Source organism: Syngnathus typhle, linkage group LG6 (assembly GCF_033458585.1).
Source record: "Syngnathus typhle isolate RoL2023-S1 ecotype Sweden linkage group LG6, RoL_Styp_1.0, whole genome shotgun sequence".
Taxonomy (NCBI): Eukaryota; Metazoa; Chordata; class Actinopteri; order Syngnathiformes; family Syngnathidae; genus Syngnathus; species Syngnathus typhle.
Genome location: NC_083743.1, coordinates 7,216,772 through 7,783,399, shown reverse-complemented (window position 1 = coordinate 7,783,399; position 566,628 = coordinate 7,216,772). Strand labels below are relative to the sequence as shown.

General features: G+C 41.9%; 32 protein-coding genes and 46 non-coding genes across 110 annotated transcripts in view; 13 read left to right on the top strand and 65 right to left on the bottom strand.

The window, feature by feature from the left end:
- Positions 1-17,988, bottom strand: part of numbl (NUMB like endocytic adaptor protein) — a 24,467-nt gene extending 6,479 nt beyond the window's left edge. For 2 of the 5 annotated variants that reach the window (XM_061282004.1, XM_061282005.1), the window contains exons 1-4: positions 2,689-2,837; positions 1,730-1,880; positions 850-924; positions 4-78 (exon numbers count right to left, since the gene is read on the bottom strand). In XM_061282004.1, coding sequence (XP_061137988.1) covers positions 4-78; positions 850-924; positions 1,730-1,880; positions 2,689-2,831 — 444 coding nt within the window. In that variant the 5' untranslated portion in view covers positions 2,832-2,837. Of the gene's footprint in view, positions 1-3; positions 79-849; positions 925-1,729; positions 1,881-2,688; positions 2,838-8,249; positions 8,620-17,659; positions 17,687-17,872 lie in introns of those variants that run through there. The other 3 variants (XM_061282007.1, XM_061282006.1, XM_061282008.1) reach the window with 3 other exon arrangements.
- Positions 17,875-20,935, top strand: LOC133156196 (lamin-A-like). The gene is made up of 6 exons (XM_061282016.1): positions 17,875-18,213; positions 19,752-19,927; positions 20,143-20,257; positions 20,334-20,477; positions 20,550-20,737; positions 20,813-20,935. The coding sequence occupies exons 1-6, from the start codon at positions 17,875-17,877 to the stop codon at positions 20,877-20,879; spliced, it is 1,029 nt and encodes a 342-aa protein (XP_061138000.1). The 3' UTR covers positions 20,880-20,935.
- Positions 20,936-21,417: 482 nt separating this feature from the next.
- Positions 21,418-22,744, bottom strand: LOC133156197 (olfactory receptor 2C1-like). Its single transcript, XM_061282017.1, has 2 exons — positions 22,322-22,744; positions 21,418-22,031 (listed from the first exon to the last, which is right to left on the bottom strand). Exons 1-2 carry the CDS (start codon positions 22,742-22,744, stop codon positions 21,519-21,521), a joined length of 936 nt encoding a protein of 311 aa, XP_061138001.1. The 3' UTR covers positions 21,418-21,518.
- Positions 22,745-25,254: 2,510 nt separating this feature from the next.
- Positions 25,255-44,775, bottom strand: LOC133156195 (uncharacterized). Of its 3 annotated transcripts, none has more exons than XM_061282013.1 (9): positions 44,420-44,775; positions 27,989-28,138; positions 27,643-27,788; positions 27,461-27,567; positions 26,850-26,980; positions 26,335-26,618; positions 26,112-26,200; positions 25,883-26,057; positions 25,255-25,744 (listed from the first exon to the last, which is right to left on the bottom strand). In XM_061282013.1, the coding sequence occupies exons 2-9, from the start codon at positions 28,047-28,049 to the stop codon at positions 25,598-25,600; spliced, it is 1,140 nt and encodes a 379-aa protein (XP_061137997.1). In that variant the 5' UTR covers positions 28,050-28,138; positions 44,420-44,775; the 3' UTR covers positions 25,255-25,597. The 3 variants fall into 3 exon arrangements, with proteins under 3 accessions (XP_061137997.1, XP_061137998.1, XP_061137999.1); XM_061282014.1 differs by having other exon boundaries at positions 27,989-28,071; XM_061282015.1 differs by lacking the exon at positions 44,420-44,775 and having other exon boundaries at positions 27,643-27,766; positions 27,989-29,902.
- On the top strand, positions 29,218-33,258 carry LOC133156199 (gastrula zinc finger protein XlCGF52.1-like). The gene is made up of 4 exons (XM_061282021.1): positions 29,218-29,234; positions 29,902-30,003; positions 30,178-30,537; positions 32,134-33,258. Exons 3-4 carry the CDS (start codon positions 30,276-30,278, stop codon positions 33,066-33,068), a joined length of 1,197 nt encoding a protein of 398 aa, XP_061138005.1. The 5' UTR covers positions 29,218-29,234; positions 29,902-30,003; positions 30,178-30,275; the 3' UTR covers positions 33,069-33,258.
- LOC133156194 (gastrula zinc finger protein XlCGF57.1-like) lies at positions 34,208-36,176 on the top strand. Its single transcript, XM_061282012.1, has 2 exons — positions 34,208-34,313; positions 34,479-36,176. Exons 1-2 carry the CDS (start codon positions 34,211-34,213, stop codon positions 35,981-35,983), a joined length of 1,608 nt encoding a protein of 535 aa, XP_061137996.1. The 5' UTR covers positions 34,208-34,210; the 3' UTR covers positions 35,984-36,176.
- Positions 36,505-40,791, top strand: LOC133156193 (zinc finger protein OZF-like). 2 transcript variants are annotated; one of them, XM_061282011.1, is made up of 4 exons: positions 36,505-36,536; positions 37,126-37,235; positions 37,406-37,765; positions 39,618-40,791. In XM_061282011.1, the coding sequence occupies exons 2-4, from the start codon at positions 37,133-37,135 to the stop codon at positions 40,613-40,615; spliced, it is 1,461 nt and encodes a 486-aa protein (XP_061137995.1). In that variant the 5' UTR covers positions 36,505-36,536; positions 37,126-37,132; the 3' UTR covers positions 40,616-40,791. The 2 variants fall into 2 exon arrangements, with proteins under 2 accessions (XP_061137995.1, XP_061137993.1); XM_061282009.1 differs by lacking the exon at positions 39,618-40,791 and having other exon boundaries at positions 37,406-39,103.
- Positions 40,976-43,181, top strand: LOC133156198 (gastrula zinc finger protein XlCGF57.1-like). 3 transcript variants are annotated; one of them, XM_061282018.1, is made up of 3 exons: positions 40,976-41,129; positions 41,499-41,604; positions 41,770-43,181. In XM_061282018.1, exons 2-3 carry the CDS (start codon positions 41,502-41,504, stop codon positions 42,597-42,599), a joined length of 933 nt encoding a protein of 310 aa, XP_061138002.1. In that variant the 5' UTR covers positions 40,976-41,129; positions 41,499-41,501; the 3' UTR covers positions 42,600-43,181. The 3 variants fall into 3 exon arrangements, with proteins under 3 accessions (XP_061138002.1, XP_061138003.1, XP_061138004.1); XM_061282019.1 differs by having other exon boundaries at positions 40,992-41,129; positions 41,495-41,604; XM_061282020.1 differs by having other exon boundaries at positions 40,996-41,134.
- A 1,006-nt stretch (positions 44,776-45,781) lies between the features above and the next one.
- Positions 45,782-52,197, bottom strand: LOC133155088 (heterogeneous nuclear ribonucleoprotein L-like). 5 transcript variants are annotated; one of them, XM_061280096.1, is made up of 14 exons: positions 52,020-52,196; positions 51,285-51,400; positions 50,957-51,194; positions 50,795-50,880; positions 50,599-50,695; positions 50,442-50,514; positions 48,513-48,545; positions 47,998-48,069; positions 47,681-47,922; positions 47,484-47,605; positions 47,202-47,403; positions 47,072-47,129; positions 46,556-46,666; positions 45,782-46,115 (listed from the first exon to the last, which is right to left on the bottom strand). In XM_061280096.1, the coding sequence occupies exons 1-14, from the start codon at positions 52,095-52,097 to the stop codon at positions 46,057-46,059; spliced, it is 1,587 nt and encodes a 528-aa protein (XP_061136080.1). In that variant the 5' UTR covers positions 52,098-52,196; the 3' UTR covers positions 45,782-46,056. The 5 variants fall into 5 exon arrangements, with proteins under 5 accessions (XP_061136080.1, XP_061136077.1, XP_061136078.1 ...); XM_061280093.1 differs by having other exon boundaries at positions 47,681-48,069; positions 52,020-52,197; XM_061280094.1 differs by having other exon boundaries at positions 47,078-47,129; positions 47,681-48,069; positions 52,020-52,197.
- Positions 52,198-52,449: 252 nt separating this feature from the next.
- srsf7a (serine and arginine rich splicing factor 7a) lies at positions 52,450-58,384 on the bottom strand. Of its 5 annotated transcripts, XR_009714574.1 has the most exons (9): positions 58,146-58,384; positions 57,240-57,470; positions 56,920-57,099; positions 55,257-55,352; positions 55,012-55,053; positions 54,874-54,918; positions 54,611-54,709; positions 53,527-54,032; positions 52,450-52,952 (listed from the first exon to the last, which is right to left on the bottom strand). XR_009714574.1 is itself a non-coding variant. In XM_061280098.1 (8 exons), exons 2-8 carry the CDS (start codon positions 57,464-57,466, stop codon positions 53,939-53,941), a joined length of 783 nt encoding a protein of 260 aa, XP_061136082.1. In that variant the 5' UTR covers positions 57,467-57,470; positions 58,146-58,384; the 3' UTR covers positions 52,450-53,938. The 5 variants fall into 5 exon arrangements, 4 of the variants coding, with proteins under 4 accessions (XP_061136082.1, XP_061136083.1, XP_061136085.1 ...); XM_061280098.1 differs by having other exon boundaries at positions 52,450-54,032; XM_061280099.1 differs by having other exon boundaries at positions 52,450-54,032; positions 55,257-55,349.
- Positions 58,385-61,286: 2,902 nt separating this feature from the next.
- Positions 61,287-87,879, bottom strand: slc8a2b (solute carrier family 8 member 2b). 2 transcript variants are annotated; one of them, XM_061281659.1, is made up of 16 exons: positions 87,737-87,879; positions 73,040-73,110; positions 68,545-68,964; positions 67,982-68,119; positions 67,644-67,871; positions 67,130-67,510; positions 66,783-66,908; positions 66,517-66,712; positions 66,154-66,284; positions 65,719-66,092; positions 65,550-65,653; positions 65,194-65,211; positions 64,694-64,818; positions 63,884-63,983; positions 63,000-63,272; positions 61,287-62,915 (listed from the first exon to the last, which is right to left on the bottom strand). In XM_061281659.1, exons 3-16 carry the CDS (start codon positions 68,905-68,907, stop codon positions 62,539-62,541), a joined length of 2,934 nt encoding a protein of 977 aa, XP_061137643.1. In that variant the 5' UTR covers positions 68,908-68,964; positions 73,040-73,110; positions 87,737-87,879; the 3' UTR covers positions 61,287-62,538. The 2 variants fall into 2 exon arrangements, with proteins under 2 accessions (XP_061137643.1, XP_061137644.1); XM_061281660.1 differs by lacking the exon at positions 73,040-73,110 and having other exon boundaries at positions 87,737-87,874.
- A 2,239-nt stretch (positions 87,880-90,118) lies between these two features.
- actn4 (actinin, alpha 4) lies at positions 90,119-119,249 on the bottom strand. 2 transcript variants are annotated; one of them, XM_061280106.1, is made up of 22 exons: positions 118,880-119,249; positions 101,999-102,113; positions 101,535-101,654; positions 100,987-101,073; positions 100,724-100,811; positions 100,409-100,487; positions 100,195-100,276; positions 98,503-98,588; positions 96,945-97,037; positions 96,749-96,874; positions 95,959-96,063; positions 95,713-95,860; positions 95,492-95,642; positions 95,263-95,371; positions 95,041-95,181; positions 94,780-94,962; positions 94,513-94,647; positions 94,261-94,440; positions 94,042-94,188; positions 93,429-93,509; positions 92,085-92,243; positions 90,119-91,928 (listed from the first exon to the last, which is right to left on the bottom strand). In XM_061280106.1, exons 1-22 carry the CDS (start codon positions 119,003-119,005, stop codon positions 91,770-91,772), a joined length of 2,700 nt encoding a protein of 899 aa, XP_061136090.1. In that variant the 5' UTR covers positions 119,006-119,249; the 3' UTR covers positions 90,119-91,769. The 2 variants fall into 2 exon arrangements, with proteins under 2 accessions (XP_061136090.1, XP_061136089.1); XM_061280105.1 differs by lacking the exon at positions 98,503-98,588 and adding an exon at positions 99,344-99,429 and having other exon boundaries at positions 118,880-119,248.
- Positions 119,250-119,881: 632 nt separating this feature from the next.
- Positions 119,882-134,000, bottom strand: zgc:85932 (uncharacterized protein LOC405875 homolog). The gene is made up of 20 exons (XM_061280108.1): positions 133,615-134,000; positions 133,175-133,244; positions 132,723-132,841; positions 132,125-132,258; positions 131,772-131,943; positions 131,552-131,623; positions 131,255-131,346; positions 131,027-131,101; positions 130,494-130,648; positions 130,048-130,205; positions 122,315-122,523; positions 121,958-122,003; positions 121,799-121,873; positions 121,663-121,723; positions 121,405-121,469; positions 121,210-121,278; positions 121,062-121,140; positions 120,709-120,825; positions 120,409-120,467; positions 119,882-120,331 (listed from the first exon to the last, which is right to left on the bottom strand). Exons 1-20 carry the CDS (start codon positions 133,885-133,887, stop codon positions 120,305-120,307), a joined length of 2,127 nt encoding a protein of 708 aa, XP_061136092.1. The 5' UTR covers positions 133,888-134,000; the 3' UTR covers positions 119,882-120,304.
- trnak-uuu (transfer RNA lysine (anticodon UUU)) lies at positions 122,839-122,911 on the bottom strand. The gene has a single exon. It is a non-coding gene; the product is annotated as a tRNA-Lys (tRNA).
- Positions 123,006-123,078, bottom strand: trnak-uuu (transfer RNA lysine (anticodon UUU)). Its single transcript has one exon. It is a non-coding gene; the product is annotated as a tRNA-Lys (tRNA).
- Positions 123,171-123,243, bottom strand: trnak-uuu (transfer RNA lysine (anticodon UUU)). Its single transcript has one exon. It is a non-coding gene; the product is annotated as a tRNA-Lys (tRNA).
- trnak-uuu (transfer RNA lysine (anticodon UUU)) lies at positions 123,338-123,410 on the bottom strand. Its single transcript has one exon. It is a non-coding gene; the product is annotated as a tRNA-Lys (tRNA).
- Positions 123,503-123,575, bottom strand: trnak-uuu (transfer RNA lysine (anticodon UUU)). The gene has a single exon. It is a non-coding gene; the product is annotated as a tRNA-Lys (tRNA).
- Positions 123,670-123,742, bottom strand: trnak-uuu (transfer RNA lysine (anticodon UUU)). The gene has a single exon. It is a non-coding gene; the product is annotated as a tRNA-Lys (tRNA).
- Positions 123,840-123,912, bottom strand: trnak-uuu (transfer RNA lysine (anticodon UUU)). Its single transcript has one exon. It is a non-coding gene; the product is annotated as a tRNA-Lys (tRNA).
- On the bottom strand, positions 124,005-124,077 carry trnak-uuu (transfer RNA lysine (anticodon UUU)). Its single transcript has one exon. It is a non-coding gene; the product is annotated as a tRNA-Lys (tRNA).
- trnak-uuu (transfer RNA lysine (anticodon UUU)) lies at positions 124,172-124,244 on the bottom strand. The gene has a single exon. It is a non-coding gene; the product is annotated as a tRNA-Lys (tRNA).
- Positions 124,337-124,409, bottom strand: trnak-uuu (transfer RNA lysine (anticodon UUU)). Its single transcript has one exon. It is a non-coding gene; the product is annotated as a tRNA-Lys (tRNA).
- Positions 124,504-124,576, bottom strand: trnak-uuu (transfer RNA lysine (anticodon UUU)). The gene has a single exon. It is a non-coding gene; the product is annotated as a tRNA-Lys (tRNA).
- Positions 124,674-124,746, bottom strand: trnak-uuu (transfer RNA lysine (anticodon UUU)). Its single transcript has one exon. It is a non-coding gene; the product is annotated as a tRNA-Lys (tRNA).
- Positions 124,839-124,911, bottom strand: trnak-uuu (transfer RNA lysine (anticodon UUU)). Its single transcript has one exon. It is a non-coding gene; the product is annotated as a tRNA-Lys (tRNA).
- Positions 125,004-125,076, bottom strand: trnak-uuu (transfer RNA lysine (anticodon UUU)). The gene has a single exon. It is a non-coding gene; the product is annotated as a tRNA-Lys (tRNA).
- On the bottom strand, positions 125,169-125,241 carry trnak-uuu (transfer RNA lysine (anticodon UUU)). The gene has a single exon. It is a non-coding gene; the product is annotated as a tRNA-Lys (tRNA).
- On the bottom strand, positions 125,334-125,406 carry trnak-uuu (transfer RNA lysine (anticodon UUU)). The gene has a single exon. It is a non-coding gene; the product is annotated as a tRNA-Lys (tRNA).
- Positions 125,498-125,570, bottom strand: trnak-uuu (transfer RNA lysine (anticodon UUU)). Its single transcript has one exon. It is a non-coding gene; the product is annotated as a tRNA-Lys (tRNA).
- On the bottom strand, positions 125,665-125,737 carry trnak-uuu (transfer RNA lysine (anticodon UUU)). Its single transcript has one exon. It is a non-coding gene; the product is annotated as a tRNA-Lys (tRNA).
- Positions 125,830-125,902, bottom strand: trnak-uuu (transfer RNA lysine (anticodon UUU)). Its single transcript has one exon. It is a non-coding gene; the product is annotated as a tRNA-Lys (tRNA).
- Positions 125,997-126,069, bottom strand: trnak-uuu (transfer RNA lysine (anticodon UUU)). Its single transcript has one exon. It is a non-coding gene; the product is annotated as a tRNA-Lys (tRNA).
- On the bottom strand, positions 126,162-126,234 carry trnak-uuu (transfer RNA lysine (anticodon UUU)). Its single transcript has one exon. It is a non-coding gene; the product is annotated as a tRNA-Lys (tRNA).
- On the bottom strand, positions 126,327-126,399 carry trnak-uuu (transfer RNA lysine (anticodon UUU)). Its single transcript has one exon. It is a non-coding gene; the product is annotated as a tRNA-Lys (tRNA).
- Positions 126,492-126,564, bottom strand: trnak-uuu (transfer RNA lysine (anticodon UUU)). Its single transcript has one exon. It is a non-coding gene; the product is annotated as a tRNA-Lys (tRNA).
- trnak-uuu (transfer RNA lysine (anticodon UUU)) lies at positions 126,657-126,729 on the bottom strand. Its single transcript has one exon. It is a non-coding gene; the product is annotated as a tRNA-Lys (tRNA).
- On the bottom strand, positions 126,822-126,894 carry trnak-uuu (transfer RNA lysine (anticodon UUU)). Its single transcript has one exon. It is a non-coding gene; the product is annotated as a tRNA-Lys (tRNA).
- Positions 126,989-127,061, bottom strand: trnak-uuu (transfer RNA lysine (anticodon UUU)). Its single transcript has one exon. It is a non-coding gene; the product is annotated as a tRNA-Lys (tRNA).
- On the bottom strand, positions 127,154-127,226 carry trnak-uuu (transfer RNA lysine (anticodon UUU)). The gene has a single exon. It is a non-coding gene; the product is annotated as a tRNA-Lys (tRNA).
- Positions 127,319-127,391, bottom strand: trnak-uuu (transfer RNA lysine (anticodon UUU)). The gene has a single exon. It is a non-coding gene; the product is annotated as a tRNA-Lys (tRNA).
- Positions 127,484-127,556, bottom strand: trnak-uuu (transfer RNA lysine (anticodon UUU)). Its single transcript has one exon. It is a non-coding gene; the product is annotated as a tRNA-Lys (tRNA).
- trnak-uuu (transfer RNA lysine (anticodon UUU)) lies at positions 127,650-127,722 on the bottom strand. Its single transcript has one exon. It is a non-coding gene; the product is annotated as a tRNA-Lys (tRNA).
- Positions 127,815-127,887, bottom strand: trnak-uuu (transfer RNA lysine (anticodon UUU)). The gene has a single exon. It is a non-coding gene; the product is annotated as a tRNA-Lys (tRNA).
- trnak-uuu (transfer RNA lysine (anticodon UUU)) lies at positions 127,979-128,050 on the bottom strand. Its single transcript has one exon. It is a non-coding gene; the product is annotated as a tRNA-Lys (tRNA).
- Positions 128,143-128,215, bottom strand: trnak-uuu (transfer RNA lysine (anticodon UUU)). Its single transcript has one exon. It is a non-coding gene; the product is annotated as a tRNA-Lys (tRNA).
- trnak-uuu (transfer RNA lysine (anticodon UUU)) lies at positions 128,310-128,382 on the bottom strand. Its single transcript has one exon. It is a non-coding gene; the product is annotated as a tRNA-Lys (tRNA).
- On the bottom strand, positions 128,475-128,547 carry trnak-uuu (transfer RNA lysine (anticodon UUU)). Its single transcript has one exon. It is a non-coding gene; the product is annotated as a tRNA-Lys (tRNA).
- trnak-uuu (transfer RNA lysine (anticodon UUU)) lies at positions 128,640-128,712 on the bottom strand. The gene has a single exon. It is a non-coding gene; the product is annotated as a tRNA-Lys (tRNA).
- Positions 128,805-128,877, bottom strand: trnak-uuu (transfer RNA lysine (anticodon UUU)). The gene has a single exon. It is a non-coding gene; the product is annotated as a tRNA-Lys (tRNA).
- trnak-uuu (transfer RNA lysine (anticodon UUU)) lies at positions 128,971-129,043 on the bottom strand. The gene has a single exon. It is a non-coding gene; the product is annotated as a tRNA-Lys (tRNA).
- trnak-uuu (transfer RNA lysine (anticodon UUU)) lies at positions 129,300-129,372 on the bottom strand. The gene has a single exon. It is a non-coding gene; the product is annotated as a tRNA-Lys (tRNA).
- Positions 129,467-129,539, bottom strand: trnak-uuu (transfer RNA lysine (anticodon UUU)). The gene has a single exon. It is a non-coding gene; the product is annotated as a tRNA-Lys (tRNA).
- A 405-nt stretch (positions 134,001-134,405) lies between the features above and the next one.
- Positions 134,406-136,685, bottom strand: eif3k (eukaryotic translation initiation factor 3, subunit K). The gene is made up of 8 exons (XM_061280111.1): positions 136,506-136,685; positions 135,795-135,893; positions 135,607-135,727; positions 135,352-135,429; positions 135,202-135,268; positions 134,802-134,882; positions 134,593-134,718; positions 134,406-134,511 (listed from the first exon to the last, which is right to left on the bottom strand). The coding sequence occupies exons 1-8, from the start codon at positions 136,565-136,567 to the stop codon at positions 134,480-134,482; spliced, it is 666 nt and encodes a 221-aa protein (XP_061136095.1). The 5' UTR covers positions 136,568-136,685; the 3' UTR covers positions 134,406-134,479.
- A 734-nt stretch (positions 136,686-137,419) lies between these two features.
- Positions 137,420-147,393, top strand: LOC133155093 (mitogen-activated protein kinase kinase kinase kinase 5-like). The gene is made up of 31 exons (XM_061280107.1): positions 137,420-137,927; positions 138,746-138,803; positions 138,876-138,966; positions 139,041-139,105; positions 139,191-139,246; positions 140,008-140,055; positions 140,248-140,290; positions 140,363-140,435; positions 140,500-140,631; positions 140,706-140,768; positions 140,969-141,050; positions 141,288-141,404; positions 141,473-141,554; positions 143,180-143,232; positions 143,337-143,383; positions 143,449-143,496; positions 143,568-143,613; positions 143,683-143,824; positions 144,035-144,138; positions 144,219-144,257; positions 144,817-144,895; positions 144,979-145,055; positions 145,152-145,212; positions 145,313-145,415; positions 145,493-145,551; positions 145,726-145,811; positions 145,895-146,069; positions 146,188-146,256; positions 146,333-146,419; positions 146,886-147,012; positions 147,108-147,393. Exons 1-31 carry the CDS (start codon positions 137,826-137,828, stop codon positions 147,202-147,204), a joined length of 2,511 nt encoding a protein of 836 aa, XP_061136091.1. The 5' UTR covers positions 137,420-137,825; the 3' UTR covers positions 147,205-147,393.
- Positions 141,920-141,992, bottom strand: trnak-uuu (transfer RNA lysine (anticodon UUU)). Its single transcript has one exon. It is a non-coding gene; the product is annotated as a tRNA-Lys (tRNA).
- On the bottom strand, positions 142,275-142,347 carry trnak-uuu (transfer RNA lysine (anticodon UUU)). Its single transcript has one exon. It is a non-coding gene; the product is annotated as a tRNA-Lys (tRNA).
- On the bottom strand, positions 142,632-142,704 carry trnak-uuu (transfer RNA lysine (anticodon UUU)). Its single transcript has one exon. It is a non-coding gene; the product is annotated as a tRNA-Lys (tRNA).
- Positions 142,977-143,049, bottom strand: trnak-uuu (transfer RNA lysine (anticodon UUU)). The gene has a single exon. It is a non-coding gene; the product is annotated as a tRNA-Lys (tRNA).
- On the bottom strand, positions 144,483-144,555 carry trnak-uuu (transfer RNA lysine (anticodon UUU)). The gene has a single exon. It is a non-coding gene; the product is annotated as a tRNA-Lys (tRNA).
- On the bottom strand, positions 146,732-146,804 carry trnak-uuu (transfer RNA lysine (anticodon UUU)). Its single transcript has one exon. It is a non-coding gene; the product is annotated as a tRNA-Lys (tRNA).
- A 388-nt stretch (positions 147,394-147,781) lies between the features above and the next one.
- ube4a (ubiquitination factor E4A (UFD2 homolog, yeast)) lies at positions 147,782-156,888 on the top strand. The gene is made up of 20 exons (XM_061280104.1): positions 147,782-147,885; positions 148,393-148,565; positions 148,729-148,905; positions 149,655-149,767; positions 149,854-150,006; positions 150,089-150,248; positions 150,358-150,560; positions 150,629-150,820; positions 150,907-151,240; positions 151,461-151,590; positions 151,659-151,966; positions 152,048-152,180; positions 152,260-152,450; positions 152,717-152,817; positions 152,939-153,052; positions 153,175-153,349; positions 153,429-153,609; positions 153,706-153,853; positions 153,955-154,112; positions 154,286-156,888. Exons 2-20 carry the CDS (start codon positions 148,433-148,435, stop codon positions 154,425-154,427), a joined length of 3,246 nt encoding a protein of 1,081 aa, XP_061136088.1. The 5' UTR covers positions 147,782-147,885; positions 148,393-148,432; the 3' UTR covers positions 154,428-156,888.
- A 560-nt stretch (positions 156,889-157,448) lies between these two features.
- Positions 157,449-195,589, top strand: kmt2a (lysine (K)-specific methyltransferase 2A). The gene is made up of 34 exons (XM_061280103.1): positions 157,449-157,724; positions 171,174-171,246; positions 171,766-175,049; positions 175,423-175,600; positions 175,691-175,919; positions 176,023-176,705; positions 176,992-177,065; positions 177,462-177,698; positions 177,873-178,019; positions 178,701-178,799; positions 179,072-179,192; positions 179,368-179,481; positions 179,645-179,829; positions 179,921-180,097; positions 180,474-180,584; positions 180,745-180,818; positions 182,618-182,829; positions 182,962-183,056; positions 183,125-183,262; positions 183,352-183,510; positions 183,602-183,713; positions 183,784-183,862; positions 183,931-184,097; positions 184,172-184,297; positions 184,463-186,935; positions 187,008-189,563; positions 189,644-189,712; positions 189,794-190,014; positions 190,071-190,145; positions 190,235-190,409; positions 190,499-190,606; positions 190,670-190,750; positions 190,858-190,987; positions 191,480-195,589. The coding sequence occupies exons 1-34, from the start codon at positions 157,479-157,481 to the stop codon at positions 191,753-191,755; spliced, it is 13,284 nt and encodes a 4,427-aa protein (XP_061136087.1). The 5' UTR covers positions 157,449-157,478; the 3' UTR covers positions 191,756-195,589.
- Positions 195,590-196,071: 482 nt separating this feature from the next.
- Positions 196,072-201,120, top strand: c1qtnf5 (C1q and TNF related 5). 2 transcript variants are annotated; one of them, XM_061280109.1, is made up of 3 exons: positions 196,072-196,221; positions 198,846-199,087; positions 199,644-201,120. In XM_061280109.1, the coding sequence occupies exons 1-3, from the start codon at positions 196,199-196,201 to the stop codon at positions 200,162-200,164; spliced, it is 786 nt and encodes a 261-aa protein (XP_061136093.1). In that variant the 5' UTR covers positions 196,072-196,198; the 3' UTR covers positions 200,165-201,120. The 2 variants fall into 2 exon arrangements, with proteins under 2 accessions (XP_061136093.1, XP_061136094.1); XM_061280110.1 differs by lacking the exon at positions 196,072-196,221 and having other exon boundaries at positions 198,953-199,087; positions 199,622-201,120.
- A 3,925-nt stretch (positions 201,121-205,045) lies between these two features.
- Positions 205,046-207,916, bottom strand: rnf26 (ring finger protein 26). Of its 2 annotated transcripts, XM_061280366.1 has the most exons (2): positions 207,699-207,916; positions 205,046-207,448 (listed from the first exon to the last, which is right to left on the bottom strand). In XM_061280366.1, the coding sequence occupies exons 1-2, from the start codon at positions 207,724-207,726 to the stop codon at positions 206,184-206,186; spliced, it is 1,293 nt and encodes a 430-aa protein (XP_061136350.1). In that variant the 5' UTR covers positions 207,727-207,916; the 3' UTR covers positions 205,046-206,183. The 2 variants fall into 2 exon arrangements, with proteins under 2 accessions (XP_061136350.1, XP_061136349.1); XM_061280365.1 differs by lacking the exon at positions 207,699-207,916 and having other exon boundaries at positions 205,046-207,482.
- Positions 207,917-213,694: 5,778 nt separating this feature from the next.
- Positions 213,695-232,234, top strand: mcamb (melanoma cell adhesion molecule b). 7 transcript variants are annotated; one of them, XM_061280358.1, is made up of 18 exons: positions 213,695-213,856; positions 224,870-224,994; positions 225,069-225,300; positions 225,554-225,624; positions 225,693-225,777; positions 225,852-226,031; positions 226,236-226,363; positions 226,748-226,883; positions 226,952-227,064; positions 227,266-227,407; positions 227,515-227,642; positions 227,706-227,847; positions 228,226-228,300; positions 228,630-228,689; positions 229,409-229,450; positions 230,090-230,213; positions 230,543-230,651; positions 230,764-232,234. In XM_061280358.1, exons 1-18 carry the CDS (start codon positions 213,793-213,795, stop codon positions 230,764-230,766), a joined length of 1,959 nt encoding a protein of 652 aa, XP_061136342.1. In that variant the 5' UTR covers positions 213,695-213,792; the 3' UTR covers positions 230,767-232,234. The 7 variants fall into 7 exon arrangements, with proteins under 7 accessions (XP_061136342.1, XP_061136341.1, XP_061136344.1 ...); XM_061280357.1 differs by having other exon boundaries at positions 230,754-232,234; XM_061280360.1 differs by lacking the exon at positions 228,226-228,300 and having other exon boundaries at positions 230,754-232,234.
- A 973-nt stretch (positions 232,235-233,207) lies between these two features.
- Positions 233,208-250,862, bottom strand: cbl (Cbl proto-oncogene, E3 ubiquitin protein ligase). Of its 2 annotated transcripts, XM_061280708.1 has the most exons (17): positions 250,029-250,861; positions 245,351-245,598; positions 241,388-241,534; positions 241,115-241,271; positions 240,327-240,448; positions 239,784-239,921; positions 239,208-239,295; positions 238,804-238,935; positions 238,514-238,732; positions 238,217-238,348; positions 237,566-237,710; positions 237,315-237,421; positions 237,112-237,200; positions 236,731-236,937; positions 236,562-236,650; positions 236,274-236,480; positions 233,208-235,981 (listed from the first exon to the last, which is right to left on the bottom strand). In XM_061280708.1, the coding sequence occupies exons 1-17, from the start codon at positions 250,173-250,175 to the stop codon at positions 235,686-235,688; spliced, it is 2,670 nt and encodes an 889-aa protein (XP_061136692.1). In that variant the 5' UTR covers positions 250,176-250,861; the 3' UTR covers positions 233,208-235,685. The 2 variants fall into 2 exon arrangements, with proteins under 2 accessions (XP_061136692.1, XP_061136691.1); XM_061280707.1 differs by having other exon boundaries at positions 237,315-237,710; positions 250,029-250,862.
- A 3,976-nt stretch (positions 250,863-254,838) lies between these two features.
- Positions 254,839-418,932, bottom strand: grik4 (glutamate receptor, ionotropic, kainate 4). The gene is made up of 22 exons (XM_061280706.1): positions 418,829-418,932; positions 416,524-416,826; positions 382,400-382,551; positions 352,675-352,808; positions 333,650-333,814; positions 331,126-331,223; positions 314,825-314,990; positions 308,407-308,585; positions 304,177-304,230; positions 292,564-292,725; positions 290,529-290,681; positions 289,580-289,684; positions 276,540-276,647; positions 270,305-270,508; positions 268,490-268,603; positions 261,791-261,900; positions 259,730-259,903; positions 259,356-259,521; positions 258,115-258,340; positions 257,003-257,131; positions 256,812-256,930; positions 254,839-255,943 (listed from the first exon to the last, which is right to left on the bottom strand). The coding sequence occupies exons 4-22, from the start codon at positions 352,754-352,756 to the stop codon at positions 255,569-255,571; spliced, it is 2,889 nt and encodes a 962-aa protein (XP_061136690.1). The 5' UTR covers positions 352,757-352,808; positions 382,400-382,551; positions 416,524-416,826; positions 418,829-418,932; the 3' UTR covers positions 254,839-255,568.
- Positions 418,933-423,349: 4,417 nt separating this feature from the next.
- Positions 423,350-447,517, bottom strand: arhgef12a (Rho guanine nucleotide exchange factor (GEF) 12a). 5 transcript variants are annotated; one of them, XM_061281011.1, is made up of 39 exons: positions 446,323-447,517; positions 439,173-439,193; positions 437,932-438,023; positions 436,826-436,891; positions 435,257-435,355; positions 434,718-434,767; positions 434,487-434,544; positions 434,245-434,414; positions 434,042-434,161; positions 433,568-433,672; positions 433,295-433,408; positions 432,871-433,152; positions 432,690-432,788; positions 432,568-432,610; positions 432,366-432,471; positions 432,136-432,273; positions 432,017-432,049; positions 431,620-431,734; positions 431,430-431,535; positions 431,153-431,356; positions 430,937-431,075; positions 430,732-430,764; positions 430,495-430,646; positions 430,270-430,416; positions 430,086-430,171; positions 429,577-429,702; positions 429,389-429,503; positions 428,914-429,014; positions 428,747-428,824; positions 428,317-428,392; positions 428,069-428,236; positions 427,904-427,991; positions 427,664-427,741; positions 427,488-427,582; positions 427,207-427,410; positions 426,858-427,088; positions 426,226-426,449; positions 426,086-426,158; positions 423,350-425,972 (listed from the first exon to the last, which is right to left on the bottom strand). In XM_061281011.1, the coding sequence occupies exons 1-39, from the start codon at positions 446,352-446,354 to the stop codon at positions 425,962-425,964; spliced, it is 4,278 nt and encodes a 1,425-aa protein (XP_061136995.1). In that variant the 5' UTR covers positions 446,355-447,517; the 3' UTR covers positions 423,350-425,961. The 5 variants fall into 5 exon arrangements, with proteins under 5 accessions (XP_061136995.1, XP_061136998.1, XP_061136994.1 ...); XM_061281014.1 differs by lacking the exon at positions 423,350-425,972 and having other exon boundaries at positions 425,987-426,158; positions 426,226-426,446; positions 432,871-432,981; positions 433,054-433,152; XM_061281012.1 differs by lacking the exon at positions 423,350-425,972 and having other exon boundaries at positions 425,988-426,158; positions 432,871-432,981; positions 433,054-433,152; positions 446,323-447,516.
- Positions 447,518-447,969: 452 nt separating this feature from the next.
- tlcd5a (TLC domain containing 5a) lies at positions 447,970-450,445 on the bottom strand. Its single transcript, XM_061281017.1, has 2 exons — positions 450,229-450,445; positions 447,970-449,789 (listed from the first exon to the last, which is right to left on the bottom strand). Exons 1-2 carry the CDS (start codon positions 450,443-450,445, stop codon positions 449,281-449,283), a joined length of 726 nt encoding a protein of 241 aa, XP_061137001.1. The 3' UTR covers positions 447,970-449,280.
- A 1,267-nt stretch (positions 450,446-451,712) lies between these two features.
- On the bottom strand, positions 451,713-466,560 carry oafa (OAF homolog a (Drosophila)). The gene is made up of 4 exons (XM_061281016.1): positions 465,995-466,560; positions 454,973-455,107; positions 454,598-454,778; positions 451,713-453,478 (listed from the first exon to the last, which is right to left on the bottom strand). The coding sequence occupies exons 1-4, from the start codon at positions 466,205-466,207 to the stop codon at positions 453,204-453,206; spliced, it is 804 nt and encodes a 267-aa protein (XP_061137000.1). The 5' UTR covers positions 466,208-466,560; the 3' UTR covers positions 451,713-453,203.
- A 5,191-nt stretch (positions 466,561-471,751) lies between these two features.
- Positions 471,752-478,533, bottom strand: pde9ac (phosphodiesterase 9ac). Its single transcript, XM_061281906.1, has 13 exons — positions 478,396-478,533; positions 478,243-478,330; positions 478,088-478,166; positions 477,949-478,023; positions 477,791-477,877; positions 477,614-477,718; positions 477,451-477,533; positions 477,168-477,324; positions 476,969-477,082; positions 476,611-476,715; positions 476,342-476,470; positions 476,175-476,270; positions 471,752-474,086 (listed from the first exon to the last, which is right to left on the bottom strand). Exons 1-13 carry the CDS (start codon positions 478,415-478,417, stop codon positions 474,030-474,032), a joined length of 1,197 nt encoding a protein of 398 aa, XP_061137890.1. The 5' UTR covers positions 478,418-478,533; the 3' UTR covers positions 471,752-474,029.
- A 5,029-nt stretch (positions 478,534-483,562) lies between these two features.
- hepacama (hepatic and glial cell adhesion molecule a) lies at positions 483,563-489,751 on the bottom strand. Its single transcript, XM_061281298.1, has 7 exons — positions 489,574-489,751; positions 486,086-486,433; positions 485,279-485,560; positions 484,876-484,966; positions 484,705-484,772; positions 484,297-484,367; positions 483,563-484,211 (listed from the first exon to the last, which is right to left on the bottom strand). The coding sequence occupies exons 1-7, from the start codon at positions 489,662-489,664 to the stop codon at positions 483,846-483,848; spliced, it is 1,317 nt and encodes a 438-aa protein (XP_061137282.1). The 5' UTR covers positions 489,665-489,751; the 3' UTR covers positions 483,563-483,845.
- Positions 489,752-492,855: 3,104 nt separating this feature from the next.
- On the bottom strand, positions 492,856-500,489 carry LOC133156006 (neurofilament medium polypeptide-like). Its single transcript, XM_061281737.1, has 8 exons — positions 499,802-500,489; positions 499,637-499,707; positions 499,459-499,496; positions 497,558-498,510; positions 497,340-497,415; positions 496,778-496,897; positions 493,715-493,873; positions 492,856-493,435 (listed from the first exon to the last, which is right to left on the bottom strand). The coding sequence occupies exons 1-5, from the start codon at positions 499,953-499,955 to the stop codon at positions 497,351-497,353; spliced, it is 1,281 nt and encodes a 426-aa protein (XP_061137721.1). The 5' UTR covers positions 499,956-500,489; the 3' UTR covers positions 492,856-493,435; positions 493,715-493,873; positions 496,778-496,897; positions 497,340-497,350.
- A 144-nt stretch (positions 500,490-500,633) lies between these two features.
- Positions 500,634-502,554, bottom strand: LOC133156007 (uncharacterized). The gene is made up of 9 exons (XM_061281738.1): positions 502,401-502,554; positions 501,970-502,335; positions 501,820-501,855; positions 501,620-501,733; positions 501,511-501,541; positions 501,393-501,433; positions 501,275-501,325; positions 501,090-501,199; positions 500,634-500,982 (listed from the first exon to the last, which is right to left on the bottom strand). The coding sequence occupies exons 1-9, from the start codon at positions 502,447-502,449 to the stop codon at positions 500,851-500,853; spliced, it is 930 nt and encodes a 309-aa protein (XP_061137722.1). The 5' UTR covers positions 502,450-502,554; the 3' UTR covers positions 500,634-500,850.
- A 346-nt stretch (positions 502,555-502,900) lies between these two features.
- Positions 502,901-521,682, top strand: LOC133156005 (multiple epidermal growth factor-like domains protein 6). The gene is made up of 47 exons (XM_061281736.1): positions 502,901-503,224; positions 503,301-503,394; positions 503,470-503,557; positions 504,196-504,384; positions 504,455-504,560; positions 504,645-504,863; positions 505,075-505,176; positions 505,248-505,439; positions 505,516-505,626; positions 505,908-506,100; positions 506,168-506,304; positions 506,371-506,595; positions 506,662-506,803; positions 506,869-506,992; positions 507,666-507,857; positions 507,927-508,064; positions 508,239-508,421; positions 508,507-508,701; positions 508,779-508,927; positions 509,008-509,176; positions 509,254-509,388; positions 509,485-509,637; positions 509,709-509,910; positions 510,254-510,394; positions 510,458-510,643; positions 510,759-510,830; positions 510,895-511,021; positions 511,088-511,221; positions 511,425-511,622; positions 512,130-512,279; positions 512,458-512,637; positions 512,821-512,937; positions 513,097-513,246; positions 513,839-513,991; positions 514,168-514,383; positions 514,593-514,697; positions 515,658-515,802; positions 516,009-516,220; positions 516,553-516,771; positions 516,894-517,000; positions 517,376-517,529; positions 518,481-518,580; positions 518,710-518,873; positions 519,396-519,632; positions 519,704-519,876; positions 521,245-521,353; positions 521,525-521,682. The coding sequence occupies exons 1-47, from the start codon at positions 503,158-503,160 to the stop codon at positions 521,671-521,673; spliced, it is 7,203 nt and encodes a 2,400-aa protein (XP_061137720.1). The 5' UTR covers positions 502,901-503,157; the 3' UTR covers positions 521,674-521,682.
- A 321-nt stretch (positions 521,683-522,003) lies between these two features.
- LOC133156004 (zonadhesin-like) lies at positions 522,004-543,293 on the top strand. The gene is made up of 52 exons (XM_061281735.1): positions 522,004-522,136; positions 522,426-522,572; positions 523,882-524,100; positions 524,234-524,407; positions 524,527-524,658; positions 525,249-525,464; positions 525,850-526,028; positions 526,622-526,724; positions 526,791-526,949; positions 527,041-527,203; positions 527,736-527,839; positions 527,905-528,084; positions 528,150-528,371; positions 528,497-528,676; positions 528,757-528,948; positions 529,017-529,166; positions 529,358-529,461; positions 529,943-530,145; positions 530,840-531,060; positions 531,140-531,286; positions 531,417-531,581; positions 531,657-531,808; positions 532,178-532,346; positions 532,417-532,525; positions 533,045-533,181; positions 533,299-533,424; positions 533,702-533,881; positions 534,419-534,643; positions 534,732-534,858; positions 535,005-535,204; positions 535,316-535,528; positions 535,947-536,092; positions 536,188-536,315; positions 536,421-536,565; positions 536,967-537,099; positions 537,193-537,342; positions 537,444-537,570; positions 537,648-537,859; positions 537,926-538,088; positions 538,191-538,261; positions 538,798-538,958; positions 539,050-539,167; positions 539,313-539,473; positions 539,556-539,604; positions 540,040-540,186; positions 540,272-540,607; positions 540,705-540,802; positions 540,879-540,952; positions 541,020-541,099; positions 542,333-542,361; positions 542,429-542,548; positions 542,669-543,293. The coding sequence occupies exons 1-52, from the start codon at positions 522,097-522,099 to the stop codon at positions 542,879-542,881; spliced, it is 7,899 nt and encodes a 2,632-aa protein (XP_061137719.1). The 5' UTR covers positions 522,004-522,096; the 3' UTR covers positions 542,882-543,293.
- A 2,399-nt stretch (positions 543,294-545,692) lies between these two features.
- On the top strand, positions 545,693-551,471 carry LOC133155684 (sodium channel subunit beta-3-like). The gene is made up of 6 exons (XM_061281188.1): positions 545,693-545,963; positions 546,090-546,331; positions 547,497-547,675; positions 547,760-547,988; positions 549,837-549,975; positions 551,006-551,471. Exons 2-6 carry the CDS (start codon positions 546,277-546,279, stop codon positions 551,010-551,012), a joined length of 609 nt encoding a protein of 202 aa, XP_061137172.1. The 5' UTR covers positions 545,693-545,963; positions 546,090-546,276; the 3' UTR covers positions 551,013-551,471.
- The last annotated feature ends 15,157 nt before the right edge of the window (positions 551,472-566,628 follow it).

The following is a 566,628-nucleotide window of genomic DNA, read 5'->3' as shown; positions in this document are numbered from 1 at the left end:
TACCTTTGTCTTATCATCAACCACCCTGAGTCCGTCGGCGGAAACCCACAATACTGCCTTTACTGTCTTCTTCCCGCTCTACAAAGACCCAAACAAACATAGAAGAGAATGAATGCTGCACAGGAAGGTTCACTAATAAACTCATTCTAGCAGTGATGTCATCAAAAGCTATTGTTAGTGTGTCAAGGTTCTTGCCATGCTAATGATTTCATTTACGGTACGGGCTCTGGGTGGAAGAAATGAGAGAGGAGGGCCATGAAAAAGTTTTTTTTACCCCAAACCTCAGAACACAAGGCCCAAGTCAATACTTCTAAGAAGTCTGCGGAATTGTGACCGTGTGAGTCAGGCAAAGCGTTAAATAATTCTCTTTGAACCATTGTGTAGCAGAACAGAGTCCTAGTTATTGCATAATCCCACCGAGAGGAAAAAGAGCAGAATAGACAGGAAGCAATTTATGGAAGCAGGAGTTAAAGTGGGAGCTAAATGAGGAGGTGTGGGCGAGGAATTTATTAATAAGAAGAGACTCGAGAGTTTTTATTGAAAAGATGGAGCGTTGGAAAGACCGATGAGATGTGCAGTTCAAACATGGCAATGTTTACTTCTTGCAAAAATAACATTGCACATCTCTAAACAAGCCTCAGCAAATGTGTTTATTTTTCTGACATCTGCTTCTGTCAAACGGTTCATGATAAAAAATGATGTTTTCCAGACAACACTATTTTGTGTATTTCGATTTGTGTGTCGCCGATCTATACTGTAAATACAAGTGAAAGCCTCTAACCAAATTAAACTGCAGAAAAGAATGAAAGTATGTGTTTGCACAAGATTGTGTGTTGGTCATATACTCACAATTTTAAGCTTTTTCACCGCCTCCTCGCACACATGCATCCCTCTAGACTCCTCCACTTCCACCAAGCCCAGGTACTGCAGAGCAAAGTATGAACAGTATATTAATTTGAAATCCACTCCATTAACTTCACTGGCTGTTTTAATTACTTGTTCATTAAAGGAGAAGAAAAGCGACCATCCAAGCCATTCAAGTGGTTCTATATTACGTTGGAGCTATTATTGATGACAGGACAGAAAAAACTATTTTTCTATTTTCCAGGATTTTTTTTCCAAATTTCCCCCATAGGGAATTTATAATGAATGTCTGTCATGTTTAAAAATAAAATAAAATGGGGGTTTGTGAAAACCATTTTTTTGTATTGTGGACCCCTTGATGATATTGTCCCCCCCCCCCCCCCAAGTAATAAATCCTAGCTCCGCCAGTGCCAGCAGGGACATTACTCCCATAACTCTATTTGTCCAACAATATTGTAGTATATTAAAGTATAAAAAACACTTTTGTGTAAGACCATAAGAACAAACAGCAGGTGTGCAAGGATCGTTTTTTTTAAACATCTCTGAGAAAGAAGAACTTCCATATTTTACTAGACTTTACCTTCTCCCCTCTGGTTTCTCTATTCAAGGTCTCTTCATTATGTGCTCCTTTTATCTGATACTGTATGACTCAGTCTTAGCTCACATCTCCTTGAGCCTCTTTATCGCCTTTCCATGTTGCCGTCTCACAAAGAGTCATTTCATCCTGCCTCCTTAAATCCATAACTCAATAAAGGTCATTGTTTCTCCAGCTCTTCTCTCCTCTGGGGCGGAGGTTATCGATTACAAAAGGGAAACAGGCCTTTGCTTTTCTCACTGGTAAAATATTGAGGGTTTTGAGGCTTACCCGTACAGAGAAGTTACATTTGCCCCTGCGTACAGCCTCCTCGTCTGCCTGCCACTGATGCGGTCTGCTGGCCTCGGGTACATAGGTGGGCTTCTTCCTCCTCAGGCTCTGACGAAGCTTGTTCATCTCCGGCGTCACGTGCTCCCTGGTGCTGTTGACATAGACAAAATAAATCAAAATAAATTATTAATTAGGTTTTTTTTTCTATTAAGTTGAATATTTGCAATCTGCATAGAAGTATAAATAAAAGTACTGCAAAAGAAATATGATAATTCTCCGTGTCGGTACGTTATGACTTTTTGTGGTTACCTTTACTACTTTATATGAGAGGATTAAATATTTGGAATAGAATATTAGGAATCTTATGTCCATCCAAATGGATTATTGTTATCTTTACAGATTTGTACTCAGCCCATATATGTGATCTCAAGATTGCGAAGATAATGTGTCCAGTGGGTGAAGAAAAACCCCAGCAAAGCTAGTTAAAAAAAAAAAAAAAAAAAGAAGTCTTCATTCAGACTGTGCACTCGGAAATCAACACGGAAACTACTCCCTAAATACTATGTATAGTGTCAGTGCTGTCTAATTAGGAGCCTTCAGCATCTATACTCTGTACAGCGACGCTAATTTCCCTGCACAATGAAACGTGACACCATTCAAACCGATGCTGCTTTTAAGGATAATTACATTCACTTCCCCGACAGTCACATTTGCCACGGGAGAGGGTCTGGCGCGCATGGAAAACATTTCTCTCGCCCAAAGCTGAACTCTCATCATGGTTCTTTGCAGCATCTCACTATTTATGCAAATTGTTTACATTCCTATGAGATAGTCCTGTCTCATTATATACAAAAGACTACCATAATGAAACGTTAATTTAATCAGTTGGTCATAGACAAACTAAACATTTTCATCCCATTCAAGAGTTCAAAGTACCAAAGAGGCAAATGTTTTCTTACTGTCCGGGTGGCCCAGAAAGCGGCTTGTTGGCTACAACAGGGTGTAAAATTGCGCTTCCTCCACACTCAAGGCAGATAATGTCCATAACGTAAGCATAAAATCTACAGCGTGAAGAGATGAGAAAGCTCCCTGAACTACACATGAGGGTCAGCGTGCACATTCAAATATATATACACATGCAGACACATCACTTCTAATCATCACTGGCGCAGTTGTGGTAATATCTAGCGTGCCGGAAGCGTGTGTGTATAAATTTACACTCGTTCTCACCTCACGGGCGCGTGTGTAATGTGGATTACTGATACGCGACGGCTGCAAAACAGCTCGAGTGGCATTACTCATTCCTGGCATGTGAGTTATGCGCTCTGTGCCAGGAATGGACACACACACACCGTCAATGCGCACACACGCTGTAACTTGTGCCATTTATTTCCAGAAACAGTAACAAGCACCCACGACATAGCAGTCAAAGAAGCCCATATTTATTTTTCCGAGCATCACAATGCAAAACGATGGAGTTCGGAACAACGTTGTAGTGAAAGTCGGGGGGGTGGAGATGTTACTGAGCATGCAACTTGTAAACCACTTTCCATAGTTGTGACCTCACCCTATCAACAAGAACCATACGCAGGATTTTCTGCAGCAGCAAAAGAACGTACAGTACAACGAAACATGAATAAATAGGTCCAAATGAGAACATTGTGGTCATAAAGCCATCAGCACCTTTGAGTAGACTACACAAACCAGTGGCGTGAAGCCAAAAGAAAAACAGTAATCTCCCGTCCAGACATCTGCAATACATTAGTCCACGCTACTTCTACAGGGATGTGATATTTTGTAGAATCTGAAGTCTCTTTACCTAAACTCACGGGCTTCACAATTGCCCAAAAAACAAGCCACACACTGGACGACATAAATAAAGATGATTTGAAATCTCATTCCTAACGTTCCTCCATTTTGTGATCCTGTTCAAGGTCGCAGGAGTGGAGCTGGATCTTATTCTAGCTGACAACCATGACTGCTCACGAGTCAATTGACTCCAGAGCGCATTAAGCACAAATTAAATTGATTTTTTTGCACAATCATGACACACACGCATGCCGAGTGTACTTGCGTATATGTACGTGTTTCTTTTTGTATAATTTGTGCTAAGGCTCCATGACCTCATGTCTTTCCAGCTGTGTTTAGTGGTCACCAGATGGGAATCTGATTGATATCTTTGGCTGGACTCCCAACTTTTTCTCTCTCACACACACACACTCAAAAACACACACACGTGACGCACTGCATTTCTCCTTCATCCAGATGTTTTCAATTCGACAGCAGCTCCCAATTTTTGCCAAAATGGGACTCCTCCCTCCCTCACACTTCTTCTAAACCACATGTGTAGTGAAACGCACCTCAAAAGAGAAGCAAAATGGAAAAAACGCATAAATTGTCTTTTTATCTGTGCTTGGTCGTGCGTGCAAAGTTTAGTATGAGTCACAGCAATGCTTTCAGAATACGCAAAAGTCAAAATCAAAGCCATATTACATCTTGCCTGTTTGACACATTTGTTTCCCAACTTGGTCTTTTAACGCCAAACTTCATTTGCAGTGAAGTTGGGATGTTGTGTCAAACACAAAAACAGTTTCATGAAAGGATTTGACCTAGATTCAAATAAATATACTTCAAATGAAATGTTATTGTTTTCTCTCATTTTAAATTTCATGTCTGGAGCAGGAAAAGACAACAACAAACTGAAGCATTCCAGACACTTAACAAGAAACACAAAAAGAATTCCAAAGTAATCAAAAGCAGAAATGCTGAACATATAATTAGAACAAGTCAGCACAATAAAAAACAACAACAATTAGTGAAGCATTACAAAAACAATATATTAGTTCCTAAACGTGAGAGAGTTACTGTTTTGATGGCACGCCACATTTTTTTTTTTTTAAACTGTTTTTTTTTTTTCAGACCATGAAACTGCAGCGTAGCAGAAGCACATGATGCACGAAAAAAATAAGACTTTAGCCTACAAATATATTTAAGGTTAAACCAAATCTCTGACCAGTATGTTATGCATAAGACTTGTATAAAATCTTTCAGAGGCAGAGAATGGACTTGAAGCAAAGACAGGCAGCCCATCCCCTCATTCTCGCACACGCATGCGCGCGCAATCACACACATACACCTGACCCAGTTTTTAAGGCCTGCAGACTTCGACTGACACTGAGTAACCCGGATAAGGACAATAGAATTCATGCCATCTCTGTCCCTCTGTCTCTCTCTCTTTCTTTCTCACACACATAAACACACTTTTTAGGCAACAGGTGGAGTGCGGATTAAAAAATAAAAAAAAAAAAAAAATAAAATAAAAAAAAAAAAAAAATGTGATGCTGTGCAGATAAATGAGGCCATTTGTGTTTAGACTCAAGCCTGACCCAGGACAGTGTGTACTTATTCATATGTGAGCGAGAAAGAAAGCATTTTCAGGCTACATGCTGCTCATATTTTATGGGAAATAACAGCCCTGTATTGGCAAGACAGTTTTTTTCCACGTGCATATGCTAGAAAACTGAAAACACAATATCACACCAAAGTACAAACATAAATTAATTTTCAGTTTGATGACTTAGTGACTTTCACCGAAGCGTGCAGTAAACAAATAATTCAAATAAAACCTATTGAAAAGTAAATGGGTGGCTTGGTGTTAAAATCCAATCATAGAATTCATCACCAAAGTAGGCCAGCGTCCTAAAAACAATGTCACAACACAATCGTCAGCTTCTGAAAGCGTCAGACAGCCGGGTCACACTGAACATTTTCAGGTCAATATCATCGCTGGAGTCCCACAAATCACCCCGGCGCAATCCCCATTTGCTCTCGAGCAACAACACAATCAGATCCGGGGAGTGAATTACAGTTGGTGTGTGTGTGTGTGCTGACTGATGTAAATTGACAGCTGAAGCAGAGCCATGCGCCGAGCCATCAGCCTGGCACCCACTACTAGCGACTGCTGTCTCTGTCATTCTCCATCCGTTCGTACAAATCCACGAGCATAATGTCCTTTCTCCCCGCTTTCAATATCGTGTTTCGCAGGAGTTGCTGGCGATTGAAGGCATTAAAGAAAGCTCACATAAGTCCATTAGCAGGTGCTCATCTTGCATAATAGGCTTTCAATCTTCTCTTAGTGACTAAAGCGGCAATACATTGTGGGGAATGTGGAGGGAGTGTCACTACAATAACAACCAAGTATGCAGAATAAGGCCCAGCCCTAAAAAAAAACTAAAAAAAACAGAATTACATACCACCAGTTCTTGTTCATATTTTTTTTGGTAATGTAGTTTTCATTCACCTATTTCAAGGCCATATGAATGCTAATAAAGAAGTCCAAAAAAAGCACAGCACTCAATAAAAACAATACAAAGAGGGAATTAAATGAGCTGTACAGTTAGTCTTGAATAAATCCATACACACAGTTAAACAAGTTGTCTAGACAAAAACCTAGAAAAGAAAAGGAAAAAAAACATCACGGCTGTTGCTACTTATGTCTGTATGAAAACAGGAGAACATTTTGTCATTGCTACTAATGTGGTGAAGCTCAAAATAAGATCATTTTAGATAAATCAAGTTCAACACTAGCCAACCATAGATGGAAACTGCTCTTGAAACTCGACAGCATTTGATATTTTCTATAAATAAAACTGCTGTTACTTCCATGGGGAGGTTTTCAGTCTCGTACCGTCTCCGGGATTAACACTTCACTTTGACACTGCCCCTCCCGCCATTGTTTCATTTCCCACCCACACGAGTTGAGCCTGGGAGTGTGTGTGCATGTGTGAGTGTGTTCTGGCCGTTGATTAATTTCAGTTTGAAACAGTGTTCTTTCGTCAACTGACACATTCTCATATAAATTACATGTAGTACTGTAAAAGTGACGGAAATGGGTGTGGCAGGGGAGCTAATCCAAAGACTTTGTGCAGTCGGGCATGAAGGGGAGCAGCGGGGTCGATATTGCGTTGTCATCCTGTGCTCCTACTTTGTAGCCCACAGGACATCCCATAATATCTAACAAGTCTCTGATATCAAAGAAATCTAGGATAAATTTAAGATGACAGATCAATTTATTCTCACAGGCCCCTATGCTTACTTGTTTATTAAAGGCGGCCATTTTGTATTCCTAAAATCTCGCTGCGCACCTCTAAATAAAAACGCCACAGAAAGTATGACTACTGAAATAATTATGACGTCAACTCCACTGACTCATAAAACGGACTCGTGTAATCTGGTTCTGTTTAATTGATTACAAATGGTAATAAACTCACAGGAAGCATGACTCGTTCTCTTAATTAGAAGTGTTTATTGTACAGTCTGAAATGGGAGAGTTGTTATGGCTCATTTGTGGATATTAAAACAACTCACCATCGGCTTAATATTTGCTTAAACTGACAGTATTTATAGTAATTATAATTACTTAATTCATAATAAAAATGCCTGTCTTTTATTTTTACATCTTTTGCATCAGATTTGATCGAAAATGCAAATTTGGCGTCTTGTCGTTCTGAGGCACACAGTTACGCCCATGTCCGAGAGACTTGAACTGAAAAAGGAAACCCTTGTGTACTGGATGTGAAAAATATTCAGCCTTAGCACACACAAAGAGAATTTCCTGTCCACCCAAAATACGTCAGATGTTACCTCATAATTTTGGAACTTGTGCATTTTTGGGGAAAACATCTGCACTGGTGGAAATATTTCCACATTTCCACAATGTTTCTTGAACGTTATGTTGAAAAAGTCATTAAACATGGCTCTTTTTCCACAAGCATCTCTTTGGCCTAGTTTTAGTGCCTACTTGTCCATATTTATACACGGTCTCTCCACTCTCTTCATCCTCACTTTTTTTTTTTTTCCTTTTCAAACCCAACTTTCACACTCCTCCTCTCATCTGCGTCCTGTTGAGTCTGCAGCTCGCTTTTCTTCATTTGTCCTCATTTCACTCATGTTTCTCACTCTGCGTCTTGTTCTCGCCGCGTTTCACGAAACACATTCGAGCTTTTCCTCTCTCAGTCGAGAGTCTCGAAACTCTCGGGAATTAAGCAAATCCTCCAGCCTATAAGACATGATTGAAAACATACCTTCTGCTGTGGAAAAGATATGAATGCCAAACACGCATATGGGCAAAATCATGCTCCGAAACATAAAAATATGTGCATATAACACAGAAACAATATGTTGTGTGTTTACACGTATATAGCACGTTTAATCTCTTCCATATGGGCATCTGCTAAGGCTATTATCTACTACGAACCCCGTGGACACAGGCTAGACGAGATCTATTATCACTTTGGCAGTGCTTGAAAAGCGACGGTTGCCAATAACACAACAGGAAAAATATAACGTTTGCTTTTGACCTCTATAGCGCTCAGAGAAATGAAATGTCATCGTGATTACTTACGCATTGGTGACCCACTTTGGAGTCAAAACAGTTGAAAATCGAATCAGAAAAATGCAAGGCAACCAAAATGATGACGCCATGGAGTTCTTGCCCAAAACCAACATCGGTTTGACTCACCTGGATTCGATGACATCACCCATCTCACCGCAAGAACTCATGGTAGACGGGAGAAGATCACAGATGTGACGAGCTGACGTTTTGAGACGGGGCAGCAAGAGCGGCGCAAGAAAAAGATGAGCGGAGTAGAGAGTGTGTGATGATATCGCCACTCACACTGAGGAGCTGGGATGAGAGCGAGCGCAGAGCCAAAGGGAACCACACCTCTTCTTAAGAGATTAACTTGGAAAAGGAGCGTACAGATGCGTGCAATTCCCAGTAATCAACGTCCGTCCACGTGAGCGTCTGTTGTACAGATGCACAGAAACGAACAGATACTGCACAAGTGTGCTTGCTCACAGCTGCGCTATAAATAAATGATAAATCAATGGCTGGCCCAAATCCTGGGAGTGGGGAAATACTGCATGAAAAAAAAAAGGAGGGGAGTGGTGGTGGTGGTTAAGCGAGTCATGACACAGTTTTTTTAACTCCATCTGCTCTTGGTGGAATGGTCAAGAGTGCACTAGGGGAGAGGGTGAGATGTGATGGTGGTGTTGGGGGGGGGGGATAACAGCATCGCCTCGTAAAGGGACCAAAAAAATACTTCCATTTTAACAAAATAACTCTAAAATGCCTTTTCATTATTGACTTTTTCCTCCCTATCCCTTTCTGCTGCACTCCTCCAGAAATCGGATGTACAGACACTCGGGAAAGGAGGGTGACAATGAGACAGATCTAAAAATAAGCATTGAGGGGGAGACAAAGCTGTAGCAGAAGACAAGGCTTTCAAACAAACCATAATACTGAGGAATGTGTGTAAAAAAAATGAGATCATTTTTGTTCTCCACACAGAATAAGTTTTAGAAACAAAAGGATGATGCCTCATCACAACTGTGCTATGATGGAGGAGTGTGTGAGTGTGCCCTCAAGTGGCTTCTGGACACAAGCACACAATTGCCCACTTTGTGTGTTTGTCTACTGGATTACATAGTCAATAGCTTTCCATTATCAAAGAGTTGGGGAGGGGGGGAGGGAGCATAGGAGGTCTAAAGGTAGCGGCAGCTGGTCTAAACTCAGAAGCTTTTGGTGCTAATCGACATGGCATCCCAGCTCCTTCACGCAACGCTAAACATTGGAATGATCAGCATTACTGCTGCATGGCAACCACATCCCATGGCAACCAGGGGTATTTTGGTGGACATTTAGAACATCAATAGAGGATATCTTAAATTTGTTGTCATATGGTGCAATGAACTACTGGCGACATATGGTCACATGGGAGACTCTGGAAGAGAGACGGCGGAATAGGAGACAAGTGAGCCTCTCCCTGCTCTCCAAGTAACAACTAGATTTGTGTGAAATAAGTAATTGTCTAATGGAGTGAGGAGGGTGGCTGATGAAGGAGCGTTCTGTTGCCTTGTTTAGGAGCGCCCCTATTGGAAAGAAGGAGAATGACACACAGTCATGCATGGATGAAAAGCTGTCAGTTGATGACCATGTGGTATGAGCCATATATTACTTGATTTAAAAAATAATAATATAAAAAAGTTAATCATTTTAGAAATTTAAAATTGTTGATCACCAAACAACACATTCATGCATTATGTACATATATGCATGTAAAGCAATTATATGCAAGGCCGTAAGTCCAAAATCAATATGCTTTCAGAGCTTTTAACATCTGCCTCATTACCTCTGTCCGTCCTTGGTCTAAAAGTGCTTTTCTATACACAACGTACATGATGATGACACTGATAGGATGGAAACGTTTAGCAAGGACACAGCGTGGCGTTATGAAGAACAGCCAGTTCATATAGCATCGAAGTGGAAAAACCAACCTCTACATGTTGCACGTGATGGAAGGTTGACTCAATTGATACGCATCTGTTAAATAGATATATCCATCTGTCTGTCAGTCCGTTTGTCTCGGGAGCAGCTACCATCTGTCTATTTGCCCTCTAATCTGTTCAGAAATGCAGCACGCTTAGCCCACGGGAAAGCGGTCTTGTCTTTTTCTATCTCCCACTACAATAAATACGTTGCTTTAAGCAATCAAACAACTACAATATGGTAATTCTTTTTTTTTTTGGAAACCTGTTATATTAAATGGTTTTACTTAGATTGAGCAGGGGTCACGGTTGCCGTGCAGATTAGACACGGTGACCTTCACAGGGTGGTCCTGTCCCATTGACAAACACTAAAAGCAGAGTCTGGTCATGCAGAACTAACGGCAAACAAAATTGGTGCACTAAAACAGGCAGTTGTAGTTGGATAAAGTTGGATTATGTTGAACATGGAATTTTCCAGACAAACGCTATCGTGACTTGAAGAGGCTTCAGTGTTTCTGTTGAACGCTCTTCCTTCCTACAACGCAGAGGTTTTACATATATTTTGTGATTCATTTATTTATTTTTGAATCGGGAGCACATAAAAAAGATGTAGATGTTGGCTATTTCTGTAAATGATGCATCACCGACCTGCCCACACGCTCTGCAGTGGTTTACCATTCCGACTATATGGTGGAGAACTTAACTGAAATGCAATGCTCCAAAGAAGCAATTTCTTACTAGATCACGAGTTTCAACTCTCTCTGATCAAAAAACGTGCAGCTAATATTCTACTTCCGAGCTTCCAGTTCCGAGAACTTGTGAGAACAAAATGAGTGTTGTGATGACAAACAATAAACCCCAACTGATGTAAAGACCCTCAAGCAGACTGGCTCATGTATTACGCGAGAGGAAAACCGAAATGGCACAAGGGGGAGCAGTGTCCTACCGTGTTGCTAGAAAACACTGACACACAACACGCTCATAGCTGCTTTTGATCGAGACGAAAGAGGAGCAATGTGACAAGTAGGTCTGGTCTCACATCATCATACATCTTGGTGACTCCTGCAAGCACAAAAGACGTCACAAGCAAAGAGAAACTCCCCCCTCGGCATTGTTTCCTTAGTAAAGTGTGGCGAGACAAAAGCGAGGGATTCTTTTGCACATGAAACGAGTGCGCGTGTGTGCGTGCGGGTAGTCACCAGAGATTACAGACACGCACCACAGATGGTCAGCGCGTCTCGTCTTTTCACCGCCACCACCGTGGAGAAGAATGGCCAGCGGTGGGCCTTCCTCCTACTCCTCTTCCACCCCCTTTCTCTTTTATCAGCACGTGTGTCCGTCAAATGAGAGCGCGTGTCTGGGACAATGGCCGGCAGACAAAGAGCCCGACTACCCCCCACCGGGAGGCTGAATAGGGGGGGCACGTGGGCCTTGTCATCGATGGAACAATAGTACTAGAAGAGAGAGGGAGGGTGATCAAGTAAGGTGGCCCTGAGTTTTTCAACTTTTGGACTGCAACCTTCAAGCCAAGTCATTTGAATGATCACAATCAAAATTGCATTGGTGGACCACCAACATTCATCTTTATTCGTCATGTCTTTTCCAGACAAAATGGAGGAAAACCACAAAAGCATGGGGAGAACATGCAAACTCCATAGTCTGGAATCGAAAGCAGAACCCCTGCACTGTGAGACAGACCTGCTAACCAGTGCTCATCGTGCCACCCAATCTAACAATCTTCCTTGAAATTACATGGAGTTAATGGCAATTGTTTTCTAATTTCTACCTCCTAATCATAATTAATGGTATGATATTTAGCTAACATATTTCAAGGTCATGTGAGGTTCCTCCATTAAATTATCTCCAGTGCAAGCAAAGTAAGCCCAACTAAAAGCTCAACGCCAAACCTGTCACTAGTCAAACAGGCACAAGCAGCACCTCCTGAACGTCTCTCACCTCTGAGCCAAGGATGTCATTTTTTTTTCTCTTTTTCTGTTATGGACACCTTGACCTCACAGTAGCAGATATTTTGGAACAGCTGGGTTGAGTCTGCAGGGTAAGTGAGGGGAGTGGACAAGAGAAGACATGTAAAGGCGGGCAGCCAAGCAGGCTGCTGACAGACTCTTTTGAGGCAGCAGCTGGTTCGAGAGGGGGTTTCACCAGCTGTGCCTCCGCTGACCTCTACCCACACATCTCGTCCCCCTTTTTACCCCCCAAAACTCCCATCCCCCAATTCTTTAACCAAATGTAGGCAAACACACGGCACACTCAACCATCTGTCAATAGTGTGGCCCACCATTGTGCAATAATGCAGCAAAGAAATATCAAATCTTGCATCGTGTCCCAAACAACTTCCCTGGAGAGAGATTTCTTAAACCAACTTCTCTGATGCGCCAAGCGTGGAGCTATGCTCCCTCAATAGATTCGCACGGTTGAAATCTTATGACTAATCCAAAACAGAGTAAAGTTCATTTATATTCAGCAGAACAGAGAAAGAGACACATTACTGGAGCTAATACCCAAGGGAAAATGACGTCTTCACTTTCACTGTATTTATTTTCACAACAAGTATCACACACGCACACACACCACACAATCCATCAGTGGGCTTAAAGGTTATGTTTCAGGTAAAGTGTTATTAGCATTCACTTAAGAACCAACTCTCAGAACCGCAACAAAAATAATGAATTGATAAATGCCCCTTTTGCAAGCTTTCAGCAAGAGCAAGGAAGTGTGACCTCTTTTTAATCTGAAAATTCTTCTTGCGTCCATGTCTCTCCCCTCAAGGGTTAGTTAGCAGTGTGAATATTGGATAGGGACAGATTGCATGGCGTAACACTAGACCTACATACACAAAACAAAATGTGATCTTACATTATAAAAGATGGGTCCCTCAAACTACATAAGGTCAAATGTCATGTGCCACAAAACAGCTGTGCATCCATTTTCCCTATTTAAAAAAAATACAGCTAGATAGAGAATTAGTAAGCGAGCATACCGTAGCTACTGTCTTTCCTCTCGGGGCATTGTAAGATTGTGTCTGAATTATGAATTACGGGAGTCTAGATGTAAATATAATAGGAGGAAAGACGACATGGTTGTATGTGAATGTAAGGGGAAAATCTTCAAAGCTGCTGAGTGTGCAGCTGAGACAAAAGAGACGGAGAGGGGGGGTAAAATGGTCCTGTGATTCTTAGAACAAGTCCCCTATGTGGTGCATAGAGAAGAATCTTCCTCATGCATAGCAAGTCCGAAGCCATCTGGTGACTATAGGAACCATCACCACACTTAACTTGACCCACCCACTGTTAGGAGACAAGGTGTGACCAGAAGGAGGCATGCTCCTCACCCACTGAGAATGACATGAGCAAGAAAGATGAAGGGAGACAGGGAGAACTAATCAGGCCGTCGTGTGCTAATGACATCACACAATCTACTTCCTGTGGATCATTGGCATCTCCACTACACTGTATTGCTTAAGGGAGTCAGACTGTTTTGGCAGCTCTCCTTTCTGGGACACATTGCAGTGAAAATTAACATTTAAAACAAGCAAGATCACTTGAGATTCCAGATTGTGGGAAGTTGGGTCATTTCAGCACAGCTCAGTCAAAACTGGGAAAATGAGAAGATTGATGTGAAGCACGTGCAGCCTTGAAACTTCATCGAAAATCAATGTTAATGGAGGTTTCGGAAACGTCCTGGCTTTGAGAGGGTGGTGCTGAGAACTCTTCTAAAAAAAGGACAACATGATTTTATAGTGATGGGAGTGGCAAAAAGCTAATATTGCGCAGTCTGTTCGGAGTTACTTCATCTCTTCCTGTAAATTGATCACTTATGGTATTAATCAAGTGTGCGTGCATGCGCATTTGGGTATTATTGAGAAAGAGCTTTTTCCAAACAGCTCCCATTAGCTAGATACTAACAATTGTCCAAGATGTCTTGGTAGGAAGATAAATTAGAATTTAAGGCAACTAATGGGTCCAGCCCAACTCCTGGCTGGCCAATCAAAAAGTGTTTAATCAGGTATTTGCCTAAATTCCCAATGCTACCTGTCAATTTGGCTGCCCATGCAAAAACCTACGGACCAGATGGTTTGAGTGGCTGGCTAATTTATAACCTTTCTGAGTGGCTACCTCAGCAGTGACAAACTCCGAAGCCCTCTGTAGGGATTGCGAGTTGGACGGACTACTCATCTTCCAGTGGAGACAAACAAAGAGGAGGTTTGTTCCACTGGGAGCCTGCAGGCAGTGAAAGCTACTTCCCTTCACTGAGAGAAAAAAAAAAAGCAGACAGAAGAGAAGGGGCCAAAAGAGAGACAGTTGAAGAAACCGATGACTTGAGAGGAAAGGGAGGAAAAAAAAGAGCAAGACAAGGACAGAGGAGAAAAGACAAAGAGTTAGCCTCAGTGGTTCTCAAACTTTTTGCACCGCGGACAACCTATAAAAATACTAAGATTTCAAAAATACCACCAACATGAAGATACAGTAGCGTAGTAGGCACAGGTGTTTATCAAAAACAAGTTTAGCATATTTAATATTACTGCAAATCATCGGGCAGTTTGATCATAGACATTAGACTCAGTATAGGAATTAATTAATTGATAGATAAATAAATAATACCAAAGAAAGAAAGAAAGAAAGAAAGAAAGAAAGAAAGAAAGAAAGAAAGAAAGAAAGAAAGAAAGAAAGAAAGAAAGAAAGAAAGAAAGAAAGAAAGAAAGAAAGAAAGAAAGAAAGAAAGAAAGAAAGAAAGAAAGAAAGAAAGAAAGAAAGAAAGAAAGAAAGAAAGAAAGACAAAGAAAGAAGGAAAGACAAAGAAAGAAAGAAAGACAAAGAAAGAAAGAAAGAAAGAAAGAAAGACAGACAGACAGACAGACAGACAGACAGACAGACAGACAGACAGACAGACAGACAGACAGACAGACAGACAGACAGACAGACAGACAGACAGACAGACAGACAGACAGACAGACAGACACAGACAGACAGACAGACAGACAGACAGACAGACAGACAGACAGACAGACAGACAGACAGACAGACAGACAGACAGAAAGACGGACAGAAAGAAAGAAAGAAAGAAAGACTGAGAAAATTTACAGCTGAGAGGTTGAAAGCAGATTTGGACAATTTCTCTACTCGTTGAATAAAATAGTTGTTGCTTCATTTGATAATCGATTAGTCAATGAATCGATTGATTTTGACAGCTCTCGAAAAGCCGCGAAAGCAGTGAGAAAGAAATGGCGCCGTCTGTGATCGAAAGACAAGAGCAAGGGGAGGATAAAAAAGAGGTGCTGACAGGAGAGGCAGATCGACTGATGGAGACAACGTGCGAGAGAGCGAGCGGAGGGAGAAGAGTCATGTGGAGTCAGTTGCTCCTCATCAGCAGCTCGGCTGTCAGAGCTCTTCACCATAGCAACAATGAGTCATAGCATCTGTAAACAGAGGCAATGTTTTCTAAACCAAGACCCACTCAAAGATTAGCTGTGACATCACTTTTGTGTTTTGTTTTCTTTTTTACAAGAATAGCACGCCACAAATTGGTCCACACGCTGTTGTTTATTTATTTTTCTGATAATTTCTAGTTGACATAACTGGCAGTGTTAACACATTATATAGTAGTACTGCTAGCCAAAATGTCAATTTATGCTAATTATATACAAAAATAAGCTTGTTCAGATGCGTTGTCTGGCGTAATCATTTAATTCATGAATATTTAAGGACGTTAATCCTTTTCATAAATGTTTGTTTTAATAGTAGTTGTATACGTCCCATATTGAACTGTCACATTTGTATCTGTACCGCACTATTTTATTTATTCAAACAAAGTGCTCTACATTTTACACTTTTCATTTAAATTAGCCTCTTGTGTGTTCTTCAACATCCATTATTGCACTATCGGGCTTATTACGCAGTCACCCATATTCATATTGTTGGGCGAGCCTATGTCTAACATTCGGCCATACCCTCTCGAAAAAATTTCAAGTACCGCTCATCCCATTACAAAATTTGGGTTGCTCTGATTCATCCCGCCACTAGAGATGCAATTCTCTGTTCAATTCAACAGTTGTTGATTGCATGCTTTCACGTAATACCTGAAATCAGAAACAAAATGTTAAAGTGCAACTTTTCTTGTAATGTTTACAAGCATTTATTTCCAAGCATGCAAGTACTACAGTATTCAGATCTGGAGGAAGTTCGACGTGGACACACACCGGTAGTAGCGGGCCCGGGGACGGAAGTGGAGCTGCTTGTTTAGCAGACCCACCCTGACCGGCACAAAGGGGGGGGCCACGCCCGATTCCGCTACCGGCCACCGCAGACAGCCCTGTGATTGGCCTGCTGGATGACCTTTGATCCCAGTCATATTGTGCTGTCAGCTGGGCCAACCCTTGCCCCCTTTGAATGGGAGTGCAACAAAAGCCAGCCAAGATGAAGTAGCAAAAAAAGCCGTATGACGGGAAATGGTCTAAGCGGATGTGGGAAGTGCGTGCGTGGAATGTATGCATGCCGTGGATTAGAGCTTGGCTGTATTCATGACAGTGTTTCAGCAGTTAGCTTCATCCCACCCAATTTGTCCTAAGAAGCCTGAACGTTTTCCAAGCAACACTAACAAAACTTCATAGTGGATCAGTCTAGTTTTATCGATTATCCGGAAAATTATCGATCACTAGGATGATCGATTCATCGGATGATTGTTGTACCTCTTGCTGCTCACAACAGTAGCATGGAATAAAAATAGTATAACACCTTGATCTGAAAAGTAGTCACACTTTCTTAACTCAACTACATACCAAATCTTGCCCAGATTCTATTCTCTCATTTTAATGTTAAATCCAGATGCTGTCTTCACAGATGGTTTGTGGTGGTCTGAATACTACACCTACTCTCTTAATGCACAACATGTGATTCTTTCTCGCTCTCTGAGGCAATGGGTCAGAACCCCGCCCCCAGCAGTACTCGGTGCGGAATGCCATGTCATGGAACAGATGGAGTGCTACACACAATGAAACTTCATGTACATATTCTTTGGTCTATACAAAAGCATGTGTGTTCAATGAAAGCCCCATTACACTTTCATGGGTAAGTTCTCAATATCTGTATCATCTTTGAAATCATATTAGACGTCAAAGTCGGATGCAGCAATGTTTTCTTCAAAGACATGACATGAAAAAAGAAAACAATTGACAGACCCAAAGGATCTGCAGACAGGTAGAGAAGAGGAAGTCTGATTTATTGGTGACCAGGCTGTTGTGAGGAAAATTGGCTAGAAACATCACATTAGTAAAATTCAGAAGCAGCAGCAAAGAGACGATTTTATAGAAATATGCAGAATTGTCACACATTGCTTTGCAAAAGTTCCACTTTTCTTCCATGTTGGCTTATGGACGTGAGGTATTGTCAATGCATGGTCACATTTGATTCATTTTGCATACCCGATAGAAAAAAATGAAAGCTGCTAATCACCCAATTATAAGCTCTCATGTACTCTACTAAAATCTCGACAAGCATCGTGCTATTGTTACATATACAAGCCTGCTAGGCAATAACCGAGGAAGTCAAGAGGGATGCACCAGGAATGGGCTGCGTTCAATCTACTCACCGACAACGACGGATGATCGGATCTTCTCTGTAAATCCAGCACGAGAAATTAATCAAAGAGAATTGAGCAGTATTTCCAAAGATCTTCTCCAGTCGCTCTTTTGATTCCCTGACGCCAATGGATGGTGTCGCTGTTTAGGCGTAACTCAAGCAGACTTACACACTCAACTCACGCACACACAAAACACGCGGCGTTACACCAAGACAAGCTTACGCATGAATCGCAGATATAGGGCGTCAAAGAACGATGCTTTCAAGTCAGTGTTGATCTGTGTAGCGCTTGGTAGTGCAGCTCGGATGCTTCGCCTGTTCACTGTGCACTTACTGGGCTGCCCCCCTCCGGCTCCACCCGCTAAGACTGCCTTTCCAGTGCGCCCATTGGCACACGCGGCCGGACATGCAAATCCACACTTCCCATTGATATTTTCCAGAAAGGACAGAGAAAAGGGGGAAAGGCAGGCGTGTTTCCATCGCTCCACTGCGCCACTGTGCGGTAAACCACCCACTGTGGATCCTCTCCACTTGACGTCACCTTACATGCACAGGCGCAAAAAGGTTTGGGGATGGGTGAGGCGGTGGTTGAATTATAACTATATCTGCAATAGCACTGTGTTATGTATTGACTTGGAAGTGTTGTTTCTCGTTTGCATATTGCATTGTTTGGTAAGCTCTACTTTTTGTTGCCCCTCTCCGTGCGGTGTGGAGGTGTGTTGGGTCAGCGGATGAATATGATTGTGATGAGGCTTGTTAAGGAAATAAAAACACTAACAAAAGTAACGTGAATCTGTGCTCTTTACAAAGTTTATGTAAGAGAATAAACATAACAAGAACATAACATATATTCTAGAATATTCTAGCAGCAGCTTGAAATAAATATCATACCTTCCTGTAACTGCTCAATGTCGTCGGGTTCCTGCAAAAAAGGGAAAACGTTATTTCTCCAAAGAATAACCAAATAAAGTTGATCAGAGCTTGTCGCGGGTGAGCGGCGCCGCCGTGTGGTCACATGAGCAAACTACATGTTAAGATAAAAAATAATCAAGTACAGTGCCGCATTGCACTATAGTGCAATACAATTAAGTAAAATAAAACAAATGTAACTTGAAATGTAAAACCTGAATACATGATAAAGGCTAACTAAACCCAAACGTTTAAACGTTTTTTAAAAGGCGTTGTTTGTGTCGGTTTTTCAATGCGATGCCCGTTTTTGGGACACTGAGCTGCCGCAAAGTAGCTTTATGTGCTTAATAAAACAAGGAGTGGAATTTTTTTCAAACATTTATCTTTAATATAATGTGTGTGTGAGTGCGAGAAACGCTTAGGATCCATCCGTTAAAGTTGAGTGATTTTTTTTTTTTGACTTGTATTAAAGGAATCTTTGTTTGACGTTGAAGAAACCTCTATGACGTTTCTTTGATACGTGCAATCAGGCATTGGTGTAATGCCAGAAAACACTCCAAGCGCATCACAACTCACCAGGAACCTCAACGACCGTTTACATCGACAACGTCCGTTCCATGAAAGTGGAGGACGCCGGCTTGGGTTTACGCATCACTGAGTCCAAAACAGAGGTGTCCCGGGACCTGTTTAAGTAAATTGCTGGAAAATATCCCCTGAACTCTTTTTTACCTTCTACTATTATTCCTGTCAGGTTCAGCTGGAAGGCGTTCGCCAGTCAGCGGTCCAAAGCAGCCACCAGCTGCGCCAGAAATTGAACGGGACCTTTATTACAACTTTGCGTCTGTTAAAAGTTTAATAAAAGGCGTTGTTTGTGTCGGTTTTTTAATGCGATTCCCGTTTTTGCGACACTTAGCCGCCGCAAAGTAGCTTTATGTGGCTTAATAAAGCAAGGAGTGAACCTTTTTTTTTTTAAACATTTATCTTTAATGCGCGTCTGCGAGCGAGGTTAATATTTATATATATTATATTTATATATATATATTTATATAGTTATATTTGTATTATTTTTTTGGGACGTGTATTTACAAAGGAAACTTTGACGTTGCAGAAACCTCTATGACGTTTCTTTGATAAGTGCATGTTGCATTTGGTGTAATGGCATGATACTGACTGAGTCTTTTCTGGATCAACAGAAGCAAATTCGAAAAATGGCAACCCCAGAAAACACTCCTCAAGATGCATACAATGAGCTGAAGGCCATTTACGAGACGGAGCTGGCGAATGTCCGTGCGACTCGGGACTCAGAGCGTGAACGTCTGCAGGTGGAGTTGAGCAAGCTGAGGCTGGAATTACAGGATCTGGAAGAAAGGTGAGGCCATTTTATCAAAAATATTCCAACAACAAAATGGATAGTGGATATTAGTGCTGACATAATTGCTTTGCTGCTGGGGCCACACCCCAAGGAAAATCCTCCTCGTGACTAATTGCAGCTCAATTGGACTTTCAGTTAACCATCCCATAGTCGCACATCAATATAAATAGCACATTTGACTGCGTCGAGGGTTTAATACTGTTTTTGCTCAGCTTGGGAAAAGGCCGAAAGGAGCTGGCGGCTGAGGCTCTCAGGAGGGTGAATGGAGAGAAACGCATTCAAACCCTTAAAAAGGAGCTGGAGTTTCAAAAGAAGCTGCATTCCGCGGTCGGTAATTACCATCACTATCGCTTATTTAATAATTAATGAAAATAAAGCTGAGTCATTCTTACGTCTCACGTAGGAGTTGCGCGAGGTCAAACGCCGGCACGAGTCTTGCATGGTGGAGTTGGAAAACGCCCGCCAGAAAAATGATAGCAAACTGGCCAACGCCATCAAGGAGATGCAAAGCCAGCTTGAACTTCATAAACTCTACATTTATAAAAAGGTAACCATTTATCATTTGGACCTTAGAATCTGTCTCAGCTGCAAAAGTTTAAAAAGTCTGTGTTGACACTAGGTTGCAGCCCATAGTGTAAAAATGGAGGAGGCTCTGTCTACAGGGTGGAACCTCTGGAAGAAATCCCGAGAAATGAGGGAGCGGATGCAGCAGAACCTGGATGAGTATCAGGAGCTAAGGGATGTCAAACCAGTGCTGGATATGGAGATAAATCCCCACAGGGAGCAGCTTGACAGCGAGGAGGAGAGGTGTGTGTGCACAGCTTAAGAACATACCACAACTTCTCCTCTCATAGCAATTAATGTCTCCACGTTTGTCCGCAGGGTACGCCCGACCACGTCGGCCAGCGGGAAGAGGAAGCGTCTCAACACTGACAACACCGTGGGATAGAGGAAACGGCCAGCAAAATATATATCAACACAAACGGTGTTGGTAAAGAATGAATCCATCAAAAAAAGTCATTCAATCACTGTTGAAACCACCATCATCGTATGTTTTGCTTTTGCAGAAATGGTCCCAGCTGACTGATCCTCTACTTCACCTGTAAAGTTCATATATGTCACATAATGTTCAATATTAGAACTGTTATGTATTGACTTGGAAGTGTTGTTTCTCGTTTGCATATTGCATTGTTTGGTATGCTCTACTTTTTGTTGCCCCTCTCCGTGCGGTGTGGAGGTGTGTTGGGTCAGCGGATGAATATCATTGTGATGAGGCTTGTTAAGGAAATAAAAACACTCTAACAAAAGTAACGTGAATCTGTGCTCTTTACAAAGGTTATGTAAGAGAATAAACATAACAATCTGGAAGGCGCAACCGAAACCGATGCGAAGCTCGTGGGGCGCACGTCGCCGGCGCGTGCTGGAGAACACCACGCACAGAAGTAGAGCACGCCACCTCACAGCAAGTTATTTGTTACAGATGACAATTTACAGATTTTAGCAAGGATCGTGGAAGAGGAGATGACATATGATTTGCTTTTGCAAGATGCATAAAATTATGTGGCGGCTCCGGCTTTGAGTTTGACGCCTAGGGAGCGCGGCGCCACGGCATCAGGTTTGCGAGGACGCGATGCCGGAGTTGGTGCAGGTTGATGCCGTAGATGAGCGGGTTGAGGAGCGGCGGAGCCACCATGAACAACACAGCCAGCCCGTGGCGCCAGCCCGCTGACTGGCCACCGCCGTAGCGCTCTAACAGAACGTCAGAGCAAACCGAGCCAGTGAAGACGGTGAGGGTAAGCACATGGGGCACGCACGTCTGCACGAAGCGCCGGCGGTTGCTGCGCGAACGCAGCGAGGCACGCACTAGGTGGCCGTACGAGACGCCGATGAGGACGGCCTGCGCCACCTGCAGGAACATCAGCAAGAAGCCGTAGACGTTGTTGACGGTGTTGTCGACGCACGACAGCTTGACTAGCGCCCAGTTGGTACAGAAGAGTCGATGGATCCGCCGGCCACACAGCGGCAGGCGCGCCGTCAGAATCACGCCCGCCGTTGTCTCCAGCAGCGGCAACAACCATGTCAGCAGCAGCAGCCGCCAAACCTTAGGGAACATAAGATCAATGCAACATTTGTGCAACTCCATCTTGGATGTAATTCCACTGCCGGCCACTAAATGGTAGCACACCGTTTTGTTTTGGTCAGATTAAAGTAAAATACTTTCCATAGAGATTGAAGGCATTTTTTGGAGTAGATAAATTGCAAAACAGATATTTCTTCAGAAACAAAACTATGTTAGCATCGCTCCACTTTCCATAAAGGCCTTTGAGCAGTGACATATCTTAGTAAGTTTAAGATCAGTGACACTATGTAACAAAAGGACTGCATACAAACCTTCTGCGTGGTCATGATGGCACGGTAGACCAACGGGCAGCAGATGGCCACATAGCGGTCATAGGCCATCAGCGTTAGACTGGCAAACTCACAGAAGACATACCAGTAGAGCACCAAGACCTGCACCAGGCAGCCGACATATGACACCACATGCACCTCAGCCAGCAGGTCGTGAAGCAGCTTGGGGTAGAAGCAAGAAGCTCCCAGCATGCCGTTGGCACACAAGTTGCACACCAGTACGTAGATGGGCCGGTGCAGCGTCTTCTCCGCCGCCACCGTCGCCATCAGCGTCAAGTTCACCAGCAGCGTCAGCACATATGACACGAGTGCCAGCGCAAAGTAAACACGCCGCTGGCTGACACTGCAGCCGCTCAGGCCGTCTAGTTCCAACACCATCGGCGGCGACCATGAGGAGTTCGCCATCTGTGACGGCACCTGGACGGCAAGCTGTCGAGCGGGAAGAATCTGCCGTGCTGCGCACGTCTGCCAACTGAGAAATGTTCAAAAAAGAGCCAGAAGAGATGCAAATAGAGAAAACTCAGAAGATCAACGGAAACATTCAAAAGTTGTGTTAAATGTGCATTGACAGGTTGTGTTAAAATTCAATGTGTTAAAATAAATACATGTATGCCAAGAGCAAAGCGAGTTGATTTGGCTTTATATCACGTCAAAACAACCTAAATGATTTTCCTTTTCGCAATCAACACACATTCATCCCTCAGTTAAAAGCGTCACAACAACAAACACGCTTGCATTGAGAACAAAACATCTAAATTCTGTTTAGCCAACGCATGTGGAAAACATGCACAAGATTTTTTTCCATCCCTGTGTATCAAAACACCCTGAATCAAAATACTTCCATCACAAAACAAACCTAAGACAGAAACACATACCAAACAAGTTTGCATTTGTTTTCAGTCAAAGGCTGCTTTTCAAAACCATTCAAGATGTGAATCCAAACAACAAAAACTACAAGCCGAGCCACAATTTGAAACAACAGCGCTGTCAAGAAAAGGTGAAGAAACTTTTCAATCAGCTTAGACAAAAACAGCAGTGACAGAGTGAAAGCGTGTTGATGCTGTGAGCAGAAACAATCAAAAGGGCTAGCTTGAGTTTAAGTTAACAGGAAAGTGGGAGAAAAAAATATACGCAAGGTGACAAAGACATTCGCCTGTAAAATACGCCTGAAAAAGCGTCGTGACGATGAGGAAAGCTGAAGAGGCCGCTGGAGATTTTATTGACCAAAATCACAAAGGCCACGCCCCCTCAGCCCTCACCCCTCGTTTCTCATCGTCCCCTTTTTGACCTTTTAAGGCAGTTAGATTAAGATGGCTGGCACCTTTCATAAACAATAGACTTGACATTTTTAACATTATTTTCTTAACCTTGACGTATTCCTATTAGATGGAAGAAAGTTCAACTTGTTACCGTGTTGCCGTGTGTACAAAAAAACAACTCACATCTGGCTTTGTACACCATTCAGGACAAATTATTGCCAAGCTGGCAAAACACTCATTACTTGTTGAAGTAGTACTTTACAACTACTACTTGAAATAATAAACTGTAAAGAAAAATATTTTGAGTGAATGCAAATTTTCAAAGCAACAAACTAAAAAACAATTCAAGCTGGAAAATTGTACAAAAAAATTACTTTTGCTCTGGCGAAAATTGGCTTCACCTTATTGCACAAAAAAAAACAACAGAACTACAGAATTGTAAAACACCTTAGCAAATTATTTCACAATACATCTTTATATTGTGCTTTATATTGTCACAGCCCACATGACGTCACACACGACTTGTTTGAAAAACAAACATTCGGTTCTAGCGTCTATTGACAAATCGAGACTTGAGAGCGGATGGCTCAGTCGTCCTGTCCCATTTAGATCGGCTTCAATTCATGTTTTGGATCAAACAATTTTTGTAACTTTAATGTGCTGACAAACACTTGCCACAAAAGTGCAGTGCTCCAAAGGTCGAAGTTAGTTTTGCTTTTTGTCCCCACTAGAGCAAAATGTTGACAGGCAGCTTTACACACATGGGACAGAAACACATCAACATGTTTATCCCAACGTTGCTAATCATGTTGACAGACATCAAGCATCAACACAACACTTTCATCCCTCAGAAGTTAATTGCCAATTAGCTACTAAAGCCCAGGCGACCTCACGGGACCACCGGCCAGCCGCTGTCCCCCTTAAACATGGGAGTATGTCAGTGACCCTTGACCCCTCTCGAGCACACAAACATTTGAGGCACGAGTGTTGGGTGCACGCTCAAACCTGTCTTGGGACATGCGCAAGGACAAATGCTAGATTCACTTTGGACCACATTGAGACCCACATGAGAACCAATGCTCGGATTGAGTCAATCAAGCCCGTGTTGGTGACATAACCATAGAGCCCATCAGGCGTCCTCCCACGACGCTTAACCTCTGGTTGGACACTTGTTGCTTCTCCAATTGGATGAAGCTCCTCCACCCGAGGGGCTCATTAGCCACCAAGTCAAAGACAACACGACGACATCATCATTGGACACGGGCAGGTAAACAAATAACCGGGTCACCAGGGAAATATGGTCAGATGGATGGACGCGGTCTTGTTCAATTCAAATGGGGAAAAAAACAATGGTCCAGTTTCAGGTTGGAAATATTTTTCCAAGGCGAGGAGACCACAGGGCACACACAACTCGAGAACATTATCTAAGAAAAAAATACCCCCCTAATAAAGTGTAGTTGATGTCTGAAGGAGTCATTCGCAATTCCAAACCGCAAATACATATATTAGTTGGATGTAAACGCCGTATTAAACTATTTTCTGCTGTCTAGATTATGAGAATCAAAGATGCAATTTAACTTAATTTTAATGCCTGAATTATATTTCTAAATGTACATTAAAAATGTTGTTTCACTATCACTAATGTCAGGTCAAAAATAGACTTGCCTTATTGAATTTTATTGTGGATATAACATGCAATATTACAAATATTCAACACAAACTTACAAGTGACACAAATGTCACTCTTTTAAATCAGCCTTAAGTGGCTCAATGTTTTATGTTTTTCAAATTGCTCAGTTTTTTTTAATGTTTTTCATTTGGTTATAAAACTTGTGATCAAAGTTGTAGTGTGGTCCTAAAAATGTAAGGAGATCCGACGACTAACATTGCAAAGATTCATTGAGTAATTCATAAATACATTACAATAACGCATTACCCCTATCGCTGGTTGATACCAGACAGTGGCAGTAGTGAGTGCTGAAAGAAATTTGGACTTTTGTCACATCAGCTGGACGGAACTCAGCAGCACGTGCCAAACTTCCAGCCACTTGATGCGTCGCAGGTTCATAAGTTGATGTTCCAAGGCCAGCTGGACGTTGTCATCCAAGGTCATGTTGAAAGTGTTGTTGCCACATTGAATGTCAATCTGGATGGTGAAGAAGACAGCTGGGTCAGTAAGCATACTTCAGTTAGTCAACATTTTCTACAGGTTAACCCTGGGAATATAGTATTTAGGATTTTTTTTGACGTCGGAACGCATCTCCACATTAATCTGATTGATGACCTTGAAGTCGAGTCCGGGTCCAAACTGGTGGGGTTGAGAAGCGTTCACGGTTTGTTGGGTAGTTTTTTTGTCCGCTTGGGAGTTGAGCACAATGCTTTTGTTTCCAAAGTGGAAATTCAGCTGAAGCGCAGTCATGTTGTCGTCTTCTTTGCCCAGAAGCAGCTTGACGATGAGCCTGCAATGCACTCTTGCAATGACTGCCTTGTTTGGTTTTAAAGAGAGTTATTACCTCTCTGCATTGGAATTGGCCTGTCCTCTGATGACAACACTGCGATTCACACCGAGACCGTCGTTGAATGCAGCTTGGATCGAACCATTCTGTGCACACGCAATTGAGAAAATGCATGCAGCTCAAATTTTACTTAGTTTTTGCTCATTTTGTTGCATGTTTTGAATAGTTTCAAAAGATGGGTAAAAATGCTCTTTATGCATTCGCTGCACTAACAACTTACTGGGTTGGCCAACACGGCAAGCAGGCACGAGCACGTGGGGTCATCTGAGGCACACGATGTGGACTGATCGATTGACATTTTGCAAATCTCCGGTGCCCAAATGTTTTGCGGCACGGCGGTGGTATTCGGTTTGGAGGAAAGAGTAATGTAAGGACGAGCAGAGGAAGCACAAGGAGGACAAGTAGGAGGAGGGGAGGTAGTGGTGGACAAAGGTCGGGTGGTTGTTTGCAAGGCAGGAGCAGCAGTAGTAGTAGGACGACATGGAGGAGGACAAAGGCACACGTCTGCAGGGACACAATCCATGTGAAAGGAGAGTGCGCATTTAGAGGACATCATGCACACCTTACTTTCTGGCCTAAACAAATGAATACCTTGAAGCCCTAATAACACTTCTACATGCTTTTCAATTATGAACATTAGAATCTTTGAGGGGGCACAAACACTATTTCCCTGATACACATTCCTGAGTTGTTGATGAATTGCATGCAGCCATAATCATCAAAGTGTGGACAAACCCAGGGTGTACTTGCAGATGAAATATTTGTTTTCCTGACAGTCATCAATTTTCCATTTTCTCGTTCTAGCAGTCAACGCAATGCATTGCGGGAAGTTCGTGTCGTTGCGTGCCTGAAAGGTACCCCAGTACCTGAAACAAAACAGGCAGCCACAGAAGACGCCAAATAAGGCACAGAAGTCTTGACTTAGCTTTTTACCACCAGAGTCGTCATCATCAATACCAGTTAAGTCAGTGCTTCTCAATTATTTTCTGTCACGCCCCCCCCTAGCAAGAAGAAAACTATTCGCGCCCCCCCTCCCCACCGTGACTATCCTAACTTGTCTTGTAAGTCGTAAAATGTTGCACTGTCGCAAACGTGACAGAAGTAACAATGAGAGCGCCACTGCCCCCTGCTGTAGTAAACGCGCAGTTACACTTTATTCTAGTGCTGCCAAAAAAAAGCCTGTTCCCCAGGGTCACACGCGCCCCCCCAGGAATAGCACCGCGCCCCCCAAGGGGGGCGCGCCCCACTATTTGAGAAGCACTGAGTTAAGTGAACAGGAGGACAAATTCAACCTATTCAATGATGCAAGCAATGTCGTGCTTTCTTCTGACTAGAAGGACACTTACTCGGGATAGTAAATACTTCCGTCGCTCCATTTCCACTCATCAGTATTGTTGTTACGGGACAAACCGATCCAATGATCCACCCTCATATATAGTGACTCTATAAACTCCTGCAACAGGAATAAACAGATATAACGATAGAGAAGATTTTCAGGGTGTATGTTCGGATGAGTAAGAGGAGTCACCATCTCTCTGAAGTACCAAATGCTAGCCAGATGGCCACCCTCTCTTTTACAGCGAGCCTCAGCCTCTTTCCAGCCCACTTCGTAACGGAACCGTCCATAACAATTGTTCTTGACGTTCCAAAAGCTGTATGGACAGGAGGAGCGCGCTACGACAACACCAAACAACAATGATGACAGCCACGACAACATCCAGCATGTGACCTCTTTTGCTGCACATGCAGCATGACTGCAAAGTCGAGTAGATTGTCATATCCCTGCAGTGCTCTTACAGGGAAAAGGGCTAAACTGCTCGTACCTTTACAGTGGTTAATAAATCCCTTTACATCTCAAGAAAATATTTACTCACTGTTGCAGGGCCAACACAGGACAAGAATGAGTAGCAGCGTCGCGACAACTGACGGGCTCATGTTCCAGGCGGCCGGCACCTATCTAGACGGCAACAAAACAACAGCACCGCACAACCGAAGATCCAGCGCGTGATTACTGCCAGTTCCTCCTGTCGTACAAACATGCCATGTCACAGAAGACTCAACGAAATGATGCTCTTTTTGTGCTTTGAATGCTTTGTGTATACGTGCAGTGACATTTGAGAACCTCAATCATGCGTGTTTTATGGTGAAAAAAAGCTTTGAAATGAGGTCTGTTGAACGTGACACAACAAAGCAGACAGTAAAAAAAAAAAAAAAGGAAGCCATGCACTAAACTAAAACAATCCCTAAATCCACTTATAAAATAAACTAAAGCTCAAAATGGATGACAACTAATTCAATAAAATGATCAAGTAGTTAAAATAAAAAAATGCAGACATCTGCAAGTCAATTTGAATTATGTTCACTGGTTAATCATCTAGATTTTTAGTTATCTACTCTATTTACATCAAGTCTAATTATTTTTCTTTTTTATACAGTACAATATTCATTAAAGATATTAAAGTGAGACAAGATACAGCCATTCATTAGAAATAAGTCTAAATGTGTTAGTCAATTATTTGACTTTGATATCAATGTCCAATATTTACAGTATATCGAATTTGTAAATAAAGTAGCTCCTGTTTTGAAAACATCGTTGGACTTTCATTTAAAAACACTTAGCAACAAACACACTCGTTTCAGGCGCATTTTTTTTTTTAATTTCTTAAAACAATTACATTAAGCCAAACTCTCGCAGTGGCAATTATATGTATATAGAATTGTCAAAATAAACGCTCTCACAAATTAGCATGAAAAGCAGTGTAAATTCTAAAAGCAATCTCTCACCAAAAGCAGAGGGCATATAAACAAATGCACGCTATTAAAATCAATTTGACGGTGGTTTTTTTTTTTTTTTTGAAAACGTGCACAAAATATTTTTTTTCACGCAATGTTGGTTTGTTTGCTGGTCAACAACACTAAACGTCCCACGGTCCTTCGCTAGAGGGCAGTAGGGACCTCTCTCAAATGACGTCATCATTACGTTGCAGGTAAAGCGACGACGACAAAGTCGCGCTTGGTTTAAGCACTCAAACAGAAGCTTGTTGCCTTCTATTTGTCTGCATTAGATAAATACGCAACTTGTGTGGCATTAGCAACATTACAACTGCAACGACGAAAGAGGTAAGTTATGTTAGCAACGTTATTTGTCGTACTGCTTGGTTACAATACAGAAGTGGGGCCCGCTGCTTTAAGCGTGGTAGCTAGCACAATGCTAACATGAGCATATTTAGCGTGATTATGCTCGACCAATGTTCCATCTCAAATATGCCACACTGTAGTGTGGAAATACTCCAAATCGGGGATTAGCAGTGGTGGTTGCAGGCAGGGATGCTCCCGATTTTAAATCTCAATCCCCTCGTGCACTCTACCTGATAACGCGTAATCACGTTTGCAAAAACAGGTCCGAGCTACATAAAATGTCGTTTCGTGTATTGGGTCGCTTTAAGTGCACGTTGTAAACAGCACAAGTTGAAGTTGATATTCAACTATTTGACATGCCTAGTTACATTCTGTTAGGAGTTCCTAGTGAAGTGGGAGAAATCGTTGAATGCTAGATGGTGGAGCTCCTGTCGGCTGCTACATTCATTAGCTGAACAGTCCCCCTCCCTTGAGTGTAGCAACGCCATTGCAACCAGAGCAACCTCAACATTCAAAAGGGGAGACAAAACAAAGTGTTGGAGAATGAAACGCTCTCTGTTAGTTCTCCTAGCGAGTAAAACAAATACTTGATGTCTTCTTTTTGTTTCAGTGTGTCAGTTAATGTCTGTTCCTGCTTGCTTGCAGCTAGAAAATGTTTGCAAGGACCACAGCAAAGTACGTAGAGGAAAAGGACCGTGGTCCTCAACAACTGGAAGATCTTTGGCTGCAGCCTTATGTTGTGTTGCACAGAGTAGGTTGGTACACATCTATTTTCTATTATGAATCCTCTTCCAGTGTTTCTTTTTAGTAGGATTCTATCAAAATCATGTGTGATAGGCAGATTGAAAAAGTCCTTGTATAAGTGTGACCAGGTTTTCTTCAACTGTAACTTTAATTGTTAATATGCGTTTGTCTTGTTTTGCAGACCTCAGTGAAGCGATTCGGCCTGAACAGCAGGAGCAGGAGCGCATTCGCATTAAAAAGGAAGATGTGGGCAAAGAGGTCCACCACTTGAATGAACAAATGGAGCAGACATTTCTTTGCGCTATAAAAGAGGAGGAAGAGCCAGAGCTGCCTTGTATTAAAGAGGAGAGAGAAGACTCTTGCAACATTAAAGAGGAGGGAGAAGACTCCTATGACATTAAAAAGGAGGAAGAAGAGGAGGAGATTTGCAAGGTGCCATTGACTGGTGTACCTGTGACGAGTTTAGATGAGGGTCAACATGAAATGAGCAAAGTGGCGGAGCCTCCAAACTGCAGTTCAAGTCAACAAATGACCAGAGAAGGTAATGGAGACCACTGTGGCGGATCACAACCAGCTCCACCATCAGAGAGTCATGACGTGTTGTCACATATTCCTGTTGATGCTGCTGCTGATGAGTCTCAAAACAAACACAGCCAATGTTCTCAGTCTGGGAAATGTGCTAATAACAGTGTTTTGAAGCAACACATGAGAATAGACAGAAGAAAGGAAAGGTTTTTCCCAGATTGTGGCCAAACATTGTCTCAGAGGGGACATTTAAAAACACACACAAGAATCCACACTGGTGAGAAACCTTTTTCATGCTCAGTTTGTGGCAAAAGATTTTATCGGAAGGGAACTCTAACAATTCATACAAGAACCCACACTGGTGAGACACCACATACATGCTCATTTTGTGGCAAAGCATTCGCTCGGGGGGACGGGTTAAAAATTCATACAAGAATGCACACTGGTGAGAAGCCTTTTTCATGCTCAGTTTGTGGCCAAAGATTCTCTGACAGCGGAAATTTAAAAACACACACAAGAATCCACACCGGTGAGAAACCTTTTCCCTGCTCAGTTTGTGGCAAAGCATTCGCTCGGGGGCACGGGTTAAAAATTCACACAAGAATGCACACTGGTGACAAACCTTTTTCATGCTCAGTTTGTGGCCAAAGATTCTCTCACAAGGGACATTTAAAAACTCATACAAGAATGCACACTGGTGAGAAACCTTTTTCATGTACAGTTTGTGGCAAAACATTTTCTGTGAAGCGAACTCTAACAAGTCATACAAGAACCCACACTGGTGAGAAACCCTTTTCATGCTCAGTTTGTGGCAAAAAATTCACTCGGAAGGTAAGCTTAAAACGTCATTCAAGAATCTACCCCCTGTTGCCTGCTCAGTCACCTGTCAAAGAGTCTATTGAGAATTCCGAGTGTGTTGGGGAGATGAGCTATGATCCGTGAAGCTTTCACCTTCTATTTGAGCGGACTTCATGAGTTTTTGCATCAATGATAATTCTATTCTATGTACCTTTTGATTGGGATGCTGAGCTCCTTTACCACTGTTCTGATTTTGGTTGTAATGAATTTGAAAATAAAGTTAACCACCCTCAGGATAAGTTTTGTATTTTTCATTATACATGAGGTTTATTTCGTTTTTAGTTGTGGTTTTGAACTTGAATTTGTTTTAATTAATATTAAGGGCAAGTTGCTTAGTTTTTATCAGTGTTTAGGGTTTTGTTTTGCCCCCAGATTTACCAAGACTTGTTAAGAAGAAAAATCAGAAGCAAGCAAGACACTTTTTTTTTTCTTTCTTGCGCTTGTGTGTAGATTTAGCCCTGCTCTCTGCTAACCAATCAAAAAGGGGCATGATATACTATAGCCGAGGTGAAATGAGACAACTACAGGGAGAAATAGAAAGCTGAGATGCACAACGATTGAAGGACCGTAGTCATCAACAACTGGGAGATCTTTGGTTGCAGCCTTGTGTTGTGTTACGCAGAACTGGTTAATACTTTTAGTAGAATTCTATCAAAATCATGTGTGATAGACAGATTGAAGAAGTCCTTGTGTAGGTTTTACCAGTTTGTCTTCAACTGTAACTTTGTTAATATGCATTTGTCTTGTTTTGCAGACCTCAGTGAACAGCAGGAGCAAGAGCGCATTCACATTAAAAAGGAAGATGAGAGCAAAGAGGTCCACCACTTGAACGAACAAATGGAGCAGACAATTCTTTGCGCTATAAAAGAGGAGGAAGAGCCAGAGCTGCCTTGTAATAAAGAGGAGAGAGAAGACTCCTGCGACATTAAAGAGGAGGGAGAAGACTCCTGTGACATTAAAAAGGAGGAAGAAGAGGAGGAGATCTGCAAGGTGCCATTGACTGGTGTACCTGTGACGAGTTCAGATGAGGGTCGACATGAAATGAGCAAAGCGAAGGAGAAACGGTTTTCCTGCTCAGTTTGTGGCCAAAGATTCTCTAATAGGGGACATTTAAACACGCACACTAGAATCCACACTGGCGAGAAACCTTTTTCATGCTCAATTTGTGGCAAAAGATTCTCTCACAGGGGACATTTAAATAAGCACACAAGAACCCACACTGGCGAGAAACCTTATTCATGCTCAATTTGTGGCAAAATATTCTCTGCCAATGGAAACTTAAAAAAGCACACACAAATCCACACTGGTGAGAAACCTTTTTCATGCTCAGTTTGTGGCAAAAGATTTCCTGCGAAGAGATCTCTAACAAGTCATACAAGAACCCACACTGGTGAGAAACCTTTTCCATGCTCAGTTTGTGGCAAAAGATTCAATGACAAGGAATACTTAAAAAAGCACACAAGAATCCACACTGGTGAGAAGCCTTTTTCATGCCCAGTTTGTGGCAAAAGATTTTCTGTGAAGGGATATCTCCCACTTCATATAAAACTTCACGCTGGTGAAAAACCTTTTTCATGCACAGTTTGTGGCAGAAAATTCTCTCTGAAGGGAACCTTAAAAACTCATACAAGAATCCACACCCGGTTGCCTGGTCAGTCACCTGCCAAAGAGTCTATTGAGAATTCCTAGTGGGTTGGGGAGATGAGCTATGATCCGTGAAGTTTTCACCTTCCGTTTGAGCGGACTTCATGAGTTTTTGCATCGATGATAATTCAATTCAAAGTACCTTTTGATTGGGATGCTGAGGTCCTTCACCACTGTTCTGATTTTGGTTGTAATGAATTTGAAAATAAAGTGAACCGGCCTGGGGATGATAATAGTTTTGTATTTTTCATTATACTTGGTGTTTATTTTAATTTTAGTTGTGGTTTTTAACTTGAATTTTAAGTCATAGTCAGGGCAAGTTGCTTAGTGTTTATCAGTACAGGCAATTATGTGAGTGGAGTTCGCCTCCAACTTTGCTGGTCAACAACACTAAACGTCCCACGGTCCTTCGCTAGAGGGCGTCAGGGATCTCTCAAATGACGTCATCATTACGTTGCAGCTAAAGCGACGACAACAAAGTCACGCTTGGTTAAAGCACTCAAACAGAAGCTTGTTGCCTTCTATTTGTCTGCATTAGATAAATACGCAACTTATGTGGCATTAGCCACATTACAACTGCAACGACGAAAGTGGTAAGTTACAACTGTGGATCTAAGTTATCATGTTAGCAACGTTATTTGTCGTACTGCTTGGTTACAGTACAGAAGTGGGGCCCGCTGCTTTAAGCGTGGCAGCTAGCACAATGCTAACATGATCATATTTAGCGTGATTATGCTCGACGAATGTTCCATCTCAAATATGCCACATTGTAGTGTGGAAATACTCCAAATCGGGGATTAGCAGTGATGGATGCAGGCAGACATGCTCACGATTTCAAATCTCAATGCTCTCGTGCACTCTACCTGATGATAACGCGTAATCACGTTTGCAAAAACAGGTACCATCTACATAAAATGACGTTTCGTGTATTGGGTTGCTTTAAGTAGATAGATGGTGGAGCTCCTGTCGGCTGCTACATTCATTAGCTGAACAGTCCCCCTCCCTTGAGTGTAGCAACGCCATTGCAACCAGAGCAACCTCAACATTCAAAAGGGGAGACAAAACAAAGTGTTGGAGAATGAAACGCTCTCTGTTAGTTCTCCTAGCGAGTAAAACAATTACTTGATGTCTTCTTTTTGTTTCAGTGTGTCAGTTAATGTCTGTTCCTGCTTGCTTGCAGCTAGAAAATGTTTGCAAGGGCCACAGCAAAGTGTGTGGAGGAAAAGGACCGTAGTCCTCAACGATGGGAAGATCTTTGGCTGCAGCCTTATGTTGTGTTGCACAGAGTAGGTTAGTACACGTCTATTTTCTATTATGAATCCTCTTCCAGTGTTTCTTTTTAGTCGGATTCTATCAAAATCATGTGTGATAGGCAGATTGAAAAAAGTATAGGTGTGACCGGTTTTTCTTCAACTGTAACTTTCATTGTTAATATGCGTTTGTCTTGTTTTGCAGACCTCAGTGAAGCGATTCGTCCTGAACAGCAGGAGCAAGAGCGCATTCGCATTAAAAGGGAAGATGTGGGCAAAGAGGTCCACCACTTGAATGAACAAATGGAGCAGACATTTCTTTGCACTATAAAAGAGGAAGAGCCAGAGTTGCCTTGTAATAAAGAGGAGAGAGAAGACTCCTGCAACATTAAAGAGGAGGCTGAAGACTCCTATGACATTAAAAAGGAGGAACAAGAAGAGGAGATTTGCAAGGTGCCATTGACTGGTGTACCTGTGACGAGTTTAGATGAGGGTCAACATGAAATGAGCAAAGTGGCGGAGCCTCCAAACTGCAGTTCAAGTCAACAAATGACCAGAGAAGGTAATGGAGACCACTGTGGCGGATCACAACCAGCTCCACCATCAGAGAGTCATGACGTGTTGTCACATATTCCTGTTGATGCTGCTGCTGATGAGTCTCAAAACAAACACAGCCAATGTTCTCAGTATGGGAAATGTGCTAATAACAGTGCTTTGAAGCAACACATGAGAATAGACACAAGAAAGGAAAGGTTTTTCCCAGATTGTGGCCAAAAATTGTCTCAGAGGGGACATTTAAAAACACACACAAGAATCCACACTGGTGAGAAACCTTTTTCATGCTCAGTTTGTGGCAAAAGATTTTGTCGGAAGGGAACTCTAACAATTCATACAAGAACCCACACTGGTGAGACACCACATACATGCTCATTTTGTGGCAAAGCATTCGCTCGGGGGGACGGGTTAAAAATTCATACAAGAATGCACACTGGTGAGAAGCCTTTTTCATGCTCAGTTTGTGGCAAAAGATTTTATCGGAAGGAAAATCTAAGAGTTCATAAAAGAACCCACACTGGTGAGACACCAAATACATGCTCAGTTTGTGGCCAAAGATTCTCCCAGAGCGGAAATTTAAAAGCTCACACAAGAATCCACACCGGTGAGAAACCTTTTTCATGCTCAGTTTGTGGCAAAAGATTTTGTCGGAAGGGAACTCTAACAGTTCATTCAAGAACCCACACTGGTGAGAAATCTTTTACATGCTCAGTTTGTGGCCAAAGATTCTCTGACAGCGGAAATTTAAAAGCTCACACAAGAATCCACACCGGTGAGAAACCTTTTTCCTGCTCAGTTTGTGGCAAAGCATTCGCTCGGGGGCACGGGTTAAAAATTCATACAAGAATGCACACTGGTGAACAACCTTTTTCATGCTCAGTTTGTGGACAAAGATTCTCTCACATGGGACATTTAAAAACTCATACAAGAATGCACACTGGTGAGAAACCTTTTTCATGTACAGTTTGTGGCAAAACATTTTCTGTGAAGGGAACTCTAACAAGTCATACAAAAACCCACACTGGTGAGAAACCCTTTTCATGCTCAGTTTGTGGCAAAAAATTCACTCTGAAGGTAAGCTTAAAACGTCATTCAAGAATCCACCCCCTGTTTCCTGCTCAGTCACCTGTCAAAGAGTCTATTGAGAATTCCTAGTGGGTTGGGGAGATGAGCTATGATCCGTGAAGTTTTCACCTTCTGTTTGAGCGGACTTCATGAGTTTTTGCATCGATGATAATTCAATTCAAAGTACCTTTTGATTGGGATGCTGAGGTCCTTTCCTTCACCCCTGTTCTGATTTTGGTTGTAATGAATTTGAAAATAAAGTTAACCGGCCTGGGGATGATAATAGTTTTGTATTTTTCATTATACTTGGTGTTTATTTTAATTTTAGTTGTGGTTTTTAACTTGAATTTTAAGTCATATTCAGGGCAAGTTGCTTAGTGTTTATCAGTACAGGCAATTATGTGAGTGGAGTTCGCCTCCAACTTTGCTGGTCAACAACACTAAACGTCCCACGGTCCTTCGCTAGAGGGCGTCAGGGATCTCTCAAATGACGTCATCATTACGTTGCAGCTAAAGCGACGACAACAAAGTCACGCTTGGTTAAAGCACTCAAATAGAAGCTTGTTGCCTTCTATTTGTCTGCATTAGATAAATACGCAACTTATGTGGCATTAGCCACATTACAACTGCAACGACGAAAGTGGTAAGTTACAACTGTGGCTCTAAGTTATCATGTTAGCAACGTTATTTGTCGTACTGCTTGGTTACAGTACAGAAGTGGGGCCCGCTGCTTTAAGCGTGGCAGCTAGCACAATGCTAACATGATCATATTTAGCGTGATTATGCTCGACGAATGTTCCATCTCAAATATGCCACATTGTAGTGTGGAAATACTCCAAATCGGGGATTAGCAGTGATGGATGCAGGCAGACATGCTCACGATTTTAAATCTCAATGCTCTCGTGCACTCTACCTGATGATAACGCGTAATCACGTTTGCAAAAACAGGTACCATCTACATAAAATGTCGTTTCGTGTATTGGGTTGCTTTAAGTAGATAGATGGTGGAGTTCCTGTCGGCTGCTACATTCATTAGCTGAGCAGTCCCCCTCCCTTGAGTGTAGCAACGCCATTGCAACCAGAGCAACCTCAACATTCAAAAGGGGAGACAAAACAGAAAGTGTTGGAGAATGGAACGCTCTCTGTTAGTTCTTCTAGCGAATAAAACAAATACTTGATGTCTTCTTTTTGTTTCAGTGTGTCAGTTAATGTCTGTTCCTGCTTGCTTGCAGCTAGAAAATGTTTGCAAGGGCCACAGCAAAGTGTGTGGAGGAAAAGGACCGTAGTCCTCAACGACGGGAAGATCTTTGGCTGCAGCCTTATGTTGTGTTGCACAGAGTAGGTTAGTACAAGTCTATTTTCTATTATGAATCCTCTTCCAGTGTTTCTTTTTAGTAGAATTCTATCGAAATCATGTGTGATAGGCAGATTGAAAAAGTCCTTGTATAGGTGTGACCAGTTTTTCTTCAACTGTAACTTTCATTGTTAATATGCGTTTGTCTTGTTTTGCAGACCTCAGTGAAGCGATTCGTCCTGAACAGCAGGAGCAAGAGCGCATTCGCATTAAAAAGGAAGATGTGGGCAAAGAGGTCCACCACTTGAATGAACAAATGGAGCAGACATTTCTTTGCGCTATAAAAGAGGAGGAAGAGCCAGAGCTGCCTTGTATTAAAGAGGAGAGAGAAGACTCCTGCAACATTAAAGAGGAGGGAGAAGACTCCTATGACATTAAAAAGGAGGAACAAGAAGAGGAGATTTGCAAGGTGCCATTGACTGGTGTACCTGTGACGAGTTTAGATGAGGGTCAACATGAAATGAGCAAAGTGGCGGAGCCTCCAAACTGCAGTTCAAGTCAACAAATGACCAGAGAAGGTAATGGAGACCACTGTGGCGGATCACAACCAGCTCCAGCATCAGAGGGTCATGACGTGTTGTCACATATTCCTGTTGATGCTGCTGCTGATGAGTCTCAAAACAAACACAGCCAATGTTCTCAGTATGGGAAATGTGCTAATAACAGTGTTTTGAAGCAACACATGAGAATAGACACAAGAAAGAAAAGGTTTTCCTCAGATTGTTGCCAAAAATTGTCTCAGACGGGACATTTAAAAACACACACAAGAATCCACACTGGTGAGAAACCTTTTTCATGCTCAGTTTGTGGCAAAAGATTTTATCGAAAGGGAACTCTAACAATTCATACAAGAACCCACACTGGTGAGACACCACATACATGCTCATTTTGTGGCCAAAGATTCTCTCAGAGGGGACATTTAAAAACTCACACAAGAATCCACACCGGTGAGAAACCTTTTTCATGCTCAGTTTGTGGCCAAAAATTCTCTCAGAAGAGAGATTTAAACACGCACACAAGCCACACTGGTGAGAAGCCTTTTTCATGCTCAGTTTGTGGCAAAAGATTTTATCGGAAGGGAACTCTAACAGTTCATACAAGAACCCACACTGGTGAGAAACCAAATACATGCTCAGTTTGTGGCCAAAGATTCTCTCACAGCGGAAATTTAAAAGCTCACACAAGAATCCACACCGGTGAGAAACCTTTTTCCTGCTCAGTTTGTGGCAAAGCATTCTCTCAGGGGGGACATTTAAAAATTCATACAAGAATGCACACTGGTGACAAGCCTTTTTCATGCTCAGTTTGTGGCCAAAGATTCTCTCACAGGGGACATTTAAATAAGCACACAAGAACCCACACTGGTGAGAAACCTTATTCATGCTCAGTTTGTGGCAAAAAATTCTCTCAGGGGGGATATTTAAAAACTCATACAAGAATCCACACTGGTGAGAAACCTTTTTCATGTACAGTTTGTGGCAAAACATTTTCTGCGAAGGGAAATCTAACAATTCATACAAGAACCCACACTGGTGAGAAACCCTTTTCATGCTCAGTTTGTGGCAAAAAATTCACTCTGAACGTAAACTTGAAACGTCATTCAAGAATCCACCCCCTGTTGCCTGCTCAGTCACCTGCCAAAGAGTCTATTGAGAATTCCGAATGTGTTGGCGAGATGAGATATGATCCGTGAAGTTTTCACCATCTATTTGAGCGGACTTCATGAGTTTTTGCATCAATGATAATTCTATTCTATGTACCTTTTGATTGGGATGCTGAGGTCCTTTCCTTCACCACTGTTCTGATTTTGGTTGTAATGATTTTGAAAATAAAGTTAACCACCCTCAGGATGATAATAGTTTTGTATTTTTCATTACACATGATGTTTATTTCATTTTTAGTTGTGGTTTTTAACTTTAATTTGTTTTAATTTATATTTAGGGCAAGTTGCTTAGTTTTTATCAGTGTTTAGGGTTTTGTTTTGCCCCCAGATTTACCAAGACTTGTTAAGAAGAAAAATCAGAAGCAAGCAAGACACTTTTTTTTTTCTTTCTTGCGCTTGTGTGTAGATTTAGCCCTTCTCTCTGCTAACCAATCAAAAAGGGGCATGATATACTATAGCCGAGGCGAAATGAGACAACTACAGGGAGAAATAGAAAGCTGAGATGCACAACGATTAAAGGACCGTAGTCAACAACTGGAAGATCTTTGGTTGCAGCCTTATGTTGTGTTACGCAGAGCTGGTTAATACTTTTAGTAGAATTCTATCAAAATCATGTGTGATAGACAGATTGAAGAAGTCCTTGTGTAGGTTTTACCAGTTTGTCTTCAACTGTAACTTTGTTAATATGCATTTGTCTTGTTTTGCAGACCTCAGTGAACAGCAGGAGCAAGAGCGCATTCACATTAAAAAGGAAGATGTGAGCAAAGAGGTCCACCACTTGAATGAACAAATGGAGCAGACATTTCTTTGCGCTATAAAAGAGGAGGAAGAGCCAGAGCTGCCTTGTAATAAAGAGGAGAGAGAAGACTCCTGCGACATTAAAGAGGAGGGAGAAGACTCCTGTGACATTAAAAAGGAGGAAGAAGAGGAGGAGATCTGCAAGGTGCCATTGACTGGTGTATTTGTGACGAGTTTAGATGAGGGTCAACATGAATTCCCTCGGAGGGAACATTTAAAAAGGCATACAAGAATCCACACTGGTGAGAAATCTTTTGCATGCTCAGTTTGTGGCAAAATATTATCTGACCAGCGAATTTTAAAAATTCACACAAGAATCCACACTGGTGAGAAGCCTTTTTCATGCTTAGTTTGTGGCAAAAGATTTTCTGACAAGAGATATATGACACTTCATACAAGATTTCACACTGGTGAGAAACCTTTTTCATGCTCAGTTTGTGGCCACCTATTCACTGAGAAGGGAAGCTTAAAAAAGCACACAAGAATCCACACTGGTGAGAAGCCTTTTTCATGCTCAGTTTGTGGCGAAAAATTCTCTCGGGGGGACGAGTTAAAAATTCATACAAGAATGCACACTGGTGAGAAACCTTTTTCATGTACAGTTTGTGGCAAAACATTTTCTGTGAAGGGAAATCTAAAAATTCATACAAGAACCCACACTGGTGAGAAACCTTTTTCATGCTCAGTTTGTGGCAAAACATTTTCTGTGAAGGGAAATCTAACAATTCATACAAGAACCCACACTGGTGAGAAACCTTTTTCATGCTCAGTTTGTGGTGAAAAATTCACTCTGAACGGAAACTTAAAAAGTCATTTAAGAATCCACCCCCTGTTGCCTGCTCAGTCACCTGCCAAAGAGTCTATTGAGAATTCCGAAGGTGTTGGGGAGATGAGCTATGATCCGTGAAATTTTCACCTTCTATTTGAGCGGACTTCATGAGTTTTTGCATCAATGATAATTCTATCCTGTGTACCTTTTGATTGGGATGCTGAGGTCCTTTCCTTCACCCCTGTTCTGATTTTGGTTGTAATGAATTTGAAAATAAAGTGAACCGGCCTGGAGATGATCTAAATGAACACCAAGTATAGATTTTAGTTGTGGTTTTTAACTTGGATTTTAATTCATATTCAGGGCAAGTTGCTTAGTTTTTATCAGTGTTTATCAGTACAGGCAACTATGTGAGTGGAGTTCGCCTCCAACTTTGCTGGTCAACAACACTAAACGTCCCACGGTCCTTCGCTAGAGGGCGACAGGGATCTCTCAAATGACGTCATCATTACGTTGCAGATAAAGCGACGACAACAAAGTCACGCTTGGTTAAAGCACTCAAATAGAAGCTTGTTGCCTTCTATTTGGCTGCATTAGATAAACACGTAACGTATGTGGCATTAGCCACATTACAACTGCAACGACGAAAGTGGTAAGGTACAACTGTGGCTCTAAGTTATCATGTTAGCAACGTTATTTGTCGTACTGCTTGGTTACAGTACAGAAGTGGGGCCCGCTGCTTTAAGTGTGGTAGCTAGCACAATGCTAACATGATCATATTTAGCGTGATTATGCTCGACGAATATTCGATCTCAAACATCCTACACTGTAGTGTGGAAATACTCCAAATCGGGGATTAGCAACCAGAGCAACCTCAACATTCAAAAGGGGAGACAAAACAGAAAGTGTTGGAGAATGAAACGCTCTCCGTTAGTTCTTCTAGCGAATAAAACAAATACTTGATGTCTTCATTTTGTTTCAGTGTGTCAGTTAATGTCTGTTCCTGCTTGCTTGCATCTAGAAAATGTTTGCAAGGACCACAGCAAAGTACGTGGAGGAAAAGGACCGTGGTCCTCAACGACTGGAAGATGTTTGGCTGCAGCCTTATGTTGTGTTGCACAGAGTAGGTTAGTACACGTCTATTTTCTATTATGAATCCTCTTCCAGTGTTTATTTTTAGTCGGATTCTATCAAAATCATGTGTGATAGGCAGATTGAAAAAAGTATAGGTGTGACTGGTTTTTCTTCAACTGTAACTTTCATTGTTAATATGCGTTTGTCTTGTTTTGCAGACCTCAGTGAAGCGATTCGTCCTGAACGGCAGGAGCAAGAGCGCATTCGCATTAAAAGGGAAGATGTGGGCAAAGAGGTCCACCACTTGAATGAACAAATGGAGCAGACATTTCTTTGCACTATAAAAGAGGAAGAGCCAGAGCTGCCTTGTAATGAAGAGGAGAGAGAAGACTCCTGCAACATTAAAGAGGAGGGAGAAGACTCCTATGACATTAAAAAGGAGGAAGAAGAGGAGGAGATCTGCAAGGTGCCATTGACTGGTGTATTTGTGACGAGTTTAGATGAGGGTCAACATGAATTCCCTCGGAGGGAACATTTAAAAAGGCATACAAGAATCCGCACTGGTGGGAAATCTTTTGCATGCTCAGTTTGTGGCCAAATATTATCAAACAAGCGAAATTTAAAAAATCACACAACAATCCACACCGGTGAGAAGCCTTTTTCATGCCTATTTTGCGGCAAAAGATTTTCTGTGAAGAGATATATAACACTTCATACAAGAGTTCACACTGGTGAGAAAAATTTTTCATGCTCAGTTTGTGGCAAGAAATTCTCTCAGGGGGGATATTTAAAAACTCATACAATAATCCACACTGGTGAGAAACCTTTTTCATGTACAGTTTGTGGCAAAACATTTTCTCTGAAGGGAAATCTAACAGCTCATACAAGAATTCACTCTGGTGAGAAACGTTTTTCATGCTCAGTTTGTGGCAAAAAATTCACTCTGAAGGTAAACTTAAAAAGTCATACAAAAATTCACACCCGGTCACCTGCCAAAGAGTCTATTGAGAATTCCGAGTGTGTTGGGGAGATGAGCTATGATCCGTGAAGTTTTCACCTTCTGTTTGAGCGGACTTCATGAGCCGTAGCCATTACCGTAATTTACGGACTATGTCACGTTTTTTTTCATAGTTTGGGTGGGGGGCAATTTATAATAAGGAGCAACTTATATGTATTTTTTTCAAAAATGTCTTCGTCCCCCCAAAAAAAGTGAAACCGGGATGTAGCAAGGGATTACTGTAATTTGAATTTCAAGTAACGTCAGCAGCGCGGCGGTTGTTTACATAAAGGACAAAGATTGATCACGGGAGGACGAAGGGCCCCACGTACTACCGGCATCATTAGCGACTTTGTTTCTAAATCACATGGCAGACGAAGAGTTTGAAGGATTTGGAGTGACACAAGGTTTGAAAAACTATTATGGCTTTTATCCACGCCCGGTCCTACTCTGAGCTTTCTTTCACCTCCGTGGATTGAAGTTGGGGGGCCGGCGCTCAGCCGGGTGGCTGTCCAGGGACGGTGGATAGGGCTCGGACATGGCTTTTACGCACGGCCGGTCCTATTTTATGGATCTCTCTTCCACCTCCGTGGCTGGAAGTTTGTTTTGTTAAATAAAGAGCCGTTTACCAAACCCACGTCTTTCCTTGTACTTTGTTAAGGCTACAATATAGTTATATACTAAATCTGTGGAATAACAACGAGACTGACATCAGGGCTCACACGCGGCGTTGTTGACAAAGGACGAGGAATTTGATCGATGGATCTAGAGCGCACAGATGGTTTGATAATATTATTGCTTATATAATAGTTATTTGATTTCTAATTTATATATCATTATATGGGCCTGCGGAATGTTTGGAAGTGCAAGCGGCGTCAGCGGCGCGCACCCATTGTTGACAAAGGACGATCGATGGATTTGATGAATTGGAGTGACACAGATGGTTTTATAAACAAGTTATTTATGTAATCGTTTTTTTTTTTTTTTTTAAATAACTCTGAATGTTACGTCAGGGCCGTTCTCAGCTCTTTGTGTTTATGTCACATTAGCATACCTATCGTTTAGCCTGTTGTTTCTCGTTCATGACTTCTCGATGTCGAATTTTGTCGAATACATTGCCCCCCAAAATGCGATTTTTACTCCGGAGCGACTTATATATGTTTTTTTTCTTTTTACTTTTTTGGGCATTTTACGGCTGATGCGACTTGTACTCCGGAGCGACTTATAGTCCGAAAATTACGGTTTTTCATATTTCATATTTAGGGCAAGTTGCTTAGTTTTATTAGTGTTTAGGGTTTTTCTTTAGTCACGAGGTTGATGACACCATTTTTCTTGTTTACTACTCATTGAGCTTTCATTTGATTTTTTAAGAAATTGTCGCAGTGCTTAGCTTGGAAGTAGTTACTATTATGAGCTATTGGCTTCCATTAAAACACAGTGCGCCTGAAGATATAGATGCGAGTAGCCATCCAGCAAAATGGCCAGTCATCCTGTTGAGTCACTCAGTTCCAGCCACATTTTTTTAAATTGTCTTTCAACAAACATTAAGCCAAAGTGACAATTGTATATTAAGAAAAAAGTCCAAATAAAAGCTCTCAAATAAACTATCTGGTCTATCCAGTGTCGTTCTATTAAATCATTCATTCGTTTGGTTATCAAACTTGTGATCAAACCTGAGGTGTGCTCCTAAAAATGTAACATGACAAGATTCAACGACTAACATTGCAGAAATTCATTCATCATACATTAATTACAGCAATGGTCTCCAACCTTAGAATAATTTTCGCGGACCGGTTATATAAAAATACGATGAAATAAAATGATACAACTGCCATAAAACCAAATATAAACCACATAAAAGTAAAACTCACCATTACGTTGAATTATTGGGAGCACCGACTTTCTCAGAAACGAGCCGGTCCCATCTAGGCGGAGACATTGACATCCGAAGTGGTTAAGGTTTGTCTTTTAATGCAGGATTCTTGGTCTCCATGTGCCCAAGCAGTTTTGAAGGCTTCATTGCCTCGTTAGCTAGCGATAAATCCATATTTTAAGTAGGACTCCAGATTTTTTTTTTTTAATGCAGCTTTCCTTTTCTTAGAAGTGGTAGCCTCTTCCTCTTCTTCAGTCTCCTCACTGGGCTTTTTTTCCCCTTTCCGAAAAAGCTTTCCAAACTTCTGTTTCTTGTTCATTTTTGTTTGCCTCGCGGGCTCGACTGGGGCGACGTCACGTGACCGAGACGAGCATCTTGTGTCAAGAGACACAGCGACGATATTTATATTTTTCAAAATAAATTCTCATTTTTGCTTGCTTTACAGGCTCGACTAGGAAAACATGTCACGTGACCGGGACGAGCTTCTTGACCAGAATGAATTGATCGTCGATAAAAATGTTATTTTATTTTTTTCCTGTGCGGTTTGGCGGCCCGGTACCTGGGGTTAGGGACCCCTGGATTAAATCCATCGCTGGTGGCTACCAGAAGATGGCAGTAATGAGTGGTGAAAGAAATGAAAAAATGTAGAATTGCAACAATTGATGCTGATATGCAAAAATGGATTTTTGTCATATCAGCTGGATGGAACTCAGCAGCACGTGCCACACTACCAGCCACTTGATGCGTTGCAGGTTCTTAAATTGATGTTCCAAGCCCAGTGCGATGACATTTGAGAGCCTCAAGCGACATTTCATGCTGAAAAAAAACTTTAATCTGCAAATGATGTCTGCTGAACGTGTCACAACAAAGCAGACAGTAAAAAAAAAAAAAAAAAAAGGAAGCCATGCATTAAACGAAAACAATCCCTAAATGCACTAATAAAAAGAGCTCAAAATGAATGGGGACTAATTCAATAAAAGTAGTTGAAATGAAAAAATGCAGACGTTTGCAAGTCAATTTTAATTGTGTTCTCTCGTTAATCTTCTAGAGTTTTACTTATCTACTCTATTTACATTAAGTTTAATTTTTTTTTTTTTTACACAGTACAATATACATTAAAGTGAGACAGGAGGAAGCCATTCATTAAAAATCAGTCTAAACGTGTTAGTCAATTATTTAACTTTGATATCAATGTCCAATACTATATTAGAACTGAGTTTGCATTATCATAGTGTGGTTGCATTTCTGACGACAATTCTTTGATTGTAGTGAGTTACAGTATATCGAATTTGTAAATAAGTTAGCTCCTGTTTTGAAAACATCCTTGGACTTTCATTTAAAACACTTGGCAACAAACACACTTGTTTCAGCCACATGTTTAATTTTTTTACAACAAAACAATTACATTAAGCCAAACTTGAGACGTGGCAATTATATATATGTATATATATATAAAAAAGATGGTTAAAATAAATGCTCACAATGAAAAGCACACTGTAAATCCTAAAATCCATCTCTCACCAAAAGCAGAGAGCGAATAAGCAACAAACAAAAGGACAACTGCAGATATGAACATTTTTTTACTGAAAGATTTTTGCACCAACTGCATCACAACAACTTGAGACCCAAAGCTCTTCAGTTGGCGTGTTGAACGGTGGAAAAGCACAGCTTGAGGGTGTACGGGTACGGGCCGGCTGGAACAAGAAAAAGTTGGGTATCAGTTGCTAGTCAGAGTCAGCTTTTTATTAGAGGTTGACAAACATGTCACAAAACTAAACTCTTCTTATATGGATCTTCCTCATAATTTGAGAGAACCTGTACTTGGTTAAACAGCCATCCATTATCTGTACCGCTTGTCCCCCACGGGGATCGCGGGCTGTCATCGGGCAGTAAAGCGGGGGATACGAACAACCATCCGCACTCACATCTACGGGCATGTTTTTGAAATGTGGGAGGAAACCGGAAGACCCGGTGAAAACCCACACAGGTACAGGGAGAACATGCAAACTCCACACAGGGAGGGCCGGAGGAGGAATCGAACCCACTCCTTCCTAGCTGTGAGGCGGACGTGCTAACCAGTGTGTCACTGTGCCACCCTTGGCCAAACGTGTGGAAAAAGAGGTTGACTACATACTTGCGTTCTTCATCTGGTAGTGATTCATCAAGGCGAGAGCTTCCATGGCATCATTGATAGATTCCCATTCCAGCAAGCCCGAAGCACTGCGGTCGCTCGAAGGAGCGCCGCCTGGTGGACAAAAACAGAAATGGGAGGGGGAAATACAATAATAAAAAGATCCATTTGGATTGCTAGATATGTTTCTGATTACACTATCACTGGCTCTTTATTCTTTTAATCGAATTTATTCACTAATAATAAATTATTGTTTCTATATTTGCCAGCGGTGTAGTGACAGACAGATTCTCTTCCACTGGATGGCAAAAGGTACAAATAACCCGTGTACCCAATTGTTGCCAATTATCCAACATGACATGTCCCAGCGAGTATATCACTTGTGCTCAATGCAGATCATTGTGTTGGTATTCATACCTTTTTCTTGTTTGGGGCTTGTGTGTCAACTGTGTCAAGATTGCATTGGTAGCATTGCATTAGCGCTAGGTGCTAATCTAAACAACCACGATAACATCTTACTCTTGCCTGTGAACATTTTGACGTTGATGGGGCCCTTGACGCCGAGGTCCTCACAGATCTGTAATGGGAAAAAGTTCAGTAAATCTAGCTGAATTCCTCAACAAGGTAGTTGTATTGTTTTGGCCCTCACCTGGGAGAATATCTCTGGAGTAACATCGGGCTGGGCGTTGAAGAAGTGCAGCACGTTGCTGGGGTGCTGGATGCGGTTCTTGGCCGCCTGCTCGGGTGACGTGAAGCGGTTGTTCCTGGAGCCGTGGAAGTCCTTGAAGCTGCTGGAGCCATCCTCCAGCTCGTAGCACTGGCCCGGCACGATGGCCTGCTGCTTGGAAACGCTGCGCCCAAGGAATCATAGGGAGGTCACACATCCCGCGTGATGCAATCACTTTACGCCAACAAGCGAGTGTCCACTCACCACACGTTGAGCTTCTGCGCAAACAAGAAGTTGCTGTTGAGGTGCGTGATGGCGCGGTCCACGGCGTAGCAGTCGCCCATCTCCACCATGGCGGCGCCTGGTTTACTCTTCATAAACTTCACCTGTGAAGTTACATTCAGGGGCTCAATAAATCATTTGTTCTACACATTTCTTGTGGTTTTTAAATGTGTACTGACCCGCTCTACGTTGCCATACAAACAGAATATGTTGAAAACACGGTCGGCGTTCATCTTGACGGGGTCCAGTCCATACGCCATGACCACCGGTGAGTCTGCGTGGGCACCATACTCGCCGGGGGGAGGGGGCGGGGGGCCGTAGCTGGGTCCATAGTTTCTACTGCGACCTCGCATTGGAGGTCCCATGCGGCGGTTCTCGTAGGGCGAGGAACCGTAGCTCTCGTCGTAGCCATGGTAACCACCTGTTGGTAACGCAGTGAGCTGCTGAGAGACTTCGACATTGCGACTGATCAACAATTGAATTTCAATTGTCTTACTGTATTCTGGCGGGTGGTCACCCAGCAGAGCGGGCTGGCGCTGACGCTTGTTGGGGTTGGCAGTCATGTCGTCTAAGGAGAAACAAATATTACGGCTTGGGGTAGCCCAAGGGGGGGGAACTTGACGCACACCAACAAAAACAAACGCACAATGACTCTTACGCGATATGACAAGTGTTATTAAAAATAATACATAAAAAAACAAAAAAAAGAGTAACATGCCTTTGGTAAACATAGCCCGAGGATCAAGAATTCCCTGTCCCAGGAAAATGGGCCACTATTTATTCTGCCCACTCTACTCCGGGGTGCACCAATGCGTGTGTCACAGGACACAACAGAGACCCCCGCCGCGTAAGTAAATTTTGTTTCTTAAACTGTCCACTTTAAAATAAGGTTGGCAGACGAAGCCTTTATTGTGGAGGGGGCACACAGATTGGTAGAAGTACCCAGGGGTGAGTTCAAACTGTCAATCGAGGGCAAGACAAATACTAGTACTTCGGAGAAAGGAAACACACCTGCGTTGCTCCCATTGCCATCCACGTCACCATCTGCACGGGTAAACAATAATCACACACATTCAGAGAGGAGGCCATGTTACATGGTCACAATGTTAGCACAGAGGGTGGGAGAGGGAGCGGGCTTCACTTAAAAACTGGCAGTAAAGTGTGGCGACAGCCTGGGTGAGGCCTTCCCTTCCAGGACCTCGGCTACAAGCTTGACACGTGGCGTCAAGAGAAAGGGGAGTCTCAACACTGAATTGCTGGCAGTCCAGAGAGTGTAAAAAAAGTGAGGTGTGGCCATGTTGGGTGCTGAGGAGGCTTCTGGTGTTACTTACTGCATGCGCACACACAGAGGAAGGAAGGCTGCGGTGGCTTCACCACTCCATTACTCATTTCATCGCACACCCATAGCCTCTTTTGCGGAGGGAGATAGATACAACTGGCCACCTCGGCGCCTTAACCAGCGCCGCCCGGTCCCACTTTCAGGCAGGTCCGCCTTTTGGTTCCCTTTTTGGAACAGTCCGCTTAAGGGATTGGCCAGCCCCCGAGGCAACGCGGCCTCACACGGGCGGGAGGACTTAGCCAGCTTCTAGACTCTGAAAGATGGGAGACAAAGCATCGATACAAGGAGGAATGTAGAGAAGGACAAGGCGGAGTCAGCGGAAATGGGCCTGCGTGTTCTGTTCTGGTGCTGGTGTTGTCAGCAGTGTCTTCATCAGTCGGAGCTCCGTGCTTGGATCAGTTGCGGTGTGTGGTGCTGTTGGCGCATCAGTGTGGCCTTTTTGTTTGTTTTGGGTGGGTGTGTTGTCCTCACTGGTATCAGGCTCCATTTTGGGGTGGTGGTGGTGGTGATGATGATGATGATTGAAGGTGGTGGTGGAGGGTGCGGTGTTGAAGCTTTTGGAGCGCCTCGGTGTGTCTGGGACCAAGCGTAGCTCGGCGCCTTCTAGACATGTGCGCTGTTGTGGCGCTCCGGGGTGGAGCGGCAAGTGATGGTAAATAAAGTCCTACGCAGTCTTGATTGAGGGGGTGTGAGAGGGGCTATGTCCTCTGTGGCGGCAGTGATGTCAGCGTGTGTCTGCCACTCCCCTTCTGTGACTTTCGCGCATTTGTGCCCGTGTATAATAGTCGGGATCAGTTGTGTTTCCAGAAAAGGATTCAAGGAGGGGGGGGGAAAAAATGTTAAAGATCGAAGTGCACATTGGACAAGCTGCGGCTGTGTGCACAAGAATGCAAAGTGCCTCGTAGAGATTAAATATATAAATAACGCCATGAATTTGAAATAGTAAGATCTCTCAGGACCATCCATACAAATTTTCTTTTTGCTTTTTTTTTTTACTCATGCGCGCACACACACACAAACGATTTTTAAACAGCAATGCTTTGTTCAATCAAGGGAGCAAACTGACTCCATCTGATTTACCAAATTTACTGTTAGCGTTGAAATTTCATGGATTGGGACAATTTTATAAACAAGTTAGAATTGTGTTAAGAGGTCTGTAAAACATTACTCAATCATAAAAGCAGGTATTGACTAATTTTTTTTTTTAAGAGCACTTCAACAACACCTACTATGCAACAAAAGGTTTATGTTGGGGTTTTGTTACTTGGGAGGTTATACTTAAACCACTGAAGCAGCAGACATTGTTCAGGTTGGCCAAACAGAACAAACGATGTCAAAACACCGGTTGCAAATGACACATTATTGCAGTTTCCGCGACAAACCAGCATTCCTGACATTCCCGCCACACAGCCGCAAGCTAATTGTGGTTTTATACTCAAGTGATATCACAGCAGTGTTTCGAGTTGAGGATGTAGATGTTGTGTGCCCACATCACGCGGGAACTACTTGTGTGACACATGGCGGCGTTGACATTGTGATACAAGTCATTTGTGTTTGTACTAAGCAAGTTTTTGAAAAACATCGTTTGTGTAAGGTGTTACCTGGTCCACCCAAATTAGGATTAGTGTAGTCCCAAGTGTCCTGATCATTCTTGAACACATTCAACCGGGTGGGCTGATGGAACAAAACGCAATGGCACGTTATGTAAGTAATTTTTTAAGGACGTATTATTTGAGTGTACGAGTCCAGCAGCTGTACCTTGGCGTATTCGATCTTCAGCGTGCAGCATCCAGAGTAGATGTCGGCTCCGTTGAGAGATGCTTTGGCTCGCTGGGCGCTTTGCACAGAGTCAAACGTGACATAGAAGTTAAGATATCAAGCCGTCATGAAAGTGTAACGCCATTGGAATCACAAGACTGCCTCAGCCCCCCTCTCTCTCTCTTTGAAAGGATATTCCACCATGGCTTGCACACCGTTCTTCCTAAAGATGACAATTCTGTGGACGGGGCCACAGTTGTTACAAATGGTGTAGAGTACCTCCTGTAGAGAAAAAGAGATATGTGCTATAGGGGGGGGAGCAGAGGTTATGCCAAATCTTTTATTTTGACTTACTCACCGTTGTGATGGGGTAGATGGGGTTCATGATTGTGAGCAACAGTATGTTGTTGACACTCCTCGAGTCATCAGAGTCACCAGGCCTAGAGATCTTCTGGCTGGTGGAAAAGTTGATGAAGGCCTGGTGGTTGGCGATGTACACCTGGTTGTCAGCAGCATAGGTCACAGCCGTGGATGAGCCGTTCATGTCCTCGTACTCCACCAGTGCCTGACGCTTCTTGGGCATCAGCACGACATAGCTTGTAAAATGAGAGGAGTAAAAAGATATTTTGTAATTGTTTCAGCATCAGGGTCCGATTAGTACACAAAACTTAAGGAGGTTTCTTCACCTGATGGCTCCAAACTCTTGCAGGGCCTCCGTTAGGTCTGATTCTGTAACACCATCAACCAGACCTCGTACATGCACCACTACAGATGGAAGAGTCTTGTGGGGATCTTCGTAGCCCTATTGCAGAAATAGTCCATGTGGTATATACGGGCGATTGGAAAGTTCTGTATTTGCTTTTCATACGATAGGTTTTGAACAACTTAATGTTAAAACAGGGGGGCGTCTAATCTAGCCACGGTGATGTTTGATTAAATTGTAGCATTACTAAGCAGTAGTGGGGCAAACTCTATAAACGAAATAGATAATGTACGATGAAATGAGGCAAGAGCTGTATTAAATGTTAAGAGTAGAGTAACACTTGCATAGAAATAAATGTAGCAAATCATGTAAATATTGGATAAATAGTTACATGTTAGCATAACGGATAGCTAAAGCTTACGTAGCTACCGGCGGAGAACAAAGCAGTTTCTGGTAGGCCTAGCGGGTCAAAACGCCCGAAATGCCGCCATTTCGACATACATATAACAACTTACTGAGCTATATGTGGTGCACATTAGCAGTTTTTCTTGCCATACGGAAATTTGAAAGATACGTTAATCATAGCCGGAAGCAAAAATAAAACAAAAACAATTCAAGACAGTCTGTGCAAAGCTGCGTTCGTATTTTTGCAGCTAGCAAGCTTGCATTGCTCACGTGGTGTGAGCAATCCGAATCTCACAAAGATCCAAATGCTCACCGTTGACATTCCATCAGTTTTCTGCCTTTTGGTCGCCCTACCATCCTCACTATAATATCGACCCGCCGGTGCTGACATGTTTTCGTGGTTTAAAAAGGCTGGTGGCTAATCGTCAAAGCTAGGAAGAGGACGATCAACTCCGGGGTTTCTCTTTCCGGCCTTTGTCCCTCCCACATTGGCATGTCTGATAGGCGGACACTGCGTTCAATCGTTTACGTCATCCAAGCCATATCCAATAGAATGTCAATATTCCAAAGCGAGACGTCTCCTCTGTACTTTTGTTCTATTTCTGTGGCGAAAAGTGCATGTTTATCCAATTTGCAACAAATCGCGATAACTCAAGTCCAGCATCTTGTAATGATTTTTCTGATGAAGACAGAATGGTTGTCAGTTTTCTGGTTAATGTCTTGAAAAACAAATAGCCATGGAGTTGTGTTGGAGAGATTTATTTAAAAACGAAACTGCCAATGTGTAAATAGAAACAACTGTTCAAGCAGCCCTTCCTCTCCCAAAATCAAATTCAAAATTATAAAACACAGGAAAAAAAAAAAAAAGACAAAAACATGAAATCTATTTTGCGCATAAACGTTTTAAGTCGAGGGGGCAGTGCAGCACAGAAAATGTTATTCATGAAAAACAGCAGGCCGTGATTATCTGCCTCGTGAATGGTTGATTCAAAGTATGTTAGACACTAGACCCTCAAAGTCTTCAAATTGGTTAAAAGTCCACTCCAATATATCGCTTGAAACAAAACAAAGACATTAAAGACAAGAGGATATTGACCTCTGAACCTGCACATTGTCTATAGAAATGAAACAACCTGACATGGAAAATGTGGCGGGCTGTTGTAAAACGGACGTTGGAGTAGCTTTGTTCTTCACTCAGTTGGCGGCCGGTGTTGGACTTCGGTTTTGACTTGCTGAACGGGAACGACTGAAACAGAAAAACGGAGGAGTCAGTTCGCTGTAGGGGAGACAGGAAGGTCGAAAACAACCGCCGCCCTCACACGACAACACTCACTCCACTGTCATTTGAACAACTTGTCAGGAGTAACTTGCTGGGTTACATGTCATGGCCCAGGTCTAAAATGAGAAATGAATAATGGCGTCCTCAGTGCTAAGTAAAACCGATCTATCACCTCACTACTAAAAAAGTGGGTGACATCTTGTGCTCTTAGGACAAAATTGCAGCAATGCCCTTCACCGGCTTACTAGAGTCCTTGATGCGAAAGGGTAGGAAAAGGACAACCTGTCTGGTTGGCCTTCAGCACCTCTGGCTTCAGATGAACCTTTCTGCCCATGTAACACATACGCTCCTCCGAGACAACACACACACTCACAGCACTCACGCGAGCATGCTCATTCTTAACTTTTTACTTGGTCGCCACCCATGTCCCCACTGTACATCAAGTCTGTGGATTTGCTTTGACCATAAAATAGAGCTTGTCATGTGAGGAATGGGGGTAGATAGAGAGGATGGGGTGGGGGAGTAGGGGGGTTGTCGTTACCTTTGGAGACACTGGCAGAAACAACAAGTACAGAGAAGCGAAGGATGAAAGCACTGAAGGACGGATGACTACGCTCTTGTAGACTGATCTCTGGTCAGCTCGCTCTCATTTTCAGAAGCTAAGACAGAGGCCGCAGAGCTCTGGTAGGTAGGTAGTAGTAGTAGTAGGGGGTCTGGTAGGTAGGTAATGGATTTTAAATGGTCGAACTCTGAATTGTTCGTGTCGGCGCTCTGGTAGATCTGCCGGCTGGCTGGCGGCCTTGGGTGACTCTAGGAGAACAGTCGTAAGAGTGCACGGGCTGATCTCGTCTGAGCGTGTGCGTCGGTCGGCCAGACGGTCACCCATTCACTGCGCGGGGGGAGGTTCTCGCTGTCTAACGCCAGGCGAAGGCTGATCTCAGGTCAGCGCTTAGTCACCCTCCCGCAGGATGTACACACCGCCAGCTGGCAGACCCTGGGCCTGGGATCAGCTGTAGTGTCAGCGCAGTGCGCAGCTCCCAGCACACACTTCAAAGAAAATATGAAAAATAAACAAAACTGTGCGGCAAAGATGCTCAAATCTAGCTGCAGCTCTGCATTTAAATTTATTCAGCCACACTAGGGCCGGATTTCCCCCCCAATTGAAAGCATGTATAACATTTAAATTAACCAAATTCATTTAGCGAAGCACGAGAACAACAGTTGACACGCTCTTTGATCATCTTTACGTTTTCGGCCCTACACCTTGCACAAGCCTCCGGTTGCGGTCCTCTATTCCCCTGCCACGCCAACATGGCTGACAGCAGAGGTGGAAGATTCAGATGAGTTCGGGCTGACGGTTCAGGGTCCACCGGTCGCTTGTATCGGCGTGGACAACGATGGCGATTCGGAAGGAAGATCTGGTCTGGTCAACGCACTTGCCTGAAGCTGTGACTAGGAGCGCGAAAGACCTCCTAGAACTCAACCGATGTGACTCCAGCTGCGATATGACGGAATCGTCTAGAACCACCTTGTGCTCCTTCCTGCCAAGTGTTACTTGCCGGACTAGGCGGGACTAAATGTTACGAGATGGGCCTATGTGCGAGAACAAGAAATTGGTCGCCTACCTGTTCCTCTTGTGATTGGCCGAGGGTGATCGAGAGCGAGAACGGGAAGCGGAGCGCCCTCTTGGTACGGATCTGGACCGAGAACGAGACCTGGAGCGACTGGAAAGAAAAAGACGCATACATTTTATACTTCACTAAATCCAGTGCAAAAATTCAAAGACAAAGTTTAGCTCAAGTGGCACACAAACATTTGTACTCAGGGCCACAATTTTTAAATTAGACGGACCCGCTCATTCAAAGCTTGCAGAAATTTGAGAGCATACCTTCTTATCGGAGTCCTGGACTTGGAGCGGGGCGGGGAGCCAGACCTGATGTAGCACAGACAAGAAGTTGAATAATCACAGCTGTGGCGGGAGCACATTCAAAATTTGATGTGATCAGGGCAGCCCAGTCTCTCTTACCTGCTTCTGCGCCTTGGGTAGGATGGAGAGCGGCGACGGCTCCTGGAAATAAGGAGGGGGGGGGACTCAAATGAGGCTCACTTCAAAATAAAGTTGTAAAAAGTAAGACGATAGTATCTTTATCTCTCAGTGCACTGTAAATACCCAACTCTGCCTCTTAAGCAAGCCAAAGACTCATTCAGGTAAAAATAATCAAGTAGTTAGGATTAGTATGAGGAATCTAAGGTCACAGAAACCCATCTTACCTGCTGCGGCTATGGCTGCGAGAGTGAGAACGAGATCGGTAGCGACGTCCACGAGAACGGGACCTGGATCGTGACCGAGAGCGGGAACGAGACCTGCTGTGGGAGACAATGTTTGGGTTAACAATGTTTAGAGCAGGCATGTCAAACTTAGTTTGGCTCTGGGGCCGGATCCAGAGTTTCTTTTCTCAGGTGGGCCGGATCAGTAAAAGAATGTCAACTCCAACTATTTAGCTTTGTTTTTCAGTACTATGCTTTATCATTCAGCCTACATTTGTAGCCTACCCTACATATTATAATCACGGATGACAAGGGATCTTTTCTAAGCATAACACATTTATTCACAAACAATGGAGAAAAAAAATGATTTTCATGTTTGGCATTGAATGTGTTAACAACTGGTTTATTTTAACAGTTGAGTGAATGCAGTTTTACACCTGAACCAACTCACCACACTAAACAAACTCAAGTGGGAGCTATAAAAAAAAAATGTTTTGCCTTAATTGTCATACTGCTTTGAAATAATAATAAATAAAATTACAAAATAAAGGTTTTAGCAGTGCATGGGCAATAAGATTAGACTACATCAGCTCAAACTACTAGGCTGGGCCTACTGAAGCTGAGAATATACTGCACAATATTAATTGTCTTTAATATGAAACCAGATTAATCTTATTTTTAATGATTTCTATTCATGCGTGCAAACAAATGTCGTGTCATCACACTTTTTTCTCTCTCACTGCACTCCTGCAGTCTACTTGCTGCTGCTGGCTCCTGAAACTTGGCATTTTTTGCTTTTACAAGTGCGTCGATATCAGGTGTCAAATCCTGAGTAGCAGCACATTTAACAATGTCATTCAAGTGTTCATTTGTTAACTTTGAGCGCTGCTTTGTTTTATTATAGTTCATCACGGAGAACACCTGTTCACAAAGATAAGTAGTCTCAAACATGGAGAGAACCTTTGCAGCCATGGCTGTTAATTTGGGGTAACCTGGCACAAGATACTGATAAAACGTATCCAATCCCACGGACCCAAATGTATCCTTCATAGCGGAATCGCACTGCAAGTCAATAAGCTCGAGCTGAATGTCAGCTGGCACACCAGAAGGCTTCACTGTAAATGGCGAGCGAAAAAAGCCGAACTTGTTCTCAAGTTCACTGAAAACCTGAAACCTCCGCTCAAACTCTCGCAGCAAATCTGTTATGTTGTCTTTATATTTATCCAAATCGGGACGATCCGGTGCCTTCGGACGCACAGCTGTGAGACATGAGAAGTGCGTGGTGCCACCGCTGGATAGCTGCGTCTCCCACAATTTTGCCTCGTAGCTCAAAGAAGCGCTTGAGTACTACACCTCTGCTTAACCAGCGAATGTTTATTTCCTGGTACTAACTCGTGTCAGTGCCGCATGGTGGACGTGAGCTCTTTTACACATTTACTGCCCTCTAGCGGCCGGAGGGAGCATTTGAGTTGTATTTATTTTAAAGAATCATAACTTTTGATAGAAATGAGCTAGTGACTCGCTTCTTTTTTTGACATACTCAGAAATTTATGACGGGCCGGATCAAATCATCCAACGGGCCGGGTCCGGCCCGCGGGCCGTATGTTTGACATGCCTGGTTTAGAGGGATTTCTACAGGAGCTTCACACAGTCCATACGCCATTACCTGCTACGACGGCCTCCTCCTCGCTTGCTGAAGCGGTAGCAGTCATAGGCGTAATGGCCGCGGTCGCCACACTGGTAGCAGCGGTCGTTCGGGTCGAATTGGCGCCGGCTGGGGCGTCCCCGGCCCTTTCTGGACATGCCCGTTGACATCTCAACGCGTACACGTGAGCCACACAGGAGCCTGTGGACAACAATAGGCCCATTTAGACACAATTCAACTCAATATTCCTATCGTACATTCTGATCAGATCTGCAATTAATTTTATGCCCTTAAACACATGTTCACGGAACTTATCTTGAAACTTGAAAAAATATACTCACTTTCCATCCATGCCTTTCACAGCATCTTCAGCATCTCTTGGGTCCTCAAACTCAACAAAAGCAAAACCCGGTGGGTTCCTGGCCACCCAGACGGTCCTCAGTGGACCGTAGTAGCTGAAGGCCCGCTCCAACTCCCCCTTGGCAGCACCATTGCCCAGGTCACCCACATAGACTTTGCAGTCAGTGGCCCGTGACGAACTACGGGACGACGAATAGTAGGACGACATTTGGCTGCAGGTAGGGAAGGAAATGATACAATAGCAGCTATTAACACAAAGTCACATATCACTACATACAGCATGCAACAAATATGATTTTTTTAGGGGTTGGTGGAACAAATTATAGACAGAGTTATTTAGTTTAAATATAAATACATTAAGTCATATGTTTAGTCCCACAATGAATTAAAATATTAAAATGTTACTACTTTATTAGAAAGGATATGCAAACTGTAAACAAAAACGTAATCGAACACGTTTTGACGCCATGAGCATGCTACCATTTAAGTAGCGCTATTTTGGCTGGTGACTAGATCTGACTATAAATAAAATGATACTTTGGGCATACGGTATTTTTTTTTTAAAAAAAAAAAGATGTGCTTTAACAGACTATGTTTAGCTTATTTTATACTAATTCAGTCTAAATGTCCGTCAGCCCGCGCTTGCGACGATATAACTCGCGTGCGTTAATGGCGGACGAAGCGTCGGCATTCATCACGGTGTTAATTTAGTTAATGGCTAAATAGTGAACAATGAATCCACTGCCGTCCACAATTTCTATAAGCATGTCTTAATAATGCGGAAAATTAGGTATTTGATCAAATATTTTTGGCGTGGAATTGCGCGCGGGTGGTAGGCCTCACGCTCAGCCTGCCCCACAACAATGGCGACCACGCGCGTTTACTACCTTCTTCCGCAGTCACGTCTACGATCTCCAATTCACCTTCGAACCGTATTAGTTTCACCCAGCCTGGGGAAGGCTCCTTTTTTCTTCCAACCTCCGGGGTCGCACTTGCGCACGACGAATGATTCGCAAGAAAAAGAGACACTGAATTCCGTGATCAGACTTCAAGCATGACTCCGGCAGAGGGTGAGCGAGGTGAGTGCTACGACATACGGGTTAACCGGGAGGCAAAATCCGGGATTAGGCACGTCACTTCCGCAGTTGCGCACTGATATGATGACGTACTTCCTGATTCCAAACGCAGAATAAATAGTAAAAAAAAAAAAAAAGTAAATATAAATAAATATTTTATATGACTATTCTAATTATACTATTAGAATGGCACATCTACAGATCTCGATACACAAATCAATAAACTGTTTTTTTTACGATATGGAAATGAAGTCAAGGAAAAAGATTAGAACTATCAGATGCTCCGTAAATAAAACCGATTTTTGGGGGGTAAAAACTCTTTGTAATATATTGATTAAATCTAAGGTCATTTTTCATGTCGCTCCATGGCTGTAGTATTTGTATGTTCCGGTTTTCAAAATAAATGAGCACAATAGCTCTATAGAAAAAGCATGAATGGATGAGTTTATGTTGTGCAAAATAATACACTCAGACACGTGCTGCCTTGAAAATAAACAAAATATATTCAAATAAGAACAACTTCCGTTGAATAAAGAACTTTTGTTTTCTTTCAGTAACACATTACACCTCATGCCATGTTCTGAAAAACAAGCATCTTTTTTTAAATTTAAATCTTTTTTAGACATTTGCATTTGATATAAAACTTAAATATATTATTCTGAGTTAATGATTTATCACAGCTGTGAATAAATGCTAATGTCAATCACATCTTTTTTTTTTATCTGGAATCTTTCAGGCAGAAATGTTCACACACAGACACAGAACAAGACATCGGATAGGGAACACAAACACGACAGTTATTTTACATCAACAAAGACCTGCGACATGGCTTTGAAAAGTCGCCTTAAAAACAACAGACCAGGCTTTATTTTAACAGTCCCTCCAAGGCAACTACTTAGTAGACTGATGTTCACGTCGCTTGCTACTTGAATTCACCCAAAGTGGAATAGCGGGCAAAGGGAAACTGGTCCTATAAAATACGCCCATAGACGTCCTTCACATGCTGCTAGAAACACATACAGTAAAACACAAGGTTTCGTCATGCAACTGGCGAGGAACATGGCGAGAACACGCACACACCACACACACATCGGGAAGAGGAAAGAGGGTATCACATCTAACTAGAGAACAGCAAAGGCCGAAAGCCAAACAGTAAAGGTTCTGGCAATGGAGAACATTGCAAGACGGTCTTGCCCCAGTGGTGTCAGTTGTATCTTTGCACGTTCTGCATTGTTCCTTCATGTAAACATGCTACATACGTACACTCAAAATTCCGCCACAAAAGGGAGCGGGATGAGGAGTGACAAGAACACTGGCACAAGACGGAGATGACCTCACGTCGAAAGAAGCTAATAAGAAAAGGCTGTGTTGGAAATCATTCTCTATCCTCCATGTGGTGCCCCTATGTAGTGAATTTCCCGTTTGTCTGTTTAGTAGGTGCAGTGTGAGTTATCACAAATATATTCCACAACATATTTGTTATGTAAAATACACGGAGTTGAAAACAATGATGTAAAATTTATTATATATATATATTTGTGTTCACTTTGTATTACAGAAAGGCCAGCAGCTGATGATCTGCTACATTGTAATTATCGAAACAGTTTTTGATTTGACTGAAGCGTGAACCACTGCATCTTATAAAAATCCCTTTATGGTGATGTGGGAGAGAGGAATGAGTGAGTAACTCCGAACACAGCCACAAACATATTTCCTGTATTGCACATATTGCAAACCATGTACTTGTGGGCACAAGGTCATCATCTTCGTAAGTAAATAAATAAAAATAAATAAATATCTATCTTCAATTCAAAGCGGCAGTCAGCACACGTGGTTAGGTCGCTCTATTTTGATACACTCACTTTCGATATTCTACACTTGAGACTTGTATCAAAATCTCTATTGTCAGTAACGTGGTCATGTAAACTACTGTGGTGTGTTTGTGCCCACTGAGACCACTCTGAACATGGTCCAGAAGTACAAAATTAACAACCTCAATGTAGCTGAAAGAAAAATATACAAAATTAGCTCTAGAAAGGTTACAAAGTTTGCTTCATTCAGGCAAAATGAGTGGTTTTCATCTCACAGATTGCACTTGTTGTCATTGCCGGTGCTGCGACTGTTATGCGTTGGCATCACTGAGCAGATTTTTACAGTAAACAAATTCTCCAGAGGATTGTGCTGCATTTGTGTTGCTTCTAATCTAGGCTCATATCTCGAAGTATTTGCACACGGAAGCTTGTTTGCAGTGTGGAAAGCAGCACACCTGGACACTATGAATGGCTATGTTTGTATATTATGTAAATTGCACCCCTTAGTGGTCTATATTTTTACAGTATCTAGGGTAGAGGAGGAAACCCGTGCAGGACAAGGCCTGGGACTTCAGTGTTTGTGTTTGGTTTGGGGTTAGGCTATAGTTAGGGCCTGGGGGGGTTAGAATTTAGTCAGGGGGCGTTCAGGTTTTGCTAAATTCATGTTGTCACCCTCGTGTGCAATACTGCGCTACAAATATCTGCCTCAGCGGGTTGTGTTACCTAAATCCAGCAACTCATAGTAAAACTAATACTACCACTTAATATGAGATTAGATTTAAACACGAAAATAGCAATGCAGCAGATGCTGCCTAGGGGACTTTTACTCAGTCCCTTAAGACAGTGCTTCTCAAATAGTGGGGCGCGCCCCCCTTGGGGGGCGCGGTGCTATTCCTGGGGGGGCGCGTGTGACCCTGGGGAACAGGCTTTTTTTTTGGCAGTACTAGAATAAAGTGTAATTGCGCGTTTACTACAGCAGGGGGCAGTGGCGCTCTCATTGTTACTTCTGTCACGTTTGCGACAGTGCAACATTTTACGACTTACAAGACAAGTTAGGATAGTCACGGTGGGGAGGGGGGGGCGCGAATAGTTTTCTTCTTGCTAGGGGGGGGCGTAACAGAAAATAATTGAGAAGCACTGCCTTAAGACCACTTACATACATGCTATCTTAGCTCAGAAAATTTATTCATCCCAAATCCCGAGTGCAGATTGATCTTAGAAAGCAATCAAAACTGGTCTCATTGTTTTTAAGGCATTGTATGGGTGGCGTCACCAAGCTTTGTGCGGACAGAAATCCCATTAATGAGTCTTCAGCACATAAAATTCCCCTGGCTTTATATGTTAAATGAACCACCCATGCATTACCTGCTCGAGAAAAGATCACACTGGGGTTTATGCTGCTCTTATTGAGTCTAGATCAGTGTTTCCCCAAGTTGTTCACAAAACACTTGTCTAGAATTCTCAGGTGAGGCGGCTGTAAACACACAAATGCAAGTATGGCTTTTTACAGTACAGTTCGAAATTCCTCATATGAGGTGATGTTGCCACATGTGGCTACACATGCTAAAAAAAAAAAAAAAAAAAAATCCCCTTCATCCATGTTTCTGGATAGATTCGGTTACTGTGGCAACCGTGCAGGATAACAGCAAAGTACTTTGATTCCTCCCGTGGAGTCCACTTGGCGGGGTGTTTTCATCTCGCTCTGGATGAGCGTGGTTCTATTTACAAGCGCCTTCCTTCTGTTCCGTCCATTAGCCGTGTAAACTCTTAACAAGCAAAGTCATTGTAAACATTCCACTCTTTTTCGCTTCTGCCGATGGATCTTCTTTGTCCATATGAGCTTCCTTATCATCCATGCTACATTCACGCTAGCTCTTTTCACCATTCAAACACTTGTTTTTGCCCTCTGATACTTTCTGTCACTTTATACAAGCATACATGTCACGTGTATTTGTGTTTGTGTGTGTGCATGTAATAGCCCTCTAGACCAGAGGTTCTCAAACTGGGGTCCCTGAATCCCTAAGCTATTGCTAAAGAGGGAGCAAAATAGTTTGCAATAAATTATCATGTCGCATTATTCTTAAAAAACATAAAAATGTTGCTTTGGGTCAATTAAAAGCCTTGATATGATGTATCACCATAATATTAAAAGTCGGTGTTGGAGAAAACTTTGTTTATGTAGCGTTACACCTGTTCATCCCAACAAAATATGACTTTGTTTTGATGTCATTACAATTCCTGAATTTTTTGGGGATTCAGGCGTACGTTTGGTAATTATCTCTAAGTATCATTAGGATTATAAAGAGCTCCTTGGAAAAATGGACCCAAGAAGTTTGAGAACCCCTGCTTTAGACCTGCAGTGTGTCCAAATGTGTCCTGCATGTGTCTCCTGTTTAGAACCCCGGTATGTGGCAGTAAGCCTCCAGGGAGGAAAAGAGGATGTAAAGGAACCACAAGCCCAGAAAGAGCAGGCTAGTGAGGATACGAGACTGTCGAGACCCTCCCAGCTCACCTCCAATGGAGGGCCGGCGCCGGAATAGTAGCACACCCATGCAGATGAACGCAAAGACAGTGAAAAGCGTGACGGAGAAGGCCAGAGAGCCCGGCTTTACTAGGAACTCTTTGCCCTTGCTCTTCCAGTAGATGGCGGCTACCGACCAGGCCACGCCGATCCCGAGGAAAACGTTGACGGCGTTGCTGCCTGTCACGTTGCCCACCGAGGCGTCTGCGTGCTGGTCCTGGACGGCGGCCACTTTGCTGGCAAAGGTGTCTGCGGGAGAAAGAAGACGAGAGAGTCAAGCCTTGTGGAAGACAATCCCTTTTACAATTTAAAGATGAGGACAACTTCACTCACCAGGAATGGACGTTCCCAGGGCCACAAAAACAACGGCGGTCACAGAGTCTCGCAGTCCCACCGTGCAGCCAAAGTGCGACGCCAGGTCCCCGATAATGGCAGTAAGCAGGCCGATGACGCTGATGGAGACCATAAAGCAGGCCCAGCCGTTCCAGTACTCGGTAGGTGGAACGCAGGCGAACAAGACCTTCCAGAAGACGGTCAGGAAGTGCATGACGTAGTCGTAGCAGGAGGGCAGGCGCTCCTCGCGGCCCTCTTCCTCGTCATCGTCACCTAAACGATTGCAAAGAAGCAAAAAGAGGTTTACGTGATGTCCACTAGATGGCAGCATTGACTGTTCTGTCACGTTTATTGCAATAAGAGAAAATACTTACACTGGCTTATTTAAACATTGAAATGGGACCAAAGATGGCAAAAATCAAATTTGCTTCCTCACAATTGTTACTACTATCAAGAATGAACTATGGATGCAATTTTAAAAAGTCCCATGATGGTGCTTTTGATTTTAGTGCTATAAGTTTCTCGGTGCAGCAGTAATTGTAGTCTGTAAAGCTGATGTTGCGGAAAGATTGTAGGTCAGATCATTTTAAAGATGAACTATTATGGAGGAGAGATGTTTGTATACAAACAAGAGAGCTTGTATACATATAATGGGATCTCTGGAGTGCTTGTCTATGTATCAAATTAATCTTTTGCTCTCTGTCCATTTCGGAAAACGTCCCGACTGTAGTGTATGAAGTGCTGCCTCCACCAGTGAAAATGAAAATGTATTGTTTTGATATCTGCTCCCTTTTTTTTAATTAAAGAAATCAAATCATTTCATCTCCACATTTTCTATATCGTTTGTTCTCATTAATGTTGCGGCCTATCTGAACTTAGTATACCTGCGCTCACAGTGACAGCCTCCACAAACTGTTCCCTCCAGGAGTGTGTACCAATGACCAGCGCCAAGTTGGTCTTCTTGATGAGCTTGTCCACAGTGCTCTATCAAAAACAAAGCGAGAAGGATTTTAAACAAGCAGTGAAGACCACAAAGCCTTGAGAACGTGACTCCCATCTGAGATGACGTCTCGAGCGTACAGCTTCCATTTTTAATGCCGCCGACGAATATTAACGACGCCTACTCGTGCAGAGACGAAGTGCTCTGGGGCTTAAAGGTTTTTGGTGACATCAATAAGTCATTAACACGGCAAGAAAGCCATTAACCACCACAATAACGGCTGCGGGGAGGTTTTTACGTCAGCGATTTCCCAAGCGTTTTCTCTGCGAACACAGGCGCAACCGATCAATGGAAACTGACAGACAAGAGGCCGTCTGGAGAAATAAATTAAACATACTGACTGCTTTTACTAGAACACTTTGCTTTCATCGCTTCGTAGTTATAAACCAAACCTAGTTAAAGGTATTTACGTTTGTAGTCGATAATAATAAAAATTAATATTATCAAATAATGTGATTTTTAGCCATTTCTGTGGCATAATGAGTGGCTGTTTTTGGCATATACATGCAAATAGATTTTTTTTTACTAATTTTGAGAACTAAATCAATCCAACAAATATAACATGACTTTTGCTGTAAATCATCCAAAAATCGACAGAGCCATATGCGGGGTTGAAATAATACAGTATAAAATATGCATTAGCAAGATTGTAATGTTGTCATTTTAAAGTATTGAAATAAAAAACTTGCTCCACCTTGAACTCATAGGACTCCTCGATGACCACCTCCAGACGGCTGTGCTCCCCCAGGATGGGCTTTCCCATCTCGGCAATCCTTCGGGCCTCCTCCTCCTCAGCGCTCAGTTGGCCCTCTGACCCTTCTGAAGGGAGAATTGAGTGTGTTACAGATATGTTCAATGAAATTATGATCAAGTCAGAGTAAAACAGCGGGTTCTCCTGCATCATTATAATAATAAAGGCCGAGCAGCAGGACGTCACCAGCGGGCTGTTGTCGACATGTTTTTCTCCACATGGTGCACGACTATGATCATCATGATGAAGTGGTACAGTGAACCGCCACATATTGCCAGTTTGATATTTGCTAAAAAGCTTATTTACTGATTTATTTTTTTTAGAATGCTATCCTCTGACCCAGAAAAAAAAACTGCTTGTAAGTTAAAGCACTACTGCACCAACAATTGAGGACAAAAATGGCATAACAACAAAAAAGCTAAATAAGTCAGAAGCCATCTTACCTTGGCTGAGTAGAAGAGCTGTAATGAAGACAAAAAGGGAGGAAGAATATTTACTGATAACAAAAGTCATACATGTAAACTGACTCATCCTTAACACATTGTTGTTTTAGTGTGTAATGTGCTTTGCAGATAGTTTGTTTGTGTGGAATGTATATAATGTACTTAGCATGTATGATGTATGTTCTTGGGGTGTTGGGTGAATGTGCCTCGTATGTGTCTTGTACACTTTTAGCTTGTTGGATTTGTGCGGTTGTGGTGAATGCATCCGTTAAGTGCTTTGCATGTCGAATGTATGTGCTTGACATTGCTAAGCATGTTTGATGTATGATTACCAGTTGGGGGTTGTTGCCGGTTACCTGAAATGCCTCTTTTCAGCCAGCGTGGTTCCTCCAAGACGATAAAGAAGTTTTCATGCTTCTCGTATTCTTCGTCATCGATTATCCTCACCTGGAGCGTCTGACTGCAAATGAACACCCAGATTAAATTATCAATCATAAAAAAGTGGCATCAATGGGCTGAGCTCACGTTGTCTGGTCGTTGGTGAACTCCAGTTCGCCCTGCGCGTCCTCAAAGTCCTCCCCCGCCTTGGCGGTGCCCGCCTCGGTGTGGTATGGCAAGATGACAGTGCCGCGGGCACCCGAGTTGCGCACCACCGTCACCTCCATGGTGCCCACGCTCTCGCTAATGCGCACCATACGCTCGCTGAAGGTGAAGATGCCGGCGTGGTCGTCATCTAGAATGGTCACCGTGGCCACCAGGGGCTCCACCAGTCGGCCTTTGGGCGCGGCGCCCGCCTCGTCGCTTTCGAACATCCCCTCTGCGTCGCCAACCCGCAGGTTGAGCAGCCGCACAAAGAAGTGCTCGTCCTCCTCGAAGATGTCGTCGTCGATAATGCCGACCTGGAGATCGAATACGTTGAAGCGGTTGTCCATATCGAAATCAACGTTAATCTTTTCTTACCTTGATTTCCTTACGAGTCTCTCCCGGTTTGAACACCAGCGTTCCTTCGCTGTACTCGTAATCAGAGCCGGCGTTGGCTGAGCCGTCTTCAGTCCTGTAGTCCACGTAGAAGGTGTTTTCTCCCAGGCCCCCTGAATGCATCAGATTGGAAATTCATTACATAGGGTGAAATCAATATTGGACTTCTCTGTGAAAAGTTGCATATGTTTTGACCCCCACTTGTAAAAGAAGGCCGGCTAATGTGTGCGAGAGCAAGAAGATAAGTCACCACTGTTATTGGCTAACGTGCTATAGAAAATGGATGAACAGGTTATGCAAATTAAGTTTGAATTAAAACCCTGGCTATAGTTTTCTTTTCCCTACCTTGGCATACAACAGCCAACGTGAGGATGCCGCAGTTCTCCATGCACTGGCTGTGAGCGCTTTGAAAAGAGATGCGGCTGCACTCGTCCAGGTCGTCATCTTCTGGCGCCTCCTCGTCGGTGACCACAGCGCGGCGAGCGTGGTCCGCAGCGTGTTTCTTCAGAACGTTACCGGCTCCGATCATCATGCGTGTGGCCTTGAGTAAACAGAGGTGGTGAATATTGGCGAATAAGATATTGGCTTTGGGCATATTCCTGCAGTGTTACCTGTATGCGGTAGAAGGCTCTGCTCTTCTGCTGGTGCAGCAAGGCGTAGTAGTTAGCTAGCTCCATCAGCTGATCCAGCTCTTTGTCTGGATATTTCTGCTTCAGCTCCTTCAAGATGCGAATGACCTTTGGGGGTGCAAAACATTCATTTGGACCTAAGAATATCTCAATTACAATTGGAAAATGTCCAAAAATCAATTATCTGATCTGGCACATGGGCGGTTCAAGCATATTCCAAGGGAGGGGGGTCAGTGCCCCCACGATCCCCCCCCCCCACCCAGCTATGCCCCTTTTCCCTACACTACCATCAAGAAAAATTCTCAACAATCATGTGTTCTGCTTCCTACCTCCTTGCGGCTCTCATCCAGCTCCCGACTGGTCTCCATATTGACCAAAGCGCTGTTGGAATTGGGCAGGGTACCTCCAACGCCGGTGGACAAGGACCCAGCTGTAGCCGCGCCCACATTATTGCCAGCTGAACCATCTACGCCGTGGTTCTCGGCAGGGACTACAGATCCTCCGCATGGCTGCAACTTGCTGTCGCCAATCATCTCCATACCGCCCTTATTGGGCGTCAGGTCTCCCTCCATCTCCACGACGATGCCGTGACGTTTGTCGGCACGGTAACGCTTGCCCATGTATTTGTAGAAGAGAAGACGGCGATCGGCGATCCAGGCCAGAATGACGCACACTGGGAAGTACAGTAGGGTCACCAAGGCCTCCCATACCTAATACAGGAAAACAATTTAAATTCAGTTGCATTTAAACCACGATGACATTAATGCGACTGCTTTTCTTTTCTTGATTGACATTGTGTATTATTACATGGACCTCAACTTGAACGCTATTAAATAAATTCACCTCGACCACACCGGGCGACATGACGGACAGGATGAGGTAGAGCCAGATGTAAGCAAAGATGCTCCAGAAAGCGGTAATGAAGAAGACCCGCAAGTGTTTGATCTTGCGCACTTGGCCCTCTGGGATGACCCACACGCAAATGGCAATAATCACAAACATATTGAAGGCGGCACTGCCCACGATGGTGCCCGGTCCCAATTCGCCGGCCCTGAATTCGTGACCGCACACCTGCAGAGATGGTGGAAATAGCATCTGTAAGTATTGAGTCAACTCTTGTACTTAAATAAAATTCAGCAAGTAAGTAAAAAAAGAAAATTGTGTGCCGCTTGTGTGTGTACCTCTATGACTGACAGCAGGATCTCTGGTGCACTGGAGCCCAGAGCCATTAGCGTCAAATTCGACACCGTTTCGTTCCAGATTCGAACTGTTGCCACTGATGTTTCCCCGTTTGGCATGGTGATGGTCACCTCCTTCTCCTGTTGGTCAAACACACACACAACGATAATATAAGCGTGCACATAGATCAATTTAGATAGGATTCAATTTCATTTAGATTGTCAAAAAGTACAAAATGGTATCTAACTAACTGACCCTATACTCTTAAAATAAATTAATCTAATAAATTCCTGTTTGGTTCCTCCTCGATTCCTGACGACCGGACTAAAAAGACTCAGGAATAATGAATAATAAATGATGTTTGTGAATCGTATTTAGTAACTTAAGTACATGCTCAAAATGAATCCCAGAAGCATATGGCTCATTGCCCAAGGTTATTTTTGAACGCCGTGTTACAAGGAACTGCAAAGAAGTGCATTTTTGTGATCCCAAGGTGGCTTGATTTAAACAGAAGTGAGGCGGTATTTGTCTATTTATTGGACGAAGTTTGAAAAGGTGACCCCACCTGTGATGTAATGACCTCGATGGATGCCATGAAGCGGTCAGCGATGATGGACACCCCCAGGAACATGTACATGAGAGACACAAAGTAGACCACCGCCCGGGCGATCTGGTCCCCGATGCCGGGCCGGTTGGGTCTCCAGACGGGCAACAGGATGCCCGGCTTGCACACCGTCACGTCATCGCACTTGCCCTTGGCTGGGACGCTGCTATTTCCATATGGCCCGGCGGAAGGCAGGGAGGAGGGCAGCACGGAGGTCGAGACCGCCGACCCACGCTGGGACTCGGATCGGCAGGGTGGCACGGAGGAGAGGAAGAGGAGGGCGAAGAGGAGGAGGGCCGGGGCGGGTGAGGAGAAGCGAGACATGGCGGCGCTACCTGGAGAGCACACGAAGGACGGCTGCAGGCAAAAGCGCTAGTTCACCTTCAAGAGAGAACAAAAAAACAAAACATTGTAAGCCTTATGTTTAAAATATTTTCATTTTTTTTGTATATTTCAGGGCACCTTTAAAAATGGACTTTCTGTGTCCTTTTGGGTCTGGCTGCCATCTGCTCATAAAAGATAAGTGAATCTGAATTCAGGAGCCAAGATGCGCTCGTTTAGTGTCCATCCAAATTTTGTCTCCACCTAGTTGGGCCACAGACTTCAAACTTGGTGCGACCTAATAAAAATATTTTGTGCTGTCATGACCTCGCCTCAGTATTATAACATCTTGACTCAAGGTCTCTTCATGATGGGAATTGTAGGTGTGCAAAAAAACAACAAATAAAATGTGTTTTGGTGAAAAGCGCTTTTAAATCACAAAGCAAGGAGTTTATTGTCCTCCATTAAAGGTTAAGGGAGCGTGCAATTGCCATCCATCCTTTTAATGAATATCCAAATAATTTCAAGAGGTGAGTAGAGTATTTGTCCAAATAAAAGAGGCTCATGACTCATTTGAGAAGCAAGCGGCATACTTTTTTGCCTCTTTTGAAGTTAAAAGAGAAAAGCTCCAATGTGGGTAAATTAACTCGTGACTGAATTGTCAAAGAAGCTCTTAAGCAATGTTATTGTTTCCATTTACATTTCTACACAGTAATTTGTCTCCATTTTGTTGTCGCTCCTTCTAATCTGTGCGCCTTCTTTCAATCTCGCTCTGTCCAATAACAATATCCATCACATTACAAATAACCAGAGGGAAGGCATACAGATTCACTATTGTCTTTCAAATAAATAAAATAAACAAATGAAGCATGACTTGAATGACAAAACGGTGAGGGTGTTGATGGATCAGCGACGCACTGTTGCCATGCCGACAGGGGCAGAGATCCTCAGGGGCAAATCGATCGATGGTGGAGAGATGAGGGGGTTGTTTTTGAGAAAGCGAAAAAGACAGCAAAGCTTCATTTATCAACCGGAGGAGACAGAGCTGAGGGCGAAGCTAATTCATTCACGAGCGGACACACACAGAGCGCTTTAAAATGGAATAACATAAATAACGGAATGTATTGTGAATATATTGCTGGAGCCCGCCACCAAGGCTGATCAATTCTAATTTGGATCAGTTTCACATAGTTGCGATTCATTCATTGAGGTAAAGAAAAAAAAAAAATCGAATCTTGCAATTTTAGCATATTGCCTTAATCCATCAGGTAATTTTCTGCTTGGTCTTGCGGTTAGAATATTTTTCTCAGGGGGGGGGGGGGGGGGGGGGTTCATGAGGAGGCCAAGGGTATCTCAGCGGGGTTCGCAAAACATACAAAGAATTTACAAAACAAAATTATTCCTCAAAAAATATTCATTATTTGACTTCAGTGTTGGTATGGCTCAGATTTTTCTTTACATGTGTGTTTATTCATGACTGACCTGGCCATCAAAGTTTATGTTGCAATGTTTATTTGTATTTTGTTAACACCTTTGAAGCAGTATTAATGTAACACGGTTTGTGAATGTTGAAGTTTGATTGATTACAAGTGTTTACAGCAAAACATTCCGGCTATCGATTCAGCTTCCAATCATTTGTTGTGTAGTGTGAGTCTGCACACTTTTAGTTACAGCGTGGCGCTCTGGAGAAACTTTGTGACTGAACCCATAAAAAAAAGCCTCTTAAAAGCTGAGAGTTGTGAGAACATTCATCTCTCTCGGGCATTGAAAAGTGGCCTTGTGATCCACTTTGAGCGTCTCTGCACCTCATTTCGCCGTTTCCTTTTCCAAAGCGAAGCACAAACACAGCAATGTACGTCAAATTGTCCTCATAGTTTGCAGGAAGTGCCGTCGTCTTTGTGTAGAGACAGACGCAGAGACAAACACGGAGCCGAGGAACTCTCTGCCGAGGGGAAGGGGAAGATTGTCTCTAAATCGGTAAATAATAAAGCTGCCTATTGGGCTCCCAACACACCCTGAAGTACAAATTTCACACTCTGACTACTTTTGCTTTGTCCAATTGTCATGGACAAAAGAAGAAAGCAGTTTATATATATAAAAAAAACTACTTTCTTCTATTGTGCATGAGTATTGATGTCAAAATTGCAAAGTTGCTGCGATACTGTGACAGTATCCATTGACGACCAATCCTCCAAGGTATGCGTGCTGATTAATTAATGTGCAAGTCCCGAATGATCTAGAAACCTGTTGATTAAATATCAAAGAGACACATCAGACGGATGGAAAGCAATACAATATACAGCAGATGGTGCACACACGCACGCGCCAAGTTGTTGTTTGGCCTCCAGGGTTAGTTGGTGCATGCGGGTGAGACCTAAACATGCCCGACAGCTGAGCTTCATCTGTGTTGTCCTCTCTGGGGACAATAATTTGTTTTCATATCCGGCGCCTTCAGCTGCTGTAAAGCTAACTGAACATTTTATGATGGCATAACTTCAAGCCTCCAATGGAAACATTAGGTCAATTTTCTCTATATCTCCTATGCCAACAGTTGTTTACTAATATTGTATCCCTCTACTTGCTAAGATTCCTCAAGACTTGCACATATAAAATAAATTTTACATTACGTCACAATAATAGGTGCCCATTGTTGTGACTGTCACACATGTTCTATAACTGATGGATGGATGGATGGATGGATGGATGGATGGATGGATGGATGGATGGATGGATGGATGGATGGATGGATGGATGGATGGAACGATGCGTAACAAAACAAAAACACATTAAATTGCAAATTTTAACTGAAATATAAATAGACATTACAACAGCAAAGTAAAATGGAAAAATTAACCTTTTGTTACACATTATTATTATTTTCTTTTTACCCTAAAATATTGTTTATTTTTCTTCATGTGATATTTTCTTCTAGTTTTCCTGGGCTGCTGCTCCACTTGAAAAAATAAACGGCTTGTTGTAAAGCTTTGTACAACGACAATAAAGTATCTTTATCTGTTTATCTATATTCCGGGTCTAATTCTCTGTCCTCATATCCAGCCTAGATCTATTTTTCTCATACTCCTGTGAGAACACTCAGGAGAATAAACACAAAATTCATTCATTGTATGCATGTACACACACACAGTGTGAGTCGTCATGGAGACAGAGCAGGACACTTTGTGAGAGTGGAAAGTGCTTTTCAGGCAGTTTGACAGGAGCAATCTAAGAAAGAGCTGCTCTATTTTCATTAACTTAAGACTTTGTGCAGCAAAGCAAGTAACAAGCAAGCAATCCTTCGAGCTGCCAAGTGTTTATTCTTGTCATATCAATAGTGTGAGCATTAAATGACTTCCAGTTTCATGTTTGATTTAGCACCCTGCACTTTGACATATTGGATATTTTCAGAGCAGAAAAGCACATTTGCTTATAAGCCGTCTCTCCACACTCAGAATAAAATGCATAAAAGAGCTTGAGATTTTGCCGAAGAACCCGAGCAAATTCTTTGCATTACGTTCAGCATACTAAATCACAAATTTCATTTTGCTAGTGTCATTTTGCTGTTTCTACATGTAGTCTGACTTAGCCATTAGCATTTCTTTAACATAGAAAAACATCACTGCAACAATAGTCGCATTCACGCGCATGCTTGTTCACTAATGGCCTCTACAATGCTCATTCATCACAACTTGGCTTTGGCCACCTTTGAATATAATGAGCCATTATTGTTACTTTAACCCACAATGCACTGCGGTAGCCTGTTCAAGCCATCGACCTCTTTCTGGCTGGTTGAGTCACAAGTGTCAATTGCGGCCTAGCTGGATGGCGGAACAGAGCTTCGCGCACGGGCTGTTATTATGTTTCAGCACCATTGTGAATGCTCCTTTTGTTTGGAAATTGATTGACAGTTAGAGAAATGGGTCAGAGAAGTTTTGGTTTTGAAAGAAAATGTTTAGTAAAAAGGACTTTGTGTAAATTGGAAAATAAAAATGGCCATTTCAGGTCGAGAACAGAGTGTGAGTACTTTTGTCACTTCAAGTTCGGGCTGTCAGACAGCGAGGGGGTAAAAAGTCAAAAAGTGGACTTTGATTGTCAGTGTGAAAGAGTCTAAGTGGACATAAAAGGGGTCAAAATTTACCAATATTCTCTGGTGCTCTCTCTTCCACTCTGGGGCCACATAGAAATTCTTTCCAATCAGCAGTCGGTCAACTGCATAAAAGAAGAACGAGACATGAATGAATGAATGAAAACCTTTTTTAAATTAAATCACCATTTCGAGACTTTGGATTGAGTTTCGGTGCCTATGTGAGACACCCAAAAATTGTGTGGTTATCAGAAACACGAGGGTTACTTTTGCAATAAAAGAATCAGGAAGAGGACAATTCTTTGTTGATTTTTTTTCTCCTCCCGCGGGCTTAATCAAGTGACATAAAGGTCTGAGTAGCTAAATGTCGAGCCAAACGCTATCGGGTGACATTATTCAGTCGGAAGACTTTAAAGTTCACCTCCCAATTATGTCCAGATTGCAGGTGATACCCCCTGATTGATGACCTTTTTAACGGAAGTCCTGTTTATAAGTCTAAAAAAAAAAATTGTCGAAAGTAGTGCCATCAATGTTTTACTAGCAGAGTTAAACCCAGACGGCATATCAAATTCATTAAGGGGAATCAAGTGACTCTTTCACTGAGGCTTAACAATGACTCATCTACCCGCCATCCACTTCTTGGATGGTTTGTGGATCAATGGGGTAGAAGCCCTTGAGAATTTCCCATTGTTAAGATGCTAAGATATAATAGATGCTATCATTACACTGCCCTCATCATTATGTGAGTGCCTTGCAATAAGCCAAAGCTCAACAATCTCATAATCAGCTCATTTGGAAAGACATTTTTGCCGCAAGCTAAATGTGCTCATTACTGACCATCTTGGTGCAGAGAAAAGACATATTTGAACTGCCACTTGTTACTCACCCATGGCTAAAATAAAAACAAGCTAATCTGACTATATCCGATTTTTTTTAAATTAGAGAAAGGTTCTTATAATATCACATTATTATGTACAGAATTTTTACCCCAAAAGTGTAAATAAATAAAGATAAATAAATAAATTCGCTCTATTGTTTCCTTGCTAAGTGTTAACTAACAAACTAACTAACAAAACACAGAACAGGTAATCAAACTCTGTGTTTCTTGCCAATTTGGGGCAATGGCTTCTCTGCCCCACACAACAAAGGACAAAATCGCACTTCAACCTGTTGCTACGCAAAAACACATGGGACAGCCTTTTTTCAAGTGTAATATAACAAATTCAAACTCATAATGATGCTTCTCTGCCAATTTGGGGCAGATAGCTACTCTGCCCCACCCAACCGACGCATCCACCTGTTGCTAGGCAGAATATACGCGGCACATTCCATTTAAATGCAAATCTGTTTGCATCATCTTAACGGGATGTGGGATGCAAAATGACCGCCAGAAAGCTAGATGAATAAATGTTAGGTGAGCAACCCGAGACACTGTCACTTGTAGAGATAACCTTGCGCGTGTTATTCATCTTCGGTGTTTTCCTCTGAGCAACACAAGTGATTGTGATTGACAGGTCAATGACTTCATAGCCCTTTGACACACTGTTAAGGTAATAACCCGCTTCACTGGGTTCTGAATAAATTGTACAGCTCGCTGATGCACCCCGGAAAAGAGGCTACTTCCATAGAAAGCTGGAAATTTTACAGACTGTAGGTTACGCATAAAATTAAATATCACGAAAATGATTAATTATGGAGTTATAATATGACAACAAATAAACACGCTGTATTTGTATTTATTAATCAGACCGAACATGGTTAGGGAGGCCTTCTTACTCCAAGAATTGTTTTTATTACCAATAATTTATTGTCTTCATTTTGTCACATTTCTTTTGGTTCAACTACTTCCAGTAGTGAGTGGAGATTTTTATTTTTTTTATCTGATCAGATTTCAGCTGTCTAATCTGCATGGGGCGAGAGGATCAGTAGTGGTTGGCCCATGTAATCTAAACTAGATTAGCCACTGCCACTGCTGATGAGTGAAGAGAGTGAGCGGAAGAAAAGGCAGACGAGCAGGAGAAAATGTCAGCCGCCGACATAAACATTGAGTAATTAGGAGCGCTTGAAGCTGATTGGAGATGAATACAATTAGCGGCAAATGAGAGCAGGGTTGCTCTAAAAAGGAAGACATCACTGGCGGTTTTATGTAACTGGCTGAGTGTGAAGCAGCTACAGAAAGACACGTCTTCTTCATCCTCCTCGTCCTCATTATAGGGACTGTGGGAACTGATAGACTGAACAACAATTTCTGACAAGGTCATTGAAAGCGTGCTTCGGCCCACTCGACTCAGGATGTCGGATATGTTTGGCGAGCGTAAATGCTCTAATGGCTAACCGAGATGGGAGGATATTAGATTTAAAAACTAATGTTACCAACTGTGATAATTGAACGTTTAAAAAAAAAAAAAAATACAATATTGCATTTTTTATTCTGATATCATTCTATCTAAAAAATATGACGCAAACACATTTTTCGGATGCTTGAACATTCTAATAAAGGAGTGTTTCTGTCCTTGAACATGCATGCGTTGAAGCAAGCCTTAAACAAGTTGAAGCCGAGCATCTGCCAGCCCATCAAAGTACGTTTACGAGGACACGGCTGAGTGCAAAGCATTTACTCGGCTCTAGCTCCCAATCTGAGCGGTGGGTGAATGAGATGCCGCAGCAAGAGAGCCTGAGAGGGACACCCACGGCAGCTGGAAAAAAAAATCTTGGTGGCGGATATGTATGGATCTTGTCTTCCACACAAAATAAAATGAAATTGAAACATGCTGCTAGAAGAGACACAATCTGCCCTTAAAAATGGGAACGAGTAGAACATGGGCTAACCTTTGCAGGGCATGCTTGATTTTTTTTAAATCTGCCAAAATGTTGATTTTAATCATAAAATATTATCATCAATTTTAATTAAATTTAATGCTACAAAGGAAGTGAGATTTTAAGAGGCACCTTTTTTTCAACCAGAAGGAAAAAACTTGAAATAGGACATCCTAACATCTCAATTGAGCTTCAAACTGAATCAAAACTAGATTGGACTGGAATACCTGCCAGTGTAAAGTGAGGAAATTAGATTGCGGCAGTGAAAAGGACGGGAATCCACTTCTATTTAGCATTTCTCCTCCTTTTTTTTTTATCAGCGTCATTCTTTTACCCTCACCTCCCTCTGGTTGCTCTGTAAACTTTGTTTTGCGTGAGTGAGTGTGTGTGTGTGCACGCAAATGTGTCGAGACATTCATCTCCCTCCAGCCAACCTCAGTAATTACAATGGTCCCGGTTTCTCTCTCTGCCCTCATTTGTTTCCAGAACCAACACATGTGTGTGTGCATCTGTGTGTGAGTGTGTGTGTCCTCATCATTGTGCTTGATACATGTGTGAATGTGTGTGGCAATCAACCTGCAGTCATTCGTATTTAGATGAGATTAGATAACCTGATTGCGGGATTTGATGGAGGAGTCTCTCCTACACAAGCGCACACGCACACACACGCGCGTATAAAGAGAGACACTGGAGTCATGCTGATGCAAGAAAAGAACATAAACACGGCAAAGTGGAAAAGAAGAGGATGAAAGAAGAGGAAGGAAAGAGCATCTGCAGTCAAGTAGCGTACCGAAGACAGAGAGACGTTGGAATTGCCAGTGTGTTTTCAGGCATGGCTTTTCGAGATTTGTTTTGTGGATCGACGCATGTCTATTTTGTGAAATGAAATTGGCTAAAGGGGTCTAAATTTTCTGGAGGAAATACAAATATATATATTAGTGTGATGTTTATGGCTTGTCATCAAAGGTTTGTCGCCCACAAGCAAATCTCTCGCAATTTTTTCCGTCTAGTATACGTGGAAGCAATAGTGTCGCATAAACAAGTTTGTTGCATAAGGATTCCTAGAAATGGTCAAAATGACCTTTTCAAACCAAAGTGCAGGGTTTTTGGGCTCACATTTGCAAGTGTACCTAATGAATTGTCTGCTGCTGCAAATATACATGTGTGTAAATGTGTGATTAGACAGGTTACAAAGCTAATTGGTGATAAAGATGAACATCTCATACCATCTCTGCTTTTTAAGACCTCATTAGTGTGTGTGTCTGTGTGAGCTAGTCAAGCGCCCACAAGGCCCAGACATCTTCAACTCACCCAGGGTGTGCGTACAAGCATGTGTGCATATACACACACGCGAGACATTAGCCACCAATTAAATCCTTGTATGAATAATAGAGTCTTGCTGTGCATATGAACATGTGTGTGTGTGTGTGTGTGTGCACGGACAATTCCCCTCTGGCCTTCTCCCGGGAAAGCAATTAGGAGGCAGCAACCCTATACTCTGCCCATCACTGTATCTGGGCAGAAACACGTCAGAGACATATAAGGTTTATGAATCATTGTCGCCGTGACGACACCATGCAAACCGGTGACTAGCGCATGTGTACATAATACCGGATGTATGGGAAATATTAACAAGAGCCGCTTATACAGACCCCAACTTGCTCCTCTTGCACTCTTGCGATAAGCAGCTTGATTGAAACAAAATGACCCGATTAAGCTAAAGTGTCTTCTATATCGCTTGCCCATCTCGCACGCACCCAATTGCTCCACTAGAACAGAAGCGGTTGTTGGATTGCTTAGTACATTATCTGGTTATGCTCAACTGTCTTCAAAAGTACTGCTATAAAAAATAATAATAAAAAAAAATTGACTTTCACCCACACACCTGATGTTAGAGCACCCTGAAGGAGACTTATTGATCAAACTCTAAATATTCCGCTGTTATTGATGTGCATGATGCTTTATTGCTCGCCCCCGATAAAATCAGGCGTGACTGGATGCCTGCACTCAGGAAGACGTCATGGTTTCATCCAGGCAGCTAAAGAGGTACGAGATGCAATCGGGCTGTGAAATGAACAGAAACACTGCAACCAATTGGACGTGATTGATGAGACCGGTGTGTGTTTGTTTACATGTGTGCAGGGAGGCAAGACAATATTGCCAGGAAGCAGATGTCTGTTCATTCACATACACACTCAGTGTAAAGATGTTATCATTGCTTTGTCTGCTCATATTCTTGCACAAAGAAAACATAAATTGTCCACAGCTATCTTATCAGTCACTTATATATCAAAAATGTCAAATATATTTTCTGTCGATTTACATATACGCACACATTTGTCCATTCACACGCTTACACATTACACTCAAACTCATGGCTGCCCTGAAACCAAAATACAGAAATCCAATTACGATTAATATTTCAACTCTTTTAAGAGCATCCAAACATGATTACATCATTTGATCTCATCACGCTGACATGTGACAGGACACAGCTTCCCTTCGGGAACGCAATTAGGCCTGTGTGAGTGTGATCGTTTGCTTTGGTTTGGCTCCATCTTGAAATCCTTTAACACGTTTTGCACTGCATTGATGCTCATTTGAAATTCACCGACCCTGATGTGTGTTATGACGGCACTTGAGATGGAGTGTGTGGGCGGGTGCCCGCAGAGGCAGACCGTAACAATAGATGAAACCTTGCTCACAATGGAGAAGTAGTGGACGTCTGTGGAATCCCATCGCACGCTGCATCTTGACCATAAAATACTCGCTGTGTATTCATGCATGCGTGCAATTACCCAAGCAACAACATGATTTTAAATGAAACTTAAATTGAATCTCAGCAGTCAGTGAAACAGAAAGTGTTGTGCTATACTCTCATTTATCTTGTCGTAGCTTATATTACATGAGAGTGAACACAAATGTGAATACACACGCATGGGCAGGTGCATAAAGTCACACACACATGTGAAAATTGGTCCGACAGCATATTCAAAGGTTTCCGCCTGCTTAAGCATGAACTGTTAAGCGAACATCCATTTTTATCCTCTGAAGACAAAAACCAGAGCAAAAGTGACTCACACCAACATCACAAACCGCACAGACCAGAAGCGACAATGCAAACTGTACCAAAGAGGGCAGTAAAAATTAAAATGCAAACCGCAGACACACTGCAGTTTGGCTTTAAACTGTAGTGAGCTCTGTTGAGTGTATGAGCAAAAGTATTGTCCTGCTTCAGATCAACCTACAAGAGCATTGGTGTCAAACTCAAGGCCCGGGGGCCCAAACACGGCCCGCCACTTCCTTTTATGTGGTCCGCAAAGACAAATTGTGCATCGACTGTCAACACTGAAATTGTAATAGAGATCTTGCTAGCAATTTTATCACTATTCATCTTTTAAAAATGTTTGAACCGATTTTACTAGTCTCTGATTTCAAAACTAATTATTCATCAGTTTGTTGTGTCGCCTATACTGTATATAATATAAGGTGTGGATCGTCATAATGGCCCTTCAAAGGAAACTGCGGCCTGTGACAAAAATGTGTTCATCATAACTCAAGTCATTAAGCATCGGTGTCAAATCCAGGTCTAGAAAGTAAAAACCTGAGCCGGCAGGTAAACAAGCTCCGTAGGACAGTCGTGACTTTGATAGGGATGAACGGTGAAGAACATGACCAATTGCTTTTGTTCACAGAAGGCCTGTTTTAAGCGTTAAGGATGCAGCAGCTTGTCATCGGGACGAGCCAGGCAATGGTGGACAGAGGTCCCTTGTTATAGCAACTCGTATAGCGACTGATAGGAGGAAGAATGAGCTGTCAGGCGCCATTATGGCCGAGTGCGGGCTTGGAGTATAGTGGCAAAAAAGCAGCGCGTAAACGGATAAAACAAATGAAAGCTTCAGCTTCTTATGGTTGTTGCTGTAAAGTTGTAATGTTGAAGTATAAAAGAGACAGACGGTCATGTCGGGTGGGAAGCAGCAGGCAATTTTTAGTAGATGATTCATGAAGACTCGACAGCCAATCAGATAATCCCTTACGAGTTACATGACTCTGGTCTCAAATGTTCTCCTGCCATCGTCCATCTGTACACCATAGACTCTTGCTATCATCCATTCTCTTTATCATTGATCTGGATTTCAGTACAACCGTCCGTTCGTCCAACAATCCACCATTAATCCATCCATTTATTCATCTCTCCATCCATTTGTCACTCCGTCCAGCAATTCCGTTAACCATCCATCATCACCTATTGAGGTGACAAAAAAAAAAAAGATTCACAATTACACCCACGGGAGCTTCTGTTTTACCGTCAACGATTACGTGCCGATTGGATCCAAAGCGTCTACTTTCACGAAGATTTATTTTAACGATGGTCTGAAGTCATCCACGACCACACGGGAGACATCATGTTAGCAGCGTGCGAGTATCATCGATTTACTAATGCTTTCTCTCTCAATTATGCTAAATGCCATCAAAGTACAAAGCGATGACTCATTTGCATAACAATTGTGTCATTGATAAATGAAAGCAGGAGGAAAATCGTAATATTGGTTTAAACCATAACAATCTACACACACAATTTGTCATCACTCCAAACAAGATGGCTACAAACTGCACCAAGACTGACCCGAAGGATGCTCGGCAAAGATTCAGCGCCCTGATGGAAAAAAGTAACTAAAAGTAAATCAAGTCATGAGTGACAGAGCAGAAGGCACAGCTCAAGGGAACAACTTCCTGAAGCTGACGGATGACTTCCCAAAGTACAAATCAAAGCAGATTCCCCTCTGAGACCTGCCACCGGGGTTACAAGCATCTGAACCAGTCCATCACTCTGTGAGGTAAAACCAGCAGAGGGTGAAGAAGAAAAAAAAAAACATGAGGATGAAGAACATGATGAGCATCGGGGATCAGGGGCTGACAGGAACAACACACACTAGCGCACGGCCACACAGATGTTGTCTGTTGTGAAGCCCTGATGAGAAAGTGATGGACGATACAGGAAGGTCTCAATAAATCTTTCAGATGTCTTCTGTATGTGAACATGTGACTGAAGACATGGAGATGTGGCAAAGTGAAATTATTTGGTGGCAAATTTTTGGGGTGCGTATTGATAAAACAAAAACCTTTTGAATTTTTTTCCCCTGGTGGCACGGTAAGGCATGCTTGCGTGTGTGTGTAGCTTTGTATGTTGTTTAATCCAGGTGGTCTCACAGCAGGTGCATGCTTCTTCAGAATGTTCTCTCTTATTGCGTCATTCACCCTGAGCGAGTTACTAACCAAACACACACACACACGCCGAATAAATGCGCACACGTTTGCAATCCATTTGTTTGCCAAGCTCATTCAGCATTTCATCTACTTTTAAACACAACCAATAAAATGCCAAACTAATGTAGGGCAATAAAAATCCTAATGAATCACTTTGGAAAACAAGTGAGTAGATGTTTGAATAATTAATTCATTGACTCTTTTTTTTTTTTAGTTCCTGTCACACACAAGATATTTGGCCAAATTCTAACCTTGTGGAGTTAACTTGCTTGTTTTGTGTTGTAATGATGAGTCATCGAAATCAGTCGCCATGCTCCGCCCACGCGCAATGATTGAAAAGTAAGCGTTTTCACAATTTATTGTCTTAATCTATATTGTAGTAGTCAGACAAAAATCCAGTACAGGTTTCCCTTAAAAAGACGCCTGGAGATGTCCCAAACGACCCGATGATGACTGCTTCCAACCAAAATGATCTTCTCGAGACATTTTATGGGTTTTCTCGTGATAGACAATTCTATAAAATTTCATGATTTTCTGTCTTAAAAAAAGGGATCTGAGTTATCAGAGTTTTGTTTTATGGTGAGTCATCAAATTCTACTGCAATGTTTTACCCACACACAATAATGAATGGTCATACCCCTCCAAATTTATCTAGTAGACATTTTGTAAATTGGCTAGCAACTGACAGAATGGAGGACTCGAGTCATATGACTTGAACACAAATTGACTCAAGTCACTAATTTTATGACTTGCATGTAAAACACAGCACAGAGCTTAAATGATAATCATGTTGTCTAATTGGACAAATGCACCCGGCCAGTCGTAAACGTGGACAGGAAGCGAGGGATGAACGTTAGGGGCCTTCCATCATGTGTGCGAGTGCCCTGGGCGTCTGAGGGAGCTGCGGCGTGCTCATTACCCGGACGACCGCCGCCCCCGGGGGATGATGCTTGCACAGACGCTGAAAGAACGTTAAAGGGAAGTCAACCCCCAGATTTTCTTTGCAACAATATGTTCTCTGCAGCCCAAGTAGTCGAGACGGAGAGTTCTGATTAATAATTGTGGAATATGGATTAAAGAGGCAAAATCCACCTGTTTTTAAGCCACCTCAGTGGGCGGCCATTTTGCCCCTTTCTGTCGACTGAAAATGACATCACGGTTGCTCAGGTCACAACCAATCAGGGCTCACCAGATTATTGAAGCTGAGCCGTGATTGGTTGTGACACTTGGGATCTGTGATGTCATTTTCGGTTGACTGCAAGTGGCCAAATGGCCACCCCTTGAAATGGATAAAAACAGAGTAAATTTTGCTGCCTCATATTCCACAAATGTAATATTTATCAAAATACCGTGTTTAGATTCAGGGGAGCACATACAACATAATGTAAATAAAATTGTGATTTCATACAAAAATAATACAGCAAAGGAGGATACAAAATGTTGTCAAAACAATTTAGCAGATTATGCGCAAACTACGTACAAAATGTTTGAGCGAACATACAATATAGTTTCCGCTATTTGGGATTTTAGTAAATCAGGCCCGAGTGTCAAGTAAGCGCCAAGCTCCAGTGGAGTCCACCCTAAGAGAGGTTCTAATTCATGCTTTTTGTCTGAGCTTGACCTACTAGTTCTCATCTCATGGGCCAAGGGCGACGGCAAAATCGCTCATCTTAATTGACCTTTTATTCCAGTGAGTCTCACCGCCCCCCAGCCAGCGGCCAGCAGATTGACTCATGAATCCACCCTTGACACCACCACCCTTTTTTTTTTCGGTCTTTCTTGTCACCCTCACAGAAGACATTCCAAATATGCTCTGAGAGAGAATAACGAGCAATTTAAAAGAGCGGCCGGAACTCAACGTTGTGACACGCTGACAGGTCCATTCGATGAGAAAGAGAGAGCGAGCCGACCAGGACGTGGTGAGCTGACACGAGCAATAAAAAGAGCCTCACCACACATATGCACGCACACACTATTGCATATCCTTAGAAGCCGTCCTTCAGAAAGTTTCCCAGCAATAAACTAACTCCAAGAAAACCTCACTTTTATTCATCTTGATAGACTATTTGCTTGCTTTAGTTGGTGCTGTTGTTTTGGTTAACAACAGCACTCAAATGGGCAGATAATTCTAATAGCTTCCGTAAATTGATATAATTACAGTTACTACCTGTTGAGAAATGGTGGGCGTTAAATTGCGAGAGGGGTTCAGTAATTTGATTAATACGGGCTCAGATGCTATTTTAGTTCGCAACAGAGCCCAACTCCAAATGGGCCTGGCAACTAATTCTTAAACATGAATAGCTTCTTTTCTTTAATGGGAAAAGAAATCTCGTCATTTTCCAACTAAACGGGAAGCAGGATGGCTCCAAGGCTTCAGCGATAATGACTCACAGATCATTATGGGATGTAAGTGAAGTGTTACACGTGGAGATGAATTCAATCAGTGCACGATGCACACATTTACACACAAACAGCTGCAATAATCCTTGGCTTTAAATAAAGCCCGCAATATGCTCGGTAAAAACCTTCTTGGTGGTGGCGGAATTACATAATCCTCTTTACCGCAATGACTTCTTGGCATCCATTCATCATCAATTTATTTAACTGGCTGCATTATTATTATTATTGTTTTGGTCATAGTTCAGCTCTATCCCAAGGGGAGGCTCCAAACTAAACCGCAAACTACAGCATGATGATGCTCATTCAAAATTAAATTAGAATAAGAAACCCAAAGATTCCCTGAATTCAACCTTAACATAGTATGAAAAGCTGCGTCCGTGATTTTAGAGTAATTTAAATGACTGAGAATAACCACAGCGTTGAGATGTGCATTGTATCCCCTTTAGTGATGACCATGCAAAATCCTGAACACGGTTTCCGAAGCTCCGTTTTAGTTGAGCGAAGCGTATCATCGACGGCTGTAAAAAGTCCATCTGGGCCTCAGTCGAACGCTTCCCTGATTGGTGATCGGATACTGTGAAGTCACACTGGACGTTTTACTTGCAGCTGGATGTGAGTTTTGCCAAATGTTAGGGACAGCACATGTGATGCAATATGCAAATGAGCACATAGGAGGTAAAGCATGCTAGTCTTGGTATGCCTGGTGCACTTTGGCAAGTACACTGTTGGGACAAAGGACAATTATATATTTTTAGGCATGCTAATGATTTGCTGTTATTGTTTACGAGCCTTTCATGGCCAGCAAACAAACCTCGCCTTCGTCGTTGACCTTCACCTTCACCGCGGCGGTTGCTGATAGCATAATGTTGCTAACGAGCGTTATCAGCGAGTAACAGACACAATACATCAAATTGGAGTGCACATCTCCGGCTGGCTTTTCAATCAATTGTTCTCTCTTCACACAACGAAAGTTGTCATTTGTGACAAAGTGTAATTGAACCTCTGCCAAGACACAACAGTTGGCAATCATTCACCGCATCCGCACCGAGGCTCAGCTGTCAGCAAAAAGTGCCCCAAAGCGCCACTTTGATTTTTCATAGTGCAATCACCTGATGATTAAATCAAATTAGCTCATTGTTGCGCAACAAGCCCCAGAGGGTCGCATGACGCGACAACTTCCAACAACTTGACGATACAATACAACACATACGCATCGACACAATGTCAACAACATTCCAAAGATGGAGCCTGAAGGCATCTTACATAAGGCACTTCTACTTGTACACATTGTAAGCTCCTCGTAGTGTGCCATAACCATATGGCAAAACATTACCACTCGTATAGATCATCTGGGGTTTCCAGGGTACTAATCTGTCTACCGCACAAACCCACAAACACACACAGCATGTGGTTACAAGAAGATGGTTCAACTGGTAGCAGATCAAAGATAAAGATTTATTAAAGCATAAATTAAAAGGATGATCTTAAAGGAAACATGGAATCTTTTTTAATCAAATTCTCACGTGCCTTAATCAAATGACGCTAATATTGTCGCTAACATGGTCGACATCCTACAAGACACTCAACATCCACTCTTAAGTATTCGTTTTTGAGACCATGCAACTTTAGGATGATGTCATCAAGAAAGGGTCACTCGGTGATTCTACTTAAGCGACCTTTCCAACCCCTCTGTTGACTTATGTTTAAGAAAAAAAGCAACCAGCAAGAAATCTAGTGCCGTTCTTGGAGACTTTCTGAATGATGCTTGCAAAAAGCCTCTCCAGCCCCAATAAAGCAAGATCCCATTAAGATTTTCATTTTATTTTCACATAGAGGGAGCCTTTCATCACCAAGTCGGTAATTACATTTTATCACTTAATGTAGGTAATCTCTGCATGTATCGCATGCAGCAGACAACTCCGACCATGTCAACAATTTTATCGAACAATGTGCCGAATTAGCTGTTGTTAACCTGTGCTAACATGATAGCTCTGATTAGCCTTTGGCTTTAACATGACAGTGTTTTTGTGTAGTTTGGCAAGGTAGAAGGTAGTTCATGCAGCCTCAGAGGGGTGAAACTGTGTAAATGAGTCACAGGGCTGCAGGTAAGTGGTGGCGAGTGGAAACAGTCGGTTCGGAAATCCCCCCGAGAGCCATGGGACGAGGTACGGGGGTTTCTTTATTTCACAGGAGTGGGTACAGATAGAAGTGTTGAAGCGGAGGAAACGTGGAGTGTGTAATTACAAGGACTGGAGGGGAGGAGGTGGAGTTCGAATAAGGAGACAAGGAGGTGTAGTTAAGAAGGAAGCTGCAAGAGAAGGATAAAAGGAGGTGAGGTTTACAGAGCAGGACAAGGAAGAGGGAGGAAGGTGATGCAAGGAGGTGTAGCTGTGAGAGAGGTGGAGGAGGGAGGAAAGGAGATGGGGGAGGTAGGAAGGTGTAGTTAGAGACAGGGCAGTGTGGTTAGGATGAGGAAGCAAGGATGGGAGGAGGAGGCAAGGAGGTGAGGGTGAGGGGATAGAAAGGCAGAGGAAAAAGAGGAGGTGTAGTTTGGAGGAGGAGGGAGGATGAGGAGGCAAGGAGGTGTAAAGAAGAGAAGAGGACGAAGTAGGCATTGAAAGACAAACATTAAGAGAGGAGGAAGAGGAGGTATATTTAGGAATGAAGGTGCAAAAGGAGGCATGAACATGTTTTGACGGTGTGAAATGTGTGTCAGCCAGAAGGAAAAATGAAGCAAGATCCAAGAAGGAGGGCGGGGGGAGGGAAGGATTGAAGGTGGAATAGACCAGCAAGTGGGAACGATGAGGGGAGGGGGCGAGCAAGAAGGAAAGGCGGATGAGGGAGAAGAGGAGGAAGGGAGGGAGGGAGGCGTAATGAACAAGTGGGACAAAAAGCTGCATAAGCACGTTTGACAAGTCATCAGTCACTACAGCAAATGAGCAGCGCATTTCATTTATACGCCGCTTTCTGCTCTACAGACGCCCGTCAAGGAAGGTAAGAAAGGAAGGAAGGAGGAAGGAAGGAAAGAAAGGAGGTGAGCGACATCATGGATGAAACATCACAAGGAGAAATCAAGGGAAGCCCCGGAAAGCTGCAGAGAGAAGAGAAGGGGGAGGGAAAAACTGTGCAGGGATGCCCTGCTGCAAGGATTTCCTCTTCCTCCTTCTTTTCCGCTCCCCTGCATGGATGCTTCAGGGGTGCACAGAGGTGACCCAATAAAGGCCAAAAATTTACATGATATATTCTATCACAAATAGATGTGGCACAATTATTCACCAGGTGCAACCTCCCCCCCCCCCCCAAATATGCCAAGTTATGAGCATAAGAATTCTACTGTTCTGCTGCAACACTTTCAAACATCCAAATGCTTTGCCCTAATTAGTCAAGGATAAATTATGCATTAAAGAAAAATAAACATCTCCCTCAAATAAACATGCATTTTTCCTATCATAAAAGTCAACAAGTGTAATTATGTAATTTTATGCACACTACCATTCGCAAACCGACATGAAAAAGCCAAGAAACCCTTTGCTAACTGCAAACCAAAACAGCAGCACTTAGTGAGTCAGGTAGTTCTCATAATAGTCCCGAAAAATGCTAAAAAGTCCAGCATCTATAGTAAACATACTCCAATTATTCTTAGTGCCTCCGCCGACCTGCAGTTGAGTCAAAGAACATCCCCACCATATGTGAACATTTGCCAACATTGAAATCATCTATAATATATTGTATTATTGTAATGGTATCGATGTTTTCTCACGTCAACAAGAGCGCAAATTGCAGGCTCATGCATGTCTGTGACGCGCATGCGCAGAGCTGTCAGGCTGTCCTAAGATTTATAGAAAGTGTTTGTCTGCATGTGCAGCAGTTGATTTATTTCCATATGAACCAAATCCTTTTATGCTGTTTGATTTATTACGCGTCTCCCGTGTTCAGTATGCAGAACAGCTGGCGTCTCATTAACTTTTACGATTTCCTTATATGAATAAAAAAGGCGTCTGGTGCCGGTGCGCGCGCGCTGCCGCCGGGGGAAGGGTGTGCGTGACATCGCTCCCGGGAACAACTTTCGGGACGCGTGCACGTCGTCATGAGTGGAGCAATGGAGCTTCTGGATGCTTCGTTTTGCTGACACGCTTCATTCTCACACTGGTCACGAGTGCACGAGCGCGCACGACATACACACGCGTGTGCACACGCACCACACATTAACACACGCTGATAGATAAGCGACGAGCAATACAAGTGGAAAAGCCGAGGTGTTCTTACCTTGTGATCTCCGACTGATGATGATTGAGATGATGATGATGGTGGTGGTAGTGATGAAGAAGGTGCAGAAGGATGTGCACCCGACGACATGTGCATCACCACTGAGGAAGGGCATCATCATCATCACCAGCACGTCCCGCCTCGGCCCGACCGACACCCCCCGCCCCTCCCACCCCCCGCTCTCATTTCACGCACACGCAAAAGCTGTGAGTGAGTGTGTTCTCGTGGGGATGAATGGAAGAAAAGGATGAAGTTGGAGGAGCTTTGTTTACAAGAGAAGGGAAAACACTGAGGAAGCAAGGGGAGGAAAATGTAGAAGGAGAGAGGAAAGAAAAACAAAAGCGAGGAGACGAGGAGGAAAGAAGGAGCGATGAAGTTAAAAGGAGCTTTATTTGAGAGAGAGGTGGAGGAAAGGAGACAAGGAAAGGAAAACAATACAAGAGGGTGAGGGATGAAAGCTGCTTTGGCCACAAGGAAGAATATCATCAAGAACAGGAGGCAAGGAAATAGAAGAGATGAAGTTAAGGGAGATGAGGACATGGAAAAGTAGGAGATGGCAGAAAAAGTATAAAGTGAGATCATGAGTTAAATGAGGAAAGCAACGAGTCAAAATCTGGAATCAAGAAAAGCAAGGGGATGAAAAAGAAAGTGACAAGGACAGAGGAGGCGGAGAGGAAAAATGTGAATGAAAGAATAAACTTTTTGATCATCCACGATTGACTCCTCTCACAGCGGCAGAGCCCCCCCTTTCACAGATTCTCCAGCCTGTGGAATTACCAAAGTACCAAAATCGTGTCTAATCCGCTTTTACGCTCTAAATGAGGGCCACACCATGCTGGATTTTCCCAGTCATGACATCAGAGCCCCATGTGACAATGAAAGAAATAAGGACATGAAACCAATAAGAAAAAAAAGAGGACAAACCGAAACAAGGAAATGAAACAAGGTGAAAGGAAAGGTCAAAAAGGGAAGGCTCCTAACTTGAAAACCATCTCATCCCAAAGAAAAACAAGGCAGACAAAAGGAAACACGGCCAACAAACATCACAGAGTTGAAGTAAAGAAATACACCCAGGGTTCTGCTCTGTGTCTCTTTAGCAAAACATGTCAGCATTCACTTCCTGCTGTGTCCAAATATGGACATAACAGTCCATCACTGAGGATAAACAATACAAGATGGAAATAAACTTCTTTCCCACCGAGCTGCGGCGGATAATTTCTGCCAACGTGAATAGAGCGTGGAATGTCACTCAGGGGAGCGTAAATGAATCTCAGCAAAGCCCACCGACAGCACCACATTGTGCAAGGGAGAAATTGATGTGCCAAGCAGGTACGCAAAATGGCCGATGATTGCATTGACAAAGCCATTTTCTTAAAAACTTGCAAAAATAACCCAAATATATCAAAAGAAACCGACAAGCTAGCGCACTAAAGGTCAAAACGGTCAGATTTGAAATATTCTAAATTGGCATTTGCGAGTCATTTGGGGACGTCTCGAGGGATGGAGCAAGAGGAGAGCACATGGTCTGTATGAATTATAGATCAATCCCAGAATGCAATGTGCTTTACAACACCATACATCCAAACACTCATCTATAATTCATGTCAATATCATTTTAAAAAATCCATATTAGGCATCCACCGGTGTGCACCTCGTCAATACTTGGGAGAATTATTGGGAAAGCTAGAAAAGCTTTTGGACAATTTGTCTTGGGTGGGCAGGCCTGATCACAGTAGCCCTTCAGGGAAAGATTTTTTTTCTTCTACAAAAGTAAAAATCAATATTGACTCTTGATAATGTGCATTTCCCCAGTAATTCTATTTTCAAATGAAGTTGTATTTAATTCTCAGAAAACATGACGGTAGTTTTAATATCCGTTAATAAATAATCAACTCCTGAACAACTCCATACTGTTTAATCAAAATAATTATATATATTACTATAAGTTCATCCTGGGTTAAATTTTGATAAAATTTGTTGTTTTCTTATTCTTATCCAATCAAAAATAATCAACAAAAATAAACTCAATATATCAGTAGAATAAAATATTGTAGGTTTCAGTTAAAAAAGTTCTTCCCTCAATTAATTTACATCAATTTAATTTGCAGAAAACGCAAATATAAGTGCATTTTTAAAATATAAACATTTAAACAAATTTAAGTTAATCTAAAAACAAACTAAAAAAATGTGGATTTCATTTACGTTGGAAAGGCGGTTTCAGTGCATTTTGGGGGAAGTGCAAGAAAAATTAATACGAGCAAGTATTAAACATGCAGTGTACAACAGACTGAAGACTAAATGGAAGCTATTTAAAAGCTAAATATATACAGGATGTGTGTGTGTGTGTAGTGTCAGGTTAAAGGAGGACATAAAATCCAGATGCATTTTTTTGTAAGGAAACTTTTTATGTGTGCTTGGTGAGCATCACTCATCATCGTCGTCATCATCATCATCATGGTTAGACAGAAAAAAAAGGCCTTTTTGCAGTTTCCAGTACAGCAGATAAGGTTTCTCATTATTATTAAAGAGTACAAAAAAGGGAGAAAAAACAAAAAAAATCACAATTTCCAGAGTTCATTTCTCCTGCCAGGTGAAGAGAAAGAAAGAAAAATAGCAAGAAAAGAGAGCTAGAAGCTTTTGGTCCTGGAGTCTTTTTGTACGCGACTTCCTGTTTGTCCCCTCCTCTAATATGTGCCCCCTTTAAAAAAAAAAAAAAACAAGCAAACAAACAGTCAGAAAAAAAAATCTGCCATCAATTTAGACCCCCCCCCCCTTCCCTCAATTCATCATCATTAATATTGCATAGATTTCATTTTCTTTTGGACAATTTTTGTTGAAGACTGGTCAGAATGGGGGGATGAGAGGAAGTAAAAAGAGGAAAAAGAAAGAAGACGGTGCTGAGGACACAGATCAGTAAAATTGATTAAATGATGACGGCAGTTACTCATTGGGCAATTTTTTTCCTTTTTTTTGTGCCATTAGTCATTGTGAAAAGGAAGAAAACATATTTACAGTGTCCTTACAGCACCCTCTATTCCCCCCCCCCCCAAAAAAAATCAAGAAAAGGAAGGGAAACAAAATTGGTCACCTTATCCAGCAACAAAGGGCATTGTGGGTAAATAAGTGGTTTCATTTCAGATTGATAGAATTCCCCCTCGAAAAATCCCGCCCCTCCCCTTCCACCTAATTCGGACGCCTCAGCATATAACTATGACCTAATACACAAACATCGGCAGTCGTGTCAGGAATCCAAACTGATCAAATAAATTTCGGTTACTTATACAGGTTGCCCGCCTCAAAAAAAAAAAAAAAAAAAGGCAGAGAGGGTTAAGTTAACAAGTGCCTCCCCTTCCCTCCCACCCCAAAAAAAAAACAGGGAAGGAAGCCTTGAGAGCAATGATTCCATATCCTCAATAACCATCTGAAGGTCCATCTATTTGTAAACTCTTTGTCCTCACTAGACAATTCAGCGCATTAGCAGAACGACTATCTTTTTTTCTTCTTTGAACTAGGACTGAACTTTACGCTGTATTTCAAGGATATCAAGTAAATGCCTGACTGACTTTCATGTACTAGTATTCATGCTGTCCTGATTAGTAAGACAATTTGACTATCCAGAGCGCACTTGTAGATTTTTTTTCTGCACACTAGTAGGACAACCTTGACATACTAGTAAAGCAACATGTTGTCAAATGGGGCATTTTTTGTTTGCCACAGTAACGTGGTTGCACAACTTTGCGTATGCAACTCTGCACTAGTAGGCCAAATGTAGCTCTAGTAGTAGTGCAAAAAAATAAAATAAATCAAAGACAGTTATTCCACTTGTGTTGCCTAGTCGTTCTACTCATGCCCTGAATTGTATTACTACCTGAAGTTGGATATCAAGGATATCGAATAAACGGCTTTCCAGCAAATACACTTCACTCGACACGCTCAAACACTTTCAAAGTGGCACACGCGGGGGCTGCACCTCGCAGTCGACTTACTTCCCGACGCCCCCCTCGCATACCATCCCCTTTTCCGTCCACCGTCTTTACAGGTCACTCTCGCCGTATAAGGCGGTGGAGAAGGACATGTAGTCGAGGGCGCCGGGGACGGAGTCGGGCCCAGAGTAGGGCGCCATCCTGGCGATGCAATACTCTGCCTGGTCGGGTGGTAGCTCCCGCCTCAGCTCGTCAGCAGTAATGAAGTTCTGAGGGCAGCAGAAAGGAGATGGATTAAAGCAGAGAGCAGGAATGCACTATTCATCACTTCCCATCTATGCTTTTTATGGGTCAACTTTGAATTGACATTCCTACCAAATGATGCATGAGGGAAATTTTCCCAAGACGTCACTTTCCAAGCTCACCTTATCCGCTGCCAGGATCTTGAAGGAGGCAATGACTTGGTCTGCGGTGTCCGTGTCTGTGGTTTCCCGAGACATGAAATCAATGAAGGCCTGGAAGGTGACGGTGCCCGTGTTGTTGGGGTCCACGATGCCCATGATGCGGGCGAACTCAGCGTCGCCCTGACGGTGCACAAAAACAAGAGGTTAACCTGGGAGACACTTGAACATGACAAACACACACACAGAGATGGGAATGTCTGTGAGAACACGACACGCATGCAATGTTAGCTTTACTGCGCTAGAGAGAGGAAATGACGAGCGTAGTGAGAAAAGCCAGCAGGGTGCCTGCAGGTGAATGCCCTCAATGAACAGCTTCGACACATTTACACCTTTCATGGACACACGGACATCAGAGTATGGTTCCCTTAGTCCACAACAACAATTTAAAGCACCAAAAGACAAAAACATTTTTTATCTTTGGTCACAATGGGACATGGGTTGACACAACTTGAATGTAACGTCATTTCCAAACGCACCCAAAATTCAGGAACAGGGATTCGATCGAACAGGAACTCTATTGTTCTTGGTTGTAAAATACTTTGTTCTAAATAATACAACTTAAAACTCCAGAGTGACTCATACGGCCAAATTAGTACGTGCGGCCATATTCCAATTAGCAAATCCTCGTCATGTAATGCTTTTAGTGCTCCCACTATTGGACCTGCGGACACCCCAAGGAGAGAGGGCTGCTAAAGCCAGCATTGGCATCAGTACCAGGCTGTTTCCTGTAGAAATGAGCAGAGCTCGGTAATCCTCTGCCACCATCTGTCCCGATCGCTTCTGTGGGGTGGGGGGGATGGCCCGGGCAAGGTGGGAAATTTATAGTAGAGACGCGACAGGAATGGTAAGATAGACGTGGAAACAGAGGGGAAGAGGGTCGTGTTTGGGGAAGCGAGGGAAGAGAGAAAAAAAGATAAAGCACATAGAGTCAATGTTGAGAGCAACATAAAAACTGGCAGGAGCGACCCAAGACAACACCTGTACAAAGCAACAGAGACCCCTGGTGGACATACGGGGACGCAACAGCTCCAAGCTTGATGGCCTGAATCCAGAGGAGCCTTGGAAGCAGGAAAACCAACCAGGCACTGACGAGTCCGATGATATGATCTCTTGGAGCAAGGTTGGCACGTCTATGCTGTCTATACACTCTTAACTTGGTCTCAACTAGTTGTGTTTTGATGAACCATATTTAATGACAGGTCAAACTAAAAATCATGTCGATTTGACGGCAGTGATGTTTGCTTTCCTGCTTCCACGTGGCCTCACCCCGGACTCTGTCCCGCTCCGGAAACAGGGGTTCCCTACCTGCTTATTGTTCTCCACGTCGTAGCCCAAACTGATCAAACAGGCCTTGAACTCCTCGGCCATGAGAGCCCCACTGTGATCCTGAGGCAGGCCGATGATAGCCAATGACAAATCACCGAATCGCAACCACGAGGTGGGTGGGTGGGCGGGGGAGATGGGCGGGCGATGCGATGGACCATGCGGGAAGGATGATGGCACAAATGGAAGACAGACAAGGATGGTTGTTTAAACAAATTTTCACACAGAATCATGGTACTAAAATGCATGTTGGGATATCTGATTTTTTTTTTTCCAACTCAATATAATTCACGCTAACGTGCTATGAGACAGTCACAGACATTGTGGATGAATGACACCCTGCGTGAATCATTTACAGTTAAACAGCGACCGCTAGTGGTGACTCCTCATCGTTTTGTGGGCTGAATAATCGATTCCAACCATAAAACCTCCAAATGAATTCGGTCTGACACCTTTAAAAGTGCGCCAATATTGACAGTAAAACATCCACCGCCCGCACAATTGTACAACACAAATAACAGACAGGGATTTTACGCCCTGAAATTTGTCTAAAAATATTAAGTGAAGCAATGAGACCCAAGTTTGCATGCCTGACCTTGTCAAAGTGGTTGAAGGAGGCACGGTACTCGTACAACTCCTCCTGGCTGATGCCCTTGGCGTCACGCGTCAGGATCTGGTTCTCAATCTCGTTGATGGTCCTGGCGATGGTGGTGAGCAGCTGCTCCCAGCCCACGCGGATGTGCTGCGGGAGGGCGCACGTGTGTCAATAAACTTTCTTACAGAGTATCTGACCGGCACAAGACTGCGTTAGTACCTCCATGGAGTAGGCCGTGTACGCGTTGTCAAAGATGAGGGCTTCCTGGATGAGCTTGTGGACGCCCTCCAGCTGTTCAATATTGGGCTTGTAGTTCACGATGCTGCTCTCGTACTCCTTCAGGTTGGTCAGCTGGTCCTCCAGAGTGCCGATCATTTCGATGGATATCGTGCCGATTTCCTGTCCGCGCATTTCCATTCGTTTAAATTACGCTGTTTGGCAACTATTCTGCCCGACGAGCTAACGCGGTACCTCCATCTTGTTTTGTATCCAGGGTCCCACCACATTGGCTTGCTCGGCAAAGTTACGTCTCAGGTTGTCGTTGGACTGCTGCTTCGAAAGCTCCTCCTGGAGGGCCCGGTCACGCTGAGGCACCAACCTCTCTGCCTACAGAGAGACGAACACTCACATTAATAAATGTTATGTTTGTAGAGAAGTTTAGGTAGGTGCAGGTTAACCAGTCTGAGGAACCTCACTCCATTCTACCGGATGACATCTCATCCTGTATATATACTCTACCTGGTCCCACTTGCTGTCGATACTCTGTGGCGTGATGGTGGTGTACGGGTTGGTTCCGCTCAGCTTGATGCCATTGTGCTGGGCGATCTTCTGCACCTCGCTGTGGATGGCCTGGATGGCCTCGCGCTCCTTGTTGGCATCGGGCAAGGTAGACTTGAACTGCTCGTGGGCACGGATCAGACTCTGAGGGAGCAGAGAGAAACTTTTATTTGATCATCCGCCGTGCGCTTTTGTCCTCGCTGTCGGGTTCCCGACGCGTACCTGGATCTCTTCAATGTTGTGGACGATAAACATGTCCTGCAGGTCTTCCATGGCCCCCTCCATCCAGTTGTTGAAGGGCGCTGCTCGTTTGGCGTACTCCAGATAAAGCTCATCGATGGACTCCAGCAGTTTCTCTGTTTTCTAAAAATAAGAGACGAGTACATGGGAGAGTCCAAGAGGGTCTGAGAATGGATTGTGGTGACCAGATGGTCGGTCTCAAACCTGAAGAGAGTCCCTGCGCCTCTGGGTGAGTTCTCCAAGACTGTCCCACTGCATGCAGATCTTCTGGCAGCGAGCGTTGACATTGGGAGAATCGTAGTAGTCCAGCTCACTGAAAGACAACATGGGTTAAACACCATTGGGCTCTGCAAAAACCTTCAGAGGAATGAGTCATTTTATTTCATATTTACATTCAACTGACCGGTTCACCATTTATTGGTTCTTCACCTACTTGAGTTCCTGCGCGATGGCAGCGATCTGCTCCACTCGGTCCTGATGGGCGGCCAGGTCGCTGTCGAAGGCCTCGTGTTTGCGGAGCAACGCCTTTACCTCGGACAGCGAGGCTGTCTCAAAGTCTCTCTGAGTCAGCATGGCCTCCTTGCCTGAATGTTAACGGACATGTAAACGTTTTGCTTTGGTCACTCTTTGTGGAATAGGAGTCTGTGGATTTACCGTCGGTCCAGGATTCGTGGATGGAGGCCTTCTGGCGGAACTTCTCGGCCAAGTGATCCAATCTCTCCAGACGTCGTATCTCGTTGAGGAGCCACTCCTCGTAGCCCTTCTCGGCACCCTCCAGAGTATGCCATGCTCTGTTGATATCCTGAAGAGCAAATATGCAGGATGGAGATATGATCGTGAAAGATTCCCAGTACTCGACATCAAGTTTGTCACATTTGGAATGTGTGTACTTGTACTTACAGACACCATGTGTCCCTCTGACGGCATGAAGGCAGGTCTGCCACCCAATCTCAGTTTGGTCTGCAGCGTGTTGAAGTTGATCTCAAGCTGACATTTCTCCTGGACCTGTGGAAGCAACAATACCAATTCTTAGAGGGAACCTAACCAGTTATGCGCTAGCACGTAAGTATAGAAGCGGACTAGCGGAATCCAAAATCATATTTAAAGCACATTAAGGATCTACACAAAGCATTAAAGCATGAAACTGCTGACCATTAGATAACATCAGCAGTAATGTAAAGATTGTGTAATATTTAGTGAAGATTTTATCAATCAGTAAATAAGTAGCTGGTGAAATATATCTCTTAGCAACACATAATACAGCTTAGCAGAAATAAATGTCATTAAAACCCATAACATTTATGATAAAGCGATCCCAACAGGAACTTGAATAAATAAATAAAAAATCCACGTCACGTGAACCAATCAGATGAGGGCTTTCACTGTTTGCCTGCCAACAAAGATGGTTTGTTGACACCACAAAGGTCTGTAATTGCAGCCTCTCATTGGTTCATTTTACATGAGGTAAGAAATCCTCATCAAAAGTGATCTTATTCTGGTGTCTGAATCAAAAATCAGAAAATCTCTCATCTTCACCGAGTCAAAGCTTTTGGGGTTTTAGCTCCAAATATGGCTGTGCGAAAATCCGCCTATAGTGTCGGTGGGAAGGAAAAAGATTGTCCATGCGGTTGAGAAAAGACGATAGCTATATAATTTCAACAGTTAGCACCATGTGGAAGTGGATAAAAACCTTTGGTGGTTTGTGGATGCGACGGTAGTCTCGGAAGTCCTCCAGCTTCTGCTGCATCTCAGACATGGTCTTCTCTGGATTTCTATTCTCCAGCCAGGGAATGGTGCGACGGATCCACTCCAATAGCTGAGCGAAGGAAGGATGGAATCAACGGGAATAATGTAGGACAGGCGAGTCATGTCTACTTTGTACTCACGTCACTGGCCAGTTTCTCATACTCTTGCATCAAGTGCTCATTCTCCTGGTTGACCGCCAGTACTTTGCAGATGCGGTTGGCTGCGGTCTCGGCCTAGCGGGGAGCACACAAATGTTGGTGTGAGAGGTTCTAGCAATAACTTACACTTACATTATTGTAGCCAATTTCTTCCTCCTGCAATTGTTTAATTAGTTTTTGTATTCATGCATTTGTTTGTTCATTTCTTATTAAATTAATTATTGGAAGGACAAATTTAATAGATCTTAATTTTCTAGAATTTAATACCATTTTAATCAATCTAATTTTAATAAATTACCTATAAATGTAGTTTTTATTAATTATGGATGGATGTATAATCAATAACTCAAAAATATCAGTAAACCAATTTGACACAATAAAATAGAAAATAAAATGTCAAATTGCTTCTTAGAATTTTTTTTAAAGTACAATACATTTCAAAATGAATAATTTGAAAATGAAAATTATTTTATTATTAATATACCTGTATGTATTTTACCTCGTCGAAAAATTCTGTGGCCCATTTTGAAAACCAAAACAGTCTCCAAAGTGTGTTAAAAGTCTACTCGTCAGGTTCAAGTCATTGGCGTGAAAACACACGAGCAATGATTGGGTGCGAAATTACATTACATAAAAACAACAACAAAATTCACACGTGTTTTGGGGGGGGGGTGAAAATCAACTGCCATACTAAAAAAACGACAACTCAGCAGCCTCACTTAGATGGTTACAACATGCAGGAAGCTGCTGTTGGTTAGTTTCATGTGCCTCAATCAAAAACTCCGTGTTTAAAAAATAAAACCAACACCATGCGTCTCAAATGGATCCATACATGGAGTACATCGGGTTCAAGGGGTGCTGAAGTCCAGCGGGTCCTACGACATTAACTACTGGACTGCAGGAATACAAAAACAACACATTTGACAAGTAAATTCGATACCGAACTAGAGTCAATGGAATTTTAAGTGTTTTTGAGGTTCTATTAATTATTTTGATTTGGGGGAGAAAAAAAAAAGATAACATCCAAACAATAACAAAATGTGGAATTGTCGTTAAACAGCAATTGAAGCAAAGTGGAAAAATGTTGACTTGCATTTCTCAAAGAAATCAATACTTCCCAAAGTCGCACACTAAACTGAAAATCTTCTGTTACAATGCCAGTATAGTACGCCAAATTTGATTTTTGGCATACAGTTACAGTATGTACCAAGAGTTTGGGAATTCTAAAAAATATTTTGGAACGCTCAAAGCAAACCAATAGCAATGCCGTGATGTGACTTTGGGAAGGTGAAGGCCGACTGAACTTTTTTTTTTTTTTAAGAGAAATCGAGAGCGCATTTAAAAGCAAGAAAGCATGTTCGGAGAGTTCCCATCCAGAAATGACAGATGATATTTTTGCACATCCTTTTCACCAAATTGCTATTCAAGGATAGAAAGCAGAGATATAAAAAAAAAAAAAAAAAAAAAAAAAAAAGCCACCCCAACAAATGTCCGGAAATGATGGGAACTCTCAGTTTTAGGGCGTGTTGGAAGCGCCTACCTTCTGCGCGCCCGAGAAGGCGTGATAGAAGCAGGACACATAGGTCATAATGGCCTTCTCGTCAGGCCTCAGCGTGCCCACGATGTCTGCCCGACAGCCGAAGCGAAGGATGAAATGAGAAGAGAGGGAAGAAGAACAAAGAGTGAAGCCCAAGCAACCCAAAAGCAACTTTGGAGGGAACGTGGGGTACGTCTGCAGCTCCACCTAAAAGTGACGCCATCCCACCGATGGAGCTTCACGGCTCACGTTTGGACACAAACGCAACAATCGACGCATCCAGTCATGAAACACATACTGGTGAAAGTGCTGCGTCTTATAACCTGAACGCCCGATTCTCCCGAGGCCGCCACACACCGAGGCAGGGGTGCGATTAAATTAAGAGAAAAAAAAAACGTGCCCACAGGATTCCCATCAAAGAACTCTACCGGCATAATTAACTGCCCTAAAATGAAACAAAATCCTCTAATCTCGTTCACTACTGGATCATTCTAATGGGACTCGATATGATTAAATAGGATTACCAGGCTAAATAGACTTCAAAGTTGAGATTAACACTTTATCTTCTCGACAGCAGATTTTTGTTGTTGTTCCAAAGATTCCTGAATTTTTTTATTTTTTTTTTTAAACTTGTTATTGCACTTTCACCATCTGAGTTTAATTGACTGTATGATGTAGATTGCTGCGTATTTATGTCCCAACGTATCCTTTTGCTGTGCAGGGCCGGAGCGGAGAGAGCTGTGAAAGAGGGCAAGGCCATGCCGAATGGAGCGGAAGGGGGGGGGCAGGACGCGTGTTAGTAAAAAGGGGGAGGGGGCGTAACAGAGGAGCTGACATCGGGTACCTTCTGAGCTCCAGAGAAGGCATGGTAGAAACTGGACACATAAGTCATTATGGCTTTCTCATCTGGACGAGCAGTGTTCACAATGTCTATTGAGGGGGGAGGTTATGAAGACGTGATTAAACATTGATGCATATGTACGACACGCAGACTCACGCAGACACACACACACACACACACACACACACACACACACACACACACACACACACACACACACACACACACACACACACACACACTAAGTGATGGACAACAATTCACAGTCAGCAAAATGCATATGATGACAAATAATGGATAACCAAAAGCATGCCATCTGTTGATGTTGGTGTCTGAAACACTGCTAGCCTGAAAAAACAGAACCCTTTGCTCGAATCCCGACTTTAAAATGCTAATCTTGGCTTGAACACCCAAACTTTCATTTAACCCATAAACACCTTAATGCTCATATGAAGCTCTAGTGTGAAAGCTCAATTGGGCTTGAAAAATTACTTTGAGGCCCAAACCCTTGACTAGAATTCTACTTTGAAAAAAAAAACCACTAACTCTGTTTTGAAACCTTAACCCAGACTTCAAGCACAAAATTTAAAAACCTAAATTGACAACCTAATCCAAAAACTGCAACCCGTCTTAATCTACTGCCATAAAGCCGCAAAGAAGACTTGAAAACCATTATTTGAAACGCTAACCCTGGCTTGAGACCCTACTTTAAAAACATAAACACATCTTCTGTGTCAAAACAATTGACTTACACATATTTTTTTCAATAAGAAGTCAGTAAAGAATACTAGAAATAAACATAACTCTGCATAGGAATTCTAAACACAAGTGACTATGACATAAATGAGGTCTACCTTCGGCATCCAACATTTTGGGGATGTCCAAGTACTTCTCGGCCACCTCAAAGGCATTGTTCAGGTTGGTCACAGCGTCATCCTGCGTGAGCAATTATAGACAGCATAAAAAAGTTTGCAATCAGACTTCAATACAAAATTAACTTCTAGTTAATCTACACTAGCCATGTCTCTACTTTGGTAGAGAAGATGGTTCACAATGAGCGCCGGTCACCTTTCTGAGCTTGTCGTAGTCGATGAGTTCCGGTCTGTGTCTGTGGATCAGAGCGTTGAAGGCGAGCCCGTCCTTCCAGCTGGCGGAGTGAAAGAACACCAGTTACACCAGAACCACGACATAAAAAACGAATATGATGATAGTAAACATGTACTGCAGTGCAGATATTTCCACCAGGGGGAGCGCTTGCTACAGATTTTAATAAGAAAAAAAAGAATGTGGCATCGATAAGAAAAAAACACACACCAGCTGTTATTGTGTTGCAGCACCACAGCAGCTCCGTTTATTTTGCAGTGTGTGTGTGTGTTGTGTTACCTAATGTGGAAGTTCTGCACATTGACATTCTTGTAGGGAGCGGTCTTCCTCTGGCACCACAACAGAAGACCCTCCTTAGCCGATGTCTCTGTGAGGATAAGACCGAAGAAGAAACAGACGATGAAGAAACGCACGATTGTGCACTGGCAGACATTTTGTCTTGAAATTAAACACCAGGAGGTCCTTTAGCTCAATTAGTGAATTTATAAAAAATGATATGTGCATAATAAATAGCTTCCATAGTGAAAATAATTTAAAAAGACCTTCAACAGAGATGTCCTGGATGGCAAAGCGGAGGATGATGGTCCAGATCATTCCCAGGGTCATCTTGGCATTTCCGTCCACGATTTCTGCAGGCCAAACAAAAAAAACCCCAACAAAGTCATGTATTTGCTGATGAACTCAGTGTGGAATGCAGTGAATGGATTTTGAAGGTCACATGACAGCAGCAAAGACAACTATGTGTTCAAAAAAGTAACTGATTTATTAATGTTGCAAGTACTATGCCCAAACCGCAACATCATTAGAAATGTAGAAAAGGTAAAGAATGCGTGAAGGTGTGACACACATTTCTAGTACTTCATGTCATCGAACACACGCAAGTTCGGCAGCTAGGCATGTGGTCGGGCCGGAATACCACACATAGCTTAAATAAATACACAAGACGGCACGCGTACTTTGAGGCTAACGCATCAATTCCACTGCACAGGAGTATGTGACGCATTGGTGAAGCAGCGTGTGGCTCATCAAGGTCATTTTTGGACGCCCCGCTCCAAATAAACGATTGGGAAATGTGTACGTGTCTACTGACCCTCTGCGCCAATGGAGACCAGTTTGACTCCCTTGCTGGCGATGAAGTCCAGAGCTTTGTTGACATTGTTGATCTTGTGAACCCTCATTTTGCCTCGCTCGGGCTTGGGTAACCGCTCACCTAAAGGACATGCCAGACAAATATGTATATAAATATGCAAACACAGAGTACATATGTATGCATCTACTCGATGAAAGTCTCTTTTTTATTCCCGGTGCTAGTGTTTGGATTCCAAATGAGTGTTGATGGTATGCAGCCAATATGTCTCTGTTTCTGCACTGTTTACAGAGTTGTTAGACTGAAAGATTTAAAAAAAAGGTGTCAAGCTTTGAGTCAGAGAAAAATACTTTCAGTGGTTTGATACCTAGGAAACCATCATCTATCGGTGGTTTTAAACTATTTTGAAATTGGAATCCAGTTTTGTAGTCCAAGTTTGAATGGAATGACATCAAATCAGGCAGTACCTGAGATGACCTCCAGTAGCAGCATGAGTTTGAGTCCATCCCTGAAGTCCTCCTCGATGTTTTCGATCTGTGTGCCGGCCTTGCGGAGGTGGGAATTGCACCACGCCGTGAACGTCTAGATGAGGACACACAACAACGTACACAGTTCATGAATGAAGGGTTTGAAGCTGTCTACTAGCGCAGATGAACAATAACAATCCTCAGAAGAAGGTGTCTTGGATAGATGGAAAATCGGGATATGACCCCAATAAAGTTGGGAGGGGGGGGGGGGATGTGCTCTGGCCATCACTTTTATCCAACTTGAAATGATTTGCACATGTGCATCTCAATAGGAAAACACTCAAGGATTCATTAGTGATATTTCACAGGATGGCGGCCATTTTGAAAGTGGGGCAGACATGTCTAATTTATATACTTAGTTTGCATCACTTCATTTGAAAACTAATTTAACAGACATTCTAGTTTGTTTTTGAACTAGCTCCAAATATTGAGTGAATTTGCCTTTGTGCATGTGTTTATTTGTACTTCATTGATGCTTTGACGTAAGAGAAAACAAACAACAGGGGGGCTAAAAAGCTTTTGAGGAGACAGGAAGTCAGCTCAGGAACCGCTCTGTTGAGACAGGAAGTGGATGTTGGAAGCCATAAAAGGGTGGCTGTCAAACACGTATTGTTTAGCTTCACAAACATTTTTTTTGGGACACGTTCATCTTGAAAATGATTATGTTTTTATCATTACTTTCTCACCGCAACTTGCATAAATAATCACAATTCATCTTGCTCTAGATTCTTATTGAAACCCTAACTTGAAAGGCAACTCCAGTGTGGAAACGCTGTTTCAAACCCCAATCCAGTCTTGAAGCCCTAATCTTGAAACCCTCTCATCTTGGAATCAAGCTGAGGTCTAATGTTTTTGTCATCATTATCCACCTCAAGGTTGCTTGTGAAAATTATCTTCAATCCAACCTGCTTTTGGAGCACATTCCCACACTCATGTCACATTAATCCCGACAGGAACTCTGACTAAACATCTGTGATACTTGTAATGAATTCCATGACACAACGCAACGAAAAATCATAAACAGACGTGTGGGGAAAAAAAGATCATGGCCTCGCTCTGGAATTTGACATTCTTTGCTTCTGGACTGCAGGCATTCCCAGGAAAAATGTGCTTTTGTCATTTTTTATTACTATTACTTTTTTACATTACATAAGCCCACAAACCTCTTGACCAAATGTGTGAGAAAAATGCCATTTTAAATATGGACAAAATAACACATGCAAAATATATGCTCCTAAAATATTTCATTTTTCAATACTTCTCAATGCATAGGTAAAATATACAGCCTTCAACAACAAAGGGTTTAAACAACTCCAAAAAATACCCTAACCCTAAAAACACCCCAAAAACACGTGCCTTGAAAGACTTCTCTTTAAAATGTGACATTTTGGCCCTTAATCGTGCATCCAATTACCCCCACTTTACTGCTGAGTTACAAAACATTATAATTGTGTGCTTCTGGTGGTCCCGCCCCCCGTTCAGCATCACACCGCAGTGGACGGCACAAAGCGTGCATTGAGGCAGGCGGATAATGGCACCCTTCAGCTCCCCGCCCAATAAACGAGTGGGTGGGTGGTGGTGCTGGAGAATTGGGGATACATTTCACCTAAACAAACAGACAAATTGGGGGATAGGAGCAGGACAACAATGTCCCCCTTCTGGTGCATGCATGCCTCAATGCAGCAGGAAGTGGTGCAGCAAAGGCAGGAAGTTGCCGCTTAAACAAGAATTTGAGCGTCGCTGTTGAGATGCTTGTCAACACACAAAGTACTACACACTAACACATTAATTTAAAATCTTTCAAAAATAAGAATGAATCTACCCCGATGCTCATTTATCTACTCACGTTGCAACCTTGCAATGCGTTAGCATACCAACCAGTGGCATGTTAGCATTTGATCCAATTTCATTATTGTACCTGCCAACAGGGTAAAATGTATCAATCTGATTTTAGTAGTTTTACTAGAAGGCAAGAAGTGTGCTTGCATTCAGGCACAATAAGGCGTGCCACCACTTGTGTACGGTGCTTAATTTGCTTGAATGCGCAACTTGAGAGCTGTTAAACCTGCCCAGGCGGCCTATCGGCTCACATCTTTTTTTTTTTTTTGAAGGATCACCTTCTAGTCATGACCGTGATGTTTTCTCTGATCATAAAAAAACAGTGCGTGAAAGAATCTTGTTGCTATGGCAACTTGTTGCTAAGAAAGAGTGACGTGTTGTGCTTACGACCAGAAAATGACGGCTCATTGGGGATGGCTAAAGGATTATTAGCATGTGACCCGCGTGAACATGTCAAGATAATGTAAATGGCTGCCATTTAACCGAGAGTAGCTGCAGGGCTAGCACGAACCTAACATCCATCGTCGGAGTTTCGCTCCTCTACTGGGCGTCATTTTATCCAGGAGGCCTCTGGAAGTGTTTAAGTTGTCCAACATGTCTTCTCCTATGTAAATTTAACCACCCTGTCCTGCATGCTTCACTGGTGAAGGGTGGAGAGCTCTGGCAATTGAAGCCGTCTGCTGAAGACCGCAAACATCTTTCAACTGAACCTTTTTTCCGAGCGGGCCCACAAGTTGAAGGTAAAAGCTTAAGTAGGTTATTTATCATTTACGAGAGGATACTAAAACAAATGTAATACAATACAGCTAGATAATGTTACAACCGGTCACCGGTGCGTCATGTGTATACAAAATCTGACATGCATGTTCATAATATGACTAGGAGCTATGCTGCGAAACACAAGAGGTAGCTGTTTTGGTTTCAAGGTGTTGTCGTTGGGCCATTTTCAGGGGTCGTAGCTAAACGAATAACGTTCACGCGATCACCACCAAAATAGAATGTGAAACAGTATTTCACTTGATATTCACGTTTTGGAATTCACAAATTCAGACAAAAATAACAATCTTCCAGTGATGTCAGTGTTTAAAATTTTTCTCATGATGTTAGTCCACCATAATCGTAGAACAGGCGATGACACGCCTCTCATGAAATTACATCGGCGTGATGTCTCGTGTTGAGTCGTGTCACACCCTGACAACCTGTCACTGCAGCGTGTACTCTCGCACAAGTTATAGAAAGGCTTTAAGGGTCTTAGACAGGCAGCGACGTGCCGACACCCCAAACGAGGCTTCAGAGGTGGAGAGAAGCCAAGATGACAAACACAAACTATGAACAGCTTGTTAAACTCAGACAGATACAGGGTGATTGTCAATTATTTGAAATACCAGAAAGAGGAACTGGCGATCAAAAACAGAAGTTGGAACACGACAACAGGTCTAATAAAAGGCTCTTTGAAGCAAAGTGCCATGAGGCTTGTAAAAATTGAGACTGAACAGGACCAGAAAGGACCCTGGAGGACTGATATGGCTAACTGGGCCAGACTGGCTCTGTGAATAGAGTTCAGTAATTGACTCGTCTGGTCTGAAACAAGGACTCCTACACCCTTTTTCTGACAAGAAGGTCAATTAAAGAACAACTTTGTACTGTCTCACTTCAACGTCACAGGACACAGTTGTTGCGTTTCAGTCATTTCTAAACATGAAACCTACTTCACCACCATGCTTTAAATTTTCACAATTTAGTATTGAACAAACTCTGATCTTACTCTTGAAAAGCCTGGAAGCTGCCCAAATGACCCAAATATGGCCGCTGCGTCAACCACAATGGCGCCTCTTGTGTGTTTTTGTGGGATGGCATGTTATTTTTACGGGTCTACTCGTGACAGATACGCAAATGAGCTGAGTCATGCACTGTCACGTTTTAGTAACATCCATCTGTCTAATGGTTGAAATTTGGTGGCCACCAAGAAAAATCTTTATGACAGGAAATGTCGCCGCTTAAAAACAAAATGGCCGCCTTTGTGCGCAATCAGTTATTGCTTCTGGAAACTTTATCTTTCCATAATAGACTTACCTACCTTTCAAAATTCATATTCCTAGGTGAAACTGGATTAGAGCATTAATGACCCACCCCCAAAAAGTCTAATCAGTTGAAAAAATAGCTGTGTTTTATGACAAGTCAGCAAAGGCCAGAGAACAAAATGGCCTCAATTTTGACATTCCTTGGTGTTCTGCTCATACGGTGCTGCTGTAAGTGGATACGCAGCCACAGCTACTGTAGAGCGACAGCAGGAACTGGACACCATCCACACAACTTCACCCTCATCATACACCCCCCCCCCCCTCACCCCCAGGACATAGGGAGAGCCAGGGTGAGGTCTACTAGTGCATTTGACAAGTGAAAGGCTTAAATGAAAGAAGCGGCCCGTGGCTACTAGTCTGAACAGTTTCTTGGAGGTCAGCGCTTGACAGTGAAAACGCCTTAAACACACACAAACGTTTAAACAAAACACACACAAGAACAAATGTGCAGAAGACAAAACAGAGCTCTGCTGCAGAGGTTTCTCGGGTCTCATTATCCTCTCAAGTCTGGACAGGTTATCATTAACATATGTGCACTAACACACAGACAAACATGCACACACAGACACACAAAGTTAGATCCACCTTCTTGCTTTATGTGCTGACATGTTAGGGGGAAAAACACACACACCCTAAACATATGGTTGAGATCTGACCTTGTGGAGTTGACTTATTAGCATTTCAAGAGTCATCAAACTGAGCCACCATCCTTTGGATGCACGCAATGACGTAAACTCGTTATGGCAATTTAGCCTCATACATCTGTCTAATATATGTGGTTTACTAAATGTGGGAGCAACTGGACTAAATCTAGTAGTTTGTCTTTTAAGAATCAACTGAACCAGAAAATGGCAGCTTTAAACTCAAATGGCAGACTTCCTGCCGCTTTTTCGGCATGGCTTCTTGAGACTTTTTTGTGGGTCTACTCTATTCTATGATTGTCATGACTGCTAAATTTCATGTTGACAAGTGAATCCTGCTGCCAGCCTGGATTTCAGACCAAAAACATTTGGAGGCACTACAATGTTGCCATACCGTGACTTGCAACCTGACTTATTTTGGCGAATGCCCAACTTCCCGTACCAGAAATTGAGTGTGTCCTTTTGTGAGACTTTGACAAATCGATATTTTTTTTCCCCTAAAAAAAAATTACAAGAGCTGAACTAAAGACATTCAGAAGACTGCATAGTTATTTGGCAACTTAAGCTGCTTATGTGACGGTGGCATGTGGGAGTCCCCCACATGGGCACAGCAGCCATCTTAATCCTGTCCGTGCCTGTGCAAAATGATCCTCCTGTCCCAAAAGTCACTACCAACCACTCGTCCAAATCTAGAGGCTGATTTTGCTCATGTACTGTCCGCCATTTTTCCATATAACTTAAAACTGCAAGACAGGAAATTAGTGTGGAGGTGGGGGCAAGAGGGACTTTTCATACTAAAATGTCAAGCTGTGCGGGTATTTGTTCATTTATTTATGTCGCTTCCGGTCTTTGTTGCGAGGTCAGACGGCACCAACCGAAACATTTGCATGTCGAGCCCTTTTGCTCCAACATTTACACAACACTAGATTTTTGCAGTTAAACCGTTGCCATGTTTTTGCTCGCGGTGTACACGGACATGTCGACATACTGCTGCAATACTCATTGCACCACCCAACGTTTGTTCAGGTTGAGACGTTGCACAACTATATTTTGAAAGCATAAATGCTCCACACTCTTGTGGAAATGCATCCAGTTGACATTTTCAGGTTATTGTGTATAAAAGCTTAGAGAGGGTGGAAAATAGTAGGATGAATTTCCAAACTAAGTCTTGGAGAGATGGCTCAAAAAACAATAAAATTGTTGTTTTGAACAAAAATGGCCGTCTTTTGCCAACATGGCTTGTTGAGATATGTTTGTGGGTTTACTCATAAAAGACTGCTGCCAATTTCCAAATGTAGGTTGGTATCCTTGCAGTTGAGTAGATGAAACACATTCCGGGCCACTTTAGGGAAGTACTGTAAATTAAGTCTTATAACGCTGGTTTAATGAATTACACATTGGCAATTTTGCAAATACGCAACACATCAGAGCAATTTGATTGGATACTCCAATTTGATTCATAGCTCTACTGACATTTGGAATAACATTTTTGTCTGAAAGGCTAACAGGAAGGAAGTAACCTCACTGTTCAGCTGCTTTTTTTTACAGCCTATGAAGTGTTGGCGGGCATAACGGGATAAAATCACAGAAGAATAATCAGTAAGCAGTCCACTTTGTCTGTTTCTCTCATATCACACCATCGCTTGGGTTTCTCTCCCCTCTGGCCAATCAGCAGCCAAGCTAATCCACACTTCCTGTCTTGAGCCGCACTACAGGAACGTGGGCGGAGGGAGGACGTCCACGTTCATTGTCCAGGAATGTGCGGCAAAGGCATTCAGCGGAACGGGAAGTTAAATATTAACCCACCCCGAGCGCGTCCGGTGAACCACCTGAGGACTAAAGGCCATCCGATCATTTTCTTCGGGACTTGAATGGAAAGACCAAGTTTGTTTTCGCAGCGGTTGCCAGTTGCCAACAGCTTCAGACTTGTTAGCTCATGATGATGTCAGTTATTTCCTGTCGGGCAGATGGTGCCATTTGTTCACAAGATTACAGCACCAAAATCACAGCAGCAGAATTTGAATGAAAAATGTTGGGAGGTGGGCCGGCAGGAGGCACTTTTGAGTCATTTCAATGAGGAACTATTGTCAAAAACACAAGTTTAGTCAAGCTCTACCTACCGTAATTTTCGGACTATAAGTCGCACCGGAGTATAAGTTGCACCAGCCATAAAATGCCCAAAAAAGTGAAAAAAAACATATATGTATGTAAGTCGCTCCTGAGTATAAGTCGGCCCCCCCACCACCCAAACTATGAAAAAAAACGCGACTTAAAGTCCGAAAATTACGGTAGTTACTGACTGACTCGCAAGTAAATCATTTCATAACGCAGATGGACCTTGAGAAAGTGAAGTCAAACCTTCCCGAGCGACCAGAGAATTTTTGTTAAACTAAAACACAACAGCTTTTTCTTTGACTTCCCTTTCAATTTAGCTATTTAATGAAATATGTGACTTTAAAGTGTTGTTTTATTGCTGAAAATGCAACAGAATAGCTGAAACGCCTTTGCCATTTGTATTTTATAGCCATCATTACTATTAAACACCCACTTGTGAAAAAGAGTTTGTGTTCCTGTCAGGAGCATTACTTTCCCACAGTTGCAATCGGGGAGCTGGGCCGGCCTGCCTGCCTGGGAGCTGCCAGCGCAAAGCGTCAGCTGTTTATTTTGGCCTTTTTATTCCAAAAACGACGATTGAATGTTTTCAGTGAGCATGGTGTCGATTAGCTCACGCGAAAATGGCCACACTGAAACTGAGCAGCAGTGTTTCAAAAAAATAAAATAACGGGGAAATTCTCATGGGGAAGTTAGGCTGGGAAATATTAGAAATATTCAAAATTGGAAACTTTCCATGGGAGCTTAACAGGACTTAGAAATTTAGGGTAATTTAAAGGCAATGCATCATATGACAGTTTTGTCATCAAGGAAAATATTGTCGATGCAATCGGTGTATTTTGCGTCTACTGCCCCAGTGACCTTAAAAGTACGAATTTACCAAAACATTTTTACCACTGTAAAAGAAAGTCAGCAATGTGAGCGACTGAATTAAAAACCGCTAGCAGTGATTGAGTGAAACCAAATTCCCGGTTTGTCCCCATGGAAAGATTCCAACTTTAACAATTCCCTTAATTTTGCAACAGATATGCAAGCCAACCAAGCAGATCAAGTTGACATGTGAAACCAGTTTGTGGAAGTCGTTGTTCCGAAAAGGAGAAGTAATCATGCGGCGTATCAAAGGATGTTTTTAAAACGTTGCCGTCACAGCACACTGCCTGTGGCTCATTTTATTGACACGGGAGTGGCCTTGTCCTCCTTAATTCCACAAAAATTAGCAGCTGTAAAGACGCTACATTTGTTGCAATTGCAAACATCAACAAATCGAGGGAAGGCAACTTTAGAAACGATCGATGTTCCCAATCCATCGTCGTAGCTAATGCTAATTAGCATTTATGCTGCGGCGTTATTAGCTTTTAAGCAACGGTGCAGCAACACAAAAACACTCAAACATGCACACGCAACACAGTCCCCCCCCCCAGCACTACGTTTTGAGTCTTAACTCTTCCAAAAAAAAAGCTTCTTTAAAACTTGGTCTGTACAATTACATAATAACTATTTCCATTATTAGTATTAGGAGGGGGTTAAACATTCACAGTGCCGACACACAAGCGTGTGCATGACTGACGGCCCGAGTATGCACTTGAGGTATGAGAAGGACACTTTAAAGATGTGTCACGGCTAGAATGCACCGCCCAATGCCGGAGAGAGCGCCAAATAGAGGCTAAAACACACAAAAGCACAGCAAGGGTGTGAAAATGCAGCTTGGCGGGAGTTTCAGGCCGACCCGGTCTCTTCCTGTCCCGCCTCCTTCTCCTTGTCTCCACCCGCTTGACCAGCTTTTACCATATAAGGCAACACACCCAAGCGCCTGTCACCGTGACGACAGTGATGTAACCGGGCCGCAACCTCCCGCCGACACGCCTTGATCAAGGTGACAACCCCTCCGCCTCCCTCGATTGTCCAGCTTTGTGGTGTGTAACACTACATGGCAAGCACACATTGACACATGCATGATATTGAACAGACAGGAAGTGACAAAGTTAAATCTAAACTAAGACTTCCTGGGAGTGCCCTTAAATGGCCCCCCGTTTAGTAGTTTTACGGAAAGACAGCATGAGTCAAAGCAAATAAGCGGCGTTCTGCTGACGTTACATCTGAGTGACTGAGAAAATATGTCAAGAATGCAGCCAGGAAGAACAGAAGGAAGAGAGTCCTTGTAAAAAGTCCAGCAATGGTCTGGAGTTTCCGCTTGTTGATGACCCATACAAAAAAAGACACACACACACTAAGTCCAGCTCGGTCACACATTCCAGAGAACGCACACATGCACACACACACACACACGTCCCTCTTTATGGCTTCATCATTCTCTGGTCTAATGCCGGCGCGACGCAAAAAAAAAAAAAAAGTGGATGCCAATGCAAATCACCATGCAAAAAAAAAAAAAAAGAAAAAAAAAATGTCGACTGCGCAGAGTAGATCAAGATTTTCTGTTTTTTTTACTTGAAAAATACTGAAAAGCATGGTATGCTATGTCAAGAATCAATAAAGTAACTTCTTTACGGTGTCTGGCTTCTATGTGCAGATGTTTCATGCAGGGGGAAAATATGACAATGCCCCTGTTTGGAAGTTGATATCAATCATGATTGTGAGGATTTAAGGTCTGACTGACTGCAAGCGGGAGAGAAGACTTTGGGAGTGGCTTCGTATCAGTTTACTGCAGAAGTGCAAGAAAGGAAGGAAGTCGCTGTGGCTTTTGTGGCTTTCTGCTTATTGCCGTCTCAAACATGAAGTCACCACACGTGTCAAGAGTGAGACGAGGCAATCGACAAACCAACAAGATGGAAAGAACAACACCCTCAAAAGTGTCCCTGACGTTACAATCAGGACGTTTAAAGGCGGGAATCTGATGTTTCTCAAGGGCCGGCGTGTTTGCTTTGGTGGAAAGTTAGCTTCCTTGTTTGGTCTTGATGTGGGTCGGTAAAGCCGTCCGCCGTGGGCCGCGAGCCGCCCATCCCGTCTGATCCAATCAAAGCTGGCCCGTGGGGCGGATTATTCAGTCGACAAAGACTCCTGTGTCAGCCTCCGTCTGACTCTCTGCGTTGTCATTTCTAGCTTTAGCGCTACTCTAGGCTACGTTTGAGTTACTGGAGGCCACTCGGTTAAAGTGAAGGATTACGTCGCTCACTTTGATAGTCTATTTCGGTCTCCTGGCATCAATACAAGTGCTAAAAATGTTTATTTTTAAGAAGACGCAGTAGCCTGCTAACGCCTCCCCATTACTACGCTGAGTTTTTTTCCCCAGAGGACTGGTTAACAAACGGTCCACGACCTGGTCATTGTGTGGAGCTGCAACTAAAAATAAGATGCCGTATTATCAGGTTGCTTAGCAACAGCAACCCAAGCAGTTGAGAGCTGAAGCGCACAATTGATGCCTCAATAGAATGCATTAAGGAGAACAACATTGGTGTTGAGAAAAGTTAGGCTTTGTTTTCAATTATGATTAAATTTTTGCATTTCTCCGCAGAACGGCATCAGCTATCATGGGCAGAGTGAAAAGGGATCATGATTTTCAGTGCTTGTTGATTTTTGTCGAGTTGCAAAAACATTCCTGTGGTCTTTCCGTCTATGGCGGCTATCAAGAATGGCCTCGTCCAAAATTTCTGTAGCTTTAGGCTCATCTAACTGACGTCATTTGTCGCGTACTTTAGAAAATGGTGGCGGTAGGGCGTGATGAATTAAAAAAAAAAAAAAAAAAAAAAAAAAGATATTTGCACACAAGTTGGATATTACAGGGAAACAAGAACTGGACATGTCAAAAGATTTGTCGAAAGCCCGTCACACACGCACAAAAAAAATTAAAACTGCAACTACAGCAGATAATGAAAATGCAAAGCCAGCACTGCCAACAACTGACGCAAGTCTGTCAACAATCTTATCCAACTCAGACAAATGGAAGAAAATAACCCAGGCTGTGGGAGGTTTTTATAGCCAAGGTTTTTCACCATATTCTGCAGGGCAAAACGCCAAGGCTGAGGACATCTGAGTCGCGATAGAAGAGCTTGTCACAAAAAAAAAAAAAAGAAACGATAGAACTTGTTCTTTCATGCCATGGTCACATTTAAAATGGGAAGTTTGTACGTGACTATTGGTATTGATAAATTGTGGCCTACCGTGATACAAAAGCGTTTAGTCACATCATCTTCCTATTTTTTGGTACACGGTTTCACACGGAACAATCAAAAAAGAATGACAGCTTTTCTAGAAGGTGTGAAAGGGGTTCGAGGTGTTAGTGAGGAAGCTGTTGCTGGCATCTGTTTCACGTGAGCATTTCTCATCTGTCGACTGCCTTTTTTTTGCCGTATTAGTGTTTAAAACAGTCACTCGTAGGTTTTCCTTTTAATTTTGAGGTGTGGTGGGAATTTCAAAAGAAAAAGCCAGACCACTACATAAATTTTCTACACTCGTGTTACATAGAGTTTTCTGCGAGAATTCTTTTTTCTCGAAAATTCTGGGTTTGAATGCTAATTTTACATGGAATGATCCAGACGTCGACTGACTCACCTTCTCCACTCAGACTAACGCAAAGAGGGGGTGTAAAATTGGACTCATTTTAAAAGGGATCATGGGTTGGAAGCCGCCATGATGGCGGGGCCCGGGGGTGGGGGTCGCGTGCATGAATCTGGGACACGAGGATCACTGCATTAAAACAACAGACGGGTTTAGGCTTGACCCATACCAGTTATGTTGTTTTCCACCGGCAGACATCTTGTGGTTTCATGAGACTCTCTTGAAAAAGATCATGTTTGGACATTTGGGCCTTTTGAGGAGTGGAACTATTTAAACTTAACCCTACAATAATATCGGCGAAGACATGGGAATAGAAAAAAACTGTCATAGTTTAGATTCCAAAAGTAATTATTTTCTAAGGGCGACAGCTAATTAAATAACTACTGCACGCTCCGCGTCTCCAGTAATTACGATTCAGGATCGACTTGACACTTCCTGAACTAGTATCGGGGCAGAATCCTCCAGGCTCAAGTATTTTCAAGCTGGAGTAAGCAGGGAGCAGTTTTTTTCCAAAACCCTGATTAACTGTAGCGGAAATTAGGATGAGTGAACGCAGTGTGACCAACACACGTTGAACACAAACACACAAGTCGATCCTCAGTCACATCAGGATATAATCCGGTCATCTGATCTGGGATATAATCTCTGTGAGGAAGGTGGGGGTTTTGCGGGCTGGACAGATGCCGCGTGGAGCATGCGGAGAGCATCGTGGCGGAGCTCTGAAACGGCGTTTCCAAAAATATAATGCGAGAGGAAGGCATCCGTACCAACTCGAAGGCCATGGCGACGAGATGATGCTGAGAGATAGAAGACAGAAAGAAAAGGCTTGGCAAGCATCGGCTGCCTGTATGCTTTTTCCAGACATGTTAGGTTCTCTTACAACTTGAAATTGACATCTTGTTTGGGACACTTAATAAAAATACTTTGTCGACGTATGCCGACCACTTCTGCAAAGCAACAAACCCCCAACTCTCTGTACGTCTATTGGAAGGGGTGGAAAAAAAACAGGCCACACCGCCCCCTTCCCAGTAAATAGCCCCCCACCCACCGGCCGAGCAGTCTAGAATGAGCCACCAAAGGAATGTTGCAGCCCCCCCACAAAAACCCCTCGGGCCGCCTGAGCTTCATCACGCCGTTCAATGGCTGCACCGAGGTGAAAAGACTGAGAGGGAGGGGTGGGAGTACGGCGGGCGGTCGGGGGGCCTGCATTCCTCACCGCTCTGTCCTCTGGCTGGCCGTCTGCTGGATGGGGATTGTGGATGGCGGTCAGCTGAAAGGGGGGTTGAGGTGGGGATGGGGTATGGAGGGTTTACCCACAGCTGACCTGAAATCAGCTGGCTGGGTAAAAGAGGGGGTGGCGGATCAGGGATGGCCACACTAACAGACAAAAAGGACGAAAATCCGACTGCAATGAAATGTCGGGATTGCAGAGAAGATCCTTGGGGTTTAAAGGCAACCTATTTGGGTAGCAAGCAAATCAAATACAATATAAAAGTAAAAAAAAAAAAAAAAAAAAGAGATTCATACAGTGCAGTCAAATGCTATTAGAACAAGGTGTCGCAAAAACACTTGCAGCCAATTTGAGTCTTTATTGTTTTTTACCTGATGTCAACAAGCGTGACAAGAAGCCACAAGATAAGATTCGAGGCCGGAATACAAAGTGGAACAATTGCATTAAACCCACCTTTTGTTTGACACAACGCAAACAAGATTACACAGCACCAAAAACAGCCCGATGACCACGAATGACACCCAAGGTCCTGTCGGGTCACAAACACCTGACATCCCGTTTACACAAGGCTGAGATATTTGCCAGGTCGATTACAACTGCGACCAACGCATCTGCTAATCGCTTTGTTGTACAAAGGTCGAAGAGTGCCGAGATGCATAGAACCTAAATAATACCTCATGAGAATCTAAATGACTGAACAATGTGAAGACCAATCTGTCGGGAATCAAGACAAAAACAAATTCAATTCAAGTGTTTTTCATTTTTAACTTGAATTTAAATTTTTACTCTCAAGAGGCATTTGTGAGTTTTTAGACAATCGATTTTGAACTGATAGTTAATATCGGAACCACAGCTAATGCAGCTAGCCGCTGATGCTACTAGCCGCTAATGCTGGAGTCACTGCTAAACGCTGTCAACAAGCGCCACATGATACAATGTCAGTGTAATTATTATTATTTATCTTTTTTATCCCTAGTGTTGGCAACAATGACATAGAAGGGAAGAGAACAACATTATAAAAACAACTTCATAGATTGACTAATGTCTAATTTTTCCCATAGTAAGGTTTGGGAAATTGAGTCAAATGCCAGTCTTAGCCAGTCCTGCTTTCAGGCAACAGCAACAAGAGCCCATGCCTAGCTTGGCAGCGCCACAGGAAAAAGATGTCTTGGTGGCAGCTTGGAAACACTTGAGAGTATAATTCAACATTAAGACGATTAAAATGACGGTGGGTGCCCCACCCTACAATCCCGCCAGACAACCACAGACTGGAACGTAAAAATGAACGCACAAACGCAAGCACACAACACAAGTGTGACTATCTGGACCTCACGTCATTCTCTTCATGACTACATTCCAATCTTATCCTTCATCTTGTCTTTTCAGAAAATCAGACAAACACCCGGAAGGGAACATCAACAACTCCTACTTATCGGAAACCGCGTGCTTTGATTTTAAAGTCATGGTACAGCAGAAGAGAAAAATATGTTATAAAAATGTTTTGTTCACCATATAAAAAGAAACACAATGTTTGAATCAAAACATACAGAACAGAGCGTGTTAGTTTACAGAGTTTAGATGCTACGGCACAGGTTCTTTTACTACTACATTCCGCGTGGCTACCAAGTTGGGACTCCATTAAAAATTTGAATACAGCTTTACTTTCCTAATGCCATTTTTTTTTTTAACTGCTTCTTGGTGTTTGCTCTACCACCCCCGCGCCATTTTCACACCCCCTCGAGTCCTTCTGGAAATATGTGGAGGCTAACTGTCACTAGGAAACTCGGCGTGTTGCAGACGGTGGCGTCAAGGGCGCAGCGAGGCGTGTTCCGACATGCGACGGATAAGATTTGCTTTCAATGATACATCCGGCCCAGATGTGGAACGGGGTGTTGGAAACTGGACTAAAATGCAAATAAGTGAGAACTCAGTAGAGGAAAAAAATTAAACAATAGCAGGTGATTGCACACATTTATGTGGTGTTATAAGTTTCATAATTGCTTGAACAATTAAAAGTCTTCTTTGAAGACTAAATTGTCGAAAGATTTTTGTTGGTCAATAGGTGCCTTGCGATTGGCCAAACTCAAACCTTTGAGCTCTCACTGTTGTATGCAAGCTGAAGAGTGTATGGGGATGTTTAGCATTTCATTTCAGGTTTGACGAGAGATTCAGCAAAAACTGTGTGTGTGTATATAGTTATATTTCCTGGTGCCCTCCCCTAGCATTCCCCCAGCTCTGCTGTTTATAACCCGCTATATAGCGGTTGGGGAATTATTACCAACGCAGCCACTATAAGCCAAATCTCCAATTCTTTCCCGACAAGTTTGTCAAAATAAGGTGTGAACCGCACACCCTTTTTTTGTTTTTTTCGCTTGCGCAACGACTGGCACGGCAAGCGAGGCCACGCCACAGGAATGTACCCTTGCTCGTCCCGCGCTGCCACCGCCAAGGGCCTGCGTCGGTCGGGCCGAGGGAAGTCCGTCGGGTGGCCCATGCGCTGGCCAACCTTGTCGTACTTGTCAATCAATCACTTAACTGAGCACTCGTGTTTGCGCAGGGAGTCAATCATTGCTCAGTACAGACTTTGGCCCCAGGAAATTTGACGTATAAAAGACACGCGGGATGACCTAAAAAAAACCTGTGACTGTTGAACATGTTGTCATGCCACTCGCTGGCACACATGTCAGTCATCTGACCAGTGACTGACACACACAAACACACAACCATTCCACATCGTTAAGCAATAGTTCCTCATTATTCTCTCAACACGCACCCCGCTGAGTCCTGGAATGTGTCGCACTCGCTCTTTTCCATTCATTACATGCACTGCCAAGCCAACATGCTACTTTTGATAGTTTTCAGGACTTCCAGCGAAGTTTCACACTGTGCTATTATCTAATGAAACATCAGCAATGAAAGACAAGCCAGAAGAGCAAAAGTGTGAATTAAAACGTACAATGACCGGCACAAATGTTATTTAAAACTAAATATTCAACTGTAAACTACACTGGTCATGAGTCAGCTGAATTTTCCCTGAATATTTGTCACATGATGCGATTTACAGAGTTGTTTAAGATAAATGACATTGTTTAAGAGCAATTTAGTTATTAGATTAATTCATTTGAATGATTTTCAGTAAAGTTTGTTGCATGGTGGGCCAATTAACCACTCCAAATTGTCTGTAGATGTTGTTAGGGTTTGCAGAATTCCAGTGTGGTCCTTGCAAAATAAGTTAGAGTGACCACCACCCTAACAGATGTGATTCTGTGAATGTTTGTTCGTCTAAAGGTGTTCTGCATTCGACTGGCGATGAGTTCAGGGTGTATCCCGCCTACCGCCCAAAGACTGCTGGGCAAGGCTCCAGCATGCCCGCAACCCTCCTAATGAGGAGAAGCGTTTTGGAAGATGAATGAATGAAAAATCCTATGACGTTCACCACTGTGATTACCGAAACTCAGAACTCCCACACACTATGAACGTCACACCACGCAGTTGTCAAAATCTGGTAAAGGGCAAACGTTTTAAAACTACTTTGGGGGAAAAGGTGCTATCTACAGTTACAAAATGTTATACTTTTACAAAAGTATTTTATTTTTGTTAATTATGTAATTTACTACTAGAGCGGGCGTTGTCACTCCTATAATTATTGCGTTGCGTTCAGTGACATCCAGAACGTGGAAAAAACCCTCATAAAATGTGCCGTGATTTATTTCAGAAAAGAAAAGGCAGTATCTCAACAACTACGAGAGTGGGAAACAGTGGACTAATTCGTCTTTTTACACACCAAAAATCGCATTAAATAGCTTTTGTATGACATTTCGCGAGTGTGATTGCAGAACACCTCAAAACTACTACACACGATCAAAAGCGTTCGTAGTTAGCGGAAAAAATCTGGTCAAATTTGACCATTAAAACTTTCTCCAAACTATTGGACAAAATCCTCCTCCCAGCTGTCATCGGGATTGCCACCCGAACCAAGTGAGGCGACAAAAACGGACCAAAAGCGCTGAGGAAGCGGTGCCAGAAAAACCCGAACGAGTTTCGGCGATCGGAGCGTTCAACTCAAAGCGCACACGGATCAAGTTTGACTTTTTCCGGACAATGTGGCGCCTTGTTTCCGTTCGGGTGGGCGGCTTCGGGGGCTGTAAAATGTATTAAATAAAGTGGCAGCAGCACGACGAGAAGCAAGAGCAAAACAAATTTTAATCATATGGGCCGGGAGGCACTTGAGGGGGGTGAAACTGACCGAACCCCGGGAGCCATAATGGAGAAAGTGGGCCAACCGAGGCCTGCATTCGCTCCCTGACCTCCAGTCCCTCCCCTGCCGTTTTCGTCCTCATTCCCAGCCTCCAGCTTCCCTCCCTCCCTACCACCCGCCCGCCACACGAGCTTGACTTCTCCTTACCTTCCTTTGCTGTTTCTCCCATGCCGGGTCCAGGAGCAAGTCCCGGTCCCAGTCGTTTTCCTGCTCCATGTATGTCTGCGGCCCGCCCGTTGAGTATTGGTTATTAGCGGCGTGATAATCGACCATGTCGGTTACACACAAAAAAAGGAGTCAAACGGCCAGGGGAAAATATACCCAAACGAACCAAAATCTAATCAGAGGCCGGGTTAGGGACGGAAGCACGACGCAGGAAGGAGTCCTTCTCTCGCCGCTCTCGGCCGTCACCGTGCAGGGGTCTCTTTTTTTTCCCTCTCTCTCTTTTTTAAGGCTGGAGTATCCGGTGTTTGCAGGCGGGGAGGGTGCTCGCAGGGAGAAGAAAAGCTTTCCCTGAGCGTGGTGTGAGGCTGCTGGGCGGAACCCGGCCGCTCCTACAAGCAAGACACTTCCGGCGGGCACCTTCACAATAAAGCCAACTGCCTAAAATACATGCACAGTAACTCACAAACACATTGATGCAGCATATTTTATTTGATCATATATTTTTTCGGTTGATATTTTTTGTTATTAAATTGTGAATGTGTATCTCTAATGAGAAAAAAAAATTGTGTACCTGAAATGATTTTCTTTTTTAAATCTTGGAAAATCAAATGACTTGATTAAAGTTAAATCAGACAAATTAAATAATGGTCACGCTAAAAACAAAAAAACACGACGGGAGTTAATTATTTATTAAAACCATAAAATATAGCTTTTATTTTGAAAAGAGCGAGTCAATTGTGGTGTGTGCGTGCGTGCGCGTGCGTACACAACGACGCACCACTGTCTCTTCCACTCCGCATGCATATTCATGTACTCTTTGAACCGCAAGTTCTGAAACAATGAAAACGTTGGTAGACGGAAATCTTTTTTCCAAGTCTGACAAGTCTTCTCCAGCTGCAAAAGTATGACGACATCCGGCGCCCCCTGTTGGAGTTTTGCTTACTTGTTGTGTGCATTTGTAGCCGCATTGCAGCCAATCCCATCTCTGAAAAAGTCCTTTAATTAATATTTGCTGTCATTTAAATTCAATATGTTACATATTTCACATTCAATGTCACAGACTATTTTTGCTTTGTGTAATAGTATGCAAAGTATAGCATGGATTACGTTGTCATCTTGCTGCTGGATATTCTTGCTGACTGTTAACATTAGTTACGTGCGCAGCACCCACGCACAGACACGCACACATCAGTCACAATATAACAAAGGCTCGTTTATCAAAAATAATCAGGAGCTTTCTAAGCAGGCACATAGAAAAATAAGCAGCCATATTTCAATCACGGCCTGAACAATAAAAACTGTGCTTCATGAATCTTTCTGTCAGCGTAGCAACAATGTACATTATACGAAAAAGACCACACACATGCACAACAAACACTGGGAGTACATCCTGCGTTTTTTTCAGCCTCAGTTGTAAATGGTCATGTGGAGCCACTGAAACACAACACAATTAGTAGTTTTAAAAGCTTGAGATGTCAAACGTTAAAGAAATCTCAGAGGAGTGGACCTACTTGTCTGTAGTTCAACGAAATGCAGCCCATTCCCACCATGTCGTAAGCGTGAAATTTGTCTGTCGGAGAGACCCAAAAAGAAAGAAAAGTGAGAAGTGCAAGACAGTTTACAAGTGTTTAATCAGCAGCTTTAACTAAATAATGGGCATGTGAATGCACTATATCAACAAAGGTATTGGGATAGAATGACAGGAAGAAACGTGATGTCATCTGACCACTTAAAATCCCACCACGATCCATCAATTAATTGATTAAACACTTGTATCCATATAGCATCCCTTTTAGTTCCAATGTTCTTACGGATCATGCTCTCCAGTTTCATGACGAGGTACAAGAAGCCAGGGTAGCTGATGGTCATGTCGGGTTCTGTGTATCTCAGGCCAACCAGCTGCATCACCAGGTCATCCACCACAATGCCTACAGTCGACAAAATGTACAGAAAAGGCAGATTTAAAGGTCATTTGCCACCAAAAAAGATATTATTCACGTTTCTGAACTAGTTAGCCGAAGTGGTTGGCATCATGCATGTCTTTAGGCCTGGCTTGTACTCCAAATTTTTATGTCGTAAAACTTAATCTTGGGATGAAATTGTTTACAATGTCGCCATCTGCAGTTTAGATAAGAAACTGCAAGCTGTTATGATAAGCTGGTACCTGCAGCCTTCAGAGCAGGAGCCACTTCCTTGTACTCCAAACGATGTGTCTTGTTCTTGTCGTACACCAGAAAGATGTCCTGGCAAGAGGAGGAAGACTGTGTTTGACACCAAATCCTGCACATTCTTTAAATCCATCGTTAACTCACAGTCCACATTCGAATCTTGTCCCAGAGCGCTTGGAACTCCAACCAGGTTAGCTGAGCGACCCCTTGACTCTGGAGGGATAACACAAGTGTCAAGGAATTTCTCCGATGAAATAATTACAAAATGAAGTGAAAATTCCTGCTACCAAAATCAGAGCCCAAATTCTCATCTAATAAAATAGTTTTAGTAAAGGATACATCCATGAGGACCACTAAGCTCTTGCAGTGTTCCAAGGCCAAGTTCTTCTCACTGCCTGCCAACACTAAACACAACAATTACAGATTATATTAAACACACAACATACTCTTTACACACAAGTTTGCCTAACACACATGCACATTGAACACGGTTAGTAATGAACAGTACACGTCGTAATGTCATAAACAGCACCACCAAATGGATTAGAAAATCAAGCACGCAATGTTGGGATAGCTCTGTGTTAAAGTGAGACTGACCTCCTCCCTGGATGGCCTCAGTTAGCAAGCTGTGAAGGTGATGTGGTTTGCAAAATCCTTTCTGTATATAAAAAAAAAAAAGGAAAATATTGATGTATTGTGGGAATATTTACAAACTCTTTCGTGACCTTTGAACCTTGTTGCAGTGCTTCTTGAAGAGCTGGATTATGGCTTTAGGCGAAGGAAGCGCTGCCTGGTGGGGATAATGAGGCTGTTGGGAGAAAATAATAGAAATTAGAAAGTATTCTCATAATTCTATTAGGATTGTTAATGCTAACATGGGCAAAGCCTTTACCGCTGTTATTGAAGTGAGGTCTGGTGTTGCTGGGCGATGAGTTGGGCTGGAAACACACAACACACTTATGATGGATTTACTGAAGTATACTACTGTAAAGTGATTTAATGCAGGCTGCGCCATTTGAAAATTGGCTCTGAGAGCTTAATTAAAATTAGATCGACTGAATCACTGAGTAAAATAAATCAAATAAGAGCATCACTTAGTGTGATGAGAAAATGTATTCAAATCAATACATTAAACAACTGTGTGAATTAATTGATTTCATTGCAGTTGCTTTGGATTCGATCAATACAAAAGAGCTTTGCTCCTATTCGCAATAGTAAGAAAAAGAAAAAGATGGCAAAGACGACTCACGTGGCGGCGTGGTCTTGCTCGGTAAGCACACGTAGCATGAAGGCTCCCTGCTGATTGGGCTCAGCGGTGGACGGGATGATAATATAGTGACCTGGCGGGAGGTGGCCGCGAAGAACCACCTCTCGCCGCGATGAGTAGTACCCGCTGCTGATTGCTGGCCGGAGTTTGTTCAGGTCCTCTGGTGAAAGGTGGGCGCCCTCGTGAGGTGCCTGGAAGGACCAAAACCAATGTCTAACATCATGGCAGCATTGTGTGACCGCCAATGTCAATTATTAAGAAGATACAGTGCCTGAATAGGGAAGAGAACCAATGTGTCACCCGGAAAGAAGCATACACATTGCTTTATCAAGAAGGTACTATGCGTGAACAGGGACTTAACCCTGGAGCCTCAGATTAAAAGGCTGATGCTCCACCAACTGAGCTAGCCAGGCTCTGCAAAATAATGCGAGTCAATGGAAGAGAATACGTGTGTGAGTCTGTCACCAGGAAAGAAGCATGTACATTGCTTTATCAAGAAGGTACAACACCTGAACAGGGACTTGAACCCTGGACCCTCTGATTAAAAGTCTGATGCTCTACCAACTGAGCTACCCAGGCTCTGAAAATCGCTAGGAGTCAATGTCAGAGAATCCGAGTGTAGATCTGTGGCCAAGAAAAAAAGCATGCACATTATTTTATCAAGAAGGTACAACGCCTGAGCAGGGTCTTGAACCCTGGACCCTCAGATTAAAAGTCTGATGCTCTACCGACTGAGCTACGCAGGTTCTGAAGTGCTATAGGAGTCAATGTCAGAGAATCCGTGTGTGGATCTGTGGCCAGGAAAACGCATGCACATTGCTTTATCAAGAAAGTACAGTGCCTGAACAGGGACTTGAACCCTGGACCTTCAGATTAAAAGTCTGATGCTCTACCGACTGAGCTACCCAGGCTCTGAAGATCTATAGTAGTCAATGTCAGAGAATCCGTGTGTGGATCTGTAGCCAGGAAGAAAAATACACACATTGTTTTATCAAGAAGGTACACCGCCTGAACAGGGACTTGAACCCTGGACCCTAAGATTAAAAGTCTGATGCTCTACCGACTGAGCTACCCAGGCTCTAAAAATCTGTTGGAGTCAATGTCAGAGAATCCGTGTGTGGATCTGTGGCCAGGAAAATGCATGCACATTGCTTTATCAAGAAGGTACAAGGCCTGAACAGGGACTTGAACCCTGGACCCTCAGAATAAAAGTCTGATGCTCTACCGACTGAGCTACCCAGGCTGTGAAAACCTATTGGAGTCAATGTCAGAGAATCCGTGTGTAGATCTGTGGCCAGGAAGAAGAGTACACACATCGTCTTATCAAGAAGGTACAACGCCTGAACAGGGACTTGAACCCTGGACCCTCAGATTAAAAGTCTGATGCTCTACCGGCTGAGCTACCCAGGCTCTGAACGCCTGAACAGGGACTTGAACCCTGGACCCTCAGATTAAAATCTGTGGCCAGGAAGAAAAGTACACACATTGTTTTATCAAGAAAGTACAATGTCTGAACAGGGACTTGAACCCTGGACCCTCAGATTAAAAGTCTGATGCTCTACCGACTGAGCTACCCAGGTTCTGAAAATCTTTTGGAGTCAATGTCAGAGAATCCGTGTGTGGATCTGTGGCCAGGAAAATGCATGCACATTGCTTTATCAAGAAGGTACAACGCCTGAACAGGGACTTGAACCCTGGACCCTCAGATTAAAAGTCTGATGCTCTACCGACTGAGCTACCCAGGCTCTGGAGATCTATAGTAGTCAATGTCAGAGAATCCGTGTGTGGATCTGTAGCCAGGAAGAAAAATACACACATTGTTTTATCAAGAAGGTACACCGCCTGAACAGGGACTTGAACCCTGGACCCTAAGATTAAATGTCTGATGCTCTACCGACTGAGCTACCCAGGCTCTAAAAATCTGTTGGAGTCAATGTCAGAGAATCCGTGTGTGGATCTGTGGCCAGGAAAATGCATGCACATTGCTTTATCAAGAAGGTACAAGGCCTGAACAGGGACTTGAACCCTGGACCCTCAGAATAAAAGTCTGATGCTCTACCGACTGAGCTACCCAGGCTGTGAAAACCTATTGGAGTCAATGTCAGAGAATCCGTGTGTAGATCTGTGGCCAGGAAGAAGAGTACACACATCGTCTTATCAAGAAGGTACAACGCCTGAACAGGGACTTGAACCCTGGACCCTCAGATTAAAAGTCTGATGCTCTACCGGCTGAGCTACCCAGGCTCTGAACGCCTGAACAGGGACTTGAACCCTGGACCCTCAGATTAAAATCTGTGGCCAGGAAGAAAAGTACACTCATTGTTTTATCAAGAAAGTACAATGTCTGAACAGGGACTTGAACCCTGGACCCTCAGATTAAAAGTCTGATGCTCTACCGACTGAGCTACCCAGGTTCTGAAAATCTTTTGGAGTCAATGTCAGAGAATCCGTGTGTGGATCTGTGGCCAGGAAAATGCATGCACATTGCTTTATCAAGAAGGTACAACGCCTGAACAGGGACTTGAACCCTGGACCCTCAGATTAAAAGTCTGATGCTCTACCGACTGAGCTACCCAGGCTCTGGAGATCTATAGTAGTCAATGTCAGAGAATCCGTGTGTGGATCTGTGGCCAGGAAAATGCATGCACATTGCTTTATCAAGAAGGTACAATGCCTGAACAGGGACTTGAACCCTGGACCCTCAGATTAAAAGTCTGATGCTCTACCGACTGAGCTACCCAGGCTCTAACTACCTTTGGAGTCAATGTCAGAGAATCCATGTGCAAGTCTGTCACCAGGAAAGAAGCACGCACATTGCTTTACCAAGAAGGTTCACTGCCTGAACAGGGACTTGAACCCTGGACCCTCAGATTAAAAGTCTGATGCTCTACCGACTGAGCTACGCAGGCTCTGAAGATCTATAGTAGTCAATGTCAGAGAATGCTTGTGTGGATCTGTGGCCAGGAAAATGCATGCACATTGCCTTATCAAGAAGGTACAACGCCTGAACAGGGACTTGAACCCTGGACCCTCAGATTAAAAGTCTGATGCTCTACCGACTGAGCTACCCAGGCTCTGAAACCATTCGGAGTCAATGTCAGAGAATCCGTGTGTGGATCTGTGGCCAGGAAAATGCATGCACATTGCTTTATCAAGAAGGTACAACGCCTGAACAGGGACTTGAACCCTGGACCCTCAGATTAAAAGTCTGATGCTCTACCGACTGAGCTACCCAGGCTCTGAAAACTGTTTGGAGTCAATGTCAGAGAATCCGTGTGTAGATCTGTGGCCAGGAAGAAAAATACACACATTGTTTTATCAAGAAGGTACAACGCCTGAACAGGGACTTGAACCCTGGACCCTCAGATTAAAAGTCTGATGCTCTACCGACTGAGCTACCCAGGCTCTGAAGATTTATAGTAGTCAATGTCAGAGAATCCGTGTGTGGATCTGTGGCCAGGAAAATGCATGCACATTGCTTTATCAAGAAGGTACAACGCCTGAACAGGGACTTGAACCCTGGACCCTCAGATTAAAAGTCTGATGCTCTACCGACTGAGCTACCCAGGCTCTGAAAACCTTTCGGAGTCAATGTCAGAGAATCCGTGTGTAGATCTGTGGCCAGGAAGAAAAGTACACACATTGTTTTATCAAGAAGGTACAACGCCTGAACAGGGACTTGAACCCTGGACCCTCAGATTAAAAGTCTGATGCTCTACCGACTGAGCTACCCAGGCTCTGAAGATCTATAGTAGTCAATGTCAGAGAATGCGTGTGTGGATCTGTGGCCAGGAAAATGCATGCACGTTGCTTTATCAAGCAGGTACAACGCCTGAACAGGGACTTGAACCCTGGACCCTCAGATTAAAAGTCTGATGCTCTACCGACTGAGCTACCCAGGCTCTGAAAACCTTTCGGAGTCAATGTCAGAGAATCCGTGAGTAGATCTGTGGCCAGGAAGAAAAGTACACATTGTTTTATCAAGACAGTACAATGTCTGAACAGGGACTTGAACCCTGGACCCTCAGATTAAAAGTCTGATGCTCTACCGACTGAGCTACCCAGGCTCTGAAGATCTACAGTAGTCAATGTCAGAGAATCCGTGTGTGGATCTGTGGCCAGGAAAATGCATGCACATTGCTTTATCAAGAAGGTACAACGCCTGAACAGGGACTTGAACCCTGGACCCTCAGATTAAAAGTCTGATGCTCTACCGACTGAGCTACCCAGGCTCTAAAAATCTTTTGGAGTCAATGTCAGAGAATCCGTGTGTGGATCTGTGGCCAGGAAAATGCATGCACATTGCTTTATCAAGAAGGTACAACGCCTGAACAGGGACTTGAACCCTGGACCCTCAGATTAAAAGTCTGATGCTCTACCGACTGAGCTACCCAGGCTCTGAAAACCATTCGGAGTCAATGTCAGAGAATCCGTGTGTGGATCTGTGGCCAGGAAAATCCATGCACATTGCTTTATCAAGAAGGTACAACGCCTGAACAGGGACTTGAACCCTGGACCCTCAGATTAAAAGTCTGATGCTCTACCGACTGAGCTACCCAGGCTCTGAAAACCATTTGGAGTCAATGTCAGAGAATCCGTGTGTAGATCTGTGGCCAGGAAGAAAAATACACACATTGTTTTATCAAGAAGGTACAACGCCTGAACAGGGACTTGAACCCTGGACCCTCAGATTAAAAGTCTGATGCTCTACCGACTGAGCTACCCAGGCTCTGAAGATTTATAGTAGTCAATGTCAGAGAATCCGTGTGTGGATCTGTGGCCAGGAAAATGCATGCACATTGCTTTATCAAGAAGGTACAACGCCTGAAGAGTGACTTGAACCCTGGACCCTCAGATTAAAAGTCTGATGCTCTACCGACTGAGCTATCCAGGTTCTGAAAATCTTTTGGAGTCAATGTCAGAGAATCCGTGTGTGGATCTGTGGCCAGGAAAATGCATGCACATTGCTTTATCAAGAAGGTACAACGCCTGAACAGGGACTTGAACCCTGGACCCTCAGATTAAAAGTCTGATGCTCTACCGACTGAGCTACCCAGGCTCTGGAGATCTATAGTAGTCAATGTCAGAGAATCCGTGTGTGGATCTGTGGCCAGGAAAAAACATGCACATTGCTTTATCAAGAAGGTACAATGCCTGAACTGGGAGTTGAACCCTGGACCCTCAGATTAAAAGTCTGATGCTCTACCGACTGAGCTACCCAGGCTCTGACTACCTTACGGAGTCAATGTCAGAGAATCCATGTGCGAGTCTGTCACCAGGAAAGAAGCATGCACATTGCTTTACCAAGAAGGTTCACTGCCTGAACAGGGACTTGAACCCTGGACCCTCAGATTAAAAGTCTGATGCTCTACCGACTGAGCTACCCAGGCTCTGAAGATCTATAGTAGTCAATGTCAGAGAATGCGTGTGTGGATCTGTGGCCAGGAAAATGCATGCACATTGCCTTATCAAGAAGGTACAATGCCTGAACAGGGACTTGAACCCTGGACCCTCAGATTAAAAGTCTGATGCTCTACCGACTGAGCTACCCAGGCTCTAAAAATCTTTGGAGTCAATGTCAGAGAATCCGTGTGTGGATCTGTGGCCAGGAAAATGCATGCACATTGCTTTATCAAGAAGGTACAACGCCTGAACAGGGACTTGACCCTGGACCCTCAGATTAAAAGTCTGATGCTCTACCGACTGAGCTACCCAGGCTCTGAAAACCATTCGGAGTCAATGTCAGAGAATCCGTGTGTGGATCTGTGGCCAGGAAAATCCATGCACATTGCTTTATCAAGAAGGTACAACGCCTGAACAGGGACTTGAACCCTGGACCCTCAGATTAAAAGTCTGATGCTCTACCGACTGAGCTACCCAGGCTCTGAAAACCATTTGGAGTCAATGTCAGAGAATCCGTGTGTAGATCTGTGGCCAGGAAGAAAAATACACACATTGTTTTATCAAGAAGGTACAACGCCTGAACAGGGACTTGAACCCTGGACCCTCAGATTAAAAGTCTGATGCTCTACCGACTGAGCTACCCAGGCTCTGAAGATTTATAGTAGTCAATGTCAGAGAATCCGTGTGTGGATCTGTGGCCAGGAAAATGCATGCACATTGCTTTATCAAGAAGGTACAACGCCTGAACAGGGACTTGAACCCTGGACCCTCAGATTAAAAGTCTGATGCTCTACCGACTGAGCTACCCAGGCTCTGAAAACCTTTCGGAGTCAATGTCAGAGAATCCGTGTGTAGATCTGTGGCCAGGAAAATGCATGCACATTGCTTTATCAAGAAGGTACAACGCCTGAACAGGGACTTGAACCCTGGACCCTCAGATTAAAAGTCTGATGCTCTACCGACTGAGCTACCCAGTCTCTGGAGATCAATAGTAGTCAATGTCAGAGAATCCGTGTGTGGATCTGTGGCCAGGAAAATGCATGCACATTGCTTTATCAAGAAGGTACAATGCCTGAACAGGGACTTGAACCCTGGACCCTCAGATTAAAAGTCTGATGCTCTACCGACTGAGCTACCCAGGCTCTGACTACCTTACGGAGTCAATGTCAAAGAATCCATGTGCGAGTCTGTCACCAGGAAAGAAGCATGCACATTGCTTTACCAAGAAGGTTCACTGCCTGAACAGGGACTTGAACCCTGGACCCTCAGATTAAAAGTCTGATGCTCTACCGACTGAGCTACCCAGGCTCTGAAATTTTATGGAGTCAATGTCAGAGAATCCGTGTGTAGATCTGTGGTCTGGAAAACATGCACATTGCTTTATCAAGAAGGTACAATGGCTAAACCGGGACTTGAAGCCTGGACCCTCAGATTAAAAATCTGATGCTCTAGCGACTGAGCTACCCAAGCTCTGAAGAACTATAGTAGTCAATGTCAGAGAATCCGTGTGTAAATCTGTGGCTAGGAAAAAATGTATGCACATTGTTTTATCAAGATGGTACAATGCTTGAACAGGGACTTGAACCATGGACCCTCAGATTAAAAGTCTGATGCTCTACCGACTGAGCTACCCAGGCTCTGAAGCTCTATGGGAGTCAATGTCAGAGAATCCGTGTGTAGCTCTGTGGCCAGGAAGAAAAGTATGCACATTGTTTTGTCAAGAAGGTACAATGCCCGAACAGGGACTTGAAACCTGGACCCTCAGATTAAAAGTCTGATGCTCTACCGACTGAGTTACCCAGGCTCTGGAGCACAACACGCCTGAGTATAAATAAGATTGAGCAAGTGAGGCAGTGATCACTGCACCACCTGAACAGGGACTTCTACCCGAGATCCTCAGATTAAATGTCTGATGCTCTACCGACTGAACTATTCAGGCTCTAGTACTCCCTGTAAATCACTTCTCTGGTTCTTCTATATCAAACAAATTTGTTTTAGGTTCATTTACCTGACATGTTTCGGCGGAATCTTCCGCCTTCATCAGAGTCTGATGAAGGCGGAAGATTCCGCCGAAACATGTCAGGTAAATGAACCTAAAACAAATTTGTTTGATATAGAAGAACCAGAGAAGTAATTGAAAAAGAAAAAACAAGATGAACCTAGTACAATCCCTGTAAATCAGTGTAAGTGAGAGAGAACGTGTGTGTGTGAGGAAATTAAAATGCCCATTGCCTTATCAAGACAAATTAGCTTAAGATGCCCAGTTATATATTTTTTTTATCTGAATTGAGTGTGAGTTTGTGAGTCTATACCGGGTATATGTGAAGAGCAATGGACAGGTCAATGCCTCTGCGTCGTTGATATTTCTGCATGAGGGCCAAAATAAAGGCACAGGGCATGGTAGGTTCAGTGGATCCTTGTTTCCCTTTTGAAAGAACCAGGCCAAATTGTGGATTCTGCCAGAACCAACCTGAAAAACACAAAAGAATTTTGAATTGATAAAGAAAAAAAACAACTGACGCTCTACCTTGACATCCCACTAGGTGACACTGTTGGGAAGGTTATCTGTCTAAATTGTTTGAGCCAACAAAAGTTACTTTATTTTTCAATCTTTTTTTGAGTTGTATGGCGTATATTTGAAACTATTTTAACCAATAGAAGTAAAACAAGAAATTACTTTTAGGTCATGTCATACAAATTCTTCATAGCAAGAAGTGGCCAAAAGTTTTCATTTTATCTTGTTTTTGTGTGTATTTACCCCCTTTGGGAGAGCCCCCGGCAGAAACACGTGGCACCCAACTCCCATGATGCATTGCGCACGACCACGGCTGCACACTGTCATCGTTCTGCAGGTCAGCCAGGTGACACACTTCCATAGTCTCAAAGTTCTGCCGGAAATCAGACACCGACATCCTGCACAAGAACGACCCATTTATCTTTGTTTGCTAACATCGCAGATTGATACCATCATACACCTTAGGTTTTTCTGCTGTGTGTCCTGAAATTCCACATTCCTTTCTTTCGATTCCTTCCTTCATTCCTAGTCTTTACATTATTTGCTTCTTCTTCATCCCTTCATTTCTCAGCCTCTTGCTCTCTTACATCACTTTTGATTTGATTCCTCCTTTGTGTTTTATACATTTTCTTTCTCCTCTACCAATCCCTACTTCCTCCCTTTCCATCCATCTTTCTTTTTCTCTTTCTCTTCACTTCTGGGCTTCATAACCTGATATCGTACCATGACAGTTAAGGATTAATAATAATAACATTATTTCATGTATTTTAGCTCACCAGAACTCTCCGTCCTCCCGCCGGATTCGGCACAGTCGCTTTTGCTCCTCAGGGCTCACAGTGTTCCACTCGGGCCTGCAAAAGCAGTTTATGGAGAAAAAAATTGACTTCTTCCTAAATCAATCAAGCTGAAAATTCGTGATACATATTTTTTTTTCCATTGGTTCTCAGCTGTTTGTATTACATAGCACTGTAAATAGTAACAAAAGTCATTGTAATGATCCAAACCCATTTCGGTCACTCCATGGGCCCAGCCACTCCGTGTTGCCCCACGGGTTGAGGATACGCACCAGGTCCACGGGTCCATAAGTGGTCTGCACCTTGGTGTTTAAATGTGCGATAAGCAAACAGTTGTTCCAACTTTGAAACTACTTAATCATATAAAAATAATTCAATACTTTTGAAAAAATAAACATGCATTCTGGTTTTTTCTCCCGTTTCGAGCAGCTAGTGATTCTAATGTCAATTCCAGACATTTACGGATGATTAATATAAACAGGCATGAAGTTACAAGCATCATTTTACCTTCTCCACAGCAGTTAGCGAGTAAGCATGTCTGAACATGATACCCATATCATTCCTGTACTCCACAGGACCCTGCAGGAGAAACAAAACCATACAAAGCATTCATTAAAAAAAAAAAAAAAGAAGTCATGAGTCATGTTAAATAAAAAAAGTGTTGGAAAAAAAAAAAGCGGTGGGATTAAAATTAGGATGTTGCTCAATAGGTTTAGGGCATCATTACCTGGGTGTTGGCACAGTTGATGAGCGCTCCCTTGGCCAACAGCTCAGCCAGGAAGGTTGGAAGCTCTCTGGGAAGCAAGCCCACGCTAAGAACCTCGGCCACGCCTCCCGTCATGTCGACCATGGCCTCATGAGGGAAGCCCATGTCCAGGGCGCGGTATCCTCCTTTTAGCCTGGATTACAACACTGTAACTGTCAACTGTTATGTATAATCATTAACCATGAAATAAAAGGGTTCTTGCGCAACCTTTTTTTTTCGTCAAATTACAAACAAACAAAACTACATTTTTAATCACGCAAATGGACAATGCTAGATTGCAAACTATTTGGAGACAGAAAGAGAGGGGTCCTCACTTGGCGTAGGCCTTCTCAAGCAGGGAGCTCCAGAACTCTCGTTTTTCCGGCGAGCTGAGATAGAGCAGATTGTTGCCGTACGTCGGCAGCAGGTCGTCGATTCGGACCTCCTCCCACTGGCCGTACTGCCAAAACTATAGAAGCCCAAGAGAGACATTATATCACCGATTTGGTCAATGAAACTTAAACATCTGGTCTAGAAGTACATTTTTTAAAAATATGATTTGAATAAAGTTCCAGTAGTCAATAATTGAGCTTTGGAATTGATAGATTATTAGTTTATTAATTTAGAAATGATAAAAAAATATAGCTTAGAAAGTTTTTTTCTAGATTAAAAAGTTTTTCCAGATTTTGAAAGCAGATTTAGATCGATATTCTTTTTCTTTTTTTTTTTTTTTTAAATCTGTTTACAATTTACAATTGTTCTTGGATTTATAATTTCATGCGCAGTGCACATTGAAACAGGTTATGCCTGTGGTTTGTGATCGCTACCCCGGGGAACAAAATACGTCCTGATGAAACCTGAGAATGTTCATGTGAGGTTTGGCTAACCAAATAATTCCAAAGTGAACACCAAGAACAACACAGATGTGTTTACCCTGAAGACGAAGCTGCCATTGTATCCGTCCTGGAAGGATTGTCCGGGAGGAACCACCTTGCGGAGCAGAGGTTGGTGCACAGCGAGAGAAGCGATGGCAGAAAGCAACCAGCAGTCACCTTAAGGAGGTGTGAGAAGTTGAAGAGGAACAGCAAGAAGTTAAAAATCACATATGTGCAGTTCAGATACTGCAGACGTGGCTCAACAAACACTTCCACAACGTTTTAAAAATGTTGCCCCCGAAGCCAGTTACAGTTAGCGACATGAACTTTGGAATGCATGGCTGTTACGAGAAGAACCACCAAAAAGTCTCAAGGAGTCATGGCAGAAAAAACACATGAAGATGCATTTTTGCTTTCAAAGAGACATTTAGGGATATTTTCACCCTCAAAGCCAAATTAACTTCACAAATTTGGTACAATTGAGTAGACCCACAAAAAACTTCCACTCACTTAACTTCCCTTGGCGGACATCCAGGCGTGACGCCCCATCGACGATGAACTGAGGCGACAAGCACAGATCCTAGCAAAGAGCAAAATATGTATTTAAGTATTAAAAAACACACGTGCTGGCTTACAACTAAGTCCCACCTGTCCCAGGTGTGTGTTATGTTCTTGCTATACAAGTCTTTCTGGTAGTATAGAGTACCATGAGCTACTTAAAGTTATTGCATTTTTTACTTAATTGCCCCACAGAGAGGAAAAACGTTGTCCTGAATGTCATGTGATATTCATATATATTATGTAAATTTACACGTCAAGCCGAGCTGATAACTTCTTTTTATTATATGTATTTTTAAATAAATGCAACTGTTAATTACTATAGTAATACAGACACTATAGTAATACAGACACCGAGTCACGCGTAATAACGCATTTGTGTTATGGTTGACCTTGGGCCGCTTCCACTGGACGCCGAACTTCATCTCGAGTTCTCCAAGAGGGAAATTGAAGTCGACGAAGAGCCCGTCGCTACCCACCGCCATCCTCTCTCCGGTAACGGGGTCGCTTGCCGGCTCGTCCGCCGCCATCAGCTCAGCTAACCAGCGGCGCGACTGAGAGCCCAGCAGCTCGTCGGAGCACGCCGAACTGGCGTCGTCGTCGTCCGGCATCGGGGGAGGCAGTGAGCCTTCGGACTCGGACGACAAACTTGGCGACTTCTCCATCTCCACGGAGGTTATCGGGGACGAGAGGAGGGAAAAGGGTCGTGCAGTTGCACTTGGGATTTATTTAGTGTGTCGTGCAAGAAACAACACGCCTTCAAAGCAGGTACGGCTTTACCTGAGCGTGGGCGGATGACGTCATGGATTTTATCTTTTTTTTTTCTACTGACGCTACTTCCATATAGTTAAGATTTTAATCTCACATGCCTGTAGTTTTTGTAGAATTGACTATTATTTTACTTTCAGACCAGTTATGTAAAATGACAAATTTTCCCGACTGCATTTTGTAACAGCAACATTTTGCAATTTTGGATTTTAAATTGACTAAATTATAACGAAATAATAAAATGTGTCACTCATATAGCATGATAAAGCTTTCGTAGTCCTTCATTGTCGTACTTCGTCATGTTCTTCATCTGGGTTAATAATTCACTTTTATATCATAGCCGGAACAACTACCCAAGTGTGTTTGAGTGTGTATTTGTGACAAGATGACATGATTCAAATGACAATAGGACAAATAAGAGTGGAAGGATAATTTATTTTTATTTTGTGTAAAAGTGTGTAATTGCCAGGCTTTACTGTGTGGTGTGTGTCACTGTGAGGTGGCCATGATGCTTGACACGCCTGTGGAAAACATATAAAAATGATTAAAAACAACAACAAAAAGCATAGTTTGTGAACAAAAGAGCCTCATGTTGCACTGACTTTCAAAGTCAATCTTCTCCACAATGTTCTTGGGCTTGACGCTCTCCTCCTGGTTGAAAATGAAGACCTGTCCATCCTCCGTCTCTGTCCAGTTGTATTTGTTCATCCACACCTTCACCTGCCCGTCTGCAGTGTGACATAATCACATGCATCAATACCAAAGTGCGCTCTTACGTCAAAGTACCACTCACTGTAGTTCTACAACTTACCCAGAGGGGGTTCTCCCAGCATTTCGGCCAGTAGGCAGCGCTCTATCGTCTGATACGTGATGCCCACCACATGGCAGATAACTGCACAACAAACATATCTCATTTGCATCCAAAGCATCACTTTTTCGTCATAATCTGTGCTATATTTAGCTGTAAATTTCATACAATAACGTGAATATATTTATTTTCTCCTTTTTCTTGTAAAAATACAACTTTTCTACTATAATATTAAGGCTTTATTGTTGTGCAATTATAACTTTTCTTACATGCAATGTTGCATTTTGTTGTCATTAAGAATTTTATTCTGATATTTAAAATACAATTTTTCATGTCACTTTTTATAAAATAATTTTCTTCAAACGTATTTGCACTTTGCATTGATTACAGCGATCTAACTCACACTTGCGGACAGAGTCTTCAAAGCCTGTGATTCCATCGATGAGCTCCCGATTCACCTCCAGAGTGTTCTGGGAAGAACACAAAAGAGCTTTAACGAAAACAAACAAAAAAATCCAGCATGCGCTTGTGCGTATGTGAGCTTGTGTGCTACCCAGAAGCTCTGGAAGTGACAGGTCTCCAGCAGGTTTCCCATGTCGAGGATCTGCCTGATCGGGCGCTCCTCTTTTTGCGTCACTGTGGTCAAGGAAATAGACCCCCAACCCAAATTTTGCAGAAAAGCCTACTAGATTCTTATAACGACACAATATTGGGAATATAATTTTTTTTTCAATTGCTATATTTGGTTATCTCTCCAAAAAACAAGTTCATTATTCAATCCAAATTGTCAGTAGCACCGAGAGGATACGTGTGTCTGGTCGATCATGCACTTGCAGAGTGTGAAGTCCGTGTGGGGCAAGTTGGTAAGCGCCTTGAGCAGGATTTGGGAAGTCACGTTGGTCTGGAAATAGGCTGGGTTGAACTGATACCTGGCGGATACCACATCACATTAGTGTCAATGATGCAAAGATGACATGTCGGGATTTTGGAACTCACAGCTTGAGAACGGCCAGGTTAGCCTCCAGGTCGTATGCGTTTTCCCTGGCTTGTGTCTCCACGTAACGCTCCAACGTGGCCAAGTTTTCTGGGTTGTACCTGACGTTTGGTGGGACAGTAAAAGTAATTGCACATGACTTATAGCGTGCAAATGCCATAAGAGAAATCATTTAATTAACACTATTTTTTTTACACAAATTATTTTAAAGTTAATAAAAAATATAGAACCTAGCCAAAATACATTCATTTTGTACTGATTAACAAATATTATACAAAACCATTCTAATTACGAGGGTGCTCATGAAAATGACACTAACATACTTCAAGCTAAAATTCACATCATAGAATTTTTTGGAAATTCTATTTATAATAACACTCACTCGTATTTTATGTAATCTTACAGACGTTTACAGTCATATTCAAATGAATTTTTAATTATATTCATGAACAGTAAGTAGGACAAAAAATAACTATGTATTATGTATATGTAAATAAAAGCAGTTCAACTTAAACAACATCGATTTCACGATAATGTCAACAAAACCCTCATAAAGTGCAAGAAAACATTTCTTGAACAGTAACATATATTTCAATTGTAACTTCAATGTGAGACATTTGTGTGATTTTAGAAACCAGCAAGTTGCAAAATGTAGCTAGCTTTCTAATTAGCATGTAGCACCCAAAAATGTAGCCCGAGCTAAACCTTCGTACCGATCGATTCCTCGCAGGAGTTTGGCCACGTTTGCCTTCATTTGCTCGAAAGTCGACGACATTTTTGCCCGAAAACTGTGCAAAGCAGAAGGGGTTGGCCACAAATGAAATCCCCTCACGTGGAGCGAAAATAGGCACCAGTGGAGTGAAAAGGGAGTCGGAAAGAAAAGAGTGACGGACAGGAAGTTACATGCGACTGGAACGGAAATAAACACTAAGCAATTTACTAAATTAAAACGTTACGTACGTACGTAACGTAAAAATTAAAACGTAATCAACGTACACAAAGATATTGTCAAATGTCTCCAAATTTAGAAATTACTTCGGTCACTTTTCATTTCTGTTGCGCTCTGCCTCATAGTAATGTCCACTAGAGGGCAGCAAACACACAACGCTACGGCAACAGTCTCAATAGCTTTTTGGGTGTTTTCTTGGTCAAGTGATCAAAAACGGGCAAATGACTTATAGACACATAAATGTCACGCGTAGCCCAAGTGACTGCATTATTTTTTCTGTTCCTTTAAATTCGATTTGTGTGACCACAAAAAAAAATTGGGGGTGCGGGGGGTGTGTTAGGGGCTATTTGCGACCACAAAAAAAAGAAATTTTCGGTGGTTGCAACCATATATATATATATATATAATATTATATATTATAATATAATATATAATATACAATTTTTTTTTTCCTGTGCGGCTCCGCGGCCCTGTACCAAGTGACCCAAGGACCGGTACCGGTCCGCGGCCCGGTGGTTGGGGACCACTGGTCTAGTGTGCCTAGTGGTAGGGCCGCCCTTGGAATGTTTACGTGCGTATGTGTAATGTGGTTTCGTGTGACGTGTTCAGCGATGGAACAGTCGAGTTGACAGTTTCATCAACACATTTTAAACGGAGGCGTCTGATGATTCTTCCCTTGTTATATTCACTGGACCTCAATGCAAACTCAACCCAAGTACATTTTGATTTAATTTTCTAGACCTCAGCTGGAGTTTTTTTTTGACATATCATCTGCACCAGTGGACAGGAAATACATCTAGAAGTAGATTTGCATTGATTCTGCAGATGAGGAGATTATCAGTGAAGGTGCTGGAGTGCTGATAGGGTAAGACGTACAAGTGAGTGAGAAACAGGAAGGTGCGCGTCTGCGTGTGCACGGGCCTCCGCAGCTGTCCTACAAGTTGGAGATAAAGAAAAAGTGACTTAGAGGCTGTACATCAGCGCTTACATTAAGCGTGTGTGTGTTATTTCCATCCTTGTGTGTTATTTGTATCCTTGTGTGTATGTGCGTGTGTGCATGTGTGAGAATTAAGTCAATCGATTGATGGATCTTCAACACGGAGAGGATTTCTCCACCAGGAACCCTCAGGACGACTATGAGATTCTGCTGAGGGTCGGATGGGGAACGTACGGGGAAGTTTACAAGGTCAGCTGCTAATCTTTTTAATCATTTATTATTATTTTTTTGGATAAATTTGCTATCATAGATGGAATGGAAGATTGAAGCAACTGAAACAGTGAATCTGTAATTATAGGCGAATTAACATTTTCTGTGTTAAATGAATGTATTATTGTTTGCAATGTTCCAGTGTTGTATTTTGTTTCCTGATAAGTAACATTTGTTATCGCGCTTTTGGTGCTTCGGCGCGGCCTCACAGGTCAGGAGGAAGTGGTTTAGCGAGAACTGAAAGTATGCAACTGCACCTTGAGTCAAAGCATAATCAAAAAAATAACTTTTCTTCTATCTTTAAACAATATACACAACTGGCCTGAAGGCAACAAAGACACAAACTGGTTCTTTATCCATTTTCTGTGCTTTTTTTATTTACACTCAGGCCTGGTTACATTTTACTATCTTAATCGTGGCCATTTTTTGCCCATGTAGCGAGCGACATCTGTAATAGGAAATGTTTTTTTCCTCGTCGTTTGTTTCATTTACTGCTTATTTTTTTAAACTAACATCAGTTCTTCATTCCCCTAATTCAAGAAACGGTTTAATTGGATAATCTACTAGAAAAGCTCCTCTGTGTAACGCCGGAACCGGTATTGGCATATAATGTATAATAATAAAAATAAATATTTTTAGAAAATGGGGGAGCAAGTTGGACACAACTGGCCAGCTAAGAACCCACTGGGTCAAATGGAATTAGCAATAAAACTTGCCTCTTATCAATATTTAATTTTAATGATACAAACTAACTTTGCCTGACTTATCTAATGAGTGTGTTTATTTTATGTGTGCAGGCACGTAATAAGATGAGGGGCGATCTGACAGCCATTAAGATTATTAAAACCGAACCAGGTGAGTAGGTTAATTTTTTTTTTACTTTGTCGTGACTGAGCTTGTTACAAACATTTATTTGTTTGTCCCCAGAGGATGACTTTTCCACCATCCAGCAAGAAATAGTCATCGTGAGGAGCTGCAAACATGCCAACATTGTGGCTTATTACGGCAGCTACTTACGGTAAGACTGCGCGGCAACCATTTGCGTCAAACATTCTCTTTGTCTGATTGATTCGTTGATTGATTGACATGCAGGGCCAACAAACTGTGGATCTGCATGGAGTTCTGCGGGGGAGGCTCCCTGCTGGACATCTACACTGGTAAACGTGAACAATCATCACAATGATAATAAGACACAGTAATTGATAAGCAGAGATATATTTTTGATTTATTTGTATGTCACAGTAACTGGGTCTCTGTCAGAAGCACAGATTGCGTACATCTGCCGGGAGATGCTTCAGGTAGTCACACCATGGGCTCATTTTTGTGCCAGGGCAAGTGTAATTTTCTGTGTTTGGGAATTTAGTAGACCATACTGCGCATACTAGATGTTTCGGCAGACCAGGGCAGTTTTGTTTTACACGCCCCCGGTGCACGACAATTTATGATCACCCTGGAAACTTTGCATCACCCACAAGTAGAGATCTTACAGTTTCTTATTAACATATTCCGGCGTGTCATAGATAAGGAGTTTTCAACTGATTTTGTCCAAGGGACCACCACTATAACCAAGAAGCAACTCAGGGACCACTGATTTGCCGGAATATTATTTTATTTTGCACCAAAGGAGGATAGACCTATACAGACTAAATATTTTCATCTGTATGTCTATTTTGGGAAGCTCGGCTACATTTGACATAATTTGGATATTTAATGATTGACAAAATTAGCTGGAAAAGAAATCAAGTCTAATTAATAAATCCATTGGATTTTTTAAAATGTTACAATTATATTCTATTTCCAATTTCATGGACCACCTGCAATACAGCCACGGACCACTAGAGGCCCGCGGACCACCAGTTGATAATAGCTATCAAAGATTGTGTGCACTTCTCGTTCCATAATTCAGGAAACTCCTCACATGCGCTTGCATTAAACTTGCGCTGGCCACAAAAATATATATATATTTTTAATAATTATCATCATACTAAACATGATATTAATGAAAAAATGTCAAACACATTCTGTGTGGGGTATGCGTGTTTTTTGTGTGTCTGTTTAGGGTTTGGACTACCTTCATGGACAGAAGAAAATGCACAGAGATATCAAGGTGAACTCATTAAATATGATGTAAACATGGTATGGTCCAGAAAAAAAGTGATAAAAGATTATTTGCCTGTGGAGTACCTCTGGGTTGTATTCTAAGCCCCATTCTGTTTTGTTCGGGCTTTTGTAGTCTATTCATACTTATACTGTATATGTACTGTATGTGAGTTATTTTCTTCTTCTGTGTTGTCTCCAGGGTGCCAACATCCTCCTCACCGACCACGGTGAGGTGAAGTTGGGTAGGTGGAACGTGAAGAAGATGACAACTCATCAACTAGGCACATCATAATTTTGTCTTCTCTGTTATATAGCGGACTTTGGAATCTCCGCCCAAATTACGGCCACGCTGGCTCGCCGGATGTCCTTCATTGGGACACCGTACTGGTGAGCTTGCAACTAAATTGTTGACCTCAAAAGGTCGACTGACCATTTACCCTCCTCCCCTCAGGATGGCGCCAGAGGTGGCAGCAGTGGAAATTAAAGGCGGTTACAATGAGTTGTGCGACATCTGGTCGGTGGGCATCACTGCCATTGAGCTGGCAGAGCTGCAGCCTCCCATGTTCGAACTTCACCCGCTGCGGTAAATCATTGCCATCATCGTCGTCGTCGTCATCATCATCAAAATTGAATTCTGTTTTCTTTTTCTTCCCTAAGTGTCCTGTTCCTCATGTCTAAGAGTGGCTATCAGCCCCCCAAACTGAAGGACAAAGCAAAATGGTAGTGTTCTTTGAAATGATAGAATTTTTGTTTTTTTAATAAAACAACTTATTTACTTTGGGAATTTTACGCCTTTAATGATGGATTTGAGTCATTTTTATAGATGGAATTTAGTGACTTTAGTGAGTGACATTATTTATGGATATTATTGTGACCTCACTTATGGACCTGATATGAAGTTGCCTGCTTACTGTGTGCAGGTCGTCCATGTTCTACAACTTTGTGAAGGCCATGCTGGTGAAGAACCCCAAGAAGAGACCAAGTGCCTCCAAGATGCTTACAGTCAGTCATATGATCATCAAGTGTACCTTGAAACCTTGCATTTAAAACACGAGTTTGAAACCCCAACTCTCACTTTTAACCCTGGCTTGAAACCATTGCTTGCTAGCTTGATTGTCTACACATCACCCTTGTTTGAAACCCCAACCAGGCTTGAAGCTCAGTTTTGAGTTCAAATTTGAAACACTAAAACGCTAACAATAGTTGGAAACTTTATTTGTGTCTGCTCTCGTGTCCCAGCACATGTTCCTGACCCAGCAAAGTCTGAGCCGAGCACTAACGTTGGACCTGCTGGAGAAGTGTCGACACCCAGAGAATCTCAAATTCTACCCAGCAACAGATGATGATGACATGGAGGTCTGATTTACTCACAGCACATTGTGACAACAATTTGACTTGATTTGAAATCTCTGCTTGGATTAAAGGTGAGTGGACTCGGATCTTTGAAGAGAATCCAGTCCATCAACAAACACAATTGGGCCGAGAGGAAACACTCACACACAAAGTGTAAGACAACACACAATCATATGACGTAACCAGCAACTTCATAAGTTCTTCAGAAACGATCAGACTTAAGTAACTTTCTTGTCAGACTTTTGTAACTTTATTAATGGACTTTAATTATGTACAGTGCCTAGGTGGAAATTATACTACTTGACTTTTATGGGTTTATGTGACTTAATGGATTTATGTGACTTCACTAAAGGACTAGAAACATCATTGAGTGTATTCATGGACTTGGTGAGGGATTTTACTAATTTAATGACTTTGTTGTTACATTAGTAATTTAATTTTTACATTCTAACCCTCTTCTCAACACTTCCTGTAAGTTTTCACCCGGAAATATTTATTTAGGTATTCTAATAAATAAACACCTGAACAGGGACTTGAACCCTGGACCCTCAGATTAAAAGTCTGATGCTCTACCGACTGAGCTATCCAGGCCCTTGGGAGTTCTGGTTAGTTGTCCAGTCCAAAGGACAACAACCATATTGCTGCCGCTATTCACGAAATGTTATGTGACTTAATATAGTTATGTGACTTTACTAAAGGACTAGAAACATCATTGAGTGTATTCATGGGCTTCAGTGATGGATTTTTCTAATCTAATAATTTAGTGACTTTGTTGTTACATTAGTAATTTATTTTTTACATTCTAACCCTTTTCTCAACACTTCCTGTAAGTTTTCACCCGGAAATATTTATTTATGTATTCTAATAAATAAACACCTGAACAGGGACTTGAACCCTGGACCCTCAGATTAAAAGTCTGATGCTCTACCGACTGAGCTATCCAGGCCCTTGTAGGGGTGAGTTAGTTGTCCAGTCCAAAGGACAACAACCATATTGCTGCCGCTACTATTTTCACCAAATGTTATGTGACTTAATATAGTTATGTGACTTTACTAAATGACTAGAAACATCATTGAGTGTATTCATGGGCTTCAGTGATGGATTTTACTAATTTAATAATTTAGTGATTTTGTTGTTACAGTAATTTATTTTTTACATTCTAAGCCTTTTCTCAACACTTGCTGTAAGTTTTCACCCGGAAATATTTATTTAGGTATTCTTATAAATAAACGCCTGAACAGGGACTTGAACCCTGGACCCTCAGATTAAAAGTCTGATGCTCTACCAACTGAGCTATCCAGGCCCTTTAAGGGTTGAGGTAGTTAGTCCAGTCCAAAGGAGAACAACCATATTGCTGCCGCTATTCACAAAATATGTGACTTAATAGGCTTATGTGACTTTACTAAAGGACTAGAAACATCATTGAGTGTATTCATGGGCTTCAGTGATGGATTTTACTAATTTAATGACTTTGTTGTTACATTAGTAATCTATTTTTTACATTCTAACCCTTTTCTCAACACTTCCTATAAAATTTCACCCTGAAATATTTATTTAGGTATTCTAATAAATAAACGCCTGAACAGGGACTTGAACCCTGGACCCTCAGATTAAAAGTCTGATGCTCTACCGACTGAGCTACCCAGGCCCTTGAAGGGATAAGTTAGTTGTCCAGTCCAAAGGACAACAACCATATTGCTGACGCTTATTTTCACAAAATGTATTTATAAGTAAGACTGAACGATTTAATCAAATGAATCTCCTTAATAATGTTGCAGTGGAGCAGATCTACTCTCAAACCCCCGTGAAGAAAGAATCAGCCCATATAACTGTAAGCCTTTAAAAACACAACCATCCATGCATACAAAATATCCACATGCAATCATTCATACCTAATCATACAATCTTGACGTGCTTCTAATGTGTTCTTTGCAGCTGATGCGCTCAGAAAGCTCAAAAAGCACCGACACGCATCGGGCAAGGTATGCACACACACACATCATCGTATTGGATGTGTTTTTAAACGTGTGCTCATTTTACGCGTCAGGGGCAAGAGATCAGATTCTTCAGACGACGACTATGATGATGTGGATGTGTAAGCAGCTCACACACAATCTCACACGCGTACACACACACTCTCAGTCCACTCTCTCTGTTTCCCCGCAGTGTCACAATGCCAATGGACGAAATGCCACCTCCACTTCCCCCCAGGGTAAAAAAAACACTTCTCCAAACCTTTACGACAGAAATTAAAGTCATCAATGTATATGTGTGTGCGTAGCCCAAAGTGCGTTCCAGCTCTGAGGAAATCATTTGGGTAGAAGACGATGTCAAAGCGTCCTCTCTGTGCGTCCCCTTGCCCCTCGTCAGGACATCCAGCGGGACCCATGTCAAAGCGGCTCCACGCCACATCAGACACTCGGGTCAGACACGCATTCACGCACACATACATGCATTTTAATCTTCTCATTTTATTCACTCATAGACTTTGGGGATTTTATTCAGGGACTTCAGTGATTGATTTGAGTAACTTCATCTAGAAGACTTTTGTGACAGTTGATGGAGTTTATTGAGGGATTTTAGGAGCTTAGTGACGTGATTGATGGACTGTGTGTGTCTGTGTGTGTGTGTAGACCCCTTGTCCTTCCAGTTGTTAGACCAACAGGTAGCGCCCTTACCTCCCGAGCTGCCTCCAAAAAGCAGACGCAGACACCAGCAGCAGCCGCCCTCAACAAAGGTATGAGTCGAAGTACAGAAGTCTGCTTGCTTTTATTATTACACATGACACATCTCGTGTGTGTGTGTTTTTTTTCTCAGGACCCTGCCAAGTGTGTGAATCCTCTCAGGAAACCTTTTGTGAGTTCTAATGAATGTTATTGATAGGGTTGCTGCAGTGACTTAATATATTGACCTTATTAGTGGACCTTTGGCAGATCAGTTAACAATACTTTTCTCAGTGGTGTGTCAAATTTGCAAAACTTTAGGTCGACAGGGTCTTTAAAGACATTTTCATCATCTTGTACTTGATTAATGTTAAAAACTTTAAACACACTTATTTTATATTGTCTTCTGCTGATCTGAAGCCTGAACAGGGGCTTGAACCCTGGACCCTCAGATTAAAAGTCTGATGCTCTACCATCTGAGCTACCCAGGCTCTGAAGAGCAGCTATCACAGAGTTCATTGAAAGGTTAAGGTTTATTGATGGACGGACGCCAGAATTTAATGACTATTGATGGAGTTAAGTGACTATTAAAAGATTTTTGTGACTTTATTAAAGGACAATATAAATTTTATTTCGTGACACCTTTAACGGACTCAGTTAAGTCCGTCGTTATATACTGACCGAGTTATCCAGGCTCTGAGCTTGCAAATTATTTTAGATCGTACAGCCAAATGTCTTCCTTCCTGGTTCAGATCTACTTTAAGAAGATTTTCCACGGCTGTCCTCTCAAAGTAAAGTGCTCCACCACTTGGGAACACCCAGAAACCAAAGGTACCAACTAAATCGATGAATCCTCCACTTTGTAAAATTATTTTCAGTGTGTGACCCAGTGTGTCGTTTCTGAACCCCCTCAGATCAACACCTGATTGTCGGCGCGGAGGAAGGCATCTACACACTTAACCTTAACAGCTCAGAGGCCACCATGGAGCTAGTACGTTTACTTTGTGGGCATGCAATGATTTTTTTTTTTTAATTTCCAAGCTCTAAAGAAAATGCTGACTCGCCCCTCTGTTCTGCTCCTATTCAGTTGTATCCTGGCAAGTGCACCTGGGTCTACAGCTGTCACAACGTACTCTTGTCCGTATCGGGTACGTCTTCATCACCTTCTCGAGGACTTAGAGGAACATATCAAGAAGTATATGAAAGCTCTCTTTTGAGAAGATCCTGTCTTTTTTTTCTTTTTTTTAGGTAAATCCTCACAGCTTCACTCCCATTCGCTGAAGGAGCTTCACGAGCAAGCTCGCAGGGACCAAAGGATGGTGGCGCTGCCCACTCATCTGCTATTGCCACGGTAACGCCGGATGCTGTGCCAGATCTCCATCACATGTTTTGTACCGCCTTAACTCACCCAAGAAAATGCATCTTTAGGAAATATGCAGTGACGTGTAAAATTCCTGACACCAAGGGATGCAGGACGTGCTCAGTCGGTATTCACAAATACGTCAATTACTACAAATACTGTGTGTGTTTTTTACCACTCCCAAGCCTCCTTCTCAATCCCTCCTAACTGTAACTCCTTGTCTCCTCGTCTCCTTACTCAACATTCTTCTTTTTGCGCATGGTACTGTTTATTTTTGAAGCATGTGTTCCTTTTTTGTCAGCGGACAACTTCCTGTGCTGCGCACTGGAGTCCAGTGTGGTGCTGCTGCAGTGGTACGAGCCAATGAACAAGTTTTTGCTGATCAGGGTAGGCAGAGCTGCAACAAGGAGAGTTTATTTTTCTTTAAAAAGCACATCACAAACCAGTATTATGTCATTCCATCAATGTAGCATTTTGACTTTCCCCTCCCCAACACACTGCGAGTGTTTGAGACCGTGCTGGACCCCCAGCAGGAGTACCCGCTGGTTTGTATCGGGGTCTCCCGGGGGTCCGATCACGCGCTGCCCGTCGCTTTGGAGTACATCAACCTCAACTCCAACTCTTGTTTCACACGCAATGACACGGGTGAGCATCACACACACTCCTGCAACTACTACTGTAATCGTAATTATAGCAATCTAAGTCTTAGCGATTAATTAGCATTGCAATGATAAAAACCGGCACTGCATGTGTATCGTCACAGATCAACGCGACTCAGATGTCATACAAGTCAAACAGTTGGACAGTAACTCGCTGCTGGTCTTATTGGAAGGTTTGTTCATGTAATCTTCATATTGTCCTAATACTTTACTTAATCATTTATGTGTTATTCATCTTTCACACTGCAGGCACAGTACACATCGTCAGCTTGGAGGGGGCGCTAAAGAGCGGCCACCCTCACGAGACCACCTTCTCACATAATGTGGAGTCTGTAGGTGAGTCACCTCTGTCTTCCAAAGGTTTTGGAATCTAAATAATATCGTAGTATAGTAATTGGACAATAAAAGCACGATAATATAAATAAAAAAGTAAATAGATGGGAATTAAAAAAAATAGAGGACCTATTATTAGTGCTGATACTTTTTAATAAGAAGTGGATTTATCATCAAATTGAAAAAATTAACCTAAATGTTTTTTTGTCAAAAAGCTGGATGTGTAACCATTGAAGTTCAAGGTTTATGTTTTAAACATGACAGCACTTTTACATGATTTGAAGAGATTCATTGATAAGCCTGTCTAAAGGATAACGCCTGAACAGGGACTTGAACCCTGGACCCTCAGATTAAAAGTCTGATGCTCTACCGACTGAGCTATCCAGGCTCTGACAAAATAGGTTTTGAGTCAGTTTATGTTTGTGTGTATACGAGAGCAATTTTTTTTTTTAATTTATTTTTTCTGCAGTGTATTTGGAGGACACATTGTTAGCGGTGTGGCGTCACGGTTGGCTGAGGAAGAAAAGAGGTGTCGCCAATGTGTTAGAAGAGACCACTGACCCCAAGAAACTCTTCCGGCTGATACAATCTGACAGGTCTAATATTTAATTTTTTGCATCTGATTCCAAACCGATGCCATTTCTGCAGTGCTCACTGTATTTCTAAATCATATACCATAATGTCTGTGCAGGATGGTTGTCATGGAGACGCAGCAGACCAAGGACCCCTCGGGATTTTCCAATTTGTACTTATTAGAGATTGCTGAGAAGTACGTTATGCTTTCCTGATAGCTGTGAGCAGACCATGGTGGGATACGAGCTGTTTCCATGCATAACTCATATCATACGAGAGGCTTGACCTCACATGATGAAACTGGTTTTGGTGGTCTTGGGGGTTCGGTCACTGGATTCCCAGTCAATGCTGATGTAACCAATGTAGTACTGCCATGTATTAAAGTAACTTAAAGTCTCCAACAATTTTAAAAACACAAAATTCCATTATTATATATTTTACCTTCCTTTAATTTCATTTCACACATAAAACTAGTTATATATCTTAATATTCTCTTATATGTAGACCGATTTGCTAACTGACGTGTTTAAACATATTCCAACCTTTTGACAAAGGTCATTTTTGATGAATGACTAAATAAATTATAAGAATCCATTATTAATTATATGTACAATAATAATGATGATGATAATAATAAGGATAAGGAAACAATAATTTGATATATATTTGTAAATATTTTTAACATAACCCATGGAGTCATTGTAATTTACATAAATATAATTAAAATAAAATGATCATAACAAAAACAGTGAAACAGGGTTGAAAATAGGAAAAAAAAAATGTAGTCCGACTCATATTGATGACGTCATAACTTGTATTTACTGGGGAACTGACAGCATTCGTAGTGATACAGAGAAGAATTTACCAGCAAAATAGACACTTTGCAAGACAGACAGGTACGCCAACAGACCTTTATCCACTTGAATGCATAGAATAGCTGTTTATTTCATGCAGTCCTGGTCCGAATATATGAAATTGATGTCGAAAAAGCCACTGACAACTTAGCTTGTTGCTTCCCACGCTAGCTAACTTGCTAAAGTGATTAGCCGTCTACCAGCTAGCACTGCTTTTTACGACCAAATCATTCAAACTTCTCGATGTCATCGTTGAAATATCGTGACCCACGAACAGTCCTCCATTAAGTACGCGTTTCTGAAAAACCGATGTTACGAAGCTACCGAGCAGGTAGGAAGGAAGAGATTCTACATCAATAACCCTTCTGTGTCTGCTTAAATCATCAATTTCTGGATTTGCACTTTGTGCAGCTTGTCTTGGCAATCACCATAATAACAGTATCATGTATATTGTGCACGTGAGCAAGCATAAATGATCCTCGACTAGGAAGCACATTGTTAAAAATAGGTAGTGACAAATCATGTGATGATGATTTTGAATCCTTGAAGACTATGATCTTGGCTGGCCTGAGTGTTGAGCCTCAGTGAGATGACTGACCAAGGCAACAACAACAACCACAACATCGCCCGTAACCCCTTCGCCGCCCTCTTCAGCTCGTTGGCTGATGCCAAGCAATTTGCGTCAGGCCAAAAGTCTGCACCGTTATCCACTGGACCGCCACGTGAGTAATTCAGAAGTGCTTCATGAAGCAGTCAAACTGCTGTTCGTACACATGAGTCGTATTTCAAGGAACCATTGTACTTAAAAGTTAAATACAACTGAACTGTACCTAACAACTGTTTCAGATCTAAGAAGACCGATTTAAAACTGTGTCACATTTACAGAAGATGACTCCGGAGAGAGCCAATCGGAGTCCGAGAACTCTGTCTCGGACAGCGTCGACGACAATGACGACTCTGTGACAGAGATCAGCCGATCCTTCCGATCTCGGCAGGAACTGTGCGAGCAACTCAATGTGAATCACATGATCCAGCGTATATTTCTCATCACTTTGGACAACAGTGAGTAAATATCAACTTCAGCTGCAATTTAACATGATATTTAAATCTTCCCATGTATTTTTTAACAAACACAAGCAATAAAATCAGTTTTACAATAAACATATAAGGTTAATTCTCCCTTCTGCCATCTAGTGGGAGAATATTGTATTGTTCTGCTTGTCCTTGAGCCTTTTATATGAATGTAAAAAAACATTTAGGAGTCATCAATAATCAGAAAACAAATACTTTAATATTTGTAATGTAATGACGGTGTAATATTTGTTATCAATATTTTTTGTATTATAATGGATAGATGATTGACATGTTCCAGTCTTGTCCTGTAGGTGGCAGTAATACAATGTGACACCCACAAAGCTGTATTTCAACTGTAATGTATTTTGGTTGCCACTATCACTCCCATCAAGCCTTGACTTGGTCATATAGTGAAGTCACACCAAGAATGTGCGGGAATGGAATCATGACTCATCACCGTCACGTTGCGGGAAGTTTTGCTTTGAGCGTGCTGGGTCTCTTTGCAACTGACACTCGTTTCAAGATGAGTCATTGTTCTTTGGAAGTGCACAATAAAAATCCCCAAGTCACCCAATAAACACAGCAGTGAAATCCATTTACTTGTCACAGATCTCAACCTCAACCTGTGAATTCAATCGTTTTTTTTATTTATTTTTATTCCTGCAAGTTTTTGTTTCATGTCTTTCAGGAGCGATTAATCCAGTGCATATGCGTGCATATTTTATCCTCACTTCTAGGTGATCCCGGTTTAAGAGGGGACAATGGCATCCCGCCTCGCTGTGTTTACCTGGAGGAGATGGCGGCTGATCTGGATGGACAGGATTGGCTGGACATGGATAACATAGAGCAGGTTAGGTCACCATTTTGCATTTTGAGTAGCAGCAGTTTTGATCATGTGCGCTTCCTGTTTCTACACCCCCCCCCCCCCCCCCCCAGGCGCTTTTTAATCGTCTGCTGATGCTCGAACCAGGAAACCATCTCATCTACATGACGTCATGCAGCGCCGTGAACCTGTCAGCTGATCGTGACGCTGGAGAGAAATGTGCCATCCCGTACCTCTTTGCTTGTTTTCAGAGGGCAAAGGAAGAGGTATGATAATAAGAGTATTGATGGTAAACGAAAAAAATGAAGGGTCCACTCAAATAAAAACGGGTGTTTTTGGTTTCATCAGGTGACCAAGGTGCCAGAGAAACTATTGCCATTCTCCGTTCGTTGTAAGAACCTGACGGTCTCAAACACACGCACAGTTCTGCTCACCCCAGAAATCTATGTCAACCAAAGTGTGTACGAGCAGCTTCTGGACCTGCTCCTGGATGCTTACAGTAGAGCACGTATGTTCTGGATCGAGCCTGCCCGAGTTCTTGTGTGCTGACTTTGTCACAGCAGAAGCTTAACGTGTCATTTTTGCTCGCTCCTCGCAACGTCCTGATGGCATTTCAGAGCCAGAGGAGGTGGTGGAGTTTGTTGAGGAAGTGATCGCCGCCTTGCTCTCCGACCAAGAGGTGCGGACCTTCCAGGAGGTGATGGTTCCAGTGTTTGATATTTTCCAGGGGAGAGTCAAAGACATGGATCTGTGTCAGCCCTTCTTATACTTCTACCTTGACGTGCTTCTCTACTTCAGCTACAATAAAGATATTGCCAAGGTCAGAAAGCACTTTTGGAGGTTTATTTACGTTATAAGAAGATGTCCACTGATGCTTGATCCTTCCAGGTATTGATGGAGCACATTCAGCCCAAAGATCCGGCTAATGGCTTGATGTACCAGAAGAGCCTTTTAGGAACCGTGTTGAGCGTGTCTTGCTTGCTGAAAACACCAGGAGTGGTCGAGGGACACGGCTACTTCCTGAACCCATCACGTTCCAGCCGTCAAGAGACTAAAGTCCAGGAGGCAAACATCCACCAGGTGAACACTTCTTCGGTTGCCAGCGGGACTACTGTGAACTCGATGAAGGCATCGGAGCTCACCCAGGTGTTGACCTTCTTTTGCAGTTTATGGGCCAGTATCACGACAAGTTGCACCAAATGTTTAAATACCTGCTGCAGCGGTCGAATGAGACGCGCCACCTGCTGCTGTCGTGGTTGGGCAACTGCCTGCACGCCAACGCTGGCCGGGCCAAGATTTGGGCCAATCAAATGCCCGAGATCTTCTTTCAGATGTACGCCTCCGATGCGTTCTTCTTGAATTTGGGCGCAGCACTTCTGAGGCTGTGCCAGCCCTTCTGCCGGCCACGTTCGCCCAAATTGCTCACATTTAATCCCACGTACTGCGCAATCAGAGACTTGAGTGAAGAGGAGCGGCGCATTCGCAATGTGCATGCGAGAGGTGAACAAAAGCGTCCTTCTAATGACCTTGTTTATCATTGCCGCCATTTTACTGACATGAATTGGTCAGTGGTACAGTCAGAGCGCAATTGTTTGTCATTTACTGTGTGTGACTGCGTCCGGCTTCATAGCGCAAATCATGAATAAGGAAAAGAGTATGCATGTTTTTGTAGTGGCAAGTGAATTTATACACCTGAATAATCAACTGTATCCTTCGCCAGGTCTTGACAAAGAAACCTGTCTGACCCCCATGCCCTCCCAGCCCACGCAGGAGCCCGCAGTGGAGTCCTACAGCCTGCTGACGGAAAACCTCGTCCTCACTCAGCTCACCCTGCATCTCGGCTTCCACAGGTTCGCTACTCCTCGTATGCATTGTGTCTCCCACGTGACAGACATGAACCGGTGTGGTGTTGTCGCAGACTCCATGAACAGCTGGTCAAGATGAACCAGTCTCTCCACCGGCTCCAGGTGGCGTGCGAAGAAGCCCACCGTACAAGCAGCCCCATGACGGAGCAACTCTTGGAGCAGTTTGAGCGCCTGATGATTGTTTTCTTGTCAACCAAAGCCGCGACCACGCAGCCCGCCATGCTGCAATGCTGCCTTAACCTCCAAGCGTCCACCGCCGCTCTGCTGGTGCAGTTTGCTTTGGGAAACCACGGCCCCGAACATGTAGCACTCAGTTTCCCGCTGCCGGCACTGCAGAACACCATGCTCTGCTTTGTACCAGGTAAGGTTAAGTATACTTCAGTTAAGATCAATACGTTTGATTAAAACGTGCTCAATGAGATTGCCTTTGTATGTTTTACAGAGTTTTTTGCCGAGAATTTGGGAGATCTCTTCATCTTTCTGCGTCCGTTTGCCGATGATGTTTTGGAGACCTCAGCCGAAAGTCTTGAGCAGATTCTTAACTTCATCACCGTCTTCATGGGGAATGAAGAGAGGTATAATATAGGATTTGATTGTGGTAGATTAAACAAAACCATGAGTGGTTCAGTAAAAAATATCTTGAATTCATGACAGGATGAAGAATCCACATTTGAGAGCAGAGCTGGCAGAGGTCTTAGAGGCTGTAATGCCCCACATGTTGCCTCTGGCACCTGGTTCTCCTCAGCCAATCGTCTTCCAGCGACAGAGAGTCTTCTGCTCTTACAAATATGCACCACAGTTGGCTGAAGCCCTCATCACTGTGTTTGTGGACATTGAATTTACGGGTGAGACACCTTTTCCGTTTGCGTGCGGCACAACGACCAAATGCCACCTCACCATGTTTGCTTTGAAACTCTCATTTAGCTATCTTTTTTTAAAAATAAACAGAGACAGATCAAATATCTTTGGAGATTTTTGTGATGTGGGGACGATATTGAAAATGGGAACCTCGCTGTGTGTTAAAAGATGTTCTCCACAGAGAAATTGCCAATTAGAGATTGTTCTACAGCAAATGGAAACCTCTCATTTATTGCCCCTTGTTGTTCTTCAGGTGATCCTCACCAGTTTGAACAGAAGTTCAATTACAGAAGACCCATGTATCCCATCCTCAAGTTCATGTGGGGTGAAAATAACTACAGAGACAGTATTAAGGTAATAGGAGAGATGTGTTTCTTTTTCATTTGGTTTTGAAAAACTAAAAGCCCAACTTGATTCTTACTACCAATGACCATGTAGCAAATCAATAAGAACATTAATTTTTGTGTGTTCTCAGCATTTGGCAGACTATGCATCCAAGAACCTGGAAGCCATGAATCCTCCTTTGTTCCTCAGGTTCCTCAACCTGCTAATGAACGACGCCATCTTTCTTTTGGATGAGGCTATTCAGGTGAGGTGACATCACACAAATAACACAGGAATAACGCATATCCGCTTTCAAGTAGTTTTTGTCTCACTGTGCAAGGGAAATAATAGATTTTTTTTCAGCTATACTTGTTTTGAATCTTGCAGTACCTGAGTAAAATCAAGATCCTGCAGCTGGAGTGGGATCGAGGAGAGTGGGATGACCTGGCCCCTGATGCCCGAAGGGAAAGGGAGTCAAGCCTGCAGATGTTTGGACAGCTGGGTCGCTTCCACAACATCATGTCTAATGAGACCATCGGCACGCTGGCCTTCCTCACCTCAGGTTGGACTGATTCAAATGCACTATATTTTAAATTCTTACCATTCTTCTGCAATAATGTCCCTGTTTTATCCCCTCCTAGAGATCAAAGGGATCTTTGTGCACCCTTTTCTGGCTGAGAGGATCATCTCCATGCTCAACTACTTTTTACAGCACCTGGTAGGACCCAAGATGGGTGCTCTTAAAGTGAAGGACTTCAGTGAGTTTGACTTTAAGCCTCAGCAGCTTGTCTCTGACATCTGCACCATCTACCTGAACCTGGGGTACGTTGTGAGCGCTCTCCTGAGCGCTGTGTTGGATGATTTTGCTTCAACAGGTTGAGTTACTGTAATTTAATATATTTGTATTTTCTTTTAAAGAGATGAGGAGAATTTCTGTTCTACCGTCCCAAAGGATGGACGTTCGTATTCGCCGACCCTCTTTTCCCAAACAGTGAGAGTACTGAAGAAAATCAACAAGCCCGGGGACATGATTGTGGCTTTTGGACTCCTTGCTGATAAGATAAAGGTATTTGTCTCTGTTGGAGACAATCAAAATATATTTTTTGGGGGGTGGGGGGAGGAATCCTGTGTATCTCAAATTCTCCTGTCACTCCGCCTGCACTGCAGTCCCATGCAGATCGACAGTTGCAAGACGAGGAGACTTATTCGGATGCCCCAGAGGAATTCTTAGATCCCATTATGTCCACACTGATGCTGGATCCCGTTCTTCTTCCTTCTTCCAACGTCACAGTCGACCGCTCAACTATAGCAAGGCATCTCCTCAGGTTAGTTCTTAAATAACGTTAGGGTTCTTTTACATCTCTGGTTTGTTTTCGTTGCGTTGAATCAAGTAAAAGGTTTGTAAACTTGATTCCTTTTGCCACGGGTTTAGTTCCTTCTCACACTAAAAAAAACAAAGCAAAAGAGTGTCTATAAAAAGAGTGTGTCCTCATTCCAGTGACCAGACAGACCCATTCAACCGCAGTCCTCTCACCATGGACCAGATCAGGCCAAATGAGGAGCTCAAACAACAGATCTTACAGTGGCTGGATAAGCATAAGCAGGAGAGGCTGCAGCTGGGACCAAGTGACCAGACTTGATCCGCTCAGTGCCTAACAGTGACTGCATCCTTGTTTGCTTTCCTCTTTTACATCGAGAGTGCTCCTCTGCCTTTTTTTGGAGGAGGGGTAATCTCTGGTGTGCTTGTCGCCACAGATTCTAGACTTCTGTCTAATACTGCGTTCAAATCCTATTTAATACAGCCTAGCCTTCGTACAACAGACTGCCGCATCACAGCTGGTTGACAAATGTTTGCCCACTGGGAAACATTAGCATTTTGGGAGTAATGGGATTTTAAGCAGAATAGCGCAACTACAGGACCGTGAAAAAGCATTTGCCTCATCCAGATTATTATTATTTTTTTAATATATATATAAACCTTAAATGTTTCATACCAGTCAGCTAATTTTAACCTCCTCGGCCCATCGCAGACACGGAGAAATGCACACAAATGCAACTGAACCGGACCATCATGAACGAATTACAGTCGGCGACTCGTTTTCGCACACCTTGCGATTGACCCTCGACCGCAACTTGCTGCAGCACAAAAAAAATAAAATAAGAAAATTAAGAAAAAATGAGTAGCGGTAATGAAATATGGTGTTCTAGTAATGTGAAGATTGGGAGAATAAAAAAGGGTTGCATATTGATATTTATCTGTTTCCTAATTATTATAATACAAATGTCCACATAATTATTCACAATATCAATTAATCATAAGTATAATCAACATAATCTCAGCAAATTAATTTCAGAAGTGTATAACACACTTTGCATTAATCAATACTTCTCAAGTTTAAGAAGCTTGGCGACCCCTGGCGTATTGTCAGTTTTTATTGAACCACAAAAAAAATGGCACCATTTTCATGCCCGCTGTAGCTGTTAGTGAAAAATAAAGAAGAGCGTGTGGCTAGTTAAGAGACTGTTAGCATTGATTGCCCCAACATTTTGTTGACAGAGACTCTCCACGCTGCACTATTTTAACCACAGGTACACATAAAATGAATATTAGAAATATTAAGTATTATTTTCAAACATATACATACTGTATATACTGTATCGGTACGGACTGTCAGCAGTGGTCTGGATTTGGCTTCTTACCTTTTTTTTTATTTATTTTTTGCGACAGCTCATGTGATACGATGTTGCGTTTTCGATTGGCTGTTGCATCTGCGATGTCGTGTCACAGTTCACCTGTGTATCCATCACAAGTTAAAGAGAAAGATTGATTGCAATCATTGCTGCCGAAAGTGGCACAAATAGTTGTTGGGTTCAGGAAGCAAGGTAACCAACAAATGCTAATAATACATATGGATAATATAAGTTTTTCCATTCAAACAGTACCGGCCGTCTGAGGACTAAAAAAAAAATCTGAAATTGAATCTTCTCGCCCCTGTCTTGACTTTTGTGATACTTTGACATTCACATCAATTGTAATGTTAGGGCTTTTTAAATATTCTTCACACACGTACCACCTTAACAAAACTTCATATAGCTACACAAGTATTTAGTGATGCTTAGATGGCAGAGCTGAATATTTATTACTTAGGCTCCAACTACAGTTGCATTACTAATACGCAGCACTTTTGTGTCAAGCTACATAGAGATATAAACAGCACCTAAACTGTAAGGCTTTTTTTTTTTTAAAACGTGTGAGGTTTTTATTTAGAGCCCTCATTGTATTTGTTTTGTAAATTGCAATGACGGCTTCATAAGCACACGTCAGATACCGCATTAAGGAAGTCTTGCTGGAAAGTCGACGATGCACAGCACAATTCCTTAGTTTTAAATGTGAAATCTCAACTATATGCTTGCTGGTGCTTGACCAAAAAAACAAACAAAGAAACTGATGACAGTCGGTTTAAGGATACAAATGTTTATATCTATTACAGAGGTGCTGAACATTCACTGGGATGTCATTTATTCTGTTTACCCAACACAACAAAGATGGGGAGGTGAGGGGTTATTTTTCGGTATTATGCGTTAAAGAGATGGCAAAATAAAAATTCTCAGAGAGGCGTTTAAAATAATCTGTTTGGATTGACAAAATCAAATTACAATATAATACAAGAGTACGGGCTGCTGAATGTTATTTTATTTTCCCTGTGTTTATCCTGAGACCAGATTTTACTTTCTTAAATTCCCTTTAAATTGCTAACGGTTAACTGATTGCTGGTAGTGTTTTGCAAGGATTTTATATTGTTTGCATTAACATGAAGAGCCAACTGAATTACACTTTTGACACATTTTGGTTTTTTTAAATAGAGAGCGCTGCAGGTAGAGTGCAAGGACTCAACAAGTGCAGGTTTATCTGTTTAGAATTTAAGAAATAAAAGTTATTCAATGTGGTTGTGATCAAGACAAAATGTGAAGGAAGTACAGTATGTGGTGGTTTGGCATGCCTGTGCTTTAAGAATCTTTGGTGAAAACATATTGCTCTATTTTTGTTTTATTGTAAAATTTTACTTTGAGTGTACAGTATAATTAAAAAAATAAAAACCATTTGTCTTTTTTGTGGCTATATGCTAGATTTTATTTTACACTGTGTAAAATGAGGTGGGTATATTTTGCTTGTTTACGAGTGCCTTTAGAGAAAAAATAGTGGAATATCGAATATCACCACCACAAATGCATGTTTCTTGCAAATGTGGCACAGTTTTAAATAGGTTATTAATGGTACAGATAACCAAGGAGCATTGAAATAACACTTTCACTATTTTCGGATGTTATTATGCGTCTATTTGTGCAACATTGCGCTCGTTCAAAGAAGTGGTTTGGTTTTGTCGCGTGCCTCTGTTTATTCCAACAGTTTATTCCAACAGTTTGACTTCTTTTTGTCATTCAAGTGCGCCGCTCGTTTCCCGGGCAAAGCCCCTGAATCTGATTAGAACTCGGCGGCGCTGAGCTCCAATCGCACCCACTGAGCGAATGCATTGTCCGGGCAGTGTCGGGTCCGCCCCGCAACCTGGATAACGACACGTCGGCCAGTAAGAGCGGAGGCCGTGGCGGAGCTTGTTTATGTGGAGTGCTGGCTCAGGGTTCCGCCCACCGACGTATCTGTGATTGCAGGGCACATAGGCACAGAGTGTAAAATGGCGCACAGCTGTCGGTGGCGCTTCCCCGCTCGGCCCGGAGGGAGCAGCAACTCCGGCACCGGGAGGAGAGCGGGCCGGGTAAGAGTCACTGCCTCTCTGCGGAACGACCCGGGAGCCCACCCGCACGCCGCTGGCCTCGGACCCGGGTTTGATGCTGCACTACAGGTCTCTTCGGTCATCGGGAGCAACCTGCAGAAATTTCGGGATGTTTTGGGAGAATCGAGTGATTCGAGCAGCGCGGAGGTAAGCACTGGACGGAATGGGGAGTGAGGAAGAGACTATCCCGGTTGGGGAGTCTCGGTACCGGGAGAAGCGTTCGTTGTTTTGCAGCTAACGGTCTAAACGTGGACAATCTATCGGTGTGCGAAGTGAGCAGAACTTGCCATCGCCAGGATGCTCCGTTAACTTTGCTGCACTTTTACGAGCACAAACTTTTTATCCGTAGCCCACACGGCACCGAACCGAGACGTTTGCTTGTGTCAGGTTCTGCTGGGAACAAAGTTAGTTTGTAGTAGAAGTGGGAAGAGAGGCTACATCCTCATACTCTTTAGGCTGGACCCTAACTAGCAGCCTAATACAACCCCCCCCCCCCCCATCTTCTAGAAATGAGTGTTTATAATATTATTATTACCACCCAAGGGCACATGATTAGCGTTACTAACTCACTATTAACAGATAACAAACGCCGATCATGTAACCAAGCCACTACAACTGCTCTATTAGTTAGCAACTTGACATTAGCTCGTTTAGACGCGTCAAGACTTGCACGTCTTATACCATAACAGTAAAAGTTGTTTGTGTCTCTAGGCGAAAAAAAATGTTGAATACAAATTGCATGAATTCTACCCTTCAAGGTAGCGTGTAGTATGTTTGAAAACAAGACATGTCAACTTGAAGGGGGCGAGAGCACACAAATATGATCGAGACTCGAAGTTAGCGTTCCTCCACGGCAGTAGTTCGTTTCATTTAATTCTCTCGCGGGTATATTTCCAATAAATGATTTGTGTTAAATCACAGGCTTTTCTTGAGATGTGCATCTTGCTGCGAAGATTTCGGCTAACCTAGCTGGTGGATTAGCTCGTACGCTAGCTGCTCGTAGTACAGTTTTATTTCCACCTTTTGAGTGTTTTCAGGGTTGTGGAAATGGGCCAAGTATTTATGCTTGTCTGACATCACTCCAACGGGTCGCGCATCACAATGTGGAGCTTACAAGTGCAGCCATTTCTACTGCTGTTTGTGGCTTGGCTAACGAAATTAGCATACTACGCCACGCTAGCCGTCATGCTACTGCTGATGCGTTGGAAAATGGGAGGTGAACCCATTCTCTTCGTAGCCAGTGCGTAGCTCGCTAGGAGCGACACGATGCGCGGCTTGCAAACGCTTCGTGGTCACGTTTATTACGGAGCCGCGTGCATCCTCCCCTTTCTCTGTTTGTTTTAAAATGTTGCCCTTGGAGAGATTGTGTGCGACTTGGGGAGTTTCGAGTTGGCTTCGTCGAGTGACAGTGCGCATGCAGGGCCGGCTACAACAACAACGAGCACCCCGCTTGACGGGCCGTGTGATTCATTCATTGATTCATTGAAAGGTAGAAAGCAGAGGGAAGAGTCCCTTGTCAGCTCCTTCACTTCCCGGACGTTGAAGGGATGCTACCAAGCCGCGGTTGAAATGTCGGAAAAAAGTCGGTACCGATACCGCGGTCGGCAGTTTCACCATTCAGTCTGTAAACACTGCGTCAATACTTCTCTTGAAACTTTCCTCTGACTGGGCTGTGATACATGATTCGGGTAGGCGGTTCCAGCTATTAACTACACGGGTAGAGAGAGTAGCGTCGCCATGGATGCGTAACCTCCTCGGTTTGTATAGCTTCAAACTGTGACCACGTGTCGAAGTATCATTATTTAAGATGAAATACTCCCTCAGGTCTTCACCAAGTTCGCCTCGGAGAATGCGCCGGGTATATATCAAATCTCCTCGGTGACGACGGTAGGCCAGAGAGAAGAGATTCAACTGTTCCAGTCGATCTTCGTAGGAAAGCTGGTGAAGTTTTGCGACTGTTTTCGTACCGCGACGTTGAACACGCTCCAGCATATCGGTTTCGTGCTTGGTCAATGGGAATACTGCAGGCAGTCCGTACTCAAGAATGGGACGCACGTGAGAAATAAACAGGGGTCTGAAAATCGCAGGAGTCATACGGGCAAACGACCGTCGGATGGATCCAAACATCCTGGTGGCAGCGGTGACCTTCTTCGTGGTGTCAAGACTAGTCTTTAGGTCTGACGACACTATGACACCAAGGTCCTTCTCACTTGTGGTGTTTTTAAGGAGATATCCTCCAATATGGTACGCCCTGAGTGGATTCTGAGTTCCCATGGAGAGCACTGAACATTTGGCATGGTTTATTGGAAGCAGCCATTTTTCCGTCCAACAATGGAGCCTATCTAACACGTCTTGGAAACGGTCAGCATCCTCGACGCTAGTAACTTCAGCCCAAAGTTTCAAATCATCCGCGTACAGTAAACACTGAATGTTCAGTTCTTGCGGGAGATCGTTGACGTAGAGTTTGAAGAGTTCGGGTCCAAGGACCGATCCTTGTGGCACTCCACTAGACATAAGCACAGGCGCTGAGTATGCGTCGTTGACTTTCACTCGCATATAACGTCCTTCCAGAAAGTCAGCAATCCAGGATAAGATCTTCCCAGTTACGCCAACCCTTTGGAGTTTAAGCAGGAGACGCATGTGAGGTACTCTGTCAAAGGCTTTGCTGAAGTCCACGAAAATGACATCAAGGCATTTACCAGCGTCGACGGCAGCTACCCACTTCTCTCTGGCTACTAGGAGATTCGATACACAGGAACGTCCTTCCTGGAAACCATGCTGAGCAGCAGTTAGCACGTCAAGCTTGTTCAGGTGATTTTGTAGAGCCCGCTTTAGTAGTTTTTCCATGACCTTACAAACAATCGAGGTCAGACATATGGGTCTGTAATTTGTCGGATCATGGCGAGCTCCTCCCTTGAAGATTGGTTTGACTGTGCCAATTTTCCAATCGACAGGTAGACGTCCGGTTTCCAATGAAAGCTGGAATATGTGTCGGACGGGTTCTGCAATATGCTCGACAATAGTTCTGAGGAAAGCTGGGTGCATCTCATCTGGTCCAGGCGAGGAGTTCTGCCGTAACTCCAGAAGTGCTTTTATAACAGATTCTCGCTCAAATACAAGGTGATGGAAGCCTGAGTCAGGAACTGGAGTTTGGGAATCCAGGATCTGCGGCTCGACGGTATACACAGAGGCGTATTGTGAGCCGAGTGATTCAGCTTTTTCGGCATCCTGGAGAAGGAGATCCTCAGAACCCGGGGAACGAAGGGGAGGTATGCCACTTCCTGCCTTGGTCCTTCTTTTCAAATAAGCGAACAGGAGCTTTGGGGAAGTCTTGGATGACTCCGCCAGATGCAGTTCATATTCGGTTCGTTTTTCCCGCTTCATTTGTGTGCACCGATTTCGAACTATTTTGTAGCGATCATAGTCCACGGGAGATTGAGACAGTTTGAATCGATCCCATAGTTTACGACGACTTTTCAGCAAGAGTCTTAGTTCACCATCAAACCAAGGAGGACCTTTGGTGAAGGCTCGTTTCCGAGAAATTGGCACATGCTCCTCCACAAGAAGTTCAAGTTTGGAACGAAACATGGTCCAGGCATCTTCGAGTTCGAGATGAGACGGGATACTCCAGTCTGTTTGAGCAGCAGCTTCCTGAAGAGTGGGTTGATTTATACGCCAATAATTTCGATGGGGTCTACCAGAATCGTTAATTGGTGCACACCCGCTCCAGTAAAAGGAAATTGTACAGTGATCACTTCTCCCGATTGGCAGCGAACATTGCAATTTGTCGATGTCAGTTGGGGACGCTGTTAAAACAAGATCAAGGATGTTTGAGGTTTGACCAGAAAACATACGGGTTGGAGACATGACATGCTGGGTCAAATTGCAGTCGAGGATTGTATCAAGCAGTTGGGCATCGAAAGTTCCTTGATCTAGGTTACAGTGGAGGCTGTTCCATTCAATAGCGGGCGCATTAAGGTCACCGACAATCAGACAGTCTCTGCCTCTCCCATGACATCGAAGTTGATCTAGCAGCTCAGTTCCTTGAGCAGACGGGCTTCTATAGATGACGCCAACCGTAACTGATTTGCGTCCATTGTTGACGCGGCACCATAGGGTTTCGATTCCGTTGTCAGCATCGCAGTTGGTTTCTATCGAGTGGACACGAAGTTCCGCTTTCCAGTAAAGGATGACACCGCCACCAGTTCGGTGTTCAGGACGATCGGACCGGGTTAGGAGGTAACCTGGCAGCTGGATCTCAGAATCAGCGATCTCTGGGGTTAACCACGTTTCCGTGAAAGCAAGCAGGTCAGGATGTTGTTCCTCTACAAGGAGTTCAATGTCATCTAGTTTGTTACGAATGCTTCTAACGTTGGCCGTGATCACCCTTAATCCCAAAGGCGATGTTAATGCTTCGGGATAAAGGTAATCGGTCTCCAGGTCTCTCTGGTCCTCTTCTGAACAACGCGAAAATCCACAATGCGTAGGTCAGTTTCACCGGCTGCACGGCGAGTACGAAGTTCAGTGACTGCATCTTTCATTTTGATCCGATCCTCCGGCGATAGGTCACGTAGCACATAGAACTTTTCACCTTTCAGGCGAAAGGTTCTTTTGAGAACGCGGTGGCATTCCGCTTCGTTGTTAAGTACGAGTTTCAGCGGGCGCGTTTTTGAGCAGTCCTCCGATTTGCGTCCAAGCCTGTAAGCTGAGATAACGTGTATCCCTTCTTCACCTTCGTCAAACATGAGTGACACCATACGTTGGAGAAATGTTTGATCGTCAACAATTCTCTCGGCCGAAGATTCTTTCGGGGATTCCGGGGCATTCACAATTATCAAACATCTTTCACGAGGTGGAATAGACGGGTTGGCTCTGCAGTTTTCGGCTGCCTGATGCTTGGAGTAATCAGTCACCTGCTTTTGTAGCGCTGAGAGTTTGTCTAAGACAGTTTGCATCTGAGCGCTGACATTCGGAGCTTTTGGTTTATGTTTCTTGTTCCGTACAAGAATAAAATCATCTTTGGGCGCGTCGGGATCTGGGCTTGCAGCAACAGCGGCGTAGGTTGCCTTTGGAGCAGGCTGTTTTAGGACTGTGGGTGCTGTCAGGGTGGAGATATCGGGCTCTGAGTTACACTTTGTCAATGGCGTTGTCGTAGAGCAGGATGAGGTAGGAAAGGTGACCCGAACCGGGGAGCAGTCTGCAGAGCGCAAAACTTGAGTTACGGGAGCGTTTTGGGGAGTGAGTGGTGGAAGTCCTGACTTTACGCGCATATCGCTAAATACACACTGACAGTGGTCACAGAGGAAGTTCACAGCCGAGGAGGTTACCATCCGTAGGCATTCATATTCCGCCTTCTCAATACCGCAGCAGGCGATGTGAATCCATCCGTCGCACAGACTGCACTGGACGGCCTTCGACTTTGTGGTTACTCCACGAGCACAATTAGCACATTTGGTCTTCATGGTTATTGCACCGGTGGTCCGGAGCAGGTGAGCAGCTGGCTGGCTGGTCGGGTTACGTTCGTCGTCCTGTCTGGGCGTCGTCGAACTCGGCGCCGTCGTCGAACTCGGCGCCGTCGTCGAACTCGGCGCCGTCGTCGAACTCGGCGCCGTCGTCGAACTCGGCGTCGTCGTCGTCGAACTCGGCGTCGTCGAACGCGGCGTCGTCGACCGCGGCGGCGTCGTCGTCGACCGCGGCGGCGTCGTCGTCGAACGCGGCGGGGGCGTTGGAAAATCTTAGCAAGTCTCGCTTTGCTATGCTCGCGACAGTTGTTGTTGGGTTGAAATGAGGCGTCTGTTGGGTTGAAATGAGGCGTCCTGCCATCACACCTTCACAGCCATCCGAGCACCTGTTGTTCAGAATTTATTTTAGCATTGGAAATAGACATGTTCCATACGGATATTGTATATGTTTACATAAAGTGTGATGTGGGGGTGTGTTCGCCTTAGCGAACTACCATCTTCCTTTTCTGCCAGCAGCAGAAGCAGCAGCAGCAGCAGCGTGCTACCGTTGCAGTGGCAACAGTGGTTGCAAGTGGACTTAAGTCGTTCATTTTGTTTTCACTACAGGTGATGTACTGGACTGGTACATGTTGTTATCTTTTCATGCAGAGTATTCTGGTTGCATCAGAAAGGCAATGTAGCTCACAATTCACTTTATAATAGGAGTCTCAAACTCGTGGCCCGAGGGGCATTTTGCGGGTAGCTGGATGGCATTTTGACATCAAAGTTGTGCAATGGCCCCCACCTTTTTTCCCCATTTATGTTTTTTAATCACATGTATGTGGTAGCACAGGCTTTCAGTGGAACGTAAATGTGAGGTGACAGCAAGTGGAAGGAAACGATACCCAGCCAGCCTGTCCTTGTCATGTCTTTCATTTGTTGCCATCTGCTTTTTCATATTATTAAACGGATGGTGGGAAATCAATTATAATTGGATCCGATTTATTTGGTGATGGGAGGTTCTTCCGACCATATCACCCAGCCTTTTTTCACAAACAAAGGAAATGCTGTCATTTATTCACATTTGACTCAAACACTTTCAGGCCAGACTTTTAAGATCCAAGTTCTGAGATGATAAGGAGTAAAGAAGGCATTCCCACTTCCCAGCAGTCTCAAATGCCTCACTTGAAAATGTATCAGCCCTTTCAATTTACACTCCCCCAAAATAAATCCCACATCTTCTTCTGGTGGGATGCAAGAGAAATGGAAGTATAGCAGCACATTTGACAGAATAGGTCGCTGCAATGCTGCATGATGAAAAATATATGTATTTTCGTTTTAGAGAGAGTGCTTTGTGCTTTTTTCCAATGAAGCACATTTCATTTGGTGTGTATTGTTTTGTACTTCAATGTATTCTTTTCCTTCTTGAGTGCTCTGCAGTATTACTGATGCAGAGAGGCAGACTGGGCCATTCACCCTCATAGAGCTCAGCACAGCCTATTGAAGATGAGGGCCTAGCTTGGTACACACAGTAATAGTTTCTATAAATAAATGCTTAATCACACTTTGGAAAAAAAGATTTGAGATTGTGTACAGTGGCATCAAATGGCAGCCACAATCACGTCCTTTAAGCTTTTTGACTTTCGTTGACATCAGTTATATTTGGAATAATTTGCTCCTCCAGCTGTCGCAATTGTATGTTTTGAGAAATGTAATTACAAAGTTTATTAACTTGACAAACCTTTTGTAGAAATCGTTTTACAAAAGTTAACCTGTCTAATATTAATACATAAGAAACACCATTAGCTTTACTCACTAACGGGGGAGAGGCACTTATTAGCACTAAATTAATACTTAGAGTGCATTAGTGCTTTGTGTTTTTTTGCAAACTGAGTTTGGGTGGTATGATAACTTCATTACGGTATTTCATACATACGCATTTTCCGTGATTCTTGGAAAACAGAAAGTTCTGGTATGATGAAAACATGGACGCCTGCTAGCGATTAGATGCGGATAAGAAGGAGAACGTTAAATTGCAAAGCCGGCATCCATCCATATGGTGCGCCGAATTACAAGGCACACTGTCAATTTTTGAGAAAGTTAAAGGATAATACAGAAGTGTGCCTTATGGTAATAAAAATACCGTACACAACAAAATCTAGTAGCACACATTTTGGTAGCCTTTTTCTTTTATTGATTGTGAATTGTTACGTCTCCACGATGCAAGTTGGAGACACAGCTAGCGGTTTTCCATTCAGGATCAGTGCAATGCATCGGTGGCCATACTGGGGCAGGATTGTTCAGGCTTACTGCAGCCCCGCTTGGTTCACAGGGTGACGCTGAACAGAGCGCCAGCCGGACTCTGGGCCAGGTCCACCTCCCTCCCTCCCAAATCCATCCAGACAGAAAACCCCAAATCCAACACAGACACAGAACTCCATCTGAGGAGCAGAGCAACTTTTATTCTGACAGCTGCCACTTTGGAATGGATTACTAAGCCTATTGCCGCGCCTCAAAGGGGTGCTTGTCGGCTGTTGCTGTCCAAATGAAGGCATTTGTTCGCTTTTGTGTGTGTGGAGGGAATTCATTCTCTTGATCGCTCCAAGCTTCAGTTGATTCTTTTTTTTTTTTTTTTTTTCAGGGTTTCCAATCTGTCCAGTTTTTGTTATTTTGTAATTGTGCAACATAGTCCCCCACCCTCTTCCACTACTGTCACCCTCTTAATTCTACTGTCCCCCTTCATTGTTTAAAAGAAATATTTACCTAATACTAATCAAAAGTTAATTAGTATTTTAGACATATTTTGACAGTAAAAATACAACTATTTTGCTCATTGTCGCTGTTGTGATTTGTGGGAGTTTCTCTTCAACAAACTGGCCAGTGTCATTTTCTGTTTCATAGCGTGGAAGATGGAATATCAGAGGCGAGCTTGAAAAGAAATTATGGCTGGTAGGAGTTATTTGAAACCCGATTGGAATAGTGGACGCTAGCAAGGCTGATGCTGGCAAGGCTGACGCCAGCAAGGCTGATGCTAGCAAGCCAGACGCTAGCAAGGCCGATGCTAGCAAGGCAGAACGCTTTACTTATCCACAACAATCTTATTTTGTACACTTTGGACGTGTGCTGATGTCTAAAGACTTTGCAGCTGCAGAGCAAATCATCTTTGCATTGTTAATTTGCCATTGAAATGAACAATTATATTATTAACACTGGTTAACCTATTTTTATATTTGAATGGCTGTATGGTTAATAAAGTTTTATGCCGGCTTACGGGTTGTATACGGATAATTAATACCAAATACAAGCAAAGTGGAGGTTGAGCGAGCAGCGTCACGGAGAGGATTGTTTTCTGTGCAATGCCATTATGTTGCTGCACCCCTGCCCCATATGTCTCTGCGGCCCACTGGTTTGAGAGGCATAGTGTATTTTGGTGCATGGGGCTCGAGTCCAGCAGGTGTTTGGCCTGTTTAAATAGAAGGAACCCTTCCCCCGCTTTCACCCACGCACCCATCCCAGAGACAGCGTGTGGACTGGAGCAGGAAGCTTTGTGTCTGCTTTTATTCTCGTGCTCACAAAGTATGGGCGGCTGAAAGAGCGATATCAAAGGATGTGGGACGACCCCCCCCCCCCCCAACCCAATGTCCCCCGCCCCTTTTTGTCCCTACAGGACAACACTGGGAGGAGGATTAGTCACAGACCCTCCCATCCATGGCTTTATTCAGCTTACAGCAGGCGGTCAAGGCGCTTTCACCTCCACTTTAGGAGTTGTGATGGGGCTGGTATTGCCTTTTTCTTGGAGTATCATAAGGGTCCCCGAGATATGACGTCCCCCTTGTGCATGCATGAGTAGCCGTGTATTTGTGAGACATAAGGCACACGTGCCGGACAGTCTTCTTTCTTTGTCCGCTGTCTGTCTGCTTTTCAGGTGTTGGGTGTCGGAAGAGGAGTCGGTTTACTCCCAAGTGTTTGTTTTGGACCGAGTGCTGTCAAGCAAATGTCAAACAGTTGCGCAGCTCCATGTTGGGACACTCAAACATAACAAAAGCCCACCTTTTGCTTTGGGGCGCCTAACGTTCACTTTGTGTGTGTATGTGTGTAAACACACTTTTGACTCGGATGAGTGGTGTATGATCGCATCACCAATTTTCATTCCAGTAAAGGATGAGGTACTCGTGTGTGCTGTAAATGTCAAAGGAAATATTCCTGGAATGTCTCAAAGGGTTTTTAAACTAGCCACTTGAAATTCCACCTTTCCGTTGATAACTGGAACGGCACTCGGTTGAATGCAGACCTGCGGCAAGGGCAAACAAGTATTTATAAAAAAAATAAAAATGTGGAGTGCCCCGTGTGTATTGAATGTGGAGGATACTTCCGTTTCAGTTTACTGTCGAAAGAAGTAGATTGCTATGTGAAGTTGACCTGCACAGTCGAGTTCCTTTTTGGGATTTTTTTTTCTATATTTAGTAAACCTTTTTATCAGAACGTTATTAATTGAATCCAGAATGATCTTGATTCCGCTATAATAAAATTAAACATCTATGTATGCATGAGTACAAACCTAATGTATTCCAGAAGGGATAAAATAATGAAATGACATTTTTATGGTCTTACTCTGAAATTTATACTTTGCCTTTAACCTTCAACGCGAGTCCCTAATGGCACATTGGTCTGCTTTTACAGCATTTGGTGCCTTGTTAAAGGGCGATGCTGATCTTGTAAGATGCTCAGCGTACAGTCTGGGTGACTCACTTCTGTTCTCCTTTTCTTACTCACACGGTCCCGGTCTTACTCATTACCCGATCTAGTTGCTAAGATCAAGAGTGTTACTTATATCTTAAATGTCAGCGGTGATGCAGCTTTATTTGCCCAGACAACTCTTTCTGCCAAGTGGGACATTCGATTGCTCGTACTACACCCAAAGTTTGAAATCATGAAGAATTGAAGTCGATAAGCTCTTGCCTTTTAAGGAAATAGACTTTTTGGGTAACTCCATTCGAAGTACTTAGCACGTAATTGTGGCGTATGTGCAATTGCAGACATTTGTCACACGTCGCTGCCTTTTGAGTACCCTTAAAAGTAAATCGATGCAAACGATCAACGAGTAAAATTGCCAATGTATTAAGGAATGGTAAAATACTGTTATTGGCTGTGCGTCGCTTTTTTTACGCGCTGAAATTGATTGTATCATTAAATGCACGCTAGTGAATTGCACACTCACTTCTATGGTTCAACATTTATTGCATAATTCATTTGAACCGCTTAAAATGAAATGGAGTCGGGCCGGGCATATGAATTCATCAATCTGTTAAGAGTTCTGGTGGTAAATCGATCTTTTGCTGAATCTCGTCTTGAAGCAATTGGGGTAAATTGAGGGGTTCTGGGCCACAGCCAATCAGAGCAGCGTTTGGAGTTGGTTGTCAAAAGGACAGAACATCAGCCATGGGAAGTTCAGGTAGATCCAAGCCCCCTCCACCCCTCCCCTACCTGTTCTTATGTGAAACAATGCTTAGTAAAAGCCCCTTGAAAAGGAAAAATTGAGAACGTTGGTGAAATAATCTTGGTCACTGGAAATTTTGATGATTAAAAAAAAAAATCTGACTGTGGAAAGCCCCAGTTGCACCCACAGTTCAAAATTGTTTAATGTCTTAGTGACTGATTGAGAATAATTGTCAATTTCTGTCTATGTGAAGCCCTTTGAGACTGCTTGTGATTTAGGGCTATACAAATAAACTTGACTTGACTTGACTTGACTAAAAATATGTGACTGGGGCTTTTGTGGTTGAATTTAAATGATTTTATAGTGGACCAGCCTGCACAGTTACATTCTAACCAATCTGGATAGATTAATAGTGTCATTATTATTTTCTCTAGATTGCTCACAGTCCAGGAATGCAAGTCTCATCTGCACGACGGAAGTCAAAATGATACAAAGATGGGCTCGACAAAACTAATTCACATTCACCTTGTGGCTTTTGGGGATAGTCCCTCTCGCTTCTTTGTGCAGCAACTCCGATCATGCTGATCTTCCTTTTAGTCTTTTTAGATCAGCTCAAGTACTGCACTCAACCGGTCGCTCCATTAGGTACAGCTGTGATACGAGAGCTGCATCAGTTTTGATGTTTGCATTAAAAGGGTTTGATTAAGTAGATAAACTGTCACATTAGTTTGTAATTTATTTGCCTTTATTTTTGCATTAGCCTAACGAATCAGATATGATTTCACGCCATTAAGATTCATTTATTGCTTGTTTGTTAAACGACATGGGCAAGAAACCCTTGAAAAAAGAATCACATATTAAATCCCCTGATTAGATGACTTTTCAGAATCCTTCAGCCCTAATTGAGGACTTCCCGTTTTGTAGGAACAAGCGGAGGAACATTTTGGTGTTCACACTAACATCCTGGCTGCTACAAATCAAGCAACATATGGAGCGTACCTCACACTCCAGTGTTTGTTTACATCTTGCAGTTACCTCCCTGAGCATGCCCCTGCTGTTGAGCTCATCACACGGCCCGTGGGCGTAAAGGGACGGCGTGGGGGCCTTGTTGTGCGTGGGAGGCCTGTTTAGACTTGGGATTGGCAGGCGTGCGCGAGCACGTCGCGGCCGCTGACCTCTCCCGTTCTCCCGGGAGACTCCTTCGCCTCCCTGTTGTCGTTAATAACCGAGATGATGTTTCCGTGTTTCATCTTCCCTTCGCCTTTCCTCACTACCGCTCCCCTCCCCCGCACGCCGTTTGCTTGTTTACATCCACCTTAGTAGTGAAAACGCTGCCTGACAGATTGACGCGGGGAGCCTGCCGTGCGTTTCCACGAGGCGTCGTGCCGTTCGTTCGCCCTTGCGCAGCTGCTTCCCGGCATGTGATGTCATCACGGTCTACTCGCAGCGAGTCCGAGTCGTCCGTTGGCACCCCGCCCCCCCTTTTCCTCAACGGCCGCAACAACGCCCACAGAGTGGGGGCCGCATGCTCACAGCCGAGACTGGAATGACAGAGAGGAGAGAGGAAGAAGAGGGGATGCTTAGCAACGGAGCATTTACGGCGAAAAGATGCTCAGGGACACATCATCCCCTTAAATATCCAAAATGGTTGCGTTTCACAAATGTGATTTCTTACTCACTCGCCCAGGATGCTTTTTTTTTACGTTTAGCCGGCAGTCATTTACATGGGCAAGATCGCACACATCGCAGCTGCTTTTGCAAAGTGGGCCAACGCGACCTCAAGTGCATCCCTGCACGGTAACCGCTATAAATAAACATGATAAAAAGACATCCTCCCCTCAACTCTTAAGCGCACGCGGACTCTCAGCTGAAGAAGTAAAGGCGCACAGTAGGTGTCAAAGGTCGTCTTTCAGCGCTACTGTACTGTAAACTTGAAAAGAAGAGCGCCGATGTGTTCCTTTTTCTTTTTTCCCATTCATTTTAAAATTTGTACACTGATTTTAGTGGTCAGAAAAGACTAAAATGTTTTAAGAATCCATTCCACACATTAAAATTGATTCTTGTGCTCTCCAACAATTATAGATGATCAATAATCACCACACTATGATGCATTTCCAACCACAACAATCATATTAAATAAAAAGAATACAAATGCTTTATTATCAAATTTGTGGTCAGTCATTAAAACATTGCTGTTTTTCTTTTCAAGAAGTTACCAACATCCTGTTTGCTTCACTTGCATATTAAGGAAGTGAGCTTTTCACAATCATTCAATCGGCTCCTATTCAGTCATGTCTTTGACACTTGAGTCATAATTGAGATGTTCGATTGTGCCCGAATGACTTCTGACTTATGAGCCAGCTCCTAAACATGAGACTCGCCTCCCCTCGGGGGAGCCCGCAAGCATCTTAGTCACTGAGTGCAATCTCGATTCATTTGATCCTTTGTACTTTGCACACTCGCATCGTGTTAATCAATCAATGGAAATATTGTTTGCTCTTTAAAATGTGACTTTGACCACAATTTCCTGAAATGATGTGATCACGGCGCTAATTCAACCGTTATGACCGTTGTTGAACGGTTAACCGATTGCTGCTTTAATCAAGAGTGACTCAAGTGTTGCGGAGCTGACAAATATGTACACAGATGCAAGCCGACTATTTGCACATAATAGTCATAAAATATTTAACTGCCTTTCTTCTGTTTATTTCTTTTCAGGAAGAAGTGTTTGGAGGATTTGGAACATGCACTGAGCAAAAAAGAATACCAAGTCCATCAACAACCACTTCAGGTTCTGAAGCCAGTTATTATTATTATTTTTTGTTACCTCTGCCAAGAAGGTTTTCATTGGCTTTTTTTTTTTTGGGTGCGGAACATGCTGTGTACACCATTTGATGTATCAATATAGCTTTTGGCCAGACGGTTAGATTATCTTGGAGGGTTATTCCCGTGAAAAAAAAAAAGTGACATCGTAAAAAAAATGGTAAAAGCCTCCATTGTTTACAAGGGGCTCGTAACTTCAGCGTCTTGCCTGTTTTGGGTTGTGTAATAGATTTGGAACCAGTTAACATTTTGTCTCGTCTGATATATTCGACCTTGTTGCAATTTTGTATGATTTAGTTATTAACTCTTGGAAGCCTATGAATATTCTCATTCGTTCTCATTTACATGCATAATTTACTATTTATTTTGTGGTGGTTGGCCTCATAATTTGGTGAAGAATTCTTTGGTTCTTCTTGAAGCGCATAAAATACAAAGCAGTGGATGGATAATAAAGACTAACGTTTTACTCTTTACATTGATTTCTCAGAAGATCCACCCATACAAGAGAAGAAGCCAAGAGGACGTCCACCGCGCACCCTCACTGGCCAAAAAGCTGCTGCGGATCGCCTTTCCCCTCCTTCCTTTCTCTCCCCCACACAGGCCAAACCTGAAGGTCCTGAAAGACCAGCCGAGAAGGCGAAAAGACTGCCCGGAAGGCCACCTGGCTCCGGGGAAAAGCGAAGAGGCCGTCCGCCGTCATCGGGTTCCAGAAAAGCTTGGAGTACTGCCAGCCATGCGGCAGTGGAGGACAATAGACAAGCCGGGTCTGAGTCCAGCTTGGACAACGGGGAGGACAGAGACCGAAAAGGTGCAAAGAGAGCACCGGTGGGCTCTGCTCAGCCGCACCATGCCAATCTACCCCAAGGTGGGCGGGGTGAATCCAAAGTTCCTAACTTGAAGAGAGCATCTTCACTGACGTCTTTCAAGTCCCGGCTGAAGACGTTGCCCGGCGTGCCTCGCCGTAGACGTGGACGCCCACCCTCAGCGGAGCGTCTCAAATCCGCCGCGGCTCAGCTGTCCACCTCCATGGAATGTGGAGAAGGAAAACATAACGCCTTAAAGGGAGGGGAGCGAGGCGCAGAACCACAGCAGCCCATGCCAACTCATGTGAACGCTGGGGAAGACCAGGACTCTTCCAATCGTCCATCCTCGCCATCTCCCTCCATGCCGGACCAGGCGGTAGGACTCAGAAAAAGCCCTCGACACAGGAAACCCGTCAGGATTGTCCCGCCGTCCAAGCGCACTGATGCCACCATTGCTAAACAGCTTCTGCAGCGAGCTAAGAAAGGAGCGCAGAAACGAATGGAGAAGGAAGCTGTGGCCGGTGGGACGGGCGCCTTGGAGGCGGGGATTCGGAAGACGCAGCTGAAGAACATCAGGCAGTTCATCATGCCTGTGGTCAGCACCGTCTCCCTCCGAATCATCAAAACCCCAAAGCGCTTTATTGAAGACGAAGGTAACTTCTTGTCACCTCCACCCCACATGAAGATTGCACGGTTGGATGCCCCCAGTTCATCGGTGTCCGCATCCACCCAACCCACCTCCGCCATCTCTTCCTCGCCCTCGCCGGCGGTGGCCTCCACTACAGCCACCGCCACCAGCACGGGTCCGACCGCACCCATCGACTGCCTCCCTCCTCCTCCACCTCCAGCTCCCGCCCCCGCCGTCCCATCAGCAACCGACAGTCTGCTAAATAGCAATACCGACAACGCGGCCAACGGGCGATTCAGCAGTAGCGCCGCTTCTTGCGGATCGAGCGCCGTGTCACAACATTCGTCGCAGCTTTCCTCCGCGGAGTCTTCCAGATCCAGCAGCCCCACTTTGGACGACTCCTCGTGCGACTCGCAGGCTTCCGAGGCCACGCAAGCATTGTCGGAGGCCGAGGAGCACTCCCTGTCCTCGCAGGTAGAAAGGGAGCCCAACTTGCTCCACAGCTCGCAGCCTCCCTCACCTCCCTCGGAGCCGGAGCGCGTTTTACCCAAGAGGAGCCGCCGTGGCCGGAGAGGGCAGGGGGCGGGTCGAGGGACTCAAGGCCAGACTACAAGGGAGACGCTAGCAGCCAGCGGCAAAAAGCCCATCATCAGCCCGCCCACTGGTGTGCTGATGTCATCCTCTGCGCTTCTAAACTCGCAACAAGTTTCATCCACGGCCTCCTCTTCTTCTCCTCCACCTCCTCCTCTCCTCACACCACCGCAGCCTCCCCAGTCATCTTCTTCTAGCACAGCTGCTATCAGTGAGCATCACTCACAGTCACCCTGGTTGCCACATCCCACCCCGCCGTTCATGTCTGGCTCATCAGTGCTATCCAACATGTCGGACAAAAGGAGCCGCTCCATCCTGAGAGAGCCCACCTTCCGCTGGACGTCCCTGTCCCACCCCGAGTACCGGTACTTCTCCTCAGCCAAGTACGCCAAGGAGGGACTCATTCGGAAACCCATTTTTGACAACTTCCGTCCTCCCCCTCTCACCGCTCAGGACGTCGGCCTGCTGCCTCAAGGTGTCAGCGGAGGAGGAGGGGCCGCTCCGGTTTCCTTCCCCGCGCAAGGCGGCGGCTCAGGAACGGGGACCCGCCTGTTCGCCCCTCACCACCCTCACAGCCACCACCAGCATCCCTCCTCCTCCCGCTTTGACGCACCTCACCCAAAGCGTAGCCCGCTGCTGCGTGCCCCGCGTTTTACGGCCAGCGAAGCCCACTATAGGATCTTCGAGTCGGTGACGCTGCACTCGTCCTCCGGCAGGAGCCCGGGTTCGCCTTCCCCCCACCACAAGTCGTCAAGCTCACGGCGCAGGCGGCGACTCATGTCGGGGATAATACGTGGCCAAACGCGGTCTCCTTCCCACTCCATGACCAGGCGCAGCAGTCAAATCGGGGATCGCCGGATGTCTACGGGGAGAGGATCCTCCGAGTTGTCTGACTCCGGCGGTAACCCCAGCCCCTTGCCGGGGGGCTCTGCCACTCCACTAGCTACTAGTGCCTTAACTCCTGCTCCTTTTGGCAATTTCTCCGTTTCCATGGGTCTGACCTCACACGGGATAACTGACAGCAGGAGAGGGCAAGTTGGAAACCCGCCGGCGCCTTTATCAACCACTTCATCGGCATCCTCGCCGCTTTTCCCCCTCTTTCCTTCCGCTGAGCAGGACTCTGGACGAGGAGCTGGGAAAGGAGCTAAAGAGAAAAGCATGCCAGCTCCCCAGGAGCCTGCTCCAAAGGACAGGGATGGTGAGAAACACAGGGAGAAGGAAAGTAAGAAGGAAGGGAGGAAGGACTTGGAGAAAAGGAGTAAGGTTACCACTCCAGATGGCTCCCCTATTGTGCCCGCCAGCCTCTTTATAGATGGGCGGGACTCCGAAGACACTCTTTTATCTCTTGCTCCAAAAAAGGCTCCGGGGAGACGAAAATCAATGTCAGCTGATGCGGTGACAGACACTCCATCCTCTGAGGTGCGTGGCGGTTTCCACGCCCCTGCTCCCAATTCCATCGCTAAGGAACGTTTGCCTAAGAAGGGGCGATCTGGCGAGAAGGGCGCCGATGTGGAGGATGGGGAAGAGGAGGAAGAGAGACAAAGTCCTCCCAGCCAGCAGGCGCTGAGCCTTCCAGGGCAGCCGAGCAAGCAACATCTCCCGGTCTCCTCGCTTGGATCCGTGTTGGAACAAGCGGAGAAACAACCTGCGGCCGACAAACGGGTTGTCGGGCTTCTTAGAAAGGCCAAGGCGCAGCTCTTTGAGATAAAGAAGAGCAAGCTGAAGCCTGCGGACCAAACCAAGGTCCAGGTCAGTTTAAAAAACAAAACAAAAAAACACACACTCAAAAATATCTAAGTTTCCCCATGCAGTTTATTTTGAAATGTATAAATACAAATCTGTATTTGTACTTAAAGTGAAACCTGATGATTGGAAAGTCCCACAGAGGGTGTTGCTCGAGGGGAATTCTGTTAGCTTCATACATTATGCACGAAGAAGCCCAGCGTTTGCTTTTTGAAAGCAATCCTTTGAACAGACCTCGCCTCTGTTCTTCCCCAGCTAATCTGTTGATTAGTTGGGCGTAGGCCGTCATCACTCTCATACACGCGTCGGGCCATCTTAGAAAGTTGACCTTGAGATTGTCCGAGTGTAACTATTCTTTCTGTTTTGTCGTCGGGAACAGGGTCAAGAGAGCGACTCTTCCGAGACCTCGGTACACAGTCCACGCATCAAGCATGTGTGCCGTCGTGCAGCTGTGGCGCTCGGTCGAAATCGTGCAGTGTTCCCTGATGACATGCCCACACTTAGTGCCTTGCCCTGGGAGGAGAGGGAGAAGATCCTGTCTTCCATGGGGAATGATGGTGAGGAAAAATTGAGGATGTGACTACTTCTTGGATGAGTGCCGTGTCAATTAGTTGCCATTAAAAGATGTCTTTTTTTCCCGTCTTCAGATAAGTCATCAGTAGCAGGCTCGGAGGAGGCCGAGCCTCAGTCCCCACCCATAAAGCCGCGGGAGACACGGCAAAGGGCTGTCCAAGAAGCTCCTCCCAAAAAAGGTCGGCGCTCGCGACGCTGCGGCCAGTGTTCAGGTTGCCAAGTTCCTGAAGATTGTGGCATCTGTACCAACTGCCTTGACAAGCCCAAGTTTGGGGGACGGAACATCAAAAAGCAGTGTTGCAAGTAAGTCGTAGATCATCAAGAATCTCCCTATATGACAATTCATCAAATAATCCTTTGTGTCAGAAATTAAAAGAGTCCCTTTCTCCCTCCCCCTCGTCTACAGGATGAGGAAGTGTCAGAACTTGCAGTGGATGCCCTCAAAGCTGTTTCTTCAGAAGCAGGGCAAAGGTAAAAAGGACAAGAAGAGGAACCGGTTAGCTGAGAAGAAGGAGGGTCTCAATCCCGTTAAAGGACAGAACTCGGAGTCTGGCACCAAGCCCGCTGCTGCGCCGTCAAAGGAGGAACCGCCCCACAAAAAGAGCGAAATTCTTCCTCCCCCCAACCCAGGCGAGGAGAAGTCAAAACAAGAGTCACCACCACAACTATCCTCCCCAGCTCCGTCATCTTCTCCTTCCCCGGATGAATCCCCGCAAACCACCAGCACATTCACAGGGCAGGCCCAATCTCCGGAATCCAAGTCCGTCTCCAGCAGCATCCCGAGCAAGAAGGGCCTCAAAGCGCAGCAGCCGGCGTCGTCATCCTCATCCTCGTCACCTTCCTCGTCCAGCTCCTCATCCTCTTCGTCCTCCTCATCTTCCTCCTCGTCCTCGGCTCAGAATTCCCCCGCCCCTTCCCCGGCCATGTCGTCTCATCCTCAACCGTCCCAACAGCTGCAGGGGCCGCCGAGCGGTCAGGCACCGGCAAGGAAAGACGCCTCACCCAAGATTCCATTCAGCGAGCCCAAGAAGAAGACTCAGCAACAATCGCCGCAACAGCAGAGCTCAGCAACAGCAGGGTCAGATACAAGTAAGAGACCGGCGACACCATTCTTTTTTTTGGGGGGTGATTTTTGTAACGGCAGCCTGTTTTCTACCAAAATGGCTCCGTTAAAAAAAACCACAGTAGCAATATGGAGGCTCTGTTAGCCAACCAAAGTTAGCATATATGTTTATTACGTTACAAAGTTGATAATGACGTTTGAGGATGAGTGTGTAATCTAGATTATAAATTTGTTACCTTGTGTTACTTCGATTTGTAAAATTAAATTTGAAATGTCTGACAAATTTTCTCCCATGTTTTTCCTTTGCCTTAGTTGACCTAAAGCAGCTGAAGAAGCCATCTTCTCGCTCTGTTCTTCCATTTCCTAAACAGAAACCAAAAGACAAGGTAGGAAACTTGGACCTTTCCCACCCGTTTTTAGCGGTTGATCAACCTAAATGTTTGTCATATATAATTAGAAGCTTAGTAGCCGTTAAGTGGGATTAGCCACGGAGGGGGGCAAAATTTCCACAGATTTAAAAACCGGCTGAAGTCACTACATTCTGCTAAATTCTTACTAATGCTAATTTGGGGATGACCACAAAATGTAAATATACGCACTTCTTGGCATGCAAGACATTTAGTTTTTGGATCAATGTTTTTAATTATGAAGGCTGTTTAATGAAGATTTGTTATTAAATTGCTGTTCTCATTCCTACCCTGATGCAAATCATCCACTGTGCTCTTTACCTTTCTCCCCCTCCTTTTTTTAAATTTTGTTTTTTTTATGATGCACCCGAGAAGACGCTGACCACGAAATCCCCCGGCAGCTGTACTTTAAACTGGCTGGGCACTCCCTCGACTAGGGGCCAAGCAAAGTCCACGGCGCCCTGCGACGGAGTGCATCGAATCAGAGTTGATTTCAAGAGGGACCACGATGTAGAGAAGGTGTGGGAGGCGGGTGGCCTCAGCCAGCTCACCTCTGTGCCTGTCACGCCCAGGGTGCTTTGCTTCTTATGTGCAAGCAGTGGAAATGTCGAGGTGAAGAAATTGATATTTGAAATGCTTGATAGATATGAAGCGCTGTTGGAATTTCCTACAGGCTTCCTGTCGTAAAAACGTTTTGATTTTCCCGTCAAGTCGGTGGTGGGAGTCTACCATAATATTGTTGCTGCGTTAAAAACTAAATGTGTTGTTTCTTGTCTGTGTCTCTAGTTTGTTTTCTGCCAGGTTTGCTGCGAACCCTTCCATCTCTTTTGCCTGGGGGAATCTGAACGGCCTCTCCAGGAGCAGTTTGAAAACTGGTGTTGTCGCCGATGTCGCTTCTGTCAGGCCTGCGGGCGCCAGCACCAGGAAACTAAAGTAAGACATTAAGTACAGTACGGATGATTTTTTTTTTCTTTTTATCTCGCCAGACAAAGAAGAAGCTCTTCTCATAAAACTCTTCCTGGCGTTGCACCCAGACTGCCATTTATCAGTTTTATGGATTTTTATTTCATTCAAATCCTGTGCAATGCTGCACATGGCGTTAGCCACACATGGTATTCATTACAATTTAGTTTGCACATAATGTACATCTATGCATGTGTGATTTACAAAAGGAAGTCAAAAACACTTGTTGCATTGTTTTGGCTTGTTCGTCCAAGTTGATAAGCAACACGGATATGATTAGTCTACTCATTGGAGCTCTGCTTGGTAAATCGATTTTTTTTTACACTCGGAGTTGTTTGGAACAAATATCCGCCGAAAGGGCGTTAAGTTATTTATTACTTTGATTGGCTTCCATTTCTGGCTCCTCGACACGAGCAGAGCGTGTGGCTCGAAAGCTCCCAGCGAGGCCACTGGCGTGTCTAACCGCCTCCGATAAATCAACTCCTGAAAATGGGAGCTACATGCTCATAAAAAAATCTGGCCTGATACACTTGTGAACATGTGCTCGACATCTCTCGGAGCAGTTTCCATTAGTGTTTGCATTGTGAATCTCGGATGTTATCAGTGTATAGTTGATATTTGCATGATCTGTTTTTTCTTCTGGCCTTATAGCAACAGCTGCTGGAGTGTGCTAAGTGCCATAACAGCTATCACCCGGAGTGCCTGAGCCCCAGCCACCCTGCAAGACCCACCAAAAAGAAGAAAGTCTGGGTATGATGATGCCGTTCCACACTTCCTACACACTTTGTCTCACCTTCTCCCAAGCTTTTGTTCACACGTGATGATGTTTCCAGCTTTGACACGATAGTGTCAAATCCTCATCGACTTTCTTCCTTCTCCCAGACAGCAACTATGAAAACGTGACGTGTTAGCCACAGTGTCACTTTTAACACCTTGAATGTTTTTTGGCACAACTGCATGCTAGGTTGAGCAATGTAGTGGTCCTCAACTTAACTTGTTCATGCCTGTTTGTTTGTTTCCAGATTTGCACCAAGTGTGTCTGCTGTAAGCGTTGTGGAACCACCAAGCCCGGCAAGTCCTGGGATGCCCAGTGGTCACATGACTTTTCCATGTGTCACGACTGTGCCAAACTCTTTGCTAAAGGTAAGCAGCCAGCACACAATAGCCAAAGTGGTGCTGATAGGATTTGATAAGCCTTTATTAAACCAGAGGTTAAAGGTCAAATGCTCAAACGTCATGGAGGTTTTGTTTTTTTGTGGGGGAAAAAAAAATCAGACATTTGATTACAAATAATCAGACTTTTTATTCCTCGTCATAGGGAACCCTTGCCCACTTTGCAATAAGTGCTACAATGATGAGGACCACGAGAGCAAAACGATGCAGTGCGCACGCTGCAATTGTTGGGTTCATGCCAAGTGTGAGAGCCTGACAGGTGTGTACCGGCCTCAGAAAGGCCAAAAAAAACCCGTTTCTTGCAGATTAACACGCATGTCACCTGTCAGCGCTCGGTTATCATATTGATGAGCCGTGGAAAGATGATGAGGCCAATAATACGCAAGATACTGACCCGTCATTTTTCCCCCGGTCTGCCTCAGATGAAATGTACGAGCTGCTGTCAAAGCTCCCGGAGAGCGTTGCCTATGCGTGTACCAAATGTACAGACCGCCAGCCGGCTGAGTGGCGGACGGCGCTGGAAGGGGAGCTCCAGGGCCGCATTCGCCACATCCTCACTGCACTGCTCAACTCACGCACCTCAACTCACCTATTCCGCTACAGACAGGTTAGAAAGGTTAATCATAGAGACAATTTTGATTTTGTGTCCCTCTTTATATTTTTTCCACTCTCGCAACAACGCTTCCTCTTTGGTGTAGGCGGTGAAACCTCCAGAGCTGAACCCCGAGACTGAAGAGAGCCTTCCGTCTCGTCGCTCCCCTGAAGGCCCAGACCCTCCAGTCCTGACTGAAGCCTCGACTGCAACTTCCGGTGATTCCCCTGCAGACCTGGAGTCTGTGGAGAAGAAAATGGATAAGGGCCGTTACAAGTCTGTGGTATGTACCTTTCTTTTTTGGTAATAGTTTCAAGCTGCTATTATGACGATTCAGTCATTTTTCATCTTTTGAAAGTAGCAGACAGGTGCTAGGAAATATAATGGAAAGGATATTATCCAGTCGTGAGTTTAAAATAGACAATAGAACAATCATTCACAATCATATATTCTTTATCATCTGTGAAAAGCTATACTATTTTCCTGCAAGTTACTCAGCAGTTGTGTATTTGAGTATGCATGTATTCTACTGCCTCCTGGTGGCCAAGGTGTACAGTAGCCTCTTTTTTTTTTTTTGTTTCGTTAAATAGTGTGGTCACAGAATAAATTAAACTCCTAAATCAAGTCACCACTAAGGCTGTGTCCATTCTTCCTTTCAGCTGGCATTCAGTGACGACATTGCGCGAATCATTCAGACTGCAATCAACAGTGACATTGGTCAGCCTGAGAGCCGGAAGGCCAACAGCATGGTCAAGTCTTACTTCATCCGGGTAAGCACTGCTGCGTCACAATTCTTCGAACAAGACCTTACTACAATATTGTAAAACGTATGCGTAATCACGACAAGCTGTGATATTCCTTCCTTTATATTCCACGGATAAAGCCAAATACTAGGTCAAGGAATTATCAGAGTTGATTGTTCTCTTACAGCAAATGGACCGAAACTTTCCCTGGTTCAAGGCGAAAGATTCCCGCTTCTGGGAAAGGCCAAATGTCTGCGCCAAGTGAGTATCAGCTACAAGTTGCGGTGCTTCTGTATCATAAGCATTTTTCTTTGCTTGTTTAGACTGTCAGACGATGTTAATTAATATCTGATGGCTTTCAAACTGTTTCCTTGGAACGGCTGCTGCGTCTTGTGTTTTCCAGTTTCACTGTGGGAATCAAGGTTTTAATAGTCATGTAATGTGAGCACAGCCTTTAAACTCTTCTCTGAAGCGGAGGTCTGTAATTACCCAAGAGAAAGAGATGCTATACCGTCGTGTGTGGCGGCGAGAAGCTGCTAGAAAGCGCCAAGCTAATATTTATAGAACGTGTTGGTTTGAGTGCGCCAACCTCCTTTTTGAGATATGGAGTGGATACAAAGGCTGAGAGGAAAGATGAGAGTTTCAGCCACTTCAGCCTTCAAGTCAAACTGAATCGACTAAACGAATGGCGTAGGACAAACGGGTGGATCTCGGTGGACTACCGCTGCCAAGGTTGAATTAAAAAAAAAAAAAAAGGAATCGTGAAAAGCTTACTACAGCTAGCAGCTGGAATTTATTTGGGGTTACTTGGTGGCACATGTGTGCTGACTCCTATTTAACAAGAATTTTGAATTGGTGCGGTTAGTTCTGAGTCTTGAAAGGGCAACATCTCTGTCATCAAAGGGTGTGTGCACTTGTGCAACCACAGTGTCTCGGTTATTTTAACTTCCCTCTGGAAATGATCAAAACACATTTATAGTGTGTTCTGCAGGTCAAAGGTGAAAAAAAGTTTTGAAATGATTTTTCTCAGTCTTTTTTTTTTTTTATATATATATATATATATATATATATATATATATATATATATATCTAAAAGCCTTCCATTTGTGTGGAATAAATGAATGTTCTATACATTGCGGCACTTGTAGTTGACGTTAATGGGAGTGGTTTGATCGACAGGCAAGTTGTTAAACGCATATCCTGCCCTCCTGCCAAGTGAGATTTAGTCAAGCTAATGAATGGCATGATTGGCCTCTGAATTTATGTTGAAGTCCTTTATTGACTACAGTGGAAAAAAAAACCTACAAGAGCGGATCAATAAAATAACCCAACCAGTCCGAGTTTTTTTTTTTTTTTTTAAATAATAAATGGACCAGATTATAGGCAGTTTAAACTCGACTATCGATGGAATAGAGCAGCACCCGAAGACGACTCTCCCTCTCTGAGAATTCCTAATGAAACGGTTGTATTGAATTAATGATGCTCCTTGTAGAGACGATGGATTTCTGCGATGAATATTCATGCCACGTGTAACCATGCAATGCCAGCGAGCCCTGGAGTTGTGCTTGACACACACACACACACACACACTCATTGACACATTCTCGCTTAATCACCAGCGCTCAGAACTCTCCTCGGAGCTATCAGCTTTCCCAGACCATTTATTATTTATTATATGCTTTGCAGACTTTATTGGAAGACGAACTGTAACGGCATCACGTGGCACTTTCAGACTCATATTTGTGGTCTTCTTGTGGTTGACTTTGTCAAGTTGTATACGGGGGGGGAAACAAAATGATCCATCACGTGGATCCAGTAGCCGTCTTTACCGCCTTGACTTTTAGATGTAATCCAGACCGGTGTCACTGCTCTCGTTTTACTCGGGGAAACTTTCTATTGCTCCGTGAGGAAATCCAAGAGCTGATAATATACTGTGTTCATTTGAAAGCTATTGAGTAATAAGTGTATTATTGTACTTGTAGTGGTATATTAAAGCATTTTGTTTTCTCAAGAAGGAAACCAAATTTTGTGTGTGCTGCTGCTGTTGTTGTCCTCAGCAGTGGTCTCCTTCCCAATGCTGTCTTGCCCCCATCCCTGGACCACAACTACGCCCAGTGGCAGGAGAGACTGGAGCTGTCCCGCTCTGAGCACCCCCACCTCATCAAAAACATCATTCCAGCCCCCTGTCCCAAGTTCCCTGCTGAACCAGATTCTCGAGCAACACCTCCACCCCGCCCTCCAGCTCTACCTCCACCACCTCCACTTATACCCGGTAACAAGAGCTTCTCACAGAAACTAAACATGGGTTTCATGAGTCAAATATAAACTGACACTAGAGGTGTTTCTGGGATTTGGGGGAAAAGAAAATTCAATACTTGGTCATGACTTTGATGCAATTTTCCAGATTGTGAAGACTGCCCAGAGTTTCCTCCTCCACCAGGTGTTAGCGACAACAGAAAATGTGCACTGTGTCTAAAATACGGAGACGAGAACACAAACGTGAGTCCGCTTCATCCACGTTGGGAATATCCATAATGCTAAAACCGCTTCGCATGTGACATGTCCAGGAGGGTGGCAGGTTGCTGTACATCGGACAGAACGAGTGGACACACGTCAACTGCGCACTGTGGTCAGCGGAGGTCTTTGAGGACGATGACGGCTCCCTTAAAAATGTACACATGGCTGTTCTCAGGGGGAAACAGCTGGTAAGTAAATCACATGGTAGATGATCAAGATCTGATCCAGCTCTGGCATGAAATAAATATTCCCCCCCCCCTCATGTTGTTCTTCACAGCACTGTGAGATGTGTCAAAAGCCAGGCGCCACAGTGGGTTGCTGCTTCACCTCCTGCAACAGCAACTTTCACTTCATGTGTGCCCGCCGGGGCCATTGTGTCTTTCTGGAGGACAACAAAGTCTATTGTTCCAAGCACAAGGATCTTATTAAGGGAGAAGTAAGAAATGATTGAGATAATTACGTACAACGTAATGAACGGCTTTCAATGAGGACTTGTGACGCATTTTGAAATTGTTCCTCTCCCGCAGGTGGTGTCTGGCTTTGAGGTGACGCGCAGGGTTCTGGTCGATCTGGAGGGAATCAGTGTAAAGAGGAAATGGTTGGCAGGACTGGAGCCTGAAAATGTTCACATGATGATAGGTAGTGTAAAGCGATCCTGTCAGTACATTATTGCGTCATGACTGATTGCAACTTTTTCCAATTTCTCTAGGCTCCATGACCATTGACTGTTTGGGCATATTGACTGAACTCTCAGACTGCGAACGCAAACTTTTTCCCATTGGATACCAGTAAGTGTGGCTTAAAAAAAAAAAAAAAAGTAATACGGAGTGACTTGACGTCATCTGGCTTTTTCTAGATGTTCCCGGGTGTACTGGAGTACTTTAGATGCACGAAAGCGCTGCGTGTACACTTGTAGGATCCTGGTTTGTCACCCTCCTGTGGGAGAGTCCGAGTTTAAAAACATGGTGGCCCCTGAGGAGAACATCACCATAGCACATAGTTCTCCTCGTCCTCCTGTACAAGGTACTCCAAACACCCTCAGCTTTAATTGACCAGTTTTAGAGGCATGATGTTGATCTCCCCCTTTTTTTCTGAAGACTTTCCTGATCCATTTGAGTCTCCGAGGCGTGCAGAGACCCTGTCTCCTGCCAAGACCCCCAAGCTTCGAGTCTACAGCAGAAACCGCCAACCCAGCTACCCACCTGTCACCCAGCCTTCTCCAGGTAGAAAATTGTATTTACTGGACACTCCATTAGGTACAGCAGTACGTAATAATAGAGATATTTAGACATTATAGTATTATGCCAAATATGTTATTGGAGCATTGTTGTAGTTGTCATCACTTTTTAAAAAAAAATATATATATATATAATTATTTTTTTTTGTAGGAGGTTCCTCTCAACCCCAGACTCAAATCAGTGAATCCTCACCAGACCCGGTCATACGGAACGTTGACTCCCGACGCCACAGCTCTCCTTCTCACGCTGCTCCTCCCCACCAACTGCATAAAGACCGAGTAGTAAAATCACTGACTCACATTTTGCCACGGCCTCTTACCTCACCCCCTCCACTTATCTCCTCACCTGCCCAAGACCCTGAAAAGGCTAAACGCGCCAGCAAGGACTCAAGCCAGAGGGAGAAGGAAAGGGCAAGACTTTTCATGACAGGCCAGAATAGACAGCAACCTTCCACGCATCAGGGAGCACGAAACACAGACAAGCTTAAGGGGTCGAGTCGAGGTCAATCCTCCAAGGATGCTGAGAGGAACAGATCATCAAGCGACCTCAGGCAAAAAGACTCTGACCCTGCTGAATCAATAGCCAAAGAGCAAGAAAAAAGGAAGAAAGAATTGGACACGGCAAGAATTCTCGGAAAAGACCCTTCGAGAGATTCAGAGAAGAGGCGACAAGTAAACAGAGAATCCGACAAAGGGAAACAGGCCAACAGAGAGTCAAACAACAGAGATGTCGAGAAGAGCAAATCAGCCTTTAGAGATTCCGGCTCAAAGGATATTGAAAAAGCAAGAGCTGTCAGCAGGGATTCGGCGTTGAGAGACTCTGAAAAGCAGAGACAATTTAGCACGGCAAAAGACAGACCATCCAGCAGAGACTCGGAAAAGGGTCGACCTCCCTCGAGGGATTCCAGTTATAGAAGCACAGAGAGAAACAAAGACTCAGGGAAAGAAAGTGACCCTGGCAACCAGTCCAAACACGGCGGAGGTGAAAGTAAGAACCCCAGGCTGGCACCTGGCGGCTCGGGCAAGTCTTCTCCTCCCGTGGGCACCGCCGTCCTCTCCAGCCATCAGCAGAGAGGCGCTAGCAGCAAGCAGGCTCACAAATACGGGAAACATGGAAGCAAAGAGCAGAATATTTCTTTGGCTCATCACAAGTCCGTTTCTCACGTCATCCAGTCCAAGGACAAACCCGGCTCGGAGAAGGACAGCACGGGAAGCTTAACGCCGTCTTCCCTTTTCAATGACACGGTTGTGGGAATATCGAACTCCCCAACTCTTGCGCGTAAATCAAATGATCATTCGTCAAGTCCAGCTGCCGGAGCGGCCATGAAAGCCGTTTGGTCATCGAGGACACCGGCGGACGGCGACCTCTGCAAACGAAGCTCCACGCACACGGCGGCCTCGGCCGCCAAAGACGAACACTCCAAAGTCAAGGCGGCAGGCAACCGAGAGTCGTCGAAAGACCGAGACAGAGTGAAACATCTCCAAAATAGTAAGAACAACAGCAAATCGCCGCTCTTGAACAACAACACCAAAGCCACGGGCAGCTCCAGCGCGCACGGCGCAAATCCCGACAGCAACAGTAAAGCTCAGCTGCTCGGAAGCGGCGCCAAATCCCACGGCAAGCTTCAGGGGGAGACGTCGGAGAAACCAGGAAGCGACAGGTCTTCTTCAAAGAGTCGAGAACATTTCAGCTGCAGCGTGGACAATAGCCAAGCCACCAAGACGTCCTTTCAGTCCCACGTCAAACCGACGATGAAGCAGTTAGTGTTGTCTTCGAGAGAGAGAGAGAAAAAGAAAGCTGTAAAGAAGCCCCTCGTGACGCCTCTCAAACCCGACATTAAGACGGACCCCAACGGCACCAACAACGTGGATGGCATTTCATCCGCTTGTCCCGCGACAACGACCTCCTCAATTTCTCCTGCTGGCCAGGCGACCCGTCAGCGTGACGGCCCCGCTCTCTTCTCCTCACCTTCCGCCAGCAGCACTGACAGCTCAGAAACCGATACCCAGACCCAAACAGAGGAGGAGGACTCGCAGAAAGACCACCCGCGCGCTGAGCTACGAGACCACCACGGCCTCCTCACTCGAGGAACGGAAGACGAGGCGGAAGGCCATGACGATTATCACGACAGGGGTACCGACGACACGCCTCACGAGGACGACAGCGACGGGTCGGGCTCGGCCAAGCGGCGCTACCCTCGTCGCAGTGCCCGCGCTCGCTCCAACATGTTCTTTGGACTTACACCTTTCTACGGGGTCCGCTCATACGGGGAAGAGGACCTTCCGTTCTACGGCAGCGCCGATGGATCCGGACCCGTGGTTAAAAGGCGGACCGGCCGCAGGAAGTCCGCCGAGGGACAAGTGGACGGGGCGGATGACATGAGCACGTCCTCTTCGTCAGGAGACAGCGGAGATGAAGATGACAGCGGAATGAACCAGCGATTCAAGGACCCGTGTTACTACAACTTCACACGGACAATAATCAACCCAGGTGAGGGGCTGCCTTCAATTGAAGGACTGGATCAGCGTCTGGGTCGCGGCTCCCAGCTCCAGCGCTTTCTAGAAGATGAAGAACAGCAGCAGAGGGCACAAGAAAAAACGGAAGAGGACATGCGCAACGCACTGTAAGTTCCTACAAGTTCTTTCTTTCGGTTTCTCTCTTTCTCTCATTGACATTTGTATGGCGTGTTTGACAGGACTTTGAGCAAGCAGCACATCGGTCAGCTGGACGGCATCGACGACGGCTCAGAAAGCGACACGAGCATCTGCACCGCCAGCACCACCACGACCACAGTCACCTCAGCTTCCACGCCGCACAAGAGCACCCCGAGAAGGAGGGCCAGAGACAGGCACCAGGAGAAATTGGACTCGCACGACTCTGCCAAAGACGCGCACAGCAGTGGCGGAGGAACTGCGACCTTGAGCGGGACCGCTCGAAAGGGGCACAAAGAGAACTGCCTGGCTTTAGGTGGCAAGTCGCAGCCGCAAAGTCAGGGCCAGGATCCTCTGGAAGCTCAACTATCCCTCAACACAGACCTTCTTAAATCAGACTCCGACAATAACAACAGTGATGACTGCGGTAACATTTTGCCGTCAGACATCATGGAGTTTGTTCTCAACACGCCGATGTCAATGCAGTCCCTGGGCCAGCAAACCGAGTCTTCCTCCTCCGAGCTGCTGCTAGATGAAGGCTACGGGGTGGACGTCAACCGGCGCAAAGATATTCTGTTTGATGACTTCTCCGAGCCTCTGCCCAGCGCTGAAGGCGGAGGGGTGGGCGAAAGTAGCGTGAACAGCTCCATCTCCGTCGAGGAGCCTTATCTTCCACTTGAGCTGCCCTCCGATCTTTCTGTGCTCACCACACGCAGTCCGACTGTTAATCCCAGTCAGAACCATACCGGCGGCAACATGTTGGGCTTGACGCCCGACCCGGACTCAATGAGCGGAGAGAAGAGCGGGGACAAGAAAAGAGCGAGACCCGGAGTGTCACCCTCGGAGAATCAACGCGATTCCGCCACTTTGGGAAACAGGGATGCGCAAGTCGCTGAAGGTCACATGACCCCTGAACAATTTATCCCGAGCCCCGCTATCGGTCAAGTGATCGAAACCACCGTGAACCGGGATGTTTCGAGGAATCCCGGCGCTCCTGCTTTGCCGAGCTCCCCATCGCTTCCTCTTCAGAGTCAGAAGTTCCTCCCAGCCGCGGCTGCAGGCAGCCCCGTGCCCGGTCCAGGACCATCCCAAATTCAGGTTTCTGCCCCAGCTGTCATCAAACCCAGCCCTGATAAACTCATTGTGGTCAACCAACAGTTTCAGCCTCTTTATGTCCTCCAGACTGTCCCCAATGGAGTCACCCAAAAAATAACAGCCACGGGAGTGATGGACACCAGCGCTCAAGCCGTGCTCAGCTCCATGACGCTCGCCACGGGCTTGAGTACCGGACTATCTGCATCCCAGCCTATATTTCCTGCCGGTGGCAAAGTCTTAGGTACGATGTCTCACTCCCCTCAGATTCACACCTTCAGAGGAACGGCCCAGGCTGGCTTCCAGGCAGGAATTCCAAGCACCACTTCAGGACTTCTCATCGGATTGTCCTCTCGCGAGCAGCCTCAGATTCTGGTCTCCGAAGCGGGTGGGCGACACGAGCTGGGCCCCGGTGTCACCATCGTGTCCAGCGCGTCGTCTCTGACCGCCGTCCCGACCGTTCTCTCCTCTGCCCACGGTAAGAAGAGGCCCATATCTCGTCTTCTGCCCAAAAAAACAAAGAAATTAGCTCGCTCGCGCAGTCAGCCCACTCTGGCCCCCGACGTCGGACCTCCCAACATGACCCTCATCAACCTGTCGTCCCCTCAGCTCACAGCGAGTATCCCCGGCCAGCCTGGTGGCGTAGTCGAGTTAAGTACCCTAACCAGCTCTCAGCGGAAGGTTCCTAATATTATCAAAAGACCCAAATCCGGTAACGTCATGTACTTGGATCCCACTACACTCATTCAGCCGAGAATCTCCGCCACTGCCCAGGCTGGTGTGCTGGATTCCTCCACTCACATCTTACCTTCGGGATTAAACACCAGTCAGTCAGTTTTAAACGTTGTTCCCGTGCCCTCGAGCGGCGCCGCCGGCCTCCTGACATCCGGGTCCGTGTCCCTCTCGACGCCCGTCCTCAGCTCGACTGAAATCACCGGGTCCATTAGCAATCTCCTCTTTAAGGCCAGCCCGCACGGGTTGAGCCTGTCCGAACAGCAGGTGGTCCTTCAGTCCACGGGTCCGACTCCTCTGGTATCTCAACTGGGCTCTCCCGTGACCTCCTTAGCCAACAGCATCTGCGTCCTGCCTTCGCAGCAGTCCTTCAGCGTGGCCGTCACTCAGCACGGAGATACAGAAGGCGGCACTCTGCACCTACGTCCGACTTTTTCCAGACCTCACACTGCCGTTTCCAGCGCGAGCACCACCGTCACAATTGCGCCAGCCACCACTCTGAGCCCCATGAAAGGTCGTGTCGTCGGAGTCTTTACCCAGAACCAGACTTCCTTGCACTCCCAGAGCTGCAGAACCACTCCCATACAACGGACCTTTGATCAAAGTCTGCAGAACTCAACCGGTGTGGCATCGGCAACAATTACAATTTCAAGGGCGGAAAAGGGCAAACCCAAAGCTAAAAGGAGCAGGAAGAGCACAGACATGAGCAATGGCAAAAAGGTGAAGGTCTCGCAAGCTGAGGAGCATCCCGCGGGACAAAATTCCTCAAAGTCGAGGTGAGTTAATTCCTCAGTTGGCACTTTGCTAAATCTCTAACTGAATTTCAAAACATCAATTTTCCACTTGTCTTGGAAAGAACCTCTCAAGAAGCCAGCTATCCTGAATCCATGGACACTGAGGAACCCCCAAATAAGGCAAACAAGAGGTACGGAGACGCCGCTTCTCCTCGCCTATCTTCATACTTTCTCTATTGACCTGTGTCAATGCTTACTTGAATCCTTTGCAGCGTCCTCGGTAAAAAGAAGAACTCAGAAGACCCCGGTTTCCCCGGAAAGGTTGCCGTCAAAGACAAAGGTTCTCCTACCACAGGACCGGGTTGCGTCGCAGTCGCTTTACCTCCTAACCAAGATGGCAGAGAGACCGGCTTGGACAGCAAACCCAAGAAGGGCATCATCTTTGAGATTCACAGTGAAGACGGCTTCCACATCCGCTGTGAAAGCATCGAAGGTGAATTTCACACTTCCACATCATGGCCGTCGTGTTCCTAATTGTCTGTTTTATAGACGCCTGGAAGTCCCTGACTGATAAAGTGCAGGAAGCTCGTTCCAATGCCAAACTACAAAAGGTGTCCTTTGAAGGTAACGAGCAATATTTAAAAGGATCTTGACTCATCATTGCTCATTTATAAATTCATTTAGCTTCATGGTTTTCCTTTTTTCTCTCAAAGGGGTGAACGGACTGAGGATGCTGGGAGTGGTCCACGAAGCTGTGGTGTTCCTGTTAGAGCAGCTCTACGGCTCCAGACACTGTCGGAGCTACCGCTTCCGTTTCCACAAACCCAAGGAAACCGAGGAGCCTCACATCAATCCCCACGGCTCAGCTCGAGCCGAGGTCCACCACAGGTTGGCTTGCGGCCCACACGTGCCGAATTAGTCCATTCTTTGACAGCGCGTCTAAATGCTGCCTTTTGTTGAACTTGTCTGCCCCGCAGGAAGTCTGTTTTTGACATGTTCAATTTCCTGGCCTCAAAACACCGCCAGCCCCCTGAGTACCAGCCGCAGGTAGAGGATGAAGAGGAAGGACAGCTCAGGACTGCCAGGTCAGTCAGAAAGCACAAACAATTTGAAGTGATTCGATTTGTTCAACTAGTCTCTCCTTGCAGACGTGCATCCATGGAACTGCCGCTCGCTGTGAGATTCAAACACCTCAAGGACACCTCCAAGGAAACTATTGGAGTATACAGGTATTCAGTGATAAAGAATAACTGTTTCATTTTACGCTTGATGCTCCCCCTGAGACCCAACAAAAAGTCTTTCCAGGGCTCAGATGCGAAATGTTATCGTTTGACAGATCCCCCATTCACGGCCGCGGTCTGTTCTGCAAGAAAACCATCGACGCGGGCGAGATGGTCATTGAATATTCCGGAAACGTGATCCGCTCCGTGCTCACCGACAAGCGGGAGAAATACTACGACGGGAAGGTGAGGACGAGAAGCACGTGTGGTTTTGCGGCTCAGATGGCAGAATCGTTTTACACCGAAATGTCCAAACCGTTTTTTCCCCAAGGGCTACTTTGACGTGCTTCTCTTTTCATTTATTTAACACGCTAAAGTCAATCCATCCGTGTGGGTGAAGCTATGCTAAGCAATTATATAAAATTTACAACATGGTTTCTCATTCAATAAAATGGGAACGTTTCTCCAAATCTTTCACTATAAACACATAACAGTCCACCCCCACAAAAAAGGGGTTGTAATGACAAACGTTCCCCACAAGATGGCAGCAAACCATTTATAATCACATAGCAAGGCCACGCAGCGAGTAAACACACAATCATGATTCATGTTACATAAATAACTCTCATTTCAAAGAAGCCATCTTCATATTAGGGTTGTGAATTGTATTTGCTAGCACATCAGCGTAATCAACATGCTAGCTTAAGCGTGTGGCTCACTGCGCTTCTGTCTTCCCAGGGGATCGGCTGTTACATGTTCCGCATCGATGACTACGAGGTGGTGGACGCCACCGTGCACGGCAACGCGGCGCGTTTTATCAACCACTCGTGTGAGCCTAACTGCTACTCGCGGGTCATCACGGCGGACGGCCTGAAGCACATCGTCATCCTGGCCGCCCGCCGCATCCACCGAGGCGAGGAGCTCACGTACGACTACAAGTTCCCCGTGGAAGACGCCAGCAACAAGCTGCCCTGCAACTGCGGCGCCAAGAAGTGCCGCAAGTTCCTCAACTGACAAGTTTGTGCCAACTTTTGAACTCGAGTCTGCTCTCGCTCGGACACAATATGCAGAGGAGGAGGGGCCATAAATAGAAAGTCAAATATATCGTGCCTCCTTTTGCGAAATGTGGCTCGCCAAGCTTCACCTTTAGCTGATCGACACTTTGATTTTATTGAAATTTCGATCGACCAAAAAAAAAAAAAGACCCGTTCTCAATCAGTTTAATTATTTTTAAAAGAAAAAAAAAAATCAAAGGTTCCGTTTTACACCAAAGTGCAATTTGTCGAAGGAACGAGAAATCCGTTTGAATTAGTTGATATTTTCTCTGGTGTGATCAGCTGTTCTTGTGCACATTTGGCCTGTGTGAATGTGCCCTGATGCCTTCAGAGCCATGGTGACTTGACCTCGCTAAAGGTACAAACCTGCTGACCTGAGTGCGACTCAAATGAGGAAAACAAAAAAATACTATTCGTCACGCCCGTGCGCTTGATTTGTCCATGGGAGCGTTGTGTTCTTAACTGGCTGGAGCCTCTTGAAAGAGAGGGGAAAAAAAAAAAGGCAGCTTGAGATTCTGGTGGACTGACAACCACGGGCCCCCGAGACTCTACTGACGTGCTTTAGTAGACTTATTTATCTTTTAATTTTTTTTTTAGATTTTTCTATTTCGTTGAGGCAATCCCTGGAGAGCAGTGGATTTTCTAGAAAGCGCGCCGTCGTTCTTATCTCGTCTCTCGTTTTTGATGATTCTGTTTGGACTCATCCTTCCAAATGACAGCAGCAAAGAGAACCAAACACAAATATGGCGCCCTTGAATTGATATTTTCACACCGCCTCTTGTGATAACCATTGTTGTTATTATTACGGAGATGTTCTTACGTGTTTTAAAGTCTTGTCTCTTTTCTGTCTTTTTTTTTAATTGGAAAAAGGCAAATGTCACGATTTAAAAAAAAAAAAAAAAAATGTAAATAATGTATATTTTTCTACAGCAGCAACAAAAAAAAAGACTTAAAAAGCACTCACTAGTGAATAGCACTTAATGATAGTATTTATATTTTTTTAAAAAGTCATATTTATTTTATTGCCATTTTTTGTAGGAAATAGAGGTTTACAAACACTAAAGCGCTCTCTATGTTTTGTACTCCGCTGCCTTTGTAAAATTATTATTATTTTTTCATTTTTTTTTTTTAATTATCATTTTGTAGGTCTGAATGTTTTATTTGATTCCAAAGACTGACGTTGGCTCGGTCCGCTCGGCTTCAGTCCACCAGGAGCTCGCCACCCGGGCCTTATGGTCAAAGCTAATTTCTTTTTTTCTTGTCATCATCGTCGTTATAATTGGGAGCTGGCGGTGTGGCTCATGTGAACTACTATTATTATGCACTTGGGAGAGTTTAGATGGTTGATCCTCATCTGATATCTCCTCTCTCCAGCCTTATTGTCTCCTCACCACATCACATACACGCAGAGAAGAGAGATCATATGAATAAGTACACATCAAAAAAGCAGACAAAGGTTAGTCAAGATATCACGTTTTTTTGTTTTGTTTTTTTAATAGTGAGGTGCCTTTATTTTGATGCTCCACATAGCCAGTGAGTGCAAAGGATGTTTAGAACTGCACTGAAAAGTTAAGAAAAAGTTCTAAGAAAGTCATTACCTCAAAAATATGGATTTTTCTGTTATATTGTTATTTTTATATTATAACAATATATCTTAATATATATCTTTATTCTCGAGACAATTTAAATCTAAAAAAATTTACAATTCTCTGTCAAATCTGACGTGTTTTCCTCAACTGCACCACTTTGATGTATTACAACTGCAAAATTGTATCTAAAATATTTTTTTAAATGAAACATTATGACTTGTATCTTAAAAAGAAAAATGGATACCTCTGTTTTTCTTGAGTATTTTGTAAGTCATAATTTTGTAAGTGAACATTTTTGGAAATCAAGAAAAAACACTAAATTACTTTTTTTTTTTTTTTTAATACTGACATTGTGACCATAAATTTAAAATTACTTTTAATTGTGCTTTGAGGCTAACGATAACAGTAAAAATTACCATTGTGCTTGCAAAAAGTTGTATTTTTCTTTATTCTTGTTTTCCCAAAAACGACTAACAATACATTAGTCTTGGAAAATGACTTTCCTTTTTCATTCTTTTCAGTGCGGGCACTAATACTCCAGTGCATAAAAGCACCACTGTGTCATGTAACCAGAGCTCAACCGTGTTAGGACTTCCATAAAAACATCCATTTGTTTTTTTCTTTTCCTGCCGTTCATGCTGACATCATTCGCAGTGACTCCCACGCTGCCTCCCCCCTCCCCTGGTGAAAAAACACCCACACTTGATCCTATGTCATGGGGGGGGCAGAGAGGTCCCAGAGCGGTGAGGCTCTTACCAAGTGCACTTGACTGTCAGTGGGCACCAAAGTGAAGTGGGCCTAAACCGCTACCCTGACGGTGAGGGTACATACACAAGCCCCCTCCTACTTGCCACCTGGGGGGGAGGGGCGACTGGCTGGGTTGTGCTGCTACAATGAATGTAAACTCAATTCTTCCACGTTCCTTGCTTTGCGAGCGTGGACGTTCTTTTCCGTCGCCGTGCCGACAGATCCGATGGCTTCACGCGTGAGCATCGGCGCAAACGTGTCTGCCGATCTCAAGGGCTCCGTCTAGAAATTCTAAACTTTTGGTGAAAGGCCTCTTGGACTTCATTTCCTCTTAGCGGCAGGGGTCACATCAGTGGCCCCGCCCCCTCTCAGTCTGTAATTATAGTATAAATACATGACAATATTATACAGACACATGCATAGTCTTGTACGTTAGTATCTATAAAATATATGGAATGGACAGACAAACTTAGTTACAGTAGCAAAAACAGCCGATTTATACTAGCAATGTTTCAATGTACTCTATAATGGTTTTGTGTTACAGTACTATCAGATGAAACTAACGTGCATCATTTCTTTTTTCGTATAATGGATATCCAGTACCAGTTTTTGCGGTGCCTGTGATCGCACCTCAGAACACGAAAGGGGCGGTGCAGTTTTTTTTTTTTTTCTCTTCATTTGTTTTCTCGCAAAGGAGCAGTTTTATGTGATGTGTAAGTGTATTCATGTGCTTGTGAATTTCTTGAGGTCATTTCTTTTTATTCCCCCCTTCTCCTTCTTTCATTGTATGTTAAAACAGGGACTTTTACTTGATGTGGTAATAATTTTTTTAATATCCCACCAAAATGGCGGTTTTTAAGTCCTCTGAAGCTTTGGTTGTACTTATGTGCTGTTTTTTTTTTTTGTTTTGTTTTTAAAATAGAGTCATAATGCTGAATGTTTAATTTATTTATTTTGTGCAACATCCACAAAGGAGTTGTTACTTGGAATTTTCAGAGGTCGAACAAGTCGGGGTTGTGTGTTTGTGTGCGCGTATGTGTGTGAGCGAGATGAGATTGTTTCTGGTGAAAAACTCATCAGCCTTGGATGGAATGTGGATTCGCCGTGGGAGCGGATGAAAAATATATGTGTGTGTGTGTGGGGGGGGGGGGGCAGAAAACTTGAACAGGCTCTGTCTTTAAACGCCTTCAATAAGTGTTATTGTCTTATCGCTAATCCGCCTGTCACCACCATCATCATCGTAATAAACCGTATTCATGACAGTGTTCTCTCCCAGCAATGAAGGAAAACCACCACAGTGAAAAAGAAAATAAACCACAAAACTATACTCGGTTGAATGTATAATGAGGAAACAAAGTTGTACATAATGTGTAAAAAGAAAAGTTTCTAATCATGTTTATTTTCTATGCACTTTTTTTATTTAAGTGATAGTTTAAATAATAAACATGTCTCCTTTAGTCCATTTTTGTCTTGTCGTGTGAGAAGACTAATAACATGGCACAACATATTTTATTTAGTCCAACTTTTCAATTCATTTCATTTTATTCTCATCATAACGTGTTAAAATGTTTGTATTTCAGCCTTCATAAGCATTTTCTGCAGAAACAGCAGATTTTCTATTTTTTCAAATGGAAACCTGGTCATTTAAAAAACAAAACTATTTAAAAAATGCCTAAAAAAATAAAAGAGAAAATACAGATTTTTCTTCTATTTTTTTTTTTTATTTAAAACCCAACTTCAAAAATCTTAGCCCCAATTTCAAAACTACATTTGACAACTTAATCCTTTCTTGAAACTTTTTGTGAGCACAGCTGCCGCTTTTGTTCCAGACAATATAACATTACAGAATTCTCCCTTCAGATCTCTCTTCCCATCTGCATTAATGTCACACCAAAATATGTTCTTCACTTTTACTCCCCCTCCCTCTCTCTCTTGGTCTCTTCCCCCCTCCCTCCCTCGCTCTCTCTCTCTCTCTCTCGTTCTCACTCTCTATCCTCCACCCAAAACAGCAAACACCCAAACCACCGCCTAATTGGATTTCATGATCATTTCCTTTCAGCTCGCAGATGCCAGCAGCTGGCAGACATCGGTAAGTTGACTTTTGAGGCATTCATGTATTGCAAGATTCTTTTTGTTGAGTTTTATAGAAGAAGAGAACACACGGAAAAGCTAAGTCACATAAGATTTAATAATGTTTTAAAAAAGTACCTTTGAATTTTGCCTCATTACACTTATTGTAATCTGTTTGCCACAGTTTGCTTCATTAGTGACAATCAATTTACAATTTATTTGTCATACTTTAGAAATTTAAAGTTGTTTTTATGGAAGTTACTTGCGCATTTGTGGAATATAAATGAAGTGCAAAATCCACCTTTCTTTTTTTTTTTATCCATCCATTTTGCTACTTACTTACAAATGACATCACGGTTGCTTAGGGTCAGTAAACGACCATTTACAGCTTAGCTTTCAAAAGACACATGAACAAACTGGTGCTTTCAAATATAACATGGTATGTAGTAAAATACAATAATGTATTCTATTTTGGCCTTGTCCTCAACCAGCTGATTCCTCTAAATGTTCCTCCTGAGGGCTTACATACACCTATGAATGTCTTCAACATTCCTCTCCATCTTCACAGCTTCTTTTTATGGTCAAGCCATAAAAGTCAGAAATGCTGCTAGCTGTGCTTCTTCCTGTCCACCTCATGCATGCTTCCCATCCTGGCTGATGTGTTTCATTAACCGCAGCTCGACAGGACCCGCCCTCCCCCAAAAACCACCAAGCGTCAACAAAAAGTAACATTGCTAAAGTTGAGATTCACAATAAACTTTTAACACTTGGAAAGTGACTTATTTCTGAGTCAACTGTCTGGTATTCAGCTTTCATTACAAACATCTGTTAAGAAGCCAGTGTTGTCCTATCGTGATTTAAATTTAATATCTCATTTCACAGTTTTTGGAAATCACAGGCTGAGTATGAATAGAAAAACATTTGAAAACAAATTCAATTGTATTGTACTTAAATGTTAAATACAACAGACTGCAACGAGTTCGGGTTGCAGTCTGCCTTTTCTCTGATGTCAGCTGGGATAGGCTCCGGCATCCCTCGTGACCCTGGACAGGAGAAGCGATGTTGAACAAGGGTGTGTGTGCAACGGGGATTGAAGCACATTTTGAGATTCACTGACCAAGTCGTAGGTTGCTGCGGCTCAGTTTGATTTAATTTCAAAATGTTTTTATTAGTTTTCACACAAAAATGACAACAGCATATGTTCTGGAACAATTCGCATGGGAACAGACATTGCATTGCATACAGCCTACTAAACAAACATTTCACCCATACAAAACACCTCATTGTTACCTAATTAATAAAATAAAATAAAAAATAAAAAAATAAAAAAAAATAAAAAAAATAAAAAAAATAATAATAATAAAAAATAATAATAATAAACAAAATTAAATTTGAAAAAAAAAAAAAAAAAAAAAAAAAACAAGAAAAGGGAAGGGCAAGGGGGGGGGGGGGTGAGAGTGGGCTATTACTCCAATAAGTTTGCATCAAACTCATCCTCATAATAATCCAGGAAAGGTTGCCATACAGTTCTAAAATTCTCCTTCTGAATTGTGGTTCTAACTTTTTCCAACTGGAGGAAGGACATGGTCTCACTCACCCAGCGAGAGTGCCTAGGGGGCAATGGAGATTTCCAACACATAAGAACCAAACGTCGAGCGAGTAATGAGGAAAACGCCATCATCTGAGACTGAGCCTTCGAGACTCCTTTTGTCTGTACAACCCCAAATACTGCCGTGACTGGATCTGGGTCAATTCTTCTCTTACATATGTAGGAGAATGTGTCAAAAATTCTAGACCAAAATGTATGTAATTTTGGGCATGTCCAGAACATATGCCCTAAGGTTGCCTCAGCTTGCTTACAGCGGGTACAAGTAGGGTCCACGCTTGGAATCATTTTAGCCAATTTGGTCCGTGAATAATGTAATCGATTAAATACTTTAAACTGTATTAGCCTATGTCTGACACAAATAGATGTACTGTATATCTTACTGATAGCCTTTCGCCAAATTTCATCAGAAATGTTCAAACTCAAATCTCCTTCCCACTGGGTCTTCAAATGGTGAAGTGGCGGGCAGTTAATATTACAAATCATTCTATACAGTCGGGACACACCACCCGATTGTTGCAAATTTAGTGTCAAACAGTCATCCAGGGGACTGGAATCCGGTTGTAGGGGGAATGATGAAAACTGAACTCGAACAAAATCTCGAACTTGGAGATATCGAAAAAATTGAGTACCAGATAAATTAAATTTCGTAATTAATTGTTCCCAGGTTGCAAAACTACCCCCTACATACAAATTTCCCACGCATTTCACCCCATGTCTGGCCCAGGACAAAAAAGCAGTGTCAATCAGTGATGGTTTAAAAGCAGCGTTTTTAATCAAAGGCATAGATAGCAAGGGTTGTGTATATCGAAAGTGCTTACGAAACTGGGTCCAAATGCGAAGGCCCGATCTGATGATTAAATTGGTTGAATGCTCACCCACTGGTAGCGGGAGAGGGGCACACAGTAGCGATGCCAGAGATACTGGAGAACAATCATACTGTTCCATTAATAACCAAGATGGCCCATCTTCATCCGGATTCAAATCTCAGCTCAGTTTGAACGCTGAAATCTCAGGCCATTTTTCTCTGTGTGCAGGTGCTCTGCAATGACAACGCTCAAGTCGCTGCCCTTACCGCTCTTCCTGCTTGTTCTCCAAGTACGTCTCTCTACTCTGTTAGAGGACAACAAGATTCCTCCCAGTGTGTGTACGGGCCATCCTGGCATCCCGGGCTCTCCCGGAGTTCACGGCACCCCCGGTCTGCCTGGGAGAGATGGACGGGACGGAAGAGATTCTGCTCCGGGGGAGAAAGGAGAAAAGGGGGACATCGGAGCTTCAGGTAACAAACAAATTTCTCTCACTTAAAACTGTATTTAAAATAAATACGTACGGTGTTTATACGTATATTGCTGACATAATAGTGAGGCAAGTCTACATTTTGTTACCATGACAACCAGGGTTGCAAGTGGCATTTTCTCAGCAACGGTGCTCAGCAAGTGTTGTGTGAAAAAAAAAAAACATTTTCACTTGTGGAGGCAGCACTTCATAGACATTACATCACCTGTTGTGTCTGTAGGTATGTCTTTATACGTTATACTGCCCCCTGGTGGCCAATGCACACACACAACAGAAGATGCAATACAATTCCCCATTGAGAATTATGATGGTGCACAACCTATTTGATTTTTATCTTTTGATAGGTTACAATACAGTCAAGTGCTACTTTTCAAAATAGTTTTCTATTTTTATCATAATGGGGGAAGCTGACTTGAGAGCCTTAGTTTGGAGACTACGGCCCACACCAAAGTACATCACATAAGATAATCAAACTGCCAGATTTGTTTCAGTTTCAATATGCTTGTGTATTTGATAGTTCCCGCCTGCGTACCCCACAGGTGAGATGGGTGACCAAGGCCTGACAGGAGATAAAGGTGACTCCGGAGAGCGAGGGCAGAAAGGTGAGGCGGGACAGTGCGCTGTGGCCCCCAAATCAGCCTTCAGCGCCAAAATATCCGAAGGCCGCGACTTGCCGCTTCCCGCGGGCGGCGTGGTGCTCTTCGACAAGATCCTGCTCAACCAGCAGGGCGACTACAACGCTGAGGCGGGCCGCTTCACCTGCAAAGTCCCCGGCGTCTACTACTTTGCCGTCCACGCCACCGTGTACCGCACCAGTTTGCAGTTTGACCTCATGAAAAACGGACACGCCGTCGCCTCCTACTTCCAGTTTTTCGGCAACTGGCCCAAACCGGCGTCGTTGTCGGGCGGGTCCCTTGTCCACCTGGTTCCCGGGGACCAGGTGTGGATCCAGATGTCTCTGGGGGAATACAATGGATTCTACTCCAGTACCAAGACAGACAGCACTTTCAGCGGCTTCCTGGTGTACTCAGACTGGAAAAACTCTGCGGTGTTTGCATGAGCGGTCATACCTTGCATAGGGAAAGTAACCACACGATGGCCCATTTAAGGTTTTCCTAATAAGGGACATTTGGGACGAGACGTCAATACGTTTTTGTTTTGTAATGACATTCACAACGGGCACATACTAAACTGCATGACTTGACTGCTTTTTCAGCATCTGCATTTCTACAGTGGAATCTCTTCAGGGGTGTCAAACTCTGGCCCGCGGGCAAATATTGGCCTGCAATGTAATTATATTCGGCCCGCGAACACAAATTCCGCATCGACTGTGTCATTACTAAAATTGCCAATTGGCTTCACTCAAAAAAAAAAAAAAAGAGAGAGACTCTGCTAGCAATTTTTATTACCATTCATCTTTTTAAAAAAATTGAACAGTTTCTATTAGTCTCTGATTTCAAAACTACCAGTTTGTCATGTACCCTGTACTGTATATAATTTATACATTTATTTGGGTTGACAGTCATAATGGCCCTCTGAAGGAAACTATGACTCAATGCGGCCCGTGATAAAAATGAGTTTGACACCCCTGTCTTAGATGGTTGAGCATAATTTGACACTGAACGCCAATCGATACGAGTGCACAGATAGTAAAGCTGTGCATCTCTTCGATAAAAGACGATTGGATACGTTTGTCGATGCAGAATGAGTGATACAATTCAAGGACGACAGTTGATTCCATTACACTCGTATTATTGACATTGCTCCTTCCCCGTTTAACGTGATCCGACTCTAATTCTGACATCAAGCTTTTAGAAAGATTCAAATGAAACACAACATTCACGTCAGTGATTCCATGACAGGGACTGACATAATCAATCATAGATGTGGGGAAGAAAAATTGTAGGAGCATGGAGATGATGAAGTAACAGTTCCAAAAGCATGTGGCACTTCCATCACTCCAATCCAACGCTCCACTGAGTGCAAACCTGACCAAAGTAAACACATTCCACTGGAGTCTTTGCAGCCTAATGATTTCCCCAAACGCGGCAACATTGTGAGCTGGATGATGTAAGTCATGATGATGTCTTTTCTGAGTCTCCACCTTTGTGACAAGATTTTTTGGGAGCAGCATTTGTTGACTTAATGGGCGAAACACGGACAAGAGCAAACGCCATGGAAAAGGCATTCCGAGCTTCCTCACACTTGAGGAAATGTGATTTAAGACGCCTGCACACATAATTGAGCTCAAAATAGTCCCACAAAAGCCCCCCACCCCCCTTTTTTTTAGGGTGAAGGGAGAAAAGTGGTGAGTTAGTCAAATAGAGACTGGCACCAGCCACTGACATCCATTGGTATGCATCTGCTAAAATACTCTTTTGAACTGAACCGAAGCCCCTTTTGGAAAATCTATGACATCAGTTTAGATGAATTATGAATTACTGCAAGGGTTACTTAAATTATGGGAATATTTTCAAACATGGCTAAAACCATGGCAGCAGTCAAATTAAAATAAGTAAAACAAACCAGCAAACTACAGTAAGAATACTAAACATAATAAATAATATAAAATATGTTGGGTCATATTGTGAAAACCAAATGCAATGAAAAATACATGGTTGAAATAAAAAAATAATAAATGAATACATTAAAATTGTAATAGAATATTCATGGTAGGTGGCCAGTGTCATAAAATGAATATATATATATATATATATAATATATATATATATATATATATATATATATATATATATATATATATATATATATATATATATATATATATATATATATATATATATATATATATAAACTCAACCTGAAAAATAAAATAAAAATAAAAAAAAATTGTAAATAACGAAAAACGTATTTAAAAGAAAAAAAAAAGTTGAGTCACCTTGGTACCGATATACTCACAAATTAAATAAACAATGAATAAAGAGACCAACACAACAGCTGGTATGACTTTTGTTCTGATAACTTTGTCCAGCAGGAGGCAGTCAACCATCACACATTTGCAAACAAACAATCAAAACAAATGAACAAAAGAAAAATGCTTTACAGTCACGACAGTCACATTATTGTGGTCTCCATGAACATTATATAATTAATTTCTTTTTCATTAGCGCATAACCACTTTAATCCTTAACTACCTCTATTTTTACAGTCCATCCATCCCTACCAGTCTTCAAGCCCATCCATTTGTGACGATTTCCCACAGTGTGCTGCTCAGGGCCCACTGAGGTCAGTAAGTACAAATTGAATCCCAGGAGATGCAAAACATGAAACTTCCTCCTGCTCTGTTAGTGGCATCCTCATTTGGAGCAACATGTAAACACAGCAGAGGCTGTACACAGGCCAGCAGACCAAAAATTTTTTTAAAAAAGCCTTGTTTGCAGACTACTGACTGTGTTTACTTGACATTTTAGTTCAAAAGCAACACTGACTTCTGATGTGGTTTTCCTTGAACAGATTTTGATCGTAAAAGATATTTAAAAATGTCTGACAGATGTCTGTCTCCATTTTTAGAACCTGGGAAAGGGAATGGGGTCAGTTGTAAACGAGAGGGCTCCGGAGAAATGGTCCCATCTGAACCAGCCTAAAGTGATTCGTTCTTTTTTTTTCTGTTCATATGACTTCAACCAGTAGGTGTCAGTAATGCCCATTGAAGCTGGTGCCACGTCACCGTAAAACAAAACGAAGAAGAAAATCTTGATTTTATAACACTTATAGTAGTTTATAAATAACGTGTATGCCTAAGTATACGCCTAAATATTGTTTCCAATATATCTACTGCAATTTCACATTGGATTGCTGGTTTGAAATGTACTTTTAATATTATTATTTTGAATAAACATTTATGTTAAAACTTGTCTGGTGTTTTATTTCTTGTTTTTATATTCACCGATTAATACATAAAAATCTGACATTTGGTTAACTGCTTTATATGACAATATGTGTAGGTGCATCTCATGGACACTTCAATAGTTACACTACATGAGGTAAAAAAAAAGAAAAAAGAATAAAGGGTTAATTGCACAACAATTCACATCCAGGCATAATCTCGCACTTGGAATCGAACCAAGGTCTTGTTAGACATGAGCCCGAGTCACAGGCAGGTGTACCTAATAACAGGCCAGTTCATTAGGGAAAAATCATGGCCAAAGCTGAACTGAAAGTGAAAAGTGCCACACCCACCCTCACCGTCTGATTGGCTGGTTGATCTGTGCGGTCACACGGACATTCCATTAAATAAAGGTTAACCTAAAAAAAAAAAAAAAAAAAAAAAAAAAGTGAACCCTGAACTTTGAACCCGCGGTGACCCCGTGGTGACCGCGGTGACCCCGCGGTGACCCCGCGGTGACCCCGTGGTGACCCCTGGGTGACCTTTGAAGCCTGAACTTTCAACTCTAGTTAAAGATCGAAAATGTGCACATGACCCCGTGAACTTTGAACCGACCTTTGACCCCTGGGTGAACTTTGAACCGTAAACCTTGACCTTTGACCCCTAGCTAATTACGTTTTTTTTTTTTTTTTTTAAATCGGCATAGCAGAACGATCCATGGTCTTCAGATGCCGCGCTGTCGCCATCTCCTGGTCAGTTAGTGAAATGCTTTTGCTGATGTTTTTTTTTCTCTCAATTAAAACAAATCAATTAGCCAGTTGGTTTTCTTTATTTAATATCTATTATCAGACAAAACCAAATTGTGAATCAGTCACCTAGGCTATAGCAGAACAAACAATCCATGGTCTTCAGATGCCACGCTGTCGCCATCTCCTGGTCAGCTAGTGAAATGCTTTTGCTGTTTTTTTTCCCTCTCAATTAAAACAAATCAATCAGCCAGTTGGTTTTCTTTATTTAATCTCTGATATCAGACAAAACCAAATTGTGAATCAGTCACCTAGGATTAGGTACACCACCATTTTCAGGTGTACTTCATAATTTTATGCATCTTTTGTACATGTCAAGAATGTGTATTTGACTACTTGCTCTTTATTTTGGGGGACACCAACACACATTATACAACGTAAAACACATGTACATATTGTCATATAAAGCAGTTAACCAGATGTCAGATTTTTGTTTTCATGCCCAAAATAATAAAAACAAGAAATAAACACCAGACAAGTTTTAACAGGTTTAAATGTTTATTAAAATAATAATAATAATTGTAAATTTCAAACCAGCAATCTAACGTGAAATTGCAGTAGATATATTGGATAACAATATTTAGGCGTATATATGCATGCACGGTTTTTAAAAACTACTATAAGTGTTATAAAATCAAGATGACCCAAAGAGAAGCATAATCTCCCCGTTGTTGCATAACGGCGCATCCCTTCATGCAATAAAATTAGCCGTTAGCTTGGAGAAAACGCGCATAAAAGAAGTGGTGTTTCAGTGAGTGGTTCTTTCTTTCCTTTGCGAATCGTAAATCGACATTGTGGTTTACATAGTCCACGCCAGGAGGGACTGACTGATCCGTTGATGCACGGGCAGGAACGCAGTAGACCCATTGACTCGTTCCCTCACTGATCCGTCCGTTCTCGCGATGAACTGGAAATGCAAATCACTCACTAAATGACTCGTTCACGCAAACATCCGTTCAGTTGGTGAACGGGAAGTTACATCATTTTCTTCTTCGTTTTGTTTTACGGCGAGGTGGCACCAGCTTCAATGGACATTACTGGCACCTACTGGTTGAAGTCATATGAACTGAAAAAAGAACAAATCACTTTAGGAAGTGATTCGTTCACTGAAAAAGTTCGTTCTTTTGAACGTATCGTTCACTCACGAGCCAACGCTATTATGTACTTACTACTTACCCAACGCGCGCTGAACACAATACTGAACGGATAAGAATGACGGATAAGTTAGAAAATTCTATTACCAAGTGGACTATTTAGATGAATAAATGGAAAATAATTTGCAAAATGGTGACAATTTATTTGCTGCTGTTTTATTAGGAAAAGACTCTATTCTCCATCTCAGTTGAGTTACATTCAAGTCTGCAAATCACATTGTCTCATTTCTTTTACACTGAACACTTGCTCCTTTGCTGCATTTGTAGGAATGACATACTCCAACTGCCTTTTACAAATACCTGAAGAGGATGTAGCTAACATATTCTTGAGCGTCACTCACAATGCAAGCAACAACAAAATTATATAAGGTCATCCGACATTGGAAAAACAATTCAAAAGGTTGATAGCACTCTGCACATACCAAAAACAACACAATGATTCTCTGAGCATTGTAAACGGATTCAACACCAAACTTCAAAAACAACTGGCATTGTGGATTTAAGGATTGTTTGTGTTTAAAAAAAAAAAAAATAATAATAAGAAAGGAGAAAAGAGGAAAAAATACAAATCAAGACATTTCGTGGCAAATATCAGGTTAAGTGGTTGAAAATAAAATAATCATTATTTAAATAAAATTATTTTGGATCTGAGAATACCTAGCCACAATTGTTAAAACAAAAACAAACAAATATATTAAAGGCTTCGCAATGTTACAATGAGGCTGACAAAAGCACCACTTTTGTTCTCTTTCCACATACATCCATGCAGTATAGGCTCAGTCATCTTGGCAAATTATTTTCTGTTATATTTCTTTTCTAAATGCATCTTCTTTAACATGTGATCACCCCAAACCAAATGTCCATCATTTTTTTGCACAAAAATGATGTTTTCATTCAAGCCTGTCTCACAGCCCAAATCAACTTAACAGTCAGCCATTTTCACTTGCTTGTGTACACATTTTCTGTTCTCTTTTTAACATAAGATCCAGGAAGTTCATGAGTGAGCACTCAGAAAACACAAGTATGGCGGAGAACATTTAAACCTCAAAACTGAAGCAGACGCAACAATGTGACAGAATAATTCCGTTTCGTTACAGTTTGCAGATTGGATGTTAATATAATTTCGTCAATCATTCTTCAATGAAAACGGAGGCCAATGACTAAGTGGCTATTTCAAGGTCACAGTGAAGCTAGAGACGATCCTCGTTGAGGGGGGAAAAAAGGACCTTTTTAGTGGTGATCTAAATGTGGAAGGGGAATTATTGTGCCGTCTCAAAGGTACACCTCGATGGTGTCGAAAATAATGCGGCGACACAGCGGGCAGTTGTGCTGGTAGAAGGGCTGCTGCAGAAGGATGTCGGTGCAGCCTCGACACAAGCATAGATGCCTGCACGGGAGCAGGACCACGGTTTTGGCGCAGTCGTGGCAGATGACGCACATCTTGCGTTGCTCCTGCTCGTTCAGCAGCGTCAGCAAGTTCTCCGCCGGGGGGCGGCACAGCCGCTCCGCCTTCAGAGGTCTCGCCTCGCTCGATGACGCCGATGCCGGACGCTCCTCTTGGTGGTCTCCCGCCCTGCCGTCGGGCGGGTCTCGTCTGATCTCCTCGCCGTCTGGATCGCCGCCCACTCGGTTCTCCCTGTGGAGCTGCGTCCTCAGCGCCAGGCTCAACTGGCTGCTGTGGCGAGACAGCTGTCGCCAGATTCTTCTCTCCAACAGGTACAGTTGAAGGATCACCCGGCGCAGGTGCCGCAGGACGCCTCGTAATAAACGGAGAGCTGAACGGAGCGCCGTGGAAAGTCTCTGGATTGACGGGAAGGCGTTGACACAAGCCGCGATTCTTTGTGAGGCCTGCGTGGTGACTTCTGGGTTAAGGTAGGCTGTTGTTGCCAGCGCTATGCCGACGGTGAGCGCCAGGCCATACGTGTTGAGTATGAAGATGCTGATAAAGATGTGCAGCAGTGATGCCAGAAAGTCCAAAGCCAGCTTGAAGGGTGACCACAGGAAGGCGGACGTGCCGATCAGGCTGCTGTAGAGGAAGGTGAGGAAAGTCAGCGTGAGCTCCAGCGCCATCTGCAGCGGGCTGGAAACCGTCTGCCACACGCTGAGCACGGCCGAGGAGACGTTGAGGGCGGCGATGAGGGCGTAGTTGACCCCCGTGTTGACCAGGTAGACCAGGAGGTTGAGCGCGATGCTGCAAGCCTCCAGCAGCGACAGCAGCCCCCGACACAGCTGCTCCTTGCCACGGAGCAGTACATGCGTCAACAGGTAGCCCACCATCTTCAAGCTCTCTAGAAGTCCCTCCAGAGACAGCATGAAGCGGCCCAGCACGGCCGTCGCACTTTGGGCGATGTGGGACGCTGCCTCCGCCGTGGAGAGCAAGCAGAGAAGTCCCAAGTTGCCAAGCTCCAGGATGGAGTACACGAACAATGCTGGCAGGTTGATTATAAAGTGATACACCGCCAGGACAGTGCGGACTACTGTGTGGACGAAGAGGAAATTGACGTCCAGCAATAAACAGACTGCATCGAGACATTTTCCTACAGTGGAAATGACAATGTTTACTGGTCCCATTCTCTCAGTGTGTCCGCACGTCAAAGTCCATGTTTGTTTGCATGCTCAGTTCTATCGCATTTAAACCATCACATGATCCTTTTGTTGCAACATCCTTTAAAAAAAGAGGAATTATTTTACTTTCTCATTTTCTCCAGAAGCAACGAGGTGCTGGCGACGAAGGCACAACCGGATGTTTACTCTCGAATATGAACTGAAGACTTCTGCCGTACTTACGTGGTTTGTTCGTTTTTTTTGCTTTCATTTGTGAACTGCAACGCGATCGGTTAACGTAGATTTCTCATTGATGAGTTGAATTAGTTCATAGGAAGGATCATTAGAGAACGGCAGAGGAAACGTTCACTGTTGGCTTCAACACGCTTCTTGTCGTTGAGGAGGGCGCCATATTTGTTTTGGTCACGTCCTCTTACTACTTTCGTGACGTCACTCTGCGCCTGCGCAATATCCGCTCTGCGCTCTGTGAAAAAGCATTTTTAATTCAATACTATGGCTGCAATTTATTAACTAGAATAAGGAGATACTTTAATTTATATATAAAAAAAGATAATAAATCATTAGAATTTGTTCAGCTAAGACACTTTGAAATATTTCGTTTTTGATTTGATTTGTTTATTATCGGCATATACATCAGAAGACTTACAAGCAAGACATTAAGAAAATCATAAAAATTATCTCATCTTATTTTAATTTCATTTTGTGTTTTATATGTAAATTGGAGATCAAGAAGGAGGGGAAAAAACTACTTTAGAGGGTGCTCAAGAGCTACTTGGTATTTTAAATAAACTATAGGAAGCACTATTTTAAACCAAATATAGGAATAATTTGTGCAGGGATTTTTGTCACATTTTATGGGGGAGTGAGGACAGAAGATTTCCTCCATTTACTGGACTCTACTGTATCGACACACAATGTATCAAGTTGTGTTTTTCCTTATGTCATACTACGTATGCAATATTTTCCTGCTGTTATTCTTCACTCATTTCCACCAACGTGTTAATCTTAATGTCATCTGTATTTCCTTCCTTACCTTAATCTGCCTCATCCTCCCTGTCTGAGCTGTTTAGTAATGAACCTTTGTTTTCTTTTCAGAGGTGGCGGTGGTGTTGTTCTGTTCCAGACCGTCGGACACATGACGAATGACATTTATTTAAGCGTCTAATGCCACAACAGGGGATACGCTGCAAGCGGCTATAAAAGGTATTTTTCTCTTGACCATGAAGCTTCTTGCTCCTTTTATGGTAGCAAACACTATCAGGTCGACATTAGCCAAACAGCCAGTCAGCTTCCTGTGTTTGTTTTGTGCAAGTTCAAATTGCTCCTTTCCAAATGAACACTTATCAAACGGTTTGCTGCTTCTGCTGGGATTTCTAAAGTGTTTTTTATGGGCTAATGGAGTATTGGGTATCAGGTGCCCCCACTTTCACTCTTTGGTGAAAATGATGGAAGGTAGGTGCAATTAACACACATAGATTGTGAAGAGAAGGCTTGATCAGCAGACTTTCCAGCTGATCGGACACTTGGCGCATCCTGCAAGCCCTGTACAGAAGAATTCCTGGTCAGAAAAAACAAGCCCCCCCCCCAAAAAAGGGCAAAAGACTCATCCAGGATGAATCCCAGCAACCGTGACGTTTTTCCTTCAAAGAGCCTCCACGGACGACAACAACGACATAGCAGCGATTGGGCGTCTCACCCTAACGGGTCATTTCCCCCTTTTAGAAGACAGGAAGTGTGTGACCTGCTCTTCCTCATCTTTTGTCTGCTCAAGCGCCCAAGGAATTCCAAGAACTCCTTACTACTTGACCCCGAACTTCAGCGTGAAGAACTTTAGTGATGAATTTCTAAAGCGCTTGTCTTTTATGAACAGTAGCACAAACATTTCATTTTGTAAGACTTATCCGGCGGATCCTCGTGTTCGATGAGACGTACGAAAAATAGATGGCATGTATTGAATTCAAGCACAAGCAGAGCCAGCGTGGGACCTCACATTCCATCCTGATTGCCCTGATTGGATCTCAGTGTCTCTGAATGGGTAAACATGGGGACAAAATGGAAAATAAGGGGATTAAAGAAAGAGCCATTTGCTCCTAGCTTTTCTGCCGTGACTCAAATGATGAATATGAATAACATGAGTAAAACAGTGGCGCTCATCCAGGAGGAATTCCTTTCCTTTGATCGGCCTTTCTCAGGACCTTGAGCACGTCACGCGAGCATCTGCAGGATGTTGCTGCGACTTCCTACTTGGATTTTTGCTACTCTGTTTCTGTCCAGCCAGATTACATTGTGTCATGTATCCAATAATAAACTACACGAGTAGTTTAGCTTGAATGATGCGAGTCGGGTTTCGTGTAACTCAAAACTTTTTTTTTTTCTTCCCAGGAAATCCCCATGTATACTGCATTAAAGTATCTTTTCTCCACATAAAAGAAATCAGTGGGGCAATTATGGAGACTAACTCCGCCCACTCGGCGTAATCATCATAGCAAAGGAACGTTCACATCTTGTCAAAGTGTCTCTTTGTCACATTCTTCGTTGCCCTGACAGCATTTTGCAGAAATGCAAATTCCTCTCCCACTCGGCGATAACTGGAAGCCCCCCCCCCCTCGTCATCGTCAGGCAGGAGCAGGCACAATAGGCATCTCTCATGATGGGTGGACAAGGCCCAGAAAAAGACGCCCTCTCAAGACTGGCCTCAATGGCTCGGAAAGAATGACTACTTTTCCTCGCCTTCCTTCCTCGGTCGGGCCTTGAGCGCAACACTCAGCCCCGGTGTGGTGTCAAGCCATCAGTCACACTGGGGCGCCATACACAAACAGCAACATAAGTGAGGACAGCAGGCGAGACAAATACAGCTTCAAAACAGATGGGACAGAAATAATTCAATTTGCCGTTCATTTCATTCCAATTACAAGGTCGAAAATGGAATGAGTGCCCCTCACTGGCCTTTTGTCTTGGCTTACGTGAAATGAAAATATATTTCGAATCAATCAAACTGTACGCAGGGACAGATGGACAGAATGACAGACGGATGGACTTTTACTTTCTTCCTACTTTTTCCTCTTCTGCCTTTCCTTCTTTCATTGTCCTTTCCTCCCTTATCTCTTTTTCCTTTTAATCTTTCTTCCTGTTTTCCCCTCCTTTTCTTTTTTCGCCCCCCCTTCTTTCTTCTTTCTATATTTCATTCTTCCATCTTTTCTTTTGTCTTTCCTTCCTATTCATTCTTTCCCGATTTGGCCACAAAAAGGCAAAGTTTCACACACTTTATTTTAACTTAATGAATGAGACTGCATTTTTTCCCTTTTGTTCTACTTCCATCTTTATTCCTTCCTTCCTTTCCTTCTTTATATTAGAGGAGAATATCAGAAGGATGATATTTAACAGGACACACTTGGGCCGTCCTGCAGGAAGTCCTGTCCTTTGTTATACATTGTCACTTATTCTCTACTGCAGGGACAGAAAAGATACTTTGTGACTTCAGGCTCTGTCAGAACTGCTGCTTCACTCCAGATTGCATTTAGGCATAAAACGATTTGCTGAGGGACAAGGTTCTCCTCCAACATGCGCTTGTTCTGTCTTGGCCTGGGAACCTTGTCGAGGAGGGGGCCGTCCTTTTCCTGCTTCTGTTTTCCCCGTTCAGCCCCCATGACATCAACCCACCGCCCTGTAAATTCCCACATGCCCTTTCCAGGATGTATCATATTAAATTTAGCCTAAAGGCGACTCTCTTTTTGCGTGTCATACTTAAGGAATTTCTAGAGGCTTCTCTCGAATCATTTCCCCCAAGTCGGCTATTTTTCTTTACGCGCGGTCATTGTCGCATTGCGTGTGCCACACCTTAACTCCAAGGCAGCTCATTATTTATTGACCTTGGTTGAACAGTGCAGTTGTGTTAAGAATATAAGTACTTGAAATCCACAAATGACAATTGTTCCCCTCATTTCCGTTAAGATGGAATGTTTCCGTTTCCTTTACAATACAAAGCGCAGCTATCACAGGTGGCTCAGACAACGATGACATCTTATCGGTATCGGCCTCATCTTTCCATCAAAACACAAAGAGACACTGTCCGTATCTCCATGAGCTGCTTCTCTCCGATAATCTTTACGAGGGGAAACATGAATCACGTTAAAAAAAACCTGAAAGCAGTGTTTGACATGTTTCCAGTGCTCTGTTATGATAAAATCAGAATCATTCATTTTGCAATTAGATGGCTATTCTGAATTAAAATGTGATGCTGATAAAAATTGAGGCGGCACAACTGTCGCGTTTGCCCGCCCCCGCACGAGCGACACAAACAAAAGTCGTCCAATAAATCTCATTTGTGTGGACTGAGCAGACAAAGCATAGATTATGTGTCCTGTTGCAGGGCCGCCACATCGCACATGCCACACAGGCCAGATTAGTCTGGACTCTATTTTGGTGATGGGTACGATCCAACCAATTTGAGCATTTGTCCTCAAGTGAAGGGTGAAGGCATGCACAGTGCCATGTTGTTGACACCCACAAAATCTCCCCGGGCTGCTCTCTCATGAACTCTTGTTTGCGTTGCTAATCAAATCAAAACAAATACTGTACAGGAATAGAGCAAACAAATCTGATTTGTTGATATGAAAACAAATATTGGTGTAACACAACCCCTCGGACAAATCGAATTAGGTGTATAATGCGTCATTATTTCGTCTCAAGCCGGCACTGGCAAAGCTAGCATTTTTTTCCTTGGGGGGGTTGTGAGGTGACCAAGGATATCTCAGGGGGTCCGCAAAATAAAATATATTTTTTACAAATCCTAAAAATTTTCCCTATGGAGGACAGGTGGAAATGTTGAAATAATAAATGTTGGAAAAATCAGAAAATAGCCTAAAGTCAATTATCAGAATTTTTTTGGGGAGGCAGTGCCCCCGCGGCTCTTCCCTCTAGCTCCGCCAGTGCAAGCAGGTATTAGAGTATTTACAAGTGCTTAAAGTGTCCAAACAATAAAAGAGCCGCCTCTCCTCTATCCCTTTTGGACGCAACAGGGATCATGAGCGTAGAACGCCTTCAGAATTACAGTAACTTTGATATGCCTGGCTTCTCCATATGGAGCCGTGCCAGTCCGCTTGGCAGCCACATGTGTCAGACGCAGTGTTCCAGCACTAAAGGTCAGAGATCAACATGCACCACACATCTTAGCATTCTTTCATCTGCGTCCAACTGCGCCGACTAGAAAATTTCACACGATATCAAACAAAGTCACGAAAGGACGACTTTGGTGCCCAGATTGTTTGGCTTTACGACGGACTTTGCAGATTGTATGCAACCGATGTTGCTGCTCGTGACTCCGCCGTTCTATTGGGTTTCAAACCGTGAAATGTTTAACATGCGGGCAGCAGTTTGATTTTAGTTTTGGACCAACCATCACTATGGACAGAATCTTCAAAGCAAAGTATTGGACAAATTAACCAAATATGCACCATGCCACTGTCTGAGAATGTGTTTCGGAATATCAAACGGGGTCGTGTGTTCGGCACTCTTATTCTATTACAAGTTTGGCAAACTGAAGACATATTCCGTCGGCGAAAGCCAAGACCGTGTTCACTCAGACTGTTTACCTGCTGGGAGACCAGCAGAGAGAGAGAGAGAGAGGCGAAAAAGAGCAAGAGAGGTCAGCAGCATCACATACTGTACTGTAAATGATATGATGTCTTCTGGCAGGTGTTTTAACATACTTTGGACCACTTTATTCCCTGCCATGGAGCCATACTAAGATCGGTTTTCGGCATGGAGGCGGAGTGTGTTGATCAAGATGTAAAGTTTAGTTCACAACAAGCAGAATTCATTTTTTGCTAATATGAAATTCATTTGAGCACATGCGGTGGAAATTATGCTGCAGGGCAGGCTTACCATTTTTTTTTTCATACCTGATTTAAAGTGCAACTACCACCATCATAAATTTATAAATATACAGAAAGTCACCCGGACTTGCATTTCATAGTGCAATTCAAATTAAGCTGATTTCTTCATATTAATTTCATTTTGACTGTAAATTAACAATTTCATTCATTTGACTATAAATATATTGAGAGACAGAAAATTCATCTTCAATATAGTTATAGTCAAATGAATTAATTATTATTTCATTTATTTCCATTCCTCCCCCACACACACACACCACCCTGCATGGGTGCATCCTCCCTCTCTCCCTCTCTCCCTCCCTCAATGTGTATGCGTCTTCAGGACCACTTCATGCTACTACACCCTCCTCCTTCTCCTCCTGCCTCTCTCACACACACTTTCACACACACATCACGGACCTCCACTGTACCGATCAACAAGCATGGACGCACGGCTCTCTGCCTCTCTGCTGGCTGGACTTGTGTTCCTCCTTCACGGCTATACGGGTGAGTGCTGGGGACAAAAAAACAAAAACAATATAACAGTTAAAAGTAATAGTAGAGCTTTATAGAGATTAAAAAAAAAAGCTGCGGATCAGCTGTTTGCCTGTAGAGAAACTTCTGTGTAAACTACATGTGACTCCTCTTGCTTAGATTCAATTTGGGTGAAAAATGAGAGTGAATGTTGGTATGGCTGTTTTTAAAGTATGCAAATAGACTTTTTTTAGTGCACAGGCTTAGAGTTGTAAAATTGTTTTAACTTTTATCAGACATAATGACTTCAAGTCATGCATTTTTACAACACATCCTAATTCGCTGCTTTTGTTTTTTAATTTTAAAATTTAAAATATCACCGGCACGTGATTGGGCAGGTCAACTATAAGAGGATGTTGAACTCACTGTATAAAGTCGGTCACATAAGGTGGCTGTGTATTTTTAGCCCCCCACAGAAGTTCTCTGCTTTCTGTCAGTTCCTGTCTGACCGCGGCAGTATGTTCCTCTTCCATATCAGTTGAAGAAGTTCTCAGCGTACATTGGGATACATGCTTTAATTAATTATTTACTCCACCGGAGGAAAAGTCGATGTTTCTTGCGCACATTACATCGGAAGCAAAAGGTTGTTTATTTTTAGAGCAGCGTGACTCGGAATACGCCGTTAACGACTACTGTGCGGCTTGATTTGTGTCGTTGATGGACTTGTTTGCGTGTCACATGCCATGGATGCTCATGTGGCCTCCGCCCATCCCGGACCTTTCCTCTCGTTCAGGGTCAAACTTCCCTCTCGCCTCTTTGTCTTTGGCCACCTTTCCCTACCTCCTCCATGCGCATTGTGTTTGTTCATCTTCCGTTTCGGGTCAGCCTGACCATTGTTCACAGGTTCTTACAAGTAACCTCCCTCGCACTTGGTAGTCATTTCCTGGACCTCGCCTGGCTGGTTTGTGTCCCTGGTAACACCTGGACTGATTTGTTTTATTATATTGAGTCATGTTATGCCAAGGAATTGTGTTGAAGGGCGATGAGGTTTAATTTTACCACCATCTTGTGGTACCTAAAGGAAATCTTAAACCTTTTGGTGACGTAAATGAATTGTTTTGAAAAATGGTATCATTTGGTTGTTGTTGGTTTGTGAGGGAAACAGAAGTCATTTTGTGGGTCCACATGAGTGGCCCATCTTTTGTTTCCGCCATGACATCAGAGGAAAGACAGCCAGGGTGCTGAAGCGCAGCAGCGACCCAGGACATGTTCACTTCCTGTGACATGGGCCAATCAAGCGGGGGGGCCAAGGAGCAGCAGCTTTTGACTTGGCTCATGTAAAGGGCCCCGCTGTCTGCTCTTCACGGCGACAATAAACGGCTTTGTTCTGTCGCAGCATGGAAAATGGGGGCTCCACAGATCTGGTTGATGAGCAGCACAGCAGAACGGTTACCAGTCCATGAATTCTGATTTTTCCAGAAGATTTACACACAGTTACGTGAGACGCTTTCACTTGTGACTCTTCTTGGGAAAAGTCGTGTGGAGGTCTTTAGTTCATGTTCTTAAACATAAAAGACACTTGAACTGTCTTTTACAGTATTGGGAACTCTCTCAAAGCTTTTTTTTTTTTTTTTGAAGAAAACTAAAGGTATCTTGTAGTTAACTGTCTTTTTTTTTTTTTTTAGTTTATTCTAGTATGAAGAAGCTCCACTAACTTTTCTATAAAGGCCTTTCTTCTGGGCTCTGATTGGCTACAATAGTGACACAGTTAGGCCTCCCCTTGCTTTGGCATCCATTTGACCGTCTGCTTTTAAAAATACCTTTCCATACATAGCTTTCAATTCTCTTCCGCTGCTCTTCGCTTTCTGTTTTTCTTGACTCCCAGAAATGAATTGTGGATGAATACCGTTCATAGCAGTGGCTAAATATAAAATGTCTTATTACTATCAGGCATGTTAATCACGGGATAAAGTCAGAGTCGATTGAATAATTGGGCCTACACTTTCAGGCATCCATCGAGCAGATTCTTGTCTGCGTGCAAAACAAAATGTGTCTTTGTTCAGAGCGAGCTTGCGTGTTGACGTGATCTAAGCATCCTGATTGCAACACTGTAACTCACGTGGATCCGCATCAGTCTCACCTTTAAAGGGCAGACATTCCCAGAAGAGTGGAACGAGAGACATGATAACTTCTGACGAAAGAGTATTCAGAAACTGTTGCTTTTTCCAAACAGAACTATTCTTTGCTCCCCTCTATGCTTGAAAGTGTTGTTGCAGACCACCTGCAAGCCAAAGGTTTCCTTTTACAGTCTGATGCTTCTATCGATGTGAATACTGTCCATTATCACCATTACCGGGTTCAATACTGAGCAGCGCTGGCGGCTGATTGGTGGACGCAGCTGCTTCCAGGACTTTGTGCTGTTGTCATCACTCAGCCGCGCTAGTCCTATTATTGTGTACGCACGAAGCACGTCGAGCTTTTAAACAATTCGAGTCTCGATGAATGACATATTTACGGAAACGCTTGTTGTACAGTGGGAGGAAGGAAGTTGCAAGTGTGTTTTGTCTTACTAAACAATTCAAATTTCTATCATTCTTTTAACTGACGGCAAGAAGACTGGGCTGTTTAGGCCTACGATAACGTTGCAAAATGTTTGAAATGTTGGAAAGTATGTGTTAAATAAGATAAATAGCAACTTGGTCAGCTTTATCTATAATAGTATGGTGTTTTATAAAAGCAAACATAATAAATAAATAGAAACCAAATATAATTCAATAAATATTTGTTAGTGACAATCCGAGTTTGTATCTACTGTAAAGAAATTTTTTTTCTATTGGACACCAACCATGCAGCATAGTCACAATTGTTAGTATCCAAATTTGAAATTTAAACAGATTTTTACAAAAAAATATCTGGCTCTTTCTAATGCTAATAATGAGATATGTTTCCTTATACACATTATTTTTTTTTTAGATTGAATCGCCACTTTGCAATAAATATTAATACATATGGGGCAGTGTGTGAGGGTGGTGATTATTTGAATGCATTGCTCCCTTTGTCACGACAATACAATTCCAGCTGTATAAAGCAGATTAAAGGTTACCGGGCCTCTGGCTGATACCACTTAAATCTCCAAGATGAGAGTAACAGCTGCACACACCATTGTGTGCACAATGCTGAGAACACACACTCGTTCACTTTGACCGTTGCAATCATGAAATCACACGAGAGTCATACTTTCTGTTAACAAAGATCGTTACTGAAGTTGATATATCGTACCAAGCCCATCTTAAAGGTGACTTGTATTTTACCGTACCTAAAAGTTAAATACAACTAACTGTAATAAAAAAATAAAAATAAAAAAAAAACTACTTCACTTAAAAAACCACTCGGGAGAGCTTCTCACGTTTCTCATGTTACATTTTGCCAATCACTGGGCTATGGAAACACAAGACCACCTGCTTTGGACGTCTTGAATGACACCTTGGATGCTGTGTTAGTGCTAGCTAGCATCTCTGTACAAATGTTACTGTCTAGGGTACCAAAACTAAAATAACGGGACAATGTTTGTCAGACTTTATAATAACAGACAGACTCTGTTAGTGTTCGTCATGTAGATTATTGCAAAACAATACGTTTCTATCTGGTGTTTTATCTCCTTCCTGCAGCTAAATGACTGTAGATAAAAGCATGTTTAGTTTGTTTTGTGTGGAAATGTTGCCACAAGACTAAAAATGAATGGAGATTCTAATCCTGCTCTTTGTTGTTTGGACTTCAAGTTCATTGGTCACAAAGGTGACTGTAAATGACATTTTAGAGATTGTCTTGTCAAAAACACAAACAGGATGAAGTTCTGTGGTGTCTGCAGATTCTTTGCGGGTGAATGAGGGTACCTTTTGAAACGGGGGGGAAAGGCAAGATGTCTCCTGGCATTTTTGCATTCAGAGAGTTGTTTGGTTGTTTAGCGTAGTTGGCACTGAGCTTGAGTGTCCGCTGAAAACAAAAAAATGGCGTTGTTACAAAATCTGTGTGCTGTAATAACAATAATAAAGATTCAAATAATTGAAGACTTTAGTGAGATGTTTGTGGTGCGGGATGCTAAAATGTGCACAACTGACTCGTACTTCGCTCTGTTACCAGGTCACATTTTGTCCTACAGCTCCCCTAGTGGTCACGAATGATAACCTACTTTATAGTGCACCATATATGCAGCCACCCAATTGTGTATCTACCTTTCGATCCCTAAATTTACATTAACAAAATAATGTAAATGACAAAATATTAACACAAATGGATTTGCCAGGTGCCAACATATTTGGGTTCTCTTAACATTGTCTGTTCAAGCTCCAGATCAGGTTCTTCGTTTTGAACGATATCAATGTGCTTTTTGTTCCCAGCACGGGTCAAAGTTGACTTTATAGCTCCGAGGGGAGCCAGTTGTTCCTGCTTGTCATTCACACTGACGCCGGTGCCACACGGACTCTCGGCTTTCACAAATGATGAACATTCCTGGACACTGCATGGGGTGTGAAGTAACAAATGTAGTGGGCATTCCCAAGGAGAATGCTTGGGGTGTGCACACGGAGGAGTGGTTGCGGGACAAGTGCTGTAGTGTCATAAAACACAGCCAGGGTGAACCCGTAGCTTCTCTGCCAAAGTCTGCTGGGATAGAGTGCTACATACTCCTTCAAAAGTGCTATAAAAAATGGATGGCTGGATGGGTAAATAAAAGCAATTGTAAAATCGAATTATCTCTGAAAAAATATGATTTGATCAGAAAACGCAGTGCGTGAACTATGAAATTAGGGACATGAGTGGAAGGCAAGTTACAAATTGAAGTTTACGGTGTGATATATAATCCACTATATTTATATGGGCGATTGGCTTTAGTAGAGACACTACTAAAAAAAAAAAAAAGTCTGCTCACAGAGCCTGCAGAACATCAACCAGACATAACAGTGCAAGGGAAACGTGATCCAAGACTCTTTTAGATGGTCCAGATGGCTGGACTTACACCTGTGTGATTGACATCATCCAGTATGCACTTAAGCGTTTTCCCGGGAACACTTTATAGCAGCCAGAACCCCCAAAACCGGCAGACAGATTTTTTTTTACAAAGAAGAAAGCAAATACGTGGCCGCCATTGTGTACGTTATCACGACGTGGAGACAATGTGTCAGGAAGTATGCCGCTGAGGCAATAGTGACTGATTCAACAGTGAGATTCAATATCTCGGATACATTCCAGTTCTCCCTCGACCCCCTTATGAGAATAAGCAATATTGAAAAAAGCTGTTTTGGACTTTTTTCTTTTGAACGTGGCCGTTACAGTTAGAGAGGCTCCAAATTGATACGTGAGGGGGGGTCCTGAGGGAGACACACGTGGAGACGGGAGTCCTGTCAGGAGGGTTTGCATCTCTGCTTAATAATGGATGTTGTTTCCCTGAAATAATGCTCCTAATGCCCATTACAATGCTTTTAACCTAATGCAGCCAAGCGGGCCACACCACGGGCCGTGTGTCGACTTTGCCTTGTTTAGTTACATGACGTGATTTGGAGCACTTAACAGTCATGGTCTTCTCCACTTGACTGTAAGGCAAACATTAAATTCCACTCTTTTCTTTTTAATCTTATTTTCTGATGTTTAGTGTGTCAATGAAGACGTTTCACATTGGTGCTAAATCAAAGCCGGATCACTTTGGTGCTAAATCAAAGCCGGATCACTTTGGTGGGGTTATGCTGTACTGCTTAAAATAGTTTTTAATGATTTTATAATTGGTTTTGATTTCATTGACGTGACTGAAGTGCCCGGTAAGTAGAAACAGCTGATGCGGTGCTCAAAGGATCTTTGATTTCATTTCACTGTTATAGCTTCATATCGAGTCACATGACGTGTTTAGTATCAAACTAGTTCCGACAAGACAGTTATCAACCAAGGAATGTGGTCAACTTAATGACTATAGTGATATTTTGGTGGCAAAAAGTTGATCTAAACTTAGACCTGATCAGACCACGCCTAAATGTCGGTCTAAAACGATTTTGATAAATTTCATCGAACCTCTGCTGACATTTCAAAGTTGTCATATTACCATTTGATCATCAAAGGTGATGAAAACACCAACGCATAAGTCAGTGAAACAATCTCACGGTAAAAGTCCATCTATAGTCGTAATTTTCGACAGGCAAGGAATGCACTCAAATTTACGCTCTCATACTTGTAAAGTCATGGAACGTCTCCACCGCATCACTACAATCACCCCCGTCGGAAAATATCGTCCCCGTTGGCCTTTCCCATACTTATGAGCAATTTGTGTTATTATACCTCAGCCCTCTCCGAAGCGGGCTCGTACGGGGACCGCGCTGTACAGTTTGGGACGTGGGAAAAAGGATGGAGTGGGCGTTTGTACCATCATGTGAACAGGCATGAGGAAGTGCCTCACTGAGATGCAATCGGACAAAAAAACAACAACACACACACATGCTTACAAACGCAAGTCGGCATACATTTGAGACTAATTTATCTTTTTCGAGAAAGTTTTGGATCTGGACGTGGGAATAGTTTACATGATGTCAAAAGTCAATGCGTTTACATTTTCTTGTGTATGTGCGTGGGAAGCAAACTGGCTATTAAGAGCAAAGGTCAAATCAGGATTTGAGTTTAAAAACAAAACAATACCCTAATTAGGATTTAAAAAAAAAAGTCAAAACCCGAGTTGTCTTTATTGGCCAATGTTGGGGGTCTTCTGAGGTCTCTTACATCCCACGAATGATGAGAAACATTTGTCAATATTGTACAAGCGAAAACATAAATTCATGTCAACACTCATCGCCCTGGTGTTGTAAGACTTGTGACCACCCGCACCCCTCCTGCAAGACAAATTGGAGTCTGGTGAGCTAAAAAGCGAGCCAGCATCAGCACGAGCCGATCACCACAGCAGGTGGTTCGTTGAAACCCAATATGGAGTCAGATCTCCGTCAGAAACCAGAGAAGGAACGCGCTTCCCTCCTTCCATTCTCTGCTCCTGTGTGGTCCGCTCTTATTGTCGCCACTTTATTTACATTCTCTGCATCCTTGCTTATCCTGACATTGAATGGAAATCCTGGCATGTTTTCGTAAGCAAAGGTTCTGCCAGGTCGGTGCGACAAGCCCACTCCGTATTTTGCTGGGTAATCACGACAATGCAAAGTTCACTATAAGTCTGCTCCATCTGTTTGTGTCCATCTGTTTGTGTCCATGTCACCTGAATATGCGAGCGATGGCCCGAAAGCAAATCATTAACGCTTTCTTCATGTTAGGTTCAAAACTCTTATCGCAGTTGGCTCATCTGCATACGACAGACATCAGGACATTAGTTTCCTCCATCCAGAGTCCAGTTACAAGATACTATTTGTGAATATGATGATAGGCTAAGTTCTCCCATCTTCACTTGAGTTGCTGAGTCCAAATACAAACAAACATGGTTGTCAAGGGGGTTTTTAGGGAAGCCCCTCACTCCTCACGGCAAACCACAAGCGTCTAACGTACGGAGCAGATGTCATTCAGCGATCATTGTCGTGTAAATGTAGGCTTAAACACTCAAACAGTAGACAATAAGAGCTCAAAATATATATTCATTCTTTTACAGAATATTTATGCAATAATATGGAGAAGTGGGCGGGTTCTAGTGTGTGTGTGTGTGTGTGTGTGTGTGTGTACTGGTTTTAAATGTCCCGGGATGCGTCACAAAGCTTTAATGTGATTGATGAATGTGTGACAAGGCCTTTAGTGTCTATGATTTCAAGACTTTCCCAGCGCATTCTTGTGAGCCGTTCGCTCAGTGGGGTGGAGCGAAACTAAGTGGGGGCTACTGTCGTGGCACTAGATCTTCGTGAGATGGAGTGCGGGGGCCGACCAGTAATTCAAGACCAGCCTCATTTGTGCTGAAAATTTGCAATGTTACGTCCTCTGTAATCCTGCGGAAAGTATTTGGGCATGCTTATTGATACTTATTGTGAGATCAATTCATTTCTCTTAATACTTAGGACTTCCAGAGCAGTGAGTTCCACTATGGCATGCAGACCTCTTGACATTTGCACCCCTCCTCCAGATATTCCAAGTGCTCCACTGACAGATTTGTAAAATAAAGCTCCATGAACTCAACTTCTTGCTTGTTCACACATCTTCTCCGTCTTCATCTTTTGCATGTTCATCTGTTAACGTTGTAGCAAATTTCTTTAGACTACACCGATTTCCCATGCTCCCCTTCTCTCTGTCTCATGTCCTGATGTGAGGGCTTCTATTCCTGGCATGAGTTGGGTCAGCGCGCTGTCAGGCTGCAGTATCATGTAAGCAAACAAGCTTGATAGGCCATTGTTATTCTTAGATGTGACAGGACTGGAAACATGTCGCAGATCTCTGTCGCTGGTGCCAAGTGACGCGCATGGCGGATTGGAATAAGATCCGGGAGTTATTTAGAAGCTAATTAGACTCCCCTTGTGTTTCGTCCCAATGTAATCACCAACCAGGCGATCACCTTTTGAGTTTATAACAACACACTCTCACGTCATACTTGATGGTTTAGTTGAGGGCAAACAATGACAATGCTGCACTGGTATGTAAATATTTATATGCTACCTTTGATTAATTAAACACCCTGGATGGAAGAATTAACACACCAATTTTTGTCCACATATCAAAACAAGATTGTGTCCATGAAACAAATCTACATTTAAAAAAGCTTTAAAAAGTATTTCTTGCCTTATGGAGTATTTTGTCCGTGATAAAACACTTCTAAAATATTTTGATGTCAATTGTATGTTTTCAGTGCAAGATTCGTTCGCAACTGGATGGACGTCAAGTTGGAGTTATCGTTCATAACTCAGAGTATAGTCTGTGTTGGATTGCCAGCTAACGTTAAGGTCTGTTGGAAGCGGCCATCTTTGTTTTGGGCAGGCTGCCAATAGCGAAAAAGGGATTTGCGAGCGAAACGGTGCACGGCGGCTTTCATGGAGCGTAACTCCAAACAGACGGAAACGTTTGAACAAGCAAACAGCAAATCTCAAGATCAATTGCGGCCATCTTGTGTGTCAATAACGGATTCAGCAAATAAAATTGCTGTGTCTGAATCTGAAAATGTGTGAAAATGACTTTGCTGGCAGGAAAAGCAACATCCTCTCTCAAGTGGAAGCTCAATGCTTTTCTGTCATACTGACTTAGGACTATTATCGTCAACTGCTCTCAATCGATTTTGCGGTCTCGTGTCGTGCCAGCGTCTCCTCACTCGATGCACTGCACATAAAATACAAGTGACATTTAACACAGTCTCCCATGAATAGGCCTTCAGTGGTGAGCTGTATCAGGTAGAGGAAGCGGGGCAGAATGTTGCTGGGGGGGGTGAGTCAGCATTGTCCTTCCATCGCTAATGGGTAGGAAATGTCTACTTACGAGATTTTAATTGGATCTCTTACCCGTCCGGCTCCATTAGGTACCGAATGGCAACACACGGCAGAGCGACGGCAAGGTGGGGGTGTCCATAATGGAGATGGGTGCACTGTTTAAGGCCATCTATAACAAAACAAAGCATTAAAGAAGTAAACATAGCATAAAAACTCAGCAAATGCGTGTTTGGTAGATGATTTCTCTTGGTGGTTGAAAGTCGTGTCATGTTTTGCTTGAACTTGTATTTGTGGGCAGAAAATCACGAAACCTGTTTAATGTGCTTGTTTGAAATCCACTGTCCTTGACAGACAGATAATCTTTGGACTAAAACCTTGCTCCAAGCTCACAGCGAGAAGTTACCAAACAAACACGGGGCCGCCTGGCTTTCACATGTAAACACGAGACGAAATGGGAGCATGTGAGCATTTTATTACCTTCAGGGTCACTTGGAGGCCAATTCCAAAAGAGGAAGGGAACCCATTGAGAGAAAGGTCAATGCAGGACTTGATCAATGATATGTAATGTTATGACAGTCGGAATGAATGTACTGTATTTATTAGCTCCAACCACAACTATTTTTATGACAACAATAAATGAGCCAAGCCATCAATTATGAGTCTATTTGCCACAAAAACCAAACATTCTCGCTTCATGTTAGAAATGAATCTAATTCTTATGTCAAGGAGAAATTTAGGCATCATGTGACATCGGAAGTTCATAACTTCACAATCTAGTAGACACTGAAATTAAAGGCCAACAGAATTATTTACTTTGTGGTCTGGTGTGTTAGGGTATTAATATTAATATTGGGTGGGTATTAATATTGTGAAAAACATCAGAAAAAGGTCAGAATATCTATTACAAAAAAAAAAAACTGTCAAAACTATGGTTTGGTTGAAACACTGGCGATGATTAAATAAAAAATGGAGGGGGGGAAATGGTCATCATAATAATAAAAAAAAGTGATTTATTTCTAAAACCTTCATTGTAATTCTTTCTATTTTTGGCTGGCCAAAGTTTGGCCGTTGGAAATGGCAAAATACATTGTTCACTTTTTCCACATTTTACAGCATCATTCCAAAATGAAATAAATTAGCATTTTCCTTTAAAATGTTACACACAATACTCCATCAGGACAAAATAACTTTACTTCGATTTTTAAATTGTAAACCTTTTTAAATACTGGTATTCCTATCCTCAATTTTGAGCTCAGGTGTTTCCACTCATTAGATCCTGAGGTCCACACTGTGGACATGTGGTGCACATTTAAAGGATGCATGACATCATATCAAGCTCAGAAAAAGAAAACCAGTTGTCCCTCAAAGGCAGTCTGGGAGGGAACAGTGGGGGTACTGTGCCGGGTAAAATGAGCCTTTCTTCCTGCCAGAGGGTGACATAGTGGAATGCAACACATTCATGTGGACATGGGCGGGCGCCTCATTCTCGTCATAGCGACTCTTCTTTGTGTTTACGTTGACATGGTGTTGAGCCACAAGTGTTTCACCGTACTTCGCCCACAAGAACAATTCTCCACTTATGTTTTACAGTTTGACAATCATCTTGCCACGACTGTCAATTTGAAACCGCTTTTCCGTAAAACCGCAACTTCTTCTATTCTGTATCTGTTAGCATGGGCGGTGGTGGAGGTGAGCATGGAGGACAGGGTGGAGGTTTTCAAAGGAGACACAGCTCAGATCTCCTGCATGTTCACCTCAGATGACGGAATTGGTGGTTTGACCATACAGTGGTTCTATGTGAGTTTCCTGACCTCATCCATAAAGTTCAAAATATGCTATCGTTGCACAATAACAGTAATTCTGATCTCCAGGTGTTGAGAACGGGAGAGAAGCAGAAGATCTACTATCAGGATGCCACTATGCAGGTGGTGGACCGAAACACGCAGTTCACGGACCGTATCATGGTCAACGTGACGGCGGCCACCGGTGAGGTGGTGCTGACCATCGCCAACGTGCAACTCAAAGATCAGCTCGAGTTCATCTGCCTCATCAAGAGTTTGACCGACGGCGTCTCTGAGGGACGCACCAAATTACTGGTGTTCGGTAAGACGTTTGGGAAAGCCATCATGAATTATGAGCTTCTTGTTTCTAGAATGATTTTGTAAAATATTCCAATTGCAATTTCATCCCTCAATGTTGCAATTGCGATTTAAGAAGTGATCAAGTCACATTAAAACGTGTCAACAAATCTTTGTTTTCATGTTTCATGATAGAAATAAATTCATAAAATATATTTTGAGTGTAAAGTATTTAAAAAATCATTTTAAACAAATTATCGAGTTGTTTTATTCCACAGAAAGACCAAACTCCCCAACCATAGAGGGAGTGGAGACGGGTGTCTTTGCCAATGAAGACTCACCGTCCAAGGTAACACCGCTTTCTGTATACTAAATGAAAACATCATCAGAATTGATCCTATTTCTACTATTTTCCAGATTGGCTCATGCGAGGTCAAAAATGGCTTCCCCAAGCCAAACATTACGTGGTACCGAAACTACACTCCGTTACGAGTTAGTGACGGTGAGACATGCGATGACTGTGATGAACGCGTACCTCAGTTCCACCGGGTCACATTCCGTGTATTGTTTTTGCAGGGGTGAAGGTAGTGGCCAGCACCACCATTGAGTCCAGCGGTCTCTTTTCCGTGAGGAGTGAGCTGAGCCTGAAGGTGATGAAGGAGGACAAAGATGCTCAGTTCTACTGCGAGGTCACCTACCTCGTTCCAGGAGGAACCAGAATGACCGAGACCAACCCCATTAACATCACCGTGTACTGTGAGCTTCACGCAACCCAAAGCACCAACACGAGTCTTTTCACACGAAGACGTGATGTAACAAATGCATGTCAGGCAGTTATTTTATTAAATTGGAACAACCTGGATTAGATTGAAATTGAACCCGGCATTTGGTTTAAATAGGAATTTTAGATTTCCGATAATGACACATCACCTTTGATCCCATTTCTGTATTACGTTTCAGACCCGTCCACTGCTGTCCACGTGTGGGTGGAGTCACCAAAAGGAAAAATTAAAGAGGGCGATTCAATTATATTTAATTGCCATGGCAACGGTAATATGCCATCCTCTGTTTTTGTCAAGCACGGAACCGTAAGCGACTATGATTATTTCTTCCATACAGAGGTGCCTTGAGATATAAGTGACTTAAGCTATGGATCAGTCACTTCACAACAAAAAGACTCATGAAGCTGTTTCGAAAAGAATTGTTTCAATTGTTCCAAGAAACTTCTGCAACCTGAATTTGGAGAAACTCCCGGCTAATAATTAGCATCTATGTATTGTTGATAAGCAACAATACCTGAACACAAACAATGCGACACATGTAGACAAACCGTAGAACTCCCCGGCATATTTTCTCAGCCGAGCAGAGAGGGGAGGGGTGAGCAGTTCCTATATCTCAAGGCACTACTGTAAGCTCCTCACTTAAATTGTCCAGCACTTTCATTTACATGTCTTTTCAATTGCTTTTAATAGACAGAATATGAAGTGGAGTCCAACATGCTCGTGCTGGAAAATGTCACCCGCCTCCAGAGTGGAGATTATGAGTGTATCTCAATGGACATGAACACCTATGAGGAGCTCTCAGGGAACACGACTGTGTTTGTTAACTGTACGTCTCCCGCCAATAAAGTTTGCTTTACCGCCGCTACCACTCTTGATTATTTACCGTGAATGCAGACCTCGACCCCGTCGTGGTGCTGCCCAGCTACGTGGAGATGGCTCAAGGCGAGGAGCGGACAGCCACCTGTAACGCCCTGTCTTCTCTACAGACCCACACAGCTTGGTTCAAGGTCTCGCACGCACACGTTTTTGTCATCTTAAGAATTTTTTTGCGATCCAGACCTCACCGTGTGGTTTTCGTTGCCATAACGACCGCAGCGTGGAGCTAATAAAGCGCTACCCTTCGAATTCTGAATCTTTTAAATGACAATTACTTCTTACTAGTAATAAAAGTGATTAAAATCAATGATGTTGACTTTGTGTACTTCTAGGATGGACAAGAGGTGTCGACGGGCCATATTTTAATGTTGAAGGATGTCACCTTTGACACTGCGGGGACGTACAAATGTGTGGTGACCGTTCCTGAAATAGATGGCATGGAGAAGATGGCCACTCTTCAAGTCCATGTAAAAGGTCTGTCTGCTTATTATTATTTCAATCTAGACATTGAGTTACTAATTGTTGAAAAAAAAACAGTGTTAGAATGATCATTTGAAACTAACTTTTTACTTGCTGTTCAGGTGCCCCAGAGATTATAAAACCAGAACACACAGACATCGAGGAGAGTGTGTCCAGCACAGTGGACCTAACTTGCCATGTACGAGGGTTCCCGGCTCCAAGCGTTATCTGGACCACCACTGATGGAAAGGTACCACTGACCATTGTCCTCCAATTCTGGAATGGAACCTGACTAATTGCTATATCACTCCAGATCCTGGAGACCACATCCCAAACTGAGATGGACGACGGCGTCCACAGCATGGTGAGCGTGGAGGTCACATCAGACCTCACCGCCTTCTGTAACGCCTCCAATGAGTACGGCGCTGACGCGCTGGCATACAACATCAAAGCTAGTGAGTTCCTGCCTGGCTTTTGCATTTTCGTATTAGGGTCGAGCATCTTGCCATCTCTGAGAGGGATGACAATGTTCCCCAACCGATTACGATATGATCATATATATTCCAAATAACTATTTACGACATGGTACAATTGCTACAATTATTGACTCAACATGTTTTACATATTCATAGCGCACATTCAACAATGGACTCCACCCGCCACATTTAGCTGAGACTTGCTTGAGCCCCCCCTTCCCGATGTTCCCGTGGTCTGTGTCACATCCGTTGTTTGTGTTTAGACTGTGCTAACGTGTTATGTGTCACTATTGTTGTGCCCCACCCCCTCCCGCCACAATTGACATGTTGTGACCACCCCTCTGCACCTTACTCCAGTTGTACACACCACAGCAGCAGCTACTACCACTAGCACAAGCACCAATGGCACAAGCACTCTTTCCTCTTCTACAGGTAAGGCTACAAGTCAGTCTGCAATCTCTGCCTGGCTGCACATATACATATTTAAACTCACTTGAGAATTGGTGTTAGTATTCAGTCGGGCTCTTAATACAGTAACAGGAAAATTACAGTACTTAGTCGACACACGCTCTGCTTACAGTCCTCATAGAGCCTTGAGAACCTTCCCCGCCCCCCCTCTGTGTTCCTCTGGTGTGTGTCACATCCGTTATTTGTGTTTAGGCTGTGCTAATGTGTTGATTGTGTGTCACTATTGTTATGGCCTCCTCCCGTGTGTGTTCAAATGTTGTGACGTCCGCTGTGTGCCTCTTACCTTATTGCAGTTGTACACATGACAGCAGCAGCTACCACCACACGCACAAGCACTCTTTCTTCTTCCACAGGTAAGGTCACAGTCGCTCTGCATCATCACTGCGTATAGCTGCGACATTTACACAACACGGTGAAACTCGCTGGAGGGTGCAGCGTGAAATAAGCGGAATAGTTTGAGATTTTGTAAGATGGAGACTATTGGTCTTCAAAGTGTGGTGTGAGTGCCACAAGTGGTCCGCAGGTTCTCTCGAGAGGAACAATTGCACGTAATCTTGAAAACTGTTTAAACAGTTAGGTATTTTGGTTTTGTTTTATTAAACTTTTATATGTAATACATTTTAATTCAGTTATTTTCATAAAATACATGGATAAGGATACAAAATTAGCACAAAGCTATGACGATATGGGCTAAGGCTAGTTGGAAAAACTTGCATGCTTCTAGTGTGACTGTTAGGAAGCAGCTGAAACTCGCCTGACTACCATTAGGGGAGCTCGCTGGTGCCTCCTCAAGTCTAGTTAGTTGTGCTAAAGCATTCCAGACATTTCCAGGCCTCTCGGATGAACAAGGTTTCCTGGTTTCTGCTTCTTGCCAAGTGTCACTTTAATGATATTACGCAGGAGAGCTGTGCGACTGACCGCCATCACGCGTTCTCACCGGATGTTCATATTTCAAATCACTTCATACTGTATTCGATGTGTTGGGATATATGTGCGTGTGGCCTGCTAGTAAGAGTTATTCAATTACCCCTTGACTCCCCACTGATGATTGTACTCATGTGGTTTTTCTCAGTCCAAGCAGCAACCGCTATTCCACCAGAAAAAATCAGGAAAGGTTTGTACAGTATGTCACTCTGGTGCTCAAGGGTCCACTTTCTGCTCTCTCGCTGGCTCTCCTGACCAGAGGTGTTAAAATCCAGGTCCGGAAAACCCATCCTTCTAATCAATGGGCAGGTAAACCAGAGAGCTCCCGGTTTTTCTGTGGGCTAGGTTGATTAGAAGCCAAACCGTGGCAAAGGTTTTCCATTCTGGACCTGGATTTGACACTTCTGCTCCTGCCAAATGAACACCACCATTCCCAGCATGCATCAGCACACTTTCGCTCTCCTCCACTTCAGAATGTTTGTACCTTCTTTGTCTCTCTAGGTTGCCAGGTTTCATTTTTTTCCCCTCAAATAAGTTGGACTGTAGATCTTTGTAAACAATAGGCATCGTGTAACTTCTGGGTGGCAGAAAAGTAAAATGACTGAAACGTAAAGAAATTACTATACATTAAAAAAAACCATACATTTGCCCTGTTGTGCTCAGAGTTTTTGCCACCCAGAAGCAGGTGTGACAAAAGTTCTATTCCGAGGCAAGATCCCTCCACGCTGCAGCATGCTGCACAGTCGGCCTTCTCCCACCATGCACCTGACCCCACAACCCTTCATGTTCCACCAACGCTGACCTTGTTTCTATGTATCTTCACCACCAGAGAGCAACGGCGTAATCATTGTCGTCATCATCATCTGCATCCTGCTGCTGGCCATCTTGGGGAGCGTGCTCTACTTCCTCTACAAGAAAGGAAAGATCTGCGGCCGCTCCGGCAAGCAGGACCTGTAAGTACACAAACGAATATTCAAACACAAATCGTGGAGCAACACATGCAGACAGATATACTCACAGGTACACTTGAACCTCTCTGAGAAATGACTCAAATGACAGTATCTCAATGTGACACTTGCAGTAGGTGTCTATTCGCTTGGCTGTATAATACTGCCCCCTGGTGGCAAAGGTGGGTACACCAGAAGTTGCAGCACAATAAATTGAATTGCAGCATTCAGCCATGATATTCAAATTGTTACATTCTATTTGTGGGTTAACTCTGTTATTTAAAAATAACATCATATTGAAATGGATGATTTTCAACACATTTTGTGTCTTGTAGCACCAAAGAAAAATCCGGTAAAGACAACATTGTGGTGGAAATGAAGAGCGACACCGAGGACGCCGTTCTCCTCGGGGTCAACGGAGAGAAATTACCCTCCAGCAACCAGGTAAACATCTACCCCGTGCGACACCAGTAAAAGACTTCCTGTCCTCCATGCACTTACCTCTTCCAACGTTTTTGTCTTTGCTTGTGTGCTTGTCCTGTGGAGTAAACAACAGTGAGGAGGAAGCCACCGCTGTGACCCCGACGACACTCCCGACACTCGCTGATGGCTCCCAGCTTCCACCGCAGCCTCTTTTCTCTGTCAATCAAAAGCTGTCTGAGACCCCAAAATGATCACACTGGGCTTGATTACATGCCTGCAAACGTCAGTTGGAGGGCAACACTGTTTGAATGAGGCTGTCCGTTTTGTATGTTGCTGAAACACCGTTGAGCAGGGACTATTTTTTTATTGCCGAACAATCACTATAGAGCTACCCGAACAATCTCTTCCTCCAGTGTACATATTGTCATCCGTGTATATATATTTCCTTATTTAAAGTGTATTGATTATGAAGAGCAGAGACGGCCGTTCTGCAAAAGTCCGTACACTGAAAAATCTTTGTGTATATGTCACAATTCAAAACATATTTTTGCCTTTTAGTGCTTAAATCATCAAATCGATATCCTCCCTCAAATCTCTGAAGCTAGCGTCTTCACACCTCCACTGTAAAGGATATATTTTTGCAAACCTGTTATAAATTATTATAGATTTCACATCATAGGATTAACATCTAGCATTAATTTTTGTTCCTTCACATTTTGAATACTGCATGTGTGTGAGTTCAAGCTTTACAAATAGTAAACTATTAGGCCAAAGAGATTATGCCCGGAGCTTTGACTATAAATATATATATGCAAAAAAAAAAAAAAAAAACCACGTTCTACTGTTAAGACATGAAGCACGGTGATTTTTTTTTTTTTTTTTTAGTGCACTGATTTCTCTGTGGTCTCCACTTGGGTTTCTTGAATGTGAAACTTATTTGTGTGATGTGAAAATGAAAGCTTATCTAGTGATTGCATCGTTGTCCTCTCTGTGACGGACAGCAGGCTTGTCTATGAAATTGTATTCATATGTTCAGTGAATTTTTAAGCGGAAAAAGCCAAAGTGACAGAATCTCTACCCATGTGAAGCCTTCTTTTCAGTTAACTCATTCACTGCCAACCCAGTTAAAATCTTTTGACGATTATAGGCGTCAATGGCAGTGAATGGGTTACGGTTTTGAAGAAAACAATAGCGTGGCCTTTGTATTTGCAAACAAAGAATAAAAGAGATGATTTTGATACTTTGAAGTGTGATGGGAGAATAGCTCTCACATTGTCCGGAAATCGAGTTTGCCAGTATACTTTTGATATGTGCAAGTTAAAGTTATGTTAATGGTGAAAATATCGCATCATACGAGTTGTATAGATGTTTTCGTGCCTTGTGACATTCTGGTATTTGGATTATGATACTGTAGAGTCCTGCTACTTGTGCAGTCCTGTTGATGACACGCTCGAGTTGTTTCATGAACTTCCATTACTCACTTTTTTTTTTAAAATCAGTTGTTTACGTATGCCCTTTAAATCACTAGAGACATGAAATGTAAAGTGATGCATTTTCAAATCATTTTTTTTAAATTCTACTGAATAAAAATATTGTTGAAGGGAGTGTTTGTTTTAAATGATTTATAATTGATAACTAACCCAATTAAATTATGGAGGATCTGTGTGCCTTGCTATGACAGAACAGTTTCAGTTTTAGGATCCAGAATAAATAAATGTTTAATTTATATAATTTATATATATTTTAAAAATATTCTTGTATTTTAAAGTTCTGGTTTAAACCCAATGAATTTATGGAGGATCTGTATGCCTTACTATGACAGAACAGTTTCAGTTTTAGCATCCAAAATAAATAAATGTTTAATTTATATAATTTATATACATTTTAAAAATATTCTTGTATTTTAAAATTCTGCTTTCAACATACAAATTCTAGTGGTTTTATCTATTTTAATTTCTTTCTATATTATCTTTTATGGTTTTTTGGTACTCCACAATTATTTTCGGTACTGAAGGCACTATATTATTTTCTCTACTAGTTTTTAATATTTTTTTGCATGAAATGTTCACAGAAAATGCATTTTCCTTAATTACGCTTTATGTAATGCTTTAATTACCCCAAATGAATTTAGGATTTTAACAATGTGACAATGTTTGATTTATGTAACTGCTTCTGTACTTACATTGATTGAGCTTGTCTGTTGCTTTGTCCTCTTGGTGAGCTTCCAAGCCAATTTGCTGCTTTTTACTGTGGCGTGATACATTGATTATGTTTTTAGCACATGCTCTTTAGTAATATGTCTCGTCAATCTGCCAGGAGAAAAATAATTAAAAGAACAGGTTAGGACAAAAGTCACCTAATGTGAAAATTGGATAAGGTTTGCATATTCTTCCTGTTCTCTTGCTTCACATGAGTGCAAACCATTTGACCATATGAGGACAAACGTTACAGAAACTGGATGATGTCGCGTTGCAATAATTAGGTCAAAATCTAATTACTAGTAAGCGCCTTCAAATTACACATAAAAATACACCAAAATACCTTTAGAGTTGTCAACTGAGCACAACAATCTCAAAATTTCTCCTGCTTACAATTTTATTAACAGCACTGTGCAGTCTTCCAAAGTGATATAATCTTTGAAAACAAGGATGAATTTTAACAAATGCCTTTTTTTCTTTTTTCTTTTCTCAAAACGGCTGTTGTGGACGAGATTACGTGAAACCACAGCTCCCTTGTGGTGGCCCCATTTCGATAAAGCATAACTTTTTTTCCTTGCAGGTGCAGAGAAAACAGCCAGTCAGGATGTGCTTAGTCTTTTTGGGGGACTAAGAAGAAAAGTAAACAGCAGGTGCTCCTGGATGAAGCTCACACACCCACAATTGCATGCGCACACAACAAAAGGCCTCAGTCAATCATGATCTCAACACAAATGGCACTGCTTTCGAGAATTATTCACAGAAGTAAACAAAACATTGTGTTGGGGTGCAGGGGGGGGACAGAATACAGGAATGTAAAATGAGAGCCGACAGCATTCTTGTATTACTGCAAGCGCCTTTAGAGTGACAGTATCAAAGCACAATTTGGTATACTGTGCGAGTACATGAATACACAATTAACATGCTGCCCTGGAAATACCAAACAGTAATGAAGACTCCATTACTTGCCATTCAAGAAGTTTGTCAAGGCAACTAGGAACATAAAAGCAGAAATGAGGATTGACCGTGTAGCTTAAACCAGAATAAGCTTATTCGCTATCGGAAAAGCATCAGACACACATTCTTCATATACAACAGGAGTGTTACATCAATGTACCACAAAGCTCGTGTGTGTTTATTCCAAGTACCTGGAAGCTGACCTTGGAAAATATTGTGCAAGTTAGAATGACTGAAATAAACGCGAGGGGTGGGAGAAAAAAAAAAAGGCTACAAGTGTGACTTCATTGATTCCGACTCAGCGGGTCTAAAAAGTTATTCCTGAGTTATTTTTGGCGAATTGGCCTAGTTGGCCCGCTGCTGACGTCCATCAAAGCCGTGGGCCAACCTATTACATCATCAGCTATTCCCTTTCTATGACTTTGGACCCTAAAGCCCAATTCCGCTTTGCATTTTGCTTACTGTTGCTATGACGATCTGAAAGAAAGCTACCTCCCCACCCCCTTCCCCAAAAAAGTAAAAACACTGCAGAGTTGACAGCTCTCAAGCTGCTTGTACGTTCAAGTATGCTACATTAGCGACTGCAGGAAAACGGCGATACTGTCACTTTAAAGGCAGACGACCAAGTTAAACAATATTCACAAACGTACACTTAAGGCTTAATTGTTTAACACTATCATAATAGTAGCAGCAGTGCAGCACTTCTGAATTAATTACGACAATATTTAGGATATTACAAGAATATATTACCAAAATGAAATCAACGACAAAAATTTGTTTGTAATTAAAACACCGCACTGAGCTGGAGACCGAAACCTGAACCAGTCTGACGATGATGTCAAAGATGAAATGAAATAAAATCAGTCACCTCAAATCACACAACATGAGCCCATCTGGTACTGCGTGACGGTTAACATGACAATATCAACATTCACTTCAAGCACACATGCTAGCACTCACACACAGACGCCAGGGTGCTGACCTCAAATAAAACACAAGTTGGTATCAAGAACATGAAAGAAAAATCGAGTACCAAAGCCGCGTTGTTTTGAGAATTTTGAGTTGAAGCATATTTGCATTTGGTGACTATGTTTAAGATTGAAATGACACAAGAAAGTGGCAGATGTTTAGATGTACAACAGAACAATTTTACTTTTACATTTTAAATCTATTCATACCTGCTAAGGAAGGTAATTTGCACCATTTAAAAATGTTTTGCTAGATGGATTACCAGAATCTTAGGCTCTCTCTAGTGGTATGCAAGAGAACCACTGCTTGCGCTATATTTGGCTTTCAAATTCATTATAGGTCCTTTTTAAAAATTGTTTTAAATAACAATTCGCAACTTCCTTCTGTCATTTTCAAATTACAAACTCAATTGGGCCAGGGTTTGAAAAAGTGTGGGCTTACATTTCCAACACACGTACAAACACGCAAACGCAGTGGTGCCAATCCGAGAATCTTCAAGTCAACCCTCGCATCGCCGTTTTGACAACAGGCACATGCTTGGCGCTTGTACCAAAAGTGACCCTCGAAGCGGACATCTTTTCACATACTGACTTGTATATATTACACACATTTAATATACATTTAACCATATATTAAACTTTCATATAGACATACATTTTATTCATGAGGTCTCGGTTACATTTCCAGCCAGGCTTCCGAAAGGCGTCCTGTTTTTTTCAACATGGTGGACGCCGAGTCGGGCCTGGCGAGATGCTCTTGTCGCAGTTTTAGAAGGCTGCTGAAAGAGATGCTGCGAGCGCCAGCCAATTAGAAATTCCACAACGGGCCGGTTGGGTCGACAAGCACCAGAGAGGGTTACGCTCCAGGCAACGAGCCACGCCGACCTTTAAAAATAAAAAGATCAAGCCGAGCCAGGGTGAAATAGCCGAGTGTGCTATGTGAGAATGTGCGCCGTGGAGGGAATGGAGACAAACTCTCGCAAGATGTTCTTGGCCATCTCAATATTGTTCTGTGCAATCATCAGCGCTTTCTGGATGTCCTGGTACGAATATCCCTGACTCATGAGATGTTCTATCTCGCTGCTAATGAGAGGATTGACGTCACCTCCCGTCGCCCCGCAACCGGGAGGGCCGGGGACCGGAGGGACGGGGCTGGGTCGGCGCTCAGAGTTGATGCGCCTTGGGAGGGGCTTGGGAGGTCTCTCTGGGGCTTCCACAGGCTCTGAGATGCCTGAAGGAACAAGGGTGAAGATGGGTGACGACTGACAAGATGTAGCATACAACTGTGAACTAAAAACATTGAGAGCATCGTCAAAAGGGTAGCAATGTAGAACCCAACTCATGATGAATAAAAAAATAAAGGGTTATCTTGACTGACGTGAATAAAATTTTAATCCTAGCAGACAGAAAACCTTCTTTGGCAGCGAGCCAAATAAAATTATTGAAGTGCTCTGAGCAAAATCCGAACTCACTCATTCATCGAGTGAAATGTAACCTCCATCGCTAAACTGTAGCAAACTTACAGGCGGCTACGGAGGATGAGCTCGATGAGGAGGATGAAGTTGATGAGGAGGACCCTCCCAGTTCGGAAAAGGTTCGTCGGGTGGGGGGCATCGGCAATTGTGGTTTGGGAAGATTGTAGCCGTTGTCCTCCTCCTCCTCCTCCCTCTCTTCGGCTGTGTGCTCCCTGGGGCCGTTGGTCACGGGCAGAGGAGGGAGCTCGGAATAATCTGCATTAGTGGAGATGGGAGGAATGCATCAGAATAGAACTGAGGTCACATACTTGTGTTTAGTTTTGTCATTTTAGAAACCTGAATCCTGGGCTTCCTGTGGCCTGGCCTGGATGTTGTACATGGCCTCATACATGGGAGGGCCATCCTCCAGTTCGGCTACTATCGGTCTACCACAGGAAACAAAAAGCACAATAAAGCAACCCCATCACTACGTGACTGTGTGTAGCAAGCCATCTTGAATGCGTACCGCGGATTGAAGGCAATGGCTTGAGTCTGCGTCTGAATGGCAAAGACCGACTGAGGCTGCGGTGGCCTCGAAACCGGGGGGCTCTCTACCATAGGTGGTGCCACGATGGGGGGCAGGACGGGCCTTGAGGAGGGGATCATGTACTCTGACTCCTCCTCACTGTCGCGGACCTCCTCGCCTGTTGCCGACCTCGCGGCTGAAGGCGGCCTGGGGAAAGACAGAGACATGTTTGTTCCATGACTACGATGCAAACACTCATTTCACAAACCATCTTTCTCGATGCAAATTTTAACCAAGAACTGAGACAGAAATGAAACTCACTGAGCTCCTCGCTAATTTCTTGATCATGCATTTGAAAAGAAGACAATGCTAAATAAATACCTGCTTGCCAGTGAGTAGATGGCATTGGCAGAGGATGATGGTTTGACTTTGGAGTTGTCAAAATCTTGTCCGACCACTGAGACAAAGTTCTGAAACGGAAATAGTAGAATCTCAAAACATGAACTTAAAAAAAGGCAGAAAAATTCCTCTGGTATTTTTTTTTTGCAAATTACAAGATGGGTGTAGTGTTTTGTAGTGCTAACCAGCTGGTGATCCAAACTGAGGGAGTTGTTGTTCTTCTGCGGGTCTGTGCAAAGAGCAGAGGGCAGCGCCAAAGGGAGGGAGTGCCGGTTGGAGAGCTCCCTGACACCTGCACGCATGTCCACACCCACAACAGAGACTTGACCAGAGGAGGAAGACGAGGATGTCGGGGCTTTGGGAACAGGCCGGGAGTTCCAGTCGGCGGCCGGCCGGTTTGGGGGTGCCGGAGGCAATTTATCTCGGGGAGCCTCACCAGGCGTGCAGGGTAGGGGCCGTCTCTGCAAGCGCCCCTCCAAGCACGGGGTGGACGCGTGGGGGCGGTCGGGAGGAGGTGGAGGTGGGAGATCCCTCAGTGCTGGGGGGAGAGGAAGGGGCTTGTCTTTGTGATGAGACCCTGCCTGGAGAGGAAATGTGAGAGCCAAATCTAATGAGATTCAACAACTGTTTGAAAAATGCAATAGATCTGGCCTAAGCTACTTTGAATGAAGATTGTGGATATTTTCTTTTCAGTAGACTTTGTACTAGCAACGATAACCACAAGTTTATCGCAAACAATGCAGAGAAAAAAAAAAGTGTTGAGCAGTCTGGCTGTTTGTGAGGTAAAACTCAGCAACAGAATGTACCCACTTCCTCTTCACAACACTGCTGTCATTAGCTGACTCAAAGCTGTGAAAACAGTCATCCTACAGCACAATATGGGCTATTTCCTGAAAGCTTACTATTTGTACGAGCCATATTTTGACGTGTAACTGGTGCAAACGACTGCCTCCCCGAGTAGACTGCCACTGATTAGATGAAGTACCATAAACTGTCTTGTATAATATTTGATAATGCAATAATAATATGCTAATTCCTGTTTTTTAATTTATATAACATCCACATGAAATTGCATGTCATGACTGACCTTAGTAGTGAGTCCAGGACTGGAGGCCCCAGGTGGGTTAGGGGGTCTATGTGGAAGCAGGTCTAGTCTGGGTGGCACGGGTGGAAGGGATGACTGAGGAGCCATGGACACAGGTGAGGGGGGACGTTCCACCTGCATCACGCACACAAAACAACTTCAATGACGTGAGAAAAAGACATCGGTTGCACAGAATCTGACACGTGGTCAGATAGTTCAAGGTGATAAGAAAGAGCACACCACACAACTTCCCCAAACGGGATGACATGACAGAAAATTCATTCCTCTTCACAAAGCTACCTTGGTGCAAGCAAGTTTGCTCATCATTAGGTGGGGGTCTTCAAGTCTGTCGTCGTCATCGTCGTCATAACTGGGCGACGGAGCGCCTTCGGCGCCAAACAGGCCCCTGCAGGAGTTCCCGCCGTTGTCCTTGGGGTCAAATGGATCCACGACGATATGCTCGGTACCTTTAATCTCACAGCGACAGAACGGGCAGCCCGTGCCTTGACCCTCGGACTCCTGCAAATGTGGAAGAGGGGATGAGGAATGCGCAAGCCCAAAAGCCAACTAAGTCACAAGACGCAGTGGACCTGCCACGCTGTGAGACAGGAGGTGCACATGAGATGACCGCAGGGCTCGATCTTCACATCCTTGTCGTTCTCTGCGCAAATTTTGCACAGCTGGAAGGTGGAGCCCATCTCACAGTAGAGTTCATATTGCTCCTGGAGAGAGAGAGAGGGGGGGGGGCAACCAAAGGCAATCATGAGCCCTCAGGGACCTCTACTCAAAATCGCTGAGTGGATCTGCCAAGTCGCTGCTGTCCAGTATACAACTCAGGTCTTTCTCCACAATGATTTACAGTGGAGTCAGTCTGACAAAATGTACATTTCATTCGATTCCAGATCATTGGGAAAAAATAATTTGACTGAACTCAAGTCATAGTCCTTATTTAGGTACAATAACGTAAACGTATCAAAAAGCATGCTGCACTGACCTGTGTGACTTTAATGTGATCTTGAGGCGAAGGCTCACACAGTCCGGTCAAGTCTGGATTTTGAGGCCGGCCGTCAGGGAATAAATAGCTGGAGATGTAGAGGCACAGAGGTAATGCTTGGTCATCTGAGCTGTCAGAAACTTTGCAGGGCTATAACACCGAAGAGTTAGCACAGTTATCCCGATATATTTCTTTTTTTTATTTGTTACTCTGGCTATACTACACTCGTTCAAATGACTGCCCAAAATAAAGACATAAAATAAAAAATAAAAAGTGACATCTGCTCATTGTTGAAAACCCATTTTTTAGCTTTAGTGGGTATGTTGTCAAGACTATAACTGGTCCTCTTTATAGTAACAAATAAAATAGATAATATCTTTCGAAAAGAGAAAAGGATCTAGCCACAGATGTACAAGCACCATGCAGTCTTTTTTTTTTCTAGTCTGTTAGTCAGCAAGCTCCTTTCTGGTTCACAAAGGATCATGGCTGCGGTGAGATAGCCAAGGCCATGAGTCATTTAGGACTTGCATGACACTGCACTGTAAGCATGCCAAAATGGAATACTTGTAGACTTACAATCCTTCCCTGAAGCCATCTATGAGGGCCTGGAAGAGCGGTTTATTATGAGGAATGGTCTGGAGAATGTTTCCATCTGCCGTCACGTAGCCGATGGCCCACTGGCCCAGGCGGGTGCAGCTCAGTCGGAAGATGTAACTGAGGGGAAGAAAAAGAAAAAAAAAGGTGATAAGTTCACACTGGGTTTTAATGAAGAGCACATTTGAGGTGCAAACAGACGCTGCAATGATGCAACATGAGAGCGCATTGACGTCTGCATCGGTACACACGTTTACTTTTGGGCTCGGTGCGCTATGAGGCGTACAAGAAAATGGCCGCTGGCACCATAACTTGTCCAACTCGCGCTATAATGTGAACGTCATTCGGGCCGGCCAAAGCGGTGACATCGTCTTTCAGAGTACAATCAAGCTATTGATGCTAGGTACCAGTACACACACACACACACACGCCGAACCCAACTGGAACCAATGCCTGTTATGTATACGATGAATACGATATTTCATTAGGTTTCATAATAACAAAAAATGTGTCGCTTTGTCTCACCTGCCAGGTTTGTGAATGAACTTTTGCAGGCGTGCTTTGACCTCGTCGTAAGTGAGGAAGGCCATATAACCTGGGTGTGTGACCGCCAAGCTGTTCCAATTCCGTAAAAGGGATGACCAAGGCTATCGGAGAGAAAGTGTGACAAATCAGTGGATACAACCAAGACCATCAAGCATGAGAACATCATGTTAACATTAGTTACACACGCCTCACAAGTAAAACGGAAGCAGAAATTGCAACAAGTAAGATTAAACATAGATCATCCGTAAAGGTTGACTTGAGTGCACGAGAGCAAAAGCGACCATTAAAAAGCCGCACGATAATTCTGTATAAATGATTAAACACCAAATATGGACAGTGCTGGGAGTCTTTCTTTTTTTAATTTGCTTGTTAACAATACTTTCAGCACAAAAGTGAAACATGAAGGAAAAAAAAAAGACCGGAAAGAAAAAATTTGAATTCAGACTGATACTGCCTTTAGCAACTAAGCAAATGCTTGCAGAAAAGATGAATATGTTTTTTCCTGTGGCTTGTGATTATGCAAACCCCAGGGAAAGCACCGGTGTTATTGCTAGAACTGAGACGCCGCATTTTAATGTGTATTTGATTAGCAGTCCTCCTGACTACAAAAAGTAGAAAGAAGCATGACTGAAAATGTTATCCAATCTGCTTAGTGCTTGTCTGGTATTAGAAATGAGATCCCTTTGTGGTGCAAATGGAAAAGGTGAATGACCTTGAGAGGGAGCGTCAAATGAAGGTGCCGTGTATTATTTAACTAAACAACCTACCTGGAAAAGCCTGGTGAAAATGTCAAACTCAAAAACGGAAATGTAGTCATTGCAGGTGAGGTCGATGGTGGACTTGAGGGCCATGGCCTCCAGGCCTGAGCTGATTGGGTGGAACTCGTGAAGAGACTGGCGGAACACCTTCCAAGGCACGATGGTCCTTTGGCACAAAAAAAATATACAACTTGATGATTAAAATGATTGTGGAGCAATGGTAAAACGCACTATTGTGAGCACGGACAAACATTTCAAAAATGATTGGCATCGGGGTCTCACTTGTCCCCGAAGGCACGCCTCCAGAACTCGGCAGCATCAGCCTTGGTGATGCGGAAATTGTCGCCCTGAAACAGGCCGTTTGGAAAGATGGCCTTCAGCTCGGCCAGCATGTGGCTGAAGATCAAAGATAGCTTGGTGAGGTTCCTCCTGTGAAAGCAGAGAACAGACCATTTGTGGTTAAAGCGCTGTCACAATGCCAAAGCTGAATCATTTTGGAGGACTAAGTCTATTCATATTAACTTCACATGGTGATATTAGCACACTATGTCAGAAATATTTAATTAAAAACACTTTTTTTTTTTCTCCTTGGTGTAAAATGCCTAAAACGGTAACAGTGGGAGAAGCCGTGAGGGAAAAAGGCAGATTACACAAGAACCGCCGTGAAATTGATATTTTCACACATATTTGCACAATTGGGTGGACCGATGGTCACATGTTTATCTGAGACTTCTCTTGTTTGTCTTCAAACCGTTATATTAGTGAGTTAATTCAATTTCCCGCGACATGTGACAAGATTGACAGCGGCATTATTGATGCTAGTCGCATTCCGCGTACAAAGATTCCGCCACAGGACAGGAGTGACGTGGCGAAAAGTGAGAAAATGATAGAAGGGGAAGAGGTTGGAGTAGAGTGCAATGTTGGCAAAGCCCAGTGGCACCTGGCAGCATTAGAGGAGTGATGCTAAGAGAACCCTGATTTATGAACACACACACCCATACAAGAATGTGTGTGCGTGTGTGTGTGTGGATGTCGGGCAGCAGGAATTGACATGCACGAAAGCGACAGTAATAAAAAGACTGACCACACTGCAGCTGCACTACACGACACTGTGTACCTTGTAAACTAATGGCCGCTAAAGAGAGAGAACTGTGTCCGAGGATACCGTGAGAGGTTTAGAGCTAGATATGTTTAAAGACACAAGGTGTTAAAAGTGTTATTACAAACCATTCTATACCGATAATGGTAATAATAAAAGTGTTTGTTTATTTGGTATTATTTGGTGATTAAAAACAACTGAAAAGTGAAGCAATATCACACAAGCCATCGTTTCTCAAAGTAAGAGCAGACGTTTGCAAATGTCTTATTTTGATTTTACACAAAAAGTCTACAGAAACTCAAATGAATGCACAAGGTGATCACATAATTGATCTGTTGTTGATGAATGGATTAATCCTGACACCTCTAAAATATAAAGCACAACAGTGCTGAGAAGTAGCGCTACATCTTTTGAGTGTCCCAATTATTAAAAGGAAGAAGAAGAAGAAAAAGGGAACTAAATCGCATCTCTCTCAGGCATCTCCATCCTACAATAGCAGCTCTGTTGTCAGTGTTTGTACTACCCCCTCCAACTGTTGCTGTTATCTAAGCTGCTGTGCCAACACGAACAATGCCGAGTCACACAAAAGAGCCACATTTGATTGCCATGTTTCATCTCTCCCTGGCGGCAACCACAGCAAAGAGCAGAGCCACCCCCACCTACCCCCCAAACACTATGTTGTTGTCAACCCCCGCCAGCACACTATCCCCCCTGGTGCTATAGATTGACCTCTGACCCTGCAGCTGGCTGCTCCCTTCCTGTTTCCTGCTGGCCGTGATAAAGTAGTTCTACACGTCAGCCAGAAAGCGTAGTGGTGCTAATACAGCGCAGCACAGCAGCAAAGGTCAACCCTTACAGAATGAACGTCTGTCTGGATTTACAAGTAGCCCAAATGTCAGCTTGCAGCTGTATTATCTTTGCTCCTTCAATCTAGGAGGGACATTTAGATCGGTCACATGAAGCCAAAGTCTTGGAAGAGGTACACTAAATGTTGTTGACCTAACATTTGAAGTCACTCAAGATGGCTGAAGCGCGGGGCAAATTGGGACTTGTCCAGCAGCTGCATCACAAAGCTTTAGTTGTTCTTCCTTTGGACACCCCTGAATTACATTTGTGTGGAATTGGAGAATGGACAGACCTTTACATCCTGAGCTAAACTCGGTCATTCTTCGCCAATACATTAATGGGGTGAAGTTTTCATGAAAGTTTTGAAGCCCTACAAAGAATGAAACAAAAAAATAATAGCATTCAATAACGGTTTTGTTTTGTTCGTCTTACGACAGCTTTTGCTTATAAATGTGTCACCTGGGATCATTGGTCATATGAATGTGTCGATCAATCGATGGTTTCAAATTCTTTCATGAACCAATTGTACTAAAATAGTCCATTTGAGAAAATAACATTTTTACAATTAATTCCTAAAAATGTGCCCTTAATATTAGGAAAACAAATGCAAATTAAAACAAATATTTTGTGGGCTTCATTGAGACTGCGTATGATAATCTGGCGGGCCTTATAGTTTAAAAAATAATAATAATAAAATTCCGGTATTTGAAACAATGTCTTAATCATTCAAGAAAAACACAGTGGGAGCATGTGTTTGAAATCTGGCCCAAATATCGAGCAGTCATCACGTTATATGGGGAACTGGCTTCACGTCAGATGTCCATCAGGAAACAGCACTCAACATAGTGCACTTCAGTATTGATCCAACCACAAAACCCCACAAACAAGCACCTCGGTGAAGCAAACAACAGCCTGCTCTAATTTCCTGTCCAACTTCTTTTTTTTGTATTATAACTTATGTTTGTCTTAAACCTCAAGTTAAAACCCTCATTAGAGATTTGAATGGAAGATCTTGGCTGCTGGGCATAAGCCGCTTAATAATTAGTTATACACAGAGCGTATTTGCGCATACTTGAGCTCATTTGGCTCAGTTTGAATAATAATAGGAGCTGATTGTGTACAACAGCGCAGAGAAGTGGATAGCCTCAAAGTAGGACAAATGACTCCATGATGCCATAAACTATGATAATCTGCTCGTTCTCTATGTGAAAGTAAAAACACAAGTGTGATTTACACTTTGTTTTTAACGTGTACACATTCGTAGTCATGCACTCGAAACACAGTTATTTTCTTTTTCGTTGAGTCATAAGATGAAGAAGAAGCCAGATTTAAAGATTCAGGTTTAGGGAAGGAAGAACAAACTAACTAGCATTTAGCTGCACAAGAGTGTCAAAAGTCACATTGATATCTGGAGGCCAGAATCACAAATGACTCGCTCCACGGCCTTAAAACCATCAAGCAAAAGGTCCGTCACTGTCTGTACCGTGCGGGCCGGGCCCTCCCAGTTGCAAGAGCCTGCTGCCTGCAAGCCCACCACTTCCTGCAACCATCTGGACCTACGAATGGTGGCCAGGATTCGATTGAAGCTTAGCCCAGGGAAAAGATAAAAGGCTCTCTTAAGAGAGGTCAAAGCTGCATCCGGGGACTTTTCTGCGAACACGGTCACAGTCTTGGCCGATTCTATGACTAATAGTTAGCGTACGCCGAACATGCTAGCTTGATGTTAAAACCGAAGTGTGCTTTTCTTCTGGTTAATTACTTCCTGTACTACAAAAGACCAAGATTCCTTTCCCGGTAAATGGCAGTTAGAAAGAGGTAACCCTTATTGGGAAATTAAAAAAACATGATCAACAGAATATTCGGGTTCCTACGAGCATTTACATGGATGTGTGTGGTTTTTTTTTTGGTTTTTTTTAAATACTGCCAATATTCAGATTTTAAAATAATAGTCATCTTTGTGAGTTTAGACTGGGCGTGTGGACTAAAATGTTCCATTCACATTATGCAATTATAGTTGATCAAGATATTTAAGTTGTTCAAACAGCTCAAGGCGACTGTTTTATTGTAAATACATGGCGGTGAATGTTTTTTTTTTTTTTTTTACGCAAATGAAAGAGACCAGTGTCACTGAGGAACTGAGCATAAAAAAAAAACTGAATTAGCAAATGGCCACTGAAAGGAGAAGCATTTGATTATATATATATATATATATATATATATATATATATATATATATATATATTAAAAAAAAGCACATGACGCAACATAAGTATTCAACACTCTTGACGACAGACGCTCACCTGGGTTGCGAGTTCTCCTCATACATGCGCTCCTTGCCCTCCTTGAACAAACTGATGGTCTGCTTGGTCTTCTTAGTCAGGTTCTCCATGAAGACTCGGAAGTACTCGTTCTCGCCCAGAGTTTCCATTTTGCCTTCGTAGCGTGACAAAATGGTGCGCAGGTGCTGGTACGTGTCTGGCAACAGGTCCAGGATGTAAGGGGGGCTGTTCTTCAGCGCCAATTTGGGGTTTTGGCACAGGCGCACCACCTGCAAAGAGGCAACGTGACAGGAAGGTGCGTTAAGACACAAAAGGAAAAACGGAAGAAAATAATCAAGTAATCGGGGTGGGGGGGGGGGGGGGTTTCATGCCGCATTTTGCTCCAGGGCTTTCTTGACTTCATCCATTATGGCTTCAGCGCAATTTATCACAGTGGCACAGTGCTTCCTCTAATGACTGAACAAAAAGTCTTGGGAAGAGGCCAATGGAAAAAATCATATACACAAACCTGAACTATTTGGATTCCAAAGCAGAGTTTTATCATTTATTCCGTCACTTCTGTAGCTTCACCATTGACACGAATGATCACAGCAATTGGTGAACCGAGAGATAATCTTTCATCTGGCGGTTTGTCGTGTCGTCAATCAACTACACGCCGTGGTCAGAAATGATCACTGGACTGACTTTGACCTTTTGTTCGGCTCATCCTACGGTACTACTTCTGCAATGTGAGTCACTGCTAATGACCATTTAAAAAAAAAAAAGTCTACAGAGCACTCAGACTGGAGGAGTCTTCCCATAAAACGGCAGCTGGACAGACGGCTATGATGCAACAACTGCGGGATTTTTTTTCATCTCATCATCGTAGTTGTGTGAGAACAAAATGCTGACCGCTGAAAAACACTCATATCAAAGTCTGAGCTAGAGGAAGTGTGGGGGCACATTTAGCACCACCCGAACATTAGGATCAGGACGTGGCTCCAAAAGGAAGCCAAAAAAAAAAAAAAAAAAGTTCTTTCCAGTGTTAAGGAACTGTGTAAGGGTTCATTTTATAATTGTGAGAATAATTTAACAATTATCACTATAAAAAGGCATGAAAATCAAGTCACAGATATTTAAGAAATCTGTTAATTAAATACGGGAGATGACCATTTTTACATAATTTTGGCCAGCATGAGAGCTCAAAAGTTTCTGACGTCCACAAAAGTGTTAATCAGCATTGCGTCACAAAGTAATGTGTAACATTTGGAGTTGCCTCATTCAGTGCGAGCCATTTTTATCCTCACATTTAAAAAACAAAAATTAAATATATCAAAATAAGTACCTGGGATTTATTGTCTGAACACTTTACAAATAAAAAATAAAAAAATTGGGTGACATTCACGCAGACCCCAACTATGGCAATAGTAGATAGAAAGCTTTTCCATCATTCTCTGTTCTGCCTAGCTGTTTTTTATTCCCACAACTGCTTTTTCTTAGTACTTTATTAAATTCCCTTTTATAAAAAAAAAAAAAAAATACCATTCATTTCCAAGTATCACTGATTCATTGACTACTTGTGAATGTGAATGAGGACAAGGCTCATTTCATTCAAGACCACTCGGATAGAATTTTCTCATCATGTGTTATGCATCTGCTGGCCACTAGAAATCGATTATGTTGTGCGCACATCATCATTACTTTCCAAGAAATGTCCACTTAGCAAGCAAATAATCGATAAATTGAGGAGGGTCAATTTTACTGCTCTTAGTTTCACAATTTCACAATGAACCTCAATGAGGTCAAATATTATAGGCCGTACTTCCCCAAAAAGCATTTGAGGACATTTGTGTATCTCTGCTGGGAATTCAGATCCATGCCCAAAAAGTCCCTGCTCAGGGGTTAGGGCTTTGAATGAATTGAGGAGATTTTGGCGAAAGCGTGACTGAACGAACTCCACTGGTCCTTTTCACTCCACTGCTGACACATTTCGGTCTTGAAACGTGTCATGCGACGAGATAGCGGACTCCCCCCGGGAAAACCTAGTAACTATTTATTGCCCTTGGGGAACATTCGCTGGGAACTTGGAAAGGCAGTCTAACATGAGAATGGCTCATTGTTTGGCCCTCGATATTGGTTCTGTTCTAGTTGATGCAAGGGGAATAGAAGTTGGTAATTGATGCTACTAAAATATGACGTACCCAAATGGTTATTTTTAGTGGATACGTTTTTATCATTTTACTACAGCTGGACGATGCATTTGTAATAGAATAAGGCTTTTCCCGAGGAAACTGTACCTCATATCCATTGCTGCGGTTTAAAATGTCCCCAAAAAACCAATAGAATCGTACTTTATCGATAATGAAGATAAAGCAGCAGTGGTCCCCACCCACCAGTTAATAAGCTCTTCAAGTTATTAGTATTTAGTACAGATGCTTTAAAAATGCCAATTTAAAATATGATTATGATTTTTTTCAGTACACAACCTGAACCCGCCTGCATAAATCATGTTTGAAGCGATCCATGGCACAAACAAGGTTGGGAACCACAGCTCTTGACTACCCGTGACTTTCTACCCGTGGTTTTGACCTGATAAGACCGTTGGCAAGCTAATGCTACTTGAATCAACAACTCCAGAACACTACTATGACTCAGCTTGCCACGTGCACATACTGTATATAAACACACAGGTGCTACAAATACCTCAATGCCCAATAAAAACATCTTGTGGCAAATTTCAGAGCTGTCCACATTAGCAGTTTAAATTTCCTTAAACGTATTTCGGAAGAAAAATTAGGCTCACTTTTTAAGGATTATTGTATCGGGCTAAATCCAGGATCGCTAGTCAACCCGATGAGGGCATTTGAACCATGTTGCACTTTTCTAAGCCCTCAGCTGTAAACAAGCAAGAACATGCTTCCGTGTTCCTGCAGCGTTCAGACTGTTCCTGGAAAATACACCATCTGCCTAGAAAGGTGAAGCATTAAAAAAAAAAAAAAAAAAGACAATTTTGCCCAAACATTTTCAAACCTTAAAGTTCTGGTATTTTTTTTTGTTATAGGGAGCCCTTAAAACAATTTCAATTTCTCAAAAATTTCAGTGACGCTTTCAGTGCACCTTACCTGTGTGTCGATGCCAAATTTAAATGGAATAAAGTTTGACTCTTTTGCTGTACTGGTTTGTTTTCCTTAATTGTGCAGTGATGCGCCTCATAAACTGGCGCATAGGATTTTTTTTTAACTGCGCCATGCTGTTAGGATCAAAGCGCAAGCGTTACTCTTTTACGCTTCACTGTTCGCGTGCAGCCAGTTTTGGTGAGATTTTATCATCCAAGCCTCCCACAGACCTACGCAAATGATTGACTCCACTGTGACGTGTTTGATAACGTAATTAGTCAGATGTGATTAAACTATCGTTATGACGTTTGTCAGCAAAAAAAAAAGTTTCAAAACATTGGGGGAAAAAGGATGTGAGTTAGTTTGTCTGGCATGGTACACAAAAGAGATAAAAGATAAAGAATATATGCTTGTGAGTATTGTTCGATTGTCTGTCTACACAACATTTGTTCATATATATATTGCTTCATGGGCTTTTGATACAGCGACATCAATGCTTATTTGTCAACTCATCTATGGCGCTGTGTGTTAGTATGAAGCTATAAGACTTTTCCAAGACAAATTTGCATGGTTGTTTTACATAGTGGTGCAATTTCTTTGCTTCGTCTCCCAGTAAAATTTAACTGGGTATGGCAATAAACAGCTTGAAGCAAACACTTGCCCTCTTTTTGGGAGAATTATTCACTATCTGTGCTAAAATCTCCAAGTGCGTGCAAGTCCAAGCAAAAAAAAAAAAAAAAAAAAGTTGGGTGGTCACTGTAAGTTGACTGTTTTTTTTATGATTACGATTTTAAAGAAACTTTAAAATTCTACTTATTAACCCAAACAGTTTAACACTACCTTGCCTGGTGTATTATCTTAAAAGCTTAGGCTAACCAAAGCGAATGACCATAACACAAATGATTATGATGAGGTTCCTCTTCATGAAAGATCTCCCTGCTCTGGTACACTCAAAGAGGAAGAGACAAAAGAGTGTCTTGTCTTCCTATTCACGCTCATATTTACTTGTGAAGCTCACAGGAAACTGGAGGTCAAAATGCATGAATCCGTGGGGGGTACACAAAATGAGTCTCCCCCTTGAAAATACAGTTGGACCACTTATTTAATGTTTTGTTAAAGAGTTTCCAGGGTAGACTTGTCAAAACTGCCAATTTAAGAACAGCCCGTTTTAATTGGTGTATTTTCTGGGGCGAAAAAGCAAAATCTAGTGTCAGCCTTCCTATTAATTTCAACTGCAACTTATTACGGTGTGTAAATGTGGCAGCAAAAACAGAAATTGTTAGTAGCGAATGGCAAAAACTATGAATAAACAAACCCTTCAAAAGAAATATTTAACTCATAACGCTGACGTGGTTATATTATATGTCATTCGAAGTCTTCTCGTCTAAAAGTAACGGGGCAGTGAAGCCTTGGAGCGTCATTTAAAAGCAAATTAGCCAGTTTGCTAACACGAGCTAAGCGTGTCGCCATCCAGCTGATTAGCTTAACATTAGCATTGTTAGCAGCACACGGAAATTAGCTAGCTTATCGTTAGTTAGCTGTAGTTAGCTTAGCAACCAACCACTCCAAGCATCCGCTCTTCATCATAGTCGCTCTTGACCAACCTTATCCATCAGTTTCCAGCACTTCTCCACGGTCTTTTTGTCCACGGCCCCGGGCTGGTGGTGCGAATGGAGGTGGTGGTGGTGTGGCTGGAAGGCATCCTTCATCATTCCGATGAGTCCCCCGCCTTTCTTCAGGTTGCCTGCCATGTTCGGGCTCGGGGGCGACTGGGGTCTGGCTGCCAGAGCCGCAGACAGGTGAGGCGCGTCAGGCGTCGGGGACGGAGGGAGGGAGCTGATGATCCGACCGGGCACCCTCCTTGGCGAGGACAGCGCCCGAGTGGCAAATCCGGCGAGTTCCTCTAACCCGACGGGTTAGAGGAAGGAAGGAAGGACTATCGGGTAGAGGCTTCCATCAGTAAAACGATCAGCTTGGCGAATAAAAAATCCAAATGTGGCTAACACAGTCCTCCAAAGGAGAGTGTAAAACGCGCTATGCTGCTGCGGCTAGCTGCGGTTCTCCGTGCCTCGGCGTGCAGGCACACGCGCAGCCCGGCGATGGGGAGCAGCAAAGTGAGCTCGGAGGACTCGAAGCGTGTCCTCTCTGCACTTCTACTGACGAACTCCCATTGTGTAGTCAGGGGCAGTTGACGATACCTTTAACTGCAGCTCGAAGGGGAAGTGGGGCGTCTGGGTGACAGCCCCGTGCGGCGCGGCTGGTGGAGACCGCTCGCCGACGGCCCCGGAGAGGAAGTAGCACCGTGGAGCCGAGACACACGCGGGACAAAGACTGACTAAATTACGGTGAAGATTCAACATTGCCCGGTAGCGTCTCTTTGCTGCTTCCCCCCCCTGTGACGTGTATGCACGGGCCTTTCTTTTCCTGTTCTCCTCTTTCCGTTTGCCCCCCCCCCCTCAAAATCCCAACTCCACGCCTTCGCTCAAGCGCGCTCACGTGAACATGATCGGGAGCGCGCGCCTGTCTGTACACTGCATAAAACAAACAAAGTATTATTTTTTTTACCCCCCGAGGGGATGGACAGTAGACTAAAGGTTTACATTTTTACGTGTAGCGCCCTTGTCGCCCCTGACAACCGGGGATGCTTTTGCTGTGTCTCACTATGGCTTAAGTGTGCGTGAGTCACCACAGAAGCAACGGGTGGGCTCATGCTGCCATGCCAGACTCAATTTAAGCACAGCACGTGTCACCATGGCAACGACAGTGGCCTACAGTTAACGCTGAAGCAAAACAAACAAGATTCGTGTGAAATATACTTCTGGCGTTGTTGTATTTTTCAACCCAGTACAGTGACGCTTTGGATTTTTGTTCCATGAGCATGCACCAAACTCAAACACTCGTGACTTGAGATCCAAGACTCTTGCAGTACGTGTTTTTCGAGATACAAACACAAAATGTTAGAGGAACCCTAAAACCTCTATTTTCAAGTCACTTCCTTACCGGCTATCTTTCCATTTCACGCCACCATCACAGGCTTGTATTCAGTGTTGACCACACACGAAGGGATTTTCCATCATAAGGAGACCTTTCATAGTTGGAGAGAGAAATTGCAAAACTGCCTGAGGCAGAGTCGCTTTCTCAAGGGACATACTGGAAATCAAACCCCCATCAAGAGGACAACATGACGCAACACTCACTAGTATTTGGTATAAAGACAACACGGAGGTTGAATTGTAGATGTGTTGTCAAACATTTCCATCCTTCCATTTTCTGTAGCGCTTGTCCACTCAAGAGATTTAGGGTGTGAATCTTGACTGAGGCCCTCTTGTGTGGTCTATGCATGTTACATCTATGCTTGCATGGATTTTGTAACATGTATTTTAAGATCTTATTCTAAATAAAGCAAGTGAGAATACTTGGCTAGTGACCAGTCCAGGGTGGGATAGGCTCCAGCTCAATTGTGACCCTTATGAGGACAAGCACTATAAAAAATGGATGGACATTTTCCAGGTTTCTATCACACAATGGAAATGTAACTCTCTCTCTCTCTCTCTCTCTATATATATATATATAAAATAATAAAATATAAAATGTGCTGTAATGTTGCTTAATGTCCACTAGAGTTCGCCATTTATTTGTTCCTGCAATATGGCACAACTAGCCATTCAGAGCGCACTTGGGCAAGGACTCAAAACTATTCAACATTCTGCCTTTACAACGATAAAAATGTATATATATAAGTGGCCAAATCAATAATTAAATATATTTAATAATTTATTGATATTATTGTATTTGTAGCTCTCGTGTACTGTTTCTGTTCGTGATTAAGCACATTCAATTAGTGATTCATATTGTGGTACTAATATCTTAGAAAGCTGCAAAAGAAAAACTGAACTAAATGTTAAAACTATGCATAACGTTTCTGTGGGTTACAATAATAATAAATACTATAAGTAAAACATCTGCCTCACTTTTGATGAACATTATTGCTGTATTGTAAGGTTGATCATTATTGGGAGTATTCTTCCACAAGTTTTTTTTTTTTTTTGTTAAAACGTACTTGATGTGATACATTACGGAAATGATTACTACCAGAGTGGGTCATTGAAAGAAAATAAGTCAAGTTGTCCACATTTAATTCAATTCCAATCCGACTAGTGCATCTGCTGCTGTTTGGTTAGCGATGTGACCACTCATAGGAGCTTGCCTGCAGCTGCTCCAATGTCCAAACTGTGATTTCCCATGGAGCCAAGTGCAGAGAGGCAATAACAGTCATTTGTGTGTACTGCGTGCCCATCTTCCTGTCGGATTGGAAGGTTACTAGTCTTTGACTGAGGATGTTTCGGCCAAAATGCCCAACAAGTAAACAGCTGAGTAACAGCCTTGACACCATCTCACTTTGGAGAGAGTGAGAGAGAGCACAATGAATATCACGCACAACACAAAAGCTTACATAAAGTCAATGACTGGGATAAAAAAAACACACCATAAGACCGATCATAATCATCGCAGACCTGTTTAGAACAAGAAACCATATTTGGTAACTTAACCCATTCACTGCCATTGACGGATATAGGCGTCAAAGATCCCAGTTGTCTGGGTTGACAGTGAAGGAGTTCAGTATAGGATAATCAAGCATTTACTCCCCTTATTCAGATCAAAGTCAGCAAAGGTTTGTTGACAAGTCTCATGTGAGCAAGAGTCCAATGATTCTCACGCAAGACAAAAATAGCTCAATTTTCTTTAGCTACTGGAGACGTCTATGAATTAGGTTCTTCTGGTTGACATTGCTGTTGGACTTGTCAGCACGAGAGGACACTGCGTACCATTGGGGCGTTCCATCTGGCACGGCATAGCACCTTTAAACATGACAAAAGGGCAAATATATCAATATAAAGAGCACAAAAAGTGACAGGACGCATTTGGAATGAAATTAAGATGCCAATGAAATAAAGGCTGCTAAAAATGTCTCTCCAGAGAAGGTCAGAGTTAAGCTTTAATGCACGACAGATTCTCTTGCTAATTGGCAATCGCTGATTTAGTACCTGGGACAGTTAGTCATTTGGGGGCCCGAGGCAAACAATCATGGGGCCCTCCATTTTGTGTATTCCAAAGATTCATGTTTATCATCTAAAAAGTGTAACATTAAAAAACTGCTCCATTTCAAATACCTCATCTCAACACTTTTACTGTAATCAATAAGAACATTATTTACTATTTTGGCTTTAGTACTCACATCTTTGTGATGAAATGCGTCAGCCATTTTACTTTACATTTCAGGTCGACAGGTTGACACCGACGGCAGTTCTACTGCCCCGAGTGTTGTCATTCATTCTGTTGTGTTCCTCTCACTTGGGATAATGCGGCTTTATTTTCCAAGTTTGGTTCCAAGGAATTTAGTAATTCTATTATTCCAGTATTTAGAGTCTCAATTGAGATACACGCATGTGTAATATTCTGCACAGTCATCCATACATTTGGGGGGAAAGGCTGTTATGCATGTTTTGTATTTTTTAACCAGTTTGATGTCATCAATATTCTCCTTCCGAGTACTTTGAAGAATGTGAAATATTGCATGCCGGGACAGGCGGAGGCACCTTGAAGCTGTTATTGATGTCATGAAGGAGAGTGACGGAGTGAAGGTGATGGGCGCATTTAAAAAGATGGACACATCGGAGAGATTGGCACAGGGCGATTTTAGCTGATGAATGAGAACTTGCAAAAAGGAGGGGAGTGTTACACACTCATGGAGTTGCGTTTAAATATTTAAATCACAATAGGGATGTTTGTTTTTTAATTTGCTGTTGTGATTGGTTTTGTTGATTTTTTAAAAAAATTTTGTATTTGTGTTTTTTATTTGTTGTTGTGTTGAGTATTTTGGTTTTCCTGTTTTTTATTTCCTGTTGTGTTTTGCACATAATATTGTATGTCATAGTATCTAATGTTTTCTAAAAATGCATTGCATCTCAAGGCCTCCCACTACCATGCGCCATCACCCAATTTGACATTTTGCAGTTGAGTAAACAAACATCTCACGTCAATAGTTTGTAAAAAAAAAATAAAAAATAAACGTGCGGTATTAAAAAGTAATACAAATGCATTCCGTAAGCCTTCTGACTAAATTTGAGTGAGGACATGTTGAACCGAAGCAACAACATATCCGAATGAGCTCTTTAAATGATATCCTGTTTACGGCGTAGTCCCAGATGACTTCAGACTAATCTATTCCAACTTTGTGTTTTGCAAAAATGAATGCATGAAAATGTCAGAGCAAGTCAGCCGATGCAAACTGAAAGGGTCCTCGGGCTTTGCGCAACCTATCACATTCAATTCAAGTTGAAGGGCCTTGACATTTAAAAGAACACATGTCAACTGCTGATATAAATATATAAAAACCTTCTCCCTTTTACTGCGGACCGATTTATTTGTTTATGCAGCTGCGTTTTTAGTCATAGGAATGTTTGTTGGCCTCAAGTCATTCATGAATATTTCCCCTGTGCGTGTTTACATTGAGACAAGAGGTCATAGAAAGGCGAAGAAAAGTCATAGTGAATATGACATGGAGTCAAAGATGTCAGACGAGAGGCGAAGGCACAGGAAAATTTGAAGTGTTTAAGAAGAAAAAGAAAAACATTTAAAAGACTCATTAACGCCTTATTTAAGCAAACGTGACAAAACATCAAAAAGAGTTCAGGAACCGGTAATTTGTTTTCTGTCAGCATTTCGTATCATACAATTGTCAGATTAAAAAAAGGAACTGGTTTAATGTTTAATTTTCTTCGCCCCCCCCCCCCCAGGAACAATAGAACAACAATATTCAGTACTGGTAATCCAACAGAGGACAGGAATAATTTAAAAAGACGGGGAGAGAAAGAAACAGCACACTGATAAATGACTTGAAAATACTGCATAGTACAAATGGCCCATGGCGCTTTGTCCTTTGCGCGTCCTGTTCGGAGCAGTATCGAGGGCCGACATGAGACAGACTCATCAGTTTTTCCATGAGCAAGGAAAAGACAAAGCCGCCCCAGGAGGTTCCAAAAAAAAAAAAAAAAAGAGATGAGTCAGTACCTCGGTCCTGTGTCTGGCCATCCAGCAACAAAGCGCCGTCCGACTAGGAAGGCGGACATCTGCGGGGCACGTGTTATTCAGGTTCGCTGCTGTTTGTCGTCTTGTCCCACTCTATGCTCTCCTCACTCGGCGTGGGGGACGGCAACGCCCCGGGACGCATCCTGAGCCCCTGGAAGCGTCTGCACTCGGGGCAAATGCGAATGTGGCTGCAGCCTCTGGCCACCAGGGCGGCTTCTTGAGCCAGTCTGTGGGAGAACGGCTCGGGCAGCCCCGTGCCGTCGCACAGCTTGCCGTTGGCCAGGCCCGCGGCGGCCGCTCGCGCCCGGCGCTCGTCCTGGGGCAGGGGTCGCGGCCTCGTGACCGACGGCGTCCGGCGGCGTCTCACCTGCAGGCTGTCGTGACACAGGACAATGCCATGTAGCTCGCGAAGCATCTCCTCGCACACCGACTGTTGGAAAGCATCCGTGGCAGATAGAAAGGGGGAGGGAAAGGGAGAGAGGCCAGACTGATCACACATTAGAGGTTAGACGCTGGTCAATACCACAAAACATTACCGTAATTCCTCAAATAGACTCAATTTTAGAGCAAATCAAATTCAGTATATGCGATAAAAAGAACGACTCACAAGTCGGCGTTTGACTTTGACATACTGCATGTTTATTGAAGTAAAATCACAGTGCGGAGAGTCCAGTTGAAGAAAAAAAAAAAGTGACAGTCATCGAGGATCATTTGGAAGGCATCACATCAGAAATTAAGTCGAGCACATCTGGCTGAGTCCAATCGAACGATTTGTGTGGAAGAAGGCAAACCGATAGCTGCTACAGGATTGTTCAAACTTCTCGATCTGAGACGAGGCTACATTCAACGGACGCCCTGATAGTAACTATACATTAGAAGTGTATAGCAGCTATGGAACGTTGTCTACCCTAACAATAACTTCAATAAAAGTTGCACCGTTGCCAAGTGCACACAGTGGAAGGCATCAAATAGGCTCGCTTGGATTTTGAAGAGCAATAATCACACACAGATAAAAAGGCTACGACTGCCAGCACCATTATTGCACTAAGAAGACCCGACTACATTCATTTTGACTATGTGATATAGTGTATATTTAGAATTTTAAACAGCAATACATCTAAACATGTAGACCACGTGAGGTAAATCTTTGGTTTTGTGCTCAGTGTGTTTGGAAGCAGACGGCGGGTATGAGTCAGACCTGCTCAGTGTGTGGGGAGTCTGGCGGCCCCGCGGGGTGGCGGGCGCCAGGGGGGGTAGAGGGACACAAAGCAGATGCAGGTGACATACGCCTCTCTCACCTCGTTTCCTGGGGAGTGCCTCAGCATCCAAACAAACTCCAGCACCGCCATGAAGATGGCCACCAGGAGGCCGCACACCAGGACCACAAAGATGCCGCCGATGTTCTCCATTCCCAGACCTGCGGGAGGAAGACCAAAAGCATGAGGTGAGTTGAATATAATCGGAGCAAGAAGGTTAACAAGATGAGAACCTTTGGCACGGTGGTCCTCTTCCTTTGGACATTTGCCGCCATCCCACCATTTCCGCTTGAGGATCTCCAAGCGATTGTCCTCCTGAAGCTTGAGGATGGCCAGGTCAAAGTCATCGCGGTACACGGAGCCTGCAGTCAAAAAAAAGAGCCAAAACGCTGACTGATTATGTAACTTGTAGGGGGCCACTATGACACAATTTGGAAACGTGGTGCTTTTTCAGCTTTTTTTTTTTTTTTTTGCTGAGTCTATTTTGAGACAAACACATTTATCAGATAACAAAAAGCACCTTGTGAGCGCAGAACTCCACCAAGGTTAAACATTTATCAAGTGGGAAATTATAGCAGCAGCTGATTTGTACAGCTGATATAGAAAGTAAACACACCTCGGTTAAAATAACAGATAGGATATGTATACAAAAATGAAGTTGCTGTAAATCCTGATTTTTTTTTTTCTCACGGATTTGTTTTGAATAATGGACAGTATATTATAAGGCTTTAAGTTATGTGGTTGCTTTAAGTACACAATATGTTTATGTTAAATTTAACAGATAACCTGAACTGGGAGTGGCAATAAACAATTGTTTTTTTTGTTCATTTTCTGCCAAACTGCAAAGTGAGTTTAGAAATCTAACAAAAAAATGGCAACTGATATCTTAGGGAAAAACTTAGGGCACCACTGTATTTTAATAAAATGTTTTAGTGAAGCAAACTTCAGTTATCCAATGGGATGAGTTTGTTTGACAAAGATTGAGCTGATCCATACTTGAGAGGAATTTAAATAACTCCTGTTTACTTTTAAGGTGTTGCTCCACCGCTCAACATGTGATCAAAGTTGAAGACGTTTGAGTCTCCGAGCAAGCGGGGAGCCAAGTTCCACATTTTCTTATCTTTCCTTCCCCCATCAGAGATGTTCTATTAAAACCTGTTTGAGTTTGTCTTTGTCTTTTTTTCCCCCCGTTCGCTCATGCGCTACATTTCAATTTAACTTTTCCCGTCAAATCCTCCAACTAATTCTCTTGCTCCACAAGTTTTGTTCACAGCCTCAAAATGGATTGAAGAACCGTTCATTGGATTTATTTTCAACTCGATTCCCCGCCGTCTCCCCCACTCACCCAGCGGCATTCCGATACCGTAGCCCTTGGTGTCGAGCAGCCCGCCGATCTGCGTCAAGTTGCAGTTCCTCTGGCGATAGTACTCATTCATGGTGCTCTCCAGCAGGTAGGCGTAGTTGGAATTGAGAACGCGAGCGATGCCCTCCTCCGTGCTCTTCACAAACACGCTGGGCTGCTTGGAGTGCATGAAGTTCCACATTCGTTGGTACGTCTGGTAACGGGAGTTCTGCGTAGCCGTGACAGATCGTAATGTGAGAAGACAAATTTAGCTACAGATGAAGACCAAGTTTGTTTTGTTATCCATCTGCTACAAAGATTTGTGCATGAAATACAGGTCAGTTTTATTTGATTAAATACTTTTTGGCGCTTAGAAACTATGTAGAAGTGTGTTGAAGAGCTTCTTTCTGACAGAATTAGTGCTTTGCCACCAACTTGTAACATACCGGTGGAGTGAGTTAAGTCATTTGGAGTAAAGTAGTGCTTTGGCATCATTTTGTGCCATCTTGAAGTAACTAGGTACATAAATGCAGTGTGCTTTATGATCCTGTCTGTTTTAAGTGCTTTGCCGCCATCTTGTGGCATCTGTAGGCAATTATAAACCAATAGCAAGGGGGCGCTTGTGATTTATTAAAAGTGACCATAGAGTGTTTTATGATTGCAGGGATCAATTCTACTGTATTTCCTTCGCGTCCGAAGATAAATATTAGCTCCGACTTAAGATGAAGTGACTTTTTTTCCCCAAGCAGAAGCATCAGCGGTGCACGTTTAGTTACTTTTATGTGCAAGTTTCTCTTTCCTCTGCTCTCCTCGCGGAACCCATTCTTCACTTAGCATTCTAACTTGGCCTCTTCTTTCTTTGAGCTTGTCTTTACCGACATAATTAACAGTCCAGTGGGCTATAAAGCACACAGGGAAGCAGCCACCAGGCCTATATATATAATTCCTTCGCTCCATATCGTTCTTCACTGCCTCACTTCCCCTGTCGCATCCGCTCTCCATTTTCCACTAGTTTTTTTTTTTTCCTTTTTTGGCTGAGGTCATGCTGCTTCACTCAAGACTTGGTTTCTGAGGAGAAAGCTTGAGTGGATGTGGTCAAGGAGGCAGGAAACGTGTGATTAGCGCTAAACAGGAAGGTGACCACGAGGGGATAACATCACCGATGACTCATCGATTCAAAGGACACTTGGGTCAATCTGCACGTGTTTCATATAAACAAGGCAGTGTTGTGCGAGAGCCCTGACCTGGAAGAAGGTCATGGTGGAGCCGCCGTGCATGGTGCCGTACGCGATGGCCGTCTGATCCGCCAGGTCATCCACTGACTCGATGGGCACCTCCATCCTCTGAACGGTGAGGAAGGCGGCCAGGTTGGCGGTGTACGACGAGATGATGATTAACGTGAACGCCCACCTGCGCGAGGGGAATGGAGAGCATATGTAGCTCTTATGCAAATGAGCCAACAGATGTATGGAGATAAACGTCGAGGAGCTTCATAATGACGGCATAACTTAGATGAGAAGACACGGACACGAGGAGGGCAAGGTCATAACGTCGGCTCCAAAAAAGACAAATGAAGATGAACAGATGACGGATCGGCAACTATGATGTCCACACTGACCACACTCCGCTGACGCAGCGCGTGGACAACGCCCTGGGGGCGATGGTGGAACCTTGCTGCATGAAACCCCCGACGGGGAACCACAAGCTGTTTCCGAGGGAGTATTGATTGATGAGCAGGTTGCAGCGTCCTTTCAGGCAGGGGTGCGGGTTGTACCACTCGTAAGGTGTCAATCTGTAGAGAAACAAGATATACAGCCGTGTAACTGGGCTCCAGGCAAGCAGCGTGAGTGGGAATTCAAGTGAGTTCAGGAATTGGCATTACCATAAAAAAACAAGTAAAAGGGAAAAGGCGCGGGAGTTAAATCCGACAGTTACAAAGGCTTTTAGTTGCCTCTGGAGTGTCTACTAACTTCTTATTCTCATGTGCTGCCTACTTTAATAATAAGTTTGTAATACATGAAACAGTGCTGTTCAGAAAAGTAAGTTTGTCGGATAACTTCCCGCAGTAGATGTCAAGTACAAAAAACTTGGAAGGTTTTCAATATGAATTAGAAAAATGGGCTTGAAAGTCTTTTTTGATAACGCTATTACATTTTATGAAGTCCGAAGATTGTCTGCGTTTTTTTTTCTTTTTAATATTTTTGTTTTACGATGATCCACTTCAGCTAGTTTTGGCCGTGTTGCTTGGTGTGCATCTGGGCCATAAATGCCAGTTGCCAGTGAGCTGGAGCTGATCCACTGCTATCTTTCGCCACGATGAAGTGAACAGGCTGGTTGGTAGCCAATCACGAGTCTTCTATTAACACAATACAGTGGAAAATGGATGACTGGATAGATTTCATTGCCTTGTTTTGAGGTTCAGTTCTCTATCTGACCACTAGGTGTCAGTGTTACGCTGAAGAGCCAGCCAGTCTCTTCTATTGGTGTTGTGATCACCTGCAGAGACTGAATGAAAAGGATAAAAACACCAGTCTAAGCCCCTGTAGAACTAACCACACAAAAACTATTCATCTCCCTGGTCTCTTTTGTTTCCTTTCTCTCCCAGTAGACCCTTTCACCATGACTTCATGTGCTTCTGGGTAGCAGAAGCTTTAGTCGTCTCCAGTGGCACCGCAAATCTTTTCTTGTTTGACAAAAGCAGAGCTTTTGAGAAAACAAGGGTAAATGGCTTCAACGGTGATTTCAGCTTTTTCTCCTGCTGCCGTCTGAAATTTTTTTTAACTAGATGTTGATTTCTTGAAAGCCAGACTTACCTTTTAGATATCGTAATTTTCGGACTATAAGTCGCACCGGAGTATAAGTCGCACCAGCCATAAAATGCCCAAAAAAGTGAAAAAAAACCATATATATGTATACAAGTCGCTCCTGAGTATAAGTCGCCTCCCCACCCAAACTATGAAAAAACCCCGCGACTTATAGTCCGAAAATTACGGTAAATTGACTGAAAGATGGAGGAAATTCTGACATAGACATCATAAGGGACAATTCCAAGTCAAATTTATTTATAAAGCCCTTAATCAGAAAAAAAGTCTCATATGGAACTCACACCCTAACTCACAGATGTCAAAGTCAAGGCCCGGGGGCCAGATACGGCCCGCCACATCAATATATTTACATATTGTGCATCAAATTCGTGTCATTACTAGAATTCCAAATGATCTTCACTTTTAATAATATCTTTATTTTTAAATATTTGACCAGATTTTACTGGTCTGGTTTGAAAACGAGTTGTCAGTTTGCTTTGTAGCTTTTACTGTATATAATATGAGGTGCTCATACATTTATTTGGGTTGACAGTCATAATGGCCCTCCGAAAGAAGCTATGACTACAATGCGGCCTGCGAAAAAAATGAGTTTGACACCCCTGCCCTAACTGTTGATGAATATTAACGACATCTTAATCCCTAGGGGGGCAAGTAAAAACTCAAAAATACCCCATCTGCAGAAAAAAGAGAGAAAGAGCTCCAGATGGGGTAGATATTATATTATCCATTTTTCTGAATTACAACCTGAACAAACAGTTGATACATATGAGCCCATGTCTATTTGTCATTTTTCAAAGTCAAAGTGTTTTTAGGTCAGCTGTCAGTAGGGCCAGAAACGTGTGTATGAGTCCTACCTAGCCACCAAGAAGAGCACGCAGCTCACAGCCAAGTAGGCCAGCAGCATGAAGAGCCACACGCCTGGCGAGAACGGATCCAGGAAGGAGAAGTAGCCTGGCCGTCGACCCTGAAATAAACCCAGAACCGTGTTTACATCAACTTTCGATCATGATAAAACTTAATCTAACCCGACAAAGGCAGACTAATTAGCGGCCAAGTTCCATGTTGACTCCATTGCCCCACAGACTGAATTGACTCTGAGTTAATCAACATTTACCGCTGTCCGCAACAGTGTGGCAGTAAACAATGCTAGTTGGATGCGATAAGTATAGATTTCCACGTTGTAAACTGATAAACAAACATTCAAATCAACAGTCATAAAGTAGGTCTCCCATGCACAGTAAATACGTACTGCGGAGTGATGGTGAATAGAGACAAAATGGCAAATAAGAGTTTCTATTCCCAAAGATTAAGCTGTAAAAAATTAATTTTCACAATTTATGTCAAGTGTTGAACAACACAATGTCATAAAAGGATACATGACTCAATTGCTGGGGGGCGGAGGAGACTCAAAACAGTATAATCAGAGCAACAGGGGGTGAATTTCATTTTCCACACGAGGGTAATATTACCAGGACAGCTAATAAAGATACAAACAAATTGCTTTCTATCCTATTCTCTGCTGCTTCAAATTCAACTTTTAATTCCACATATCTATTTTTGTTAATGCTGACATATCCTGTTATGGCCAGAAAAAAGTTTTAGGAGTTATTTTTATATAACAAAGCATCAAAACAAACCCAGAAAGGAACAAATAAAAAGTGTGATTCAAATTTCATATGTGCGACATTTATAGTTTACCAATAAATATCTATGCAATACCACAAATGCCCAAGAGATTTTTAACGTTGTTACAACAAAAACAAAAGATAAAAATAGAATTCTTACTATATTCTTCCAACTTTGTGCGCTGCCACTAAACAGTGCAAGTATTTAAAATTTTTGCTCACAAGTCAAATGACAGCTGGTTTCTTGAAAAACTCACATTTATCACATTAGATGTTTTTTGTACCTCATCTTTCGCAGGGTTTGAAAAACACAAGTGTCTATTGAAAGTACAAAAATCAGTTTTCAAATGTGAAATCATCAGTAACATGAACACTCAAAGTACAGATAAAAAAAAAAAAAGCTAAAAAAAATCTGAAGTACAGTAACATCACTTCCTCCCCACTCTTTGTAAGTAATAGACTAGAGGGACCCTCATGTTTCATTATCTCTCCCCAACAGCCACTGTCCTCTAAACGGAACCAATTACTCCTTCACTAGTGCCACAGCAATGTGTGTGTGCTCACCTATGAGCGTGTGTGTGTGTGTGTGTGTATTTGTGTGTTGAGCGGACATGCCGAATACAATCCACTTCCACGCAGATATGCCATCTGCTTTGCGACCCTGAAAGGGTCAGCGGGACAATAAAACATGACCAATTGTTCCGTTTACAACAACGCCATCATGTTACGAGCTCATCAATTAGCATTTCATCAGCCACCTCCCAAAATCAGTCCAATGCCAAATTGCAAATTAAGTCCCTGGGGGACACCACGAATGCCAGATCGCCTAGCTAATAGTTGCTTAGCCCTGAGCAAAATGAAATTTGCAGCACACGGGTGGGATGATTTTTTTGAGGGTTTGTTATGATCGACGAGGTCCAATTTAGCGCTGTTTGATGCACTGTTAGTGTTCTTAGGAAAGCAAATGAGGAAAGAATGTGCAGTTTGGAGGAATGACGACAACGTCACGCCCATGATGATGAAAACTTGTTGCTGTCGTTGCCGTGAACGTGCTAATGGCCTTTTGTGCTGACACGCCTCCTCCTCCAATTTGCTGGTAGAGAATGGCTGTGTGCTGAAGCAGCGATCTGTTAACTGCCAAGCTCTCTTCTCCGCATTTTAAGTTCCCACCGAGGCGCCATTACAAAGATGAACAGAGCTGTAGCGTTGCCAGCAGATGGTGGCCAAAAGATCCAAAATCGAGACTGAGAGTGGATGGTTAATAAAAAAAAAAAAAAAAAAGTGTTGTGTTGTGCTGCAGATCTCAGTGCTTTAATATGTGTGCATTAAGACAAAGTTATGCTTTCAAGAGCTGCAGGGGAAATAATGGGCTAGAAGGTTCCAGCAGATATGCTATTTTGCAAATGGAACTGCATAAAAAGTTTCCACATTTCCATTTGCTTTCTTTTCTGTATGTTTCCTTTCATAATATAAAAGAACTCTAATGGTGCCTTTTAGCGTTTTTTTTCTTCTAGCATTCGTAAAGTCTGAATTTTTAAAAACATTTATTTCCAGCTGTGGTAGATAAAAGGAGCTGATAAACAGAGTGGTGGCTTGACTTACAAATTTAATTCCTTTTGGGTCGACGCTTTCAACTCCAAATATCTCAAAGTATCTCAAATTACTTAGAAATGCCATTGATCCATTACAGACACACAGTGTTCCTTATGTGGTGTGGACCATGGCTAACAGGACAGAGTATTATTCAGACATACAGAACTATATATTAAGAGTTTTTAAACTAAGTGACTAAACTGCAGTAATATTAAGCATTTGGAACGGATAAAGAATATGAGGATTCTAATATTGTCTGTCTACTTGCCTGAACAAATTTAAGAAACTACAGAGACTAACATCACCCACCTCATGCATCATTTGTGACTTACCATGATTTTTCACAGATATAAATAAACAAAAAAAAAAAATCAAGCACATTGATGTCTAAGTCTAATGAACTCAATTCTTAGACTTCAAACAAAAAGGCTAGAGCGGATATTCAAACCCTTAAACCTTTAAATACGAGGCTGGAAACACAGTAGAACCAATTGATTCCTTGCATGACATTTATTTCCATATTCTGCGAGGTCAAACGCGTGCCACTTCTTTAATAACCTGGTGCGATGAGATTAATCACTCCCAACATGACATGACTCCAACGTGACTCTAATTGCGGATGGAGTGTCACTAAAAGGTTAGCTCACGTTTTATAATAACTTGTAGGCAAATATTGAATGTTCTTCAGATGCTCACAAGTCTTTTCCAGTACATGTTTGGCCTTACTCTTTTTCTGTTTGTTTGTTTGTTTGTGTATCCCAGACAGTGAGACCACAGTGGTGCGTGTTTGTCTTTGCGTGTTGACGCTTCAGAGCTTGTCAGAAGCTGTTTGCGCTGTCAAACACCATGTGGATCTTAGCCAGTCTGCTAAGTTTTTGCTAGTTAAGAAAGTCGTGGCTGTTGCCATAGTAAATAAATAATGAAGTAAAGTAATAATAACAATCACCATCATCATCATAATAATATAAAACAATAAAACAAAGCATAAAATAAAAAGAAACATAAAATAAAGTAACAAATAAAAAGAATAAAGTAGTAAATAATAAATAAAGATGTATTGTATAGCAAACTGAGCTAGGTTACATTTAATGGTCCTTCATTATTTCTTTGCTCGAAGCAAGCGGATTATGTCATCGAAGGCTAACGTCTCAAAGTAACAGCCTCCAAGGCAACACAGGGAGAAAAAAAACAAGCAAATCATTTTCACATTTTTCATAATATGATCCACAAATGGAGCATCAAAACGACAAGGAAAGACAAACGTTTCTATTGAGAAGCAGAGGAAGCCTTTTTGTTTTCTCTATCGCATGTCTGAAAGAGCTGGTGAGGTTATCCAGTCAAGGATTTCACCAAGTCATCCCGCCTCTTTATATGCACACCACAATATTTGCCCCTGGAGACTGCCTGCATGAATACTGACTCACTGAAGGACACTTCCCATTATCATTTCAACTCTTCTCCTCGGCTTGCATCTCCGCTCTCATCTACCCATCTCCTCGCTCCTTGCTCATTGACTTCTCCTTTCTTCTCTTTATGATCTTCCGTACTTCCCCCGCTACTCTCAAAAACGCCGTTTGAATTAATCGGGGGTCACAAGGTCACTGACAACACGATTCTTACGAGAGTGAAGCCTTTCTAAAAACCGACATGAGTGTCACCCACGACAAAACAACCAAAACATTTAAAACGTCGAGGCGTAAAAGTGGATTCCACTCGATGCGTGTGACAAATTTATTCGACGTGTGGCACTTCCACAGACGCGGCATTATGTTTGCGAGTCAATAAAGCTTTGTACGCCACGCTTCTGCCCTGAGGACCACTGTTGAATGTGACAACTCCGTTTCAACCCCAACGGACCGCTATTTAATTATGCAACACACCTACTACCAGCGACTCCTTTGACGTAAGAGTCCTCGACTTGAAGGCAATGAGTGTCTCTCAAGGACTTTAGCTCACTTGGCTTTGTCGCGCTGAAGGTGAAGGTGACAAGAGGGAAAGTTTCAATAAGAGCAGTTTGCCAATAGCTCAAGGTTACACTGTCACTGTTCATATTTATGGCAACTGACTGCGCCACGCACATTGCTGCCTACGCATAAGGTCAGAAGATGTCCACAGTGGAAACGTCAAGAGCCAACCTGTTTTTTTTATTTAGAATAGTTTCAACCATAAATATACCGCATTGACGATGAGTACAAAACACAAATAGATATTTAAATTCCTCTCATAACCTTACCTTTAAAAATAAGTCTCTACTAACAACCCAGGCTAAACTTTGCTACGATTCTGGAAATGGGTGCATTTTTCAGTGAATGACTATGGAAAGGATTTTAATTCCACACAATTAAAAGCAATTATCACTCCAAAATGTATTTTCCCCATCAACGCATCTGCTTCGCAAAGTAAACCACAAAATTAGTTTTTAAATATCTGCAAAAGGTTTAGGCTTGAAATATTTGACTATTTTGATTGCCTCAGAATTTGTCTGGGAGTGGAAAGAAATTAGTAACTAGACAACAATAGTATCTAACGGGGATTCAAGACGTGTGAAGAAAATGCTTTTATATAGCCAATTATCCCAATAAAATCAATATCAATCTGGTTATTATTGGTCTGACTGAAAATTAGTTTGAAAAAGTCGGACAAAAATCGATGTGTGACACGTCGCTGTGTCAGAAAGGCCAACAGGAGTCAAGAGAGTGCTATGAAACGAAATAAAGAACATTCACCTTTCCTCTTTTTTTTCAAACCTTGGACTCATCGGTGTGTGTGTGTGTGTGGAGGGGGGGGGGTCGCTTCAAGCTCCCAGCTGCTTGCCTGCCTCCTACTCCAGAGGCTCCACGCTTCCCGGCAGCCTTTTATAACTGCACCTGCTGAGGCCATCGATTGATTCTCCCCCAACTGCTTAATTGAGAGCCTCGCCGCTCCACCTATTAGTACAGTCCGCCAACCACCGGGAGGTACAAAGGTTTACAAGAATGGGAAATAGGACAGCAACAGAGAATGGGAATAAATGCTCCTGCGACATGACAAAGGACAATTTAGCCTCCAATTGGTGCAATGCTAAGCGCTGCTCGGGTCACCTTGGGTGTGAGAGGAGGGCGACCCTGATTAATGGGCCTCTGATTCTGCAAACATTGGCAAGCATCCCGCTGCACTTAAATTGTTTCAAGGTCTCATGCTTGGGTTTGCTCTCTTGATACAACAGGCAAAAGACATTAGTCCTATCCGCACTATGCTGGACAGTTTGTACAAAATTATTATTTATTTGATTATTTATTTATTTTTTATTATTTATCTGTTATTTTATTTATCTTTATTTGTTTTCATTTTTGATATATATATATAGATATCAAAATGAAAATAATAATATATATCGAAAAAAAATACATACACTACCGTTCAAAAGTTTGGGGTCACAAAATTGTTTGGGTGACCCCAAACTTTTGAACGGTAGTGTATATATTTATTTAGATAATTATTTATAGATTATATATATAATCTTCTGTGTAAAAAATCTTATAATATATATGTATACTTATATTCATAGATTATATATAATCTTATACAAATATAAGATATAATTTATAATATTTAATTCATAATATTTTATTATAATAATATTTACACTACCGTTCAAAAGTGTGGGGTCACCCAAACAATTTTGTGACCCCAAACCTTTGAACGGTAGTGTATATTATATTTTTCTATGTATATATCTATATATATATCTATATATATTATATAGATATATATATAAACAATGGGAAGTACACGCACTTTCGAGATACTTTGGATAATCAGTGTCATTCGAAGCCATTCGTGTCAGTTGTTGCTTCAACAGAAAACAACATCGCCTCATCGATAACCCACGGCACAATGATACGCAAAAACACACGGTGACAACAATAATGGAGGTGAACCAGGGTCTTCTGTGTTTACTTTTCTGCATAGTTGGCTTCTGGAATAGCTTATTTCAAACCACATCGTTATTAACCCAGGAAACCTTGAGAGCCACGGCACATCCGCGAGCCTGTTGACGATAAACAGGTCGGAAAATGGATGGATATGTGTTTGGATCGAAAGAACATCAGGTGTGTTTAAAGAAGGAAAACATCTAAAACATGTAGGATAGCAGTCCTCGAGGACTGGAGATTGTGGAACTCTCAAAAGACAAAGTGAATGGAACCGCTTGGTGAAACTACAGCAATTGGGAACCCAGCTTGGATGAGAGCCCAAAACAAAATTGACTCTAAGATGTTTTGCTCTTAGCCCATCTGCCGACTGCACTTCCAGTAACGTCCTTGAACTGGCTAAACTGTGTGTGATGTAACTCACCAGGTGGACACGATACATGATGCTGATGCCGAGGGTCATGAAGGGTTTAGAGAAGTCAATGACCTTTTCACGCTCCGCAGTGATGGTGAGGCCAGCGACTGCCAAGTCGGCTTTCTGTAACACACACAGTCAATAGTTCCACGTCATGCCCGGGAGTCAAAGACCAGCTGAACAAAGCTGTAGATCTCTCGCAAAATATACATTTGAAAGTTTTGGGAGGGCTTCAAATAGAAAACATTGACAAAATTGTAGACATGTACGCAATTAAGTACATCTCGAAGGTTTGGAAAACACATTTATACAGCAGCTCAGAGAAGTGGTCTAAGCAGTGGCTGGTAAAACACGGTAACAAAATGGCCAACAAGAAAACAAGGTTGTGAAATGTAGTTGCGAGGGACTCTTCATCTCCCCGAGGGAGGCAAAGTGGAAGGGGCAGCGCTTGAGCCGCGGTGGAAGAATGAAGGAGATTGTGAAGAATGGGAGGGAGGCGAACACTGCATCACTGCAGATGCCGCTGCAAATGCATGACCTGCTGTTCTTTGTTCGATTTGTTCCATAATTAATCAAAGCTTTTGATCACGTTTAGATCACATCACCAGGTTGGCCTTTGAACCCACACCTTCTGCTCAGTGCTCATTCAAACTCATTCAACTGCCTCAATTTAAAGCATCTCTGATTGACCGCGAATCAAGTTCAGCTTTTCCTGATGCCTTTCTTGTCTCGTACCACACAAGCCACGGCGTGCAGGAATTTCTGGCAAGTAATGTTTTGGTTATTTAATATTTGTGACAACAATCTCCCGTCTTGTGTATACGTCTCGGCTATGAGGTAGGGTGACCAGATGAAAGCCTTGGCATTGGCTCTGCACACAAACGAGTACATTGTGTCTTGGTGTATCCAGCTGCCCGAGGTTTTTGTCCTTCATCATGTGCGGGAGAAAACCTCTGCCTCATCTTTTTCTTTTTTATCCTACGCTCACAGTCGTTTGAAAGTCTGATCGGCTGCACTCAGCGCCGGAAGGAAGCCGTACGCGGGGAGCAGCTGTCGAGGCAATTTCTACAAAGGCAGATTCTTTGCGAGATGAACACGCGGTTGTAACAGCGGCTGAATTATTTATGTGACAATAGAATATTAATATTGATAACTGGATTCCTCTGGCTGCCTGCTGTTATGCCTTCTAGTGTTGCTAACTGCAAGAAAACTCTTTGCGGTTTCATTTCCTATTACAGCTAGTGCGCTAGTGTGGACTCCCATTGGTATGTTTAATAATTATTCATCCAGGTTGTGTGACAGCTGTCAAATTGTTGGAATGAAAAACTGTTCAATGTCGAAAGGCAACGGCAATTAATGGTGCGAGCAACCTGGACGATTTCTGTCACTGCCGTCCATTGAGTTGGCAAACATTTGATATTTTTTTTCTTTTTGATCCTCTTTTCATCCTCTTTTCTGTAAGATAAAAAAAAGTTAAGTATAATTTAGTTTTGGGACTTGAACGGATTAATTGCATTTCCATTCATTTAAATGGGAACCATTACCTTGGTTTACAAACCTTTTGGTTTACAAATGAAGTCATGGGACCAAGTCTGCAATCCGAGCTTCCAATGTACACTGGCTGCTCTGTTTAAGCAGTATAGTCGACTTTAAACTAACTTTAGTCCCTCTGAAGCTCTCGAATTAGCAGAATAGCTCGATAATTGTAATGTTCAGTACGATGAGCGTTTGAATGCAAGTTCCTTAAGAATACAACTCACATATATGAAATGTATATTTGATGATGTTCATTTAAGTTCACAGGACTTGAATATATTTACATACCCTTGAAATGAGCTCTCCCACCATACCGCTCCACGTTCCATTGGCTCCAGGGACACCATACTGTCCATCCCCCACCAGTCGGATTCGATATTTGAACTTGAGTAAGGCTGCCAGTTCCTTCAGCATGTCCACACAGAAGCCTTCGTAGCGTTCGTTTCCTTCCATTTCCTGGTGATCCGACCGCAGCATCACGTATGGATTCTCCTGAATATAACAGAATATTTTTGTCAGCAGCCAAGAACTTTGATTGATTATTGAAAAACATTTTTTTTGGGGATGCGTGCTGCATTGATGGCAATTTCAATGGGAAAGGTTGAGAGAGCAGTAAGAGAATAAAACAAAACATTTGTCAGCATTTACTGCAGCTCACTCCGACTATGTCTTTATTAGTGTCTTATGTAGTTGATGCTTTTGGACCGAGGACTGTTTTTCAAACAATACAAGTGTCAAGCGCTCCAACACATCGAAATGAGTGTCTGTCGTGTTCCACACTCACAGCTCGTCAACCCAGCAAAAAATACGTCTCGGACGAAGACATCAATCGGAATGTTTCTTTTGCTGACGTAGCTCAATTTCATAGCTAGTATCCGACTTTCCTTTCTAATGTAAGTTGTGGAGAGTTTAAATGACGTCAATGTGTTCAAAATAATACTTTGTGAACTTTTTGGGGAGAATTTCACAACGGTCTGATTAGGTTGATTTTGATATAAGCAAACGCCGACTGTTCCATGCCTCGTAATAATAATAATTACTCCACACGCTAATTCTGAAAGAGCGTGCTGCCCAGCAGGCTGCCTCGTGTTGTCATAGCAACAACCCTTTGTGTTGACTTGGAGAAGAGTTTTTAACGGATCGTCTGAGGACAATGGTGTAATTTGCAACACCAGAGAGTCTGAAAAAGAACTTTTATACAATCTCCATTATTGTAAATTGGCATCTTTATTTGACGTTACATACAAGAGCAATGGTAACCATTAAAGCAATGCATTTACTCAAAATTGCATTTTAAGTGCAGCCTAGTCTTTATCCAGCAGATTTTATGTTCAAAGTGAATAAAATGACATCCTTTCAATGACTAGAAAGAGCTGACATTCTCGGATGGCAGGTCCTCTATTTTGTATTTTCATTCATTTCAATGAATGATGGATCGATAAAACTTTATTGCCTTTATATTTTAAGTCACAGTCAGCGTAATTCATAAGTTAGTAAGGCAAAATTTCATCTTTTATCGTCATCCGTCTGCTCAAAATGTTACAATCATACTTACACCGACGTCCCATATATGTGTGTTCTAAAATGTAGGAGTAATTCAGATAAAAGAAATATTAAACACACATATAACAGAACGACGACTATGGAAACAAATATAAAGCAATGTTTTTACTGATATCTTATGAATTAGCCGAATTGCAAAATCTCAGCCTTTTTCCAAGGCATATATTTTATTTTATTTATTTAACCTTTATTTACCCAGGCAAACAATTACAAACAAGTTCTTATTTACAACTGCGGCCTGATATATCTCAAATATGGTCTGAAGATGTGTTAGTGAGCATTTTTCTCCTTTGCCGAGATGATCCATTCACCTCCCAGGTTCGGCATATCAAGAACCGGATTATATTTTGCTATGCATGAAGCAAAAGGTGCTCAAGCCAGATACTGACTTGCCGATTTCTCACATTTTAAAGGTGTTTTAAAATAAGTATGTGTGTGTGTGTGTGTGTGTGTGTGCGTGTGTATTTCTTTATTTCCCAGTTTTTCTGGCCACCCACTGCCATACATCCCAATGAATTTATAGTGCAATTATTTCACCAGACCTTATGCATTTTGGCTTTTAATCATTTCTTTTCATAATAAAATAGCCAATATGTACGATATTGTCTTGTAATTTCCCCCTCAAACTAATGCTGTGATAATGTTTAATAAGTATGAGAAAACTAAAAACACTTATCAGGTTGGACTTGTGCGTCAAACTACCACTTGATAATTTCTTTCTACTCTGCCTGGATGATTTTATGCCTGTTACAAAAAAAACAGTATCATTTTGGACCTTCAGTAGAGTGTGCGATAAAGCTTTGCTATATTTATTCTCTTAAAAGTCCACATCTCTTTTCTGATCAACACAGTCGTAACATTAAAGCTGGCAGGAACAGGAATCGATAAAAGAGGGGCCGTCTTTCATTTACGTGTGTTGGCCTGACTGCTATCATGCCTCCTCCTTTTGCAATCTGTTCCTAATCCAAAGGATGTTTTTCCCCCCTCTAAAGCCCTCAGACGCAATCACTTTGATTCTAATACTCTCTGAAGTCAAATCTAGAAGCACTTTTAAACGTGTGAGGTAAAACAATCCATTCTGAGATGCTAGTCGATTTCCAATTTGTTTGGATTTAGAACCCTTTTCTTAGAACAAGGAAGTAATAGAAATAGATATAATCGGTTCTACGGTCGGAGGCCATCGGAAAACCTTCGATGATTTAATTAATATCTATCATTACAATTGAAAGTGCCTTATAGGATTATAGGATTGAGTCCTCAGCTTATATAAATACAAACTTAGCTGAAGTTTGAAGACAAAACAAAAGTCAGACTTCTAAAGTAGCCTCTTATTCCCAGGCGAAGAAGTCTGGTGGTTGACTGATAAGTGCGCCGGGTAACTTATTTGGACACTGAATAGAATACTAGTGCACAGGCCATAAAATTAGGTACACCTACATAATCAAATGGGATGCATTAAAAGTGCTCTATCAATAATTGTGCATTTACAAAGACTATTCTTTTTGATTTTTTTCACTGTCTGAGTGGCATTACTTTTTTTGTCAAGGCAAAACATTACAAAAATCACAGTGTAGTTCGACAAACAACAACATAAAAATGAGTAGTTTTGTCTAACGCTCAACTCAAATTACTTTTTCTCATTGAAGTGAATGGAAACGCACGGAATCTGTTCCGACCTCCCGCCATTTTGTTTATTAACACCAGTACATAGCTGCTATCCATTAGCCTGTCAATGGAGTTTTGCTTTGTTTGTTAGCATTGAGCTAACCAGACTTAAGCTATACTGTGCCAGCATACCTTGAAAAACACACAAGTCATGTAACTTGTATCTCAAGACACAGAAGTAGCTTGTCCATTTTTTAGAAATACCCAAATGCAATAGGACATGCGACAAGTCCTAGTACATCGTATTGCAACATACCGTAATTTTCGGACTATAAGTCGCACCGGAGTATAAGTCGCCCCCCCCCACCCAAACTATGAAAAAAAACCCGCGACTTATAGTCCGAAAATTACGGTACTAGTTCCAGCTCGAGCCGTAAGGAGCCAAAAATATCAAAATGCAAACAAGTTAGCCTTTTTACAGCTTGACAAGCGACTGCGTTTCAGACATACATATAAAGAGATTTTTTTTTCCCCCCACAGAAGCAAACAATTGGCTTTTTCCATCACATGGCTGCACTTACCGAGGTAATAACCACCCCAAATTCACTATAGTGTAAAAATGGGATCAATGATTACAAATACATGCCCCCTGGGTGTGCGAGAAGCAATTGTCAATTCCGCATGCGACAGCAATCGTGTAATAAAACTGCTGCGTGTAGGCCGTGGAATGGCGTCAGGAATTTTTGCACGCGTACATGTTGGAAGCAGGTGTCTATTACTCGTTGAAGTGCTAATTCAAGAGCTCGCAAAGTCCTGCAGGTGGAGGGAAAAAAAAAAAATCAGCTGCTGCACACAAGCAAGATAAGCTCGACACAGCAATCATATCGTGATGAATGAGCTGTGATAGGCCCTGAAAATTGCCCAGCGGTGGATTCCAAAGTTTGGTCGAGGGACTCTATATCTTCAAAACAAAATTGAGCCGCCGAGCTCGCCCAATTCATTCTTTCACATCCACTTCTTGTTGTGAAACAATCATTTCATTTGTTATCAAACGCTCACATCTTCATCCAACAAGCCCACCCCCCCAGGGTGAAATGGAACGTTCCGTGGGAATCCTTCTTAATGAGACCAACAAAATATGTGTCTGTGTTCTTTTACTTATTGCTGTGCCACTGCAGCCGATAATACGGATTCTCAGGTTCCGTATTGGGCAAATTGCTACTTTACACTTTAACAGCTGATAGCAGTAAAAAAAAATAAACACAACAACAGTTGAACACTTGTGAGTATACTTCTCAATGTGTTCTGCCGTTGGGCAGGCCAGGTACGGTGCAGGAAATCAGGAGAATTAAGTAAGTTATCTTTTCATTGGGTTATTATGATGGCATAGTACTATTAATAAAATAAAATAAAATAATAATAATGTACCCACTAGCAGGTAAGAGTAGTGTCCATCTAATATCTTATGTCATTCTGTATAAAAGTAGCCGATTAAATAAGAATTTTTTTTCCGTGACTTATGAATTCATCCATGTTCCCTGATCTCGGAATCAAAAAAGTTATATTTGTATCATCTTGCGTCATAGTGTAGAGAATAGTTGAAAAAAAAAACACTGCACAGGCCGAAAAGTTGTGCTGGAGTAGTTACGAAAACAGCCGTGGAATCAACTTAACTTTAGTTTTCTGCACAATTTGACCACAGTTTGGAGGTGGAATACGCCTGGAAGGTAGCAAACTTACAAGCCCAGGGAGGTTCAAGCTCAATTTGGGTACAAATATGTTCACATTTGTATTTGAATGATGCCCATAGAGTTTTTTTTCAATGCGACTCTGCATGTGACAGAAAATGTTAATTTATGAGCATCACGTCTCCCTCAGAGTTCTGAGTCTGAAACGCCGCTCTGACTGCTCCCTGTTTCATCTTCTTTCCACATTAAAAAAAAAAAAAAAAAAAGGGTCCATTGAAGACACTAACTCATCCACAGGTGTAAATATTTGTTTGCTTGTTCATTGGACACGTATGCCTCTCGACCCTGGTCGATGATAAAAGGTAATGTGTTTTCCCTTGTATAGCACTCTTTTACCTTCAAGGTACTCAATTAAGTAATATCACACATGAGAGAGCAATGTGGCACAGTCTCGGTCGGGATTCGGTTGTGAAAATAATCACAGCAAAGGTGATATGCGATACGATGCATCGTGATCTCGCGTGTGATATTGCTGTCATACACTTTTATGAGCATTGTTTTATTAGTTAATGGTAATAATCCAAAACATATAAAAGTTTGTTTAATTAATTATTCAGCATATGCAGCCAACACAGTAGTAGCATGGAGTAACGTTAGCTTTTAGCGTGCCATCCAAACTACCGTATTTTCCGGACTATAAGGCGCACCGGACTATAAGGCGCACCTACGATGAATGGCCCATTTAAAAATGTTGTCCTTATATATGGCGCACCGGACTATAAGGTGCACCATTAATGCATCATGTAAAATTTTTAATCCAAATCAAATCATTCTCCATTTTATTTTTTTATTTCAATGCAACAAATTACTTTATAATCACAAAATAATGCTCCATAGTCTTTTTGATTCATGATTCATAGTCTTCAGCGGGCCACTTATGATTGATTTCATGACACAATGCTTCCGGCCAGTTTAAATTTAGGGATTTGCTCCATATATAAGGCGCACCAGACTATAAGGCGCAGTTTTCGAGAAAATTTTAGGTTTTTTAGGTGCGCCTTATAGTCCGGAAAATACGGTAGTCAAAGCTGGAATAAATAAAGACTGTTTTACTGTTTTAGTGGCAGGGAGCGATAAAATTAGTTCACCGCACGTCAAGTCACGTTACGCAACTTCGTCATTTAATGGGAGTGACACAAAAAGTTACACAAAGTAGTAGTCATGAGAAAGTTGTTAGTCACGTTAGCAAGATGGCGTACTGTCCTTTACTGTTTTTACACATACTGTGTCATAACATTAACAGTTGTTGGGTAAAGTCAAAAGTGCTTCTATATTGCTACATTTTTTATGGCTGAATCGATTGCCGAAAGCTAAAACAGTGTGAAGTTTGACGAGATTCCTTAAAAACAATGTCAACAGGTAAGAGAGTGAAGCCAGCAAAGTGGCTCTCACACCATCCGTATCAGATGGCGAAATCCCTTACACGGTGAATTAATCGCTCTGGCTGATGCACGGTGATGGAGCCTTCGATAGAAGCAAAGCGATTGCACGCCGTGGCTTCTTCTCACTCCAAGAGAACAGAATTTGATTTCTGTCCGCCAGCCCGCTAAACGTCTTACTGCCGTTGCTGACGCATTATCATGGCACGTGAGCGCCACGCCACTTACGAGTATTGTAGTGATGGTAAGAGTCGTGTTGAAGAGGGTGTCCGTCACGTTGATTGATGGAAGCTTCTTCTCCATAGACAGTCCATCTTCGGAGTGCCACAGGCCAATCTGGGCACACACAATAAACACACAATCATTCATTATGTCCGGCTGGAAAAGGCCAATCGAATAATTTGACTCCATTCTCTCAAAAGGAGCAACGCTATGACATTCACAAGCCGTATAAACAAGGACAGACGTTGCAAAATGGTGAGACAAAAAAGGAACTCAAGAGCCTTGGCGTAATTGTAGAAGGAGGTGAAAAAGACGTGTTTGTGATGCCGAGAGGAACAAACAAGGCATGCGTTCACTTAGCAACCGCACAATGCTTTTCCTGTGGCAGAAAGCCGTGTTCTCTTTTTTTACGAGTGTCAATTTGCTACAAGGACATTTTTTTTTACCTTCAAACACAAATAGAGAATTAATGTAGAAATGTTTGGAAAATGTTTTTGAACAAAAGATCTGAATTTCACAGACATTAATAAGACAAAAGAGTCCCAAAGGGCTTCACAAACCCACAGTTGAAAATTATTGGCACCATCCGCTGAACTAAATCCCCCAAATGTCAGATCAGACAAACCATTTCTTCCACAATCACTAATGTGACACGGACTCATTTTCCCACATAGATTGGAAACTCTTCATTGTTGGACTTTAATTTCTACTTCTCTGTGAATTTCACACTTTGGAATAAAAACGCTGAGCAGAAGCTGCACTTTGTTGTCTGATAATGTGTCGTAGGCTTTATCAGTGGTTTCAAATGCGCAGTTGTAGCACAAAGATGAATCCTAAACATGGCATGTGACAAAATGCAACAAGCAGTCAGTCAAAAATTTATTTTGTAACTTTATTCTATCCTTTTTCGTTTCTCAATATGAATTTTGCATTTCAATGAAGTCTCATTCTGAAAGCAGTAGCTCATATGTATGACTGTCAGTGGGTCATGGATCACTTCCCGCCGGGGAGAAATGTAAAAAAGGTAACTAGATGTTGGGAAAACGCTCATCTGCTTCCTGGCTTCTGTTCATCTGCGCTCCTTTCACGCTGACATATCTCCTTGCATGTGTGTGATCTGGTTCTCTGTGTGATGTACAACACAGATGTGCAGCAGAGTGTGAATTTTAATTTCCCCTTGAGGGATTGTAATGAGGACAATAAATTATAATAAAAGAAAAATGCCAATATCCACACCAAAGTGTGCTGGAGTCTTCCAAGATATGTATTTATTCATTTTGTATGTATTTATATTATTTATTATTATTATATACGTATATATATATATATATATATATACACGTATATACATATATATATATATATATATACGTATATATAGATATATATATCTATATATCTATATATCTATATATACGTATATATATATATATATATAAATATTTCTAATACTTTCTTTGACCTTGAAGTATGCAAATTACTCCTGCAAATGGTGAGATTATGAAATCTTCCTGAATACTAGATTAGATCAAAAGACAAGCCTTAACTCTAAAGATTAGCAAGTGACATCACAGGTGTTATGAGTCCAAGAATTTTAATTTCCTTAGCTCATCAAATATTCTGCACCAAAAACACAGTGATGAACATCAGATAACATGCAAAACTGACTTTTTATTAGTTTTGTTCTATTTTGATACTAGTACTATACAAGGAAGACACCTGCACCAGCGAAGAATGCAAACTGGAAAAAAGACAAACTTTCATTAAATATTCATAGAGAGCTTGGCGACAAAAATGTGATTCTCATTGAAATACATTAGGGAGCCAAGTCAAAAGAACTTTTCTAATCATCTACGTTCAAAGTCAGTGATCCAACACATCAAGAAAATTTCTGGTTTAGAAACATTTTGATATTATGCCATTTATCACAGTATCAGCCTCGCCTGTGTTATGAATGTTATATAGCCAGAGCAAAAGACTGCTTCTAATTCAGCAGTCTAATACATTGTCGGATTCAATGTGTCACGAGGTGGAATTCAAATGAGCTCCAGGAATTTATGCTTTGGAGAATTTGTTTATTTGAAGACTGGAGAAGGGAATAGAATAAAGTATAATAAAATGAGCAGACTGAGCTTGGTCACCGTTTAAAGAGACGATACTCATGAGATTCCACTACACTCATGTTGATCAGATAGTTTGGACAATAGGTTGTTTCAATCATATTGCAGTTTTGATGCACAAAGGGGAAAGAAAGTTTGGTCGGATGAGCACAACAGTAGAAGTAGCCGAGAAAAAAAAACCAAAAACTTTAAAGATGAATATAGCAGGCTGGTTGAAAACTCTACCAAGCTGGCAGAAAAGGAAAAACAAAAGCAGGAAGTAGAAACCGATGATGCTGGCCATCATTTCTAAACGGGACAACACTAAAACGTGCTGGACATAAGTACTTGGACACTTGATTGCAACTTCCCGTTGATACTTTGACCCAAATGAACCCACGTTCCTTTTCCTGCGGTGGACTACCTTGTATCTTCAAACTGTGACGTGACAAATAAAGAAGGGGACCTGCGAACGTGGCGTTCAACAAGTCGGCATGCATGATAGCTTCTGGGAGAATGCGGAGGAGGTTCCGTTGATCTAGGTGGGGAGTCTGCGGGGGTCTTACTAAAGGGGTATGACTGAGGGGATAATGGCGTGGGGTGTCACGGTGACTCATACAGGAAGAGGAAGATGAAGGAGATGTGAGCAGGATGAGGAGGCGAGGCATTGATGATACAAGGGAAGGAAACGGTTCTTAGGTGGCCGCGCCGTCAACTCTCTTTGGGCCGGTCGGTGGAAGCGGAGCGGTGCCGTCGGTGAGTCAGTGCGATTTACAGGAAGGAAGAATGTGTGCGTCAGCTTTGGGAGGCAGGAACGTACGCTCGGGAGCAAATGGAAAAACCTTGTCAGATAGTCTGTAAAACTTTTGTGTTAGGGACAAGGTCGGATCTTCGAACAGCTTGACATGGGTCTTTTTGGAATGCGGGAGCTCCTTTTGTTTGGAAACCACATCCAAGCAAGGTTGAACATTCTGGCCACAATTCCAGAAGTAATTTGGTGCAAAAACAACACCCCAACCGCCGCTGATAAAGCCCAACCGACATAACTTAATTAGAAAGAAATAACCCAGCACGGAGCAGACCGTGTGAATTTAAATAACTCAACAAATTCTCACATCTGCACTGTTGTTAATTTGGTATTCATGCTGCAATTATAATTAAAAAAAAAAACAAGCTTGGAAAAGTACAGGTTAGAGTGCCGACAGCTAGAACATTTTGAACGTTGCAGAGAAACAAGAAGGCGAGATGAGGGATGGGGTATCGTAAAACAGGGTAATATTACAGGAGCAAAAGGACTCGGGGAGAAATATGGCTGAGAATGGAAAGAAAATCAATGAGGAGGTACGAGCAGCAGCCGGCTGGGCAGACACAACTCGGGGGCTGAGGGAGGAGGAATTAGACAGGAAAGACAGACGGACAGAGAGTTAATGCAAGTGTGAAATGAAAAGGAAGCCCATGTGAACGATGACAAGGATGAGACACCCGAACATGGAATATCTCGTCTTCCTTCGATAATGTGGAATTGGTGAAGGTGCTAGAGATTAAGGTGGCAGTTTAGGATTGGCTGACTTGGCCGTCAGAAAAGTACTAGCGACGGATGACAGACGCATCCCATCATGAAGGCGGGCGGGATAAGGAAGCGTTATAAAGTAGAATGTCATACAGACACACTAAAGCACTCAGGTGACACGGCGCTACAAATGAGACACACTCAAAATATGTTGCTGTGGTTCTAGTTTGTGTGTGTAAGGGGTTCCTGTGTTGAGAAATTTTCTTCCCCGATGGAGGAGAAAAAATGGAGTTTGAATGTCCCCAAAGATAGAAATTGATCTTAATTGGAAAAAGACTAAATCATCATGATTGGGGTCATCGACAGCTACGTGGCAACTTATTAGTGCGGTCACAATTGAAACAGTGTGGTGTGCGGTTCTCAATAAGTCGGTACTATCGATACCTGTAAACCCGAAAGCTAGCATGGTAGGATTAAAAAGAATTAGTTGTGGCTATTTTCTTAAACTTGTGATCATGGGCAGAATGTTCAAAGTTCGATTTTGTTTTATGCTGTTTTCAAAGCTTATAACTATTCTTAGTTTTTATTATCTTTATTTTTATATTTTGTTTTATTTGTATATTTATGTTTATTTTTATATTTATTTTATATTGCCTTCATAATCAGATGAATATGCACATATTTATTTATTTATGTATTTATTTATTTATGTATGTATTTATTTATTTATTTATTTTCTTCTTCATTCATTTATTAAATGGGTCAAAAACATCTTTGCAAAGGTTCGACAAACTCTTGACTGCGTTACTGCAAGAAGTCGTCCATTTTCAGTTCATTCACTTAACATTACGCTGGCATACGGGAATTTTTATACATCTTTACATCTTTTATAAGAAATAGATTTTGTGGTTGGCAGCATGGATAACGAGAACAAGCAGGATCTTAACGAAAACTGAACAGAAAGTAGTCCACCCCACTGCGAATGCTCAAACTGGTAACACAGCAAGCATGTCAAGTATACACAAACACACAAAAAAAAACACCCTGCAGTCGTGCGCGTGTGTGTAGCATGTTTTTTTTTTTTTTTTCCCAGTGGACCAGCGAAGCTCTCACTATGTGTCTCATCAAGGGCCAGGATGAGAAGAATGCGGGTGATGCTGGAGGAGTTCACAGGTGCTGATGCGGGTGTTTGACACTGACGCACAGTGAAGACGATTGGGCCCAGAAAGAATACACTGACTTTGAAGAGAACACGCCATATCTTTGCCATGACTTCCAGCTGCGGCGACAAGCGTGTGTGCTTCTTCACACATGTCATTTTCTGAGATTCAACTCACAAACACTCGTTATGTGGTATTAGGGTGACTGAGATGGCTTGCTGCAAATTCAAGAGTCAGTCTGACAGGCAGTGGCAGGCCAGCGCCTCGTGTTCGCGGCATCTTGTGTTAGCAGCAAAGCAAACAATAGACCCGCAGTTCCTGACACCGGCAGCTGTTCAAATATCCCCATGCGTATTGGCACTGCTAGTGAAAACAAACAAGAGTAGAATCCCAGGGGGGAAAAGAAAATGGTCAACATAAATCAAGCACTGCAGCCATAATAAAACTACCAAATTACAAATATTTGTTTTATTTACTTTTGAATTGGTATAATGTAGGTCATCGTATTATTCTGAAGGAGACATAGCCGCTAATAACCAATCACAATGGAGAAAAATTACCGTATTTTCCGGACTATAAGGCGCACCTTCAATGAATGGCCCATTTGAAAACTTTGTCCTTATACAAGGCGCACCGGACTATAAGGCGCACCATTAATGCATCATGTCAGATTTCTAATCGAAAGAAAATCATTCTCCATTTTATCTTTTTTATTTCAACTTCAGACGCAACAAATTACTTTATAATCACCAAATAATGATCCGCAGTCTTTTTGATTCATGATGCATCGTCTTCAGCGGGCCACTTATGATCGATTTTATGATACAATCCTTCAGGCCAGTTTAAATTTAGGAATTTGGTCCATATATAAGTCTTTTTAGAAAATCTTAGGTTTTTAGGTGCGCATTACAGTCCGGAAAGTACGGTAGGATCTCCTCCTTCTTCTGTTCACAAGAGTTGAGTTCATTTTTAATATGAATATTTTGAATGTTCATATCTGGACATCGATTCAATTACGATACATCGCCCAGCCGTAATAGCAATGTTAGCGTGTACACGACTAATAGTAACAATACATACTAACATTATAGAATTATAACCCACATTCTCCATTTTACTGCAACTTCCCATGTTCGTGGTGACATAGTTTATCAACTTGGAACCCCTGACTGGGAGCAAAAATAGTATCTGCTTTTGCAAATGGAAATGTGTCAATAGCAAGTAGAATCATGCTGAGCAGAGATGCTATCCGGCAGTGAGAGTGGGAGAAAAAAAATCCATCTCAAGTTATTTGTCCGCGACTAGAGTTTTTCAATTAAAGCATGAGCGAATGCATTTTGCCAAAAATGGAAATAAAATATATACATGCCGTTTTCGGGGCTGACGCAAACAAACGCACACGAACTTCACTCAGCTTTGAAATCCTTTAAGGCTGAACAACAACTCGACATTATGCTTTTGATCTATTCCCCATCTGCACAGCCTGCAAAGTGCACAACGAGGAAAACAAAAGAGGACGGGGGACCGATGGATGTCTCACAGAGACCAAACAAAACACAACAAGTGCATGCCGGTGTTTGTGCGAGTGCTCTGACGTACCATAATTCATCTCCATTTCAGATTGCAGATGCAAACTGAGGAGACGCTTTTGAGAAGGTTGGTGACTCAGCCTGACTTCTTTCTGTTCTCATTTGATCTCATAGGATTAGTTGACTTTCTTTTGTTTGGTGCGCTCACATGACGCCAGTGTTTGGCGTCTGGGCTTGGAAGTCCTTGTCGATAAATCTTCAGGAGACGAGATGTAGGGGAAAAAGCCCGGAGAAAATAACATGTCATAAGATGACGAGTGATTTATCAGCCATGTGATGGAGTTGCGGTGCATTCTAATCAGCAGCCTCCACATCCAATCAGCACGCTTCGATATCTGAGTATACAATCCACCCCCGCATATCAGCATACATGTGCCACCAACGTCAAAGCTGTCGAGTCAGGCTGGACATTCCAATTTGCACTAAGATGCAATTTTGCAATTACACCGGACATGTGAGTCACAACAAATCCAAATAGGTGAACGCATTTAACAAGAAAAAGTTTGCAACTGTTTGCAACCTTTTAAGAATCCAGACAAAATACATTGCTATGTTTGTATTCAAGGAAACAAAAGGTGTGAACATTTTAAATTGTTTAGCAATTACACCGGACTTGTGAGTCACAACAAATCCAAACAGATAAACACATTCAACAAGAAAAACGGTTTACAACCGTTGGCAACAATTTGCAACCTTTTAAGAATCCGGACAAAATACATTCGCAAAAACTCACAGCTCAGCAAGATACGGGCTTTTGACTCTTCTCAAAAATAGACAGAACATTAGCAAAGCAACGCTAGGCTTCTCCTCAACTTTACCGAGTTCACATTTACACACCAAATATTCACAATTACATTCTTCCATTTATGCCCATCACATTAGCGCTAAGAGGCAAAATAAATATTTAATCCCATCCCCATTGACTCTATACTGCCACGATCATTAAAACAAACTCGGATGATTCATTTACGTCATGACCATATAACGGCTACAGTATATTTTAGCGCACCATCTGGAGAGCATTTTCATGGAACGACACTGCCTGCCGCCTCACCTTGTTGCACAAAACTCAAACACACAAGCAAACCGTAGGGAGGTTAAATCATCCAGGCCTTTTTTTAAAAAGATGGATCCCTTTAAGCTCGAGGCAAACACATGCATAAAGAAAGACGGGATGTGATGTGCAGAACTCAGCTGCTCCCAAATGATTATGTCACTCATGAGAGAAAAGGGATGGTTGTGATCTGGAATGTGTCAACTTGCCGGGCGATGCTACTCCTCTCATTTTAGCCCCCCCCCCCCCTACCTGCCCTACCTACCAACTCTCCCATTTCTCCTCCACACACTGTTGCAGCAGGGAAAGATTGAACAGAGAGAATCTGCATTGGTGGCAGCGCATCCCCGTGACAGTAATCGTGTTCTGAAAGGCAGCGTATAGAGAGGGGAAAAAAAAAAAAAAAAAAAAGCAGATTGCCATAATAAAAGTAGACGCTAGCGCTGACAGGAAATAAATAAATCCACTATAAAGAGAGAAAGAAATTGAAGGAGCATATTCGGCCTTTAAACTGGAACGAGTCACGTGTGAATAACATTGCTCAAATCATTTTATAAAAATTGGGAGCCGTGCCCATGCGGGGAAGCGTCAATCAAGGATGAGGAGCAGTGGGCGGGGTTTAACTCACTTTCAATTTAAGGACACAAGGACACCAGGATGAGTTTTAAAATATAAAAAGGAGCTAGATGATTGTAATTGTCGGACTCCTAAGACAAGACTGAATGATTTAAGAGTTTATTGATAGTCCATTGAGACGATCACCTCAGGGAGATAAAATGAAAATGAGAACACGGGGGTGATGAAATGAAGAGGACTCCATTAGTGAAAAGAAAATCGATACAATTTAAGAAAGTCTTTTCGAAGGAGGTGACAGGCGATTTGAAGATTGGGGTGGGGGAAAAAAATGGAAGACAAATGAGGCAAAGAAGCCAATGATGATGTATCTGGCATCGGTTCTTTTTATTTGGGCCATTCACTTTGGATTGTGCAGCAAATTGACAAAAAAAAAAAAAAAGGCGTGAATTGGGACACTTGCTTTCTATTTCAGTCAATCCGCTGTGAGTCGCTTGTTCATTCACCTTGGGAGGGATTTCTATTACCTCAAGAATGGAGAACAGAAACCATTGGAGGGAGTCTGAATTTTACAAAAAATGACATCCAGAAAAATGAATGGACTTGGCATGTATCGGGAAATGATGACAAACAAGTTGTGCGGCTTCCAAGAAAACGAGTCCACCAGGAAAGATTTAATTCTGCCAATTCTGAAGGCAATTCATATGTTTTCTATTTTATTGTCCTTCTCCCATTATGACATGCTTCTTTCACATTTCAGCTCATTCAATTGAGTTTAGGAATAATTTTCAAATTGCCCAAAATAGATTCAGCCGACATTTTGGCATTTTAGGCGCATTCTTAAATTAGCATAACATCTTTAATTTGCAGATCAGGTAGTGATGTCATGATGTGATTTAAATTATTAAATTGAATTATTTATTTATTTATCTATAGTATTTTTAATTTGTATTATGTTGATAAATATTATTGAAATGAAGTTTACTCTTGCATAATAGTCTGATGTGCCTCGACTCAATGAGAGTTGGGAAAACTGACAAAATAAATGCATGGTGCGTTCTTGACATTTTTTTCCCCCCCCAATGAGTGAAATAAACTGGACCCACTACTATAGTGTCTCTCCATCAGTCTTCAAACCTAAAAATATAGATCTCATGCATCGCTTCCCTCCTCCACCCCTTTCTTCTACCCAACGGCTCTAAGTTAAATCACTGCATAGCAAAATTTCATTAGTGATTGTTTCTCCGCAGGAGCTGGCCGGGGCTTTTCACAGCCTCCTGCAAGGCACACGTGTGAAGTCCAACAGCCAGCCTGCACGTCCCACACTGCAGTAATTACTCATTTTATTGCGTCCACTTTTTAAATGGCAGGCTGTTGTCAAAGATCTCCATGCAGACCAGGAGGGCTGTATAATTTGTTGTGCTGTGGTTTGCTTGGAGGGGACCTGCACCCCTGCTAAAAATGCATTGGGTAACCGTTGCTCGCATAAGTGCTGATGCGCACACAACAAAAGCGGCAAAAAGAAGCTGCCAACTTACGTCAGATTGATCAGTCTGCATCTGAACACTCGCCACAGCCCGCCGCTTCTCTTTGATTCAAGCCATCAAATACATGATATGGCCATCTATTCCGGTAACCATCTCTAATGTTACTCGAGATGCTCCAGTGATATTTAGCCATTTATATATATCAGCCGTGATGTCTGTTTACAGCCTCGTCCTGCTGTTTGTACCATCTGGAGAATCAAAAACATCCCTGCACACGCAAGCCACATGTAACCAACTCGTTGCGTTGCCTTGTAAATGGACAGATGAGTCAAGGGCATAACAGCTGCTTCCGTTAAAATAAAATCGGTCGTCATTCCCACAATATGGAACTCAATACTGACAGTTAAAACCGTCAAAGATGAATATGTGCTTGATGTTTCGTCTAATGTGTATTCTTTAAATATGATCCGCTACACTAATAGGCACCATGCCATGACAACGAGGCACTCTAAAGAGGCCATGCTAGCACGAAGTCCCTGTTCAAACGCTAGCGGTCACGTCAGACTTTTTTTTTTTTTTCCTCCATCGGCTCTTTCACCACCATGGCAACCAAATTAGTGAACTATCCAAACATAAGCTGCATTTTCAGGAAGTAGACATAGCCAGCTAGCTAACTAAGCGTTGAAATTGCACAGCTAACAGCGAACAAAGATGCTTAATTTTTAAATTTTTCATTATTTTTGACGTGCCAAGAAATCTACATAAAATAAAAGCCGGTAAAAAAAAAAATCTCTATATCGAAACAATTCATTACTACATAGTTTTATTGTTTTTAGTGAATATTCTGAAACCTGCACAATGCAATCATTTGGTCCACTTTACAGGGTCTTCAACTCCTGGCTTGATTTGATGCCTACTGCTGAGGCACATCAATAGTCACTTAGGTAAATTACAGAGTAAAATCAGACACAAAAAAAAAAAAACCCAAAGAAAACGTCCTCCAATTAGACTACACAGTAGTCACCTTCTGGGTGTATTTCACTTTGTTCTCCCACTGCTTTCTCTCCACTTGCTATTCACAGATTCCTGTGGATAAAGGTGCCAGAGCGTGAGAGAATGCCAGACTGCCTTCTTACATCAGCCTGCTTGGCCTAGTGAGACAGCGGCACCACAAGCAGCTGCTTCATTTTCATTGCCTGCCAAGATCGAACAAATCGAAACACTTGCGTAATGCCGACGCATTATCAATGGTGCAGGTATGTGTGGATTGTGAATGATTTTTTTTTTTTCTTGCCTGACAGTTACATTGGAACCTTTAAGATTCAACACAATTCCTTCCAGGACGCTGGCGGAAACAATTGACTCATAATGGAAAATCATTTTAGGATATATTTTAGGTCAAAGATTCTGGGAACTTTTTAGTCCCATGCTGATCTGCACCTATTCATGCTTAAATCAATGTTATACTCTATTTCACAGGTGTCAAACTCAAGGCCCGGGGTCCAGATACGGCCCGTCACATCATTTTCTGTGGCCCGCGAAGACAAATTGTGCATCAAATTCGAGTGTCATTACTAGAATTGCAAATTGTCTTCACTTTTAATAATATGTTTTTTTTTTTATATATTTGACCAGTTTTTACTCGTCTGATTTGAAAACGAGTTATTTGTCAGTTTATTTTGTAGCTTTTACTGTACATAATATGAGGTGCTCATACATCTATTTGGGTTGGGCCCTCCAAAAAGAAGCTGTGACTACAATCCGGCCCGCGAAAAAAACGAGTTTGACACCCCTGCTCTATTTGTATTGAACTACTTACGTCTGGCAAGACCCTAACACCTTTCAGTTTTTGTTTGGCCCTGAGAGCCCAAAGGCATCAGTATGTGGCGCATAAGGTGTTAGTCAACAAAAACAAACAACACCCCCACGCCGGCAACCTCCCCCTAACCCTGCCTTTTCCACACGAATCAAAACAAACGTCTGCTTGAAATCATCGCATTACACACCACGACACTCGCCTGATGTCCGCTAGACTGCTGACAGATTAAAAAGACACAGACAAGGTTAATAAAGGCAGATGAGCTGATGTCTGATTCGGCAACATTTTGGGCCACAGAGAGTGACATTTTTCATGTGTTAAAAAAAGAGTAATGGCGCCGCAAAAACACAGTGACCTCCTCAATTCTTATAATAGATTGGGTGTCTCGCGAGCCTTCCCTAACAATGACAACGGCCGCCTCACAGGGCGCAGAGGACAGACAAGACAGTGAAATGACATATTTTATAAAACCACGGGATTAAACTCATCAGATTTACAGCAGTCAGGATTTCAAATGAAAAGTGATATTAAGTCTTAAAGGAAGAGGAAAGCCTGGGCATCGACCGGAGCACTTCAAACGTTGCTATTCATCGTAATCTCTGCCGCTCATGCGTAAGAGGACATAAGAATAGAAGACATTTGTAATCACTTATTATCCCATCCAAAAGAGAAGATGAGGAAGAATTACTGGATTCAAATGTGTAGGACAAAGAAATATAAGACGATTGGATTTCTGGACAGCAGCTACGCAAAAATACCTGTTCCAGCGTTATACAAAGGAGCTTTTTAATTAGTTCAGTCAAACCAGTCCAGGATATTCAAGACTTCAACATTTATTATGCTCGCATGTACATGACACGCAACTACGGCAGATTGGACCAAGCAATTTTTTTTTGCATTGTGCGCTAGCTACGGTGATCCAAAAACAGGATTAGGCATCATTTGAATTCGGATGATTCCAATTCCGGTACCTGGATTTCATTTCGGTTCCGAATGAATCTCATTTCCGATTCTTACAAAATAAAGCTGCTTGGTGAAAATGAGCAAGATCACCAATTAGTTTTTGTTTGGATGAAATCATTTAATTTTTTCTTTTTTTTTTAAATGGCAGCAAAATATTGAAATTTTGAATTGGCAGCAAATACAGTCCAACCTCCCTCTCATCAACTTCCATAAACTGTACCTCATCTCGATAACCCTTTGACCATATAGTTATTCTACAGCTGATTTCTATCTCCCGCCCTATCTTTACCTTCCATCCATTATTTGCATACACTCTTGATTTTCCACCTCAGATTTCAGCTGCCGGTGACTGCTGGGGCTCCAGCGGTGCATTTTAAGAAGGCGTTGATGGATGGGAGAGAATTGAGCAATGGCTTCTCCCAAAACTGACACTCCCCTGCCTGTCGAGGATTGTTGTTTCTTTCTAAAGTGTTCCCAAGAATGTTCCAATAACATCGGAAAAAAATCTTACGACTGCTGTTAAGCATGCACGCCGCAGCAGAGTGACTGAATCGTTTCACCTTTACAACTCACCTGCACAGGGAAATGCCATCGACAAATATAAAGGACGTATTGAAATTTTTACCACATATTAGCATGCCTGTGGAATTAGCATGATGCCTAAATGGTTTCATCATTTACATTATAATGAATGATGGCATATTGTACAATAATTGTACAATAATACAACTGTGGATTGAAATAGCAGTAGCACGTTATGGATAAGACTTTTGAGGGGGGGGGTCACTTTACCTGCCTTAGGCCATCCTTGCTGCTTTGCATGATCCGAAGGGCGTAATTGGAGCGTTGACCTTTGCTGTTGAATTCAATGTGGCCTGTTAGACCCTCCAGCTCCACCTGTCCCAAAAAAGACCAAAACGGCACATTCAAGAAGACTCCTTTGACGAGCTCACTTTCCTCTCATCAGTCACTAATATAGAAAACAGAATAAATGACAAAGCTCGACTACTATCTTTTTTTGTCTTATCCATTAGTCAAATAAAGAATAATAAGAAAACGTGAGCCATTTTGTAGTTCTATTTTATCTTTGTTGTTTGAGTAAATAGCAAAAAATAAATGGAGTATTTTGAAAACAGTCATTTAAAGCCATTATGTTCAATTGAAAAACATTTTATTCACTGACCCATTCATTGAAATGAATTAAACTAATAATAATAAAAGGCAATATCTCAAAATATATGGAGAAATTATTAGCCAAGCGTACTATATTAAAAATACAAATTCTAAATTGGATCACAGGAGGCAAAAGTCAAACTTTTAATGAGAACATTTTTTTGCAACATTTTTACAACTGAAATTTAGCTTGATTATTTACATATAAATATATATTCACTGACTCTACTGTATATTAAATTGTGTCTAATATTTATTCCTGTACACAAAGTTTTTAACTCTTACACTATGTGCATATATACTAAAAAAAGAAATTAAAGTAATTTGTGTTTTGGTATTCTATCTTCTAAAAAAAGAAACCCATAAAGTGATCATATAATGTTCCCTATTTGGACTTGACCCACTTTGAAAAGCTTCAAGGGCACCTGGGTGTAGCTATAGGCCCCATTCCTGATTTATATGGACATATAAATAGCTCCCCCTGCCAAAATAATAAACATTTCCATAAAGGCACGTTGAATTATTATTACTATCATTTTTATTAAGTCCTGCCAGGGGGCCAACTTACCATCCTCAGGTAATTCATGAGGCTGGTGCCGTGCTCCCAGATTTTGGAGGACTTGCAGGAGAGCTGAGTAGCGCCTACATTTTGGCTACGGTTCAGCTCCTGGACCGCTGCCACCACCGCGTATACCGCATCAAAGAGAAGAGCTGAGGAGAGCTGCGCAAGAGCGAGATAGAGAGGAAGGTGGATGTATTATGCATGCGCACACCAACTTCACAAACTCCGAGTGAAACGTGAGCGGTTGCCGTTCGGTGAGCGCTCAACGGGGGGCTGAGATGATTCCATTCGATCATTATATATAGTAGTTGGATTGATTTACTGAAATCTCAAATGGTGAGTGCATTGAAATGTTGCGCACTGCCTTTTAAAGTCGCAAAATCAACTCCCGCGTGAGCTAAATCCACATATTTATCTCGATCAGCTTCTACATCAGGCCCACTGGGGTGTTCTGAGTGTCGCTTTGTCTCAGATGCAGTCTTTTCATTCTTCGATCAAAAGAACAACATCCATCTCACGTCTGATGTCCAAATAGGCTCATCTTCACGGCAGCTGCACCTTGCTGAGCTCACAGCGAGAGTCCTCGGTGTTGATGATGTGACGGATAATGATACAGGCTATTGTGCAGGAACAAAGCTAGCAAAAGATCATTAAACTGCAAAACCGCGGTGTGTTTTATAACATCCTAATTGGCGGATTGAGCATCAAGAGTGACGTGATCCCCTCAAACAATGTGCGGGGATATGAGAAGTATGGCTGTATGCTTTTTAGGTTTGACATCTGGCGTTATTAGCGGACGTCACGTTGCTAGCAAGCTTTCAAATGTAGCCTTCAACTGTCAGTCGTTTCTAATAGTATCGACGGCAGGTCATGATGAAGTTTCTTCTCGCTTAAGCAGTGTACACCTGAACCGATATTTGGACGAAAGGGTAAATTTATTAGGATTCGGGAATTTCCGTGCATCCCACTAGAATAAATCCCCCCTGGCATGCAGTTGAGCCCTGCACTTATCCATCAGACGTCATTAGCGTCAAAGACAGCAGGTCTCTTCTTGGGGGCGGTCGGATGACTTCATCTTACAAAAGTGCCATCAGCCTTTTATTTGTTCAGCTTTAAGCTAATTAGCCATAAAGGCGCATTGCTGCGAGCTGAGAAGTATTCAAGCAACCTGCTGCGAGATCAACTGTACAGCTTTTTGATCCCGTTGTGTTCTAATGCTTATTGGGTACTTTCGCCAGCCGCCTGGTGCGCAACGGAGGGGGGCAAATTGTTGAGCGTTGTCTCATCGCCGGCATTTATTCGGTTCAATTACAGATTTGCTCATTAAACCGACTCTCCTATTGGCTTCTGACTAAGTACTCGACAGTGCAAACCGCACTGCAGAAATAATTTGATTTGCGAAGGGAACGATATGACACACTATATCTGAATTGGACATCTTTTCATATTGGTGCACATCATATTTGTTTTGTGAACTTTCCACTTCGACAAGACATCAGCAATGAACACTTACTATAGCCATCCATCCATCATATCCGTTGCATTTATCTAGTATCTCTCTATCATATCTCCATCGTATCTATCTCTCTATTGTCTCCATCTCCTTCATATCAATCGAATAAACAGGAAGCTAATACCGCCACTGATTAAAACAATCTCCTAGAGCAGGCGTTGGCACAAATCCAGAGAAACACATAATACAAGTATAAAACCATTTATTTTGTTCTATTTTAAATGTTGTGCTGTGAGCAAGCAACACTGTGTAGTCTCTAAATCCTCAAAGTGAATGAAGGCACCACAATAGATTTAATGAGACACCGCCAGGAAAACAACCGGCTCGGATGTCCGCTACAATTACGGTAGTTAACTGGATAAATGTCATACTTGTATAATTTGCCGCTTGTTTTTGATGTGGCCACTTTGTTTCGTGGTGGCGAGTTTGAGTTGCAGATGCATTCAGCCTTTAAAGGTCCGCTTGGCCTTTGTGAAGAAACACATCGACGTGCATGCTGTGTTTATGCGCTCGTTTGTGTGGACTAACCGGGATGCCCGCGAAGGGAGCGTGTTCACAGTTCTCTTGCCAGGACCGGTTGAGGCTTAGCGCAAAATCCTCAAAGAATGGATGCGTTTGGTTGAAAACGGAAAAACCCATGATGTTGACCCGCTCATCCACCACGTCATCCAATCGCAGCATGGAGAACTCCTGTGGGGGTGAGAAATGACAATGATGTCAATGCAGCATATACAATTTTAGCCAATTAGAGTACCGTATTTTCCGGACTATAAGGTGCACCGGACTTAAATGAATGGCCGATTTTAAAACCTTGTCCTTATACTCGGCGCACTGGACTATAAAGCGCACCATGAATGCATCATGTCAGATTTTTAATCCAAATCAAATAATTCTCCATTTTATCTTTTTTATTTCAAGTTCAGACGCAACAAATTACTTTATAATCACAACATAGTCTTTTTGATTCATGATTCATAGTCTCCAGCGGGCCACTTATGATTGATTTCATGACACAATGCTTTGGGCCAGTTTACATTTAGGAATTTGGTCCATATATAAGGCGCCCCGGACTATAAGGCGCACTGTTGGCTTTTGAGAAAATTGTAGGTTTTTAGGTGCACCTTATAGTCCGGAAAATACGGTAAATGTATATTCAATGGGGGAAATATAGTACAAAACACATCTCAGTCCAAGTTCAAATCCAAAAAGTTTCACTTCAATTATTATGGTTGATTTGTCAAAAATGGCATCAATTCGCTCTCGTCCATTTATTTATTATCATTGAATGAGTCAGACAAAACAAGAATGGTGAGCTCATAAAAACATCAATAAAATAACAAAACGGCACGTAGCAGAAGCAAAATAAAATTCAGTTCTTTTGTTTATAGTCACGTCTTGCAGGCGGGGAAGCACCGACAGGGGACAAGCGGAGATCGAAATGAAAACGTGAAGGGAGTATAGAAGGCGGAGGAGATGGGGAGGTCGTTTCCTGAAGCCTAACGGAAGTGTCAGAAAGCACCCCCCCCCCCAATCTTCAGGTGGCAGCCCTGACAGACCCCCGTGTGCCATCTTGCATTTGACAGGGTGACAGTCAACCAGTGAGGCCATAGAATCTATGGCATAGATTGTGAAGATGAGCACGAAAATAAATAGACACAGTCAACGGAGCAAAAGACCGCTGTCATCAAATTTGGATTATTTCCATAACGGCAGCACGTCAATCACGTGATGTCAGCAGACCAACAAGTTCCTCCTGAGATTCCAACCCATTTTCAATGTTGCTTTTAAAAGCCTTTATCAGTAGACTAAGAGCAGAACGAATGTTACGAGGCACATCTCACCACAACAGGTTTGGGAACACATGGCACCCTTAACGGCGGTCTGTTTCCTTGGCTCACTCATAAAATGTGAATGTGATGTGGGTACTCACCTCAGACTTACAAAATACTTTGAAAGCCACATGAGGATAAGGAAGCAGATATTTTTCGCGGCTTGTGAGCAAGTGGCAGACACATTATAAGCGCTGAGGGACAAACACGGATTGTCCTCGACTTTTTTCCTGACACATCGGCTACGACTCGGATTGGATTGCGCCATGGGGTTTTTGAACATGAGCCAGCAGTTTTGTTAATAATTGAAAATGTTGGACAGACACATCAAAACTGACGCAAATCTTGCACTTAATCCTTGTTTTTCTTTATCCATCCCATGTAGACCCAATTATTTGTTCTCATTTTTTTTACTAGTGACAAAGACTACTTCCAACTATTTCACTGATAACTCGCTCTGGCATACTAAAAGCGTGACCAGGGCATGGCTCAGTGGAGGACGATTGGTTCTCAGAAGTGGGAGAGTGAAGGCAGACTTTAGTAGGGTCAAATCCAACTGTGATCATTGAGAGTGTGAAAAAGGCACAGAATTAAAATGATGAGCAGAGAGGGGCGGAGTTGAAAAGTTGACTCAAAGTAGCAAAACTACTAAAGAAGTAGGACGATGGGGGAAATACAGAAAATCATGCATGTCCCACATAATGGACCGTTGCTACATAGTATGCTAAATTCATATCCACTCATCAAACACTAATTCCCGTATCCGTGAACTTGTTGGTTTAACTACTGAATAATGAGATCCCATGAGGGATAAGTTGACAATTGCCTCCCATCCGAGACACCTCCTCCTTTTCTCCAAACACATGGACAAGTCTTTCCATCATGCTTTAAAGCCTGATGCTTTTAAAAAAAAATGAGTTGAAGGATCTCTTGGAAGCAACCAGCTTCTAACAATCTGTCCCTAGGCTTGACTTCTTTGGGAATGGAGAAACCGGCTGGGAATTGCTGCTTGGACTCTAGGTTGGTCCTCAGACCTGCTGAAGTATCCTTGAGGAAGATGAACTGATCCTGCTGCTATGTTGTCACTACTGAGGGACTAATAAGGGGTTCCTTGCCTCTTCATTGTCGTCTCTACTCGAAGCTGCCAAATGATAGACTGTACGTGCGCTAGCCACGCGCACTGTAGCTGCCGCTAATGATGAACACAAATAAAAAAAGATACTTGAGCATATTATCGACTGTGGATTTAGTTGATTATAATTTATCTTTATGACTGATATATCGAGTATGCATGATGACTTATTTAGTAGATTATGAAAATGATTACCAATAATGAATTGAAATTGAGGTCCAAGTAGAAATCACTGGGAAGGAAACAAGAGTTCAGAAGCTAACACGCTAAAGGAAATTAGCACACACGCTAATCAAGTTAGCCCTCAACGTTGTTAGCAGGATGATAATGACATGCCGTATATAGAAACAAAAACACTGCTTGTAGGACTTATTATGAGGCGTTTCCATTTATTATGATGAGATTAGTTTGGCCTTTAATGTGACTTTCTATTTTTGCACTTTTATTAAATTTGTACTTTAATTGATTCAGGAAACAAAGATCTGGGAAGACCACTGTAATTTCTCTCATCCAAATTGAATAATGATCAATATCATGAGTTCATTATCAATTTCTACTTGAGAACTACTAGTGCTCCCTAAATAGAATAAAATGCAATTAATTAGTTGATTGTTCATCGAGTAGTCCCCCGTTAGTTGTATTGATTTTCTTGGAAAAAAATCGTAATGTTGCCATGCTAAAAGGGCTTAATTGCCACAAGAACTACCCAGCAACACTTGACTGATAATTCTCAGCAGTCGATCACGATAAAGGACACCTTTCACGTAAGATGTAGTCATCTGATTCTGTTTCGCAACGTTAATTAATGACATTTCCTACACTTCCTGCACGCTCCGATAAAGAGCGTCTTGAGTGGCGATAAGTACTGCCGATTCGAAAAGAAAAGGGCAATATTTCTTATCTTGCCATGCCGCACTGCAAACCAAGCAGGCAGTCTTAAGTCATGTTTCTCTAAATTGGATATTGATTGCTGAAAAGATAAGGTACTAATTATTGATATTTCCGCCCTTTGATGAAATGAGGGGTTAGGTCAGGTGAGTTCAAAACTTGAACACCCCGACGCAGGCTTCACTGCGGAATGAAATATATTTTCCAATATGCAGATTCTCTGTGCAAAGTGCGGTAAATCACAGCAACAATTGCCACGTAAATCTCCCCTCGAAAGCCTCCTGCGGGCTTTTAATTACCGAATGATGCTCTTTTGGGGGGGGCCGTGTGGGAGGAAAAGACGAAGCGCAAAGGGGGGCTGAAAATGCCGTGAAGATTTGTTACACACGGAAAGTTGTGTATATAATGGAATGAATCTTCTCGAGCTGGACATGAAACCAGAAACCGCAGGGCGCGGCACCTTGCGGCTAAAAGCATCCACGGCTACATCAGAAAAGCCTTATCATAGCATTTATCTCTGCACAGCATGCTATTGTTAATACATTAGCTCGGCTTCAAAGCTCATAATAGTCACATACATCAAAACAAAATCTGGCTGGACTCCTGCAGAGGGGCTCGGAAACAAATGGCTGGGTTTATTCGATTATTCACCATTATTCATTACATTGGCTTTGACCTGGAACAGTAACAGCCTATTTTGCGAGGGAGGGACCTTATGCCCAGATTAATATTTAGATCGTTGGAGTCTAAAAATGTATGAATATTTAAGACGCTGACATATGTTAGGAATCGGAAATAGTCTATTCCAGGAAGCTATTCAGGACCCAGGCAGCAGAGGAAAATGGCTTCCAAATTCTATTTGTTGTCATAAACTGGTAGAAGCTTTGGGCTTTTGTAGCTGATTGAGAAAATTCTAAATTTGTTTCTGTGCTGTCTCTTCATGTTCTACTGGAGGGATACTTCTGGAATCCTCTGCAGATCCTACATCATGGACATCGAGATGTTGTCCACGTCTTCAAAAAGGGCACCCCCTCCTTAGATTGTGAAAGTGAAGGAGGTCGGGGGAGTTCACACAGGCCAGAAGGTTGCTCCAGCACGCCAAATGTTCTCCAGGAACTGGAGGTTGCGCAAGGAATTGTAAGCAGACGTGTTGTCAGGGTGAAGCAGCCCCAAGATTTGCTGCCACCAAACTGTCACCTGATTATGTGAACTGAATGAAGCCAATGCCGCACAATCTGTAGCCTACTATCTCTTTTGGCCTTAAAACTTTTCCGACATGTAGTTATTGATTTTTGTGATTCATTTTTCTATATTTCAGACCACATTGTAAAAAAACTAAATACATATTGTGAACTCAAAATTTCAGCAAATTAAAAAAAACTAAATACATATTGTGAACTCAAAATTTCAGCAAATTGAAAAAAACTAAATACGCCAACCAGATACTTAACAATTTCAAGTTTAACATGGAAATCAAAGAATTCCAGCCATACTGCATCTTACATAAACAATCTTTCCATCTTCCAAACTCAATACCGTCTCAAAAGTGAAAAGAATTAGAGGAAGATTAAATTGACTAAAGGCCATTCCGAGTCTTGTTTCAAACCTCTTGCCGTCACTAAAAAGGAAACCGTCAATGGCGATGACAAAGAGGCTTAAGAGTTTTTTGTGTGTCTGCGCTCTAATTAAATCAATTTCACATTTAATCTTGTGATGTTTGCCTAACGGGATGTTGATAAATTGATCGTGACAGAGCAACGCTGACGTCTAGTTTCCCAGAACTTGCTGCATCTTTAATTCGTTTGCTTGCATACTACTGAGCAGATGTTAACGCAGCGTATGATTGAAATATCAAAGCTCTCATTCGTAGAAGAGGAATTGAACTCGAATCGTATGGACGTTCCGGTAACCAACAGAGGAATACAGCAGTTGCAACATTTTAGTAGCACTTAGTTTCAAACAGCGTATTTAGTGTTAAGTGGCACTTATGTGCCCGTGGGTTAAAAAAAAAAGATGTTGACGTGGTAAATCTGTGATTGGACTTCTTAACTAAAACACTTCAATTAAATGCTGATTTGTACAATTCACACAAATTGGAGTGGGTTGTAAATAAAATAATCCCTGTGGTGAAAGAACACACGAGAAATGAAGAGAAACTGGATCATATATAAATGACCATAGGCACTAAAATCAACCTCACACAATATTGTTCATTTGCGCCACAAAACGGACCCGCTCTTATTTTACGGTTGACACTAAACAGCACGTTTCCTCGTATGGTCCTGGGTAAGATGTGTTTATTGACGCAACTGCCAACCGCTCATGCTAGCTATTAGCGAGGAGGCTTTTATTGACCTTTACATCATGCTTGAAAAAGGCTGGAACAAAAACCCAGTGTTGTCTGTTGATTAGTCCGCACAGAATTAATCCAATAGAGGTTACAATGGGAACGAAGTGTCTGCCCGTACGAGGGGAGCTGTTGTCTTGCTTCGGTGGACAACATAGGCTGACTAATTGAGATATCGCGTCTGAAAGCAGAGGCCATTATTTGAGGACATGTGGGATGTAATTTGGTATGGTGTTTTTTTTTTTTTGCATCCTGGCTCTGTTTTGTGTGTCGTTTTTTTCAAATCTGTGACAAAAATCAAATCTGGGCAAAAATATTTGTTAGGATTTAGTATTGTTAGTGAATCGTGTACTGTTACTGGCAATACTGAACTGATTATTTTATTATTATTCTTATGATTATTATGATTATCATTATTTCTTATTTTATTATTATTACATACTTTATGTGATAGAAGAATTGGATGGCATGCAGAATAAATGAAGAAAAGATTTACTGGTTATCCGGCACATGATGATGGGAGGAAATAACAGCGTATAAAAAGGAAGTCAACAACCAATTCCAACTTTCCTTGCAAGAGGCGACAGTAAGCTGTGCGACTCAAGCCGAGGGATTTAGAAGATAATAGCGTGTAATACAATTGCCTTCAGTGAGGCATCAAGAAGTGGGAGTGGGAAGGAAAGTGGGTGGGAACAGGGTGGATGGAGACATGGAGTCATTACAGTACAGGAAAGCGGGTTTTGAGGATTTTGCGGTTATCGGAAGAGAAGAAATAACATATATAGAAAGAAATTATTCATGCACTTTGCAGTTTGTGGATTTAATCAGTGTTTCTACATTCACAAAAGTATTTAGAAGACAAGGATCTGCACTTCGACTCAAGCAGAGAGTGTGAGTATTAGGTATTTACCATTTCTGCTACATGCTAGTAATAATAATAATAATAATAACAATAATAATAATAAATTAATAACAATAATAATAATTTGCAGTGCATTTGTTTTCTGGCTCCACAGAAAGAAATCCACGTTATTTGTGAAGCTTAGTATAATTAGCCAACATACCACTTCGGTTCACAATGGCATATTTGCACCTTCTGTCAACGTAACCCACACATTTATGCAAAAATGACTCAGAATAACACCATCCTTGGATATCGTTGCAAATCTTTTATCGTTCTGTTCTCTAAGTGAGAATGTGACATTTTCGTCTTCGAGAAGGTTGAACGAATGACTAAAGCGTGTACGATGACGCTCCACATCATCCTTTTCGTACGAGACAAGGGTAACTCGCATTCCCATTGCAAAATTGGAGCTCACAAAAGTTTGCTTTTGTTGTCTTAGTAACCTGAGAAATAGAAAGAAGTAGAGACTTTGGGGCCATTCACAGTCTGTTCCAGCTGTTTGACCCGATCTGTGAAAATTCCGTTTACAATGTCTATCCATTTTCTGCAATGTTAAACTGCTTTAACATTTGAGTAGCACTCATAACTTTGAAGCGGTGCTTGTTAGCCTATGACACGTATCGTATTATTCGGTGTAAAGTCAATGAGGTTTATCTTACAACATTTCCACACATAAGGTGCATTGTTTTTGTGAAGCATTGAACGTTAAATCATTTATTCTAATGGTACCGTCGGGTTTATTGGAGAGATTTAGCGCGATTATGTTAGCGGCACGTGTTTCGCTCGGTTTTGGTCGCCATTTTGGTTTTGTAATACATGGTTGCTTAAAGCGTGGAAACGAAAGTGATCCTCAGACAGATAAAAAAAAATATATAGCGTAAATCACGGTACAGTACTGTACAGAGAACATTGTTTGGATTACAACTGGCAGGCAAGCACATATTTATGACATAGTAATAATATTATTAACAGTCTGCATGCCTTTTTGCCCTTCCGCGTCGCCCATTACATTTTCCATTTCTCAGCTGATTGAGTCTCAGCTATGAGTCTAAACAGGGCAATAACAACTTGACATAAGCGGAGGGGAATTAATTAAATGGGAATCATTTTCACAGTCACAATGAGTGCACGCTGAAGCAGTTTGAATGACAAGGTGCATCTTGAGTTCATTCAGGGCAAGCTCGGTGCATTTCTTTTTTATATATACTACCTATATTCTTTTAAATATTGACAAGGAGAATCTGCCAGAGCAAATAAACACATGAAATTGAATTTTGTATCACCTAGATAATATTTTTCATCAAAGCTGAAGTCTGAGGAAGGCAGCGTGGGCGGGGGGAATGTTTTGTTTGCTGAAGAAGATGGAGCGAGGATAGTTTAAGAGGAAAAGGTGAAATGACAAAAACACCAAAGGTCAAAACAACCACAGTGGAGGAAAACAAACCTTTATAATAATTTGAGCTGAACAATTCTATTTTTGTGGGGGGGATGAAAGAAACAATTAGAAGCACATGTTGAGCTCAGAGGCCTAACTTGCAAATAAAGCATGGAGGGCATGCCAGTGTGTCGACAAAGAGGAATGGAAATTCATTTAGATAACAGCCTCAGCCTAAGGGGGGAAACACTTCATAAGAGTATAGTCCTAAATTAAAATGAGGGTAAAAAACGACAACATTAGCCGAAATGAACAGGAGAATCTCTCAAATTGAATGGCGATTAAAAAAAATTCTATAGTGTCACAAAATCAGAGCTCAAAAGATGAAATTACAGTTCACTTAATACTAAATAATAATAATAATAATAAATATCCCCAAAGTCTCTCAAATGAATTTAAGTGTATTTTTATTATATGTATAGTTCTACTGCATGCAAGTATGACACATATTTTCAATAACTGCAGCTGGCAACACTGATCCATCCAAACTACGTAAATCTACCTTATCCACACAACAAAATGATGTACAGACTTAAGTTGTTGTTTTTCTTTTCAGCACCTTTCAGACCTTTCAACAGCGGCTTAAAGGATGAGCCGGAGAAAATCTAGTGCAACATTTCTTTTCACAGACGCATCATACTCCAAACGAAGGACCAAACTCCACAAAAGGAATTAAGACAAGAGGGTGCGGACAGAAGAATAGAAACACAAGGTATATTTGTGTTTAATTGAGGGATTGTTTTATATACCACTAATGAAAGCCTTGGCACCACTCCATGTACTCGTGCTGCACTTTTTTTTTAAATTTTTTTTATTTGGGGGTTATGTTGGGAGACTGTTCTAAAAAACTTTGTTGGGCTGGACTTGTACTGTGACGCACTTACGTCATCAAAAATACATTACAGTAGAGCTTGTGTCTTTTTCGAATCCATTTCATTTTAAATCCATATTATCTTTTATGCCTGTTTAGATTTATAGCTTCATTCCTGCAAAAATATGTAGTTGTTTACCTCATCTGTTTACATTTGATCATTTTATATGGGAAAAGTTTTGGCTGCATTTCTCATTTGATACACGTCTGTTTAATCTCATTTCAAAATAAAGTGAGAAAAAGTAAGCAGTGTTGTATCTTTTTTTTTTTATAGAATAACGGAAAATGTCTACGTGGTGGTATATTGTGATTTATTATAGCCTATTTCGTATTTCATGATATTCATATTGCTCAGCTCAACCGTAAAGTCACGATTTGACCGAATATTTGCATTCAGAACACATCCTGAACACACAGTAAAGTTCCCAATTGCATAAAAGCACGCATGCGGCGCCTCGCTTTTCTTTCTGTCGAGATCAAAACAAACGCAACGCAGTCACCGGGAGGCCCGATCTTGTGCTCGGCTAACCTTCAAATGACATTAGGGGTACCATCAACATATGATGAGTCACTGGCAGCCTGATGTGATTTATTCAATCCCGCCGAGTAGCTCGGGCGGTGGGGAACAAATCACTTAGATGGAAGCCACGCAGCACAGACTGAGTGCCAGTGGGACTGAAAATGTGTCTGCCTGCACAAGCGTGTGTCCTTTTATCATTCTTTGTGCCTACCATCCATCAGCTTGGCTATGCCAAGCCTCTGTGTATATTTGTGCGTGTGTGTGTGCGTGTGTGTGTGTGCATGACTCCCGTGTGTATGCTATATTAAGTTGCCGCTGAGAGGCTGCATGATGTCGGCTGTTCAGCCGCAACAATCCTGTAAAAGGTAACCTTTCCAAGCCTGATGCTATTTTTCACTTTTTTGTGGCACGGTTTTATTCAAAAATAATAAATCAACACGTTTTTACAATTTTTTTCATTGCAAATCAAATCATTGCTATTATTATTGCCCTAATTACAAATCTGTGTTCATAATATTAAGACATATATAATTATGCAATATATATAATTTAATAGCTTCCCAACTCTTTAATGAAAAAATTACAGAGTTGGTTTGACACAAATAAACTTACACTAATAGCTTAGTCATATTTATAAATGAAGGGTTGAGTTCAGAAACTGGTGGAATATTTTTTGGGGGAAAAGTTAGCCATAAATTATAACATGCGGTAAAACCATATTGCGCAATCTTGTATATGTCAAACTTTTATTCATTCATCTTCCAAACCGGAATACAGCATTTTAATTTCACACAATATATGCCTGGCATTTTGTGACTTTAAATGCATCTTTTTCTTGACAAAAAACAAAGAACCCCAAACTGAAAACAGAAATCGGCCAAATCTGCGAGCGGGCAAGACTAGAGAAAGACGAAAAGTTACAGTTGAGCAGCGCGAGGACGTTGACGAGCGTCTTGAGATGATTCAAGGGAAACAGATTATGCAATGGAGCGCTGTGGCAGATCGTTAGTCAGGGGTGTCTCGAGCAAAGATAAATGAAGTGCCAGTGAGCTAAAGCAGACAGAAGAAAGCGGCGCTCGGAGGAAATAAGAGCCAACAAAGCCAGGGAATGGGAGCCAACACGAAATGAAAGCAAAGAACAGGCTCATTGACGCCCTTAAGTGCAAGACACGCAGGGGGAGCAATAATATGACCTAAAATTCACTTTAGATTCTAAAGTGAATTAGCTGCACTTAATACGCATGTATTAACATCCTATTATCTCGTCCAAACCATGCATATTTTATCGAACATGCCCTTCTTAAGTACGCTGCGCACGTATCATCATCGGTTGTCCTTTTACGGCACGATTCATCATTTACAATCGTGAATTTCATCCTCCTGTATTATAAATACATGATGTTTGAGCGGGATTTTAATCTTCTAGTTGGCAGAAATTTATTTCCTTTGTTTAAGAGAAGTGCTAAATAATTCCCTTGAGCATTTTTTGAGGTTGTAAATTAAGACGTTTTTGTCTTGGCAAATCAACCTTAGATCCCGTTATGAAGTACTGGGCTCCCGTATCGCTGTCGTCTGTTGGGGTCAAAGGTCATAGGCTCCAAGTGAGGCAGTGCTGTTATATAGGGAAGCCAGAAATAAAATAAATTACAGTGCCAGTAGGCTATTTAACTTGCTCTAACCTTTGCCCCTTGTACGTATGTTCGCTTGCTGTAGTGTAGAAAAAGCTTTTAGGAAGAAAGGACCAGTTCTCCTATTTTTTCTGGACTCAATGATTCCATTAGATAAGGTAGCAACCAAGACTGTGAAGTCAATAAAGTACAATCTTAACTACCACTAGATATGGCTGACTTTCATTGGAAATTGAAATTATGCTTGGAATATTTTGTCCTTTAAATGAAGACTCTAAATTGTCCATAACAATATTGAAATACATTTTTGTGGCGACAATACTGTTTGTGTCTCAGTGAGAATAATGCATAAGCTTTAGAGATGCATCACCAAGGGGACATCTCCATTACGTGTTGGACGGCCTGCGAGAAATGATGTGGAGCATTATTTCTCTATAAGAGCGTCTCTGCGGAGCTATTATGAACAAAATTAATTTGAACCTTTATATGACAATTAAAGATAAAAGATTTAACCCGGGCAACACCCCACCACAAAGTTTTGCTAAAAGTCAAGATGCAACTGAATGTTTTTTTTTTTTTTGGCTTACCAGAGAGGTGAAGATGTACGTGTAGTAGACTGACAGCATTCCCAGCTCTGATGCCTGCACACAAAAATAGGAGCAGTGAGGGAAGAGGAGAGGGAAAAAATACAAAAAGTCAAGGTTTGGAGATTGAACGGAAGCTGTAGAGAGAAACTGGAGAGAGTGAAGGATATGAAGGAGTCAGAGGTGAGCCAACTTGCGCTCCACTCGACGGCGCACTGATCAAATCCCATTCTTGATAAGAACAGACATTTATCTGACTGCAGCTCTAGGGGGAGCAATTAAATTTCTGAGGTGAATTAGTATGCTGCTCGACAACTGTCTGACAATTTGATTAAATCAAAGTCACAGCAGAGTGCGACCGTGAAGGAGATGGTGAACTTTTCAGAATTTCCGTCATTATCAAAAATAGGTATTGGCACACAGTATGCGATATGACAAAGGTCGGTATTTTCCAAAACTAGCTACAATGACCTTGAAAAAGCTCCACTTTGATTATATTGCTATCAAATTTAAAAATACTAAATAGTAAAGGGCTTAGTAATTGAAAAAAATCAATTCTTATTTATTACTTTAACTGTTTCTTGAAGCAGTTAAAATAAAATGGAGAACACTTGGCTGCACAGGTACAGGGAATTGTATCCCAAAGAGTTTGCTGTCCAAACAAGTACAACAAATCATACAGAGCGTGACTGTCCCATAAAAAGAACTAATCGATTAATTGATTGTTAAGCATTTGGTTGATTGTGTGGAACTGATTGGTGATTAGTCGTGTCATGAAGTAAATGAGGCACAATGGAGCATAATATTTGCGGAGGTGATGCTGAATCAATCCTTGATTAAAAAAACAAAAACAGATTGAGGTTGACGAAAAGTGTGAAAAACTAACAGGCGGGATTGAAAATTGTGTAAATCCAAGACTAACTTTTAAAATGGCTGATAAAATTGTCAATAACCCATAATATAGCTCTACCACCCCCAAGTAGCATTAACTCGCATGAAATATTTATAACATGCAGATTTTCCCATTCCAATATTTTTTTAAATTACATTTCATAGTTAATTTCCTTCACTGTTGTCATGTAAATTCACTCCTATCCCTAATTCGGAAGCAGCGGAAGTCTTGAATATTCATCTTGAGTATTTAATAGCAACATGAATAATAAAAGAAAAAGTTCATTAAACTGAATTAAGAAATACTCCTTTAGGTGTTTAACGCATCGTTGCATAGAAGTTATTAAAATCCTGCCAACTTCAAGAAAACAATGCTAAAGGAAAGTCTTTTCAAACCAGCTGACTCATGAGCTGACTATCTTTACTACTCGAGGACTTTGCGCCTGTCCCCTGACTGAATGGGATTACATTCAACACGCTAGCACAACTGACCTAAATCGCTCCGAATGCTAAAAGCTCACAGAGGCGATCGCTAGATCGACCTTTGTCCAAAGAGGCTCAATTTGAGGATGTACACAAGACATGTCGGGATCCCTTTGGACAAGATGGTCGCTCTTATCTGAGCCTGGCAAAGGCGTCGGTGGCTAGCTTTGATATGATTTGCTCTCCACTTGAGAGTTGGGATTGCCAGCTTTTCCACACCCTTGTCTCTTGACATTCACAAAGGCAGACACCTTGACACTAAGGGACGGAAAGGGAGAAAGAAGTTGGATGGGTAGATAACAAGAACGCATGGAGAACTACAGTAATAATATTTTGTCCGGGAAGAACAGAAATGCCAACGTCACGACAAAGTGTTGAGACTTTAATCTACTGGGACAGAATTCAGCTAATGGGTGTGGCAGGAGTGTATGCTAGCTAGTATGCTAGCTACCGTAATTTTCGGACTATAAGTCGCACAGGAGTATAAGTCGCACCAGCCATAAAATGCCCAAAGAAAGTGAAAAAAAAACATATATATAAGTCGCTCCTGAGTATAAGTCGCACCCCCTACCCAAACTATGAAAAAAAAAACGCGACTTATAGTCCGAAAATTACGCTAGTTCTAAACGAGGCCCGGCATCCACGGCAATCACAGTCTGTCACGTTTGATCCAACCACCAATTATAACCTGTCAACTTTGGGATCCATCCAGTTTTGTCCAAAGTGGCCTTGAATTGTGATTTCCATGATCGCCAGGATCGTTTTGTGTTCTTTACAAACTTGGCACTTTATTTGTAGGTATAAGTTTGTGGGGTAATTTCATATCAAGCCAAATTCCTTTTCACTTCCTGTTGTTTGCTCCAATCTTCCAGTCATCCCTTCAAATGTCATGGCCATATATCTATCAATACTTGGAGTGACTCTGAAGTCATAACGTTGAGAAGGAAGGAGGAGAGAAAGGGTTACAAAGGCGACGAGAAGCAAGACATCCCACTGTGGACTCCCACTGCTCTTTGGCCCGTGGTTGTCAGGGTTGCTATGGCGACCAGATGACCGCTGATGGCAGTCCGAATGCTTGATTGAGGAGAAGACTACAGCGGAAAAACGCAAATGAGAACAGAACAAATCGCTGCCTCGCTCGACTCCATTATGCATCCACTTGACGTCACCTTCAATCTGGCCATCTATCCATCCATTGTCTTGCAGAAATAATGAGGTGTGTATTAATTACAACAGGGCCATATGCTGCTGCCAAACATCCTCACTTCCCCAGATTCTACTATCGATGCCAACCAGCCCCTCACAGACATTAGTCTCCAATCAGATGAAGCGTCATTATTTTAAGTGTCCAAGGTGTTAATAATGCACTGAAAGGTTAATTATCAGCATGTGCCGGAGAGGACAAAGCACATAAGGATCATATTGTTATGTTGGAGACAGTGTCACATTTACTAATGGCACCATAAAAATGTTCTTCCCTAACACAATGGGCTATTTGGATTTGCATAATAGCTACACTTAAGTATTCTGATGTTTTTAGAGTAGAATGAGATTCACAAAGTTGTTTGGAGTTGACGGACAGAGGGATTTAGAAGGTTGGGTGGGAGACTATGACCCAGAAGTGAGATATAAAGGCCCCGAAATTAATTTGTTCCAAACCAGGTACATTCCATATGCTTAAAATTAAACTTTCCCAAGGTGTCTGTCCTATTAATAAAGAAATAGTGTGTTATAAATAAAGAACCAAAGTGGCTGTGATGACTATTTTTCATCATTCCAAATACATTCACAAATAAAATTAGCACAAATCTCAGCATGGTTGTTTATTGTATCTCTGGAGTATGCTTGAAATATTGTAAGCAGTAAAATCTGCTGATTAATTGTAAAGGGAAATAAATATTTACCCTCAAAGTGGGTCCGCTTTTAAGCATCTGGTTGGACCATACTTATGGAGAACTACCCATAGTCATGGTGGTTTAAGGACAACCCATAGTCCTCAGATTAGAAATGGAATATGAATCAGAAATTAAACACAGTGACTAGTCGACATTGTCATTGACACAAATTAAAATTTCACAAAAGTCATTCTAATTTTGGTGGGCAAACATCCTCAAAGCATAACAATGCAGAAGTGGAGCTACATTTTGTTTGTGTCAAGAAAAAAGGAAAGATGTACACAGTATGCCTTGTGCAATTTGCTGCTACAAAGTACCTCAGCAGCATAGCTGACATCAGTACTCACCTTTTCCGCCCCACTGGATTTGATTTTGTGCCTACTGCATTAAAATCAGTGAGCAAAATATCGCTTTTTTTTTCCAGGCATAGTATCTTCAGTGTATCGAGATCCCACATATAATTCTATTTGTCGTAAACAGTCGCATTGAAAAGCTAAAACATGCTTTGAAATGATATTTTATGCTGTCATGAATATTTTTTTGTATGTCGCAGCATCTTTTTTAGTATTATTCTTTATGACGTTGTTTTATTTCCTCTGCCTTTATTTCGGACTGTTTCTCTGACTGAAGACTGATGATGCTGTGTTTTTTTTAAAGATGTGCCCTCAGCCCAAAGTGCAACAATTTATCTTGCTTGTGATTCAAGACAGCAAATGGATTATGGCGGTAAAAAAACATTTTACTCCTCCTGTATTTTCTCTCTCTCTCTCTCTTTCTCTCCTTTGTGCCCTGTGGGAAATACAATATATATCTCCACAAATCAAAATTGAAGCGCAACCAATTTTTTTTTTTTTAATTCTCTACATATTGAATTACTTTTATACTTGAACATTTCTTGCCTTGAGCATTTCTCAGTCCTGGGGGGACTTGTTACATTTCTATCGTGTGTGCACACAACACTGACCCGTTCCAGAACGATGTGGGACATGGTGGCGTTGGCGTCGACGATGATGGTGGCGGTCTTGTCGTCTCGTATCTCCTTCAGGAGCGGGGTCGGGTCCTGGCTGTCGTCGAGCATACGCACTGACAAGGTCTCCTTGGAGATGAGGAACTGCCTGAGGAGTTGCTCCAGGTTCAATAAGCCTGAGAAGCACAGTTATACACGCAGTGGATTACTTATAACGAAGTGAAGATTCTTAATTAGACTTGGTTTGGCTTAACACTAATAACATTTGACAAATGTAGATGTAGAAGATTCAGAGGGGTGTGTAGAAATGATTAATGATGACCATACTGATTTGATGTCTATGAATCAATTTTCCTATGCAGAGAAAAAAAGCTCGCTAGCACTCTGTTGTGACTTCTGTCGAGCACACAAAAGCCTTTGAGCAAATGGCCTTCTGCTCATTGGCTGTGCTAACACTGTTAGTAAGGTAAGAGGGATTTGCACTAATTAAAACGTAGCCAACTTAATCAAAAGGCTCCTGGCAGAAGTTAACGAGTCACTTGGCATCCATATATTTAGCAGAGACCCTGAGAGGTTATTTGGCTAATTTCCAATATAGAAAAGAAAGAAAACTCAACTGGGATTATTAGAGAGCATAGACCTCGGCAAATTAGCATGAAAGTCGCCTTGGCATCTTGTCAGAGCTCATCTGCGGAGGTTAATATCTTATATTACCGTAATTAAAAAAAAGAAGCAGGTCTTTTCTTGTTTATTACTCGAGGAGGAGACGGCGAACGGAGCAAGTGCAGTCGGTACTGTATAAGGTCAAAGGGCAGCTTCTGCCACACTTACTCCCAATTTCGTGATAAGCATCTGATTGTTGACTTGGATAATGAGTCACATGCTGCTTCACCCACTCTTGATAAAAGCTGATAAATGTCAATGCCAATCCTATATATGAAATAATTTACATTCCATTACTATACAATAGCTCCTCATTTTATGAGAAATTTCCATTCCTATGATGGGAGTGCAACAAAGTCTGTCCTGTCATCTAAATAATATTCATGTCATAAGAAGCTGTTTGTTTGCGGAAAAAAAATCACGCTTGTCAGCGGCACGGCCGGTGAAGCACATTAACTCCCCGTCGTGCCTAACAGCGGCAGTAACGATGTCTTCCTGTCTGCATGGCGCTATAATATTAAAAGTGTTTGTTTTGCTGTATGTGGATGCCCATGACATGAGACCCCCAGTTCCCCTCCCCCCCCGCCTTGAACCTGTCATTGCAGCTCCCTCTGTGCTACAACACAGAGCGTCTTTGATGAGCTTGAAATAGCTTCCACTAAATCACCCTCCTTGTCTGCCTGCCTGGCATCCAAGCCTGTGCCGCAGCTCACATCAAGTACAATTTATCGTCGATTTTATGACATCAGACGGTGAACTGTGTCTGACGTGGCTGCGTACAAATATAGTGACACCCAAGGAAGTTCATGCTCTCATCAGGGTTCTGACTGCGTCACAATCAAAGAGGAGTTTTTCCACACTAGGATGATATAATCGCTCACTGTTTTGTTTGGGGAACCAGTTTGCTTCGCCTGAATAGAATAAAAATATACAGCTGAATACAAAAAGGCACATTTGACCTTGACTGATGTGTTTTGTCAGACACATTACGGCTATACTGAGAAATGCAATACGCCTTTTTTTTCCCCCAAATATACTTTTTGAGTTCTGCTTTGATGCCAACATTATGAGCAAGCATAAATCTAAAGAGCAAATGCGGCCACAACAGGCTGCAGAGGATAAAAATCCACAGAGTGTGCAGGTGAATAATATATTACACCTTTGTGATGAGTCATCATTTAGCCGTGGGCATAGTAAGACCTACTTTTATGACTTTGCTACTAATGTGAACTTTAAAATGTACAGTAGAGGAGATGTGTCAAAGAAACATGAGGTGCCAGCGTAATCGCCGCCCCATTAACCCAAAATATAACCACAGAGGGGAACCATATTTCATCGGTGACTTCCCATCAGGTGCAGTCGCCTGACAATACTGCAGGAAGTTAGCTGTTAGCGCGTTAGCCTTACAGAGCTTCCTCTCACACTCCAAATACGAGTTCTTTTTGGGGTCTAGGGACCTCTTAAAGGGCAGATTATATTTTCCAAAGACCCCCTCAGAATCTAAATGCCGATTAAACGTACTGCAACTACTCTTAAATGCCATCTGAATTATTAAGTTTTGAATGTTTCAACCTAAATATTCATGAAGTGTTTAATAAAATGAAACTTAACACAATTAAATATTTATTCCATCATCACTAGTCGCAAGAAATACTCGCGCGTGGTGGGAAATCGGATTTATGAGACAAGCTTTTAATTTGCCCAAAGTTAATGTGGAAGGATTAGACGCTGACTCAAAGTAACAATGACAGCAACTGAAAAGAGCGTCATAACTTTAAAATCAAAGATTTTTTTGGTCGAAAACGTAGGGCTCGTAAACACACCGATCAAGATTATTCAAGTGAAATTGTTATATTCGGTTTCTATTGAAGGCCACCAGGTTGATAAACGCCCAAGTACACAACTTTTTTTTTCTCATTATGTTTCTATACTCACACTTGTCTTTCACGGATGAGTCTCCATTGTGCAATGTACATTCTGGAAATCATTTATTTGATTGAGGAGTCTTTTGAAACTCTAATTATTGTTTTATGGGTTAGGGCAGTGCTTCGACGTAAATCACACGCTAAAGAACATGTCGGACACAACAGATTTACATAATTATTGTTTTTGTTGCATTTCTGTTGAGCACAATGTGAGAACAAATTTCCTCGTGACTGCAATATTAACGTGTGGATTATTTTTCAAGGGAATGATTCTAATGACGAAAAACAATCACATAGAGACAAATCTATTATTCAGTCATTTAGTTTGACTGCAGTGCAATGGCCTGGGGATTTAAATGTGGGTCCACCTTATACTGACATCTAAGATGATAAATAGTCAATGTCTTGTTATACTCTTATCCACCAAATTGCCTCCCGAGCACTCACTAAGATTTATGCACCACTCCACTTCCAGAGTCATTATATAGGAGTCACTCCACCAACTTCTAAAGAAAAAATAAAAATGTTCACCTTGAGGAAAAATGTGATTCTTGCATTAATGCAAGGGGCGGGTGGGCGTCGCTTGGGACAGTTGAACAGAGACAACAAACACTTTCTATTTAAACCAAGTGGAAAACAAGAAATGACCCCCAAGATATGTGTTGAATAAAAACAGAAGTAATATAAACTGAACAAACTCACGAGCAACACCCAAACTAAATACATATGCACTTAATCAGCTTCACATCTGTCCGCAATCTAAGTAGCTGACGAAACGAAATCATTGTTTTCCCAGCGTGTTCAGCAAACTGACGGAACGTGAACATGGAGCACCTTTCGCCACCATGGCAAATTAATTATCATATCATCAGTCACACTCATGTATACCAAACCCTTCAATTAAGTTCTGCAAGTCAACCTTACACCTTTCTCTACATTTCTTTAATCATCAAGGTGTCTCGCTAACTAACCCTGATTGTAGGTTACAAATGTGGATTTCATGTCAAGTGTCAGCCCATTAACAATGGCAAGAAGTTACCTAGGAAACAGTACCTTCAGGATTTCAACAGAAGAATCTTCATTGTGCTACTGAAGTCAAGTTCACATTTGCATTACAGAATATATGGACGGCAAGTAAGTACGACTACAAATACTCTCATGGGTGTTTTATAAGATCAAATAAAAGAGCCCACTAGCTCCTGAAACCGGTTCCATAATGAAATAATAATGTCTTCTTAAATGTGCTGTTTGAGCTTACGTTGTTGTAGCTACCTCCCGTCACCTCATTTACGAAAGTGCACTTTGGTGTCCTTTCAAATGGCCGCTGCAAGTATTGGTGCAAATAAGTAAAGTGATTTCTGTGTGTGTATTTGTGTGTGTCCTTGTATTTGTGTGTTGCTTTTATGCACCCACACTGACAAATGAGAAAACGAGCAGATTGACGAGGGCCAGATCAGAAAAGTATACTATAGTATGTTAACATAATTACCATTATATATGATAAAAAAAATAGCATTATGAATGATAGCATAATTAGCATTGTATATGATAGCATAATTCCTACACAGGGCAAAAGAGTGGCCCAATAGTGGCTTCACTTCTCATGATGTCGATGAAGCTGCATTCATGTACAAGTCCCTCCAATTATTTTTGGGAAGCCAACAGCACCCATAAAAAAAATGTTTGGTTTTATGAAACCCATCTAGAGTGCGTGAGAATCGGGTGCACAGGTATGTGGGCTTTCCCTCACACTCCAGACAAAATATTTTATTGTATTCTAAAATTTAATGCATGCTTAAAAAGGCCATTCCTAGAGCAAAAAAATCATTTTCCCTTTTTGAGTAGCATTTGACACGGGTTTCATCCATTATAGCAATTATCGCACAGTTGTCGTATAGGGAAAATGTTAAAACATTGCATCATGAGGATTGTCGCTCGACTAACGTCTGTGTTGGCGTGCGATCTACCTTTGGGCCCAATTACACCTCCACTCCTGTGCGTCCTCAGCCATCGTTGGAAAATGTGCATGAATTGGTCACACTCTATTAGGCTGGCGGTAGTGCAGATGATTAATGAGGCCAGAACGTGTGGACGAGTCATTGACAGCACGGTGCCAAGCCGATGTCGGATTGCAATAGTCGATGGGGAAGGGCGGGCGGGGCTCGGGGAGCTGGGACCAAACGATTCCGGAGGACCTTGCGCATGAAACGAGGCATCCTGCCACTCAGTTCAAATGAATAAGGTCAGAGGAAAGCATGCAATCAATACACCCCATCTTCTGGGCAATCTCCTACTTGATGCCAGCGTATGAAACCGGAGGTTGCCTGTCCGCTTTCCTCAGGTCCATCATTACATTTTGCTTATGTTTTGCAGCTCAACAGCATCATCAACAAACTACTCTCCTATTTCATCTTTTCCCCATTTCCGTTTCATACCCCTCACAGCATGCCAACACACAATCACAGGGAGGAAATAATCCTTAAAATGAGTTTCTTTTGCCCCAACACTCCAAAGTTGATGTCCTAAGGGCACCTTAGAGGCCGGCATCATTTTTGGCCAACACTGTAAAATGTAATAATAAACTCACAAAAATAAGAAGTAACCTCTGAGATCTGCCCTAAAACAGAAACCTCAATATATTTTACGTACCGTATTTTCCGGACTATAAGGCGCACCTAAAAACCTCAAGTTTTTCTCAAAAGCCGACAGTGCGCCTTATAGTCTGGTGCGCCTTATATATGGACCAAATTCCGGCCCGCGGGCCAAAGGTGTTGTGTGATATTAACATTATTGATATATTGTTAGTGTTTTCACTATTTCAAGTTATTATATTGTGAATGCATTAATGGTGCGCCTTATAGTCCGGTGCGCCTTATATATGGACAACGTTTTAAAATGAGCCATTCATTGTAGGTCCGCCTTATAGTCCTGTGCGCCTTATAGTCCGGAAAATACGGTACATTTAGCACTTCTGTGCCCTTTCAAAAAATGTTTTGTCCAAGCATAGATGCCCCTGACATACTTTGAGTGACAGTTAAGACACTTAGGTGGAAATGAATGGCAGGTAGTAGTCAAAGTGGACACAAAAGTCAACATGTTTCAACTCCCTCTGTGTGTCGAACGGCACACAGAGGGAGTTGAAACATGAATGCATTTCTTTGTCTGAAATTGTGAAGCTGACTGTGGAAGCAAAGAAAAAAGGTTAGCCGGTGCCACTCAGGGTCACCATGCCTTTGTCTGGGGAGTTGTAATTACTGCTCGCTGGACTACAAGAGGGTGGGAACAGGCCATGATTTAATCTTCCTTTCTATTTGCCAAAATAAATTTGCCCCAAGGGGATCTAAGAGGCTTTTTTGAGGTCATTCAGTTTAGTATCTTTGGAATCTAACGAGTGCCTTTGACAAGGAGTCGGTGAAATCAATGCTGGCTTCACCTACAAAATTTCCTCCCCCTACCAACTGTTTTTTCTTTCATCTGTCAAAGCTTGATCCTTATCAGGTGGCGTTGAGGGACTACCCTAGGACAAGGTATATTTAATTTGGACTTCTAGATGATGATTATGGAGTGAAGACTGTTTATTTTGGGATGTTGGCACCGAGCACGCTCTGCGGATTGCAGCAGCTGCTTCAGACAGTGTGTCAGAGGGTGAGATTTTGATAAAGTGCCGCATCTGCTGCTGGAACACAGTTGTCGTGCATCTGGGGTAGCACGGTGTGTCAACACATCTTAAAAGAACACACATGAAACACTGTTTGCACTATGTCGGCAGGTGTAGGGATGGAGGCTCGGCGAACACGCAAAGTGATGATCCCGTATTCTGTACTCACAGTCGGCCTGTGCACAGATGAGGCAGGAGGTGGTGCTGTTAAAGAAGGTGAGAAGACTCGCCACAGCTAGACTGACATCCATGTTGGTTGGCCTCAGGTCGAGAGTGGTGAAACGAGGGAATTGGACCTTTAGAATGTCTTCCGGAGCCACCTTCACATAAGGAACCTGCACCGGGACAAGGAAGTCAGGATTACAATTTACGTCGAATTATTGACAGAGGTGTGAAATGAAACCGTCCCACATTTTGGAAATTTGTGAATAATAAAAAAAATAAAGGAATCTAATCTAAGTGATCATTTCTGGCACCACCTGACAGTTGTCTGAGAAGTAGCACCCACAACCTTTATTTCAACCGGCTTGAAATCAGCTGACTATTTTACTTTTGACAGCAGTTTTCACAGATGCCTGAGGAGCACACGACCCTCAACCTGAATTTGAAAGCAGTCAAAGCACATCTGACATTTCCCAGACAGATGTCTGAGGAACCACTCTTCAACCTGAATTTGAACCATGGCTAGAAATTCAATTCCTGTCAAGGGGGGCGGGGTCAGAGAAGTCACATGCTCAGTATCTCATTTCTGACACTATCTAGTCAAGTCAAGTCAAGTTTATTTGTATAGCCCTAAATCACAAGCAGTCTCAAAGGGCTTCACATAGACAGAAATTGACAATTATTCTCAAAGCATCCCCTGATCTTAAGCTCCCAAAAGGGCAAGGAAAAACTTAAAAACCCCTAGCCGGGGGAAAATGAGAAACCTTGAGAAGGGACCACAGATGGAAGGATCCCCCTTTCAGGATCACCAGGTTGAAATGGATGCAGAGAGGGCACAAATGATACAACATGAAAATCAATTAAATAAAAAGTGGATGTCCATGTCACAGCAGAGGGCTGCCGAAAGGAGCCCTCAATTGTCCTGGCAGTGCTCTTCGAGGAGGTTGAGCTGCAGTTCCCCTATCCTGAATTGGCCACGAGAATCCAGATAGCCGCTGTCAGCATGGGTACAACCTAACCACCTCCCCGGCCGGGGAGGGTGGAGGGAGGGGGTGGAGAGGGAGAGAAAACAAACTCCAGCCGAATCGGCCACTACAGGTTAGTTAAAGGCCATGTCATAGAAATGTGTCTTTAAACGTGTCTTAAATGTTTCTACTGAGGTAGCAGTCCTAATATCCATTGGTAGGGCATTCCAAAGCTCTGGAGCCCGAATAGAAAATGCTCTAGAGCCTGCAGACATTTTCTTAGCCCTCGGTGTCGCTAAAAGGGTAGCGTTTTGCGAACGAAGGTTACGAGACGGAACATAAGGAACAACTAGGTCGACGAGATATGAAGGCGCTAAGCCATGCAGCGATTTATAGGTTAATAGAAGAACCTTGAAGTCACATCTTAAATGGACCGGAAGCCAATGTAAGTTGGCTAGTATTGGGGTAATGTGATCAAATTTTCTTGTCCGAGAGAGCAGCCTTGCAGCGGCATTTTGTACTAACTGTAGACTTTTGATGCGGGACTTAGGAAGACCCGAAAATAGTACATTACAGTAGTCCAGGCGCGACGTGACGAACGCATGTATAATAGTTTCCGCATCACCGGTCGAGAGGATCGGACGAATCTTTGCAATATTACGAAGGTGAAAAAACGCAATTCTGGTTATATTCTTAATGTGCTTTTGAAAGGAGAGAGTTTGGTCAAATATTACCCCGAGATTAGTTACAGTATCGCTTTGAGTGATAGTACGGTTATCTGTAGTTATAGCGGTTTCCTTGAATAAGTGTTGATAACGAGCTGGACCAATTATCAACATCTCAGTTTTATCTGGGTTAAGACGAAGGAAGTTGAGAGACATCCATTGCTTGATCTCCGCAAGGCACTTCTCAAGATTACAACAATCCCGCGGATCTGTCATCGATAACGGCATATATAATTGGGTGTCATCCGCATAGCATTGAAAATTAATATTATATTTACGTATTATGTCCCCAAGCGGAATCATATAAATATTAAAAAGAATTGGTCCGAGAACCGATCCCTGTGGGACACCACATGTAACATTATAGAGCTCCGAGGACGCATTGCCATGGACCACTCGGTGCGTCCTGTTTGATAGATAGGAATGGAACCAGCCTAGTGCTGACCCTGAAATACCAACACAACTTTTAAGACGCCCTAATAAAATATCGAAGTCTACAGTGTCGAAGGCAGCACTAAGATCGAGTAGTAACAGTACAGACGAAATGTTTGAATCCATAGCTACAAGGAGATCATTAGTCACTTTAGCAAGTGCTGTCTCAGTGGAATGATTAGCTCTAAAACCAGACTGAAAAGTGTCGTATCGATTATTGGCGACCATGTAATCAATAAGCTGCTGCGCTACTACTTTTTCAAGAAGTTTTGCTATGAATGGGAGGTTTGAAACTGGCCTATAATTACTGAGACAGTCCGGGTCAAGATTTGGTCGCTTAAGTAACGGTTTAATGATAGCGGTTTTAAAGGCTGTTGGCACTATCCCAGAGGAGACAGACAGATTGATTATATTTAAGACGGACGGTCCTAAAATTTGAAATAATTCTTTAAGTAGTTTGGCTGGAAGAGGGTCGAGTAAACATGTTGTTTGTTTAGCCGCACTAACAATTTGTGTAAGCCTTTCAAGAGACACGCTTTTAAAAGTTGAGAGGGTTGTTGCATGATCATCAGCGTTGGTAAACGGCGTGCTCGACCGAGCGATTGGAATGCTATTCTTGATCTCATCCCTAATGGATTCAATCTTTTGAGCAAAAAATTTCATGAACTCGTCAGCTGAGTGGAAATCTGATCATGGTCTGAGGAGAAGTACCCTTAACCTTTATTCACATTACTGTCGACTATCTCACTATCAAACATCTGACACTACTAGTGTGGGATGTTTGATAAGTAATACCCTCAACTCTAGGTTAAAAATAGAATAGCTTCAAATCACGATCCCAATTCAAAAGAAAATTCTGAGGTCAACCTGCAACCCAAATTTGACCTTAGTCAAATCACAACTCAAGCAAACATCTCATTTTTGCCATCCTTTGACATGACACGTCCACCAACAAAAATATACAAAATTGTAAAGATGTAAAAACGAGGACGTGAATATTTTCCATTTGGGTATCAAAGACAACCCAAGCCTCTAAGCAGCTACACACGCATACTCACCACACATTTTTAGTGAGTGCCGAATATACTAAACTGTCTTTATGGATCACAGAAATTGTTTTCATGCCACCCACAAGAACAAGCTCTTGTTCCACAGCATTCATTTGAACGCCTCCACAGCCAATGTTTTCAAACATCTTTTAACAAGACTCCACGGATCACTAGATCGACATTCCAGGTAATGTGACAGTGACAAAATATATAAAACATCTCACAAATCTACTCGCTGATCGTGTTCTACAGGTATAACAAGGAACCTTTAGGGAAAATTAACGTTAATTAGTCTCCTTGGACGAGAGTGAAACATTAGTGTAACTCTTACTGGCATCATTCATTATCAAAATTAGTTGTAACTTTCTGATTAGGGATGTTTTTCGGCACATTTTGTGCATGCTAATTGCGTACAAAACCCAGGCTGAAATCCTGGCTTAGTATTATTCAGAGAAAAGTATTTCATTAATGAGTAGAAAAGGCATATAGTGTTTCTTGTGTCAGCAAAAATTAGACACAGAGGGTAAGAAAAGAAAAGTCAGCCAAGCCCTTGTTGAGAATCGTTAAATACACTTCTCCTGTCCACTTCAGTGGGGCATGCAATCTTGATTGATTACCCTTGTTCTCACAGTGTTGATTTGCTGTAGCGTTAGAAATATATGTATTCCCACGTGGCGTGTAATTAAATCCAAACAACTCCAATTGCACTAAAAGGTGTTTTAGACGCAGGCGAATTTCTACAGATATGTGGAGCAGAACATTTGATGTTAAATGCCTCACAGTAGTGATGGGCTAATGAAGCTTCACGAACCAGTTGCAGTCTTTGACTGCTCTAGATCGAGCTATTCAAAACTGGTCTGAAAGCACACTGATTAGCTATTCCTTCAAACCCTTTAAACCAACAGCGCCATCTAGAGGAGTCATTTGGCCATCACAACCTCTCAAGTCACATGACCTGGAATTGTGAGATGTGCTTTATAAACCATGTCGTCAGATTGTTAAACTCCAAAGCCAATGACCTTTTTATAATGGGAACTACTCTATGCGACCATAAACTGGCTCTTGCTAACATGGCATCACAACTCAAAGCCAGCTTGCATCCATTTCCTCTGAATGAAATTAGTGCCAGAAGATGTGACCAGATATTCACAACCAAGGTTGTCTGTGAGGCCGGAGTGGGAAATGGGGTGAGAGTGAGTAGCAGGTGTTGGGTCAGTCAGCGGGCCAACCATCAGGCCGGAGCCCAGTGGGGCTTGAAGGGGATACTGGAGGACAGGCCGAGTTGGAGAAGAGCAACAGGGAAGGGAGCCTCTTCATCACGGCAGATTGCCTGTCTGAGCTCTTCTCAGCGTCCATGCATTGCCTTCCTCCTCGTCCCCATATTCCCTTGATTGGTTTTCAATCCTTGCCCATTGTTGTGTAATGGAGTCCCTTGGTATCTGGATAGATAGAGGGACAGCGAGCGGTGACAGCCCCCCGATGGAACATTCAAACCTGGGTAATAAGGAGCCCTAAACCTGAATAATAGTAGTGCAGCACGCAGGGGAACTGAGCCCCACTCTGGGACCATCTTTGATTGTTTCAATTGGATTTGTCCAATCTCACACTTCACTTTACAAAGTTGTCACATTTTCTCTTGATTCTCAATGTACGCTTCTGATCTATTTTCCACAGTTGTTAATGTTCCCCTAAACTTTGTCCTGGTGTTACCTTTGTTCCCGAAATAAGCTATTTCCGATTGGGGACGGGCAGGGAAACGATTAATTGCTCGTTAAGAATTTGGTCAATTGTGTGGAATTGATTGTTAATTGTGCCTTGAAGCTATCGAGGGGAAAATGGATAGCACTACTTCGCTGTAGTCTTCTAACATGCTGTTGATTCACTACTTTGCCGTCTAAATTAGCACTTTTTTTTCTTTATTCGGTTCATTAGTCAAATTTGCAAAATTAAACCAAAAGGTTGTAGATCAGCTTCTATATGATCTTACAAATCCCCCCTTTTTCTTCTAAGCAATACTATGAATTGATTACCTAACAGTTGCCGTGCAATGTTTTGACTCCAAAGACAGAAAATCAATTTCCAGGCAAGAACAGCGAGCTGTCGACCGCGTTCGAAGCACCTGCCACACTTCTTATCTGCAACCAACAGCTCTGATAATTCACCCATATTGCTCGATTGATCGGGAAAATCGGTGCGATGCGTCTTCTGCGTCATTCCGGTATTACTCCAAATATAGTTGAACTCTATGGAGGAAAGTCATTAGAAATATTGATGTAGCACTAAAACCTATTTTCATGTGGTGACATTAAGAAATTGAGGTCTGTTATTTGTTCCACTGATTCCAAGCCTCCGTTTCCACTTTAATATAGAATACGTGAATTTATATAGTTATATTTTCATCTCATGAATGTAAATGAATATCCAATATTTTCCATCGCTCTGTTTTTAAGGTGTGTAATTTGCTGCTTGAAGAGTGATTGGATATTTTTACCGAGGCGCAAAACAAATATCTGAAAGTCAACATTTGATATTTGAAATTAAATTGAAGCATTATTTAAACATCTGCTGAGTCATTATTGCCATTGGAGCAGGGTGTAAGAAAATATCAAATATTTTCCAACATTAAGAGCCAAAGGTGCTTTCTGGCGGCATTGCCGTGACGAACCGCAGGGTTGACTGCTGCTGAAAGAAAAACGTTTGTCAGCGAGCAGGATGAGCAGATGAAGACAAGTCAAACACGAGGGAAAGCCAAGACTTAAAGCCTACAGCTCGATTGTCATATGGGAACGACCAAGAGTGAGATTCCAGTTAAAACTGGATAATTTGTAGTGATATTTTTTTGTGAAGAAAACCCATATATATGTATATAAGTCGCTCCTGAGTATAAGTCCAAAACTATGAAAAAAAAAGCGACTTATAGTCCGAAAATTACGGTACTTTTGATCTCGGTTAAAGTTGGCAGCTACGTTGATTTTGTCGATTTGGCAGCAAAATGGACAGTAGCCATTTGTACCCTTCTTTTGGAATTGAAATCATGTTTACCGAGTCAATGTTGGTTTCTATCTATTTATTAAGTATTATAATTTGGCTGTGTTAAAGATGGAATGTGTTTTTAAGTTAATCCTGTTATTTTAAACTTTGGCTGACATCCCTTAGTAATATTGATTATAGAATGAATCATTTGATATGTTTTGTGACAATTTCTCAAGTTATGCTTGCCGATTGAGCGAATGGTAACTATCTCTGTTCATTCTGTCTTGGATTTGTGTATCAAGTATGCATGTGCTCTTGTCCGCACATATGCACACGCGTGTGTTTTCCCTGCAGTGTGACAGAAGGGATGGCAGGTCTGCAGACTGCGGCGTGACGGGCGTTTAATGAGGACGTTCTCACAGGAGCCAACAAATACAATGCACGCCCTGCTCGCAGGAGGAAAGAGGATGCACCTTTGCTCATCGGCAAACACATGTTGACCCAATTACGATGCGCTTACAATAGGCTTACATTCATTATTGACAACATTACCCTCTGATTTGCTAGCATGACCTAAAAGAAAGCTGGAATCCTTAGATAGGCAAGACAGTGGTGTGATGTCCATTGACTTAATTATGTATGCAAATTATGAGTCTTAGACGTTACTCGACTACTAGAGAGAGACAGGTGAGAGAGAGAGAGGTGAGAGAGAGAGAGAGAGAGAGAGAGAGACAGGTGAAAGAGAGAAAGAGAGAGACAGGTGAAAGAGATAGAGAGAGAGAGAGAGAGAAGGAGAGCGAGAAGGAGAGCGAGAAAGAGTGACAGAGCGAGAGACTGAGCTAGACAGAGCGAGAGACAAAACGAGACAGAGCGAGAGACAAAGCGAGAGAGACAGGTGAGTGAGAGAGACAGGTGAGAAAGAGACAGGCGAGAGAGAGAGAGATAAACAAGAGAGAGAGACAGAGACGCATATGTGCACTTTGTAACTTTTTCTTTCTGCGTTAATAAAGCAGACTTTGACTTTTACCTATAGTCATACAATTCTGCTTTTATTAAGAAACAGTGTGCAAACCGACGGCTCCATGATTCATAACAGACACTACAATGTTCTGAGGACTTGCCGTGAGTCACCTTCGAATGAACATGAACAGAACACCCAGTCTCGTCAATGAAAAATCACACGTTGTCACTTCATGACGATCACAAAAGAGCCATATTAAGCTCATTGTTGTCATGATAAAACAAAAAGGGTGTCGAAAATATCATGTGCGATTAGAATTTATCCTTCCATTTAATTTGGTGGCGTGCAACAATATATGCCATTATTTTCCCCTTGATGCAATAAAACCACCCAAACATTTACAGTTAGTCAATTTGCATCGGTCGAAACCAATATATATTGCGCTGGATCTTCGGGGCTAAAGTAGCTTAGCAGTTAGACAGACTGCCATGTTAAGAATTGTTCGACCCTAGCAGACGTTTTTGCTCCACTGCGGGCTATTCGAGTTCAACAGAACATTTCTGGTCATATTCAAATAACCAGGAACCACCAACTACTGAGCTCGAGTTATGCAGTCGAGTGTGAAAGCCTTTCTGCTACCTGTCTGCTGTGAATCCGAGTGGAGCAGTGCGAGTAGGTGAGCTCGACGTATGCAGAGCAGAGCCGTAATGTGCAAAGTAGATCTGTTACTTTGCACAGCGGAAAAGCGAAACCTATTCATCATAACACTTTTTTTTATGGGTCATCAAACATGTCAGCCGCGTTCACACTGTTTGAAGAGTGTTGTTTACTGTACACATATTGCAAAGTTCTGGCTATCAATTAGCACACAACACAGGCTTGGATGATAAAAGAGATCTGTCCTTGAAAACACGTGTCGACAAATGTTCTGCTGCCTTTTTGTGTAAATCAGTATTCGCATTGAAATGAATTGCTTATGCTGCTGCCGCCAAAAGAAATTAAGGGAAGAAAAAGTAAGGCCTAACGTGGCTAGAGCAACTCCACCCTCGAAACCATCTCATCTTGGTGTCAGTACCAGCAGCGAGATCTCAATTTGTGCTAGTAATGAGCCTGCTTCAGGTCCCAGTAGCCATGGAAGTAGCAGCCGAGTGATAAAGACGAAATGTGCCGCGGCTCCCATGGTGCCTTTTAGCAAAGTGGAACATTGACCACGAGATCTCTATCTCATTGATCAGACGATTCAGATGGGGGGGGGGAAAAAAAGTTCATTTCCTCCTGGAGTCCGTTCCTCACTCCACTGCCCTTTTCCAGAACCAATATCATTGGAAAATGAGCTAGCTAGAAAGGCTCTCCTGTTAGGCTATACCAGGGATGACCGGGAAAGCACTTTCTGCACATACCTAACCTCTTCCCTAACCTCTTACGGAGTCTTATTGGAGAATGTTGTAAAAAATTCAGTGAGTAGGTGGATGGATATCTCCCTAGTGGCTGAATAAAGACATCCGAGGAAAGTGGTGACAGCTCGAAAGGCAAAAGGTTCGGAGGTTTTGCTCTTAAGTATTGCTCGTTTAAATTGCCCTGACTCTTTAAAACATTAATTTTAGGATTATCATCATCCACCACTGAAACCACATAAATTTGTACTGCGGCATAGTCTTTGAATGAGTCTAATTGTCCCAGTCCACAATGGTAGACTAAGTCTTAACATAATCAGACCATCTGGTAAAAGCGTACAACTAAAAAAAATAATCAAAATGTGATTTATGTGATGTTTGAACAAGTTTGGCAGAAAGCTCATTTAAAACACTTTCATTTTAAACTGGACCTAACGATCATTTTGCACCTAATAATCGGTTAGCACTTGTGTCCAGTGGTGGCGCTAGACCTTTATCATTGGTTCAATTCTCGACTTTGGGGATCTGGAATGCCCAACATTGCAGCAGGCTTATTAGGTACATTTTGTCTTTGACTCTGCCTGGGCAGTGTCTATTGAGATTAGGCAAGCACCTCACCACCATTAATAAGCAATTTACAGCTTTGATTTTGCAATCCTTGTAACATTCAGCAGTTTCTTCTCTTGTTGCTTGTCTTGCTGCACTGCAACCATTCAAATAAAAGTTTTTTTTTAAGTTTTCAAAGGCTTAGTTCCTGTGAAAGTGGATCTAAGCTTTTTCCCGAGTCCATTATTTTGATGGCGACGCTCGTAAATGGTTCCCGTTGCTGTTAAAACAGTACTACGAATATGACTTTGTCAGCGAGACAAACTCCAAATTCTGATTTGCCAACTTCTTTTCTCTGCGGCATTTTGCGACACTCTGCAGTTTCCCATTTTTGCGAGTTTTCACCAAAAGATGACAAACGGACAAACAGGTTCAGTAAAGACCGTTAGCTGTCTCTGTAAACTAAAAATTGGCTTTTCAGGGGTCACCCAGCAAAATTAGCAGCTAGCGGCTGATCCTGTTTGGAATTAAATGGTGAGTCAAATCATCTGGAGTTAATGGATGAACATAAGACAGTTTTTAACTGATAAAGCTCCTAAGATGATGGACATTCATAACTCTGCCAATGACAAGGAAAGCCACATGGAGTGGCAGCCTTTACTATTCCCTGGTTTCCATTAGCGTGCCTGACCCGCTTATCATTTACACTTGGGTGTGGGAGGAAGGGAAAAGGGCGAGAAAAAGATAGGCTGCAGAGGGCAAATGATAAAGTAAGCAAGACAGGCGCAGGAAGAGCCCGAGAACAATAACAAGGAAAACTCAGCGAGCCGTGGCTTGTGTAGATTCCATAATAACGGATATTAGAAAAAATGTCTCTAGATAGAGAAGAAAATTGACTGGAAATATTGTATGGCAACACAAAAGCAGAGTAATGAGTGCAAATTAGAGCAACAAGTGCAAATGGGTTTGTAATATTGACAGAAGGAATGTCACACAATAAATTTATGGAGATTTCCCTTGCGGGTGGGGGGTGCATGATGGGGGCTTAGAAATTAAAATGAATTTGGTAGCATGTTAGAGAGATATGAAAACAGGTTGTGTGAACTTCGCAATCACTTCTTCGAAGGAGGAGTGCAACAAAGCCGGCTATCGGGGTTACGAAAATGTATCCAAGCTAACCATTTTCACTGATCGTTGAAACATTTATAGTTTTAATCTTGAGGCGACATAATTTTATGACACTTCTGAGACGGTTCAAGTGTCCAAGAAGGTTCATAGAATTGTTCTTAAGATATTTTCAACACTTTGGTTCATAATGGATAAAAATAAAAGACAATATGAGGACAAATCAATATTGATTTGAGGAAAAAAAAAAGAAATGTTTGGACTGGTCTTCAAATTAAGTATAGATCACTTTGCAGATTTTGACAAACAGCAATCAGCTTATTATTGTCTCGAGCGCTATGTTTGGTCAAATGATTTAATGAGTTATGCTATTCCAAAAAGGCTCATCATTTAATTTGATTGTCATTACAGTTAAAATGAAATGTGTTTTGCCGGATCGCATTCTATTTTATTTACACACTTTACAAATATTGCCAGGGTACGCAAATTTATGAACGCGCCTTAAGTTGAAGATCAAGGCAACGTCAACTCTCCTACATACTCAATATCTTTCTAATCATCTTTTATTCTGATGGGTTGCAATGGGGGGGTGGGGGGGGGTGTACATCAGAGCAATGATGTAATAAAGCATGAAATGCGCAACCAAAAGAAATGTCAACTAATCTAAAATGAAAGAGATTTGTGTAATGATTAATTTAACAAGTCATTCTTTTTTCACAGAATTATGTCCCCGTGGCAGTTTGTATTATCAATCGTATGGTTTGTCATCATTTGTGAGAGACAACTCCACAATCAATTATATCCTTAATCATTTTGTACTTTTGGAGATTTGGAGATCAGAGCTTCTTATCATTTAAGACATGGTATCAAAGTCAAGGACCGGGGGCCAGATACGGCCCGCCACATCATTTTATGGTCCGCAAAGACAAATTGTGCATAAGTTTGACACCTCAGTCTTAAGAGTTCCTCAATGAGATGGATCGCGAGAGCTCAAGAAAAGCGAAAATGGCATCATACATGTTTTTTCAAAAGTCTGCGGCAACGTTGTATAGCACTTAAGCCACTCTGAGAATTACAGCCATACCTCTTTTCCAATGCCGCATTTTTTCTATATGACTATTCTTTCTTAGAATGTGATATTTGCAAACCTCTCACAGAATAATAGCTGTACGTCTTTTCCAATAACACATTTTTTCTTAGAATGTGATGTTTGCAAGCCTCTTAGACACAGTACATTATTATTCCTCACCTGGCATTGCTAGCTGCTTTTGCTTTTATTAGACGCTGGTTCAATTTATGTCTCTTAAGACCACCAGAGCAGAACACACTTTCAACGGCGTTGTGAATGAGAGTACACCATTAAACATTTACTTCCTCTCCTTGGCATGAGAGAGCAGGTATGCTTTCTGGATGCTTTTTCTGCCAGGGAGTTTAAAAAAGAAGCTGCAGATCTGCATTGGTCTGGAGCAGTGAAGCAAATGAGGGATGAATATGTGTGCTGGCTGCACGACGATAGCAGCTGCCATGCGCCGGCCGGGCTTTTGACCAGCGTCTGGCACGGGAGCGCTCTAATTTAAGCATAGCTACAGTGTAAATGCTCTCCGGGCCAGAAAGGATTTGCAGGCTTGGCTCTCGGACTTATCGAGTGACAAAAAGCTGCTGAATAGCTGGAAGGCTCGTAGGTGAAAATCATTTTCGACAGCTCCGTATACACTCGACACAAACTGAGAAGACACCCACCATGCAGGTTATGAATAGGCAAACGGCGTAATTAGCGCGAGGGAGAAAACAAAAAAGGAGCAAGCGCTTTTGAAATAACCCAAAGAATAAATGGAGAGGTAAAAAAAAGTAGGCATCAAAGCAAAATTCACATAAGCGACCGCAATTTGCAGCTGCTTATAGAGAACGCCGCCTTATTTGTCAGTTTATCTACCTGTGAGTGTTTGAAGGCAAAAAGCTCATTATTGCTTATCTCAGGGGCCTCGTGCTCTACCAGTGACCCCTCCAAGTCAAAACTATGCCCACCTGACCCCGAGCTCACCTCTAAATCCTACCTGAGTTCCCTCCCTCCCTCCCTCCCTCCCACCATCCACCATGTAGTGGTGTAATCTCTCTGCTCTCCTCCAAGCAGATGGCTTTGCAAGCCCCGAGCAACTACAGAACATCAGACTTGATATTAATATTCATGACTTTCTGACACATTTGAGTCACAGAGAAAGAAGAAAAAAAAGACTTTTCACTTAGACACAGGGTTGATGTGCATTTCATGGTACAGGAGTGGAAACTAGATTGCAAAAATGTTAGAATGGGAACTGACCTAATCAAGCCATCACATATAAAGTTTCCATAACAAATAGAAAAAAAAAACTGGGCTCAATTTGATTGCCACAGGGGTTATAAGTGCAAGGCGTTTTGGAAAAATATAGTACTTCTAAAAAATGACATCAAGTATAACAGGTAAGAACGTAGAGATTGGCAAACCTATTATAGAAAAATGTTCATTCTCAAAAAGTTACTCACACCAAAATGTTGGATCAACTAGAAGGCATATAATCTTTATCCTCTGTGAAAAACAACCAACAATGGATCCACTGTATTACACTGCCTCCACGTGCCCAAGTGGTGCACAACAGAAGGAACAGCACAATGTCCATCAAATTGAAGCAGTTAGGCAAAAAAGTTGAATTTCTTTATATTCGAACTGAACAAATCCATGTTGAACTTGGATCGCGTTCAATTCCTAACCGAGCAAATCGTAACGGTCGCGCTCATCGGTCCTTTGCATATAAAATATGAATTTTAAATTCCTTCATGTAAAATGATGAAGCAAATGGAGCCATGGAAAATGGAGCGTAAATTCCAGTTCCTCTGCCAGCCTGCAGATAAGCAACACGACTCTTATCTAATGCATGACTAAATATTTCTCATTAGACAATATAAATCTGCCCTTGCACAAAATCCTGACCCCGAGGTCCGCATGTCTGACTGCAAAGGATCGAAAGAAACCGGCGGCGCGGCTTACGCAGTCAGCCGCCTTCTCCACAGTCGCTGCCCCGCCATTAGTTACTGCAAAACCCAGATGGGCTCGGTCCCACAGTGCACCGGCGGATGGAGATTGATAGGCGGCTGTCCATGATGTGCTGATCATCTCGTGGGCTCTGTCAGCCGCAATATTGGAGCAAATGTTCCACGCAAGCCGCAACGGGACGGCACAGCATCTGTGGCCTCGCTCTCGCGGTGTGCGATCACCTTAGCGGTGTGCGCAGTGGACACAGGTCGCGCACACAAGGTCTCTCCCCCCCGAGCAAATATTGTTCAGGGTGACCCGCTTTCACCTTGAACAACGAAAAGAAACTGATGATGTATTCGTAATGTGACAACCGCTGTCACATTTTATATCCACTTTCAGCAGATGAATCATTGATGCACTGGTGCGTTCCCGCAGTTGAATTGAATCCCTTTAAAAAAAAAAGAAAGAAATTCACAACAACCAAATGCCATGACGAAATCTTGAAAATTTTAAAATAATTTCTAGTCTGATTATATTGAAATACTTAACGCTAATTGTGCCCAGTGTGACAGACTGGGTAGAATGAACAAATCTCAAAGCTCGGGAATTTATTGACGACATGGCGTCAAGTTTGCACTCTCGTGACTGTCTAAGTTGCTCAGCTCGGAGGGCATTTTGGGGAGGGGGTGGCAAGTGATAGGGTGCCTATCTGATTTGGGATGCAACATTAGGCCACCAGCCAATCTTCTCATCTCCTGCGGAGCATTTTCACAGAGGCTTGCTGCAGACTATCAAATATTCAATAAAGGTTTATTTCCCAAAGGCGAGTTTCTCTCCCATGCTGTTGGATGAGCCTGATTTGCAGCACTTTCTGAATTATTGTACATTGCGAGTACGGTGGTAATCGTGGTTGCGGTTTTACCCTCTCCGAACATATGCGGTACAATTTTCCACTGGATATGTTATTCATACACACAGGTTATCTTGGTTCAGAGTTCTGATGAGAATCTGTTTATTTTTTTTTACTCAAAGCTTCAGCTCAAGTTGCAAATTGTAGTAAACAAACTGAGAGGCTTACATATGCATATGATAAAAAATAAATGTATAAATAATGCCCAAATTACTTTCGGGATGGAAATCGGCTCATATTTTTAACTCCTTGTCACCATGGGCATCCATGTTCCTGGGAGACGAAATGTTCGGAAACAATTTCGAAATGGAAGCTATAGGTGTGGAGGAACCCCGGAAAAGCTTTTGCAGCAATCCGAAGTGGGAGTAAAGTGTTTGTAATTTCAAAGGAAACTACGAAACAAATATTGTTTGACAGCCATTTCTCGCAAAAATACCCAAAGCTAAGGTACCCGGCAACACCATTTCACATGACAGGAGGGATAAGACCTTGTCACTGCAGGCTGGCATTTAGATGGAGTCCAATGGCTGACAGTTTCGGAACTGACCTTTGGAAGGAAATCATTTCAAACTGTGGGGTGTGTAATACACCAAGAGTCCATTATTTCTTGTGGGACAGGTTGGGGGAAAACTACCTTCACTTACCGTTAAGAGAACAATAAACCAACCTCATAACTATCCGAAGGAAAGATGCATTATTTTAGAGGCTAGGTATAGCAAGCTAGCTAAGAGCATGTCGCGCAAACGCGGTGGCTAACAGTCGTTGAGAAGGAAGGGGGTTTAAAAAATCTGCGAAAATCTCAATCTCAAAGACATTAAATCTGCAGTGTTATAAATGTAAAAGTCCTCTTTGTAGATCTTTAATATTTGTACAGTAGGGATTATCAAGCTGGGTGTTGCAAAGCAGTCAGCTCAGGCAATCAATGCCAAGTGACACTCGGAACAGAAGGCAGTCAGAGTCTGTTTGCTTGTTTGACAGACCGAAACATGGCGTGTAGCACATGATGTAACAGAGACTGCCGAGGCTAAGCGCTGCCACGTATGGATGTCGCATGTCATTATGGCCAGATTCAAAACGAATGATCACACACCGCGCAATCTTAAATTATTCACGGAGCGTTTTAGAACTCTTTTTAACTTCCATGTCTTGACACTGGAAGCATCTGAAAGAAGACAAAATAATATGATGTTATGATTAAATTAGGGAGGGGGAAATCGTCTCACTGTTACATGCCATCGTTTTATCGGTCGATAATCGTATATCATGATTCATAAAGGGCGGTCAATGAACTTATGAATGATGTCATTTATACGGGTCGACTAGTTCAACCTCAGCTTCTTTAAACGCACACACTTTCAGATCAATGCCTAAGTGAAACGAACGAAATGAACAACGAGGGTGGACAAATGAACCTACATTTAAAACATAGGCAATTTCACACTGCATGCATTTTCTTATAACCTCATTAGGTACACTTGTAGGCACACAATCTAATACGACGCCTACAGATTGCAAACAATTACGTTAAATTTTGGTAATTACAGTCAGAGAGGTATTCTCTTGCTTTTAAAGTGATGCTGAACCATTGGCACTGTGTGCAAGTGAACAACTTAACATTGTGGTTGAAGCGGATTTCACAAGTTAATGGAACGTAGATATTTTTGAAGTGTGGGAGGAAGACTGAATACCAAAAAAAAACAACATATGCCCCGATTTGTACCCGGAACCTCATAACGGTGCTGTCGCACAAACATAATTACAAAAACTTTGGGGGGAAAAAGTTACTTTTTGTATGAAACTGTCAAAACAAAGCCCACGTTTTGAATTTGGACTTCATTATTTAAATTAGCAACCAATGAAAGAGAAATGTGAGATGTCACCTCATATTTGTTAGCAGATTTGGCCAAAAGTGCAATAAAAAAAAAAAAAAGATTATCCTAAAAATGGATGGTGAGCCAAAAACGGAATCTTTCCGATTCATTGCCTCATGATCATGTGTCTGTTTCGTGTTGCGTGGAAAATAATCAGATTAGATGGCTCATAGATGTAATTGAAAAAAAAAGAAACTCATAATTACTGGCAAAGCAATTTTCATAATGAGGAGAATCTCCCAGGAGTGTTGGTGAAAATTCATTCAAGTGGACCAACTCCCGAGCCACTCCAAAACACATCATTTGAAGAATTATGTTAAATCCAAATTGTGGATAAATCAACTCACCTCCTTCTCACCGCAGATATTACTGATGATAGAGTTGGAGGCCGGACTGGCAGAAGGACCGAGGACCGCCACCACGCCCTTTGACATAATTTGGCACACTGTGAAAAGAAAAACAAGAGTTACTGTTAGCAAAAGAAAATCTTTGCTTTTTCTTTGGCTTTTTTTTTTGGGCATGATGTGATTTCTCAAAATCCCACTGCTTTTTTTATTCCAGTAACACTTTTGACCCTTCTATGCATTTGTTGCCATGGGAACATTTGTTCTGCACCATCTCAAATGAATTAGACTTCAGAAATTCTACTGTGACTTGTGTGAGGATCTGATATGAATGTAAAACGGAAACATATGAATGGAGGAGACAGATAAGCAGTAGATAAATAAACAGTAAAGCACAAATGGATAGTGATAACCTGTTTAATATAACATCATGAATCCTGGTTATATGTTTTATCTGCTTTTCCTTTGGGGCCGTGAATACTAAAAATTCACTCTTTGGTATACACACCATATATTTTCATCTCCCATAACACAAAACAGATATTTCTTGTGGGTTTATAATCCCTGGCTTCCAATTAAACTCCGATGCCTAATGAAGCGAGCCGGGCACATATAGTAGAACGTGTGTGTTTGTGAGAGAAAGAAGCAAAGGGGGACACGTTTCAGGTCCGTGTGGTACCTCCAGAGGCAGTGAATCGAATGATTAAGAAGTAATCCCTCAGTCACCCGTGGGGGTTTGCATATGTGCGGGTTTGCACTTGTGCATCCATCCGCATATTTGCACCTGTTTTTGTGGCTTCAGCAGATTATGAGGATGAACGATGACAACATGCTTCCATTAGCACAGGTAGGAGGTGCGCATGTGAGTGTTCAACTGAATATTGGATGGGGAGGTTTTAGACGTGGTCACAACTTCATTGGAAGTGGCGTTTGTAATTTATTAAACTACACCGGTGCATGAAAGTTATTTGTTTTTGTCACTCGAAAGATCTCGAGTCGCATCGTTAAGTGTGTGCGGCTCCCGCAGTAGAACTATCCAATCAAATCCGGGATGCTGCTTGACCATCAGCTTCAGTGCTTTCAGTAACATCTTACTATTATTTTAGTATATATTTTATTAATACATTTATTATATATTTTATTAATGTATTTTATTTATATGATTTGTGTTTTTATTATATTTTATTCATTTACTACTTTATTATATTTTATTATTAATATTAATAACTGTTAGGAAGAGAGGTGTATAGACAAAAAGAACAAAAGTAAAACTCCTCAATTTGGCTGAAGAGGGCAGAGAGAGATATTCTTGCACCAAAACTGTATTTGGACTCGCCGCAAAATTCTCTGAGGCATGTTTTTTTTTTCCCCTTCCAAATGCATAACTGAGTGCAGGAGAAGATTTGTTGAGTGAGAGCTAGGACTTTTTTCGATCAGGTACCGACCGCTCCCTCCGTGATATTCCCATCTAACCATGACCACTCATCCATCCCTAATCTAATTTCTCCCTTTAATTCCGCATATTGTCACACACAAAACATTTGCCAAGCGCACCCAGCACAGCAACCTGCTTTATTGTGACATGAAAAATATTTTGACCCCTCATCCATGTAAACCAAAAAAAAAGTAATAAAGCTGAAGCTCAGTCAGTGATAGTCGAACAGATTCACATGGAAAATCAATACGCACACGCTCCAGTCACAGCAGATGACAGTAACCACATCATTCGTATCTCCAAGTCCTATGGCATTGATTTCGGATACTTTTAGATCAAAACATTAAAAGTTCAGTATGGAGATTTGCGGAGACAAACAGCATTGAGAAATCAGTTTTCGTAGTCTATTTAAATAAAAATAATGGTTGGCAGGAGAAGGCATGTGTTTGTTAGTCAGGTAGAGAGACCAGGAGCTATTCAAGGTTGCATGGTGAATATTGTGCGGTATTCACTGAATGTCAATGCGACCAGCCAATTACATTAAGACAGTTTGAAAAAAAAAAATTCCATTTGGGGAAGGCGTTTTTTGTACATTTTTAGCAAGTATTGATGTTTATTTTGACGGTGGCTGTCATTTTAATTAATACTGTAAATAAGGCCACGAAATTGGGAAATTAAATTAGAGACTGTGATACATGAACATGAACCTTGAACACTGTGAATGAATTAACTCAATCAATGATTGCTTTTCCACACTTTGCTTCACAGTCACACTGCTAATCCAAAGATCTGGACACAATATATCATGTCACATGGCCAACACATCAATAGAAAGTGAAGATGGAAGAAAAATTGCAGCTGGAAAAAAAAATGTTGAAGTAGATGAGAATTTGGTCAATTAGTCGATTTTGCTTGGATTTGAAATTTCTTTTGAAAGTTCCTCTGTACCTAAAGTTCCCACCAAGTTGGATCCATGAAGGTCCAAAATATTCTTTTAAAGAATGAGGAAACTGAGAAAAAAAATCTTGTACAACCCTTGACCACAAGGTCTCGACATAATTAATTACTGAAATTGAATCGAGTCAAACTCACTTGTTTCTCCCATTTCATATTCACTATCTCTGAGCAGCTCAAAGATGTCCACCTCCAACTTTCCAGTGATGGAGCGATTGCTGCTCCTGTTGATGATGTCCTTGGCCAGCGTGATGGCCAGACGCTCGCCTCTGCTGCACTCCATAGGATCGTCAAGGATGGCAGCTGCAAAGACAGACACACAGGTGAATTCAAAGAAATGACCGGGCAAGTGAACAAATGAGTCAGAAGGATCGAATTCCTGAGAATCGGCTCTCGAAATGAACCTTTTTTATTCCTTGGTCATAACTAAGATCGTTTTGGACACACATTGAGTCAAAAGAATCGAATAATCGGCTCTCAAAATTTCCTAGGTCATAACTAAGATCTTTTTGGACGACGTAGAGAACTTAACTACTAACACACCGAAACACACCGACTCAAAAGAATCGAATTCTTGAGAATCGGCTCTCAAAAAGAACCTTTTTGATTCATTTCCTTGGTCAGTACCAAGATCTTTTTGGACGACATAGAGAACTTAAATACTAATACACAGAAACACACTTGCTCTGTGCTCTGAAACACTTTCTTAAATGTCCAACTAGTCTGGAACAAAAAAGAAAATGTAGTCTCTTGTGTCTTAACCAATATTCATTCATGTCACAAAAAGTAATTTCTACCGTACGGAGTTACCCCTCCATTGCATGACCTTGGGGTCATTCTACTTTTAGATTAATCAGTGGCTTTTATGCCCACCCATAGGCTTTTATTATTCGCACAAAATTTGCAATGGCCTCTTCATAAGAATCATGCAACCTATGTGATCTTTCGTTTTCACCTTTGTTTTCCCTTCCGTTTCTCTCGTCTCATTAGTGCTACATTTCTTTGACAAGAACCAAATGTGTGATCTCACCCCTCCCAGCCACCCAAGCGATTCTGAGTCACGAAATGGCACATTACACACGTCTGAAGAAATGTAACCAATCTATCCAGACTAGTAGGCGTGTGTCTGTAAAATGAAACTTAGAATTCTAACGTGGCCCGCTCTTATGGGATCTGACATTTAGGGTCGGTCAATACGTGACAGCTGGCAAACAAGGAAGACTGATTCCATACAGGGAAACATGAGTTGGCCCTTGATCCAGCGAAAGCAATCAATGAGTTGCCGGGAGGTGTGCTAAGGCTTTGGACCGTGGAAGAAAGTCTTTGTGACGGCAGGCATTTAGAAAAAGAAAATCCTCGGAGAGCGCAAAGCAGCAGAAAGTGATCTTTGGAGGTCTATTAGCATCTCTCACAGATGCGATCTTTTTGTAAACATGCACGCCTGGCTGATTTGCTACGCCAATACCCATTGAGCATTCAACGGCACTAAACTATTAAGCAAATCAACTTTTTCATCTGCAATAATAGTTTGCTGAGGCAGACTGGGAGCTTTTATTGCATGGTGCAGTGCAATTACTACATTCAAATTTAATGCGCTACGTCAAGCGAGTGGAGTTCGCAAAGGTACACTTTGGAAAGGTTAGCCCTGATTTGGCCTGTGCTTCTAAACAGGTGTGTACTGTAGCTGAGATGCCAATTGCTGCATCAGCTACATGCAGGGATAGCGTGACATTACACCGGCGCGGCGCGATATAACAATTAAATTCCAACAAAGTAAGAGTCAGGGGTTCTGGTAGATTGCTCTGGAATTGGAAGACAAAAGTATTGAAACGCAATCAACTGGGCCTCTCTGTTGCTTGCAGACTTTCAAGCAATACAGTTCTTCAAAAAGGTGGCTCCTTATTGCCACTTCCAGTCGTCTGACAAAAGTCTATTAGCTAATGCTAACAAACAACGCTAACCAAAATAGGTGGGCTAGCATTGGTGTGAAGCATTTGAACACAAGTGGTGGACTAACACATGTACACAGTCAATATAAAGATACTCACAGGCATATATTCTTTATCCTCTGCAAAGAAAAACTAACATCACTATGGCCTAATAACAAGAGCAAATTGAATATCTAAAAGGGAGGCGCTCACAGTTCAAACTGCATCGAGGTGGGGGGTGGGTCATGTTCCTTGAAGTTTAGCCGCCTCTTAATGGTAAAAAAAAAAGGCAAAGGCGCTGCCCCACGCTTGCGGTAAGGCGCCAGAGTTGCGTAGAACATGCTTTTAGTTGAAGTTTCAGTAAAGTGTCAGTCAAGGGTAAGACACTCATTATCCTTTTGAGGAATCGACCGGCTGATCTTATGTCTCCTTGTCCATCAGGCCGTGTACTAAACGAAGATCGAATGAACTAGTTGAAGTCGACTGTACCTTGTATTTAATGGCAATGTGCTTAAAGGCGTTAGATGGTAAAAGCCATTACGTGAAATGGTGAATAGTTGAGTTGACCTGATCTTTGACCAAAAGAACTTTGAACACGTTATTGTCATGACTTTCATTTGAATTGGACTTGTTTTAGTTCATGTTTTATTCACAAGTACTGACAGGTAACTGTTGTGCACTTTTATTACCTTTGTGCACAAAGTGACTTTCACATCAAGTATCAAGAATCCAAAATGGATTAACGGTGATGCAAAAATATTTAGGAAAAATAATTGGCCATCAAAGTTGTGCTTATTTGTCAAGGGTCTTATTCAGGTTGGGTTCTAGAAAACTGCTTAAATAAAAATAATGATTATAAAAATTATAAATAAATAATTAATTCACTTATTCAGGCTGGTTTATAGAAAACTGCTTATGTAAAAATAATAAAAATGAAAAAATTAATACAAAACGAAATGGTGCGTTTATTTATTTATTTTCCTCTAACTAAAACAGCTTTAGCCTGGAAAAAAAAGTTTTGAAAGGCAACTTAGAAATGAAACCAGGCAAACACGAATACCAATATTTTTTTTCAAGCACATTCAGTGGCGATATATTGAAAGAAATCTCAAGTATCAACCACTCACATAGCAATGATGCAGACCTCACAGCTGACTCACAAAGCCAACTGCCCTCTCCGATTACCTCCATTCATCCACTGTACAACATTTAAGCTTTTCGCATCCTGTCCTTTCTTAACAACACAAGAGCGGAATTTAATTAAGGGGCTTCATCAAAAAGGAATCCTTTGAAAATTTCTTTCGGCATGACGTGCAGCCGAGGTCAAGGTTTTCCAATGACGTGCAATTCAAGTGGGTTTCTTTATCATACAAAGGTCGCCTTCATTACTGCACACCGTAATATAATATGGACATAGTGACAGATCGTTTTTTTTTTTTTTAATCAAGTCCATCCTCGAACACTTCTGCAGTCAGCGCTTGTAACCTTACATAATTAGAAAACCTTGTTCTCAGAAGACAAGGTGGCAAGAAATTGACTTCCTGTCGTCACATGATGTAATATAGCCCCCACGTAACACAACGTGTGCAAACGGGCTGATGTGTGAAGTCATGTTAATGTGAGGCTGAATGCTAAAAGATAGACTGGACTGCCATTTAAACGCTTGGGAGGACGGGACCAGAATCAATCCATCACAGTCCAGACATGTTGGAATGTGACTAAATAAATCTTTACATTAAGGAAGGCCATATGACTTCATTTCCTAAATCGAATGAAGGAAAAATTTGGACGGTTCAAATTTTAATAAGATGGGAGAGTCGTTTTCCATGCTCCTGTCAATTCAGAATTTTCAAGCTGAAGAGGGGGGGGGGGGGAATGCAGAAGTTGGTAGAATGACTCCACACTCGGGTTACTGTGACAATGTCAGCGTGATTACAGGACATCCACAAAGCGTAAAATGCAGCAGTGTTGCACCTGTCAGACTAGCACTCAGATTGATGAAATAGGCTCACCCGGGTCACGTAGGGAGTGGCAGGTGTCAAATAAGATAAATTGCGATTCATAACAAAAAAGAAAACCAAGCAAAGTGTTACAAAAGACTCTTGGGTACAAAAAGTCACATGTGACACAACAGTAACGTGTTGAGTGTGATTTGGATGGTGACAGCTAGTAAGGGTGTTGATGCTAATAAACACGGTAGTGCCCCACCAAAAAAATATTTAGAGGTAGCGAGTCTGGCAGGCTTTTTTCAAGTCCGGTCACGCAGACGTGAGCTGTGCGGATGGCACCAGTCCACCCACTCCATTGCTTCTGTGAGTGAACTGACGACACTCAAGCAATACAAAATTAGATAGTATCAGAAGGTCCCACACCGCCATGTTGGACCATCCGCCCAGCCGCCTCTCATCTTTGATTTCATTCTCTGATGCGGTGACAGCAGAGAGACTCAATGCCAATCTCATAGAAGCTGGCTATCCAGGAAAGCAATTAATCAGCGGGAAAAAAAAAAAAACGAAATTAAATCAGCGGAGCCAAGAACAACACTCCAAATCCTGATGTCCTTATAGCTACTAATCTCCTTCCATGCTTTGTAGCTGCTGGCAGGAATTCTGACATCAAGAAGGCTTTCATTTGACAGTGGTGCAAGCGTGAGTGAGCAATGGTTGTCATGTGAGGACGGACAAGGGAGTGCGGTTGACTGAACGCCTCGGCACACGGGAGCGGGCAGAAACAAAAGGCAGAGAATCCTTGTGACAGGAGGTCGGGATAGACGTAGTCAGATGTAGCCTTCTAGTTTTCATTTACGAGCCGAGCAGATGAGTGGAGGAAGCAGAGTGTAGAGGACATCAGAAGCATGAGTGCACCATTGTGATTGCTGAGGGTTATGACTTTTCAATTAGTTTCAGAACATAACGTGCGGGCACTGTAACCTGTCTGCTTAAAATGATCTCGATAGATGAATAGAAATTGAACAAAAATGTCATTAATAAGAAGGGAACGACTTTGAAAAGAAATGTGTTGAGTTACATTTTATGCTAATTAAACGTAAAATTGGTATGCTGATTTGAAAAGTGCACTGTTTTTTAATTTTTTTAGTCATTTTTTATTTTTTTATTTATCCGTAGCAAGAAAACATTTGTTACCCTGTGTTTTTGTATACAGCCCATCCTGGCCAATTTAAGTTAGCAATAGTAAAATAAGTTACAGTTTTGATTTACTGATGAAAATCGTAGCTCATTGAGAGCGAGAAATATTTTTGAGTGGGAGTAGGAAAATGTGAATTTGAGAAACTGGAGAAAAAAAAAAAAAAATACAGTGTGATGGAGCGTGCCTTCTAACAGGGACATCTATTACACAGTCAAGGTTGTTAGACATATTTTTTAGTTCAGATTCCAGTTATATGCAGCGTTGGTCACCTTATATTTACACTCAATCCTCCTTGCATTCGGGAGCAGCAGTAGGAAATAACAATATTTATATTTTCCATCGTTAAAAAAAAAGAGGGAAATCTAGTACATGCTCTGGCACATAAATATAAAAAGTTGGGCACATAAATATAAAAAAGCTCTAAAGATACACATATTAACCTTCCACAAAGTTTCAAGTTAATCAGCTATGTTATTTTGGGCGTGTATCCAACTAACAAACAGCTGTCACGCTTTGCGACCTGGCAGAAGTAAAAAAAAAAAAGTCATCAATATAGTGGATTCTTCCAATCAGCTCAAAAAAGGTAAGCATATAACCCGGTCTTAAATTGATTGAAGCCAGCATGGCCAGTCTAGCTTTAAGGACTTTGCAGCAGTGAGAGGAAGCCATTGGAGGTAAAGCACTTTCATCTATTCACTGATTCATTCATGAAAAGATCAACCCTTCTGGATCATAACATGATGACAGCAGTGGAAATACGCATTGTGCCGTGTCTTGTAAAGTTACTGTCAAAACTGGGCACGGCAATGACATCATCTTTGAAAGGCTGTGGGCTCTCCGAAGGAGAAAAGACGGATACTTGAGGAGACAGTACACCGGGACCATGTTCCACCACTTTTGTAGGTCAAAAAACATGTTGATGGATAAATCTTTACGAGCAGCAATGTTTTCAATGTGCGAGGGAAGACTGTGACTGTCAAGCGCAGAAAGTAACAGGGTGGTGGGAGTGAGAAATTCAAATTGTTTAGGTGCTGCGGTTTTGGTTAGCAGCAACATTCAGGGATTCATGTCTGTGTATGACTAAAAAGCATCAACTGTTTGATGTTGCTACTTGAGTTGGGAAGGGGAATTTATTTGTTTACGTGTTTGACAAACCCGGCGAGTATTTAAGGTGTCAATAAGGGAAGCGCTAAACAAGTAGGATAAAACAAATGTATCCATTAGTAAACAAGCGAGCCTCCAGTTTTCATCTGTGACTAAACGCATATAATATTGCATTCAAATTTGCATTTCAATTTACAGTCCTTCAAACCGTCACCTCTTTGGTCTTTCAGAATAAATTCAAGTGTGAGTACTGAGAAAATGAAAAATTCAATGAGCTGTTGAACACACACTATTAATTCCCCTTCTGTCTTAGACTCCAAATGAGTCAAATTTAATAAATGCTGCGCACAAGTACTGAGTGTATGACCAATAAGGCGGACAAACCAGATTATAATGAAACTAAATGAATATGTTTAGGCAAACCCGTTGAAATCAACAGATGGTGTTTGACACCCAGTGAAAATATGAAGGCTGCGTCACATGGATGATCTCAGCAAGGACAACAGAGACGAGGTATAGACGGATGATGGTTATTATGAAGCAAATAGCAATGATGTGGCAGCTGTAGTTTGAATTTAGAACCCGAGGGATGAAAGGCTGGCAGGTTGGCAGGCAAAATCAAAAAAAAGAAGAAAAAAGAAAACAAGCCTCAGGGAATTTCCACTCTTACTGGGTGTCATTAACTGTCAGTCGGCCTATCTTCCTGCACAGACCTGGGCTACCAGATAGAGGCATGTAATTGTCTGCAAGGTTAAGGGAAAGCAGCAGATAGTATGAGGAAAGGTTAAGAGGGGAAAATAAGGCAAGGACGGAGCTACGTATATTTTAGAAATCAAGTTGGGATGACTAAAGAAAGCAGATGTTTACAAACCTCACTGGAAAAACGATTGAGGCAGTGCAGTGAAGGCCCAGAACCAAGTCATGACTTCAAACTCGGAGCTTCTTTTTAACACCCAGGAAGGCCGAGAACTGAGGTTGGGAGTAAACTTGCTCAACTATGAGGCAGACGTGCTAACTACCACTGTTTATTTTCTCTGACTTGTGAAAGCAAAAGGTCCTGTCATATGCACGGGTGACTAATAAGAAATATAATTTCCTCATCTGAGGAGAACACATGTTGATTTGTATTCAATTGCACACAGTTATGATTAAGGATGGAGGAACAAGCATCTCGGAGTCTCGCTAGTGACAACAAGGAAACCTCATGGTAGAAGAAGGCTTAATGGCAGAATTCAGCATCTTGAAACATCATAAAAGTGGCCCTGACGGAGCAGCACTTATCCACTTGAAGGGAAAATATATATACTCAAAGTGAACTGAGCGGAAAATCAGCAGCACTCGAGAATGTAAGTCCTTTTGAAAAGATGTGAAAGCTCAAGGATGATATCAGGGAGATATAGAATGAAATCACTAAGAGAGAGAGAGAGAGAGAGAGAGAGAGAGAGAGAGAGAGAGAGAGAGAGAGAGAGAGAGAGAGAGAGAGAGAGAGAGAGAGAGAGAGAGAGAGAGAGAGAGAGAGACGGTTATGAGGAAGAATGACAAGTAATGTGTGAAAGTTGAAGAGTTGTCTCCAAGAGGTGCCCTTATACTCAAGAGATCTATCGAAATCTGACTTCATCTCTCTTCAGTCATTAGATTAGTTTAAACCTCAAAAATAGGTTATAGACAGGGGCGCACATAAGGGGTGCGCTGGTGCGCCCACTGGAAATTAAAAATCCAATTCAAGTCAATCGTGCCACAATGGAATGCTCCAAAAGTGTTTTTTTGCCCTTCTTCAACTTTTCCAGTCTATTGTTGGCCAGCAGTTTTTGCAAAGCAATAATGTTTGAACATTACATATTATCTCTTTGTAGTCTGTTCAATTGAATATAGGTTTTGTAGAAACAAAAAACCCAAAATGCTTTTGCAATTACACTTGTAAAGGAACTGCTATGCTACTATAATGTGTAAGCAGTGATAAGGTTGAGGGACGTGTAAACAGCACAGGGCTGGACATAAGCATCGGCAAATAGTCCACGATGCTTCCTCGCAGGATTGCACTCCGTAATCTCCGTTAAATTGATGGAAGAAATATAAATAGGACACCCATTGACTCATCGTGCACACAACTACTCACAACGCTGATACCCTGACTTAATAACACTGCTGGCTGCCTGAGGAAAATAGCCGTCTTCTCTATATATGGTTAAAAGACTACCAGAGAGGCAACCCTAAATGTGCGCTTAATTACATCTGTGCTTATCTTATCAATGTTGTCCACAATGTCCACAATTGAATACACTCACTTCCCTGAACGCTCTCCACGGTTATCCTGTGCTGATCTGGGCTTCTGAGAGCATTTGTAATGCAGTTGCCCAACACTCCAGTACTCAGATCTAGAGTGCTGGTTGAAAGCCTTGATTAATGTGAACCCTGCATCCGAAAGGGAATTCAGCATAAAATTTTAACCTTAGAAATCCTAGGTGGACAAAAGTGCCCTTTGGTGCTTCATTTAATTCAACTTAGACTAGGAATTCACAAACCGCAGTGTTGCGTTGCAGGGAAGATGGATAGCTCGCTGCTAGGTAGCAAGCCTGCAAGCTAGCTTGGTAGATAGATAGCTAGAGAGATAAATAGAGATAGATAGATTTTGCTGACAGACTACAATTGATTGGCCCTGACCTTACATCAGAGCACCTGTTCTCAAGACCTTCAGGCTGTCTGCCTCTAGGGGCTTTTCTCTCGACGAGGTAGACTCGGCCATCGGACCCCGAGGCATTTTGTTCCGTCCCCATCATATGAAAAGCCTGCCTATAAGGGTCTGTCAAACCAAGGTGTTCAAACCTTACAGGGTACATTGTTTCCCAACACACATATCAAAATAAACAGTTTGAAATTCAACCATGACCAAACGTGAACAGTGAACCCGCATGCCACTGAATTGCCACACTTAAACGATAAGAGGAAAAAAAGTTTGATTTAAAGCGATCAAAAGTTAAATATCAAAAATATCATAAATTCCCTATTCAACATTTAATCCTATCTCTTCTTGTTTCAACCAAAAACTAGACAACCATTGTCAAAAATAACCAGAACGTATTCCATATCAGACATACCAGAATGTGTAGAACAAGAAAATCTGATCAGCTCAAGTGATATCGTTAAGCGACTTTTGAATGTGGTCCAATCAAAAAAATTTTTTAGTCATGTAGAAATCTCCAGTATGATCACAAACACAAAATGCAAACATCAAACGAAGAAAAACGTGCACAAATAAATGCAGTGGAGGACACAGACAACAGGATGATGAATTCATATAATCTGCCAAAAGCAAAACGATAAGATAAAGGGTCATAGTCGTCTCCATTAAACGGCTTTTTTGTGTAAGTGTGAATACAATGTAATATAACCTATTACAGAGATTAAAATGAAAAATGATTAAGGGATAAGAATACATCGCTTAAAGGCGTAGTTACTGCATATTTTAGCCCCCCTTCGTGTCCCTTTGAAGGGTTTGACAAATTACCCAAAACTACACTGCAATAACTTAAAAGGAACAAAAGCAGCAGGCGATGCGAATAGCACAGCACATATTCAACAGTCAGAAGTGAGTGGGAATAAAAAGCTCATGTATGTGCTTGCGGGTTAGCAGAGATGGTCCTGAAGGCAAGTATGATGCCTGCTGATGACTATTCTAACCAAATGTAATATCAGAAAAAAAAAATTGAAACAACTCATGACTCAAAATTTCGAGTGGGCGCCATAATCGCAGATGTAGTGCAATGGGTTAGAGATGTTGGTACAGAGGGTCTATATTAGAGGTGCTCCTCATATGAGGACATGAGTGCGTTTCTGTGGTGATGTTACTAAAAATTAAAAATGAAAAGACTGGATAGGAAAAACATTTTCCATCAGGTTGGATCAATTAAATCAACATTAGGGGGAGCAGTGCAATGTCGTCATGCAGACCAACGAAGAAGAGTTTCACAGCTACTTTTTGCACAGGCTGGTATGTATAAAAATACATGGATTTTACTACGTTTGAATGATAGTTAAATTTGAATATGATAGAGATAAAAAAAAAAAAAAAGACGAACACCCAGTATAGCGGAGATCATGTAGTCTTGCTTCACTTGCAGTTTCTTAAACATGGTTATCCAATGTGAAGGGCCATGCTGTCATAGAGTGTGTGTCTGCGTCTGTGTGTGTGTGTGTGTGTGTGTGTATGGGGGAGGAGTGACTCCGCTGCCTGCAATATCATAACACTGTTGTTGGCAAATGTGACATGTGACAGAGACCTGAGCTAAAGCGAAATAGACTGTGACAAATCCACACAAAAAAATATAGAACATAAAAATATTATGTTTGGGTGGAAAGTTGGGGGCCAGTTTCATCTTGTAGAGAGCGCTACAGAATTTCACACCATCACCACAGTCACGTCAAAAAAAGACGAAAGGTTAAAACGACAATAAAGCTAGTTGGCACATGTCCACATTTTAGCCATTCAAGATGTTTTCAACTGTGACGGACATTTTTCAGCTGCTCCTGACCTGCGCATTTGAGATGTTTGTGATTCGTCACGTCTCTGCTTGGTATTATTTTGGTGGGTCTAATTAAAATGATTAACAAAGGAACAACAACAAGTAAAACTCTTGCTTCATTTAATTCCAGTTTGGTTAGACAGCTTTTAATTATCCCAAAACAGAAAGAACAACTTTGCCTGTTGATGGTAAAGACTACAGCCGTATGAGTGCTTACATAATTGGCAAATAACGTTGTGTTTTACTACCCTGATCAAAACCCACTCAACAAAAGCAGTTCCCGCAGATAGGTGATAAAAAGCTAACGACACTCTACGGGATGTAAAGCAGAGTACAGTACTTTCATCCTACTTTTCCATTGAGATCAATTATACTTGGAGTACGTCATTGCAGAGGTAAAAATGTCGGAACCATAAAAACCTTTATGAAGAAAACAGTAGGCTGATACACACACCTATCTATCCATCCATCCATCCATCCATCCATCCATCCATCCATCCATCCATCCATCCATCCATCCATCCATCCATCCATCCATCCATCCATCCATCCATCCATCCATCCATCCATCCATCCATCCATCCATCCATCTACAAATTTTCACATGTACATATATATAGTACATTTATATAGATATACATACCTAGACACCTAAATCTAAAATCTGATTAAAGATGAACTTAATTTGACCTTTACTAACTGTTGTATGTTTCACTACTTTTTGCACAACTTTGTGTCATCTTAATAAAACGTTTAACGGCAAAATTCAGAACAGGGGTTTGAGCCATGAAAATATTTTGGGACAATCACTTCCATGCCTAGCACATACAACCATTCTCTCTAGCTAGCATGGGAATCTAATGTGGCAGGTATTGCATTTTTATTCTTCACAAAGTGCTCCTTAACAGGAAAATGCACAAGAAAATTAAAAGAAAATACGACTCAAAGTCGTTGTCTTATGATTTAATCAAAACACCAAGTTTACTCCCAAGTTTTTGCTTTTCACCTTGTTGGCTAAAGAAATCCAATGTTCGCTTGTATTATTTAAGGCATATTACGCCCGAAATTATGGAACTTGATAGTGTCCGACCTTCTCTATTACTGTATTGCTTTCATTTTATTTGTAATTTCATGAAACAGCCAAAGCACAACAGCAGTGCACACATGCGACATGATTAAAAAGTGAAGACTGCAAACATGATTATAAAAAGTGTTTCCTTGGCATGAATAACCGTTAATCAAATCTTCCCCTCTAATTCCCCTTAAAAGCAGTGCTGTCCACGCCACGTGGAGCGTAATGGATGAGGGAAGGGGAAGCGACCCAGCACAACAGCTTGAGGAGGCTAGCAGGAAATTGATGTCCTTGTCTTGGAAGATTCAACGGCGGGAGGTACAAATGTACTCTGAATAGAAATAAATTAAGAAACATCCCTATTTCTGCCTTGATAAAAAATGCCCCTCAGTCATGATTGTTTGTAAGGGGATTCATGGTTTTTATGTTTTGTAAGGCGTCCAAAATAGTTAAAAAAAGAATGCAAGAAAACAAAATGCTACAATAACAGAAAATAATTTCAAAATGAGCTGGATTGTAATTATAATTACCATAGTAGTGGTCAAAATGTTTATTTATCTTGAGGATTTTCCAAAATGAGGTGACTTAAAATGAAATGTTCCTAAATAAGTGGTCTGCACAATTGCAATTAATAATAAAATCATAATAATAATTCCTAGTTTTTTATTTAATGAATAATTAAAATGAATAATAATTGCTTTATGTAAAAAAAAAATAAAAATAGCATTAGTTTATCATAAGACATTTCGGTCGTATGTCTGCCCTTGCCTGAAACCACATGCAACTCACAAAAGATTAATGAGAACAAGCCCGAAAGAAAACAGATGAATGGATTAATAAACAATGCAGTAGAGTTGTAAAAAAAAAAAAAAAAACATCATTACGTCATTATCCATTTCCTCCTCACTGCTCTCTTGCTCGGAATACGAGGTGCGACTGAGTCATGCCGTGCGGAGGGAATTGCAATGCATTTGATTGGTCTACGCTTTTCCTCTGTGTAGATTTACTACCGTAATCATATTACATAACTGTTGCATTGCGTAACTTCTCATTGTTTGTCATAATAATGGAAGAAAACACTGGGGTCCATATGGGGAAGCTGTTGTGTCAGGAAGATCTGTAACACCATGAGGTAGATGAGAAAACATCAATATTGGTGATGCTTTAAGATTGCGCAAGACCCTACACAGTAAATATTCACGTTTTAATTACCATGTTAATAATTTAACCAATCGTGTTTTCAAGAACGAAGGTAGGGAAAAAGTGCAAAATGGCACGCAAAGGAGTTGCAGTGCTAATGAACAAATATGAATTTCAATTCATTTATAACAAACCACTTGAGGAAGCATTCACTCGCCAAGGTTCATTTTGTCTTGTGTGTTTTGTAATACAAACGCGTGGTTGTTGACTGTGACGTTATCAGATTTCCTGAATAATTTATTTGGTCACTTCAGCAGCCAAGTAGTGTGCATAATTGCAGTACATCGCTCGGCTCTTTCATTGCGGCCAATAAGAAATAAATCTTGCTCTCTCCTTAAGTGTCTTTTACTTTGCTACACTTATTAAAACCAGAGATTTATTTATTATAGGATGAATGGTACCTTTGGGTGCCATTTTGGACAGAACACACTTTTGTGTTCAAGAATCTTTAACACTTTTTGTAATAGTTATTAATTGGAAGATTAAAGTGGAATGACACCCAAGAGGTGAAAACTTCTGCCATATTTTCCTAACTATAAGCTGCTACTTTTTTGGGCGTGGTGTCACAAAGTGTCGGTTCCCGACGCAAAGCATCACAGACGATAAAACCACAGGTTTTATCTCCATTGTGGTCCGCAGGACATAAAACGACCGTAAACAGAGACAGAAAGTATAAAGTATTTATTTTATGTTTTAATATCCAACCACAGAATTACTATGCTGTGTTTCATTGATAGCCATGATGGTGGTACTTGAACTAAGAAAAATTGGGGGGTGGGACTTTTTTGAATTGAATATTTTTATTTCAAGCACAGAAGGAGAAAAGGAGAAAAACTAATTATAAATAAAATAGCATTTCAGCTTGAAAAGTAGCAAGAAGACATGCTTATTCAAAAAAAAAAAAATTCAAACAATTCAAAATATATATTCTCTTTTAGATGGAGTTTTATTCGTCTGTTTTAGACCTCAATGAGCCACGACAAGTGTTGATGTGGTTTCAATTGAGAAATTGACTTTTTGCTGCCAGTCCTGCTGCTGACTTGTGAGTATTGGCAAAACATTATCAGCCATATCAGTAGTAGAGTCCACCACCTCCTCCAGATTTCAATTTCAATAACCCTCGCTGCATGTGTTCGTACCTTCGGGCACATATGGAGTTCGTGTACTGCATAAAACAACATGCATCTCCTGACACAACCCTGGTAACATGCCCTGAGAATGTTTTTTTTTTATTATTTTTTTTTTTAAACAAACACTTGCAATGATTCAAATACACCGCAGCGGTCTGTCAGGGGGGGATAATGGAAAAAGTAAAATAATAAAGTTAGAAACTTGGACAAGAGTGACCCTCTGACATTACATATACAATATTTGATGTTCACTATAAAATCTGTGTAGGAGATTTTTGTTTTCAGGATTTCTTTGTGCTGGCTGATTCAAGTCATGGGATGGGGTGGTATGCAAGGCGAGGGTATTAGCTTCACAAGTGCTCAGTCTACTGGGAATCACCAGGCTTTACCTTCATATGCACATCTATCGCAAGACAAACCCGCAACCACCCAGAGAGCTCCATTGGGAACTTACGTAAACATAGCACAGGCACAGCGTTTGCAGAAAACGGAGCAAATTGAATACAGGCCAGCAAAAATCCTTGAACATGTGCTCGCAAATGTACAGAGAAAAGAAAAGTAAAGAGGAAAGAAAGGGATTTGCCTGATCTTTTGTCTGACGAGCATGCATTGGGTGCTTAAGGGCGCTCTGCAACTGCTTCTTAAGAAATAATATTGCAACAAAGCTGATCATTTGTTTGGCTCGCTTTAGGTTGGAGCTATTGTGGTGGGTTTATTTATCGGGCAAGGTGATAGGGTCCATTCAAAGTGAATTTGAATATGTCCTTGTCTTATTGTATGGCAGTGAGGTGTGCGTCTTCTATTTAGGGTCTTTTGTGGATGAGGTGTAAAAATAAATCCAGGCATTGATCTAGTTTCAATAATAATGATTTGGCCTCTGGGAAGCGGAATGTGTTACAGCACAGTTATATCATGGTTGTCAAACTCATGGCCTGGGGGCCAGATATGGCCCACCATATAATTGTATGTGGCCCACAAAGGCAAATTGTGCATGGGCTTCTTGTGTCAATACTAGAACTACAAATTGTCTTCACTTGAATTTTTTTTTTTAAATGCAAGCAATTTTTATTTGCATTCATCTTTTTTTTTTAACTATTCCTTTTAACCAGTCTCTGATTTTAAAACTAGTTATCGATCAGTTTATTGTGTAGTTTATACTATATATAAGGTAGGATTAATATACAGGGAATACAATCAATTTGGGGCGCAAGCTAACCTGTATGTGTAGCTTGTTAAGGAGATCACAGGACAGGACACGCTTAAGGATTTACATCCCAAAGCTGTCCCGCGAGTTCTCCGGATCGGTAAGAGAGCTGAAGTATGCTGCCAGGGAATATGATGGGTGCTCTGACCCATTTTGTTAGTGTGACAACAAGCCTCTCAAGAAGTCGAGGCAGAGAAAGATTGCGAATAAATGGGCGAGTGAAGCTAACAAATACAGACAGCGTGGCCCTCGATGTTTCCCTGAAGACTTAATCATGAAAAATGTTTTTCCAACAAATGTCAGTGGCGGTGAAAATAGTCGGTTCTCAAACATTCCCTGGCTGCCCCTTTGCATAACTCATTTCTTGTTCACAGTGAGATGTGAAATGGGTTTATTTCGCAACGACAGAAAATAATTACAGGATAGACAGGATAGACAATCAATAACTGTATAAAAAATAAAATAATAAAATTAAAATAAAAACTGTAGTTTGGATTTTAGAAATACTTTGGGACACCTGTCCTGTAACTTTTCTGACAAATCTTATAGTGAAAAAGGGTTATGGTTAATTTGGTTTAAATTGGTTAACGAGCATGTAGTGTCAGTCTCTAAATAAAAAAAATAAGTGGATCTATGTCAAAGTTGAGTGCATTAAAAGCAGCAAAAGTAATTGAGAATTGTTTTTCTTACATTCACAATGTTATGTTCTGCTCTTTATTAGACAGCAGCTATATATAGTACACCTAAAGATATTCCTAATGTAATATTTTGATTACATCCCTCTACATAAAATTAAATGATTTCCAAAGAGAACGTCCATCACTTCTAGCCGTTGAGATGAGGTCACCTTCAACGGCAATAAAGTGTCGGCGTCAGGTTAATGCATCGGAAATAAATATGCGAATAAAACACCGCTTTCAATGTTATCATTTGCCACGCAGGTTTTTAAATACACATTTGTTTCACGGGAGCTTATTCAATATATTATAAAGGTTAAAGTTTGAATGCATTTGGAAGCACGGGTTTCCTAAAATTGATTTTACCAAAGTAAAGCTTGGAAATGCATCTGGGTTTGGAGAGCAATATTGGATGATTAATAGTAGATGAAAAGCTTTTATAGTCATATTTGATGCTGGAAGAGGCAGAGTGCGCTGCGTGCGGTGTTTATGGAGATTCACTATGCTAATGGTAGCTGAATACTGATAAAAGGTGCACGTCCTTTCATTTTTCTTTGTTGAAAAACACACAACCTGCTTGGAGTAATGAATTTGCAGCCAAAGAATTTATCAAAATCAACAGCTATGGCTAAAAGGAAATCTTTTTTTCACTCATTTGGAAAATAAAAGTACTATTACACCACCATATGGTACCACATGCTGGTGATTTGGAATTCTGTCATTGTTTTATGCAGTAAATCATCCTTTTTAGCTTTTTTTTCCCCCCAAGACAAAATGAAATTCTTTAATTAGGTTCTTTGTCTTTAATCAGTTCTTAATATGATTGTTATTTTGGTTCTTTGTCTTCAATCGGTTCTTAATTTGATTGTTATTTATGCAGCGTGAGTCAGTGCTAAAGCTGCTAGCAAGTCATCGCACATAATGGCATGAAAAATAGTCATGTCTTGTCAACACACATTCGACTTCAATAAAGTTGCAACGCCAGCAATACTGATCGAGCATTGTCGCTTTGAGCAGGCGGAAGTTAGCTATGGCTACTATGCTAGCGAGTTTTAACATGACTGTTTTTCCTCAGGCCCGGTGGTTTTCTGTTCCACTGTATTTTTAATATTTGTCTTTTTGAATGACCAAGCATGAAACAATGAGCAAATTAATTTATGCTTCACTTCGTTTTTGTCATTTTCCCAGTGCCTCTCATGGTCGCGGATGTGACACAGTGGCAGTTAATCAAAAGTCTGCAGTATGAACAACTACCGTGCTCATCTATTGAATTTCCAAAACAAATGTCAATTTCACATGTGCCGTGCCAAAAGCACAGCTGAGATGTATTGGACTTAGGGCTGGCAAGTTCTCGTGGGGAATGTGTGGCATGGTCGAAAATGCTGGTTTTGGCCCTTTTGCATTCAGTGCATGCCAGACAGCGACATGCCAAGCAGGAAGGCGGGCAGGCAGGACTCAGGGGGCTGTCATGTTAAATACCATGTCCTAGAGCGCAAATGGCAGAGATTTGAGCTTGTGTTAGTTTGAATGAGTTTATATGTCTTTGCATTGTTTGCACATTCAGGTTTTGCACTTGCACACACTCGTCGTGTGTATGACATGAGATGGATTTGGGCGGAGGAGGCTGTAAACACATCGGCGGATATATTTGGAACAATGAAGGAAGGCTAATATGATTGCGATTTTGTCGGTGCATATAACGAAATTAACAAGCTCTGCTGTTTGGGTTGTCATGACAAATGAGCAAAAAAAACATGTTCTCTTAAAAACAAGATGATGGCAGGAAGGAAAACTCCAAAGAAATAATAAAAAAAAGGAAAGAGAAAAAAAGACATGCTGACATTTCTCGGTGGTGACACAGTCTGATCAATGTCTGGAGCACTAGAAATAAAAATGGCCTGTCTTGCCAACTATGAGCCAAAAGAGATAATGATCTACTGTATATTCTCATTGCCTCAATAATTGTAACTTTTCCCTTAGTTGAACTTCATATTTCCATAATTACTGCATGAGGTTTCGAGAAAATATGCCTCCGATTTTCTAAAAGAGCCTAAAGCAACCCATTTTTGGGGGTGGGAAGAGAGAGAAATTATTTTTAAAAGATACTTAAAAACCTCCAATTGAAACCACACTTCTACTGCTCCCAGTCAAGAAACAGTCACATGTTTAATGTATGGCTTGAGTTAATGTTCCAACAGACTTGTAATATCCACATGGGAATCGTTAGGAAGGTTTTTACATTATTAATGTACTCCCCTCGAACCTGAAAACAACTCTGCTATGGGAGCAGAAAATGAATCGATGGGAACATTCAAATTCAGTTGGTGGTTCAGGTGTGGAGGATAAAATTGACCGATCTTTTTTTTTTTTCTGATATTTATTTGTTCTTATAATTGCTGCATGTGGTGCCTTTTAAGAGACAGTGTGTTGTCTTTTTCAGCAATGTGACACACGCACACCCATGGCGCAACAACGAGGCACTCTATTTAGTTTTGCCTCCTCCTTACAGAAATCTGAGCTATGCACTGTGTTCCATCAAGTTCAATCATTAAAGGGTTTTCTTTGAATCTGATCTTTTCAACATTTGCCACTGCTCTTCTGCACAGGACTGTTATCCGACTGAGTTGGGGCGGTCATTTTTCCCTTAAAAATATACCGTGGGAAACAGCGTGGAACCCCGACCATCCATAAGAAATAGAACAAACGTAAAGCATCAATAACAAATGTGCAGAGGAAAAGGATCAGGATTGTTAGGGACTAACAATGCTTATGACAATGATACCTCTTGAGGCCAAAGTTGGTTAAGAAAATTGGACCGGAGTTTGGTCTTAAAAAAACGGTTCGGGGAGAAGTAGAAAAACATTTTCTTTAACCGCAACTGAAAAACAGCTCATTTAAAGCAAATCAGAGCCCCAGCAATATCAATCTGCCTACAAATACTTGCCACCTGCTTATTCATGCTGACTAAGCATTGTCCGAATCTATTCAATCGTTAATACCGATAACGCTTTCCTCCCATTTGGCCAATATAAGGATCGTACCAGAATAATGGTTATTTTTCTGGAATACTAAATCACCCAAGGAAGGTAAACCAAGCAACCCAAATGGGTGCAAAAAAGCAAATGCTAAGCTAATTACTAAACTAGGACTACAGCATCCATGAATCCCAAAAAACACATACCTATTCTGAAGGAGAGCGGGCCACCAGAGGTGCTTGTCACCCACATGGCTAAGAAGAGCAGAAGCGCCCAGGCTGTGAGCATCTTCTATAACTCCTCATGGGTCCTGCCCCGGGGGTGCCCCTGTCACAGCCACCTGGAAGACACAAAATTTAGCAAAGTCAGAGATCGCAGGTATATGTTGAGAGATGCTTGACGGCGTTTCGATTAACTTGCTGGAAGCTAAGCATCTGGTAAACTCAATTCCAAAGTGCTGTGTGGCGCAAACCATTTCCGAATGTGTTTGTTGTCTCTGTGTCGTTCTTCTTGCATGCTGGGAAGCTATTAGAGAGAGTCTAAAACAGATGCCAGTTCCACCTGGGATCTGCAGCACTACATTTTACTTTATTTCAAATGGTTGATTGGTTTGTTCAAGTAGTCGGAAAGCTCAACTTGTGATAGCATTGAGCTAGTATACCGCAAATCAAAGGTATGCGGTTTTAAATCCATGATTCTCAATATAATGCTAAGGTCTCAAATTTTAGCTTGTAAATTCAACGCAAATAAACCAATAAAGTTGGGAGAGTGAAAAATAAAAATTCAAAACAGCATTTTTGCTTGCAAATTCAACGCAAAAAAAAAAAAAAACCCTTTAAATATCAAAGTTAGGAGAATAAAAAAATAAATAAAAATTCAAAACAGTAGTTGCAAAGCTGAACAATGTGAAATGTGATGGCAGTCAGTGAAACTAATGAGGCACATTTTGGAAGGCAAGGACATCGAGTCCCTTGTTATCGGACTCATTTATGTCAGCAACAATAAATGGGGGCTTATTTATACACGCTGTAACAATGCACCGACAAGTTCTGATATGCGAAACAACGCTCGTCAATAAAAAAAAAAGCATACAAATAAATTCCTATTTGTTTGGTTGCTTTATGAAAACATAACCATAAAAGTCTCCCGTGTTTGAAAGCTTATGAAGGTCATTACGAGCATCATTGCAATTTCAGCATAAGGAAGTGTTGCTTCATCAGGATATTAATGTTGAAAATGATTGCATCCACTTTGGATTATTGTTAAAAAAAAAAATAAATAAGGGAAAAAAATATATAGAATTGAAAACAAATAAATGATTCATTTTGGACATATTCCAAATTATTGTTCCACATTAACCAAGACACAAACCTCAAGAGATATTTAATTTCATGCTCAATTTATAAGACATAGGGAATCAATCTACTATATTACAGAACTGATTTCGTGTCATTCGATTTATTGCATCCGCAATGTTGATTACACACTATGTAATGCAATCTTGCAATGCATCACGGTTAATTACAAGAATGAATCAAAGCAATATTTGCAACAATCAATTTGTAAATAATGTACTGTAAGTACAAAAGTATTGGAACACCAGAATCTGACAATTTCAGTTTAATGACAGACTGTCAGATGATCTGCTGCCAACTTGGTTAAAAACAAAACACGGCAGCATCGGCCAAGGTTGAGATTTTTTATTCAGTTCACTTTATCAGGATACTAAAGCAACGCTATCGTCTTCAAAGATAAAGAGATGTTTTTATCCACTTTCTTCGTACATGGTTCGCAACAAAGCAACCCATTTCAAAGACGTCTCGGAAGGTCAGCGAGGTGCCGGTGACAGCGTGATACAGTAATGCTAATCAAACAGAACAAAAAGAAGTGTGTCAGTGTGATCAGGGAAATGCACAGGAGGAAAGTGTCACACCCGTGAAGATGGCAGACACTTCAGTCAAAAACAGGAACAAAAGGACTCAGTGTTTTCATCATTGTTTGGACCAGCAGGGAAATGTCGGGAACAAAAGGTTAAGCGGAACTTTTTTTTGACAACAGATGAGACCATTGACCTAAGCGTTCTGCTTTGTAGTACAACTACCAAACTTTTCAAACAGTACTAAAATCAAATCTGAAAGGTTATTTGATTTGATCAAACTTTATAGAAGACAAAACAACTGCCAAGCAAGACTGAAAACATATTGCCAGTCTTTCTATTATTTGTTCAGCCATGGAAAATTGGAACTACGTCAAGACCGACATTAAGATGGACAGATCGAAGATGACTACATCAACTTTTAAGAACAATATTGTAATTGACATGAAAGACAAATCACCGTGAGTGGTTCAACCTCCAGTTCAAGCTACCTTACAGATGTCAACAAAAGACGACATGGACAGATCTGATGGAAATCTATGTTCTTATATAGACACCATACCCCGATTAGTCACGGACTGTGTCACTCACTTAAGACAAACATCTCTCTCGAATCGAGACTTTCCAATTAGGAAATGGGAAAACAGGCAGTAACCAGCGTAATTATCTCTATTCACATATGCTATTGTTCACAGACGGACATTAAAGAGTTAATTGCTGAGCCCATTTGAAGGCCTTTGGTAAAGAAAAAAGCACCAGCTGTGCGAAAACAGTCTCGGATAAATCCAACTGTGGAGTTAGTGCTGCTGCGAACGGTGATGGAAATGAGACAATGTCGAGACGGCATCTTCAAGGACGATTATCTTTCCAGTAGACTGACATGTAAGTTTTATCCACATGCTCTCATTAAACTCTTTTTTGTTTAAACTTCCATACCTTCCCTGGAGCATTAAGAGAAAGAAAATCAAAGACTCTGAATAAACACTCATTTTCAGATGCAGTGAAGCGAAAGTTTGGAAGAGTTCAAGAGTGGCAAGAAAAGATGATCTTGTTATTTAGTTCCTGTTGATACTCTTAGTAGTGCGAGAGGGCTGATGTGAATCACTAGAGTATGAGCAGCGTGATCGTATATCTTCTTCTTGAGTCGCCAATTTGTCAGGACAATATACGTCCAGTGGCAGTCGAATCCACGCCGAGTAGAATCTGGGTGATGAATGGAGTCGGTGGTTAATCACAGAATACATCTTGCGCTATCGTCACGTGATGGATCGGCACAAAAAGTATCCGCTGCGTGTCCTGTGTGACGAAGAAAATAGCACAAGCCGGGCTTCTGGGTGATGAAAAAATAAAGTTTAAGGATTTGTGTAATGTTTTAAGATTTGACAGGAAGATTACAGATTGAGTTCATCTCCAGTCATTTTGTGTGATAGCTAATGTTAAAATATACGATGTGCATCAATGACAGCGAGAAGTGATAAAACAACTGAAAGTTCCTGCATTACATTGCTGAGTAATTGCAAAAAAAAAAAAAAAAAAAAGGCCCGAGGAGAACGAGATAGGACTGTCAACACATCCAAAATATTCCTCAGACCTTTTGTTGGGAAAATCTCTGCAAATAACAGCTGTAAAAAGGCTGCCCCGAAGATGTCAAGAAGGAAAGCCTCAAATCAAGGGTCTCTTCCAAAGGTAATTGAGAACCGGAAATTCCTTGCAGCTTATTTCATAATGCTCACAAGAGGATTTACCTTGCTTCATGCTTCATGGAGGCTGAATGTGGAGGAGGCATGTTGGACGCAAGCGACATGCACTCACGCCAAGAGTGCATATTTAGTACGGCAGCGACATAAAAGATGAGATTTCCTCGATTTTAATTTGCTGCAGATAATAGTCGTAAGCTAAGCTTTTTTTCACCCACGGGAAAAGGAAACGAAAGAACCCTACACACAGCTTGTGTAAAACCATGATGTCATCAATAGACGTTAATATAAGATGCTTATGCGGGTTGAGTAATCATTGCGTTAAGACATTTATGAATGTCAACACCTTATATTATATACAATATAGGCTGCGCAACAAACTGATAAATAGCAAATTTTGAAATCAGAGACGAGTAAAAACTGTTCAAATATTTTAAAGAGATGATTAGCAATACAGCAATTTTGAAGTGAAGACGATTTGTAATTTTAGTATTGACAAATGAAGTTGTCTTTGCGGGCCATAAAAAATGAAGTGGCGGGCCGTATCTGGGCCCCCGGGCCTTTAGTTTGACACCTAAGCTTTGAGTGCTACTCAATGCAGTTCACAACATTCATGACTCAACTCCCGCCTTGTCAAAATATGGGTGATTACTAGTTCTCAATAATAATAAATCACCTAAAGTGGGAAAGGTAAGAGTAAACAAGGTGTATAAAGAGGGAGAATAAAGGGTCACTTAGGAAAAGGAGGCATCGATGGTACTTAAGCTTCCCGAGAATATAAAGTCTTACTTTCCGATGCAGACTGGAGTGTTTGGAAAACACCACCGCAATTGCAGAGATTTTCTTTGCTCTGCCTTGGTATGAACAGGTAGAGACAGGCAATCATAGAGCACTGGCTTGGATTTCATTTTAGGTTTGATCCTGACCAGAATACTGATTAGGCAGCAGATTGAGAAACATTTTATCTTTGTTTCTGTTCCAAAAGCAAACTTGAGATAAAATCACTAAGACTAGTTCTGCAGTGTCATTATTATATTCTCAACAAAGTTGTAAAAACAATCCAAGCGTTTCCAAGACACGTACAAACAGCTTAATTTGCACGAAACACACACACACACATTGAGTGTTTCCGTAAGAGGCCCCCAGCAGACAAAATACAATGAGAGGTCAGACTTAGCAATCAAGTGGCGAGGTTGTCTGCACTGTCTCAACGTGGCGGAATGAAGAGGATCTGACTGACAGGACAGGAAAATCTGACATCTGCTTGACGTGGCCGTCACAGCGACACTACACACAATTCAAATATCACAACTGTCAATCAAACATCAAACGCAGAGCGATTCACTTGCAAAATGGGTTACTACATCTGGCAGTCTGATCCACATACACGCCACGAGAAAAAAAAAAAAAGTCATATTTATTATTGTTCCACTGGGAGTCTCTGGAGTGGAGCATGTATTGTGTAATTTATGTTGAAGATTATGAATATGCAAGTAGTGTAAGGATTCACATTTGAGTTTGAGAGAATAAAATATGAGAGTGTTTAAAATGTTGAGACAGGAGAGGAAACAATGAAGTCGGCTGAAGTGTTTGCGTATGGAAAACATCTGTTACTGTCCAATTCCCCAGTAGGACCCAATTCGGCGCCTACTGGATTGTGGCGGTATGAGTGGTAAGGAAATTATAGACTGCAGAAATGAAGTCTGCTTAAGTGGAGTGATGTTATTGTTGATTCATCCATTTATTCAGTCATCTTGTTTGTGTTTTTCTATTGTCTAACAAAAAAATAATAATTGTAGACTGCCAGTTCCAAATTATAGTTATTGAAAACTGGAAAAAAGCTAGAATGGAAAAAATGTTTTCATTAACAAAACGAAAATGCTTTCAACAAAAAAAAAAAAGCTCTTTGTCAAAAATCCAAAATAAAATACAAACTGACCATGATAAATCTCAACATATTATAACTTTTTGCTACTCGCACCGAAGACGAGCAGCGAAAGGGAAACAATTTCAGATTAAATCCACCCATCAAGATTACCCTCTTCTTTTGCCCGCTTATGTCAACTCACACCACGTTCAGTCGGGCAGGACTAGAGGCAGTAACAAACTGTTAATCGATAGCCATTGTAGCAGCACAGGCCCCGCTCTGCCCTCCCGTCCATATATTTTATGCAGTCCCTTCTTTCAACACATTCCACAATGAGTAATCAGGCAGAGTCAAAATAAACTGAGGGAATGGCACATCAGGAAAATTGCCTAGAGATCCAACTGAGTTGTTATGAGATAACCTTTTGGAAAAGCCGTAGACAATTATTTATGTATGGAACTATATTTCCCCTTTAAAATGCGTCTCGAAAATTGCACATAATGTAGAACACCTCTTGCATGCTAGCAAGCGCGACATCCCGTATTTTCCGCACTATAAGGCGCACCTAAAAACCTCCAATTTTCTCAAAAGCCGACAGTGCGCCTTATAATCAAGTGCGCCTTATATATGGACCAATATTGAGCCACGTGTCCAAAGTCCGGCCCGCGGGCCAAATGTATATATCTTATATATGGACAAAGTTTTAAAATGGACCATTCATTGAAGGTGCGCCTTATAAACCGGTGCGCCTTATAGTGCGGAAAATACGGTAATGCGCGCGAGACATCCAAGGTCCTCGCGAGCAATTCCTCGAATAGCTTAGCTTTAAAACTATATGAATTTTCCTTCATATTAATTATTTGAATTGATATTTTCCATTCTGTGACTATTAAAGACTTATTTCATTTGATTCCTTTCAAACGGGAACTTTTCCTGCCAAGCTAACAATTGTGACTGATTGGTGAAATGTTCCGAGCATAGAAGGGGGGCCGGAGGGACTGGCTGTGTAGCCTCACAAGTGGCCTGTGGAGAGGCTGAAATCAGTGTTATTTCATGAAGAAAATGATGACAGCAGAAAGGACAAGAGGAAAAAGGCATGCTTGAATCAAAGAATGAATGGCTACCAAATAGTACACGCTCATCTGATCCGTCACCACTCGAGTGTGAGCCTCGACTCCTTCGCTACACTCGGTGTTGGTGACTGAGATGAGAGCGCAAAAGCACACAACTGCTGCGTTTGACCCCAACTTGCACTGACAAAATGGTCAACGTGCTGATACTGTCACATTCAGTCTATAAAAATTCAGAACGCCAAGGGCAGGTATAGAAAATACCAAACAACAGACGAGTCTGGAAATCAGTTCGTCTGCAGATTCCGGCAATGCCGCCTCTCGCTTGGCAGAAAGGGCTGGAGGGAAACAAAGTTCATTTCAAAATCAATGTGCCACTAAATTGTAACAGCTTGTCACTCTGCTTTAACAGCTGCATTGGTTAAGGAGCTAGCACAGCAATTTATGTGGGCGTTAGCTTCGTTAATTATTCTTTTTCTGCACATAAATGGAATGCAAGTGCTTCGGAGATTTCAAGTTGTATTTTACCACCCATGGATAAAAAAAAAAAATGTATGCCTTAATGCACACTTGGCTTTTTAACTGTAATGTCAATACTGCCAATATAAAACTACACATTAACATTAGCAAAACTAAATTTGTAGTTTAACATTTTTTTTTATTAATATCTTTTATGGAATGCCAAATCACTGGTTATTTTTGACAAACGAGCTCTGGGACCGGCCTCGAGGCCCACAGTACTTTACCCAGGCCCATCATACTGAAAATAAATTCAATCGGCACCTGTTTTATCGTTTGACCCCTGAAACATGCTATTAGAACTTCCAACAATATTCAAGAGTTGACATTTTGAATTAGGTGTGTTTTATGAAAGCTGTTTACTAATATTATTCCATCAAACACACGCCGGCTGATTCTGAAAATGCTGAATGTCAAGCAGTACGGGTCTTTAAGCAAAAAGCTCCCGGTAAAATAAATGTCAACGTGTTTTATTGACATGGCCTGTATTGTAAAGTAAAGCGACTCGGTGCACTTCTGCCAGGTAAAACTATTTTATAATCACATATACAGTACTGAAGCACGCTTTTCTGTTACGATTTATTGTCAATAAAAAAACTATTAATGGATTAATGCAGATGGAAATGTTAAGGAGGAAGCTAAATTCCAATTATATTGCAGTCAAGAGAATCCTTTCAAAGCTACTGCAAATGTACAGTCATCAAAATATACTCGGAAGAATGAAATAGTTGTTAACTGTGCCCCCAAAAAATCTACACAGTGCAGGACAGTTTATTGTAATACTAAAGAACATCGTACACAGGTGGTCATCATCAACCGGGTTCTTATTTTATCTACTTTCAACTTCAAATCCCGAGAAGACTCAGACCTCTTAGCGCTCCTCTAATGAGGTCCAATGCCGACTTTCATCTGATGCTACAATTACGGGGGTATCAACAGGACGGCCACTCTGGTTGTTTATTTTGCTGTGTTAGTTGGGGACACCATGCTCTTTGGCCACACACTTTTCTGTGACTAGCAGGTCAAAATTGCAACCATAAATACCGTATTTTCCAGACTATAAGGCACACCTAAAAACCTAAAATTTTCTCAAAAGCCGACGGTGCGTAAGTTTTATAATGGGCCATTCATTGAAGGTGCGCCTTATAGTCCGGTGCGCCTTATAGTCCGGAAAATACAGTACCCTGAGAGGAAACGGCAATTATTATTAGTGCAGTATGAAATACGTCAGACATGAAATTTGGAACTGGAATACAGCGTTTATTGGGACAAAAAGGGGACGAACGAATGGAGACAGTTCCATAAAATCTGTCTGGTAACTCTTGCGTTATAAAGACACGAAGCATGATGGCCATTGCTGCTTATGGGGTCAAGAGTGAGTGCATTGTAGATTAATTCAATACCGTATGAAACCGATGTGGGTCAAGTATCTTATATAATTAACTAAAGGCTGCTCTTCTTGGCACGTGTAGCGCAACTAATTACTCTGCTGCTGCTGCTGCTGCTGCTGCTGCTGCTGCTGAGACTGTCTCTTCGGTTCCGAAATTAACACACTGGCAGAAAATTGCTAGTACAGGACCACACAGCGGTCACTGAAACAATTCCAAACTGACAGAAGTATTAATTACAATGAAAATTAAAAAAAAAAAAAAATCAACAAATGGAAACGAAACGAAACACTAGTAGTAACCCTACGAAATAAGTTGACCTGTTAAACTATATTGTGCTATTAGCATCACATAATTGATAGCCCCGATACATCGTTCTCTGAGTCTGTCAAAGATGTGACTGATGAAAGCCAGTAAAGCACAAAGATCAATATAAAAAAATATCTATTTTAATGTATATGTGCTAAATTGCATATTGACTCACTAACAAATTGTGCGGGCTGTTGGCAACAGGTGTAAAAGTGATGGAGATATTTCTACAGGTTTTTCGCCCTTCAGGTAGCCCTGATGATTTTCACCATAAAAAATTTAGGAAGAGAACCGCAAGCATAAGATGAAGTTTAAAGTGATGGAAGAGGCAAACACACATATTGAGTTGCAGAAGAAAAGTCAACTCCAGTCGACATTAGAGAAACCGGCACATCGACCGAATCCATTGTGCAAAACGTTCAGGCGAACATTAGTGACGCAACGTCCATTATCTGTCATCCCATTATACGTGAGTTATTTTACCTAAAAGCATCAAAGTGAACCAGCTCAGTTTACCACCAATCACTCAGCCTAATGAAAGATGAAAAGCAGACAGAGCAGTCAGGACCATGTGTCCGCTCACATTTCTCGAAGGTTTCTATGGTACCCAACATTCGTATTAAAGTCATTCCGGTCATCAATCAAAGTGGCCGGGCTGGAAAACGATCACAGATTTAGTTTACCTCTGTGACTCCGCATAGTCGGAAAGAGAAATCGCTTGTACCTGCAGGGTGCAGGATAATGGAGGTTAGCGTTTGAGGCTGCAAATAAAGCACCATACTATTGCTCCAAGACCGATACAACTTATTCAGGAATGGAAGGAATACATACATTTCTTCAGACTAAGAAATAATATCTGGATTTAAACCAGACGTTCCACTCCGTAGCCATTTTCTCTATCCTGGAGGACCCAAAGACGTTCCCAGAGAGGTGTATAGGAAAAATCCTCAACGGATACCCAGGCCACCTCATCTGGCTCTTCTCAATGCTTTGTGTACCAAAGTACTAAAGTACACTGTCCGGTCACATCGGCATCAGTTTATAAAGTCTCTCCTTCCCTTGGGTTTGACGCAGTGGCAGCTTGTCTGCTGCAGTCAGTCAAATAACACGTGGCAGCGACCCTCTGGTCACTCGAATCCACATTTGAAGAATGGATCAAGAATACGAAAATATGTTCAGTGGAAAGGTCAGTTTGAAAAGTCACATATAGAGGTGAAAAAAAAAAGATCCAATTACATTTTGGAATTGAAGAATCCATTAACGTGATAAAATATTGAACATCTCAATGACATCAAACACTTAAATCTTGTTGAAAATATGCCCAGAAGACGAGCAGGGAAAAGCAACTCTCCATTTTCTTCCATTTTTAGTTCCGGTAATTGTAATCTGTCAAGTGCCGTCCACTTTTGTCCATATTATAAATACTGAGCACAAAGGTCAGGTCAGGTTGGGCAATCATACTTCCACTTCCGCCTACTCATCATTTAGACATTGGATCATTTCCTGGATAGCTTCATTTGGTTAAGTTCACGTTCATCGACACATTTTCATCTACTTGAACAGTCAATTAACTCCTGCCAATGTAATCTTCCATTTTCACACTTATAACGCGCAAATATACAGAAATTGGAGCAGAAAACAAAACATCACACAAATGCTTGGACTTTACTCCAGGGTGCGTTCGGCTCCAGATAGGTTGCCAAGTTTATCCTGCGCAACAAGGAGAATCATTTGTCTTGGCTAATACAACACACCCATAAGCATTGGTATTCAGTCTGCAAATGGACCTTATTGGTTTTCTCATTAAAATAGTTGAAGTCTCACTAAAATGAACTTCCCATTTATTCTTAAATACAAAACCAGCTGTATGCAAGTTGTAGCCTTCTATCTCCTAATTGAACCACCTAAAAGATTCATTTTCATGATTAATGAGCTATGTAAAGGTCTGCAGCAATAGATTCTAGAGGCATACTCTTGGCATGGAGATGCAATGCATGCACTTGACTTCTCATCTAAGCCTCTGGTAATGCAACAACAATTTCTAATGATTCATTTCACAAGGCTGTGTGATCTATGGCGGCCATATTTTGTCACAGAAATAAGATTACTCTGCTTAATCACTGGTGAGCTTTTGTTTTAGTCAAGGTTGCTGGACAGCAGCTAGTGTTAGCCGGGGGATGCCTTTAAAGAAAAATGGAAGAGAAGTGAAGAGAATTAAAGGGATGGGAGCAAATTTTGTATTTTTTGAGGAGAAAAAGCACACATTAGACGCTGTTTGCCTCAAAGGAGGGCATTCTGAAGGGCAGCAGATAATAACCAGACGCCACTGTCATATATCTTTTAAGACTGTTCTATGTATGGTGGGCTGACCTTGACATGCCATGAGCATTTTCTATGAGTGAAAAAATAAAATAAAATGTGGAACAGATAGTAAAACAGAATCCACCTGTAGTTTATGTTTTATATTATACTATATAGTACGTAGACTGATTTTTGGCGCAGGGTACATCGTACAGCTTGGTTGAAATGTGGCTTATTATAGTTCCGTATCACGGCACAGATGACACAGAAGGCGAGATGAGGTGACGGTAAAATGCAATGTGAAGGTAAATGTGGAGGGAGGGTACTGAAAAGACGACAGGAGGGATGAAGGGTGATTTCTCCGTAGCCGAGGGGGCGAACGTTTTTCCCCATTACACTCAGGGATGTGTGCATACATCAACTAATTTGCACACAGATAAAAAGATTGTGCGTGTGTATCTTGTCAGATGAAGAAAAGAAAAAAAACGTTGCCTGTGATCGTACATCTGAGGCAGTTCTTTCCCTGGACTACCTCTATCATGTGTTCATATAAAAGAGCCGATCTAATCGTGTCGTTTAGACAGACAACTCATTACAAGTGAATTTCTGAAGGTGTTTTGAAATAATGAACATTGACATGGCAGCAGGGAGACTGTGGCATGGAAAGTAGTACATATGTTCAGAGGACACAGAATTGCTGTTTTGGATATACAACGATGCCTCCTACTCAAAACTAGTCTCTTTAAAATACTTTTTAAGTAAATATATTGTCTTTGAACATGTGGATTATGTCACAAAGTTTCATCAAATCAATCTGGGAAAGAGGAAATTAGAGGAAGAGTACCATTGATGGCGAATCTAAAAAGTGTAACGATAACCATAGAAGAGGAAATGGTTGTGTATTGAGACTGCCACCACCAAATGTATTCAAATGTATCTTTCAACATTACTTACACCAAAATTTCCATTCATCTTCCAAATGATATTTTTGCAAAGCTAATCATCCGTCATCGGAAGCCATTGAATCGACTTTGCTTATTGAGCGATTGTGAGACTGTGCGGCCGTGAGAAAAAGCAATGTTCGCGCAAACCTTTTAGAAGGTCTTTTTCATCAGACATCTCATCACAAGCAGTAATAGGTATGAAGTCATAAAAGTCTTGAAGGGATAAGAAGGCCATCTAATAATTAACTGTAAAATATATTATGGATGTCGATCAAATGCAAGACACTAAAAGGAAATGGTAAGCAACGGTGAGCGTCTCTACCAAAGAGAGTAAATGACGCTCAGAATTAGCTTGATATTCATGAAGTGAGATTTAGATTTTAATAAAGAATCCCGGTACTCATTCATTAGAGGACAACCAGACCATAATGGAGAAAGAAAAACACTCTTATAACTCTAATCCTCGCCAACTGAGGTTCTCACTGAATGCTTTCTTTTTTTTATTTTAAACATGCAGATGAAAAGCATGCAATATCTTTCATTAAAATGTTAATGTGTCATATTCTCTCTGACTCCTGAGAATTACAGTACCGTATTTTCCGCCCTATAAGGCGCACCTAAAAACCTAAAATTTTCTCAAAAACCAACAGTGCGCCTTATAGTCCGGTGCGCCTTATATATGGACCAAATTCCTAAATTTAAACTGCCCCAAAGCATTGTGTCATGAAATCAATCATAAGTGGCCCGCTGAAGACTATGAATCATGACTCAAAAAGACTATGGATCATTATTTTATGATTATAAAGTAATTTGTTCCGTCTGAAGTTGAAATAAAAAAGATAAAATGGAGAATGATTTGATTTGGATTAAAAATCTGACATGATGCATTAATGGTGCGCCTTATAGTCCGGTGCGCCTTATATAAGGATAAAGTTTTAAAATGGGCCATTCATTGAAGGTGCGCCTTATAGTCCGGTGCGCCTTATAGGCCGGAAAATACGGTATATTGAGTCCAGTCCAAAGTTATAAAAGTAAGTAAGTGGAGTTTTGCGAAGCTAAAGACATTGTCATCGTTTCATCCATGACACCAGCGATTCGAAGTTTGAATGCCAGCAAAAGCAAACGGTTGGCTGCTCATAAAATCGAGCTGCCAAACGGTGCACATTTGTCATTAGCTAGTTGATCCTTCTGATCTTATTGACAACAAATGCAGATTTGGGGACGTCTGTATCCCATCACATTTAATCGCCTAAATCCAAATGCTATTTTTACTACATTACATCCTGTATTGACTCCATGTGATTACCATTGTGGAAGCTAATGTGTATGCAAGGGTTGGCGTCCATGCTAAAGGGCAGGGTAACTGGGATTAGCTTTAATTTCCATTCATCAAAGAATAACCACCCTTTAAATTAAGTCAGGGCGGTGATAATGCCAGGCAGGATCAAGCAAGGTAATCCCTGTAAGACAGGAGAGACTTGTTATACTGCTTCCAATTAGCAGTCCTTTAGTTTTTTGGGTACAAAATAGTAAGTTTTCAAGTTGCTTCCCAGACTAAAAAGAAAACTTTAAGTATAGTAGTACCTTGAATAATGAGTCTCCCAATTTACTAGGCATTCTCATGTAAGTGTACTTGAAATAGGTAAATGAATTGAAAAGAAAATCGGACAGTCCTTTCGTTGTTAGGATAAAAAAAATCCAGATCAGCATTACAAGGAAAATCTCATTTGTTCTTTTAAAGCGGAGTAACAATAGTGTATATATCTGCTTCTACTATCACGGAGCCAATGTAAAGATATGCAAATCACACAAACATTTCCTTAAAGAGATTACAACATCCTGCAGCTCACCTCTGCCCGGCAGACTCGTATTCAATTTGAAACCATTTTTTTTTTTTACAAGAGGAATAAAATGCTCCATCAAACAGTACCTCTGCGTGTCACTCGCCATGTGGTGTTTAATTCCCACTCTGTCAGATTATAGACAGAAATGTATTGGGTTTGTTGTATGCAGTTAAATGTCAATGACAAAATGTTTTTTCCCAGATGAAAATGTTATGACATTATTTTTGATTACATGTGTATTTAAATAATTACAGTTAGGGAAAGGAAGCGACCGGAATCCAAAATTGTTGCTAGGCAACTGCTCGTCAACTCTTAAATTTGCATATACTGTAAATAGGTCCAGGTGTGTCATAAAACGAGGTCATATGGAAATAAAATAAAAATGGATTTAAATGTAGTAAATGCGGAAACATAAATCTAGTAATTACTTGAAGAGGGTACAATATGGAAATTGACTGGGAAAAAAAAATATTCCACTGTTCATCAGTATGTATAATTTGATATATACATTCAACAGTTTGCTATCTTTGTAATTTATGCAATTACGCCCACATTTACTAAACATTTTATTCTCTATGTTGTGACACATGACCACAAGCTTGTCAAGGATACACACAAAACCGAGGATAATAAATCGAGAGATGGAGCAAGAAAAATATTCAATTTGACATTTTTGGCAGCGTCTCTTAGTTTAATAATGCAATGGGTTGGAAGGAGATGTCATTTAAGCAGTCAGTCTTGATTCTCATATTTCTCGTGGTCAAACACAAACACTATCATGAATGTTTTCATTCAGTTGAGAAGAAGAAATAAAATCCAGAAATCAGTTCTAATTGAATTTATGTTTTTCTACGGCTTTAGTGAACCATGCAAGATTTAAAACACAATTGTCATGTGAGCATAATAAGACACAAAATACAGGTGCTTGTTCTCGTCTATTTACAGATCAATGCATTGCGTTTACTGAGCAGCAACAATACAAACAATGGCAAAGCTCTTGGGAAAAAAATAAATAAACATACTTCTCCATAAATGTCTACAATGCAACAAATCACCCTTTACGCACCCACGTCTGAAAATGGCGAAGTGCAAAACACGTCAGCTAACCTGAGTGGCTGTCAATTACGTTGATTTGTGTGCAAGCTTTAAAGTGGCGGTTGTCATTAAAGATATGTCAAGCTGTGACATAATACAATGTCTGGCCCAAGGGCCTGATTAACGAGACCTCCACTCAACAGTCATGCTAGCAAGTGCTGTGCAATTGTCACTTTGAAAATGACAAATGGGAATGTGAGTTGACTGATGAGGTTTGATGAAAAATTAAGAGGATTGCTCAAGTTGGCAGCAAGCATTACTGTCTGCACCAAAATACACGCCAACGCATGTCACACTAAATTACAAATGTCAACCAACACTCAATGAAAACAAGAATGACCAAAGGCAGAGGAATTCATTCTTGACGCTAAATGTACTTGGGCTACGAAAATGAGCGGATTCTTCTCTGCTCTTGTGCATATTGTGAAGTCATAATGCGATGCTAGCGTGCTCGTTTGCCATGTTATCTAGGTAGATACTAGCACGGTTATTTTAGGTACTGTAGACATGCTAAATAGCTGGTTGTAATCCTTCATTTCAAAACAATTACATACCGTATTTTCCGCACTATAAGGCGCACCTAAAAACCTCAAATTTTCTCAAAAGCCGACGTCAAAAGTTTTAAAATGGGCCATTCATTGAAGGTGCGCCTTATCGTGCGGAAAATACAATAAATTCAATTAAATGTATTTATTAGAAAACACAAGTTAATGAACGCCATTAACATACAAGATGCAGAGATATAAACAAGCCAGATTGTAGCTATAGTCTAATTTCCATCTGTTGCTCCTCGTCAGATAGTCCCGAGTTCCAAATATAAAACAACACGGTAAAACAAAATTCATGGCAAAAATATATTGGATTTATCAAAGCGACGACAATAAACAAGGGCTGTCAGATGGCTATGCCTGTACTCCGAGTATGCATTTCCGTCCTGGTCTCAAATTTGTACCCAGGGTGACTGCCAACCCCCACTTTATGCCCCTGATAGACATCCCATTGATCCATGTATTTTCACTACCAATTATCCTGCTCAGGGTCATGGATAGCTGGACTCCATCCCAATAGCATTAGGGCGAAAACCAGAGTACACCTTGAACTTGATGACCTGTCAATTACAGGACTGACACAGAGGCAACCATCACATTCACACCTACGGGCAAATTAGAGTCTATGTCCAAGCAAGAATAAATGTTTTGGGCATATGGGAGGAAGCTCTTGTAAGACATGAAACAGAAGGGAAGAAAATTGGGGAAGAAGGTGGGACTATCTTTTCCCACCAATTTGACTTTTTATAGATTCAAGAGCAGAGGAGAGATTTAGTCCCTGACGTCAGTGTCTGTGCTAACTGTTCATCCGGAGACGAGGCTTTCCTCCAAGAGATAATTAGATGCACGTTGATGTCAAATGTATGCCCTACGTACGATTTCAGCATTTCAGTTCATACAAATTCCTTTCTATTAATTCCTCACTGTCAATCTGACCGGCAAGTACTGTATTTTCCGGACTAGATGGCGCAACGGACTGTAAGGCGCACCTTCAATGAATGGCACATTTTAAAACTTTGTCCATATATAAGGCGCACCGGACTATAAGCCGCACCATCACAATATAATAACTTGAAACAGTGAAAACAATAACAATATATCAATAATGTTAATATCACACATTTGCCCCGCGTGCTGGTATTTGTTCCATATATAAGGCGCACTGTACTATAAGGCGCACTGTCATCTTTTGAGAAAATTTGAGGTTTTTAGGTGCGCCTTATAGTCCGGAAAATACGGTAACCGGTATCAGGCTAACAGCTAACAATTAACAACCGCAACTAGGACTACGTACTTCCTGTTGATATCTATGAATCATGAGGAATGAAGTCCTACTACCCAATCAGATCCAATCTTTAAATTGTTACAATGGAAGACAATGATGGGTACAACTATTTAAATTGCAGTGCTACACAAAAATTAGAAGTCTTTAGCGACCCTTTAATTAAAACCGCGCCTATTAATGCTTAATTGTCCGTAAAATATGATAACCATCATTAAAGACAAATTGAGACAAACCGAAATACGTGCACAATGACGGTCTGACTTTTTATTTTCAAATCAAACAAAGCTCTATTCCCCTTTTAAACAAATGCGTACTTGTTGTAAAAGCTGCTTTTCCATTTTGTCTTTTTGTGCATAGAATTTGGCTGCAGGCTGGTCTTTTCGAACTGTTAAATGCCGTGCCAGTAGCGGCTGCCTTTTTATGGTGAAGCTCGGGGAGAACAGGAGCAATATAGAAACAATCAATGGGAAGCCAAGGAGCGAGAGCATTTAGCTGCTTTTTGTGTTTGCGCACATTATTGTACATGTGCACTGCTTGCCTAAGCCCACCGGTGACCTCATGCCCTGGCTTTGATGTGTCCCTTCCGTGGAGATTTCAGGCACACAGGCCGTAGCGTGGAAGCGAATGCGAGGCTGGTTAAGCCGAGCTGAGCCCAGTTGAGCTGTGTGGGAGCCACCTACACACTACACTTTCCTTTGCTTCTTCCAGTTTCATTTCAGCACCTCACTTCGGCTTCTGACTCCGCCCCTCCCAGCAGTTGTGACACTCTATGCTTTGCTACGCAGTCCAAAAGCAAGAGAATTTATTTTTGGTCGTTTGTCCTCGGATTGATATCCCAGGCTCATTGAAACATCTCAAAGGTCCCTGATTTATATCCATTTCAAGCAACCTCTGTTCTAATTCAGGGTCTGTGTTAGATGAATGGCGCTTTTGGTGGAAACAGCCAATAATTGCAAAATAATCCTTTCCAACATCCAAGGCCAAACACCGTTTGGAATCTCTTCAGCGGTTACAAACTGGATAACCTTCGGACTTTTTTGTTTTGGCCAGCTGCAAATTCCCAATATATGACTATTAAAATTCCTCCATTGATTATAAAAGTTTGCTTCAAACAGTAAAAGACAGAGATTTATTGATCTCGCGGTCCAAAAATTGGTCATAACCTTGCTTGAGATTTCCAAGGCATTTTATAGTTGCTGGATATAGTTTTTGGTGACACACCAAGAACCTTATTTATGACATCTCACCGACAGTTTTAGTCATTTATCTCGAGAAATCAAAGAGGACGGTTAAACCTCGTGAGGTACTGCTGTGATTGAAAAGGAGAGGGAGAAGGTGAATGCTTGCTGTGCTCTACATTTTAATTGAGAACAAGTTAAACTGCTGATTTAATCTGCCGGCTGTGCCGAGCAGTACCTACGTGTAAAAAGCCGGTTTCTTCACCTTTACTATTCTTCTGTTTCTTGAAAGATAGCTTTTACAACCGGGGTTTTATGTCTCCGTGTGACTATCCTGGTGTGTCTTGTGTGCACATATCATTTCCCGGTTTCTCTGCAGGTCTGAACTTACTTTGACTACCAGAGTATTTTTCCACCAGAGGTACCGTAGCGTAGCATCGCAGTGGAGGAGGCGTCGGGGGAAATCACAGCGACCGCAGCCCCTTTGTTAGACATTGCTGTGCTGCGAGAAAAAAAAAACTGAGTAGCTTCAGATAAGGCTATTGTATTTTTGTTTGACGAACAAAGTCAGTTCTTTCGGAGTATGTGTCTTCCGCTCGCTCTGGGACTTTGGATGTGGTGGCACAAAGACGACGAGGAGCGAACCAGTTGGCGATGGAACCTTTAAAGTCAAACACAGTCGGTTCTGTGCAGCGAGATGGGGAACAACAATCCCGACTCAGATAAAATATTAGCAGTTTAAACTGTCCCCATCATGAAACCTGTGTTCTGGCAGGTCACAAATTTAACCAGTCTGATATTAAACAAACACAAAGAACCACTAATATTCACTGACCAATGAGGAGTGCTACAAAGGTTTTGCTAATTTACAATATTAACGATTCTGCTGCACCATCAGCTTATGTGGCCTTGAGTGATTTATTGCGCTGTCATCATCAATACCTACTTTTGTCAATTAGAAACCAATTCATCATGATGAGTGAGCAAGCTCTTTGAAAGCAAAAAAAAATCCTTGGCAATGTTTGGATCACAGCGCTAGTCACAATTATCAGCAATTTTGACACAATTGTGAGCTCTGCCAAGCTCTGCCGGTGAGCCTTGCTAATGAGATGTCATTATGCGAGCCAAATGGCCAGTCAAAAACCACGGCCGCTCGCTCGCTGGAATTAAAACAAACATTGGAGGGTGATCGAAGATGTGCACGAGCGGGATTAAGACTGACATACATTTATGTAATATATTTGCGTAATTGTCAAGGGTGGAAAGGAAAAGGGAAGCAATTTGCTCCGGCTGAGTCCGAATAAAAAGCAACAGAATGCTTCCTAATTTACTCCTCCGTGAATGTCTTGTCATCTCCTTTTAAAATAAATGTCGCTGTGATTGGCTTCCGAATATTTGGAATCAGAAGGTTTGCCATCTAAGGGAAAAGCTATTTTGAAATTGGAGAGCAACAAATGTGAGCGTTGATTTTAGTTGTGTCATCTTGAAATCACTGGTGTATGGCTTCCAAAATAGAATCTCTAGGGTGAATGACTGATGGCTGATCTGAGGGTGATCTGCTGATCTGCTGTGTGAGAGAGAAAAAAAAATCCCAATGCATCTAACTGAAGTTGTGCTTCAAAAAGCCATGTTTCCACATTACGTGGGAGGTTTATTTTATTTGTTTTGCACATGTCCTGGATGGTTTTCTAGAGTGTCTCATCTGAAGTAACAAAATCTGGTCGAGCGAGAAAAAGAGTGCTTGATGTAGCTGCCCACCATTGCTTGCTTTACATTATTCATGAAAACAAAACCTTCAAGTTGACAATGTGGGATACCGTGGCTCCATATTCGCACGATTTGACCATTCGGAGTGGCTGGAATATCTGAATTTAAAGTGCTGAAAAACAAACATGTTTTGTGAACATCAAATTTGTGGATTCTCTTAGCCAATTTGTACAAACTAAATCTATGTCTATTCAAGTGAATCATATTTATATAGCATTTAATCACAAACGTCTCAAAAGATTTCAATATAATTACTTTTTATTGAGCTGTGCATAAACAGCATCTGACTGAGAAAAATGTTATTCATAGTATTTATTAACAATGGATTTAAGGACTCGGCGTGCTTGAGTGTCTATTTTGGAATGGCAAATGTGAAAATTTATTTTTTTGACTTTTTAAGACTGCAAATCTTGACATGCACGCATTATTTCCTGGCAAAGGGATGTTAGTGGTAACCAAAGACAACTCGAAATCTACATTGTCATGTTGCTTGCTCAGCGAAACAAACAAGCTGGATAGTACGTTAAATCTTTGTTGACGTATTAAATTAGCCTTTCATCTACTCTCTCCCTCTGGCTTTTGTGTTATAAAGCAGCAAGTTCATTCAGTTTCAATGGAGGGATGGCATTTTGCCCAAGTCAACACTTCCAAAGTGTGGCATTTAAACATTCAGCACACCGAGAGGGACCCTCTCGTTATCATCGGCGGCAACGGCGCTACTTTCGAGTATGTTGTAAAATATAGTACACCCACACCGCCTGTTCATTTAAATATTTTTACGATATATCTCCTGAGCATCTATTGCACCCGTGGCAAACTTAAGGCTCGAGGGCCACGTGTGTTCCCCTCGCATCATTTTACGGGGCCTGCAAAAGCAAATCATGGGTGCCAGTATTTCAAATCTTCATTTGTGATAAATGATGATTGATTATTTTTTGGTGAACAAACTCCAAATGACAGTTAAAAAAAAACATCCCATTGACGGGCTTGTATCGAAACAAAAAAGCTTGTAAGTCAAGTCACCCGCATCTGATGTTCAGGCAATGTTGAGTAAGTAAAAAAAGTAAAGTCCATCTTGTCACTTTTAATGCTACCATCTCCTATCCAAAGCATTGTCACTGACGGACTTTGGCATCTAACCCCAATGTGTGCCCCAGCTAATATTGTTTCTGAGGATTGGAGCCAAACAGATATCACACGTTGAGTGCATCCATTAAAATGCTGCAGTGTACTCCAGCTAGCATCAGCAGACAGAGGGCACTGGCAAAAACTACCTTACTTCATAAAGTTCGTGAGGGGACCATAAATAACAGAAGACACTTTTTCAAACTGCCTTTATATAGCGACACAATACGCACGCTTCCTTTGGGTCTGGCTTTTTGTCGGGCAGAAGGAAAATACATTTGGATTATCGGTTTAGATAAGATACAGCAATTTCAAGCTTCATTCAGACACCCGAGGTTCAATTAAGCTTCATTTTTGAGTACAACTGAAACGTAACATATTTCTTTAAAATCGTACCAATGTTTGTGCCACTTTGTTTAATTAGTTTTATTTTGCTTCACCTAACGTGAAAGCACCCTTAAACTAAGCACACGGCTGCTCCTGCCAGAGTAAAACTTGTCGTCCACCATTCCGAGCTGACTAATGTGCTCATTTGCTGTGTGTTCCAGCATTGATCGAGATGCAAACGAAGCATACCTCATACATAATTTGGTAGTACAGCTATTACAAGGCCAAGGATTATTGCACAGTTTATGTTCCGCAACTGGTAGTTTTGGCTCACCTTGCAAAATGAATATGCAGAAGTAGAACTATCAGAATATATTAGTATCCAGAGAGTTGGTCAATGCGTTTGTGCATGAGGCTTAAATTAAAATTCACACCTCGTTCAAAACGTCTGTCTCTGGGGGTTTCCGTGACCGCAACGTCCAGAAAAGCTCACCCAGGTACTGCAGTATCGACAAGGCCTTCATAAATGCCTTCCATTGATTTTGTGCCACGTGTGCCAGGCGTGTCAAAAAAGTTCCAGGACCGGTGTCACAAAAAAGTGTACCGTATTTTCCGCACACTTCAATGAATGGCCCATTTTAAAACTTTGTCCATACATAAGATATATACATTTGGCCCACGGGCTGGACTTTGGACACGCCTGCTGCAGTGGCTCAGCATTGGTCCATATATAAGGTGCACCTGATTATAAGGCGCACTGTCGGCTTTTGAGAAAATTGGAGGATTTTAGGTGCGCCTTATAGTGTGGAAAATACGGTACTTCAAATCCAAACTCTAAGGGGTAAGGTAAGTTTAATAAAATATTTATTTTGCAACACCAGTCCTGGAATTTCTCTGATATATCTTCTATATTGTATTTGCAAATCTTCCATATGCCTGATAGAATACTGGTCAGCTTCCAAGAAAATGGATTTTAGTGACCTGGCATTCAGGAAAGGTTTTCAGTGCAATATAACATTTGGAGCTCAAGGTGCCATTCATTATTGTGTGGATGAGAGGAAAAGCTTTTACTGCATCTTAATGTAAGTTTTTGGGAAGAGTCTATAAATAGCCTTAGAATTTGAAAACACTGCAGTGGGGCGGTGTAAAGGTTAATGTATCAGAGATCTCTCTTGCCTTTCTTCAATCAAGAAACTTGAGGCCTCAAGGACGCTAAGCTGTTTGGTACATCTCAGACTAAAAGGAGTCTTTGGAATAAAATGACATGCAGTTCGGCTGAAGTCAAAATGGAACAAAAGGGCGGAAAATTGTGCTAATGTAAATTGTGCCTTGTGGCACATCGTAGGCACTTGAGTTCACAAAGAAACTGTGCCTTGATATTATATAATTGCTGAACTTGATTTAGCACTCCAGTCCCAGTTTTTAGATTCAAACGATGATGTCACAAAGTGGAAAAAGCGGGATAATTAAAACACACCAAGCTGTCTTTAGAGAGCACATGAGACAAGCTATAACATCCCTTCCCAGAGTTAAGCCTTGGACTCAGAGCAGGGGCTTCTGGACTCACACGAGAGCAGGTCCGGCATGCAAAATGAGAACAAAAGCCATGAGAACAAAAGTTGCTTAGCAAAGCTTAGCATAAGATTTTAGACATTACGCATGCGATGTAAACATGGTCCATATTCAGTTATGGTGCTCATGAGGAGCGACTTGAGTAATGATGCGGGGCTCAATCATCCCACTAATCATTCATTCCTATTTTTTTCCCCTCACTCATGACTCCTTGCTTTGACCCATTCGAACATTTTAATGCACCCATTTATTACACCATCACCTATCAATCTCAGCAGCAATATCAATTAATCGTGATCATTCGAGCTGTCAATCTGAAAGTCTTTCAAGGCTAAAAGCAATTTGCTGCTAGCCTGATTGTCGTACATCACAAATAATGTTCCGCTAGCCTCAAACGTGAGAGTGGAAAAGGTACGGCGAATCCAATCTCTTAGCCACGGGTCAATCAGTAACGATGCCTTGCAACTTTTGAAGTACAGAAGACGATATCATTCATCTGCGAGTTTCTATGCCGAGTTAGCCAGGCTGTACGCCGTATTCCTCACTCCTCAGGCACCGTTCACATTAGCTTTTTTATCAATCCAATTAGCTGCTTCTGCTGTGAGCAGCTCATGGCACTGCAGAGGAGAGCTGCATTAAGCCGCGTCAAGCTTCATGTAGAACCAAAGTGGTGATCTGACTTGTAGGAGGAGGAGACTATCGTACAATCAATCAAGCTGGTGGAGACTTACACAGGATAAGTAAAATAATTCTAAAAAAGATCTTTAGGTCTGCATGAACCAGTTGAAAATGTAAAAGTACCCTTAAACACTGACGTGACTGATGTTATAACTAATGCCTATAGTCTTCACGACATGGATCACCAGCGACCCATGGGAGATCAAGCTAGCTTGACAAATGGGTCTCGAGGTCTCCTAGAAGGCAACCAAACTTAAAGGGTTAGCAAACTGGAACAAATGGGACATTCAGTAATCACGGTTTATGGTATTAATAATTAACCTTGGCTATCAATTAATCAGCGTTAAAATTTTACAAGCGCAACACGCCACAATTGGTCTTGTGACTCAACTTAACCGCCACGATTTCATTTTTAAAAGTACATTGAACATTTTCTTGTAGGATAACTCCAAATTATTCAAACGGGAAAATATGTAATATTTGGTTAGAAAAAGAAAAAAAAAAGTAAATATGAGCTTAATTTTATGTTGCTGCAAAACAGGCCTCATTTGGGTTTGGAGCTAGCATTAACATTCATTTAAATATTTATAGCTGTCTGTGTTTGGTGAAATAAAGAAAACAATCACCCTTAAAGAGTTAATAGTTGACCACCATGTTGTTAACCCATCAAAAAGTAATATTGCCTCAAAGTGAATGGATGGGCTAATATATAAACATGATGGTGGTGGATCTCAGGGACAGAGGAGGAGATTGTGCTAATCAATCTAATGCCTCTCCTACCGCAGTAATCATTTCCACAGGCAACATGGCACCTCATTATGCTGATTCACTCATGGTGTCAGTCAAATTCAGGACACCTTCACATCAAGCCTCGGCTGCATCATGCATGCAAACAACAGGTATCCCGATACAAAAATAGCACCAATGTATTTCATTCCTATTTTGTCAGGAAAACATTCCCAGACCGACAACTCAACAAGGGTCACTGTGCGACCTTTCAACCACCCCTAAATCCACCTCAATGTCATACATATACTGTATATGCAAATGCAAAGGGGCTGTTCTCCAATAGGCTATGAAAATGGGGTAATTTAAAAAAAAATGCCAGACCATGAAGACGAGATGAGAGAAGGCTAAGAACAGAAGCGTCATTTAATGGACATCACTGGAACCTCAATCTATCCAGCTATAGGAGTCTCTCCTCTTGGGAATACTGAACTCTAACCAAGTCTCCTGCAATGACTAATAGTCTGCAAACAGAAAAGAAGGTAGAGACTAAAAATAACCACAGAGCGACATTACGTGAACTTTTAGCCGATATTTTTGCTCAATAAGAAAACCATTTGTTGTTTCCTCCATCTTGTCTCTTTCTCTAGCTACTCTCCATCAGATAAAAGAAAAAAGGTCTCACATGTCCCCTGGACATTTTAATTAGCTGGTCTTTAATTCAGCCTGACCCCCTTTCAACTGTGATCAACCAGTGAGAGCGTTGATAAGGACCTGCCATTCACAATAAAGCAGCAGTATAACCCGAAAGCAAATCTGTCTCTCTCGTATTTGTCGACGCTGTCCAACTGTGCCATCGCAGGAGATTTGCCCAAGGCTGAGTGCAAACTAAAAAGACAATGACAATATGGCACGTGAGCTACGCTCATTCATCTCTGCTCTCCATTTATGACAGCGTGGGCATAGCAATGCGCCTGATTTTTAATTGTCGGGGGGGTTTGTGAAAGCAGAATTAATGCGGGATTGTTTTTGGATTTCATTCCTGAAGGCAGGCACAATGTCGTGAAACAAACACCAGCCTTGGGTTTAATGAGGCCCAGTGAAAGCAACAAGAACTACTACCAAAATAAAACATCTGAAGAGTAAAAAAAAAAAGAAAATAAAAAATACAGCAGGTTATGTTTTAATTTCATCCTGTTCTATTTGCAACCTTTAAGTCACAAAATGACTTTTTGGTGCTCTAATTGCAAAAATGGTGACTAAATAAAATAATGAGCTCAGTTTGCATAGGCCTGCTGTCAGATTTTTGAGAGCATCACCTGGCTCTCCAAAATACAAGAGGAATACATTTGCAGATCAGATCAAGTTTGGTTTAAAAACTGGGATACAGATCAGGCATGCAAAGTGAGCCACAGAGAAAAGCTCAAGACAAATCCTCTGCCGACTGAGTTTTGCATGGCTACCTTTAGTGTGTGCCATTAGCCTTACAGGAAGGAGGAAGAGAAACCCCCCGCCCCATCCAAAACTAAATATTCACCTGATAAAACTCGAGATGAAACAAAGACGGCAAAACTGTATAAAAGTGTTGCGTTGAAGTTTGTTTGATCGTCACACTGACAACACATGTTATGATTCCTCCGACTACAGCATGTTCCCATCCGGATATCATGTCTTTTTCCCAAATTCTTCTCCCACATTTTTTTTTCTCTCCTAAATCCTCCACCACATACCCGTCCGTCCGTCTTTGCCTGAGACTCCACATTGCGTCTTATCCGTCTCGGTTGAGCCTCGTGCGTCTTAAAATTTCTCTCTGTTGGTTTTCGTTCCTCTCTTATTTTTATTTCACTTCTTTTCATTGAAACCGCTTGAGTGTTTTGCATCATAGCAATTTATAAAAATATAACATGTACATTATAAAATTATATATCTGTATATTTATTTATTTATTTACTTATTTATTTATTTATAATTTCATATTAGTACATTTTTAATTCAGAAAAAATACATATACAATTAAAAATACATAAAAATATGTATTTTATAGAATTTTCATATATATATATATATATAATAGAAAAAAAACGAGTCATATATAAAATTGAGTTTGTATTAATTTATGCAGTGATGTTACTCCATAAAGCTCAATAATTGATACTTTCGGCATATATCACTGTTTGCGGGCAATAAAACGAAACAGACCAAGAAGGAGAGAAAGTCTTGAACAAACGAGTCCTGGTTGATTTTAATTACCAGACATAAATTTAGTTAATTTGAACCTATCACTTGAAAACATCGCTCACGATTAATTGCCAATTTTGAGAATCAGACTTTTTGGTATTTTGTATTGATTCCAACGCAGTATCCTCCAGCGCAATGTCCCATTTGCCCTGTGACTGACTGCATGCAGAAAAGTGTCAAGGCAGCAAAGATGTCGCTATGCCTGCTAGGCAATATGGAACTATAATAACTTGAGCCTGAAGGGAGCATGTACTATGTTGTCACAATTTTCAAAAGTCATGCAGCTATTCCAGTGGTATGCTTCAATCAAAATGTCAGTCAGTGGCGGATTCATTGTCTATTTTACGTTAAAATGACTTCATAATCTGGACTCATCCTTGTAAAAGTCATTTTGACTCTTTCTGGACTACTATGAGATTTCTTACTTTGCCCTTCTTCCCTTAATCCACAGCCACTTCAACACAGAATAGGCTAATATATGTCCAAGATTTACACAGCCAACACATCCAAAGCTTCAGTCAACATGCTCGCAAGTCGACTTTATGACCAAAGGTAAATTAAAACTTTTTTCCAACATCCCGGGTTCACTATTGTGATGTTTTGAATGGATGATTGACAATAAAAGTCTCCAAGTACCGTAATTTTCGGACTATAAATCGCACCGGAGTATAAATCGCACCAGCCATAAAATGCCCAAAAAAGTGGGAAAAAAACATATATATGTATATAAGTCGCTCCTGAGTATAAGTCGCCCCCCCCCACCCAAACTATGAAAAAAAACGCGACTTATAGTACGAAAATTACGGTACAAGAAAATTGCTTGTCTATTTTTTGTCTAATAACCTCCTTGAAAAAGTTTGAGTTCAATCCAAAGTCAATTCACAAAGTCTTATTTTAGAATCAACTACAATGTGACCTGATCTGTGTCTGACTTCTCTTGTCATGAAAAGTTTTGCCTTGCCTTTCGTGCATTTTAACAAAAGCTCCTTTTTCATTCAATCGTAATTAAACAAAAAGCAAATCCACCCTGGGCTAAATTTTATGCAGATTATAACCAGTTCATCATGTTAGCTCATTTTTCTAACATCTCCTATTGGCTATGAATTATTTTCTGATTTGGATGGCACAAAAAAGCTGAAGAATATAAGATAAGTATTTGTCGTAAAATCCACTTCCACTTGACATACAGTATACAACCGCCGCCGTTTAATATTATTCCACAAACGCACCGAAGCCTAATAAGCTCCAGCTCCGCCACTATCCCCGTTGAGTAAATAAACGCTGCAGGCCACCACAAGTATGACATTCGCATTTTCCTAAATATTCTCTGTTTGTTTCTCTTTGAAAAGTAATTGGCTAAACAGCGACAGCCCTCGCAGAGTACAGGTGGCGAGCCGTGATCTCTTCAGCCATCCTGTGAAAGTTCTTTGGCCCTGGGCGTACTGGCACTGCCAGAGTCCTCGTACCTGTCTGCCTGAGTAATCTGCCAGGGAGCAGACAAACATCAGTGGCTCTTATCTCCACTTTTCAGGAGCAGTCAGGGAAGAAGCAGAGAAAGGCCACGGGGCCCGGCGGCAACCGATACCAGACTGAATTCAGCCGACACAAAAAATATGCCAACAGTTCATTAAATCCAAGCAGGCGCACAAATAAAATTGCACTCACAAGCACGGCAAAAACTGGGAAGAAGAGACAGCCTTCATTCAGCATCCCCACCCCAATTGAAAGACTATATAAAATGTTTTATTTAATTGCAATGCAGGTAAACATCAATGTCCTACAGGCCACGATCAATGCGACGGCACCCGGAGTGCTACAAAGATAACGCTAATGAGCATGACACACCAGCAAGCGTCTTTCATTCCCAGCATGGCTGAGCAAAAAGGATTCACCCGACGGCAACACTAAACAGAGCGGTTGACACGTGCTATGTGGGGGTGAAGGGGGGTTGGTATTATACGCCATCTGCACCAAAGTGATAGTCAATACTTGCATCTCATGCAAGATTGCACATGTGGGCAATGAAACTGAAACCATCTCCACAAACCCATTTGCAATGTGCCAGAGTTGGTAAAAAGTCACACTGACAGTAGTTGATTTCGCCTCGGAGAAATTTGTCTTCCAGTGGGTGTTTAGATTCGCGGGAGCTGCCTGTGGGAGAGTAGTAGCTTGAAAAATTATGAAAAGCATACGGTCTGTCACTTTGCACTTGCCTTCTCTTCCTACGTTAATTAAAAAGCATTTAAAGACGGCAGGACGCTAGCAGGCGGAGTTGACAAAAATTGGACTTCACTAAGAATATCGCTATTTTTGGAATAATGTGACTTGAAGTGTAACAAGGAGTCCTACAAATAATTTAGTTACTCAAAAGCGGTACTTACCAACTCGCATCTATCTTGAGGGCTATGCATACGTGATCTGATTGGGTTGGATTTTAAGTCACTGTGCTCTCCACATGGAATAGTTGTAAAAGATATATATGCACAAATTTAGCAAAATATTTACTCAAGTAAAATTAATGGGGAAGTTGGAGCTTATCACTATTTACCTCTGCTGACAATGACATGATTTACAGAAACTAGACAGGTAGTAGCAGGTACTATTTAAAGTACTGTACTTGGTCACAGTGGCGTAGCTAGTAGGGGGGTCGCGAGGGCACTGCCTCCCCCTGAAATTTCTGCATTTTTGGCGAAAAATCAGATGCCAAGAGACTCACTGTCATTACATTTGTTAGCTTGTTTTGACTGAGATTCAATGTAATGTGATTATTTTATCTTAACTTGCCTCTTCAGTTGACATACCTTTTTAAAACCCTGCACTCGAAAATATTTTTTTATACCTTTACAGCTTGAACAAATCTATCCACTCAGTCTGTTACCCCTATTTTTACCCCTCCCTGCAACAATAAACAAAAGACAATAGGGTAGCAGGGTACAAGGAAGCTTTGAGGCAATGGCACATTTTGTCCTTTAAATCAGAAGCAATAAAAATGTCTTTTCCGAGAGGGCATCTTCATCTGCAGTGCACAAAAAAAATAAGCGGGAGGTCAGGAAGAAAGTGACGCTATGAGCCTGAGAGAACAGCAAAGGGGACACGACTGCAAATTCGAATGACCTCTGTTTGTGTTTGCTGCTTGCATAAAAAAGTCGCAAGGACTGTTTCAATGGGAAGAGACGACCAAAATAAAGAACAAAAATAATGACGCATTTTGTCCTTTTTTGTTGTTTTGCTTGGATGCTTGAAGTTTATTTCGCCCTTGAATGAAATTATTCACAGCTGTCACAAGTCTGACAGCAACATTCCTTGTTTTTCATTGTCACTAAAAAAAAAAAAACACTCGATCTCACCTTGGATTGTGTTGAATAATTCAGAAAAATTGATACCATGGTTTGGAGAAAAAAAAAAAAAAAGTCAATTAAGTTGTTTGGTAGAATTCCATATCGCAGCTGTCGCCTTGGTAGGCACACTCCCAAACATTGCCATCTTATCAATTCTAAAGCTCCAGCGCTTCGTGGTGCTGTCAATTCCCAAATGTGAAGTTTGAAAAACGATAAGGAAGACAGCAACATCTTCTTACCTTTGATTTCTTGAGGTGCGGGGTTTCTAATCCATGTTGCGGTGCACCAGGTTGTCAGATGTCAGTGGTTGTACAAGCCACTTAGCTTCTCGGCATCTCACAAGCTCAAACTCGTTTGGATTCCGTTAAATGGGAATCGGCGTCGATACAATCTGAAAGGAAACATGAGGAAAAATCTTTGAGGAAACATTTTGATGACTGTAAACAAAATTGATTTCATTGTTGTAAATATTTTCTTTAAGGATGCTTTCCCGCCCCAGAGGCAAAAAAGAACGACTTAACGTCTGCATTTTCAATCATTGTCCTGGTGGCACTGCAGAGGACATCCAAAATCCACATGAGGATTGGCTGTGTAAAATGCAGCTTCAGAATTTACTGTCCATTTTTGCTGATGTTTGTTTTACTTTGTCCCTTACTCAGCAGCCTTCCCCTTTATTTAGCGCCTTCAACATTTTTCATGCTGTCACAGTGTATCCATTGAGTAACTTCTCAAACTCATCGGCATTCAAAACTGGGTAGAACGTGCACATTTGCACTGTAATTACTAATTACATTTGTAATATGTGGCTCATGTATTTACAATTAGCATTCATCTTGGAGCGTTCCTTGTTAATGGCATGTAGAATAGAATCATGCCAAATGGCTTATTCCGCTGTTGCTACCCACTCTTGTTTGCTGCTCTTTGTTGGGTTGGCTGAGAGACATTTCATCAGTAGCAAAGAAGAAAATATTGTCACTTTTACAAATTCAATCACTATGCAAATATATCTGATACTGTATAAAACTCATTCGGTCCTCAGTCAAGTTGGTTAATTCACATGGACAGCCAATCTGATTAAGTCGAGATGCACGACATGGACAAAAATATTTTGAATCCTGATACAGATCATTTTCTATCCCACTAAAATATACAGTATTATGATTACTGTATTAATTAATTCAGTACTTAATTAATACCAACTTCCTGGGATGGTTTCAACATGTATATATATACTGTAGACCACAATATAAAGAATTAAAAGAATTAATAATAAAATAAGAATATAAAAATATAAAAATAAATATGCAAAATAAAAATAACCAATATTGTGTATTCATTCCCCCCCAAAAATTGGTGGTATTAAGATTTATATAGAATATAAATATAAAAATAAATATACAAAATAAAAATATAACAATATTACTGTGTATTCATTTCTAACAAAATATTTTTGGTATTAAGAGATGGAATAAATCACTTACAGTGAAAGCCCATGTCGAAAATGCCCCTGCCACAGTATGTTATATTGATGTACGATTGTTTGTATTCCTGTATGCAGCTGTCCCTTGCCCCAAGACATATTTTTCTTTAGGGAGACGTATAAAGAGCAGCCTCGAACCTTTTGTCAACTCCAGCGCCTTTCACATGACCACCTAAAATGTTTGTTTTTTTTTGTTCACTCCTTTATATCAAAACAAACGGTCACATCTCCCCAGATACACACACGTAATGATCTGAATGTGCAAAAGAACTAACGTTTCTGTATATCAAAAAGCCCTGTGATCTGGTGCATGGCTGTTTGGTATTTTATTCCAATATCAACAGGAATGTGAAATCATTATGACAAGATTGTCATCCGAGAATTAAAGCATCCAGTGTTGCCTTTTCCTGCCTACTTTTATTCTGCCGGAACATCCACTTGTCCGAAATCGTGCACACTTTGTTCTGTAGATTTACAGTTGATTCCCCAATGAATATTTCAGCTCTTGGAGTGAACGTGGAATAAATAATAATGCTATTGGAACTTCTGAAGAGCACAAATGGAAAGCTTTGAGTGAAAGGCAATTCATCCCTTTATCTGACTGCCATTACTTTTGCTTGCAAAAACAAGAACCCGTATATCCCCAACCCCACCAAAAATGTCAATTTTAAATCAAGTTCCAGCTCATCCAACCTTAAAGAGGAAAAGTGATGTTTAAAAAAAAAAAAGGCAATTTTCACATTCACAACCCCATAGTAATTTTGCTTATTATTTAATGAGTCTCCCAATGTGTAATACTTTTGAAAAAAATCTGCATCCATTCTCATTTCAATGTGAAAAAGAGTCACAAGCACCAGTAAAGCAGATGATTGTCATCCTTTTTTTTTTCTTTTTCAATATTAAATTAACAAGCGGCAGAAGAGGTACTTATGTTGAAAGCAGGGATGAAGGCTGAAAATAGATGAAGGGATCCGACTCGGGCTGAAGCACCCTGAAGGGCACTTTGTTCTACTCAAATGATTTGTCTTGTTTTTAAATGTCATCAGGAGAGAAGCTCTTTGACAACAACCTCCACCCCCTTCTCACCCCTCACCCCCACCCTCTCAAAAATACAGAATGGGAGAAACATGTTGAATTAATAAATTCATGACTACGGCAGTGATAGAGGTGGAATTTGCTCCTCAATTGCTGTGCTATTAAACCAAATGAGGCAAATGATGCATCTTTGGTAATAATGAAATGACAAAATCACAGGTGGTGAGTATGTAACCCCAAAATGTACAATTTATCATCAGGGAGTAATAAAAAATTAAATTAAAAAATAAAAAGAGAACTACTGCTGGGATTTCTTCTTTTAAATATATACAATTACTGAATAGCAGAAGCTAGATTATTTTTAAAAAGAAAATCAAGCATTTGGGACCATTTGTGAAGAAAAATAATATCAGTCAGGCTTAATTTATCAAACTTGCATTTTGACTGTAAACTGGTTTGGCGTAACCTCAAAGGTTGTCGTAAAGAACTTCGTGGAGATGTTCCCGAGAGTCTTAAATTTCGATTAACATGCTTACAAAATCTACACTCAAGTTTGTTTAATAATTCAAGTCCAATCTTCTTTTAATTAGGAACATTATTTGAAAGGAACCAAGTCCTTGAGGTGTGCGTCACAAATCTCCACTTGTTTACCTGACAAAAAACAAAACTAATCAAAACTGGTTTTCGATTTGAAACATCAAATCGCTCAACATGCAGTGCAGAATTTGCTGCCTCAAGCAGATAATTGCCTTCAACCACCCCAGTGAGTCCAAATTTAAACAAAACAATCCTTTTAGTGCAGGAAGACTTGAAGGTGTTCTCAAACCAACATTTCACTTTTAACTCAAGTCATGTTGCACATACATTACAATTGCCTGTAAAATTAATCAAGGTTTTACGATAGTGAAATTAATTACATCTGGAATAAATCATTTGACATGATTCCCTATGAAAAACAATGGATTGGTATTGACCTTGAAAATGTTTCTCTATCTGTGCCAAAATGACTGCTCGAGCCGCCAATCACATAAAGAAAAATACAATTCCATTGTTCATAATTAAAAGGCATCCCCAAGGTGCATAAAATCCACTTTTGATTCCATAATAAAATCCAACAGAATTTCTAATCGCCTTTCCACAAGCCCATTCCAAAAAGTGAAAATGTCATTTGCAGTCAAACTGTGCCCTAAATTACCTGCAACAGCCAGAATCACAAAATATGAACATTGATGTTTGGCAAGGGGATCAATGTAATATGCCAAGAGAAACGAGTCCGTATGGATTATCATGTTTGGTTTTGACACAACCATCAATCAATGTAGGTAATCCGCAAACTTCGAGAAATTAGACAAAAAAGGTTCAAGATGGCTGCTGCGGCTCAGTCAAAAGGTCAGTTTTGTAATCTTTGTTGCATCAGAGTCTGGCTCAATTTCTAATTGGGTTGTGTCCACCTGACAAGAGCCGTAAAACACAAGCACCTAAGAATCGTTTCATGAAAAAAGTCGTCAAGGACGCCGATACTAGTCTCCAAATTCACTTGTGTCAGTGTTAAAATCTTGCAATCACAAAGCAGGACTGGACGCTTGAGAAGCAACACTCTGAAAAGTTGGACTGTTTCACTTTGGTTGTAAATATTTGGAAAGTCAAACATTCTGCTACATTACTCCCCATGCTCAGTGCGGCGCATCTGTTCACTTCATGGCAAGTAAACCTGTCGACAATTTCGGCATTTGGAGCCTACAGCTACAGTAGCCAAGAAGAAAATGACAAATCTGTTTTTTTTATCTTTAACAGGGTCTGACACCTCTTAATCGCTCCAAAACATGTCTCCATTATCAACTGTTTTTCTTCAATCCAGCAAACATGGCCTGCTTGCTATTTATTTACGGATTTGCGAAGCAATTCTTTTGGTGTGCCACAACTAAAAAAGCCCGGCGCCAGATTTCCGATATTCACTTGCCATTTTCAACTATGTGGTGTGAAGGGATACGGTTGCCTATCAGTCCGTGCCGCGACCCCAATTGGAAAGCCATATTCATTGCATCACAAGAGAAATGAAAGGCAGCTGCGCGCCGCCCGGGCGGTCTGCAGAGAGCCGATAAAACGTTTAGAATTCACGAGCTGTCATTACACCGTCCGTGATACTGACCCGTGTCACTCTTTTGCCATCAAACCTCAGGTGGGATTGCCCAGGGGACATTCGGTGAAAAGTTGAACACAGGAAATACGCAATGGGTTTATGGAAACAAATCCTCGTCTTAGTCCGTGCCAACGGATATTTAAGTAGTAAGAATCGAAACAAAGAACTAATCCGTGTATTGTCCATTCAAATTTGTGAAGGTTTCTGGAACCGAAATCCCTACTAGTATTAATTTAAGACAAGGAAGAAAGTCAGTGGAAAGTTGAAAAATGGGCAGCAGATTAAAGTTGGAATGAAAACATTTTCAGAAGTGCTCAAGATTGCAACATGTGATGTAACATATGGGAATTGTCCGATTAGAGTCCCGATGATGCAAAATGGCAATATCACAGGCCAACTCACTATAAGGAAAGTTTTACAATTAGTTTATATTACCTAATTAATATTTTTCTGACAAATACGCCTCTAAAGTTCCACAGAAATCTAAAGTTTGATCCACATTTAAGCAAAAATAAATACTAAAAAGACTTGACAAGTAATTTTTTTCCTTTTGCCAGTTTGATAAATAAAATATGCGGACATATGTTTGTCTAAGCTGCTAAGTACAACAAAATTCAACAACAAAAATAATCACTGCTGACCAAAAATGAGATAAAGCAGCTATTCAATTTCGTTTGCTTTCAATGGGAAAACTAGATTCTATCTCCAAACAAATGAGACGTTAACTAATGCAAACTAATAGTAAACAGATGTTTTTTGTTTTTGGAATCTTCCACTTTCTACATTCCAGATTAGCATATATAAACCAAATTGAAAATGAATTTTAGTTTTACTTAATTATCATCAGATGAATTCCCTTGACCAATGATTGCAGTTGCCAACTATAAGCATTCACTATGTTTGTGGCAAACAAGACAAAGTAGAAAAGTAAAGAAAAGCTAAAAGCAGAAGGGGAGGGCACAGTTCGGAGCAGTGTAGGTTGCGCTGCCACATTAGCCATTGCAGGACAGAGCAGACTCATTTAGTTGTCTGCAGTCGATGCCACTGAATGGCAATAGTGCTTCCTCTGCTGCTGCTCTCAGGGACGTGCCCGGAGTGTTGAGTGGCCTTCTTCCTGTGGCCCTATAGCAGTTCTCCACTAGACACACAAAGAGCAGCTGCAAACTCGCTCTCTTTTACTTTCTCACTGTTTCCACCAACCTCGCTTTCATAGCCGATGAAATAGCCTCATTTGCTCATGCCGTCCCCAGGGGGGGAAGTTAAGAAGACAACATTGACCCCCAAACTTAGCACTCAGAGGGAGCTGAGCTATCTGATTTGGAAAATGAATCAACATGGAGTGGGGCAGCCATCAGGGGAGCCCTAAAAAGACATTTGGCAGGGCTGGTAACTGCTATGGATGCTCAATACAGGGAAGAGGTTGGCCTGTGGTGGTACCAGACAGACTCATTGAACCAGGTAGCCAAACTGCTCATGTGTGACAGATACCGATACCAATTACCAATACCACAGGTATTATTGACACTCAAAATATCCCCCAAAACAAGGACGGATCATTTTAAAGACCTATACATCGCATTATATTATTCTCATTTAAAGGTGCATGGCAATATTTCATGTTTCTCTTTTCTATTTCCATAAATACTTTTTGTTAGGTACCAATCACAAAACAGCCACAAGAGGGCGACTGATACGGAGAGTACCATTACATTGAAATAAGGCGAGTATCGGCCTGATACCGATACCTGGTATCGGTACTCGCCCATCCCGACTAACAACACGCTGAGACGATTAAATGTTTATTACTTTCAATGAGGGAAGACGTAACTACAAAGTGACCCGTGACAAAAAAGTTTGACAGCCCTTCCCTAAAGAGAGAGGGAGAGATAGAGATCATCTGATGTGAAACAGGAAATGATCCAATTCCACTTAATTGGTGTGAAATTTATTAGGATTAATTATAGATATCTCCGTTCATCTATCTATGCCAGCGACTTAATGTAGTTACGGGAAGAACAATTACATTGCACACATTTGGGATGTTTTTGTTTGGTGGTGTGTCTTGAGATTTTCCTCATGGAAAATATGCGGCGTGACTCAAAGATTAGGAAACTGCACACGCAATAAGTAACCCCACCATGGCTAAACAAATGGAGACAATTAGAGGAGAATAGATTTTTTTTTCTTTCCCCTGGAGTGTGCCTTGTCTCCCTTAGCCAATGTCAGCCAAGATTGACTGTGTAGCATAAACTAATTGACACAATCCCGAGGATCCATCCCGATGTTGATCCACGTCTCGTTGCGTATTCTTCAGCGACTTCCAACTTTTGTTTTGTAGGCGTATTCCTCCTCTACCTGTTTGCGCTTAGAGAAGAAGCGACACTAATGGCTCTGGAATGAGATGCTTGACCGTGAAGACAAGATGACATTGGGATAGAAGTTAAAGGTGACGCTGTAGAATCTTAGAGGAATTCCTGAACATAAAAACGGAAGGATGGATGGATGGATGGATGGATGGATGGATGGATGGATGGATGGATGGATGGATGGATGGATGGATGGATGGATGGATGGATGGATGGATGGATGGATGGATGGATGGATGGATGGATGGATGGATGGATGGACATTTTACAAATCCTAACTCTCAGGGAAATGATCCACTCCGAATAATTGTCGCAAAATAATAAAGGGAATGGAAATGTTCTATAAAATGTATTTTAGTGGCCATTTTGCATCTGTTGTTTTGATCCCTTCCCATCTGCAACTGAGGAAGTTTTCCAATTCATAGACTGCTACCCAGTTTTGTTTTTATATCCACGACGCGCTGATTTGGAAACACGACACATTTCTTTGAACCTGTTCTAACTTGTGATTGATGATCTTCAAAGGATGTAATACCGGCTCATTTAGAAGCAATTAAAAGCCCGCTTGTAGAGGTCTCATGATCAAGGCCGTCTTTTCATTAACATCAAACATGACCCTCAAAAGAACGAATGAATATTCAACGGGACAAGAAAAAGAAACATGGTAGCATATCATTTATAATATAAATAATAAATAATAATAAATATGATAATATAAATTTTATATTATTATTATTTTTTAATAGTAGATTAGCTTAGCATGCTAGCCAGTACTGCTAATTCTCCGGTTTGTTTTCCCGCGATCGCCATTGCCTCGTGTTTCATCTTCTCGCACATCACGTCCTTTACCGCCCACCCTGTCATTCCCTCCGTCCTCCCGCGGCCTCCCCGCTAATTTGATCATCTCATTTGCATATTCTCTGTCTGTAATTGATTCGCCTCACGCCAAATGAAATCCACAAGCGAAAGGTCTGATGTACGTTAGCGTGAAGCGTGCAGCCGAAATAGATGCAAACAAAAACATGTAATGAAGGCAAGGTTCTAATTTCCTTTGTCTATTTGAATCCTAAAACCTTTTATTGATTCACCCAAATTACAAGGAGGGCTGTGGCCCAGGAAATGAGTAGGAGCAAAACATGGACCAGGAAATTAGCACCACATTGACAGAAAAAAAAAAAACTGAAAATAAATGAATGTTTTATTTTCCACTACAAAACAGCACTTAACTTCTCCAAATGATACATAGCTGACTCCATGTAAAATTCATTCTCTGTTTAATATTCAACAGATAACTGGCCTTACCATTTAAATACAGCAACGGTATTCAGACACACAACCAAAAGCGGTGTGTGACCGGCATGACTGATTTCTGCAGTTTGCCAGCCCTGAGTTGTAACAAAGCTCCTTAGACAATTCCATACGCTGATATTTATCTGAAATATGCTATATTTAAGTGTTTTTTTCACTTTCATTTCTGTGTGTTAGCAAGAGTCTGACTATCAATCAGAACCTGACCGAGACCGACACTGCGCCTCCGGGAACGGCTGTAATAAGCTGCTTTCATTCTCATTCTCATCGTCCCTGCTGGTACACATTGGGTCAATGGGCAGCCCGGAACTTTATCATCTACTCCTTTGGGGGACATGGATTTGGAGACTATTTCGGCTGAGACCTGTATGGTTTTATTTCGAACATTCTGCACTGGTGTGCTTTCCAAGGACATTTTTTGTAAAGAAAAAAAAAAAGATAAATTATGGATATTTAATCAATTCAAAGATCAACCCAAATTTTCAGGCTTAAATTTGTGATTGTCAAATCTTCTCCCTACTTGCCCCCTATGATCGGCTCGGCCTTGGTGTCTGTCGCAATCCCCCAATGCAGCAGAACATGTTCAAACATCTGCTCAGACACATGGCGTGCCCACACAAGCCCTGCAGAGACCCTCAAGGCATCACTTGTGATTTCTTCCTCATCTTCTTCTTCAGAAAAAAAAATATATATATTTCCCAACACGCATTGTAAAAACAGTGTTAAAATAAATCCTCACAACTTGGAGACGGTCATCCCCTGAAGACTAGAAGCAGACTTTGCTGCTTCAGAAGCACTACTTTAGTGATTAAAGGGATGACACCTGCAGAGAGACAACTTCCACAGCTTTTATTTTCAGCTCCTCTTTCCTTGCTTCCGTTTCTGAGACGAGCGAGTGACTTGAATATAATCACCTCCATCCGAATATGAAGACAGCCGCGGGCAACAATAGCGCTTGAGAGGGGAATTTGGGAGCAGGAAACAGATAAATTGTAATTATGACAGGAGGGCAACACAACATTCTCCTCTGACCAAAAGTTAATGGGATATCCAATAAAACATGGAAAATGGGGAAACCTCAATTCTCAAATGCCTCAAAGCGTGTAAACCTTAGTTGGACTTGGCTTGAAATGTCACAATTTTGGTAGGTTTCCTATCGTGCTATTTCATTCACATTCCATTTATTTATGAGGGGGTCTTATTTGTGGCATTGAAGTCCATTTGTGTGTGTGGGGGGGGGGGGATGTTCCAGAAGGAGCACCCGGTGACGATAAGGCTAGCTCCAAACTAGCTCGCTGCCGTAAATCCGTAATTTAAAATATAATTATTGTGTTATTTATTAAGATTTTACATTACAGTGATATATTTTTTTAATATACTTGTGACAATATTCATAAATGAGATGCATGAGGTTTATTATAATGGTGACATTTGGACCGCATCCCTATATAAAGAGCATGAAGGGTGTGATTTATGAAAACTCTGCATGTAAAAATGGATGCAAATTTGATTGGTCACAGAAAGCGACGTGGAAACTGAGCTACTGATTGGACCCACTCAGGATTGCGTCAGCCAAGAAATACACTATATTATATAATATATATATATTATTATATATATATTTATAGTAAAAAAAATGAATTCAGCCCGTGCAATGTAATTCATCTGACCGCGGGAAGCCTGTGGCTGCTGATTTTTTGGGTTTTTTATTTTTTAATATCGACTTTAAAAGTAACAACTGCATTTTCTGGATGAACTTGGGAACCTAATTGACTGCTGTACTGTAATGATGGTGGTACTTGGAGAGCCAAGTGTATTTCTTTTGATTTGCTAAACGATGCTAAGCACTGTGTTAAAGTCGCCATGCAATTTAGTGCCATTTGGGATTTTCCGATATCAAGCCGAAAGTGTTGACCATTAAATAGATGCCAAACACTTCACATAATGGCTGCTACCCAACTGCTGTGTTTTTATTCCAAGTACTCTACGCCCTTGAAAATCAGCTTTCCAAATCAACCACATGACTAAGACTACTTCCACAACATTAATTACATAATTAGTTACACAAAAAAAAAACTTAAATATTATTCTAGTGACTAGAGTAATTGCATCAAGCGAGAAAATTGAGCTCTCTTTTTTCCCCCCATTTATTTTGAATTTTAAAAGCAGTCTATGCCTATCGTTATTTTCTTCCCCCTTCCGACTGCTCTGCAAATTAAATTCATTGGAATCTCCACCTCTCTCCAAGTCTTTTGCAGCCACTCCATCACATTACGTGATAAATGGTCCCCCCCTTTTCAGGAGCAAATAATTCTTTTGCCTCAAATATTCTGTGTTTCATTTTGTGCTATTTGCATAAGCTCAAGCAGATGGATGTGTCAACGGAAATAGGTCCATCCCGGATGTTCGCTTTGAGAAAAGATAAATAGATTGCATGCTAAACATGGAAAACCAGCTGAAAAAAAAAAACCTCGTATAACCCCCTCTTCACCAACTATTATTGTTCTCTTTGGGGGAAGGGGAAAAAAAAGCGTCCCAGAGCCAAAAGTTGTAATCACCCCATAAAAACAAGCCATAAAAATGCTTATTTACACAGCATGTGACCATACGATATCACCCCCATTTGCATTTTATGCTGTCAACTTTTATATATCTTTCTCTTCACTTTCATTGCATCAATTGAGCAGTCTCTCAACTAAACCTGTTTATTTTTATATTCCATTTTCCACTCCGATTCAAAGAATAACCCAACGTTTGCCATGACGGGAGAACGCCGATTTAAATGATTTTACAATTGTTACTGGCTTTGAAACAATGACAAATATTCTCTGTCAATAATATGAATAGTAATCAAATTTTCCACCAGCAAATGAAATGGCTGTTTATACTAAAAAGTAAAAATATTTAAAAAACATACCATAAATTAGAAATTTCAAACTGCCAAATACCAATTAAAATAATGTAATCCTCAAAATTCATAACCATTGAGATCCTACATATGAAGAGCAACGATTACATCACATCTGTCTTTTTTTTTGGAAAATGTTTGCACTTCTCAGCCCTCTGGAACAGATTCAGCCCAGCACAAAGCTACACTGCTTCAATTGGAGTTGACAACTATTGTGCAGACTTTGGGAGAAAAGAACATCACGTCTGAATAATGAAGGCCCAGGAGGAAGCCTTAAAATCAGAATAAAAGCATGAAAACTGACCTGTGCGGCAAATTGAAGCGTGTTTCATTTCTCACACGCTTGAGTGGAACCACATTCATTGACACAGCGTTGCTGGGTGCCACTTTGCATTGGATCAAGTCACTGTAATATATATATATTTTTTTTTTTTCTAAAACATGGATTAAAAGACTGCAACCAAACCAATTAAAAATCTTACTACTAATAATAATAAAAAAAAATAATGATAATAATAATAAAACAATTGTAATAACAATAATAAAACCAATATAATAATAACAAAACAATATAATAAAACCAATATAATAATAATAATAATTTTCAGTGATCTAAGTGAGAATCTCAGTGACTTGCTCTGCCACTGCAGAGCATAGTGTCTATTTTATGACAACTCTACATAAGGAAAAAAAAAAAGGCCATTGTTATCATTTGAAGTGCACACTTGTTATTATATTCAGCACCCATATAAATGGCCCACTCCAAAACAGATAATTGGTGAGAATTACAGTGGGTGGGAAAATGTTGATGAGAAATGCAATAACTAAGACAGGCAAAGGAAAAAAAATTCTATTGCAGTGGTTGGGTTTTTTGGGGACACATTTTTAGACTCACTTAAGAATGCCATTAGTGCGAACTAGACCGCCGAACATTCAACATGAATGAATTATTCTCTAAAGTTTACACTGTGGACTAGTGGCAGGGACGGAGGGATCTTTTTTCATGATCGTTTAGGCAGCTCACAAAACAGCAGGCTTCATCCAGAATTAATGTTCAAGTGAATTTTGGAGGAAAAGAGCTGCCTCCTAGCGCAGTGAAGATGATGTGTCTGTCAGCCAGGTTAGCACATTGTCGAGGACACGCGAGGCGGCTGTGGAGTCACCGTTCTGTACCTGTGATGTTTGCGGCCCTCCCCTGGGTCCCATCTCAATGATCCAGCAACAAGCCATCTGTCACTGTCATTGTAATTAATCTGCTGCTATTTAGTGGATAATGAGAGGCTGTTGTGGGTTTTGTGCTGCTTCACTTCTCAGGGACTTATTTGTTGTCTGCGTCGGAGCGAATGTGGTTCGAAAAAAAAAATGGACAGAGGAAAAATAGAGCCAATTTGGTGATATGAGGTTGGGATGGATGGAACTGCTTTGAGATACATTTGGAATGAACAAATATAAATACAAACTAATAAATAAAACTCGCATGCCTTTAACATGGCATAGGTTTCACTCAATTACAATAATCAAATACAATAATTCTTAATCTGCTATGATGTTGAAAAACTGTTTTTGTACATTAGAACAGCAAATAAAAAACAATTAAAATGTATGTGTTCCTATTGGGTCCACTTGCATGTTTTCCTTGGGGGTAGCATTAGATTACCAAGAATATTTCAGGAGGTACGCCGATTTTTATTTTAATTATTACAAAATAAAATCTTAGAAACATCCATTGAATGTTCCCCGTGGGTGACGAGGGCAAATGTGGGGAAATTTATATAATATCAGAAAATACCCAAAAGTCAATTATCTGACATGTCACCGGGGGGGTCCAAGCATATTTCCCACTTTAGCTCCGCCAATGATTGCTTCAGAGGCGCAAAACATGCTCTATGTCATTCACAATGTTGTGCTTGGCTGAACCGGGCAAAAATGTGATGTTTTGGAAAAGAAATCACTTGCTGCTTTGAAAAACGTAACACGACGACAATTATTGTTATTGTTACTTCCGTATATTTTAACATCAAACCGTTTCCATACCCGATTTTGCACTGCATTTCACCTTCAATTACTCAGCGTCTCTAAGACGAGGTGTCGAGGTTAAAAAAAAAAAAGGAACTTGAGTCAGACGACACCTCCATGTGTGATTGATTCCTCATAAGAACCAGACCAATCTCACTGACATTGTTGGACTAGCAAGACAGGCTTTCAAAAAAATAAAATAAAAAAATCTTTACCTATCAAAAATGAAAAATTAATAGCTGTGCTAGACAGCCCATGATGGAAATTGCCCTGCCACATGTGATATCTCACACTAAGGGCCAACAATCACATCATTTGTCTCCTTGCCTCTCAGAATCATATTGGAAGGTGAACACACTTTGCAGCTCCGAAATAGAAAGACGACCTCGACCAAGTGCTGCTTATATAACACGTTAAAGCAGATCTATGACGAGGTGGCACCTTGTAGACACCGCACATAGGAGAAGGCTGAGACGAGAAGAAATTGGATGAGCCCGAGAATCGCTCAATTACCTTACACTTAACTCCGTGTCACCCAAAACGAAGACAGAACGCTCCAACAGAGTGATGAAGTAAATTCATAAAGTTTGACAGCTGAGGGCGATGACTTGTTTGAACAAAATAGACCCGATTCTGCACCAATCCCACGCTCACTTTACACTTCAATCATGCAAGATGTTGACATGAGAGTGTCACCGCAATCGGGAAAGCAAGGCAAGGACGAGACAAAGCGGAATTTCCAGGGGACGGTCAAACGGTCTTTGTGACCCTCTCTGGTCTAGTTTTTTACCACAGATTCAAAGTGTCCCGGGTATCCACTCAAGTGATCAACACATGCTAAGTCATCATGCAAAGTCGTTCGCAGCATGCAAACATTCAACGAAAATAGATCAGAGACTAGAGACCCTCATTAGATCTCCATTAAGGAGCTCATGGAGTCTACTTTGGGACTGACTCAGCTCCACTGGAGCACACCAATTTCATTTGAAATGATGATTAGCTGCCAAAAAAGATCGAGGCGGGCTAAAATGTGTTTTACAGTCATCATTAAATTGATAGAAGAATAAAACACTGCAGGAGATTTACTTGAGATGGAGACTGATCCAAATGCAGAGATACCGCTACAAGCTTGAATAATTACCCCAAAAATATTTCCTGGAAAATAACAATTCTCAAAAGGCCTTTTATGCTACTAATGGAGGCCACTTCAGCATGACATGGACATGTCACACTCTTAATATTTGTTTAATGGACTGCGCGACGCTGCTGCCTAGCATAGGTAGAGTCCCAACTCGTTAATCATAACAGAGGATGACTTGTAAAGCTCTGCTACGATATGTTAATGGCTGCCGCTGCCGTCTTGTAACATCTGGGAGGATGCCGCTGCTGTAATTATACTGCGTGCATTTTTATGTATGAGGGGGGAAAAAAAAGGTCAAATGAGACAAGCATACTTTAAATCTTCCCGAGCAAAGAAATATCAAGATGGCAAATTAAGGGGAGATGAAGCTTTGATCAGCGATTGACAAATAATTGTGATTTAAATGCGACTTTTGGCCAGCGATCATTCAGATTATAAAGCATTCAGTTACTGATATTGGCAAGTTTCATTATTTGAAATTAAAACCAAAAAAAAAATCCGAATGATGTTGTCTAACCGACTCATGACCATTAAGTTTTATTATTATGGCAGTTTACTCGGCACATTTGCAAAAAAGTCAGAGTTAAAATTTTATTTCCAATTTAATGAAGTATATTTTATGACTTTGTAAGATACATCCTGTCGTTTATGCTTTATGGCCAGAATTCTGGAAAGATGAAATGCAAAATTGTCCTTCAAAAGTTTAAGCATAACTTCTGGACTAGAATAAATCAATGAAATAAAGCTTTTATATGTTAAACAGGCGAGAAGCTACCAGATTTTTTTTTTTACAAGATAAAATATAACATTGACGTTGCTGGCACGTCCGTGTCTCTGTTTCTTACTGTGCTCGTAATCAGCGCTTATTAGCATATCTTGCCGTCATTTAAAAGGTCAAGCGTCTCAATTAAGATATCATTAAAATGCAGAACATTCTCGCATGTTGTTTATGCTGGGCAAAATCTACTTGATCTTTCTGTTTGAAAGTGAGAGTGGTGCAAACAACCTGTCGACTGGAAAGGAGGGTGATTATGTGTTTGTAAGTAGCCAATGTCTTTTTTTTTACAATATGTAATTATTCGTCACTCAGGATGATTATATCTATATATATCTATATCTATATCTAATTTTGTCTTCATTAACGTTACGAGAAAACTGCAGCCAATGTCAGCTGACTGAAAAAAGCTTATATAGGTCAAACAATTAAATCTCAAAAGATGTGATGTAGGGAAGAAAAAAAAAAAAGTCAAGAGATTTTTTAAAATCAGCAACTGATTAGGCGTTGAGCAGGGTAATCAACGAAAAGGTTACAGCCTTTTGTTTTTTACATTGGAATCATGGGGTGAAGAAAAGCAAAAAAAAAGATTCAACGGGCTGAACTTTTTACCCGCCAGACTCAAGCTGTTTTATTAACACCAAACTGCTTTCGACAACACTCCGCAGGTAACTTATACGAGCAAACGTAGTGATATGGCGCCGCTTTGTGCTGAATAGAACTTAAACGAAAATGTCAGCAGGAGTCATTTGGGTGACAGACCCTATGAAGTTGCCATTTAGGAAAACAATAAAACCGTTTCCCATTTGGAGGTTGATAGTTGAAGCCGTTTCCTTTATTCACAATCCTCCTTATCTAATCGGAAACATATTTACATGGCTTCTTTCTACCTCATAAAAACACCCAGAACCTCTCAAGACACTGGAATTGGAACAGAAACAGCGTTGCCAAATTAAAATCCGCAATAATAATGCGCCGCACCTTCGGGATTGTTTTGTCAATCGGTTAAGTACCAGTAGTCAATAGCACGAAAGGAATTATTGTCCGAACACTGATTACAGCAGTACTTGGACAAAAGCAGTCCCATAACGCTTATTGACCTGACTTTCCTATCCGAGTAACTTCATTTTAAGGATTGTATCCAAGCTCAAGTTTATATATTTTTTACTCCTGTGTTTCTTATGTCCTGAAATGACTTTGCACACATTGCTTGATGGGGTGGAAGGTGATGGTGTTGAATCAAACACTTGTGGAAGAGCTCAGGCACCGTGCTGACGAGGTGAAATTCCTTGTCGGAAGCGAGAGCACCGAAGCGCTCTGTAAAAGACAACGGTGAATATCTGACAGGATGATCCATAGGACAGAGAAGAAAAAAATATATAGAGTCATAGTCTATCTCTTCCGTTTTTATGTTAACAACCATGTTGTCAGCAAAGACAAAGTGGTGAAAACCAGAAGCCTGCAGAAAACAGTCGGGTCATGATCCCGGTTTGATTTGCACGTCTTTTTCAAAGCAAATTCAGCCATACCTGACATGCTCACCCCCCTCGACTTAAATTGCAAGTTGGATCCAGACATTCAAAAAAAGTCAGTAGACGTATCTGAATTAGGGATAGTTTGTCTGGTAATGGCAGCCTGGTGTCAAGCCAGACGGGTAATAGATCACATTCCCCGACTCCTCTGAATAGTGAGGCCACCGCATGACGTGCACCCTTGAAACATTCGTCTTGATAATGTTCATGTCATTCAGTGAGAGAGACCAATGATCAGGACACACCAACTGATTTTCTATAGGCGACGCCAATGCAGATATCCAGGCACAGACAGGGAATATGATTATGACTAAAGACATTGCGGATATCTATGATCGAGTCCGGGAAGCTACTTGTTCTGAGCTCAATTGTTTAGATTTAGATCATTTTTTTCTTTATTGTTATTTAAACCACAGGTGTCAAACTCAAGGCCCGGGGGCCAGATACGGCCCGCCACATCATTTTATGTGGCCCGCGAAGACAAATTGTGCATCTAGTGTCATTACTGGAATTGCAAATTGACTTCACTTTTAATATCTTTTTTAAAAATATTTGTCTGATTTGAAAAGTTATTTGTCAGTTTGTTTTGTAGCTTTTACTGTATATAATATGAAGTGCTCATACATTGATTTGGGTTGACAGTCATAATGGCCCTCCAGAAGAACCTATGACCACAATGCGGCCCGCACAGCAAATGAGACAAATTCCATACGTAGGCGAGTTGCATGTTCCGGGTCCTCAAGCTGTCCAAATTGACATAACATCATTGTCTCAGCCTACTGAAAAACATTTTGTTGAAAAAAAACTGATGTTAAGGGCCTTTGTTAGTGTCAGGACGAAACCCCGATTGATTCAGAATGCTGCTGTGAAGTCATGGAAACAAGACTCAGTTATTCCTAACTAGACATCACCTGTGCATTCTGAATTGGTTCCCAGTTCAATGTGCTAAGAAAACGCTAAAGACACGTTAGGACAGCGGGAGAGGCGGCCTTTATCTGGCTTCACCTTTTATTGGCGGTGTTCACTCGTGACATGGCATCTGACAATCGGATAATTAAATTGGGTTTTGGCTGCATTGTATTGGCGTTAGATGATAAGGAAATGTGATTCAATATGACTTGAGTTTTTCTTCCAATTCACATTTTCTTATACTAATGGACAAAAAACAAAATCAGGAAAAGCGGTATGATCAAAGAGCAATATGTTCAGAGTAGCGCCTCTGGCATGAACACCCATGCATCGTTTCCCATCAGGAAAATATCCGACTAGAAGATTTTTTTTTACTGATGTCAATACGACAATTAGCCTTTTGATGCAGCTTTCGGTGTTGCTCCTCAGGCATAGTCGTACATATAAATATACACTGAGGTAGGAGGAACCTCCAACCTCTTCTCTCCCTCGCTCATTCTTCCGTTCCCTTATCAATGGTGCCCAGCTCTTCCAGGCGTCTGTAATTTCCAAATAAATAAATCATTAGCAGCTGCAGCACGAGGAGTAATCAGTGGTTGCTTCCGGAGCTTTCTTGGTGGGAGTGCAAGCCTCACTCCCAACGCATTCACATCAAGCTGCAACTGGAGTGGCCATGTTGTTCTCTCTAACACCAACCGGTCATTCTGTGGTTCTCTGATTAGTTCGAATTCTATTAAGGGGAAGGAAAAGCTCAACATTCAAAGTTGGTGGTATTGGGAATCTGTCATTTGGGGGGGGGGGTTCTCTCAATTTAGCAGTTTAGATATCAAACTCAAAGCCCGGGGGCCAGATACGGCCAGTCAGATCATTTTATGTGGACCCTGAAGACAAATCGTAATTTTAATTAAGTCTTTGTAATATCCTAACTAAGATAACGTGGTTGAACATAATGCTTTGCCAATATTATCTAAATGGTCTTAAATTTAGCAAAATGGAGCTGATATCCATTTGTCTCCTGAGGCCGGACAAAAGCCATCAGTCTCAGCTCGCTCGCTGTGAGGGGTGAGTCAGCATGACCTGAGCCAGCATGTTTCCGTGAAGGCTTACAGAACTGCCGGGGAAGGCATCAAGTATTAAAGCAGCCAGCAAGAGTTTTCAGTAACCATCTTTTTTCAGTTTTTTTTGTTTGGTGTTTGTTTTGACGACAACAACATAATTGCTGTTGCCGGGAAATAAAAGCTGTCGGCGTCGTTCGGATTCGAAAAAGAAAAAAGGCCAGTCATTTCAGTGCAATGTAGAAAATAAGTGCAGTTAAAACATATGGATGCTTTGTAAAACAATTATTGTAGAAGGCCAAGACTGACAGTGGTAATGTCTCAGTCAGTGATTTTTGCAGACAGGGATGGGACGAAATAAGATGAAATGTTAATTCCTGCCAGTGGCTGAGATTAGTGCAACTAGGCACACACACAAAGTATCGAGCGGTCGTTTGTCCTAATATTGGTATGCTCCAAGGAAAGACAATTAATTTGGGCAAAGTGCTGTCGGGGTCACTTTCTCCCCACCCATTCATTAACTTGTAGAAATGTTTTGGAAACTGACTGTTTGATTAATAGGAACCGTGTCGTGATTTGTATCCTTATCCTGCTGTGAATATTTAGATTTTAAAAAAAAAATACGGGGAGAATAAAACTTGCATTTCTGCAGCTTAATAAATCTACTGCACATGTTTGATCTATAAAGTATATAAAATATAAACATAATTGTTTTCTATATAGAAATCTACATCATATTTGGAGTAGGTTGAGAGACAAAGTCATCTTGAGGAGAAAAAAAAAAAAACAGCACAGTTTCCAAACACCAAGTTTGGAGACACAGCAGCCAAAAACATGACAGGGTAGTGGTAGGAAGAAATGTTTTAAGGAGCCATTTGTTTGGGGAAAAGACCGAGGCGGGGCAAAGGGGAGGGTTGCTCAAAAGACAAACTGCAGTGAGGTAATGAATGTGCTAAGCTCGGAGTGAAACACGGGAGAATTCCAAGACCAAATTCATTTTTGGGGGAGTTGTACCGAGAATTGTTTTTAAACTTGATATCCAGCTAACCTAAGAAATACTATATGAACAAAGAAAAAAGATTTCATTCGTGCTAGCTCTGTTCATTTGGCTTTGATGGCAAACACTCCAATGTCAAGAATGGAACTGTAATGTTTTCCATTACATTTGTGACCCTCCGCTATTATTTCTTCCATTTTCTGTCAGGACCCGGTTCACAGCGTGGCTCTTTGGCGCTCAAGCGCCCTAGTCAATTCAATCGATACTCCCACAAGACCTGGCGCGTGGCTTGCTTGGATTGCCGGTTATCCGGTGCAAACCAGACAGCTCTGTTTTGTTCATACGAACGTCTACAGGTATAGGGGGGGAAAAAAATGGGTTGTCAATATTTATTTCTGTCATATGTGGTTGCTAGGTGACAAGGTCATAACGTATGTTCATCAAAAAGATACAAATGATGTATTTACTTGCTGTTTTCCCACCAGTCACACTGTCAGATGAAAACGTACAATATTTACCTTATTTTCACCTTGAGCTGCAAAATGCATGTCTGACCTTCAATGAAAGCAAGCACAATACGTCAGGAGTCCTTGTCAACAATGAGGCCCTTTGCAGGGATGCGTTAAGGAAGGTTATTCGCCCTACAGCTCATCTGGAAGAAAACCAGCTTCATATATGTATTGTTATGTTTGTGAGTTTCGAAATCATCACCGTGACAACCCATTTAAATTTAACGATCCTACGATTGCCTTCTTATCAGTATCACGGGATGTGGCGTGATCAGATCAGGCATAAAATTATGTTTTTCTTTTACAGGACTGATTCCTCGCTGAGTCCAAACCTGGCATGAGGTTAACCAGAACTACAAAGTTTCCAGGCATTTCAACTGAAAAGCTATCGTTTGCTCTATGTACTGACCTGATTTTACAACCCATGTGCACTGTCCAAGCAAAAGACCTGAGCATTGCTCACCAACCCCGAGGGCTTGTGCAAGGTGCACACGCTACCTTTTTACTGTTGACGCTCATCAGAAATAAACCAGGAGGAAAAAACACAACAAGTCTTCACCGTGTCAGCAGAGCTGCAAACACCCCACAGCAGTCAACTAATATAATCACTAAATTATGTCAAACTAAATGATTCATCGCTAATGAATGAATGCATGCTTCTGTCCGGGACCAAATTTCCAAATCCACTCATTGGCAACTTGGTTAAACAATCCGATACTTGCTGGTTAGCTAACCTGTGCATTTACAACACCACAACGCTGCATTGCTTTTGGCCTGATCTTGATTTGGCGTAGTCTGGCTCGTCAGTTGCGAGAAAACAAAATGTCTTGGCTCTTTGCCCGTCTGGCTGCTAACTCACTGGCGACGACACTCTGTTTTGGGCAAAGACATCACATGGGAGAAAGTCTAGCCAGGGAGGCTACTGGCGAGGAAATACCATCAAACTACTAAAGGAGACTTCTGAAGATAACCCGATCAAGCCCAGGGAGACCATGAAAAGATGACATTTTACTATTAATGTAAAAAGAATCAAATGTGGAATATCAACTTAATGCCAACCTTCCAATCACATGACGGTACAGAAACTAATTGTCATTGCGTCTGCGAAGAAATGCCAAGGGTGAGTCTCCTAAAATGTCGCCAATCGTGAAGCGGTGCCAATGTGTTAACTTCTGTCATTAATGACAAAGCAGTACGGCTTTGCCCCGTCCCAGCGGTGCTGTGAGCATTCATGTGGACCACCACCCTATTACAGGTGTGAGATGGGGGGCTAAATGGAGAAAAATGAAGTTCAGTCAGGCAGACAGGACCCTGTCCCCAAACAGCCGTTCAGCTGGTTGATCTACAGCACGGGTCACATTGTCCGCCTACTTGTGGCGAAGCCTAACCTAGTTGTATACGAAGCCATCAAGTTGATGTAATTAAGCGGGCTTGATTCACCTCGAAGAAGCTGCCGCATAATTCAGAGGACATTGCAAATAACTTCAAGGACAAACCAAAGTGTGAAAGAAAAATGGGACTAGCAAGGGAGAAAGCAAAGTAGGTGCAGTTTATTTGAGTAGCCTATTGTTAGAGTAAAGAGGTGCAAGCTGTTTCATTGATGCTCAAGCAGGCAATGATGCACTTAATGCCAGTACAGGGGCTCGCCAGTGTACAAAAGAATTACTCCTGTGCAATCCACGTCACCCAAATTTGGACACTTGAATGTGCTGTGATCGGAAATTGGACTCAGGGGGTGGGCGGGTTGTTTTGCAATTTTTTGGGGGCGTTGTTTTGTGCAATAGAATGAGTTGTTTTGTTTGGGTCGATCCAATTTTCAACCCTATTTTTTTATTGGATGCATGTAATTTTGACATATTCCAAAAACTGCTCCGTTAACTACTGTGTGGGAAAATAATTAGATAAATAATACTAAATAAAAAAATATAAGCAAAATATTCCAAATTGAATGAGTCTTTTTGATCTTGTATTTAATGACGCACTAGTCTTTTGAGTGACTTTCATAACTTCAAAATATGATAATCAGTAATTACTCGCATGAAAAACTCTTCTAGGCGACAACATATGAAGCACTCTTATAAAAAAAAATTAAGTACTGCCTTCTTGTCCCACACATTCAAGTATATTAATATTGCGGCCATCCATTATGCATTTAAGTATGTCTGGCTGACTTCCTAATTCGAGTCTATGGTGTAACCGAATAGCATTAGCAATTGATTACCTCGCTGCAGTCTTCAATGAACAGTTATAGCCGTGGAGAAAAAAAAAATGCACACAATTTACACAGCTCATAAAGAGAACAAATGCAAAGAGTTCACGCTTGATCCACTCCAACAGACAAAACAATCCCGTAAGTATAATCAATGATACATTGTGCAAACTCATAGCGTTTTTTTTTCTTCCTCTGACGAGCCAAAAAAAAAGAGTCTGGGTGTACCTCAATAGCGGAATAAAAAGCAACCATCTTTCCGGGTAATTAATCATACGTCACACACCATAACCTTGTTTGATTATTTCCACCATTTTGTGTGCATTCACTCCACTTTTATGGCTCACGCCGGACGAGGTCTACTGCGTGTTTGTGGATTCCTCCACATCTCTGCGTAAAGAGTGTGTATCTGCGTGCGTGTGTGTGTCTTCAGAGAGCAAGAGGCAGCTGCACCTGACCTATAACGCATTTCTTTTGTTAAATGTGCCTCCAGTTTGTACACAAATTGGCCGGTTGCCCTCATTGTAAAACAGAGCGAGAAAATGCGCTATGACCTCACTAATAAAACTTCGGAAGAACAATAAGAATCTGTTTTAACATACCGTATTTTCCGCACTATAAGGCGCACCGAATTATAAGGCGCACCTTCAATGAATGGCTTGTTTTAAAACTTTGTTCATATACAAGGGCGCACCGGATTATAAGGCGCACTGTCGGCTTTTGAGAAAATTGGAGGTTTTTTAGGTGCGCCTCATAGTGCGGAAAATACGGTATTTGTGACACCTTTACCTCTTAAACGTGCCAAAGAATTTCAATGGAAAACAAAAACTGAGACAGTACAACTTGTCTCGGTTTTGTGAGAAGGCCATTACGTTACTCCAGTCAGTAATCTTCACCTACGGCGACTTCCTCTCCACTTCTTCCGCAGCTCCTCAAATCGATAGCCGACTCCACAGAACACACAGTTGGGCCTCACATCCGCTGATCCAAATCTCTCGCCATGAGCCGATAACGCCGGGACAGGAAGGGCGGCACAATAATTGCCTGCAATAAACTCATCAATTTGAGAGACCTTCTTCTACCCAATCAACTCATTGGGTTAATTAGGATGATAATACGTGGGAGGATGAGTTCTGTAAAAACGTGTACGAAAACCCACGGCTATTGTGACACCGCTAAAAGCTATTGTGACAAAATGTTTTGTCTCGAGGTTAACTCATTCACTGCCATTGGCGGTTATAGACGTCGAATCTAAATTTTCTGTCCTCCAGAGTCTGTATGTCCTTTTCTGTAACGTTTAAGATTTTCTTTTCATGTTAATTAAAAAAAAAATAGTGCCTAAAAATTAGTCCAGTTGTGATAGGCTCCAGATCATCCGTGACTAACGAGGATAATAAGTGCTATAGAAAACTGTCGGATCGATGACATCACATCATTAGGCTTGCGGAACACCTACACATGATTTTCGGGAAAGTAATTAGAATCCGATAGGCGGTTGAGCTGGCAAATATACTCAGCCTAATTCATTTTGGAACACTATTTCTTAATATTATACTGATCCCTTAATGCAGGCTATTGAGAAAAATTAGTCATGCATTTACAAATGTCTTGCTGGAAAAGGTCAAGAAAGATGGTGCTGTAATGATAGTGTCTCCGAGGAGGTGTGTGTGTGGAGAACATGTGCTTGTCGACTAAAAAGCATATTCTCGGAGCACTCTTCCCCCTTTGCAGGTCACATACTGTGATCAGGATGAGCATCCAGGTCATTAAAGCAATCAGTTCAGTTCAGCACTGTTTCATCGCTCTTCACATTTGAGCTCATCAAAGACGCCAGCAAAATTTCAAGCAGCACCCGTCGTGACAGGTAGGGCGGGAAGGGCGAGATTTACGCAAGTCTGGATGCACATCGTCGACCTCTGATGAATTATCATTGTGGCTTAGTGTGGTGTGGGGAAGAGGGGGGGGGGGGGGGGGTCACCCACTGCTTAACATTTCTCATTACTGGTGTTACTATTTCATCCAGACTGTCTCCAGACTTAGAAGAATTCTGCATTTAAAAAAACAAACAAAATGAAGTTAAAGCTTGTAGCTCACTTGGCAACAAATACTTTTGAAAGCTTTGAATTTGCCCAACATATATTCTTTGGTTCTATTCGACAAAATACTGACGATGCATCTGGCTTCGAAAATTGTAACAGTCCAGTATGATTTGTTGTTTGTAAACTACAGCTTCCACCCTCTGACATCTCTCAGTTATTAAGCGATCGCCTTTTGGAAACTAATGATGAAGCAATCCACATCAGACCAACAAGCACAAACTGCGACTCTGTTTTGGTTTGAACATGGATTTTTTTTCTTTTTCAGCACATTTTTGCTTGTATAATGAATGGCTCATTACTAGAGCACATTTATGATGGTAGATCTTTTTCTCCTCACGTTCTTTTTATCATCTAAATTGGTTGTAGACTGTGAAAAATTGCCAAGATGTCAAAAACGACTTTTGTTAATGGAGGATGAATAAACATACAAGTTCAAAAAAACTCATTTAAAAAAAATTCTGACTTCACTTTACAGAGTCTTGCTAGAATAAAACCTAAATAATTAATAACACCATAGAGGATGGAGCCTGAACTGAACTGGTCGCCAACAAAGCACAAATTCACTGGCCCGCCACTGATAAAATTGCGGCTGCCGTATCCTCAGGCACGGAAGGAGTTAATTTAACCATCTTATTCTTCCAGAGCGAGTTGGTTTTTGCACGGCTCGACATGATTCCGCTATTTTTGGCCCCTTTTTGATCTCGCTATGTTAACTACCATCTTTTGATGATTTGACTCGGGGCTATCTGAAAAGGCCACGCGGTGACTTGTCGATCGCGCCCGCTGCACCTTCTGCGCAGGAACGTCGACGCCATTCTATTCTCCAACAGATACGAGGTCGTCCAATCTCATCGTATCTAAAAAGCTATTAACACATATACCGTTCTCTGCTGTACTCATCATAAGGGAAGAAGTTCAAATTAACCACAATCCTCGTCTGTTCCATTCAAGTTCTGCCGGCCGTGCTACGTTCCCAATCTCTCCAGTAACCCCTCCGAGGAGGCCTTCATCGGAATACTGATGTGATCCAGTCAGAACACGGTTGAAGCGACGTAATCCCAAGGCCCCGAACGCAAGGACGTTCTCCTTGAACCGTAATCGCCCTTACATCTCTTATCAGCCACAGCCCGGAGTACATGATTAAAAAGTGCCAGGGCATAGTGGGTCTCCATTTGACTGCTCCCCGCTGCAACGCCGCATGTCAATCAAGGCGGAGGCGGGCACGTGTTTGGTGACTCGTGAACCATACTGGCCAATTGGAGGAGCATGAAACATATGTGGAATGATTTACACTGCATGGTCCAAGGTTTTTTTTTTTGCTCTCAAAATTCACAGTTAGCTATTAGCTATTAGTTCGCGTAAAGCGGGGGGGGGGGGGGGGGGGGATATCAAGAATTTCCTTGAGCACTTTATTGACAGTATTGTAATTGTGGTTGCAGTTGTATGCCACTAAATAATCACAAGACTTGACAATAAACATGTCAAATTAACATCCCTCTATAAAATATCAAAGTCGGCATTTCAATCATTTGAAAAACAGTCGGGGGGAGAAGTTTAACTTTAAAATACTGCCCACAATGCCGTAATATGTCTCCCTGTAATGGTTAGTGCAATAGGATCATGTTCCCTGGAGTATATTAAACCCACACTGATGATGATATTGCATAACTGAACCTCCTGGTGATAAATCACAATACTGAAACATGAGTACAGAATGCCAATTAGGTATTTGGCATGTTCTGAGGGTTTTAAAGAGTGTGACAATTGCCCCAGCTAAGGCAATGAATTCTAGGACTTGTGATAAAAGTCAAGATGTTCATTTTAAGACTCCAAATTATCTATAGATGTGAAATATTTTGGGACTTTATGGCCTGTGATCAGATGGTGGCCGGACTAAAGTGCACGCCGCTTCTGACACCCTCAAGAACTATCGAAAACTATCAAATAAAATTTTTAATAAATATTTAAATAAATATTTATGTTGGAATAGCATACAATGAAGACGTTCTGAAAAGTTCACGTGGCCGCATGTAATTTATCTCCGGTATGTTAGCATGGGTACAACTGTCTTACTAGTGCCACGGTGTGTCACACTGACACGTTATGACAAGTTCATAAAGTATTTTTGTATTGCGAGGGCTGAAAGAAAACAGTCTGACAGCAAAGTGCAACCCACTCAACTGCGTGCGAGAACAGCTTCCTAATGTGAGAATGTTCCGATCTTGTGCGTCAAGGTTACGCTTGAGGTCTGCGACTCGTACAAATTGAACATTTTACTGGACAAATTTACTTTTCATGGCCGAGTGGAGGCGAGCTGAATTTTTAATATCATCTGGCATCAATAGGCTGAGACACGTACACAGAAGTGGTGATAATCACAATAGAGACACTGCTTAACATAATCGTACACTGATCCAAAACCGAGAATGAGAACAGTATGGACAGACTGATGAGGGCGGAAATATTGGCGTTATCTACCATGAGCAAAAATGATGCCGCAAAATTAGAACATTTGCAGCTCATCAACAAATCTCATTTTAGTAAGCATCTGTGTTTTGTAAAAAAGTGCCTTTTGCTTTTTTGTGATCCCACCACAGGAAACTACAGAAAGGTCTGCTAGCTTAATGCTAATACACAATGCAAAATGCAATGGAGGCCTAGCAAATAGCAACGTTTCAGTGCTTATAACTGTAAGCCAACAGAATTTGAACACAAATAATAACAGAACATGTCGACAAAGGTTAAAAAAAATTTAAAAGTACAACTTTTAACAGACCGTTCAGACTTTAATGAAGTTGCTGTAAAAGGCTAGCTACAAGCTAGGCTAGTCATTTACTTTCCGCCTTGAAAATACCATCTGTGTCCATGTATGCTGCTTTCTATGCTCCCTTATGTACGTGAGGCACCATGGCAGTGTGCAATCTATTTTCTAGTATTGATTGGCTCTTACATTAAATGTAATGGCTCATCAGCACAATGACAAACTAGCGGGTAAAGACTGGCTGCCATGGCAACAGATATCACGCAATCAGACCCAGCTATAGGAAGTTATTCCTCGATCACTGAACTATGCTCATCTCTAACAGAATAATCGCAGCTGCGGTGTAATGTCACGCAAGTTGCGTTACATTGTCAAAAGCAAATTGGTGGCATTCCAAGCCATCTGTGAAATTAGACGTTAATCATAGCCGATTATCCCAACACCACCACCGCCCCCTCCGAAAAAGTGAGTGAGGTCTGTCCTGCCTTCTTGCAAATCCTTTATTACGTTAATGTGTTATTGATTTGCCGTTGTGCAAAGCTAGCCTCGCTTGTAACATAATAATGAGTCAGACACTGCGGCAGGGAGACCATTTATCTGTGTCAACAAAGAGCAAAGGGAAATTACATGTCTATGCCATCTTTAGGAGTACGCCGCTTTGACTGCTGTTAAGAAATGTGTGCCAACTTGAGACAACAGCATCAGTGCACCTTTGAATGCAACCAGAGATGGGGAAGTCGGATATAGCCCAGTGACAACAGTCTGTAAACAATAAAACACTTAAAAATAGCTCAGTCATTAAACAGAACATAGTACCGTATTTTCCGCACTAAAAGGCGCACCTAAAAACCTCCAATTTTCTCCAAAGCCGACAGTGCGTCTTATAATCCTATATCCTATAATCTATAAGCCTTATACATGGACCAATATTGAGCCACGCAGGCCAAATGTATCTTATATATCAGGGGTCACCAAACTACGGCCCGCGGGCCGGATACGGCCCACGGGACCGTTTACTCCGGCCCGCCAACCCTGAACAAATTGTATTAAACTTTTTTTTTTTGGTCATTTTGCCTGCAATGACTGCGTTTCCCCAGTAGATGGGGAAGCGCTCGCCTGCGCATTTACTACCGGAAGGCGTGCCAGAAAGCTCGGTGCACACTCACAAGTGCGTGTACGGACATGGCGCACTCGCGCTCTATTTGTATCAGTCCCGAATTTAGAGTGTGGGCTGTGACGACAGCATTCTTGTAATTCGCGCGCTGAGCTTTCAGATGCAGTTTCAGCCACATTAACGTCAACATCTACCCGTCACAGATCGAGGTAAACGGACCAACACCTCGGATCTCGCCTAAGAATTGCCCCAACAAATTTTACTCCAGACTATGACGCACTATCAAACTTCAACAAAAAAGACAGCGGTGTCTACAAGCCTACTGGAACCTACAAAAGGATTATAAGAAAGGAACACAAGAACTTTAAGAGACTGCTCATATGTGTCAGAGAGGTTCTGCTCTGACAACTGAGCTGAACTTTTATCTGTTAAGACTGTGCATGGCACAACAGAAAGTTAATGTTCCATGGCTTTTTTTTCTATGAAGAACCCAGAGAGAGTTATTTAGTTATTATTTATTTCCTGTTTTTTCTGTGAAGAACTCAGAGAGGGTTATTTAGTTATTATTTATTTCATTAATAGTGTTATTATTTGTTTCCTGACTTTTTTTCTGTAAAGAGCCTGGAAAGGGTTATTAAATAACCGTTATTTGGTTATGTGTGGCTTTCTGGAAAACAATAAATTTTTTACGCTCCCCTACGATCGTCACACTTTTTCTGTTACAAACTGACACCGGCCCCCCATCAGAGAAGGGAAAGGTTATGTGGCCCTCAAAAGAAAAAGTTTGGGGACCCCTGTTATATATGGACAAAGTTTTAAAATGGGCCATTCATTGAAGGTGCGCCTTATAATCCGGTGCGCCTTATACTGCGGAAAATACGGTAATTAAGCAAATAATGAAGAAGTTCTTGTTCGGTAACCTGCGATGTTTTCCACCCAAAAAAAATAAAATTGTCATAATCGCCATGAAGCAGAATATCGCAGTCACCATATTTACAGCGTCCAAGTTCTTATTCTTGGCCACAGGTAGGTCAGCAACCACGCAGGTGCTTTATCTATGGCAACCTGCCTTGCAAAAAATTCTTCATGTCGTTCATCACTGTCTCAACAGCTGACAAGGAACACAGTGGATATGGATCATCTTATAGACAGTTAGATGAGAACCTCCCGAGGCAGGACACGTACGACATGCACTTTCATGACCAAAAAAAAAAAAAAGGGCTGAAAGGAAGAACATAAAAAATGGTGCAGTCGGTTTTCAACAACACGGCTGCAACCTAATCCCGGTGATACTGTGCAACAGAGCTGCAAAAATTAGACCAAAAAAAAAAAAGACTAGACCGCAATCAGCTCTTCGCCTACCTGTCATTACTCTCTTCAGTGATGGATGAAGAGTGTAAGCGGCTTGTGTAGAACATATGCTGTAGGCACTCACATTTGAACTCAGAGTGAGCTGGCGAAGGTACCGCCAAATGCGACTACACCGTAAGTGGATGGCACTTAATTGCTGGTTCATTCAAAATATATATGGTTGTTTGTTATCAAATGTTTCATATTCATAATTGCAAGCAAAAACTCTTTTTATTTGTATATTTGATTCTATAGAAGTTGCAGTAGGATATTTCAACCCTGAAACATTTAATAGCAGCAGTCCTACTAATTCATTTTTTATTATTTAATACTACCCTTGAGAGACTAACAAGAAAACTGCTCCTCGAAATTTAAAAAAAAAAAAAAAAAAATTGCTGCTCACACCAAGCCATTCACTGAAACGCTCAAAGATTTTTCAAGCCCTTTTTTTTTTTTTTTTTTTTAGACAAGTACAATTGGCTTTTATTTCTACTTAGCATTTTTAGATGTCTTTAAAGAAAGGAGATAATGTTCCTCCTTGATGGTTTTTCCTTCTTCAATAAAGCGGTCTATGAACGCAAAGTGGTGAGACATCCCTGAGCATCATTAGGATGCCGGCTTCATCATGCAAGTCTCATTGTTGGCGTAACCTTGGACCGAATGACTCCGCTTGCATGAGCACACTCAACATGATAAGTATAGCTGCTTTTCTATGGGCGTCTGCTTCTGGTAATTCCAAAAAAAAAAAAAAAAAAAACATATATTTTGCTGAGGTTATTCCACGCCGGGCTGCCTCTGGTTCATTGCTCACCTTTAGAGCCGCCTTCAGTACAGCTCCGATAATATATGGAGCACTTAAGTGTGGAACAATTATTGGAGCAAACTGATGGTAAATCTCATTTCTGGAGGAGGTTGAAATATACAGCTCTGCTTACTTCCACCTCTCATTGTGTGCAGAAGCACGCAAAACTATCAAGACCGCTTTGTCAATACACAAAAGGTGTCAGGCGTCAGGGACGAACAAAACAAATCGATAGAATATGTGGCAACAGATATTTAAGTGAACAAAGAGAGACAGATACGGACGCCACGGAGGTGTGTTTGTCGCTTTCGCAAACTTTGCTGCAGTGCGTGATGCTAATTAACCTGAAGGTGATCAGTGAAGACCTCAGACAGGAAATGTCACACAAACCCAGAGAGGCTCGGCTTGTAATAACCATGTTGCCTTGGGATTATTTTTGCCACCCAGCACGTTTGTGAGTCAGAGTTCTGTTGACGATTTACTGCATGTATGGTATGATCAATGATTTATTTGTATTTTATCTTTGTTATTGTATGCAGGGGTGTCAAACTCATTTTTTGTTGCCGGCCACACTGTCGTTATGGTTTCCTTTATGGGTCCATTAATGACATTATTGCATACACACAGAATTTTCTAAGTTATTTTCAAAGTGGGGTTTTAAAAAATGTTGCAATATCTCACTGGTATGAAAAGGGCAGACAATTTACAATATACAAAAAGGCAAAAAAGCCTTGACTTTGACATCTTTTCACTAAGATATGCTTTTTTTTTCTTTTTTTAACTTGACTGTATTTATTACAATAATTTCAATTCATTTCAACGTGGAAAAGTAGTTTGATAATACGAGGTACCACTTTACATTGCCAAGTTTGACTTCTTTATCATGCAAATTGAGGAGTATCGACATCGAGGCAAACTAACATATTTCATCCCGCATAATGTAGGCCGAGCGTGGGCGGGTTTCCAGTACGGCAACTGAAATAGTTTTGCATTATTTTCAGGAATAGAGGTTCTTCAAAAATGGTGTGCATAACTATTCACAACTTCAGCATGTCACGTACACACCTCGGTAAAAGTGAGATTGACGTACATGTCCATCTCTCAAGGTCGCCTGTGATGCTAATGTAAATAAGGTAACTACACGTTGTTGAGGCTGACGATGTTCCACCATCTCCCTAAACATGAGCTTGATGAAGTTGTTGGATCGTGGTCCAACTTCGCCACCCACAACACACAATCACACACGCATGGACGCACACACAGCCAATTACGCTTCTGTGAGAATTAAAAAAAAAATAATAATCTCTCATCAGCCAACGTATTTGCTTTATTACTTTGACCTTTCAGTCATCCAACATCAGTCATTTCTGGTATATGTGGCTCAGACGTGCTTATCTGAATGGACAACAAGGGAGAGATCTTTTCCTCCTTGCTCCAGTAATCACTTTGCTACTAATCAATTAACCTTAAAAAGAAAATCGTACGTCGGGATTACTATGCTGATAAATATTCATCCTGACATTTGCAACGGAGGAAATATTTTCTCTAACATCGTGAAGGTATATCAAAAGTAGCAGCCCTGCCACCTGCAGTTTCTCTGTCAAAATACCACAAGCAAGCACACAAATAGCCACATGGGGACGGGCGGCGCCATAAAACTCCACTCGAGGGGACCCAAAAATTGAATTTACTGCAAGTGAAATTGGATAACGTACTAGCAGTTGTGCCATAAACGCCATAAATCCATACAAAGCAGCGCCCAATATGACGCCTGAGAATATGTAGTCCTTTGAATCATGTGCGCTACCAACAACAAAGTGTTTTAATATGAAATGCGTCTTCAATGTTAGATGTACTAGTTTCGTCGGCCAAAAGTGATTGAGGGCGTCGGTTAAGCGTCTTCTGAATCAAAATACAATCCTAACATACTTTGCTCTTTTCGTCATACTTGAGAAAGAGCAAAATAGCACCACCTGCTGGAACTAGTGGGGCTCTGCACTTACTCCCAAAGCAGAATTTCTCTCAGGAAATTGATAGTATTCTATCCATCTAATTTCCTGATAAAGGTCACGGATGAGCTGGCATCAATCCAACACGGGTGAGTAACGACACCAAATTTTTGTTCTGGTACGATCCCGGTCTAATTTGGATGTATCGATACTCGTCGAGGCTGCCGATACTCATACTTAAATTGAAGGAAAAAATATATATATTTGGTAGTTGTGACAAACATTTAAAATCGATGTGAATTTTCCTCCATTAGTGACTAAAAGCAAACAAGAAAAAAAGTACTAAGGGAAAACAATTTGAAGCATCGGTGCTGTGATGTTCCATGAATATTGATCAACACGTGTGGCCAGCACTTGAGAACGTAGCAAACAAATTGCTGACATTGTAAAGTACATGCAAAATATGATCATGCTGCCCTCATAATCAAATACAAACATTAACATAATGTGACATATTGAATTCTTAGGCAACATTTCTGCCCGTATCAGCATTCTAAGACGCTTGCCACCCTTTTCTTAAACCAAATCAGCCGAACTGATATACTAATAAGTTAACATAATTAATACACAAAACAGGTGTCCCACACATCCCGAAAGCAAATAATTGCAGATTTTAAACAGATTTGCTGCCCTTCCCGCTGAGCCACTTCACTTTCATTAACTTCAATACCAATTAAAAGTGCCTCCACGTACATTATACCATTAGCCTAATAGCATAATTCCCAAGTCATTTTCAATTTACTGCTACCCAATTAATATAAAATTCTAATGCACTCGCTAAAATTTGTGTTTTCCCTTGTTTTATTCAATGCTGAAACATGACTTGAGTAACCAAGCTATTACGCTAGTGATGAGCTCATACATCAGAGGACCAAATTAGAACACCGAGGCGTGATTCCAATCTTGGAAAAAGCGAGTGACTAAATGATATGGACAGAGGAGGGTTGTCATGGTGATCAATTCTAGCTTATTAATCAAAAATTGGCTTATTATCCAGTCAATGAAACACTGTTTTTTGCTTCCAAATACAATTTAAGAGGCACTTTGTCATATGTGCAGCAAAGCCTTTGTGATCCTCCAAGGCTGCGTCACACTGCTTCCACTTAAAACTGCCAACAGATTAACTTCTTCCCTGCAAATTGATTTTGTTGAACTACTATCTGACTGAAGAGCACCGGCCAGATTGCTTAACGGCATTTATTCATTGCGGGATCGACGCACAAAGTACTCGAGCAAGCCTTTTCCAGACTTTTTTTTTTTCTTAAGAAGGCTATGAAATGATGCCTCCCATGAACGTCTTGTTGTTTCAACATCCTACTGCCTAGAGTCCTAATTAGGCAGCATTCATGTTTTGCTATTTGTAGACACGGGAGTCATAAACAGATACGTTATGCACAGACCCACCTCGTAGTAAATACCGAGAGAGGGCACCATGAGCGTTGCATGCCTCGTGCAAAAAAGGATTCACATCACAGACAGGTAATATGTAAAAGCTCTGTTTGGTCATTGTTGCTGGTGGGAAATCAAATGTACGATTTTGTATTCTTATTTCTGAGCGCCCTACTAAAATGTCAACTAGGATTGATTGCATGGTAGGCCACATTAAATACTCTTTCGATCCATATATGGCCCCCAAACCGTATGTTGACCATCATCTCAAGGTGGCGGTAAGCTAAATTGGTCCACAAGGGAGAGCCGATTAGATAGATAGATAGAGGGAGAGCAAGATGAGCTTCTACTAATTGGGCTGCAGCAAGTAGGACGAAGATGAATGACCAAGTTTAAGGAGTAAAAGAGCATTTAAATAATCAGCATACCGCAGGAATAAAACAATCAAAAGTATCTTACCTTTTTCTCTGTTCCTTTGCTTTTTCCTCTCCCCCAAAAGAAGACAACTGTTCCTCCTTGAGAGATGGGCACCTCAAAGCCCGAGTGTCGTGCACTTGTTCTTCATTCTCGTTCAAAAGTCAAGATCCAAATATGCACACAGGTCCTTGCTCATCATCCTCGAAGAGGAGCAGTCGCTAGAAAGCCGAGGAAGAGTTGCATGTTGGCTCACCATCGCAGTGTAATCACATCGCCGGGGGTCCACATCATCAATTGGGCTCATTTGAACACGCGCACCGGTCATGCTGCGTATCCCGTATCCCGCTGTGGAGAAACAAAAGAGACATTCCAAAAGACATTGAGCCTTTTTTTCTCCTTCACACTCCAAACTGATGAACGCTCCGAACCTCCCTTTACATGTTAAGTAGTTGTGTGTGTGTGCGCCTGTGTGTGTAGTCCCGTCAGCTCGACTGCATCCACTGCAGTCCGCTAAAAGGACGCAGAGCAGACTGAGCAGAAGCGCAGGAGGCGAGCGCCTTCTCCTTCTCTTTGCGCGCGCGCACACGCACGCACAAACGAGATTACTGGTGTGTGTGTGTGTGTGTCTCTCTCAACGCATCTGATCAGGTGTAAAAAGCAATCGGTTTCGTTAACGTGTATAATCCTACATAAATCCGATGATCTGTTCTTCTTCAAACGTGTGGATTCGTATATAACATAAAAGGTGCGTGTTAAGTGTCCATATGGACCAAAAATAAAATAAAAACTCCAGAGTTGATGTTTTACTTTATGGACAAATGAAAACATTTCCAAAAAGTTGCAAGGTAACAAATAACAATGGAGGAAGGCAAATTTGACCCGAACTAAGGGTAGGAACAAAATTGAGACTGTGGATTGTAATATATCGTGGACAAAAACTGGTATTGTTAAAATAAGTAGAAATGAGCGAGTACTGATATCTTATTTTTTAGGTATTGGGTACTCGTGGAGGCTGCCGATACCGATTATTTCCTTGTTTCGGAATCAATGGGCAAAGCGATTACCTGAATGTTGAAGCTACTCCGCACAGTTCAAGACGGCTGCTTGGCACCAAGATGCCACCAGATGGCACTGTGACAAAAGCGTATTTGAGAAAAGGCTTTGGACTAAGCATAAAATCAGTGAAACTGCATTTTTGTCGATAATAAAGCAAGCCTCCTCTCACCCCACCAAAATGAATTCCTGACCCCAATATGCATTGATTCACCACTGTACATAAAGTCACAAACACTTTTAACAGCAGCACCATCTGCTGGATCTTTGAGAGCATTACATCACCTACATTGCATAGTTGCCTCGAGTCTATTGTATTGGAAATCAATACATTTGACATTATAGACCATCATACATTGACTACTACATCCACTATTTCTCTTGAGCTGAAATATGAGCAGGGTTTGCCAGCCTCACTAGAAAAAAATAAAACATTCATTTCTGTTTTTCTCCCCTCCAGTGAGTCTCGGAGATGTACGAGTATCATTTACACAGCAGCAGAGTGGCACTCCTCACCCCCCCCCTCCACCTGACAGAAGTGAAAAATACATCATAACCTCCAGAGAGGAGCTACTACTGACCTTCAATTAACACACAACCTCGACTTTGCACTTTGTACACCTGTCAACATTTGGGTGGGAAGGAATGCAAGTTCACAAAGGTCACACCACTGCAGCCCACTCGCATGTTGGCAAGATGGAAGAGAAATCCATTGAGGGATGTTTTCTTCCAAAGCACATCATGGATGAATCTTTTTCCTTTTTTATTGTTGTTCTGCATTGCTCTGCTCCTGAATCACAGCTACTCTATTCCACAGAGCTCATCCACCGTGGAGAAATAGCCAAGACCCTATTTACAGGCTCAGCAGCACTGAATAAAAGAAATATCATGCAATCAGCACAAATGCACACAACAATTTGTGCCGTATCGCCAATTTAATTTGCGCACCTTGTGTTAAGTCATTTATAAACTATTAATGGTGCAGAAAGGGTTTTAAGAGGGACTCCATCGTGCACTATTATATGAGGGCGGAATTAAAATTGGATTGTAATAGGATATTTGTGTCCCTCCTACTAATGCGGGTAGAGAGTTAATAATTTTGCATTGGCACTTCGCGTGGGATCAAATGAGCCGCTAGATAGGCTTTCTTTTTTTAAGTGGCATAATCACATGAGCATACTCAGGACAGAGAACACACGGAGAGAAAATCCATCACAGATGCACATTAAGTGCTTTGGCAGGTAGCAGTTTGCCAAGCTGCCTTTCAATGCTATATAAAAGGTGGCAGACTTACTATTAGGCGCTATCTGGCTTCTCTTAAGAAAGATCCACATTCAGCATGAAGGACAATATGCAAGATTTGTTTGACTTCCTTTTAGATGACTTCCGTCTCGGTGCCACTTTCTTTCCTCGGTTCGTTTGTTGCGTTCAGGTGCATGCGCAATTGTAACATCCAAATATTTGTTATTAAGACAAATTGATTGCCATAAATAAAACACTATGCAATCTGCAGACGCGCTTGACAATGTTTCCGCGTCAAATGTTTCCTCCTCACGAAAGCACCTTATATAATTAAGTCTTCTGGCTTGAACACACATTAACCGTTAGGTGGCGCAACTGCTCTTAAAAAAATAGTTCAAAGCAAAATCATATTCAAAATTTGGTTGTTTTATTTTTAGAGTGCAAAAAAAAGCTACACGCGTTTTAGTGGAGGGCTATTTTTAGAACAAGAAGCGGACCTTTTTAAAAGCGCTCCCACGCGCACCATGCTGGTAACCCCTCGTTTCCAGGCTGCTGGGATCCCCAATGCACAAAAATGACAAATTACAAGTCAACTTCTGACGCGATTGGGAAACGGAAGATTGATCTAACATGGAGTTCATCCAAGCAACAGTTTTCTAACCAGTTGCCATTTCCCTATGTCACTGTTGCATCTACTGCCCCCAAGTGGGAGAAATATGCAAGGGAATGTCAAGGCATATTGTCACGGTCATTTTTCCAGAGTGGGAGTAATGCTCTGCACCGTGTTGCATTGCAGTTTAACACCTCACATTTGATGTTCCATTTTGAGGTCGTGCTCAAAGTCTGCGCGTATGTGACGTTAATGGAGCGTGGGGAAAGTCGGAAGTGTAGCAGAAGGTCGAACGTGAAGAAGCGGTCAAGCCTGGTACACGCCGTTCCCATGAGAAGCAATCAGCAGCTGGAAAGAAATTGTGAAAATGTGCTCAATAAATGTTGCATTTACGCTTTTTTCAAGAGATGACTCCTAGGCAGTTACTTGTCAGATAAAACCTCGCTCATCGAAGGCATAGATGGATAACAACGTGTGGATTTTTTAGGCTTAATTCATATTCCACAAATGCAATATTAATCAAAATAGTGTGTTTAGAGTGGCGGGGCCTCATACATATTATTGCAAAACAAAAATCTCAAAGCACCAAGATGTAATTTGGTGGTGTTTGCATATAATAAAAAGAAAAAGAAGAAAAATCTCAAAGCACCAATATTGGTGCTAAATATTCTGTTCACGTTTAATAAAAGCTTGAAAACACAGAGTTAGTTTTCCTTGTAAGAAATAGAAGATTAAATCAAATCAATGCAATGTGCGCCGACAAGGTCTACTAACACAGTTGCTGTTGTCACACTACACCAAACACTAAACATAAGGCACTTTGGGATCACAAATAATTGTTTAGTTACATGCATGCCGCTTTAGCATGTCTAGGGACAAAGGCATTACTATCCGATCACGGACTGATTCTGTTAAATGTCCATTACAAGCACTTAAACGGTTTAAGCTCAGTGACTCACTCCCAAAGTGTGGCACAAGTATAAGCTCTCTCAAGTGGTAGGCAAATTAATCAATTAAATACTAATTGATTTTATTTAACATTCATGAGAAATACAAAATTTGAATCATTACTTTTTAAAAAAATGTTCACCTATTTAAATGCATAATGTCACAGTGGCAAAGCAATTACCGTAATTTTCGGACTATAAGTCGCGTTTTTTTTTTCATAGTTTGGGTGGGGGGGCGACTTATACTCAGGAGCGACTTATATACATATATATGTTTTTTTTCTCTTTTTTGGGCATTTTATGGCTGGTGCGACTTGTACTCCGGTGCGACTTATAGTCCGAAAATTACGGTAGAGGCCCAAGTATTTTATTTTTCTTTATTTGAGGGTTTGCGTAAAACTTTCGAGGACTTCCGTTTTAGCTGACACAAAATGAACTGTGTTGGCACCTCAGCGCGTTGACAAGGCTGATTCGGCCGCTCGGGAATTGCAAATCAAGCTGCCAATGCCTAAATGTCAATACAAAAGGACGCATCTCACAATGCTGAACACATTGGCATGAATGGTCAGGCCCCGTCCCTTGCTGCCATATTGATTGACTGGCGCTGGCAATATCCACCGAGTGGGAATAAACAACACTGCCGAATCAGAACAGGAATTTCCCTCATTTGCATTATAAGCGGTGATGTATTGACAGGCTATGATGTCCTCAAATAACCTTCACGAAAATGCTTCACACTAGATTTATGAAACAAAAGAGTCAAAAGATGATTTTATATCGCTGCAGTATTTATTATGCACAGTTTGAATATTAACACTGATACGAGAGGGCTGAGAAAAGTTTTGGGAAAGTTTCTCGATACATTAAATGATCGATGTAATGCAGTGGGTGCTTGAAAGCGAAGCGGGTCAGAATGTGACGCAGCGTATTAATCACATTACGGTCTTGGTTTGCGTCCAAATGCACAGCAAAGCAGCACAGATGGCCAATGATGATGTCCCAGTGTTTACGGATGATTGCTGACCATATAGACACATGCACACGCACACACACGATGGATGTAACACACAAGCGTCACAAATCTTGACAGAATCTTGTGTTTCTTTTAGACAGCGCTTCAACGTACTAAATATTCATTAGTAATCAATCAAGGAAGCAGGTGAAGAATTTTGCACCTTAGATTCATCACCATGCTGCCCGAATGATTTTTTTTTTAATGGTGTATGGCAAGACTCATTACAAAAACAAATCTCAAGTTAGAGGATTTTCTTTTAAATGGAGAAAAGAAACTCTTTTGGGGATCAATTCAGTTGACTCATCCGACTGCTGAAACGAAGCACCGGACGGAGAGCATCCAAGCATTAACGTGAGAAAGAGCAGAACGCCAATCGATGCTCACAAGAATCGTCTCAGGAGTGCTCAAGTCCACGCAAGATCAGTCAACAATCTCCGGTGAAGATGGCTGCCTGACCTTCTATTTGTGGGGATGTACTTGGCTCTCCTGAGGCCATCTTTAATTCCTTTCAGAATTGAAAAGGAGTCATAGACCTCTAGGGGAACATTTTAATAATCACTTATATGCGGTGTTGTTTTTATTCCCCTCCACTAACGCTGCCAGTCACCAATCCGGACTTGATTAGAGGGTTAAATGTCTCCGATTACGAGTGCCTCCCTCACTTTAGGCAAGTCTACAATCTGTACTCTTCGTCTTCATCACCACTGGTGACTTTGAGTGCGTGACCTCCACTGAGGGAATTGAGAAAGTCTCTTTCGGTTAGTTGTGAAAGCAAACATGCTGTTGGAAAAAGGCTGTTTCTTTGATAAATAAAGTGTTAAATAAATGATTGAGCTTGAAAACAAGTCACAAAAATGGGGTACTTTAACAACAAATGCAACTGAAAGTGCTGTAAGATAATAATAAAAGTAGTCATGAATAATTAATTAAATAATTGGGGTTCTGCAAAACATTTTTTTTCAAACCCCCCAAAAAATCTTCATTAAATGTTGATAATGATTCATTTGATGTTTCTCTACAGTACAACTAGAGATGTGGGGGAAAAAATACCCCAAAGTCAATTATCTGATCACCTGGGGGAGGTCCAAGCATATTTCACAGGGAGGGGGCAGTGACCCCGCAGTCCCCCCCTCTAGCTCTACCACTGCTTGACAGTAAGTTGAGATGTCTCACCTTCACGCTTTCCTGCAAATAATCAGCACCTGCTTGCATTCTTCCAAGACAGCAGGGCGCTGACAGATGAACGGAAGCATTCGGCGGGGAGCCCTTCCCAAGAGTCGCTTTGGGCCTCGGTCCTGCAGAGAGAGCAGAGAGTCGACCCGACTAACAAAGAGTCGCTTACCATTCCGCTCAGGCTTTGTTGTTGTTCTTTTCTCACTCTTATCTTTATTTGCGCTTTTGGTCTGACATTAACATCGGAGCATTATTGATCAGCACTCTGCAGAAGCTTGTCAGACAGATTAAATCACCTGACCCGGGTTTGGTCCCTGTGCACAGGCGCATCATCCTCCATGGAGGGATGCATTACCACCTTATCTGAAGGCCTCCTTTAATATGGAATATCATATTTTCAGTGAATGTGTTTTTCTTCACCTGGCGTGTTGTGTGTGTGTATATAGAAATACAAAACGGGCCGGATATGAAACAAGGTGTGATTAGATTGTGGCGTGCTCTCCAGCCCAGCCTGACATTTATTTAAGGATCCGCTCGCTAAATGAATTTGTCAGTGGAAATTAGATTCTGTTTCCTTGAGGAGATTCACCCATGACCGCAAACATCTTTGAATATGGGAGGCCTCTTTTTTAAAATATAAAACAAACCTGTTCGGCTTTAGAGCTCATGTAAAATTCATGCTCATGCTTTAAACATAAAGCAAAGCAGCAACTCCTTAGAAGACAGCGTGTTGTAATTATGGATGGGATAATAAGCGCACTGCGCAAGGCTGTTCATTCTCTGGACGTGCTTTCGTAAAACAATCCCACACAATGAAATTAAACCATGTACGGACTCAATGTGCCTTTTTAATAACCCAATGGGACACACAACCTCGCATTTATTCCAAACGCCCTTTTACCATTTTTGTAATGGACCTTACTACTTCGCCCTTTGTTTTGTTGACCTAATGGATTTGATTCCATTTTGACATCTTGTTTACAACTCGTAGCAACTCAGTCGGGACAGCGACACAAGTGTATTCCTTGTTAGCGGTGGTCCTGCCAGAAAGAACATCGATTGCCGCTGAGGAGGTGCGCTCCGTTAATCCCAGGTCTGCTCCCAGGTCACATATCTCCACAGAGGCTACGGAGTTAATAGGCGAGGAGAGGCTAGAGCGCTTTGCCAGCTGGACCGCCTCGAGCTTTTTTAACTAACTCCTCCATCAAAGTGCTGTGTAGTAATTAGACAGGGTTAGAACAAATGCGCCGAGTTCTTTTCTTATCAAATGTCGAGGCTATGCAAATTAACGATAGACGAGGGAAACACATTAAAAATAGAGGAAGGTACACAATGTCAAAAATATTGCATGGAGCAGCAGTATGATTCAATTATATATATGTGGATGCAGCATGAAGGTAAGCAAGTCAATAAATATGAGGGTGGCAATAAGACACTTGTGGATGCATTAACATATTGATGAGAAATATGTCACAATCTATTCGAAGGCGCCATGCATGTGTTAATGGAAACATGTAGGGTGTTATTCGTGCACATATGCGCAGTCATCATTATTGTCACGAGGCTGAGGGGAAAAGGATTGCTTGACTGTCACAGGTAAGTCATTTAGTGAAGCATCCTTATCTTGGAATTAATCACCATGGCAACAACATCCTACAACACCATAAGGTGAACACTGGCAATTTGTGCAAATGTATCCAATTAGCATCCGAAGCAGGGGTGGAGAGCCCTTTTTCCATCTGGGGACCTTTTATGGGAATAATGTTCTGGTGGAATGATTGAATAAATGTTTGCTGTGCATTTCTGATTTGGATGTTTTGGGGATTTTTTTTAAACTGTTATTCTGAATTTTTTCTTTCAGGCGTGCTCCAAAACTATTTAATCATTCATTTATGAGCAATGTAAGATCAAGGATGCATTCATTAATTTAATACATTTCAAATACTTGACATTTTAAAAAAAAAGTCTGGATAGATATACAATCTTATACCTGGAGAAATCAACAGAGTTAAAATTTTAAATGGTGCAGATTTTTAGAGTGCTCTTATTTGAATAGAGAAAGTGTGCCACCTGTTGGCAACTTCTCCAACCATGCATTTTCTAGCATAATCATTTGGGTATAGGGAAGTGATTATTCAAATTAAATATATGATATATAATAATTATAATATAATTTATAATAGAACATTTCACAATGGTATATTTGTGGTTCAATAATAATAATAATGATGATAATAATAATAATGCATGTACTTGTATATAAAAACAGAACTGACTCCCCGCAGATGTTCTACGAGATACAAATATACAATGTAAACACTACGCCGTTTTCTTTCGAATGGGTCAGGGCACCATTTATTTATTAAAGTTATGCATAACCTTCCAACATGAGCGTGGTACAGTACATGTTGAACTTCAAGACAGGATTAGAGGAGACAGATAGCAGGCAGGTTAGGAAGAGTGGTGGGGCCCTTCTCGAGGAAGAGACAAGAAACCTGCAGGCAGGACGACCGGGAAGAACGTATAGAGGAAAGGAAGGAAGGAAGGAAGGAAGGAAGGAAGGAAGGAAGGAAGGAAGGAAGGAAGGAAGGAAGGAAGGAAGGAAGGAAGGAAGGAAGGAAGGAAGGAAGGAAGGAAGGAAGGAAGGAAGGAAGGAAGGAAGGAAGGAAGGAAGGAAGGAAGGAAGGAAGGAAGGAAGGAAGGGGGTGGGCGAAGAGGAGCACATCCATAAAGGGAAGAAGAGGAGGAAGAAGACAACAGGACTAGATCAGAGCCCCGGCGACTCTTCATTCTAGTTCGTGTGAAGTCCTCGGTTTCAAAGACAACACAGAAAGGTTCTTTCTATACACGGGCCTCTCTCAGTGGGACTTCACTGGAAGCGGGGTGAGCCTTGCTAACACTCACATCAAGCCTGTGTGACAGAAGAAAGAAAGAAAGCAGCCAAAGTAGCAACAGCATGCACGCAATGCAGTAAACACTTAAAAAAAAAAAAAAGGAACCAAACAAAAGGAAAATAAATACATCTTGGGATAAAAAAAAAATCTTAATACATTATCTTAAATTTTTTCCTTTTCTTGCTTGGTGTTTCATATACTGTATCTAAATATATATATACATAGATCTTTATGTATATATATAAATATATTCTGTATATAAACCCACATTTCTTTGTACATTTTGGTATAAGTTCTCTTTCTTGCAAGGGGGGGAGGGGTGTAAAATGGAAATATGGGTGATTGCCTTGTGCTGATGAGGAGGCGACTCCGCCTCTTTTAAGTCTCTTGCTTTGTGTAGCAACAAAACGGACAGGGGGGCTTTAGTAGTAAGAGGACAAGCTTATAGAAGGTCCACCATGTCCAGGACACACGCACACACAAAGGTGGTAGCACTCTTAGCCCCCCCCCCCCTCCCTGAGGCAGAAGGTGCAGCTGAGATGTCCACTATCTCTTATCTGGGGAAAGACACAATGAGCAAAGAGCCAAATTCTGTATCACTCAGTTTTTGTGACTTTAAATTTTTTTTTTCAAAATGTCCTCAAAGTTCTCAGTATGACAGCCAATATACCTTTGTTTCCATCCGAGTGTGTGGTTGACTTCCCCTGCCTCTGACGAAGATTATTGTACTTGGCTTCAACCTCCTGGAACAATAGACGAATGGTGAGATGGGCACACGAATATTAACATTAGCCGGTGACGAATGCTTACCTTCAGATGGTTGAGGTTAGCCTGAAGGTTGCGCAGGTGAGACAGGACTTGTCTGCTAAAAGATGAGAGGCTGCCGGCGTGCGACGCCGACGAGAACCTCAGATTGATGCCCGAGTCGGCGGCGCAGCCTTGCGATGCGCTCAGCTGCTTCCCGGCGGGTGACATCTCCTCGTCGGTGCTGCTCTCCCCTTGTCCGCCATATCCTTCCAGGACTAAAAATCCTGCTGATAAAGAATCAAAATACAGCGGTCCCTTGAGATTGTGTTTCGTGACCACAGTTGTGATATAAAAAAAAAAAGTGTAATGAATTAAATAAAGTTTGTGTCATAATTTCATACATTAATTAAATGGACATTGTCTGATGTGCATTTTTCAGCCACCAGGCGGCAGTATTGTACTACACTTAAATGTGATGATGAAACAGAAGTCTGCAATTAGGCTTCATTGCAGACAGTACAGAATATTAGATGCGTGTTTCTTCATTTTTTGTTCAAATATAAGTCAGAAATGTTTTATAAGTTGTAATAAACTGTGAGGAGATTTTTTGGTAGAACATTTGACTATCTGCCAAACTGCTGCTGAATGTGAGGTTTGCAGCCACCCGAGCTAACTAGCTTAGTGAGGATGCTCACCATAATCTTCGGGTGAGTCAAAGAAGCCCGTGTCACCGGAACCCAAGTCTTGCGTGGGGTCTTCGGTCTGGGAGTTGTTCCTCTCCGAGCCGTTGTGGACCATCACGCGTTTCTCTACAGGCGTCCTCAGCGAGGTGGTCCTGAGGAGACGCGCTCCTGTGGAGCGCTTGGTCCGCTCTGCAGCTTCCTGCGACATGAGCTGCGTCACCAACACCTGCTTCAGCGCTGACACTGCCAAGAACGAAATCATTTTATTATTATTAGAATTATTACTAAGCATATTGTAAAATCCAAAGTGTAAATTACAGCATCACATTGGCAAAGGCTTTTTGTTTTGATATGTACTTACATGTTTTAAGTGCTTCATCTGCTCTCGAGGGAAACACATTAAAGGAGTCTGCGCTGCCGTCTTCAGTCCCTCGGTACGGAAGCTCCGGGTCCACAAAACCTTCCTCCTCATCCTCCTCTTCCTCCGTTTTCCCCGCCTCAAAAGGATTGTTAGCGGGAAGAGGGCTCGGAGTCACACGCCTCACAGCCGGACTACTTTCTTTATCTGGGAAGATAGTCCGTGATAAGCTTTATCCAAAGGAGTACAGTGATACAGTGGAAGAAAGGTATGAGCCCGGTTACCTGTGGACTGAGTGCTGCCAGTGGATGTGCGGTCTGGGTCTTTACTCAGTCTGGAGACGCCAGCTGTGATGATCTCCACACCATCTCGCTCTCCACTGGCAAACGAATACGATACATTTAGATCACAAGTTGGGGAGGGCTTTAAGTCACTGTATTAAGATGATGAACGGACATACTCTGTCTGAGGTAAAGGTATGACACTGTGGGGTTTGACCTTCATGGCTTCGGCTCTTTGCGTGATCAAATTCTGCCAACTGGTGAATAGGAAAAGGAAAAAAAAAAAAAACATATCAGCCTTAAACAGTAAACATTTGTTAAAAAAATGAAATAGATTCTAAATTGAGGTAAGTAATAATCTACTACAGCCCTGTAGGTGGCGCTAAAACATATTACAATGTTGGCAAAATGTGTCGTACGTTCTCTGATCCGAAACTGTGGAGGCCATCAGTTCATAGATCTGTGCACCGTTCTCAGACATGGAGAGCACGAAGAAGGACTTGTTGTCTGACAGGAGAGAAGAGGAAAAGTGACGTTGAGGGTCCTACTTCAATGACATTGCAGGAGGCGGGTTGCGAGCCAACCTGTAGCCACAGAGCGCACCAGCACAGTGCTGAGCTTAATAATGGGGCTAAAGATGTGCTTGGTGTCGGCGGTGCCCGCCAGGTTCTTGCTGTGACACTTGAGGATGAGACGCTCGTCTTGTTTCTGGAGAAGGACCAGGATGTCCTCCAACAGGAGAGTGTACAGTTCTGCAAAGACACGAACAGATAACATCAGTGAGTGTTGACAACTGTTTTCAGTCACCGTTTTATATTTTTAGATGTCTGACCAATCGTCTTGTCCTTGTTCACTTTCCATGACAGCGGCCCTTCGTGCACCATGGTTTTCTTGGTGAGGTCAAGGTTCTGACAGGAACATAACACATCACAGGCTAATTATTATTTTATAGAATCTAATTGCTTATAGGGCACCAAATTGAACGATTTACACCGGAAAAATAATCATCCCCATTATGCTCGAACAGTATTTCTTCGAATATTGGATCTATTTTAATAGATGCCATCTCTCAACAGCTGGTTCTGTCATCCATTTAAAACATATCAAATCAAAGGCTCACCCCCATATTGACGTCTCGATTTTTCTCTCTGGCAAAAATAACAGTTACTTATTTTTATGCTATTGTTCACCCAAAAATAGCAAACCATAACAGCAGCACCTAAATAATTAAAGGTAAAGAAATGCTCATGCTGCCATGTCACCTTTAACTCCAGGATCATAGGGTTGTCCGTCTGCTTAAGAGACGACAGGTCCAGTCTTCTCTGATAGTCTTCTAGCCTCTGCAGTAGGGGGGGGGGGGGGGACAGATTTGTTTTGTTTTTTTTACTCCTTAAAGCAAGAGCCATAAGCAGACAGAAAACACACACACCTGCTTATCTTCTGCTTCCTTTACAGCCTGGTTGACATGATTGAGGATCTTTCGACAGCAGTCGGCTGCCTGCTTAACTTTGTCCTTCTCCACTGCATCGTCTGAAAAACAATACGACATTAACGATGAATTAAGGCCCCCTCTGGTAAATTTCTACTCCCTCCGTCCATTGAGCCAGTATAAATAAAACAGTTAGGCAAGAGAACAGCATAAAACTTTGTTGCACTTTATCGTCTGTGCTTTCCCAGTGTGAGACCTCCTCTGCGATGAGAGGAGGTGATGGCACCAAATAATGAGTGAGACATTTGCTAAATTGTGCACCGCTGGTTCCTGGACCATTACAATGAGAATTTCCCAATTTGTGAATCGTCGGCATGTTGCCATACGAAGCTTGGGCGAGAGTGTGATTGGTTTGCAGAAGAATGTGCTCTTTAGTGACATCATTGTGGCAGTGAGAAAGCCACATGGGATTTACCAGTGTACTTGGAGATATTGTCCAGCAGCAAGGGGTACTTGGTGAACCTCAGCATCTCGACCGGAATAATGTCCTTCAGCTGCAGTCGCCGGCACAATCGGTTACTTTGCGCCTCCTGAGAAGCACACCGGGTTCTTTTTAGCACCCCACCGAATGCAAACGAAAGGCGAATCATGTCCGCATATTACCTGGATGAACGAAATGAAGCGCGAGTCTTTCTTCTGCTTGGTCTTGATGATCTCCAGAGCAAAAGGCTGATTGCTGCAGAATGTCCCCACGGCCTGTTTGATCTTCTCCTCCTCTCCACCACTGAACTGTTAGGTGCCCGCACCAAGACGCGAAGGGGGCAAATACAGACAGACAGTGGCTGGGTTAATGTGGGTCAGGGGCAGTTGCCATGGTGACCGTGTTGAACCACCACACTCTCAGAAGGGGGCCAGGCTTAAGTTCTTGTGGCAGAGACAGCTTAAATGTAGACGAGGTCCCGGGGACGGAGCGTTTAGCCTACTTATGTCCCGTAGAGATTTTTTAGACAAGCTTGAAATTGAATAGTCATGTACAAATCAGTCAGAATGACCTCATGTGAGTAATCAAAACAAACACTCATGTTTTCTTTTGCCGTCAAGCAATTTCACCCTATCAGTGCTTCTGTAACATAAAGGCATAAATGCAATTCCACCTTGAGAACTTTACTCACCCAGGAGAGCAAGTCATCTCCTATCTGATCAATGACCGATGACTCGTTGCGCTTTCGCACTGCTGCCATCTGCTCCAAAATGGAAACTGGATTGAAAAGCAGACGCGAGTTAGTCCGTGTGTGTGCACGTGCGAGTGTGTGTGTGTGTGTGTGTGTGTGTGTGTGTGTGTGTGTGTAAGCGCACCATGCAGTTGTAGAATCTCCTCCAAGTTGGTGAAGATGTTTTTGATGTCGGCAGGAGGTAGGATAGCATCTTTTGAAAGCTTCTGGTAGAAGATGTGATCCAAAACTCTCAGCATTCGCACGTGTGCACGCTCCGTGTAAAATAGCTCTGGAAAACGCCAAGTAAATGTTAATTAAAGAAAATAAAGTTTGTTTGATCTACAGATTTAGTAAACCAAGCCCTCACCATTGATAACTTCCTGTCTCTTGATTTCAAGAGGCCTGAGACCCGCCAGAACCTCACGTCCGACAAGCTGCTGCCAGTTAAGCGGGTCATGTTCCGAGTCTGTTCCCTGGTCGTCCTCGCTCTGGGCATCGGTAGCACCCACTCCCTCGAGCCTTGCGGAGAAAAGAAATCGGATTGTTCACTGCTGCACTTCTGATCTTGATTCTGATTTAAAACCACCAAGAAATAGGACCTCACCTTCTGATGGCCTTTGGTGTTCCCTCGTGGGTTCTACAACAGGAATACAGAGGTGGGTAATCAAGCAGCAGCAAGCTAGCAGCTTGTGTACGAATATAATTATTTAATGTTTAGTTTAGTTTTGACTGTTTGTTCAATAAAGTGATTCGTCCCGCCTTGCTCATGGTAAAAAAGCTAATTGATGCTCGTGTGAATGTTCAGGCACCTGTCAGTTTCTCTGTCCTCCTCTTGGAGTTGGTCCAGGCTGTAAAGGTCAAAGTGCGATGCAGGATATGGCAACCCGTCGAGGGGGTCAGACTGAAGACCGTCGCTCAGCCTGCTGGGGCCTGAAGTTGGAGTGCCACCTGAAAGTCAAGACTTGTGTTACAAACAAAATCTCACTCGCTCCTTCTTCGCAAAACTCACTGGTCGGTTAGCTTACTTGAGTCTGTGTCTCGGCTAGCATCGGAGCTGAAAGTGGTGCTGTTTGGAGATGAGGTGGTGACGGATGCGGGGTGTGTGAGCTCGGGGCCCTCGCTGGATTGGCTCCCCCTTAAACGCCCCGCATCCGTTTGCTCGCTGGGCTGAAGAATAGGCTGAGACAATTGCTTCTGAGGCTTGGGTCGACCGTCAAGGGCTTTGCCCACTTTGTGGAAAGAGAAGGGCGCTCAGAACCTCCAAATGCCTCAAAAGCAAACTCCGGATTTTTAGTAGCTCACCCGACGCTGCTTCAATGCGGCTGGGCCGACGCTGGGGTCCGAGGATACTGGGAAACCTCGGCTTCTTCACCTTCTCTTCACCATCCTTTTCTGTCTTAATGCTTTTCTGTTAATGAAGAATTCAAAAGATGAAATTAAAAATCAGGATAGTCGAATAAAAGGCAGTGTTAAAAATAACTAGCGACATTACCTTAATTTTAGGAAGAAAATTGATCCGGACCCGTTTTGACTCCAGACTGCGAGGTTCCTTGACCCTCACACCAAGGTGCTTCATGTATGTATAAATGACATACTGCATTGTAGTGCTGGAAGAGAGAAAAATAAATTAACTGAGCCTACCCTGGAACTTGTGACATAGAAAAACAATGAGATCAAGAGCCAATACTGCACCATATGTCACAGCATGCCATCTGGGATATGCTTCCAACATATGGTGGTGCGCAATGGGCCGTTTCCATCGTTTCATTTTTTTAATTATTTAATGCAAGCATATTGTATCTATAGCTTGTCTGGTCTCATTTTGAAAACAACTCATCAAAATAAGTGCTGCAATGCAACATTCATACAATACATTTAAATCAGCTTACCACTTCTCCTCTTCTGTCGTCTGAGCAGTAACCCTACAAAGGCAAATATTTCTGAGTGCCTCATTGACTTTACACGAATGTTTATGACCAAATCTGGCGTGTCGATTTGTTTCACTTACAGGATGTCCTCAATCTTGGTTATGATGTTTTCAGCATAAGAGCGTTCGCGCTCGAGGGTGACGCGATCTCGTCCACGCTCTTGGTCCAGCCTGCCCAGCTCCACTTCAGCGACGGTTAGGCCCATGCTGCGCTTTTGTCTACATGTACAAACATGTAATGTTGACATGTGGATGGGGTTGGTTAAAAAAATAAATTCTGGAAAATACATCGATATGAGAATCAAGTCTACCTGAAATCCTCAAGGTTCTTCTGAATGTCAGGGAGCAAAGAATCTTGTAGTGTTTGAACGTGTTGTCTGTTTATTTCCTCTGGGATCAACTCTGTCCGCCGTCGATCTGCAAAACCAGCCCAAATACTTAAAGTTAAAGAACAAATAGAGCCCCATTATATTTGACCATAAAAAAAAAAAAAGCTAAGGCAGAAAAACTGACCAAGATCAGCAGAAATGGATTCTGGAACTGCCACTTTCAAATGCTGAAAGAAAAAGGGCAAGTATTCAATACCCGCAATAATTAAACTGCATCATCCTTTTCTGCCTGTGTTCAGTGCTTACTGCTCCCCGATCAATAAAGAAGGTATGGAGGTCCATGAACATCCGTCTGGTCTCTTTGGAGTTGGTCTGCTTGTACAAGTCAGCATAGAGGTAGCACAGCTAAGGGGACACGAGACAATGAATGAAAAACGCAAACAAAGAGCTCAGACGGAATCAAAACAAAAAGCGTTGAGGGTCGTACCACCGGGGCCGGATCGAATTGAGATATGACGTGATGCATGAAGGCTGCGAGGTGGGCGGGCCGAGACTTGAGCTGCTCAATGCTGGTAAAGCGGTTACACTGGCCATTTGTCTGCAAAAGAAAACCATGGACAAGGACGTAAAAAGAGAAACAAATGTGATGAATGGCAATATTGCAATATACCTGCTCTTGGTCAGAATCAAAATAATCGTCCTCAGCTCCAATGATATGCGAGACGATACGAGAGGAGGGACTGCTGACGGTGGTGGGAGACAGAGAGTCCTGCGGGCAACACATTTGTACATTAGAGAATTAATGCTTCCTTTTAAAAATTGTCTGACTGCGGTGTGGTTGGACATTTAATCGTACTCCAAAATGTCCGACAATAACACCGAAGTGGGAGAAGGGTGGAGATGATTTGTACCAGATCAGTGGCATCCTCTGTTTCTGGGGAGTGGCAGGAGTTGAAGCTGTTCCTGGGTGTGCTCTTTGGACTCGGGCAAAAACTCTCTGGAGAGACGAGTCCAAACCCAGAAATCTGTAGGCGGTGAGGCACAACAATTTACAATCGACCTCAAATTTCCGTATCAATCGAACAGTAATCATACATAATGATGTATTGAAATTAGGATGAGGAATACAGATGTTGCATCACTTATTAAAAAAACAAAACAAAAAACCCCCGAGACCAACGTACAGGTGTGCTGCTCCAGGACAAGTCAGCACTTTGCTCTCCCGCCGCATGAGTGTGCTCAGTTTCAAACATGCTACCATCATCTGCATCTCCACCCGGAGCAGCCTCCTAAACATCCACAGAAACATTAGCTGCTGATAAATTAAATACATCACAACAGAATAAATACGACCAAAAATACAATCCGCTTAAAGGGGAAAATCAAGCTGAAAATGTTCTTAACAATTATGTATGCGCCGTCACTACGCTAAACATGGAATTACGATGCGTTCAGGGCAACCCCCTAGCGATTACATGAGGATGGACTATGCTAGATAAAGACGGTACAGGCAAAATAGAGTGGCTTTCCTCTGAAGCCTAATCCTCAAATAAGATTAGGATTAATGTTTGTCTGGAGCCTAAACGCTCTTCACTGACTCGCACCCGGATCTTCGGGATCCTGTCTCTCGATACCTGGCTGTGTGTTGGCAGGCTTACCTGTGTTGCGCCGGTGGCCTTGAAGAGCTGACCCTGCAGCTGTGGAATGTGTTTCTTAGCTTCCTGGTTGTCTTTCAGTAGTTTTGGGGAGGGGTTTCGGCCGTACTCTTCCTTCATCGCCTGGACAGCAAGTGACGTATAGTTCAAACACCCCAAACATTTTTCACCCATAAATCCTGTTCAGTAATTTATAAGATTATTACCCATTGAGGTGTGGAGGAGAGCCGGTCGTGAGAACTGTACGGGCGTTCTGTCGCAGGCGAGTTTGGGGAGGAAATAGTCACGCCAAGCATTTCAGACTCGGCTTCAGACAGGGGGATCTGGGGGAGCCCCGGAGGGCGACCCAGGACTGTGAGGGCCACATAGGAGCCCGCTAGAATAAGGCGGAGAGATTAGCAATACTATTTCGACACGACGGCAAGATCCTGTTGAAAAAAGAACTTACATTTGATAAGCTTCACCACTTCAATGTGGTTTGAATGTGTTACGAGGGTTCCGTTGACCTGAAACACACCGACCGTCAGCATGACATACCCAACACACAGCTGAGAAAAAAGATAGAGTGGCCACAAGGTGGCAGCCTAGATCCTGTTTAGACCTTTGACAAGAAAACAATATGATTCATGCAAAGGTGGAGGGGGGGGGGGGCGGGGGTAGTTGCAGATAAACACACTACCTTGATGATCCTGTCTCCTGTCTGAACGCCTGCCCGCATTGCAGCACCATCTGAGAAAAACGCAGTGATCAGAGCATGAAAGAAACAGAAAAGGAAAACAAATTGGTTGAGCCGGAACAGTTTGGAGAAAAAAAACTACCTGACATTTCAAAGCAGCTATTTGAGTATTACAACCGTGGTTATGTTTCATGAAGGACCTGTTTCACAGCTCCACCCCAAACAAAAGATTAGACTTGTGAGTCCTGTCCAGCTGAAAGTCTTTGACTTTTTACGAGTAGCATATGAAGCCTCAAATGAAGCTTCACTGATTTGCTTCCCGGGAACGACCGATACTTGAGTTTTGTTTGTGTTGATAAGTAGAAGTAATTTTCCCGGCAAAGTCCCCCCATGCATTGATGACACCTGATAATGCCGCTCAAATGGAACGACTCGGGAAATAAACAATCCGCAGCCACAATGGTGCCTCAAGTGCGTCAGCGGCGACTTCCCCGCGGCAGTTCTTGCAACAAAATAATGAGAATCGTCGTGTCTTGTGTCACCTTCTTTGACGAGCTGCACAAACACCGGATTGTCACCACTGACTGTGAGCCCAAAGCCATTTTCGTCTTTCTGGATGATGACGCATCGCTGGACCAGACCTGCAAGTGAGACACAGAAAGGGTGGTACGTGTTTTGAAAATGAGCTGAATCAAATGTCACACATTCATCATGTTTAAAGGACATTTTTTTTCTCTCTCTCTATGTTATCTTATAATGTATACAAGTTGAAAATCAACCAGAACTGTTTTGGATCATGGAGGTCAACTGTGCTGTGTATAGCAAAGAACAGCTGCACAATATCTTTGCGATACCACAGGAAATTGTTTAAACTCGCCTACACGAACACTCCGGTCAAACATTTTCCAATGATCATTACTATTATTCGGATGCGGATGCCTTTTGGCCGTGCATTTGTTTGGAAGGATGTCTGAAAGCGATCTGGCGATCCAGACATTGCTGCTTGTTTTCTCACAGCCTAAAGGGGGAAAACGATTCTTCTCAGGTTCTTAACGCGTGGTTTCATTAGCGTGGCGAGAGGAGATTAGCGTTTATCTAACGTCTGAGTGATAATGACTGGGCTGACAGGACAATGTCAAGAATTCCCAAAGGACCGATATTTTTTGAGTAAATACCTCGTTATCTTGGAAAGTATATTACTCAAAATTGACCCCAGCGTCTATGACCTTTGAACTAGTTCCTTGTTGCGGCTGAGATTTTCTAACCATTGACGTACCGACCGGAGAGGTGAATGGATCAATATGGCTTGTGGGGGGTTGGTGAGTGGAGAATGGGAGCTAATAGATGTGGAGAGGTTTGGGTAAGCAAAAAGCCTCAGGCTTGGGGAGGAGGAGGGGTGACACAGCTCTAGACAGAGGGGGGCAAAGGAGGGGGGCAGGGAGCGAGGTGAAAGCAGAGGTGTCAAAGTGATTAAGCCATATGGGCTAAAGAGCTGGTGTGAATTTACCTCGAGATGTTGATCTTGCGCTTGAGTTCCACGCTTAACTGTGTGTATTAGGTCAGGCTTTATAAAAACCTTGACAAGTGGGGAGTGCTGACATGGTCAATGAGCAGGCCAATCCATTTACAATGATGCATTATTCAGAGGCCCTAACTGATTTGTTATTGGCACCCCTTTTGCTGAAACGCTATATAAAAAGAAAAAAAAAAAAAAAAGGACTCTAGAGGATAAACTGACATTTAAAACTGAGAGCGCACAAAAGGAGGAGGATCTTAAAAATATCAAATGCGCTCGAATGATTTGTCGGGATTTCAAAAGAATTCTTAGCAAAAGAAAATAATGGGAATAGAAATAATCGATGTCATGATAAAATTGTTGCCTTTTTTTTTTCCTACTTGACAGGCAATGTATTTTTTTTTTTTTTACTGTTCATCAAAGCGATTGAAAGTGCACCGCCAGCTTTGTCTATGCTTGCACTTTCTCCTCGTTAAGTGCAAAATAAACAAAAAAGCACTGTATTCATCTTAAGGCATTCTCACACCAGCATGTTTAGATGTTAAAAAAAGTTGTGCAGATGTCACACCACTCATCCCGGCAAGAGGATCCTTACCACAGGACTCAGGCTTCCCCTCTGCTAGCACACTGCTGCTGCCACTCTTCTGCACCACCAGAGCTTCTGCTCACAGCCCCAAACCACGCAGACAGCATGGCGCGCATACACACACACACACACACACACACACACAGAACACAAACCAACAACACAAAAGGAAGGAAAGACACCAAATAGAAAATCATGAGGGAGGAAAGTGATCATGGGAAAAAGAAACCGTAATAGAAATAATAAAACACTCCATTTGGGTTCCTGGCGTTGTACTTTCTGATTTGGTTTTACATGGTGCTCAGTGGACACACGACTAGACGATCCAAACATTTCTATTTCTGTTTCATTGTAGCAACAGTGGTTCCATTTGTCTGACCAAAATGTGTCTCTTAAAGTGTGTGTGGCACCTCCCACAGGCAGACAACCTCCAACTTCCCAGAGAAAACAATTTGTCCATGTGCTGTTGTATCATTAATATAACCCATCATGCGGTGCAGAGGATTTTTTTTTTTTTAGACGGTTCGATTACATAAGTTTGTGTTGTACTGTAGCTAACTTTTTTTTCTTTTTTAAACCTTCTTAAACTCTTCTTAAAAGAGCATTTTGACGTGTGTAGCCGGTTGAAAGGCTTTTTGAAATCTGCATTAAGACCACCCAAACACACAAGACGCCACATTTGCACGCCCTCAAGTAAAATGGCTGACAGGCAGCTGCGTAGATAAAGAAATTAAAACGTAACCATCTAACTATGCTAAATTTGATGGATTTAAAAGAGACAAGACTATTTTCAAAACACATTCAGAACAGAAGCAGGATAAAGATCAGACCACACTGGTCAAAGTTTTCAAAGACAACAAAACCATTAGGTGGACACACATCCTTTCAGCATCTCAGCTGCCTTGCACAAACTGTCATCGGCACACACTTTTTTTTTTTAGACTGTGTTTTGTGTAACAACACAGAGCAGAAGAGGCGGGGTGCGCCGTTACAAACAAGGCAGTTAGATGAAGCGATGAGATGTGGGGGGGGGGGGGGGGGATTGCAGAGCACATTTAAGGAGGAAAGGAAAAACAGAACAAAAACAGGTTGGTTGCCTGCGAGTTAAACATTACCTGTCGGGTCAAACTCATTGGAGGAAAGCGAGGTTTTGTCACTTTTCGGTCTCTTGTCCGGCGGGTGGTCTTTGCTGAGAATGCTGCTGGTTCTAAAATGAAAACAAAACAAAAATAAATTCACCCCCAAGATTCAGTGAAAATGCAAATTTGTCAACGTTGAATAGTGAATACTGTCCGCTGTCTATCAAGATACAAACTGAAGAGTAAAAAAGTAAAATGGAAGTATTTCTAAACCGCATATAAAGTCACTTAGCTAAGATTATTTAATTTCTAAAAAAATAATAACAACAAAAGACGAAAACAAAGTTATGCAAGATCTCTAATAAAGCTTCGCACCATGGCAGGACAGCGTTAGCTCGCGACTAGCAAGCTAGCCACAGTTTATAGCTGGTGCGGCGCAAATTAGTTTAGCACCTAGCCTAAAGTGCTTGCAGTCATTTGGGATTGTTTCACAGCACCGTCAATTTCGGACTATAAATCGCGTTTTTTTTCATAGTTTGGGTGGGGGGGCGACTTATACTCAGGAGCGATTTATATACATATATGTTTTTTCATTTTATGGCTGGTGCGACTTATACTCCGGTGCGACTTATAGTCCGTAAATTACGGTATGTTACTTCAAATTGCCAGTACGCTTAATAAAAAGTTTTATGGTAATTCAACTATGGAATTCAAACAATTAGCATTCCGTAATGAATTGTGTTGGCCCTCAGAGGTTGCTTTGTGTAAGTGGCGGGATATATTTGTAACAGACGAAAAGTTAATTAAAGCTTGCGTGCAATGCATACGCAGCAAGCTCGACGGGCTTTTGAGAGAGGAACTGAGAATTCATTTGCCACACAGAAGCGGCAATTATTCACTTTGGCACTGACAAGAACGTGTGTGAGTCACAGCCAATGTGTCACGGTGGATAATGTGACAGCCAGAGAGGATGTGGAGGCGCTCTGCTGAGCAAGGCCGGAGAAAGGACTTTTCCCAAAAGCAAGGCCACGGCCGCCGCGCACTGGCTCGGACCTCGGCGGGCCATGTATGGTTGCCGCTGCCTATGCCGGCCCCAAATGTGAAAGGCCACTGTTCTGTTCGCAGTGAAAGGCAGTGATGGGCCGCACTTAGAAGAGGGACTCCTTTGTCCCTCACTGTGTGTGCATGCGCGTTAGCAGCAGGGTGGGGGTGGAGGAGGCCATGTTTAGTCTGAGCTCAGAAGACTTCTGTATTGCAGCAAAAAGACGATTCCGTACCTGTTTGCTTTCTTGGGAAACCTGCGGGAGTGGAGAGAGAGAGAGAGAGAGAGGAGCCAATGTTAATATCACGATGACCTCATCGAGATTAAAGCAAAAACCGAAGAGGGCAAAACAAGATACATTTCCATGAGACCCATCTCGTGGTAAACATGATAATCCAGATCAAACATGCGAGTTCTTGTGCGGCAGATTAAAGCGTTTTCCAGGTCAAATGTCCTCCGACTCGCAGATCACTCGTTGCTCGCGTGTGTGTGAGTGACATCACAACTCCGCACTTCTGATTTATTATTTGTTTTTCGAAAGAGCCTCGTTTCCTTGTGATTATTATATTACTTTTACCTATATTGTTAAACTGCGAAAGAACGCACCATTTCGGGACAAAACAGAGAGGGCGAGTAAGTTTACATTTCAGTCGTCATAACGGGGGAGGCCTCGCGACTAACGAGTGACTATTAACTCTCTTTCTCCCGGTGACAGTGTGTTCCATTCAGACTGGGCATCTGAATGGCTCGTTTATGAAAATGCCTCGGTCTGTAATAAGTTCCAGGGACTCAGCAAGAGAGCGAGAAAAAAAACTCCCAAAGATTTAAGTAACCAACTCCCATGAAAGCTCGAAACTGGAGAGACCCGGAAAAAAACAGCCATATAAACATAGAGACTGAACAAGGCGAAACCGAGCAGGCTAGCTTGGGTTCATGTGGGCGCTAATGAAAACAAGACAGTCAAGTACAGCTTGTTGTGTGATGAAAATAATGATAATAATAATGAAACTGCATTGCTCAATTTTGGCACATGCTGCCAATTTTTATAAATTAATATAAATTATACATGAATATAACAATTATTATAGTTATTGATGCTGTATGATGAAAATAATAATAATAATAATAATAATAATGAAACTGCATTGCTCAATTTTGGCACATGGTGCCAATTTCTATAAATGAATAATATAAATTATAAATTAATAATAATAAAAATAATGAAACTGCATTGCTCATTTTTGGCACATGGTGCCAATTTTATAAATTAATAATATGAATTGTAAATTAATCAAATTATTATAGTTATTGATTGACTGGGAACAATAAACCATTACAACCGAATAGCCGTCCTTCTCATTTGATACAAAATCCACCAGGAATCTTTTGGCGCATTAGTTTATTGCGAGATTAGGAAACAGCTGCCTGAAACTTTACCGGAGAGGTTTCCAACCAGCTGGTCAGACCTTATGGGCAAAATTCCCATATTCGCCATATCCTAAACGGTAGAATTGTACCGCTTCCGCATTAACAGTCAATTGTCTGTCTGGCAGACAACAGTGCTCCATTGTTACATTTCCTCATAATGACTTAAATACTCCGATGGACACACGGTAATGAGAACAGAGAAGCTCACGAGGGGAAAGAAACAGGATGACAACGTGGACAGGATAAGACGCATACTTAGTGGCGAGAACTGATTAAATTGGATTTTAGATCCAGTTGCCTGTTATCTGATAAGTCTGGGTGAACTGACCTCTTGACAGCTCTTCTCAAATTATGCAATGTATATTCACATTCAAATAAAATCATTTTTAAGTACCAAAATCAGCCTACCACCATTTTTGTTTTTATCGTGATTTTTTTCTCTCCAAATCATATTGAACTATATTCATAGAACTCATCAGCCAGACTTTTTCTTTCAGAAAAAAAAAAGTTCCTCAAGGCATATAATTGTTCCTCAAGCTTCAAAGAGCGAACCATTCAAATGTGCAGGAAGCGTTATGTGGGAGAAAAAGGGTGGGGCGGGCGAGCAGGGTGGGAGCGGAGAGGTGAGGGTGCTGATGTACTGCAGCGGGCCCGGGCTTGAATGCTCCATTGAGGTTTGCTGTTTTGATGGAAAAGTGCGCCAGAGCTGGGCCAACTTCAGCAAGAGTGGCAGCAAAGGGAGACCGTGACTACACCAGCGAGGGAGAGAGACCGACCGAGTGAGCAGCAAAGGGGAGGGAGGGATGACGAACAGCCTTATTTTTGTGAAAGAATCTCCCGAAAGGAAGAAGAAGGGAAATTGGTGAATAATTAAAGAGTAGATGAACAGGGGGAGGATTCAAGGGGAAGTCCTGCAGGAAGGATCCTGCACGCACACACACGATTAAAGCTGCACATTTAAGTCAACTAACAAATAAAGTTGAGAAACATTGGCCCTCTTTACACTCCAATGAAGAGTCATTATTTTCCAGATTTTCTTCCTGTCTGTTCTATATGGAGGATGGGCGGGGTGGTGTGCTTGAAGTTGACGTAGCAATTTTCTACTTTGGGTGGTAGTGCCACAGCCGCAGGGACGATGTGTGGAGAATTCCGCAACGTTGGGACTCCAAGAAGTTTACATTGGCAATATTCAGGTTCTGAAAGACCATGTGCAAAAACCTGCTCGTATCTAACGTTTGTGGACCCTACCTGCAAAGAATGAAAACAATCCTCATGTGGTGTTAAACCCGAAGGAGGCGTGGCCCGCGTAAAGCCCGCAAAGGATTGGGAGCTGCCTTGAGGCTGCGGAGATCAGAATGAGGAGTGGTCCATTCCAGAAAGACGACCACATTACCTCGCACGTAGCAGCAGCAGCAGCAGCAGCAGCAGCAGCAGCAGCAGCAGCAGCAGCAGCAAATTACACTGGAAACCGAGGGAGAGGGTCATATCGAGCACCTTGGGAAATTGGAAAGATGTTCCAACGCAGCCAGCGGGACCGATTTTATCTCGACTGCAGCTTGTCAATAAGAGACGGCGCGCCGCCGATGTTATCTAATCTGTCTACCTGAGTCACAAAGTGTCATTGTGCACAAACGCACGCACAACACAAAACGGGTCACCTTCGTTGCAAAGGAGAAAGGAGACGTCGACACCCACGCACTTGCGTTCCTCTCTGTATTGTCGCCATGTCGGATTTCAAACAGACTGTGACCTTAGCGGAGCCCTCAAGGTATCGATGTGTTAACTGGGGCACAGATTTAAAGAAAGCGTTTGAACCAGACAGAGAGGCGAAGGGGGGAGGTGAGAACGCAATTGTTGTTGGCGTAGGAAGAAACAGAAGTAATAGTTCTGGAGCTCAAGCTAAAGCCTCCAGGGGGAAAACGCTGCCCTTTCTGCCCCAATAAACCTCATCAGGATTCCTGACATGAAGGCCGGGGGATAGACATTTCTTCACGCTATGCTGTCTCCTGTCCTCTGGGACTGAGAAAGGAAAGGAGGTAGTCCAACGGGTTACGCTGTATAACGTGAAGACCGGAGGACTTCTCTGATCAGTCGGAAAAAGTTCCTGGCATGACGAGGCATGTGAACAAAAGCTCAAGGAGCATTAAGTTAGTTCGTCTTACTTTTGCTTGAAATGTGTTTTTATTTATTTGTCACATCAGTGCAAAAATATTTAATACTACATTTTAAAATGTCAACTTTACAAAGATTTGACTTTGTTTTTCTAGTTGCGGGGATTGGCTATGGGAAAATTAGAGGTTGCGAAAAACTCGATACGGGCTGGATCCGAGTCCGTGGCGGAACCTGTGCCCTAGTCCTGATGCTCTTTGACAAAGTGCAGCAGCGTTTTAAAGTGGCTGCTTAGCCCTGAATCAGCAGAAAGCAGCCGTGCAAGGTTAATCGCAGTGCAGTGGGAGGTTTGCTGCTCCGTTTCCCTCTGCGCATTAAGTTCTGCTGGCAAAGAGATGTTTGGGATGGTGTATCTCATCCAGAGGGAGAGGGTCATCACAAAGTACTGAACAGCCTCTTCTTGAAGAGTGAAAGCCGACCGCAGAGACTCTCAAACACATTTTATACCACGAGGAACAAAATGATTTATGTCATACAAGAACTGGATGATTTGGCCTTGAAATGAAATATCTCGACTGTATTCAAAAACAAGTTCTGCTTTTTTTATTTCTCCAGAAACCAAACAAGATTTGGAAAAAAAAACTAAAGAATCCCCCTGACTGCGCTTTTCTATACTCGCTCTTCTCGGTTCCCGGCCATCTTGTTAGCGCAAACCACAAAAGTGAGGATGTGCTTCAAACTACGGAAACTGCAAAAAAAAAAAGGAGTTTCGAATATTTGTGCAGTGATATAGCAATAATAAAGTAGCCACGCAGCAGAGCTAAAATTATTGGCATATGGTAAGGCACCAAAAGAAAAAAACATTGGACCTATGACAGACCCTTGCTGGATCCCTTAAAATATTATTTCCTCTGTTACCCAGGGAATCCAGGTATTGACTATCAAATATGGTCAGAACCAACTGAGACCCTTTTCAGATTTGTGTAGGAGGATTTCCCGCTTCCATTCCCAGTCCTAGCATTTTAGCAAAGCACACATTAGTGAATCGGAGTTTTTATGCTGTGGTGGAAGCTAAAAATGGACTGGAAAAGGAGCCCCAACATGCCAACCATAAATCAAAATCATCCAGTGTAGGACAGCACTGAAACTGCAAGATTAGAGTCTACTGAGAATCATAACCTATATTTACAAAATACTGTCCACATAAAAAAACATCTTTGTATCATCAAGACCGTTCCATACTTTAATCACAAAGCAGGAAAGTTTCCTTTTCAGATGAATTCCCAAATAATTCCCAATGCCGCTGGCCTCATTCACAGCTACAAAACATTTTCTTTCCTTGTCCTCTTTTTTTTTTCTCAGTTGTAAGGATCGTGTCTTTAGTGGGGTGAGAGTAATGTGTGGCCCTCAAGCTCCCTTCGCCTGGCTTAAGGGGGCAGGACCCTAGACAGTGTCCGCAAGCATCAGGATCATAATGCTATAGCACATAAAAGCACCAGCTAAAAAATCTCCACCCACTGTCTAGCGTCCATGGGCATTGTTGTTATTTGTTCCCCCCCCCGTCTTCTGTCTCCTTTTCAATTTTCTTCCACTTTGGTGTTGCTTCACAATGTAATAGTGCCCTTGAATGAAATGCTAGCATGGCAGAATGATAGCGACCTAAATTGAGTTTGCGTTTATGACAACCATAAAATGCAATTATGAGACAATGCAGTGAATTGGACAGGTATTTTGCCGAATCTATAAAAGAAGGACATGGAGGCCACAGTGGAGGATTATTTCTCATTACTCCTCACTTTGCTAATCATAAAACACAATGTATGGTTGGCCGAGGCATTCTACCCAAATAATCCAAAAGATAGTTTGCCCGGCAACATCGACAAATGCGACAATAATAAAACACTTTTGAAAAATTGAAAATAGACAACATTTAGGAAGGCGGCAGACACAAATGATTCACGAGTCAGCAATGTTGACGACATTCCCGACCAATGAGAACTTGCTCGGTGGTCAATTTTAAATTGTCACAAGTAGGATGAGTGTATTTGGTCTGTAGTCATAACCCAAAAAATATATAAACAGCTCAGTTTCTCACACAAATCATCAATACTACCGACCTATCTATCAAAACAATCTTGCCCTGATATTCCTCACATGTACCTGACCTAGATCCACAAATCTATGAGGAGTATACAGACTAAAGCTAGCCTGCTCCCACTGAATGCTATTGTTTATTTTTAGTGATGTCACCAGCACCACTTTCCGGGAGGGCCTCAGGGCAGGCCGGTGGGGCGGGGTAGGAGAAAAAGCGTGGAGATCAGCAGAACTTTGTGACAAAGAACCAGTAGCTCACAAAACTGACCCACAGTCCTCGATAGATGTTACATTCACACTCCTGGCCGACACAGCAAAAACACGTCATGGTGCCACGATCGACCTGGATTGAAACACGAGTAAATATTCAATTTGAACTAAACACAGAGGAGAAAACACTAAACATCCATTACTGATGTCGGGTTATCTTGAACTCACGCGACATAAATATTGTAAACCTGCGGTTTGCGCTCTCGATCTAAAAGTAGGAAAATAACGGTTGACATCTCCAAAACACGTTCTTCACACGGGAACGATCATAGCAACTGCGCTCCAGTAGGTTCCTTAGGGCCAAGCAGTGTTGTGGTAGCCGGACTAAAATAAATACAGCGAAAAGTGGGTGCTAACCATCGCTGTCATCGTTCCGATTGGGGGGGATGGTTAGCAAGTATAACGGAGCTTCAACTGGAGCTTGCTTCCGTCCTGATCTAAGTAAGCACATTCCAGGGAGTTAGCTTGCTTTCCTCACAGGTATGTGGGACTCAGGTAGGGAGCAGGTCAAAACGCAAAAGAGGAAATCAATTGCAAAGAAGAAAACCCACGCCGGAATTAACCTCATGTAATGCTTCCGAGGGTATCCTAATGGATTAAAGAGAGAAAAAGAAACACTTAAGTGGTGCGATTTATTTGCTGTTGGTGTCCAAGCTCTCTTGACTGATCGCTCCAATAAGATGATTAGGAGGCTGCGTCTAAATCCAAAGATCGTTTTAATGGGTGCAGGAGAAGGTAAGCGTTGAAGGCTTAGCGATGTTACCTAGCCAGACAGAGTCTCTTTAGAACACTTTGCTGGGAAAGAACTCCATTAACCGAGCAAACATCAGCAGTGTCTCCATCAAGATCGGATGTAGCTCCTTGTTAATTAGATTGCATGGCACAGTTATTAGTCAGCACATTGCGACAACGGAGCGATCGACTCGGAATGCACCAACGTCTTATCGGTGAGCTACGTCGGCTAAATCAAAGCGTCTCCAAGGAAGATCAAAACACCAAATAGAATTCAGAAGAGTCAGCACACCTCACTAAACTCCATTTTAGCCAGCGTTACATTATTGTGGAGAGTCTGCTCTTTCAGAAATAAAAGCCCATGACGACCTTTCACCTTTTCTTTGCGATGACACTCCAAGGGGTTGAAGTGACAGTAGAGGAAATGTGTGATAATCATAAAATCGGAATTTATTACAATATAGCAGCAGTGTGCCAAAAGTGGTATGTGTACCTCTTCCTGACTCGTCGGTGCAATATGGCTAAGTAAACAACAATGAAATAAGAACCTAAAGGTAGCTTTGTTGAGTATTAATGTGAAGCTTTCTTTAAACTTGTGTGGCACTTTGGCAGGTAACATTACCTGTGCCGCACAGGTAATAAAGATTTAATAATGAAATGAAATCATAATAAATCGGAGCCTGGGCGTTGTAAATGAAGAGATTGTGCTTTTCATATTTTAGCAGAATATATAATTGGTGGTTATACTTTACCTGTCAGTGAAGCTGGACTGTGTGTCACTCATTGGGCTTCCGGTTCTAGATTTGCAGCAAATTATATCCGATTAACATTTTCCAGAGTGTGATGTGGCGACTTGCTTGAGCGTCCTTCTCTGGCATTCGTGAAAGGATAGCCTTGGTGTTTCAAAAAAAATAAATATAAAAAAAAAAAGATGCAAACAAGAGATGCAGATGGCAAATATCCTCAATGTATGGGGGGTAGTCCAAGCAAGACGGATTAAAATGGTGCAGACCCTAAAAATGAATCAGTAAAAGAGATTATATCCTTCCTCTGGGTCATAAATAACACCGCTGGCCCAAATCGCATGCGGGTAAAACTCGCATTCACATCCCAGTTTTTGGGGTAATCCAATTTTACGGACACCGTGGCGATGCAGTCCGTCTGCCACCTCCCCTGCTCCCTGCTCGGCTTGAATAAGGGACTGAACGTCCCCGGCAGATTCCTCCAGTCGGCACTATGCGGTTTGCTATCTCTTGCCCGATTTCGTCGTTACCAAGAAGAGTCGTTTAATACCGTAATGTTGAAATCAAACGGGCAAAACGGAGGAAAAAAAATGGTTTGTCAATGATCTTGTGTGAAAATCCTCAAAGGAAAGCAGAGTTTAGTCTTGGTAGCTCTCAGCTAACAAAACAGATGCGCTCTATTGGGATGAAAAAAAAAAACTTTGCGTCGTGTGCTCTTGTTTCCACTGCAAATAAACCAAGTCCGAATCTCAGAGAGTGGAGAAAAATATTGCACGAGTGTCCAGTAGTCTTTTGTTTTGCGTCCCCCGGCTTTCGAAAAAGTATCTCCGCAAGGCAATAAGAGAATCCGAGTGGTCTGTGTATGTATTAGCACCGCTCGACGCTCCTTGACTCCATGTTTCCAGAACGGAGTCACTCAGTCGTCTCTCAGCACAATTCCCGTGGATGGAAAAGCAGGCTAGGCTAAAGTGGCCAAGCTAACGGGACAGAAAGTAACAAGCAGTCTCCTGCCAGCGACTTGTCGTAAAAAAAAAATCCAACAAACCGAAAAGGTGTTAAAACTTTCAGGGACGATCACGACCTTTTCTCACAATGCTCGGCGTCATTTGTATTATACTAAAAAGTTGAAGGGACGCAGGGGAAAAAATGCCAGTGTGCTGCTAGCAACGCCCTAGCATGCTAGCCGCCGCAATTCCTAACTTCCACCACCAACCACTTCCGCCGGGAGATGGGGAAAACTCCAACAGCATCCTGGCTTTCGAAGTGCGTTAAAAATAACAATCAAAATGTAATGTATTTTTTTTTAATGAATTTAAAATGTTAAACTCAATTCATACGTAGATATTATTTTATGGAAAAATAATATATCATTCACCACCAATTAACACCAGGTCACATGACACACAAAGCAAGGGCTGTTTTTGAAGCGTGTTTTTAATTTGATCACATGGCTATTTTACTTTAGTTTTATGACTTATGGGTGTATCTAACTATTTCTAACGATTGGAAGACAATGCCAATCATACATTTGTTATCTGACGTGTCACCCTTAACAAATTTAACAATTTAAACTCCCCTTACTAAATGATGATTATGTACTCAATTATATTATTATTAAATTATGTGGATGCATGGATAGACACTATGATGACGTAGTTGAAGGTGTCCTTAAAGCACTTTATTTTGTACAAAGAAAATAACTTTACAGTTCTTTTCTATGTGGATCCACGTCACTTGTCATATCACTGCTAAACAGTAGCACCATCTAGTGGACATCAATGGGAATTCTACCACCGAGGTACAACTGAGCAATTGAAGAACATTTATTTACCAAACACAAATTCCCATTTAGCCACTAGTTTTCAATGTTCATACAGGGAATAGCAAGGCACAACAGTTAGACATTTTGTTTTCTCCTTATATACACAATGATGTTCCTCACCTGGTAATGTGGCAGTTGGGTAAAACAGACTTGTGCTGGAAGCAATGAAATAACACTGTACACTAATATTATAAATGTAAAGACAACATATTTACATATTGTACTTTCACCATCATCATCAAGATTAAAGCGTTTGCCTCATAGCACCTTTAACCAAAACTAATAACAGTTCATAACTATGATTTTACCAAATAGAAAGTATGTCAGAGCAATATGACACAAGAAAAAAACATGAATGAATGAATTAGAATAAAATAAACAAAAAGTTAAAGTTGTTTAATATTTCTCCCTGAGTAAGGCTTCCAAATCTGTTCACAGTTTGTCATATACAAAACAAAACACTAAGTTTTCGATATGACTCACATGGTTTGAGGAGATCACAAGTTGTAAACAGTGTCTCCTTTTTTTGGAACACTTTTTTGCTCTGTTCATTCAACATTGCAACCAAGAGCAACATTGTTTCTTTAGTGGAAGCTTCAAAGTCAAATCAATCCATTTATTGGATTACTTCATTTAACCCCCAACCTCGGGACTGCAAACATTTTGCCACATTAATTACAATCAAGCTGTTTAACATCGAAACATTCCACAAACCCAAATTCCCCATGATGAAACCATAACTAAACCTACTCACTATTCAAAGGTTCCAGGGGAAATAAAAAACTTCTGGGAAACTTCTCTTTTTCAACTTGATGCTAATTACCCAGAATGTTTGATTTTTTTCTTTTTAAGCTGAGACTTTGGTTGAACTCCAAAGTTTGGGGCTTCCACCGAACAGTATTGGATTCTGGGCAACAATGACTCATCCAAAAATGATGCCTATTACATGATGCGCACACCAACAGTTGCCGCCATTAGAGACACTTGTAACCAAGTGCAACATCTGCTAGTGCTTTGGTTTCCAGCCACATAAACCTCCTCTGCGCTGTTTTTCCCCAACAACTAAACAAAAGGTTCAGTCTGAATAACTGCCTAAAGCATATTTAACTCCCGTTTTCATCTCATTACACTGAAGTTGTCAGCATTTAATCGTTCTTTCCATTGGCGGCCTCTTGTCGTTCCCTCTGCCAAGTCTTGATCTTGCGGCTGGCGAAGCGAACGATGTCCACCATGAAGACCCAAGAGAGCGCGTACATGGCCACGCCCCCGCACTTGATAAAAAATCTGGGCCTTGGCGAGATCAGCTCACAGTACAGCATTGTGCCTCCCACAAAGACCCGCATCAGCACGAAGAGCAGCACGAACAGCGCATCCACAGTGTGCGCCAGGGGCGTGCCGTAGCGTCCCGTCTGCTTGAGGAACCAACGCGCCTGCAGCAGCGGGTTGGTGATCTCGCTGCCGAAGAGGACGGCGCAGCCCTCGATGCCCGACTCGCCCAGCCAGAGGGTGAGCAGGATTCCAAGGATGCTCATGGTGTGGTGGGCCAGCATGACGGCTCCCTCGGTGCCGAAGTAGACGCACCAGGCCATGTCAAAGAGAAAGTAGCCCAGGCTCAGCAACAAGACACTTATCTGCAAAGGTGTGTTCTTTGTACCTTACACACAAACAAAAGTTTCAATATTTGTAAGTGACATATTTTTTTTTTACCACTCCCCCCCATGGGTGAGCTAGAGCTGATTCAATTAAAATACATGTAAAAGTTGAATAAAAGTATGATCTTAGATAAATGTTTAAACAAACTTTTTTTTAACAATAAATTAAGACAGTGATTCTTTCATTGACCACTAGAGGGAGCCAGTGTGCCAATTGTGACATCTACTACACTGAGAATAAATGAACAATTCAAATAAAAGAAACGAGTCAATACATGGGACATGATACGTTTCCAGATTCAGTTTGAGACCACATTATCAAAATTAAATTCAGAGGAACATGAATATAAACACCTACTTTACTTCTGTGTTTTAATATTGGTCACAATAGTGTTAGGTTCTTGGTGAAGAAGGTTTGAGGACCACTGACCAGCAACCTACCTGGATAGGCGAAGGGCCAGGGTCCATCCACGTAGCCGATGTAAGCCGTGATGCAAATGACCAGGATGCCATGCAGCAGGGTGACAAGGCGACAGTTCCACTCAGCGCTGCGGCGGCCGTTGGCGTGACACAATGCCAAGTAGAGAGACGCCCAGCCGGTGATGCTCAGGAGCGCCCCGAGCACAACCATGTTCCCCTCTGAAGACAACGAGAGCATCCCGCTGAATGAGATCGTTTACAGTACAAGCTCTGTGGTATTCCTTCTACAACAATTAGCCTTTGCTTGTGCAAGAATAGCACTACAGTTGAAGGTTTGGTGGGGTGAGGGGGACGTTCCTTCGCCGCCTGTGACGTTTGTACCATGCAGCTGGACGAGCTGGCTCTTGTTGCATGGGCGGCGGAGCCTCTCCTTGCACAATGCAAAACTCGATGAGAGATGACTGGGCCTCAGACTTTGACTTCTTAAGCAAGTTATGTCAACAAATTTGGAAATGTCTGTTGGAAACTTTCCGTGGGGATTAAAGTAGGTTAAATGAATTCGATAATACATTTTCAAAACTAAATTTAGTCTTTTTAAAAAGGGAACTTGTTCTTTTTATGCATCATTAAAACATCACGGTTTTGAGGACTTTGTGTGCTCTGCAAACTGGAGTGACCGAAGTGCACATTTGACATGCAAATAAAAATGTCGTGCTGCAGAAACTGTACCCACATTTTTTTGACTTTGTGTTTCTATTTAAAACATAACTACTAACTTTGCAGTTGTCTTAGATTGACCCTCCCTGAGAGCTTTAAATGAATGAAAACAACTTGACTGTGTACCCATTGAAATGAGTGGTGTAAATTGCTGTTCTAGATTTTTAAATGACATTAAGCAACGCGAATGCGTTTTTAAGCAACTATCACATGTCCCACCCAGAAGGCAAACAAATGACAGTCCTCGACTGTGGACATTAATGCAACACAATGAGATGCTGCTTAGTTAGCAAGAGCAAGCTAACCTGCTCATAAACCGTCCCTCCCATTTACAAATATTGACAAGGGGTTAAAAATAATTGTTACCTTGATGGCGCTCATGTGGATGGCGTCACGTCAGATATTTAATAATGAAATTATGTTTCAGTACGAATAAAATTTAGCTCGATGTCGTTGCTAACTGTGGTCCAAGGGTTCATCTTCATGCCTCGTTCGCAACCTCAAGTTAAACGTCCACGAAGCAGACTACTCCTTTTGTGAGTAAACGGATTATTTGTTATTTCTATTGACATTTTAACTCGTCAATTCGCGATCTTATTCGATTTTCCTTCTCGCCATGTAATACGGTTGTCTTCTTGACCTCACGCTACGATAGATGGATGCTTTGTTTTTATGTTGTTGTTTTCTGGTACGACAACGACACCATGCGGTCAAACGAAAGCAGTACATGTGGATTATGAAATAAACTCAGACGATGGATGCTAAAAAATAATAAAAAATAAAAAAGATTAAAAAATATAAACAGATATCCTTTATTATTAAAAATAAGGTTTGCTCCAGTAGAGAGGTGGTTAAGTCTTGTCCATATTACTTAATGGGGGAAATCAAGACAATACAGTGCAATTTCTTTTTAAAAACAAACCTTATAAAACGAAATTCTTTAATGGCACATTAGCTAACGGCTTCATTTCCTCCTTATATCACAAATTTATGTCATATTAAAACCTCCTTTACGCAACAAAAAAAAGGAAAAAAAATACAAGTTGAGCTAGACTGGGCTGGGTAAAATGTCACCATATTAAATGTATGACAATTATAATACAACCGTACAGTTGTGGGTTTATTAAATTTTAGAATTGCATGGTAGGTCTTATTAAATGCTAACCTACACACACAGACACATAGCAAAGGTAGAAATATTAAGGCACTTGCTCTCTGGAAAAATCCACAGATTTAAAAGTTTGGCTCTTTCGCAATATGACTGAGACAAAGTTTGATTATTGCTTTGTTTGGTCCCACAGGTTTAAGAAGTTCTCCTTGAACAATACATGAGCACACATCTGAGCTGAACTGCATAAAGAACAAAATGTCATTCAAACGGGAAGAGGACGTAAACATGAGCGTGTTAGAAATGACCGCATGGTGGCAGTATAAGCAGCTCTAAGGCCACATTCCTGTTTAGTAAGAATGTGAGCGCCAACATTGCAGTGGGTCTTCCTGAATGGAGCCTCTTTTCACCCACAGAAACATTACACCCTTCATTTGGACAACCTTTCCTTTGACTTTGTCTTATTTCGACACACACTTACAATCATGTGAGTGCCGAGAACAACGCCCGAAAATGATTGGTTCAAGCGGTCAAACGAAGTGTCCTATTATAAGATTGAAAACACAAAAGTCACAAATGGAAATGTTGCAGGATTAGTTTGAAGACTTTTTGTGGTTTGAGTACCCGTGGTTGACTGAGCTTGCTTAAAAAAACACAGCAAAAATGACATCAAGAAATGGTTATGATAAAATAATCAAAGAAAAAGACAGTCCAGTAAAATCCATATGCGAGCGAAATAAATAATCCAGCATTGGGAAGCTTTCCTCCACTCCTCACAAAAAAAAAGTATCGTAGATAAATTAACACAAGAGATTAACCTATTACAACAAACCTTAATTGTTTGTCGTTTGTTTGATTAACCCTAACATAAATCCCCTCTGGGCCCATTTTTGAGCCTCCACCCACAGTTTGGGAAACCAAGACTGCAGTGTTTTTCCTCAAGTCCGATGAAGGCACATCCCCATCCGAGTTTTCCTTCGTTGATGAGCGTTTTTTGGCTGGTTTTTAATCATCCCTGGCGACAAGTTCCCCTCCAAAGTGAAGGCAAAAATCACTTAATGGCTGACAGTGATTGTTTTTTTCCCTTAATTTCTTTCCAAGCGTCAACATCTGGAACTCGCCGCAGCTCCACCTGATCCAGTTTCACTCATCGTATAAAATGACTGTCTAACTAGGTCTCCTCATCCCAGAGGCATAGCTGTTTTTGCGAAACATAGTACGTAAAGTGGTAGCCCTTGCTGCAGCTTTTGATGCCACACTTGTAGGTGGACCCTTTGCCTGTGGTGTCACGGCTGCGGCAGTACTTGAGCAGGCACGGGTACCACTCCAGGCGCAGGCCGTACGTGCACAAACATGGCTGCCACAGGTCCTTAGTGGCGTGACAGGCCTGGAATTGAGGTGCCACCGACGTGTAAGGCAGAGCCTCGAACATGGAGCCATCAACGCCTGCAAAGAAAGATTTACAAGTTAGATCAATGTTTTGAGTAGAATAAATTGGGGCGGGCCTAAAAGTAGCCCCAACAAAGAGGGCAAATGAGGAAGCTTTATCATGCAAAGAAGATGCGTCTGCGACAGACAATGACGCAGGAGCATGACCATCCAACATTGTTTGCTTGCTGTAACGCTGCTGGAAGAGGACAACAGTGAAGCTTTCAAGCACATTCTCCTCACCCCGATACTGTTTGGATTTCATTGTGTCGATGCGGGGACAAGCATCCACAAGCGAATGCTTTTGTGTGGTCTCCTTCGCTATCGGCGGCTGTTCAAACAGGTCTAAATTCCCGTTGAGACATTTTGGAAAGTAATCGAATTGTGATTTTATTTTTTTTCCTCTACCCGAAGTATCGCAATTTAATATGGCGTTTAAGTTTTAAAGGTCTTTATCACTTCTACTTTTCGTATTTCATAGAACAATATCTTTCAAATAACACAATTTTGAAAATTAAATTCTGCTACACCGCAATGTCAATTTTCTGTGGATGAATTATTCAGCCCCATTCGAATAGGAAATATCGGTAATCAGAAACAAGGACACTTACCGTATTTTCCGGACTATAAGGCGCACCTAAAAACCTAAAATTTTCTCAAAAGCCGACAGTGCGCCTTATAGTCCGGTGCGCTTATTATATGGACCAAATTCCAAAATTTAAACTGGCCCGAAGCATTGTGTCATGAAATCAATCATAAGTGGCCCGCTGAAGACTATGAATCATGAATCAAAAAGACTATGGATCATTATTTTGTGATTATAAAGTAATTTGTTGCGTCTGAAGTTGGAATAAAAAAGCTAAAATGGAGAATGATTTGATTTGGATTAAAAATCTGACATGATGCATTAATGGTGCGCCTTATATAAGGACAAAGTTTTAAAATGGGCCACTCGTTGAAGGTGCGCCTTATAGTCCGGAAATTACGGTATTAGGAATGTAAACATACGAAAATAAAACACAAAACTTTATCAAAGTAAGTAAAAGTACCATCAACAAGATAAATGGAGTAGTCATATCATCAGAGTTGCGATAAGAGCAAAGTGGCAAAGCTAAACAAAGAAACGCAAGCCCTGACCTTTGTCCAGCCAGTGCTTGACGTCAGGCTCTGTGGTGTAGATGGCCTCGTGGGCCTCACCACACATGTTGTGGATGTGGCCGCTCAGCCGCCAAGCCCGACTGACGTTGACGGAGGCGCTCATGATCAGCTGTTCCAGCCCGCGACGCTCCTCCGCCAAACGAATGGCGTGAGGGTTTTTCTAAAAAGATCACATGTGCGTACATATAAATCAGCATCTGACATGGAAATGGTCGCCCACCACGTTGGGAGCTTAAGATCAGGGGATGCTTTGAGAATAATTGTCAATTTCTGTCTATGTGAAGCCCTTTGAGACTGCTTGTGATTTAGGGCTATACAAATAAACTTGACTTGACTTGACTTGACACGTGGTACCTGTCTGAGGCGGGCCATGGACTCGCTAGGGATGATCTCATTGCGGCCCAGGCGGGATATGAAGCACAGGGCCTGGTATTGGTTCTGTCCTCTTTCCAGCTCGCCCAGGATTAGCGATCGGAATACCTTTACTTCCTGCCAAGAGAACCCAGAGATGAGCAATGACGACTTTCCATTGAGCAATGTGGGCTTTAACCATTCATTTGCACAATGATGCAGCTCGGAATGATTTCAAATAAAGTGCTGCCCAGACTTGTGCTTTATTCCACGGCGTGACTACGTTCATAACTCAAAACACCAATCCCCATTTAAATAAATGGACATGTCATCAATCCATTCCAGCTCCACTTGCAACACCAACATTAATTTTGATGAGTGTCATTTTTGCGCCAATGGCTATTATCATTTTACTCCTAGTGTGTGTGTTTGTGTATGCGCGTGTGTGCGTTTATTTTAACAGAGGATAAAGAATACATGCACGTGAGAATTGTTTTTATTCTTTTCATTCTTACTATTATTCATTTATTCTGTTAATATGTGTTGCTGCAGCTTTTGTGCTCAATTATTTATTGAATTTATTATAGCATAATTAAACAGCAGTAATCATGGCAACAATGACGCTAGGTCCGGTATTGTATTTTGTGTTCTTAACATTAAGCTAGCAGACTTAAAGTTATGAGGATTGATTAAATACACGACATCTAATACTGGTAGTTTTATGTCAAAATTGAAACTGGCAATGTAAACCTAGGACTAGATATATATAAAAAAAAAAAAAAAAAAAAAACAGACAGTGACTGTATTGTTCAAATAGCCTCTGACTGAATTTTTCCCTTCCTGTAAATGCTAAAAACATTCAAACCTCCTCTTTTATGGGGCCTTGCAGACGTAGCAAATGGTGATAGTGGAAAATCCATGGAAAAAAAAAAAAGACCTTGTTGTCGTTGGCAAGTACACGCAAGATTTGGCATCAGGAGCCAAGGCCATAAAGAGTTTTGTGAGAGGACATGCAAAGGATGATGGGAATCTCCAGCTAGCACAGGAGACCTGTCCTCCCATTCATCTGACATTACCCCCCCCCCCTCCGCTACTCCCACCGAGACAGACACACTGTCTCTAAACACCCCTCCTCCGCTTTTCACACTCTCATATGAAGCAAACGGGCTGCAGAGAAGAAGCTTTTAGTCTGCAAAAGCAGGAGGGACAAATAAACATGCCCCTGATAACCCTAATGAGCCGCACTCCCACTTCCTGCGTGCATAACAAGAATGCAAAGCCCCCCCAGAAGCATTTTTTACTACTCCGCTTTGCACGTTCCTCATTCAGCAAAGGATTTTTCTCGCTCGAGAGTGTCCGACAAGTACACAATGAAGGCAAACATCATCATGTGACACTATTTGACCTTTTAGAAACAAATTGCTGAGCAAATATTGATTTAGCAGTTTTGTGTGACATTAACTTCATGCATGGCAAGGAAAAGGCAGGAAGTTAAAAATGCTCTTTTATCATTTGGCTTTTTGCTGTTAGGTGAATTTGTGAGAAGGATTGTGCAAAAAAAAGGAGGAAAACATTCAATATAAATGGAACTCTGAATAAAAATATGGGGAAAAAGTTATTTTCCCCTTAAGCTGTTTGAGCCACAAAGTAAAACATTCCGCTCCACACAATCACAATGGAGCCATCCCCATTGGAAAAGACAAATGGTACTTTATGACATTCACTTAGATGAAAGTAAAAATTCAGTGCTCCAAACTTGTTTTTTTAATATCTGCAAGAGGAAACACAATGTACTAGCAGTTATGTGAGCACCAATGTGGACTCCAGCTTTCTTGTGCAGAGTTATCACAAAACATGCAAGTTGAGTTCTCCCTATGTGTGAATATGCATGCAAAGCTGGGAAATATATGACCAGCTCTAAAAAAAGACACACCCTAAATACATTGACATTTATGATCTACATACATTTAAACATCATATTCAGCAACTTCGGGACCTCCCGTATTGTACGCACATGCTGCTACACTGTGTGTGCAAAGCCGAGAAAGGCAATAGAAAGGGGGAGGCATTCATGTCAGCCGCATGGATGTGCCCCGAGGCTCTCTGGGTAATTACAGAGGAAAAGAGTAGCTGTACCAACTGTGTGTAGTCGGAACACTGCTGAAGTGACAACAGCTTACACACAATCCCCCCGTGTCACGATGAGTCCACATGAATGATTGTCTACTTCCAAAGGCCGCTATTTGGATTTTTGCCAAAAGGCTAAAAAAAAAAAGATGGCAACTTATTTATTTTTTTTCATGAAATCACAATGGAGCCATTTAAAAAGAGCCTTTAACCTTTTGCAACTGGGATTGAAGACGCTACATTAAACAGCAAAACAAACGTAATGGCTTTCGAGTGGTTGTGCCCTCTTAAGGCAATTAAACAAACCCAGATGGGCGTTTGACTTCATTTCCTTTGTGTCAATTGAAAGGATACATTTTTGCAATATTTTATTATTAATTATTGTTTTTATTATCATTATACATTGTACGTAGTCGTTTACTTTAATGAAACATGACTTACAATACTAGCGGGTATAGCTAGCCACGTGAGGAATCATTTTAATCAATGACGGCGTTATCAATTTGCAACCTTTTTCAGCTCATTAAATGATCAATTTAACATTATTGGTGTTGTGTTGATGTTTGTGCACAATTGTTTGGGACCTGACATAAAACGGTGTGTTTTGACTTCTTAAAAAAAATTAGACAATTACTCAGTTTTACCTGAGGGGATGCAGTCATTAAACAAATTTCCTAATGAATATCTCAAGTCAACTATTATTGGGATGAAGGTTTCAGGCTCTAAAAAAAAAAAAAAAATTATAATAATATGTTACCATCTTAGTGCTTTGGGAGACGCTAAGATAATAATCAGTTGGGCTTTCTTTCACAAGCAAACCTGCTTCTACCAATGACATCATCTTGTCCTAAATACCCGCACACTTGCGGTCGACTTCAGCTGTTCGCTTGGACGAGACGGACGTACGCCGGCCAAAACCAGCACTTCCACTAAATTATTCACAGACGAAATCATGGAAGACGTAGAATGAGAATATAATGTGCAGACCTAACATGAATGGAGAATACACAACTAATGCATTAATTGCAACGACAATGAAAATGAGTACAAATTAAATTTCATCACAGCGTCAAGTAAAACTGCTGCCGGTAGTAAATCAAAGCAAAAAGTCTTTCAAACTTCCCAAGCACCTGTTTTACTACGAGTGCCACGACTCCCTCTATAGGATTCCATAAATCTAAACTCAAAGACTCCAGCTCAAAATAATTCAGCAAGTATGTTAAACACACCCCTTTAACATATACAATTGATGTTTTCGCCCACCAACATCGAGCTTCTTCAAGTATGGACGGTACAGATTAAACTGTCTCCGTCGTTGTTAAAAAAAAAAAAAAAAAGAAGAAGAATGGTGTAGCCTTAGGCTTCTCTCCACCAGAGAGCTACAAATGTCATCATGGCTGTAAATAATCCAGACAATTACAGATTCCTCAGCGTCTCTTCCTCACACCCAAGACTTTGCGGGCAAAACCACCGCTGGCCCGTAGCCAAACACAAACGGGCATTCATGCAAGTGGTTCATACTTGGCCCATTAAAACAGGAGTCGGGTGCCGCTTTCATTGCCGCGTTACCTTCGGTGGGCCCGATTATTTAAGAGGTGCACAGAAAGGCTATTGAAAGCCTCAAAGGGTGCCATTTACCCAGAATATTCTCAGCCACTGTAGTCGTAACCCGGCGTGGCCGACTCTCCCGACGAATAATTCAACGTGACATTAATGTTTTAGCGCTCCAACAATGCTATAGGTCACCCTTTTAGCAAGCATGCTCATTGAAAATCAAAACATGCATGAACACGCACGCATTGGATAAAAGCAGCGGGTTAGTAGGTGAGCAAAACATCCGCCAATCACGGTTTCCAATCCTCGCTAAAGAACCAGATAAGGTTGATGGATGGTCCCTGGGGAGTCCTGATGCCTCAATCTGGATAATGGCACAGTTTTGCGGCTAATTGACCATGCATGGAATGTTTGTTTGAATTACATGGGGACATGGGGAAAAAATAATAATAATCAGATACTCCTCATCTGGCACTGTGTTGGAGTACAGACCTAAACATGACAGTCTCACTGTAGCTCTTCCGTTCCAGTCCACCTTTTGGATTTGTTGTGTTAATGCGTCACTTGAACCAAAAGTAAACGGACGTTCCCGAGTTTCTGCTTCTCTTAGACTACTAACTAGCCAATCATTGCCTACTTGGGAACCTGGTACATAGTTCTCGATAGTGTCGTAGTCAAGACAACGACAAGCGAGACAAGACAGGGTCAAAACTGTTGGAGGTCCAGACCAAGACCAAAAAGAAAAAAATCACCCCACTAATAAAAAAAACAACCAATCAGTATCTTTTTATTGCGTTTGTAACAAAGACAAATTACTATATTGTTATTTTTGAAATGCGATGAAACAAATCTGAAATCTAATCAAAATTGTTGTTTCATTTCTTTAATACTAAATTATGTAATCAGACTTATGAAACATCAAGTGTCCCGACAAGCTTTGGTAAAAGTCATTTAAATATTGAAAAAATAAAATAAAATAATGCTTAAACTAAATGAAGTGAAATTAAAAATAACCCTGAACATTATTTTCAGCAAAGTTTCTCAAAACTAAATTTCCTGAAAGTGGCTATTTAACTTTGACATTTTAGCCTTTCACGTGATACAGCCCAGCTCCTACATTCCGCATTTCCTACAGATCATGGTCGTATTTTGCTAGCTTCGGCCGGTCTTGATCCAAAATCTCTTGCCTTACATTAATCGTGATTTCTCATGTTGGAAGCTACAAAGCAAGCAAGTGAAATGTAAGAAGGTGCCCCCTTTTGGCTTCTGTTTGTAGAAACTTTGCACGTTCCAATGTTTATCCTCGACCCCCGTATCCCACCTAAAAGTCTCCGTTTGCCCTTTTAAAACAACACACAGTGTTGAGATGTTACGTGATGGGGGAGGATGTTTGCCTTGATGGGCAGAAGCCCCCTCTCTTCACCCCCAAACAAGAACTCAGGTGCACAGCAGGGATTAAAGATCATGTCGAGAAACAAAGGGGACACAAAAGGAGGTGGAGGAAGAAAAGCTCCGTGCTAAGAAATGCCTGACTTGAAGCTAATTACAGAGACTCTGACGGCAGGAATGTGGAGTCACATTTGGGCTTGGTCACACCTGGCTGTCCAAAGAGCAAAGCCGTTGGAAGTCAATGGCGTTAAAAACTGTTCAGATCAAGAGGAGGTCCTTGCTGTTCTGTTTTGTCAACGATGGAAAGTAACCTTTAAAAAAAATAATAAATCACTGCCACACAGAATGCAATTATCGGTGTGTGGGAAAATTTGGAATTCAGGAAATGACAGCTCACAGGAAAGGAAATGAAGTCAATAGATAAGAAATAAACATGGGAGAGGGCTGTCGTCCCATTCAGCCTTTAACTGGCGTCTTGCTGTTTTCATATCCTGTTGCAACACACGCCAATAGATAAGCCTTACAACAATAAGAGCCTGTTTTATTTTACGATACATTTCTAAAATTTATTCCAAATGTCATTCCTTGTTATTGCTTATCTTCAATCTTTTTCTCTCCCGCGTTGCTCAGGCAGGTTACATACAAACAAGCAGGTAAGGTTCAAAAGACTTTTGTTGGCTTTTTTTTTTGTCGCCAACAGATTAGAACGCTTGTTGGGAGCCATGTTGAGTTCCTGTGGTCACAGGGTAGGAAGTGAGAGCTGAAACAGGTGCATGAAAACTGGTCTTTCTCTAAAGCTTTTTTTTTCTTCATCTACAGCATTTCAGAGGAACATCTGGTCTGCCGGCAGGAGGAGGATGAAGGATAAAGACATCACTAGGGAACGTGGGGCCACGAGAGGCCAAAGGGGGCCCCCATGTGCTACCCCAAGGGCCACCAAAAGAACACAGGAGGCCTTTTTTTAAGTCACCAGGCAACAAAGAGCGGCTAAGTGAAAGGGGAACAGGAAGGCTTGGTTAAAGCTCTCTGACTTGCGTTTTCAGATATGAAATCCAGATATCCAAAGCACAATGACTCAACTTATTTCAGTTCCTTTTAAGATGGATCTTTAAAGATGAATATACAAAGTTCTGTTCTATAGAAAGAGCTACAACAAAGTAGCTGTTGAACTTTAAAGGTCAGTTCAGACTTCAGTAGAACTTGTCAAACCATATTTCATTACATGTAAAAAGAACCTAACCCCAAGTAATATGTGGTCCCAGATCATTTTTTCCCACCATTAAGTGACAAACAAATGTAAAAAGAAGCTAATTGCTAGCTAGTATTATGCAAAACAACTCGGATTAGTGCCGACATATCAAAGCTAGCTTAGCTCGTAGCTTGCTAGCTACCATTCAATTCCAGGGCCTGCACTTGATTTGTTTTTTCAGTTTCCGACTTAATGGGATTTTGAGATGCCATTGTATTTTCTTAGGTTGAGGGCCAGGATGACTTTTTTGGAATCACGTTTGGATTTGAATACATGAATGACTTCACACATTCAAGAGTATAATGAATCCCTCTGAGCTTTAATAACATCATAGGGGTGAATTCACGCCATGGTAATGATGCAATTAACATTTCCTGGAATAGGTGACTCTTGGCTGTTCGAAAAAAGTGTACAAGATTGGGCAAGCGACAAAGAGAGATGGTGCCAAAATGTGATGAAGAGATAGTCATGGGAAAAAGCTCAAGCTAGTACATTACTGGCGAGCACCAGAAGGAAATTGGCAGCTTGAAAAGTTACAGTAGGAGTCACAAGTGGAGAAAGCTCAAAGACACAAAAGTGTGTCATAGATAACCAGGGAGCCAATCAAATCCCGCAGCTCTCCATTTCCCCGTGCACATTGTGCGCTTTATTCTCAATTCATTGTTACAGCAAGATGGGCGTAACCATAACACTTTAAACACAATCTAGATAGAAAAGACAGGTAACCTACACCTGGGAAACAATTTGGTTCAGTTGCTCTTATGAAATATGAATTCATACTGTCAAACATTCACCATGATCTTTATAGCCAGGCTCCTTTGGCTGAGTACTCTCAAATATAACGCCTCATGTTTTTCTAACTTGCAACACATTTGGTATCAGCGGTGTAGTATCGGAACATCTTTTGCGAATATTAGTAGAGAAATACAATATGAGCACAATGCTGTGCATAAAAATGCTATATTTGCAAAGAGGAAGTAACTTTTACTTTGTATTGCAATAAAGTAATGTAAAAATTAACTAGCAGCCAGGCTGAATTGCCATTCGCAAATCAATGCTGTTGGAGAACGGTGATGATCACGGACGTGATGTCATGTGATCAGTTGCTAAACCCTGGCTTAAGTGTCTTATGCTTCACCAACAAAAGACATAAGCCATTTTCCAATAGGCTGCAATTTCCATTGAGAACAAAAAGCAATCAAAAGCATGTCCCCCGTTTCAAGTTTATTTAACCCACGTTGTAAATACTCAAACGTGCCCGGGGGTTAAGCTGACGCAATCAGCCTCTGCTGAACTGTAAACATCTGGTATAAAGTTATGAGCAAGTTTTGCGTAAACAGAGAGTGATTAAGCGCTGCAGCCAAAGACTTTATCAGCAACCTTCTAAAGGTTTACCCAACATGACACGCTCGTACGGCGAGCTCAACCGCATCACCGTTTCCACATGTGCACAGTCAAAAAGCCACCAAAACCTGGACGAGAAGCATGAAGGCCGAGAAACTTGGCCTCAGATAAAACAGACTCTGCTTGTCCAAATACTAAAAGAAAAAGAAATAAAGATGGTTAAAAAACAACTCCCATCAAATAAGGTCAGCTCAAGTGAAACCATTGACTGGCATTACGTAGATTCCACAGCTAGCAAGTGAGATCAGCGTTTATCGTTCCAAATAGGATCACGCTGAATAAAACTCAAGTGCCGCTTGGTGGAATCGTGGCTTCAATTTTCCTAGCAACACCCATATCCTTTGTCTTCAATCCAATTAAAGTTTACCATAATAAGGTGAGAAAGCTGTCTTTTTTTTTTTTTTTTAACCTCCTGCTTGGAATACAAATTGCACATCGTAGCCAAGCTGCTGCAAGTGTTTAACATCACTGTTAAAACGCTCTTCTTCCCACACTCTTTGAATTTTCATGGCAGCTGGAAGTGACAGCTCATCCAACTTTCCATAAATCTTGGAGATAGCGCAAACGGCGCTGAATAAAAAACACATGGAGGGGAACGAGAACAGGAAGACGCGAGTTAGACGAAAAAAAAAACAGAGGGGGGTGACCTTGGACTGGAGCAGATAAAGCAGCAGAAGACTACAATCATAAGAGGTTCTATTTCAAATAAACGAAACCATATGCGCGCCTGGATGAGTGGGGGGTGCGCATCAAAAAGGGGCCGCCTGCACACCCCGGCGATGCCTCTCCGCTCAAAACTTCAGAGTATGTCCCTTTATTGTGGCAAACAGAATAGGGGAGCGCAGCAAGAGAGGGAAGGGGGGGGGGTGGCGGGGGTCACCGATTACTGGAGCGATGGCCTCTTCTCTCACTCTCCCCTAAATTAGCCGTTTTGGTTAGCCAAGCAGACGCGTTGGATCATAAAGGTCAGACGTGCCCCACTTAATCCTAGTACGAGCTCCCCCCTTCACATCTCACCAGGCTTGGGTGCGACAGCGATCATCCCTTTGCGTCACCACCGCACACCCATGATCACACACTCCCTGCATGCTCTGGACTTGTAGCTTCCTCAAATCGACATGTCTTTCCCAGTAGTCGTTTTTCCACAGTCAAACACTGCCTGCGTCATCTTTCCAAATTTGATTGTCGGTCAGGGAAGGGACACTGGATCTGCCTGGCTACTTTTAGAAAAATGCTAAATATGGTCTCCGATCGGGAGCGCCGGGTTTAGGGATATTCAAGGGGGTGAAAGCAGGAAGGTGTCATCCCGCATTTAAGTAAGAACAGCTGGCTTGACCTCTTTCTGTAAAAAAGATGAATTAAGCTCACTTATGGGGCGGTTAGGGGGGATTTCTGCTGCATTGTAGCCTAAAGAAGAGGCAATCCACTTCTCAGAAGAGACCATTGTGGTCTAACCACGAGGTAAATGACACAGGCTGTGGCTGCTCGACAGGGGAAAAAAAAAAAAGAATTTATTATACCCTTAGGGTGCTACCTTAAAATGATTGTGCCTTTGTATCACTGACTTTTACAGTTTGGGAACAGAAATTTGTGCTATGGAGTACAAAAGTGTAGCTCACGATTGAGTATTTTCCGAATTGATTACCGTTTTTTTCCATGTATAATGCGCCCCCATGTATAATACGCACCCTAAAAATGTCATGTTGATGCTGGAAAAAAGCCTGTACCCATGTATAATACGCACCCAAATTTTGACTCCTACTTAAGTCCGTAAACGTAAAATTATTTCAGAAAAAAGATCATCTTTGGGAACAACCGGATGTTATTCTGTCGGTCAGTATCACTGGGCATGCGCTAGCAAACTCGATAGCGAAGAAATGTTTCGGATTTGTGTAGGGTACATTGTGACAGCAAACAAGCAGGTGATCGAGCAAGCGTCTGATACGAGAGCATTGTGTTCGTATGGAGCGTGTTTGAAGTGAACAGCAGAGAAGAAAGCGCATCTGTAATGGCGGCCTCCGGATCATATCCGGATTAAAAAATATATATATATAGTTTTGGGGGGTTTTTTGTACCCATGTATAATGCGCACCCCAGATTTTTGCGCATTATACATGGAAAAAAACGGTAATCGAATAATTAGAGAGAAAAAATATTTTGCATCAAATTGTATTACAACCCATACAAACCGCCCCCCCCCCCGTCTCCATCTACATTTACTGATGTTTATTTGGTATTGTTTAATGATTAAAAAAAAAAGCGGGTTCCTCTACTGGTGCGGTTATTATTTGGTTTGTTTTTATAAATGACTACAAAAATGAACAAATAATTACTGTTGAGAAGCTGACAGAGAATTTGGACAAGTCAAAGGTAAAAACATGTGTAAATGACTACTCAAGTATTAAAATAGTTGTCGATTAATCGATTCATTTTGACAGCTCTGCTTCTACCTCGGGGGACAAGATTGGACAATGACTTGTTGTTGGTGGTCAGCTGGACATCTGAGGCCATTGTGGGATATTTAATCACAAAGCAGTCAGGAGGTAATGGGTAGTCTGAGCGTGAATGTGTGTATATTGTACAGCTTGTCATTGTGTTGGTATCCTGCCTTGACATTTTTACAACCCTGGAAACAAAGTGCTGCATTACTCCAATGATTACAAAGGGAAACAAATGGATTTCAATTTGGTACAGCAAGAACGGTGTAAACAGTACTTAGCACCAGTGCCTTGCAGCCTGGAGATCCAGGTTTGATGGTGGTAGCAACCCAACCCAAAATGTTTCAAAGATTGAAATGGCTGCATGACCTGTCAATCACTGGCGTTGATGCGTGAAGTATGTGCCCCTCGTGAAGTCGCCCTCTGTAGGTGTGTTTTTGAAAGCTCTTGTTAATGAAATTCCACATGAGGTCAACTAATAACGTTAATTAGGAGCATCAACTGCGCAGTCGGGGTGCTAAGAAGACAAATTCGATGATTTTGCATTAAGGATAAATAGAAAACATATGTGCTTAGTGTAAATTATTTTGATTTTTATTGAAAAATTTGCTAACCTGGAGTTGTGTGACAGGTGTATTCGATAATTCGGTGTGAGTTTTTTTTTTTTTAGGTGAAAATGGCATCAAAAGTTTTTAAACAAGCTTCTCCAACCAACAGCAAGGAAAATATTCATTAAAAAAACACTTTGACTCTTCAATTTACCACCAACAGCAATATGATGATTCAAAAAATCTCAGTGAAAGAAAACTTCTTACAAACTGAGAAAAAGGTTTTATAGTCCGATGCGAAATTACTTTATCTCACCTGTTTGAAGTCAACCATAAAGGTGACTAGGGTACCGTCTCCTTGCTTGAACTCCACCGAGATGGTGTCCTTCTCGCTGTCCGCCTCCAGGACCTCCTCAGTCACCAGCCCGTCGATGAGTCGGACCCGAACCCTCAGCTCGGAGCCCAGTCCCAAGGCGCAGACGACAAGCAGCGGCAACAGCAGCAGAACCTTAGTCGCGCTCGCACACATCCCCGAAGACGCAAAAGCCAACCCAAAGATTGCAAGATCGGAGGCGTAATCCCGATATGTGCGTTCATATCTAAAATCTTCTCCTCACATCACGTACGCGGTCCGCTTTTGCAAAAGCGCTCAATCACTGCATTTCACTTGTTGTGAGGACTCCCCCCCTCTTTTTTTTTCTTTTCCATTGAGAAGCTTTCGGTTCTATAAAATTGTCTCACCAGTCCGATTGTTGCACGTTGTTATTCTGCGCTCACCAACTTCTCACGCGTGGATCTGAGCAACCTCGTCACTTCCGAGCGCCACACTGCAAACTTTTAGTGTGTGTGAGTGTGTGTGAGTTGGTGGCTGGTAGTAAACTCTTAAAGCCACACACACATGCACGCACACACAAGCTTCTCTGCCCATCCCCCTAAAGAAGGAGGCCTCTCATGTGATCCCCTTTCTGCACTCTCAACTAATAATACCCCTCGACTGAACACTCTTTTTTTTCTAATACTGTATACACGTGTTTCTCTCAAACTTTATAGTACAACCATAAAAAAAATATATACTATACTCTCCAAGTACCACCATGATGACAAACATATAAAGTATTGTCATTAAAATACCATACGAGATGTTTTTAAGTGAGCACAATTTTATTTAAGTGATACTTTTGTACACCACTAGAGGGAGCCCGCGTGCCAATAGTGGTCTCACACGACCGTGTATTTTACATTTTGTTTTCAAGCAACATTCTTTAATTAAAATATCGTTTGTTTTCGTTTGTTGTTTTGTTTGTTTGTCTTTGTATGTACTTAAATGTCATAAGCCCCCAACCAATATGCTTTAAATAGTTTTTAGGGGGTGTCTCTTTCATATGTGGGTGTATGAATTTCAGATTGTGCAGGGTAGTAAATATAAAACTAATACTGAAACATTAAATAAAGTTATAATTGCAGCAAATTTGGAAAATGTATGCCATTGTTGGAGTTTATGTTCAAGAGTACATGTTAGCTAACTTTATTATGCTAAAGGTGGGGCGTTCTGAGGAGCTATTTGGTATTTTTGACAAACCTCAGATCAGATGGAAGCTACCAAAGCAAAAAAAAAAAAAAACACGTAATCTGAATCCGAATCTCAGAGCCACACTGCATTGATGCTCGATTGCAAACAGCATGTCATCCTTGCATTGAACCATCTGAGGTCTTTATCTCTCTCGACACACGCACAGCATTCTGGGTGGGCCGAGACCCCCGGCCCGATGACCCCCGAATGTGCCAGCACTTGACTGCGAGGCATGGTCGCTTCAATGAAGGAGAAAGCAAACAAAGAGAGGCCATCAGGCAGAGCAAACAAAGTTTTTTAGTCAGGGCCTGGAAAACCAAACTGTAGGCTGAACGGTCTTGAGAAAACAAAATCTCTTTAGTGTCATTAAGAGTTGTCCACACAGAGCCTCCAAATAGCTTTCCAAAATGGATGCAAGAATCTCACCCGCAATGTTCTTACGCTCCTTTCGCAACATCAGATGTTCTGCTGTAAATTGATGTTGTCAGCAGCATTCGTCATTAGATTGATTGTCAATACGCAGTGTTTGCTGGTTGCGTCATTTCAAAATTTCGTCCACAAATTGGTCCAAAGTGCAATACTGTGACGCCTGCAGTGACACGGCAAAGAAAAGACGCAAGCCACAGTGTGCACATAACGTTCATTATTAACTCTCAATCACTTCATTGTTTACTATTTTACACGCGCGCATGCGCCGTACGGCTCAACCGTGCTTGACGCGCGCCCGACTTTAAGCATACAAATCGTAAAAGACGATTTTCCACAATACCTGTCCACATCGATAGAAGCGCAAAAGTCCCGTGAAGAAATTTGATTGACAGCTTTAAACCCGCACTTCCTTTAACTGTTAAAAAAAAAAAACTGGAGCACATTCTCCTCTTTTGAAGGCTTAATCGTGAGCTGTTTGCTTTTCGCCGCTCGTCCTACATTCCAATTCCACTCGTGTATATCTTTATGTGCACTGACGTGCTCGTGGCTAAATGGAAAACCATTACTTATGACAGAGGAGGATTTGCATCCCTTTTTTTTTTACGTTTTAGCCAACGAGCTGCACCTCATCATTCACGGTAGCAAGACTAAAAAGACACATGCTTATTTGAACACTTTCTTTCCGAGCTCCGACAATATTTTCACAGAGGTGCTCGCCATGCTCTAACACCGTCTAATACCAGCTATACATCAGCAATATTTTCCTTCATAAGGCTAAGTTTTAACAGAAGGTCTCCAGAGACGCGTGGATGTTTCCCAGCTGCATCATAGCGGAATGAGGACAAGGGGGGGTTGAGACACAGCGTCTGGGCTTGATCTCTCCTCTCCTCCACACATGCAAAACAAAAAACCTGTTGATCCAAGGAGACACACAAGAGCCAAAAAATCACGCAGCTTTACCGACTCCTGATGATATTTTCATATATTTCCTCCCTCTTAAGCTGTGCTCAGTGTGTCGGGCCTGCAGCCAGACAGGCGGGAGATATCCCCTTACACATTGAGCCCAACCGGGGCCAGCGGCAAGAACCGAGGAGGCGCACGGGCCCGCATGGAGGTACTAATAGGCCCGATCGTTAGAATAGTACAAAATTTGAGAACATGAAATCAAACCACTATGAATAGATATATATGAGCCCCCACCCCTTAAAAATGACCCATTTTACTTCTGCATTCATGAACAATGCCTCATCCCTTGTTGTGAAGGAATTCGATGGAAACTACCATAAAGTTAATAACACAGTAAGACGAGGTAGACGGGGGGGGGAGGGCATGCTTTTCATTTGTGTAAAAATAAACATGTTGGGGAGTATAGCTGGGGGCATTAAAGTTCCATGGTACTGCGAATATTTCCTGGCACGGTCTCTGCATGTGATGACAGATGATTAAACACATCATTTCTTGTTGTCTATCATGGTAGGTCGTGATCTTATCATTTCTGTGGACCTGCTACCTGGCAAGCATCACCTTGCTGTTTTTCACTCATTTGTTTAGATAATCACATAGGATGATAACGGGTTTCGCGGTACAGTTTGTCCATTAGTGCTGCTTTACAGCACCGACGGTTTTCTGCTTGTCAAATAGATAAGAGGCCAGGCCTGCTGCTGCTCTTCCGCCAGCACACAATCAAGATGCCTAGGCTAGATTATTATGATGTAAACAAAGTAGCGTCGTGTAGTGGACCATCAGGCCTCTTTGGTAGGATCAGACTCGTGGATCGATGGACCGGTAAATGGACACAAGGGTTGAAGAATAAAACAAGCAGATGAATGGGCTACAGTTACGACACAAAAGGTTATGAAAACCGCAGCGGCTGGGAAAACAATTCACTGGTCTGCATCTGGTCATGGTATGGGGGGGCGGTTGCCTGCATGGAAAGATCCGACAACACAGGATACTCCCCAAACGATGCTGGTATGTCGGAAACTTGACTCATTGAAGATAGCCTGGATGTACGCAGTTCTTCGGAAATCAGATCTGTCCTTATTTACGAAAACCGACGTGAGCTTTGATAGTGAAACCACGTGACCCATAAATGAACTGAAAACAAAGTGAAACATACACATGGAGTGGAATGTTGTAATGGCAACATGCATTGTGGGAAGAAAGGTGAAAGTACATCATGACTATTGCTAGAAATCAATTCACCGTGCTGCTCCGTCTTGTGAGTGCCTGCCTTGGCCACTAGGGGGCAGTAGAATACAGACGTATGGATGTACACAGTCACAGCTCCTCACCCAGACAGCAATATTTGTCGTTCTTCGCAGTGGATAAAGAATATACGCCTGTCAGTACTGTTATAGTATCTGTCAAATGTGTTTCTCCAAAATAGTCATTGCTTAAAGACTTAACACCACAGCGGAGATATTATTTTTTGTAGTTTTTTGCATAGCATTAAGCTAGCAAAAGCAAAGTTATGTGGTTGTTACAAATACACATTAAGTAATTGTCTTTGATTTATGTTTAGTTTAATGGTTAACGTCATCAGAGAGTGGCAATAAACAACTCGAAGCCTCTTTTTTGAAGAATTGTTCACTGTTTGTGAAGTGAGTTGCTGCCACTAGCTCAATAAAAGCTAACAACATAAAAGGATACTGTAAATAGTATCTGGTGTAATCATTGTATTGTCTTTTTGAGTGGATTGGAAAAATGTGAGTACTTGTGACAAGGCAATAAATATCAAGACTGTTGCCTTTCCTTCAGGGCGTTAAATGCCCTCAGTAGCAACATGATATTTACGACTCCTTTTTATGATCTAATTGCTCAGGTGTCTTGCGACCTATGGCTGAGTGTGGGAGGTCTTGAACGTCTCCAATAAAAGGTCTTGCGCTTCAAACAACGTTTGACTTACTTGGATGTGCTTATTTACTTTGATTGTGGAAGGCTCGTCTGCACAAACAAGAATGGAGATTGTTAGTCTTGTAGAAAAACACCATGTGACTTTGTTGTTGCGTTGTTTAAACACCATAAAAAATAAATACGTCTTGCAAAAATAGGGGGAAATGTAGCATGTCATTTTTTGTTCGTTTACGTTAGCAAGCCAATTTCTGCTTATATGACTGGAATGTACCAGTGTTTATTCTAGCAAGGGGAGGAGAGACTGCTCCATTTTGACCCATACTGAATTTGTTTTTAATTATTTAACCAAAGGGGAAAAACTTCTTGTTTCGTTTATTTTTCTACCTTATCTGTATGTTAGCTGGCCCACTTTATGTTTTTTTGTTTCCGCAATTAATAACATAAATAAATCTGTAGGAAGAGTTCACAAAATCTGTGTACATGACTCAAACTGCAAAACAAAATTGGAAAAGTTTTGCTTTAGTTTGTGCTCCATCTTTATGTTAGCATGCTAATTCCTGGTTGGATGATGGGAAAGCTGATAATTTCGGAGAATGTCAGGAGTGACGATTTATCCACCTCATTGTCTGCATACGCGTAGGGGTCACATGAGACCATCCCAGCCGGGCTGTTTGTCGGCTCAGCAGAGAAGACGAGCTCGTGCGAGTGACTCATTCGTCTGCCTGATGTTCCGCTCTAATCTGTGGCTTGGCACTGGATAAATGGGGAATTTTGTGTGTTTACATAGACATGGCGGGGAATCTTGCAGTTTACACACTCTGTATATATCTAGAAAATTGGAAGTAGCAACGTAATGAGCAACGAATAAAGACAATAAAATAAGATAGCATGAAATATTCTCTGTAATCATTCAAATCCATGTGTCTCAGATTTTATGTACTTAACCAATAAAAATGGCTGTACAGGATTACTGAGGCACAATAACGGCAGAATAACATCCGGTTGTTCCCAAAGATGATCTTTTTTCTGAAATAATTTTACGTTCACGGACTTAAGTAGGAGTCAAAATTTGGGTGCGTATTATACATGGGTACAGGCTTTTTTCCAGCATCAACATGCCATTTTTAGGGTGCGTATTATACATGGGGGCGCATTATACATAGAAAAAAACGGTATTCTAAACAAAGAACGACTCAAAAATATAAAAGTGTTGCCCCATCTCTTTTATTTATGACATTGTTTCAATCACTGGCCATGCTTGGTGTGTTAAATTGAATGAGAACATTCCTGAAGCCGGCAAACAAAAAGGGCACATGCACAAATAAAAGACACATTTTATTTCATCTCAAATGCAATCATGTGCTGGAGGGCTGATGTTCTTTTATTGCTTTGAGATCATATGCGAGATTGCAGAAGTGGGAACAATTATACTAGTGTGTGTGAGACCAATCAAATAAAGCTACATACCAAAGTGAAATTGATCAGAAATGCATCTACGATACAGTAAGTGTTCTTTGGTGAGTTATTTTGTGTTTTGTATGCCACGCCAGGTGAGAGAGAGAGAGAGAGAGAGAGAGAGAGAGAGAGAGAGAGAGAGAGAGAGAGAGAGAGAGAGAGAGAGAGAGAGAGAGAGAGAGAGAGAGCGACAGATGATAAATGGCACCCTTGCAGCCATATCACGAGCTCCATTTAGTGTGTGAAATCTGATGATAAAATGTACTTTGGTTAGAATTGCAACAATTCATGTCAGCTCAACTGAAACAGCCTAGTGATGAAGTATTCAGTTCTGAAGTGCCACTAAATTTGCCTTTTTTATTGCTTTGAAGATATGTTTGATTGCAATCACATTCAAGAACAGGGAAGAGAAGTATTTTGATAATGACAGATTTTGTTGTGTGTTCGGATAGTGGATGGATGGAAAATACTTTGCCTTTATACGTCAACATGTTTGGGTTTCATTTAGAACGCTTGATATTTCTATTTCACAGTTGTAGAGTTTGAAGTTCAAGATATTTTCATTTACAGCAACTCAAGCGTCTTGTGTTCAATGACACGGAGGAACTAAAAATTAGCTTAGCACATACACGTTGATTTTTTTATTTGATTTTAAATCCATTGTGGTGTATAAAATAAACATCATAAAAATGCTGTCATTGTCCAAATACTTCCGGACATAATGGTATACTGTTTATTTCTGTACAATTAGAAGTACAGTAATACAAACAAATATATTTGAATACCCTTGTTATGTTGGTATCTGTTATGGCTTCTGTACTTTGACCTCAGCAATAATGAAACAAGTGTGGGAGGGGGACAATATCACATCAACGCACTCATTGCTAATGCTAGGGAATATATTTTTGTTATCAATTGAAAGTTTTTATGATGAGTTATCTAATGAATGACCTTGCCACAAATTTGAAGTTAAGATCATTTGTGCTGTTATTTTTATTGTTTTTTTAAAACTTCATTTGAAATGGAAAAGTCACTGTCGACTAAAAAGTTTTGGGTGATCACATTACCCAGTTCCAAAAATCGGGGGTTCTTGGTAATCAAGCCTAATATATTTTAGGTTGTTAAAATGGCACACTCGGTTCCTCGTACTTTTTTTTATCATGCAGTTTTTTGTATTTGTAAACACAAGTGTTTTTATGTAAATTACATATTTATTGTGAATGGAAAAGCCAATTTATTGAATGTGAATGCTGAAATGATGAGACTGGATTGAGAATATGTGTTAATCTGGGATTATTTTTTTCTAAGATCTAAAACATTGGGGAATTTTTGGTAATGCAAATAGTTCCAGAGGTGTGTATAATATTTTGGGACTGTCTGAATTTGTTAAGAAAGGAGGAAATGATATTTAATTTCTCAATGTGGGATTTTAAATTCTTATTTGGGCAATGGGAATAGTTTCACGGATAATCCAGATGAGAAGGGGAGTAACAAAATTTACCGTAAATGAGTTGAAGAATGGATTGGAATGGTTTGAATTGGTTAAAATGTGGAAGAAAGAGGGAATAACATGACATCTGTTGGGGATTGAATTTTGAAAATTTTGGAATTTGACAAATGGGACTTCCCACGATGGCCTTGAACAAACATATAACATTTTAAATGAGGGCAATGGTTAAAATCAGTGGAGAAATGTAGAATGAGTAGAACAATGAAAACAACTAAAATATGAGTTCTTGGCAATCATCAAAATCGTTTTTTCTGTTTATGTGGTTTTAGAAAATCTGTTCTTCGGAGTGTTTGGACTGCTGTCAACAAACACAAACAAACAGAGTTAGCCAACGTTAACTCCACAAAGAAACAGACAAAGGTCACACGGGGGTGCCTCTCTGTTACACGCAGTGCAAAAAAGTCTAAGTCAAAGTTCAAGATTGGATGCTCCCTCTGTGCCTAACTTTAGTTGAGTATGTTGCTGTGTCGTCTCTTTGTTGTCTCCCGCCGCGACGTTTGTTGATGGCCAGAACGCAGAAACGCAACGTCTTCAACCAGACTCGCTCTTCTTAAAGTCTTTACTGAATTTGAACACAAAAGAGGACCCCTGCCAAGGAAGGACACTCCAAATTAGTGTTAAAAAAAAAAAAATTCAATATCACCTAAAACCTGCAAGCAGAACTTTCATGCGTGAAAAATTAATGATGTCAGTGAATATCTAATCAAGTGGTGGCATAAAAAAAAAAAATCATTGACACTGTCAGAAAGGCATTAATTAAAAAATATTTACAATTATTTACAAACTACCTAGTGAGAGGTGTTTCTAAAATCCTCCTAAAAATGGTAATAAAAGTACCGTAATTTTCGGACTATAAATCGCGTTTTTTTTTCATAGTTGGGGGGGGGGCGACTTATACCCAGGGGCGACTTATATACATATATATGTCTTTTTTTCCCCTTTTTTGGGCATTTTATGGCTAGTGCGACTTATACTCCGGTGCGATTTATAGTCCGAAAATTACGGTAATAATTTGATTGCCTCCATTTTCTATCGCGCTTGTCCTTATGCATTTATTAGCACTAATTGAACTTGTTAGCCAGCTCATTAATAGCATAAAACATATTTTATTCTTTATTCTTACCTGATTGCAATTTTGGTGTGATGGTGAGAGTCGGGGACGGCTGACACCTGATCTCGCACATCCAAGACAGGGAAGTCCATTACGTGTATCCGATTGGAAGTTTTTAATCATTGCATGATATCTATAACATTTTGTATTCTAGAATACTGATACTAGTTGAAATGTGTGTTCACCTTGTAGTACATTGTAAATAGTTATTAATCGTATTTACAATATGCTTCTGTGAAATGCCGAAAAAAATACCATTCTGACAGTGTCAACCAATAGCGACAATTTCTAATCTTTGTTCTATTTGATTTCCAACTCTTCTACTGTGATTATGTAAATCGGTCACTTTGGCTTATTAGCAGAAATGGTGGGAAAAGTTCAACAAGGAGATTGAGAGGGGGGAAAAAAGGAGCCATGACAATTTCATCACTGCTACAGTTTGGAGTGAATTTCCTTTCAAGCCCTTTTTCTTACTCATGGCTTCTATTTTTGGGGTAACCTGAATTATGATTGCAATTGAATGTGATGAAAGTGTTTGCATGTTCCCGCAGTACCGAGAGCGGTCGATAGAGGCAGAGACAGTCACACACTCATGACACTAAACACTAGCACACAACCAAGGCGTCACTTCTTACTTACACAGATACCACTGCACTCACTCACTGCAGAGCTTACTTCTTCTTCCCGCCTAATGACATATTTTCAGTTTTTTTCTTCTGCGCCTCATTGAACAAAAGACATACCTTTATGTTAGCAAGTGGCTTTGGATGGGGGCGGTGCGCATGCATGCATGTGTGACCGTGTGCACCTCATACGGACGAGACTTTAGGAGAGTTGGTGCCGTCGACATGAAATGTTTTGAATGCGTAAAATTGCAACTGTTGACTTGACGTTTCAAAGTGTGGGAAATTTGCGTTCAAATATCTCTTGCTTAAAGCTCAGACACCATTTTCATCCAAGCTAGAGGAGATGGTACAATGAGTTTGTGTCTTTATGAGGACCCCTTAGCTTCCCAACATGGTGCCTGATGTAAATTACATAAAATACAACACTGAACATGAAAAGGGAACGTCAGCAATCGTACTGGCTGAGATATTTCCGTTTGATATTTTCATTACCAACTCAGTGAAAAGAAAACAATAACTGCCAGGAATGAACTCACACAAGGACCACTTAGTAGCCTAACAAGGTGCCTGATTTAAAGTATGTCAGACTTCCAGGTAAACTTCCATCGTAGGGGGTACAAAGGTTACATACCGCAATGTCAATGCTATTCACTAGCTCATCTATGACAATTTGCCCTGTGTTAGCATTAAGCTAAGTGGTGATTTACAAATGCGTAATTCTCTCATTTTCTGTTTCATTTGTTTTAAGTTGCCCACACTTTGAAAGCCGTTGGAATAGATGTTACCCGATGAAATCACTTTTGTGCAAATGTCCATATTAAAATTTGACATGAAATTTAGAGGTGTCTGGATCTGGATGATGTTCATGGTTTTGTTCAAAACGGCTCATATTTGAGACACCGACTCAACCACATACACGATAGATAAAATAGGTTTTACCTCTGTCATGGCATCGTCAATTTGTTTCAGCTCCTCGTAGTGGTCCCGGGAGTCCCTCAGGGGTTGAACCATGATCTCCTCAATTTGAGGGAAAAGCTGTTTGACAAAACACCAGTTAGCGACTTGTCAAACTATTCACACTGGTGGCAAAGCGCAGGTGAGCCGACCTTCATGACTGTTTCAAACATTGGGATGAGCACAAACTTGATGAAGCCGATTTGAGCGGTGGGCTTGGTGACTTTGTCTCTGTCCATGAAGGGGGCCACCGGGAGGCCCTCCGACTTCTCCCGGTCACTCTGGGAGACGCAGATGTTGATCACATCAGAATCACTTTTGTGTGTTTGGCCTTGTGCAATGACTCCCTATGTACAGTTGAATCTTGAAAACTTTTGAATATTTTTTTGAGATTAAAAAAAATAGTTGGTTAAATTCTCACCTGCATGAAGTACTCCTCCAAAAGACAGTCCACCCACGGTTCGGCCACCTCGGTCGGTCGCACTTCATTGGAGATGTCACAGCATTTGATCAATACCATCTTGAGCTGAAAATACAAAAAAGGGAATTTGTGTTGTACTAACACCAGTCACCACTAGATGGCAGGCCTCAACCTTCGAGGTCGAAATCTTACGTCCACTGAACGTAAAGGCAAACCATCTGGTTATTTTAGTCGCTATCAGCCAGATTTTTTTACAGTCACAATTATAGAGAGAGAAGATTAAATGATGACAAATAAAGGATATTTGCACAATTGCACTGTGTTGCAAAAAATGTAGCCCAAAACTGAATGTACATACACATGTCACATGCTCCTCATTGGTAAAGTCAAAGCTGTCCACTTTCTGCTTGAATGAGTCCAGTATCTCGCCATGTCTGGCCATGTCAGTGGCCAGGATGAGGGTGATTATAGCCTGTAGACAAAAAAGCAAAGTCAGCAGAAGTCAGCTTGAAAACCGCATAGTTGGCATTGGTGAGGACACCGCTAAGTCCGCTCACCTGTCGAATCTGTTTAAATGCTTCGGGATCCACATTTGCAAAGATGTTGCACTCGGGAAGGGAAAGAATTTGGAAAGCCACCGCGCAGTGATGATTCTCCAGCGGTGAGATGTCGTTGTAGCGCACCGCTAGCTCCGTACGAGCGTTGATTTGATACCTGATAGGTGTGCGACATTGGTGGATGCTATGAAAAAGCTAATAATTATTATTTTTTCAACACGCTGACAATATTGGTGTTGTTTTTTTCTCACGGAAACTCCTTGTGGTGAATAACAGATCTTACGTGTTGTTGTATCCAGGGTGGTCCAGGTCGTGACACACCGCAGCTGTCATTAGAATGCCCATATCAGTGAGAGTCAGCTTCTCCTGCAGAAAAAAACAAACAAGTGAGACTTTATATAATCGGGAAAGGCCCAAAGAGATCCTGAAAAAATGGGAAGCCTCACCTGCAGGTTGCAGAGGTGGATCATGCCGTACATCATCTGACTCACGCAGAAGCAATGACGGAAGTTGTGGAAGGGGTTGTTGCGGTAGTTCTCCTGGATGGCCAACTGCAAAAAATTATATTATATTTCATTTTTGATATTTTAAGGCATTTTTTTGTCTTCATATATTTTGTTTACCAGCCAGCGTTTGAGTGTGATTGGGTTCATGTTGAATTCTTTCACGAGACCCAAGTCATGGTACATATACTCCAAACAGCTCAGCATCTGAAACCATAAAGGAATACATAGAGATAAAATAATAAATGAATTAAGATGAATTGGATTTGCATATACACCTCGTTGTGCTCCCAGTGCCAGACGTCAAACGTTGGCTTCTTCAGTGCCTCGACAGTCTCCTGAGACAGTGTATACTGTGGAGAACAAAATGTATAAGAAACAGCTGTAATACTTCTATAGTGTCCCCACCAAACACACCTTTGGATAATTGGGAACATCTCGTCTCGGAGTGACCTTCTTCCCGTCGTCGAAATTGTATTTACACGGGCAGTTTATCCTGAAGAAATAAAGAAAGCATACACAGTATGTTATTTTAAATACACCATTTGGAATTGTCAAAAATCATGTCAAACCTGCCGCCACTCCTGGATGTCATCTCATCCCGAAGCTTCCTCAGATCATTTTTACACTTCTCAATCTCCACCACCTTCAAGCCCTCCACTGAAGAAGAAGCAAAGTGTTCATAATGTTGACAAGATTTGGATTCCTTCAAATCCACCACTTACGTTCCACTCTCTTCTCCAGCATGGCAAGCCTATTGGTGACCTCCGTCTTCAGCTCATTGATACGAAATGCTCTGCGAGGAAACCATATTGCATAAATAAACGGCACAGGGGAACAACACACACACAATACTTTGTTTTGGCGTGTGACTGAGCTAATCTTCAACAAGATTGCGCAAGCGGCTTTAAAGGCAGCGCGTGTCATTTATTTACGTGTGTACGGTACAGCCTTATTACCTGCTGAACTGTTCTGCCACCTGGGACAGCACATTCTGAAACATGTCCTCTTTCTCTGTACACACAATGACGTCACAGTCGTCACCTTGCAGGTTTCGCTGTTGGTGTTGACGCACAATGTTGCTTACTTACCCCCGAGTTGACCAGTAGTCAGGGGGACAACTTTATACAATGAGCTGTACACAAAGCAGATAGTTATAAGTAGCAATTTGCATTTAATCTCCATAGAAGATGTGTTATAGCTAAGCAGACAAATCCAAAATAAAATACATGCAAGGGGATGCATGGACTTTTTATGTCATCACTTTAAAGTGTGCCAATATCATATTGTGCATACTTGGGTGAGTTGGTCGGCATGGTGGGATCGATCGAGACCAAGGCACCTTCTGCATCCACAATCATGATTGCAGTGTTCCTTCAGGAAGCACATGGCAAGTACAATTATCAATTATTAGAATATTGCGTTATTATTATTAGTCACGCACTGCCCCCTTGTGGTATGGATTTAAAGTGCAAGTGAACTATATATATAAAATAAAAATCCAACAGGAAATTAACTTCCAAATTGTTAGCGTAAATTAGTCACGTGATGGACTACATAGCCTGTCATAGCACCCAGAGTGTTTGTAGAAAACTCATTCACTGAAAATTTAGTCAGAAAAAAAAAGATTACTACACTGAAATCATAATTGTCACTGGAAAAAAAATTGCAAATGAACCAAGTAGGTGGTACCAACCTGGCGATGTTAGAAGAGGTACACAAAAGCTCCCTAATGTCACATGGACTGCAGTGCCTACTAAACACCACCTAGGAAGAACACACAATTATATTCTTGCCTGACATTTAATGCAAACCAAAAATAACAAAGAGCGAACTTAAACAAATACATTGCGCTTTGATTGATCTTATTTTGTTTGCCTCGGTGTTGCAGTGCAGGGCGAGGCGGTGATCATGTATCGCTCTGCAGCTCAAAGCATAACAATATCACGAATATTAATAAAAATGGTCATGCATGTAGAAGAAAGACGACAAGTGATGATGATCTTGCAGTGACCTTGAAAAGGAGCAGGTGTAGCAGACAAATTGAATCGTGGGTTCGGGCCCTTGAGCAGACATGTGTCATCAGCAGCTCTCTACTTGAAACACTCAGCGGACCGGCAAGTGTTGCATTTAAACTCTTTGCCTATGTGCGCTTGCAATGATGCATAATGATGTCTAAATGCAGACAGCCATTTTTAGTTTCTGGTGGAGCAGTGCTTGTAAGATGGCAGCGTGGTCATAATAATAAGAAAATGATGGCATTTTTTATCGCCATTGCAAAGAATTATGGGAGCAAGAATTCTTATGTGGCTACGTTTGCGAATTGAATCACAGTCATCAGAATTTATGGCCGCGAGGTGTTTGAATTATCGCTGTCAGAAACACCTAGAAGGCAAAGTGCGCTCTGTGGCAGGTTAATTTTAGATCTGACTCGGGCGGGGTGAGTCAACTGGGAATACTTAGAAGGTGCTTTAAATTGAATTAGCATCATTCGTTTGATAAGGCGCCTTTGTTTTGCGACATGAAAGCATATTCAACTTCATTATTTTTAATTGTTGTTTTACAATAATGTACATTTTTCACTATTTTGACACTTCTTGAACTTTTGACACTAAATTCCACCCCGGAAAAAAACAAATACCAGCATTATGACCAACATTAAAATACAGTAACATAGTTGGCACAATTGTTTATCGAAAACAAGGCAGTGGTTTGATTCCTCCAAAGTGTATTTGATATTATTGTAAGCTACTCAAAAACTAAACATTTGGAACATGAATACTCTACTTAAATATCAGGAAAAACTTCACGTTGAATAGAATGCTGATAAATTTAACGTTTACACAAAAGTTAAAGACTGAGTCAACTTTAAAAGAAAAACATGTACTACACACGATAAAAATTCATTTGTAATTAATTGCAGACAATTCAAAAGAGTACCACACAAAAACTGCCGATTTAAATATATATATATTTCTTTGCATACTCACTTTTTGTACTTTCCCATCCACATCCAAATAAATGGCTTTGGGGGCATAGGAGGAGGAGCTGGAGCCCATGTTTGACCTCCCTCTCCTCTTACACGCCCGTAGCGATGCTGACCCGGACTGGCACTGATGGGCAAAGTTGAGGAGGCGACCACGGGAACGTGTCCTATCACACAAACAAAATAGGAGAAAAGAAAAACATGAATAAAAAAAATAGAGTAAGAGATACCAAGTCAGCATATTTAATTATGAATACAAGTTGATGAAACGCAAATCACAAACGGGTCAAATTAGCGAAAGGTGCCAACAATACTCACAACACAAGATGCGCGGCTTCCCCAGAGGAGAGCGACGGTAACGTCCCCGGGGTGACGACGTTGCAGCCGGCTCACTTTCGCCTGAGTGTTCAAAAACCGGAGCCGGCGGAGGCGAGGCGATGAGCTGAGCGATGGAGATGCGATGTGAGGGAGTCAGAGGGCTTTGGTGTACCATCAATATAACCGGCTCTCCTGGCTGGTTGCCAGGGGACCGTTACTATGGTGAGAAATAAGACAACCCCCTGTGACCCTACGCTGTGGTCAGAGGCCTCTTGTACATGCTGAGGGGAATGATACACGTAAATACGGTGGGCATAAACATAGCCTTGATTAAAATGGCCAATAGGTGAATGAAACACGGATCCATGAGATAAAGCATTAATTTACTCTGGGTCAAGAATAACCCAATTATAGGTCAAAACGGGACCAACCAACACAAATGGGGTTATTTTGTGGGTTATCCTCCCGACTGTTGACTCTTGTGACCTTTTTTTTATTAACACACATCACAAATAGGCACATGATGATTCTTGCTTTTGCGTTTGCCTACTCGTGCCCTTGTCCACTCATGCGCTGACTTGCTTCTTGAGAGGAGGCACACCAGATGGTTTGGTCAGATGAGTTGAAGCCACGCAGGCACTTGAAGAGATTTATTTTTGGTGCTATTTTGGAGTCGGGTGATCACGAGGGGATGGCATGGCCTGATAATCGGTGGAGTGTAGAAGTAGTGATGAAAATCCTTGATTGTGGGTTTTATTTGAAGTTCCGTATGGACAGCACAATTAAAAACATAATACATATATTTTATGTATAAACCCCGCCCCCTTGATTTCTCCTCCACACCCACAAAAAGATTTGAGATGTTTCTTACTACCTTCCGCACAAAAAAAATCTTCAAAACACTGACAAACATTCATGAAATTTTCAGTGGATCTTTTATACATGCATTAAAACAATATTGTCAAAAATAAGATCTATTAAGCACATATATTTCCCACATATGTATGGCAGTGTAAATAGGAGTCATTTTACCCGCCATTTTACCAACCAGTCTCCACCTGCCCACTGCCAATTATTAAAATCTTGACCTACAGTCACTGACAAAAGCCAGATAAGAGTTTTCCGACAATACTGTCACCCCCTCCCCTCGTCTGGGGAATTCCACATCAACAGGGCTTGAGTGAAAACGCTCCACCAACCAACGTGTAGGAGGTCATTAATTAGAGATGGAGAGCGTCATGCGGTATCCATGTCCCTCGAGGCTAATTAGCATCGCTGAATCCCACTCCCTATATTTCAATAAAAATGCTACGCAATGGAAGAGATCCTGGAATAAATGTGAAAAGTCCATCGTGTTTTTGTCAATCTAAAAAGTGATTACAGTTGACCTTTTCATATTTTCGGTTTAGCCGCTAAGTTATGGCTAGCTAACTAGCATTATTGATTTATCGACTAATCTAGTCCCTATCTTCTGTGAAATTTTTGTCCACATTTCTACTTGGCTTGACTTTATGTGTATCCAGAAGCTTTTATTCAGAGAGAAGGGAGTCCACATCAAAACAAACAATGTTGTGTCATCCAAAGGATGCATCACACCTTTAAACACATTTCAGGATAAAAGGTGCCAATGAAATGATAGCAATTTCAATGACAAAAGGCCTCGCTGTGCAGCTGGACGGACATCTGAGGGGAAGGGAAATTATCCTGATAATAGGACGCTTCTGGTTTTGGTGTGTTTGAGTGTGTTTTTGTGCTCTCCATCGGATGATTCGACAAAACTGGTGCGAGATACATTTCCGATAACAGCATCCGCTCTTCTAAGATAGGTCTGCTTAAAATCATGCAATAACGTGAGGAAAAGCTTACTAGAAGATCTGAACTTTATTTCTTATTAATCAAAGGCACTTAAAATGGTGACAGGTTTGTGATAGCCCCCAGTTTAACATGAATATCATTTGTTTACTCTAAACACAGCCACATCCCCATTTATGAGGTTGTGGACACTTGTGCAATCACATTTGAGTTATTTTTATTTCTCCTCTTGAGAAGATGACACACACACAAAAAAAATAATCGATTGCATTTTCTTAGGGCTTTAGTTGTGAAATGATTTATCTTGGTCGATTTTTTTTTAATATCACAAGAAACTGAAACAGCGTCATACTATAAAAGCTGTTCCTAATTCTGGCCTTCTCAACAAATAATTATATCATACGCAAAACACACACAACAGGTCTTCTAATAGAAGGAAATCATGAATGGTCACATTGAGAGCCAATTGATTGGAGGTTGCATGATTGCACGGTGCCCTTTAATCACTGCAAAATCGCCATAATTGAATTAAAGCCTCTTCATGCTAATTAGGCCGCCATTTTAATTCACCTAATTCTATGTTTATTTTAGGAACTACTATATACTTTGAATCCAAAACCCAGCAGTTAAATAAGAAAATGGGCATGGTAAATTAAGTCCACTGCCTGGGAGTTGAGAGAATGCAATGTGATGGGGACATCTTGTGGACTAAAAAGCCATAACAGCTTTAAAAAAAAAAAAAAAAAAAAAAAAAAAAAAAAAGACTATTAGGCAGAGGACGGTATTAATGTAAACAAATATGGATATATAAAAAAAAAAATAAAAAAGTACAAAATATTGTAGATTTCTAATTTAATCAGAGATTTAAATGATAAAAAAAAAATGTGTAGATACCCAAGCTACTCATCAAATATTCCCAGTGAAATGAGTAAAACATTAAAAAAGGGCGCTCTGCATAGTTCGGTACATGTAACCTATGAAAATACTTTTATATTACGGGATGTAGTATTGCTGATGGCCACAGAAGGAATTGCTGGCAAGTAAACGCAAGGCGTGACGTCACTGCTGGGGCGAACCCTGCTGCGTCTCCTCGCTGGTCGCGGGACTCTCCGCCTCCACGGGAAGACGAATGTTTGGGATTCCGACAGGAGGCCGAACTTTTCGAATGGGGCTAAAACTGCGCGGAGACGAACAGGGCGAGTGGGCTGGCGAGCGTGCGGGGCTTAGTGGAGGTCCCGTCGAGACTTGCGGGAGAAGCTGTGCAAGCGGGGATGGGCTGCGCGAGTACCTGCGCGGGGTGGTCCAGATGGGCGGCTCAGTTCTGTGACCATGGGTGGGGAGGACCGGGACGTAGCTTGCGGGGAAATTCAATTCTGATTGGCTGTAGGCATTGCAAGCGCTTTCTTCCAAACGCTCAAGAGTCTCCTGGAAGATGAGAGTGAAGAGTTGATCTTGTCAGTGTTTTACAATATTTATTGTTTTATATTCATGTAAATCAGATCTCACTTACATCTTCATTGAGTACATACAGAGGCATGGGACTCCTTCGACCGAGGGTGGTTGGTTTGGGGACGACGTCGACTGCAATGGAGACAAAAAAAAACCCAGAAATAATTGTGCAACACCAAAAAATTGTAAAATATCTAAAATTATAGAAGGTTATGGAACTGAAATGCATTACATCCATTTTCTTTCTGAAACGACATAGCTATAAATTAGGGCGAATGGTAAAATTATTATTGCGTGAGCATTCAAATTTACAAACAGAAAATACCTCCAAAAAATGAAATGACCTAAATAAAGTAAGATGACAAGATCATTGCTAGATATAATCCAGAACATAAAATGGCAGCTCAAATATTCGTATTGCCATTGCCAAAAATAATAAAGCATTGTGCAAAAATAAATCTTTGCTTACTATCATGTCCATTTTCTCCCTGTTCCATGTAGATGGGGGCTCGCTGCGGGACGGGTCTATGTTTCTTTCTACAAAAAAACAACAACAAAAAAACACTTGCATGTTTATGCGACAGCCAGACCAAAGCGAGGTAAATTAGACGGGACACAAAAAAAAAAGACGGGTTCTTACTTGGATGGCTTCCAGCATGCACACACGGTCACCAGGGTGATGAGAAGGAAAATGCCTCCGGTGGACAGGATGATGTACAGCGAGCTCCGTCCTGAACCAGATGCAGACATTTGAGATGAAGACAAAAAAAGAAATATAAAAAAAAATAATATAAATAACCTTATACATATAAACATACTATGCATATTATTTATTTATGTATTTATTTAATTATTCTCACACTGCTTACAGTTTTTCCTCCCCCCCATCAAATAGTCCATTCATGCCTTTTTCATGCCAACATTGTTTGAGAGGCAGGCATGCCTCTGTGCAGCTCACTGAGATGGAATAATTGCTTTGGCATGCAACTGAAAACAACATCTGAATATATACTGGAACCCCGGTGGTGTATGATGCCACCTACTGTAGACAGTGAGCTTGACGGGCGTGCTCTTCATGCTGCTGACGGCGTTCTCCACCATGCAGGTGTAGATGTCGTCGTCCGACATGAGGACACGGGCGATGGTCAACACCTTTTGGTCGTGCGAGAGCAGCAGGCGGGAGTCGTTGGCCTGCACCTTGCCTGCCTTCAGCCAAGCGTACACGGGCTTGGTGCCATTGTCGTGGGAACAGTGCAAGTTGAAGTGCTCGCTGTACTCGAGGACAGATGACGCCACCATCTGGATGTAGGGCTTGGAAACTGGAACTGAGGACGACAGCATAGATGCGCTTGAGATAGGAGGCTCATATATACAGAAATACATGTTTTAAGAAATTTAAATGAAATTGAACTTGTACTTTATAGTCCAGCTATACATTTTCTATCTGATCTTTAGTGATTAATATTGGACCTTGTAAAAAATGCTTCAAAACAAAAGAGTTTCAAACATCAACTTTTACTTTGGAAACAATGTAGACCATTTTTGCCGGATTCCTGACAGATAATATATAAAGAGATAGAAACAATCCACTTTACCGATTAATCGGCAAAAATAATCGAGAGATTAGTCAGGTATCAAAATAACTTCTCTTTTAATTGTATTTATGCATCCGGGATTATTTATCTCTATCAGTGTATTTTGCAGTAATTATAAACTGCAGACGACTCAAAAAAAGGTGAGATTCGTAGCAGAAGAACTTAAGGCTGGACAACATGCCTGCTCACGATACCACGAGCATCGGACAGTTCCTGGCACGGTTCAACATGTCCATCGAAGAGAGAAGTACTCACCATCCACAGTCAGCTCAATATAGTGCTCCCCCGTGAAGGTGTCATCCGTGATGGAGATCTCCACCTCGTACAATCCTTCGTCCGACAGCTGCAGGTTGTGAAGCAGCAGCGAGCCGTTCTCGAACACCAGGATGCGGTTCCGGTACTCCGGCCTAAGGTTCCCGATGATGTCGATACCGATGGACTGCACCACGGTGACGGGCTTCACTTTGTCCCTCTTCACCTGCCACTTGATTACCGGCTTGTCCGCGCTGCTGCTGGAGTAGCTGACGGACAGCAGAGCTTCTTTGCCCACGATGCCCCTCACCACTTGGGTTTGGCTCGTCACATTCACCCCCGACACCTCACCTGGGGCCAATAGAGAGGTTGGATGAAGAGTTAAAACGAGTAACTCTCTTGGGGTACGTCTGAAGTTTTAACTTTCAGGTTTTAAAAGAGTTTCAAGATCTTATATATATAGCAAGTCAAGTCAAGTCTCAAGTGACTTGAGTCAAACAAACCATGGAGGACACTCCCTTGTAATAAGTCACCCACTAACAGCAGTAGTTAGATTTGCAGACTGAAAAGAAAAGAAAAAAAAAAAACCACTAACAATGTTAAAGTGGTTCATTTCAATCATGTGACAGCTAGTCAGCATGAAACTGGCACCGCTAATGAAATTCAGGCCAAATTAGTTCTCCTGGACTTTCATTATTTACGTTCAGGCTTCTTTTTGCTCCGAAGTTTCAAAGTGTCTCCATTGTTAAAGGCAGACGATACGGTGCATTTTCCATCATGATGGGCCTGCTTATTTAGAGGCTTCTTTTGCACCACTGAGACTGGAGCCCTGCATTGATGCAATTTTAGATCCATTTACAGACAAAATTTATTTTGCAAATCCTATTCTACTTCCTCACTTTTTAAAATTCCTTCATGAATCGGAAAGTAGCCTTCGAGCTAAGCTCTCTTTTCGTAATAGTTGCCTGCTAGCTAAGGTAGGTTTTCTTAATGGTAAAATTGTCCCACTTCCAAAAATGAAAATTGGTATGGTCCTGTTGGGCTTTCTCGAACCAGGAAGTGAGCCAATCCAGAATAGTTAAGTCTTTTCATCTAATCTTACATTATTTTGTCCATGGTTGAAATGTGCACAAAACTTTACAAAACAAAGTACCGTATTTTCCGCCCTATTAGGCGCACCGGGGTATAAGGCGCACCTTCAATGAACGGCCCATTTTAAAACTTTGTCCATATATAAGGCGCACCGGCCTATAAGGCGCATAAAATAGAAGCTTTACTGCAACAAACTGAGGTTGACTAGGGTATGCACCCACTAGCCAATAACCAATGAGCCCTCTGTAAACAATCGCGTTTCTCAAACGATCTCCTATAAAATGATTGGAACTGACTAAAGTTTAATCTAACGCATTGGTACTACTTACCTATGTTTCCCTTCCATATCGATCCGTAGATTTACTCGAAACATGAACAGAGCGGCCTATTTTGACATGAAATAGCCTCGCGCGTATAGCAGCTATCGTTATAGCATTAGCCATCCGCAAAAACCCATGACCCTTAGCTCGCGATCTCCCATGAGCCTCAGCAAAGTGTAAACAATCGCGTTTCTCAAACGAGCTCCTATAAAATGATCAGAACTGACGAAAGTTCGATCTAACGCATTGGTACTACTTACCTATGTTTCCCTTCCATATCGATCCGTAGATTTACTCGAAACATTAACGGAGCAGCCTATTTTGAAATGAAATAGCCTCGCGGGTACAACAGCTATTCGGTGACGCCCCCTGACTACAGTTACCGTAATGTTGGGAAGCGATGCGACCTTGTAATTTACTAGTCGTACTAAAACGTACTAAAACATTTTGGCAAAGCACTGTGTACAACCAGTATGGATCAACAAATTCATCACTTGATCCATATATAAGGCGCACCGGACTATAAGGCACACTGTTGACTTTTGATAAAAATTTAGGTTTTTAGGTGCGCCTTATAGGGCGGAAAATACGGTAAAATACAATAGATTGAGTTAAATATTTCCCTTGCTTTCACTGAGTTGCCACGATTTTAGCGTCTTGTTTTTTCCTCCCTTTGATGGCAATTTAATTAGTCCAAATTCTTTGCATAGGCGCCTTAAATGCAGCCATTAGTGTGCTCACTGTGTGCTCTGCACACAAACAAAACAAAAAAATTTGCCCACACTGTGCTCAGGCTTTTCACATCTTGATCGGTAATCCGCTTCACAGAAGCTGCAGGAGATCCTCCCCAACATGTAAAATACTAATTTTGATTTCCCTCATCCTTCCATGAGATCTTTATAGGGAAGCTTTGTCTTGGTAAGCAAAACAGCATAGCACATATGTTCCCTGTGGAGACAGCTTCTCCCTAAGTGGACACAAGTCCAAACATTGGCTCTTGGCCGGCTGTCTTGGGGGGAGTCCCACTGTGATGTGAACAAGACAACAGGGAACGAGAGAGTGAGAGAATAAAAAGTGAGAGAAATATTCTGCACTGTTGACTAATTCTGTGCAGCCACGCAGTTAGCAGGGCATCGCCTCTTCGTCATGGCAACCTCTTTGGCCGTCGGACAGGGGTTGTCTAGGCGATAAGACAAAGGGCACGATTGTTGGAGCTCCCTTGAAAAGAGTGAGCGAGAGAAACTGGGAGCCAGAGAGAAAGTCTTTGTCAGCGGTGAAGTTGGAGCTAGGCACAAGAGCTCTTAGCACGATAGGTCCAGCTCGCTGGTTTGAACTTTTTTGCTGCGCTCAACAACATTTGAACAGAATCACAGTCACAAAGTAAAAATGCCAATTAGTAACACACAGAGGTTAACTATTTAAAACAATGAGAGAAAAAAAAAACATTGTCAAATGTGTTTCTCTATCACTATGTTAGCAGATTACTTTCTGGTTCCTCCAGTAAAAATAAAATAAAATAAAATAAAATTTAAAATTAATTAATTAAATAAATGAATAAATAAATTTAGCTTAGCAGGCTACTTCCTGGTTCACTGACAAAAACCAATTTGGGAATTGTATTGGATTCTGTAGACCATAATGGCTCCACTGAGCGCAAACCCACAAAAATATACACCTTTACTGCACCTTTGCACATATTCTCCCTAACTTTAAATAGGTTAGTGCCTTGCAATTGGCTGGCAACCCTTCCAGGGCATCTTGCCCACCTTCGTGTGTATCATAGGATTTAAAAGGTTGGTACTGATTATGGAGAAGTCAATCACAACATCGATACCGCTCGTTAACAAACCAATGAACAGTCATCACAACCTCTTTCTTTTGCACTTGGTGGAGGTAATAAAATGCCTAAATCACCTCTGCGGAGCCCTTAACTGTTTATAATTAAAAGGGCTATCAAATAAACTGTCCTGCAACCACCACGGGGAGAGAAACATCACTACATAATCAGCAACAGTCCAAAAGATGTTACCAGGAGCTCATACATGTCAACATTTTAAAAAGTAAAAAGTTAGGACACACCTGTGAAGAGTAGAAGGAGGAGGCCGAGCAGGGTGAGGAGTGCAGGAACGTCAGTAGAGAGACTGTGGCCTGTCTTCCTCCCCGCCTTCATCTTGTGTCCTGGGCAGAGGCGTTCTCCCACTTAGTGAGCATGGTTTAACCACGCTGGGCACGTCTCTCTCGCCACTGCACTGCAACACTGGCCTCTTCCTGGACACACTGAGCCCCACTCTCTCCTCTCGGCACCCCCAGTCATAGGCAACAACAGCCCAACTGTGTGTGTGTGTGTGTGTGTGACAGAGACATAGTATGGATGAGCTGCTCTCTTTCACACCATAAAAGCAACAAGAGTCTTGAAAAGGTTTTTGACAAATACGAATTGAAAATATTAATGAACTTTCTGCTGAAAAGTGTGCAACTGTACTTGAATGGCGCACTCGAGGTCCTCATTCGTCGGAAAAAAACAACTTGCCTCTTTAAGCTTCTGTTCAGTCTAACTGGAGCCAGCTTGGTAAATTCAAAAATGGTTACTTAGCAACCAGGCTTGCAATCAAATCCCGTTAGAGAGGAGGTATAAGGACATATTACTTTATTTCTTCTATTCAATTTAATTGAAATGCAACCATTTTTTTTCACGTGACACTAATTCTTTCCAGATTATTTATTGTACCATTTTCTCTAGACTAAATGATTAATACTGAAAGTACATTTCTCCATCTTGTAAAGAATTTGCAGTGCCCGCCGACAAAGGGAAATTTTATAAAGCAGCAACAACATGATTGAAAACTCAAAAGCGGGGCAATGTGAGAACACACTCGTGTGTAGTCGGCCATCAAAGTCCATTCCCCTAAACTCCGCCCACCACCGCCCATCTCGTCGCCCCTCATCCTCTCATCTCGTGGCACACTCCAACTCAAGGATGACTCTTTGCAGTCAAAAGGGGGGGAAGCAGGAGCGCCGTGAGAGGACCCATTGTCACATAGTCTGACACCACTTGTTTTGTCGCCCACGCAGTTCACAAGTCGGAATTTGATGTAAAACCTTGATTTTTTTTTTTGTCCTGATTAGTCAAGTGGGGCTCATTCCACAATTTCCACGGTGACTTCAAACCACTTTGGTGCACTTTAAGATTGAGATCAATTTCCTGTATTTGATGATGACAAGTTGAGTTCTGGAATTAAAAGCAGACTGAGAAAAAGATTTAAAAAAAAATAAAAATATTCAAAAACAAAACCGGCTTGCAAAAGTGCACAGGACAATTTTGTGTGTGTTTTTTTTTTGCCTGTGTGAGAATGTATATGCGCTGTGGTGTGGCTCAGATGCGCGTGGGCAGGCTGAGTGGGAGCACAGGGAGGCTGAAGATGTTCACGCTCATTTCTCATAACGGGAGACTGGCTCGGTAAGCCGTGCAGAAATATTAGTGTTTAATTTGAACTGCCATATGCAATAAAGAACAGGATGGTTATTTATGAGCCTAGTGACACCATGGAAATACTCGGTAGCTTCGTGCCTGTACGATTCGACAAACAGAAAAGAAGTAGAAGCTACACAAAGCGGATTTTTAGAGAATCTTTTTTCACCCTTTAATGAATTTAGCAAGCGAGTTAAATATGAAGATACAAGCACGTCATAAAAACAATGCACAATAATTTAAGCCGCAGAGGTCTACTGCCGATGCAAACGAGGTTCATACACTGACCATCCAAAAGAGAAGCCCTGCTATATATTTCAAGGGCATTCATCTTCACAGATCATCTAAAACTAGCACAAGTTTCACAAGTTCATGCTTGTCAATTTTGGCTCAAATACATCTGTACACACTGATGAAGACAGCTGAAGAAGTGCTAAAGTTCACGAAAAAAAGACAAAAACAACACATCCTCAAATGGTTCATTGAAGGTAATTTTTTGTTGAAGGAGGAAACAAAAACGGTGGTAAATTGGTGCGCCTGTAAACCAACTTAGCCAGCTTGTGCCAGCCGTCCATACTTGCTTGCTACGTTGCTTAGCCTTTCCCACTCCTCTCTTTGCACATCCAGGCCAGGACAGGGCCGTCGTTGCAATGTGTCATCGCTCTCTACTGTCCCCGATCCTCCTGTCTCTAAAAACAGAAACGGGCGAGTGGAGTTTAAGTATGTCAGAACACCGACAGAACAGTTGTTTGTTATCAGGGTCGAAAAAAGCTCCAGTGGTTTTGTTGGGGGGGAAGGACAATGACAGTGGGAACTCATAAAGTAGAAAAGAATACATCCTGGGACAATTTTAGAAACCTTAGATTAGGACTTTTCTTTAGTACTCGGCGATACTGATACCAAGGAACCAATACCAATATCTGATACTTCACATTTCTATTCAATCTATGAGATAAGTCTAAAGACAGACTTTTTGTTTATTTCTGACAAAAGGAAAAACATTTTTAGAGGCGAATTGTCCACATAACAGTGTCCACCTTTGTGGCACAAGTGAAACCAGCCTTGCCTTGGCATGAAGGAATTGACAAGAAAGCTGACTCTGACTTTTTAAAAATATATTTGAACATCATCACTTGAAATGCTACGATAGGTACCTTTTATATCCAACTCCCTGTTTTCTGTTGTTCATTTTATGTGTCCTGTACCTTAACGCCAGAGTTGCTGTTTTTGCGTAATGTTTGTGACACTCCTACGCAAGCGACGGGTGACTGCGCGGACAAAAAAAAACCCTGTTGCAAAAAGGGGGTCTCCCCCAGAGGGACGTTTTTGCCAGGCTCCGGATTCAGTCTGACAGGTTCATTAATTCTACTTGGCCCACTGAAGTATGGCTGATACACCTGCAGCTATAAATACAGTATCCCCTACATATAGTAAAAGGTAGCAAGCAAGTGGGTTAGATGCAACCACTGTTAGAGCTTTTGTTCCCAAGCCTGCTGCTTCATATTTGATCAAGAGTGGAGACCCTATCCAGCTAATTAAATCTTTAGAGTCCACTAAGGACCATGCTAAAGATATGACATATGAAAGTAAGCCATGTTGCCAAGGTTAATTTTTTTCATCCCTCACATTTTAGACCAAAATTAGACGTCTAAAAAAGGTTGATTTTTAGATCTAAAATAGGTTGATATATAGACCTAAAATAGACGTCTAAATTAGGTTGATTTATAGACCTTTTTTAGACGTCTATATTTGGTTTAAAAATCAACCTGTTTTAGACGTCTATTTTTGGTCTAAAAATCAACATATTTTAGACGTCTATATTTGGTCTAAAAAATAAACCTATTTTAGACGTCTATATTTAGTCTAAAAATCAACCTATTTTAGACGTCTATTTTTGGTCACATCAACCTACCGTTTTTTTCCATGTATAATGCGCAAAATTTAACTAATTTATTGTCCTAAAATCTTTTTTCCCTCTCAATCACGCCCTTCCAGGTCTCACTGTCATTGCCCACGTGAGCATTGAAGTCACCCAGTAGTACAATGGAGTCCCCAGAAGGAGCGCTCTCCAGCACTTCCTCCAGGGGCTCCAAAAAGGGTGGGTACTCTGAGCTGCCGTTTGGTGCATAGACACAAACAACAGTCAGGACCCGGCATCAGGATCTCCATTGCTTATACAAGATAATGACATTACAACTTTGACAATTGTTGTGTTGTTTATATTTATTTCTTGTCTTGCAAATCAAAACAAAAATAACCACCACGTATCTTTGTTAGCAACCACAGAAACAAGTGCAACCCTTTTTCATTTTTAACAGCGTCTTCTAAAGAGCGGCTGTCTCCTCAATTACCATTTCAATTCGACTAAATGACAACGTTAACATCTCTCTGGTGATTGAACAATGTGTTGAGAAGCAGGTTCATTTATCAGCGCTTAGAGAATGACGATTCAGTCGGCTGCTGCTGGAGCGCCTATGGGGTAATTAAATGAGTCACTCAGTTATGCGTATGCCTTAATCACACATAACATAACACAGAGGGTGGGCTCTAATTGGTGTAATTAATTATGTATGGATTCTAAATCGTCTATTGGTCCATGTCATGTGAATAAGATTACGCTAACATTATTAGGAATTCAAAATTGGATGGCTTAAAAAGAAGATGTCCGTTGAATTGTTTAGTTTTTTTTGGCTGTTCGCATAATTAGCATCACTAAGCCACATAGCATCTTTAGGAGTATTATTTTGTCACCTCCTCTCCTTCTGCTTTGTCCTCCGGCTTCATCTTCTTACGGGTCATGTGGCCACGGAAGCCCGCCTGGATCTTGGCGGCTGCCCTGTTGGCCTCGGGGTCATCCAGCGGGATGTCCATGATGTCCTCCTCCTCCTGGGGTCTGCTGCGTTCCTCCTGCTGAGAGAGCCATAGCATGACGGTACATTAAACGCCTGATTTTTTTTATTATGATAGCGAAAAATGTGCACGGAGGGAGGTCAGTAACCCAGCTCTAATTTTTCTCTCCACTTCTTCTCATCGTATGACTGAGTTGGCTTGTATACAGAATTTTAAGTGGCTTTGTTGTATGATTCCAAAACAACATTATCCACATCATTATATTGATCGTGGCTTTTAGAGGGCATTGTAGCTGTGCGTCATCATTCTAAAAGTGTTTCTCATATTTTGCCTCTCTCACAGATAAATAATAGAACTAAAAAGCAGGGTGTCCCAAAAGTCACAATACTCTTTTGTATCTTCGACTTCCTTTCATGTATCATTCAGACAGATATGACAGTTGAGGCGTTGCAATTTTTGTCAGCATATCATTCCCTTTGCGCGTCACTCACCGACTGACATTGACGTTACGCAATTGGCGCCTTGTTTTCCCAGACTGCAATTCAATGCCAGTTTGAGAAGTGTTCGTTTCTCAGCATCAACAAAAGCTGGAGCCGGCGGTCGCTTCCGAGAGTTATCGAGCTTTTCCCCGTACTGTTGTTCGAAGATATCGAGTGTGAGATTACGACGCTCAACAACAGAAAGGTTTATCCCTCTCCAAAGGAGCCGCCTAATCGAGTCGAGTTCTAGTGAAGCCTTCTCTTTTTTTTTTTTTTTTTGTGGAAGTAGCAGGCCTTCTTCTGCGTGGTTTGTAAAAAAAAAAAAAAAAAAAACATTCTTGTGCTTGACAGTTACAAATCGTCCCAAATATTATTAGTATTAAAACACCTTTCAGTAGGACACATTTGTTGAAACCATTTTAAGAGGATGACCCTGAAAAAAAATGACACCAGCATCCATCACAGTCATCCCAGAAGTGTCCCGAAGGAAAAGTGGTGGGCGGAAGAAAAATTCAGAAAAGTGTCAGCTGCATGTCGCTGCTGACAACTTATGTAAACATCCATTCTAATTCTGTGGCGCAAACACCCCGAGCATTGCTCGGGGGGCTCGGGGGGGTCGTATTGACATTTCAGACAAAACAGTGAGCCCACCATCGTGTCTCTGGTGTAACACCCTTCGATGTAGGAGGGTGACCACCCACCTGTGCAAGCCAGCGTTCATTATCATCAACTCACTCGGTTGCCAGGTCTGGGAGAAGGATTGTTGCTTAGCCACATCATGTGACATTGTTTTTTTTTTTAAATACCGTAATCCAAATCAATCAATGATGAAAACCGCATAGTCGGGTCATCGGTTTGATTATCGCATACCTCAGCAACAAACAAATGTTTACAAAAAAATTAAAAAGTAAGAAAATTATCATAAAAATATTACTCACGTTGCGGCAGTCCATATTAAAACTCTCAGAGATGACCTCGGTCTTCGGGTGGTGCGAATGTGTCGTGCTTATATACAGATGCCTCGCTGGCTCTTACTAATAAATCATTGCATGCTCAGTAACATTCGCTCACACACAGAGGAAGGGAGGGAGAGACACACACACACATATAGAGGGAGGGAGTGTGTGTGTGAGGCGGGTGGAAAAGAGAGACCTCCTACAAACATGTCAGTATGCGTTCCGTCTTTTCAGCCTCGTTAAGGTTACTGCGTTTGCATTTCTCACACGACAATATAAAGTTACACAGATGTCGTGCGTTGATAGAAAAACAACCCAACCCTGATTTCAAAATATCAAATCATCATTTGAAACTTCCAATTCCAGCTAGTAACAGTGCAAAAAATAAAAGCAGCGGAGTTGCGCCGGGCGGTGTTATAAATGTATTAAAGCTAACAGCCTTCTCCATCCCTCTGATCCCAGCTGGCGAGGCCGCCCACACGCCGCTGCCAGCCTCGGAGACAAGATGCAGGGGCAGAGAAACAGCCATTAATCCCACTTGCATCTCTCGTGTTCATTCTCTCCCACCGCCGCTTTGTTAAATGAGTCCCACGTTAACTGAGACGCACGCTTGAGTTGTCTCTGACGACTTGAATTCACTTTGCCGCCATCGATGGTCGGGAAGCTAATATGAAGAGTTAACGACGAGTTAAAGGGATGATCCATTTTAGGAGTATGGACGGAAAAAGTCAAACAAGGGCTATCAAAGTCTTTTTTTTTTTTTTACTATTACACACCGTGCCTGGCAACAATCACGATCTCCTATTAATTCCACGACTAGAACGCAGGATGAGTAGTGAGGCGTTACCATGGCAACGTCCTCAGCCACTCTTCCTACTCTACCGATTGAAGACGCACGCTCGCCGGTCCGGGCGAATCAGACGAGGCGGGCCAAGTGCGACGGCGGCGAAATAAGGCTAAAACGCCGACTCCAGATGATGATGGACGTCTCAATCAAGTTGCAATCTGTGGGCGCAGCGGCGGCACTCAACACAACTCGGAGCCATTAGGGACTAAGAGAATTACGGTTTATATGTGACCGCGAAAAAGGGCTCAAATCGGGAGGCGTTGATCACATTCTATTTTTTTAGTATTAGGATATTAATCTGCTGAATAAATAATGATGATGAACATACAATTAAAATTAGCATTATTTATTATAACGCTAAACCTAACCCTAACCCTAACATTTATTATAAAGCTCAACCTTAACATATTTTTTACATTTTAATAACACCTTAAAAATCAAATGTGGCTCTTGATGAAAGTTCTTCTGAACGGTTTGACAGAAGTTTGTGGAGCTAATGTTGTGTCTGGTTGATAACCAAAAAGCCTGTTAGAACTTGCAACGCAGCGAATGAATTCGAAATAGGATGACTCAGTCACACAGCATATGAGAAACAGAGAAAAACTGCAAGCCATGTGGGTTACTAACCTCTTGAGCGGAACCACTCAGCGTACAAAAAAAAAAAAAAGCATGTGGGTCTCACCATGCCATGATTTTCTCGACGGGAGGAACGCGTCCGGTCGCAGGAGGAAGAAGACGGTATTGACACCTGGGCACAATCCGGGCTGACTTTCATGATCACATGACCCTTAAGAAGACAAAGCTGGAGGAAAAAAACAGAAAGAGGTGCAGTTACTAATTATCTAAAAAAAAAAAAATTCATCATCAATACATTTTACTCTCCACAGTACACGGACACATTCATCGAAAGATGCTATTTAAAAGACATTCATTAAATGATCCTGCCTGTGGAGGCTCCGAGTTGTTTAGTGTGATTAATCCAATGCATAACAAAGTGACTCTTTTAATTAACACACAAGCTCTCCAGCAACAGCTGACTGAATCCTCGCTCCCAAAGCGCTGATAAACGAGACACATATTGTTAAATTAATACAACATCCCCGATAACAACTGGTTCCAATGCGCCTTCACTATTTTTAGACACGATTATTCTATCAATTATGCCATCGATTAATCAGATACAATTGCATTTGCTTTTTTGGTGATGTCGATTGTCTTTATTTAGAGCATGCATAAAATATTACCTCAATTCCTTCTAATCGCTGGGTTCGGGTGCATCCGCTGGCACGGCCTCCTCGAGATGTGCATCGGCCGCTTGACCTGGAACGAAGTTTTTGGATATCGTGTTTAATGCCTTTTAAGACTTAATGTTCAAAAACTCCATAGAATGACTTTTAATGTTTTTTAATGACCCACAAAAACTCTAATGTATTCATGATTGTGTCCAAACCGTCAAAAATACCTTCAATTTCTTCATTGTTGGTATCATTTTGTTCTCCTTCCTTTTCAGGCTCCTCACTGACTTGCGCTTCCTGTGTCAACGTTTCTGAAACCTCCTCTAGACCTTCTCGCTGATCATCACTTGGCTCGGCTTGCATTGAGCCCACCTCAACTGAGGAATTTTCTGTGGGTTCAGCACTGATGTCCACATTTCCTTCTGTATCAGCTGATTGGCCATCTTCTTCATTAGGAGCCTCGGTTACGGCTCCTTCCACCTCATTTGGCTTTTCAGCCTGATCTTGAACTTCTTCAGCTTCTTCTGTCTCGCCTTTAGCGCTCTCTTCATCAGCAGCCTGTGAATTACCATCTTGATTATCAGCAACCGTGACATTCTCCACGGTTGCCTCCGGTTTTCTAAGGTCGGCAGCTTCCCCCTCAGTGGTCCCTTCAGTGTCCTTCGCGCTCCCTTCTGCGTCTTCCTCGACACTCACTTCAGCCAACTCCTCAGCCTTCTCTTGAGCCTCTTCCTGAGCCTCTTCCTGAGTCACTTCTATAGACTCCTCCTGAGCCACTTCCTCAGCATTCTTCTTGGCTTTCCCTTCAGTGTCCTCCTCAGAAACCCCTTTAGCCGACTGAGCTCCCTCAGCCACCCCCTGATCTTCCTCCTGAGAATTTTCTTGAGCCTCCTCCTGAGCCACTTCTATCGCCTTCTCCTGAACCTCTTCCCCAGCCACTTCTATCGCCTCCTCCTGAGCCACTTCCTTCGCATCCCCCTCAGCCACTTTCTTCGACTCTCCAGCTTCTGTGCTCTCGTCTCCTCCTGAGACTCCAGTTTGTGTCTCGGACGGAGGTACATCCTGATCTTGCTCGTTTTGAGCATCAGTCTGATCAGTTGTTGCTACGGAGTCTTGAGGTCGTATGGACTCTGAGGACTGAGCGGACACTTCTTCGGTTTGTAGCTCAGGTCTTTCTTCTCTGGAAACAAATGGAGATTGACACTTGTGTTTGTCTGAATATTAAAATGTTACTTAAATTCCACACAATTAATTTTTAAGCACTAAATATATTAATTGTCTTTGTCTCATAATGTATTTGGGTTGAGTAAACTTAATTTATCTTGGTTAACTTAATTAAATTACTAAATTGGTTCCAATTTACTTGGATTTAATAAACGTAATTCATTCAAGTACAGTTTATTATAACTAGTTGAAATTAACATTTACATCTATTTAGGCAGTCAACGTTTTTTTTGAGTGCATAATTGTATAATACTGTATGATGGCAACAGTTTGAGCCTGGAAGAAAAACAACTTTTAGTTTGAGACTCAACCATTTAGACTAACATTCACACTCATGGCTGAGTTCGACTTCAATTAACCTAATGTGTATTCTCAAATTGTAGGAGGAAGCTGGAGTACCTGGAGGGGGACACCCACGCAAGCCAAGTTGTTCCTGACAAAATTTATTTTACACAGATATCAAAGGCAGCGTGGTGCTCGAGTGGTTAGCAATTCTTTCTTGCAGTTCTGAGATTTGGCAGTGTTCAAATCACAGCCCCAGCCCCTCTGTGTGGAGTTTGAATTTTCAACGGGTACATTTGATGAATTATTATGAATATCTTAACAATACGCTTGGATGAGTGAGTCACGCTGTGATAACGTGATTGCAACGCTTCATTTCAAAGCCCTTTTTTTTTTCTAATCAACTTTCAATGAACTCAGTTGTTTAGTCATAAACAAATCCGACAGTTAAATTTATCTTTATTTTAAAAATAAATTGGCACTCGTCTACATACTGTCAATTCGATTAAATCAAATTAGACCATTCAGTCATTGCAGATCCATCAAAAGTAGCACAAGGCAGAAAATGCACAATTGCATGAAAAAAACCAACAACAATAACAATACAAAAAAATAAACTTACTCAGAAACTCCTGTTTCAGGCCCCGCTTGAGGACCATCCTGCAGAAGAACAATATAATACAACGTCAGAGCTATTGTAAAAGAATTGCAGCAGCACTGGCACACACACAAGAGAAGTCTAATAAGCAAGATGGAAGGTGACATCAATCACAGTCGACGTTGAATGAGCACCAACTGGCCTGAAATGAACGGTCGTTGTCAAATCGCTCTTCCAAGCTGGCAGCCCACTGAATTGGATCCACGCCACTGTCTGCAAGCCAAAAACAGGTAAGCAATTTCAAATCACTTCATTGTGCTGCTATGGTGACACGCCACAGCAAATGAACAAATGCAAAGATGATTACTTTCTCGTTGGCCGAGAAGACGCTTGAAGTAGAGGGCAGCATATTTGGGAATATCTGCAGGTTGATCTCGAAGGATTTCTCGGACTAGTCCTTCCAGAATGGCACCGAATCCCCGTGGGATTCTCAGTTGGGTGTTGCAGAAAGGCACTGACATGTTGACAACTCGTTGAAGCAAGAATCTCTTTTTTTTAGGGAAGTTAACTCGCGGAAACTTTGTCCGTGAGGCTCTGCCGCTAACCAGCTAGCACTCTAAAGTCATACTTGTCATTGAAATGTCTGACAATCTGTCTCCTTTTCTGTTGAGAATTTAATACGTTTAAAATATACTTATGTGTATTAAGGTTGACGACTTAGACAAACCGCTGTGACCTACCTTCAGTAGCTGAACGTTTATGCTAACGGTGTGTGGAGACGCTGTTGTTGTTGTTACCTGTTGCTAGGCAACGTTTGTAACGACGGACAAGGCCCAGATCTTATAGAAAAAAAAAAAGTAGTTTGATTTTGCTGTATGGGCCTTTCCAAACGTCGGCGTCATTTTCTAGTGGTAACTCTCATTAAAATAACATAATTCTATATTATAATTCTATATAATATACAGTGATACCTCGCTACTTCGCGTTTCGTTTATCGCGGCTTCACTACATCGCGATATTTTTCCCCAAATTAGAAATACATTTAAAAGTCAAAATAAAACTTCTAAATTGAGGAAACATGTGTCTAACCTTTAGGACAATGTAGTATTGATCCAAATGCTCCTTTACATTCCTTTAGAAGTCCGTTTTGGCGTGTTACACACACACACACACACACACACACACACACACTGAAAATGTATTTTTGCCTATCTCAGGAAACTTTTTTTTTTTCAGGTTGCAAAGGATTAACATGAATACAGACAGCCACATTGCATTTATACTAACATGTTGGCATTATTTAGATTATAGTGATTCAAAAGATAATTCTCTATCCATCGATCCATCAGACAGAATACATAGACCCCATATTTTCTGTCTCTCCTTGCAGATGATGGCTGCTAATATCTTCTCAAGTCAGGCGTGTGTGATGACTGCGTACTCCGAGTTGGTGCTCAGTTTGCGTCTGACCTCTCTGGGCTGCGGGAGGTGAAGTCTTTCAGCTGAGCGCGAGGCCTCTATGTGACCCATTGATTCGCAGCCTCGCCACTGAAACAGCAGAGCAAGAGTGTGAGTATTAGAGTAAATAGAGCATTAAAAAAACAACCTGCACATAAAAATCCACACTAATAGTGTTAGATAGTCCCTTCGCTTACCCGTTGTAAGTCTTCTGTTGCCAAATAGGCCTGAGTGAGTTCTGGTGTGCTGACACCTCTGATTGAAATCATGATTTCGGCATATGGAACCTCACTTTGACTCTCATTGTCTGTAAATTTAAAGAATATTTTATTTAAACACAAGTTCATCGTCTGTCAAAAGTATCTTGCAGGGACAATTTCACCTTCAGAGGTAACCCTTAAGGTCCGTTGTTCATTTTGGGATGCCGATGAATCTGGACGGGATAATGAAATGGTAAATAGCAGATTTTCATTTGGTGCATTCATTTTTTTTCATATTACCATTTGTGGGTGAGAAAATCGCTCGGGAATGTGTCGGCGAACTGAAATTGGAGTAAACAAAAATGAGAAATCACAAAGTCCTAATAATGGATATATTATATCAAAAATTAACCCTGACCTGGGTATATCATCTTCGTCATCATCACACTCTGAAACATGTCAAACAATTGAATAGTATTCAAATTTCAAATAAATTGGACAGATTATACTTCTCCCATCATACTTACCATTCCTCCGGCATTGTTTGCGATTCAAACACAAATAAACGACCAAAGCCATCACCGCCATACACATAGCGACGGAAAAAGTTGCCAAAACTTGAGTTTCTGTAAATCTCCATACTTCCAGAGAGAAGAAAAAAAAATCATATCTCATTGCTAATGAATATATTTACTATTGTGTATTTATATAACAAGTGGTTTCTCACCTCCGCTTGAATCCATTGGCTTAACAGTAGCAGGCACTATGAATGAAAATCACAGTTTGTGGTGGCAAAAGAAAATGTGTAATGTCAATAAATGCATTTCATGAATCAGACAATATGTAAAATACAGAGTGCCAGATTTTTTCTACTTACTATTATTAGTTGGAGCAACTTTCCAGGTTCGGGTACTTGTCCTAGCTTCAATATTATTATAGCGTTGACTACCATTTACATAAAGAGCTACAACTTGATGTGTTTTGGTGTTAAGATCCGGTTCATCTGTTGCTTGTGTGTAACAAGTGTAGTTAAATTTCAGATCCTGTGTGGAAACTCTGGGTAGATGAAGAGTTACTACGCAAGAGGTGCGGTTTCGGTCCCCGAGGCACTCAAAGCTCTCGGGTTCTTTGCTCCAACAACCCCGAAGAAATTCTTTAGAACAGTTGTAATGGCATTTTAGTGTGAGGGATTGCCCCAATGTAACAAGCTTGGATTCAAAGGGCACATTGCAGCACACCGTATCTGTAGAAATAGAAAATTATTTGTTAGATGATGATATAATTACAGAAAAATCAAATCAATGTTACCTTTGGTTATCCATAGATAAAGCAATGTTAAATGGAATATGATCAGCATTGTTCAAGTGAAATCTTGTCGAGTGCTGCCTTTAAAATGAACTCAGCTCGTTTACAGAGTTTTGGAAATATACTGCCAAGCCCCCATCTAACCACAGGAAGTGGCGTACCTACGACTGTAAGAAAATAACTTTCCATTTTGTCGCAGCTGGCGCATCGCTACGGAAAGTTCAGTTGAGAGATGACAAGCTTGTCGTCAAAGATGATATGCCAACTGTAAACCCAATCATTGATATTTAAAGGCGCGAGAAAATTGTTGGGAAAAAAAAGCGTTGGATAAATGATGCAATAGATGAAGATGTGGTACATGTCTTTAGAAAATGCGACTGATGATCATTTCAAACAGGATGTTAATCTTTAAATCCTAAATGTGCATGTTTGAAACAAGCACATCATTTTTGTATTTTCGTGCGTTCCATTCGCCTCATTGTCAGCACCTCACGAATAGCACAGGCTGCATGAATAATTACAAACGTAGATACGAAGTTCTCTTTCCCACATAGTCATGCATTATGAAGAAGAAGAATCCAGTTACACTCCATCACCGAACACCATTATCAACTTCGGCACTCCCTCGGCAATCGTGTTCTCGTTTCACTTTCAGCGACTGAGAGCTTCTCACTTTCATACATTAAACAGTCACGCAGGTTCAGACCAAACAATTCGGAATTAACAAAGCCTATTAGGCCTTATTGGATGTTTATTGAAAATGCATCTATTGTGGTTTTTAGATTTATTGATTTTTGTGATGTGCGTCCAACTCGGATTGACGTCTGGTAAGAACGATATGTTACTTCATCTCTTTTTGTAAGTCAAATCTCATATGTTATATTTGTGTCTAATCATTTGAAGCCAGCACAGATCAATTCTCAAATGAATTTGTTGAGTGTCCAGAAGGAACCTACTTCTCCCACCAATATTGCTTGGAGTGCCCCTCGGGTCATTTGTAAGCCCCCAATAAAATCAAAGAAAAAAAAATGCAGGTAAAATATTGATTTGATGATGTATGGCTGTTCCACAGTTGTCCTGGAAATGAATCAGCGGCTCAGAGATGTGGCTTGGGAACATTCAATCCGTATACGGGGAAAAGCAGAAGCACTGACTGCAAGGTAAACTGGTGTCAAACTCAAGGCCCGGGGGCCAGATACGGCCCGCCACATCAGTTTATGTGGCCGGCGGAAAAATTGTGCATCAAATGAATCAATTACTAAAATTGCAAATTGTGTTCACTTTTAATCCTTTTTTTCCATTGTTGGTTTTAATATTTGAACTGTTTTTATTAGTCTAATTTGAAAACGAGTTATTTGTCGGTTTGTTTCATAGCTTATACAATGTTTGGGTTGACAGTCATAATGGCCCTCGGAAGGAAACTATGACTACGATATGGCCCGTGACAAAAATAACTGACACGCCTGGTCTACAAAGTCCAATAAGTGATGTCGAGTCCTACTTCAACACGATTCACAATGGCCTTAAGGTCTTGCCAAGATTATATTTGTCTACACTTGAGAGCCATTAATCATAACAATTGAAAAAAAAAAACCCACAGACGACGTGTTCCTAACTTTGAACTGAAAAACTATTCATGTGGTTATAGAAGAAGGGGGGGGGGCCTCACACGGAGCATGGTGACCTCATTCTTTAGCTCTTAGGCGTGAAGATGCACTCTAGAATACCAACGGTGATTATGTCTTCTATTATGAATGAGCGATTCTGTTATGTCATGACTCCCCGTGGTGTGTCACAGCCTTGTTTCCCAGGTCTGATAGCGTCCGAGGACCGAGTAGATTGCAAGCTCTGCCCAGCAGGTTTCTCCTGCTTTCCAGCTAATGGAAGCATCTCCTTATGTCCTCCCGGGGAACATTCTCCTGAAGGGATTCTCCAGTGTCTAACATGTCCTGTAGATTCAGTTTGTACTTTTGGATTTGCACACAAAGTAAGAGATGATTATTATGTTTTGCTACGTGCATTTTTTTTTTTGCTAACAATACTTTCATGGCTAACAGTGTGCGCCTGGAAAAGAGCCAAATTTTGATCACACGGAGTGTAATGACTGCCACCCTGGATTCTACTCCAGCGTGTGTACTATCCACTGCCTTCAGTGTCCTGCAGGTTAAAATAAAATAAAATAAATTACAATGCATCAGTGCACATGATCTACAACAGCTAATCAAATAAAAGTAAAATATTCCACAGGAAGTTACTGTCCGCATAGCGGGATGTCCCAGCCGCTCTCTTGTCCACCAGGCTTAACTTCCACAGCGGGTCAGACCTCGTGTCAGAGATGTAATGATACCTACACATCGTGTCGGGGAGCCACGCCCTCTCTCTGGAGGCGGCAGTCAAGTCAACCCGGTCCATGTAGACCAGGAACATACAAACTTGAGGATTCAGTTTGCATTACGTGTCCAGTAGGTTAGTGTCCATCTATATTGTAATCATTTGTCCCGGTAGGGAGATAATAATGTCTGTAATATGTAAAAAGTATTTACCGTAAATTTCGGAATATAAGACGCTACTTTTTTGTCAAATTTTGAACCCTGAGTCACGAATTTTAGCTGGTGCGGTTTATAGTCCGGTGCGTCTTATAGTCCAAAAATTACGTTATGTTTTTTTTTCAACATAGGTCATTACTGTGAAGGAGGTGTCGCTATACCTTGTCCCGCAGGGAGTTATGGTCCCAAAGAGGGTCTCCAGAGACGGGCAAACTGCACAATCTGTCCTGCAGGTAGTAGATTGATTAGATTGTTGATGAACGATTCAAGTAATTTATCCTTATCCCCAAATACTTGTCTCTAGGGTTTTACTGTCTGGAAGGGACCTCAGCTCGGCCCTCCCCTCAGTTCTTGTGCCCAGCGGGTTTCTATTGTGAGGAGGGCACAGCCATCCCTCATGGGTCACCTTGTCCTGCTGGAACAGCAGGAGAACAAGTCGGTCAGACAAGTAGGGCATCTTGCAAAAGATGCAGCGAAGGACGATTTTGTCCTGCTGGTAAGTTCAACCTGATGACTGGAAGTAGAAATACGGTAATTAAATCCGAAAATGTAATATGTGTTTGTATTGACAGGCTCCTCAGCTCCTGGCTTGCCTTGCGCTCGCGGAAGGTTCTGTCCTGCTGGCACCCCGGAGGAAGTCACATGTCCCCGAGGCACCTTCACCCCTAATCAAGGAGCAATAAGTTGGTTTGCATTTTATGATATCATGTAATTAAATATCTTATCATTTACGTGAATTCCTCCAACACCAAGCTGAAGTTTGCCCTTAAAGGATGTGTTGCTTGATATGTCACTGCAGTTGTAAGATAAAAATAAACCCATATATGATGTCCTTATATTCAGGATGACTCATGAGATAAATATGAATCCTAACAGATGGGATGCAAAAAAGGGCACAGAGGGGTTATCTTCGAAATAATTGTACAGAAAAAGGAAGATAAAAATAAACGTTCTCCTTCTCCAGGTTCTAAGGACTGTCTCAGATGCCCAGCCGGTTTCTATTGCCCCGAGGGGACAAGTGACCCTGTACCGTGTATGCCGGGTTCCTTTAACCCTTTGGAGGGTCAGGCCGAGTTGGCTGACTGCAGAGAGTGCCACGCAGGAAAGGCCTGCACTCGGATCGCTCTGACGGCTCCAGATGTGAACTGCATGCAAGGGTGAGGAACCGTCAATGTCATTATCTGGACCATTTTGACTAATTGCGCCCCTCCCCTCACTGTTTAGGTTTGCGTGTCCTCCCGGTTCATCGAAACCTGACGATCCGAGCAACGCGTGTCCTCCAGGGACACTGAGCAATCGTACGGACCTCACGGATCGCTCGCAATGTCAGCAGTGTCCGGCCCGATACGCTTGTCTTCGAGGTTCGTCGCTCCTGTTTAGTGAAGTGAAAAAATATTGATGAGCAAGTTAATATTTTATTTTCTTAGGGACTGGTGGGATCCACCGACCACCTCTCTCCTGCTCTGTCGGCCATTATTGCCCACCCGGTACCAAGTTCCCCACCCAGTACAAATGTCCCGTGGGCACTTGGAGCGGTCAGAGTGGATTAGAAGCCGAGAGCGAATGCCAGCCATGCCCGCAGGGTTGGTATTGTTTGGTAGGATCGGGAGCGCCGTCGGGCCGATGCAACTCTGGCCACTACTGTCCCAAAGGTACACAAAAATCGGAAATCTCTTGAGGAACTAAACCCATTTACGTGCATGATGTTTTATCCTCAGGGACCGCATACGGCGCCCAGTTTCCCTGCCCCGCGGGCACGTATAGCCTCCACATGGGCAACAGGCAGAAAAACGATTGCCTGCCTTGCCCCGAAGGCTCATTTTGTCTCGAAGGAAGCTCCAAACCTGCCCCCTGCCCCCCGTAAGCATCGATATTAAAAAACCGAGAGGGCTCAGTATATGCACTCCCGTTCCATCTTTGTCCAGATCAACATTTCGCCGCCTAGAAGGAGGGGAGACGCTGGAGGACTGCTCCACTTGCCCCGCCGGTTATTTCTGCTCCCACTCAGCCACGGTTAACCCCAAAGTGTGCGGAGCCGGCAGCTATTCTGTAAGATTCATCGCCCACCGTCTTTTGTGACTGGTCAGCTGATCAGTAAGAAGCAGATAATGTTTGTCATCCTGATGGTGTTATTTATTTTATTTTATTTTTTTACCTTTTCAGCCTCCGCAGTGATACAGCTCATATTAGTCACCTCCTATCTGTAGAGGAGAGGAGCAAATTATTTTTTTTTTTCACTCTGTGACGCTGGCTGACTTTTCCAAGTTCCTAGTTTTATGTATGAAAAGTCATTTGGTCAAAAGCTGAAACTATTACCATCACAAAGTTTTTTTTAATTTTGTAGGTAGTTTGTTAAAAAGGACCTAAAGATTATTAGAGATATTATTATTATTGTTTTCATTATTATGCCTATTTAAATTCAGTTTTCCAGATGTTTGGTGCGTTTTTTAGCCAATAATTCCATCAATATTAATATTTATCTACATTTCAGAAAATTTATAATCAATAAAAATTAACGACAACAGAGAATTCGTTTTTCTGACATCACAAATAAAAGCGTTATATAATGTATTCTTTCTTCAACCTTCCATTTCCTCTTCTCCTTTTGTCTTTTAAGTTTCCATCTTGCGATATTCCTCCCCCATACCGGTGGATATCTTTAACATCAATAACTTGCTGAATCTTCCTCCATAACCTTTTAACTTTTTCTGTGTGTGTGTAGGACGAAGGTGCTGCAGAGTGTTCTCCGTGCTTGCCGGGGCACTTCTGCAGTAACGAGACCACAAGTGAAGAAACCATGCTAAGTGTCATGGTGTGCCCCCCGGGCTTCCTCTGCTCTCAGGGCTTGGCCCGAGACCCTCGCCGCTCAGCCATTCTCTGTCCTCGTGGCTTCTTCTGCCCTGGGGGAGGCATTGTGAGTTTAAGAAGTGCACATTCAGACTTATCATCAAGGCTTGTGACCTCCCGACACATTTCCCTGCAGGATCCCAACCCCATTCCCTGCCCCAATGGTACCTACAGTGCCAATCCCGGTTTAAGTGAAGTCACTGAATGTGTCCCGTGCCCTGAAGGGAAGTACTGTTTTTCCGAGCACCCTGAGGAGCACCCCATCACAACACCTGTAAGACTACATCAATCATGCACGTTTCAGTATTTGTCCTTGAAAGCTCAGTTCCAGTTAACTCATTCACAACCAGCTCCGGATATTTGACGTCTATAGCCGTCAATGGTAGTGAATGAGTGTATTAGAAATTTGCCTTCACAGAAATTTATTTCACACTACTTTGTCTTGCAGACTGGCTTTTGCCCCGACGGGCATTACTGCCCTATCGGAACTGGGTACAAATATTCCAACCCCTGCCAAGCTGGGCAATACAGAAGCACAGAATTTGGTCACAGCGGAGAGGTGTGTGTTTCATGCCCATCCAGGCACTACTGTGACCGAGCAGGAATGCACACCCCCTCTGTCTGCCCTCAGGTGGCTTTACACACTCTTTTATAGACTGACACTAGATTTCCAGCAGTTTCCCTTTATTAGTGTCCATCTATCATTGACTTTATAGGGGTTTTATTGTCCTGAAGGATCCTCCTCCGCTCAAACCTGTCCGGAGGGAAGCTATGGCTCACGCTCAGCTCTCAGTGATGTGTCGGAGTGCTCTCTTTGTGGTGCCGGTTGGTACTGCAGTGGGGTAGGCTTGGCAGAGGCTTCTGGTATCTGCAAAGCTGGATTTTACTGTAAAGAGGGAGCTAAGTCTGCTGTATGTTTTGGGATTTTTTTTTCTACCAAGAATAAGGACCTCACATGACATGAATCTTTTATTGTGATTCTAACCAGACTCCAATAGACGGAAAGACAGGCGGTTTGTGTCCTCCAGGAAGTTACTGTCCACCAGGTTCCATCTCGCCTCTTCCATGCCCCCCTGGAACTTTCAGTAACAGCTCCGGTCTGGGTAGACTTCAAGATTGTGTCAGCTGTCCACCAGGGTAACATCATGTTACGGCAAAAAAAAAAATGGTTTTAACACCTTGAGCCTCCCATGACATTTTGTTTCCCTTCCTCTAAGTTTTTATTGTTTAGGTTCCAACAACACTTCCCCTTCAGGCCTTTGCTCTCCTGGATATTACTGCACTGGCGGATCCGCTTCTCCCATCCAGCATGAAGCAGAGCAGGGTCACTATACATTGGAAGGAGCAGTCAAGCCAGAGCCGTGTCCTTTTGGAACTTTCCAGCCAGTATGAAGAAAAAAGTGACATTGTGCTGATGCAGACTTGATATATTATTCAAGGTTGTTTTCTCTTCTTCTCCAAAGCGCCGAGGTGCACAGTCGTGCGTGCACTGTCAAGGAGGTCGACTGTGCAACCAGACCGGTTTGTCCCAGACACCACTGTGCCCAAAAGGATACTACTGTCCTCCAGCATCATCTTCTCCTCACCCTTGTCCTATTGTCAGTTGAGGGCATGATACATCAAATGGATTTTTTTGTACTACTGGGGCAACTGATAATAATTTAATGTCAACAATATGGAATGTGACGATTTAGGGTCGGTATTTAGATGAGCCTGGTGGTGAAGATGTGCAGCATTGTCGTCCATGTGAGGCAGGATGGTTTTGCAGTAAAGCTGGCCTCGCTAACCCAGAGGGCCCCTGTGACCCCGGGCATTATTGCACCTCGGCAGCTTCTACAGCTACTCCAGTAAGACAAGCAATCCGGTATGACATCATTAATATTTAAATTTCCAATGATTCGATCGTTTATTCCCTCAGGTTGCTTTGGAGTCTGGAGGAGTGTGTCCTGCAGGCTACGTTTGTCCCAGAGGGACCAAATACCCACAACAACACCCCTGTCCAGTTGGAACTTGGAGTAATAGTTTGGGGGCCCAAAATCTGTCAGACTGCCTGCCCTGCCCACCTGGACTATACTGTAACACAACTGGAATAATAAAACCTTCAGGGACATGTGATCCAGGTGATGTACAAATTTGTCAATACATTTATTACTGTCATAATTACATTACACAAAAACATACAACTATAATCATGATTGCCTTTTATAGCCTTTTATTTTAAATAGTAATGATAATAATAATTAATAATAATAATAATCTCTGCAATTATGACTTTTTTAATTTCCTTATAATGAAAATCTAAAGAGCTACAAAAAAAGAAAAATTAAAAGCTCTTCCCGGTAATAATGTTCCTTTTATTGCCTTATAAAGCTAATTTGATGTTGACCAATAAAAAAAAAAATCACGGCTGATAGTGTTTTAAATCACTAAATTCCTCCTGGTCTTTTTTTTTTTTTTTTTTAGGGTTTTATTGTTCAGGGGGCGCAGTGTCTCCAAAACCTTTTGATGGTTTGACAGGGAACATTTGTCCCATCGGGCACTACTGCCTCATGGGTTCAGCCTCCCCTACACCGTGCCCCGATGGGACCTTCACAAACACAACAGGTACTAAAGAAGTATGTCGATATAAAATACAAATACATTTTAAAATTCCATTTTGATTCGAAGGCGCAGAAGCCTGCAGAGATTGCCCCCCCGGGAGCTACTGTCTATCAGGGGAGGCCATCCAACCTTGCCCTTTAGGTCACTATTGTCTCGAGAGGGGTGTCGAAGGCATCCTGCCTTGCCCTCCTGGCACATACAACCCTCATTTGGGCTTTAGCCAAGTAGAACAGTGCCTCATTTGTCCACCAGGTGAGAGTATTGTCTCATATTTGGTATCACTTAGCTAAACCAGCACTGGAATGGAACTCACTCAATTTTATTGTGCCTTTTTTTTGTGTTTTTGTTTTCTCTGGCTTGTTAACAGGCTTCTACTGTGACGACTGGGGTCTTTCTGAGCCCACCGGACCCTGCCAGGCTGGTTACTACTGCATAGCAGGTAAGCTATTTTCAAATTTGGCAATATACTGACGAACCGGATTACAAATAAAAACTTTTTACAGGTGTAAACTTCCCAAATCCAGATGTAAATTACAGTACTGGAGTTGGAGGAGCATGTCCAAAGGGGACATATTGTCCTGAGGGGACCAGTCTTCCGTTCCCATGTCCCCTTGGAACCTACTCGGATAGGTCAGGGAGAACTAATACAACACCTTTTTAAAATCGAAACATTTTGACATGTCTTTGTGCTTTTAGTCTTTACGTGACAGATATCAACGGATGCAGCCCGTGTCCGGCAGGTCGATTCTGTGCAACCGAAGGTCTGAGTCGACCGTCGGGAAGATGTCAGACAGGTTTTTACTGTCCAGGTGGAGACTCAGCAGCAACAGGTAACACATAATACAATATTAAATTCTTTCTTTCCCTACAGACCTCCACCAATGCCAAATGCAGGAAATATGAATGCATGACGATACTTTGTTGACAGTGATACATGAATTAGTCAGGCTTTATCACAAGATTCATCATAATAACAGCTTAACGGTCATGATGGCAGTAATTTGCCGCATCTAATTGCTTTTCCCCTCCACAGGCTCGGAGGGAGGTCTTTGCCCACCCGCTCATTATTGCCTGCAAGGCAGTACAGCCCCAACATCCTGCCCAGCTGGATCCTACACAAACCTCACAGGACAGTCAATATGCTCACCCTGCCCTGCTGGCTACTACTGCCCGGAGAAGACAAGCGACTTTGCTAAGTTTCCTTGCCCGCCAGGGTTCTACTGTCCCGATGGTAGGCTCACCCAGAAACCTCTTTGTGTTCTTGCTTGGCATATTTTGCTCACTGGACAATTCATTAGGTACACCTGCATATTTAATGAGATCCAATACAAAATCGAGGTTTAAATTGAAAATCTGAAAGAAGTCGATGTCACCAAGATGATGTTTGCTAAGACTTCCCTTTGAATTTTAACAAATTAAAATGCGCATTATTCATTTTATTTTAGTTTATTATATTATTTAGTATTTGCACTTAATTGTGCATTCTTCATTTTATTTTAGTTTATTATATTATTCACACTCAATTGTGTATTCACTGGTTTTATGAGATGTTTCATTTAATTGTACTTTTTTTTTGGTTCTGATTATCAAGGAAAAACCTGCGTGAGTCATGGAGTTGCAAAAGTGACATTTTGCAACAATCCAAACAATTGATGAACTTGACAAAAAAAACAGTTTGCAGCTGAGCTTGCTTTAGTTTGTTTGGCCTTGGTGGAATTCTATTGTATGTATACTGCAGGTACAAGGCATGCCACTCAGTACCCGTGTCCTCGTGGCTACTACAACCCTGAGCGCATGACCCAGAGTCTGGACAGCTGCTTGCCTTGCCCCCCTGGATACTTCTGTGGGAAGGAGCGGCTTACTAATGTGTCTGGAAAATGCAAAGCTGGTCAGTTCCGATTTCTTTTTTTATTGCTGTTGTTGAGCTCTAAACCCAAAAAAGAGAAGACTCATTTGTCATTGTCAGTACACAGACTTCTGGTAGTGCCAGATTAAGCAGCACTGCACAAAAAAGCTTCTTCTAAGTCAGGTTATTATTTTCCTGTCCCATATCTTAAACACCTCAGGTTGGTTTTGCGTCTCAGCAGCGTGGAACTCCCAACCCTTTGACCTGGATAATTACACCAACGCCAACTGTCTGTGCCCCGCCACTGCCACAGGGGGGCGCTGCCATCCAGGTTTTTACTGCCCCACAGGCAGCTCGGAGCCCCTCCCTTGTCTACCTGGAGCTTTCTGTAACATCTCAGGTAATTAGAATTTGATGAAGCTCAATTATTTACAAGAGCTAACAATCAATGTATAATCCAAGTGAAAAGTTTTTTTTCCCCCATCTTCATAATGATAGAAATATTGGATTCATTAAAAAGTGAAGTATCCTCTGGGTGTAGTATCGGTATATGATATGCAAATCTACCGTTGATGATCAACAGGTTTGGCTTCGCCGATGGGTCCTTGTTCTCCAGGTTATTATTGCAAAGGAGGAGCCACTGAGGCCAAGCCAACAGATGGCGAAACAGGCAGCATCTGTCCAAGTGGGACATACTGCGGTAAGCCCCGCTGTACTGCAGAGGAACAGTTGTTTCGCTAATTGCCAATAATCATTTTTAAGTGAGCTTATCAAAGAGTAAAAAACAAATTCCATTTGTTCATGGTGGAGTCGTAGGACAACACTTAAACCACTGAATAAACTTTTTGTCACCCTACAGCTGAAGGCTCTGGAGAACCGCAGTTATGTCCCGCTGGCACATTTTCTGCAGTACCAGGTCTGACCAGCAGGGCTGATTGTCAACCTTGTACGGCTGGATTCTACTGCAGTAGACCGGGCCTTAGTACGCCAACTGGGCCCTGTGATCAAGGTTTGCGTCATGACTATATGATATAGTGGAACCTCCAAATTTGAGCATGTATAATTTGGTATTAAACCTTAATTTTCTTCAAGTAAAATTCCAATTTTAACATTGAATTATTGCACTGACAGTACGGAGCTAGAGGGGGACCGCGGGGGCACTGGCCTCCTGAAATATGGTTAGACTTTTGGGTATTTTCTGATATTTTTCCAGGAATTTTTTTGCAACATTTCCACACGCAAGGGACATATGAATCTTCGTCAGTATTTTCAGCAGAATAGCTTGAGTTTGTAATTTCTATTGTTGTTATGCTTGTTACCCCGCCTCATGACCCCACCAAGGAAAAATAATCCTAGCTCCGCCAGTGCTCATAGGTATAAAATAAATAAATAAATAAATAAATAAAACATTGCCACTAGGTGGCAACATTACTCTGAAAACTGAGTATTTTAACTTGACTTTTATTTTTTAGTGCTAATTTGTATGGGCGTTAGAAATGTCCAGCCAATCTTTTTCCTTTACTGCTTATCTCATTCAACTCTGTAACATAATTGGAATTTCGACATTAACTGCCATGGAACTATTTCGTAAAACTTCACAGGTTATTGGTGCCCCCCTGGCCAAATTGTTGCGAAAGCTCTGCCGTGTCCACCGGGTCATTTCTGCCTCAGTGGTAGTGCGGCTCCAGAGTCTTGTCCATCGGGAACTTACCAGGACAGAGAGAGGCAAGCTGCGTGCATTACATGTAAAGCAGGTGAGTCCACATAATGTAGGTATTTATCATAACACTTGAACAAGCATCTCTGAACATGTTTACATTAAATGATGATCCACATGCTGACATTAATCCAACTAATTAACCTAATGTGTCAGTGTTGTTTTAAGAACATCGCCATATTATTTAAATATATGCACGTCTCTTTTCACAAGGTTACTACTGTGATCCCAGGCTGAGTACAGCTAACGGCTCCTTGCTGAGGCTGTGCCCAAAAGGACATTACTGCCCTGAAGGCACAAGCATGTCCAAGGAGCACCCTTGCCCCGTAGGCTCATTCAACCCAAGAGAGCACACGGACAGCCTTTCAGACTGCATGCCATGTCCTGGTGGACAGTACTGTCCTTCGCTAGGACTTTCAGAGCCGGCAGGTTGGATCAAGGAGTTATGTTGTGATTGCAGTATTATGATGCCTTTATTTATTTATTTATTTATTTATTTATTTATTTATTTATTTATTTATTTATTTATTTATTTATTTATTTATTTATTTATTTATTTATTTATTTATTTATTTATTTTTAATTTATTTTTAATTTATTTATTATTATTATTATATATATTTTTAAACTACCCTTAGGACCATGCCTTGCTGGTTTTTGGTGCCAAGGCGGCGCATCCTCTCCGACCCCGTTGGATGATCTTTCCGGTTCAAAATGTCCTCCTGGTCATTACTGCCCAGCAGGTAACTAGGTCATATTGTAGCAATAGACAATATGTATACAATGTGATTGACAATAACAACATACCACGTCAGAAATAACAATCAAACATAAATCAATTCAAAGGAAGAAGACATGTGAGATAAGGCGAGAAAATTAAATTACCGTATTTTCCACACTATAAGGCGCACCGAATTATAAGGCGCACCTTCAATGAATGGCCCATTTTAAAACTTTGTCCATATATAAGATATATACATTTGGCCCGCGGGCCGGACTTTGGACACGCCTGTTGTAGTGGCTCAATATTGGTCCATATATAAGGCGCACCTGATTATAAGGCGCACTGTCGGCTTTGGAGAAAATTGGACGTCTTTAGGTGCGCCTTATAGTGCGGAAAATACGGTATTCTAAAAAGAGTTCTAAAGTGCACACGGGTGGAGGGAAGCCAGAATGGGAGTTCTGTGCTCCCTCTTATGTGTTCCAATTAATATTCCAACTGGAGACTTTTACTGACTGACTCCTAGCTGAGATGTGATGGGTTACTTAAATATTTACAATACCTCAAGGGTGATGCTGGACACTATTCAGTCACAGTCCTTACACTTTTTGAAGCCTTAGATTTTCCAGGGTTATCTGAGCTCACACTTCTAGCTAATATAAGCAAATGTATGCCGCCTGCAGTTAACATTCTGCGCCGTCCTAGTCTAAGGCCACTCCTGTTTTATTCATGTTAATTACCATCTAGTGGCCTAAAGGATTTTCTGACAACATCTATCTCGTAAGTTTTAACAGTGCTTTCTTCAGATTAATGTGTTTACTCACAGCAAAGGCACTGACCCTTTTCTTGTCAAATGAGGCCATTTTTTGTCCTTAACTACTGATTGTGGCTTCTGAGTCAGTTATTTCGCCGCATTTTTTTTTCACCTCCGAATGCAAAAGTGACGTGAATATTTTTACAATCTTCTCGGCTTCTCTTACAGGCGCCACTGCTCCTATGGAGTGTCCCACGGGTAGCTGGTCGAACAGCACAGGATTGCAAACACAGGAGGACTGTCAAATCTGTCTTGGGGGATTTTACTGTGACCGAGCTGGGTTGACTTACCCGACTGGACGCTGCCTTGGAGGGTACACTACATGCTCTTCCTTTTATAAAGTTTCCAGAAAGTCACTAGACGTTCCACTTTTTTTTTTTTAATTCAGGTTTTATTCAATCAGTCTTGAGGTCATTCGCATTTTCATGGCTTGTCAAATAACAATGAAGCAGCAAAATTGCTGCCTGGCAAGATTTATTTTTCTTGCATAGTGCTCATCGTTTTATAATGTTTATGTAGGTATTACTGTCTTGGGGGAGCTGTCACACCCAGCCCGACTGATGGAATGACAGGAGGACCTTGCCCCGAAGGCTCTTACTGCCCCGAAGGGACGGGCGAACCAATACCTTGTGATCCGGGGACATATGCTGCCGTCACACATGCCACTCGGTGTGAGCCTTGTCTTCCAGGCTGGCACTGCGTGACTGGCATCTTGCAACCGTGTCCTCCAGGTTTGATACAAGTTCCTAGACTTCAATTGCTCAGATCTAAACACTGAGCGAGTGCCAAATTGATCACACGGTAAATCAAAGATGGCTACAGTTTTTCATCAGCCAGCAAACCTTGTCCCTGATGACAACATGGCCGTACTGCATATTGGCTGATGAAATGTGCATTTCTCAGACTGTTTTGCAATCAATAGCTGAACACGTTGTTTTTGTTCCCTCCAGCCCAACAACTTCGGACCCCAGCACTTGCCTTTATGACATTTCTCCCTCCATCAATATACATACATTTCCATTTTTTGTTTGCTATTCTTAAACTCCTAATATTTGTTTTGCAGGCTTCTACTGCCCTGAGAAAACTGGCTTTGACCTGAGAAGCTGTCCATCAGGGACATATGGTCCTGACCCGGGATACTGGTCTGTCACTCAGTGCAAGCAGTGTGATGGAGGCCATTACTGCTCCTCCACAAATGGCACAGCTGTCAGTGGAGCGTGTCAGGAAGGATATTACTGCGTCCGTGGAAACGACGTTCCTCGACCAGACTCGCCGGCTGCAGGTAAACAAGCACCCAGGATGTGCTGCTCGTTTATAATCTGCCCACTTGCCTGACATTTATATGACGAGGAATCTCCATCAATGGTTTTGAGATGCTTGTCAAAAGATTTTCCTTCTTACCAGGGGAGGGGGGGCCTTGTCCTGTTGGCCATTATTGTCCCCAGGCCAGTATCCATCCTCGACCGTGTCCTCGTGGTACTTTCTCCAACCTCACCAAATTAGCCTCCCAGGTGAGTCGGGATGGATGGATGGATGGATGGATGGATGGATGGATGGATGGATGGATGGATGGATGGATGAGACCCCAATTGACCCATATGCACGAATGCAGTTATTGCCCATGCAATTGCAAAATCCAAACAAAACACAATTTATTATTGCATCATGTTTTCATTGATGTCGCTGTGTGGTAATACACACTTGTCCATTACAGTTATGGTAAATCAATAATTTCTATCCTCCAGCTGCGCCTCGCCACGTCCGTACATTACTTACAGTAATTAATCAGTGTGGCAGCCAATCAATATTGAATTCTTTATGAATGTTAAAATGAGGTACACTCGCTTTTTCATCCTTTTTTTTGTGACCCACTTGTCTCCTCTCAGGAGGATTGTGAGCCCTGTCTCCCTAGTTACTACTGTGACGCTGTCGGCCTCTCGGCGCCTTCCGGAAAATGCTTGGAAGGTTTTTTCTGCGCAGGGGGGGCGCTTCGGCCTGATCCAACTTCAGGAGACGACGGTGGTGGATTGTGCCCAAAAGGTGATCAACACAAATGAGACATCTATGGGGAGAATAATGTTCTCTAAGGCTTAATTCTTGGATTTTTCTGAAATATTTTCTCGAGTCATTACATCTTTGGATGTGTTCAGTGCCATTGACGGTTATAGACGTCAAAGATATTAATTGGGTTGGCAGTCAATAAGAGTTTCTTCTCTAGTCAGCTAGTAGTTATTTTCTTTTACGTCTATTCCTCTTTCCTGGTTGTATTTTCTGTCAGTCGATGACTCATACCACCGTGCATGCTGCGTTCAGTTTAGGGTTAGTTCAGTTTGAGAGAGTGAAACTGAGAGTGAATGAATAATGGGCTCATTTGCACATTTTGCTCCTAAAGATGGATTAGGGAATTATTTGCTGACATAAATTTAATTCAGTATTATTTACAGCATTTACTTAGAGCCAACTGTGGATCCCAGCGAGCAGCGTTGTACGATTTTGCCGAACGTGTGCCAAATGTAGAAAATCACAGAATAAATCTTTGATTCTTCGGGAGTCACCAGTCCTAGCTAAATCTCGTCACAGATAACATGAGATAGATTGTGAGAAAACTTGGCAAGACTTGAACACTTGGAACATAATGCAAACAAAGCTGGACACTCACGTTTTAAAAATCGGTTCAAATCGGTTTTAAAATGTTTCAAAATTAGGGATAATGTTGTTACCCAGACAACAGGGCATAACAAGCTTTTCTATGCATGTCACTATAGGGAACATAAAGGCAAATGGAAAGTATAATTTCATTCCGAATTTACATAAGCTCAGTGTTAGCCTGCTCAGCTTGTAAACAAAGCTCTTCTTCAAGTTAATAGGTTTAGCTAAACATGAACAGCTGCTGTGCCGACAATGGAAATCGAAGTGCATCCGTTGCGGATTGCGAGCGTTTGTGTGCTTAAGTGTGCGTCTCTTTCATGACTCTGGTGGACATGCAACTAGGTTATTACTGTTCCGAGGGCTCCGCGGCTCCTCAGCTCTGTCCCCGGGGAACCATCAGCATGGAGGACGGCCTAGCCAGCTGCAGTGCCTGTCCCCAAGGGTAAACCTGCTAAAGCAAGACACGCAGTCATCGTAAACATATAGATGTTTGTGCAATGGGAACACTGCTAATGATGGAACAAAACTGTGCTCCACATTACTTTTTAATTCAATATTTTTATCTGGATAGGTTCTACTGTCCTGGAAACAGTAATGGTTCTTTCTATGAGTGTCCAAAGGGTCATTACTGCCCAGTTGGGACGTGGTCCAAATTCCTCTACCCATGTCCAGCTGGGTCCATCAATCCCTTCACTCAAACGGCAAAGGTCCAGGACTGCCTACCATGTCCACCAGGTCAACACACACACTTTTTTTTCTTCATTTTTGTTTGCTTTTACATTTTAAAATCAACTTCATTAGATAGATAGCTAACTCGCACGCTATCCTTCTAGCTCACGGGTGTCAAACTCAAGGCCCGGGGGCCAGATACGGCCCGCCACATCATTTTATGTGGCCCGCGAAGGCAAATTGTGCATCAAATTCGTGTGTCATTACTCGAATTGCAGATTGTCTTCACTTTGAATATATATATTTTTTAAATATTTGACCAGTTTTTACTCGTCTGATTTGAAAATGAGTTATTTGTCAGTTTGTTTTGTAGCTTTTACTGTATATAATAAGGTGCTCATACATTTATTTGGGTTGACAGTCATAGTGGCCCGCCGAAAGAAGCGATGAGTACAATGCGGCCCGCGAAAAAAACGAGTTTGACACCCCTGATCTAGCTAGCTAGCTAGACACGACAGACACAAAGTTGCATTTCATATCAAGTCATTGACATTTCTGTAAATGTTCAACCTTTTTTTGCCCATGCAGGTTTGTTTTGTGCATCACCTGGATTGGCTGTCGCATCAGGCCAGTGTAAGGCTGGTTATTATTGCACCTCTGGGGCTTCGTCACCCACAGCAGCTGATGATGGCTTGACAGGTGACTGCTGTCCTGAGGGCCATTATTGTCCACAGGGTTCCTCAGCTCCATTATCTTGTCCAGCGGGACATTACAGCAATCAAACCGGGAACAGTCAAATATCTGACTGCTTGCCGTGTCCCTCAGGTCAGCACGAGTTAATCACGTTTTCCAACAATTAGTCTTTTCGTTGACGGATGTCTCCCGTCTCCTCGCAGGGTTTCTTTGCACCACCGGAGGGCTCTCTTTACCTTCTCTCATGTGCTCAGCTGGCTTTTACTGCCCGAGCCTCAATGCATCAATACCTTGCCCTTCTGGAAATAGGTGTCCACCTGGATCTCACAAACCAGTACCTTGCTTGCCAGGGACCTTTCAAAATCTACCTGGGCAGGTAAGAAAGATGATGACTAATATTCCAGTCGTGACTTTTCAGTGGGGAAAAACATACCTTAAAAATATCTTAGCATGTAGGAGTCAAAATATGTATTATGTACATCTGACTACAAATACGTATGTTCGGAAAATCCTGCGAGAACAGCTGAACTTTCTTTGCACTTTCATTGATGCCATTTGATTGAACTGACACAAAACACATTTTTGGGCAAGCTCAATTAGCCAGTTATTACCGTATTTTCCGGACTATAAGGCGCACCGGACTATAAAGGTGCACCTTCAATGAATGGCCCATTTTCAAACTTTGTCCTTATATAAGGCGCACCGGACTATAAGGCGCACCATTAATGCATCATGTCAGATTTTTAATCCAAATCAAATCATTCTCCATTTTATCTTTTTTATTCCAACTTCAGACGCAACAAATTACTTTATAATCACAAAATAATGATCCATAGTCTTTTTGATTCATGATTCATAGTCTTCAGCAGGCCACTTATGATTGATTTCATGTCACAATGCTTCGGGCCAGTTTAAATTTAGGAATTTGGTCCATATATAAGGCGCACCGGACTATAAGGCGCACTGTCAGCTTTGGAGAAAATTTTAGCTTTTTAGGTGCGCCTTATAGTCCGGAAAATACGGTATATGTCTCATCTGTTTTTGGGCTCTGAGATGTTGAACTTTTATTTTTCTCTCAGCTCCACAGTAATACAACAATTATATATGTTACGGCATTGCTGGAGGATCGTAGCACTTACTTCATATCCAATCACAGTACCAATGGTTCTTACAAGACCTTTGGGCCGTGTTCGCACCGTATCCAGGGATTGTTCTGATATGCTGTGATGCATTTCTTCTTTTCTTCTGACAATTTGCCATAGGGAATTGCATTTAAGAAAAACAATTTGTATATTATTGTGGTTCTAGTTTACAATGGTGTAGGAACTGCAATACATCACATTGACAAGTAATTTTTGTTCTGAGTGTAGCCACGTAACAGGACCAAAAAACACACACAGTAATAATAGTCTCTTGTTAAATTATAATTACATGACAGATTCAATCAAAGGGGATTATTATTAGGTAGTAAAAGCACCATTTTTATGACAGTCTTTGTATTGGATCTCGCAGGTGAGTGCATATAACCTTTTAAAATCCTTACGGTGTCGTTAGATGTTTTAATTGCTTACTCGAGTGAATGTTACAGTTCCCTTAAAGTGTTGGACCATCGGAAAGTTTATAGTTCACACTCTACCCGCAAAGCGAGCGGCTCAAGGGTTCACGTTTGTTGATCGTAGTAAACATCTGCTCATTGTCGTTCTATTTTTCCCAAAGTATGAATTTGCAAATTGTCTCTCCACAGGCCGAGTGTGTTACATGCCCTGCAGGATTTTACTGCTTCATGGACGTGGGCAATATGTCCGGGATTCACACTCCCATGCTGTGTCGTAAAGGACATTATTGCCCACCAGGTAGGACGGCAGCCATTTTGACAATTTTTTTTTATGTATTTGTCCCCCCGCAAGCAGATGGTTGCATTAGCTCAGACATTATTTGGCAAATATTTTTATCTGAGAATAATCATGATAACAATGGTCTTTTCTGATGACCAGCAGTACAATCGATATGCCGTTTGTGCTCAGGGTCACCGTCTGGTGTCCCATGCCCAGCTGGCACCTTCAGCGACCATATGGGCTTGCTTACTGAACAGGGCTGTGAACTGTGTCCTCCCGGAGCGTACTGTGCCTCCTCTGGACTGGAAGCCCCCAGTGGGTTCTGCTCTCCTGGGTAACACAGATTAAAATCTCGTCATGGTGTGACAGGTTTGTTAGAAAAGTAAAATGTAAAGACTGTGGAGCCCTCCATTTTTAGGGGGTCATTTAATGGAGTGTGGCTAGGCACTTAATGGTGCATAAGCTCCCTCTAGTGATAATTGATATAATTGCAGCCTTGAGTACAATTCAGTTGTATTTAACTTTTAATTTGAATTTTATTTTCCATTTAGAAAGTTTTGTATGGACACACTATCTAATTAAATGTCCCTTGTGCTTTCACAACTATCCTTTCCCTCATCACCTACTCCAAATTGTCCTCATCGCCCTACTTCTGGGCTAGTTATCTCTGCATCCACAGATCTGTCTCTCCCCAGCCTGAGGATGGCCCAACTGGTGGGCGGTGCCCTGCAGGGTTCTACTGCCCAGAGGGCACCAGCATTATGCTTGCATGTCCTGCAGGCACTTTCAGCACCATAGAAGGTGATTAGACACAATTATTGATATGGAAATTTGCCTGACTAGACTGCTACATGTGATTGAAAGTTGTGCGATGTAGATAATCAGCAAGCAATTACCCACCCATTCATTATTATGAACAGCGTATCCTCCTAATATACTCAACATATTTGATACGCGTAATCTATTATGTGATCAAATCTCTTGTGGTTCGATAAAACCAAGGTTAATCTACTATGTACGGTTAACCAATTCACAGCCGCTCTTTCAGTAATCGATTTGATCGTAAAAAAAAAAAACGTGTTTATTCAAGGCGCAACATCTGTGGAAGAGTGTCAGCTTTGCTTGGCTGGCCATTACTGTGCCCGAGCTGGCCTCTCATCCCCATCTGGACCTTGCAAGCCTGGATTCTACTGCACGGAAGGCTCTGCAACCGCAACACCTTTTATCAATACCACAGGTAATGTTGAAAATGTTAGCAAATTGAAATATTGCATTTGAAACTTTTTTTTTTCTATGCACATTGATTTTTTTACTTAATTGCATCAGGGAAATTGCATTGCTATCCTACTTCTTACTCCCTTGGAATTACTTACAAAGGGCCTTTCACTTTTAAGTCAATCGAATGAATCAAGCCAAAATCACCAAAGTGGCGAAGAAATCTAATTATTCAGAACTGGTATGAGAAAGCTGACTTCAAATGATTTTTTCTCAGCCCTTGTCAATTCTCCAATGAACATCTAGTTTGTGGATGACAGCTTGCTTTTAACTACATCAGTTCCTTAGGTGGCCGTACAGTGCCGTAAAGCCCCAAAGGTACGGTAGATGAGTGTAATGTATTCCCAATCCTGAAAGGAGGTTGTAAAACTAAATGGCAGTCCAATACAAGCGTCATCGGCCGGCTGCTTAACCAAGTGAATCAATATGGCCATTTTGTAAATCCATACATGTTGTTTGATGCACGAGCACATGTTGTGACTGACCTACCGGGCATGACCATTACTTTATACTCATGAGTGAGGAGGATTCCGCATGTCACAATGCACATTACAGGAACAAGAAAACACCAGATGAGCTTTTTGATCTGATTTGGCCACAGGATGCGAGCGCCCGCCCGCCCGGCCACGCGTGTCCATATGGCAGTGCTAAACCGTCCATCTGTGGCCCAGGAGCTTTTCAATCTTTATCTGGACAATCTGCATGCAACAGCTGTCTCATAGGTAGAATAGTTATCTGCACCCTCCCTTTTGTGAAAACAGAAGAGAAGTTTATGGGATGAGAGCATTTTGTTCAGGTTTTTACTGCACAGAGGGTTCATCGGTTCCGTCTGCCTGTCCAATTGGCACTGTCAGTTTGTCACTCGGTAGGACGGACCTCAGCCACTGCAAGCCAAAGGGCCTTCTGCAACAGCTCTGTTCTCATTGAGCCGTCTGGAGCCTGCAGCCCACGTCTGATGCCTCACCCCCTCCCATGGGAAGGGAATATCTCTGAATGAGTCTCTTTGCCTGAACTGTGAATAAGAAACAATCACATGATTTTTATTTTATAGTCAATCCAGCACAGATGCTCTTGCTCTGTCATAAATCTAAAATAAAGTTAAGAAATTAATTTAATTTAAAATAAAAGTTTATTTTATTCTACTAATATCTAAGAGGGAATTCAATGAGGAAAAACATCATTTATGAATAAATAGCTTAAAAAAAAAATAAAAAGCTTGAAAACATTTTTTTTTTATTATATATATTTATTTTTAATTTTTTCTACCGCAGGATATTTTTGTTTACATGGGTCCACGGAGCCGTCCCCAGTCTCCCAGCCTCACGGAGATATATGTCCCCCCGGACACTTCTGCCCTTCTGGTAGTGACTCACCCCAACCCTGCCTTGATGGTAGCTTCCTTCCTGAACAGGGCGCTTCTTCCATGTCTCACTGCCGCCCCTGCCCACCTGGGAAATACTGCCTCGGTCCCGGAGCTTCACGACCTACAGGTGATGGGATTGTACCTTCCGTCCCAACAGTCATGGAGCAATGCATCACACTAGCTTGTTTCCAATCTTATAATTGTTTTGATTAATTTCTAGTCCTAATTAAAAATAGAACAATAACCTCTTCTTGTTGTAGGTTTGTGTTCTGCCGGATTCTTTTGTACCATCGGTGCAAGCAGTCCAGCACCTCGAGCCAACTCCTTTCATCTCAGCTGTCTTCATGAAATACTTCAGGAAATGTATCTCGTAAAAATGAACCACGTGTCCTGGATGTACAACATGTCGTGCTTTCACAACTCCTGCAATACCGGTAAAATATAATTGATTCAAGTGTAAAAAGAAGTCAAGCAGTCAAATAAAAAAGCAGTTTAAATCAGCTTGTGAAGGAAACTGAGCATAACAGTTCTTGCTCACTCTGTTCTGTCACAGAGGGAGACTCCAAGTGGGTCAAAGAGGATCTCCGCTCAGATTCTCAATTTATTGTTACTCACTCACCGCTTCACCTCAAGAATCTACACGATGGCAAATGTGCCACCTATACGGGAGATATGTGCCCCAAGGGTGGGTAAATCTCAAACGTCACCTCCATGGCTTTTCTACACACCCTCATACACACATAGTCATGTTTAATTTTGCTATGACATATTCCTGATTTCCTCTGGGTCCCCTGTACTTTTTAGTCTTTTCCTTATGTTTTTATTAGTTCTCAGAAATAAACTGGGAACATTGTTTAAAACAGGACTCCCCCACACAGGAATTGAGACAAGTTGACAAAAGCAACTGATATAAGGAGAGGTTTAAAATTCTTGGAGCAAAGTGTTTCTAGGATTGCATAGAAATGGTTTCAAACTCAAGGCCCGGGGGCCAGATACGGCCCGCCGTATCATTTTATGTGGCCCGCGAAGACGAATTGTGCATCAAATTTACATCATACTAAAATTGCAAATTGTCTTAACTTTTAAAAATCATCTTTTTAAAATATTTGAAAACTTTCCACTAGTCTGATTTGAAAACAATTGGTCCGTTTGTTTTGTAGCTTATACTGTATATAATATGAGGGGTTCATATATTTACATAGTCATAGATAAGCCTCACTTGACCCGTAGGTTCTTCTTGATAAAGTTCAGAGATATTTTCCCTCTATTTTTCAGGTTTTTATTGTCCTGTGGGCTCTGCCTACCCGCAGCCTTGTGAGACGGGCTCTTACTGCAACCAAGCAGGTCTGGAAGCCCCAGCTGGCCCCTGCGCTGCGGGACACTATTGCCCGAGAGGTTCTGAAGACCCCCGTGCCTCCCTCTGCCCAGCAGGCCACTACTGCCCTCTTGGAACAGCGCTTCCTCTTGCCTGCCCGCTTGGAACAATACAAAGTAAGATTTTAATATCCCAAATAATTGAAATGCAACACCTAATCCTCTTAGTTGATACCCTTATAAGAACTGCTGTGCGCCTTTTACAGCTCAGTAATAGGGAAGAAAATTCTCTCCTGCGGGCACTTGTGAAGGATTTCCGTCACAAAGTGGTTTAATCATGTACAGTAATTGTAATCTTGTCTTGCGGCAAATTGCTGGAAATGTATCAAATTTCGCCTTTGTGTTGTCACGTATTAGAAACTGCGACTTGATTCCAAAAGACTGAAACTACTATATATGATAATTCGGTTATGACATTAGCGGATAATCCTACACTCAGTTCTACGACACAATTACATTGGTGAAAACGTCTACAGCGCTTCTCTAATAACATTCGTTCCAGACTCTGTTGGTGGGTCTTCAGCGGAATCGTGTCGGCCCTGTCCTGTGGGTCATTACTGTCATCAGAGAGGCTCGAGTGAGCCAAGTGGCCAGTGTGCAGACGGTTACTACTGTCCGCCGGGACAGAACTCGGAGAGGCCGCAACAGCATGTCTGCCCAGTGGGACACTACTGTGAGAAGGTCAGACAACCAGTGTCCTGAGTCCTGCAGCTATTTTCACTCATCACTGTCACATAATGTGAGGAATTGTTGTGTCAAGTCCTTGCTGGAGGTTGTTCTCATGTGGTTTGTTTTAATGAGGTTTTAAATTTTAATCGTACAGTATTGATAGATAATATCAATCCTTACCGTATTTTCCGCACTATAAGGCGCATCGGATTATAAGGCGTACCTTCAATGAATGGCCCATTTTAAATCTTTGTTCATATATAAGGCGCACCGGATTATAAGGCGTATAGAATGAATAACTCAACGTTGCTTAAACGTCAATGCATTCGCAATATAGTAACACTCGAAATAGTGAAAACAATAACAATATATCAATAACTCAACATTGCTCAAACGTTACTATCACACAACACACAAAATAAACACGTAAAGCTTACTCTAATAAATTAGTCCTCATCCACGAATCCATATTGGTCCATATATAAGGCGCACCGGATTATAAGGCGCACTGTTGGCTTTTGAGAAAATTGGAGGTGCGCCTTATAGTGCGGAAAATACAGTAATATATAATATCTATACTAATGTCATCGTTATGGTCACTTCAGGGCAGTGCGGAACCAACACCGTGCCAACCAGGCAGCTACCAGCCCAGTCAAGGCCGGGGGAGCTGTGAGTCCTGCCCTGCCGGTTTCTACTGCCAAGGTCAAGGTTAGTTTCGAGGCAAATTAGCAGGCGGTTAAATGAAAAATTTAATCTAAATTTCGTGTAAATCAGGAACTTCCTTTGCACTTCTCTGCGAGAGAGGCTTTTACTGTCCGAGGGAATCGGCAACTCCACGGCCCTGCCCGGCGGGCTCTTACGGAAATCTGATAGGCTTGATGGAAGCGTGGCAGTGCTCTTCGTGTGACCCTGGAATGTACTGCCGAGGAACAGGTGCAATGTGTCCACAGACTGACACTTCTGCTGGAACTGTCTCGATCTATGATTGATGAAAGCAATGTATTTACATGATTTTTTTCTGTAGGGAGTACTTTTCCCAGTGGCTTGTGTGCCATGGGGTTTGTTTGTGTTGGGGGAGCATCTGAACCGTCCCCAACGGACAACGTGACTGGCTTTTTGTGTCCTCCTGGATTTTTTTGCTCTGCTGGGACTTTGGTACCACAACCATGCCCCAAAGGAACATACAGGTTCATAATCTGCCATGCAATGTATAAGCATTTACAATTTGCAAGGCTTCCAGACTCATGAATAACATCTGCTTCATAATTTTAATGAACCTCAGGTGGATCTTACTAAATTAAAATATCATTGAAAAGTTAGTTTATTTCAGGAGTTCAATTTAAAAAGTGAAACCTATTATATTATGCAAATTCATAAAAACATAGCATCGGAAGGGCGATTCTCACCTAATTTTTATATTAAAAAACATCTTGGTTATTCCTTCTTCAAACTGAAATACATCAGTAAAATTATATAAAATAATATCTGCTAATAAAACTTTTAAATAAAACTAGCTAATCTGAAGACTTTATTAGTTTTAAAACAAAAAATTATAACATCACAGATCCAATCAAAAAATAAATCAATTTATTCATTTATTTAGTATAATTGAAGCCCATTGGAATGAGTTAAGAAAAAACAAAGCATCAAAAATATGAATTAATATATTAATCCACTTTTTGTATTTCTTCTCTCTGCTGTTTTAATTTAACATGACAGCGAGCAGAGCGGGCTGATGGATCAATCACAGTGTCGTAATTGCAGCCCGGGCTTCTACTGCTCAGAGACGGGCCTCTCAGCAGTATCCGGACCCTGCTTAGCTGGTATCAGCATAGAAATGGCTTAATCAGGACATGCACATTTTACATCATAATCCTTTTTGCTTCAGGGTTCTACTGTCTGGAGGGATCACAGACGGCTGCACCAATGTCGAGTGTGTCTGGAGGTGTGTGTCCAGCAGGGCACTACTGTGCAGAGGGTAGCAATGTCCCCTCCCCCTGCCCAACTGGCTCATTCCGAAATGAAACCGGAGGAAAATTCAAAGATGACTGCCAGCCGTGCCTGCCTGGTAATCAAATAGCTTGATTTATATATTGGAAATGTTTTTCCACCATCTGACACATCTCTTGCCAGGATTCTACCAGGATCTGTCAGGCCAGATTGAGTGTAGACGCTGTCCTTCCGGCTTCCATTGTGAGGCTCTCAGGCTAAGCTCAACTAGGGGGACTTCTTCTGGACTATCCAGTCCTCTTCCCTGCCCTGCCGGGTTCTTTTGTCCCAGGGAGAGTCCAGATGGCCGACCCGTTCCTTGCCCCAAAGGCACATATGGGCCTAGTCAGGGTCTCACCTCTGAAGGTAAACTGCACAGAAACACAAGTCCGGTCCTCAAGGACCACCATGCTGTCTTAGATGTTTCCGTCCTCCACCACATCCGATTCAAATGATCATCAACAAGCTCCGTCACTTCATTGTGTTTACAGGTGAGTGCTTAGCCTGTCCCGCAGGTCTCTTCTGTGGGTCTGAAGGTTTGGTAGAACCTTCTGGATGGTGTCTGGATGGATTTCTTTGCCTGATGGGAGCCTCGCTTCCAAACCCTACTGACAACACAACTGGGTCTCTTTGTCCACCTGGCGGCTTCTGCAAACAGGGGCTTAAAGCAGGTACAGCAAACTAGAATACTTTTGAGATGATTACAATGAATTTCTCCTTCAATGAATAAATCTTCCACGTTGTGTCATAGGCGACTGTTGGTCCGGGTTTTATTGTGGCTGGGGCTCGAGCAAGGCAGATCAGACTCGGTGTCCGGCTGGTTTCTTCTGCCCTCGTGGAACATCTGCACCCGTTCCCTGTCCCGCAGGAACTTTTAGCTCCATTACAGGCAACTCACACCTGAGCAACTGTACTGAATGTACTGCTGGATACTACTGTGACGGTAGGAAAAAAAAAATCTTAGGAATAATTGCCAGGTGACCTAATACAATGTTATTTTCTCCATTTTAGTTGAAGGTACTGTAAAGCCCACATTGTGTCTTGCCGGATATTACTGTCCGCCAGGAATGACGCAAGGAACGGGCTTACCATGTCCAACCGGTACTGTTCAGAACCAACTTGGAGCCTCAAGTATTGACGCTTGCCTTCCATGCCCTGCTGGTAATTGTTTGGCGAACAGCATTTGAGCAAACTGATGAAATCCCAAAGATTGCATTGAAAAAAAGAAATAAATAAAAATTCAGAAGTTTTAGTTTCTACTTGTCTTACACTGGTCCACATTTGGGGATTGTTGGTATATAAAATCAATGTTATCAAATAACATTTTGCTTTTTGCTTTTTTTTTTTTTTAGGACTGTTTTGTTCTCAGCCTGGTCTTTCGCATCCCACAGGATTGTGTGAAGCCGGATATTATTGCCCCACTGGATCCACCAGCAGAAACTCTTCTGAATATCAGGTTGGTTTTCTCCTCTACAAAATATAACACGTTGATCCAATAAGTTACATGTCCTTGCCTTCACCTCCTATCTTATTCTTGATATTTACATCCCGTTCCATTTAATGTGAAAATCCGTGTCCTAAACGAAACACACATCTAATCTCCAGATTTTCACTTTCCCCTGTGATGACCTCTTCCCTTTTCATGTAGCTTTCGCCCAATCAAATGAAATGTCAGATTTGTTTACAACATAACCAAATGACAGTATTTCTACAAAATTGCATTTTGTTTCTCCTATTTGTACAACCTACTATTCAAATCCAATTACAACTTTGCTCTGACAAGAAATGTCATATTTCATTACATTACTATTGTAACACATCTATCATCAGCCATTTCCAGGAAGTCATTCTGGCAGTGCGTATTACTCTAAATAAGCACGGGCATTTTGTGGCTACACTATATCATTACATACTAAATTGTTTCTGCTCTTCTTCAGAGTCATTCTGCCAGAAGCCATCTTTGTCTTTCTGGTTACTATTGCCCCGCCGGAACAAAAAATCCAATTCCATGCCCGGCAGGCACGCTATCCATCTCCCGAGGTCTTAAGACGGTTGAAGATTGTCCCCCTTGCCCCCCTGGACATTTTTGCGATAGACCTGCAAGTACACAACTCTCTGACGCGCTTCCGTGTCATGCTGGGTAACCATAATTTCAGTGTTCTGTTTTCTGCTTACTCTTGTCACTTGCGTAATAATATCCATCTAAGCCTTAGTATGTAATTAAGGGTGTATTTTTTCCTCACCTTTATGTAACTGTCAAAGGGAGGCATTCGCTTTGCTCTTTTCAGTTCTCTTGAAAAGATTGCCGAGTATTTGCTGCCAAATGCTAATGTGATGCAAAGTGCTCTCAGTTGGCTACTCATATTTCTATGAAAGTACAGTTCCAGCCAAATAAGGTAACCAAAGGCACTCAGAAGAACAAAGACAGGAAGGTCGGAATTCATATTTTCTTGCATGCTCAGTATTCAAGTGTTTATGAAGAAAAAACACCGTTCAAATCAAAAGCTTAAGTACCATAAATGGATAACTTGAGATTGTTCAATTCTTGGTGTGCGGTGGAATTGCTATATTATGAAATATGCATGTCTGTGTAGCCTCCGCAAACGTTAAATGGAAGCACTCTCCTTGGGTCTTTGACCTTTTTTTTGATAATGTCAGGATAAATAAGTTACGGTGTAAATCAACGCCATCTGATTAGAGAAATCTGGTTTTCTCCAGAATTTGTACATGATCCTTTTTTTGTAGAAGTAGTCCTCATACGATGACAATTTAAACCCTAACCCTAAATGATTAACAACCCATAATAATGTTGTCGTCTCTGCTTTTACAAACAGATACGTTTGCCTTGGCGGCAGTTCTAGTCCCGCCCCTTCCGACGGTTCCCATGGCTACCGTTGCCCCGCCGGCCACGGCTGTCCTGTCGGCTCAGCCGGAGCGCTGCCGTGCGAGCCCGGCTCTTACAGCCCGGCTTCCGGAGCCGCCGAGTGCGTCCTATGCCCCAGAGGAATGATGTGTTCCTCTTCAGCCACCTCGGAGCCCGTCATCTGCCCACTCGGTGAGCGGGAGTCGAGTATGAGTCAGATCATTAAACATTGCCTCTTGGCAGGTAAATCAACTCCATATCAACTGCATAGGTCACTATTGTCCTGTTGGAACAGCACTGCCTCAACCTTGTCCTTTAGGGACTTTCAACAATCAGACAGGCGCACACTCCCACTCGCTTTGCACAGCCTGTCCTTCTGGATCCTTCTGCAGCACATATGGAGCTTCATCACCACAAGGTGCTTAATTTAGCCCTGGCCTGTATTTTGCAAAAAATAACAACCTACTGTTGTACTATACAAGCAGTCTAAAAAAAGATGTAATTGGACAAATAGGGAAGTTTATAATGCCCCTTTGAATTGTGTCAAGGTTCTTGTATGGAAGGCTATTTCTGCCAAAGTGGAGCCATGGGACCAACTCCACAGAACTTTGATAACTTCGCTGAGAATGGGCCTTGCCCTGCGGGTCACTACTGCCCGGCGGGGTGCTTCTCGCCGATTCCTTGCCCTCTTGGCAGCTTCCGCAACACTACTGGTAATCAAGAAGTTTTTGTCCAGGTAGTTTGCTGTAAAAAAAAGTGAATGTTTGGATTTTATCGTGCTCTCGCAGGAGGTGTCTCATTGGAGAGCTGCTCTGCTTGTCCTGCGGGTCACTACTGCTCCGCTGAGGGTCTCGCCAGCCCCACTGGGCTCTGTGCGGCCGGTTTCTACTGCCCTTTTGATTTCTCTTCAACCACCGCGTATGCCTTCCTGTGCCCCAAGGTATGTCTCGGTCTACCTTTGATTGTTGTTTTCCTGTGCAAGAGTTAAAAAACAATTTCGCAATGTTGAGGGGCAATTATATTATTTTTCAAAATTGCTAGGCCCTAATAAATTGAGCAATTTTTGCACAATTCTTATTAAAAATAATACTAGTTGTTGTAGCCAACCCTAAAACAAGTTCACAATGTTGAGGGGCAATTAGATTTTTTTTCAAAATTGATAATTGCACAATATTTTATTAAAAATAATACTGGTTGTTGTCGCCAACCCTAAAACAATTTCGGTCTAATCTACATCTGACAAAAAAATTCTCTTGTTATTGACACTATTTCTGTACCATTTTGAATGCCATGTTTGCTTTTCCCCAAGGGCCACTACTGCCCTAACGGTTCTGCCCTCGCTCTCCCATGTCCCAGTGGAGAGTACCAGCCAAATCCAGGCTCCGACAACTGCATCCCCTGTCGACCCGGCTTCTTCTGCGAGGAGGCCATTCTCGGCGAGCCTCAAATCTGCCCACCGCATTCATTCTGCCCAGCAGGTATAATAAAAGTAATCAAATATAATTCTGAATCAAAATAGTAATCACTTTATAATCATCCTCTTTACAGGTACCATGGTGCCTCATCCATGCCCGAATGGGTCGTACAGTGATCCAAACAAAAGAGGACTACGGGAGGCCCGTGAGTGTTTACCCTGTCCCCCGGGGAGGTTCTGCAGGTAAATAACAAAACAAAATGCTAGCAGAGCTCACGCATGACAGCACTTTTGCACCCACACGACCTCCTGTCAGGTGGCACGTGTTCGTTGGCAAGATACGAAACGCAGATGCACTGTTAGCATGCATGCGAGGACATATTTGCTCAGAGGGAAATCATTGTGTTTCTGCTTTGCTCACGTAAGCTAGCGTACTGCCAATTTAATACTTGTAATGAACATCTGTGGTCAAAAGAAATTGTTATAATGACGTCTGTGACAAATACGCAAAAAGTAATAAAATATACAAATAAAATAAAATAAAACAAAATATAATAAATAATAAATATAATAAATAATAAAATAAAATATACAAAAAAATCTCCCCGATCACTTCTTTAATATTCCCAAGAAACCACAACGTCACTGCTGAGCTATTTTTAAAACATGCCCGCTGGCTGCCCTAGTGGCTACATGGTACCCCGCCGGCACCTTAGCGGTGACCCTTGATCCATTCTTTCTACATGTTCTGCCTTCCAACAGAGCTGGTAGGATACAAGGAGCGTGTGCTGCAGGGTATCTATGTGTTTACGGCAGTGCAGATTTCACTCCTCGGGGATCACTGCCTGACCTGACCCAGTGTCAGTGGGGGGTGCAGTGTGCCGGACCATGCCCACCAGGTCCACCTCTTCACCGGCATTACATTATTTTCAATTCTCCAGTTATTCTCTGTAAAATAAAACGTAGGACTAATATTAGCAATCAAGTTAGAAGTAACTTTGTATCCTTATTTTTAGGTTTCTACTGTCCCGAGGGTGCTGGAAAGGCTGTGATGTGTCCTGAAAATACCTTCAGAAGTTATTCAGGGGGTGCCAGCCCACAGGATTGTTTGACATGCCCAGCTGGACACTGGTGCCGACCCGGTATTATGTGCTCATTATGTGCTTTAACTTGACTGATGTGAAACTTCTGTCATGCTTGTCTGACATGCTGCTAATTGGACTCAGTGTGCAAGAGGATAAAAAAAAAAAAAAAAGCAGTGTCTGGGGAATTTTGTCCAAGGCTCTACAAGGCTCCCAAATGATATCATAAAATCAATTCTTCAACCCGGGTGCCCGGACTGTAATAAATGTGCAGTGGAAGAGACTCCATCCGTCATTAATCGAAATCCCAAAATTACACCCTCACGTTTGTTTACAGGCCAGCCACATCCTCGTTTGTGCCCCGCTGGTCATTATTGTAACAGTTTTCCAGGAGGTGACAGTAACGGATGGCTCGGGCCCAAGCCTTGTCCCGCTCACACCTATCGAGCCGATCCCGGAGCGGGCAGTATAGGCGACTGCCTTCCTTGCCCTCCCGGGTCCCACTGCAACAGCACAGGTGCCGCACAAAGCATCTCAAACAATGAGCACCACTCTACTCCTTGAAATGTTAATTAAAGTGGCGGCGGACTTATTCATAATGTTAATTAAAACGGCAAATGCAAAGTAGACACGTTGTGCAATATCTTATAATGAGGTGTAAAATGTTGCTTGGACCTTCACCACGTTATGCTTGTCTTCTAGCTCGACATGACTCAAATTGAAAGCAAACTGCCTTTCCGGGTTATTTTAATTTCAGTTTGCGTGCACACTATTATCCTTTGGCATCGAGCCTGTGGCGGAGATAAGAATGGAGTCGTTTTAATATGACTGAAGACGGTGAATTTAAAACACATTACGTGAGGTGACATTGAAGATTGAACGGTGGATTTGTAACAGAAGATTTTTTTTTTTTTTTAATCTACAAAACACCTGCTAGACATAATAAAAACAAACATATTGATATCATATCTATGTGATGATTCTCCCGTCTTTAGAAACATAGCTCTATCTCATAAATGATTAAAGAGCTCATTTCAGAACAACTGTCTATCAGGCCTTGCAGATTATTCCAACAATCCTTGCCCACCTGGATTCTGGTGTACTGGGTCTGGAGCACCCATTTTCTGTCCAGCGGGCACAAAGAGGATGCTGCCTGGTGCTGCTGAACCTAGCCAATGTGAAGCATGTGCTGGTGGGACCTTCTGTCCAGATCCACAGGATACCGGGGAACCCAATGTGGATGGGATCCCATGTAGGGCCTCTTATGAATGCCCCGTAGGTGAGTTTAGTCACACTTACCGTAAAAATGCAGATATGGAGATGATGACCAAAGACGGGAATGAAAATAATTTTTGTCGACGCTTCAGGTTCAGCCTCGGAGAAGTTGTGCAGAGCTGGTTCATACTGCGGACCGCAGACTGCTGAGCCTGAAATTTGTCCGGCAGGTTATATTTGTCCGGCGGGGTCACGGTTCTACAATCTCCCCGAACAACTGTGAGCACACTAACCTTTCAATAGCCAAATATTTCTTGGCATAGAAGGCATTTTTTTAAAGGTGATTTTGATAAGGGAGCTTACTGACTCTGCAGTATGTGGATTTAAAAAAAAAAAAACCAACCTTCATTGCACTCCCTCCGCAGCTGTCCGTTTCCTTTCTACTGCCCGGCCAACAGTTCTTCAATGAAGTCTTGCGATGGCGGCTCAAAACCTGTCAACATCAGCCGACTTAGAGGATCCAAAAAGTGCTGCTGCAGTATATGTGAAGGTGGCACCTATCGACCTTACCTCTCAACTCTCTTCGAATGCCTGCCATGCCCTCCAGGATACTTTTGCCCACCAGGTGTGTACATCCAAAAAAAGGACACCGTCAATGTCAAGTATTTGTGTATAGAAAAAGAAATCCACCCATCCTTATCGTCCATATTTCACTTCCTGTGTTTTTATGACTTAGGTACTGAAGACTACAAGAGCAACTCTTGCCCCGAGGGGTATGTTTGTCCAACTGGATCCACAAAACCGACACCTTGCCTCCCTGGCTCCTTTGGCAACCTGACCAAAGCTCAGACACTCGGCGACTGTCACCCATGTCCGCCCAACACCTTCAACCACCTCCATGCCCAGAGGGCCTGCTTCCCTTGTGGTAGTTCCTCCACTTCACCACCAGGTTAGATTGCCTCAGCCATATCTATTATATGTTCTGTAAACCATATGTGGAAAATTATTTAGGACACCTTTACTCATTCACTGCCATTGACGGCTATAGACGTCGAAGATCTATTTTAACTCGGCTGGCACTGAATGAGTTAAAAGAGAAGTGAAAATGTAAGAAAGTCCACAACTGGCTTTATTCCAAGTATTGGAACTCATTTGTTTCGAGAACATTGCTTTGCCAAGCTTGATCAGACAATGGCCTTCCACAAAATTGGAAGGATATTATTTTCAACTTAAAAGGAATCATATCCTTCCTTTCCCATTAACCTGATAAGAAAGAGCCGAGTCCCGTTTTTTTTTTTTTTTTTGCCGATACTGTTTATTCTTACAGCTCTCCGGAATAGCCACGTGGCACATTTATGTTTTTGTAGGTTCTTCATCTTGTAGCTGCACTGGCAAAAATCGCTCTTTTCAGCGCTCGGACGGTGCCTGCCTGTGCAGAACCGGTTTCATCTTTTATAACGAGCTGGACTTCAAAAGCTCGACTTCTGACAGTGCGCTGGACTGCCAGCCTGAGGTCACTCGGAATTCTATTACATATACTGAAAGCAAGTCAGATGTACACTACCAACTGGATATGATGTACGGTATTCATGTTTGTGTATGTTTTAGCTATACAAAAGATGCGCTCCAGGGCATGTTCGACTTGCGGCATCCAGAGAATGCGTATCACCTTCCCTTTACTCCTGTAATGTAACATGTGGACCAGATGGAGGAACTCTGGATGTGGAGATGGGCATGTGATTAACACTCACATTTGTGTTTCACTCCACAGTCTGTAAAAGTGTTGTAATTTCCATAAAAATGTTTGTCGTGACTTTCAAGTGCGGTATTGTTTTCCCCAGCTGCCATTGTCAGCGATACGTGTCTGCTGAGGAGCTGTGCGACGCTTCCTGCCTCTCCAAAATGCCTCAACTCTCAGCTTATGTGGCTCCAGATGGACAGTTGCTCCTCAGCGTTAAAGAAAAAGACAGCACAGTCTGGGTCAAAGTAAGATTTTGAATGATGGGCTTGGTAGAATTGACTGATTATTACTAATTGCTACTGTTTTATATTACTATGTGGACTTTTGTTCTGGTGTACCTTGAATTTACCTTGAATTTCTGGGTAGACTGTGTTTGTCTGTCTGGATCAATTTTGTGAGTGTCTCTCAATAAAACATGACAAATACTCCTGGCCCAAAGGCTCAAAATGAAAATATTATTTTACTCTAATGGGATTTTTATGAAGCAAAGCTGTCTTTGGTTTTCCAATTTTCAAGACAAGCAAAACAAGAAGACGTGCGGTCACTTTCATAAGTGAAAGTTAATTGTTTTTTTCTTCAGTTTTATGATGTTGATATCTTGTCTTACATCAGTGGTTCTCATTGGAAATTTTTTTTTCCCCTTCAGACTTTAGTGGATGTTTTAGGACCAGACCCCCGTGCAATGAATATTGGCAAAGTCCATTTGGTTCAGTTTGATGCTCAAGGAGTGTTTGGTTGGATTCCCAAGCAAAGAGAAGACATTGAAATATTTCTTTCCGGTGATTTGACTTTCCAATAACAATAATTATATTTTCAATGTAATAACATTATTAAAAATGGAAAAATCACTGATTTAATTTGTCTGTTCTCAGAATCAATAGATGTCCTTGCTCCCACACGAAAAAAAAGAACCGCACGCAATAATGAAGATGACTTGCCTTTCCTTCCTCGTATTCCAAATCCAGTTGCTTGTCTGTCCACCGGTGACATGCTCATTTTCCATCTAACCATTAACCACACAGGTAACACTTTTATTTTATTTCATTTCATTTCATTTCATTTCATTTCATTTCATTTTATTTCATTTTACTTTGACTGAACTAATTCATTGGCTACCGATAAGATCGCAGTCTCAGCCACTTCCCTTTCTACGAGAAAGACCACTTATTCAACAGTAACCCCAGCTGGGACTTTGGGGTCTTCAGACGTGTGCAAACACTCATCAAGCAGTCAAATCTGAATAACACATGGTAAGCCCCTACTTGAATAACTTCAGAGTACAAGACTTCAATATTTGCGATCATCATACTGTTTGATCTCCCGTCAGGTTTGCTCATGCGTTTTGGCAAGCGGGAAAATATGTATTCCTGGACAGCGCTGTCCCAGATTGGAGTTTGGTGGTAGTGGTAAGTGAGGCTGGGACAGAATGTGACCCTCGGGCCCCGACCTTCCGGGCCATGACCCCGGCACACCTTATCAGGTGTGGAGTCATCAAGAAACACCGACTAAACCTTCTACCAGATTGGGGGACAATCGCAGGTCAGTATCCAGCTCCGCTGCTTTTTATCACATAATCATCCAACGTGACATCCACTCTCTGTTCAGGCCTCCTGAGTTTGCTCTTTGTGGTCGTCGTGGCCGTGACCACAACAGTTGTGGTTCTTTGGCCCAGCAACGCCAAGCTGGTCTCCCAGTGGAGGACAAAACCCAAATGGCGGAGTCTCGGAGAACCTCCGCGTCCTCCGGATTGTTCATGTAGTGAAGACAGGTACATTAAGCCGTTTTAGAAGCAGTGATGATTAAATTGTCTTTTGACTTAAGAAAGCTACAGAGTCCCTATTTTTATGACTTTTATTTGTGTCCTCTTTAGTCTCGCTGGCTCTCCAGGGAGTCGAGGTGTCGGAGAGGGCGCTGAGGCTGAGGAGCCAACTATCTCCAAAGGTGGTAAGCTCGCATTTAAATGTAGATCTGTAATGAAGCTTGAAAATAAATTTGGCGCACATTTGTAACTATCTCTGAACATTGTGAAATATTATTATCCTGTAAAAAAAATATATATATATATGGTTTAGATATTGTCATAGCAAGGCTAAAACAAATGTAATGAAGGCCGCGAGGCACTTCCAGTTGAGTAACCTTGTATCGACTCGAGTTTCGAGTTTCCTCATTGTGCTCTTTTGTATTATTCATGCAGCTTTATAGCATATTTTAATGTCCGCCGGCTGCATTAAAAGTCCACGGAGCGTGACCGGGCAACATTTAAGAGCTCCCACCTCTATTTGATTAATGATAAGAGAACACAACGGCCATTATCACGTTAAACTGTGCTAGTATTTCTATCTCTCAGTTACCCTTTGTGATTTTAATTGTGTAGTTATTATTCGTTACATGCACCATCTCGTCCTGTCAAAGTCGAGAGTTATTACGAGGGCGCTGATGAAGTGAGTCGAGTCGTGATAAGCGCTGTTCCGACGTAGGAATGGTATCAGGGCGCTGCGATTTGGAGGAGTTCAACGTCAAGACGTTGTACGACAAACTGGAAGATCAAAACCTTCACGTGGCTTCGCAGTTGGCGCGGCATCGGAAAGATACACAGGAGTTTTATCGGAACATTAATCAGCAGGTGGACGCCCTACAGGTGAGATGAGCAAACACTTTTCAGATACTTTGACAACGTCAAGCCTGTCTGGTGTTCTCAAGTGACACTTGCTTTGTTTTGTTTTTTTAAGAATGTATTTGAGAAGATGGATGGTAAAAAGCTGCATATCTTGAAACAACTGCTAGCGTCTCAAAATGCTACAAAGGATAACCCGTACAATAAGACTGTTAAAAATAGGAATGATGAAGGTAAGGAAAAAAATTCTAGTCATGTAAAATACATTTTATTTTGATGAATATCTTTTTTATTCAGATTTAATTATTTGTTTTCACGTTTATTTTACTAAGCAAAATAAGAATTTTTGAATCTCATTTAATCTCTGGTATTTACCAGTTGAATCTGCAGCACTACTGGAAGCTGTTCTCAGATCTGTGGAGACTCTTATAAATAAGATGAACCAAGAGATTTGGCAGACCCAGGATCAGCCCTTTCACTTACACGGCAACAGTCAGGAACATGAACGACAGGCTCAGAATAGTAACGAGACGACTCTGGTACAACATTCACTTTGAACTTTTAACTTAATAACAGAGAAATGAATTCATAAAAGTATTGATTCCAAATTATCATGTCTAGGTTTCACCTATAGATTTGACCCAAATGGAAGCACTTTGCCATGATGCAAGTTAGTAACAAACCTTCAAAATAATTGATTAGTCTTTTTTTTTTGGGGCAGTTAATTCATCTCAGCTCACATCACAACAAGCAGCAAATTTGCATAGTGAACAAAAGTTAAAAAAAAAAAAGAATCAAAGCTGATCAGTGCCACAGACAGTTAAAATCTACTGTAAAAGTCAACTTAAGAATAAAAGAATTAAAAAGAATTCAATTGTGTATTTGATTCTTTGACTTGACGGCCCCCTACCTTAATGAGCTGGGTATACAAATGACGAATATTTTAACGCAAATGGTGCAGCAACTTCTGTAGACAGACATCATATTATTTGAAGGCATATTTTCTCTGCCATCTGCAAAACAAAAAGACTAATACTTAGAAATATGGCAAAGAAATTTTTGGTAAGATTTATTTATCTGTCAATTACAATTTCTTTTTTCTTAGTGCATTCAAAGAGGACTACTCCTTGTCTCAGTGATGTGGATTTAGCCAAACTAGTCAGCATATCTCCCTTGTACAAGACCCTGCAAGAGATCCAGCAATCCCTCCAGAATCCCACCCCATCTCATCCCATTCAACCTCTCCCCAATGGTAAACAAACACTAAAATCCCCCAAAGCAACCAAAGCGGTTCTCCAAAATCCCCAAATAAACTCTCATTTCCTCTGCTTCCACAGTAATTTGTCATTCATTCCAGGAGAACCCCAAAGTGCAACTCATTCCAACCGCGCTGGACAGCCTCTCGCCTCCGCACTCGGCCGTTTTCCTATTTGGCTGCCGGGTGATGGAGATGCTTGAGAAATGCCTCCCGTTGCCCTCTTCTGTGCTTCTCACGCTAACCAAGTCTCTCCCACTTTTGCCAGCGTGCTCCGATAATTGCCTGCTGGCACACTGCAGAGGGGACTTTTATTTTGACGCCGGCCATCAAGTTCTTTATCTATCCGAGGCTAAGCTCCAGCACGTGGGACAATTTATCGCCATCGTTCTTCAATCCGTGGCGCACGTAGCATCAGGTGATTGTAAAGATAAACTGAAAATCCAGCCTTTGGAAGCAGTTGAAAAGTATTTCTCTATTTCTAAACCATATTTGAAATGTATTCCTCAATCCAGGAAACAATACCCAGAGCTTCATGCAGGCTCTTCATGATGCAATCTCAGCTCTAAGTCTTCAACTATTTAGCCTGTCTTTCAAACAGAGCACAGCAGAAGTGCGTATTTGATGTTTCAATGTCACCACTGATACCATATGGCGTCATTTGACTGAATGAATCTTTCTCGCCCCAGGGTGCACTAAGCAAAGAATTTATCGACATCAGAGTTCCCAAAGGAGTACCTTTCACTGATCTATTAGACGCAAGGTGAGCTAATAAAAAAGTGGAGTCGAATTTCTACATTTATTTCACGCAACGAGTTTTCTTCTTTCAGAGCGGAGAAATACAAGCATCCCATGTTAGAGCAGTTCTTTGCAAATCTCTCATTAAGTACAACTGAGGAAGCTCAGACAGGTAAGAGCCTTCACACAAAAGAAGGGAAAAAATAATTTACATACATTCTCACACCACAAGAGGGAGCCATAGTGACACCCAACCACACTTAAATAATTATTGTTGTGCTGACGCGGGCATACTTGTCCTCTTCATCTGTTTAAATGAGAATATATGATCACAACCTAAAGCGGCAATTATATAGGAGTTTGGAACATAATGCTGATTTAGCAAAAGTGTTTCCATCAGCACAAAAGTGTCTTGCTGTTATTAGTCAAACAAACCAAGCGTCTCCGCCTCCACGCCTCTGGGCTTCCGCAAGCCTCACAGCAGGCAGCGATGTCAACTTTTCAGCCGCTGTACTTTCAAACGGATACCTTAATTGTACCCGCTGGGAAATTGGTTTGCATAGCAATCACGGGGAAATTTATTAAGATCACCAATTGAGTCAGTCGATCATAAACATATAAATAGATTCATATTCATATTGTGCAGCGGCTTAAATCAGTTTGTTTTGGAGTTGGGGGACCGTTTACCTTGTAAACAACTCACGTGTGCATTGGACCATGAAACAATTTACAATGGATCTAAAATGGTAGAAAACAGCTTTAATAAGCCGGGATGGAAAAAAAATGATTAATGAACTTGCATGGTTGGTATCTTTTCATCAACAAAGAATATGCAATGATTGTGAAAACCACACTCGTCCAATTATTTATATATTTTTATTATAGTTATTAAATGATGCATGAATCCATAGACACCAATATGCTTATAAATAAATACATGTTTTGAATTTCTTTTACCGGTTGGTGATTTTAAAACAAGACATCCCTGAAACATTTTGACCGTCTACACAGCACTTGGTTAAATATTCAGAAATTAAAAACGTCAACCCTGAAAAAATAAAATAAAATTGTCCTTTTCAAGCACCGCTCTCATCATGGCAAAGACAGAAAAGCAAAGTGGAGTAAAAAAAAAAAAAAAAAAAATTGCAATCTCCCAACATGAATAATGCTAATCGACTCATTCAAACAAATAAACACGCCCATTTGCAAATAGAAAGTGCGACCCCATTTGATGTTCGTGGGAGGAAATGACCCTGAAGTCACGCTGCTTGCTTCGGCTTAAAGACTTTTGGTTCCGGGTGAATTGGTCCAATATCTTGCGCGGCAAAAAATAATCTGCTTTTTGTATAATTTGTATAATTCTATCAAACATTGACCAAAAATCACTTCCTTTTTTTTTTTTCAGTTTTACCAACAAATGAGACTCCAATGGAGGTATGTGTAGCACAAACAAAATGATCCTCATTCTCTTAGCCCGTTAATAAAAATAGCTGTTTTCAAGGCGACCTGTGTGGAAGAGGAGATAGATCGCATGAACGAAGCCTTCTTGGAGATCAGCAGGCAGCTGCAGAGCAGAGGTCATGTGAGCAAGACAGAAAAGGAGGAAGAAGACCAGTCTGTGGTAAGAAGCTGTTGCTAGAAAGTGTTTGTTTGCCGAACTCATCTTATAAAACACTGATTAAATTATCAACCAACACAAGAAATCACATCTTGACTAACACGTGATTGTGTCCTGTGGCAGAAGTCAGCTCTGCCAAGCTTGAGCCGTAATGAAACACTCCTGCTGGATTTGAAGAGACGCTACATATCTCAGCGCCTCGATGAGCTCCAAATCACATTGGAGCGCATCGGGCGGCAGCGACCAGGCAGCGTGTCCAGCGCCGGGACGCACGAGTGCAGCGGCACCACTCAGCGGGCGCCTCTGGAAAGCTACGCTGGCACGGAACATTTGTGATCCCTCCTGCGGTATTCCAGCTGGTCGCGCTCGAGGCCAGCAACCGGCAGAGACAGAGGTCTTGATAAGAGTGACCTTGATAGTCACGTATCAGCACAATAGAGTTGAAGCTTTGATATGCTACTGGGCTCACAGATACCACAGAGTCCAAACGTGCTGCATCATTCAGATCACTGTTTAGAATATAACTAAGGTGTGTGATGATCTTGTGAGACCAAATTTTTATGCGGCTGCTTAAAGAAGTAAACACTGGTAGTTTAGATTTTACCGGAATTTATTTTCTGCATTTCTACGTCACCATTTTTTTTTTTGAAGAAGAAGAATTTGGGATTTGTTTTACGAACTCCCTGAGATATCCTTGCCCGCCCCCCAGGAAAAACTCCTAGCTTCGCCAGTCTTTGTACACACTCTGAAAAAACCAAAATAAAAAAATAAGAAAAATAATCAAATTGTTTTTCCTCTGTACTACTATTGCAATCAAATAAAGATCTTTTAAGGTATTCTTTGCAAGACTTAGTTAAAAAAAAAAAGCAGAAAACTCATTTCTAAAAAAAAACTAAAGTAAATTTAAATGGCAATTTTCTGGCTTTTAAGAAACCCGCACAAAAAAATGAGGCAGTCAGTAACAATTGTTTTAATAACCCAATTTTGGGGTTTTCCAATTTCCAAAACTAACACTTGCATCAGATTGAATCCCCTGATTAGTCTGCAGCTGAATGGGAGTGATCACAAGTTGCACCGACACAAATCGTGAAAGACGTCAACCGTGAAACAAAGAAGATTCTCAAACTTCAGAAAGAAGGTAAATCATCACACAACACTGCAAAAAATTGTTAGTTGCTCATAGTCAGCTGTGTCTAAAATCTGGTCCAAGTTAAAGTTTTTTTTTTTTTACAGTGTACATTTATTAAGTAGATTCTATAGTTGTTGTTTTATGTGTATTTGTATTTTACTAACATTTTTCCAGGTGATTGTTGGCGATTTTATTTATTTATTTATTTATTTACTAGAATTTCTTCATTACTTAATATAATCAAATAAATTGATGATCCTCATGGGTTATATTTACCGCTACCCAATCAATTCCTTTTGCACTGCCACCTCAGGTTTCTAATACTCCAGTTGACATGTTAGACAGCCCGTTCATTAGCACACTCTAATTAAGACAAACGTCATCCAACCAGACACGAAAAGAGCCCCGCCCCTCTGTGTAACGGCCGATGACCAGCATGTGTTCATGTATAATCTCCTTGTTGAAAAGAATCCTCAATGGCACCAATATCTTATCCAAGTGAGTAGAGTTTATTTAGCCATTGCGATGACATGTTCCCTGGACAGCTTCTTATAATAGAACAAAAGGTGTCTATGTGCCAAACCACAAGGTCAGACCGAGCTAGTCTTCACTTATTATCACTATGTGTTTGCCGCTCAGTGCCAAGTCACCCCCCTGAGTGGAAACTGGCCCGAGCCTACGGCTGTGTGTGCGTGTCTTATCAATCAGATTAGTTGCTGTGTGCCAGTGAGCTGTTTGCATCAGCAATGCATCAGCACATCCACACTTTGCTGAAATGGAGCTTAGTGTGTGCATCAAGCTTTTGTTGTATCGTACTAGACTAGAGAAACTATGCTTGCTCTATTTAGTTAGACACACATGATAGCTATTTTTAGATGTTAGTGCGCACAAGAAGCATGTGTGTGTCTTTTTGTTTATGTATTTTTGTATGAGGGCCACGCTAACAAATCACGATCAATTAGATATTCTACTAGAATGATTTATTTTAAATTAAATGTATACGTTCAGAGGCCTAATGCAAAACCGTAATAATGTACTCTGAGGATTTTAAATATTAAAATTTATCATCAATTAATTTGGAGAAACAATTCAAACTCTCCTAGCGAAGGCCTCTTCTGCTGGTCACCATGGCGCTGCATCACTGTTGCTATGGTTACCGTATCGCCAGGATATGGCTCAAAGCAGACGTGCCTTATTTAGGGCTCCCCTTCGTTTCCCAGCGTGCCACTGCTTCCGCTAATCTAACCCAAGAGTTGTTTTTCCTCACTTAAAGATGAGGGCTAAAAATAGAAACAAGCATCCCCAATATATATATTTTTTCCCGTCTCTGCTTCTAAACCTCCCATCATCTCAGACTATTATCTGACAGGCTCAATGATTCGTTCCTAACATTGCACCTCCTGAGAATACTTCACCGTCGCTTCATCTTCCCTCTCGCTGTGTTGTGTCACGCAGTTGACAGATTATCACGTTAAACACCACTTTAATCCACATCTGCTGTCTCTGAGTCATCGAGGATAAAAGTGTTCTTTAGTATATAAACATACATTAGGTATTGAATAGTCATTGTCTGTACATGTCTGATGAACACCTTACAATTACAGGCCACATTAGAGACAATTATTTTCACAACTTAATTAAATCAGACTTCTCATAAATAGTGCCTTTATTTACCAAAGCAAAAGTGAGCAGAAATGTATAATTAAACTACGTTACAAAATGTCTAAAACCGCATCAAACATTTTGATATTTACTACATCCCCACGCCTGAGTGATTGAGTGTACCATCAGCACTTAAGAGGTATTGACCCAGCTGACGTCACGCTTGGCGATCCAGTCAATAGAAAGCATCACTTTTCAGTTCGAATACTATTTTAACAACGCGTCCATTTGTTGTGCTATATTTAGTGAAACTATTCCACTCTGTTGTTGTGCAACCGTCTGCCCGCTCATGCAAACAGCTGACTTAAAGGCGACGCAATGTGCATGATGCACATTTACGTACAGTGGAGGTGGGAGTCTCGCGCATGCGCGTCAGTGCCCATCAGCGACTACTGGAAAGCAAAAGGGAGTGGGAAAGAGAGGGACAGGCGAATGTCTCAAATCTTTCTTTAATGGCGCAAATAGATTTGAAACGACTTGAAGCGTCGTTGCTATTCTTCGAGGGCTGAAGAGAGAAGTGGAGTCGTTGATTTTTGTTGCGTGGAGTACAAATCCGAGAGAATCCACAGGTCCTTCGCTTTTCTGCCCGTCGTCTCGTCGATTTTGGAAACAATGTCAACGCGTCAGGTGAGCACGTTTCAACTAACGAAAGGAAGCAATTGATGAAGTTAGTTTGCTCGAGTTACATTTATGAGTCTCGATTTGTACAAAAGTCCAAGCTTCGCTTCTGAATTAAGTCTATTTATTTTGTAGTTCCTGCCATAAAGTTGAAGTTTGTGATTGACTGCAAGTTTCGCGGACGGAGGTGAGCTGCGCGCGCACCTTCGCCGAGGAGTGGCGCTGTCCTGGGTCCTGAACCCCTCCTGAGAACTCCTGACCTCGTTAAGTGTGGAAGATCCAAAAAGTCAATCTTCAGAGGTACCTACAGAGAGGGTTGAATATGCAAACTCCAGCCAGAGTTCATCTACAAATTGTGGTCCCCTTGCTTTTTTGGGGTAAGTTTAAAACTACACCGATACATTTGTTTGCTTAGTTGTGTTTTTATCTTAGCACGCTAGCCATCGTTTTTTTCTAAACGACTCAAAAGCGAAACCTACCTCATTTTATCCATAGCTGTTTAAAAATGCTTTCAACAAACTCGATGATAAAGATTGGTTACCCAAAATGATTAGTTTAGTTAATGAAATAACTAAATCCAAAATTACAAAAACATTTTTAGCAAAATTAAAAGGCAAAGATAACAGTAATTTACTAAATGGATACTTTACTTTGCCATTTTCAGCAGTAGAAATTGTATATTTATGTCTATAATGAATTTGCTAACTTCATTTGATAACTTCACAGGCCTTAAAATAAACCTTTGTTTGATTCTGAAACCAAGGTTCAATTTAATCCCATTCAAACTCTCACTTTAATTGATCACTTTCGGTCGTCCCCTGAACTGCCAGATAAATAATGGAATCAATGTTTTCACAGTCTGCCTGTGGGGCCGGGGGGTTATATAAGTAGAACGTTACACAGTCACACTAGAGACATCCATGTGGCCAGCTGGCAGGCTGCTGCTGCTGCCACGCTTCACTTAGAAGACATCCATCTTTGTCTTTTATAATCTCTTTTATTCTTCCCATTGCATCCTTCCCACTTGGTCCTGTCTCCTATAATTTGACTGTCACATTTGTTTCTTTCTTTCTCCTCCCATACCTCCCACTCGATTGTCCTTCCCCTTAAAGCAAATACTAATGTGCAGAGGCCATCATTAGTGCTCACTGGCCTGGATGAGCTTGGATTTGTGATCAAGTACTGAAGGCAAACCTTTTCCCAGTGCTCGCAGAGCTGTAAAATTGAGTGGACATCACTTTAATGCTTACTGAGCTTTGCCATTTGCTCCAAATTGGATTTGCTAGAGACTGAAAGGCTGCAAGGAATCGATCATAGGCAGGACTGGACCATTGTGTTGTGATACTTTATTTTACTAAAAAAATATTAGAATAAACAAAATATTTGTAATTTTACGGTATTTTATTTACAAAGCTGGAATGCTAAAAATGGTCTCAATGTCCAAAAATGTATGGGGGTGACTTTCCATGAGCTGTGATTCATTTCCTTTTGTTTGTGTGTTGTTAGTGGCTAAGCTAGTCATATGCTCTTCTTCTATGGCAGTGCACGTGAGCCAGCCGGTGTGCGTAGACCTCCCCTCAGCGACGGAAGCGGTTCTGGGAAAGATGATGAAGTTGACGTGTATCTCTTGTATGAAACGTGAGGAGGTGAAAGCCAAAACCCTTGTGGATTGGTATTACATCACCAAGATGGAAGAAGGCGTCACACCTGACAAAACCCTCGTAAGATCTTTCACCCAGTCCAGTATTTCTTATCTAAGTGATGATCATAAAACAAGAGCATCTCACTTTTTTGTCCCTCCCAAGATATACAAGTACGAGGGAGACTTTCCGATGGAGATGGATGGACCGTTCAAGGGCCGGCTGCTGTGGAAAGGCAGCCAGGACCTGCAAGACCTCTCCATCAGCATCGTCAATGTCACCTACAACGACAGCGGCGTCTACGAGTGCCACGTGCTTCGCCAGTTCGAGTTTGACTCCTTCACTCCGTCAGCTTATGTCTTGAAGAACATCACACTCCGAGTGAAGGAGGAAGGTGGGATTCATTTACACAAGAATGTGATGGCTCAAGATCAGATTTGTGGGTTCAATTTTAAACCACCATTCAGATTTTTCATTATTTTTAATTAATTTTGGTTTGATATTTGCTTTTAAAATTCAGTTTTATTTATTTATTTATTTATTTAGGTATGTATGTATTTATTTGGTTAATTGTAGTATTAGTTATTAGTCTTTAATTTTGTTTGGATTTTTTATTACATATAATACATACATTTATTTAGCGGCTTTAAATTGATTATCTCGGACTAATAACTAGCCTCTAAAATATTAACGTCTCGTTTTAGAACCGGGCCAAAACCACAATAGTGTAGGTAGCCAAAAAGCTAGCGAAGTACAGAAGAGCCAGACAGATTTGGCGGTGGAGACCGGGCTAAATGTCAAGTAGAGTAGATAACGTCGGTGGAAACGAGGCTTAAATGAGCCTTGCGCTTGGCTTGCATCCAGGGCAGGTCTCTCACCCAAACTCTGCTGGGATAGACTAATGAAGATAAGTGCAATTGAAAATGGATGGCTAGTATGCTTTTAAGTTCCAAATAGAAATATCCTTCACAGCAAATTCAAAATAAGATCACAGGCGAGGAATATATATATATTTTTTTACCAAGGTGGATTCTATCATGCCTAAAAAGGCAAAACCAGAAAATAAATCACCATAACCATAATGCACACCCTCTCTGTGTTCCGAAGGATTAATTGTGTGTTTTGTTTTGTCTTGTCTGCCCTTTTGTCTGCTTTCTTTTCGCAAGGGGTAATGTATTCTGCATCCTGCATCTTTGACTTGCATTTGAATGCTTCCATGACGCCACTTGTTTACAATACATACACTCGCCGTCACCGATGCCAACACTGTTTCCCCAATTTAGTGTGTTCTAAAAATGAACTGAATGTTTTTACCTGTGCAGATTTTTTAGTAGAATTTATCTTGAATTTATCTTTGCCTTATCTTGAGTTTAGTACGTAGTGTAGGTAATTAGTCCAATTGTCTTCCTTCATATCCCACTTCTGTGTTATCAAATGCCACAAAGAATCCCCCGTGTTCTGCACATAATGACGGCCCGGTTTTATGTTCCACTGATGATGTTCATTGTTGTCAAATGGATTATATAGCTCAGTGCAAATGTGTGCGTGTGTTTGCGCCAGTGTGTACTTTGCCATGCGAGGGATTATATGACTATAATAGAGCTATTTGCCGAGGCTGCAGATTTACATCGCTTTGTGGAATTTGGCACCTTGTATTCAGTTACGCCCTTATTTACCGTAGCGAGTTTAAAAAGTTGAATTGATTAGAGACATCTAAGCATATCTTATCACTAAGTCATACATGACGTTAAAATATTCCTCATGTCTTACACAATTCATCCTTTTTCATATTTTAAAGGCTAACTTGTGGAGATTTTTTTTTTTTTAACCATCAAACGTGGTCCTTGCAAAGCTTTAATGAAGATGATTCAAATCTCCACAAGTCGCCTTTACCTTCACAGGTTGTATTTTTTTGTAGCACAAGTGATACAAGACATGTTTTAAAAAAAATCTGCTTTTGAAAATTTTACATATTCTATGTAAAGGCAGAATTTTTTTTTCTTACATCTCTTGTATTGATTTTCATTACATTGTGCAGGTGTTCCGAATAAATTAGCCCGTGAATAGAGTCCCTATTATATTGAAAACAAAGCTCAAAAGCATGTCTTCTTTATGATGCTCCGATTTGTTTATTGTGGGTTGCGCGCATCCTCCTGAAATCTGTGAATAAAAAGTACCGCTTGATTCGCGATAGAAAACAACCCAAAGGTATTGAATAAAACATGTTTGTGTGCTCTCGCAGCCAGCCCGGACGCCACAGCCCTCTACTCGGAGATCATGATGTACTTGCTGCTGGTCTTCTTGACCTTCTGGCTGTTGGTCGAGATGGTTTACTGCTACCGCAAGATCTCCAAGTCTGACGAGCTGGTGCAAGACATAGGGTGAGTCCTACTGGGATGAATGACAAGTAGTGAGTGAGAGGGGAGCGATACATTCGGTCTAAGTTTAAACGACGGTGCTCAAGTTGGGAGTGTTTGATAGTTTTTTAATGTCGGGCAATGTTGCTTTGTAAAGAACAGGTTTGCTCCCGGTTAGCCAAATCACCTTTCCGCATTGAAATGGATGGGAATGCCATTAAACCGTTCCAGCCTCACCCCGAAAACGTTTTACCTACATCCCCTCCATCTATATTAATTGAAATTGACAAATTCATAGAATTACGATAAAATAATTTGTGCTTTTCTTAGAACGGACAAGAAGACATAAATAACTTAAATGGACAAAAAGGAACTAATAGGATTAGAATCACCCGCTTGACAGAGTACCCGCTCCGGGACTGGATGAAGGTGGTTGCTCATATTGCAACATGATACGTAGGTGTTGTCACCGCTGCCTGACTTTCGGCAGATTGCAGACCATAGAGAACCTGACAGAGCTGACAAGAAAACAGCCAGACAGATGTACAACGAAGTAATTGAGTCCGCTTCGCATCTGTTTGTAGCCCTCGTCTAACATCTTTTCAGACGCCGCCACATAAATCTCCGCTGAATGCTCTTTTTTTTATTGTTGGAAGTGCCGTCTTTGCGCCGCCGCTCCGTTAGAGACCGAGCGTTTGAGTCATCTTGTCAGCGCTGACAAAGACCCAAAGGCACCTGTGTAGTCAGCTCCCGTTGGACCGCCATTGTGTTGACGGGGGCACGTTGATCCGGACCGACGGCATTTAAGCAAGCAATTTATTTGTGCAACGGAACAATCGTAACAAATAGATTTTTTTTTTACAATTAAGACAATACGACAATGTGCATTTCCTGCTTCCACAATAGTGACGATCCACAGAATGAAAATCGTACAATCCCCAAAAGCAGTCGACCCAAACTTTTTCCTTACAATAACATCTTCCGCGGCCCCCACCCCCTCCACCGATCTAAACGAAGCTTCACAAATTGAGAAGATTGTCTTCTGCTTTGCCAGGTATTGAAGGACCATGACGGGACGATAACGATCGGCGATCCCAGAGTCCCGCCAAGCGAATCTCTCCCCCCCCCTCCCCCAACGTGATGCCGTTTTCCTGTGAAGAGCCACAAATGTCAGTTTCTTACCTTTCTACGCTAAACTCAAGTGCCCACGCTAGTAAAAGAAGTCCAAATGTCGAATGTCACATAAAAAAAAGCGGCTGCACTTCATGTGAACTCGGGCCTCTTCTTCATACCGCGTAGTGCCTCTGTGATGTAGACCCTTTAGAAATCGGTACAATCAAGTCAACACACTCTTTAACTGCTACTCAGCGTTTTATTCATAGCCTGTAGTTCTCTGGATTTTATTCAACAATATTTTATAAGACATACTGAGAGGCTGATTTTATTAGTATTGGCTAATACCTTTGTAAAAAGAATTACATTGCTTTTTTTTCATTGTTATGACGTGCATTACCGCTATAAAGAACAAATATATGACTATTATCTTTTCTCAGCTGTATTTCTGTAGCCTTTTAATTCTTCCTCTTATTCTTTCTGTATAAGTCTTTAATACATATGAAGAAGTGAGGTCTTAAAAGCCACTGCTTTGCCAGTTGTTGCTGATTCAGTGAAGGCTTTATCACTACTTTGTTATATTTTGGATACATTTTGCACTTAATGTCATGTGGCGCTGCAACTGTTCTGCAAATGTTTGAGTTAATTCCGCTAAATTCCCAATCTGTCATCAATCTTCAATTCTGATTGGAAACCAAATACACGATGTGGATTTTTTTTTTGCGGTTATAAAAGTACGTGATTGTGACAACAGCTTCAGCAAAATAGCAAGGCTAGCAGTACTAAGCTATCATCAACATGTTAACACTATATTTTTCCTGTACTATTATCAGGTTATACATTTTACATGTTTGCTGTCATGGATTTGCCATGATGAAACGTGTTTCATTTTAAATTGTAATCTTTAAGTGAGTCAGCGGAAAATATCTGCTTTTTCCTCAGGAAGGAAAAACAACATAGTTGAGTTAGTAGGTGGCCATGTTTTTTTTCATACTGTGTTTTAGATGTTTCGCCGTACATGGTGTCAACTTTTAACTTTATAGCTATTGTGGTGCTTTTTAAGTACGGTGGCTCAACACAACACTGCACAATAAGCCCTCACTAAAGCTTTCGACTTTACAAAAAGGAAGCAAAAGCTTGCAGGATAGTGAAGTGAAAAGAAAGTGCAAAAAATCCAGGTTGCTCTGTGTCAAAGCCCGTGAGCCAGAGCAGCTGTTCTCATGGCGACCAAGCGTAATCACCTGACTAAAGTGTCCTCCAAAACTTCCAAGGTCAGATAATATATAGTCCGTCCGGGGTGGTGAACTGGTAATATCACCGGTGCGAACTTTATCCATTCATCAGGTTCAGATAAATTGGTTATTGATTGCGCAACATATCTCGTAAAGCGGTCGTTCAGAGTCCTCGTCCGTCCTTTTCTTCCAACATACTTCTTCCCTCTCGTGTTGCCGTTATATCCCCGAGGATACAGCCCGGTAATGTGGCCCACATCAGTACCAAAATACATTTGGATTAAAGCAGGCGGCCTCCTGCTGCTGGCAAATATTTGAAGTCACATCACATCAGGCACTCAGACAGGCCATGACTATAAACACCTTCATTTGGATCCTTTTTTTCCTCTCATGTAGAGTAATCACGCCATGTGCCTGAATCGATATCACACTGAGAAAAAAAGCGAAAAGCCATAACTATAACCTAGAGCGGTTTTACGGTTTCTAGTTCATAAAAAAAATCTTCATGTGACACGTGTCCATCCACAAAGGGTCTTTGTCTCCCTCTAGTGTAAAGTGACATCAAACGTCATCAAAAACTTATGTTTCTTCAGTCATCAGCCTGAACGAATGCTTGCCGCCATTGATTTATCGAATCCCGCCTCTTCGGGGGCCACGTTGATAAGAAACACTCGGTCCGGGATGTTGAAGCCGAGATGATGCGGAATGTTGTCCGCGGCCAGATGCGCCTTAGTGATTGTGGATCAATAGTCACTTTCCCGGAGCTGGCGTCTATCATTTGTAGCATTTAAGTGTTATGATAGACTTATTGATCAAATGCAAAGTGTGTCAATAAGATGCTTTGGTTTGCTTCGTCTGGCTGGGATGTAACTTGTTAATTCTTCCGCAAATCACTGTCTGACCAAATTTAGGCTGATTTATTTTATTTATTTTTTGTTAATCCTGACACGTCATTCATTTATCACCATAAGTTTGGGTTTATTTCTGAATTTATTTTTCCGCACTTGATTTTTTAGTGTTTCTGTTCCTTGCAGTTTGAGTCCTTCAGCATGCCAAACGTGAGAAAAGCACTAATTGGCCACTAGGGGCAGTATAAAACAGTCATGTACTACAAATTAGAAGAGTTACTCAGCTAATTTAAATGACTCAAAGGCTTGGGAGTATTGTTACATCACCGATGCTATTTGTTAGCCGCCCCATGATGTTTTGCATTTTGTGTTAGCAAAATTAATCTAAGCCCCGCCCCCCTTCATTAGAGTTCGAAAACCTTCCCATCTATAGAACATCCAGATCCAAAGCAGTGGCAGTGCTTGATGATAACATTCTACCACTGGAACACACGGTGACATTTTCCAAAGGTGTCGTTGTTTGAACTTCATAATTGTCTCGGAGTGAACTTCACTCGAGTGCTTCTCCAAGCGTGACCTCATTTATTATGTACGGTACACGGATCAGTTAACCTGCTTAAAAAGGTAGCAGTTGTTATCCCTCACACCTTTCCTATTCTCGCAATGCAAATCCGGCTTGATTTAAAATTTCTATTCACACCGTCATGCGCGACTTTTTGAGATAGCGAGACTAGAGCCGCAAGTCAATTATGTAAGTGAGGGTCACTCGCCGGGTTTCCAGATATAAGTCGCTGACTGTATTTTTTGGGGGCGATTGTTCAGTTCAGTCGCGTTCGGCCTTAAGCGTGGCATTAGTAGATAACCGAATGTATTACTTTCTATTCTTTATCCTAATCATACATCTTTGCACATTCTATCCTTCTTTAAAGGGCATTGCTGTTATTACGTTGATTTTCAAAAAAAAAAAGTTAATTAATTCTTGGAATACGCAGATTTATCTTTAAACGGCTCTCTGGATACAGAACACCAAAGTGATGACTTTACATGGATTTAAAATGATGTAAGAAGCTCATTTGGAAGGCTGGCTAATTTCGAAGTGTGACAAATGGTTGTGTCATAATTTGATGAAGGCTAAATAGCTTGTGCACATCAGTCCAATTGCTATTTCCCTGTGGCTAATTGTCTTCTCTAATCGGCTTCTTCTTCCCCGCTAAACAAACGGAATGAGTGTTTTTGCAAAATATTAATATTACATTTTTAGATGAGTTAAGCATGTGATTTAAATACAATCATTTGTTCCTATCTCCCCTTGTTCTTTTAATTCATGCATTATTCAGAGTTGCTTTGTGATGGAATCACAATCCTGCTAGCACAACAACACATCGCTGGTGTTTTATTTTTTTTCAAACACCCGTCCTCCGCTTTAACTTTGAAGCATCTCCACGGGACTTTTGCAAAGACTCAATGTATGCAATTATTCCAGAGTGTTCTGAAGAATATTAAATTGCCTCCGATAAAGGTGTCACTTGACATCATTTGCATACAAGTACAAGGCGGTGAAAGCATTGAAACAAAGCTTGTAGAACTAAAGTGACACCATCATTTATTTTTATTTGTAAAACATTTGATAATCTGACTATCTATTTCCCGATTTTAATTATTGCTAATCATCATCACACGCCAAAGTGCACCCAAAGCCTCCTCCGTCCGCATCTCCCACCTTTCTAATCCACGCTCTCTCGCATTTCAAACAAGAGGCATCTTTGATTAGCCAAACAAAGAGCATGCCTTAAATAAAAAGAGCATTTACAAGTCAGACTGCGCTCTCATTTGCCAATGAGGGTGAAGCTGGCGCCGCGCACGGCACAATGACGCGCTCGCTCTATTGTTAGTGAAATGAACACCTGGCTGCCGGGCAAGTGTTAAACCGCACCTGATGCACTGCACACAATAAGATGACACAGTGCACAACATGACATTGCAATGGCTGGATTCATCTCGGCCTCCACACAGCCACTTATTTATTTATTTTCCATTCGCCAGGAGCTCGTTGATTAGAGGAACGTTTATCATACCGGTGGCGGCACGGTTTCCTGTGGGAAGGGGAAGGTGATGACGAAACATCACTGAGTGTGATGACAGTGGTAGTGGCGCTCTGTGGAGCTCTAATAAGCATCCTGTGGAGATCTGAAAGGAAACGAAAAGGGAGCCTCTGCCAGATATTTGAAAAGCTTTATCGTTTTTGTGCAGCAGCCAAGGCGGCAGATGGTTGATCATATTTTGACATTAGCTGGCTTTAAATGCAATCCCGCACTTATGTATAAGTGAGTGCATGGTTAAGGTTTGAAATGCTAATATAGCACTGCGCTAAAGTCTTAGTCCACCATGAGCATGATTTAAACTAAGAAATGAAACTTCATTGCTTGTAGAGTTTGAAAAGTGATGAGTAAGTAGAGTCCAATTTCAACAATGAAGTCCATGAAGAAGCCAAAACTTCCCGCCGGAAAAAACCCTCTGGGATCAATTAAACCAAAGGAAAGGCTTTGAGCGCAGTTTTAATCCTTTAGTTGTTTGAAATCCCAGATTGGTTTTGTGAGCAGTTTGTAATATTTGCATACGTAATAGCACATCCTAAACTTGTTCCGATTAAGCCTTCAAGCTCTGAAAGAGATGAATGCGAGCATTGTCTGTGGCTTAACTGATCGTTCCGAGCGGTGCGTAATGACCACACTAGATCGATAGCAAAACAACAGCCAGGACAATGCTCATTTTTTTTGCAGGGCCACTGGTGGGAAGGGCTGATTTGCCTTTTGATCGGGTCAAAGGCCTGTAAACAAAAGACACTCTGAACAGAGGAGCTACTTTTTGTTTTGGAAATAATAGACGGTAAAGGTAGCCTGTAGAGAAAATCGTTTCACCCTTCCAACAAACGCCAATGTCCATTCCCTTGAGACTATGATGCGAAATCTATGGACGTATTAACAATGATCATTCATCATGCTGTAGCTCCCCATTACATATTGAAATATTAAAACATTATATTATTATTATTATTGAATTGATTGATAACTGAATTAATTACGTACATATTATATATGTACGTGTATTCCAAAATGTATTTAATCTATTTAAATATTTTTTTAAATATTTATTTGAATTCATGTGACTATTGTTAAACGTTTACATCCGAGTACAGTGATTCTGATAGCGTGGTACACAAACGTATTTCTGTACAAATAAAATGTACATTAGAACATCACAAAAAGTAAAGTACATTTAAGGTACAGTTCAGTTGTATTTAACTTTTAATTATGGCGGACAGTGTTTTTTTTGTCAGTAATATCATAGTGGGAATATACGCTATAAAACAGTGACATTTATGACTATTACGAAGACCTAAAAGTGGTCTCCAAAGACGTAGACCTCCTAGTTGATCCCAGACTGTCGCCACAAGCGTCCCATTCCCGCCAACCGGGTGTTGCACCTCTCCGCAGTGCAGATCAAATTTACTTCACCCGGTAAATTTGATCTGCACTGCGCCATAAAAAATCATTTAACCAAGTGAATTTGATCTCACTTGAACTGAATCTCGTCGGCTATTGTGCAGTACCGTGAGATAGAATTTTTTTTAGTTTGCGTTGAAAAGCCTTGACTGGTGAGCACTGAATGACACTGAAAGTGGAACATTTAGTTGAGTGGAACACATAGTAGCGCATTTTCTACAAAAGTTTTAAAGGCACATAAAGTACAGCCACCTAAAAAGAGGAAAGCTAATTTGTCCACTGTGTCCATTCTTTCTCATTGTTTCAGTCATTCCCAGAAGAGCAAAACAAATCAACTGGTAAACCTACATTTTGTCCTCAACCTCACAGTAAGGACATCCACACACATATCAAGGAATCTTTTACAAATGCCACACTGAAGAAAAAAAAAAAGAGGTAAAACTGAAGTTGTATGATAGAAAAAAAATTTCAGAATAAATAATCTAATATAGAAAGTACCGCTTAAGAAAATGGTTGAGAAAATAATTTCCTCTTGATTGCTAACAGTCGTACAGAGTCAACAGAGGGGGTCAGCAAGATGGCCGAGCGACCGGGTTCAACATCTCGGTGTGATCAAGAAGAAGGGTGAGGGGAGGGGTGGGCTAAAGGTGATGCTTATCTCCCCCTCGTCGCCTAGCAACAAATGTCTGTTTGGCATTCTGCAACAGCCTCACTTATGTGACTGTTCTCTTCATTTCCGCTGACATTTCAAAAATTGTGATCAATTTAAAGTTATTGTAGATGTGTGCAAAATATGTCGAATTTGTTCCGAGCCCATTATTGTACAATATTGAACGAAAAAAAATCGACTAGTTTAAAGTACACGACTGTTCCTGCTGAGAGAAATAGAGAGCGAGCGAGAGAGTGAGAGATTGATAGAGAGATAGATAGATAGCTATGCACCCACTTGCCAGCGGAATGAGAGGCAGCCATTGAAACCTTGTAGCAAAGTTCAGGCTCCACCACCGGTCGTCATGGCAACAAAAGCCGGACTCACCATTGACCCAGCTCTACGTGGAGTAGGCTTGATCACGTGAATGAAAGTGGGACATCCGCTAAAAAAACGGTTGATATCAGTTAGACAATCTGCATATGTTAAACTTTTCAAGCAAAAATGTAGCATGTATGTTATCAGAACAACTGATAATTGTTTTAAATTTTCACATCCAGCTTCATTTTTAGAATCTGACCCATGAGAACTGTCAAATCCATTTTATATATAAAAGAAAAACTGTGAATAAATATATATTTATATAAGTATTTATTTCTTCTATTTTTTATTATTTTATTTTTTTTCATAAGAATAAGTCAATAAAGTAAATAAATAAATCACCAACCAAGTCAAAAACCAAGCCTTAAAGTTTGCCTGTATTTCAACTTGTCGTAAATAATTAGTTGGAATCAGTTCGTTTGTACCCCAAAGAAGAAGCACTAACAAGCAATCATTCTGTATAGAGCCACCTACAGCCATTCAATCAATGCCCTCAAATGAGCATTACAGCAAATTGCTGTTTTTCCATCTCTCTCTCCTCTTAGTGCTTTTATGCACGCCTTTTCATTCATGTGGCTTCCACCTTAATTTTTTTTCCACTATAGTGCTTCACGGAATCTCACAGTCCTTATACAAGCAGAAATTCTGACACGTCCAACGTTTTCATTGTGTCAGTATTTTTCTTTCACAACAACTTCAATGTCAAAACAAACCATTTAAAAAGTTAGCTGGGATCAACTCCAGCTTGCAGGATCAAATCATTCACTGCCAGCTCAGTACAAAGTCATTTTTGACGTCTATTCTCGTCAATGGCAGTGAATGAGTCAACACAGAAAATCCTTAGATGGAAGCTCTTCAATTGAACTGCCATATTTTTTTGTTTGTTTACTTTTGAGCTCAGTGTTGTGGCTGACCGATAGTGTTTCTTATAGAAAGATTTGTGTTTGAATTCATCTAACATGTCCCTCCTATGTGTATCTTCCTAAAAAAAAAAAAGAAAAAATCAATTTTCTCGACTTAATTGGGTTCTTGCTCCTTTCCAGACACTCTCTCTCATCTTCACTAAGGTTCACTTTATCAAATTAGAACCCAAGATTATTTTTGTAAAAACACATATAGGCGTATAAACAATTACGACAAGAAAAAAAAGGTCATAAACGGACGAAGAAAAAAAAACTAGGAATCTAATAAGGACTGAGACATAAAAAAACGAATGGATATATTTTCCCAAACCATTATTGCCATCATGAATCTTTTTAAAGAAGTAAAAAAAATATTCTTCCTGGATTCTCGCTATAATAAATATTTAAAAACCTGCTCTGGTCCACCATGTACCCTTGAAGCCTGTAGAGACGCTCCTGCTCACCTCTTGGCTACAAAGTGAGACATTAATCGATTGTGAAGGTTGTGAAGCCTCCACAGTGTGACAGTGAACAGCACCTTCAGTGAAGGCAACTCGCCAATCATTTCCCTACACTCAAATATTTCTTGTATCATTCTGAAACCAACACCGGTCATGTACTGCTATCACAGCATGACAAGCTAGGAGAGCAGCCAAAACCACAGATGAGCCACTAGTGGCCTGCAGTACACTTAAAAAAAATGAAAAAACACACAGCAATGAATATTTTAAAAGTGCTGGAAGCTGTCCGTGAAGTTTCTTTACATAAGATAACATCGTTTGGAGCCATAATGCTGTTTGGAGTCACGCCGAATGTTTTGTTTGCAACATAGACAATGTTGAAATAAGACGCTACTTGATTTACTGACACAAATTTGAATATCACATTTGCCGAATAGAAAACTGCTGACACTGCACATAAATACTTAATATTATAAAAACTCTTCAAATGCTCGCTTGAACGTAACCCAAATGAAATAGCGAACCCAGTACATTTGCCAGATGGAAAAATAGTCAACAAAAACGACAAGCATATTTTCCTCCTCTTTGTTTCAAAGTCAATAGCAATAGGAATGGTGGAAATACAGAATAAATTGCTGCTCAAATTTGTCAAGAAAAAAAATAATTACAATTCACAAGCATGTGCTTTCCAAAATGACATCTGTTCTCGAGGAACATTGCATTCCTCTACATCAACAAATCCATTTCCCATACTGCTTGTCCTCATTATGCTACATTCAGGCACCATTAGCGCAAAACATGAAACAAGATTCTCTTTTTTGTAGCCATTCTTATGCTACATACACCAAAGGCACTTTGATATTGACCCACTCCATATCTTTTTTTTTTTTTTTTTTCATCTCAATGTTATGATGACAGTAAAGGAGTCCGACTGAAGTTGGAAAGGGTGACTTTGTCCTCGTTGATGACGGCATGTGAAAGGCGTACGCACGATGGGATAAAAGTGGACAAAGGGCGGGGGCGGCAAGAGGAAAGGAAGGAGGACATGTGACGTGTCTCGTAGGTGACGGCGCCTTGTATGGAAAAACACAAGTGCGGTCCGCGAGAAGCCCGAGGATGTACAACTATCACCCAGGAACCGCTGAACACACACACACTGACACGCGAACCCTTCGGCAAGGAGATTTTCCGCCTTTGCCAAACTTTCTATGTTAATAAGATTCCTTTTCGGTTCATGGATAATCCGGGCGATGCTGATGAGTGGGAGTGAGTCAGTTTAACAAAACCAATTGAAATGTGCACTGGCAGAGCTAAAAGGGGGGGCGAGGAGGGCACAGTCCCCCCCAGACAAATATCCCCCCAGGTGCCAGGCAAACTTTTGGCTATTTCACGTGATTTTTCTTTTCAAAATTTACACCCGTCTTCCGAACAGAACACATAATGAATCTTTATCGGTGTTTTTTGAAATATTGTAAGGGTTTGTAGGGAAAATGGTTTTGTGGACTCCCTGAAATTACCTTCAAAAACATTGTATGTACCGTATTTTCCGCCCTATAAGGCGCACCTAAAAACCTAAAATTTTCTCAAAAACCAACAGTGCGCCTTATAGTCCGGTGCGCCTTATATATGGACCAAATTCCTAAATTCAAACTGGCCCGAAGTATTGTGTCATGAAATCAATCATAAGTGGCCCGCTGAAGACTATGAATCATTATTTTATGATTATAAAGTAATTGGTTTCGTCTGAAGTTGAAATAAAAAAGATAAAATGGAGAATGATTTGATTTGGATTAAAAATCTGACATGATGCATTAATGGTGCGCCTTATAGTCCGGTGCGCCTTATATAAGGATAAAGTTTTAAAATGGGCCATTCATTGAAGGTGCGCCTTATAGTCTGGTGCGCCTTATAGGCCGGAAAATACGGTAGCTTCATCCGTGTGTGTCTGTCAAGAAAAAAAAAATCAATGCATGACCTTCGACCGATAGCGAGTCCGCTTTTCTGTGATGTAGCCGCAGATTTTTACACTTCCATAGTTTTAATATTACATTTGGCGCTTCCCCATTATTATTTTTTCCTCAGGTCCTCCCGGTCACACTTTTTGCGTTTCATAATTACCGCCATAAATTAAGAGATTCTCCACCAATTATTTTCCGCAGTGACCTTTTCGAACAAATCAAATTAGAGGAGGAGCGTTCGCTTGTGGTCTGATGGGAAGATGCGACGCTGAACGTTTCGCCCGCCGGGAAAAGGGCAAAGGATGGCGGCGTGGGAGTGGTGATGACAATGAATCAAGCCAACAGGTATTTTTCGCCTGCGATTGAGTGAGCGTTCGCGTTCACGCTACAAAGTCTTCCATCAGTATGGCGTCATCGCCGTGTGTAACTCAAACAACGATTTTTGTCAAGGGCACGCCTGCATGTGTCACGAGCGGGGAAACTCATTTTGGATGTCAGACTATCTAACATTCGGGAGAATTGTGGCTCTGTCATTGCCATGGAAACCTCGCCTCTCCTTTTGTAAAAATAGGAGACAATGTTGAACTGAGTCACAATTTCTTTTTGACACTAGCCTAGTTTTAGGGAATAGGAAAATAAAAGACTTGCTGAATCAATTCAATCCATTCTAAAAGAATAAATGAAAATATATCCCACTTTAAAGTTAAATATAACTGAACTGTACATACATTTTTTTAATTCATTATGCCCTGTTTGAAGATTTAATTCAGCAATTAAAGGGAACCACGATTTGAAAAAAAAAATCACTAAATAGTTAATCGACCAAAGTTATATATTTATTTATAAATGCTAGGTTTATTCTGTTTTTATTCATCGAGGGTATTTTTGTTCATTTCCCCAGTTTTTTTTCTGCCATGACTCATCCAAATGGTGCCACTTGGCAGAAGACTAAAAAAAAAAAAAAATGGTGCCACTTTTTCCCAAGATGTTTACATCCAACTAACTTTGCCTCGTTCAGTTTGTCAACAAGTACTTGTTTACCATGCTTGATTTATATTCTCCAACTTGGCTTCACAGTAAATTACATTTGACAACTGTTGAGGGAAGCCCAGAGAGAACTAAAATGTTTCTCTTTCACAGGAGTTTTGGGGCTAATTCCAACTCACCCCAAAAAATAAAGCTGGAAGTTCCTCTGCAGCAATTTGGGAAATGGAACACAAAACATTTGACATTGGTGCTGCCCCATTTGTGTGGGGGGGGGGGTCTTCCTTTTTTTTTTCTCCTCCCTATGTTGCTCTTTTCACAAATGTGCCGCTGACTTCACCTTCCACCCCAAGCTCGTTTCTCATGCTGCTCAATATTCCAGCACAACGTACTCCCAACTGCTCTTCTTGACATTGACAAATTGAAACGCTAACTTGACTCCACGGCTGATGTGTCAGAAGGATTCCCAAGATGAATCGAAATATTCTTGGCGTGCACTCCCGTCGAATCTCCTCTCTTTATTTTCCGCCGTCCAGCCATACCAACTGTAACCTTTTCCTCCCACTTTTGGCCTTCATGGCCATGTCGGGCTCATTGTCCTTCCCGCTCTCGTCTCCACCTGACTCGGGAGAGAAAGATCCTTACTAATGATCACATCATAGAGCGTCTTTCACAGCACTTGGCTGGCTTCCAATTATACGCCTTCTCCTCCTTTAAAATAAAGATCCTTAACCTTCTGCTACCCACTGCCTTCATTACCAGACTTTCTCTGTCCCAGTTTCTTTAGTTTCGGCTCTCTGTGAATATTTCTTGCTCTAAATCATCTTTTTAACGCAACGTCAGAATTGCATTGACTTTTGTAAAGTAACAGAAGCTTAAATAAGCTACCGTATTTTCCGGCCTATAAGGCGCACCGGACTATAAGGCGCACCTTCAATGAATGGCCCATTTTAAAACTTTATCCTTATATAAGGCGCACCGGACTATAAGGCGCACCATTAATGCATTAATCCAAATCAAATCATTCTCCATTTTATCTTTTTTATTTCAACTTCAGATGGAACAAATTACTTTATAATCATAAAATAATGATCCATAGTCTTTTTGATTCATGAATCATAGTCTTCAGCGGGCCACTTATGATTGATTTCATGACACAATGCTTTGGGCCAGTTTAAATTTAGGAATTTGGTCCATATATAAGGCGCACTGGACTATAAGGCGCACTGTTGGTTTTTGAGAAGATTTTAAGTTTTTAGGTGCGCCTTATAGGGCGGAAAATACGGTACAATGTTTTGTTATTGATCAAAGTAACACCACATAAACATTTCTCATTTCCTGCTTGCTATTAGCTATTAGCACTTTTGGTAATCAGTGATTTTAGTTGAGGAGCAAATTGGTAAATGGGAGACAAAAAATTGATTAAATTGATTTAAATTCACACCAAAATATTCCGACGTGATGAGAACTTAAGAAAGAGAGTGCAATCAATCTGATGTCGAGTTGAAAAGGTCTGTTGGCATAAGGAAGATGAAACTTTTTGAACAAATATCACTCAAAGTGTATGTCGAGATGAATCATATCGATTCACCGAATGTGTCCTTCAGCCGTTACAGCTACAGAAGAAAATGAAAGAAAATGAGTTTGTCTCTCGCTCTTGTTTTCGGCTAATGTTTCATTTGCATTAGCATGTCTTCTGTCCCCATTAGCATGTTCCTATTAAATATTCAAGGGGTGGGGAAATGGTGCATGAGTTCACGTCTGTTGACAAAATGACACAATACACCGCAACAGAATTTCTACAATCTCAAAGTGACTTGGAGCTATTTCTTCCCTCGGGCATTATCCCCCAGCAGTGGCTGTAAAAGTGACGTGCTTTTCCCCCTTGAATATTTAAGTTAGCATTTGCACGAGCAGACCACAAACATTTTTTGTGGTGGATGCAGTGATGCGGTGAACCTCGATCAAAAATAAGAGACAAAGCAAATTCAAGTGTTACCACTCATGACCTGCTTTTCCTCACCGCGCCTCATTGCATCCATTTGAGTGCTTTTCGATCTGTCCCGAACATTCCTCTTTGCACCCAGGGGTCAAGCTAAATGCTTTATTGTTTTTCCAGAAAAAAACACGTTGTTGCAGCTTCACCAATAGCAAACTGTTGCTTGTTCTCTCACCTAAACACACAGAGGTCAGTGAGATGGCAAACATGGTGTGTGCGTTTGTTGTTTGTTCTGCTAGCACTGTTGCGCGCTAACCTTAGCATTTACGGCCGCAGCACCAAAACTGAGAATGTTTGTTGCTTTGTGGATTTTTTTTTTTTGTCATAATCAGCTAGCACAATCGTTTCTGCCAAGTCATACTACCTAACTAATGGGATAGAAAAATGATATAAACCTATACAAAATATCAAATATATATCACTTGAATTGCACCGGTTGCAACCGATGTTATAATAAATGTACATTTTAAAAAAATTATAAATTGTATTTCTCCATTAACGGTGGTCTTCCTGTTTGGAGTTTGCATGTTCTCCCCATGCCTGCATGGGGTTCCTCCATTTTTTCCCCCCCAAGTACAATCCAATGGGCCGAAAATTAATCCACTTTTTGCTGATAGTTACTCAATCTGCTCATGCGGAAAACAGCACATCATATTTTCATGTGTAGGAACAAAATTCTGTCCAAAACCGAAGACCTCTTTGTACTGTTAATAAGTACCTTCGCCCTTGACTTCATCCATAAAAAATGTTTTGTTGGTGGCAATAAACTGCAGACATTTTTCTCAGCTAAAGCTCTGATGACCAGCCAGCACAGTCGCTTCAATTCAGAGCAATAATGAGTCACGTGTGAGAGCAATTGCTTTACACTCTACAATCATCCACATAATACCCGTTCGCCCTTCTAACCGCTTGCTTCTTTGAAGTACTTCAGGAGATTGCCTTCAACCAAGTCTCCAACCTGGGCAAATAAGTCCATCACCGTTTACTGTCCTCTCCAGTACACATTGTTGTTCATTAACTCACCAAAGAGAGAAGCTGTTTAAACTTGACTCACTCCGCAATGAGGTATATGACGTGCAAGAGGAGAACATTAGAAGGATCTTAACAAATCCATCGCTGTCGTTTGCGGTCACATGTCACCGAAAAGCAATTGAGTGTGTCAGTGAAAACACTTGAATGACCTTGAGCTACTTTATCCGCACTCTAGTATCTGCTCCTGCCATTTCAGAGGTTCAAGTTTCCTCTGATTCTTTTTGTCATCTAAAAAAAAAAAAAAAAAGCAAGATTTCTTTTTAATTTATTTCATTTTTAAAAGTCCCGCATTAATTATTTATTTTACCGCTACCGTGCTTATATTTCACTCTTCATTGCTCTCTCTTGTCTTCTCTGGCTTCTTCCCCAAAAATTGCACTCTGTTATCACGCATAGCACAGGAAAAGAGGCGTCATTAAAGTAAAAAAATAAAAAGGCTTTTTAAATAAGACAAGAAGCCTCCTCTTGAAGTCGGCTTCCGTATGTTGACTTGACTGCCAACATCTTTTCTTCCATCACATTCACTTAAGTACATAATTGCTGCGGCAGAGCGAGCCAGCTCAATGAGATAATAATGTGTTTTAAATGAAGAAAAATTGAGGGTGCTTAGCTGTCATTCTCTAGGGGTGTCTTCAACCCCCTATCCCAATTAAATACTATATTTTGCCTTTAATTCATTTTGCAGAGGAAAATCAATGTTTCTGCCTATTGTTTCTATTTTAATTTTCCACCTTCTTGATGGGTTTGATTCCGTTTGGCAGCTTAGAGACACCGCTTCTCATACTGATAGCTTCAAGCTTAATCGTTTCGGTCTGTCGTTCGCACTCTTTATCCCTTTAGTGAGTGCCTCTTGAAAACAATCATTGCTCTGCAGGATTTTATTTCTACGGAGATAATAGAACTTTTTCTTGACATTGGACTGACAGTGTATGTATTGGTGTAGTTTGTCTTTTTTTTTTTTTCCCCACAGAGACTTTAAGGCCCAAACCTCTTTCCTTTTATGAAGAGAAAACAAAAAAAAAATCCCCTGAGAGTTGGGAACGTACTCAACTTGTGATGTCGGAAGCTTCTACGCCGTTTAAGGAAGCTCTTTACCTAACATTTACTAACAACTAATTTCCTTCCTCTCATCCCAAAACCTTTGTTTTTCCCTTCCCCTAATTTTTACAAAGAGAAGATAAAAAAAATACCCCGAGAACTGGGAACATACTAAAGTCGTAAGCTTCGACGCCGTTTAAGCGAGCTCATTAGCTAACGTTAACTAACAACTCAGAACACGTATGGAACATCAAATCCAACCACGAGTGTCGTGACATTAAAAGGACGAGATGTAAAGTCTTGTACTTGGATTGAACCAAACTCTGTCTTCTTCATAAGAGTCTCATATCTTCATATCATAGCCCCTGAGAGGAATCAACGACCGCGTCCTTTCCCCCTGCTCTCCATTCACCGGGTCGTCTTTTCTTTATGTGCTAATCACTCTCACTCATACATGCTAATATTGTAATTTTTCTATGGCCCTAATCCTTCAAGTGACGATCAGCATGCCGAATTTTGCCATCGCCTTAGCATTCCCCCAACATCTCTTCATCAACTCAACTTAATAGAGGCCATA

Coding starts and splice junctions, on each gene's coding strand:
- LOC133156196 (XM_061282016.1), top strand. CDS start 17,875: ATGAATCGCAGATATAGGGCGTCAAAGAACGATGCTTTCAAGTCAGTG. Junction 20,478..20,549: donor AACTCTACATTTATAAAAAG/GTAACCATTTAT, acceptor TGTTGACACTAG/GTTGCAGCCCATAGTGTAAA. Junction 20,738..20,812: donor CTTGACAGCGAGGAGGAGAG/GTGTGTGTGCAC, acceptor GTTTGTCCGCAG/GGTACGCCCGACCACGTCGG.
- LOC133156197 (XM_061282017.1), bottom strand. CDS start 22,744: ATGGCGAACTCCTCATGGTCGCCGCCGATGGTGTTGGAACTAGACGGC. Junction 22,032..22,321: donor CCATCATGACCACGCAGAAG/GTTTGTATGCAG, acceptor ATGTTCCCTAAG/GTTTGGCGGCTGCTGCTGCT.
- LOC133156195 (XM_061282013.1), bottom strand. CDS start 28,049: ATGAGCCCGTCAGTTGTCGCGACGCTGCTACTCATTCTTGTCCTGTGT. Junction 27,789..27,988: donor CCTGTGTTGGCCCTGCAACA/GTGAGTAAATAT, acceptor GTGTTGTCGTAG/CGCGCTCCTCCTGTCCATAC. Junction 27,568..27,642: donor TTTGGTACTTCAGAGAGATG/GTGACTCCTCTT, acceptor TTCCTGTTGCAG/GAGTTTATAGAGTCACTATA.
- LOC133156199 (XM_061282021.1), top strand. CDS start 30,276: ATGGAGCAGACATTTCTTTGCGCTATAAAAGAGGAGGAAGAGCCAGAG. Junction 30,538..32,133: donor TCAACAAATGACCAGAGAAG/GTAATGGAGACC, acceptor CTTGTTTTGCAG/ACCTCAGTGAACAGCAGGAG.
- LOC133156194 (XM_061282012.1), top strand. CDS start 34,211: ATGTTTGCAAGGGCCACAGCAAAGTGTGTGGAGGAAAAGGACCGTAGT. Junction 34,314..34,478: donor TGTTGTGTTGCACAGAGTAG/GTTAGTACACGT, acceptor CTTGTTTTGCAG/ACCTCAGTGAAGCGATTCGT.
- LOC133156193 (XM_061282009.1), top strand. CDS start 37,133: ATGTTTGCAAGGGCCACAGCAAAGTGTGTGGAGGAAAAGGACCGTAGT. Junction 37,236..37,405: donor TGTTGTGTTGCACAGAGTAG/GTTAGTACAAGT, acceptor CTTGTTTTGCAG/ACCTCAGTGAAGCGATTCGT.
- LOC133156198 (XM_061282018.1), top strand. CDS start 41,502: ATGTTTGCAAGGACCACAGCAAAGTACGTGGAGGAAAAGGACCGTGGT. Junction 41,605..41,769: donor TGTTGTGTTGCACAGAGTAG/GTTAGTACACGT, acceptor CTTGTTTTGCAG/ACCTCAGTGAAGCGATTCGT.
- LOC133155088 (XM_061280093.1), bottom strand. CDS start 52,097: ATGTCAGCACCGGCGGGTCGATATTATAGTGAGGATGGTAGGGCGACC. Junction 48,546..50,441: donor TCCTAATTTGGGTGGACCAG/GTAACACCTTAC, acceptor TTACCCGTGCAG/ATGGTGACGTGGATGGCAAT. Junction 46,116..46,555: donor CTACCAGATGAAGAACGCAA/GTATGTAGTCAA, acceptor TTCTTGTTCCAG/CCGGCCCGTACCCGTACACC.
- srsf7a (XM_061280098.1), bottom strand. CDS start 57,466: ATGTCGTCCTACTATTCGTCGTCCCGTAGTTCGTCACGGGCCACTGAC. Junction 54,710..54,873: donor TCCAGGACTCCGATAAGAAG/GTATGCTCTCAA, acceptor TTTTCTTTCCAG/TCGCTCCAGGTCTCGTTCTC. Junction 54,033..54,610: donor GCCAATCACAAGAGGAACAG/GTAGGCGACCAA, acceptor TTTTCTTTGAAG/TGTGTGCTGGGAGCTGCGCA.
- slc8a2b (XM_061281659.1), bottom strand. CDS start 68,907: ATGTCTCGCTTCTCCTCACCCGCCCCGGCCCTCCTCCTCTTCGCCCTC. Junction 68,120..68,544: donor TCGAGGTCATTACATCACAG/GTGGGGTCACCT, acceptor TTTGACCAACAG/GAGAAGGAGGTGACCATCAC. Junction 66,285..66,516: donor GTTGGCTGTTGTATGCCAAG/GTAGGGAAAAGA, acceptor TGATGCATTCAG/GGGGCCTGGGAGAAAACACC.
- actn4 (XM_061280106.1), bottom strand. CDS start 119,005: ATGGTCGATTATCACGCCGCTAATAACCAATACTCAACGGGCGGGCCG. Junction 96,875..96,944: donor ATGAGAAACTGGCCAGTGAC/GTGAGTACAAAG, acceptor TCCTTCGCTCAG/CTATTGGAGTGGATCCGTCG. Junction 94,189..94,260: donor ACACGGCCTACTCCATGGAG/GTACTAACGCAG, acceptor GCCCTCCCGCAG/CACATCCGCGTGGGCTGGGA.
- zgc:85932 (XM_061280108.1), bottom strand. CDS start 133,887: ATGGAGAAGTCGCCAAGTTTGTCGTCCGAGTCCGAAGGCTCACTGCCT. Junction 121,874..121,957: donor ACCTCACTTCAATAACAGCG/GTAAAGGCTTTG, acceptor TTCTCCCAACAG/CCTCATTATCCCCACCAGGC. Junction 121,470..121,662: donor TGAGGCCATCCAGGGAGGAG/GTCAGTCTCACT, acceptor TGTTGTGTTTAG/TGTTGGCAGGCAGTGAGAAG.
- eif3k (XM_061280111.1), bottom strand. CDS start 136,567: ATGTCGTCGACTTTCGAGCAAATGAAGGCAAACGTGGCCAAACTCCTG. Junction 135,728..135,794: donor AACCTGGCCGTTCTCAAGCT/GTGAGTTCCAAA, acceptor GGTATCCGCCAG/GTATCAGTTCAACCCAGCCT. Junction 134,512..134,592: donor GGAGAAGATTGACTTTGAAA/GTCAGTGCAACA, acceptor TGTTTTCCACAG/GCGTGTCAAGCATCATGGCC.
- LOC133155093 (XM_061280107.1), top strand. CDS start 137,826: ATGGATCTTCAACACGGAGAGGATTTCTCCACCAGGAACCCTCAGGAC. Junction 141,051..141,287: donor GTGCCTCCAAGATGCTTACA/GTCAGTCATATG, acceptor CTCGTGTCCCAG/CACATGTTCCTGACCCAGCA. Junction 143,497..143,567: donor GACTATGATGATGTGGATGT/GTAAGCAGCTCA, acceptor GTTTCCCCGCAG/TGTCACAATGCCAATGGACG.
- ube4a (XM_061280104.1), top strand. CDS start 148,433: ATGACTGACCAAGGCAACAACAACAACCACAACATCGCCCGTAACCCC. Junction 149,768..149,853: donor ACATGGATAACATAGAGCAG/GTTAGGTCACCA, acceptor CCCCCCCCCCAG/GCGCTTTTTAATCGTCTGCT. Junction 150,249..150,357: donor GGATGCTTACAGTAGAGCAC/GTATGTTCTGGA, acceptor ATGGCATTTCAG/AGCCAGAGGAGGTGGTGGAG.
- kmt2a (XM_061280103.1), top strand. CDS start 157,479: ATGGCGCACAGCTGTCGGTGGCGCTTCCCCGCTCGGCCCGGAGGGAGC. Junction 180,098..180,473: donor AGGGCCGTTACAAGTCTGTG/GTATGTACCTTT, acceptor TCTTCCTTTCAG/CTGGCATTCAGTGACGACAT. Junction 190,410..190,498: donor CGAGCCGAGGTCCACCACAG/GTTGGCTTGCGG, acceptor TCTGCCCCGCAG/GAAGTCTGTTTTTGACATGT.
- c1qtnf5 (XM_061280109.1), top strand. CDS start 196,199: ATGCCAGCAGCTGGCAGACATCG. Junction 196,222..198,845: donor CCAGCAGCTGGCAGACATCG/GTAAGTTGACTT, acceptor CTCTGTGTGCAG/GTGCTCTGCAATGACAACGC. Junction 199,088..199,643: donor GGGGGACATCGGAGCTTCAG/GTAACAAACAAA, acceptor CGTACCCCACAG/GTGAGATGGGTGACCAAGGC.
- rnf26 (XM_061280365.1), bottom strand. CDS start 207,482: ATGGGACCAGTAAACATTGTCATTTCCACTGTAGGAAAATGTCTCGAT.
- mcamb (XM_061280358.1), top strand. CDS start 213,793: ATGGACGCACGGCTCTCTGCCTCTCTGCTGGCTGGACTTGTGTTCCTC. Junction 225,778..225,851: donor TCCGTTACGAGTTAGTGACG/GTGAGACATGCG, acceptor TTGTTTTTGCAG/GGGTGAAGGTAGTGGCCAGC. Junction 229,451..230,089: donor ACCAGAAAAAATCAGGAAAG/GTTTGTACAGTA, acceptor CTTCACCACCAG/AGAGCAACGGCGTAATCATT.
- cbl (XM_061280707.1), bottom strand. CDS start 250,175: ATGGCAGGCAACCTGAAGAAAGGCGGGGGACTCATCGGAATGATGAAG. Junction 241,535..245,350: donor GAGGAGAACTCGCAACCCAG/GTGAGCGTCTGT, acceptor CTGCTTTCACAG/GAGGAACCTCACCAAGCTAT. Junction 237,201..237,314: donor TCAGTTTGGATCACCAGCTG/GTTAGCACTACA, acceptor TTTCCGTTTCAG/AACTTTGTCTCAGTGGTCGG.
- grik4 (XM_061280706.1), bottom strand. CDS start 352,756: ATGCTCACAGCCTGGGCGCTTCTGCTCTTCTTAGCCATGTGGGTGACA. Junction 333,815..352,674: donor CCCGCTCTCCTTCAGAATAG/GTATGTGTTTTT, acceptor CTGTCTTTGCAG/CTGCCATCCTTGACGATCCT. Junction 308,586..314,824: donor CATCTGTGCACAGGCCGACT/GTGAGTACAGAA, acceptor TGTGCTTCTCAG/GCTTATTGAACCTGGAGCAA.
- arhgef12a (XM_061281010.1), bottom strand. CDS start 446,354: ATGAGTGACACACAGTCCAGCTTCACTGACAG. Junction 432,611..432,689: donor TCTTTATTGATCGGGGAGCA/GTAAGCACTGAA, acceptor TTTTTCTTTCAG/CATTTGAAAGTGGCAGTTCC. Junction 432,472..432,567: donor ATCCATTTCTGCTGATCTTG/GTCAGTTTTTCT, acceptor CTGGTTTTGCAG/ATCGACGGCGGACAGAGTTG.
- tlcd5a (XM_061281017.1), bottom strand. CDS start 450,445: ATGCTCTCGTTGTCTTCAGAGGGGAACATGGTTGTGCTCGGGGCGCTC. Junction 449,790..450,228: donor CTGGCCCTTCGCCTATCCAG/GTAGGTTGCTGG, acceptor TTTGTGTGTAAG/GTACAAAGAACACACCTTTG.
- oafa (XM_061281016.1), bottom strand. CDS start 466,207: ATGTGTGCGAGCGCGACTAAGGTTCTGCTGCTGTTGCCGCTGCTTGTC. Junction 455,108..465,994: donor TTATGGTTGACTTCAAACAG/GTGAGATAAAGT, acceptor TTCTCTTGGCAG/GAAGTAAAGGTATTCCGATC. Junction 453,479..454,597: donor CAAGCACTGGCTGGACAAAG/GTCAGGGCTTGC, acceptor CTTTCTTTGCAG/GCGTTGATGGCTCCATGTTC.
- pde9ac (XM_061281906.1), bottom strand. CDS start 478,417: ATGCTGGAGAAGAGAGTGGAAC. Junction 477,878..477,948: donor GGCACTGGGAGCACAACGAG/GTGTATATGCAA, acceptor TTATGGTTTCAG/ATGCTGAGCTGTTTGGAGTA. Junction 477,719..477,790: donor TCACACTCAAACGCTGGCTG/GTAAACAAAATA, acceptor AATTTTTTGCAG/TTGGCCATCCAGGAGAACTA.
- hepacama (XM_061281298.1), bottom strand. CDS start 489,664: ATGAAGGCGGGGAGGAAGACAGGCCACAGTCTCTCTACTGACGTTCCT. Junction 485,561..486,085: donor TATTGAGCTGACTGTGGATG/GTGAGTACTTCT, acceptor TGTCGTCCTCAG/TTCCAGTTTCCAAGCCCTAC. Junction 484,773..484,875: donor GCATGCTGGAAGCCATCCAA/GTAAGAACCCGT, acceptor GTTTTTTTGTAG/AAAGAAACATAGACCCGTCC.
- LOC133156006 (XM_061281737.1), bottom strand. CDS start 499,955: ATGTCAGTGCCTTTCTGCAACACCCAACTGAGAATCCCACGGGGATTC. Junction 499,497..499,636: donor ACAACGACCGTTCATTTCAG/GCCAGTTGGTGC, acceptor GTTCTTCTGCAG/GATGGTCCTCAAGCGGGGCC. Junction 497,416..497,557: donor CAACAATGAAGAAATTGAAG/GTATTTTTGACG, acceptor ACTTCGTTCCAG/GTCAAGCGGCCGATGCACAT.
- LOC133156007 (XM_061281738.1), bottom strand. CDS start 502,449: ATGCTGATCATATTCCATTTAACATTGCTTTATCTATGGATAACCAAA. Junction 501,542..501,619: donor CAAACAATGCCGGAGGAATG/GTAAGTATGATG, acceptor GACATGTTTCAG/AGTGTGATGATGACGAAGAT. Junction 500,983..501,089: donor CAACAGAAGACTTACAACGG/GTAAGCGAAGGG, acceptor CTGCTGTTTCAG/TGGCGAGGCTGCGAATCAAT.
- LOC133156005 (XM_061281736.1), top strand. CDS start 503,158: ATGCATCTATTGTGGTTTTTAGATTTATTGATTTTTGTGATGTGCGTC. Junction 504,561..504,644: donor CTGCCTTCAGTGTCCTGCAG/GTTAAAATAAAA, acceptor AATATTCCACAG/GAAGTTACTGTCCGCATAGC. Junction 516,221..516,552: donor CTTGCAACCGTGTCCTCCAG/GTTTGATACAAG, acceptor TTTGTTTTGCAG/GCTTCTACTGCCCTGAGAAA.
- LOC133156004 (XM_061281735.1), top strand. CDS start 522,097: ATGCTTGCATGTCCTGCAGGCACTTTCAGCACCATAGAAG. Junction 526,725..526,790: donor TTTCTACTGCCAAGGTCAAG/GTTAGTTTCGAG, acceptor CGTGTAAATCAG/GAACTTCCTTTGCACTTCTC. Junction 542,362..542,428: donor CAAATGAGACTCCAATGGAG/GTATGTGTAGCA, acceptor GCTGTTTTCAAG/GCGACCTGTGTGGAAGAGGA.
- LOC133155684 (XM_061281188.1), top strand. CDS start 546,277: ATGCAAACTCCAGCCAGAGTTCATCTACAAATTGTGGTCCCCTTGCTT. Junction 546,332..547,496: donor GGTCCCCTTGCTTTTTTGGG/GTAAGTTTAAAA, acceptor CTTCTATGGCAG/TGCACGTGAGCCAGCCGGTG. Junction 547,989..549,836: donor ACTCCGAGTGAAGGAGGAAG/GTGGGATTCATT, acceptor GTGCTCTCGCAG/CCAGCCCGGACGCCACAGCC.